Below are 576,716 nucleotides of genomic sequence, written 5' to 3' on the forward strand. Positions count from 1 at the left end.
GATCTTAAATAAGCCCAGAGAGCTCACAATAAAAAGTGGATTTCAATATCCAGGAAAGATACACCCTCAAACTCCAGGGTCAGCAAGAAAGCAATTAGCTCAATGGCTTTTGTAGATATTGGCACCTGTTTGTCACCAACCTCTGAGTTGTGGGGGTCTTCTCTGGAGACCTCTTCTTTGACACCATTTTAATGTCAACCTTAAAATAGCCAGTTGTTTTACCAGCAAAATGAGTTTCTCCAGGAATAGCAGAGGAATTGCAATTTGGGACAAGCAAACTATGGCAAACCAATGGTGAGTCCAAAGAGACAAAAGGAAGATCAGCTTTTATTAAGTTTTAGGAGAAATGTGGGGAGGGTTGTTTTGAACAAAAGTTCATTGAAGAAGGATAAGAACTTGAGGTTGTGACAATTTCTCACTGGCTGCAAGCAATGGTTAGTTCTTGTTGCTGGGGCTGAATGAGATCTTCTTTTTCTTAAAAGCAGGTGATAAAATTCCTGTGAAGATGTCTCATATTGTCAAGGTAAGAATACTCTTCCTTCTGCTTGTTATGCGGGCTGCAAGGAATGGTAAAAGCGTGAGCGCTCCCCCTTCCAGGGCTTGCTGGCTTCCTTCCTTCCTTCCTTCAGAGAGAGGGAGAGACAGCGAGTGCATGAGTGAGAGAACATATAGGAGGAGCAGGGGAGGACAGAGGGAGAATGAGAAACAGACTATCCACTGAGTAGGGAAACTGATGTAGGACTCGATCCCAGGACTCTGGGATCACAACCTGGGCCAAAGACAGATGCTTAACAGCCTGAGCCATCCAGGCACTCCCTGACTCCATTTTAAATGAGGTTTACTTTATTCATTTTCACAGGGAAAAGGTATATGAGGACCCACAAGCCCTAGCCTACCCAATGGGCAATAACCCCTTTGAAGGCAGAGATAGGTGACTGGACAGCCTTGGCAAGGCAGGGCTGGGAGGGCTGGCCAGGGTATTCTCTAATAAGAGACTCCTGGGAGACCCGTTATCTGGGAAAGCTCTGGACCCCACAGGCAGCAAGTCCAAATGGCAAGGGACTGTCTCCAATTTGCAGTTACTGCCCCAGGGTGATGTTTGCTGAGGGTATCTTCCACAGTGAACCTATGCAGGTATTTGGGGTCAAGATCCAGCTGCCCTGGCCTGCTGGGCCCTGGCTTCTGGAGGTTGGCTGAAGGGCTTCCAACTCCAGGTGCCTTGACAGCACAGTTCAGGGGAGCTGGGAATCTGTAACTTGGCGAGAGTCAGGAGAGGCTGGGTTATAGGAGTAGGCTACTGGAGGTTCAAGGCATTTGCCTAAATCCAAGTCCTAATGTCCACAAATGCACTTGTGGTGTCAAGTCCAGGCTACCACTAACACGCCGACTGAGTATATTGATAATTTTGAGTTAAAGTTAAATTGAGTTAAAAATACCCATTGCAAGTATAATACCCAGACTTCACTTTGTCTCCACAAAGCAAAAAACAAGTCTCCCACGTAAAATGTACCTTCCCTTTACCAGGTGGTAGAGACATCAGTATCACCAGAGATCTGGAATTCAGAGTTAGGAAGTCTGGGTAAACCCCTTGTTACTTTTACTAATTTTACTACCCCAGCTCAAATTCTGTTATATTTGCAAGCTTCAGTTTTAAAGAAATTCTAAGTTTTCTTTGTACTATCAACTCATCACTGATGTGTTATTTCTGTGTCTAAGAAAAGTCTCGTAGCTGCCCACCTTGGTGGTTTCCTTGGATCTCAGTGTTAATATTAGGCCTCTCTGTGCACAGAATTAAACTTTTTCTCTTTTTAATCTGGGTCTTGTCAATTTAATTCTTAGATCACCTGGAAGAATCTTCCAGGGTAGAGCATACTTTTTCTCCTCAACAGCTGGCAGAGTTGGCAGGATACACGCTAATTGGCTGGACACTGCTATGGCTGAGAGATGATGGGGCATCTGACAAAAGCTGGCGGAAGGTAAGAATCTCCACCACCACATCATCTCCTGGATCTCTGCCGGCACGGGCTAAATTTAGATAAGCAGGAGGAAATATTTGTGGACCTAGTTCCTTGGCTTTAAGGACTCTGGTGACGTTGGTACAGTTCATTTGGCTTGAGAGATCCTTTTCCAATGAGAGATGGCCATGGTTTTTCATTGTCCTTGTCTTTTGTGTCATTTGTCATAAAAAGAATTACCACAGAAAATAACACAGGCAGAAGTCCAATCAGCCTGCTGTTGGAATTGGCCTCACAGACTGGTGAGTCCACAATTATCATCGTACCTGTGTCTGTTTAGACCAACTTTGCCATGGGTGCTCTGTGTAAAAGCCGGAAGAGGTTTTCCTTTTGTCTTGTTTTACGTCCTAAGAGCTTTGGTTTGTGACTAGTGAGAATATTACCTCTGGTAATATTCTCAAAAAGATGTAATTACCAGAGTGCATCTTTGTGGTCTATCAAGTCGTATAGGGTTCTGAGACTCAGTTACCAAGCAGTACTCATTGTCTGGCCATGCCAGCAATCAGGGGAGTGTGTTCTAAGAGGTCCCAGCCCATAAAGGACATTTGTCAACATAACCTCCCTTAGTGATGGAAAAATCTCATTACGTAGTGTCTGTCCTATGTTGCAGATTAGTGGGTCCATGACTAGAGATGTCTCACATTTTTGTAGGAGACTGAACACACTGTTTTCTCCCACCATCTTTACTGCCTGTGCAATGAAGGCCTTTGCTGTGTTAGACGATTTGGGGGAGTAAAATTCTGGGTTACGGGGGATGCATCATTTATTCCCTCTGTAGGGATGTGTCAGTGGTCTAAGCCTGGAAAGTTGCCTCCATGTCTTCCCATAAAAGTGCTTATTGGTTTGAGTTACTGTCGAGATTAATAAGATCCTATTCATTGCCAGATGTTGGATGCTTTATATTGGCTATATTTGGAAGAAAAAAAAAATCTGTACAGGAAATTTCCAGTTGTCTTATTCATATAATGGTTAGCTTTTGGGACTCTGTTGAAGATATGAATAAACAAAAATTAGACTGATGACAAATATTAATGTTTATATTAATATAAATTCCCCTTCTCAGACTCTGGCCCCATTTGCCTATTTTAATTTCCCTTTCCTAACAAGTTGTACAAAGAGCACTCTGACCTAATCTCAAAGTCAAAGTATATAGGTTATTCATGTAAATGCTGGAAAGCAAGGAATAAAATTAACAAAAGCAACCATGACTGGCTTTGCTCCTACTTTAAAGGGCTCTGTAATTTATTTTTATTTTTATTTATTTCTTTTTTGCTTATGTAACGCCAGATGTAAGTGAAATCATATGGCGTTAGTCTTCCACTGTGAGATTTACTTCACTTAGCAGAAGAGCCTCTTGACCAATCATGCCATCATTAGTGGCACGATCTTATTCTTTTTTGTGGCAGAGTAATATGCCATTATAAGTATATACCACATCTTCCTATCTATTCCTCTATCGATGGATTCTTAAATTGCTTCCGTATCTTGGATATTGCAAAAGAAAATGAAGTGGCAATAAACTTAGGAGTGTGTATATCTTCTTGAAGTCATCTTTTGCATCCCTATGAGTAAATACCCAGGAGTGGAATCCCTGGATCCTGGGGTATGTATTTACTCACTTTGTGCAGAGTCACCATAGTCTTTTCCACTGCCCTTGCACCAATTTACATACCCGCCAGGAGAGAACAGGGGTTCCCTTGTGTATATCATTGCAAACACTTTCTATTTGTTGTATGTTTGATCCTATCCTGTGTGCTTGGTGTGAGGTGGTATTTCATGGGGTTTCCTAGTGGGTCTTCTTAATGATATCTGATGTTGAACATCTCTTCCTAGGTCTGTTGGCTAGCTGACTCTCTCCCTTGGGGAGAAAAAAAAAAAGAACACTAGGTCCAATTATTCACAAAGTATTTTGGGGTTTTTTGGTGTTGGGTTGTACTAGCATGTCCTACAGTTTGGATATTAATCCCCTACGGTGTGTATCAGTTGCAAAGCACTTCTGCCGTTCAGCAGGGTACCTTTCATTTCATTGATGTTTCCCTTTGTTGGACAAAAGCTTTTCATGCCAGTGTGCTCTTACCCGTTTATGTTTGCTTTGTTTTCTCTTACTTGGGGAGACCTATCTAGAAAACTGCTCTGGCTGTGTGCAAGAGATTACTGCCTACCTCTACTTGAGCAAGCTTGATGGTTTCAGGGGTCACCTTGGGGTCTTTTTCCACTTTGGGTTTGTTCTTGCACATGGTGGTAGAATATTGTCCACTGTCCTTTTGCACGCTGCTGTCCAGTTGCCACATGATGAACATGCTGTCTTTCCCCCCTTGTCTATTCTTGTCAATTTTGTCCTAGACTAATGGACGATATAATGGTGGGTTTGTTTCTGGGTTCCGTAGGTGGTTCCTTGTATCCATGTGTTCCCTTGTTTGTGCCAGGACCATATTCTTCTGATTATGTACAGATTTTGAGCATATCAGGAAATCAGGGATGGTGATAGCTCCCCCTCTGTTCATCTTCCTCAAGATTGCTTTGGCTCTTTGGGGTCTTTGGTGATTTTATACTCATTTTAGAATTACTTATTGTAGTTCTGTGAAAAATATGATTGCTTTTTTAATAGGGATCACATTAAGTCTGTTGATTGCTTTGGGTGGAGCAGACATCTTGACACTATTGATTCTTCCACCATGGGTGTTCTCTCTCTGTTGATTTGTGCTATGTTCAATTTCTTTCATCTGTGTTTTATGGTTTTCAGAGTAGAGTTCTTTCCCTTTCTTGGTTACATTTCTGCCTTTTTTAGTGTTTTTGGGTTTTTAGGTTCTAATGAAATGGGATTGTTTTCTTTATCTCTTTCTTACCTCCTTATTCTTAGGTAGAAACTCAGTGAATTTGTGGGTATTAATTTTATATTCTGCATTTTTACTGAATTTATTTATCAGTTTAAAGAGTTCTTTGATAGTCTTTAGATTTTCTGTATTTGATATCATGTCTTTTTAAATATAGTTCTACTCACTTTTACTTCCTATGGCTTTTCTTTTTCTTGTCTGATTGCCATTGCCAGAACTTCCAAAAGAACTTCCAGCAATCTGCTGAGAAGAAAATAGATCAGTGTGAACATCATTGTCCATTTCTGATTATTTTAGTTCTTTTCTACTGAGGGCAATATCATGTGTGGTTTTGCATATGTTTCCTTCAGTATGGTGAAGTATGTTTCTTCTAAACTTACTCTGTTTAGAGTTTTTATCACAAACAAGTATTGAATTTTGTTAATTTTTTTTTTGCATCAGTTGTAGTGATCCTGTGTATTTTATCCTTCCCCTTTTATGTGTTGTATCACACTGAATGCTTTGCAATATTGTACTCTCTTTGCATCCCTTTAATAAATTCCCTTTGTTCTTTTTAATGGTTCTTTCAGTGTATTGTCGAATTTGTTTTGGTATGGATTTTTCCATCTATGTTCATCAGGGATATTGGTCTGAAGTTTTCCGTTTCTGTATAGAAATAGAAATAGAAAACTCTGTGTGTGTGTGTGTGTGTGTGTGTGTGTGTGTATGTTTTGGTTGGGGGGGGTTTTTGGTCTTTGTAGACAAAATCTTGGTCAAATTTTGGTCAAGAGTGATTTTGATCTCTAGAGTGATTCCAGAATTTGTCCTTTGGTTTCTATGTAATATACTGATTTAAAAGTTAGACATTGTGCTCTGGGTGGCTCAGTCAGTTAAGTGACTCCCTTCAGCTCAAGTCATGATGCTGGTGTTCCAGGACTATAGTCCCACATTGGGCTCCTTGCTCAGTGGGGAGTCTGCTTCTCTCTTTGACCCTCCCCCCACCCATGCTGTCTCTCTCTCTCTCACTATCTACCAAATAAATAAATAAAATCTTAAATGAAAGTTAGGTATTAAAATTTAGGTATTTTAAAATTTAATGTTTTGTTTGCTTTATAGTAATTTTATTTTAAAAAATTGTTTTACATCATTAGTTTTTGACATAATGGTCAATGATTCATTAGTTGCGTATAACACCCAGTGTTTTTATTTGCATTTGGTTAGCATTAATGTTAAATTAGCTTCAAGTGAGGAACATACTGATGTAACAGCTCTTGACATTACACAGTGTTCATAAGTGCATCTCTCATCTGTTATCACAGAATGCTATTTCAGTACCATTGACTATATTGCCTATGCTATACTTTAGTTTTCATGACTTTTTATATCATAATGAAAGTTTTAACCTCACATTTTCTTCACCCATTTTTCCCTTCTCACTCTCCTCATTTCCGTCCATCACCAGTTTTTTGTGTTTATGAATTTCCTTCTGTTTGTTTGCTTTCTTGTTCATTTTTTTGATGTTGAGATTCCATGTATAAGTAAAACCACATGGTATTAGTCTTTGTCTGATTTATTTCACTTAACATAATACCCTATAGTTCCATCCATGTCGCAAATGGGACATTCTCATTTTCTTTTATGGCTGAGTTACATTCCTGTGTGTATGTATGTGTATTTATGTATGTGTATGTGTGTGTGTGTGTGTGTGTGTGTGTGTGTATAGATATACACATAAAACATCTTCCTTATCCATTTATTTATGGATGGACACTTATATCACTTCCATATGTTATCTATTGTAAGTAATGTGGCAATAAACATAGATATACCTAAATCTTTTGGAATGTGTATTTTTGTTTTCTTTGTGTAAATACCTAGGAGTGGAGTTGCTAAAATATGCTATTTCTCTTTTTAATGTTTTGGGGGGACCACCATACATTTTTCACAGTTTTATAATGTACACTTCTATCAAGTGTGCATGAGGCTTCCCTTTTTACACATCCTGGCCAGCCCTTGTTATTGCTTCTTGATCCTAGCTAGTGTGACTGGTATGGGATTATACCTGATTCTGGTTTCACTTTGTATTCCCTTAATGATTAATGATGTTGAACATCACTTTGTATTCCCTTAATGATTAATGATGTTGAACATCTTTGCATTTGCATGTTTTTGTTGTCCAGTTGGATGAGTTCTTTGGAATAATGCCTATTCAGGTCTTCAGCCCATTTTTTAATTGATGTATTTGGTTTTTTGTGTTGAGTTCTATACTTTCTTTACAGATTTTGAATATAAGCTTCTCTGAGAAATCATTTGTAAATATATTTTGCCATTTAGTAGGTTGCCTTTTGGATTGTTGATGGTATTGTTTGTTTTGTTTTGTTTTGGAGCATATTCCGAATAGTATTTGTTTGTTTTTTTCTTATTTCTTCTGCCTAAAAAGGCATATGTAGAAAAATGCAGCTAAGGCTAATGGCCATGGATTACTATCCATGTTTTCTTTTAGGAGTTTAATGACTCCAGGTCTCATATTTAGTCCTTTAATCCATTTTGTGCTTATGTTTGTTTATGATATAAAAAATGGTTCCATTTGTTCCATTCTTCCTTGTGCAGTTTACTGAGGAGACTGTCTTTCCCATTGACTATTCATGCCTCCTTTGTTGTACGTTAATTTATCTTAGAGTTATGGGCGCTTCCTCTCCTGTTCCATTGTTTCATGTGTCTGTGTTCCTGTATTGCACTCTTCTGATGGCTATACATTTGTCATAGATTTTGAAAACAGTGATTGTGTTACTTCCAGCTTTGTTTTGGCTCTTTAGCATGTTTGGCAATTTCCATACACATTTGTAATTCATTTATTCCAGTTCTTTGAAAAATACTATTATAATTTTAATGGAGATTACATTGAATCCATAGTTTGCTTTTTGTAGTGCGGAATTTTAAAATTATTAGTACTTGTCAACTAGGGGTATATTATATCTATTTCCATTAGTTGTGCTCTCTTTAGTTTCTTTCATCAGTGTTTTATAGTTTTCAGAGTAGAAACCTTTGTGGTTAAGTTCATTTCTAGGTAATTTTGTCTTTCTGGAGGAACTGTTAATTTTTGTGTGTGTGCAATTTCTGTCTCCCCTACTTTGTTCTCAGTGTATTTTGAAACACAACAGACTTATGCATATTAATTTTGTATCCCACAACTTTACTTATGCATTTGTTCATTCTCATTGTTTTTTGGTGGAATATATATATATATATATATATATATAAATTGTGTCTCCTGCAACTATGACAGCTTCTTTCTTATAAGGCTGGATTTTTTAAAAAATTATTGTACGATTGCTGTTTATAAGAGTTCCAGTACTCTTCTGAATTAAAGTGATGAGTGTGGATATACTTGTCTTGTTTCTGATTATAGAGAAAAAACTTTCAGCTTTTCTTCCTTTGGTATTATGTTTTGTTGTGTGTTTTTCTTATATGGCCTTTATTATGTTATGTTTCTCTATACCCACTATTTTGAGAATTTTTATCTTGAACAAATGTTGAATTTTGTCAAATATTTTTGTGCATTTTGTGAGATGATCATATGGTTTTTATCCTTGCTTTTGTGTTAATGTGTTGTATTAGATTGATTAATTTGGAATATTGAATCTTTTTTTGTCCTGGTAATAAACGCCATTTGATCGTTGGGAATCATTTCTTTAATATGATTTGGAATTCAATTTGGTAATAATAATTATTTGGTAATATATTTGCATCTGTGGTCATTAAGGGCATTAACCTGCTGTTCTCTTTTTCTACTGTGTATTTGTCTTGTTTAGATATTAGGGCATTGCTCACCTTGCAGAATGAATTTAAAACTTTGCTTCCTCTTTTTTTTTTTTTTTTTAATTTTTTTTACTAACTTGATCAAAGTATGCATTAACTCTTCTTCAGATGTTGGGAAAATTCAACTGTGAAGTGATCTGTCCTGGACTTTTGCTTCTGGGAGGTTTTTTGGTTTTGTTTTTTCTCTACTGATTGTATTTCCTTTTTTTGTAATTTGTTAAATTTTCTATTTCTTCCCAGTTTAATTTTGGAAGATTTATGTGTTTCTAGGTATTTATCTATTTCTTCTAAGTTGTCAATATTTCTGAGATTTAATTTTTCCTATTTTCTTACAAATCCTTTATTCTCTGTGTTGTCTGGTGATGTTTCTCCCTTTCCTTCCCTCGTCCCTTCCCTCTGTCCTTCCTTCCTTCCTTGTGATTTCTGTTAAAGATTTATCAATTTTATCTTTTCAAACAGCTCCCCTTTTTATTAAACTTTTGTTTTTTTAAGCATCTTTTTGTTTCTGCTTTAGTTTTTATTGTTTTCTTTTTTCCACTAATTTGGGGACCTTTTGTTTTTCAAGTTCTGTTAGGTGCATGGTTCAGTTCTGAGATTTTTCTGTTTCTTGAAGAAGGCTTGTATTGCTATTAACTTTCCCCTTAGAACTACTTTTGAGGATGCCTGGGTGGCTCAGTTGGTTGGGTGTCTGCCTTCGCTCAGGTCATGATCCTGGGGTCCTGGGATCAAGTCCTGCCTTGGGCTCCTTGCTCAGCATGAAGCCTGCTTCTCCCTCTGTCTGCCGCTCCCTCTGTTTGTGCTTTCTCTCTCTCTCTGACAAAGAAATACATAAAATCTTAAGGAAAAAACAAACAAACAAACAAAACAAAACAAAAACAAGGGTGCCTGGCTGGAAGACTGGTGTCAGTCTGTTAAGCCTCTGCCTTCAGCTCAGGTCATGATCTCAGGGTCCTGGGATCGAGTTCTGCATTGTCTGCTTCTCCCTCTCCCTCTGCCTGCTGTGCTCCCTGCTTGTACTCTTTTTCTCCTTGTGTCAAATAAATAAATACAATCTTTAAAAAATAAAAATGGACACCTGGGTGGCTCAGTGGGTTAAGCCTCTGCCTTCTGCTCGGGTCATGATCTCAGGGTCCTGGGATCAAGTCCCGCATCGGGCTCTCTGCTTGGCAGGGAGTCTGCTAACTCCTCTCTCTCTCTCTCCGCCTGCCTCTCTGCCTACTTGTGATCTCTCCCTGTCAAATAAAAAAAAAAAATAAAAAAAAAAGTTTTGCTTTGTTGAAAATATTTGTATCATTTTGTTTCCATTTTCATTAGTCTCCATGTAATTTTTAATTTCTTCTTTTGATTTCTTCATTGACCCATCTTTTTTTTTTAGTATCATATTTAACCTACATGTGTTAGTATTTTATGTAGTTTTCTTGTAATTCATTTGTAGTCATACTGCTATCATCAAAAAAGATGCGTGATAGGATTTCAGTCTTCTTAAATTTTTGAGGCTTGTTTGTGGCCTAATATGTCATCTATGCTGGGGAATGTATCATGTGCACTTGAAAAAATATGTCATCTATTGTATTTGGATGGAATGTTCTGAATATACCTGTTAACTCTTTGTAGTATAATGTGTTTTTCCGAGCCACAGTTGGCTTAATTTCTGTTGGCTTTTCTGTCTGGATTATCTATCCTTTGTTTAGTGTTAAAGTCCCCTACTGTTATTATATTACTGTCAGTTTCTCCCATTATGTCTTTTAATATTGCTTTAAGTTTTCAGGTGCTTCTATGTTGGCCTTATATATATTTATAATTTTTAGGTTCTCTTATTTTATTGATCATTTTATCATTATGCAATGCCCTTCTCTGTCTTTTGCTACAGTCTGTTTTTTTTTTTTAAGATTTTATTTATTTATTTGACAGAGAGAGATTACAAGTAGACAGAGAGGCAGGCAGAGAGAGAGAGAGAGAGAGAGAGAGGGAAGCAGGCTCCCTGCTGAGCAGAGAGCCCGATGCGGGACTCGATCCCAGGACCCTGAGATCATGACCTGAGCCGAAGGCAGCGGCTTAACCCACTGAGCCACCCAGGCGCCCCTGCTACAGTCTGTTTTAATGTCTATTTTGTCCAATGAAATATTTTGTCCAATCCAGTATTGTTAGCCTAGATTTTTTCCCTTCCATTTGCATGAAATATTGTTTTTGGTGCCTTCACCTTCAGACTGTATGGGTTTTCAGGTTTAAAGTGATTCCCTTGTAGATTGCATATAGATGGGTCTTTTTTTTTTTCTTTTTCTTTTTTTTTATCCATTCAGTTACCTTATTTCTTTTGATTGGAACATTTAGTCCATTTATTTTTAATGTAATTATGGATAGGCATGTACTTATTACCATTTTAGTAATTATTTTCTGAATGTTTTGTAGTTCTTTTCTGTTCCTTTTCTTGCTCTCCTTTTTGTGGTTTGATGGCTTTAGTGTTATGCTTTGATTCCTTTCTTTCTTTTTTTTTTTTGCGTATCTATTCTAGGCTTTTGATTTGTAGTTACCATAAATAACATTTCATGCATATGGCAGTCTATATTAAGTTGATGTTGCTTAAGTTCAAACACAAAAAAAGCACTAAATTTTTACTACCCTTCAACGTTTCATGTAAATGAGGTCATATTTTACATCCTTTTATTTTGTGTACTCCTTGTCTAATTTTAGTACATCTAATTGATTTTACTACTTTTGTTTTAACCTCCATACTTGCTTTATACCTAATTAATCTACCACCTTTACTATATATTTGTTTTCACTAGTGATTTTTTTTTTCTTTCATAATTCTCATTCTTCTATTATGGTCCTTTCTTTCCACTTTAAGAATTTCTTTAATGTTTCTTATAAGCCTTATTCAGTGGTGATGAATGCCTTTAACTTTTGTTTGTCTGAGAAACACCTCATCTTTCCTTCAATTCTGAATGATAACCTTGCAGGGATACAGTATTCTTATTTGTAGTTTGTTTTTCTTTCAGCACTTTGAATATATTATGCCACTCCTTTCTGGTCTACAAAGGCCAGAAAAGAGGTTATGGGTTTTCTGTTGTATCACTTGTATGTTAATGTTTGCTTTTCTCTTGCTGTTTTTAAGATTCTCTTGTTGTCATTAATTGTTGACATTTTAATTATGCATCTTGCTGTGGACATCCTTGGGTTCATCTCGTTTGGGACTTTCTCTGTTTCCTGGGTCTGGATGTTTGTTTCCTTTACCAGATTAGGAAAATTTTCAGTTAAGATTTTCTTTCTTTCTTTCTTTTCTTTTCTTCTCTTTTTTTCTTAAGATTTTATATATTTATTTGACAGAGACACAGTGAGAGAAGGAACACAAGCAGGGGGAGTGGGAGAGGAAGAAGCAGGCTTCCCGCTGAGCAGGGAGCCCCATGCGGGGCTTGATCCCAGGACCCTGGGATGACCTGAGCCAAAGGCAGATGCTTAGGTGACTAAGCCACCAAGGTGTTACAGTTATGATTTCTTCAAATAAATTTTCTGCCCACTTCTCTCTTCTCCTTTTGGGATCTCTATAACATGAGTGCTGTTATGCTTGATGATGTTAACAGAGGTCCCTCAACCTAGTTTCATTTACTATAATTTTTCTTTATGCTGTTCAGCTTGGTTGTTTCCATAATTGTCTTCTGGATTAATGATCCATTCTTCTGCATCTTCTAATCTGTGGTTGATTCTCTCTAGTTAAATTTTATTTCATTTATTCTTTAGCTCTAACTGGTCATTAAAAAAATTTTTTTATCTCTTTGAAGTTCTCAGAGCTCATCCACTCTTTTTTTTTTTTTTTAAGATTTTATTTATTTATTTGACAGACAGAGATCACAAGTAGGCAAAGAAGCAGGCAGAGAGAGAGAGAGGAGGAAGCAGGCTCCCCGCTGAGCAGAGACCCTGGGATCATGACCTGAGCCAAGGCAGAGGCTTTAGCCCACTGGCCACCCAGGCGCCCCCATCCACTATTTTCTCAAGTCCAGTGAGTATCTTTATGGATAGGACTTTAATCTATCAGGCCTATTGATTATCTCCATTTTGTTTTGCTCTTTTTCTGCAGTATTGTTTTGTTCTTTCTTTGGGAGATCTTTGTTTTCTCCTTTTCTCTGTGTTTGTTTGTGTTTTTCATATGTATTAGATAGATCAGCTATGTCTCCTGGTCTTGACAGTCACGAGGACGTGTAGAACAGGTTCTGTGGTACCCTGTAGTGCAGTTCCCCTCGTCACCAGAATCAGGTGCCCCAAGGGTATTCCTTGCATGGACTGCCTGCACCCTTTTGTGTGTCTGTACTGTGATTGCTGTAGACATGCTAGTGGGTGGGGCTTAGCTGCAGCCCAGCTTGCTGTAATGACCCAATTTCTTTACTTCAGGTGCTGGGGCAGGGTTTGCTCCCTGTGCTGATGAGAAGCCCCGCTGTAGTCCCTGTGGGATTGCTGGTGGGTGGGGCTGGTACTCAGCCTGTCTGTAATTAGCCTCTACAACACTGCAGATACATCAATGAGCAGGCTTCATCTCTGTACAAACAAAGAGCCCCAGCTGTTGGAACTGCAAGTGTGCTGGTATGTGGGGTTATCTCTTCTGCCTCAGAGCAGAATCCCTTTGAAGGGCCCTCATCCCAGCCAGAGATACCTGCCAGGTGTGGCCTTTGGAGAGGTGTATTTTCTAGGGCCTCACAGAATGTTTACTCGAGACTTTCAATTGGTTGGTATATATTCCCAGACAGTGGGAACTCCAAAGGGTAAAGCCCAGTCAGGTGAAATTGGGGTTCAGTGGTGTTTCAGTCCACAGTGCTGCTGCTGCAAACTCTCCTGGGTGTAGGCACTCTAGTTTATATTCAGAGTCCTCATTAGCTGGTCCCAATGTTTAAACATTCTGACAGCATTTTTCAAAGAAATAAAGGCTGTGTCTTGAGTCTCTATCCATCTAAACTCCCTGCTCTTCCTCTTTATTTCACAAATGTGTTTCAGTATTATCCCCATAGGTGGTATGGCATGTAGCCAATATCCAAATAGTTCCTATCAGTGTGAGCTGCTGCTTTTGTGGTAGGAGTTGATACACTATCTTTATTGTTCATGACTGGGTGTGGTGTTTTTATGCCTTCAGAGGACCACATTTTGCCTAGAACTTTTACTGTAGCCTGGGGTCTTTGGACCTTACCTGGGTCAGTTTTCCATTTTCTGAGTGGAAGGGATTCAGTTCACTCTATTTTGGCTCTGGTTATCGCCATAAATAAGGATGCCCTCAATCTATAGGAAATACTGGGTTTTGTGTGTGTTTTCATCAAAGGTCTGGATGTCTCGTGTTGGAAGGTTGTGGGCCATTCCTGGACTGCTAAGGTATCCCTGTGGCACCCCAGCAAACTGATCTCCTCTGCCTTCTCATGGAAATGCAGTCATGGGTTGGCTCTCCTCATCCACTGGGATAGCCAAGAACATGCCACCTAAGTGTCTCACCATGTCATGGGGTCTGGATTCAGTGTGCTATTGGTTATGATAATTCCTATATCCTGGAGTGCTCCCTGAGTTTGGGGAGAGTGTTTGAGAGTGTTTCAGGCCTTATCATCTAATGTGAAATGATATGGCTTGTCTGGCTTCTTAACAGTTGAGACTGGGTTAGAATGTAGTAGGCACATGAATTTGTTCCCGTCAGAGTTCCTGAAGGTTTTCCTGATTTTGAGTATGTTCTGTTACATAGAGTATGATCTGTTACATCCATGCCAGGAATGTTTTCTGTAATGGGAAACTATAAGTCATAGTCACAGTATGTAGTCTATGTAGTATTTTTATTTATAAAGGGTTTATAGTGATAAGGCCAACATAACCTATGCAGCACTGCCTCCATGGGCCAGGAGGGCTCAGCGGTGTGTTCTACTGTAGTTACAGGTGTCTCATCTAGTAACGGAATTAGGTTTTATAAAGGGGTTGGTATTGACAGTAAATGGGTTAATGGGTCTATGCTCTAAAAAACTGGTTGTTTCCATTTCTCTGACACTGTTTTGGTTTCTGGTGTGTCTATTGGTTTCTATCTTTATAATTTTGTTTAAGTGGGGTGGTCTAAATGGTTTATATGGCCAAAAGGGCCTTGGAGATTTAGGTCTACAGAGTCTTCTTTGATGGGGTCTGTTTATGTTAGGTGTAGACCTGTTTTATTTCTATACGTGAGTGTTAAAGATAAAGCTTTTATCTTGACTTAGTTCCTCAGCGGTTTTTATCAAGTCAATCAGTTCCCAGTGTTTCTGGCACCTGCAAATACTGTAAACAATGCTTTCTTGCCTGCGGGGGTATGACTTTTAGGACGACTTTCTTTAAATTTGTTCTGCGGCTTCTGCATAGAGTGGTGAAGGTGTCTGTCTTCTATTATAAATCATAGTCAGTAGCCCTATTTCATTATTGTCTTAGCTTCCCATGCTGTTTCCCAAAGAAAGGTTTGAAAGAAAAATATATTACATATGGGCCATTGTAATCATTGTAATCTTTAGGCAGCTGCTACCCAGCCCCCCCCCCAAAAAAATCCCTGTAAATTGGTAATATATTCTTCAAATGCTTGAGGGTTTTGATTAAATTTAGCATCAGCAACAATGGACCCAAGCTGCATGATCTCTGTAAGGATAAGGTTTTGTCTTCCTTTGGACCCTAACTTTCATACAACCGGATTTATGGGTCCAGATCTGTTTGTTGGAATTCCATTTTAGTTTTTGTCATTTCTTACCTATTACATTCTCTCCTTTCTATCACTCTGGTGATGTAAAGTACCATTTGTTGTAGTTTTGTCTATTTTCCTGGGCCTAGCCTCTAGTAAGTTAGTTACCAGGGTGAAAAGGGTTAAAGTATTCATTGTCCTTAAGGCGTGGGTTGGTGCTTTTAGGAACAAAAGGATCTGAGTTTCTTCTTTCTCTGGAAATTCCTTTTTGTCCTAGTACTTTTTTGTCTATTGGCATGTTACTTCGGCCTTCTAATAAGTTCACCAAAAAAATTTTTTTATTGCTTTTTAAAAATACAGGCTATAACTCACTTCATTGGTGATCAGGCCAACATCTGGAGTTTCCTTAATTATAAGTTTTGTCTGAATTAAGTCTTCAGTAGGTCTCCCCAGATCCTCAGAAGATAATGTATAGTGCATTGTACTCCTACACAACCTCTTGGGCAATTTTGGTAGAGTTAGTGAGGCACATTTGCTACTGCCTTCCTATATTTCTGTTTAGTGTTCAATGACATATTTTATTATACAGAGACATCATAGAGCATTCCAAGTGGTTTATAATATGGTAAAGCAATATTAGTTGTTGTGGCCAGTATTAGTATACAAACTGTAACAGTTCCATAAATTTTGTCTATTCAAAGGCTGTTTGTAATTTCAGTAGAATGCCATAGGTGGTAAACAGGGTATTAAAAGTTCATCAGTCCAGTTTGGGCCGTACTGTAGTTCGATCAACTATACATGTAGTGTAATTTGTCAACCTGTATTTCAAATTTGGCACAGAGTAGGATCTGGCCTAGAGGACCCACCATTTTTAATTATCATCTTGGGGAGTGGGTTGCCAATTCTGTTGTTTTGTTTTTTGGTAGGCTAACTGATGCTCAGAGACTGAGTTTGTCTTTCCCAACAATTTATTTAACACAGGTTCACTCTGGAACTTTGCAAGCTAAAAGCAAGTAAGATAATGTCTTTCAATAGGCCAATGAGGAAATTACAGACTCCAAGCCAACTACCATTCCAGGCAAGGCGGAATAAAGTCCAATTTAATTGAGATGTACCTTTACAGGAAATGGTACCTGGGAGAGGTGGCTTAGCCAGTTGAAAGCTATGTCCAGTGGCCAGGGGACAAGAAAATGTCCCCTGTAGCTAGTGCACAGTGCTAGGGAACACCAGTGCTGATGGTGATGGGCAAGCTCTGCATGGTTGTCAACTCTGCTGGCGAAAGGGTTGCCCTTACTTTTGCAAGAGCTGATTGTCCCAAGGTCTTCAGAGAGCTATTAAGATCGGCAAAGCGAAGCCGTGCCCAGACTGAACACTCTGGGTTAGCCCTCACATACTCTCAGTAGTTACAGTCTGCGTGTCTCCTTGCCATAATTGCTTCTTCAGCTATGAAGGGGGCCCCTCAGCAGCTGAGCTATGAGTTGTTGTTAGAATGGACAAGATGATTCCTGACCAACTTAACTTCATTCTTCTATGAAAATAACTCTACTTTGAAAAACATTTTTTTTCTTTTTGTAAACAAGTACACTTAAAATTAGATCAGACTAATAAACAACACAGGCAAACGTGGAGGGATCTGGACTGCCTTACCAGAATGGGTCTAGTCTGGCTGGCCAGGGTGTCCTCCACTAAGACATATCCAAGAGTCTTGATTGCTGAGAAGCCGAGGACCCCACTGGCACCCAGTTCAAACAGGCCTGCCACCAGCTTAAAGTTGCTGCCACAGAAAGATTTTCAGGAGTAGGTTTCCTTTGCTCTGGAGGCTATGCTAGTGGTTGGGACTAGTGTAGCTCTACAGTCCTGGAGGGCCTCGGCTCCCCTAGCCTGGCTGAACAGGTGTGTACTGGGCATGCACTAGTCATGCGTGTCCAGGAAGCCAGGGCCCTGGAACTGGATGATGTCAGCAGAATACAGGTCTCAAGAGTGGGCTTTTAGGGGTCCATAGCTTTTGCCTAATTCCAAGCCCTTCCTTAAACAAATGAGCATACTAACCTTAAAGGCAATCACTGAAGAAAACTGGACTTCCCTCTGAAACAGAGCCAGTAATCAAGGCTCCCAGGTGTTTCTTATTGGAGGATGCCTCATCAGTGTCCCAGGCCCCACCCTGGTAAGGCAGTCCAGTGACATCACATTTTTGTATGTTAAATCTTGGACTGAAGTAGCCTCCGTGTACCCCGAAGGGCCTGTTCCTGTGCCCCAGCCTCTCTTGACACTTGTGCTTTAACAGGTCTCTGGCTACCCTGAGCTTTGCACCTGGCATATCCACCCTTTCAGACACCCTGGGGCAGCCAAGGACCTCCAGGCTTATAAGCTCAGGTTGTTTGAAACCACCTGCATAGACTCCAGGGCCACGAGAACTCACCCCACCCCCGGGCCCGGACCATAGCTTTCTGAAGCAACGTTTTTAAACTGGTGACAGTCCCCATTTGGAGAGGCTGCCTTTTGGGGTTCCAGGATTACCAGTACTGAAGGCTCTGAGGTGTCTGTCAGTGGAGAGTATCTAGGCTAGCACACCCAGTGCAGTCATAGCAAGGCAGTCCATAGTCCTACAGCTTTACCATCAGGAAGGTCATGTCTATTTGTGTAGGTTAGGACTTGGAACTAGAGGAGTTAACAGGCCCACAGGCCCACTCCTGTGACCTGGGCTGTCCCAACACTTGCTCTGTATACAGTCGGACCCTGGTCTCCTTGAGGTGCGTGGCCAATGCACGTGGTATGTGCCTGTCAGCTGGCCTTGGGCACCTGCACCCTCCAGGGTTAGGAAGCTTAGGCCATCCCTGTGAGCCTGCATAGCCTTCAGGATGGGACGCCAACCCCTTGAAAACTTTTCTGAGGCAGAAGCTTTAACCTGGTGATAGTCAATCCCCATTTGGTCTAACCGCCTGATAAGAGTCCCAGGTTTACCAGCAGAGGGGTCCCAGGGAATGCTGCACCCCCAATTTTCCATGATAGCATATTAGTTATTTTAATTAAAGTTACTTAAGAAATGGGGTAGTAAGTAGTCTCCTGTGTGAAATAAATCCCCTGTGTGAAAGGTACCATTGCTGCACTGGGAGGTAGAGAACCTTTTTTTTTTTTTTTTTTAAGATTTTATTTGTCAAAGAGAGAGAACAAGAGAGTGAGCACAAGCAGGGAGGACAGCAGACAGAGGCAGAAGCAGGCTCCCCACTGAGCAGGGAGCCCGATGTGGGACTCACTTTCAGGACCTTGGGATCATGATGTGAACTGAAGGCAGACGCTCAACCGTCTGAGCCATCCAGGCATCCGAGAGCTCTTTTTCTTTTCCAGCAGTTTATGTCGTGAGCAAGATCAACTTCCCCGGCTGGACACTGCTCATTGATGAGCTTCCCGGGTCTCTGTCTGCAGAGTCCAATGGAGTGAGAGCCCCTTTTCTAAATTTATATTTATATGTATAAGTTTTCTAAATTTATATTAGGTCTTTCTTTAGGCATCACGATTCTGGTAAATTTGGTGGAGTGCTTTTCATTTAACTGATCTATTTCGTCCCAGATAGGGTCACTTTTTCTTTGTCTCCATCTTTTATATTGATCTAAATAGGAACTACCATAGGGAAAGAATGCAGGGGTAGGCCTTTATCCGCCTATTGTTGAAGACAGCCGAACAGACTGATGAGTTACTGGCTCTCGTCCGACTGACATCTGTTTAGATGAACTTTGCTTTGAGTCCTCTATATTAAGACAAAAGAAAAGGGTTTTTCCATTCGAATTTTTAATGTCCTGAGAACTTGGCTTTGTGACGAGTGAGAAACATTCTCTCTGGTCACTGCCATCTGGAGGGTTCCCTCACCGTGGTATATCATGGTAGTCAAATGGATGGTTTCTTTTTTTTTTTTTTAAAGATTTTATTTATTTGTCAGAGAGAGAGAGAGAGAGAGCAAGAGCAAGCACAGGCAGACAGACTGGCAGGCAGAGTCAGAGGGAGAAGCAGGCTCCCTGCAGAGCAAGGAGCCCGATGTGGGACTCGATCCCAGGACGCTGGGATCATGACCTGAGCTGAAGGCAGCTGCTTAACCAACCGAGCCACCCAGGCGTCCCAAATGGATGGTTTCTGCGGCATGAAGTTACAAGCAGCACTCTCCTGGTCCAGCTGTGCTCAGGGGAGTTTCTCATAAGAGGTCTCAGCACATAAGGGAACTTTGTGGTCCCAACTTCATTGCTCCAGTGGTGCCTGCCTGGTGTCACAGATCAGTGAGTCTGTGACTGGAGGCATCTCACATATTTATGGGAGGCTAGACTTACACTAGCCTAGTCTTACAACCCATGCAATGAGGGCTGTTGCTGTCTTATTTTTGGGGAGAAAGCTTTTGGATCATTAAGGCTGATCACCTTCGTCCTCTCCAGAAACACCTCTTTTGTCCATGGTCTAAGCCTGGAAAGTTTCCACTGGGTCTTGTTATAAAAAGTCGTATTTGGGGAAGGTATGTTTTGTGGTGGGTGCTGTGTATTATATAAGACTGAGGAATCCTAGACCTGTACCCCTGAAACAAATAACATATTATATGTTAATAAGAAAGAAAGAAAGCTTATTTGAGTTGCTATTGAGATTTAAGATTCTACTCATGAATGGCCAAATGATGGATCCTTTAAATTAGCTATATTTGGGATGCCTGGGTGGCTCAGGGGGTTAAGCCTCTGCCTTCAGCTCAGGTCATGATCTCAGGAACCTGGGATGGAGCCCCGCATTGGGCTCTCTGCTCAGTGGGGAGCCTGCTTCCTCTCTCTCTCTGCCTGCCTCCCTACCTACTTATGATCTCTCTGTCAAATAAATAAATAAAAATCTTAAAAAAAATAAATTAGCTATATTTGAAGGAAAAAATTCTTTATGGAGTTTTTTTTTTTAAGATTTTATTTATTTATTTGAAAGAGTAAGAGAGAGAGAACGCATAGGCATGTGTGCACACCTATGCATGGGGGAGGAGCAAGGGAGAGGGAGAAGCAGGCTCCCTGCTCAGCAGGGAGCCTCAGTGTAGGACTTGATCCCAGGACTGGGATCATGACCTGAGCTGAAGGCAGACACTTAACTGAATGAGCCACACAGGCACCCTTCTTTATGGAGTGTTCTTAATTGTCTTATTGTAACCAAACTTAAGTTTGTAACCAAACTTGTAACCAAAGTTACGTTTGGTTACAAATGAACGTAAGTTCATGGGCCTACTCCATCAAAGTTGATCACTGAGGCATTGAGCATGTGGCAACAATTCGTTTGAAAGGTTGCCAAATGAGGAGATGGGAGAAAAGCTTCAAATCCATCTCTCTGAGAGGGAGACTCAGGGATTTTTTTTTTTTTTTTTTTTTTTTTTTAAAGGCAGGCAGAAAAGAGTCTGGTGAATAGGAGAGGAGCTATGCTACTCAAAATCAGATAAAAGAAGTAACCAAGTCAGGGAGGTTTAATTCCATTTTGTTGTGCTCAAAGAGGAGGTCAGTGGTCCTGACTGGCTCTGGCTGGCTTCGTGATGAAAACTTGAGTTCCTGCAGAAACAACTAAATTAACAGTTAGTTGTCATGGCATCAGGCAAGCATATTGTCTTATAGGAACATGGGGGCAGATGGCATTCCAAGAACAAGCAGATCTTTGCTTGGTTAACTCCTTGCTTACCAGTTTTATTATTAGTATAATGGCTAGCCTTGGAGACTTTCTTGACAAGATGGAAAAATAGAAATTAGTTAGACTTAAAACAAAATTAACGTCCATATCCAAAACAAATTCTCCTTCTCAAAATCTGGCTCCCAACCAACTGTTTCAACTTGTGTTCCTATCCTACACAGAGCAGTCTGGCCTAATCTATAGGCCCCCAATACACAGGTTACTCCTGTAAATCCTTAAAAGCCAGGAAGAAAATTTAGGAGAGGCTGTTTACACTTTTTCCTATTTTTCAGGGCTCTGTAATCGGACTCTGTCAGCTTCAGACATTTTTATGCAATGTCTTTTGCAGATGTATCCTATACCCCTCACTGAAAAAAAACAAAACAAAACAAAAAAACACCACCACCACCAACAACAAAAAACCCCTGTCCCCTGAACAGCAACAGATCTTTAAAATTATAAGGCCCCTTACCTCCTCTTTAAGAAGATTCCACCAAATTTAGAGAGAAATTAGATTACTAACCATTTACAACCCCTCCCTCACAAAGGAAACGGATGACCAAAATTTCTCCTTGGCCCTCCTACATTAATCAGCTAAAGGCCAATATTCAGGGGCTGATCCAACCCGAGACTGAATTTTAAACTCAGGAAGAAGGCTTTTATTAAAATGCTTTATATAGACTTTACAAATGCATAAATCTTTTGATTCCAATTTTAGTTAAAAATTTCCCAGATATAAAGTAGCAAACTAAATTAGAAAAGTGGGTCAGTCCATTGATTTTCAGGATGTAATCCAGTTCTTTGGAGAAAACAGAAAGAATGACTTTGTCTTGCAAAGCCTTACAAACCAGAAATGTTACTCTAGAAACCATTCAAAGCCTACCTGTCTTTATCAATCCCCAAAGCTTGCCTATTCCTTTCAAATGTTTCTAGATAGTATAGAAGACCATGATATAGGACTAAAATTAACCTATACTTTGGGGGGAAAAATACATAACAAATACCCAAAACTCTTGGGACAAAAATTACAAATTACTTTCTCTTCAGTTTTTATTTTTTTAAATTCTTAAAATTTTAAATGCTTTTAAAACTTAAAATTCTTTTAATTCTTTAAGTTTTTATTTTACTTCCAGCTAACATACAGTGTGAGTTTCAGGAGTATAGTATACTGATTCAGCACTTCCTTATATCACCCAGTGCTCATCTACAAGTGCCCTCCTTAATCCCCATCACCTGCTTAACCCAGGCCCCTCACCTCCCTTCCAGTACCATCTCTTTGTTCTCTGTAGTTAAGTCTGTTTCTTGATTTGTCTCTCCTCTTTTCACTTTGCTTGTTTTATTTCTTAAATTCCACATATGAGTGAAATCATATGGTATTTGACTGCCTTATTTCCCTTGGCATTATACTCTCACTCCCTCTATGTTGTTGTAAATGGCCAGATTTCATTCTTTCTTATGACTAATATTCCAATCCTTTTTCTCCACATCCTTGCCAAAACCTATTGTTTATTTTAGCCATTCTGACAGGTGTGAGGTGAGATCTCACTGTAGTTCTGATTTGTATTTCCCTAGTGGTGAGTGATATTGAGCGTCTGTTTACGTATTGGTTTGCCCTCTGTAGGTCTCCCATTCAGTAGGCCGTCTCCTAGATTTGTTGATTGTTTCTTTTGCTGTGCAGAAGCTTTTTATTTTGATGTAGTCCCAGTAGTTTATTTTTGCTTTTGTTTCCCTCACTTCATGAGACCTATCTAGAAAGACACTGTTATGGCTGATGACAGAGATATTACTGCCTGTCCTCTATTCTAGGACTTTTATGATTTCAGGTCTCACATGTAGGTCCTTAATCCATCGTGAGTTTATTTTTGTGTATGTTGTAAGAAAGTGGTCCAATTTTATTCTTTTGCATATAGCTGTCCAGTTTTCCCAGCATCATTTGTTGAAGAGGCTGTCTTTTTCCCCTTGCATATTCTTGCCTCTTTTATCAAAGATTAATTGACCATATAATTTTGGGTTTATTTCTGGGTTTTCTATTCTGTTCTATTGATCTATGTGTCTATTTTTATGCCAGTACCAGAGTGTTTTAATCACTACAGCTTTGTAATATAACTTGAATTCTAGAATTCTGAATTTCCAGTTTTGTTTTTCTTTTTCAAGACAATTTTAGCTATTTGGGGTCTTTCATGGTTCCATACAAATTTTAGGATTATTTGTTCTAGTTCTATGAAAAATGCTGTTGGTATTTTGATAAGGATTAGATCAAACCTGTAGATTGTTTGGGTAGTATGGATATATTAATAATATTCTTTCAGAACATGAGCTTGGAAGATCTTTCTATTTGTTTGTGTTGTCTCTAATTTCTTTCATCTGTGTCTTATAGTTTTTACAGGTCTTTTACCCTTTTTATGTGTGTGTGTACTGGTGCAATTGTAAACGGAATTATTTTCTTAATTTCTTCTGCTCATTCATGATTGGCGTGTAGAAATGCAACAGATTTCTGCACATTGATTTTGCATCCTGCAAACTTACTGATTTTATTTATCAGTTCTAGTAGTTTTTTGGTGGAGTCTTTAGGGTTTTCTATATATAATACCATGTCATTTGCAAATATGAAAATTTTACTTCTTCCTTACTAATTTGATGCCTTTTATACCTTCCTCTTGTCTGATTGCTGTGGTTAGGATTTGCAGGACTATGTTAAATAAAAGTGATGAAAGTGGACATTCTTTTCTTGATCTTAGAGAAAAAGCTCTCAGTGTTTCACCATTGAGAATGATGTTTGCTGTGAGTTTTTTATAGATAGCCATTATTATTTTGAGGTATTTTCACTAGAAACCTACTTTGTTAAGAGGTTTTTTTTTTTTTAATGGATGGATGTTGTGCCTTGTCAAATGCATTCTCTGCATTTATTGAAATGATCAATATCATTTCTTATCCTTCCTCTTCTTAGCATGATGTACCACACTGATCAGTTTGCAAATACTGAACTACCTTGCAGTCCAGGAATAAATTTCACTTGATCACGTGAATGATTTTTTTTTTTAATGTATTGTTGGATTTGGTTTGCTAATATTTTGTTGAGGATTTTCCATATATGTTCATCAGAGATATTAGCCTGTAGTTTTCTTTTTTTTGTAGTATCTTTATCTAGTTTTTAATCTGGAAGCTTTCCCTTCTTCTTCTATATTCTGGAAGAGTTTGATTATCTTCTTTAAATGTTTGGTATAATTTGGTGTTTGGTAGAATTCACTTGTGAAGCCACCTCATCCTGGAATTTTGCTTATTGGGAATTTTTGGATGACTGATTTGATTTCATTGTTAGTAATCAGTCTGTTCAAATGCTCTATTTCTTCCTCATTCAGTTTAGGGAGGTTATTTGTTTCTAGGACTTTGTTTCTTCTAGGATGTCCAGTTTATTAGCATATCACTTTCCATAACATTCTCTTATATTCCTTTGTATTTCTGAGATTTTTTTTTTCTTTTTTGATTTTGAGTCCTCTCTCTCTCTCTCTCTCTTTTTTATGAGTGTGGGTAAAGTTTTATCAATTTTGTTGATCTTTTCAAAGAACTAGCTTTTGGATTCATTGATCTGTTGTATTGTTTTTTAAACTCTTTCATTTATTTCTATTTCAATCCCTATTATTTCCTTCCTTCTGCTAGTTTTAGGCTTTGTTTTTTCCTCTTTTTTTAGCTTCTTTAGGTATAAAGTTGTGTTGTTTGAGATTTTTTCTTGTTTCTTGAGGTAGGCCTTTATTGCTATGGACTCCCCTCTTAGAATACCTTCTAATGCATCCCAAATATTTTGGACCATTTTGTGTTCATGTTCATTTGTTTTCACGTTTCTTTCTTTCTTTTTTTTTTTTTTTAAGATTTTTAAAAAGATTTTATTTATTTTTGCAAGGGAGAGAGAACATGAGTGGTAGGGAGGGGCGGAGGGAAATGCAGATCCCCGCTGAGCAGGGAGCCCAATTCCAGGCTTGACCTGAGGCAGACAGTTAACTGAGCCACTATGTTTTTTATTTCTTATTTGATTTCTTCATTGACCCATCTGTTGTTTAGTAGCATGTTATTTAATCTCCATGTATTTGTGCTTTTTCTAGATTTTTTTTCTCATGGCTGCTTTCTAGTTTCATAGCATTGTGGTTAGAAAAGATGAATGTTGTGATTTCAATCTTTTCAAATTTCTTGAGATTTGTTTTGTGACTTACTGTGATCTATTCTGGAGAATTTTCCATGTTCACTTGAAAAGCATGTGGATTTTGCTCTGTTGTTGTCGAATGTTCTGCATATATTTGTTTAATCCATCGGGAAATGTGTCATTCAAAGCAACTGTTCCTTTGTTGATTTTCTGTCTAGGTAATCTGTCCATTGATGTGAGTGTGTGTTAAAACCCACCAGTATTTTTACATTACTATTGATTTCTTCCTTTGTGTTTGTTATTAGCTGCTTTATGTATTTGGGTGCTTCCATGTTGCATACATAAATATTTCCAATTATTATTACCCACCCCTCCCTTTGGGGAAGATTTTATTTGTTTTAGAGTGGAGGAGGGGGAGGCAAAGAGAGAATCCTCAAGCAGACTCCCCACTGAACACAGCCTGCTGTGGGGCTTGATCCAAGGACCCTGAGATCATGACTAGAGCCAAAATCTCAAGAGTCAGCCACCTATCTGACTGGGCCATCCAGGCACTCCTAAAATTGTTATACCTTCTTGTTGAAATGGTTACGATTATGTAATGTACTTCTTTGTCTCTTATTACTGGTCTTTGTTTTAAAGTCTATTTTGTTTGATATAAGTATTATTACTCCAGCTTTCTTTTCACTTCCATTTGCATGATAAATGTTTTCCATTCGTTCCCTTCCAGTCTGGGTGTGTCTTTAGGTCTGAAATGAGTCTCTTGCAGGTGGCATATAGAGGGGTCTTGCTATTTTATCTATTTGTCAGGCTATTTTTTGATTAGGTAGTTTAGTCCATTTATAGTCAAAGTAATTATCAATAAGTCGTCATTTTCATACTTGTTTTATGGTTGTTCTTGTAGTTTTCTCTGTTCCTTTCTTGCTATCTTGTGGTTTGCTGGCTTTCTTTAATGATATACAAAAACTAAAAAGAAAGAAATCCAAGCATATCTATCTATGAGAGGTTATCATTGATCTGTGGTTTGATTTGTGGTTTGCCATTAGGTTTATATATAATATCCTATGTGTATGGCTGTCTATATTAAATTGATGGTTTGAACTGAAGTTTAAACTCATTCTAAAAGCACTAAATTTTTATTCCCTCCACCCCACATTTTAGATATGTTTTCATACTTTACAACCTTTTATTTATGAATGTCTTAACTGATTTTCCTAGATATATTTGATTTTACTGCTGTTGTGCTTCAATCTCCATACTGGGTTTACAAGGGATTAATAGGCTATTTTTGTCATGTTTATATATACCTGTGAAAATTTTCCCTTTCCTACTTTTCTTACTTCTGCTTATGTTCTTTCCTTTTCAAAGAATCCTCTTTAACATTTCTTGTAGGGCTGGTTTAGGTTTAGTGTTCATGAATTTTTTTCTTTTTTCTTTCTTTCTTTTTTTTTTTTTTGTTGGTGGGGAGCTGTGATACTCCTTTTCTCTCTTTCAAGTCTTAATGACAGCTTTGTTGGGTAGAGTATTATTGGCTGCAGATTTTCCCTTTCAGCGCTTTGAATATATCATGCCAAAAATCAGCTGATAGTCTTGTGGGGTCTCCCTTGTATGTAACTATTTTCTCTTGCTACTATTTTTTTTAATAAAGATTTTATTCATTTATGAGAGAGTGAGCAGGGGTATGAGCAGGGGGAGAGGGAGAAGCAGCAGCAGATTCCCTGCTGAGCAGGGACACTGATGCAGGGCTCAATCCTGGGATCCCGAGATCATGACCAGAGCCAAAGGCAGACACTTAACCAACTGAGCCACTCAGGAGTCCCTCTTGATACTTTTAAATTTTTTTTATCAATTTTTTTGGGTCATTTTAACTATTATGTGTCTTGGTGTGGACCTCCTTGGGTTGATTTTGTTGGGGGCTTTCTGTGTATTTCTGGATCTGGATGTTTTCTTTCCCAGATGAGGGAAGATTTCAGCTATTATTTCTTAAATTTTCTCCCCCCTTTCTCTTTCTTCTTTTGCAACCCCTATAATGTGAATATTACTATACTTGATGGTATTGCTGTATTCCCTTAACCTATTCTCATTTTCTAATGTCTTTTTTCTTTTCCCCATTCCATTTAGTTGTTTTCCATTACTCTGGCCTCCAGGTCACTGGTCCATTCTTTTGCTTCTTCTAGTCCACTATTTATTCTAGATAGTGTATTTCTAATTTCACTTATTGAGTTCATCTCTGAGTGGTTATTTTTAATATTTACTGAGATCCTCCACTCTTTTCTCAAGCCCAGTGGGTATCTATGACTATTACTATGAATTCTCTATCTGCATATTGCTTAACTCCATTTTGTTAAGTTCTCTTGCTCTGAGTTTGTCCTGTGCTTTCATTTGTACCATATTCCTCTGTCTCCTCATTTTGTCTAACTTTGTGTCTTTCTATGTGTTAGGACAGTCAGCTATGTCTCCTGCTTTTGAAATCAGTGATCTTATGGAGAAGAGGTCCTATGGTGCCCTGCAATGTGATGTCTCCTGGTCAGCAGAACCTAATGTTTCAGGGTTATCTGTTATGTATATTGTGTATACCTTACTGTTGTGATTGAGATGCACTCGACTTCAGTCTAGTTGTCTGCAGTGGCTCTTTGACTGTTATGGGCAGGGTTTGGGTCCCTGTGTTATTAAGGGGCCAGTCTGGGACCACCATGGGCTTGAGTTGGGATAGACCAGATGCCTGCCCTCAGCTCATTTGCCACAACTGTGGCTGCAGGGTGCTCTCCCAGGATTGTCCCCTGAGAGGCTTTTGTTGGTGGGCAGGACCTGTGGTTGGACCAGATGTCTGCCCCAAGCCCACTGCTGGGGCTGCAAACTAGTGTGTGTCATTATCTTCCACTTGTATCAGTCCTAGGCATCAGTCACTTGGGAATGGTACTGGCCCCTCTCAGGGCTGTTTGTATACTACCCTGCTTATGGTGCCACATTGGATGGACTCTTGCCTAGTGGGGTGGGTTGGATCAGATGGGATAGTCTACAGGAAAACACAAGGGTGGGATGCACAGTGTAGGCAAAGTTTGCACCCATCTGCTTGTGGGAAGAGCCCTGCTGAGGGAAAATGCCTAGAGCATTCTGGAGGAACTCTTGTCCAGTGTGGCTGGTTGAATGGGGTAAATTCATAGGAGAAAGTGGGGATGAGGTTTGGCGTTGTCCCCATAGATGTCCATGTCTCTAGGCATTCTTGATGTGGCTTCTTGGCTAAGATTAACTATGAAAAGTCTGTTGTTCTGTCAGGACTTGTGTGGTTTTCTGGGGGTATTTACAGTGATATGGGTGTAATCTCCGTGTATCCAGGGGATGAGGTAAGCCAAAGATCCTCTTACTCTGACATCTTGCCCGGAAGCTTGATTAGGTTATAGAATTTTTCTACAACCAAAAAAAAAAAAAAAAACTTGAAGGACTGGCTGATTTGATGTCTTGTGAAGTTTTTGTGGGTAATCTAAAAGTTTGTAGACTATAAACTTGTAAAATAGTTTCTCCACGAAGTCTTTTTGGTAGCCTGAAAGCTTAAAGTTTTGCTAATAATGAATTCATCTAGATATTCAATGAATTAACTTATTTCCCAATAAGAGAATAATAAAACATTAATGACTTGACCATATGCTAATCTGTTCTTTTGGCTTCCCTATCAGAAACTTGAGTCTCTAGTAAATAGCTTTAAAAAAAAAAAAACTTTTATTGGAAGATTATTATAAAGAAGCACATATTTCTAGAAATGTATGAATACTTTCATAATTTGCCAGTCTAAAGATGTACTAGGTAAGTGTAACAGTTTACAATTGCTTATGACTTATTTTTCACTATAAAGTTTCTAAGGATTAAAAATTCTAATATGTGTGGTAAAAATAAAGGGAACCTCTCTATATGCAAGAAAAGTAGGACATGTGTTTTTGATAAAGATATCTTGAACTGAGACCATATAAAGAGGAAAAAAACAAAAAAATATATATGTAAAAAAATCTTAAAACATTTTTGAACAACAAATCTTTAAAATGAATTTTAATGGGGCGCCTGGGTGGCTCAGTGGGTTAAGCCGCTGCCTTCAGCTCAGGTCATGATCTCAGGGTCCTGGGATCGAGTCCCGCATCAGGCTCTCTGCTCAGCAGGGAGCCTGCTTCCTCCTCTCTCTCTCTGCCTGCCTCTCTGCCTACTTGTGATCTGTCTCTGTCAAATAAATAAATAAAATCTTTAAAAAAAATGAATTTTAATGTATGGTCATGCTGGATAAGATTAAAATGATTTATTTGAATTTTAATATAAAAAGCTAGTACAAAATTTTAAAAATTCATTTTTTCTCTATTAAAAGACCAACATTTTCTTAGATTATTATTCTGCTTTTAATTATAAACAAAGGTTTCACTTGAATATAATCAATCTAGAAAAAGTCTGTTTTATCTTTTCAAGTCTTTGATTACTTAGAAAAACTAAGTATCTGTATTTGCCTGTGAAGTCTTTGCCACTTTAGTTAAATGGATAACTAAGTATTGTTATATAATGATCTGTGATCCTGTTTAATGAAAAGTCTTAATTCTAAAATGAAGTCTTTTTGAGTTTGAAATTTCCCAAAGGATCTCTGGAAGATTTTATTTATTTGATAGAGTGAGAAGCAGGTTCCACTGAGCAGGGAGCCTGCACTGGGCTTGATCCCAGGACCCTGTGATTATGATCTGAGCTGAAGGCAGATGCTTAACCGACGGAGCCACCCAGGCACCCCACCCTGGAAGATTTCAAAGCTTTGTTCTCCTCATAAAAGAAAGATGTTAATTATATTTATTTGGTATGTTAAATTACATGAGAATCACTGTCAAATAAGTGATGCTAAACCTTCTTAGATTATATATCCATAAATATAATTAGAATAAGTGTTCTAGAAATTGTATTAAACTCCTAGAAATCTAATATGTCTGGGTATATTATATAATAGATAATTCTATGTTATACAGTCCTAGTTATTATCCTGACGTGCTGAGCATCACAGAAATAACCCAATCGTAATCAGATCTTTTCTGATTACCATTTCTAAGTCTTTTTGTCACTTTTGTTACTTACAGATATTGTTTTACCTTGATGCTTTTGCAAAAGTGCTTCATGTTCAAAGAGATTCAGGAAAAGACTGATGAATCTCTAAACTACAGGCCTCTAATAAGTTAAGATCATACCACTAAACTGATTGTAAGAATTTAGAGAACTCTAATGGAGAGAAATTTATAGCTTCATAAAACTAACAAGATCAAGATCAACAGAAGTTAATTACAAATGGGACTGAATAAATGGAGGATTATAATTTTTCTGACTTTTTGTTTGAAAAGTATTTCAAATACTTTATACTTTTTGAATTTTTTTTAACTTTTTTTCCCCCCTGCTGTAGGAAAACCTTTCCTCAGCAATTTGGTAAATTATACCTTTGTAAGCAAAACTGAAACATTTATCTTCTGCCTACCTGATTCCCCCCAGGAATTGGAAACTCTCAGTGAGCAGTCTTACATACTTATGGAAATACATTTCTTTATGTTCAACTATAATCTGTCTTCCTTAGGACATAGCTGGGAACACTGGTTTTATTATTAAGGTTTTGACTGGAATGTCATATTTAAGAGAGAGCTGGATAGGCTCAGATCAGACAGCTTTAAGGAACTAAGGTTAGCCATGTAGCCAACAACATGCTTTGAAAATGTCAGTGCGATACCTTGATGACAGGGTTTTCAACATCCTTACCAGGTTAAGTAAAGAAGGCCAGGTGCAAGAACCTCAGGATATTTTGGGGACCCTGATAATAAAGGAAGTAACTCAAGTCAGTAGGTATTGCAAGCAAAGCATGATGGCCTTATTTCTTAGGCTCAAGAGACTATTAAAAATTCAGTCTCTGCTACCTTATGAAAAGTTCCAGCAAAGCAGATTTAAAAGAGTCTACATGATCAATCACTATTCTCCTTGCACTTATGCATGTAATCAAGCTCACCGAAACAAACTGTCTTACTCTGGTTATAATTGATAGAAATGGGAGTAATTATAGAGAGAAAAATTGTCTTAACTGAAACTATGTGAACTTTTAGATGGATTCTGGTTCTGTTACGTGTCTTTGAGGTTTTGTTTTCTTCCTGTAAACTAGATCCTGATTCCTTCTAGTTTCCTCAAACATCTGGTTACATCTTTCCAAAGTAACATTTCTGATAATCTCTCCCATTCTTTTGACTTGAAATCACTGAAAAATAAAATTGCCCCTTTTCTTGAAGCACTGAAAACTGAATATGAATGACTTTACAGGACCAGAGAAATCATAACAGTTTATGTATGGATAACCTACAGGTAACCACATAGCAACCAGTACAAAGTTCACCAGGGGCATGTAAACTGCAAACCAGAAAAATCTGATTGTGACTCCTTGGCTTCACTCTATCTAAGGATGCTTTGAAATGGACTTTTAGAAATCTTCTCAAGTGGCTACCCTCAGAACTGAGAAACTGATTTATGATTTGCTCCAATTATTAACCAGTATTTTCCTTTTATCTCTATGGAAATGATGTATTTAATTTTTGGTTACTTGAACCACAGCCCTGTTTGTAGGGTTCCTAGGCTTCTGTACCTGCCAAGGCTCCCAGATGTCTCTTACTGGTAGGTCCTTCAGCCAGTTCACTCAGTTTAGTTCTGGTAAGGCAGGCCACATGGAACACAATAGACCCATTAACCCAGTTACTGTCAATACCAACCCCTTTATAAAATCTAATCCCATTACCAGAGGAGTCACTGATAACTACAGTAGAACACACCCAGAGCCCTCCTAGCCTATGGAGGCAGTGGTGCATAGGTTATGTTGGCCCTATCACTAGAAACACCGTTGTAAAGAAAAATACTACAAAGACTACCGTGTTGTTAGATAGAGGGTTCATAACAATGATACAAGGCTAGTCCACTAATCTAAAAAAATAAAACTTAAAGGGACCAATGGAAGCATTAGGAGGAAAATAAAACCCAGCTACACGGATATGCAGATTCCTAACATGAGATGAACAGACTACCTATGGAGGTTAAATGACTTAGTTTCCCAATACAGAAGACATTCCTGGCATGAATGTACAGATCATACTCTATGTAACAGAACATACTCAAAATCAGGAAAACCTTCAGAACTCTGAGGGGAACAAATTCATGGCCTACTACATACTAACCCAGTCTGGACTGTTAAAAAGCCAGACAAGCCATATTGTTTCACATTAGATGATAGGGCCTGAAACACTCTCAAACACTCTCCCCAAACTCAGGGAGCACTCCAGGATATCGGAATTATCATAACCAATAGCACACTGAATCCAGACCCCATGACATGGTGAGACACTTAGGTGGCATGTTCTTGGCTATCCCAGTGGATGAGGAGAGCCAACCCATGACTGCATTTCCATGAGAAGGCAGAGGAGATCAGTTTGCTGGGGTGCCACAAGGATACCTTAGCAGTCCAGGAATGGCCCACAACCTTCCAACACGAGACATCCAGACCTTTGATGAAAACACACACAAAACCCAGTATTTCCTATAGATTGAGGGCATCCTTATTTATGGCGATAACCAGAGCCAAAATAGAGTGAACTGAATCCCTTCCACTCAGAAAATGGAAAACTGACCCAGGTAAGGTCCAAAGACCCCAGGCTACAGTAAAAGTTCTAGGCAAAATGTGGTCCTCTGAAGGCATAAAAACACCACACCCAGTCATGAACAATAAAGATAGTGTATCAACTCCTACCACAAAAGCAGCAGCTCACACTGATAGGAACTATTTGGATATTGGCTACATGCCATACCACCTATGGGGATAATACTGAAACACATTTGTGAAATAAAGAGGAAGAGCAGGGAGTTTAGATGGATAGAGACTCAAGACACAGCCTTTATTTCTTTGAAAAATGCTGTCAGAATGTTTAAACATTGGGACCAGCTAATGAGGACTCTGAATATAAACTAGAGTGCCTACACCCAGGAGAGTTTGCAGCAGCAGCACTGTGGACTGAAACACCACTGAACCCCAATTTCACCTGACTGGGCTTTATTTACCCTTTGGAGTTCCCACTGTCTGGGAATATATACCAACCAACTGAAAGTCTTGTCTAAACATTCTGTGAGGCCCTATGAAATACAGAACCACTGACAGAAAATAAACCAATTATACTTAAATTCCAACCACCTTCTGGGGTACGTAAAGTAGACCCCTGACAAATAGATGACAAGTAGTTATGAGCATAACATCCTAAGATAAAAATAGTACTTATCGGAGTGGAGCATGCAGATGAAAGGTTGACCTCTGTATTAACTGAAAAGAACGTCGACAATGCCAATAGTAGACGTGCTGGGTTTCAAGGCATCAGCTGGAGCAGTTGGACAATAGGGACCACTCTGGTCCACAGCAGTCAATGATATATAGTTTCAGATGGATCAGGCTCCCTGCCATCACTCAGAGTATGCTGGCAGTCTGTGGCCTTGAGAACTAAGAATGGCCTATCAAAATCAGGCTGATGGTAATCAGGACAATAGACTGAATTAGTTATCATAAAATTGGTAACTGAGCAGTCTGTTAAGGAAAATCATAATGATATGTGTGTGTGTGTATACATATATATGTATGTGTGTGTGTGTGTCTGTGTGTATATTTGGACCTAAAGCCAATAGTAAATGAATAGCTCTTTGGTCAGGTCATGGCAGGAAAATGGGAAACAGGATATAAGAACATATGGGGTAAGGACATATGGCAGAAAATAGCCCTGGATGACATCTCTATAGTGATTATAGAAGTCTCCGTGCATCAGAAGGACAACTCTGAAGTAACAAATTTTAATAACCATGTAGCATATCTAAACAAGAAGGACAATGAAACATAAAACACAGACTCACAGATATACCAACTGAGCGGATCACTGCATGGGGACATCACCAAATAGTCATGCTGGCATACATAGCACAAGAATGCTGTTGGAGAAAAGAAAACATATATATAACTACTGAATAGCCTCAGTTTGAAATTAGGAAATGTGAGAAATATCAACATTTTGAAGCTTTTCATTCATTCCTTATTACATTAATGGGTCATCTGCATAAGATCAAAGATAATATTTCCAAATGACACAAAGTATGAAAAAAAAATGACACAAAGTAATTACATGGCCTAAATCAGAGAATAAACTATTTGCATGGCCACTGTAGGCACATAGGAAGACGATTACCCTATCTTTGCAGGAGAAATGATAAAAAATTCACAATCTAAGCCTTAGAAATCTGGATTGCTTGCTCTGGTTTTCCAACCATCGTAAAATCAGATCAGGGCACCTACTTCACAAGAAAGCTAATACAAGAATGGGCTAAGAAACAAGACATAATATGGAATTTGCCCTTACCCTATAACCCAATCACCTCTGGATCAATTGAGAGGTGTCATGGCTTCCTTAAGAAAAAGCTTAAATTACTTACAATCCAGAATAGGAAAGCTTAGACTAAAACAATCTAAGAGGCACAGATCTAGAATGGGTGGAAAAACTTCCAGTGAATTAATATTGCAGGCACCTACAGAGATAGGAATTAGCATTAACAACACTCCAGAATCTCAATTAGAAGTATTAACTGAAAAACATAAAAACATATGGTACTGGGGACATACCTCCTGCCATAATGACACCTACTCAGTGACCAAAGGAAAAGGCATATTACAGCAAAATAAAGACCATAATATGCCTCTTCAAAAGTTCGGCCATGTAGAACACCATTCTATATTTTATCAAAACCAGAAATATTTAGCATGATATAATGATGAGCGATTATGCTTGCACAAAGATGGTCAATAATGACCAAGACGACAATAGATTTCCTTAGATGGCAAGAACAACAAAAGAATTACAAATTTGTAGGACACTACATTTTGCAATCATGACTCTGCTATGCATCTCTAACCCTATAAATACTAAAGAGGCTAGTGTAGCACGCTGCCTGCTGGCGATCCTCTTTTGCCTGTTGTTCAGGATAGTCACCCCAGAAGATACCACTTTGGCATAAACCTCTTATTTTGTTCTGAAGGCACTTGAGATCATGTGGGCTCAAGAGAAACTTTGGTCCTTCCCTTAACCACCCTGAAGAATCTAAATTGGTGCTCTTTCCTAGAATAAGGGTTAGTAACAGAAGCAAATTTTATCTGAGTGCCTCATTTGCATGGAAGGGCGAACATCTAATGACCAAACACACACACTTCATATTGCCCTGTGAAGTGCGTTCCTTTCCTCTGAAATCCCGGACTCCTGCCCCCTTCTCCTCAGTTCTGAATGACATATATACTCCATTGTGCTGGTCTTTGGAATTTCCATGTCTATGTGGATTCCCATATGTATGCTATTGGATTCTATTTTCTCCTGGTCGTCTGTTTTATGTCAATTTGTTTCTTAGTCCAGTTAGAAGGACTTTTGAGGGGCCAGGAATTCTTGCGCCCTGACACTCACTCTGTATACCATACTCAGTAAAGCTATGGATACTTCTCTGGTATCTCCAGCAATAGCACTGTTCCAAAATGCAACATCTGCTCCAGATATGCCTTAAGTCTATGACATCCTCTTCTTCCTCCATGGATTGCCATTTTGGTCACCTTATTATGACTAAGGACATAACTGCATCACTGGCATCACCAGGCTCAGCCTTTCCTCCCCTCCCTTCACTGTAAGCACCATCTACTTATTGGGAAAACTTCAATTGGGGAGAAACCAAATACTAAGAAAAGCTGATGAGGCAGTGATAATCTCCACTTTAATCTCCACAAGAATCAGTGAGGATCCTGATCAACACTTCCTAAAGTTTTGACATTGACTTGGATTGTAAAGATTGACGTGAATTATGGATTGTCTCGTGGTAATACAATGCAGCATATAAGCCAAGTCTCGTTAGTACAGACTCTCCCCTTACCTTACTGAATTGACCGCAACATTGGATACATGGCAGAGACTCTGAAAGTGGCCCCAGTTTAATTCCTGATTTACTTTGTGTGGCAGTGGTTTATTCTAAAAAAAGCAGCAGCTGAATATACTGAATGGGCTATTATATATTTAAATACAAATAGGCCAAAAAAGATCATTTACAACAATCTCAACTTACACTATTTAATCCATTGTCACCTGTTAGAAAATTAGCAATAGATCCATGGGCACTGTTTCCAGACTTTGAAAAGAGTCAACTTGTAAGGTACATAAAGGATATATAGGGAACTTACCATATAACATATCATTATCCTTGGTGGTACACCAGCAGGCTTCTATCTTACACTGCAGATTTCTATTCCAAGAACTTGGGAAACCATGTTAATAAGACCTCTCATGGTCATACTAGAACTGACATAATTGCATAAACCCTGAAATTTTATATTCAGGACTTTGAACCAGATGCAGATCCCCAAATTGTGCATCTTTGTTACTGTGAGATTTACAAGTATTACAACTGTGCCAACAACAGGCTCACTAAAAGGAAAGAAACCTTTATAATTCCTTATTGGACTGGCAAGAAGTTTACCTGAGGAACAACAGTAGCTGCTTTTTCTCAATTCCAAATTGATCAACTCACATTGTTTCAGAAATTCTGAAAGCAAACAATCTGAATTTAACACTGGCAATGCCAGCTTTGTCCTGGTTGTGTACATAACTGGATAAAATTAGCAATATATTAAAGAACAAATTTTACACAGAAATATAGCAATGGAAATTTGACATAAAGCAGAAATACTAAAACTAACATAAAACTTAAAAGGACATAAGAGATTTTTTTTTAAAGATTATTTATCTGAGAGAGAGTGAGAGAGAACATGAACTGGGGAGGGGGGAGACAGAGCAAGAGAAGCAGGCTCCCTGCTGAGCAGGGACACCTCCTCGTCCACCCCCCCCACCCCACCTGGAGGCAGGGCTCAATCCCCGGACCCTGGAATCGTGACCTGAGCCAAAGGCAGACTCTTAATTGACTGAGCCATCCAGGTGTACCAAGAGATCTTTCTTTGAATGTACATTGTGAATTGTTGCCATTAAGATTGGTTGCTATGTGGAATATTCTTAGAACGACTACAGTCTCGGGGCAATAGTGGTTACCTGAGATAACAGACAACCCAACCAGAAGTAAAGCAGATACCATACATTCTAGGAGCTGTGATTCAAGGGGCGACTGTGAAAACACAATATTGGCTCTTAAAGGAGGAAGGGGACATTGGGGTACTACAGTTTTGTGGCTTCTTGATATTAGAATGCCCAGAAAGCCACCTTATGATAGCAGGAAAACATGTACTGGATATGCTGGTAGAATGGATCCAAAATAACTTCATTAATGTGAGACATTTGGACGTATGTATAGTACAAGTATGGAAGACTATGGCCTTAATGCCTCCTCCCCTAGTTACATATAATATGGAAAACTGGACCAGGATAGTGTGCTCTAAGCCAAACCTCACCCTCACCTACTGGGAGTCCAGGGAAAAATATAGGACACAACATGATTCCATGTATAAAAACAGAACAGGTAATAAATGTGACAACAGAAGGAAAAATATTATTTGAGGCCAAGAGAAGAGAAAAAGCCCATAAAAATAACTGGAGAAATAGTTCACATTGAACCTCTTAAAATAAATGTATATCATGCATTAGAAAACTTAAGTAAAGGAACACGGGGAAGATGGGACTAATACAGTGAAAATAATTTTGCAGAACTGGAAACAGAACAAACGCATGCTTCCCCTAGAATAATCCTAGCCTTAAATTCTGATGTTATGCAGTCAGATACGTGCCTAATGGGGCCATGCACACGCGTACTTCCTGGAGCTTGGTAAAAATGATCTTTCCTTGGAAATGTCATTGTCAAAAAAGTTAAACTGCCCATTTAAGAAACTTATCTTTTGGTTGTTTGGAGATTGGATATGGTAAAGGGTTCCTTGTTAGGCTTATATTGTTATAATTAGAAATATGGTTGCTTAGGGCACCTGAGTGGTTCAGCTGGTTGGGCAACTGCCTTCGGATTGGGTCATGGTCCTGGGGTCCTGGGATCAAGTCTCACATTGAGCTCCCCCTTCTCTGAGGGGAGCCTGCTTCTCCCTCTGCCTTCCATTCCCCCTTCTTGTGCTCTCTGTTGAATTAAAAAAAAAAAAAAAAGGAATATGGTTGCTAAAACTGGTCATTAAACTATGGTGTAAGTGCATCTGTATCAAAGGAAAAATACTCCCCAAATATGTTTTTTTGTGATTAAGAATGTCGAGTCACAGGGGTCCTGGGTGGCTCAGTGGGTTAAAGCCTCTGCCTTTGGCTCGGGTCGTAACCCCGGGGTTCTGGGATCGAGCCCCGCATAGGGCTCTCTGCCTGCCTTTCTGCCTACTTGTGATCTCTGTCTGTCAAATAAATGAATAAAATCTTAAAAAAAAAAAAAGAAAGAGAATGTCGAGTCACAAGGTGGATGGATATTTTTGTGAACTTAGATTTGCATAGGACATTAGGCCCTGAGCATAAATAAGCATGTGAGTGATTTAGAATCACTGGATGGATTACTGTATATTGGCTTGACTTGATTTCAAATCCCCTAGTTTATGACAAGGACTAGCAACAGTTGTTTTTAGAAGTAAAGTTGTTTTGACAGAACAATGAAGAAAGTTGGGTCAGGATGGCATCTTCTTCTCTGTTCCCACCCTTAAGAACTTGGTACCTCAGCTCCATGGGGGGGCTTCAGAATAAAAACATAAGAAGAAACTATGGCAAGGGGACGTTTAGACTGTAACTAAGAGTGAGGACTATCCAGAGTGTTCCATCTGGGCAAGACTACACTTTGCTGATCTAGACAGGTCTGAAGCAGGGTAATTAGCTCCTCCTGAGATAATGGAACTCTTACATTAGCTCCTCCTGAGATAATGGAACTCTTACCAACAGCAACAAAAGCTACCCAGGGACGAGAAGGTCATCCATTGTGTGGTGATCACCAGTGGCCTTGTTCTCTAGTGATGTGTTCTATCAGCAAAGGCCTCTTACTTTTGCGCTGGGCGCTGGCATGTCTGCCCTTGGTTGGTTAAGTGCTCTCTTCCAGTTCCTCTAAAAGGTACACCTCAGTTTATTTATTTATTTAAAAGATTTTATTTATTCATGAGTGGGGGAGAAGCAGGCTCTCCACTGAGCAAGAGCCCAACGTGGGGCTCTATCCCTGGACTCTGGGATCATAACCTGAGCTGAAGGCAAACGTTTAATGGACTGAGCCACTCAGGCGCCCTACACCTCAATTCACCTCAATTTAAATTGGACTTTATTCACCTCACCTTGCCTGGAACAAACAATGTCACCCATCTAACGCTGGGCTAGAGTAGATTATGAATTTACTGGCTACCAGAAGACATTATACTGTGCACTATTGGCTTGTGAAATTTGCAGTGGACCCATGTTAAATACACTGTGCAAAGACAAGGTCAGTCTGTGAGCATTATTTGTGTCCCACCACAAAACAGCCTTCAGTGGGAGTATGTGCATTTGTGTGGTTAGGGCTTAGAACTTAGGCAGAGGCAAAGTACCACCAATAGCCTACTCCTGTGATCCAGTCTTGCCCGACACTGCCCAATCCCTGAATTCCGACTCCCCTGACCTGGCTCCCTGCGGGGGCAGTCTGCATGCTATCCACCATGCTTGGCAGCCGGATCCTCCCAGGCCTTGGAGTCAGGGCTCATCCCCAGCCACTAGTATTGCCCCCTTCCTCCCCAACAATAGCTCGCAGGCATCCACCGAAATCACCAAAAATCAGTTGCCATTGTATTTACGGTTTGCTGGGGTCTCAAGCTTCTGCAGCTGTCCAGGCTCCCAGGTATATCTTACTGGAAGCTACCTCAGCCCATCCACCCAATTCAGCCCTGGGAGGGCAGGCCAGATTCCTCTTGCTCTGCCTTCAAGTGGAATGTGTGCATTTTTGTAGGCCAGGGCTTAGAATTGGGTGGATTCCAGGTACCCCCCAAAACCCCCTCCTGTGACCCAGTCTGGTCTGACATTGTCCTTCTCCTAGGTCCCTGGCCTCCCTGACCTGCACCTCCCAAGCATGGACAGTCCATACCCTGTCAGCTGGCCACTAGCCTCAGTGCCCTACAGACCTGCAGAGCTCAAGCAGTACCAGACCACCTACCTAGCTTCCAGGATGGGGAGCCTACCCACTGAAATCATTCTAAGGAGGCAGCCTTAAACTGGTGACTGTCAATCCTCATTTGGATGGAGTCTGGGCTTCTCCAGCCAAAAAGGTTCAGGAGTTGTTAGTGGAGAAGACCCTAGCCAGCCCTCCCTGCCCCATCCCGGCAAGGCAGTCCAGATTTCTCCAGTTCTGCTTTGGCAGGACTATGTGCACTTGTGCAGATTAAGCCCTAGAAGTAGAGGGATGCCAGGTACATCCAACAGCGTACTCCTGTGAGCTAGCCTTGCACGACATTGTCTGGTTCTAGGCCAGGAGCTACCTCAACCTGTGCTGGCCTATGCATGTACCGTCCACTCAGTGTCTGCCACCCTTGGGCTGCTGGGGCACACTGGTCCTGTGAAGATCCTGCTGTGCCCCAACTTTCTGAAAGACCTCAGAGTGGACAGAGCCATCCCTTCAAAAATACTTCTGAGGCAGCAGCTTTAAACTGGTGATAGAAGTCCCCATTTGGACCATCTGATGAGGTCTAGAACTTCTCCAGGAACCAAGGCATCCAGGGTGGTATGTGTTATTTGAGGAATACTGCAGCCAGTATTCCCAGCCCTGCTCTGTCAAGGCAGTCCAGATTCTTCAAGCTACACCTTCATGGGGTATACACACGTTTGTTTTGGTAAGGGCTTGGAAGTAGGCAGACACCTTGTTTCTCCAACAGGCCCCTCCCATGAGCAGACCTCTCAAAAAATGTGTTCTGTCCCAGGTCCCTGGCTACCCTGACCTGCATCGCCCAAACACATGCAGACAATGCCTGGTGAGGTGGCCTTGTACAGCTAGGCTCTCACGGGCTGTGGAACCCAGGCCACCAGCAGCCCCCTGCATAGATGTCAGGCTCAAAGTATTTTCAAATGGCATCAAGATAGGCTGTGGATGACAGATTTTTCTGCCTTGTTGTTTGAATGTCTCTGGTGATTTTTTTTTTTTATTTTTTATTTTTTCCAATTTATTTATTTTCAGAAAAACAGTATTCATTATTTTTTCACCACACCCAGTGCTCCATGCAAGCTGTGCCCTCTATAATACCCACCACCTGGTACCCCAACCTCCCACCCCCCCACCACTTCAAACCCCTCAGATTGTTTTTCAGAGTCCATAGTCTCTCATGGTTCATCTCCCCTGGTGATTTTTTGAGTGGCCCATAGAGTAATAGGCACAAAGATTGTCTATTATGAGTTATTGTGATTTCTCTGAAGGTTGTATCAAGTCATCTATATTTAGTTTGCAGGGCCTCAGGAAAAAGGTCAGCTTTGGTTCTCAATGACTCCAAGTCAAAACGAGGGGGAAAATACTGGAAATGTTAGTTTGGAGAGTTGCAGTCAGACATTAGAGGAAATTAGAATTCAGAGTCTAGTTTAGTTTACAGGTAGAAAACAAAATCTCAAAGACAATCAATGGACCTAAAATCTAATAAACACAAAAGTGTTACTGACATAATTTTTCGTTCTAAAGTCACCCTCATTTTCAAAGTTAGCCAAATTAAGACTGATTTACTTATAGATTTGCTTTTAATAATTAATTACATTAATAATTATTAATTATATAATAATAATAATGATTAATGATTCTTTACATAAGGACACCAAAATAGACACCAAAAATAGAGATGGATCCTACAGGCTCTTCTGTGCTAGAACTTTTCACTAGGATCTGCAGATCGAACTTTAACAGCCTCTTAAGGCAAAGAGGCCAAGCTAAGTTCTTGTCATCAGACTTCACTTGCAATACCCACAGATTAGGGTTACTTCCTCTTTTCCCAAAGTCCCCAAAATATCCTAGGTTTTTGCACCTCTCAGGAAGTGACCTTCTTTACATACCTGGTAAGGCTGCTGGGAACCCAGTAAGCAATGCTTCAGGCTGATATTTCCAAGGGGTCTTATGGTTCCATAAAGCCAACCTCAGTTCCTTAAATTTACACAAGTAAATATATTGCCATGAAAATATAAATACTCACCGAGTTTCCAAATTCTGAAGGGATTAGGTAGGGAGAAGTGTTTGAATTCTGCTTGCAAAGGTGTAAATCAGCCTAAGAGAAAGTTTCTTTAAATCTGGAAAAACAAAACATTAAAAAGGTCAGCAATGTTTTGAACCAAAAGTCGTATAAGTTAGAGTCCTCCTCAGTTTATTCAGCCCCATATAATTAAATTTTTGGCTTGAATGTGGGGTTTTATTAATTCTGGAAATTTTTTTTAACCAGTTCAGTTTTATGATCTTAAGGTTATCAGAAATCTGTATTCTAGAGATTTTTAGGAATTTTATACAATTTCTACAACACTTGTTTTAACAACATACATCTACACAAATGTAATCAAAGCAGGTTTACCATTATTTATTTGATAATGTGTCCCATGTAATTTAGTAAACCAAAGAAGCCTATTCAGTTTCATACCTCTTTTCTGAGGACAGATTTGTTTCATGGACCCTCCAAACTGAACTGAAGTTCAATTCGTCTGTGATCAGTCACTTCATTTTAGAATTTGATTTGGGGAAGTTTGTCAAAACATATCAAAAGGTTTGGGAGAGTGGGGGAATATGGCCAAGTAGGAAGATCCTGAGCTCACCTTGTGCCATGGACACACTGAGGCAGCAACTGCATCTACTACTACTAACTCTGAAAATGACCCAAAAACGGGCAGAGAGGATCTTCCCCAGCGAGGGAAGAGAGGACCACATCAGAAAGAGGAAGAGGGGTAAAGACAAGATCAGGAACCAAAACCCAGCAGGACTAAGCACAAATGGGAGAGACAGCCCAAGCACAGAGGAGTGAGGATATCAGAGGCCACACTGGGCATCCCCACCCCCTGGGACCTGCCCTGGCAAGAGGACTCCCTATAATTTCTGGCTTGGAAAATCTATGGGGCTAACTCCAGGAGCTTTAAAAATCGGTGGTGCTTAATTCTGGGAGAGGTGGAGAATGACAGGAAACACAGTCCCTCCCCTTAAAGAACCAGGACAATAAATAACTTGGCCTGAGACAGCAACAAAGTAGCAGTTTTTGAAAAGTGCCTGGAGTATATATGAGGGAGACTCATTCACTCATCTTAGAACATGTGCTGGAGGGGCAGGAACTGTAGTAGATTTCTCTGGGAACAAATATGTGGGTGGGCTCCATTTTTCTTGCCCTCCTTCAGCCTAGACAGCTGGGCTCCTACAAGAGCCAGTTCTAACACCCTTCCCCAATTCAGCATTCCCCTGCAGCTCTGCCCCATCCAATTCATCAGTTTTGGTAGACACCCTTCCAAAGTGGCTTCTGCCCTGCCCCACCTGACAGGCAACACTGGCTGGGGCCAGCGACCCTCTAAAGGGACTCCTGCCCTCAGGCAAAGGGAAGATAACCACACCTACCCTTACACCCACAAATCCCACAGGTTAGCTGGCCTCGGGGGAAGCAAGAGGCGCTCGTTGGTGCACCTGCAAGGATCACAGAGGCTAACTGCAGACAGCTAGGCTGAATGCCAGCCCCACCTGCCGGCAATCCCACAGGGGCTGCAGCTGGCCTCTCATCAGCACAGGGAGCAAACCCTGCCCACAGCACCTGGAGTAAATAAATTGGGTCATTACAGCAAGCTGGGCTGCAGCCAAGCCCCACCCACTAGCATGCCCACAGCAATCACAACACAGCCACACAAAAGGGTGCAGGCAGTCCATGCAGGGAATACCCCTGGGGCACCTTATTCTGGTGACTAGGGGAACTGCACTACAGGGCGCCAAAGAACGTGTTCTACACGTGCTCATGACTATCAAGACCAGGAGACATAACGATCTACCTAATACATATGAACAAAAAGAGAAAAGGAGGAAACAAAGGTCTCACAAATTAAAGAACAAAACAATACTGCAGAAAAAGAGCAAAACGAAGTGGAGATAAGAAATATGCCTGATAAAGAGATTAAAGTCATGTTCATAAAGATACTCACTGGACTCAAGAAAAGCGAATGAACTCAGAATGTCAATTAAGAGAGAAAAAAATATATTAAAAAATGAGAGCTGAAGAATAACTGAAAAAATATAAATAAAAATCTAAAAATCGAACAGTTTAGATTATGCAGAAGAACAGATCATTAATCTGGAAGACAGGGTAATGGAAAATAAGCAAGCTGAACAGTAAAAAGAAAAACAGTAAATAATAAATGAGAGCAGGCTTAGGGACTTTTGCTGTATCATAAAGTATAATAACATTCACATTATAGGGATCCCAGAAGGAAAAGAATGAGAGAGGCAGGCAAAAAACTTATTTGAAGGAATAATAATGGAAAACTTTCCTAATCTGGGGAAGGAAACAAATATCCAGCTCCAGGAAGCAGAAAAAGCCCCTAAGAAGATAAACCCAAGGAGGTCCACACAAAGACATATAGTAACTGAAATGGCAAAAATTACTGATGAGATTTCACTTATTTGTGGAGCATAACAAATAGCATGGAGGACATGGGGAGTTAGAGAGGAGAAGGGAGTTGGGGGAAATTGGAAGGGTAGGTGAACCATGAGACTATGGACTCTGAAAAATAATCTGAGGGGTATGGAGTGGTGGCGGGGGTGGGAGGTTGGGGGAACCGGGTGATGGGTATTAGAGAGGGCACGGATTGCATGGAGCACTGGGTGTGGTGCAAAAATAATGAATACTGTTATGCTGAAAATTAAAAAAAAGTATATAATCCCAATAAATAAAAAAATAAATAAATAAAGCTGTGCACCATAAAAAAAAAAAAATTACTGATGAGAGAATCATAAAAGCAGCAAGAGAAAAGCAAATAGTAACATACAAGTGAAAACACAGAAGACTATTTTTCACCAGAATCTTTGCAGGCCTGAAGGGAGGGGGCAGGATATGTTCAAAATACTGAAAGGAAGAAACCACAATCAAGAATACTCTATCCAGCAAGTGCGTCATTCAGAAATAAAGGAGAGATAAAAAGTTTCCCAGACAAACAAAAGTTAAAGGAGTTCATCACCACTCTACCAGCCTTATAAGAAATGTTAAGGGGAACTCTTTAAGTAGAGAGAAAAGGCCATATGAAAAAAAATTTCAATTGCAATTTGCAACAGCTGGAATAGTTCTGGAAGGTATAATGCTATGTAAAATAAGACAGCAGAGAAAGACTAATACCACAGGATTTCACTAATATGTGGAAGCTTAAAAAACAAAAGAAATGAACAAACAAAATCAGATCCATAAAACTGAAGAACAAACTGGTGGAGGCCAGAGGGGAAGGGAGTGGGAGATACAGACTTCCAGTTTTGTCACAGACACTAAAGTACAACACAGAGAATGAAGTCAATGGTACCGTCATAAGGACAGATGGTGACAGATGGTAGCTATAACCGTGCTGAGCATCACATAACATACGGTTATTGATCACACTGTTGTGCTCCTGAAACTCATACAATGTTGTATGTCAGGTACACTTCAATAATAAAAACATGTATCAGAAAGTCTGAAAATGTGTTTCAATAGCCTCACAGACCAGTATGGAACCATACATAACTATCTTTAGAAAGTGACAAGAAAATATCTCAGAGGCAAAAACAGAAGGTTGTATAGCTGTGAGCAAAACTTAGTTTTTAGTAAGAAAAGCATTCCTTGATCATTACAGACCTGATGATAAAGATATGCAGCATAGGAAATTATTTTGATAAAACATAGCATCCTTATTTTCTAAGCAGATAATTTTAAAAGGTTAAAAACAAGTTTTATAATCTCTTATCAAAAGCAGATCAATCATTCAAGAACACGTCATCCTTTTCACAAAGAGAAACCCAAATTTGAGTTTTGCACACGTGTACTTTTGACATGAAAACTCACTTAACTTTAATCTAATCTTATTCAGTGCTGACCACATGTACAATTCCTTTAAGATTCATTGTGATAAACCTCTTACAACTTAATTTTTTATATTCAGATTTTGTCTTATTTTTTTTTTTAGCCTTCTTTAGGACAAAATTACTTTCCTCTCCCTCAACAAAAAGGCATTTGTCTTCCTCATACTCTCTTTTACCAAAAGCATATATCCTGCTTTTCCTGCATATGGACATGATTCCCTTATTATGTCTAGCAGATTAAACTATATATATATTACTACTCAACTCTTAGAAACCTTCATGAAAATCAAGTGGCAAGCTATTGTGAACTGTTAGTCATTTTTTTTTTTTTTAGTTTGGCAAATTTATGAATACTTTTGTAACTTCTAGAAACACATACTTCTTCATAGGACAATCTCTCAGTAAGCACAAAATATATTACTCCGTAACAGGGAAGTCAAAAGTAGACAAACCTATGTTTAGTAATTAATGTTCTATTATGTTATTTGGAAATGATGTGGATATTCAATAAATTCAACTTAAAATTTTACTAAATTGATGAGTTAAGATTACCAAAAAGTTTTGCAAGTCTTTTTTTTTTTTTTAAAGATACCATTAAATATCATTGTTGCTAAAAAGTTTATAAACGGAGTGCCTGGGTGGCTCAGTGGGTTAAGCTTCTGCCTTCGACTCAGGTCATGATCTCAGCATCCTGGGATTGAGCCCCGCATCGGGCTCTCTGCTCAGCGGGGACCCTGCTTCCTCCTCTCTCTTCCTGCCTCTCTGCTTACTTGTGATCTCTCGCTCTCTGTGAAATAAATAAATAAAATCTTTTAAAAAAAAGTTTATAAACTCTTATTCTACTTACCTAATAATTTGTTCCCAAGAATTATGTTTAGATTATCCGAAGAAACTTCAGGAGATAGTAAACAAAATCAGCTATCAGTTCTCTCCCTCTGTACCCCACCCCCATCAAAAATAAGTAAATCTTAAAAAAAACTATACCTACAAGCATTTGAAAGGACAAGGCACACTTTAGGGATTGGTAAAATAGGTGGACTTTGACTTGTTGCCATAGTTATATTTCTGGTTTTGTGGAGATTTGCAAGACAAAGACAGTTATTTTTAATTCCTGTAAAGAATGGCATTATAACCTAAATATCAAGGGACTGACCACCTTTTTAAACTTGCTTCTTTATATCAGGGAGATTTTTTAACTAAAACAGGAAATATGCTTTATTTCCCGCACCTGGTGGGAAATATGCCTTAGTAAAGTCTGTACAAAGCATCTTTTTTTTTTTTTTTAAAGATTTTATTTATTTATGTGACAGACAGAGATTACAAGCAGGCAGAGAGGCAGGCAGAGAGAGGGGAGGAAGCAGGCTCCCCGCTGAGCAGAGAGCCCGATGTGGGGCTCAATCCCAGGACTCTGAGATCATGACCTGAGCCGAAGGCAGCGGCTTAACCCACTGAGCCACCCAGGCGCCCCTGTACAAAGCATCTTAACAAAAGCCTCTGATTACACAATTCAACCATGGTTTCTGTTAGTCCCTGAACGCTGACTTTCCACTGATTGTTTGCAAGAGGGCCTCGGAACATTTTGGCCATCAGTTTTCTCTGTGAAGAAGGGTATAGTGAATGGCCACTCATCTTTCTAGTTCTTCCCTAAATTTGGTAGGAACTTCTGAAAATTGAGGTAAAGGTAAATTATTTTATAATTTAAAATATCTGCTGCTGTTCAGGGGACACAAATTGTATTTATGTGTCTGTCTTGGGGAGGGTGTTGGGGGGTGTCCTGGGATACACCTACAGAAGACATTGCATAGAAATGCCTGAAGCAGGGCACCTGGGTGACTCAGTGGGTTAAACCCTCTGCCTTCGGCTCAGGTCATGATCCCAGGGTCCTGGGATCTAGCCCTGCATCGGGCTCTCTGCTCGGCAGGCAGCCTTCTTCCTCTTCTCTCTCCTGTCTCTCTGCCTGCCTCTCTGCCTACTTGTGATCTCTGTCTGTCAAATAAAATTTAAAAAAAAAAAAGAAAAAGAAAAAGAAAAAAGAAAGAAATGCCTGAAGCTGCCAGAGCGTGATGACAGAGCCATGAAAAGTAGGAGCAAAACAAGTTTTACTGCCAGTCTTTGGGGACTTTTAAAAAATTCATTCCCTGCCTTTCAGCATTTATTTAAGTAACCAGTGTTAAAATTAATAAAGGGAAACCTCAGAGTGGAACTAAGAGGTTTGAAAAGAAGAGCTCTCACGTTCTACCACTCCTGGTCGTCAGTGGCAGAATCAACAGAATTGACTAAACCTTGCTCAGGGAGAGGACTTTACACTTCAACAGGAGGAAGGAAGGCTTCCTCCTTCCCCCCAGCAACAGCCCAGCAAACAAGAGACAGTCACAACTCAGCCGATGAAAAGCCATTATACTTCCAGCACCAAGTTTACTCTGGTGGACTTTTGGTTTTCAACAGCTATCCCAATTCCCCACTTTGCTCTACAAGGATAATTCTTTTCCTTTGTTCCAAGGACTTGCCATATGCTTGCCCCAGGTTGGAATTTTTTGCTACTCCCAATAAACCCATCTTTTGATGGTAAAATAACTGGCAATTTAATTTTTATTTAAAAAATTTTTTTTGTAATTTATTTTTAAGGTTCACACCTGCATACTTCAAACCTTGAGATTAGACCACAGTGTTCTCTATAATCTTGTCGGGAAAGAAAAAAAAAAAAAAAAAGAACACTATAAAAAAAAATGAAAATAAATAAATTGGAAAAAAAAAAAAAGAACACTATAAAAAAAAAAAAATCTTGTCGGGAAAGGAAAATTAAAATAGGCAAATGGGGCCAGATTCTGAGAAGGGGAATTTACATTGGATGTGGACATTCATTTTTGTCTTAAGTCTAATTTTTGTTTTTTCTTTTTCTTTAAGTCTTTTCAAGAGAGTCCCAAAAGCTAACCACTATACTAATAATTAAGAACACTCTATATATTTTTTCATTAAAATATAATTTAAAGGCTCCATCATCTGGCAATGATAAGTAGAATCTTGTTTTTTTTAAGAATTTATTTATTTGACAGAGATCACAAGTAGGCAGAGAGGCACACAGAGAGAGTGGGGAAGCAGGCTCCCTGCCGAGCAGAGAGCCCGATGTAGGGCTTCATGGAAGGACCCTGGGATCATGACCTGAGCTGAAGGCAGAGGCTTAACCCATTGAGCCATGCAGGCACCCCGAGTACGATCTTATTAATCTCAACAGTGACTCAACCAATAATCCTTTTTATGGGAAGACACAGAAGCAACTTTCCAGGCTTAGACCATTGACCCAGGAGGCAACGCCTGAAGAGGGAAAAAATAATGCAACTCCGTTACCCAAAATTTTACTCACCAAAATAGTCTAAGACAGCAAAGGCCTTCATTGCACAGGCAGCAAAGATAGTGTAGAGAAAATGGTACCTTCAAGTCTCTCAGAAAAATGTGAGATACCTTCTCACAAATCTGTGACACGGGACAGGCACTCCTGTAATGACACTTTTCCAGAACTAACAAAGGTTAAGATGACAAGTGTTCTTTATCAGCTGGGACCTCTTAGAACACAATCCCTTGTGACCAGGCATGAGCAGACAATGAAAATACTGTTTATAACTCTGAGTCTCAGAACACCACTCTATTTGACAGGACACCAAGGTGCACCCTGATAAGTGAACCCTTTTTGGTGTGGAGACCAGAGACCATATTCTCACTGGTCACAAAGGCAAGCTCTTAGGACATAAAAAAGACAAAAGGAAAAACTATGGCCATCTCTGGATGGAAATGGATCTCTAAGCCAAGAGAACTCTACTAACGTCACCAGAATCCTTAAAGCCAAGAAACCAGTTTCACAAATATTTCCTTCTGCTCATCTAAATTTAGCCCGTGCAGGCAGAGATCCAGGAGGGGATGTGGTGGTGGGGATTCTTGACTTCCACCAGCTTTTGTCAGATGCCCCATCATCTCTCAGCCGCAGCAGTGTCCTGCCAGTTAGCGTGTATCCTGCCAACTCTGCCAGCTGTTGAGGAGGAAAAGTATGCTCTACCCTGGAAGATTCTTCCAGGTGATCTAAGATTTAAATTGACAAGACACAGATTCACAGGAGAAAAACAAAGTTTAATTCTGTGCACAGAGAGGCCTGATATTAACACTGAGATCCAAGGAAACCACCAAGGTGGGCAGCTACGAGACTTTTCTTAGACACAGAAATAACACATCAGTGATGAATTGATAGTACAAAGAAAACTTAGAATTTCTTTAAAACTGAAGCTTGCAAATATAACAGAATTTGAGCTGGGGTAGTAAAATTGGTAAAATTAGCAAGGGGTTTACCCAGACTTCCTAACTCTGAATTCTAGATCTCTGGTGATACTGATGTCTCTACCACCTGGTAAAGGGAAGGTACATTTTACGGGGGAGACTTATTTTTTGCTTTGTGGAGACAAAGTGAAGTCTGGGTATTATACATGCACTGGGCATTCTATAAGGAACTTTAACTCAAAATAATCAATACGCTGAGGTGGCGTGTTTTGTGGTAGCCTGGCCTTGACGCCACAAGTGCATTTGTGGACATTAGGACTTGGATTTAGGCAGATGCCTTGAACCTCCAGTAGCCCACTCCTACAACCCAGCCTCTCCTGACTCTCACCAAGTTCCAGATTCCCAGCTCCCCTGAACTGTGCTGTCAAGGCACCTAGAGTTGGAAGCCCTTTAGCCAACCTCCAAAAGCCAGGGCCCAGCAGTCCAGGGTAGCTGAATCTTGACCCCCAAATACCTGCATAGATTCAGTGTGGAAGTTACCCTCAGCAAACATCACCCTGGGGCAGTAACTGCAAATTGGAGACAGTCCCTTGCCATTTGGACTTGCTGCCTATGATGTCCAGAGCTTTCCCAGATAACGGGTCTCCCAGGAGTCTCTTATTAGAGGATACCCTGGCCAACCCTCCCAGCCCTGCCTTGCCAAAACTGTCCAAGTCACCTAGAGCTCTGCCTTCAAAGGGGTTATTGCCCATTGGGTAGGCTAGGGCTTGTGGGTCCTCCTATACCTTTCCCTGTGAAAATGAGTAAACGAAACTTCATTTAAAATGGAGTCGGGTGTGCCTGCGTGGCTCAGTCTGTTAAGCATCTGCCTTTGGCCCAGGTCATGATCCCAGAGTGCTGGGATGGAGTCCTACATCGGGCTTCCTGCTCAGCAGAGAGTCTGTTTCTCATTTTCCCTCTGCCCCTCCCCCCTGCTCATGCGTGTTCTCTCTTTCTCTCTCTCATGCACCCGCTCTCTCTCCTCCTCTCTCAAATAAAATTGAAATAAATAAATGGAGTCAGGAAGCTCTGGAAGAGGGAGCACTCACGCACTTACCACTCCTTGCAGCCCGCATAACCCGCAGAAGGAACGGAATTCTTATCTTGACAGTGTGAGATATCTTTACAGGAATTTTATCTCCTGCTTTTCAGAGAAAGAAGGAAGATCTTGTTCAGCCCCAGCAACAAAAACGGACCATTGCTTGCAGCCAGTGAGAAGTTGTCACAACCTCAAGTTCTTATTCTTCTACAATGAACTTTTGTTCAAAACAACCCTCCCCACTTTTCTCCTAAAATTTAATAAAAGCTGACCCTCCCTCTGACTCTCTGTACTCACCAATGGTTTGCCATAGTTTGCTTGTCCCAAATTGCAATTCCTCTGCTATTCCCGGAGAAACTCATTTTGCTAATAAAACAACTGGCTTTGAGTCCCCTTGGGTTTTGTGCGCTCTTTGTATTGTGAGCTCTCTGGGTTTATTTGGGATTGGTTTTTGTTTTTATGAAGGCATCACCCTTCCTGGTGAGGATGCTTTTGTTTGTTGTTTGGAGCTTCCTGGTACGTTACTCATTGTATTCAAAAGGGAGGAAAACACATGATTCACAGTGTTTTAGAAGAATTATTAAAAAATAAGGCCTCTCCCAGTTAAGACATCTTAGGGAATCCAAAGGCAAGTTAGCTTCCACCTGGCTCTTTAATCAACATCTTTTGCCTTTCTTGAAAAATGCATAAACTTTTGAAGAATTTGGAATTGTAATGGCCATCTTCTCAAAACTTTTAGATAAATCCACCTTAAGGAGCCTCCTTAAAAGAGGATTACAAACTTCATGAGGACAATGAAATGCATTCTTTGATGTGCAGAATCTTCTAAAGACAAAATGACTTTTTAAAAGTTCTGAATGGATCCTTACAGCATGCAAATAAATAAACTTTAATAAAAGACTTTGGTCATCTCAGCAAGAGACATTAACTTAGTCCACTTGCACAATTTGGATCTCATTAAGGTGAACCCTTGAATAAAGCAGGGGTTAGGGACCCCAACCCCACACAGTCAAAAAGGCATGTATGACATTTGACTCCCCCAAAACTTAACTATTAATAGCCTACTGTTAATGATGAAGGAAAGATGTTGGTGTTTGGAGCCCAAGGCCAAGAAAGAATTCTTGAGACATCTTTGGTGCAAAAGGTGGTTTTACTAAAGCAAGGGGACAGGACCCGGAGCGGAAAGAACTGCACTGAGGTCATGAAGAGTGACTGATTATATACTCTCAAGTTGGGAGGTTGTTGGGGATAGCTTTGTTTCTAAAGAATTTTGGAAGCAAGATTTCCAGGATCTTGGGGGGTGTGCTGTTGTTAGGAAAAGGTCACTTATTACTATCTAATAAAACCTGAGTCATGAGACCCTTCAGATGTACATCAGTGGGTCGTATGCTTGGGGGATGATTGCCAACATGTACCTTGGGGGGTAGAGATAAAGGACATTTCCAAAGGAACTTTTATATGTTAAAGTAGACTCACAGAATCCTGGGGATTGGGCTAAGACTGTCTTTTGCCCTCAGCAAAGTTTAAAAGGCAGCTGAGTTCCTAGAAGAATGTCACTTGTCCTGTTTCAAGGACCTGTCAGTGGGTTTTAAGTAGAAAGGGAAGTTAATTTTTCTTCTGCCTTTGTTTCCCACATCACTGACAATAAGCCTTACCAATAACATAAGCAGTCAATTAACAAATTTTGTATATGTGTTATACACTGTATTCTCACAAAAAGTCAGAGAAAAGAAAGTATCAGTTAAGGTCTCCCTTCAGCTTCTGTCATGATCAGGGTCATGGGATCAAGCCCTGAGTTGTGCTCCCTGCTCAGCGGGAAGCCTGCTTCTCCCTCTCCCTAGCGCTCCCCCTGCTTGTGCACACTCTGTCAAATAAGTAAAATCTTAAAAAAAAAAAAAAAAAAAAAAAAAAGGAAAGAACAAAAGAAAGAAAAGAAAAAAGAAAAAAAAAGAAGAAAATACGCTTACATTACTGATGAGAGAGCAGAAGGCCAGCTGAAGACAAAGCATAAGCGAACACCCTACAACTCCCCTGTCCCTTCTGGTGGACCCTCCTGGGTGGGTCCAGTGAGACAATCTTCCAAGAAGCTCCCAACTATCTTAATGCCTTTCTAGAGGGGAAAAACAAACTTAACTAGACAGAGGTAAAGCCTCTCTTATCTCCTAGGTGCTCTTTAGCGTATGAAAGTTCTATTTGAAAGCCTTCTTTTTTTCCTTATCTCCCCCAACCCTACAGTATGTAATCAATTGCTCCTCACAACCCCAGGGCAGCTCTTTCTGCCCGTGCTTTAATAAAACCACCTGTTTGCACCAAAAAGTTCTCAAGAATTCTTTCTTGGCCCCGGGCTCTGGACCTAACCAGGGAACCTCACCTATATTCTAAAACCACATCAGTACTGTATTGTATTTATTGGGGGGAACAAAATCCACATGTAAGGGAACCTGCACAGTTCCAACCCACATTGTTCAAGGACAACTTTATTTTCTCTAGAGTTTCCTACCTGCGACAGGATTAAATTTCTAAACAAAAGCTACACTCGGGGCGCCTGGGTGGCTCAGTGGGTTGAAGCCTCTGCCTTCGGCTCAGGTCATGATCCCAGAGTCCTGGGATCCAGCCCCATGTCGGGCTCTCTGCTCAGCAGGGAACCTGCTTCCTCCTCTCTCTCTGCCTGCCTCTCTGCCTACTTGTGATCTCTGTCTGTCAAATAAATAAATAAAATCTTTAAAAAAAAAAAAGCTACACTATATCTGAATCTATAGGTTATGTATGTCTATCTGTAACATATACATTACAGATAGGGGATATTTTTCTACCTCCAGATGGTATTACCAAGGTTAATTAGTAAAGACCTTGATTTAATTGGCTTAAAGAAAACAAAGCATTTATATAAATCAAATATACTTTCAGAAACATACAAACTATCTCAAATTTTCTAAATTCATATGATCTCAGATAATTTCTGATAAATTGGCAGTTTAAATTTATCGCTTTAACTTTTTTTTTTTTTTTTTTCAATTTATGTATATGAGAGAGAAAGAGCACAAGCCAGGAGAAAGGCAGCTAGAGAAGCAGGCTCATCGCAGAGCAGGGAACTGGATGAGAGGCTTGATCCCAGGACCCTGACCTGAGCCAAAGGCTTAATGACTGAGTCACCCAGGCACCCCCTGTTGGTTTAATGTTTAAAAAAGGCATGTCATGGGGTGCCTGGGTGGCTCAGTGGGTTAAAGCCTCTGCCTTCGGCTTGGGTCATGATGCCAGGGTCCTGGGATTGAGCCCCACATAGGGCTTTCTGCTCAGCGGGGAGCCTGCTTCCTCCTCTCTGCCTACTTGTGATCTCTCTCTCTGTCAAATAAATAAAGAAAATCTTTAAAAAAAAAGAAAAAAAAAGGCATGTCTTCAGAGTTCTCAGCATTAAATATAATGCAGATAAACAACTTTTTTTCTGAGTCTACTCCAAGTAGGTTCCTTGAAGTTTCATGGAAAAGAAATTTTATGTATGGTTAAGCTGGCTGAAAATTGAATTGTTATTATAAGGATTTAAAAACTGACCTTTAATACCAATAATGTACTTTTGTAAAAACTCTCCTACACATTAAAAGGGCAAAGTTTTCTTGGACTGTTGGTCTGCTTTTGAAAAGCTAGTGTGAATGATTTTCTTTGTCTTTTAAAGGAACCTACTTGGAGAGCAAAGATTTTATGTTTTCTCAAAATAATTTCCTGTACTTCATGCTTTTCTCATCAAGTAAACGGAGTCTTCTGGAGATTAAGAAAACTAAGTTTTGCTTACAACCACATGACCCTTTGTACTTTTTTTTTTTTTTTGAAGACTTTATTTGAGAGAAAGAGAACAGGGGAAGAGTAAGAGAAGCAGGCTCCCTGCTTAGCAGGAAGCCCCAATACCCAGGAGCCCGAGATCATGACCTGATAGGAAGGCAGATGCTTAACAACCTGAAGCCACTCAGGTGTCCTGACCTTTGTTGTATCGGCCCTTGACATCCTTGATTGTTACTTTGTTTGAGTAGACAATTAACTGTTGTTTCATAATGATCTGTGATCCTGTTTGGTCAAGTGTCCAAAACCTATTTTTGCTTACAAATTTCCAAAAACCAAATTCTAAATAGTCTTTTTGACCTAAACATAACTCATAAATTTCAAAGGGTCTCTGACATTTTTCAAAAGATTTGTTCCCTTTCCTTATAAAAAGGGAGAGAGGTTTTACTAATTAGGATTAGTTGATATGTTAAATTACATGGGAAGCACTGTGAAATGCAAAGTAGTACTATGCTTTGTGTTGTATTTGTATGGTATGGGTATACATTATAAGTATTCTAGGAATTACCAAAAAAAAAAAATGTCTAAAATTCTGTTATGTCCTGGTATAATGTTATCAGTCATAATTCTAATTACTATCTTGAGATGTTGTGTGTCACAGAAATAACCAATTTCCTTGTCAAATACATCATAATGAACTCTCACCAGCTCTCTAACCATTGGTATTTTAATGTCTTTTGTCATTTATGCCCAGTTATTAAGTGTTTCTTCAAAGACATTCATGAGAAAGACTTTGACAAGTAGTCTAGAATGCAGGATTGATAAACTGAAGATCGTACACTGAACAGAAGAATTTCTAAAACTTTTCATAGAAAACTGGTTGCTTTAATGTTTTGTTTTCCAGACTTCAAAAACTGTCTTTTCGCCTCTCCTTTAAGCTACCCACAATTTATAGCAATTTGGTAAAATGTCCAATTTTAGTATATGTGCTGCCAAGTGAGCACACAATTTGGTAAAGTGTATCTTTACGCCGAAGGTTGAAGCATTTATCTTTTTCTCCCTGATCCCTCCAGAATTCTGAAACTCTTAAGTATTTTTATTTTTCATAACAATGTACATTTTTGCCTAAGTTCCGTAAGAATCTGTTTTTCTTGCAGCAAAACCCTCAATGCATCTAGCCCCTGCTTCTTTGACCCATGGCTGATAAGAGATTTTTCTCAAATACTGTAATGGCCTAATTGCTTCTATTAAAATATCCATGCTTATGGTAGAGCATTCTTTGTTTTTTTTTTTTAATTGTGTTATGTTAGTCACCATACAGTACATCATTAGTTGTTTTTTTTTTCTCAATTTATTTATTTTCAGAAAAACATTATTCATTATTTTTTCACCACACCCAGTGCTCCATGCAAGCCGTGCCCTCTAGAATACCCACCACCTGGTACCCCAACCTCCCACCCCCCCACCACTTCAAACCCCTCAGATTGTTTTTCAGAGTCCATAGTCTCTCATGGTTCACCTCCCCTTCCAATTTACCCAAAAGCACATACCCTCCCCAATGTCCATAACCCTATCCCCCTTCTCCCAACCCCCCTCCCCCCAGCAACCCACAGTTTGTATCGTGAGATTAAGAGTCACTTATGGTTTGTCTCCCTCCCTATCCCATCTTGTTTCATGGATTCTTCTCCTACCGACTTAAGCCCCCATGTTGCATCACCACTTCCTCATATCAGGAAGATCATATGATAGTTGTCTTTCTCAGCTTGACTTATTTCGCTAAGCATGATATGCTCTAGTTCCATCCATGTTGTTGCAAATGGCAAGATTTCGTTTCTTTTGATGGCTGCATAGTATTCCATTGTGTATATATGCCACATCTTCTTTATCCATTCATCTGTTGATGGACATCTAGGTTCATTCCATAGTTTGGCTATTGTGGACATTGCTGCTATAAACATTCAGGTGCACGTGCCCCTTTGGATCACTACGTTTGTATCTTTAGGGTAAATACCCAGTAGTGCAATTGCTGGGTCATAGGGCAGTTCTATTTTCAACATTTTGAGGAACCTCCATGCTGTTTTCCAGAGTGGTTGCACCAGCTTGCATTCCATCATTAGTTTTTGATGTAGTGTTCTATGATTCATTGTTTGTGTATAACACCCAGCACTTCTTTTCCACAGAATGCTCTCAGGAGATGAAGACCTTAAACATCACACCTTTGCAACCTGGGGACTTCACCTATTGGCAAAGACATCTCTACAAAGACTCTCTTCCACCCCTTTGGATAGATCCCATCAAGTACTGTTAACCAACCTTGTACGGCCAAACACCAAGGAATAGACACTTGGATTCATGCATTACATCTGAAGAAAGCACCAAACCTGTTCTGGCCCTGCATACTTACTGGTGACCTGAAAGTAAAGATTTCTAGGAATTCAAGCAAGTGACAGCTGAAGAAGACAGCTTTGTCTATAATAAAAAGACCAGGCCTTTATACCCTTCTCCTGCTGCTGCTTTTTACTCTACTCCACCCCCCCCAACCGCCACCGCCAAACCCTCCCTCGCCACTGTCTTCTCTTGGAGAGGTCACAGTCTTTCCCACATTTCTTAGTGTCTTACAAAAGGTAAACCTCTCTGAATGCTGGATCTGTCATCAGAGACCCCATTCTGCTCTCGATGTCAGAGACCACTTGATCTTAATTGTAACTAATTTCTCTTTAGTCTCAAATACAATGGGTATTTTTACCCACAAGCCTTAGGCCAGTACCCACGTAGTTAGGTTGTGAAGACCTGGTGTTTCTCTTTCTTGTTTCAACCTTTCCCCAGTCAGAACTGTGCTAACTAAACATTTCCACATTTGTCAATTGTACAAGACTTGCCCCCCCACCATCTATTTTTCCTTTTCTAAATAGGATCTGCTCCCCTACAGCCCAAGAAAATGCAACAGAATTTATACTTTTTTGTGAAGTTTTTCGAGAAGACCCCTTTAAAAGGGATCACCTCTCACAGAATGTCATCCCAGCTCTTCTGACCCATGGCTTCCAAAGGTCAGTCAGGAAACTCCAGCTAATGAATCTGTCAATAACCAGACCTTTGCTGCAGCCCCTATGTGCCACTTGGGTTTATTTTTGTTTGCAATGGACCGTGTTTCCCAGGGAGACACAAATGCTTAGATAGCTGGTGAACTGGAGGTCAATGTGTGTTGGGGCATTTAGCGGTCCCCTGGCAACATCTATAACAAATCAGAAACCTCCCACTGGTCCACCCCGTTGAGCCTCCCTGTCTGCCATAAACAGGATCTTCCAGGAGGCACACATGATTCTGCATGTGGAGAGACTCTCTCACCCACAGATCCGAGTACCTGCCAATGGATGCATGATCAGAAAGCTCTTCCTAAATTTAGGAGACGTAGCGGACTCCACAACTGAAGCCAGAACAACGATCATTTAACTCACCAGTTAAAGTAATTTTGCATAATTGCATAGCACTTGATTATTTACTTGCTCAACAAGGTGTTGGGCAATAGCGAGGACCTGTTGGACTTGGATCAATTACCCTGAGCAGTAGAAACCCAGTTGCATAAAATTAGAGAATAAGCACATTGGTTCCAACAAATTTCACCTAATGATCCGTGGTCCTTTACTTAGCCAGTTACCTCTATGGTTTGGGCCCTTGGTTTTGATTATAGAAATGAGAGTCATTATATTGTTCTTTGTCTTATTCTGTATAATCAATTTTAAACTTTGTACCTATGGCCTGTCCAATCTGATTGAGTGATGAACCAAGTCGGGTGAAGCTGACTCAGTGCTTTGAGATGACCTCTGGTGCTTACACCCTGGAGAAGACAGACTTTAGGTGGAAGATGCCTGAAAGTTCTCCTTTGTCCCTTGTTACTCAGAGTGGCCTTGATGGTTTCCAATCAGTGCACTTTTCCTACAGTGGAGGACGGGACAACCAGGAAACATTGTTCCTGGCACTGAGGGACAAAACCACTACATGCAGAGAACCTGACTCTTGACCAGTAATGCTTTCAGGAAAAGATCTGAATCAAGAAAGGGAAATGTGCAAGGGAGTAAAGGAAACCTCATTGAAAACAGGGGCAGGAAGCCCTGAAAGGGGGAGTTCTCAAGCACATACCACTCCTGGCAGTCAGCATAATCAGCAGGAGGAAGAAAATTCTTATCTTGACAAGAGAGGACACTTTCACAGAATAATTTTATCTCCTGCTCTTACGAAAGAGGAGCTCTCTCCCTGCCCCAGCATACCACACTAACCATGGCTTACAGTCAATGAGAAACCCATCACAACCTCAGATTCTTGTTCCTCTCCAGTGAGCTCCTGTTCAAAACAACCCTCCCCACTTCCTCCTAAAACCCAACAAAAGCAGGCCTTTCCTGTGTTATCTTCAGTCTTGCCTCTGGTTTGCCATAATTTGCTTGGCCTGAATTTCAATCCCTGTTATTTCCAAATAAACTTATTTTTCTGGTAAAAGAGCTGGCTATTTTTAAAGTGTGACATCCTCCAAGAGCCAGTCCTCTGAGCAGCCGCTTAAGACCAGTGCCCTTTTCCAGGTCCCTGGCTACCCTGAAGTGTGCTGATGTCACATGAGGCAGTCTGTACCTCAACAGTGGGCTTAGGGCAGTGGAGGCCTAGCTCCAAACACCTGCATCGGCTCAGGGTGGAGGGGGCCCTGCCCATGAAAGACACCCTGAATCAGGAGCTGCAAATTGGCCATCACTAGTCCAGGTTTAGACTTGCCCCCCTAAAGGGTTCCGGGCTTCAGCAACAGGACTCCCAGGTCGATGATAGATACCCTAGTTCGCCTGCCTAGCTCTGCCCTCCATTATCCTCCAGCTCCGTCTTCCTGCAGAATATGCACATTTGTGTCCCAAAGATCCTACTTCCATGACACAGCCTATCCCTGCACTTGCCCTGTTTCAGGTGCCCGGTTTCCCGAACCTGTGCAGTTCACGCATGTGCAGTACGCACCCTGTCAGCAAGCCTCGGCAGCCGGGCTAGCGCAGTGGACAGTGGGCTGGTGCCTATCCACCTCGTGGCCTCCTTGGTGAAGGACCCCACCCTCTCAAAATCTTTCTCAGATGACAGCTCAAATGGTAAGAGTCTGCACTTGGACCAGTTGCCTGATGGGGTCTTGGACTTCTCCAGCAGCCGCAGTTCCTACTGTCCTTCTTACTGAAGGACACCGTGGCCAGCCTGCCAGCCCCAGCCTCGAAGGGAAGTCCTGATTACTCCACTTTTGCCTTCAGAAGGAACACATTTGTGTAGGTTAGGGCTCAGAATTAGGCAGATGCCCTGGGTCCCCAAGAGTCTGCTCTTGAGATCTGGCGTTTCCTGACCCTTCCCTATCCCAGGCTCCTGGCCACCCTGAACTGTGCTGTGGGGGCACGAGCAACTCCCACCTGCAGCTGGTCTGAGGCACTGGGAGCCACCAAGTTGACATGCCTGGGGCTTGACCCCCAACACCTGCACAGGTTTTGCGTGGAGGATCTCATTTTCAGAAATTGCTGAAGGCAGCAGCAGCAAAGTGACCAATATCAGCCCCTATTTAGACATGTTGAGTGGTTTGGGGCTTTTCCAGCCACTAGGGCTCCCAGGAATCTTTAAAAAGAAAAAAAGAAAAAAAAAAAAAAGGGAGCGAGAATGTGAGAGAGTGGGGGAGGACAGGGAGACTCATAAGCAGGCTTCAGCCCCAGCACAGAGTCCAGCCCCCTGCGGAGGAAGGGCTTGATCTCACAACCTGAGATCATGACCTAAGCCAAAATCAAGAGTCTGACGCTTAATTGACTGCGCCACCCCACCCCAAGTGCCCTCCAGGAATCCCTTATTACATAATACCCTGGCCAGCTCTCCTGGCCCTGTCCTGCAAAGGCCGTTCAGTAAGCTAGAGCTCTGTGTTCGGGGGGATACTGTCCTTTGCGTAGGTTCAGGCTTTCTAAGATGCATACAACTTGTCCCCAAGTGCCACTTTTCTGACCCAGCCTAGCAAGACCAGGCCCAGACGCCTGCTAGCCTGAAAGGCACTCTGTGGTCACACACCAGGCATTCAAGTCTGAGGCAGCCAGGGCCATCCACAGGGGTGGAGCTTGGACCAGGCTCCGTACCTGCATGGGCTACAGTGTGGAAAGGGGCCCACTCCTGATAAGTCAGCCTGAGGTGGCAGCTCCGAATGGGTACCATGCAGCCCCCATGTGGGCAGCTGCCTCATGGAGTCCTGGGCATCTCCAAGAACCAAGACTCCCAGATATCTTCAAATGGAGGGTACTCTGTCCTTCTGACTGAGACCCTTGCTGAGAAAGCAGTTCAACACGCCATTGTTGGACAGCACCCTGCCCTGACTCCCTGGGGACCCTGGCCTGCACTGCCCGAGCCTACACCATGCACACTTTCCCAGCAGGCCTTTGGCTAAGAGGCCCAGCAGTCTCGTGGGGCTTCGGCCTGTCCCCCCCACCATCACTGCAGAGCCTCCAGAGTGGAGGAAGCGTACCCACTGAAAACCTTTGTGAGTGGGCAGCACTGAACAGGAGATGGTCAGTCCGTGTATGGCCTAGACGCTTGACGGGACCCAGGCTCTTCCTGCAATCAAGGCTCCCAGGTGTCTCTTAGTTGAGGCTACCTTGGTCAGCCCATTGGGCCCCAACCGGACAAGACGATCCACTTTTCCCCAGCTCTGCCTTCCCAGGTGGGGGGCATATGCACACTGGTGGAGGTTAACGCTTGGAAAAGGCCCATGCCTGAGTACCCAAACTAGCATGCTCCAAAGACCCTCCTGACCCTATACTGCCCTGTTCCAGGTCTTTGCTACCTAAGCAGCTCACATGTAACTGCAGGTAACCCGTCAGCTACCCTTGGGCAACTGGGGCCTTCTAGGTCTGTGGAGCCTGGGCCTATCCCCAACCACCTTCACCGCCTGCAAGAGGGACGCAGCCCACCCAGGGAAACGGATCTGTAGCAGCGACCCAAGCGGGCCATCCCCAGGCTCGTTTACCGTCTGCCGGAGCTCCCAGTGATTGCAGCAATCCGGGCTCACCCTGTGTCTGTTACTGGAGGAGATCTCCGCTCACCCAGCCCGAGCTAAGGCAGTCCCAATTCTTCCGGCCCCACTTTCAGGAGCCATTTGTGTATTCAGGCAGATGTCAGGTACTCCCTGTAGTCCCCTTCTGTGACCCAGTCTTTCCCAAGATTGCTGCATTCCAGGTCCCTGGGCACCCTGACCTCCGTGGCTCAGGTACACACAATTTACCTCCTGTCACCCAGCCTTGAGCTACAGGAGTCCCTCCAGATCTGCAGAGCTCCCGCCCCTGACTGGCCTCAGCATGGAGAGAGCCCTTTCCTAAAGCTTCCTGAGGCGGCAGTTTTAACCCGCACTAGTTAATTCCCATTTAGCCTGGGTGCCTGATGGGTTCCAGGTATCAGCCATCCAAACCAGCTGTCTTTTATTGGAAGGTACCCGATGATCCCACCCAGGCTGGCCTTGTTCAGGGCAGTCCAGTTTCCCCCAGCCCCACCATCAGGGCGGATTATGTGCATTTGTATCCATTAAGGCTTTTAGTTACGCAGATGCCAAGCACTTCCAATAACCCTTCTCTGGGTTGACCTCTCTAACCTTCTCTGACCTGACCTCTCCCAATGCTTGCCCTGGACCAGGTCCCTGGCTGCCCTGACTTGTGTGTTCTCAGCAGGCACCATATGCACCCTGGTGGCCATCCTTGGGCAGCCAGGGTCCTCCAGATCTGTGGGGCTAGGGCCAGCCCCAACCACCTTCTTCTATAGCCTCAAGGGCAAATGAAACCCGCCTCCTGAAAAACACAATAAAATGGTCACTAAAATGCACGACAGTCAGTTCCCATGTGGACTGGTTGCCTGTTGGGGTCGTGGGCTCTGGGGCAAGCCAGACCCCCAGGTGTCTGTTACTAAAGGGCACCCTACCCTGCCCCACACCGGGAGTAGAAGTTACTTGAAACAAACTTCAAATATGTGCCATTTTGTAGGTCAAGACTTGAAATGAGGTAGATGCCGGTAAAAGATGAAACAGAGTTACTTAGGTCAAGGAGTTTTAAAGTGGAATTTGGCGGCCATTAAGAAGATGAGCCTTAGGCACATTACTGTGGGACCATGAATTTTTTTTTTTTTATTTTTTTTAAGATTTTCTTTGAGAGAGAGAGAGAGAGAGGGTAAGAGCGAGTGAGCCAGCACAAGCAGGGGGAGCGGCAGAGGGAGAGGGAAGAGTAGACTCCCCTCTCAGCAGAGAACCCGACGCAGGACTCAATCCCAGGACCTTGGGATGATGCCCTGAGCCAAACTGAGACACTTAACCGACCGAGCCATCTAGTTGCGCCAGGACCATGAACCTTTTTTGAACTGGACCAAACTGCCCATGTTCCAAGGACTCAGCATGGACACTCGGCACCATACCACAGTAAGAGACTTTGCTTAGGGATAGCCTTAGCAACCTATTATATTCAGTCAAGATACCATCATTGGATTCAGGGGCCACCCTAATCCACTAATCTTAATTTATTTTATCTGCAAAGACCCTATTTTCAAATAAGGTCATATTCTGAGGCTCTTCGTAGACATGAATTTGGGAGAGACACAATTCAACACGGCAGAGAGCATTACTGATTTTTCCTTTCTCCTCAGGATTCAGTACAGCTCAGCGTGGCATCCCGCATTCTAGTGGCCATCGTGGCCGCCGCCAGGAGAATCCGCCAGGCCGTTGGCTCTGGGGCCCCAGACTAGGAAAACCGTTCTGTGCTTTCCTCCTGAGCGGCTTCCCCTACTTCCCTCCTTCAGCTTCCGCATACCATAGGATGACTCCAAAATCTCTCCCTCCAGCCTCACTACTCTTTGGAATTCTAGAACTCCTTTTTCCAATGGCTCCTGGATTTTCCAACTTGTCAGCCTGCAGGCATCTCAAATTTAACTTGTGTCTTAGTGAAGCTTTTATGTCCCTTTTGTCTGTCTCCTTTATTGGCATGATTATCTACCTGCCCCCACCCCCCAAACAAACAAGCAAACCAACCAACCACTGAGAGTCACTCTCAACTGTGGTCTCTCCTAGCTCCCCAGTGTTCCCTCTGGCTCCATCTCAGAGGGGATTCTGGATCACCATCCTCTGCTGTAGCTCACAGGTCTCTATCAGCAGGCATCGGCCTGGATATGGAGATGTTCCTATAGATATCATGATCACAGCCTCACGATCTGCTTAGAAAATCAGAAGAATTGTTTTGACTTTGTTACAGCTTTAAACGTTAAGCACATTTTGGCTCAGGAAGTACAATGAATCATAGATAGTTCTGTAGTTGTCAGAATAAACTTGGATGTTGTTTTGATGTTTGGTATTGCTAAGCTTGGTCACCCTAGGCAAATCCTTCTACACTCTCTTTCATGTATAAATGTTCACTTCAACTCTTGCTCTCACAGAAACCCCGCTGTCCCTGAGGACGTTGCTCTCTGCAACCCACTCTAGCCTGGCTGTTCATAGGCCCCCGATGCCGCTGGGTCTGCAGGTGGGGTGGGTGCCTTTGCTCCTTCTGTTACTTCCAGGCTATTTCTCCCCATCCTCCCCACCTCCTTACACAGTTTTAGTTGGATTCCACGCCGCCATAATGCAATAATTTATGGAGTCCTAGGTCCTTCCCCTTCGTTTTTGGAAGAGCTGTATCTCCAGGCTCACTGCCACTGTCAGAAGCATCTCCTGATACTGAATATCCAAGTAGATGGTCTTCCAATAGCTGGGGCTCATCTTTCTTTGGCTTCTCCTCCAATAATCCCGTCCTCTTCCCTCCCCTTAGTAACTGCTCAGCTCCCATGGGCCCGTCTAACAACATTGACTGTCACAACACATTTTAGCCATTCTGCAGTCTCACCCTCCCTCTGCCTGTCTTCACAGCCAGCTCCTAGCTGTTCTCTGCCTGTCACATTCTCACTCTTCTCTCTCGCTGGCTTCACTTCCATGATTAGTCATTATAACCACTGCCTGTGTAACTCTCCACTCCCAACCTGAACCACTCAGCCTCACGCAGCTGCAGAAACACAACACCGTGCCAGCTGGACTTTAGCTAAATGCACGACTCCAGCCCCAAGAGAACCCTTGATTCTGTTGGGCAACCACACAGTTCTCTGGAATGTTCACCCCTTCCTACGTACCCTCTGAATAACATGGGTACTCTCCGAGATCACTAGTTTTTACACCTTCCTTTTTTCTTTTAACTTCTGGTACCTCTCTCATCTTCAATCTTTTCCATTTTCTTAAGAAAAGAGAAGCAATCTGAACAGAATGCTATGCCTGTCACCCCACAGCCACTCACCACCCGCATCCGAGGCGATACTCTGCCTTCCTTTCTGTTTCTGTGGGTGGGCTACCTATGCTTGCAGCTGAGGACAGAGCTTCACTTGGGCCCAAGATCAGTAGGTATCAATCACTTAATAACATGATGGATTATTTTCATCAGTACACAATCTGTGCTTTGTCTAATTGAAAAAGAAACAAACCTGTCTTCTGACGTCACGTCTCCTCCAGCCACTGCTCCATTTTTCTGCTCTCCTTCACAGCAAATACATCAACATCCCTTCAGTTCGTCTCTTCTATTCTTTCATGGACCCAACCCAAACGGCGTCTCCCCTTGCCATGTACCAAACCTGTTCTTGTCAGGGTCATAATAACCTCCACATACTAGTTAATTCTCGCATCTCACCTTTCTTGACCTATCAGCAGCTGTGACACAGTAGCTCCTAGATGGTTTCCCTGCTTCCCTCCCATATCCTTCTGTAATCTATTCTCAACACAGAAGCTACAGGAGTTTTTTCAATACCTACATATTATTTCATTCCTCCACATGACAAATTCTGAATAAAAGCCAAAATACATACATGTCTTAAAAGCCTCCCTGGTCTGACCTCTCCAGAGCTCTGGAAACTTCTCCTGCTGCTCTCTCCTTGGCCACTCCTCTCCACCCACTCTGGCTTTCCAGCCATTCTTTCAACAAATCTGGGTGTGCTTCTTTTTTTTTTTAAATAAGAAAATTTTGATTACTTTTTTTAGTGTACTAGATTATGGTGAGTTGCTTCTGTACAATTTTTTTTTTAAGGACTTATTTATTTGAGACAGATAGCGAGCACAGAAAGAGAGTAGAGTTGGAGAAGCAGACTCTCTGCTGAGTAGGGAGCCTGATGCAGGGCTGGGTCAAAGACCCTGAGATCAGGACAAGACCAGAAGAAGGCAGACCTTATCTGACAGGAGCCACCCAGGCATCCCTCATACAACTTTTGTAACTAGTATTTTTTTTTCTTTTAAACTAATACATAATGTGTTATTTGTTTCAGGGGAAAAGGTCTGTGATTCATCAGTCCTACACAGCACCCAGTGCTCACCACAGCACATACCCTCCCCAATGTCCATCACCCAGCTGCCCCATTCCCCTACCCACCTTGCGGTTGCTGGAGACCTGGGTGTGCTTCTCCTCAGAACATTTTTGCAAGGATTTTGCTGTGCCTGGAGTGTTCTCACTATTAGTGTCTGTTCCTTCTTTTCCTTCCTCCTTCCTCATCTGTCTCTAGAATGTCACCCTTCAAAGGCCAGGGGGCTGGTCCCTTCATATCCTGCTATAGTCTCATTGCTAAGAACCATGCCAGACACATAGTGGACCCTCACCCAATGTCTGTTGCTCATGGTTCCTCTTTCAACATATGGCATTGGCCTGGAATGTTCTTCCTCCCACATGGAAATACTCATTTCTTCAGACTTACTTGGGTGTGTGTGTGTGTGTGTGTGTGTGTGAAAAGTATTTTTCCTTAGGCAGCCACTTTTCTCTCACCCATACTGGTGATTTTAAATACACTTAGCACACTTAGCCCTTATCAGATTTAAAAATTTTAACATTGACACAATAATATTTTCTCATATATACTCCCTATTCAAATTTCCCCAACTGCTCTAGTAATGTCTTTATGGCTTTAAAAAAATTTTTAAATCAAAGGTTTAATCAAGGACCACCTTGTTTTTAAAATCTGCTTAGTTTTCAATGTTTCTGTTACTAATTCATGCCCATAATTTCCAAGAGAAGAGTAAAATACCTCTCAGCAGGGTCAAATAAATGAGATAATCTATTAGTGCTTTTTTTTTTTCTTTTTCTCTTTTTTCCTTTCCTGGACGTGCTTTCGGAAACTGGCTTCACAGTTTTCTCCCGGTACTTTCTGTCACCACCACTGGAGAATTGCCATCACCTCTTTCCTAGGTTGGATTCCATGTGTCCTAGATCTCAGGTTCCCTCTGTCTTGATTACTCCCTTGTTTTGGTAGAAAACATCTTCCAGTAGCTTCTTGTGGAAGGATGCATTGAAGGTATGTTCTTTGAGAATTTATGTGTCTAAAAAGACATATTCTACCTTCAAACTCAATTGAGAGTTTGGATGAGTATAGAATTCTAGGTATAAAAATAATTTATCCTTAGTATTTCAAAAGCATTATTCTATTGACTTCTGTTTCCAATGCAGTTTAGATATCCCATATATTCAGATTACTCACTCTTTGCATATAACTGCTCCCCCAAGGCTTTTAGGATTATTCCTTTATCCCTTATGTTCTAAAGTTGTACAGTGATATGCTATAGATTTTTTTTAAAGATTTATTTATTTAAAGAGAGAGAGAGAAAGAGAGCAGATGAGGAAAAGCAGAGGGAGAGGGAGAGAAACTCAAGCAGACTCTGTGACGAATGTGGAGCCTGACACATCCAAGGCTTGATCCCTGGACCCTGAGATCATGACCTGAGCCAAAACCAGGAGTCAGACACTTAATTAACTGAGCCATCCAGGGGCCTGTAGATTTTTTGTTGTTGTTAATTCCATAACTTGGGTACTAAGTAGATGCTCTCAATCCAGAATCTCTTTCCTTTTACTCATTTCTTTCAATCTAGGAGAATGTTCTTTTATTATTTATTCAGTAATTTCCTCCTTTTGATTTACTCTCATTTCTCATTCTAGAACTTCTATTAGTCCCATGTTAGAGAGTCTAGATTTACCTCTCAATGTTCCTATCATTTTTGTCTTTTCTTTCTTTTTTCCTTTTTGTTTTATTTACTAGGCAGTTTCCTTAAAATTCTCTTCTAATCTTTCTTTTGAAATGGTTTTCATCCTTGTTATCATATTTAAAATTTTCAAAACCCCTTTCCTTTTCTCTGATTACTTCTTTCTTCTTTAAGAAAGCCCTTTAATATCACCTTATTTTCGTTATGGGTCCAACAACTTTTCTTCTTTCTCAAAGGACACTAGTTAGTTTCTTTGAAAGTTTCTTTTCTTCTGTTGTCTGCATTGTCTCTCTTCTAAGTTCTGTTCCTACCCACCGCAACCCCCCTTCTCCCCAACCCCTGCCAACCTGTTTAGTCTACATCTCTTATGTTGGAAACTTTCCCTAAATGGTGATTCTTGACTCTCTATCTGTATCTAAGAGTCAGAATGGAAAAAAAATAAAAATAAAAACAAAAACAAAAACTGGTTTTCATGGGAAAGGAGAAGCCTGATGAGTGGTGAACTTCACTGGAGGACTAATAAGCCAGGAGTGAGCCGTTTTCTAGAAGGCTTGCCCCAGTGTTAGAGCATAGAATAGCCCATTACTCTTTAGTGTATGATAGAGCAAATCAGCCTGGTCTGACAGCTATCTGGGAAATGAGTGGGCAAAGGGGCTGAGGAGTCTTGCAGATCAGTATGTATATTTCCCTCAGTTTTATTCTGTTTTCAGTTCACCCTTAGCCTTCCCAGACCAGGGCAAGAGGGCACATTCGATTTCTGAGCCCCCATGTTTCTAGGGTGTGATACATTTTTCTTTTCACTGGTTCTCCTTCTCTGGGTGCTTGGGTTTCAGTTTTTTCTGGGATAGTCACATGAAGCCATTGGGTTGGCACCTTCCTGAATATGTATCTTGGTCTGCTCTTCTTATCTTTCCTATTCTTTATTTCCTTGTGGATTTATAATTTTGTGTTTTGTCTTTCATGGGGGATAGGTTGGGAGACAATAAATATAAAGGATGTTCAATTCTCCATCTCTTTAGGTAAATTAATAATTTCTTATTAAACTTTTTAGCCAATCACTGTGCAGTTTTCCCTTAGGAGAGGCCTTCTTCAATCACATATGTAATTGAATAAGTGGTACTTTATTTCATCACAGGAATAAACGGACCACCACTTAAAGGAACTCAGTATGTGTTAGCGCCATCTAGTGGACAGCTTGAGTTAGTGCCATAGGCTTGAAATCTGACAAGTTGCTTTTTTGAAACCTAAGAGAACTAGAGAGGATCTCTTACTACCTCCTTTGTGTTTCTATGCAAAACCTCCCCAAAGAGAAGTGTCTCCTCTCTTATATGGAAAGAACATGCACATAGTTATTTTGTAGTTCATTTTATTTTATTTCATCTTCATGGTTATCTTGAAGTCTTACTGTTGAAATGTTTCTCTACTCATAACCTCATGGAGATGGAAAAATAACTGACCTGCTCTCTTTTCTTTCACCAGCCTTTTTGCTCAGTGAAGATTAAATTCTATTTCTTTCTCCTCTGGCATATTTCACTGGTCCCTGGCTGGCCTTTCCTAGGAATTAATTGAAAATGAAATGCCGAATATGATTAGGCTTCTAGGCCTGGTAAAACAGTCGAGGCCAGGCTCGAGGATACCTCTGGCCAGCTGGGACGAGCGGCCGGTGATTTACGCTTTCTGTGGTTATGAAGACTTCATATTACATAGGGAAATTGAAAAGACAGACATTATCCAGTCTTTCAATCTTGCCCTCAATAATTTACTTAAAAAACAAAAATAAACAAAAAACTGAAGAAGACTGAAGGCAGAAATGTAAAATTACTCCTCTTTTCATAATTCCAAAAGCATTTCATGTCTGTAGCTGTAGAACCTACCGGAGATATTCCTAAACCTCTATTCAGTCAACTCCTGAGAGTTTCCTCACTGTCAAAATATATGAATTGCCAGTGCTTGAGCCAAGCGCAAGCCAGTTAAGGTTTTCAATAGATCAAATGTGAGCTGAAACGGGCTACATAATTTAAATGCTATCTAGTGGCCAAGTGTCATTTTTAGTCTTCAATCAAAACAGTTCTGGTGCTTTCTAATATTTTTCTTAGGGTGATATACTAAATAGTTCTGAGTCAAAGATATTATAGCAGCTTTTTCTCTTGGAGTGAAATGGAACTGGAATATTTCTAAATCATAAAAAAAAGGCTTAACAGCTTGAAATGTGCAGAAGTCCCAACTCTAAACAGTCCCTCTGTTTGTATGGTTGCAAGACAGTTGTGGCTTGGTTTGGCTACTATGTCATTAAATAGCACCAGGAGTAAAAAATAAAAAGAAGTATGTCTCCAATGTCAGGTAACTAATATAAGAACAAAATTCTAAATATTGACGGCCAGAGAATTTAAAAGATCAATCTTTAGTCTCAGAACATTGAAGAGCTATGAGAGAGTCATATTTTCATTATGACTCTCTCATTATGATATATGTCATTTTTTTAAAGATTTTATTTATTTATTTGACAGACAGAGATCACAAGTAGGCAGAGAGGCAAGCAGAGGGAGAGGGGGAAGCATGCTCCCTGCTGAGCAGAGAGCCCGAAGCAGGGCTCGGTCCCAGGACCCTGGGATCATGACCTGAGCTGAAGGCCGAGGCCTTAACCCACTGAGCCACCCAGGCACCCCAACGTGTCCTTTTTTTTTTTTTTTTTAAGATTTTATTTATTTGTCAGAGGGAGAGAGGGAGCACAGGCAGACAGAATGGCAGGCAGAGGCAGAGGCAGAAGCAGGCTCCCCGCTGAGCAAGGAGCCTGATGTGGGACTCGATCCCAGGATGCTGGGATCATGACCTGAGCCGAAGGCAGCCACTTAACCAACTGAGCCACCCAGGTGTCCCCAACATGTCATTTCTTAATCAATGAATGCCATGGGCATGCAAGTCAGTGTGATAATCATCACAATGGTGGGAGTAACAGCAGCTAACAGGTATTGAAACCTTACCTGCTAGACATTATTCTGAGTGCTCTGCTTGTAGGAATTCATTTGATCTTCACAACCTAAAAAAATAGGTTTTATTTATTTATTTTTTTAAAAAGATTTTATTTATTTGACAGAGAGAGAGAAATCACAAGTAGGCAGAGAGGGAGGCAGAGAGAGAGAGAGGGGAGGAAGCAGGCTCCCTGTGGAGCAGAGAGCCCGATGCGGGGCTCGATCCCAGGACCTGGGATCATGACCTGAGCCGAAGGCAGAGGCTTTAACCCACTGAGCCACCCAGGTGCTCCCAAAATAGATTTTATTTTAATACCCATTTCAGAGACAAAATTGAGGCACAGGGTGGTTAAATCACATACCCACTGGTGAGAGGCTGACTAGGAAACAGAATATTTAGAGTATCCTTTGGTCTCTCAGCTGTGTTGGATTTTGGTTAGTACTGTTTAAGTTGAAGCATCCTTATAGAGCCATCAGTATCCCTTTAAGAAAACCAGGGCACAATTAGCCTTTGGTCGTCTTGGGCTAGGGTTCCAGGTAGGGTTGACTCAAGGGTAACGCTGAGCTCTGGGTTACTGACTGTTATCATCTTTGGATAGACCCTGCTCTTTTGGCTCTGTGGGAGTTAACTGTTCCTGGAGACTGGACAGTAGAATTCACTTTTGTGGAAGTGTGGTCTGGGGTTATTTGTAACCTTGTTCTCCAGCTCTGTACTCCAGATAGTAGAGAGTTGCTTTATTTGAGTGTCACCAAACTAGCTGTGGTTATGCAATAAATAGGACACCATTAAGCATTTTTCTTCTTGTTGGTCACAAATCCGGTTCTATTCTTTCACTTCAGGCATGTGACCATTTAAAACCTTAAAGATAACCAAATGAGTTTAATACCCCACACAGCGCTCCTTGATTTCAATGAGCCTCACAAAGTGTTTTTGAGGTTAATAACAATGAGTTTATTATCCTCAGTACACAGATAAGGAAACTAGGACTCAGATTAAGTGGCAAAATTCACATGACCACTGACCTTAGAACTAAGACTAGAACACTCGGGCTTCTCATTGCATTTGTTCACATTCACTCATGTGTGCGCAAACACACACACTGCCACACCTCACACTGCCAAGCGTACACACTTTTCCAAGTATGTATTATGAATATGTGTGCATGCGTAAGTGCCCACACCACATGAATGTCAGGGAAGGTAGCTAAAGGTAAAATTGAAAATTATGCTGTTTGTAAGTTTATCATCTATTTCATCCTTTCTCAGTTACTGTTCAGAGCTCTTTAAAAGAAAGTCAGATAACCAAATCAGTTATATAGGATAAGTGGTTGAGGTGGTTGACAGCTCCAAAGGTAAAATCTAGGTAATCTTCCAAGGTCTACTCAAGTCTTCTGATTTTATTTTTTTATTTTAAGAAGTAGCATTTTAATTCTTTAAAAGAACTTCTGTTCTTAAAATGGCACACCGCTGTAGCAGTTTTGCAAGCTTATCATGCCTAATATAATTTATCCAGAAGGAGGCAGCATTTTACTATTAAACTGATTCTTCTGCAAAGATTCTAACAAGTTTTCTTTTTCCTTTTTTTTTTTTTTCCCTTTAAAAATGTAGGCTACCTAATCACACATCCAGAAATCTTTCAGGGTGACGATTCCTAGATATCACTAGAGTTTTGCATATTGAAATAGTTATAGAATCTAAATCCTACTCAGATCAAATGCATCTAAAATTACAACTAGCATATATGGTGGCCAAATTAATTGGCAGAAACTGTTTTTGCAGTAAAGACATTGATCAAAATAAAGAGCTGAAGAGAAGATGGGAATAGAGGAAGGCAAAATGAAGGATTCAATTATTGCTAACTTGTAGAAAATAAGTATTTGGCCAATAAGAGACCAACTTCAAAGGAAAAAAAAAACCACCTTGAATTCGTTCCAAAATAAGGATAATGAAATAGTTCTAATCATTTAATTTCATAAATGTAATTTACTTCTTCTTTCCTTGTTTTCATAGGATCACAGGGTCTTTAGAAGGGACCTTCAAATATCATGCGATACAGCTCAGTTACTGCTGCTTAGAATGCCTTTCATCCATGTAGCAAAGTGAGTCTATCTGCTTTCAAAGGATTAGGGAGAAAGGGATTCCAATATGATAGGGGAAATTCAGCTAAAGAATGATGGCATGCTAAGGGGACTTTTCTGTTACCTCGTATTTGACAGAAGGGTTCAAAACTAAGAACAGCAATTAGGATCTGACACTTTCTCCAAATTTTCCAAAGAGGCTAAAGAACTGGGTGTCCGTCCCCACGTACATCCCCTGCCTCTTAATAACCAGTTAATGGTCTATAAAAGAAGCCAGGGAAGGAGTGGGGTGGGGGATTCCTCCCCTTCCCACTGGTGAGGGTCTTCTGACTGGCATTGCCAAGTGAAGAAAGAGGCTCCAAGACGATGGCTTTTTAGGGACTGCCTCTGGTGACTTCTGCTCAGGCAGCAGACTTGACGGGGCTTCCCACTTCTCCCTGAGTACAGAAGATGGAAGCTGGGGAGAACTGGCTGGCGAGGGGAAGAAGGGACAGAATAGTAAGATTGCCCACGCATTACGTGTCACGGTCAGGGTTTGAGAAATTCCTTAGGACAAGAGGACATACAGAATTAGCTATTCTTTAATCACCTTACTGTACAATTTCCGTTCCTACCACCCCTGCCACCTCCCCATAGGACTGTGCACCATGATGGGGTATATTACTGGTATAGTTGAGGGGCTAGATAGAAGAAGTCCAGTTAGAGCTGAATCTTTCCTAGAGCTGGACTGTATTGTGAGAAGACCTCTATGACTAAGTTTCACATGTGCTCCCCAAGCGACAGACTTCAGATAGTGGCATGGATGCTCAGATTCACTGGAGAAGCAGAGCAGCCAACAGAGAGAGAGGGTTACAGCTTTCCCCTTCCTTCTGCTTCTTCCTGATTTCCCGTACTGGAGAGGAGCCAGGCCTGGGACAGGGAGGAGGGGATGTTTCAGAGCCAAGACTCCTTCCAACCTCATTTCACTTCAAACAGTCAAGGTCCCAACTCATGCCTTCTCTGGAGCTGTGGGATATGGAGGAGATGGAATTTACATAGAGCTTGAAAATGAAGTTTTTGATGATCTCTTTTTTAATAACCAAAAGTTAATAGAAAGTGATGCAATCTGGGAGTGATAGGGAAGGCAAATGTGAAGGTGAAGGCAGGGACAATTCTGATCACCAATTCCAATGCGTGGGTTTTTCCTTGCACCGCCAGACAATGCTCTGGACACCAGCTGGCTGTCCTACAATTCAACGCAATTCTAACACCATCTACCTGGAGATAACATCAGATTCTACACACTCATTCCTACAAGACTGCCCTCACTTCAGATGCTAATCAGAAGTCCAGACTTTTCTCTGTGCTTCTGACCAACTAGCTATAAATCGGAGTTTTTCACAAACCCCTCTTTGGGTCTGATTAGTGTGCTAGAGTGGATCACAGAACTCAGGAAAGCTATTTGCTCACTAGGTTACTGGTCTATTACAAAGAGTATTAAAAGCGTGTGAATTAACAGCTAGATGAGAGATATATAGGGTGAGGTCCGAGACAAAGGAACTTCGGTTCCCTGTAGACTCTGGAGCCTAGTACAGTGGCACATGGAAGCATTTGGTTTACCAACCTGGAAGCTCTCTGGATCCCATTCTTTTGAATTTTTATGGAGGCTTCCTTACATAGGCATGATTGATTAAATCGTCGGCTATTGGTGATAGATTCAACTTCCAGTCTGTCTCCCCTCTTAGGAAGTGGTGTAAGGGATGTTAAAAGTTCGCTCTCTAATCACGTGGTTGGGTTCCTTTGGCAATTAGCCCCATCCAGAGGTGCTGTCCCAAAGTCACCATTAACATAACAAAATAACCTTTGTGGCTCTCATAATTTAGGAAACTCCAAGGATATTAGGAACTTTATGACAGGAATTAGATAATACCAAATTATATATTTCTTGTTATAAATCACAGTTTCACAGCAGGGATTCGGAAAAAGATTATTCATATTTATGCCTCATTGAGTAGAGATAAATTGGCCTCATATGTCTTAATTAATGAGAAATGTTATTTAAAAACTGATATAACTTGAATTTTTCCAACCTTCACCATTAAGACTTATTTCCCAGGGAAGGAAAGGACAGTATCAAAGAAGTTCTGAAGGAAATTATGATACAGTTTCTCATCTAATGGGAAGAGAAAGTAGATAATATTTCTAATTTCTAGGAAGCTGTGTGTTGGGGGGGATTGTGGGAGGAGAGACAGACAGACATACACACATGTACACACACACACACCCATCAAGACCAAAAGAGAAAGGAGAGCACAGGAGGAGGAAGGGAGGTAAAGGGTCAAAGAAGTGGACAAATAAGAAGGCTTCACACCTTCATGGCCAAAGGAGAGAAGAAGTTAGAAATAGCCCCACCTTTTTTTTATTGGGGTGTGGGACGTGCTATTCCCAGAGCAAAGAGTTTTGTTCCTAGTTTCCCCTGGATACAGACTGGGAAAATTTCAAGCCTTCTAAAAGAATTATCATATACAACATGGAACCATCTAGGCAGCAAAGTAGTAATGGCCAATGATGGAGTATTTAAGTATAGAGAGAGTGAAATACAGAATCCCTAAAATCACTTGGTTTGGGTGTGATGTGTAAAGATCCAGCAGCTCTTATATGCCTCAATGCAGCGATTGAAACCCGGGGCCTGCACTTACACAATTTATTATAACAAAACAAAAACCCACAAAAACAAAAAAACAATCCAGCTAAAAAACAAACAAACGATCTGAATAGACATTTTTCTATAGAAGACATATAGATGGATAAGAAGTACATGAAAAGATGCTTGACATCACTAATCACCCAGGGAAGGGAAACCAAAGCCACAATGAAATATTACCCAACACCTGTCAGAATGGCTATTATCAAAAGGACAAAAACAAATAACAAGTATTGGTGAAGACAATGTAGAGAAAAGGGATCCCTCCTACACTGTTAGTGGAAATGTCAGCTGGTGCAGCCGTTATGGAAAGCAGTATGGAGGTTCCTCAAAAAGTGAAAGCTAGAACTACCATAAGATTCAACAATTCCACTTCTGGGTATTTATCCAAAGACGATGAAAACACCAATTGAAAGAAATATGTACACCGTGATGTTCATTACAGCATTGTTTACAATAGCCAAGATACGGAAGCAACCTAAGTGTCCATTGATAGACAATGGTTAAAGAAGATGTGATCCATATAATGGAATATTACTCAGCCATAGAAAGAACAAAATCTTGCCATTTATAACAATATGGATGGGCCTAAAGGGCATTAAAGTAAGTGAAGAAAGTCAGACAGTAGCTAACACCATGAGATTTCACTTATATGTGAATCTAAAAAACAAAATAAATGAACAAACAAAACGAAACAGAATAGAAACAGACTCATAGATTCAGGATATTAATTGTTGGTTACCAGACAGAGGAGGGATTGGAGGGGCAGGCAAAATACGTGAAGGGGATTAAGATGTACAAACTTCCAATGATAACATAAAGAAGTCCTGAGGATATAAAGTACTATGCAGGGAATGTTGCCAATAATATTGTAATAATGTTGTACGGCAGGAGACAATAACTAGACTTCTCATGGGGATCATTTAGTAATGTATAAAAATGTTGAATCCCTCTGAGGTACACCTGAACCTAATAGGATATTAATTCAGTTTTACTACAATTAAAAAACAAAAAATGAAAACCACAAAACCATAGGCCTGCTAGGGCTGTGATGGCAAGAAGTGGGGGGACCCCAGTGTAGATTCCTCCTCAGGAGGAGACAAACTCAAGAGGACTGACAGGGCCAGCCTGAGCTAAGGTAGAGCCAGCTAACAGAAGAAAAGACCCTGCGACCCTGTTTTTCCACCCAAGAACTGATCATGAATGTCACCATCAGAGTATGACCAGGGGATGCAGGGGACATCTCTGAGGAGGCCAGCCTTGGGCTCAACATTCGCCTTCACTGTCCTCAAAGATAAGTAATCTGTGCTCCACCTTCAAGTTCCCATCTTGGGAGGGAAGTGGGAGGAACACGAGAGGAGAGACAAATCGTAGAGGGAGTTTGAACTTCAAACTGGCTGCATATTTATCTGGAAGGGACGGTTAAAAGCCAAGCAGCTGACTGATTCTTAACGGGAAGTTTGTACTCCCCTTATCCCACCCCATCCTACAACCTCAAGAAGTGGGAATGAAATGTATTAGTCAGCTTGGGCTGCCGTAACAAATCACAATAGACCAAGTGGCTTAAATAATAGAAATCTATTTTTTTGTGATTCTGGAGATGGTAATTCCAAGATCAAGGTGCCAGCAGGCTTGGTTCCTGGTGGGAATCCTCCTCTTAGACTGCCTCCTTTAACTATGTCTTCAGATGACACAGAGAAAGAGAACTCTGGTGTCTCTTCCACTTTTTATAAGGATACTTATAAAAAGAGGAAGAGGTTTAGATGAGGTCACGAGGGTGGAGCGCCTTATCCAGCATCATCCATTCCCCCCACCCCATGAGGCAGCTTCCCCTCATACCTTATCTAAAACCAATTACCTCCCAAAGGTCTCACCTATAAATAAGCAATACATTGAGTATTGGGGCTTCAACATACGAATTTTGGTGGAGATACAAGTCCAAAGCAGTGGTTTATGAGGAAGTTTATGTCATCTATAGAAAAGCACAATGCTGCAATCTTTTGGTGTGCATAAATTATAGCGTGTCATGAAAAATCAAATTCTACTGCAAGAATTTTCAGTTCCCTCCCTCTCCAGCCATGGGAACAATGCATGTGGGCAGAGAAAGAAACTGAGAGAGTATAGGGAAGGAGGAAGGAGGAAGTAAAAAGAGGCTAGAAGGAGAAAAAGAAAAAGAAAAGAAAAGGGAGACAGGGAAGAGGGCAGAGAGAGGTGACAGGGACTGAGAGCCACTGAGCAGTGGGGTTTCCCAGAAAGACTGAACATTGCCTGGGTGGGGACTGGGACCGGAATTAAGAGAGGATTCTTAGTCATCTTGTTCTGTGACATCTTATAGGACATCCTCCTCATCTTTGTGAGATAACTTCTGTAGAAAAGACACTCCTTTTGCAACCTTGCCGTTTCTTTCCTGTGTTCATTCTGATACCTCTGTGTTGGGACCTAGGGTCCAGCAGGTCACACACTTTGAACATAGTGTTGGCCCAGGCTACAGTTTAATAGGCTCCTATTATGACAAAGTCTTTCTTGTGTCTAATCCCTACATTGGCATTTATGACAACCCTTCCTGTCTTGTCCCATTGGAGTGCAGTCTGTCCCTGACCGGCTTACAGACATTATAAACTGAAGTTTAGTAGGGAATCAGCCTCCAGGTTTCTCTGGCTGTAATAGCCCCAGTTTCTTTATTTGTTTCTCTTCTGGTTGCTGTAGGTTTTCCTTCTGGGTCTTTTAAGTATCTTTAGCCTACACTGGATTTGCCACACATCTCTTAGCTGATTAGCCTAGAGTAGGATTAGCAAACATTACACATGGTACTTGGCTCGTAGGCTTGGGAGTCATGCTCTATCTCTTTCAGTGACTTTAGATTTATTTCTTCAGACAATTTACTTGGCTAAATAAAAGGTCAAATTTTAATCATAATGGTCTTAGTGATTTCAGACTATCTGCTGTGTAGTTCTGACTCCTTTGGACTTAAATCTCACTGCCTTCTGTGACAGCATTGGCTAGAGGACATTGGTTTTATATGATTTTTTTCTGATAGTCTATATTCAATGTAAAAACTCTCAGTGAATACTTAGAAGATTGGCTTATGATAGAGTTTAGAATGTGTGTTTACTTAAAATAAGAGAACTTCAAATCTATGATAAATGTCTATTTTGGTTGATTACTTGCCCAATGAGGCATAATATACAAAAATGCTGAACATTCCGTTCAACCACCTGGGACAAACTGGGAATTCTGAAGGATTAAATGTCAGCAGAAGAAAATGAGAAAATTCCATATAGTTGAAAGGAGATGGGAAGAAGGTAATGGTAAATTTGTAGTTTCTGGGGGAAAACAAAATTAAAGACGATTTTTTTTTTTTTTTGGTCTGTGTAGAAAAGTAGGCAAAAGAGTTCCAGAACTTATAGAATACATTGCCTTATGTTCAGAGCAGATTTTGTGGTCCACTTTAAGGCCTGAACAGTGTTTGCAAACAAAAGCTGATTGGATTAGCTATACTGAGGGCATCTTTCGAAGTTAAAGACTATCTAGAGATAAGTCCCATTGTGTGCAAGAATATTGTCAAATACTTCAATACTTATGATCCCAAGCACAAAGAGTAGAAGTAGCCTTCTGGAGACTATGTAAAAAATTTTTGGACAAGGTCAAAGGTATTTTGAAATTTCAAGTACATTATTTTATTGTGACCAAAAGAATAGAAAAGTAAAACCATGCTTAAGAATGTGTTACTGGTGCAAAGTAAAGTGAAAATTTGAGCTGATTATCTATGTGATTCAAGTATAAAAGTCTGAAATATTCATTTAGAAGCAAAAGTGAATTGGAGAAAGTCTTTTATTGAGTTGACTTTGCTTATTTTTGGAGAATCAGTCTCAAAACTGGAAAGTGATAGATTTCTGTTTGTGTGCATCATTTTGGTTGCAGATTATTTGACTTAGTTAAGAGTTCCCAGGTGTTAGGAAATGTTTTCTCTAAATACCAATTTTAGTTATTTTAATTTGTCTCTTTCCTTATTCCTTTCCATTAATCCTCTTATTCAAAATTGAAAGAGAATGGTCCAAGATGTGCTTTAGTTCTCAAGTTTGCCTATTTATCAGGATGTCAGTGAATTCACTAATCATAATACAATCCTTGGTGAGAGAGAACCAAGATATGCATTGTGAAAGAAAATAAAAAGATGAGGACATAGAGGGAAGACTGGGAGATTCAGTCTCCAATGAGCTGTGGTGATATTAGACTCAGAATAAAATTAACATGCTTGTGCCCAGATCACACACATATCTACACATCTAGCAGCATACATTTGCCAACACCCAACCCCACACGAATGATAAATTCCATCTTGAAAACTATGATGCAGTTCACCTACCTGGAGTCCTCCTATCTCTTCTGGCATGTAATTGTATCTCTTCCATCACTGTAGACAGAGCAGAGGGGACATCACAATTTAAGTGTAATCAACACGGTTGGTCCCCATTGAGGTGGGGCATGTCCGTTCTGGAGAGCTGGACCTGTGGTCAGGAGAGAGCAATCTTGTAAACACAGAAGAAAGCAGTTTCAAATGGTGCACCTATTTGGGGACCTTGACCTTGCAATAAATCCTACCATAGCACACCCACGGCTGTAATATTTTACATTTGCATAACAACTTTGGTCTAAGTATCTTAGAAATTTTTCAAGAAATAACATTGCTATTTTAGTGCTGTTTTTATGTAAGTGGAAATAGTGAATTGCAGGAATTAAAGTAACTTTTAAGATGAGTACTAAATGAGATTGGTAAGAAATAGAGAAATGAATGAGAAATGTATGTAAATATAGATATTAGCCAAATAAATATGGAAATATGACTCCAACAAGTCTTTATTTTGTTTTATTTTTTGCCTCTTTTCCCTTCCTACCAACTCAAAAATTTTGTATTTCTTTAACCTTTTCTTAAGAATGTTCTAGAATAAAATTTATAAATTTTTAGCCTGTATATTACATTTTCCAGAGGTATTTATATTTTAAGTCTTCCTTTTCTGTGTGAAAGATAAGCTCTGTCCTTAGTAAAAGGAATTTCAAAATCAAAAGAGGGTAAAAAGAACTTCTTTTTGGAAATAGAGTCCTTTCTAGTATAGTTCTGCTTGGTTCATCTGTAAGTGTTGATGGCTTTTGTCTGTAAATATATCTTTACATGAGTCAGGTACAAGAAAAGCAAAGAGTTTCAGTTGATCAAGTGGAAATCTATCCATTAACTTTGAGATGTTCAACTATTGATAGAATTTTTTTCTGTTCCATGACATAAGCCAAGAAGTCTTCACTAGCAAGTTTTCTGGCAATATTGCAGAGAATGCGTTGCTGAATTGATAACACAACTCCTCCTCAATATCTCCTTCTGAAAAATACTGGGAGGGACATTTAATTTAAGAAAAAAGTAACAAATTTGGAAAATAGAATATGCTAAATGTCTGGACTAGTTAAGAACATTGTTTTAAAAGAACGAATGGCTCTACTGTGAAACATCAGTCATATTCTTTGGTAAAATCAAAAAAGGAAATACTTGGTTGAAGACAATAACTAAGTTTATGTTTTCATGATCACATATCTCAAAATCAAAATATCAATTCATTACATTTGTTCCAGGGATTTGTCAGTTTCCATAGGATTTATTCTTGTTGACAAGGGCAAATATATTGAGCTAAAGTTTTGTATCAAACCTATGTCCTATAGGATTTGAAACAAACCAGCCTGGATGACAAATGGGTATGATGCAGAAAGTCACTAATGAAACTAAGGCAGAATTCCAAGTGTATCAGATGTCCATGTCTGTTAGATGTTAAAAGATGGATTTGTGATTTCATAAGTCTAAGGCCTTGGCTTGAGTTTAAGATTTTGATATTTTAATTACCATCCAGACCCTTTCTTCATCATTCTTTGACTATTCCAAAGCCTCTGTTCCACTTCTTCCAACTCTTGGTATGCTCATACCCTAGACCTTGTCACCACCTGGAAATACTTCACCCCTGCATTTTTCCCCCACTTTGGCCACATAATATATTCTCCTTCAACAAACCCACCCCTCCATTTCTCAACCCCTCTGAAATGGTTCTTCTTTCCATCCCACCCCTGGCACTTTAGCCTGTGAAAAGTGTTTTCCAGCTTCTTTTGTCTCTCTCTGCTCACTTGGGGTCTTTAATCTTGTCTGGGCAAGACTTGGTCCTTGAGAATGTGAATTTAGAAAAATGAATGGCCTGGATCTCATTATGATGTCCTTTCCCTTAATACCTCTCTCTTCTGGTCTGTTGGCCCACCACTTCCTTTGCATCCAACTGCATGTTTGGGAAAGAAGGAGCATAGGGAAAGGACATTATCTGCTTAACCACCTCTGCTCAGAAGTGACTCGCACGAATTGCTCACATTCTGTTGTCCAGTAGAGCTGCAAGGGAGGTAGGGAAATATAGAGGTACACAGAGATATTGATGAGCTTTAACAGTTTCTTCAATGTCCATCTTGTAGGATTGTTTTGAGAATTAAATACGGGAAAATCTTTAAAGCTTGGTAGTTTTCTCCATAACTATTTTGTATTCCAATTTGATAAAAGTTGCTTTTCTCATGGTCAGTTGATGAATTAGCATTCCACTTGGTATTTAGATATTTCTGTGGGTTTGGTTAGGGCAAGCCAAAGTCACAGAGGTCACCCAATACTCAGAGCATTAATAAAACCACATTTCTGGGTCTGTACAATGACCATCTAGAAATCACCTAGAAATACCACCTTGTGGTGTTACTTCTTGGGGGCAGTTGACTCTGAAGTGAAATTGCTCAGTCACAAAGAGTATGTTTTTTAGAATTGCACCAAGTTCTATAATGTCATTTTTATTTCTAATCTTAGTTTGTTTTTTAATACTAAGAGCCAGGGGGCAGAGTATCTATTTGTTTATTTATTTTTAACATGGAAATGCTTCTTTTTAATTTTAGTTTTCTTTTTATTTTAAAATTTTATTTATTCTTTTTATTTGCACTTATATGTGGAACATAAGAAATAGAACAGAGGACCACAGGGGAAGGAGGGAAAACTAAATGGGAAGAAATCAGAGAGGGAGACAAACCATGAGAGACTTTAGACTCAGGGAAACAAACTGAGGGTTGTGGAAAGGGATGGAGGTGAGGGGAAGGAGTAACAGGGTGATGGGCATTAAGAAGGGCACATGTTGTGATAAACACTGGGTGTTATAGGGAACTGATGAATTGTTGAATGTTACAACAAAAGATTATGATGTAGTATATGCTGGCTAACAGAGTACCCATTTTATGGATTTTTGAAATCATACTTAGTTATCCCTAGGAGGCTCCTTTGTCCTTGCTGCACAGCAGTTCCTGAGCTTCTTAGAAGAAGCCTGCCGTAGAGTTTCCTTCTGGGGTAGCCAGTGGCATTGGCCTGGAGGTCCTGCACTCACTCCATAACCACAAATACTTCAGCTGGCTTAGCATCTAATACTGACTCTGAATGTTTCACCCTTTCTAATAATTCCGTACTGTTTTATCTTCTAATTTTTCTGCCACTTGCTTGTCAAACCAGGCACATCTACCCCTAGGAGAGGCATGGCAGGTCTCCCTCAACATCAATTTTACTACTAGTAAGAAATAAAAGCTGGGGCACCTGGGTGGCTCGGTCGGTTAGGCGTCTGCCTTCAGCTCAGGTCATGTTCCCAGGTCCTGGGACTTAGTCCCACCTCATGCTCTCTGCTCTATTGGAAGTCTGGTTCTCCCTCTCCCTCTGCCTGCTGCTCCCCCTGTTTGTGATCTCTCTCTCTGTGTCAAATAAATAAATAAAATCTTTTAAAAGAAGAAATAAAAGCAGGGGTACCGGGGTGGCTCAGTTGGTTGGGTGTCTGCCTTCAGCTCAGGTCATGATCTGTCTGCCTCAGGTCACGTCTGCCTACTGCTCTCCCTGTTTGTGCTCTCCTAGAAGTAGAGAGCACAAATACATAAATAAATGAAATATTTATTAATTAACTAAATAAATGAAAATTTTTTTTAAAGATTTTATTTATTTATTTGACAGAGAGAGATCACAAGTAGGCAGAGAGTTAGGCAGAGAGAGAAGGGGAAGCAGGCTCCCCGCTGAGCAGAGAGCCCGATGCGGGGCTCCAGGACACTGAGATCATGACCTGAGCCGAAGGCAGGGCTTAATCCACTGAGCCACCCAGGCGCCACAATAAATGAAATATTAAAAATAAATAAATTTCATTACTTAATTATTTAACAAACATACATAGCAGTTACTAGGGGCAAGACAATCTTCTAAGTGATGAACATATTTTATTTAAAAATTTTTAATTTTAATTTTGGTATAGTTAACACAGTGTTATATGTGTTTGTGTTCAATATAGGGATTTGACAATTCCATACATTACTCAGTGCTCATCAAGTTAAGTGTACTCTTAATCCCCTTCACCTATTTCACCCTCCCCCTACTCACCTTCCCTCTGGTAACCCTGTTTGTTCTCTACAGCTAAGAGTCTGTTATTTGTCTTTTTCCCCTTGTTTTGTTTCTTAAATTTTCCATATGAGTGAAATCATATGGCATTTGTCTTTCTCTGACTGATGTATTTCACTTAGCATTATATTCTCTTGATTCATCCATGTTGTTGCAAATGGCAAGATTTCTTTTTTTATGGCTGAATAATATTCTATTATAGATATCACTTCTTTATTCATTCATTGATGGACACTTGGGCTGCATCTATGATTTGGCTACTGTAAATAATGCTGCAATAAACAGGGATGCATATATCCCTTAGAATGTGTTTTTCTTTTTCTTTCTTTTAATTATACCTTTAATGTGTATATACTCATTTCCAATTGACAAAAGCAAAAAAAAAAACAAAAACAAAAAAACAAAAAAATAAACCAGGACATTCTAGAAAACTCTTTTCCTATCAAGATAGTTATCTTTTTTAAAATTTAACTTTATAATTAATTTTAATTTTTATTTTTTCAGTGTTCAGTATTTCTATTTTTCCAGTGTTCCAAGATTCACTGTTTATGTACCACACCCAGTGCTCCATGCAATGCATGCCCTCCTCAATACCCACCACCAGCCTCACCCCACCAAAACCCCACCAGACTCACCCCACCAGCCCCCTCCCCTCCAAAACCCTCAGTTTGTTTCTCAGAGTACACAGCCTTTCATGGTTCATCTCCCCCTCCAATTTCTCTCAACTCACTTCTCCTCCCCTTCTCCCAGTGTTCTCTGTGTTATTCCTTATGCTCCACAAATAAGGATTTTTATATTCTTTGGGCAAATATTGAGTAGTGAGATTACTGGACCATATGATTGTTTGATTTTTAACTTTTAACTTTTTGTTTTTAAGATTTTATTTATTTGACAGAGATCACAAGTAGGCAGAGAGGCAAGCAGAGAAAGAAGGGGGAAGCAGGCTCCCTGCTGAGCAGAGAGTCCTATGTGAGGTTCGATCCCACGTCCCCAAGATCATGACCTGGACCGAAGGCAGAGACTTAACCCACTGAGCAGGTGGGTTAACCAGTTGCCCCCGATTTTTAACTCTTTGAGGAATCTCCATACTGTTTCCTGTAGCAGCTGCACCAGTTTGCATTCCCACCAACAGTGCACGAGCATTCCTTTTACCCAGCATCCTCACCAACACTTGTTTCTTGGTTTTGGTTTTAGCCATTCTCACAGGAGTGAGGTGATAACTCATTGTGGTTTTGGTTTGTATTTCTCTGATGATGAGTGATGCTGAGCATCTTTACATATGTCTGTTGGCCATCTGGATGTCTTCTGTGGGGAAATGTCTATTCATGTCTTCTGCCCATTTTTTAATTGGATTGTTTGTTTTTTTGATGTTGAGTTATATAAGTTCTTTGTATATTTTGGATACTAACACTTTATTGGATGTCCTTGGCAAATACCTTCTCCCATTCAGTAGGTTGTCTTTTAGTTTTGGTGATTGTTTCCAGTAATGAACATATTTTAATTCTCAAAACCACTTTGGAGGGATGCATTGGTGTGTGTGTGTACAACTGAATGTATATATATATGTGTGTGTGCATAAAACACTGAGGCATGGAAGTTAAATAACTTTTGCAAAGTCACACAGTCAATATAAGCCATAAACTGGAGTTGGGATTTGAACTTGGTTATCTGACTTCCACATCTACACCCTTAATCCCTATATTTGTTGTCTTTTGTGTTAATGACTGGTTAACTTGTCTTTTTTTTCCTCTAGACTATGAGGGCCTTGGGACAGAGTTTTACTTACCTCTGTGTCCCTTAAGCTGAGAAACAGGACAGGTACACAGTAACAACACAGCAAATGTTAGCTAACAGAGAGGGTGGAGGTGCCTAGGACTGTGTACTAGGCCAAGGGATACTGCCTCCCATCACCCCATGACCTCCTCTATGGACATAGTCTGTGGCCTCTAATTGCTAGAGGAAATATAAACTCATTTCATCCTGTGCTTAGTTGTAAGTTGTGAAATTTTTATGTAAGCTATCTTTAGACATTTTCCTGGAATATTCTTAACATTTTCTTTGAACAATGGAGTGGGGATTCTAGGATTCCAATTTCCCTCTGCACCCTGTTTTTTTGATTCTAAGAAATACGATTTAGTTGTGTCCTATTCAAGGTTTGCCTACTCATGCTTTGCACCACGTGTCCTAGAGCCATGATGTCAGGGGCAGATTCCACCAAAAAAAACAAAACAGAACAGGACAGCTTTCGAGGCTTTGGAAGCAGAAACAAATGCCACTACCTGCAAGGTCAGCAGTTTCTCTTGGAATCTTTCCTCAGACACATCTCAGGAAGGTGGTTTAAGATCACAGTTTTATATTCCCCGTGAGCTAAAGCATTTCAAAAACATTCATTTTCAGTGAAGACTGGTTAGAAATAAATCTACCGAGTGTTAGCTCCATGTAGGAGTCCTCATCAGAGCTTAAAAAAATCAAAAACATATTTTTCTTAGAAAACATTTTCTTCATGAATACAGAGCTGGGGATCTTCCTTATTTTGTTTATAACCTAAAAAGGGCTTTGCGTTATAATAAGTTTTGACCATTTTGTGATCCTTTTTCTCCTGACTGGTCCTGCCCTATTACACACACACACACACACACACACTTTTGTGTTGTTCATTTCTGTTTGGAATATTTTAAGAAAATGCTGGTCTCCTGCAGTCAGTCCCCATGTCAACACTTACTGACTCACTAATATGATAAACATGCTCTGTCATTTTACTATTGCCTAACTTGCATCTGACTTTCTTTTTCAAAAACAGGAATAATTCCCCATGTCTTTCTATGACTGATAGAATTCTATCAAAACTATTCTCTGTTCCCTTGTTTCCCTCCTGCACTTCCACCCGCTCTTTCCCCACTTCCAACTTTGGAAACAAACCATCGACATTTTTACAGTCAGGGAGTACCTTGAGGGACGAAATAGTTCTATTTCCTCTTGAGGGTAATCTAATAAATTCTGCTAACACACTAAGAGGTGTGAATCAGTACAGCAAGGCCAAAGGGATCATACGGTTGAATTCAAATCTTGAAGCAGTTGCTCTGATTATAAATGACTTTGGCACTAATTGTTCATGACATACTAAGGGCTATGGACTACAACGATGATAAATAACAAGAATTTAGTAGTATATTTGAATTACTTGGAGCATTATCTATGGTCACGACTGACACAGCCCAAGGTCAATGCTTCACATGTTCACAATTAGGATGAGTTAGAACGTGTACTATATTTATTTATGGCCTTTCTTATCCCAGAAAGGATTTCAGAGTCTTCAAACTATACACAGTACAGAGAGATTTAAAAGACAAAAACAAAAACAAGTCTTGAAGGTACCAAGCCCCAATTTAGAGTAGGAACGATGCAGATAAAGATGGGCGCCATCAGCATATCCCATGTATGCTGTAAGGATGGGTCTCTTTGCTCCTGCTGGGCTACAAATTCTGCTCTAAATGTCTCAGCAGCAAATAGAGACATAGCCTCATAGTGACTCAGCAGGAGAAAAACCACTCTTAATTCTAAGAAAGGGAGGACTTTCTCCTATAGAGGGTATTGTAAAAAAATAACAAAGCCCCCCGCATTATCCTGAGGAAGCACAGTGATGAGTTTCTTGCATTGTCCCGCAATCCTGCACACGCTGGGGCTGCTTGGTGTGCCTCCACAGAGAGTTGTTTTCCACTTGTGGAGCTGCTTATATGACAGCTTTTTATAATGATTTGGGTATCTTTGAGGGAGGGAGAATGGCAACATATTTCCTCTTCTTTATCTTCCTCCATCTCTTTCTTCCTCCCTCTGCTCCTTCTCCTCTACCTTAATGTGCCCTGCATTCTAGACATGTTAAAATGGGGGACACAAAGGTAGGATACAGCCTTTAGAGTGTAGTTTGAATTTGGGATCCCAGTGAAAAACTTACATAAAATCTATGACAATCTTGACATTAATCAGGGCTACAACTAAAACAAACAAACAAACAAAAAGCAATGGCTCTTTCTTCTGGACAATTATCTGTGAGATTTATGGGTGGGTGAGTCATCTATAATTCCATGTCACTGCTGGGAGTTGGGGGGCTTGTCTTGGCCACCTCCATGATTGCTTTCAGCTGGCCCTCTGTTCCCAGGCCATGGCTGCTAAAAATTACAACCTTGGAAAGTCGTCTGAAAAATTTTTTTAAAGAATTAATTTATTTATTTGACAGAGAGAGACACAGTGAGAGAGGGAACACAAGCAGGGGGAAAGGGAGAGGGAGAAGAAAGTTTCCAACTGAGCAGGGATCCCAAACTGGGGCTCGATGCCAGGACCCTGGGATCATGACCTGAGCCTAAGGCAGATGCTTAATGACTGAGCCATGCATCAAGTTGTATGAATTTCATGAGGACTGGACTTTTTTTGCTTCACGAACCTGCTACTTTTGTATACATAGCCTTTCTGAGAGCAGGAAAGAAAATGGACTATCAAACATTCATTATAAGTCTAATTATGCCAACTTAAACACAATCTTCAAAGATGTATTTCTAATGTATCATATATGCACTCAAGTTTCTATCTTGTTTTCCTCCTATACTAAAACACACTGTTACCTGGTTTAGGTCCAATGAGCATCTGAATAAGGTTGGAATCTACAGCTTTTGGCATGTCCACTGATTTCCATCTTTGTCCCAATAGTATTACTTTTATGAAGCCTTTATTTTTCACTAATATCAACCATCCCATTTTCTCATTTTCCACTACTTTTTATAAAATACTAATGGCAAAATAGAGTAAAACAGTCACACTTTTTGACAGCACTATCCACTGACGAATGCTGGCCAAAGTGAGTGGCTGACTGGCCTCAAGCAGCTCCCTATATTATGGTTTAAAATGTTTGTCTGGAAGCCAAGAAAAAAATTCAGAATGTGGCCAACAATACTCAGTTTGAGGGCCCTAATGTAAAATGTATGTTTAAAAAAATGTGAATTATATGGAAGTTGAGTTTAAGGAAGTAGAAGACCACATGTACAAGAAGATGGATTGGGGAGAACCAGAAGAGCCTAAGATGAAATCTAACCCACCACCACAACAAGATGATTAAGTCGTAAGTATAATAAAGACTTTATTGTTTAGAATATGAGCTGCTATTACCTAATTTAATTTTATTTGGGGTATGAGACGTCTATTGAGGCACTAGGAGAAAAGTGAGAAATATTTCTCGGAACATTGCCATTTTAATATATTTTTCCTGCATCATCATTAAAGTTGACAGGAAAAAGCAATAATTGAAAGCATAAATAAAAGTGGCCAATAGAGAGCTCTTCATTCTCACTCCAGGCAATGCTATTGAGTGTGTACTACATTCCAGATGCTGTCAGGGGAACGTTGACAGAGATTCAGTCTTTACCACTGAGATGTTCCAGGTGTACGGTGCATACATAATACTGAGAGTACAAAAATGAAAAGTGGGAACCATCTAAAGTGAATAATGAGATTCACTTTATTTTTAAAATAAGTGTTTTATAAAATTTTATATTTTATATAATGTATAAATTATATAATTTATAATATAAATATATATAATATAATGAAGTATCTTACTTACGGTTAGTAAGTAAAGAATGAAAGAAAGAAACTTTTAGAAAACTTGCAAGTACTGTACAGGGCAGAAAACTCTTTGTTTTCCTAAATAAGTTTGAGAGGAAGTTGCTGACCTGATGTTTCATCATCCCTAAATACTTTAGTTACGTTTCCCTATAAGCACATTCTCCTACATAAGCACAAGATAAGCATCAGGATCAGGAAGTGAATGCCAAGTCATTGCCCACTTCTAATCCACAGGCTCCATGCAAGGGTTACCGATTGTCCTCATGACATACTTTAGAGCAACAGGATCTGGTTCAGAATCCCATGTTGTATTTAGCTGTCACGTTAGTCTTCTTTAGTCTTGATGAAGCCCTTGGTCCTTCTTGGTCTTCCACAATGTTGGCACTTTTAAGGATCATAGGCTGATTATTTTACAAAATGTCCTTTAATTTTTTTAAAAGATTTTATTTATTTATTTGACAGACAGAGATCACAAGTAGGCAGAGAGGCAGGCAGAGAGAGGAGGAAGTAAGGCTCCCCACTGAGCAGAGAGCCCGATGAGGGGCTCGATTCCAGAACCCTGGGATCATGACTGAATGCAGAGGTTTTAACCCACTGAGCCACCCAGGCACCCCGTAAGTGTCCTTTAATTTTGTCTGATGTGTCTTCACGATGACACTCAGGTTATGCATCCTTGGTAGGAATATCGGTGTCCTCTCTGCATCTTATAGGGGGGTATACAATTTAGATTTGTCTCATTACTGACAAATTTCACTTTGATCACCTGGTTACAATGGCATCTGCTGGACTCTTTTCTACTGAAAGTGACTCTTACTCCCTTTGGCACTTTGAAACTATGTTTTAGACTTTCAAGTCATTCATTATTTAAATCTGTTCGGATTCATGGTTTCCTATTTAATTCAATAGGTTATGATTTTTTTAAAAAAGATTTTATTTATTCATTTGACAGACAGAGATCACAAGTAGACAGAGAGGCAGGCAGAGAGAGAGAGAGAGAGAGAGAGAGAGAGAGAGAGGCAGGCTCCCCACAGAGCAGAGAGCCTGATGTGGGGCTCGATCCCAGGACTCTGGGATCATGACTGGAGCCGAAGGCAGAAGCTTTAACCCCCTGAGCATCCAGGTGCCCCTTGATTTTTTTTTTTTTTTTTGGATGCCCAGATCATCCCTGGGCAGTGGGATATTTGGGCAGTGGCAGCTTCTCTGAGTTTGCTTCTGTACCATTTTTTCATTTCCTCATCATTTTTTGCATACTTCTTTTCTTTCTGATATAATAAGATGTTTCAGTTTCATCATATACTCTCTCTGCTCCAGCTCTAGATTCATCCATAACCCCAAGAAATCTAGGTTGCTGTTAGTGGAGAATCATGTTGATAACCCAAGATCTGGTTGCTGGGTGTGTTTATTGGTATTAGAATTTGGCTATTTCTCAGGCCCTCTCAGAAGACAGAGCTAGAGTACGTGCGTATGTATGTATGTATGTATGTATGTGTATGTGTGTCTATACACATTTGAGCACATAATGGTATGTTAGAAATACATCATTTAAGACTGTGTTTCAGTTGGTATAATTAGACTTACATGTTTGATAAAGTATACCTATAAAGCATAAAGATGGGTGTAGACACACCTACATCTTTACATAAAGACACATTTGCATGCATCTATACACTTTTCTGTATCTCTATACTCACATATACATTGAAAATTATGAGTTCACACTGATATCCTTTCATTCCAATCCAACCCCACAGGTTTCATTCTTGTTTTCTCTCTTCTCTGACAATGAGGAAGCTGACTCTTAATAGCCTTAATTTACTTAATTATTCCATCCATCTCCACATATGCTACTTAACTGCTGCCATACTCTTGCCCACCAGGGCGCTCACCTCACTCTGTGCTGGGCTGTCACCACCTTGCTGACACCTGTTGACCCTGCTTGGACTTCAGCACTCCATGTTGGGCAGCCCTCATGCCTGGTGCCTCCTTTACTCTGCTTGTTCTCTGACAGCAGACACCAGGCTGTCCCTTCTTCGTGGACACCCTCCTTACCCAGCTCTGACTCTGACACTCACATCGGGATGCCATCCTGTGTGGTCAGTCTCTTGTTATATTTGAGCTCTGGCACCCTGCTGTGGAGAACTGGGGTTCTTCCCTTCAGGGGCAGATGCCTACTTGATTCTGCCCTACTTCATGGCTTTAGGACTGAGCTGTCATGCACGGGAAGGGGCTGTGGCAAGGAAGAGAAGGAAGAGTAAATTCTATTTTAAATTCTAAAATGTGAAGGAAATAAAACAGTGAACACTGTTTATTTGTTTTCCATGCCAAAAAGAGGTGAGGTTTTTCTCTAGGTCTTCTAAAAAAACTAAAAGGTTAAAATGTTTCAAGCTTTATATATATATTTTTGGGGAGGACTTGTGTAATGCTGGATTATTAGACTCAGATTCCTTATTTATACCCTTACTTGAGGCCATAAGGGAAGTCACTTTCAATATACAAGGCTTCCTTTTTTTTAATATGCCCAGAAGGATTGGAAAATATTGGGAATTAACAATTATTGGTGAAGAGACTAGATTGTAAAGCTATTATAGTTTCAAGTAAGGGTCAACACTGCTCCCTTTAATCCTTCCTGCAGTTTGCCCCAAAGGCATTTATCCTTGTCTTCATCCATTGAAATGCATTATAAACCCTATTGATTTAATCCAGATGAAGTCAGTTATTTCTGACTCTGGTTTGCCATTGTATTGAGGTAATTACTACCAAGTGATTAGTGATTGAGTCTGAAAAAATTCATTTAGTAATTATTAATTGAATAACCACTGAGTTAATAAAACTGTCCTAGGATATTATACTAGATATTAATTGAATAGGCTATAAATATCTACCTTCAAGAAATTATATCTGGAGGGAGATAACAGAGGAGGAATAATCCTTTCCACTTAAGTAAAAAGACACTTATTAAGTGTTCTTAAATAAAATGTTTTTCTGATATTTGGGAGCTAGGGTGCCTTAAGGGCAATAAATAACAATTTCATTTATGCAAATTCTTAATATGGCAAACATTTCAAATTAATTTTTAAAAAGTTGAAAAATCCAATGTCTTGTCTGAGAATTTTAATATCCAGCTAATATGCTGGATTTTAAAAAATGTATCTATTATACCCAAGGTCTATTTTCACAGATTAAAAAGTAGTAACAAGGTCAGGGCGCCTGGGTGGCTCAGTGGGTTAAGCCGCTGCCTTCGGCTCAGGTCATGATCTCAGGGTCCTGGGATCGAGTCCCGCATCGGGCTCTCTGCTCAGCAGGGAGCCTGCTTCCTCCTCTCTCTCTCTGCCTGCCTCTCTGCCTACTTGTGATCTGTCTCTGTCAAATAAATAAATAAAATCTTTAAAAAAAAAAAAAGTAGTAACAAGGTCAGATTAAGCTAATTTGAATACTCTCAAGTCAAAAACCTTAAAAATGGCCACAAGCCATTACTTTCCTTTTTAAAAACTCAAGAAGCGGAGCGATTTCTTAAATAATAACATGGCAGAACATACAGGCTTTCTGTTTGTGACTGGCTTAATCTTACAATGTTTTAGGATTCTGGCTCTGGATTCTCACTAACCATAACAGGGAAGCATTGCAGGGCCTTTAATGCAAGACATGATTCTGGAATTGTTGGCTCATAAATTCACAGTCCGGGGGTGCCTGGGTGGCTCAGTCGGTTAAGCGGCTGCCTGCAGCTCAGGTCATGATCCCAGGGTCCTGGGATAGAGACTTGGATTGGGTTACCTGCTCAGTGGGGAGTCTGCTTCTCCCTCTGCCTGCTGCTCTGCCTACTTGTGCTCTCCCTCTCTCTGTCAAATAAACAAATAAAATCTTAAAAAAAAAAAAAAATTCACAGACCAAAAAAGAAGTGAGATGTTTTGCACTTGGTAATGCACTGAGAGGGTGTGGAGGGTCCTCAAAAGTGAGTGCTTCTGCATAAATCAGCATCCAGGAAGCCAAGATTTCCCACTGAAAAGGAGAATGACCAAAATACCAACAATATGTTTAGTGATTCACCATCAAAATACATCTCACTTTTCTTTATAGAAATGTGTGTATTTAAAAAAATTAAACAGACTTGGAATATAGTTTCAAGGATCCAAAAATCCTCGAAGAGCCTCAAATAATAGAATAAAAGGAAACGAAGTGAATGAAACTATGCACAAGGATGAAAAGATCATAGTCTCTGGAAATAGTCAACAAAAAAGATTATCCCTATTTGAGTTCTGGGAGACAGAAAAGCCATTAAGTGATGAATGGATAGGAAGGGTTCTTTGCTAAGAGAAGAGGATAACACTTTCGATTACAGAAGCTAACATCTCTGAGACTTCAAAGAAAAAAAAAACTTTTTTCTTCTTTGTCTTCCATTTCTTTTTGTTTAAATCTTTACCAACCTGGTGGCAGAGCTGTGCTGACAGTGGCTTAGTGGACTTTGGGAGCCCCTGCCTCATGCTCAGTATTGTCCCTCAGTCATTTGCAACATTCCTTGTAAGTCCCTGTTCTCCCATCATCTCCCCACTGCCTCCCCCTCACCTCCTGGACCATTTCCAGGTAGACCTCATTCTGAAACTGTGTTTGAATGAAAAAATGCTTGCCTGAGGAAACGGAATTCTTTTAAATTTGTAGAACTTAAGGATCTTAAATAGGGAATGTTTCCAGACACAAAACCAGTTGTGGGGGTTGCTGCGTGCTCAGTGGGTTAAGCATGTGCCTTCAGCTCAGGTCATGATCCCAGGTCCTGCGATAGAGCTCCACATTGGGCTCCCTGCTCAGCAGGGAGTCTGCTTCTCCCTTTCCCTCTGCCTCTCCCCCTGCTCATGTTCTCTCTTTCTCTCTGTCTCAAATGAATAAAAAATATCTTAAAAAAAAAAACAGATTAGGAAGGAAGAAGGGGTTACCTTTTTGAGGGCCAACTTTTGTTCAATTCACAAATATAGAACCACTGGGACCCAGTTGATAACAATTCAATATCAGTTTAGGAGACTGAGAAAGGAATAGAGGGGAGTTCAGACCACTAATCATTCTGAACTCAGAATGAGATTTCAGATAGGCTATATCACAGATAATATCAAATTCTTACACATATGAAACCAAAGTCATGTGTCTATGAAGTTTGTGGTTCCCAATGATGTCATCATATAAGCAGTAATCAGGATTATTGTTCTCAATTCTGCACACTCTCCTATAGTAATAGGATATATCCATGTTATCTGCCATTGAAATTGAAATGCTTCCCACAGATTATATTTTCATATCATATTAATGTTGGGCTTAGCCATGTGACTTCCTTTGGCCGACAGAATGTGGGAGAAGTGAATGGATAAAGAAGATGTGGTATATGTGCGTGCGCGCACACACACACACAGACACACACACACACACACACACACACACACACACGACAGGAATATTACTCAGCCATCAAAAAGAATGAAATTGGCTACTTGTAATGATGTGGATGGAACTAGAGGGTACTATGCTAATCAAAATAAGTGAGTCAGAGAAAGACAAATATCATACGATTTCAATCATATATGGAATTTAAGAAACAAAACAGATGAACATAGGGTTCACGTAAGAGAAGAAAAAACAAAATAAGGTGAAAATAGAGAGGAAGGAAGACTATAAGAGACTCTTAACCATAGGGAACAAACAGAGGGTTGCTGGAGGGGTGGTGGATGGGAGGATGGGGTAACAGGGTGATAGGCATTAAGGAGGGCACTTGATGGAATGAGCCCTGTATGCTGTATTCAACTCATGAATCAACTGAATTCTACCTTTGAAACGAATAATACACTGTATGTTAATTAAATTGAATTTAAATAAAAAAAGGAAAAAAAAAAGAATGTGGGAGAAGTTGACAATGTGCCAGGGTTGAGCAAGACCTTGAAGGGTTCTGCATGCTTTTCCACACACCTCTTGTATTCTTTCATTGCCATGAGAAAAACATGCCATACATAGCAGGAGCCCCTTCAGGCTGAGCAGGAAGACCTGAGGAGCACACCTGAATCAACGGAAAGACCCCATTTCAATCTGGCCCCCCCTGAGCTCAGCCACCTTGCAGACCAATATAGGGATATATAAGTGTTTGTTGCTAAGCCACTGACTAATTACTTCATAAGCTTGTTTTCAAAATTTACTTCTTAAAGTTCATTTATCTTGATGAGCAGTGAGTAATACATGAATTATTAAATCACTTATACTGTACACCCGAAACAGATGTAATACTGAATGGTAACTACACTGGAATTTAAAGAAATTTAAAAATTTACTACTTAGTATAAATCCTAAAAATCAAATGACATAACCATGACATCATCAACCCTACATATTCCTAATATTCTTTCAAAATAAATTGTCTCAAAGCCTCCAAATATAAACATATAATTAAGTTTAAATTAACTAGACTAAGTTATGCTTAATATTTCTTAAACATTTCAGTTCACTTTCTTATTATGAAGGATAAATAAACCATAACTGGATTCCTGAAGTCAGAGCTTGAAATCACTCTACACAGGAAGTTGACTTTCATGCAGCCATTTTAAAGGGAAACTCAAAACCCTGGGGCAACTCATTTCCCTCCCTTGATCACGCCAGCCCCTGGGCAGCTGCGTGTGGAGAAAAGGAACAGGTGGAGAACTCGCACTCTGCTGGCTGGGCTCACTTAGGATTTGTTGTTATTGCAGTCAGACAATCATACCACCCTGGTATGGTACATTAACTTTTCTTCTGCCAGGAGGGACCATTTCACTTGTTATCCTCTCTTCTCAGACCCCCAAGTTTCTTAACTTACTAAACAAATAGAAGCAGTCAGGAGAGATCCAACTTCTCTTCCCACCTCCAACTCTACTCACTTCTATGCCTAAATCATCTTCCCTCTTGTCCTATCATTCCAGTAGTTTCTGTGTCTGTGTGGACAACCTCTCCACTGTGTACAGAGTCACCGTCTTGCCTCCTTAACCATTTTGCCTCTGCAGTCATGCCCTCTCCTTTCCACACTATCAATTTTCACCTCCTCAACAGATCATTCCCATCAGCATAAAAATGTGTGATCTCTCAGATTAAAAAAAACCTTCTCTCTATCCAAGTTCTCTTCAATTAGAGTTCTTCATTACAAAACTTCTTTAAAATGGTTGCCTGTCATTGCTTTCTTTACTTCCTCACCTCCCATCTCCCTAAAAGTCACTCCAATCTGGCTTTCATCCCTTCTGCTTCCATGGAAATATTCTTGTCAGGGTCACTGGACCTCATCAGGTCACTAGTTCCCTGATGACTACTCCTTTCTCCTTGAAATACTCTCATCACTGGGTTCCAGTTCACTGCTCTGTGTCAGCTTCTTCCCACTTTACTGGACACTTCCCCATCTCTGCTGGTTCCATGATCTCCTGGCCCTCTAAATGTTGGAGGACCTAGGGACAACATCCTTGATTCTCTTTATCTCCCATACCCTTTCTAGATAATCTTAACTAGCCCCATGGTCATCTGTTTGCAGATTAATCCCAAATTTATATATTTTCTAAGCTCTGAACACATACACTTTCCTGCCTACTAGCCATCTCCACTATATGTCTAACAGACCTCTCAAGTCAGACATGTCCAAAACCAAACGTTTAACTTCCATAATCTGCTTCTTTCCCAGCCCTCCTCATCTCAATAGTAATATCCCTAATCAATCAGTAGTTGGGCCAAAAACCTTAATGCCACCTCTAGTGCTTTTCTTTCCTTCATTCCCCATATCCAGCCAGCAAAGTCTTCAAATTATCTGAAGTTGGATTACTTCTCAGCATCTCCCATGCTCTCTGGGTTCCTTCTGGGTCTGCTAATGGGTGGCCCCAGCAGAATGGCAGGGAGTGGGGGAAGAGAAAGGCCAGGGTACTTTTTCCCCACTTGCCCTTTGCCCTTTACTGTTAGAGATACAGGCCTGTATCTCTAACAGTAGCTGCATCCCCCCAGAGGCCCCTCCTCTATTCCCCAATTGCACTGGGCTCCCTGTGACTCTGTTCCTTCCTTTCCTTGTCCCTTAACCTCTTGGGATACTGTCATCTTCCCTCTTTTTCCTTGTATTCTTCTTCATGCCTCTCTACACAGCCCCTTTGTCAGTCAAAGTCTCTTTATTTGAATCATCTGAGGTGAAGTTCTTTTTCCTGCTGGCATGCACATCAACACACTACCCTGTCTAAATTACCATTTCTTTCTGCTTTTTATTCCTTTAACTATTTTTTTCATAATGCATACTATTAAATGAAAGTTATTATTACTATTATTTTGCTTTTTATTTTCTGCCCCCTGCTCCAAAAATTACACTTTTCTATGGCTTTCCTTTTTAGTTTCACTTTTATATCCCTAGCTCCTAGAAGAACTCCTGGTATACAGTTTCATATAAACATGTTTCTAGAGATGTTCCTGACATATTATTTTTTGAAAAAGTAAGTTGAAAGAGACTATTTTGATAAGATTCTATTTAAAAAAACCTACATATTCAGATATAATAATTGAGTAGTAAAAAGAATATCTGGAGGCATATTCACAAAAGTATTAATAGTAGGGTTACTTCCTGGGGAATGGAAGATGGGATCTGGTTTTCTGCTTTGTACATAGCTGTATAGGTTGAATCTGTAGAAGTAAGCAGGACAACTGGAGCCCTATATGGGTTTTTGGGAAAATCAGAAAAAATCATCCACAAGGTAATATACCACAAGGTAAACACAGCTCCACGGGCACCAAAAGAGTGGATTTTATCTTCACTTTTCACCATTTTGAAAATACAACTGCACAACCATGTTAGCTCTTGGCTTGGAGAATAAATATTATTCTTAAAGATCAGAAAGATGTTTATTTATATACACTTTCCCCTCAATTTCTTTTCTAGCTTATCTTTTAATTTTTTTGGAAAAATTCTTGACATTACAGAACCAAAGCAAAATACATTAATAGTTCCTTATTATCCTCTTATGACAAAACAGGAAAAAAAAAAGCATACTCATGGAAAGAGCTAAAATAAATGATAAAAATGTTATAAAACTAAGCAGGAAGTAAATGTTAACATCTGAACATAAAAATCTATTAACAATAGTTTAATTAAAAAAATCACAAGTTGGTAATAACATAGAAACTTAAAATTTATAAATTACTTAAAATCTGGAATTGCTGACTCTTCAGAAATTCTACAGATGGATTTTGAGTGGTAAGCAACAGAAAGGGTTTTTGGTGTCCCCGCATGGGTCAGGTGATTGTTGAAAACAGATTTATTCATTTGTTTAAGAGAGAGAGCACACATGTACCCCCTCCCCCATAAATTTGAGTGTGGGGAGGAGAAAAGGAAGAGAATCTCCAAGCAGACTCAAGTAAGCCACCCAGGTACCCCTGCTGGCAGCAGACTTAATTCGAAACTGTTCCTCAGGTATTTGACAGATCTCATTGAATTTTGATTATTTGACTCCTGATTATGCAGCCAACTAAATATTTTGGAAAAGTGAGTTCATGAGAATTCAAATGCAGGTGCATCCAGTTAGAGCCAATAGCTTTTTACCCCAGCTGAATCAGGCTCCACAGAATTCACATAACACAGAGATATAAGACTTGTGCATTTCCATTTGTTGCACTTTGGTCACCCCTCCAGGTCAGGGTTGAGGTACATAGATGGTGCCTCATTGATGGTGTGGGGAGAGTTTTCATTGTTATCTGGACTGCCTCTGTCCTAACACCTGCAAAGATGACCAGAGCTTGGGATGATATCAGATAGTCATGCCTGCCAGGGAGACTGGAGAAAGTCTCCAAAAAGACCACAGAATACCTTGTCCACAAGATCAGTGATAGATGGTGTAATAGGAGCAGGAGTGATGGCCTACTCACTTGAGTGGTCTCCAACCTACCCTGCCACTAGGTCTTGAGTTTTGTACACTCTCATATTTCCTCTGGCTTGTATCCACCTTTCCCAAAAAGAGAGCCATACTGGTTAAAAGGGATAAATATTTTGGAAAAAGTGATTGATAGAAACTCATATACAGAAGCACCCAGTTGGCCCCTAGGCTGAACTGATCCAAGTGGCTGATGTCCTCTTTTAGATTTTCAATGATAACAGCAGACATTTTATGAATGGTCAGTGGTGAGAGTAAATGTCACAACTACGAGCTCACAATGACAGAGACAAAGCGGACCAGTTTGGAAGGAAAAGTCAAGACTCTAGAAATGAATCCATGGGAGGCTGGAGCAATAAGTGTAGGGAGAAATACCCGGTCAGGGGGGAGAAAGGAGAGGAAGAGAATGGGGACAGAGGAAGTGAAAAAGAGGGTTGAATCTCAGCAAGTGGAAGGAGGTGTGGGATACAATAGCTCTAGCTATTGTTTTTACTGTGCTAGGCCAGTCCTGAACACTTCCAGCCAATATTTATCTCAGTTCAGTAGGAACATTTTCTTCTCACTCCCCCTCAATTTAAATTGTGGGCTCTTTGAGAACAGGAACCATTTAAAATAGGAAAAGATTGCTTAGGTATATTTTGACCCAGTGGCTCTCAAAGTGAGGTCCCTAGACTAGCAGCATCAGCATTTCCTGGGAACTTGCTAAAAATGCAAAATTTTCAGTTGCAACCCAGACTTACTGAATCAGAGACTCTGGGGGGTGCCTGGATGGCTCAGTGGGTTAAAGTCTCTGCCTTCGGTTCTGAATCAGAGACTCTGGGGATGAGGTCTAGTGATCTCTGATTTGACAAACTCTGCAGTGATTCAGACACAAGCTAAAGTTGGCGAGCAGCTGTATTAAACTCCAATTCATTGACTAGCCCACTGTTCTCATTCCTAACACATCAGCTCTCTGGTTCTTCTTCCCTTCCTGGACAAATGGGAGGATCGCTCTTCTTCATTTCCTTGACATTGGGTGTAAGATGTTGCATGTCCCTTCCAGGTCTAAGTGTATAAGATCCAGCATATGATTTTCCATGCTGTTGTTTCTGGCCGTGGTGATTGTGGAAGGATATTTTGATATGGACGTCCATTGGATTAAAGTATGCAGGAATCCCAGGACCCCATAGGAAGGCAGTTTCACTGGAGGTCACCTGCCTGAGCTTTGTGTGAGTGATAAACATAATACTATATGTGAAGCCACTGAGAATTTGGGATTATTTGTCACCACAGCATAAAGTGGCTTATCTTGATTAATATACTTACTTGTTATAAATATTGTATAATTGTAGAGCTTGTATAGTTTCAGACACTTTGACAATAAGTATTAGTTAGTTAAATGAATTGAATGAAGAATGAATTTAACATTCAATCAACAAATGCCTATAATTGTGGGAGGACATCAGCTATAGTAGCTCAGCTCAGCAAATATTTATTGACTAGGACTGTGATTTACATGGGGGATACAAAGATGAATCAGACATACCTTCTAACTTAGAGGATTTCAACTGGAAGACAAAATTGGAGAGGTTGATTATTGTTGCATGCGGAGGACTTTGAATTAAAGACTAGAGAGTTTTGTTTCATCTTGTAGAAAATCATGTGGGAGGAGAGTATCAATGGATTTTGAATAGGAGACCATTATTATTACACTGTCATTTCAGAAAAATTAGTCTGTTGATGGTAGAAGAAGGCCATTTGAAAGACTATTTCAGTAACCGAAATGTAAGAAGATTAGGGCCTAACCCAGAGCACTGGTCACTGGAAAGAGAAGGTGAAATCAGTACTAAGAGAGATTAGAAAATAAAAACAGGATATTGTATATGTGAAGTTCAGGCATCTGTGGAAAAAGAATGATTTAAAAATGATTCTGGGGTCCTACATCTGTGATGCCAATGGTAGAGGTTATTGGAGGTAGAAGAGAAGATCCTTTTGTTTTGAGTTGAATGTGAGGGAGGACAGCTCATTCAGGGAGGAGTCCATGAATGAGTCCATGCTCATTCATGGGCAGTCCATGAAGTGGGATTGGATGGAGCTTGGCAGAGAAGTCATGCCCAAACTAGAAGGTTATAGTATAGTGGTCATCCTGGAAACAATGAGGAGATGGGGTATGTAAGGGAGAGCTTATAGAGGGCAGCACAAAGCTTTGGGAGAAATCCACAGTTAGGGACAGAGAAATGAAGAGGAGACAGCAAGGAGACTAGGGAGTTGTCAGAAAGATGGGGTGAGTAGTAGAGGTAATTTTTATTGAGTGCCTACTGAATACTGAGAATTTTACATGTATTTTCTTATTTAATCCTTATAGCTTACCTAGGAAGAAGAGTTTACCTAATTTTACAGATGAGCAAACTGAGACAGAGAAATTTAAGAATTTCCCCCAATAGTTAAAGAGCTACAAAAATGGTGATACTGGGTCTCCTTGACAACAAAATCTATACTCATAAACATTGCAAAAACTCAAATGATTTGTTTTACACCAATCCATGCATCATAGCTTGTTATTGAGGAAGGGCTGGCCAGGTGGTAAAGAGTTCAAGAAGAATGAAGTCTGAGAAAAGCCCATTGATTTGATGAACAGAGCTGTGAGCAGAATGGCGGACAGGAGCTTTGCAGCAGGAGGCAAAGGCTTCAGTGTGCCTGGCAGTGACTGGGAAGGCCCTGGCAGGACGGCCAATCAAGAAATATGGGGTGAAAGGAACAAGAGAAAGGAGTAGATCCCAGGAGGATCACAGGGCTATGTTAACACGTGCATTTATTTCTAAGACAGAGGGGCCACTTACAGGCAAAACTGAAGGATTCTGGAGGGCCAGGGAATGAAGGCGCCACAAAGAGTGTGTCAGTGGAGATGGTGATTTTTTGAGGAGGATGAAAAGACTGGATCTAAGGCCTAGGATCTAAAGGCCTAACTCTAAAAGGGAGAAGGACGGCTACTTACTTCCAGACCAGAAAGAGTGGCTCAGTTAAGTTATTATTCAATGTATTTGAATTTACTGAAGTTTCCTTTCTTATGTTGGTACCAGATAAAGCCAACTCTCAATTAGATTAGCTCAGAATTAAGTTTTCTAGCTATTAAAATATCTGACAGTTTTTGAGAATGTGCAGATCATTCCTTATAAAAATGGATTTATAAAACAAAATTATAAAAGGTCTCCGAGTTATGCTCTCAAGTCCTTAGTACTTTATTTCAGGAAAAAACTATTCCTTCACCTGCTGAGCCTGGTTTCACTTCCAGTGCCAGCTTCGTTTTCTGACATTAAAAAAATACTACTTAATAAAATACTCTTATTTTGGATGCATCTTATGCAGCTGTTTTTAAAAACATTCTTTATTAAAAACATCTTTGCATCTTAAGTTTATTTGTTTTGGCAACTTTAAGTCATAATATACAGGTTTGAATTGTTTCTGTAATAACTCTTTGGTTTCTTATATAAATTCCAAGGCATGTCTACGAGTCTGTCATTGCAATCTAAATCATTTTTTTTCTGAGCAAATATCAGAAGGGCTTTAGGATTAATTACATACTTATACATTTAGTAACTGCCTCCCCAAAAACTCAGTGACGTGTAATGTCTCGAAATCGTCCCCTAGGTGTTCGAACTAAAGCCAGCCTTATGGAATATCCTTGGCTTTGTCATGATTTAAGGAGCATAAAGATTGCTGGGGAATTTTTAGAAGATTTAAAAAAAGAACAGGAACATTATGCTATAAGACCTAGGAAAGGAGCTCAATATTCTTGTCAGAAGCAAGTTTTCTCATATGAAAAAAGAAATGTAATTCAATTTGCATGACTTTCTGTAGACTCTGGTGGATTTTGCTGCTTTTGGTTGTTTATTTGCTTGGAAGGTTTTGACTGTGGGGCCTTGGACTAAGGCCTGAAGAACTGTGAGCTCCATTGCCCTTGAGTTGCCAAGGGGTGTAAGGAAATTGCATCTTTTTATATTTGTGAATTCTGGGACAAAGGGGATTACAGCACTTGTTTTTTAGAAAATGTTTGAAGTTTCTTACGTAAAAAGCTGAACATTACAGTAGTCCCCCTCATCTGCCTGGAAAGCATTCCAAGACCTCCAGTGGATGCCTGAAATCATAGACAGCACTGAACTTTATATATACTGTGTTTTTCTCCTATGCATGTATACCTAGGATAAAGCTTAATTTATAAATTAGGCACAGTAAGAGATGAACAACAATAACTAGGAATAAAATAGGACACTTAAGACCAGTATTGTTATAAAAGGTATATGGATGTGGTCTTGCGCTTTCTCTCAAAATATCCTAATGTTCTGTACTTACCCCTCTTCTTGTGATGCTGAGAGATGACAGAATGCCCCTGTGAAGAGAGGAGATGAGGTGAAGGATGGAGGCAGCCTGCCATAGCTTTAGAAGACAAGTCAGAAGGAGGATTATCTGCAAAACTGGAGAAGCTGGGACTGCTGTTCTTTAAACTTCAGAGAGCAGCTGGAGAGAATCGGGGTGGGGCTGGGGCTAGCTCGCGCAGCTGAACTTCTGGGGGTTCCCAGAAGGAAGCCTGGCTCCCCCTGCATTTGGGCATTCATGGCTGCTTCGACCTGTGGCTACCAGAGCACTACTTTTTCTCCAGAGATTCTGACCATTCCTCCTCCAATCCCTTTGCTGATTCCCCTTCCTTGACCCAACCCTGAAATGCAGGTTTTCTCCAAAGTTCTGCTTCCCCTCTCTTCTCTTCTTGTGTTACCCATGGAGCAGTCTTTTTTCACTCAGGAGTTTCCAACTATATTTTCCAAATATCACTCTGACACCTGTAGCTGGACACCGCACAGGTATCTTGAACTCAACACCTCCAAAATTTAGCGTGTCTTCCGGCCCTCAACCAATGTGCCTTCCTTCTCGGGCTCCTTAAGTTGTTTAACCAGATCGCTTTTCCTAGTCTACGAAATTAGAAACGTTTTTACCTCCTTTGCCTCCCACCCCCAGTCAACAACCAGGTTCGGTAAATGCTATCTCAAATGACTTTACCGCCTCCCCTTCTCACACCTGATAAGTAGTCATCTTGTGACTCTACCATCTCTAAATTGTTTCCAACCCTCTCCAGCTTCCCCATTTTAACTTCTATTGACCTTGTTCTGGCCTCATGACCTATTGTATCAACCAGCTAATTAATCTCCCCGCCTGGTGCCTTCTTCATTCCACCCTGCATTTGGCTGCCAGTTTTGCAAAAAACACAAAGGTAATAATAACAATCTTTTGCTGATAGAGCAATAGCTCTTGCAGCACCGTCTGTGTTGGTTTTTTGATGTTGTTGTTGTTTTTCTGTTTTTTTTTTTTTTTTTTTTTGCTTGTTTGTTTGCAGTTTTAATCTTTAATCTTTGTGAGATTTACTTTGGTATAAAGAGCAAGACGGAGATTTTCCTTTATTATTTTCCAGATGGTCTCTAGTTATGCCAGTTCCACTTACTGAACAATCTTTTCTGCACTAGTCTTAAATGTAGCTTTTATGTTAAATTCTCGTATATGGTTAGGTGTACGCCCGAACTCTGTACAATTTTTTTTTAAAAGATTTTATTTATTTATTTGAGAGAGAGACAGTGAGAGAGAGCATGAGCAAGGAGAAGGTCAGAGGGAGAAGCAGACTCCGCATGGAGCTGGGAGCCTGATGTGGGACCCGATCCCAGGACTCCGGGATCATGACCTGAGCCGAAGGCAGTCGTCCAACCAACTGAGCCACCCAGGCGTCCCCCCCCCTTTTTTTTTTTTTTTTAATTTTATTTATTTATTGGACAGATAGGATCACAAGTAGACAGAGAGAGAGGAGGAAGCAGGCCCCCTGCTGAGCAGAGAGCCCAATGTGGGGACTCGATCCCAGGACCCTGGGATCATGACCTGAGCCGAAGACAGAGGCTTTAACCCACTGAGCCACCCAGCCGCCCCCTGTACAATTTAATTAGAGACAGTGTGTCACTCCCTAAACACCAGTTCATTAGATCCAGCATTAGATCAATGTTACTCTGGATCTGGATCTTCTAATGGGTATAAATACCACAGTTATAAAAATCAGGTGGGCAAAGATGTACCTTCATTTCTCAACAGCTGAATCCAGATTAGCCCTTGAGCACCGTGTCTATCCTATGGCAGAACACTGGATTCAGCCAGTTCAAGCTCGCTCTTTCTCCTGTAGGTGATCTAAGCTCTGCAGTGTTCAGGTGACAACAGCTGCTCTTTCATCCTGGCTCTGGTGAAAGAAGTGGGTTTTCGGGAAGCCATCTTCTTCGTCTGTCTTCTGCTGGGATCTACAAGATATAACTCCCTCTGCTTGGTCCTTATCATTGTGCACTACCAGCTGTTTATGATTCTGCCATGGGCCTTTGTTTGCTCCGTGTCTCTGAGCTACTGCCTGTGAAGTGAAGCAGAAGTTTCTTGTGTTTTCAGGTCCTCCCTAAAAGGAATTCTCTTAGAAGTCCTGACTCCAGCACCATGGATTTGAACCTGGGATGTGCAGGATTATGGAGGCCCTTTTCTCAGGAATTCATATCAGTCACTCCTATCTTGCTTTCTTTCCCAAGTATCTTCTTTCCTCCAAACTGAGATTTTCTGCTGGTCTTGGGGGTGGGGGCAGTGGCTACAGTAGAGGAAAACAGCTTGTTCATCACCTTGCAATTTCTCCAACTCTGTTGTTTATAGTACAAACTTTGACTACAGTATGAACTTTTTGTTCAGAATATTGGATCCTGATATTCAAAGCCATGCTTTTGGAACCAAAACAATCTTTTGTCTTTCAAAAGTCCAATTCATACAAGTAAAAATACTTGGGCTTTTAATAAGATAATTTCTATTATGAATTTTAAGAGCCTATTTTGGAACTCATGGACAAGAATTTGATTCTTTGTTCTTGGTGAATCATAAAGAGTAATGGGCAGAAAGAAGCCCTGGGGAAGGATGCTTGTGAGGAGCCTTTGTTAATACCTCAGAAAGTTCCCTGCAATCCTTGATTTGGCATCAAGACTGCTGTCTCCATCCTCTTGATCACTCCACTGGTTATGGGATCTATTTCAGTTAACTGCCTTCTGGTCCTCGCAGCTCCTTTGGTCTGCTTTTGCTTAGTCCATACTGTTTTCTGAACTGGGGTTCTGCCAGGTTTCCCTCATCACCAATCTTCCCAGGGAGCAGAGCCTAAGAATATACTCTCTTTGGCTGGCCCATCATTTTGATTGCAGAGTTGTCTACTTTTAAAAAGTTTATCTACTCTCTGTTCTGGGAGCCTTCTGATAAAGTTCTCCACCTGCCTCCTATTGTAGCTGCTGGATCTTCCCAGATTATCTCCCCATATCACCAACCCCCCTGCCTGATAGAAGGGCAGACAGTGTGTTCTAATGCAGGAGGCGGGCATGTAGGGGCAGGAAGTAGTATGTGAGGAAGGCACCAAGGAGAATTACTGCAAGAAAGTCTACATGGGCAGAGGTGGATCACCAAGAACAAAACATCATAATGTTGCCCAGTTGAGCCCGGTGTAGTGTGTGATTCCTCACGGGCTATTGCTTTGACGTAGTCTATAGTTAGTGACTCTTTTTCATGACATTACTCTGTTTCCTCCCATTACATCTCCTATCCCTGAATATTCTTCAGGTCTAACCCAGTTTTTAGTTATTATTGGGATCTTCCTTCCCATCAGTAAGTAGTCACTGTCACAGTTTTATCTTGTTTTTTTTGTTGTTGTTTGTTTGTTTGCTTGTTTTTGTGCTCTGAATGGCTTGACTGTATTCCCTAGACATGTGTAAATGAGACTTTTGAAAACCATTTTTCTCTGACCACTTGTTTTTATGCTTGTTCTCTTATTTTCCATTTCATAAAAGGCCTTTAACACACAAGTTTTGATTTTGAAACAATAATTAGGAAAGAAAATATGTCATGTGGGGGTGGGAGATTATAGGGAAATGGCACAGTCTTCTTCCTCAGACCAATGCATGTCGCTAAATTATCAAGTTCAACAGGGCACATTTTCTCCAAAATAATAATATTCTCTTTTCCAAATTCTTTCTCATGAGATCTACTAGGAAAATTCTGTCTTTCTTGGTAAGTCTAGGATTTAATCTTTTCTCTTTTTTTTTCTTTTTGGCTCTGCTGCTTCTTTGACTCAAAACAAACATGAAGTATAATCTTTGAGTGTATTCTTACATTGAAAGAACATGGAACTTGCTTGAGACCTGGGATCACTTCAAATGGCTTTATATTTTGCTGTTTTATATTAACTTTCTTGGAATGTGCCCAAAGGATGCCCTCCATATTTATTGACTTTTTCAGTAATCCAGGAACTCTTAGAATCTGATAAAGTAAAGGAATTAGGCAGGAGCTTCTCAGATATGAGGAAGATATATGTCTCTTTTATCTGGATAGTGTGCCTTTCCTAATCCCAAAGCAGTTGTGCTCCGACTTGGAAAAATAATGGTGGTCATTACTTATTGATAACTTTGGTGGGAAGAAACAATAGCTTCTAGACTTCTTTTTCTGTCACCATAATAGAAGAGATACCCTGAAGAACCTCTCAATACAAAACATCTAGAAATGATGGATCAAATGTAACAGATAATCTTTAAAATATCAAGCTCTCTAATAATACACAATATGTTAACTACCTTAAATTTAAATAAAAACAATTATCAAGCTCTCAAGAAAACAGGAGAAACTTCCAGACACCAAAAGTGGTGAGGTAGTGCTAATTTTAGCCCCAACCCTGCTTTGGGGACATTTGGTGATCTTGGAAATCATGAAGTTTGGATTTCTGACATGTCAGGACAAAAGGCCTTGAGCCATGGTGGAGAGGTAGAAGTAAGGCTCTACCTAATTGCTAGGACTCCCAAAGGTACTACCAGAAAAAAGATGTCCAGGCAAAGTGAAATAACAAGAAAACCTGTCTGCTTCATCTGGGCTCTGGGTCCAAAAATCAATCAATCAATCAATCAATCAGATGGACCTATACATGGTTTTGAGATTTGAATTTATATACCCTGAGTGGTCAGAAATACTGAGTTAAGATATTAAAATGAAGTGGTTCTTTTTGTTAGCTCTTCTGCCAACTGGTAGAACTTGAAAGTGAAAAAAATTTCTTCTGGGAGCCATTTATGCTTAACAAGGGTTTCCTGCCCTGTTCTCCCTGCAAAATCCCCCATAAAACTATTCTGGTCACCTCTCACCCTGAGGCAGCCCCATGAAGATTGTAAGGTGGTGATTCCATGTTGTGGATAGGGAGGAAAGGGAGAAGGAGTGCACATGGGCTTCTTATCTTAAGCTCAAATCAAGGGGTACCTCTATCCTCAAAAAGGGCCAGATCCCAGGCTTCCCTTCTCTCAACAAAGAAATCTCTCAGGTCCTCAGGGAATCCAGGTTAGGGCAGAGTCCCAGTGTTCAGAATGAGGGTCAGTTACTATGATGGGTACTAGCATTGTCAAAGTGACAGTTTGGTGTCCCCACTGTCCCCCTTTCCCTGGATACCAAGGACAAATATTCCAGGATGGAGGGACTCTCTAGGAAATCCTGCCTGTTGCTCAGATTGAGACTTTCCTGTGGCAGGCTCCAAGCCTCACTTTGCATCTCCAGTTCCAGAATGGGGCAGAAAAGCAGTAAATTAAAAAAAAAATGTAGACAGATATGTATACACACACATACACATATATACACATGATCAAAATAACAGCATAAATCCCACAGATAAACTTTTCCAACATCAACTTATAAACCATGAGGAAATAAACTACTAAGCCCGAGAGTTAATAGAAACAGTAACAATGTGATGAGAGCTCCTGCCAAATCAGAAAATGAAAGTATTGAGTACAGATATTTTATTTTAAACAACCTAGGAATAAGATACTACTTAAAAATACCAGAAGATTCAAAAAAGAAATGAAAGAGAAATCTTGGAAATGAAAATGCAATCATTGAAACAAAAACTTGGTATATGTAGTAAGTCGCCAGGAGATAACTCTTAAGAGCTCTTGTATAACAGTACAAAGAGATGGGGAGAAAAAAAAAAGAAAAATTAAAACATATGGAAGACAACATGTGTAGGTCAAACATACATTTAGAAAGTGTTTCATTCCATTCCTCAGTGTTTTACCCAGAAGGCATGATAACATGTTACAAAAAAACCCAATACAAAACAAAACAGAAGTGTACAAGAATGTTCATGGCAGCTTTACTTGCAATAGTCCAAGACTGGAAACAACTCAGATATGTATCTGCAGGATAATGGATGAACAAAGTTTGGTATATTTATACAATAGAACTGTATTCAACAGTAATAAGGAATGAACTACTGATACACATAAACACATGGATGAACATCAGAACATGTTGAGAGAAAAAGCCAGACACAAAAGAACATATGCAGATATGATCCTATTTATTTGAAGTTACAGAAAAGACTAAGCTAATTGATAGCGGTTGCTTCTGCAGAGAAGCATGAGGAAATTTCTGGAATGAGAGTAATATTCTAATATATCTTGTGCTGGGAGTTGATAACATGGACTTATACAATTGTCAAAGCTCATGAACTCAACATTTACATTAGGTAACTTTTCTTGTATGTAATTTGTATCTCAATAACAAAGTAAAAAATTAAAGGTGAAAAAAAAAAGAGAGAAACCAGCTAGGATACATGCCTGGAAAATTAATGTGAAAAGACAATTCAGTAGAGGAATGGGCAAAAAAAATGTAAGCAGGATTTTCAAAGTAGAGAAAATCTGTAGAGACAATAAATACATAGAAAATGCATAATCTTAGCAATAATTGGAGAAACACTTAAGTGCAACACAATTAAAACAACACTTTGACTCTCATTAGGTATAAAAAAATTTAAGCATGAACCAATTTCAAAGTGCTGGTAGGAATGTAAACAACAGACATTCTTATATAGTGCAAGTAGGAATTTAGATGCAATCATTGTGAAGAATAATTTGGAAATACTTGACAAAGATAAATTACAACCCAACAATTCCACTCTTGGGTATATCCTACATCATCAGTTCTTAAGCATTCTGGTCTCAAGACCCTCAGACCTTTAAAAATTATTGAGGATGCTGAAGAGCTTTCATTTATATCTACCAATATTTATTATACTAGAAAATAAAACTGAGACATTAAAAATACATTTATTAAGTCATTTAAAAAGCAATATAAGCCTATTGCAAGTTAATAGGAATAACATACTTCTATAAAATAATTCTATCTTCCCAAAACAAAAATTTTAGTGAGAAAAGTGGCATTATTATACATTTCTGCTATTTATGGCTAGCTTAAAAGAAGACAGCTAGAGTCTTTTCCCACATTCAATCTATTGTGGTGTATTGTTTTGATTGAAGTATGTGAAGAAAACAGACTCACACAAATTTGGAATCAAAGAAGGGAGTAGTGTCTCAATAGTCTTTTTTTAATCTTTCTTTGATAATATGCACAAAACTCAAAAAATAGTAGCTTCTTTTTTCTTTCTTTCTTTCTTTTCTTTTTTAAAGATTTACTTATTTCAGAGAGAGATAGAGAGAGAGAGAGAGAAGGTATGAGTGTGCAGGGTCAGAGGGAGAGGGAGAAGCAGACTCCATTGAGCAGGGAGCCCAAAGTGGGGCCTGATTCCAGGATGGTGAGACCATGATCTGAGCCAAAATCAAGAGTTGGAGGCTTAACTGATGAGCCACACAGGCACCCTAACAAGTAGTAGTCTCTTAAAGTTAGTTGAACTGGAATTTAAATCATGTCAATGAACTTTTCATACTCTGTTAAATGAAAATCTATGATCTTTTTTTTTTTTTTTGAAGATTTTATTTATTTCTGAGACAGAATGCAAGCATGAGCAGGAGGAGGGGCAGAAGGAGAAGTAGACTTCCCGTTGAGCAAGGAGCCCGATGTTGGGGTCAATCCCAGGACCTTCGGAGCATGACCTGAGCTAAAGGCAGACACTTAACCAGCTGAGCCACCCAGGCACTCCGAAAATCTATGATCTATCTTGCACTTTGAATGGATCTTTGTACTCATGCATCATTTTGTAACATTTTGCAGAAAAAAAAGGTGTCGGCATAATTGAATAGCCACATGCAGAAGAATGAAACTGGACTACTTCCATACACAATACACAAAAATAGACTCAAAATGGATGAAAGACCTAAATGTGAGACAGGAATCCATCAAAATCCTTGAGGAGAACACAGACCGCAACCTCTTCAACACTGGCTGCAGCAACTTCTTCCCAGACACATTGCCAAAGTCAAGGGAAGCAACGGCAAAAATGAACTATTGGGACTTTATAAAGATAAAAAGCTTTTGCACAGCAAAAGAAACAGTCAACAAAACAAAAAGTCAATGACAGAATGGGAGAAGATATTTGCAAATGACAAATCAGATAAAGGGCTAGTATCCAAATTCTGTAAAGAACATATCAAACTCAACACCCAAAGAATAAATAATCCAATCAAGAAATGGGCAAAAGACATGAACAGACATTTCTGCAAAGAAGACATCCAAATAGCCAACAGACACATGAAAAATTGTTCAACATCACTCAGCATCAGGGAAATACAAATAAAAAGGACAATGAGATACCACCTCACACCAGTCAGAATGGCTAAAACTAACAAGTCAAGAAACAACAGATCTTGGTGTGGATGCAGAGAAAGGGGAACCTTCCTACACTGTTGGTGGGAATGCAAGCTGGTGAAGCCACTCTGGAAAACAGTATGGAGGTTCCTCAGAAAGTTGAAAGTAGAGTTGCCCTATGACCCAGAAATTTCACTACTGGGTATTTATCCCAAAGATACAAATGTAGTAATCTGAGGGGGCACCTGCACCACAATGTTTATAGTAGCAATGTCCACAATAGCCAAACTATGGAAAGAGCTGAGATATCCATTGACAGATGAATGGATAAAGAAGATATGATAAACACACACACACACACACACACACACACACACACATTATGCAGCCATCAAAAATGATGGCTTGCCATTTATAACAATGTGGATGGAACTAGAGGGTATTATGCTAAGCAAAATAAGTCAACCAGAGAAAGTCAATTATATGATCTCACTGGATATGTGGAATTTGAGACACAAGACACAGAAGATCATAGAGGAGAAGAGGGAAAAATGAAACAAGAGGAAACCAGAGAGGGAGACAAACCATAAGAGACTCTTAATCTCGGGGAACAAACTGAGGATTGCTGGAGGGAAGGGTGGTAGGGGTTGGGGTGGCTGGGTGATGGAATTTGGGGAGGGTGTGTGTTGTGGTGAGTGCTGTGTACTGTGTAAGACTGATGAATCATAGACCTGTATCTCTAAAACAAATAATACATTATATTCTAATTTTAAAAAAAAGAAAGAAAATACTGGTTTACTGAGATACACAGATTTTCTAAATGCTGATAAGTTTAATTACATTAGACAATATCAGAAAATCACCACCAACTCATCAGAGAATTTTTGAGATATTGAGACGCTGTCAAGCTCGCATTTGGATTGAAGTTTTCAAAAGTTCAAGTTTTTCCTCATTAATCTTTTGAGAAAATGTCTGCCAGATACCAGAGACTGAATGAATTGTGGTTTGTCTGCCAGCCATTCTTCCAAATGAAAACACTATTCCAGGGACGCCTGGGTGGCGCAGTTGGTTGGACGACTGCCTTCAGCTTAGGGCGTGATCCTGGAGTCCCGGGATCGAGTCCCACATCAGGCTCCCAGCTCCATGGGGAGTCTGCTTCGCTCTCTGACCTTCTCCTCGCTCGTGCTCTCTCTCACTGTCTCTCTCAAATAAATAAAATAAAATCTTAAAAAAAAAAAAAAAAAGAAAACACTATTCCATGACAAAGTGGCAATTTGTCTTGCAGCCCAAACAACCACAGTGATTTCGGAACCACTATTGCACTTGGGTAGGCAGCAAAAGTATTTTGTGCTCACTTCCCATTTGACAGACGGAATACAAAATAGATGAGTATGTAAGAGTTGAATTTTAATAAAATTAATATTCTTAAGTGATTTATTAAAATCCCCAATGTGCAGTGGTAATGAACACAACGGCCATGAGTACGGCTGGGTGCCATTGTCTTGATCTGTGTGAGGCACCAGCAGCTTTGCCTACTGTTGCTTTTATATCATCAGTACAACTGACAACACAGTGAACGTGGGAAACATGTCTCTGTGTTATTAGGAAAATGGTTTTGACCTCATGGATTGCCTGGGGGTCAAGAGGTCTAGGCAAGTCAGGGATCTTTGGGTCACAAAGAAATATTTGACTTTGCACACCAAGAACCAGAGTTTTCCTATATTTTTGATCATGGCAAAGGCCAGAGACAGACACCACCCAGAAATAAATACGGAAGTGGAATGGTGTGCGAAGGAATAATGTATAGCAAAGAAAATCAGCTAGAAATATATCAAGGTCAGTAAGTCTCACAAACAAGATCCTTAAAAACAGAGCAAGTTTCATGCAATATGACACGATTTATGTAAAGTCTAAATATATATAAAACAATACCATGTATTTCTTAGAAATGCATATCTATGTAATAAACTTGTATAGAAACATATTGGAATGATAATTACCAAACTCAAGACAGTCGTTATCTGTAAGGTACGGAAGGAATTGCATTTAGGGAGGAGATAACACAGAGAGCTTCCAAAACATTTTCAGTGCTTTTTTTTTTTTTTTTTCTCTGAAGCTGAGTGGTGGTTGTAAGGGGTTTATTGGATTATTCTTTACAGCTCTTTCTATTTTGAGGAATTTCATCATAAATACCAGGCTATCTACAATCATATTCTTTCCTGCTGTGGAGTAAAGTGCTCACAAAGGAGAATCACAATTGAAACTTCAGCAAGCAGACACGACATAAGGGGCGAACTTCACAGCAACGGTGTAATTCTCTGTAATAGTACCTTCCCCCACAAAATATTCAGCTATACAGTTTGCTTGTTGTCCTGGGATAATGACTAGCCAAACTTATTCTTTAGATAGTTTAAGATTACCCTCAAGGCATCCATTCTCATCAACAGAAATCATCTCTTCACCTCTCTGTTTGGTTACAGGTATAAGTCTAATATGTCTGCTCCCACGGTGTTCCAGAACATCAGTTTAATCTCTAGATGTTTTCAGCATTCTCAGCACACAGAGCTCTGTGTACATCTGCTATTTTAATTCCCTCTTCAGGGGGCCCCCTGCCCTCTTGACCTTTGCTCTGTTCTCTGGACTTTCACCCACCACTGCCCTGTCCCCCCTCAGCCTGTCCTCTCCCGTGGTTTGAAATTTAAAACAAAACTGGCTGGCTTTAGTTAGTGGAGGCAGAGAACAAAATAAACAGAATTTTCATGATAACTTTTTCATTTGGGGGGACAACCTCACGTTTCTTTCAGGGGCTTTTATTTAAAACAACAAAGATAAACTTTTACAACTCTTTGCTTTTTTGAAGCAGATATCCTAAATATGGAAATATTGTATAAAAAATAATAGAGAATTCTCACTCCACTTGGATGGTCCTTGTGAAAGGTTGCTTGGAAGTTGCACAGTGTGTCCGTTCCTTTTTTCAAAAATGTATTCCTGCCATAATTATGACTTACAGATGCTGTCTGTCTGGGTTATACACCAGCCTACACACCAATTACTTTTATTTGTTCCATATACTAGTGTTTTGCTATTGGTTTTCACCTTAGAATGTTATTATTATTTTTTTTAATGGTAACAATCCATTAACTAATATGGTTTTAAAAAATCCCTTGTTACCCATTTTGTTTCCTGTAGACCATTTTGCCCTTTCTGTCACCCCAATCCCTCGTTGACACTAGGCAGGAGGAGTTCATTGCCTCAGAAGAGGGAAGTTGAAAAGGAGTTACAGAGAAGTAACAGTGAATTGTCAGCTTTTGAATTTCAGAATAGATTTCTGAGACTCACTGTCAAGGTAATACTTTGAGAAAATGGGATTTTTGTCTCAGAAGGAAAGATTTTGATGTTAAAAATATTCATGATTCTGAAGAACCAGGATATGAACCTTGTTGCATAAGTAATACATTTGGGAGTACTGTGGAGAAGAGGAATGAGAAAAAACCCGAATAAGTGGAGAATCCTCCAAGTTTACCACATTTCCCTTGATTTGACGAAGATTACAATTTTTTTTTTTTTTTTTTTTGCCACCAGGTGAAATGGGATCCAGGGCTCAAAACATAAACTAAGTTCAAATACAAAGAAATAAAGAAGTTATGTTATTTACATGTTTAAATTAATGAGCTGGTATTTGTACCTTACATATCCTTATAAAACATGCTATAGTCCTTATTAAGGAGATAGTAAGGCCATTTAAACAATTTTTTTCTTTAAATTCAAGTTAGTTAACATATAGTATATGATTAGTTTCAGAGGTAGATTTAGTGATTCATCAGTTGTGTAGAATGCCCAGTGCTCATTACAGCAAGTGCCTTCCTTAATGTCCATCACCCAGTTACCCCATCTACCCACCTACCTCCCCTCCAGCAACCCTCTCTTTGTTCCCTATTGTTCATAGTCTCTTATGGTCTACCTCCTTCTCTGTTTCACCTTATTTTATGTTTCCTTCCCCTCTCCTATGTTCATCTGTTTTGTTTCTTAAATTCCACATATGAATGAAGTCATAGTATTTGACTCACTTTTTTTGCTCAGCATAATACCATCTTGTTCCATCCCCATAGTTGCAAATGGCAAGATTTCATTCTTTTTGATGGCTGAGTAATATTCCATATACATCTGTTTCTATATCTATATATCTATACCTATATCTCAATCTCACATCTTCTTTATCCATTCATCTGTCGATGGACATCTGGGCTCTTTTCATTTTGTGGACATTGCTGCTAACAAATGTTGGATTGCACGTGCCCCTTCAAATCACTGTTTTTGTTCCCTTTGGAAAAATACCTAGAAATGCAATTTTTGGGTTATAAAGTATCTCTAGTTTTAAATTTTTGAGGAACCTTCATACTGTTTTCCAGAGTGGCTGCAGCAGTTTGCATTCCCATCAATAGTGTAGGAGGGTTCCCTTTTCTCCGCATGCTCATCAACATCTGTTGTTTCCCGAGTTGTTAATTTTAGTCATTCTGACTGGTGTGAGGTAGTATTTCACTGTGGTTTTGATTTGTATTTCCCTGATGCTGAGTGATGTTGAGATTTTTTTCATGTGTCTGTTGGCCATTTGGATGTCTTCTTTGCAGAAATGTCTGTTCATGTCTCCTGCCTATTTCTTGATTGAATTTTTTGTTACTTGGGTGTTGAGTTTGATAAGTTCTTTTTGGATTTTGGATACTAGTCCTTTATTTGACACGTCATCTGCAAATATCTTCTCCCATTTCATAGGGTGCCTTTAGTGTTTCGTTGATTATTTCCTTTGCTGTGCAAATGCTTTTTATCTTGATGAAGTCCCAATAGTTCATCTTTGATTTTGTTTCCCTTGCCTCTGGAGACTTTTTTAGCAAGAAGTGGAATCCATTGTTGATATATTACAGTGTTCTCTTTGTGAGGCCCTACGGGAAAAATTTTTTGGGTGTTAGTTTTGGTAATATTTTCTTCCTTTGGGTAACTGGATTATATTTAGTCTGGGAAATTGTATGAATTTACTCAGGAACCTGACTGAACATCTCCCTCAAATTTGCTTGCACAAAAAGACAGAGTCAGCTCTGAATATTACCTACCTTTTGTGAGTGAGTGGAACCTCATGGCATGCATGTTACCTACTTACCTCATTCTGATGACTATTCTTGCCTTGTTTCCTTTTGTCTTATGCCTTTACTTACTTTCAATATGGTTGGACTTTGTGGGAAGCAGACTCTGAGATGGAATTTAAGGTGCACAATGTTTCTTAAGGAGTCCCTTTAAAATTAACACCTATGGAAGGGAGTGAAGAGGAATCAAGATTGGGGAGGGGAAGAAGTTGAGCTTTGATACAGTCCCAATAATAGCCTCAGAATACCTCAAAGGGAGCTCTGGAGCTAGAATGGCCCCCAGGGTTGTCCCAAATTGAGGACGAGTAGCCACATCTTTATAGTCCTCCAGCACCATTCATTAGATGTCAAATGCTCTAATTAGAGTTGTGACATTGGGCATACTGAGACAATCCTTGAAGGGAATGACAGCAAAAGGGTATTTACCAAAAGTACTCCTTGCAGCTAGAGGACCAAATTCTTCATTCATGGGGGCATTGGTGGTACATCAGTGCTATAGGCTGAATATTTGTGTCCCCCAAAATTCACATGTTGAAACCCAGTCTCCAAAGTGATGGCATCTGGAGGTGAGACCTTTGGGAGGTGATTAGGTCATGCGTGCAGAGCCTTCATGAATTGGATTAGTATCTTTACGTAAGAGACCCCAGAGAGCTCCTTCATCTCTTCATCCCTTCTGTAACGTAAGAACACAGCAAGAAGACACCATCTATGAACCAAACACCAAATCTGTTGGCACCTTGATTTTGGATTACCTAGCCTCCAGGACTATGAGAAAGAAATTTCCGTTGTTTATGAGCCACCCATTCTGGAGTAATTTGTTATAACAGCCTGAATGGATTAAGATACTCACTTTTTTAAAAAAAAATCTAGAATATATTTTAAAAGAATTATAGATAATTTTTGGAACTGGGCACAAATAAAATAACTAGATAGAAATGAGTGATCCTTGTTCTCATCCTCACCCACTGATGTTGTCTTTTACCTTAACTTTGATTCTGAATCTTTGCATATGCTCTTCCCTAAGACTAGAATGTCCTTTCACTTCTTTGACTAAAGAAGTATGAATGTGTAAAAGAAGAATGTGTAAAAGAAGAGTGGATTCCTTCTTCAAGACCCAGAATATCATCACCTCTTCAGTGGAGGGTTTGATGATTCCCTCCAGGCAGGGTCATCTGCTTCCCACTGTGTCTCTGCCATGGCCCCTACATCACAGCTCTGTGATACTTTCTCTGCTGACAAGGCTTGCCCTCAAACCTCACCCTCTTTGGTGTTCTCCTTATAAACAGTGCTGCCACTGACCCACTGGTGCCAGAATCCTGAGGGTGCTTCCTATCTGTCACCAAGTCCTGCAATCTTTTTTCTTAAATATCTCTCTGGCCTTCCATTTCTCTCCATTTCTGGTGCCCCTCCCTCCTTTCAAGCTCTCAATACATCTCTTGCCTATACTATCTTAATAGCCTCCTTTTTCTCAGTTTCTATTCTTGCTTTCCCAATGGAATGGGTTGCATTCTTGACACAGCAGCTAGAGTGCTCTTACAAAAATGAAAAAGAGGATTAGAGGTACAAACTTCCAGTTATGAAATCAGCAAACCACAGAGATGAAGATTACAGCCTAGGGACTATAGTTAATAATACTGTAATAACATTGCATGGTGACAGATGATGACTACATATCTGTGGTAAACACTGAGAAATGTAAATAATTGTTGAAATCAATATGTTATAAACCCAAGATGAATATAACATTGCATGTTAGTTATATTCCAGTAATAATAATAATAATAATAATGATAATACTACTACTACTAAAAGCTGATCAATTGTGTCACTCTGTTCTAACCTGTCAATAGCTCCCCCTCTTGGCCTGAAAGACCTGTCCACCTCCCCAGCCTCACTACCCTCATCAGTTTTCCTCTCTCTGCTGCCATTTTCGGGACACAGTGGCCTGTTTTGATTTCTCTGATGGGCTGTGCACCTTTTCTTCCTAGGATCTTCTCTCACTGTGTTCTTTCTTATCTGCATTTTCTCCACCTCTTTCAAAGATTAGAACTCCTGTTCCTTTTTCAGATCTCAGGTTGACTGTCCCTAAATCCCTGACTAGGTCACGTGTCTCATTTCATGGATCTCTATCTACTGTGCTTCTTTGTAGTACTGGTTACATGACAGTTTCATAGTTGATTAAGGAAAGACTTCATCATCTTTTTCTTCTACTAGCATATAAATTGCACAAAGACTGGGACACCTGATCATCTCAGGATTCCTAATCCATAGTCCAGGACATAGGAGGTGCTTTATGTTTTGATTTACCTACTGGATAAATATGTATTTATTTACTGAGTTTCTTAAAGGCATGGACAATTTATTAGTCATCTTTGACCCCTGATGCCCTACCATAGTATCTGGAATATATTGGATGCTCTAAATATTTGTTAAATGAATGCCTGAATCTAATTGTTTGAAGGGTTGCTGGGGGGTGGGGCAGAAGGAACAGACATTTTGTGTTGCTTCAGGGGAAAGAAGCAGGACTTAAGGTTAAAAATTGGGGAAAGGCAGAATTTTTTCCAAAAGCTAAACTAATAAAAATAACATAACAGAAATAATATCTGAACAATTCTATTGAATGTGTTTGGGTTCTGGGATTATGGGTAATTGTTACTATATTTTGGTAGTCTTCTTGTGTTTTCTAATTTTTTCTTATAATACTATCTTGGTTTCATATGCAGTAAATAAGTAAATTCAGTAACTAAATCAGACAAAAACTACTTTATAAAGATATGGGCATGTGACAAGGCAATGGGCTCTCTGTCCCTAACAGTGTTTGAAAAGCCAGCAATGACACCTGCCAATGAAGGGACCTCTCCATTGGGAAGGGGGAGATTGGAGCTCACATGCTCTAAGATTCTTCTGACTCCAATAGCCCATGATACTGCTTCCCTCTCCCAAATCTTTTATTTATTTGAGAAAGAGAGAGACTACAAACAGGGGAAGAGGCAGGAGGGGAGCGAGAGGGGGAGAGTCTCAAGCAGACTCCAAGCTGAGCGTGGAGCCTGACTTGGGGCTCGATTTCAGGACTCTGAAACCAAGAGTCTTGGAGGCTTAACCAACTGAGCTCCTCAGGCACCCCAGCCTATCCATCATACCTATTACCTGAATGATAGATGCTGAGTCCCCTTTCTTGGAAGAACTTGGTCTAACGTACTTGGCTGCCTTCCATGCTTCCAGTATTTCCTCACATTGGAACCTCACCATGACAGGATCAGCTGCAGTGGAATTTTTTTTTTTTTTTTTTTTTTAGATTTTATTTATTTATTTGACAGACAGAGATCACAAGCAGGCAGAGAAGCAGGCAGAGAGACAGGAGGAAGCAGGCTCCCCGCTGAGTGGAGAGCTCGACGCAGGGCTCGATCCCAGGACCCTGAGATCATGACCCGAGCTGAAAGCAGAGGCTTTAACCCACTGAGCTACCCAGGCACCCCGAGCTGCAGTGGAATTTGATCTGTATTCCACTGAGGCTGATATACAGCAGGAGTTAGTGATGGCAGGAGCATGAATATGTGGGTGAGAGTTGTTTGTGTGAAGTGTAAGGTATCTGTCTGAATTGTTTGAGTGAATCCTGATTAAAATGTTCTCAAATCAGCACTTGAATCACACATACCCTAAGTATTATATTTAATGGCTAATTTTTAAAAAGAGACCTTTCCAAACTGTGGTTTTGGTTAAATTAAAAAGATGGGCTTCATTCTGATTTGTGAGTTTATAGGCTAGTTTGGCAAACAGGACCATTGTTTTTCACTCTCAAGAGAAAGGGCATTTAGACCATTTCCTCCATATTACAATAGTTCAGAATTAAAAGGGAACAGAATACTCCCAGAGGAAATCTGGTGTGTAGAAGTGAATCTCTGCCCAGAAAACAGTGGAACTCACATAAAGGTCTTCTGATGACATGAAATCCCAGCCTAGACAGATAAACAGAGACACAGAGAGAGAGAGAGAGAGAGAGAAAGAAATTTGAGATAATGAAATAAGATTGATCTCTATAATGCATGCATGAAAACCATTGTGTTATTGTCATCACACCAGTTTAAAAGAATATACGTGTGTACGTGTGTATCAAAGTGTACTGTGGACATCACTGACGTGAGTAGACTGATGGTCAAAGAACAAAACAAGGCAAAGAGGAATTCAAAAGGGAAAAATGAGAAGTCACTGTTATTACCACCCCCTCCTCCTCAGTGTCCAGTGAGATCTTCAGGAGCGCTGTTATTCTAATGAACAAGTGAGTCTGCCACTTGTATGAATATTTTCTATTTTTACATTATTTGACTTCTTTGTAACTCTTCCAGGTTCTCAGTACCAAAGTGAATTCTAATTATTTTATTGATTGAAAGAGGAAATGCATTTTCTTTCTATTGGATGCAAGATTCTAAAAAGGTTTGCCCACAAAGCCATAAGGAACCATGTAAACACAATGTGTCTGATTATCATCTTACAGAAAAATGCTTAAGAAAGTTCTAGGATTTCCAGCTCCCCCTCTCCATACCCTCAGAAAGTTTTTCTTTGAAGTAGACAAGTTCAATATGTGCTGGGTTGGGGGTATAGAATGAGAAGAATGTCCATATGCAAAATGCTCTGCAAGGCTAGAATCTCATGGTGCAACCCAGGCTCCCTAAGGCCTCTGGGGGAGCTAGTCGCCTGTTCTGCCAAGTATATGGCTATAGGGCCTTAAATAACCTGGTAATAGAAAAACACAAATGGGGAGGTAAAGACCTGTCTCAAAAGCACATTGAAGAGAACCCTCCTCGCCTGGGCAAGTACCCAAGAACAGGCAGCCCTGGGAATTAGCGTGCTCTGTTAAATGTCCTACAGACTTCATCATTTCCATCTGCTCTGCCCTGTGCTCCCTCTACTCTTCCCTGGTTCCCCAGCTTCCAACTTGGCTTGAGGCCCTGCCTCCATCATTTTGTCTCTGGTGTGGTTGACCCTGAGGGCCTCTTCTGGAAATTCTTCTACATGGTCTGGAATTTCTCCTTAGACACCATCCTAATTTCACCTCCAGGCGCTCCAATTTGTGACAGTGGGTAAAAGACACACCAGTGCTCTCACCCTCACTCCTGCCACCTTGGCCCATTCCCTATTAGCTTCCCTGCCAAAAAAGAGAATTTGCATAAAGGAGAACATGGAAAGGCAGATACAGAGGCATTGAGAAATGGCTTGTGTGTGGATATTAACCATCTTTTTTTCCATCAAAAGAGTGTATGATGGTTAATTTTATGTGTTAGCTTGACTGGCCAAAGGGATGTCCGGATAGCTGGTAAAATATTATTTCTGGGTGTGTCTCTGAGGATGTTTCTGGACGACATCAGCATTTTGAATCATTAGACTGAGTAAAGAGATTCACACTCACCAATGGGGGTAGACATCATCCAATCCATTGGGGGTCAGATTGGAACAAAATGTCAAAGGAAGGGAGGGTTCTTTCTCTCTTCTTGAGCTGGATGTTCATTTTCTTCTGCCTCTGGACTTCAAACTCTAGGACTAACACCTCCCTGGTTCCCAGGCCTTTCAACTTGGACTGAATTACACCACTGGCTCTCCTGGGTCACCAGATTGCAGATGAGAGATTGCGATTTCTTACCCTCTGTAAACACGTGAGACAATTCTTACAATAAATCTCCTCTTACATATCTAACTCTATATATCCTGTTGTTTTTACTTCTCAGGAGAACCCTGGTAATACAGAAGGTAAGCATTCACAGAAATGGCTGATCCCATACCTTTGAGAATGGATGCATTGGGTGCATTTTAACCATTTAAAAAGATTTAAAAGTTTCTTATATATGCAATATGCTTTATTGTTCACAAAAACGTTTACATACAGTTTTGATTACTATGAATCAAATCCACATAGAATTCTTAAATTAATACTTACTTTCACTCATTTACTTAAATTTTTTTCTCCCACACTTTCAGTTCTGAAACCAGGAGGTGTCTTATATTCAGTGGCGTTTGGCAGTTGTCATCTACTAGGAATGAATGTGACCAGGTGTCATTCAAACTTGGTCCCAGTTCTTTGTGTTGTTATTTCAAATGAGTTACCTGTATGGTCGACACTATATGTATTAATTGCTGTTTAGTATGTCCTAAAAATTATAATATGATTTGACTTTGAAACAAAAAGTTGCCAGGTACACAGGGAAGCAAAGAAAGAGTGGAATGAATTGTGATATTTGGGAACCAAAGAGCCATCACAGCAGGTCCCTATGTCCTGCAATGCAGCCACTAAATATTTTACCCAATGAAGGAAGGTATCAATATGTAGAGAAGGCTGAGTTTCATTTTGTTGCTGAAATAGATACAAAAGAATGACCTATCACACATCACTCAAGGTACCCAAAGTCAGAAGAAACTGCCCAAACTCTCAGAATAGGTAAAAGACATTTGGAAGTAAAACACCACTGATTAGACTATTATTAAGACATGGCATCATAATTTCATTTGTAGGATTTTTTTCCTTGCTGTTCTGTAAGAAATAATGTGCCATCAAGTACCTATTCAATTAAAGGTTCTCTACTGGATGTTTTTACTTGACATTTAAGCCTCGCATCAGTTCTTCTCCATCAACGTCATTATGTTCAACCTAGAGATGAGAGATGAGTCATTTACTCAGGTTGGTCATTTAGTTTTGGTAGAACTAGGACTTGAATCTTCATGTGCCCATTACCAGAGCCTGTGACACCTTCTTTAGCCTTCACGGCCTTTGTAGAAGTCACTCTGATTTCTCAACTCCTCTGCCCTTTCAGAAGCACCTTTGTGGAGGAATGGTCCCAAGAAGCCTATAAACTGGAGCTATTCTGGAAAAAGATGAAATTTTGGGTTTTTCTTAGTTGTTCATCTAAAAACTTAGATTTTGGGACTGGAAATCCTGGCTTGGGCTTTTAAGCCTCAGATTTAAAATCTTTGGCTTTGACTTCTCTGCAGTGTACCACAAATTCCCCTCACATGTTCTCTTAAATCATCGTGCAATAGTTTCCTAAAGGCAATTTGTAAATGTAAATTCACCTTTAAATTTAAACATAAATCTCTCAAAGGTAGTTTTTCAACTAGGTACTCTTCATTTATGCCTGAATATAAAGTTACAATAATAGATCCAAAAATGCCTACAGAAAATAGGTGAATTGGAGATAACCCAATAAATGTCTCTAAATATCACCAGCCAAGGATTTTTCAGAAAACTCAGGTTAGAAAAGTGAACATTTATTTTTACCAAACTCCAGGTTCTCAAGAAATAACCAGATGAGAGTCTCATATATAAACGTTTGTTTCCACAGCTATCTGAGAGGGAAAAAAAGAACCAAAATAAGATGAAAATGAAAACCACTTGAATTTCTAACCATGATTGTAATTGTATTCATCCCAACATTTTTAAAGGTTTAAACATGTTTTAAAAAGTGGTTTCTTCTTAGATCAGAATCAGGAACTGCGGCCCTCTTGGGAAAGGCCAGTCTGTGGTAAGCTAGCTGGCAACAGGGGTGGAATTGCCAGAAATATCAGTGGGAAACCGACCAGTCTGGGATTCTTGTCTGATTCTAAACCCAGGAGAATTTGCTTGCATTCGGAATTGCTACTACCTCGTGGAATGAAACCAGGAAGATCATTATTCACACTTCATACATTTCTTTCTTTCTAGATTTGGTTTAAAGGCTCTGCGATTTGCATTCTAAACTAGAGGTATCCGATTAATTAAATCACAAGGTCTTTGTAACAAGTAACAAAGATAATTCATTTCTTCCAAATTGAGCTAGTAGGGCCATTCTCTTCTTTCCTAGGACAAGCATTCAGTGAAAACAGAATCGGTATGCAACCAGGTTGAGTGTTATTGTAATTTTCTCTGCTATAAAATGTTGGAGCACATTGTTAGCATTTAAATTATTAATAACTAATGCAGTGTTATTTGATATTCTATTTGTCTGTTACCAGTTTTTTCTAATTAACAGCTAGGTTTACTCAAGAGATTCTTAAGAATGGGCTGTTAGATTTCAAAATAATATTTAGAGACTCGTTTACATCTCTAACTTCTTGCCTTTTCCTGCCTGTCTTCATCACTGGAGATGTCTCTCCAGTCCATGATGAATCATGGATCTAAATGTATACACTAAAATTGATTTTACAATTGGGCTCACCTCTTAAACTGTTGCTTTGGAATTTTCTCTTAGTAAAATGATACCATCATACATCAAGTTTCCCAAGAAAGCACCCAGGGATCATCAGAGACACTTTCCTTCCCATTCCTGTACCTAGGCTCCATCCTTCCACCAGTGTCCAATCCGTTTTACTATTTCAATATTTTTCCTGCATTTCCATTCTCTATCTCCTCTGCTAGTAGACCTCACCACTTCCAAGAACCTCCTAAATGATCTCCCTGATATAATTTTTTATATACCTACAATCCAGTCTCTATACCACTATCAAAATTATTTCTCTAAATGCAAGTCTTAAAACCTTTTAATGGTGTTTCGTCATCTTAAGATTCCTTAGCATAGAACCCAGCCCTTTATGCTATGGCCCCATAAGCCTCTCTGGCATCATTTCGCACCATTCCTCAATGGTCCCCTTATGTTCCAATCTTACATAAGGACTTGCTGTTTTGCAAACGGACCAAGTTTTGTTCCCTTTCCCTCCTGTGCTTTTGCAGCATGGTCCTCTCAACTGACCATTTTCTCCTCATCTGCCCATGACCTTCTCACTTAGTTCTTTAGGACACGACCCTTCTCTAACAGCTCTGAGAAAGAGTGAGGGTGCCCATGTGTTGAGTTCAAAGGAATGCAAGCTGGTGCAACCACTCTGGAAAACAGCATGGAGATTCCTCAAAATGTTGAAACTAGAACTGCCCTATGACCCAGCAATTGCACTACTGGGAATTTACCCTAAAGATACAAACGTAGTGATCCAAAGGGGCACGTGCACCCGAATGTTTATAGCAGCAATGTCCACAATAGCCAAACTATGGAAAGAACCTAGATGTCCATCAACAGATGAATGGATCAAGAAGATGTGGTATATATATACAATGGAATACTATGCAGCCATCAAAAGAAACGAAATCTTGCCATTTGCGACACATGGATGGAACTAGAGCGTATCATGCTTAGCGAAATAAGTCAAGCGGAGAAAGACAACTATCATATGATCTCCCTGATATGAGGGAGTGGTGATGCAACATGGGGCTTAAGTGGGTAGGAGAAGAATCCATGAAACAAGATGGGATAGGGAGGGAGACAAACCATAAGTGACTCTTAATCTCACGAAACAAACTGAGGGTTGCTGGGGGGAGGGGGGTTTGGGAGAAGGGGGGAAGGTTATGGACATTGGGGAGGGTATGTGCTTTTGGGTAAATTGGAAGGGGAGATGAACCATGAGATACTATGGACTCTGAAAAACAGTCTGAGGGGTTTGAAGTGGCAGGGGGGTGGGAGGTTGGGGTACCAGGTGGTGGGTATTATAGAGGGCACAGCTTGCATGGAGCACTGGGTGTGGTGAAAAAATAATGAATACTGTTTTTCTGAAAATAAATAAATTGGAAAAAAAAAATTATAGGGTTGCCTCCTCCTGCATTTGCACAGGCCCCTGGGCAAACCTCTATCAAGGCACTTGCCTCTTAGCCTTTCAATTTTTGTTGTCTATGATTGTCTCCTCCACTGCCCTATAAACTCTTTGATGGGAAGACCCGGGTATTTTTGTTATCTCCAGGACAAACGTGGTAACTGTTGTGTGCTAGCTGTTCCGTAAATTGGTGTGGCATGTATTTTAATCCTTTTCCATCACTTCTAGAAACTGTGCTCAAGCAAAGTTATTTTTCTTCCTTCTTTCTGTTATGTTAGATTCTTCCCCCTTAAGTCCAATACATTTTTAAAACAAACAACAAATCACTTTTCTGTATGTTAGCTCCAACTTTTTGAAAATATTGTCCAATTATTGCTTTAAACTCCTAACCTTCTATTGATTCTTCAACTCACTAGAATTTGACTTTTACTTCAACACTCTGATGAAATTGTTCTACGAATGATACAAATTGCTTCCTAACTGCAAAAGTCATTCTTTATCTTAAGTGATTACTCCAGGATTTTACATTGTTAATCTCTCCCTTCTTCCTAAAACCTTATTTTTGGGGTTTGTGACATTGTTTTCCTTGGTTTATAACATCTCTGAACACTGACTGGCCAATCCAGTGGCCCATTGTTTAAATGTTGGGTATCCCAAGGAAGCCCTTATTTGTTCTTTTGTCTTATTCTCCCTGAGTAACTTCAGCTAGTTCCACAGATTTAGTGACCATCTATATATCCAGTGAGGCAAAATCTTGACCTTCAGAACTGCTTCCAATTTGTAATACCTTTTGTGATTCACAATACCCTCAAACTTTACATATTAAAATCCAAATGTTTCTCTCCTCAAACGTGGCCTCTTACATGTTTCTTATGCTAGGGAGTTGGTAGTAGAGTCAAGGTAGAATTAAGAATACTGACTACTTAGATTTTTTTTTTTTCCAGATTTCTATACTAGACTACATAGTCAACAAATTTTAAAAGAAAAAAAATGACCCTTTATATGTATAGTAAGTTAGTGTTTGTATGAATTATCTATCTATTGCTATGGAACAAATTTTCACACACTCAGCAGCTTTCAACAGCATGTATTTATTATCTCAAGATTCCTCTAGGTCAGACATTCAAGCACACCTTAGCTGGGTCCTCTGTCCAGGTTTCGCAAAGCTGCAATCAAGGTGTTGGCTGGGGCTGGGATCCTCTTCCAAGCTCACAGGTTCTTGGCAAAATTCATTCCCTTGAAGCTGTAGAACTTGTGGCAGTTTTGTGTATTCAAGGCCAGTGGAAGAGAGAGTCTCTGACCTGTTCACTCTTTTTAAAAAGTCTCATCTGATGAGGTGAGCCCCACCCAGGGTCATATCCTTTTGACTTGTTCAAAGTCACCTGATTAAGAACCAGAAATCTCTTCACCTTTGCCATGTAATGTAACATAATCATGGAGGAGACTGTTCTATTCTTTCTTTCATAATTTATTAGTTAGAAGCAAGTTACGATTTCTACCACATTCAAGGGGAGGGTCAGAGTATAAACCACTGGGAATCATTCTATAATTCTGCCTGCCACAGCTTAATTTTTTAAAAAAGATGAGTGAAGGGAAAATCATTGAATGCAATTTTGAGATATTAAAAGATTGAATGTAAAGAAAAAATGTATAGAACTTCAACATCTCAAATTTTTATGGAAATGGCCCATATTTTGAAGATGGTGAAAATGGTTTTCTATGCCTATCCTAGCTTATACTTACTGCTTTAGGCAAGAGATATATGCAAGAACCTACATTTTAGATCATATTATATGAATCTAAATGGAATAATCAGATAAAAATCTGAAAGACATTTAATTATATAACTTTTTTCACTTGAGGGCCATTTTACCATGTGTTAGCCTTATTTGCATTAGAAAGAAAAAACACAATTCTATGTCTATAAATAAGTTCTATGTTTCCCCTTAGGGTTGATAATTTTGACTTTTCCCAAAAGGGCTTTTTTTTTTTTCCCTTCTAATACTTTTGGCAAACTGTGGTTTTGATCAGAAGTATTTAATCTTTCCTCAGGATAGGTATTACAGGTATCTTGTAGAGTTGTGTTCTTACAACGTACAATGGCATATCTTCAGAGGCTCCTAGATCCCCAACTCTCCCCTTTCTGCCCCATACCATTTGTAGCTCCTTTTCTTGTAGGGTCACACAGATGTTCTAGAGTTAATGCAGGCGCCATTAGAATATGAAATGCATAAGAATCCCACCACTTTTAGGTCCTGCTTCTTAGGGAAAACAATTCCACTGGTACTTAGAAAAACACAATGTGACTTGGTGAATTTATCTCTTTTTCTTAACATGGTCAATGATAGCACAATGCCCATTGTATGCAATCAGTGTGAGGTCGGCTTGCAAATCCCTACAGATATGTGGTTACTTCTCTACTTTCCCTCTCTTTTGCTTGGGCAACTGCCACATTGATGCACTGGAGCCACTCTTCTGCATTCTTCTCATCCTTGGCCTTGAAAACATAGGTTTTATTGTCTGTGAAGATTTCAAAAGCTCGAGGGAGGGAGCGGTCCCTGCGTTTCCTGGCCACAACTTTCACACTCTGTACTTTGCTGAGTTCTATTGGGGAGTCATCAGGATCATCTTTCTGAAATGCATATGGGAAGGAGAGAACATGAGCTGGCTCCCAGAGTATGAAAAGATCTCTGGCAACTGGAGAATTTTCCAAGAAAATCAGAATCCTTTCACTGCAACTGGTTCATAGCCTTTGTTATTTCGAATGCTAAGGCCTCAGTGAGTGATTCATTAGAACAATGGAGGGAGTGAGCAATTGGTCCTACGTTACAGTATATTAAGTTGGTACAAGATGGCGAATTTATAAGAAATTATTATTTAGTGGGATTTGGGAAAATGTTTAATTCATACTTCTTTGATTTTATGTCATGTTTGATTGATATCAACACTATCAATAGAGCAAAATGCAATAGTACAATTGGAGTACTATTAACTCAGAATCTGAAATAACTTGGGAAGTATGAAATTGAATTTTCCTTTGTGTTATTTCTGAGAAAGGTGTATTAATTGAATAAATAGGGTCCTAATGTTTAAGCAGATCAAACTGTTTTGAGACACACTGGAGCTCTGGAAGTATGATTTGTCTGCAAACATTAAGTGAAAGAATATTTAGTGATTTACATTTTTCTGGCATCAAAACAGAGGCTTACAGATCACAACTCTAACATGAGGTCATCCCAATGGGCTAGTATGAGTAGTTTCAAAAGATCAAATACTTCTTTACAGAAATGTCTTTAACATCCCTGAATATATTTGTCTCCTGGAAGACGTGCCTGTGCTTGAGGATCTGGCCAACTCTCCTTTCCCATGCACCCTGTACAACTCACTCTCTTTTCATTCTGCAATGGAAAGGCAACCTTCTCACTCATCCCAAAGTTACCATGGTGTATTGTCCAACTTGGAAAAATCTCTGGAGGATCAAAGAACTGGAAAGATCAATGCAAAATATTGATGCTAAGGAAGTGTCCTTCAAACAAAACAACACAATCACTCCCCAGCTACTATATCAAGAGGTGCATTTCCAATAGCATTTCCCTTTTTAATGTTTAGTAACTATTTATTGCATTTGGTGTTATACTTATGACTATAAATTAAAATTATAATTAATTTAAGATTATAATAATGAAAAATCTTAACATTTAGAGATTGATAGTCACAAATTATTAAAATAATTAAATTTCAATTTATATACATAGTTTCATTGCAGTGAAAAATAATTGGATGATCAGGATAAAATACTGTGGGTTAGGTAGAAAACAATATGATTTCAAAGAAAAATGATACCATGTAAGCATTGCAATGGTTATTAAAGAGGGCAGATGTTGTGATGAGCACTGGGAGTTTACTCAATAATGAATCGTTGAACACTACATCAAAAATGAATGGTGTACTATATGCTGGCTAATTGAACATAATAAAAAAAGATGAACTAATTTATGTATCTTTTTAATGGATGGTGTTAGGTGTGAATTGCTACGGTATCTTTTTCCTATGGTTATACTTAAAGGACAGGTGTGAGCTTTTTATTTCAAAATGATAGTATTTTCAATTCAACAGAAATTATAGTTTGTGCAACTGTTTAAATTTATGATAAACTTAAAATGTGGCAAGGTATTACACAGATTTTCAAGATTCTTTTAGGGAATAGACAGAATAAAGTTTGAAGATGCCTGTGCTAGATAATACTTTGTTAGCTTAATTTGGTTTATGGTAAATATCTGACAGCAATAAAGCTGTATTTCTTTGAATTAGTTTATAGAATAGAAATTGATACATGGAGGAACTGATCAAGAAAACAAAAAGTTGTCATAGTTCTCTAAAGAGAGACAGTGAATTACCCAAGAGAAATGGACAGGAAGTCAAAGGGCACCATTGCCTAGCTGGTTGGTGGAGATCAAGACTTTAAGAATGTGAAAGTAAAAAATAACGCTATTGTCTTTCAGTCCTTATTAAAAATGCACATTTTACCATTTTTCTCATTTATAAGAAAGGTTCCTTATTATGGGCCTGAAGCTTCAGCTGGACTGTTGACCTCTGTTAGGTTACTGTGTCCCTGGGGATGAGAGGAAATTTGTTGTGGTCCTTATAGTACATTATATTATTTCTCAATATTTGAGCCACATGTGCTGTCAGATTTCTAAAATGTCAAACCATTATTTCCCTATAAAGATGTCAAACAAGTTAGCCAATTGTAAAATAGCTTATTCTCTAAGTTTTATTAAAAAGCTCTGAATAAATAAAATCTTTAAAAAAAAAACAAAAAGCTCTGAATCAAGATGTTTAAAGATCATTATTTGAGTTCAGGAAAAATATTATTATGCACTAACTCTGCTCCATCTCAAGGGATAGGAGAAATCACTACATTTTAACTTCTATTTCTGATTTCTTTAGTAAAAACGGGAAATTCAGACAGTCATTTTAAACACGTTAAAAATACTTCAATGTGGAGCTATGCTAAGAAAAGTTTCTTTAAACCTCCAATAAATGTCTGAATTGAGAATACCATTATACTTCCCTTTCAAAAAGATCTTCAGCCACAGAAAAGTCCATCTGTATATTTAATAATACACACAGATGAAGAAAGTAGCATGAGCTTAGAGCTTTTTTTTTTTCACTCAAAAAGTTAACATTGCTTTATTAATTTAAAAAATGGTCAGAAAAATTTGTCATAATTGGGATACACCATACTTTATCCCCATTGAGCAAAAAGTTCAAATAAATTTTATAATGAGCACTCTAAAGATATAGTGCCCATATTCTCAGTGAATCACAATTTTTAAATAATTTAAAATCTTTCATTAATTAATTCAAACACAGTTCGGTTTGCCACTGGCTCTGTATTTTCAGTGTTCATAAGAAGAGGGACAGTGCACTCATTTAACAGCAAGCTTTGATGTCACACTGCCTTGTACCTGACTCCAGTTTTACCTCTTTTTACCTTACTGACTCATTTGTCAAGCCAGTCAGAGTCTCTGTTCCTCTGTCTCTCTCTCTGTCTCTCACAAGGGGAAGGGAGTGGGACTGGGTCTGATGTTACATGATGTAAAAGTACCATGTGGTGGAACAAGTTTGAGATACAGTAGTGAAACAAAATTAAGTGGGTTCTTTCCTGCAGAACTTGTCAGAGCCTTAAGCTCCTTTGTATTTCCCAGATATCTTTGATTAGGACAAAGGCCAACTCCTGGTAATGACTGACAGACCCTGGGTCCCAAATGCCACAAGTGGGGAATGATGGATATAAAGGCATCAGCTAGGTGTTGTATGCGTGTTCTCTGGGCATCTTTGCACAGGAGTGGATGACTGTGTGTACATATGCTCATGTTTTCCCCATCACTCTGATTCTGGGGTTCAAATGATACCTGTAAGAGTGGGATAAGACAGAAATCCAAAGGCCAGGATCTTGCCCTTCCTGGCTTGCCTGGCAGTGAGATAAAGACTGAAAGTGCCTTCATTGCTAAAGTCTGGTTGTACAAGGCTTTCTTGGCATCAGACCTAACCTGGTGCCTGCCCATCCTGGGACCCAGGCTCTCAGGGCCTGTGCACTGTGCAGAAGGCCACGAGGATCACCTAGCCCAGAGGAATATGCTTCCATCTGCCAGCAGGAAAGGAAAGAGGGAGGGAAAGGCACCCCAGATTTACCCATCTGGAACATGGCAATAACAGTAGTGTTTACCTTAAAGGACTGTTTTGAGGATTCTTTAAGATAATCCAGGGTGGCATGTGATAAGCTATTATTATTATATTCAAAATACCCAAGAAGTAGGTCCACATTTCTTTCTCCCTGATCCTGAATTAATAGAATTTAATGATAGATAAAGCTGACTTGAAAAGAAGGGAATAACTCTGCATTGCTGATTGGAATAAAATGCTATTTCAGAAGTTTCCCACTGAAAATTCAGAGTATAGATATTTACTGAGCATCCTAGCTTAGATTGAATATTATATTAAAAGAATATTTATTCATTCTTTTTAGGACCCTATTATATTTGTTAACTGAGTATTAAGTGACTGAAAGATGATAATGGTTTTCCCTAACCAGAACTGAACTTAGTTGACTACAAACAGTACTTATAATAAATCATCCTTTGTTTCTTTTTCCCAGTCTTCTGTCCTTCTTCCCTGTGTCCCTGCTTCCAAATATAACTTTTAATTATAAAGGGAGTCAGGGTCAATATTAATTTATGGAGGTGATCTATAAGGAAACATTGTTCAAGCCAAGCTCACTGGGTAGTCCTTTGGCGTTCATCTTCAAAACTTAAGCCAACTTTTAGAAAGATCTTCCATAACAAACTGAAGAGAGACAGTGGATCATCTAAGGTAGGACAGAACAGAACAGACAGTCCAAGGGATGTATGCAAAAAAAAAAAATAGACACTGTAAAATTATAAATGGAAAAGGACAAATTATTGGTGTATTAACTCAGGACAAAATCCCTAGCTGGTTGGTGGAGATCAAGACCTTAAAAATGAAAGTGTAAAAGACAGGGGAAACTTACAGACTTTCCTTTTTGAAACAGAAGTTGATTTCCAGCCAGTGTAAAATAACGAGTTTTCCACCTTTTGATGAACTTCCATCTGACTTGCTTCTCTTTAAGTTTTCCTTCTATAAGAGGTTGGCCATCTTGATTTACAACTATTGAAGGTAAGAGAATGATCATTTATTTCCCATTATTTATTTGGCAAGTGATCAAAAGTCAGAGTTGTACAATGAACCAGAACCCAGTAAGCATATTTGGAAAGTGTGCTAATAAATTATGAATTTGGTTAACCTTTCCCCCTTTGTCCCTAAAGGAATGCACAATTTAGATATGACAATGGGATCCTGTAGAAAGCCCTCATTGAGATTTTCAAAAGGAATATGTTCACAAAAAGAGCTTCTGGTTAGCAGTTTTTAAGGCATATTCCAATATCCAGCTTTCTGTGCTTCTTAACTCTTATTTCATGAAATTCTGTTCACATGAACTGCTTAGAAGCACGCTTTATAACTAATCCCAAACCAAGTACATTTAGCTATTGGGTAGCAAAAGCCCAAGCAGTGTCTCCAAAGATGTGTTTTTCCTGAAGACACAAAGTTGCAAGGGCAAATGTAACTCTTCTGAACATGGTATTTCCATTCTGGAACACACATACACCCTCTCCTTTCTGCATATGTCCATCTCTGCCCAATCAACAACTAATGATTCCATGAGTCAACTCAAATATTGTTTCTTTGGGGGGAACTTCCCCAAACTCAGGCCAGAGTGGATTCACCTGCCGTATGTTCTCATAGCCTCTGGTCTATTTCTTTTACATCAAGCATCACTGGTAGACTGTTCTTGGTGTTTATCTGATTCAGGTCTCTCTTTCCCATTGAACTGAAAGCTCCATGAGGGCCTTTGCTTTGTTCACTGATATATCACCAGGCCATTAATATGGTACCTGGCAAATACAGGGAATCTGTAAGTATTTTTTATGTGAAAAGGTTAATTTACAGTGAAGTAGAGTATATAGAATTGCACATAATCATCGAATTAGAAGATCTACTACAATGTCAAGAGTCAGAAGTTATAATGTTGAACTGAAGAATTGCATTCATTTTGTCAACTACATAAGATTCACTCTCCAGGATGTGGACAAAGGGAAACCTCTTACACTGTTGGTGGAAATGCAAGTTGGTACCGCCACTTTGGAAAACAGTGCGGAGATCCCTCAAGAAATTAAAAATAGAGCTACCCTATGGCCCTGCAATTGCACTACTGGGTATTTACCCCAAAGACACAGATGTCGTGAAAAGAGGGGCCATCTGTACCCCAATGTTTATAGCAGCAATGGCCACGGTCACCAAAGTGTGGAAAGGGCCAAGATGCCCTTCAACAGATGAATGGATAAAGAAGATATGGTCCATATATACAATGGAGTATTATGCCTCCATCAGAAAGGATGAATTCCCAACTTTTGTATCAACATGGACGGGACTGGAGGAGATTATGCTGAGTGAAATAAGTCAGGCAGAGAGAATAAATTACCATATGGTTTCACTTACTTGTGGAACATAAAGAATAACACGGAGGACATTAAGAGAAAGAAAGAAAAAGTGAATTGGGGGAAATCAGAGGGGGTGACAAAGCATGAGAGACTGGATTCTGAGAAACAAACTGAGGGTTTTGGGTGGGGTGGGGGGGTTGGGTGAGCCTGGTGGTGGTTATTGAGGAGGGTACATAATGCATGAAGCACTGGGTGTGATGTATAAACAATGAATCTTGGAATACTGAAAAAATGAAATAAAATAAAATAAAATATTCACTCTCCAAATTTATAAGTAAGCATCTGATTTCTAGGGATTATGACAATATATACTTACATATATTATGTTCAATTTTCATAGCACTTTGAAAGTAATAAAATGTGTTTCATCATTTGGAAATTTAGACAGTGCCTATTTGACCATATAAACACAACCTATTCTCCCTAACCTACCATTTCTCTTTTCAAATATAGGTCTCATAACTACTTTAGACAGGAGGATTTATTCACCTTGACAGGATTTTCAGGATAAGAATGATGAAATGTATGAAATGTATAGTTTTCACAAAGTTCTACTAAGGCAAGTTTGACATTCCCCACCCCATCTGATGACTATTCAAGCGGATATTCTTTTGTCAATCCCAAATTAAAGCTAAAAACTGAATACTATCAAATATATTTTAGATAGTGATAGGACTATGATGAAAATAAAGTAGGAAGTGACCTGGGGATTAGTGCACACTCACATAGGTGGTCAGGAAAGAGCCTGGACATTTGAAAGGATCTTCAATATGAGACTTTAGCATTGAGAAGTGTCTTCCATCTTATGAGAAGCTTCATGACGACCTGTATTGTGCATAGCAGAGTATAGGGAAACCAAGAACTCAAGAATTATTGACTATCAATTTCAAGAAAATGATTTCAGGGGTTCCTGGGTGGCTCAGTCAGTTAGGTGTCTACCTTTAGCTCTCAGGTCATGATCCCAGGGTCCTGGGATCAGGTCCTGCATCAGGTTCCCTTCTCAGTGGGGAGTCTGCTTTTCTCTCTGCCTTTCACCCCACTTGTGCTCTCTCTCTCTCTCAAATAAATAAATAAAATCTAAAAAAAAAAAAAAAGAAAGAAAATGATTTCTGCTTTGCTTTACTTAGGAATCATGTGATTTAAAGTATTAAAGATCATATGCTCTTTGCAAATTTAATTGTCCCATAAACATGATGCTTGCTTCCTTTGTGCGGTCTCTACACTCTGCAGTTACCTTGGATAAAGCACTTAGGACAGATGCTCTGACTTTCTTGTGCTGTATGTCCTAGAGAGCCAGGTCAGCCTTACAGTGTTGGCCTGGACCATGGGTTCAGTGTTTACTAACAGTGTGCTTTTGAGTCATGAAGGGGACAACAGTCTGTCTCAGAGGAGGAACAGAAGGTCCAAAGGGAGAGCCAAGATAAAAAGAAAGCAAACTCTAAACAAATAAACAATGAAAGACCCAGGCTGAGACTTACATTAAAATCTTTCCTAAAACATCAATTTCCTATGCTTTTAAAGATCTTATTTGTTTATTTGACAGACAGAGATCACAAGTAGACAGAGAGGCAGGCAGAGAGAGAGAGAGAGGGAAGCAGGCTCCCTGCTGAGCAGAGAGCCCGATGTGGGACTCGATTCCAGGACCCTGGGATCATGACTTGAGCCAAAGGCAGTGGCTTAACCCACTGAGCCACCCAGGCGCCCTCCTATGCTTTTAAATGAGAAAAAATTGCTAATCTAATTATGATGGTCAAGGATTTTTTAATAAGAATTCTGTAGAGTTATATTTGAATTCTTTCAACTACAGTTTTCTGATCAGCAAGATCCCAACTCTTCACAAAGATGATGAGATCAAAAGTCAAAATTAAGAAGCTTATGTGAGTATACTAGTTAAGTAAGCATTACGGCCCCCTCCATACACTGCTTTTATTAGACTTTACTTCATAGTTTGTAATCACATTGCTTCCTCGCCATGGTTTTAATGGTAAGATGATTTAATGTAATGGCTTCATAACAGTACCTTTTTCTAGTTTCAATCTTCTATAGTTACTCAAAGTAGCATTAGAAATAGTCATGATACCTGAGCTGATTAGAAATTGTGGTTGAGGGGCGCCTGGGTGGCTCAGTGGGTTAAAGCCTCTGCCTTCGGCTCAGGTCGTGATCCCGGGGTCCTGGGATCAAGCCCCACATTGGGCACTCTGCTCAGCAGGGAGCCTGCTTCCCTTCCCCTCTCTCTGCCTGCCTCTCTGCCTACTTGTGATCTCTGTCTGTCAAGTTAAAAAAAAAAAAAAAAGAAATCGTGGTTGATTTAGGTAATATTTATGCTCATGGAACCTTCTGGATCTGACATAGGGTATTAGCTTCAAATATTTCTCCTCAAGGCAGATCCAAACGTTGCACTTGGGTGCCTGGGTGGCTCAGTTGATTAAGCATCCGACTTGATTTCAGCTCAGGTCAAGATCTCAGGGTCGTGAGATCCAGCCCCACATCGGGACTGCATGCACTGTGTGTGGAGCATGCTTAAGAGTCTCTCTCTCTCTCTCCCTTTCCCTCTGCCCCTCCCCCACTTGCCCACATGTTCACTTGCTCTCTCTCTTTCTCTTAAAAAAAAAAAAAAAAGTCTTTACAAGTGTTGCACCCCAAGAGTATGTGACAGAAGTTTGCAAGGAGCACTTGGGAAAATAGTTGAAGGAATCGCTTGAAAACACAGAGTGGATAGGATACCATACCCACAGACCTACATAATGACTATGTGACCATAATGACCATGACAGACTCAAGAAAAAAATGATAGGCTTACTGGAGCACAAAAGGATGAAGGACTGTTGAGAAATGCTGCTAAACAGAGGCTTTTCACTGTAGGGCCCCGCCAAAATTACCCTGGGGGAAAAGTCCATGGAAAGGGCTTGTAGGAAGGGAATGTTAGCAGAACTTTAAATAAGCTTCCTGTGAGGGCCCAATTTAGGCATCAGAGTCAGCTTCAGATAATTTTATAAAAACCAAGCTATTTGTAGCTGTAGGATTAATTAAAAAATAGTTTCAAAAGGCAAAAAACAAAAGGAGTTAAAATTTTTTCACTTACTATCCCATGTCTTAATTTTTTTCAATTATATCTAACATAGGCAAAAGATGCCATGTGTCATTATAATAGGTCTATTGCCCATATCATGTCCTTGTAAGCAATAATTCTCATGAAACACTTCATGATCAAAACAGGGAACCAATTCTTTCTAGGGATGATCATATTCTATTTCAAAAATAACACGTGGAACGAGACTGTGAGAATGATCATGTGTCTGAAACTATCTTGTTCGCACATAACACATGCAGGATAAATAAATATTTTCTCTCTTGCCAATTAATTCATTAATTTATTTAAAGTGCAACAATATGACTAAGTATTCTCTACCAACCTGGATCTGTTCTTCTCTTTGTCAGTTGGCTGAAAAGCTATGGAATACTAAACTGAATTACCTTGAGCAATTGGAGCTCAAACTGTTACTGTGTTTATCAACTTAAAAGTCTTTCTGAGTGTCAACACAGATGTGTATACATTAATTGTATTACTTTTGTGCAGCAAGAGTTGAAGATATTTATGCTGCTAAAAAATGAATTTTGAAGGGATTGGTCTAATTCAACATGAAGGTGGTGAGTCAGAGCGAAGTAACACCAGACAGAGACATTAAGCCTGAGGAACTCCATGGCAAGAACAGCAAAGCAATAAAGAATAGCCTCTGTTCATCCGTCAACCACCCAGCCATTCCACTGCACTTTTGACCACAGATAAGCTGTAAGGCACTATGTTTAGATCTGAGGGAGTTAAAATGCCAGGTTCAGAGTTCTTAGATTTATCATCTTGTAGGGGAGGTAAAGCATTTTACAAATTATACAGCTCAATATGGAATTTGGCGAGTGCCACTGAAGAAGGAAAAGCCAAGCACCATGACACTCAAAGAAAGGAAATTCTACTTCTGGCTGGGAGGAGGTGACATGGTAGCTGGGCCTGTACTAGGGAAGGAAAAAGGGTATTTAGGAAAAGGGCAGAGAAGGGCTGAAGTACAAGAGGGATGTGTAAGAGAGAGAACATGAAAAGAAAAGAACCTAAAGAATATGGAAGGATCCATGAACTCAGAAGAAACTTCATAAAGCAGTTGCTCTGGGACAAAGCCATGGGTGGAGGGGGGCGGAGAGTGTGAAGGCAATGCAAGATTTTCTAGGTGTAAGATCCAGGAAAGAGACTGGGTAACAAACTGTCATGGTGAGGTCATATTGGAATTTAATTGCAGGTCTTTTTGAAGACTCATTAGAATGGGCTTTGCTTTTCTTAAGGACTAAGCAGGAGCCTAGAGCCTGTGAAGGTTGAGCCAGGGCAGGCATGAAGCCCCCCTGGGCCCCAGATGGGTTCATTTATGTATCACAGAGAGTCTCAGCAGGAAACAGAGGACACCTCAAGCTGGGTAATTGAGGGGAGTTAATGAAGGGACTATTTACACAGATGTGAGCAAGGTGTAGAAAAAGCACCATAGTACTCTGGGGTCAGGAAGCGTGGGAAGGCATAACATGCCTCTGTGTGAAGAAGAGATGGGAAAGAACAGTTAGGACTCAGAGGGAAACCTGTATAGAGAACTGACTGAAGGAACTGTGGTCTTGGGTACAGGACACAGTCAACCTGCAGCAACCAAGCAGAGGGCAAGCTGGGAATAAATAACCCAACCTCGGTCTTCTCCCTCCCTCTGATCATCTGTCTTTGTCGCTAGTGGTCAACTGTAACTGAAAGCCAGAGGTAAGGGAGACTTAGCACACCCTGGAGAGGCACCTCTTCTTAACTGGGTAGAGGAAGCAGGAAAGCTTCTTGGAGTGAATGAGTCTGAGCTGAATTCTGAAGAACGAATAACAGTGAGGAAGGTGAAGGGAAAAGAGGTATACTGAAAAAACAAAAACAGAAACAAAAAACAGGCAAAAGGCCAAGGCTTAGAAAAGCCTCATGCAATGCCTTCTAGAAACTAACTCATTCTATGTGATGGGAACCTGGTGGGACTTGGAGGGCCAGAGTTGGTGTGAAAGTCAAGGAGGTACCAATCCTAAAGATGCTTGGACAGGATTTTGTCAGTTTTATCCAACTCTCTAGAGGTGTCATGCTTAACAACAGGGCCACCATGAACCAGTGTGTAGGTTGTCCACTGCACAAAACAGGCAGCCAAGGTGGGGAGTAGAGGCTGAAATTCAGCCTGTATTTTGATGTTCAAGCCATACACCCCCAAGTGGATTTCATCCACCAGAAATAAAAACACACAAAAGTGTCATTAAGATTAACAAGGGCCTTGCTTAACCAAATGCCTGGTGTATTGTAAAGGATCAATAAGTAGTAGCTACTATCATCATGATCATGATATCATCATCACCAACAACATAAAATGATCATCATCATGCTTTTATTGTGACAATAAACACTTGGTTTTTATAAATACCATAACCCAATGGCTCCAGGATAAAACCTGCCTCTCTCCCTCAAATCAAGAATGTAGTGAAATCTACATGAAGGTGTTAGGAATGAGGAGAGAATTCTTAGATAGTCTTTCCTGACTATTAAAGGTAAATACCTTCAAAAGAAGGCATATTCTGGAAGACAAAAAAAATATAGATCTCAAATACTTCGCTTTTAAATAAGAACTGAGAAAAAGGTGGTTTTTTTTTTTCTTTTTTTTTTTTTCAATTTCCCTTGAAATTATTGCTTCTGGGAATTATAACTCTGATACAGTTTGTGGGGAATTTCTTTGTATGCACTGAGAGTCTCAGATTTACTGGAATCCCCTTCCATGGCTTTACTGATTTTTTTTGTATGCATGCCAGTTCTAATAAAGCCAACCCTAATTACAGAGGAAATGCCTAAAGAGGGATAGAAGTATTAGATGAGGAGGTCATAGAAGCCACATTTAGTAAACTGAGTGTCTGTGGTTTTAGAAATCACTATGGATCATAACAAATGGTATGTTTCCAATGAATATCTAGGCAATATTTTAGGGGGTCATATTTCTTTATCAGTAGTGAATGAATGAGGAGGCATAATCCAACATGGATTTTGAAACATCCTACAAGATGCTGTGTGGCCCAGAATATGACACACAAATTCAATTTGACAGCAGCCCTTTGAGGAGGACACTTTCACATGTAAACGAATGGCTTCCTTCATCAATAATTTTATATCCATCAAAACATAGTATGCTAAAACAAACAAACACAGGGCATCTGGAGGGCTCAGCCAGTTGAGTGTCTGCCTTTGGCTCAGGTCGTGATCCTGGAGTCCTGGGATTGAGCCCCACATTGAACTCCATATTGAGCTCCCTGCTTAGCAGGGAGTCATCTTCTCTCTCCCTCCACCCCTCACCCTACTCGTGCTCTATCTTAAATAAATAAATAAATAAAATCTTAAAAAAACAAAACAAAACAAAAAACATAGTATGCTTTTTAGGTTTCTCTATCAATCACTGAACTATTTATCTAAATAAACCTTAGAACTACTATTTTAAAAGCTTGTAGAACAATGTTTTCCAGACTGTGTTCTGAGGACCACCTACACTGGAGTTACTTGCTGGTTTGTTAAATGCACATTCCCAGGTGCTGCCCAAATCTACTGAATCATAGTTTTGGGGGTGGGGTGAGGGGCCTTATATTTTTAACAAGATCCCCAGGTGATTCTCATGTAGCTCAAGAACTTCTAGGAAATTAAAGCAACTTCATGGTTGATGACAGTAATAGGTCATATAATACACAAACTAGTTAAACTGCAAAACCAATAATGGGACAAAAATTGTTATGACATTTCCATATAATAAAAAACAGGATAGCAGTATAAGATAACATGCATGTCTTTGGATTAAATCAACTGAGTTACAGAAAAAATGCTCAGAATCAGCATTCGTGGAACTTGGCTTTTTTTTATATCATCAGTGAAACAAAAATTCTAAAGCCACTTCCTATGAAGGTAATCCATCCACTAGTTTTGTTTTGTTTTGTTTTTAAGATTTTATTTATTTATTTGAAAGGCAGAGATCACAAGTAGACAGAGAGGCAGGCAGAGAGAGAGAGGAGGAAGCAGGTTCACTGCTGAGCAGAAAGCCCGATGTGGGGCCTAATCCCAGGACCTTGGGAATATGACCTGAGCCAAAGGCAGAGGCTTTAACCCACTGAGCCACCAGACATCCCCTGTTCACTAGTTTTGTGCAGCAAGCATGATCTACTTTAATGCCTTCCTGGTAAGCTATCTATGAAGACTGGCCCAGACTTGCCCATTATGACTGGTAGGGGCCAATGGGAAAATATTAGGGAGAATGGAAGTGAATAAAGATAATTGCCCAACTTTAGGATGGAACTTTTAATGAGAAGGATTCCATACACATTTCTTGTGTTGGATGCCATTCCATTAATATGAATTAATTGTCTTGATGGCAAAACTGGCCATAGGATTTAGACAGTTGTAAATGTTGACTGCTTTCCCACACTGCCGTGTACTGCAGAGCTGCTTTCCTTGCACAGGGAAAAAGAGATATGACATACTTTCTTGTCCGCTTGTTTGGGTTGTGTAAATTGAGCATATCCTAGCCATTGTCCAGCTCCCTGTACATTCTTGGCATATTAGAACATTCTAAGGTGTTGTCTGCAATGCTTTTATAGAATTGATTAAGCACAAGTTCCATCTGTTGTGGTTCAAATCTTTTGGCAATAAATAGAAGTTGGAAGCTTTATCTGTAACATGTATACATGTATGCCATCATGCTTTGTCTGTGTTTGATATTTATATATTTATATATGATATTTGCATATACTTATATATATAAAATATATAATATGTAATTAAGTATTTATATTATATATAAATAAAATGATATCTCATATTACTTTTGAAAAGAACTTATTTAAGAAGATACTATTTATTCAAGGAATATATTTGGCACTAAATGTTATCATATTAAACTTTTGTCTCTTAAAATGAATCACTGTGAATTCATTAATTTGTTTTTTGTCACCATTTACCTGAGAAAAATTTTACTAAAAATTTTCTGAGATGATACCAACTTTGGATGTTCACTTATTTGGTAAATATTTATTGAGCATTGTGTGCTAGGGGCTGAAGATGGATGGATGAGGAGAGCTCTCTTCATAGACTTTACTATTTACCAGAGGAAATAGACATTAATCAAATAACCACATATAAAAACACAAGACAGTAGGTGTAACAACTGTCATGAGTAGAAGTCTGAAGGGCTTTGAGGACCTGAGTATTAGGGAGGTCATAGAAGGTTTCCCTGTGGCAGTGAATCTGAATTGTAACGGGGAGGCTAAGATCTCTATTAACCAGATAAGGAGGGGAGGAAGTGACAGGAAGAAGCATGGTGTATATGGGAAACTGAAAGAAGATCCTTCTAGCCTGAGTGGAGAGACAATAGATGACATATGGGAAAAGATGAGGCTGCAGAGGATGGGAAAGACCATTGCATGTGAGGCTGTGAGGGGCATATTGTAGAATCTGGTCTTTAAGCTAAGAGCTGTGGAAAGCTGTTGTAAGGTTTCATGCAGGGGAGTGGCACTATCGGAGCTGCATTTTGAAGAGACCATTCTGGCTGCAACAATGGAGGCTGACTGGCAGGATCAGCCAGACAAAGGCCCTATCAAAAAGGAGAATTACAGACCAATATTACTGATGAAGATGTATGCAAAAATTCTCACCAAAACACTAGCAGATAGGATCCAACAGTACATTAAAAGGATTATTCACCATGACCAGGTGGGATTTATTCCTGGAATGCAAGGATGGTTCAACATCTGGAAATCAATTAATGTGATACACTACATACATAAAAGAAAGAACAAGAACCATATGATTCTCTCAATTGAGGCAGAAAAAGCACTTGACAAAATACAGGATCCTTTCTTGGATTAAAACTCTCCACAGTATAGGGATAGAGTGAACATACCTCAATGTCATAAAAAAAAAAAACATCTAAGAAAAGCCCACAGCAAATATCATTCTCAAGGGTGAAAAACTGAGAACTTTCTCCCATAAGGTCAGGAAAATGACAGGGAGGCCCAATCTTACCACTGTTATTCAACATAATACTAGAGGTCCTAGCCTCACCAATCAGACAACAAAAAGAAATAAAAGGCATTCCAATTGGCAAAGAGAAAGTCAAACTCTCACTCTTTGCAGATGACATGATGCTTTATGTGGAAAAGCCAAAAGACTCCGCCCTAAAATTGCTAGATCTCATACAGGAATTCAGCAATATGGCAGGATATAAAATCTAGGCATAGAAATCAGTTGCATTTCTATACACTAACAATGAAACAGAAGAAAGAGAAATTAAGGAATCCAATATACTAATGCATTAAAAACCAAAAGATACCTAGGAATAAGCCTAACCAAAGAGGTTAAGGATCTGTACTCTGAAAACTACAGAACACTTAAGAAAGAAACTGAGGAAGACACAAAGAAATAGGAAAACATTCCATGCTCATGGATTAAAAGAATAAACATTGTTAAAATGTCTATGCTACTCAGAGCAATCTACATATTCAATGCAATCCCTGTCGAAATACTGGTATTTTTCACAGAGCTGGAACAAATAATCCTAAAATTTTTAAGGAACTAGGAAAGAGTCCAAATAGCCAGAGGAATATTGAAAAAGAAAACCAAATCTGGGGGCATCACAGTGCTGGACTTCAAGCTCTATTACAAAGCTGTAAACATCAAGACAGCTTGGTACTGGCACAAAAACAGACACATAGATAAATGGAACAGAAGAGAGAGCACAGGGGCGCCTGGGTGGCTCAGTGGGTTAAGCCTCTGCCTTCGACTCAGGTCTTGATCTCAGGGTCCTGGGATCAAGCCCCACATTGAGCCCCTCATTGAGTCCCACGTTGGGCTTTCTACTCAACAGGGAGCCTGCTTCCCCCTCTCTCACTGCCTGCCTCTCTGACTACCTGTGAGCTCTCTGTGTCAAATAAATAAATAAAATCTTCAAAAAAAAAAAAAAAGAATAGAGAGCCCCAAAATGGCCCCCAAATCTATGGCCAACAAATCTTCAACAAAGTAGGAAAGAATATCCAATGGAAAAACGACAGTCTCTTCAGCAAATGGTGTTAGGAAAACTGGATAGCCACATGCAGAAAAATGAGACTGGACCATTTTCTTATACCATGCACAAAGATAAACTCAAAATGGATGAAAGGCATAACTGAGACAGGAATGCTTCAAAATTCTAGAGGAAAGCACAGTTGGCAACCTTTTCAACCTCTGGCACAGCAACTTCTTGCTGAACTTGTCTCCCAAGCAAGGGAAACAAAAGAAAAAATGAACTTAGGATTTCATAAGATAAAAAGATTTGCACATCAAAGGAAATAGTTGACAAAACCAAAACATAGCCTACAGAATGGGAGAAGATTTTTACAAATGTCTTAGCAGTAAAGAGCTAGTACCCAAGATTTATAAAGAACTTAACAGGCTCAACACATACAAAACAAATAGTCCAGTCAAGAAATGGGCAGAAGACGTGAACAGACATTTCTCCAAAGAAGACATACAAATGGCCAACAGACACATGAAAAAAAATACTCACCATCCCTCAGTATCAGGAAATACAAATCAAAACCACAATGAGATATAACACCAGTTAGAATGGCTAAAATTAAGCAAGGAAACAACAAATGTTAATGAGGATGTGGAGAAAGGGGAACTCTTTCACACTATTGTTGGGAATGCAAGCTGTACAGCCACTCTGGAAAACAGTATAGAGATTCTTCAAGAAGTCAAAAATAGAGTTATGTGCGACCCAGTTATTGCACTACTGGTATTTACCCAAAGAATACAAATCTTGAAATAGCAAAACTATGGAAAGAGCCAGATGATCACTGACAGATGAATAAATAAAGAAAAGTTTTATATATAAATATATATATAATATATATAGATAAAGTTTTATATGTAAAAACTTCTTTATATATAGCTATATGTTATATATATATACACACACATATGGTGAAAGGTATACATATAATATATACATATAATGAAATATTACTCAGCCATCAAAAAGAATGACATCTTATTATTTACAACAACATGGATGGAACTGGATTGTATTATATATTATATATATTTTGCTAAGAAAATATATATATATTAAAATATATTATATATATTTTGCTAAGCAAAATAAGTCAATCAGAGAAAGACAATTATCATATGGTTTTACTCATATGTGGAATTTAAGAAACAAAACAGAGGATCATAGGCGAAGGGAGGGGAAAAATAAAATAAGACAAAATTGGAGAGGGAGGCAAGTATAAGAGACTCTTAATTCCAGGAAACAAACTGAGGGTTGCTGGAGGGCAGGTGGATGGAAGGATGGGATAAAAAGGTGATGAGCATTAAGGAGGGCACGTAATTTAATGAGTACTGGGTGTTACATGCAGTGGGTGAATAACTGAACTCTACATCTGAAACTAATGTTACACTATATGTTAACTAATTGAACTTAAATAAAGTAAGTTAAAAAAAAAAGCCAATGGGAGGATTCATTTGGGAAGAAGAAACAGAATATGTAAGAAAGGGTGATGTGTACGAGAAGGTGGGAAGGATGAGATCCTTCACAAAATATCACCACCTTCTTGAGATATTTGATGACTTTCTGTGGCTGCTAAAAGCACCTGTATGTCATTTATATAGGTGAGTGTGTGGCTGAAAAACAAATTTCTTTCCTAATGTGTTTATATAGGTAAATAAATAAGTTAGGGTTACTCTGAAAGGTGATGACTAGAGTTCCTTTGAAATATATTAAGTGCTTTGGGGTGCCTGGGTGGCTCAGTGGGTTGGGCCGCTGCCTTTGGCTCAGGTCATGGTTTCGGGGTCCTGGGATCGAGTCCCGCATCGGGCTCTCTGCTCGGCAGGGAGCCTGCTACCCTCTCTCTCTCTCTCTGCCTGCCTCTCCGACTACTTGTGATTTCTCTCTGTCAAATGAATAAATAAAATCTTAAAAAAAAAAATATATATATATATATATATATAAAGTGCTTTATTTTGGAGGGACATAAAATTTTTTTAAATCAACGTTATCTTAAGCCTGTGTAGCGATAAGAGACCGAGTTACTCACTCTAGTCTGCCTTTTGAAAGCATGTTTCTCCTCCTGCATAGATTGGCTGGAGTCAACTGATTCTCCAAGTGGAAAAGGACACATTTCCATGTGCGATGATTTATTGTGGAGAACCACAGGGTGACTATGCTTGACTGCCAGTATAAGGCCTATCAGACAGTTCTATCCTATTTCAAGATAGGATTGTTGACCTGACATGAAAAGGCAGAAGGATTAGGTAGTGATGGGAGACGAAGAATAGAAATCAGGCCCTGAAGGGGGCTAGGTTACTGATCTCAGCTTATTTCCCACTGAGGCTCACATATTACTAGCAAGTTTTCTATGGACTCTGTGTGTATGTGTGTATTGAAAGCTTTTAGTAAAACATTAGATCTGGGTATGTTAAAATCCCACGTACAGCAACATTTTCTTCTTAAAAACATTTATTTCGCAAAAGTTGCTCCTTTAAGATTTCAGTTCAGGGTTTATTTAATTTTGAGAAAGCATTAGATTTGAAATTTACATTTCACAACAAATCCTCTAACTTCCATAGTCATCGTATCACTTATACTATCCACGAATTACTCAATAGTCCATCCATACGCCAAATACTTGTTGGACACTACTGTACACTGGGTACTGAGTAGGGCATACAAGGATGAAGAATCGCCCCTACTTCATTGTTCAGTGGGGGAGATTGATAAGAACAAGCCCAGAAGAATGGAAAGAACAGAGGAGAGAAATCTATTATCTGGGGTGGTGGTGTGTCTGTGTATATACTGTGTGTGCGCCCACGTGCAAGCATGTGTGTGTTGTGAGAGAGAGAAGTGAATGTGTGGTGGGAAGGTTTAAAAGAGAGAGGCATGCCCATGCCAGAAAGGCATAAAACAGGAAAATGGGAAGAGGAGGAAAAGGAAAATGATTTCGGGATAAAGATTTATCTGAGTCAATATGTGTGTATTTTGTCATTAATAGAAAGTATCTTTGCATAACAAGCTGGGGTTCAGTTTGAGGTAAGGAATGCGTATTCAGTAGTCACTAGCAGTAGATAAATATGAACACAAGCAGCACATTGCTTTTGGTGCTCAAACAACACTGAGCTCGTAAGACAGTGTTCTAACTAACATATGCAGGAGGAGGGAAGGCCTCACATGACAAACCTACCACCACACAAATCCAAAGTGGGGCTTTCTTCTTGTCACCTCCAAAGTACTGTGAATGTTGACCATGAAATTCAATGGGAAAGTTTCATATTAATGGACTCACAAAGCTATTTGCGGCCTCTGACCTCAGAGGTCATAAGCCTGTTCTCACATGGGCATCTGAGTGGAGAGTTAGCCAGTCCACGCTGAAGGCATCCGGCAAGCAAAAGCCACAAAGGCTATTACCAGTTACCCAGCAGATGTGAAGAAAATCTCCTCACAAGAGGACTTTCTTCACTTGCTATCATTTGGAAACCATCTCTGTTTGGCCATGTGATAAAAAAGACAGCATGGTTTTATAGCACAAAGATTTGAAATCAAGTTCTAAAGAGGAATCCTGAAAGAAGGTCGTCTGAAAAAAGACATGCTTTCATTTTCTTTCATACGCTAAGGAGCCCTCCTACGGACAAATACATTCAACATCCGAGTATCTAGTGACTAAGTGAGTAATCACACGGGGAAGCAATCTGATTTACAGAGGAGGACACCCGTGCCAAAACCGAGAAGTCTCTAAGTTATTTTTTGTTGGGTATAAGAACAAAGGCATCCCCTGTGTCTCAAGAAATAAGAGTGAAAGTCACGACCTAGTTCTTCCTCCTCCTTTTGACAAATGAGACTGAACAGAGAGCCAGATGTGTTCCAGGATGGCCGAGCTGACTCACTGTTACTGCTAACATGCACTTGCAGTTCCAAGACATGAGGCCAACTGATAAAGGGGATTTGCTTGGTTTTCCAGAAGGAAGTTCTGTTCTGTTCTATTCACTTGCTCAATCTCGATTCTCTCATTCAGGAGGAGGACAGGGATGGGCAATAAACACCACCAAGCAAATCTCAGAGGATTCTTCAGTTATTCCAGTGATTTGCTAATTGTGGACTCTGTACTTTTATAAAATGATTATCGGAAACTGAATCAGCAATCGGAGGGATTGGAAATAGCTTTCACTGTAACCATTTCCCTCACGTAATCATTTCCCACACATGATCACACCAAAGCCTCTGTTCTTTAAGTGGAATAAGTCAGCAGGGAGGAAGATATTATAACATTGTGAAATCATCAGTCTTGGAATTTCAAATAGTCCATGTCCTTAAGTTGGATTTGCCCAAGAGGCGGAAATTTCAGGTTCAGGAATTAATCTGCATTAAATCTTGGTTCTACCTCTTGGTAGCTTTGTGACCTCGGGGAAATTACTTAACTTCTTTGTGTTTCAATCTCCTCATCTGTAAAATGGAGTCAATAATAATGAGAAAAATGTTTAACTCATAGTTAGCATGATAATCGACAGTAATTATAATAATTTTAAGATCTTTAGCCTATTTTAGCCTTCATTTTCCTCTGAATTCATCTGTACCTAACTAGATTCAAAGTGCATTTTACTGTCTTAGTAGATATTAAATGCCTGTGAATTTCTGTATGTTGATAAGCGTGTTAGTGGGTGATAACATTTTGATCTGAAGAAGGGAATGTACTTAGGTGACCACAAAAGCCAGATGGTTTTCTGTCAATTTCTGAATGAGTCCCATAGTTTAGGGTACACACTGTTAAGAAGGATTTATATTTTAGGATGTCTTTCCTGATGTCTAATTGAAATTTTCTAAATGCCTCATGTTTTATTCCTCACTTATGGAGATATTGAATAGCATCTTTCTATACTGGAACAATGAATACTTGACAGCAATTGTTGTATCATTTGTCAGTACTTAAAAAAAACCCCAAATCCATTTAAAAAATTTCTTTTGCCTTAGACTCCAACCCTGCTTCTTTAAACCCCATCCTCTCTGAGGCTAAACCTTGTGAGGGGCATGTGGATCCTTCAGGGGCACTGATTAAAACCCAGAATGGTAACAGGACTCAGTTACAGTATGTCAGGTGCTAGGTTAGGGAAGTGGGCCACTTGTTTTATATCTACTGAATTCTCTCAAGGAGGAAAGAAGCACCAACCTCCATTTACCAGATTCACAATGCACTTAGTATCATATAGTGATATATTTGATTTGATTAACACATAACCACAGTTTTGAAACATCTTATTTTAACACTTGAGGTGTATCTGATGTTGCCATTCCCAAATATTATTCATTCATTCACTCACTCAGCAAGTATTCATTGTGTGCCATAAACATACAAGGATGTCTGCTAGACTTTTCCATATATACTGGCTGACCCTAACTGGATTCTGAATCCTTTCAGAGTGGAGATTTTGCACCTTACTCATATTTTATCCAAAGCCACAGTCTGTAGAAGACATTTGACCAAGGCAACACACATACTTACATAAATGAACAGCGGGACGCAGGTACTATGCTTGTTGTGCGTAACCAAACAATAAAATATTTATTCCTAGTTATTCCTTGACCATATTTAAACTCACAATTGAAGAACATGAAGGCAGCCATCATCTCCATGAATAATGTGTTAGCGGTATTATGTCAGACCTTTCATTTATATGAAATGTATAACCTATACCCTTGTATCAAAACAAGATGAGATCAACAACCTACATAAATTTTTCAGGGAATTGGGAGTTCTTGGTGAAAATTATAGTTTAAAATAAGATTTCTTGCAGGCTTGCATCCCCTTTTATGTAGCAAAAGGAAATGAGCAAAGAAATGTAAGCACACGGAAGTTTTTGGGGCCAAACATTTTTGATTCAATATGTTCTGTTATAAAATATTTGGCCTTGTTTTGAGTCTTTATTGCTGTGTGTTCTCAGTCTATATTTAACAGTGAGAAACACAAGTAAGAAAGAGTAAATTGCAAAATGTCCTTTTCAAGAGTATGGCAGCGAATTTGAGAAAACAAATATTAAAGGAACACTTTGTGTTTCTAACTTCCAGACCCTTCTCGGAGGCCTCCATTGGCCAGAAATGCTGAAATGTTTATTGAACTAAGGACTCAGCTGACTTGGAATGAGAATTCTTAAGGGTCTCTCAGAGCCACCTAAGATAAGTGCCTTACTTCGCCATGTTCTCAAATAAAGTTTCTTTCATGCCCTTTTTCATAGGTGAAGTCAGGTTTAATTACAAAGTTTTATAATGGAGACTTTCAATTCCCCAATTTCTTATTTGCCCAAATTAACTTATTAAAATCGGGGTGTTCACTCTGGCATCAGCTCAACACAGACTCTGTAATGGGCCAACAATCTGTGCCTCACAGGGGCCACCATCCTTCAGTGCCAGCTTCCTCCAGCCACAACCTTTTCTGTGGGGAAAGACCTTTTAATTGGTCCCTCTCCGAGAGCCCCTTTCATCCCCATCTGGCCAAATAAAGACACTTTTTTTCTATTCAGCCTTACCTTCTCAGCAGTTAGCAAGAGAACAGTCTTGCCACAATGGATAATCTTTAAGAGGCCCCCCAAATCCTAAAATGGAGGTTAAAGATATAAGGGCGGTGGGGGGGGGTTGTCACCCATGGCTGTCTAGCAAATGGATCACCTAAAAAGTGGATTTTCAATGGGGTTTGAACACTGTTCTCTTAGTTGAAACTGCAGTTTGTGAGCAGTGTCCGTGTTGAGAAGTCTGGGTCCTCTCAGAAGGCAAGTGAGTGATGAAATAGTCCATTTCCAAGGACAGCATAACTTTCTGAAGACAGACATATTACCAACCTGATTCCACTGGTCTGATTGGGACAAGCGTAATGAGGAGGCAGAGCGGTGGAATGTTAACCATGGCCCCTGGAGTCAGCTTGGGTTCAAATCCTACTATTGTTCATTTATTACCTGTGTGACCTCAGTTAATCAAATTGCTCTGTGCCTCAGTTTCCCCATCAGTGAAATGGAGATAATGTTAGTACCAACCTGATAAGATCATTGTAAATGTTAATGAGCTATACCTAACACATTTAGCAAGGGCTGGGTTCATATTCACTAATAATTGTTACTTTTAGGCAAGGTCAGTGGACCAAATCCCTTGGGCAACAGAAAGGGAGTGAGAGGGCGAATAACAGCTATGAAGGTATTCCTCAAATCCTCACTTTTCAAAAGTTTCACTTTTTATGTAGCTCCATCACGAAACAGGAGTGTAAGGGATGACCTCAAGATGACAGAGTTGGTGCCTGCATTCACTCCCTCAGTCTGATCTCCTTCCTTCGGGGCTTTTGAGAGGTTGGTTGTTTTTTTCCTAACCCTCAGGGTCACCTGGGCTGAAATGAATGCTTTCAGGGCAAAACAGCCTGTACAGCTTCCTTGATAACTACATACAGGTAAGGTGTCGCTTCTCTTGCTTGTTTCTGGCTTATGTCTCTCCCCCTTTCCACATCTTCCCTTTCTCTCACTCCCACTTTGGTGAGATACCTTTCTCAGCACAAGACAGAGGCAATCAGGCATTCCTGTGTATTATTACAACATAGGATGTGAGACGAAGGCCAACGAGAAATGCAGAGCTCAGAGGTCCCTGTGAATCCCAGGGGCACGAGTGATTCTGAGCAGCAGGTGGACAGGAGAGGGCTCTCACCGGTCGCTTTCTCGGGATTGTTGCACATGAAGCATTGCCACGCTCCTGCCGCTTCGCTGAAGCCAAATACATCAAAGAATCTCACTTCTTCCAGATGGAGCTGTACCTGGTCCAGATCCTGTTCCAGGAACACAAAGCACAAAGAACCCATAAGCTGATCTGCCTGCTACGTAGCATTCTGGGACTGAAAGAAGGGACATGGGAGTAGGGTGGCCAGTACTCAGACTTGGTGCTAAGGACAAGGAGGGAGCAGTGAGAAAACCTCTACTGGCCCATCCTGCATGACCGCAGCCATCTCAAGCCCCTCCAAGGGAGTTCTCTCAATATGGAGGGCAGTGAGCTTGGGCCCCAGGTTTGGGGGTGAGGCCTGAAGTGACCCAGCATTTTCTTGCATCTAATGCCTGCTCCAGACATTAGAAGGGTAAAAGGGAAGGGTAGCCATGTGGCAATGTAGTTGAAAGGAATGCTACGGGGGAGTTTGTCTTTCATGTACAGTTTGTGTAAAGTTGAGAATCGAGTATCCGTATCAAAAAAATTATTTTTGTTAGGCTGGCTTTGCAGGGGGCTGATGGGAAATGTGTGGAAGAGGGCTTAATCCCTCAGCCCTTGGCTCTGGCACTATTCAAATTCTACCTTTTATCCTAAGATTATATGCAAATCTTGCATTATATTCCATGATATGGCTGTATTAATTTTAATGGAAAATAATGTCTTAAATTACTTATCAGTAAATTAATTAATTTTCCTCCTCCCAATAGCTGAATTGAATTGATGCACCAAGAAGACTGTCCTTGTCTTATGTGCCCTGTGGCATTGTGCCAATGCATTCCTGCTTAAGAGGCAGAGGAGAGAGGTTCCGTTACACTGTAAATGGATGGAATACGATTAGCCTAACCAAATTAAATAGCTCTACTGTCCTCCTGAGGCTTTCCTATTATGTAAATGACTTGTAGCCTCTGCTACAGGGTGGTCAGAACTGCACTCTTAAAAGCTTGCTTTCCTAAGAGGGATTTAATGTCTTTGCCAGCTAGCCTTACACGTGCCCAGTTGACGGACGTGTTTGTCCTCTGTTGAGCTGAGATTTTATTCCCTTTCCTCTGGTCCACATGCTGTGATATTCTACCCAGAGTAACAGCATAAGCCCAAAAGCCCCAGGGATGGAGCACTGTGTAAGCTGCTTCTGATGGATCTAAAATAGAGAATGGACAAGTGGCTTCCTAGTTTCTGCTCTAAAGTTCCTGTTTTCAAGGTCTGCATTTCTTGACAGAGGTGAGAAATATGACAAACTCTAAGCTCCTTGGGAGAATGAACATCCACTTTGTTTAAAGCTGTAGTCCCAGAATCTAGTCCAGCATCAGGAATGGATTCACAGCAACAGCTTGCAAGCCCAATGTAAAGTTTTCCAATGACCTACGTGAAAGTATTATGAACATTTAAAGGGGATTATTTAAGAGCACATTTATATTCACTGGAACATAAACACAATGAAGGCACAGATTTTCTCTGTTATAATGGCTATTATGATCTCAGCACTAAAAATGCCCATCACATAAGCAAGCATTAAATAAATATTTGTAGAATAATGAAAGGCATAAACTGGGACTAGAAATAAATACTTTTCAGCACTCTTTATTAAGACCATTATGGCTTGTGTTCTGGGATTGGACATCTTGGAAGCTCAACATGCTGAACACAGCATTTTAAATTCTAAAGTTTAATACTTTTTTTTTTTTTAAATCATGTTCCCAAGATAAAGACTGAAGAAGCACCTGGGAGTTTTGCAGGTTTCAAAGGATGAAATCTATATTAAAATTTATGGGGGAAAAGCAGATGTTCATAAATATCAGTTTCAAAACTGCTAAGTCTCTGAAGTCTATGCTTGGCCATAGGCATGCAGATCACTTCTCTATTTCTCACACAACTAGGGATCAATTTCTCATTCACCACAAACACCACTAACAAACAAAGTACTTAAAATACGTAAGGGTTCCTTTATTTTTCCTGTTCTGAGACCAGAAATGTCCCAGGTTGTTGCTTATAATCCACACTTGTCTTGGCAAAAAGTTACTTGAAAAGTTTAGGACAGATGGTGAGCTACATCCCAGTATTCAAGCGCTTGAAGTCAAAAGCAGGCTTACTTCAGAGGATTAGGTGTTGTGCGAAGGGAATTGACTGAAGAAGGTGGATGGTAATTCTATGAACTGTTGAAATCAGCTGTAACAGCCAACTTTGGATACAAACAGATGAAATACATGTAGTTCCAAATATTGTTGGAAAATCACAGCAGAATCAATCACAAAATAAGCAAACAAAACCCATCAACCAGTAATACCTAAGTTTTTAGAGTTTTGGTTTCCTGACTGTGCTTGATGTCATTATTTCTCTCTCTTACTTATCTTCTTTACCCTTCTGGGTCCTATAGCTTCCCAGGACTTGCCCAAGATCGCTTATGTGGCTCTTTTTTTTTTTTTTTTTTTTAATACAAGGGAACTAAAATTGTTTTGTTAAAAGAATTATAAGCTTCTTTTAAAACAACTAGATTCCAGAAGAACAATAAAAAAGCATTCATATCTAAGTATAGTCCCTTTCTGAGTATTCTAGTTCAGTGCGATTATGGTGGACAGACCCTAGTGTGACCCCCCCCATCGCCCCCAATAATTCCCCTCTCCTGGTATTCATCCCCTCATCTAATCCCATAGGAAGAGACCTATGACTTGCTTCTGAGAAAATGGCAAAGATGGTAAGATACCAATCCCTTGTTTACATTATTATGTGTACACACACATGCACCACATACACTGCTCACATATGCATATGCACCACACACACACACACACACACACACACCTATCTTGTTAGCAGATGCAATTGGGAGACTCTTCTGCTGGCCTTGAGGAAGCAAGCTGCCATGTTGTGAAACACCTGTGGAGAGTTACACCTAGCAGGTAAGTGTGGGTTTCCTCTAGGACATAAAGGCTGCTTTCAGCCAATAGTCAGTACAAGCCCCAGGTCTTTATAGTCTTACCACCCCAAATATATAGTATGTGCCAACAACCTAAGAACTTTTGGAAGCAGACCCTTCCCACTCAAATCTCCAAATGAGACCATAACCAAACCAATATCTGGTTTTTGCAGCCTAGGGAGACCTTGAACAGAAGACCCGGTTAAGTCACAAGCAGATTCTTGACCCAAGGAAACTGTGAGATAACAGATATTGTTTTAAGTTGCTAGGTTTTGGTAATTTGTTATGCAGCATTAAGAATCAATACTGAGGAGGAAGAGGAGTCAGGATGGCAGAGAAGTAACAGGCTGAGACTGCATCAGGTAGCAGGAGATCAGCTAGATATCTTATCAATCCATTATGAATACCTACAAATCCAACAGGAGACCGAAGAGAAGAACAGCAACAATTCTAGAAACAGAAAATCGACCACGCAGTGGAGGGGGGGGGGGGGGCGGCGGCCAGCAAGCGGTGGAACAATGGAGCACAAAATCAGGACTTTTATAAAAGTTTGCTCCACTGAGGGACATTGCTCCAGAGGCTAAACTGGGGTGAAGCCCACATGGGGTCAGCATGGCCCCAGGTCTCGCGGGGTCACAGAAGGATTGGGGGTGTCTGAGTGTTACAGAGCTCACAGGTATCAGAGCGGGGAAGCTGGCTACAGAGACAGAGCCGAGGAGTGAGCTCTCAGCTCCGGGTCACCTTGAACCAGTCGCAGGCTCAGTGAGCTCAGAGTGCAGCCGGAGGCCAGGGAGATAGGAGTGATTGGGCCCTCTTCTCTGAGGGTGCACTGAGAAGTGGGGCCTCGAGCTCTTGGCTCCTCCAGGCCGCAGATTGGGAGGCCGCCATTTTCATTCATGTCCTCCGGAACTCTATGGAAAGCTCAGGGAACAAAAGTTCCTGAAAGCGGGGGGTGGGGGGTGGGGGAGGGAAGTTCCTGAAAGCTAACCGGGAGCAGATTAGTTTAGCCCGGGCTGGGTAAGGGCGGTGCAAGTCTGCCTGGGGCAAAGACACTTGAGAATGACTACAAAAGGCCCCTCCCCCAGAAGATCAACAAGAAATCCAGCCAGGACCACGTTCACGTACCAAGGAGAACAGCAGAATTCCAGAGGAGGAGAAAGCAAAACATGGAATTCATAGCTTTCTTTCCATGATTCCTTAGTCTTGCAGTTAATTTAATTTTTTTCTTCTTCTAAATTTTTTTTAACTTTTATGCTTTCCTCTTTTTTTTTTTTTTTTAAAGATTTTATTTATTTGTCAGAGAGAGGGAGAGAGAGCGAGCACAGGCAGACAGAGAGGCAGGCAGAGGCAGACGGAGAAGCAGGCTCCCCACCGAGCAAGGAGCCCCATGTGGGACTCGATCCCAGGACGCTGGGATCATGACCCGAGCTGAAGGCAGCTGCTTAACCAACTGAGCCACCCAGGCGTCCCTATGCTTTCCTCTTTTAAAGTTTTTTTAAACTAGTTTATCTTAACAATACCTTTCATTAAAAAAAAATAATCTTTTTTGAACTTTCATTATTTTTTTTTGAACTTTCATTATTATAATCATATTTTATCCCCCATTGTATCTAACTTTATTTTTTATATACACGTAGGGTTTTTTCTTCTAAAAAAATTTGGGGTACAACTTCTTCTAATAGATGAAAATATGCCCTAAATCTAGCTCTGGGCTTGTTCTAGTCTCCAGCCTGAGCAAAATCTCTCCACTTTCTTTTTCTTTATTCTCCCAACCAAATTACTTTATCAACTCCTGTTTTAGAAATATAAAAAAAATTTTCTTTCATCTTTATAGGCATATTCCATCCCTTCATTGTGTTTACCCTTATATATGTTTTTCATTCTTTAAAATTTTGGGAGGTAGTTTCTTCTAAGAGACCAAAATACTCCCAAAATTAAGTGGGTGACCCTATTCTAGTCGCCAGTCTAATATATATATATTTTTTTTCTTTTTTATATTTTTTAAAATTTGTTTTCTTTTTTCTAAAAATTTTTTTTTTCTGAACTTCTTTTTATCCCCTTTCTCCCACCCATGATTTGGGGTCTCTTCTGATTTGGTTAAAGCACATTTTCCTGGGGTCTTTGCCACCCTTTCAGTATTTTATTTGCTCCTTCATATATTCTTATCTGGACAAAATGACAAGGCAGAAAAACTAACCACAAAGAAAAGAACAAGAGGCAATACTGAAGGCTAGGGACCTAATCAATACGGACATTGGTAATATGTCAGATCTAGAGTTCAGAATAACGATTCTCAAGGTTCTAGCCGGGCTCGAAAAAGGCATGGAAGATATTAGAGAAACCCTCTCTGGAGAGATAAAAGCCCTCTCTGGATAAATAAAAGAACTAAAATCTAACCAAGTTGAATTAAAAAAAAAAGCTATTAATGAGGCGCAATAAAAAATGGAGATTATTACTGCTAGGATAAATGAGGCAGAATAAAGAATTAGTGATATAGAAGACTAAATGACAGAGAATAAAGAAGCTGAGCAAAAGAGAGACAAACAAATATTGGACCAGAAGGGGAGAATTCGAGAGATAAGTGACACCATAAGACGAAACAACATTAGAATAATTGGGGTTCCAGAAGAAGAAGAAAGAGAGAGGGGAGCAGAAGGTATATTGGAGAGAATTATTGTAGAGAATTCCCCAAATATGGCAAAGGGAACAAGCATCAAAATCCAGGAGGTGCAGAGAACCCCCCTCAAAATCAAAAAGAATAGGTCCACACCGTGTTGTCTAATAGTAAAATTTACAACTCTTAGCAACAAAGAGAAAATCCTGAAAGCAGCCTGGGAAAAGAAGTCTGTAACATACAATGGTAAAAATATTAGATTGGCAGTGGACTTATCCACAGAGACCTGGCAGGCCAGAAAGAACTGGCATGATATATTCAGAGCACTAAACGAGAAAAACGAGCAGCCAAGAATAGTATATCCAGCTAGGCTATCATTGAAAATAGAAGGAGAGATAAAAAGCTTCCAGGACAAATAAAAACTGAAAGAATTTGCAAACACCAAACCAGCTCTACAGGAAATATTGAAAGGGGTCCTCTAAGCAAAGAGAGACCCTAAAAGTAGTAGATCAGAAAGGAACAAACAATATACAGTAACAGTCACCTTATAGGCAATACAATGGCAGTAAACTCCTATCTCTCAATAGTTACCCTAAATGTGAATGGGCTAAATGCCCCAATCAAAAGACACAGGGTATCAGAATGGATAAAAAAACAAAACCCATCAATATGCTGCCTACAAGAAACTCATTTGATACCCGAAGACACCTCCAGATTTAAAGTAACGGGGTGGAAAACAATTTACCATGCTAATGGATATCAGAAGGCTGGGGTGGCAATCCTTATATCAGATCAATTAGACTTTAAGCCAAAGACTATAACAAGAGATGAGGAAGGAGACTATATCATACTCAAAGTGTCTGTCCAACAAGATCTAACAATTTTAAATATCTATGCCCCTAACATGGATGCAGCCAACTATATAAACCAATTAATAACAAAATCAAAGAAACACATCGACAATAATACAATAATAGTAGGGGACTTTAACACCCCCCTTCACTGAAATGGACAGATCATCCAAGCAAAAGATCAACAAGGAAATAAAGGCCTTCAATGACACACTGGACCAGCTGGACATCACAGATATATTCAGAACATTTCATCCCAAAGCAACAGAATACACATTCTTCTCAGTGCACATGGAACATTCTCCAGAATAGATCACATCCTGGGTCATAAATCAGGTCTCAACTGGTATCAAAAGACTGGGATCATTCCCTGCATATTTTCAGACCACAATGCTCTGAAGCTAGAACTCAATCACAAGAGGAAATTTGGAAAGAACCCAAATACATGGAGACTAAACAGCATCCTTCTAAAGAATGAATGGGTCAACCAAGAAATTAAGGAAGAATTGAAAAAATTCATGGAAACAAATGATAACGAAAACACAACTGTTCAAAATCTGTGGGACACATTAAAGGCAGTCCTGAGAGGAAAATACATAGTGGTACAAGTCTTTCTCAAGAAACAAGAAAGGTCTCAAATACACAACCTAACCCTAAAGGAGCTAGAGAAAAGAACAGCAAAGAATGCCTAAACCCAGCAGGAGAAGAGAAATCATAAAGATCAGAGAAGAAATCAATGAAATAGAAACAAACAAACAAACAAAAAACCAATAGAACAAATCAACAAAACTAGGAGCTGATTCTTTGAAAGAATTAATGAGATTGATAAACCCCTGGCCAGACTTATCAAAAAGAAAAGAGAAAGGACCCAAATAAATAAAATCATGAATGAAAGAGGAGATCACAACCAACACCAAAAAAACACAAACAATTATAAAAACATATTATGAACAACTCTGTGGCAACAAGTTTGACAAACAAAGAAATGGATGCATTCCTGGAGATGTATAAACTACCACAACTGAACCAGGAAGAAATAGAAAACCTGAACAGACCTATAACCAGTAAGGAGATTGAAACAGTCATCAAAAATCTCCAAACAAACAAAAGCCCAGGGCCAGACGGCTTCCCGGGGGAATTCTACCACACATTTAAAGAAGATCTAATTCCTATTCTCCTGAAACTGTTCCAAAAAACAGAAATGGAAGGAAAACTTCCAAACAAACTCATTTGATGAGGCCAGCATCACCTTAATCCCAAACCCAGACAAGGATCCCATCAAAAAAGAGAATTACAGACCAATATCCTTGATGAACACAGATGCAAAAATTCTCACCAAAATACTACCCAATAGGATCCAACAGTACATTAAAAAGATTATTCACCACGACCAAGTGGGATTTATTTCAGGGCTGCAAGTTTGGTTCAACATCCGCAAATCAATCAATGTGATACAATACATTAATAAAAGAAAGAACAAGAACCATATGATACTCTCAATAGATGCTGAAAAAGCATTTGACAAAGTACAGCATCCCTTCATGATCAAAACTCTTCAAAGTGTAGGGATAGAGGGCACATACCTCAATATCATCAAAGCCATCTATGAAAAACCCATTGCAAATATCATTTTCAATGGAGAAAAACTGAAAGCTTTTCCACTAAGGTCAGGAACATGGCAGGGATGTCCATTATCACCACTGCTATTCAACATAGTACTAGAAGTCCTAGCCTCAGCAATCAGGTAACAAAAAAAAATTAAAGGCATCCAAATCGGCAAAGAAGAAGTCAAACTATCACTCTTCACAGATGATATGATACTATATGTGGAAAACCCAAAAGGCTCCACTCCAAAACTGCTAGAACTTGTAAGGAATTCAATAAAGTGTCAGGATATAAAATCAATACACAGAAATCAGTTGCATTTCTTTACACCAACAACAAGACAGAAGAAAGAGAAATTAAGGAGTCAATCCCATTTACAGTTGCACCCAAAACCATAAGATACCTAGGAATAAACCTAACCAAAGTGGCAAAGAATCTACACTCAGAAAACTATAAAGTACTGATGAAAGAAATTGAGGAAGACACAAGGAAATGAAAAAATGCTCCATGCTTCTGGATTGGAAGAATAAATATTGTGAAAATGTCTATGCTACCTAAAGCAATCTACACATTTAATGCAATCCCTATCAAAATCCCATCCATTTTTTTCAAAGAAATGGAACAAATAATCCTAAAATTTATGTGGAACCAGAAAAGAACTCGAGTAGCCAAAGGAATATTGAAAAAGAAAGTCAAAGTTGGAGGCATCACAATTCCGGACTTCAAGCTCTATTACAAAGCTGTCATCATCAAGACAGTATGGTACTGACACAAAAACAGACACATAGATCAATGGAACAGAATAGAGAGCCCAGAAATAGACCCTCAACTCTATGGTCAACTCATCTTCGACAAAGCAGAAAAGAATGTCCAATGGGAAAAAGACAGTCTGTTCAACAAATGGTGTTGGGAAAATTGGACAGCCACATGCAGAAAAGTGAGATTGGACCATTTCTTTACCCCACACACGAAAATAGACTCAAAATGGATGAAGGACCTCAATGTGAGAAAGGAATCTACCAAAATCCTTGAGGAGAACACAGGCAGCAACCTCTTTGACCTCAGCCACAGCAACTTCTTCCTGGGAACATCGCCAAAGCAAGGGAAGCAAGGGCAAAAATGAACTATTGGGATTTCATCAGGATCAAAAGCTTTTGCACAGCAAAGGAAACAGTTAACTGACAGAATGGGAGAAGATATTTGTAAATGGCATATCAGATAAAGGGCTAGTATCCAAAATCTATAAGGAGCTTAGCAAACTCAACACCCAAAAAACAAATAATCCAATCAAGAAATGGGCAGAGGACATGAACAGACATTTCTGCAAAGAAGACATCCAGATGGCCAATAGACACATGAAAAAGTGCTCCACATCACTCGGCATCAGAGAAATACAAATCAAAACTACAATGACATACCACCTCACACCAGTCAGAATGGCTAAAATTGACAAGTCAGGAAATGACAGATGCTGGCGAAGATGCGGAGAAAGGGGAACCCTCCTACACTGCTGGTGGGAATGCAAGTTGGTGCAACCACTCCGGAAAACAGCAAGGAGGTTCCTCAAAAAGTTGAAAATAGAGCTACCCTATGCCCCAACAATTGCACTACTGAATATTTACCCTAAAGATACAAACGTAGTGATTCGAAGGGGCACATGCACCCGAATGTTTATAGTAGCAATGTCCACAATAGCCAAACTATGGAAAGAATCTAGATGTCCATCAACCGATGAATGGATAAAGAAGAGGTGGTATATATACACACTGGAATACTATGCAGCCATCAAAAGAAATGAAATCTTGCCATTTGCAATGACATGGATGGAACTGGAGGATATTATGCTTAGCGAAATAAGTCAATCGGAGAAAGACAACTATTATATGATCTCCCTGTATGAGGAAGTGGAGATGCAATGTTGGGGTTTTGGGGGGTAGGAAAAGAATAAATGAAACAAGATGGGATTGGGAGGGAGACAAACCATAAGTGACTCTTAATCTCACAAAACAAATGGGGTTGCTGGGGGTAGGGGGGCCGGGAGAGGGAGGTGTTGTTATAGACATTGGGGAGGGTATGTGCTATGGTGAGTGCTGTGAAGTGTGTAAACCTTGCGATTCACAGACCTGTACTCCTGGGGATAAAAATACATTATATGTTTATAAAAAAATTTTAAAAATTTAATAAAAAAAATTTAAAAAAAAAGAATCAATACTGAGGGGTGCGTGGGTGGCTCAGTGGGTTAAGCCTCTGCCTTCGGCTCAGGTCATGATCTCGGGGTCCTGGGATTGAACCCCGCATCGAACTCTCACTCAGTGGGGAGCCTGCTTCCCCCTCTCTCTCTGCCTGCCTGTCTGCCTAGTTGTGATCTCTCTTTCTCTCTCTGTCAAATAAATAAATAAAATCTTAAAAAAAAAAAAAAGAATCAATACTGACATCGTGCCATGAAGAAAGAAAGGTGACAGAGACCCTGTTGGCCAATTCTCGGTGAAAATGAGAGGGGTCACATTCTTCTGAGAAAACTCTAAATCAGGCCTCAATAAAAAGAAGAACATGGCGAGAAAGATATATAACCATAATAAAGATATGCTAAGAAAGATTTTCCTGATAAACACCATATGATTCAAAAAGGGTAGAAGCCCTTGGAGGAAAAATGATGTTTTTAAACAGCTGATGAAATGAACATTTCTCAGTTTTTTTTTTTTTTAAGTCATTAATGGTAATAGGAATTTGCAGAACTATATAAAAAATCTCTTGCAAAGCCTCTTAGGAGAAAAATAAGCCAGATAGCATAGGAAGATGAGAGGATATTTACAACATTATTTCATGACAGTGACAGCGTGAGTCAATGATGTGGATTCCATGAAAGTGAAAAGTGGCCTCTGGATCTTATAAAGTGGTCGATGTACTGTGAGAGGGTATGGGAAAGCAATTTTCCAGAAATCAGTGAAAGCATACATCTGGAAGAACTTTAGGTTCTGGTACATTTAAATTCTGTTTAAAGCTATTTTTGCACAGATACAAAACATAGAATTGCCTCATGTGCTCTGTTTGCCTATGGTTAATAGGATCAACTCTAGGCATATATTTCAAGTATGTTTTAAAAAATGTAAACAATAGTTTTTTTTTCTTTTTTAACGATCTCCAATAGTTGCATATAATAGGAGGGCTTTATGACTTTATGGTTATTTCTAGTGCACAAATTCTAACTCTATGGAGACCAGGGTGTGCAATAAACTCATTGAAAAAAAAATTAATGAGGCATCCTTTTACCATTTATCTCTGTATTATTTATATCTTCCTACATTGTGCAAGCATAGTGTCTTTTAAGAAACATACTGTATGATGAATAAACCAGCAAAAGAAACTCTGAAGAATATTTATACTATAATTTAGTTTTTTAATTTATTTCAACTTCTGAAAAAATATTACTATTGAATTTAACTTACAGCAATTAGTATTTATAGCACCTGTGTCAGAAACCAAGGATAAATGGAAGAAGGAGACATCATCCTACATTCCAGAATGTAAACAGTAATGCACTGGGTCCATAGTGTTCCTCACAGAGGAAAGCTGGAATACATCTTTGTGTTTAGTTGTGATCATTATTAAGCCTCTTCTGGTGTGACTCTTTTAGCTCTCAACTGGATTAAAGCCCCTCAGCAAGAAAACTTATTTATTTATTATTTTTGTAGCTTCCGAAAGTACTAAGTATAGCGCTTTGCTCATAAGAGATGTTCAGTGAATCTTTTATAAATTTTCACTAATTGAGACACAAAGATTTTACCTGTAATTTATATCAACAGTAGCATTTAGGGTTTTTTCATTTTTTTTTTTTTTTAAAGTAGGCTCCATGTCCAGCATGGAGCCCAGTGCATGGCTTGAACTCACCATGCCCGAGATTAAGACCCGAACTGAATCAATAATTGAATGCTTTTTTGTTTTAAAGATTTTATTTATTTATTTATCAGAGAGAGAGAGAGAGAGAGAGAGAGAGAGAGCGCGCACACAAGCAGGCAGAGAGACAGACAAAGGTGGAGAGAGAAGCAGGCTCCCTGCCGAGCGAGGAACCTGATGCGGAACTAGATCCCAGGACCCTGGGATCATGACCTGAGCCGAAGGCAGGGGCTTAACCCACTGAGCCATCCAGGTGTCCCTAATTGAATACTTAACTGACTCAGCCACCTAGGCATCTCAGCATTTCAGTTTTTAATTTTCTCATCAATTATGCCCATTAAGCCCTTTCAGAACATTTTTATTTAAAAAAAATACACTTACATTTCTATGTGTATTATAGGAATTCATTTTATAAAACAAGTTGCTGGGGATGCCTGGGTGGCTCAGTGGGTTAAAGCCTCTGCCCTCGGCTCAGGTCATGATCCCAGGGTCCTGGGATGGAGCCCTGAGTTGGGCTCTCTGCTCAGCGGGGAGCCTGCTTCCTCCTCCCTCTCTCTCTGCCTGCCTCTCTGCCTACTTGTGATCTCTATCTGTCAAGTAAAAATAAATAAAATTAAAAAAAAAAGTTGCTGGAATAAAATGTTAATAACTGAAGAGTGCTTGTCTAAATCCTTCAGTAGAGCATGTTGCCTGCTTGTTCTCAGCTTTTCCAAATCACCAGTTCTCAGAAGGTGTCGGTATCCGGAATGCCAGGGAAACTTGTTACAAACAACAAACACAGGTTCCATCCCTGGAAACGTAAACCAATCAGCCGGTGATTGTGCCTGGGAATCTGCATTTCTAAACAAATTCTCAGGTTATTCTGATGTGCAAGGACTGGCATTTAATCCTACATCCTTGGAAACAGATGAAGATGACTGATTTGTTTCTATTAACTGGCATCTGAGGAATTTTTTCATCCTTATGTACGTATGTTCAGACTTCTCCACAATAGTTTGGTTTAAATGACAACATACACAATCTGGTTGCAAGAGTAAAAATTCCCTTCTTGAAGATCAGAGACATTATTATTCCAAATTGTGCAGCTTGGAAGGAAGAGAGGAGGCGTGAAAATTGAAGTTGTTGAAAGCTTATTTGAAAGTTGGCAGAAATGCTGGGATGTGTGGGGAAGGGGCATGCAACAGGTGGGAGACAGACTCTGAGCACAGGCCATGAGGGTGCTGCCCCAGAGGAATGCACAGTGTGATCCAGTGTTCACTGTGGATGTCACAAGTGAGCTCTGTTCCATTGTTTATCCTTTTTCTATCCCAGATTAATAAGGGAACTCTAGGTACACATTGGTATATGAGGTCAATGTGGCCAGCTTCTTACCATCACTATAGATCATGAAACAAACTTGACTTTCATCCTATCCTTTGGGTACCCACGTGATGGGAAGAACTGAATCGTTTCTTGGCAAGTCATGGTGATTCTAACCATGGGTCTGGCTCCAAGTGGCTGGTTTGATTCATTTCACAGAGAGGCTCTGAAAAACTCTTTCATGTAAGAACCAACAAATATGATAGAATATTTGATTTGATTAAAAAAGTCAAAGTTTTTTCACTTGCCTAAGGATCATGAAAAAATAATGTGATTATAAAATGTTGGCAGTAAACATTACAAGTGTTTAAATAAAGAGGTTTTTGCAAAAGCTAATGTAAGTGAATGAGTTGAGTGGAAACTAAAGGTGGAAAATTGGGTGAAGCTTTATACATGTTTGATAAATCCATAATGACTTTTTTTTGGTTTCTTTAGTAACCAAATTTCTTCTAAAATTGACTCCACTAAAGCCAGCAAAGTATTTTTTTTTAAGATTTTATTTATTTATTTGACAGAGAGAGAGAGATCACAAGTAGGCAGAGAGGCAGGCAGAGAGAGAGAGGGAGAAGCAGGCTCCCCTCCAAGCAGAGAGCCCGATGTGGGGCTCGATCCCAGGACCCCGGGATCATGACCTGAGCCGAAGGCAAAGCCACCCAGGCGCCCCCCAGCTATGTATTTTTAATCAGAGTGGAATCAAGGGCAAAAGATTACCAATGTTCAAAATGTCAAGAAAATTTGACATTTCTACAGTGGTGGTAGCAGTAAAATGTAACCACTGGAACTGTTGGCATGACAGCCAGCTTTCCCATGGGATCTCCTTTCACACTGAAAAGCAACGAATTGTAGTATTTTTTTTCCCCTCCTAACTGATGCTTGCCATCTGCCTATAACAACGATATATTGATCATCTCACACCACAATGTCCAGTAGTCCCCCCTTATCTGTGGTTCCACTCTCCACAGCTTCAGTTCCCCACTGTCAACCCCATTCTGGAAGCAGTGATCCTCCTTCTACATCAGAGGTCAGTAGTAGCCCAGTGGTCCTCCACCACACTGCGTGTGTCCTTCACCTTACTTCGTCTCGTTCACTACACATCATTACAAGAAGAACAGTGAGTACAGCATGTTAAGATATTCCAAGAGACCTCATTCACATAAGTTTTATTATAGGACATCATTATGCCATTTTATTTCATGATTAGTTTTTATTGTTAATCTCTTTCTGTGCCTAATGGTATGTATGCATAGGAAAAAAGCATAGTCCATATTTGGTTCAGTACTATGCATGGTGTCAGGCATCCACTGGGGTTCTTGGAACATATCCCCGAGGATAAAGCAGTGTGGGAGACTACTGTATTACCACATGGTACAAGACCACCGAGGGTGCTGATAGGGAGCAAGCTCAGTGAAAGGGCTTTCTTTTTCTCCTCTGGAAATCAATTAGTGAGATAGCCATACTCTTCAGCCATGTAGGTTATTTTGTTTGGGGTGAGGTCCTTCTCTTATTTTTCTCTAGTTATCCCTAATACCACTCTCATTCCCAGATGCTCCTCCTACCTCCCCTTTATATAAGCTCTTGTTCTTTTGGGTTTGATCTATTTCTTTGAACATGTTTTGATTCTCAAAAAATATGGAGTAATGTTTAGTGTATTTTTCATTTTCACAAATGATGTTCCACCATGGACCACATTCTATTTCTTGCTTGTGTCTCTCAAGCTCTGCACATGGCCTTGTGTGTGTGTACTTGGTTTGTTGCCATCACTGCTACAGAGTGATTTCATAGTGTACATCCGACACGGCCACATTTTACTTCACCATTTCCCCAGCCCCCATCTTTGCATCTATACAAACCATGCAACAATGAGTATCCTCATACATTTCCCTTTGTGATGTGAGTAAGAATTTTTTCTGGGAAAATCATTCAGAAGGGGAACTGCTGCATCACAAAGTGTGTTTAGGGCTGTAGAGAAAATATTTTTTTATGTTTCTCCATAGACTTTCTGGACAAATTTTACTAAAACTTGGGACTCGGGCTAAAAGAACAAACTTGAGAAACTGAGAGAAACTGAGAGACAATCTAGAGAGATTTATCTTCCCAGAAATATGTGTTTACATCTCAAGGTGGAGATGAGACCCAGGATTTGGAGACATCTTTAAGCTGTCAACCTGGAGACACTGGTCTTATACTCCCCTTGGAGAGATTTATTTATATCTCACAAGGTAGAAGAACCCAGAATCCTTCCCAAAGACCAACATTTTTTCTCCCCTTCTTTCAGATGAATGGGGCTGCTGGCCTTCCGCTATGTAAGTATCCAGATCCATATTTTCAGGGTTCTTTTACCTATAGTACAGACCCTTGTATGTGTACAATGACACTGGGCTCTCATTGTGTGTCCCAGGGTTAATAACTGAAGCAAAGGAGAGCTGGTGAGGTTATTGGCTGTAAGTTATCTGCTCTGCTCCAGAAGTCTTGTTTGCACAAGACATTAAAAATTAAACATTATGCATATCTTTAACTTCACTAAGTTCTGTTAAATTACTTTCCAGAATGATCCAATTTACATTCCCACCAGCACAGTATGAAGAATTCCTTTTGTGCTTCACAATGGAAGGCCTTTCTGGGCTCTGAAACTTCTGGAAGGATTACTATCTAACAGTCCTTTCTTATATCTGAGCTAGGCCATGCATTTGGTAACCACAGTCATTGGTCCGATTGCATTGGGGACTGGCCGTTGTCTCCAGTGACTCCTTAAACCAGGGGGACAATCAACCACATTTATATGGCAAACATTGCATTTTTCTTCATCTTTACTGCCTTCCACTATCATAAGAAGCATTCCAAATTCTGGGAATCAGACCACCCTTTCTAGGTGCAATTATTTTAATACATTAGTACACATCAACATTTGATTAGGGTCTAGTTTTATTTAAGAAATATCATTTTTTGGTTTGTTTACTACTTGGAATAAAAAAAAAAAGGGAATAAAACTGACTCTGCTGTGGATGTGCGGAGAAGGCTTTGCTTTCCACTATGTGGGAATTTCAAATGTCTCTACTTAGTTATTCAAAGGCCAGAGCACAGCATTAAGCACTGATGAAGTAATAAGAGATCAAGGCAGATATAATGTTGCATTATCCATAGAGAATGGATAAAGTAAACTCTTGTCTATTTACACAATGGAAAATTTTGTAGATACTAAAACGAATGAGCTAGCTCCACATGTGTGAACAGATAGATACATTTTTAAAACATATTGGTAAGCAGGGAAAGGATATTGCAAAAGATATGTGCAATATGATAACACATATATAGAAGTTTAAAACAACAATACCAAAATATCCAATGGAAATAATACACACCAACCTCCAGAGAGTATTTGCAACAGTTTCTTTCTTTTTGTCAAGGGGAATATTTGAAGTAAATATGGAAGAAATGTAAACATCTCTTCTGTCTTGTGGTGAGAATGGGCATCGTTTTTCTGCACTTTTCTGAATTTATGAGCTATTCATAATTTAATAAACAATAAAAGTGAGGCAGAGGACACAGTTCAATAAAGCAGAAACTGGCCAGGGTTATGATCTGTCGGAAGAAAGTTTCTGCAGGTGGTGGGGAGGCGGGGGGAGCTTCCTTAGTACGCCTCAATTCCCTCATAGGGAAGTCCCCTTCTTTTGCCTGTGTGAGGCTGGCCTTGGTGGTGAAGATCAGTAAAGGACCATCACTTTTTCCTGATTTTTGCATTTTATTCCATGTGCATTTAGTCTTGTTGGGGGAGAGGCTCCACATTAAAGCTTCTTTTAATCTGGCTCTTTGAACTCAGACATAAAGAGATAAACAGGAAATGCAAAGTGTCTGATTTGAAAGTTTGATATCACATTGTTTTATTTTAGAAAACAAAACAAAGCAAACCTAAAACATGCTAACCCCAGCTTCCACCATAGGGAAATGTTATGGAATGGTTTAAGTGACGCAAGTGATACTTAGAAATAAGGGTATTGTTTTGTTTTATTGTTCTTTTGTTTTTGTTTTGCTGGAGAGTAGTATGGCAGGAAGAAGGAAGGTTTTGGAACCAGAAGATGCGAGTTTGAGTCCTGCCACTGTCATTCACTAGCAGGTCTTGGGAAATAATTTCTTGGTGCTTTCAATGCACTTCTCCATCTGTAAAATGACTGTGATCCCTAAGCTGTCTCCTGCAGAGACCTGCCGCTTCAAATAAGTTCATGGATAATTGCACCACTTTGTACACTGTAGAGAAATAATACAAAGTAGTGATAACAATGATGATTTGAACAAAACGAGATAAGAAGCTTTTTTCATGCATATAAAATACAGGTTTTTTTGTCTCTTAGCTAGATAAATATGTAAATATTTCTGAAATGAATGGTTTGTTTAAGAAACACTGATGTTAGGCGCCTGAGAAACATATTTTGTTTTCTAAAAGCAAGTAACATACTTATCTGTCTTTGTTAGTTTGTTGTCAAACCTCAGAATATTGGACGTAATAAGATGCAAACATAGAAGGATGTAATGCAACGCGAATACTTGAAAGGGGAATAATGCCATGTGTATGTTTGATGGGGCTATAATGAGATGTGCAAACAGAAATGCACATAGAAATGTGCATGGACAATAGTGTAATGAGATGCATACATGGAGGGCTGTAATGATAAAGCATTTGGGGGCATGTAATGTGATTTATAAATGGAAGTATTAAATGGGAAGGGTGGAAAGGGCAGGTCGTGATAAGAAGCGGAGGGAAAGAATGCAGTGCTATGCATGAATGGAGGAGCTAATAATATGTGTACGGTGAGGATGTAACGAGATAAAAATGGGATGGCATAATGAGGTTCACAGATGGAGGCATGTAATGAGCTGTGCAGAAAGGAAGGAATCATGACAAGCATAAAAGGAAGGATTTACTACTATGAATAAAGAAATGGGCATAAGAAAATGCGAGCATTGAAAGGAAGAGCAAAAAAGGGGGGGCATTGGTAAGGGGATGGGAAATAACAAGGTGGGCAAATGGAGCATGCTAACGAGATGCTGAAATTGAAGGGTGCAATGAGGTGTGCCCATGTGGGCATGATTAGACACATAGATAGGCCTATAATGAGGTACCTGGGCCCTGATCAGACACAGGCCACAGCGTTCAGTTCTTATGAAGTAGGTGAAGATGGAAAATATTCAGAGCAGGGCCATAAAGATACCTAAATTGTTACAAATCCCAAAAAGAGAAAACTAAACAGGTGATTTCACCACAGCCACAAAATTTATGAAGCAGTGGTTTTATAGTTGCTGTTTATGGGGGACTCACTCTGTGCCAGCTGCTCTTCTGGGTGTTTAACCAAATGCATCACCTTGTACTACCTTCCTAGCAACACCATCGGGCAGGTGGATCTGTTCCCAGTTTATAGATGAAGGAGTTAAGTTTCAGTAAGGTTAACCAACTTGCCCAGATTCCCAGAAAGTGTTGGTGGTAGAGGTGTGACTCAAGTCAAGTCAAATGGATTCCAGTTGCTTTTGACTCTTTCACTATTTCCATAAGACCGGTCCCTGGGAGATCTTGTGTAAGACTGATCCCTGGGAGATCTTGTGTGGGAGTTGCAGGCCACTCCGCCCCACCCCTGCCCCCAAGATTACCATTTGCAAAATCCACAGAGGTCCCCAAAATTTGCATTTAAACAAGGTTTCCTGGGACTCTCACTTGTGCTAGGATCTGGGAACTACTCTGCAGCCCTCCCACTCAGGTGTTCTAATGTTTCCCATCAGGGCTGGTGAAAGATCATGAAGAAAGGGGCTCACACTCAGCATAAACAATTTGGGTTGGCTACAAGGGCGACTAAGAAGGAATTATCAAAGCCTGGAGTGAGGCGCTAAATGATTCTGTTGGCTGTAGTTAGCAAAAGAATTTTTAAAAAGACCCCTTCCCCTCGGAATGGTCTTCAATAAGAACCCTAAATTGTAGTGAGGATAGTAGAACAATACAATAATGTATTGAAAATAAATAGACTTTACAAAATACTTGTATACTGAATTGAAAAAAAATAAAGGTTACTCCATAATCCCTAAAGGAAAGAGGGTAATTTGGTAATGTGTCCCCAGAGATCTAATCTACATGCAACATACAGGATCTTAAAGAAAAAGGCAAGTAGTGACACTATTCTCTTTCTTGATTTATTTAGTATGAGATATCTAAATTGCTATGATTTTTTAGATTAAAAAAAAACAGAATCTATATTTTGAAATGAGTGTTAAACTTGGATGTCTACTCACACTTCAGTGACACGGTCTCTGCTCAAACCATTTTTAGAAGTCTCTTGCAGGACTGTTCTGTAGAGTATATACATTAGGCATGTGCAAAAAAAGTTTCATTACCTGAGTAAAACCCAGTTTTTAACTATTATTTGGTTTGAGTCATCTCCTTTTATAATAGATCTGGGCCTACATAAGTTTTCTGGCTGTTGTGAAAATCAACCTCACTCTCAAAAGATGAAACCTTGGTCATTCATTTTGTTGAAGGCGTCTTGCAGAGGAAGCATAATCATATGATACTAGTTACACTTGACTGAGCTCTTAACCGTGGGCCAGTTGTTGGTCCAAGGATTTTTACATGTATTATGTGTTCTAAATCCCCCAACATGCTTGCCAAGTGTTTCCTGCACTCTACAGAGGACTTTAAGTACAGAGGACTTAAAGATCTGGGTCTGTGTGCAATCACAGTAAGTGCGGGTCAGCATTCAAACATAGAGCCTGGGTTTCTATCATGCTTCCACTTTGCTTGAAATAAAGTGCTATTTATTATCATAGTCTAGTGCCCATGGTTTGTATGCATTCACACAATATCCTTGATAGCACCGAGAGTGGAAAAGATACTATTTTACTCATGGGCTGATTAAGAACCCAAACCACTATTGGATTGGAATAGACATTTTGGAGGAACTACTTACCTCTGTTCCCCCAGGAATAGAGTTATTTTGTTAACTATTTGCTAAAGTTTTTTTAATTTCCTTGACCAATGCAGAACATCTGGCCGACTGTGAAGGAATGTTCACTACAGTAGTAAAATTGACATGCTTCATTATAGGACAGTTTGGCTTGTGAAAAACGAAGGAAATACAATACATGTGATCAACCTGGTTTTAAACTAAACTGAGAAAGTATTCCTTCTTCCAATTTTAATTTCTTTAAAAAAAAGTTTATGTATAACACAAGCATAATATGTGTGGCTGGTAGTTAGGGAGATATTAATTAGTGTATATTAATTAGCCAAGTGTAAGGATAACAATTTTCTAGTTTTTAAATAGTGAATCAAACAGTCACTTAGGTTCATTGTGTTTGTGAAGTCATGTGTGATCACTTAGTATGAGTTGAGTGTATGGAATTGTTTAAATGAGGGGCCCTACGGATTATTATGATGTATAGCTGTTAAGGGGGGAAAAAAAAGAATCTGAACGAAGGTAGAGGCAGTATTTAGGGAGGCAAAGTTGAGAATCTGGCTGGACTTCCAAACTCTCTGGTCCTAAGGCATCGATAAAAGTCCTGCTTATACAAGTCTCCAGAGGATGTGTCTGTTCTCAAGGACTCTTTTCACCCTGGAACCTGTCCTCTTATGTTAATCATGTTAATCCCTGATGAACTATAATGTGGTTCTGGTGGGGGGGATTGTAGGTATCTGGACAGCACATAAACTGTGATAAAATTCATCTTGTGCTGAAGCTAATACTCTCCCCGTGTTCCCTAGCATCGCAAGTCTCACACACATAGCAAGGTACACCCTTGGTCACAGTCACGGCCAGCCTCATCTTGCCTAGTGGCCACGGGTTGTCTGCGTTAGCTTTGGTCAGCGTGTGACGAATGGGCTTGTGCCCTTGTTTCCAAGGTGAGTGGTAGAGCATGGGTTGGGGCTGAGAAGAGAAGCCGAGGGTTCTTGTGACAAGAAGTTCAACATAAATCCATCCTCTTCTTCATTCAGAAAATAACTTTTTTCTGGGCTCTAAAGACCATCTTTCTGTTTCTCAAATTGGGTTTCCTATGTTTTCTTTTGGTCTTTCAAGTTTTTTCTTTTGGTGTGCCCCTTGACCCTCTTACCTTCTCAAACACAGATCTCCCCTACCTACCCTGAAATCTTTCACCATTTAATTACCACCCAACCAAAAGAAAAAAGCTCAAGCTTGAATGAATTCCATTATAGCACCTAAACAGCTAATCACTACTGGAGAAAATCAAAATTCCGTTTTACTCTAAGTCTGTTATCTCAAATCCCAAATGGCTGTTTCTCATTGCCATAAAGTCCTGCTATATTTCTCTAGTAAGTTCATAGTTCATTTTTCTGAGAATTTCATTTTAGACTTTCTTTCCTCAAACCTCCTACATTCTATCCCTCCTCCCCAAATCATACTTTCAGATGATGGCCTCACCTCTTATTTCACTGAAAAAGATGAAAAGCCATGAAACAGCACTCATTCATCTTTCCCCCAACAACTCTATGTCTTGATCTGGGTCTGTGTGCAATCACTTTTTCTCATCTGTTCACCATCCTCACCCTCTCTTGTGTCATCCCAACACTTGCAAACATGCGCAGGGGGCTTGCATTCTAAAGCATGGCCATACTTCCTCCAAGACGGAACCCATTCAGCACCAACCTCTGCACCAGATCTCTACAGATGCTGTCTCCTTGCTCATTCTCTCCTCATTCCTTTGGCTATTTCATTTTGAACCTCTCCTTTAAAACGTCACTAAAACTGCCTTTTCCAAGTTGCATGGTCGGATGGGCACCCTTCTGTACTTTGCTGCCTTGGCGTGGCTGCCAAATCCCGTTCACCTCTGTCCTCTCCCTTTCTTGGACTCTCTTGAGATGGGTGACTTTCATACTTTCTGGCTCCTTTTGTCTTCCGGCTGCTCTCCGAACTCACCTCTGTACTGGGTGCTTTGGCTCTCTAGACTATCTTCTCAGATTGCTTTCATCTTCACATGGTTTTCACCACCTCTGTGCCAAGAGTGCCCTTGTCTGTGGCCTAAACCACAAATAAGTCTACTAGACAATTACACAGGCATTTTAAATTTAAGATATTCAAAAGTCTCCCTCACCCTTACCCTCTTTCAGTTAGCTTGCTATGTCCCTTTTACTTCCAAAATTTATATTGAATGTGTCATTCATTTCCATCTCTACCAGGACCATTCTAGCTCAAACTACTTTCCTCTCTCATCTGGGTGAGCAAAAGTTGTTGGGGACCGCCTCCGGCCGGGAAAGTCCCCACCATTACAAGATGGCGCTTGGCTCACTGCCAGCAAAATACGCTGCAAGTAAACAACAAATTTTCTGGTGAAGCCCGCCTAAAGGAGGACATAGTCATTGGCTGTTTCAAACTTAATCAGCATAGTAACAGGACTCTCATTGGCTCTCCCCATTGCTTGGCCCCTTATTGGTCACCTTGCTCACTGATTGGTCATGTAAACGTATATAAGTGTGTAGACTTGCGGAAATAAAGAGAGAGAAGATACACCAGAACCGGGGCTTCTTGTCGTCCTTGCGGGTCGAGGGCGACAAAAAGTCTTCATGGTCTCTCTGATTCTACTTTTGCCCCTTTCTTTTTTTTTTTTTTAAAGATTTTATTTATTTATTTATTTATTTGACAGACAGAGATCACAAGTAGACAGAGAGGCAGGCAGAGAGAGGAGGAAGCAGTCTCCCTGCTGAGCAGAGAGCCCGATGCAGGGCTCGATCCTAGGACACTGAGATCATGACCCAAGCCGAAGGCAGCGGCTCAACCCACTGAGCCACCCAGGCGCCCCCTTTTGCCCCTTTCTGATCTAGCTTCTACATAGTGTACTGTGTGATCATTTCAAAATAGGCTTGGTAATAATGCCTGCTGCTCAAAACTCTTCAGTGACCTCCCATAGACTACAAGAAAATCTAAGCTCCTTGCCATGGCTTACAAGGTTTACATGGCTTACATGGCTTACAAGGCAGAGGTAAATTACCCCAGACCAACTCTTCTTTTAGTTCCCTGGGCTCTACCCTGATTCTTCTCCTTCTTGGAACACTGTGGAAGGGGAGAGAGTTCATTCCTGGGGTGGTATGACCATCCCCAGTACTGGAAGGGGAGGACAATATTAGAACTCTTAGTTTTGTTTACTTTTCATTATCATCCTTTAAGATTTCTATTTTTGAAATTTTCATAATAAAAATGATGAGTGTAATAATACATGTGTATTATTTATAAGTAAATAAATATAAACATGGAGGGTGCTTGCTCAAATTATTTTCCTGATGGGATGTGTTATTTAAATTTAAAGGAGAATTCTCTAATGCACCAAGGTTTTGCCTTTCTCTTCTCATTCTTCTTTTTTTTTTAATTATCTGTTATTTTTGTTTTTGTAATATGGTTTTTGTAATTTGCCTTTGTGCAAATTATTCTTTTTGCCAGGAAAACTAACCTGACGCAAGGTCAGAGAAGACTCTGACCACCCAACAAACACTGCTGTTCTTCATCACTTCCTCCAGGCCTTTTATTTTTTTACAGGCTCTTTCAGTGGGGCATTGTGCCTTTCTTTACTTGCAGATTGCTTGTCTCCTTGGGGCAGAGCATGATTATTTATGTCTGGCCTCTGCACAGAGGTTGGCATAAAGCAGGCATTTGCCAAAAGTGTTTGTAACTTAATGAATGAACTTAGGGTTCTATTCGCCAGGACTTCACTGTGATTTTGTTGTTGTTTCTTCCATGTTACTGCTCACGTCATCCTCCTTATATGAAGCCCTGCCCCTCTTTCATTTAAAAGCCCAGACTCTATTTTAATACCTAACCTCCTTCCAGCCAGCTCTCTCCCAGTCAGGAGTGTCCCAGACATTTGCATCTGCATCTACAGTCCAGCCTCAATCTGCCCTCTCAACCCCCTTGTCTTCGGCTTCCTATTATGAATGATATTCTCCTGGAGTTTACCTTTTAATCACTAGATTTTATTCAGACCTTCTTTTCATTCTTAACCTCACCTTTGCTTCTTAGATAATGCCTATCAGATTTTCCTGGTTCTCAGTTTACAGCCTAAAAGTCCCTACCCTAATCTCGGCTTTTGAAATCAACAAACCCAATTCCTGTTTATCCCATTCTCACCTAGCTTGCTCTGAAAGGGAGGGCTCAACAAAACTAATGTCTCTCCAACACCGGATTCACCCTGCTCTCCCTGGAGGCTGACCTACATCACTTGTCACTTACATCGCACAGGAAAACTTAAATTTCTCTTAAGAATGTGGATAGTTACAGCTTATATAGAATAGACCCACTCCTTACTTATGCATTTATTTCCTCGAGCACGATATTAACACTGCAATTCAACACATTACATCTAAGTCTCGGGGAGCATCAGAAGGTCTCCTTTTCGTTATACCCAGAACTGGTGCTTCACTTTTATTTATGCTTTGACACTACAGCCAATTATCCTGGGAACTGTCAAGTGTGTTTGTAACAGTGTGGACTGAAAACAAACCTCCAAATGTTAGCCAGATGGGGCATATTTTATTTCAGCAGTAAATTAAATTTTTTCTTTTTTGTCTCCATAATGGTCAGTTTTGAGACCTCTTTTCTATGGCATATGGAACTTCTCAATGCTTTGGGAACTGGAACATGTGTGTTAATAAAGGAGATTTCTCTCTCAAATTCCAGTTCTTTAGCAATCCCCAATCAACTTTGTCAACTGTCTGTTCCTCTGATAATCAGAGCACCATTCCCTTTAAAGGGCTGGGCCACACATGCACTGGAATGAAATTATTAATGGTATCTCTGGTTGCTCCCAGAGGCCATCCTTCTCATTTCCTAAGTAAATTAATGGATTTTTCTGCCCTTTTTCTAAAATCTTTCTTTTATAATGGAAATCGATGAACTTAAAATGGATTTTTCTTTAAGTAAACTGCTCCTTTACATTTACTTACATAAAGCAATGTAACTAAAATAGTACATCTGTAATATCTGTTATTCCTTGATTATAAAAGAAACCATACTTCTAACATAAAATTTCAAAAATGCTAATTCCATCAACCAGAGCTAACTATTGCTAATATTTTTTGTATTTCATTTTGGTTGTTTTAATGGAATCCTCCAAATAATCCTCTATATAAATAATTTTGTATCTTGCAATGTGGCAAATGATGTAGCATTGTTTCATGTCACTAAATATTTCTTATAAACATGATTTTGCATGTTTTCTTAATATTCTTCCATATGGATGGAAAATATATACGTGCACACTTTCATTCTCCCGTCTTGAGACATTTAGACTAGTTACAAAAAACTCCATAATATTTTTTGGTGTGCACACATCTGAAGTTTTGTACACATTTCAGATTATTTCTTTAGAATAGATTCCTAGAAATGGAATCACTGTGTTAAAGGATATGAACATTTTTAAGACTCTTGACCTGCATTGCTAAATTGTTTTTTAAAAGTGTTGAAATAATTTACACTCCAACTAAAAATGTGTGAGAGTGTCTAAACTCCCTTGCTATAGCCAGAACTGATCATTATCCTTCAAAAAATGGATTAAAATAGACATTACTTATGGGGTTAATTAATTTTTTTGAAAGAAAGAAAAGCATACACAAAGGATAATGTGACAAATACCTACATGCTCGCCATATTAATAAATATCGGTATTTTGCTTCTGATTTTTAAAATTTATTTATTTATTTATTTTAGAGAGAGGGAGAGAGCACAGTGTAGGGCAGAGGGAGAAGGAGAGAATCTCAGGCAGACCCCACACTGAGCACTGAGTCTGATGCGGGGCTTGATTGCACCTTCCTGAGATCACTACCAGAGCTGAAACCAGGAGTAGGATGCTTAATTGACTATGCCATGAAGATGCCCCCATTCTGATTTTTTTTTTTTTAGATTTTATTTATTTATTTGACACAGATCACAAGTAGGCAGAGAAGCAGGCAGAGAGAGTAGGAAGCAGGCTCCCCACGAGCAGAGAGCCCGATGCAGGGCTCCATTCCAAGACCCCGATACCATGACCTGAGCCGAAGGCAGAGTCTTAACCTATTGAGCCCCCCAGGTGCTCCCTGATTCTGATTTTTTTAAAAACAAAATTACAGATGAAATTGGGATCTCCTTAATTCCCTTTCTAGTAATATTTCCCTCACTCTTTTACACACTTCTTTGTTATCCAGAAGCAAGCCTATCAGGAATTTTGGTGTGATTCCAAATATGGTATTGTATTTTTACCACAGGTATGTACCCATAAGCATTCATAATGCAGCTTAGAGTATTATAAAAATAGATATGTTACCATATTGTTATACTTTTGCAATTTGCTTATTAAAACTTAATATCCTGTTTTCAAGACCGACTCCATGTTATTAAATATAGAACTAATTAATTCACTTTCACTGACTATATGGCATGATTATACCACAACAATTTCTTCATTTCTCTACTGATGACCATTTGCATTGCTCCTGATGTTTTGGCGCAAATAATATTCAGTTGACATCTGTACTTGTCCCCTGGTGCAGGTATGTGAGAGTTTCACCCAGAAACAGAATTACAAGATAATAGGGTACAAGGGTTTATCATATCACTATCTATTGCCAGATTGTTCCTTTAAAAAGATTACAAAGAAAAATTTGTCTTAAACTTTGTCTAGGACAGAAGATTTTTGTATCTTATAATACAAGACCTCTTTATGGTAAAAGAGAAAATAAGTATTTATAATAAAATGCCTAGGCATGTTTCTGATAAACTTGAAGAGGAATTAAGATTCTGGAAAGCAAGCTACTCACCCACCTAAATTGTCAGCTAGCAGTCATTTATGAATCTAATTAATGATTATATATAGCTTTTCTTAAGTACTTTTTTCTTTTATGAATAGGTTAATCTTTTATATTATCTATAGTATACAAACATTCTCATTTTTTCCACATCTTTGCCAAGACTTGTATTGTCACAATTTTTTATCCTTACCAGTCTGATCATTGTAAAAAGGCATATCATTTTAAAATATTTAAATTACTTATTTCACTGATTTTTAGTGAGACTAAACACCTTTTCTTACATTTATTGACATTTGAGTTTCCCATTCATTGAATTTTCTGTTCACATTCTTTGCCCAGTTTTATCTTGGGTTGTTTGTCTCTTGCTTGTTGATGTAGGAAATTTTTGTGTTACTTATACATATTTCACCTTATGCTTGTCTTCAACTTTGTTAGACTATTTTGCAATACAAAAATTGAAACATTTACTTAGTCAAAAATATTTATTTTTTTCAGGATTTCTGCTTATGTATCTTAAGAAATTCTTTCTTATCCTGAGGTCATAAAGATAGCTTCTCATACTTTCTTCTAATTATAAGATTTCATTGATTACATGCAGACCTTTAATCTACCCAGATTTATATTATCTATATAGTGTCTTTGTTATTCTTGGAAGAAAGGGAGAGAAATGATGGCCAGAGATCAGAATATCAGCTAAACTTTACTAAGAAGTCACAATGTCAGCCACTGTTCTGAGAACTATGTATGAACTTATTCAATCCTCAAACAGCTCTATGAGGTAGTAGCAGGTATTATATCCACTGTATATATAAAGAAACTGAAGCTCAGAGCCAAAGGCTTCAGAACTGGAAAGTGGCACAGTGTGATTTTAAACCCAGGAAGTCTGGCTTCAGCCTACTCTTGTAGGCATAGGAGTCAAGGATTCACCTACTCTCCTAGGCATAGGAGTCAAGATAGGTATGTTATCCTATTGTAATACAAAAACCATAGTTTTTAACAAAACAAAAGATTGCCTCTTCTTTATGGGAAGTTTGTAGTGAGTCTGGGTGGCTCTCCAGAGCAGCAGTCCCCCATGTTGTGGCTCAGAATTCTTTGCCCATCCGCTGGCAACCTAATAATATCAACATTTGCTTCTACAGTTACTATGGTAGGTGAAGAGAAGGGACATGGAGAATCACATAGTTGTTTCTAAAAGTTTTTGCCTGGAGGGACACGTATCCCTTCTCCTGTTTCATTGGTTGAAGCAAGTCACATGGCCAAGCCTTACTTCAGAAGGCAGGGAAATGTTATCTTCTTATGTGCCCAGAGTAGAGAGGAACCAGACATATTGTGGTGTCATTGACCAGCCGTGTAACTTCCAACAGGTCCCTTTGCTTCTAATTTTAATTTTAATATCTGAACAATGACAGGATTCACTCATTTATTCAGTCGGTACCCACTATGTATCGGGTACCACCGTGTGGCCCTGCAAATGCAATGATAAACAGGGTGCAACTTCTGTCATCAAGTGGGTGGCAATTTAATAGCTATCTTACTGTTGATGTTTAGTTCTAAAATTCCAGGATTCCATTAAAAAGCAATTGCATTAACAAACCTTCTAGAGCATTACATGCTAGAGACTCGGGCATTTTCTTAAGAGTTTCTTCCTTTTTGGTGTACGTGAATTCCCTTGGCTGCAGTGTTAACTCATTTCTAGCAACAGATATACACATGTAAATCACTTTCAAATTCCTGGTGTATGTGCCTAGTGGTGTATGTGGGGGAAATAAAGCAGACTTTGGATTATTCTCACAGCTATTCTGAATTCAGTGGGCAGAACACTTCATTAAAAAAAAAAAAGAAGAAGAAGAAAATCAATTTGATTGAAAAATACCTGGAGAGATAACTTTGCTACATAACGTACATTCCAGATATCAGAGGGTTTTCTTTTTATTACCTATGAATAAATAAAATTACAAAACTAAAGATTTCAAAACCATTTTGATTTTCAGTTAATTTTTCCCTAGAGGAATGTTTATTGATATAAAATGGAAGAAATACGAAGATGCATATTTGTGAGCATGCACAAAACTGGTTTGCCAATTTAAGAAAAAGATCTCTCAGGACTTGAAGCAGCCTGCCAAGTGTTAATTTATTAGTTGCCTGCAGTTAAAATAGAGTTCACATGAAAAATTTATAAGAAGTTGAGGCATTGTCTTTAATCGTGATGCAACAGTTTAAAATTTGAAAGAAATATGCAAAAAAAATCCATTCTACTTTACATTGATCTGATTATGGCATTTCTTTTATTCTTACTACGGCAAGTTTAATTCTTAAACCAAAGCCAAAAAATAGTGATGCAATAGTTGGACACATTAAATAAATTTCTGCAATAGTTGGACCATTCTAAATAAATTTCTGATTAATCACATCTATTTGTCATTCTTCTTACAATCCTTTCACACTTAAGAGGTATTGAGTCATTTCACAATTTAACAGGTTTTGATTAATCATCTACTTGTCTGTACTTTGAATTTATTTAATATTGGTGTGCTTGTTCCCCTTCTAATAGTAAAACAAGGACAAAGACCATGATCATATACTCTCAGAACCTCTGATTTGCCCAGTAAGCATCCAATACCTATTATTGGGCTTTCTTGAAGGCAAATTAAGGGTAATCAGAATCTTTGAATATGTGAAGGGCTTACAGCAGTTTGTTATATTTACTAAGGAGATACCAATAACCATTCTCTATTCTCATTGTCATATTCTCCCTGAGTGATCCAATAATTGCTGTGATATCAAGTGTTACTTTATGACTTCTAAATCCATGTCTCCAGTAATGGCTTTCTTCCTGAAGTCCACACAGGCATTTCAACCACCATCACCATCTGGTTAGCTACAGACTCCAAATACATAAATGAGAATGCCTTCTTCCTCCACCTCAGCTCCCTTTGTGGTCTGTTTTTCAGAAGCGTGCCCTCATCCACGCAGCCCTATGATGCACTTGGAGTTATCCTTGGTTCTTCCATTTTCTTTATCAAGAACCAAATCCTGTGGGTTCTACTTTCTTTAATAGCTCTTGAATCCATCCTCTCCCTACAACTTCCAACTTCAGTTCAGACCTTCATCTCCTACCTGCTTCTAGTAATAGCTTCCTAAGCAGCCTTCCTATCTCCAGCCAGGTTTACTTGATTGTTTTGTCCATACCCAGGCCTATGACTTTTCTCATGCAAACCTGTTCACATCAGGTAGATACACGTCCAGTTTCACTCTGTTTGGTGAATGGGTGCAATTCCATATTCTGGTCCTTTTCCAGTTTGGCCGTATGCTCAAGAGGTCTCACTTGTGTCCTGAGAGCATTGCCCCTGTGTTCATAGTCCTAAAATGCTATGTCTCAAGTCATACTTGCCTCATTAGAGCTCTTTCTCACCCTGACCATGCTCCCTCTCTTCTGCCCATCTTATTTTCTCTCTCTCTCTCTTTTTTTTAACTTTGTGGCAATTGTAGAGGACGAGGGGATGAAGAGAAGTGTAGGAGGGAAGAAATGAAAGGCACCAAAGAACTGGAACCCAGTTTCCTGATGCTCTTTCCCTTTTGATCCTAGAGTCCATGATCTGCTTCTGTAAAGATGCTTTCTATGCCATATTGTTTGTGTAGTTTTTGTGTGTCTCTGAGTGGGCTGTGTTATGTCAGTCCGTGAGCCTCAAACAGCACTGTTGAGAATCTGATCAAGCTACTCCATAGTATTGGTGCCTCGGAATCCATTTTGTTTGGCCAAGTGGGCTGTAGGACACTTAAACTGACACTAATCCCTTCGTGCCCACTCATGGCCTAGATGGCAGCCTGCATAGCCAAAAGAAAACACATACTCCTGGTAGGATACCTTTAATCGCTCCTGTGATCAATAGTTTCCTCTGGTTCTGAGGACCTTCTCCTGGTGTGCCTTTTAGATGGACTCTGTCAAGGCGTACAGAAAACTGCTCTTTTTAGTTTGAATTGATTCCTCTGGCCTTTGCCTGGGAACTTTCCAAAGCCCTCCACCCACAACTGCAATAAATGCATGTGTCCTAGGTCCTGCCTCTCTCTCTGCCTGCATCTTAATTTGACCTCCCGCTGTGGCCCCTAGAGGTGTGCTGTGTACTTCCTCCAGGACCAGTGAGTAATAAATTTCTCTATTTCAATTTCCCTTGTGGTATTTTGTTGAACTGAGACTCACCATCTGGCACCCTGTGCTCCATTTAACAAACATTAATTTAACAGTCATAACAGGCAATGATCCTATCTACCAATATCACTCTGTCCTTTCAATGATTACCACATGAAAATCATTACTTAATTATTGTTTTTTTAAAGTATATTTTATTTATTTGACACAGAGAGAGAGAGACAGCACAAGCACGCCGAGAGGCAGGGAGAGAGAGGTGGGGGGGAAGCAGCCTGATGCAAGGCTCGATCCTAGGACCCTGGGATCATGACCTGAGCCAAAGGCAGAGGCTTAACCCACTGAGTCACCCAGGTGTCCCTTAATTAGTGTTTTTTGATAATGATGCAAAAAGGTATAGGAAAGAAGAAAAAAACCCAGCTGTTAAGAAAAAGGCAAACTGTTTCTAGACAATCTTGAATATTAGCTTACAATGTCCAAGGAAACAAACCCTTACCTTCTGTTGTGGAAATGTGGACTCCATCATGGCTGTTTCAAAGCTGTGAGAACCTTCTGCCTGGGTCTTCTCCCACAGAGCTCTGAGGAATTGTACAGAATGACTCTGTATGGACAGGGGCTCAGGAAACAGACTCTGAAAGGGCATTAATGAGAAAATCATAACATTATCTCCTGTCTTAACAATATTGTTTGATCAACTACAATGTACTATTTGGGTTGAAATTCAACATGGTTTAAATTTAAGCAAATTAGCAAAAAAAAAAGTCTATCTTTAAGATCAGGCATATATATTTAAGGTTTTTCATTTTTTTAAAGATTTTATTTATTTATTTGATAGCAAGAGAGGGAACACAAGCAGGGGAAGTGGGAGAGAGAGAAGCAGGCTTCCTCCTGAGCAGGAAGTCTGATGTGGGGCTGGATCCCAGGACCTGATCCCAAGATCATGACCTGAGCCAAAGACAGATGTTTAAGTGACTGAGCCACCCAGAAGCCCCTAGGCTTTTCATTTTTTTTAGAAAAGTAAAATTATGGGATAGGATTTCAAGCCAGTTGATATTGATCTCTAAATATGCCTAACCTTTGTCATGTAATGTTTACCTTGATCATTTCTCAGGCATGGTTACTTAATTAGAATATGGTTATTATAAATATTCATATTTATTTGTCCAAAGATCTGAGAATTATGGTATAAAATTAAAACTAGAGTACAAATATCAAGTCTGTTTATACAGAGTAGATGATGAAGGCTAGAAATTAAATAACTAAGTGTTCACTAGGCAACAACTCAAATATGAATAGTATAAATGGATGGTAAGGAAACAAAAACACCTTTTTTTTTTAAAAAATATTTTATTTATTTATTTGTCAGAGAGAGAGAGAGCACGAGCACAGGCAGACTGAGTGGCAGACAGAGACAGAGAGCGAAGTAGGCTCCCTGCTGAGCAAGGAGCCTGATGTGGGACTTGATCCCAGGAAGTTGAGATCATGACCTGAGCCGAAGGTAGCCACTTAACCAACTGAGTCACCCTGGTATCCCAACAAAAACACTTTTAATTTTAAGATGTACAAGAGATAACTATTTCCAGAGCCAATACTCTAGTTTTGGATAAAAAGATTGTTCATGTAAAAATCACATTTATACATATTTCATTCAAGTCAACGACAATAAAATTTTCAAAGGAAGATTTAAATTGTGTTTATATATTTACTAATCAATCATGGATTTAATAGTCATTTAAACATTGTGACATGATATTTATAAAGTGAGAAGTATTTTAATTGGAAGGAATGATTTTATAAAAACATAGAACATAATATAGGGCATAAAATATAATTTACATACATATAATACCATACATTTTATCCTTTATGTGTGAGGTATGATAAAATAATGATACTGGCTTACAAAATTTTATTTTTGTAAAATAAAATGTCCAAGCATTAGTTTATCAGAATTTAGGTGGTCTGTGTGTATAAAGTATCTATTTAGTACATGAAAATTAATAACTTTCTTCCAGAAAAATCTAATTATTATCATCATCAAGATAAACTATTTCTTATGCTGAGTGGGGAAATGTGGAGGATTTTAGACCCCAAGTAAGTGGTCCACAGATCAAAAAAGACTAAGAGCCATAACAGATAAATTGATTATACCACCCATAATGAGGACACATCTGGAAAATTCTTGATTATTATCAGAAAATTATACAGCATATGATTTTTCACTTAAAGAAGAATAGGACCTGATTCAACAAATCACCATTCCAAAGAGGACCAGTTAGACTGGAATCTGTGAATTTAAGAATTCCATGAATATGTTAACTTGACAAAGAAAGGTGAAGAGTTTCACCCAGCGTATAAGGGTAGTACTGGGTTTGTAATGATCAAGTCAAAGATTTGATTTTTCTTGACCCCAAAGTCAGGATTCTCCCAGGCTGCACAATATCAAGGTTGTAGAAAAAGAAAGGAAACATTGTAAAATGAACAAAGAAGAAAAGCATCATAAACAGATGCTTAGGGGTGATTTTGTTAAAGAGAAAAACAAAACATCATACTTAGTCAATAAAATAAGACTGAAGGGACAAAAGTAAATCAAGTTGTTTGGTTTATTTTCAGAAAACTGACAAGTAAAGAACAAAGCTAATGATGAAACTAAATACAAACTCACTAATGGAAACTATTTGAAAAACATAAGCAAAGCAGAAGAAAAATAAGATCATTTCAAGAAAAGGAAAAACAAAATCAATTCTGGTTTTTATACTCACATACAATTTGACTCACATCAACATGTAAGTTGTTTTCTATGAGATATTATTAAGTGTTCTTATTATTGTGTTCTTAAGTGTTCTTATTAAGTGTTCTTCCTATAGGAAAAGATGGTTTTCCTAAGGCATGTCTAAGCAGCCTCTTCTCTTTCTTAATTACTATAGTTCCATTTTATGATTATGATCTATTCAACATTAAAATTCATCTTTTTAAAAGAGCTTACCTTTTCTTTATAAGGAATGTAATTGGTTGGTAGGGGTTCTTATAGAAATATTTTATTAATAGAAACAAACTATACTATCACTTGACCTAATTTTTACCTGTTTTACAAATTCTTATTCTGTTTTTCTGCCTCAACTCTCTCTGCTTCTGCCTGAAACCCCCCATTTCATTTTTTAACACATGTGCTACTAGGAAAAGACCACTGAATAGGGGCTAGGTGGCCTGCAGTCTTCATTTAATTTTCTTATCTGTAAAAATGATGGCTGATACTCCTTCTACTACTAACATTTTATAATCTATATTCAACTTTTATGTGAAAGTTAATGCATTCAAGATAAGTATTTCCAGATATTCAAGGATCTCCTCTGATGCTAAAAGCTTTGCATCAAGTTATTCATTAAATTGGAAGTTTCTCTTTGTGTAACTTTACCTATATACATAAATTCTATGGGAATAAAGGACATTCCAGTATCTTAAAGATGTCAAAAAGGATATGTTGACACTAAAATTAATTGGAGATCGGAAGGCTATAGAGAAATAAAGACAAACACTACATAAGGAAAGCGATTCCTCCAAATAAGCTGTTTTTGTTGTCATTTAACAACAACAACAACAACAACAAAATATATATATATATTATATATATATATATTTTAAAGAGAAGAACATTCTCTTCTTTTTTAAAGCTAAGAACATTCAAGATATTACTAGGTTTGGCCTCCTTAATACTAATCCAAATTTTTTCATAAAGAAACTACCCTAAAATATAAAAAACACATGTTAAAAATTATTAGTGAAATGTGTATGCATTGCTGTTATTTACATATGAACTCTAATCAAAGGATAATCTGGTAAAAATGATTATAAACTCATACCCCTCTAACTCACTAAGGAGCCATGACAAACATATATGTACACACCTGCTGAAAGAGAAACATGATCTGGATCCATGGCTGAGGTTCTTGGCTGATGAGTATAAAACTGGATTTACTGTAGAGGCAGTAATGACCCTTCAGGGAGCAGGTGAAGAACAACTTTGCTACACGATTTCTGACAGAATCTAGAAATGAATAAACATAGCATTACACATAGATTCTTCTAGAGTTGTACTTTATAGAAACATCTTTAGAAATATGTTCTTCAGTTTCAGTCTGCAAGCAAGTAACTCTGAACAACTGCGCATTTAGGTTCCATTTCATGGAATGTAGATTTAACTAAAGAGGTCTTCAACAAGTTATATTTTTTCTATCCACCTTTCCCTTGTTCTCATTAATAAAGCATCAGGAATCTCCAAACAACTCACCTGGAAGAAAGAAGACCTGTCACCAATAAAAAGGGAGAAGAGTGTTATTACTATCTGATTGGGCACTTTGAAATGATAATGTGGGAAGGATAAGCAAAGGCATCAAGAAAACCCAGGCATTTTCTTGGCAGTGGATAGTATGCCATGAGCCAGTAACATTGTTCTCTTGGTTGTATAGGAGCCACAAAGATAGCCTCCAGAATAACTCTGCCAGTGGTGTGGCTTCCTGTGAACTAGCCTGGTGTGGTTTGAAAGTTCATCTTATACATTGAAGAAGTTCAGTAGGGAAAATTAATGAGATCATTTTTTAGGGATAAGGAGCCAGGGAGGGTGGTGGTGGTGGTGGCGTGGAGTAGAAGGGGCAAGAAGCCACAACTAGGAGGAGGCATTTAGTTTTTACACCCTACAGGATGGGTGTTATTATTTCTATTTTAAAGCTGAGGAAACTTAATGCATTAGTGGATCAGCTTAGTGAACCACTAAGGAAACTTACCGCATTAGTGGATCACTTAGTGAACCACTGTGAATGCCTTGGACAGATGAGTGATGCTCAGGGATGCAGAAAAACTGTGGCAGAGCCAGGATTTGAACTCAGCTGAGCTGATGCCACATTAAGATGCTTTAGGCTCTAGCATATCGGGAATTTTTAGATCTGTCATATTGATAATGCATGAGGTATTTATTCTTTCAGATGTGAGGAATGACAGGTTTTTCAGGAAGAGCTTAGAAAAATTAAGGAAGAGTGACCAATGACATATTAAGGAAGAGGACAAGGCATTAGAAATAAAATAAAGTCACCTGTCAATTTAGAAATATATACAGAAATCTTAACAATTAACAACCTTCTGTCATTCTGAAACACTGGTGTGTAAGAGGATATTTTTGTGAAGTTAATTGTTTTGGGGAATTTAAAAAAATTGGGTTGAGCATTCAATATCCTTGTATAAAATCAGAAATCATTTCTGTATTCTGTGGGTGAATGAATTATGAGATATAAAAAGTGACTGAAGTTTCAGTGGAAAAGACCAAGAGGCCCTCCATTGAGAAAGAAAGAGCTCAATGTATAGAATTGAGCATAATATTGGCTTAAAATTGCCCTATCAGAAATTATTTGATATGGTAGCTAAAAATCCTTTTTTGGTACAGATGTTCTGGAAAATTGGATTTAAATTAATCTCTACTAGAGAAACAGGAAACCAAGTAGCCCACAAAAGCACACACAAAAATGATACTTGAAATAAAGCTATCTGTGATGTATATGCTGAGACAGCAAACAGTATGTTTTGCTTTAATAGAAGGGTTCAAAAGAGAACAAGTTCTTTTCTAAAAACCTATGCAGTAGCTTGACAGTCACAAGTTGGACTTCAGGCCTCTACCATGAAAAAAGTTTTTGTATTTCCCTTTCCCTAAATATTCTCACTGCTCATTCATGTTTTCTTCTGCAAATTAAAATTGATTAGATATATTTTACTGACCTGGAGTCTACCAGTTTTCTATACACAAACTACAGGGGTCCCAGATCACACAAAATAGGCAAAGCAATAGAAGATAGAGGTCTTTAACTTAGAAGCAAATATGCTGGCTATAAAAATAACCTGGTTCTGAGATATCTTCTGTTCATGCTTTCTATAACCTGATCTGTAGCAATATTTTTTCCTCACTTTTTTCAGAGCTTTCCTAACTTGGAAAAAATTCCCACAACATTAACACTTATTCTTCTCTGCAATTTTCTCCCTCATGTTCACTCTGTGCTATTGAATGGTAGGCATGCAGTAAATGGTTGTTGGATGAATGAATGAATGTAAAACACTACAGGGAGAGCAAGAAGGGTCAGAATGTTGACCCTGCTCTTAAGAAGTTTACAGCCAAATGGGAAAGACATCTATAAGCAAAACATAAATTGTTTTAAGTCCATGGGGTAATGGAGGGACACAAAATTCTGACTGCTCAGAGAAATGAGTAGCTATTTTATTTGGAGAACAAGGGGAATCTTCATGGAAGAGGAAATATTTGAGGTCACTTTGAAAGATAACCATGATCTTGAACTTAGAAAAAGTTGGGAGGAGAAAAGCATTTTAAGCATATGGAACATCCAGAAAAAAATCATATAAAGCATGAATTTAAGGTAATTCCAGATGGTAAGGTTAGTGTATCTGGGTCATTATGATATCTTTTGCTTATACAGTTATTGTCCAAAGGGTTATTTATTTTTACAGAGTACATGTTGGAGGTCATGCATTGCTAAATATAGAATGCTTTGTATATACCATATTGGATTATTTCTTTCTTTTGGTAGACAACAGCCTATCTTTGTAAAAATCAAAGGATTTGTTATGGTCTTTATAAATACTGAAGTTAACATTAACATCAATAATTGTATAATATAATGTGTTATAAGTTGAAATATCCAAAATATATACATCACACACATGCGTAGATTTAAAGGTATGATACAAAATATAAGAATAGGTTCCAGCTCAAGATGGCAATATAAGAAAACCCTGAACTCACTAATAAACAATACGCTTGATAAAGAACTTAAAACAATGATCTCAAAAATACTAACTAGGCTGGAGAAAAGAATGGAAGAACTCAAGTGACACCTTCAATAAAAAGATAGAAAATAATAAAAAGAACCAATCAGAATGGATGAATACAGTAACTGAAACAAAAAACACACTAGAGGGAATCAACAGTAGATTAGAAGATGCAGAAGAATGTACCAGCAATCTGGAAGACAGAGTACTAGCATACAAGCTGAACAGTAAAAAGAGAAAAGGATTTTTAGAAATGAGGATTAAGGGACCTCTTGGACAGTGTCAAGCCAACAAACATTTGCATTGTAGGGGGTCACTGAAGAAGAATTGAGAGAGAGGTGTAGGAAACTTATGTCAAGAAATAATAACTGAAAACTTCCTTAACTTAGGGAAGGAAATAGATATTTAAGTCCAAGAAGCACAGAGTTCCAAATGAGAGGAACTAAAGGAGGTCTACATCCCAGCACATAATAATTAAAATGTCAAAGCTAAAAGATAAAAAGGGATCATAAAAGCAGCAAGAGAGAAGTCACCTCAAGGGAAAACCTGTAGGACTATAAGATGACTTTTCAGCAGAAACCTTGCAAGTCAGAAAGAAGTGGCCTGGCATGTTGAAAGCGCTTAATGTAAAAAACCTAGAGCCAAGAATACTCTACCTGGAAAAGTTAACATTCAGGTTTGAAGGTGAAATAAAGAGTTTCCCAGACAAACAAAAAATAAAGGCATTTATCACCACTGAATCAGCCTTATAAGAAATGTTAAGGGGATTTCACTATTTGCAGACGACATGATACTATATAGAGAAAATCCTAAAGATTCCACCAAAAAAAATTACCAGAAGTAATGTATAAATTCAGTGAAGTGGCAGAGTACAAAATTAGTACATAGAAATCAGTAGTGTTTCTATACATTAACAATGAAATCACAGAAAGGAAAATTTAAAAAGTAACACCATTTATAATTGTTCCAAAAAGAATATAGTACCTAGGAATAAACTTAACTGAAGAAGTGAAACACCTGCACTCTGAAAACTGTAAAATACTGATGAAAGAAACTGAAGATGACACAAACAAATGGAAATATAGTCCATGCTCATGAACCTATTTTGATAAACTGTTATGAATGTGAGTCCATAGTTTATTCAGATTTCCTTAGTTTATTCTTAGTGTCCTTTTTCGGTTTCAGGGTCCCATTTAAGATACTAGGTGACATTTATTCATTATGCCATCTTCAGACTTTTCCTGGCTGTGGCAAGTTCTCAGACTTTCTTTGTTTTTGATGACATTGACTGTTTTGAGGAGTACTTTTGGTATGTATTTTGTGGGATAGCCCTCAGATAGCATTTGCCTGTTTTTCTCTTAGGATTAGACTGAGATTTTAAGTTTTATGGAGGAAGACCACAGATACAAAGTGCTATTTTCATCCTAACATGTCAAGAGTACCATTTGATCATCATACCTTAATAAATATTGATGTTGACCTTAATCGCCTGGCTGAGGTAGGTTTTACCAGATTTCTCTACTTTAAAGTTACTCTTCTTTTTTCTACTTTCCACATTATACTCTTTGAAAGGAAGTCATTATGTGTAGAGCACACTTAAGGAATAGGGAGTCAGCTCCACCTCCTTGTGGGGAGAAGAGCTACATAAATTATGTAGGATTCTGGACAAATTTATCTCTTCTTCTTTCAGTTATTTCATTCAAAATGATTTAATAATTATTGTATCAGTATACACTCATGGATATTTATTTTGTATTTCAGTACTATTTTATTTTGTTTGTTGCTCTAATTGTTTCAGCCTTGGCTATTTGGAACTCTTTCAGTTGCCTTCTGTGTTCATTTGGTGTGCCCCCAACATTGTGTGTGGTTTGGCTTTGTTTTGTTTTTGAGCACTTACCTATTTCGTGGGACTAAAAGATGCTCCAGACTCATCACGATTGTTTTCTGCCCTGTGATAGAATCAGCTGTTTCTCTAAGGAGTTCTTTTTATTGGAGAAGAGTATTAGAAACTGAGATCTGGGTACTAGAATATTTGTTGCTACCGGGGTGTCATTGCCCCTTGGCCCTCTCAGCTGTCAAAACAAGGAAATTATGAGTGTACACTAATCTGGGTATGTACACATGTCTGTATTTTCATAAATATCCATCTGTATCTATGTTAAGCTAAATATGGGTTCATACCAAAGACTTCATTTCATTACCATATGGCTCATTCTAGCCTCCTCTCCTTACTTATCTGAAAATTCCCGCTTCAATAGTGAGAAGCCTGACTCTCACTTTGGTAGTATTTTTATCTGTCTACTATAGAAGGTAAAGATCACTCTCTCTCCTTTCCTTCCTCCTTTCTGGCTTTCTTTCTTAAAAATCTTTATATATTTAGCATCTACTACAGTACCTGGTATAGAGACCTGGTATAACAATGATAATTTATTACACTCTATCTGTTCCTTCTGGAATAAAGATAAAACCGTAGGATAACCCCATGAACATAATGAGAAATTATAGCAGTAATAATACAATATTAACTTCTATGTTGAAATTTTATTTCACTTTATACAATCCACAATGTCATATCTAATATGAGAGATACATTTGCTAATGTGAACATTCTACCTTAGTTCAGTCACTTGTATTTTAGCTGTTTTCCAGATGCCAGTATCTTCTTATGTTATGATCTTGCTAAATAAATTTTATTTTATTCATGGTTGTAAAGTGCTAAAAAAAAATCTAAAAAGTATACCAATTAACATTTTGGAAAACATAAAATTAGAAATGGTCTTAAATAACATCCTGAAATTTCAAAAAGAAGTTATAATTTTACAGTACTATTTTAAAAGTCTAGTAGAAATTCTAAGTCAAACAAAGCTATAACCAAAAATAAAAATTAGATTTTAGTTCGTATGTGTACGAGTGCATGTGAATTGCTTGAAATAAGTAAGTCAATGTGTAAAACAACTAATATTAGTATTTACTCTCTTACCACTTTATTAGATGTTTTATATAATTCAATCAACCATTCAATCCTTGTAAGTATCTATGAGGATCTCTTTTCACTTTAGATATTAAAGGGTCAGAAATTTAAGTGACTTAATCAAGTAATAAGATGTGGACTATGATTTGGACCCAAGTTTATTAAAATGTCAAACCTATACTTTGTTCATAAAGAGATACTACCTCTTTGAAAGCCACACTGTCTAAAGACTAGAATCTGCCTCTCAAGCTGAGCTATCTATAATTTTTGCAGGGACAAGATCAAGAATCCAAGATAAATTGTCAGTATCTTTAACAAGACCATATAAGTTGTCCAGCTCTAGAAATGTAACCCAAGACTTTAATTTCTATGTAATTTCTATATAGCCAATGTAATTTTTTAACCTGGGAGTAGGACAGGTCTTCATAAATCTAAAGAACTGTGGCAAATTTATAAAGAAAAGTTCTTTACAGGCCTGTGTAAAATGGCAGTAATTGGTCTCTTTTATCTTCAGTGTGCTAAGTAGAAGAGGTTCTAAACCCCATAGGAATTATCAAAATGGCTATGCATAGAATTTCTTGAGGTGGACAAAGCTGTGGAATCACATAAAGGAGGATTGTGGTGGTAATTTTAATGCCCCATGATGCTCTGCTAGCAGCTGACAAGTATGACTTTTTTCTAAATATCTATATTGGATCTGAGAAACACATCATTCTTCTTGGGAGACTAGATACTTATAACGCATCACCCAGGGTGATTCTTACACATAATCTATGCCATTATATACTTTTTATTTAGAGATAAATGCCTCTTAAGAATAAATAGAGAATACAGCTTTGACTGTTTATATATATGGCTAGTAGAAATATCAAAGAGTTAGCTTTATTTTTCAGAAAAAAGAATAAGCTAGCTCTTGTGTTGAATTCATTACTGAGCTCACACTTTGGAACATCTCTTCCAGCTAAATAAGGATCAAATAAATGTATCTGGCTTGTTTCCCAGGTATTTTAGTTGAGCTATTTATCTCCATATCCAAACTATATTTCTAGAATGATTTGTAAAAACTCAAACACAGGAATATATTTGCTGAAATTGCTAGACTGAAAGGATTCATACATTGAATATATCACATATATGCAACAAATTCAGAGAAGGCTTTTTGAGGGACTTAACAGCAAGAGAGATAATCTTCATTGACTCCTTACTTTGTACATAGGTATAAACATAACAAATTGAACCTTTATAAAGTAGATCTTGTTATCCTCATTTTAGAGAAGGAAATTTCAAGATCAAACTTCCAGGAAGCAATTGAGCTGTAATTTGAACCCAGGTTCCAAAGTCCTTTTCTTTCCAGTATATTATTGAATGGTTCAGATAAAACAGAGGTAATAGAAGTACCTCAAAATGGAAGTATGGGGGGCACTGGGTGGCTCAGTGGGTTCAAGCCTCTGCCTTTGGCTCAGGTCATGATCCCAGGGTCCTGAGATCGAGCCCCGTATCGGGCTCTCTGCTTAGTGGGGAGCCTGCTTCCTCCTCTTTCTGCCTGCCTCTCTGCCTACCTGTGATCTTTGTCTGTCAAATAAATAAAATCTTAAAAAAAAAAGGAAGTATGGTTCAATGGAAAGATTATTGGCCCAGAAATTAGACCACCAGCGTCTTATTGGGTAGCTTCCTGTCATCTTTCTCCCTGTCCTCTGGCTTCTTATCTGTAAAATGGTGGCCAACCAAAAGCTGATCCAGAAAGTACTTTTTAAATTTTACACTTTTATTTGCTTATCTTTCTCTCTCCTAGATTGTAAATTCCTTGAGGGTAAGGATTCTTTTATTGTGGTAAAATATATGTAAAATGAAATGGACCATTTTAGCTATTTTTAGGTGTACAGGTCAACGGCAATAAGTACATTTATATTATTGTACAATCATCACCACCATCATATAATATAGAATATATTTATTATATTACTATATAAATAAAAAATTAGACTCTGAAAAACAAAGATGAATTTCTGAAATGACTTTGAAATGATATCAAATAATTCTTTAAGAGTAGACATTGCTTTAGTCATTGTGGTACTTCCAGGGCTTTGATCTGCAGTAGGTGCTCAGAAGTGTGAGTTGTTGAACTGATGTGTGCTTAAGAAAAAACTACCAAATTTCTCAGTTGATGAAGAATCTAGGGCAGGAAAGTGATGGGAAAAGAAACTGTGTCTTATTTTCACTAAGTTCTACTTACAACATTATTGATTGAGAAATAGTCTCTTCTCAGCAGCTGGCTGGCCACTGGCCATATCACATGCACATGTGTGCGACATCCACATCCAGAGCCAAAGTACAAGGCTCATTTTCCTGCTCACAGCAAAAATTCTAGTCGGTTGCCAAATAAGCATGACAGATGCTTTTATTTGGAATCATCCAAAAAATGAAAAAGTTATTTTGCAAGTGATTGCTTTACTAATACAAATAAATTCAGAGAAGCAAAGGGAAATTTGGTAATTGCACATTCAGAAATGTACAAACCATAGTTGTACAAAGTCCTATTTCTTTGACCCTGGTTTTAGAAAACAAGTCAAAATTATATTTTCATATATGAACATATATATTTTTATAAATGCATGGAAGAAAGATCTGTAAGACTATAGTTCAATCATTGATAGTGATTATTCTGGATTGAGAAGTGGGACTGGACATGGGGAGCATACATTTTTTTATTCCATACACTTCTATTATTATAACTGTCTCATCATGGGTTTATATTTGTGTGTACCTACATAATTTAAAAAGAAAAAAGATCGTATACAATGAAAAAGTGGGTATTGATTAAGTAAGGTGATTTTAATAATATCTCACTAAATTACCATGCAATGGAACCAACATTTAGTTTTAAAAATATTTTTCTTTTATGGCTTCCTGAGTTTACAACATTTGTCCTAATTCATGTGAACCTCCATATACTTATCAGTCAGATGCGTGTGACAGTGGTGGTAGGGTAGACATCAGATGATGATAGCAGTAACAAAGAGAAAGATAAAGTGAAATAGAATTCAGTTGCCCAAACTGGATTAGGTAGCATCACAAAAGCCTTGCTAGCAAAACTTCTGTCTTAATGAAGGATATTAATATGCATTTTTCTCCCTTTAGTCCATAAACCCCTGAGCCTGGAGGACTTGCATTATAGATTGGTGGTATGGAGCAAGTGGCAGATAGGTCAATTGTATGGTTGGTAGGGAAAACATAACATAGAGGAAGTAGAAGAGAAGACTTTTCAGTTCGAATGGGGGGATTGTGGAGAGAAGGAGAGAGACAAGTGTAAAGCCTTCAGATGCAGGTCCTGACTTTCCCGTCTTTGTGCTTCAGTCTGTTCAAGAGGGAATATATTAGATAAGTTATGGTAACACTGGGGTCAATGGTGATCTTTACCAAGGAGATCCATTCCCAGGTGGCACTCACCACCAATATAAGGCAGCCAACTTAGTTACAAGCATAGCTCATGGAGCTAAACAAAGAATGCCCGAGGTTCAACTCTCATGGACCACCCTTGCCTCTCTTATTGAGTGGACAGGAGGAAGAAGGAGCTGCGACTGTTATTGGGCAGCTTTTTAGAGAAATCACTACAATGCATGTGGGGGTGGAAAGCTCCACATGGTGGACTCCAGGGAGCATTGTCCGAGGCAGAACTTGGACGGGCCACAGCACCAGTGCGTGCTGAGATGGGGTCAGAGTTACCAGGTAGAGCTATGGGCCTGTTCCTGTGCAGAGTTCTTACATGATATTACACCTCTTTAACCTTAAGTTGGGAGAGGGTGATCAGGCAAACAAAGGACACTATCCTCTAGGCAAGAAGACACTATTTCTCCACCCTCCACTCCCAGGCTCAGTGCTTTCTTGCCATCACATAGAAAGAGCATGCCACCTTAGGGAGAAAAGCATAGAAGGGGGTAAGACAAAGAACATGTTCAACAAAATGAGAGATAGTTTCCTAAATGCTCTATTCAAATGATCGCATGGAATTAAATTTAAATGAGACTCAGTTAATTTCTCCCCTCACTAGCCAGTGGTTAGTTACTCCTTATGAGTTCTGGACAAAATGACCATATATTTTCTCTAAAAGTATAAATTATACTGTGCAATTTTGTAATATCACAGTAAATGAAAAGTAATGATAGATATTATGATGATAGATGAGAGATATAATAGATAGATAATGATAGATATAATGATAGAGATAAAAGTATGCTGAATAAGAAGACTCAGGTGGAGAAAGAAATCATGCCCTAATAGAAAGTCAGAAATTCTTATTAAGAGTCACACAGCAAAGGATAGAGGGTAGGGAGTCAGCTTAGGGAAGGATATTGGACACTTGCTGGCACATGAGGGCTAAAATCCAACCACACACAGTGGAATGTAGTTAATGTCTCTTGTGCACATATGCTTATAAATTTCTTATGTGAAAACTGTTTAGAAATTATACCAGCTTATTATTTCATGTCACTATTAAAGAACAGAATGAGACTTGCCCATTAACTTTCAGGTGATGGAGAATCTTGCATGCTCACATACAATCAATCTTTCCGCCCTGACACAGGGAGGAAGAGCCCCTCTCATAAGCCAATCTAGGGTCAATTGCTTTGACCCAACATTCAAAGACCAGTCATTCTCCAATGTGGTGGTTAAGAACACAGATTCTGAGCTAGACATTCCTACTTATGAGCTTTATGTCCTTGCGAAAGTTACATACCTCTCTGTGACTTGATTGGGAATAAGAACACATAATTTTAAGGGCTGTTTAGGGTGATCAACCACCTTGGCTTGCTGGGAACTGAGGTGGCTGCTGGGATGTGAGACTTTCCATGTTAAAACTAGGAAAGTCCTGGGGCGCCTGGGTGGCTCAGTGGGTTGAGCCGCTGCCTTCGGCTCGGGTCGTGATCTCAGGGTCCTGGGATCGAGTCCCGCATCGGGCTCTCTGCTCAGCAGGGAGCCTGCTTCCTCCTCTCTCTCTCTGCCTGCCTCTCTGCCTACTTGTAATCTCTCTCTGTCAAATAAATAAATAAAATCTTTAAAAAAAACAAACAAACAACAAAAAAAAAAAACTAGGAAAGTCCTGGAAAAACCAAGAGGCATTGGTCACCCTGGTTAATATGAGCACAAAAGGAGTTAAGTCACACGAAGTTCTCTGATGGAAGTGCACTTGGCACAGAGCAAGTGCTTAGTAATGGTTGTTACCATTATCATGATCACTATTACAACTAGTACTATTGAATATAAAAAGAGGATTTCTTGGCCAAGTGGAGTGTTTCAACATTGCCATAGTGCTGTTTGGATTAAAGGGGATGAATAAGGACCCCTGGAATCTCTAGGTCTCTTAAGTGTCCTGAAATTTTTTTTCTCCAATTTATTTATTTTCAGAAAAACAGTATTCATTATTTTTTCACCACACCCAGTGCTCCATGCAAGCCGTGCCCTCTAGAATACCCACCACCTGGTACCCCAACCTCCCACCCCCCCGCCACTTCAAACCCCTCAGATTGTTTTTCAGAGTCCATAGTCTCTCATGGTTCATCTCCCCTTCCAATTTACCCAAAAGCACATACCCTCCCCAATGTCCATAACCCTACCCCCCTTCTCCCAACCCCCCTCCCCCCAGCAACCCACAGTTTGTTTCGTGAGATTGAGAGTCACTTATGGTTTGTCTCCCTCCCTATCCCATCTTGTTTCATGGATTCTGAAATTTTTGCCTAATTGTTTATTTAAAAAGAACTTAGTACAGAGCTAATACTGAAGTTCAGGCTGAAGTAAAATTCTATGTAACTGACATAAATCTCTCTGGAGACATGACAGAAGAAGATCTGGCAGGAAGAAAGATCTAGCAACAGTGCTTGAAGTCATCCATTAGCGTCCCTCTGAAATCCTCCAAAGTTCTAGTGTTCCAGACAGGAGCAAGTGGGGCTTTTGATGCTAATGCTATTTTGAAGCTCCGAAGCACAGAAATGTGGCAAGAATGCCACTAGGAAGCTCTGAGAAAAGCTTTGACATTTGCTGCATGCAGAGCAAAGTAAGTGAGAGAAAGACTTTCTTGCAGCAGAATAAGGAAAATAGCTAACATTAATAAGTTGGTTTTTATATGTTGGTTTTATATGTTGGACACCTGTTCTTATATATTTTTAAAGATTATTTGTTTATTTATTTAGGAGAGAGGTCAGAGCAAGTGAGAGCATGAGTGGGGTGGGAGGGGCAGAGGGAGAGAGAGAAGGCAGCAGGGAGTATAGGACACTGTTCTAAGAGCTGTATGTGTGTATTCCGACTTACTGTGTTAGTTCACAACAATCCTGTAATATGGATACTTCCAGTTTAGAGAAAGAAGCTGAGTTTCAAAGATATTAAGTAATTTGTTATGTTTAGATTAAACAGCAATTAATAACAGTTGAAGTCAAAGAGGGATTTAATTTACACCTAGGCATTCTTAATTATGTAAATCCCATTATAAATTGTGTATCACTTTCATTTACACAGTATTTAGAGATTCATTGTTAGTCAGTTCTTGGTTTTGATTGCAGTTTTGATCTTTATAGTAAAATTTGAGGAGTTATGTGGTAGCTTCCCATTCATGTTCACACCTCTCTTGAAGGACATACATGTGATTGACCCATGAAATCCCTGCTCAAGATATTACTGTTCCCCAGGGCGAACCATCTGAACTGGAAGCATAGCAGTCAAAGAAATAAATCAAGGAGATAAACTGCCTCTATCAAGTTAGCTTTGAAAACTAGAAAGCTTACAGTAGAAGCAAAAGTCATAATCATAAAATTATTTTTCTTTAAATCAATGTTACACATGGCAGAGGTCAATATATCTTCAAAAACCTTAGTTTGCTCTATTATTTCCTTCAACTTGTATTTTAAGTGCAACTTGTTTGATTCTTAGGTAACCTAAAACCCAGGGATGATAACATTAATCATTATAATTAACATTAATTAATCTCATAATTAACATTAATGAGAGTCATTTTTTTTTTACTCTTTCTGGTAAATTATTTCTACCTTCATTTTCATATTGCCTAGAGAAAAAGTTATAACAAAATAGAGTAGCAATATTTTTCAACTTCCAGAAACTCAACCTTCTGGTTGTAAATGTGGAACAGGTGGTTGTATATTTTGTTCCATAGAGGAAGACAGAAAGATCTATTGAAGAACGAAAGTGGGAGTGAATAGAGTTGAATTATTCCTGCCTCAATTGGCTAGTTTTCAGTGGTCTGTGGGGTAGCATAAACTTCGAGGTGAGAAGACAATCAGCATGCATCCAGCAGAGACTGCAGCAGTGGCCCATGGCCCTCAGAAACTCTGGCATGTTAAATGTTTGCCTTGTGTGCGGAATCTGCTAAAATCCGAGAGCTGTAGTTTTCTTTCTTATAATACAGGACTTGCAAAGGAACCAGCTCAGAAACTATTCTTTTCTATACCATCTTGAGATTCAAACACCCTTGAAAGCATGGCAAAGCTCACAATTCAATTTTCCCATGCATTTAGATCATAATGGCTTAATTTTGAAATTAAATATTTCTACACCAGCAAGACCTCCTCTATAGTCAATTTTTTTTTTCACTGAAAGCCCTGTGTGACGTTCTGAGAATCAGAAAGTCAAGATGAGAGGTATTTGAAAACAGTTGAGATATTTAAAACCTATCAAGATGAGAGGTATTTGAAAACAGTTGAGATATTTAAAACCTATCTATATATTGTGTGATAGCATCTTTATCAAATGAAATTAGGCTTGTGTCCCCCAAGAGAGGACTTTTCACATTCATGAATTCACAATCACCTAAGCAATCATATAGCATCTGTTACTGTTCTGTATGAAAAATTCTATAAGGAAACATTTCATTATTGTTGAGTGCTAGGCTAGTCTTCTGATTTGAGAGAAGCAGAAGAAAAAGAGCAAGTGGGATAAATGATGGAGAGTCTTTCCCAGGATTTGGGTGGCAAAGGGGCAAGAAGCGGCAAATGTGCTGTTTCTGATTTCACTTACGAGGAGCCTGGAACGGCCACAGTGCTCCTGGTACAAATACCACAGAACTTGCCCTTGCCTAGGCCGGCCCTGGCCCACCTATGAAGAGCAGCAAACCCTGATGGTGGGCTTTGCTTTCAGAACTAAGGAAGGCAGACCTGGTGGTTAACCAGAATGCTCTGTGACCACTCATGCTACTGAGCTGGAAAGAGTCTAGGTTGGGATGATCAAAGATGGAGAAACATGGGCAGTAAGCATGGGTCTTCACTTTCTCCCCACTGCTGGGATCCATCTCATGTCCTCAATGAAATGGATGCTGACTTTGAATCTTGCTTAACTGCTGCTAGCATCCTTCCATCTGGAGATTGGCCCTATTCATAGATTTCCTTTGTCCACTTGAATGGACTATGCTGGAAACATGCCTTTGGCATTCATTTGCTGCCAAGAACTGCATCTGTCCAAGAGTTCTGGTTGCCCTGCAAACCTCATCCTTTCAGATACAACTCTAGGCTTTATCTGCGGGGCCACTGCTTGTAGCCACACAGGCTTTTTCTACAGTATGAGTCCAGGGGATGTCATTCTCACAGGCCATGGTGTAAATGGTTCCTTTCTGGAGTTGGCCAATGCACAGGACCTTCTGGAGTGAACCACACTCCCTTGGACAGCATCATTTGGGGTGGTCTGGTGCTCCCTGGAGGAGGCTGACATTCTATTTTAAGTTTTTTCTCATTCATGACTCTGACTCCCATTCTTTGTGCTTATGATATTCTTTACTTCTTTCAACCGCCTGCCTGCTTAGTGGCCAAGCCCTTTTTTTATGATTCAACCAAATCTAATTTAGCTTACTAAGGAATGAAAGACAGGGAGGGAGAAATGTATTTGAAAAATTGCATATATCTCTTGTTCCAACAGAAGAAGACTGCAGAAGGCCATAGGACCTCTGACCACAGCAAATCACCTTACATAGCACAGTGAATTTGCACTGAAAGGGAACTGTACTTCTTATAGTTATTTCATAGCCCATGTGCGTATGTTTAATGGTAGTTAAGCAAGTAAATAATAAAGCCAATAGAAATATCCTTGTACTTTGAAGATGCAAATAAAAATAGTGTGTTCCCTAGGAACCAAAACTTTATGAGCATTGTTCTGAGAACCTGAGAACATGCTGCCATAAGCACATTAGCTTTATTATCACAGGACCAGATCAGCTTAGCCTAACAGCACATAAGGTAACAGGGCAGATTCCGCAGCTAGGTAACCTGGGATCAATTTCAGGTCTACCATCTATCTGCCAGTTATATGATCTGGGGCAAATTTTGTTTTTTCTTTTATATTTCAGTTTCTGCATTTGTAATTCAGGAATAGTAATACTTCACTCAGTGATAAAACCATCATATTAATTGTGAAGGAGATGTACCTTGATAGTGACATGGGCACTCACTTTCCTGGTCCCCTGATTGAACAGACAGATGAGCAGCGACTCTTACAAATACTCCCCAAATTGGGATTATTTCTGATCAGGTGACTGATTGCTTATCATTACAGAAAAAAGTTATGATAGTAACATTACTCATATTTTTGTATTAATTTCAATACTCTTTCTAATATTTCCAGGAATTTAGCCAATACTATTCCCAAAATAGACATAATGAAATTGAAAATTATGAGACTAATTTAAAATTGAGCTTACCTTTAAATGACTATACTGAAACTTTTATTAGTGGTTGCCTCTAGAAAGAATGTACCCTCCAACTAAGCACTTACACATCACAAACCCTCCAATGGGAAGTTCATTAGGCAGAGCTCAACTGTTTCTCACCATGCACCCTTGACAGTCTCCAAATACGATTTAGATGTCCAAACAGTAATACAGAGTAGTCAACATCAATACGGTCAGAAATAAATTTGGGATAGTTTCATAGAAGCTAGCATAATTTGCAGAGTGAAAGTAATTTTGGAATTTCTATGAATTTTAAATCAAATACATATCTCTCTATTTTTTTATGATGCTTATGTAGTTGATTTCTGGCAATGATACAGAGTCACTTTGTGGTCACACTGAGTCAGTGGAAGCCCATGTGTTATAAATAAACATTTGGCTCTACCAAGCAGAGATTTATCAAAAGCTGTGCAGAGGCAAACAAGGCAGGCAAGCCGTGATCCCCTGCAGGTACCATTCCATGTGCGACCAATTACTTTACGATTCTGCAAAATATATAACAGCAACCAGATTTAGGGCATAGAAAATTTTAGGAAATTTTATTATTTAAACTCCACTAAAATGAGTCTGTTTACATGTTTTCTCCCCGAGGAAAGAAGGACACGCCTAAGATTGTCTGCATGCAAGTTATCAATCTTACTACTCTCCAGCTGGCAGTTCTGAACGGAGACCTTCTGGCCTAGCCACCACCTATCAGCCTCATAAGAACACTCCTAGGAAAGTGATATGTATTTACTAAGATGTTTGATGATGTCAGATATGTTAGTGCAAGATATATGGTACCACCACAGAGTATATATATCAACTGCTTCAGACTCTTTGAAGCTCTTGCAAGAAGTAACCTTTAGCAACTCCTAGCCAAGCTGGACTTTCCTAGGATGTCCACTGGGGATTTATTCTAAGTTGATTTCATAATCATGTGTCTGACATAGGAAAATTAGGGAGCATTTTGTTTCATTAACTGCTGCTGAATGAGGACTCACTAAATAGAAAGTAGCTAATTTAAGTTCTGGGGATATACCATGAATTTGGAAACTAATTTTAGAACATAATTCAAGTTTTAAGGAAAACTCAATACTGCAGTCTATAAGTATGACTGTAAGCATTTGAGGAAGGCATTTTCATGTAAACTATACTCCTAGAGCAAAAATTCTGAAACATGTTACAGATTACCTTTCATTCGTGTAGTTGCTGTAACAATATAGAAAGCTATTAAGCTTGAAGAAGGTTGATTTCATTTGTGATCCTGTACAAGGGAAACACCTAGCATCATCACTGTCATTAACAAATATTTTGGCAATTTACCAAGTACAGAGCATTGATCTAGGTATTGAAACTATAAGGAGATTCAGTGAAAGTCTTATCACTTAAAAAGAGATATTAGGAAAATAGGAATATAAAAAAAAATAAAAATCCAAGGTAAAGTGCAGGATAAGTAGTACTTGGAATCACTAAGGAAAGAAGAGGTAAGACTTGATCTAGACTTGATGAGCCTAGATGTACAGAGTGGAGGACACAGAGGAGTCATACTGTGGGCAAAGGCATGGAGGTATGGACGAAAGCGGCACATCCGGAAAGGCAGTGTGGGATAGGCTGGCAGTGACGTGGCCTTGAATCCAGGGTTGAATCCCGACTCTGCCCCCTACTGGCTGTATTACCTTTGTCAGGCTATTTGACTTTCTGAGTCTACTTTCTCATCCATAAAATGAGGACAATTATAATTAGTCTGCAGGCTTTTCATCATGGTTAGATAAGTTTATTCAGTTATTTTTTATTCAATAAATATTCCTTATGGTACACTGAGTAAAGCTAGCTATTCTTACAAATAATATGTTGATTCACTTGGAAAGAGCAAGTCCATGTGGGAAATTACTGGACCCTAAATCTAGAGGCATAAGCTGCATTCAAATACAAGTGACAGTCACTGTCAGTTGATAACCCCTACAATACTAACATGGATAAAAGGAAAACCAATAGCAAAAACCAAGTTGTGTTCTATTTCTATTATTTATAATCCATATATTCCTTTGTTAAATAATTTACAGACAGTTCCTTATTTTCTTGTTCATTTTTACAAGTGTAGGGATTAGTTGGGAAGAAGGTTGTCAAAGCTATAAAAATAAAATCCAAAGTATCCAGACATACAAAGTTTAGAGTGAACTAATAGTGCTTATAAAAATTTGTTTTTCTGAGCAGTAAAAAAAAAAAAAAAAGTATTAAAGGGGTTTAATACAGTATAGACATAGAATTGTAAGAATTTTCAAAAGATTATTTTTCAACATGCATTTACTGAGCTCCTACTGGATATGCAGTAGTAAATGAAATAAGTGTTACTTTGTTTAGTGGAGGAGAAAATAAAGAATAATACACAAAGGAAGTGAATGTGATAAATGCTCTGAAGGAAAAAAAATATATAAACAGTAAAAATTCTCCAAAGAACAATATTGGAACAACTCGTTTAGACTGAGCTGGGGGTCAGAGAGGGCTATTCTAAGGAAACACTGTGCTGAGACATCAAGGACAGGTGGGTTTGAATGAGGAGCAGGGTGAGGGCAAAGTGGTCTTGGCCCTGGGTGGAAAAGAACCTGGGCAATGGGGCTGGTGTACACAGTTTTCAAAGACCACGACAGACCTGGTATCATATATATATATATATATATATATATTTTTTTTTTTAAATATATGTATATATTTAAATTTGTATAAAACTTGACCACAATAGATGACTTCAAAGCCAGCTTGGCCTGAATGATCTTTGAAATTCATTGGCAATTCTTATAATAGAAATTCAAATATCAGTTCTGGCAACAGAGGCAATCTAACCCCCAAGCACACATAGAAGAATGACTTTAAAAAGGTCTTCTGGTGGGGAATCCTCCTACACTGTTGGTGCGAAGGCAAGCTAGTGCAGCCACTCTGGAAAACAGTGTGGAGGTTCCCCGAGAAGTTGAAAATAGAGCTATCCTCTGACTCAGCAATTGCACTATTGGGTATTTACCCCAAAGATACAAATGTAGTGACCCAAAGGGTCATCTGCACCCCAATGTTTATAGCAGCAGTGTCCACAATAGCCAAACTATAAAAAGAGCTGAGATATCAATCAACAGATGAATGGATAAAGAAGATGTGGAATCTATCTATCTACACACACACACACACACACACACACACAGGAATATTATGCAGCCATCAAAAAAATGAAAGCCTGCCATTTGCAATGATGTGGATGGAACCAGAGGGTCCTGTGCTAAGCCAAATAAAATCAACTGGAGAAAGAAAATTACATATGATCTCAATGATATGCAGAATTTAAGAAACAAGGCAAAGGATCACAGGGGAAGAGAGGAAAAAATTAAACAAGATGAAACCAGAAAGGGAGGCAAACCATAAGAGACTTTTAAGTATAGGAAACAAGCTGAAGATTGCTGGAGGGGTGTGGAAGGGGAAGTATGTGTGAATTGCATTGTGTAAGACTGATGAATCATAGACCTGTACCCCTGAAACAAATAATACATTATGTGTTTATTAATTGAATTAAATTTTAAAAAATTAAAAAACCCAACCTAGCAGCTATTCCCTTTTTTCAAATGCTGATTGCTTTTGATTGCTCTCAGGTACCTTTATTGGCCATATTTTATATTTTCCCCAGAATTTATAGTTGTTGTCTGTGGAAGTTAGTCTGGTAGGAGGAACATAATATCTGAAGTGATTGCTCTCATTTGAATGGGAAGGCCTGATTTGAATTCCTGTGTAAGGGCAAGAGTTATAGCATCAGGTGCCCAGTAGTGTTTGTGGGCAGGACAGAGGCATGGCAGCTAACAGACATACCAAAAATAAATAAATAAGGAGACTTTAGTTTTGGAAAAATAAACAAATTTAAAAAATCAAAAGGCCTTCTGACTTCAAGAGATCACATTCTTAAAAAGCTATTCAAATCAAACTCAGTGAATTTAGAGGAATCATGTGCCTATATTGTGCTCTGAGAATAAAATCGCAATAAAGAGTCTAACAACAGGTGGTTAATTTTATTTGTACCACAATTCTATTTTACCTCCTCCTGGCTCGAACTATATGCACCTCACTCAGAGTGAAACAGCCAAAGTTCTTTATACAGAGGTCCAACATGGCAAATGCTGGTTGTTTAACCTCCCCCTAAACTTGCTGATTCAACCCTTCCCCTAATGAAAGTATCACTTAACATAAATTCAAAGCTAAACAATTACAGGTTGTCTGCGGATATCTTTACGTAGGGTCCTGGCTCTGAGGATCCCCCAGGTATCCACAATAATGTAAAATCCAGGAGGGCTGGAGAACCAGATGCCACCATGAGCTCACAGAATCTGGCAGGAAGTAATGACAGACACGGTGCTCCACAGCCAGGAAAAATACATTGTTCCTTGGATTTCATGCCTTTCCTATTCTATGTGGGGACTGTAGGGCTGCCAAATTTTATTTGATTTTATTTTTGCCCCATCAAAACTGAAAATCAGTTACCAGCCCACTCTCCTAATCACCTTCATCAACACTATGATGCTCTGTGCTCAATACATTCCTCTCTGAAAAGCTGCCACTGGAAAGCCAGAAGTTTGTGTGTATGAGGTATTGAGGTATATTTTTTCCTTGACATTCTCAGAGAGAGTAGACCAACCTAAAGAATGAAAGGAATGAGCATGGAATAAGGAAATGCAAATACAATGAACTGAGAGGAGATGAGAAAACCAAAGAGGGAGAAGACAAGAAGATTTATTATGAGGCGAGGAAATCAAATGGTGTACTATAGGCTAACATCACATAATAAAAAAAATAAAGTATACAAACTTAAAAAAATAAATAAAATAAAATAAGAAAGACAATACTGTGATAGTGGTAGTAATAATCCAAGAAGTCTAATTTTTTTCTCTCTGAATAGAGTAAAAAAGACCTGAATATAACTAGTGTCTGCTTTAGGACAAAAGGGAGAAAGTCACACAAAAAGTGTCTGTTTCAAAACAAAACAAAACAAGACAAGACAAACCCCTCCCGATCCCTAAAAAGTTCCAACTCAGTCAACTGTGCATGGTTTTTTTCTCATCAGTTCTCTGAATACTCCGCTGGGAAAAGGAGATAGGAGTTATTGGCTAAGAGTTAGTGAGGCTTATTATATTTGACCCCAGTCGCTCTTGAAGTTTGCATCTGTTGCGACACAGCACACAGCACACAGCTTCCTTATACACTGCCTTTATCTGCTGGACTCATGCGGGGCTGTAGAGTGAGACACCCAAATAGCCCACCAGCACCATAGCTACCAACCTGCCCCTGTCTATGCTTCCTTCTGCAGACAGAGACCCAGACATGCAAATCAGCGTCCCAGAACAGAAGCCTCCTCTCTGCACTCCTTATCTTCCAATTTTCTGGCCTCTGCTTCCTCACATGATGGAATCCTGGGTACTAGGGTACTAGTCAATGGTCAATGGGTACTAGGAGTGACTCTACAAATAAGAGCAAATGATTCCCTTGGGTCTTAGAAAGAAGGCTGGAGAGAAGGGGTTTCAAAATAGCTTAACAGCAGTAAAAACACTAGTAGTCAAACTGCTAGTTCTTGTTATACTATTCTTCTCATTCCAAAAGCCCACTGAATACCAGAATGTTTACAGTTGAAGTCAAGACCTCCACTGTCACTGCACATCAGTTACTTTGAGTTTTACAAATACACTAAGTGTGGCAGCTCTGACAGCAGGTTAGGACCAACTTTCCTGAGAAATAGTTTGTTGGATCTCCAACACTGCATCACCAGGAGATCTCAGCAGAACAGTACAAAATCTCTATCTCGAGTGCCAATTCTCTTGGACTTCTAGCCTGCCACTGTTTAGGGCCAACTTTGTATCTTCTTTACTCTGTCAGACACTTTGCTGACATGACATCCTTTGTCTGCTGTTTTCACTTCCATTTTCCTGAGCTAACACCTTTTAATTCCTTTATTATTATTTAAGTGGAATTTTAGTGATAATGGAGATAAACATGTGTTCAACCAGCTATGTTTACTGAAAGTCTTATGTGTGTGTATGTGTGTGTGGGGAGGAGGGTTAGAAATCCTTAGACACTGTCTAACATAAAAGTCCAGGTGAATGCAGCAGCTAACAAAAACTGACTGTCTAGAACAAGGCTTGATAAATCTGTAACTGTAGGCCAAGTCTGACTCTGCTTGTTTGTGTAAATAAAGTTTTATTGGAACACAGTCATGCCCATGCATTTATGCATTATCTACGGATGATTTTAAACTATAATGGCAGAGTTGAATAGTTGTAGTTGAGAACAAATGGTTTGTTTCTGATGAAAAAAATTTACTATCTGGCCATTAACAGAAAAAGTTTGCCAAACTCTGGCCTATAATACAGGCTGATAACAATGCTTAATATTGCAAGATGATGTAAACATTTATATTTCAAACTTGTTTGAAGAATGTTAAAATTTTTGGAATTATTACATTTACTTTTAGTGTCAAAGTGAATGCCATAAGCAAGAAGGAAATATCTTTTACTAAGGTATGGTAAAAGACTATCTTTTTAAAGAAAAGTACCAATCTAGGTTCAATATCTTGTATCCGCTATAGCTGTCAGGTAATGTTACTTACAGAGGGATATCTGGCAACTCTTTACATATTAAAGAAATGTTAGTTAACTAGTTGGCCTATTGTTTCCAGTGCCTCAACAAAAAAATACTCCATTTAGAAGATCATCCTGCTTAAATTTTGTAACAAACAGCAGCTATAATTGCACATTGTTGGGTTAGATCTTTAAATTGTACTTGTATACTGGTCCACATTTTTCAAGTCCAAGTTTTCACCATTACAATTAAAAAGTGAAGCATCTTCAAAAAAAAAAAGTGAAGCATCTTCAGTTTTAAAAAGTGATAGCCCTTTAAAAAGTGATAGCCCTTCCTTGAAAGGTTAAAATACTTTTCAACACAGTCCTGGAAGAAAATACATAAAATTTTTAACAGTAGTAACAATGGTAAGATTAAGGATAATTTTCTTTGCTCCTTTCTCTATTTTCCAAATTAATACAGCAGACATTATACTTTTATAATTAGAAAAAAGTTAATTTTACAAGGAATTTCTGTACTAGGAAATGGCTTAGAGTTGGGTTGTGCTATTAGTTGATAAATTCAATTTATCTATCAGCTGTTATTATCACAGGGGCCTACGCTTCTGAGGAATAAATAATGAGCTAAGTTTGTTTTATAGATAAAATAATTTCAGGCAATACCAGACTCAGAAGTGCAAAATACTTGGAGACTAAGAATAGTGTGTGAAAACCATTGGACATAAATGAATTGGCAGTTAGGTTAGTTTAGTTTTGATTTCTCCAGCTCATGTGTCCCAGTTTTAGTTTGGAGAATAACATCATCCTCCCCACAGATAATGCAGCCTAAGGAACTGCTCTGGAGAATAAAAGTCTTTGTCTCATCTGCTGCTCAGTCCGTGACTTTCCTGGATATGAGAGGTAGGAGTGTTGCTGAGAGTTACACTTTCATTCCCCACCCTATATTTTCCTACAGATAAAAACTATATGTAATTAATGTCCACAACAGCTGGAGACTACAATGCGAATACTGACTGAATTTCAGTTAAAAATACTAAAAACTTTTGTGAGTAATAATTTTTAGATGCTTATCTCATTTAATTCTCAGATATGTGATGCATCAGGCCATTACTATAGAGACTTCTGGCTCCTACTCTGGCTGCTGAAACCTGTGCTCTTAACACTCCACCCAGCTGCCTTACCTTTGAACTTTACTGATTTTATAAATAATGATAATGAAGCTCATTTATTAAAGGAATTAACAGTTGTCAGTTTCTATTAATTCAATATTTTCTTCAATATATCAAGTTTTTAAAAATACCATGCATATGTTCCCAGTAAATAACTAACCATTTTGCCTCTTTTTAAAAGCTGAGTTTAAGATATAATTTCTTTATTTGTGGAAGTCTCTGTTTTCAACCTTTTGTGTTGAAAAGACAATTAACTTTTCTTTTCCTAATTAAATAAAGGCTATCAACCTAACCATTAGTGGAAAGTCATGTGCAATGTTGAAAATCTACTTGACAAAGAGACTGTGATTCAGTTGTACATTGATGGTACACACACTGTGTACTAGGTCAGCTTCTGGGAAGGCCTGCTCCTTGTTTTCCATTTGTTGGTTGATTTGTTCATCCTTTCTTTCATTCAAGTGTGTATGTTGAACAGTTGTTCTGTACTATGTTAGGCACTGGGGATAGAGAAGGTCTGGAGACTGAAGGGATGTCACTGGGATATAGACCCAGACCCCAAGGTGCTGAGATCTTCTCATTCTAATTGCTATTATTAGGGTGTCCCATTCTATCTCTCTGTGTCTGGGACTCCAAATCCTGACACTCTCAGAAGGTATCTCACAAGTTGTGCAAGTGTACAGGATAGTAGATAACTAGGTTATTAAAGCCAGAACCCTAAAAGCCAAGTTACTGGAAACCTTAAACGGAAGGTATTCTGTGTCCTACTCCAGAGTTCAGGGAATCTCTTCAGGTTCCAAGTGCTATTCTTTTCCCACCTTGGGCCTGGCTGAGGCCCCTAGAGGCCAAAAAGACCTGGTCTGGTGCCCTGGGTTTTTGCTTGCTCATGGTAGTGAAAGACTGCCAGACTCAAGTATTTTGGGAAATCATTTATCTGTTAAAGGCAGCGATTTGTGACCTGAGAAGGCCTACAATGGCCACAGAGGCTGACTTCGGTGGGACCCATTGCTGCATGGATTCCTCTGTCCTGGTTAGTTGCCCACCAAAATGTCAACCCTGCTTTTCCTCCTAGGTTGGTGTAGTCAAGCACTGAGTGGGCAGATGCAAAGGCAGCTGAGGGCTCCAACTGTTCTTATCATACTGGTGCATGCACTCGGGACATCTCAGCCCCACATTCTCTCTTTTAGGTTTTTGTGTCTTCAGACCCTCATCTGTCTGGAGAATGTGAGCTGACTCTGTCTGGGGTAAAGGTACGAAGGGTGATAACACACAGAAATGTATTTCTAATAGAAATTAGTTGCAGCACCTGCCCAAGAAAGTGGTGGCAGTATAGATTTTGAATGGAAAAAGAGAAGGAGAAATTTTCTTAGACCCTTTAACTGACTTACTGTATCTAGCTCTCATCATTACTTTATTGTAGGAGTAGTTCCAAACTCAACCTTGCCTAACATGAGTGGGCAAAGTAGCCTATCCACATTCTCCCTGTACAAACATGGCCCACAACTAGTTGATTCCATGATTCCATGTTAAGATATGTGGATTTGTTTGTTTGTTAATAGTAAGAAGTATGGACCTCAGCCGCAGCAACATCTTCCTAGGAACATCGCCAAAGGCAAGGGAAGCAAGGGCAAAAATGAACTATTGGAATTTCATCAAGATCAAAAGCTTTTGCACAGCAAAGGAAACAGTTAACAAAATCAAAAGACAACTGACAGAATGGGAGAAGATATATGCAAACGACATATCAGATAAAGGGCTAGTGTCCAAAATCTATAAAAAACTCAACACCCAAAGAACAAATAATCCAATCAAGAAATGGGCGGGGCACCTGGGTGGCTCAGTGGGTTAAAGCCTCTGCCTTTGGCTCAGGTCATGATCCCAGGATTCTGGGATCGAGCCCCGTATCTGGCTCTCTGCTCAGTGGGGAGCCTGCTTCCCCTTCTCTCTCTGCCTGCCTCTCTGCCTACCTGTGATCTCTGTCTGTCAAATAAATAAATAAATAAATAAAATCTTTAAAAAAAAAAAAAAGAAATGGGCAGAAGACATGATCAGACATTTCTGCAAAGAAGACATCCAGATGGCCAACAGACACATGAAAAAGTGCTCCACATCACTCGGCATCAGGGAAATACAAATCAAAACCACAATGAGATATCACCTCACACCAGTCAGAATGGCTAAAATCAACAAGTCAGGAAATGACAGATGCTGGCGAGGTTGCAGAGAAAGGGGAACCCTCCTACACTGTTGGTGGGAATGCAAGCTGGTGCAACCACTCTGGAAAACAGCATGGAGGTTCCTCAAAATGTTGAAAATAGAACTTCCCTATGACCCAGCAATTGCACTACTGGGTATTTACCCTAAAGATACAAACGTAGTGATCCAAAGGGGCACGTGCACCCGAATGTTTATAGCAGCAATATCCACAATAGCCAAACTATGGAAAGAACCTAGATGTCCATCAACAGATGAATGGATCAAGAAGATGTGGTATATATACACAATGGAATACTATGCAGCCATCAAAAGAAATGAAATCTTGCCATGTGCGATGACGTGGATGGAACTAGAGGGTATTATGCTTAGTGAAATAAGTCAATCAGAGAACGACAACTATCATATGATCTCTTGATATGAGGAAGTGGAGATGCAACTTGGGTTAAGGGGGTAGGAGAATAATAAAAGATGGGATTGGGAGGGAGACAAACCATAAGTGACTCTTAATCTCACAAAACAAACTGAGGCTTGCTGGGGGGAGGGGGGCTGTGAGAGGGGAATGGGGTTATGGACATTGGGGAGGGTGTATGCTATGGTGAGTGCTGTGAAGTGTGTAAACCTCATGATTCACAGACCTGTACCCCTAGGGATAAAAATATATTATATGTTTATGTTTATTAAAAATAAAAAATAAAAAAAAATAGTAAGAAGTATGACCAAAACTAGAAAAAAATATTTTTTCAGAAGTCACGGGTCAGGCACCTGGGTGTCTCTGTTGGTTAAGGGACTACCTTTGGCTCAGGTCATGATCCTGGAGTCCTGGGATTGAGTCCCCCAACAAGCTCTATGCTGGGCAGGGAATCTGCTTCTCCCTCTGACCCTCCCCTTCTCGTGCTCTCTTTCTCTCTTTCATTCTCTCTCTCTCTCTCCAATAAATAAATGAAATCTTTTAAAAAAAAAAGTCATGGGTCATTTTAAGGCAGTTTGGATATAGGTCTCTTCTTAATACCAGCAAAGGTTCTTTTTTTGATGATATTTTTATCAATAAAACACCTCATAAGGATCAGAAGAGTTTACCAAAACATATCTTGATGGATAAAGTGAAAATAAATTTGAAACACATGGATTACATTTCCCTAAAATGTGCATGAGTTCAAAAGTTAACAGTAATAGTGCTTGACTAAAGGCATTTTGAAATTTCTTAAGCTTCAAGAGTTTGAAAAATCAGTTTCTAAGCTGAACTTAGATAGGTCCATTACACATTAGGACACTATAATATAGATTAAAAGTATTCACAGATAACATATCAACAAACCAAGAATGGCAATATGCTATTGTTTTATCCTTTGCTTTGGAAATTTCCTTGTATTTCAGTACTTTAAAATAAACTTTTTAATTTATAAGGTACTGAATTGTCTTATGGAGACACAATAATTCTTCTTGCTATTGCACATAAATTAAAAATACACAATAGTAAATGGAAAGTTAAACATGATAAAATTTCTGAAAACATTAATAAACATCTCTAATGTTCACTGTACATTTGACACTGGAATTATGGAAAGATTATATAATTTTGTGTTATAAGAATAAAAATATCTGTCTTGATTCTTATTTACTGTAGATTCAATTGTTTGTAAGATTTCAAAGGATTTGTTAAAAGAACAAACAAACAAAAAACACCTGAGTGTAACTGGTATGACTGAAAAATATAAATTCAGTAGAAAGACAAGAAAGGGATGTAGGAATGTCCTAACTGTGTACAATTACTGGAAAAGAGAGCTTTTAAAAAAAATATTTTTGAGATCCTTTTAAAGGGAGTTAGAAAAAAAAAATCAGGTAGATTCAGTAAAGAAAAGATGGTCCAAAGTACAATTACATCATTTCCTATTAAAAGGAATGAGGGCCAATGGGATTAATCTATAAATATTAATGATAGGTAAGTTCACATGTAGATACTTGTCTTAACCTACTTTTCAATGTTTTGGGTTTAAGAAAGCAAATTTTGCCTCTAGCGTGCTTTTGCTTAATTTAAATTCTCTGCATATTTTAAGGGAAATATACTCTGTATGTTTCTAATTCATTTATACAAGTTTACTAATCATCATTGAAGACATATTTGATCCCCAAGATATTTTGAAGCTATTAAAACTACTAGTTCCATGAGAAACTAAATTCCACGTTCATAAAAAGTCAGAAGGTCAAACACACTACAAATTAACACATATACCATGGAGTAGAATTTCCTGGCTTATAAGCCTAATCATCCTTTTTTACCCCTATGTCCTGGGGAAAAAAAATCAAAGGACAACAGGAAACACAAATTCAATAAATAGTCCCGATGTCTGAGCCCTATAACCTTGAGTGTTCTTGAGAAGAATAGTCATCTCCTCAACTAAGAGATGATTATTAAATTAAGAGTTAGTTAATTAAATAACAAATTCACTATAAGGAATAAATTTATCTTCCCTATGGGATCCACTGGAATTTCTCATTTCTGCATTAACAATGCTTCTTAAACTTTAATGTGCATTTGAATCACTTAAGGAATCTTGTTAAACTATAGAAACTCTGAATTTCTAACAAGTACCCCAGCAATGTCAATGTAGCTAGTTCATGGACCACACTTTGAGAAACAAAGGTCTGTTGTAGGGTTTTGTGACCATCACTGATATTTCAGCCTGGATAATACTTTATTTTGGCAGGGGTCTGTCTTGTCCATTGTAGAATGGTTTACCTCATCTCTGGCATCTACCCACTACATGACAGTAGCACCTGCTTCACTACTTCACTCATGACAATGAAAAATGTCCCCAGACATTGTTACCAAAAGTCCCAAAGCTAGGGATAAAATTGCTTCCAGTTGAAGAACCAGTACTCTTTTTATGTTTAGTGGTTAAATGTTGCATAATATAAAAACCTCTTTTAATGAAATAGCTTCAGTGAATACAACATCATTAGCCAAATGAATAAACAACTTTCTTTTTTTTTTTTCCCTCTAAGCAATTATAATACTTCTATTTATGGACACTCTATATTTTTCACTGGTTTTATTTCCTTACTTACTGGCTACTAGGGTGCTCAAAAGTAAATTTGCAAACTGCATTTAGCAATTGTGAAAAAACTCCACAACTAAATGTACAGATGAAGCCACATCAAAAAGGGTAGGAAGGGCAAGGACTTAAGGACTTGGTGGGAATCTAAACCCTACAAGTCTGCCACTGAAGGGAGAGAGCCACAGACATGGAGAAGCTCAGGAAAGAGAATGACACACAGGGGATCCTAAAAGGGGAAGAGAAATTCTCATAGCACTTGATTTGTAATCAGAGGGGTTGAATTTTGTGAGTATTTACAACTAGTGGTACTTAAAGCCTAAATTTTGTGAGTATTTACAACTAGTGGTACTTAAAGCCTTAAAATTCAACAAGCTCAGTTCTGAGAGAGCCCAAAGGGTAATAGAAAGCTGAGTCCCTTTCCTTAAAAAGATAACACAGCAAACTGCCCATGATGATACAGCTTGGAAGCAGCAGTTTGAAAGGCATCTGGGATTGATAGGGGGGAGTGTTTGTTACTAATATCAGAGTTCACTAAGGGACTTCTCCAGAACAAAAAAGATGGCAGGTGCTATTTCCTTCCCCCACCCCTCATCATAAACACAGAGCTACTTGTGGGAACCAGCACATCAACTGTATTCACTGCTTAACTTGCTTATACCACACCCCTCTCCAGCCAGACCTGCCTCAGTCCCAGTACCAGAGATCACCCCTCCCCTCAAGACCCACACAAACCTTGCCAACACTGTCTCCTGACCTTCCACTAAGGACATGTGCATTTGTTAAAACTGCACCTCCTTCCCATGCATGCTTTGTGGAGTGGCCTGGCTGGTTTGAACTCCATTGTGGATGCGTGGATGCACATTTCCTGTGGAGGAGGGCCAGTGCCAACTAATTAAAAGTTCATGTCCTGCCCATCACTTTTTTTTTTTTTAAGATTTTATTTATCTATTTGACAGACAGAGATCACAAGAGATGCAGGCAGTGGGGGGGGGGGAGCAGACTCCCTGCTGAGCAAACAGCCAAATGTGGAGCTCAATCCCAGGACCCTGGGATCATGACCTGAGCCCAAGGCAGAGGCTTAATGCACTGAGCCATCCAGGCAGCCCTGCCTACCACTTTTTTTCTTTTTTGCCCGCCACTTTAAATGGCAAGAGACTTTCTTAACTTTTTTAACTTCAAGAGCAAGCTGAGTTTCCAACAAACAGAAACAGACAGAGAGAGTTAGGCAAAATGAAGAGACAGAAGAATATGTCACAAATGAAAGAAGAGGACAAAACCACAGGAAGAGACCTAAGCAAAATGGATATAGGTAACATGCTCAACAGCGAATTTAAAATAATGATCATAAAGATACTCACTGGACTTGAGAAAAGAGTGGAGGACATCAGCTAGACACTTAACACAGAGATAAAAAAGAGCCAACAGAGATGAAGAACATAATAAATGAAATTAATAATAGACTTGATGGAGTAAACAGGATGGAAGAAGAAGAAGAACAAATTAATGATCTAGAAGACAGAGTAATTGAAAGTAATCAAGCTGATCAAATGAGAGAAAAAAAGAATTATGTAAAATGAGATTAAATTTAGGGAACTCAGTAGCTCCATCAAGTGTAATAACTTGCAATATAAGGATCCTAGAAAGAGAAGAGAAAGAAAAGGGGCCAGAATCTTTATTTGAAGAAATAATAGCTGAGAATTTCCCAAATTTGGAGAAGGAAACAGATTTACAAATCTAGGAGGCACTGAAATTCCCCCAATAAATTCTACCAAAGGAGGTCCTTTAATCCACAATAATCAAAATGGTAAAAATAGTGATAGAGAAAAAAATTCTAAAAGCAGCAATAGAAAAGAAAATAGTCACATACAAGGGGAACCTCATAGGGCTATTAGCAGATTTTTCAGCAGAAAATTTGTAAACTAGTGGCATGATATATTCAATGTGTTGAAAAGGAAAAATCTATAGCCAAGAATATTCTATCCAGCAAAGCTATCATTCAGAATAGAAATAGAAATAAATAGTTTCTCAGACTAACAAAAAAATAAGGAGTTCATGACCACTAAATCAGGCCTACAAGAAATATTAAAGGCGATTCTGAGTGAAAAGGAAAAACCATAAGTGAGAGAATGAAAATTAGAACCACAAAGGAAATAAAAATAAACATGTTTGTAAAAAAAAAAATCAGTCAAGGTTTCACAAAATAAAGGGATATAAAATATGACACCATATGCCTCAAATATGAGAGGGAGAGGAGTAAAGGTTGGTTTGGGGGGCACCTGGGTGGCTCAGTTGGTTAAGTGACCCACGCTTGATTTGGGCTCAGGTCATGAGCTTGGGGTCATGAGATCAAGTCCTGCATCAGGCTCCACACTGGGCATAGAACCTTCTTGGAATTCTCTCTCTCCCTCTGCCCTTCCCCGTCACTACTCACTTTCTCTCTCACTAAAGAAGAAAAGAATAGGTTTGAACTTAAACAATAATGAACTTAATATAGACTGCTATATCCAGAAGATGTTATATACAAACCTAATAGTAACTACAAATAAAAAAACAATAACAGATATACAAAGAATAGACAAAAGAATCCAAGTATTTTGCTAAAAACAACAACAACAACAACAAAAACCCAGCAACCATGAAAGAGAGAAAGAGAAGAAATGATCAGAGAAAAACTACAAAAGCAACCATAAAATAAATAAGAAAATGGTAATAAGTGCATTCCTATCAATTTACTTTGAATATAAATGGACTACACACTCTAATCAAAAGACATAGAGTGATAGAGCGGATAAAGAAATAAGACCCAGATGGCTAGTGATGATGAACATTTTTTCATGTGTCTGATAGCCATTTGTATGTCTTCATTGGCGAAGTGTCTGTTCATATCTTCTGCCCATTTTTTGGTATGATTATCTGTTTTGTGTGTGTTGAGTTTGAGAAGTTCTTTATAGATCCTGGATATCAACCTTTTCTCTGTACTGTCATTTGCAAATATCTTCTCCCATTTTGGGGGTTGCCTCTTTGTTTTGCTGACTGTTTCCTTTGCTGTGCAGAAGTTTTTGATCTTGATGAAATCCCAAAAGTTCATTTTCGTTTTTGTTTCCTTTGCCTTTGGAGACATACCTTGAAAGAAGTTGCTGTGGCTGATAATGAAGAGGTTACTGCCTATGTTCTCCTCTAGAATTCTTATGGATTCCTGTCTCACGTTGAGGTCTTTTATCCATTTTGAGTTTATCTGTGTGTACGGCATAAGAGAATGATTGAGTTTCATTCTTCTACATATAGCTGTTCAATTTTCCCAGCACCATTTATTGAAGAGACTATCTTTTTTCCACTGTATATTTTTTCCTGCTTTGTTGAAGATTATTTGACCATAGAGTTGAGGGGCCATATCTGGGCTCTCTACTCTGTTCCACTGGTCTGTGTGTCTGTTTTTATGCCAGTACCATGGTGTCTTGGTGATCACAGCTTTGTAGTAAAGCTTGAAATCAGGTAACATGATGTCGCCAGTTTTATTTTTGTTTTTCAACATTTCCTTAGAAATTCAGGGTCTCTTCTGATTCCACACAAATTTTAGGATTATTTGCTCCAGCTCTTTGAAAAATACCGGTGGAATTTTGATCAGAATGGCATTAGAAGTATAGATTTCTCTAGGCAGTATAGACATTTAAACAATGTTTACTTTTCTGATCCAAGAGCATGGAATGGTCTTCCATCTTTTTGTGTCTTCTTCAATTTCTTTCATGGGTGTTCTGTAGTTCCTCGAGTACAGATCCTTTACCTCTTTGGTTAGGTTTATTCCCAGGTATCTTATGGTTCTTGGTGCTATAGTAAATGGAATTGATTCTTTAATTTCCCTTTCTGTATTTTCATTGTTAGTGTATAAGAAAGCCACTGATTTCTGTACATTGACTTTGTATCCTGCCATGTTACTGAATTGCTGTATGAGTTCTAGTAGTTTGGGGGTGGAGTCTTTTGGGTTTTCCATATAAAGAATCATGTCATCTGCGAAGAGAGAGAGTTTGACTTCTTCATTGCCAATTTGGATACCTTCTATTTCTCTTTGTTGTCTGATTGCTGTTGCTGGGACTTCTAATACTATGTTGAACAAGAGTGGTGAGAGTGGGCATCCTTGTCATGTCCTGATCTCAATGGGAAGGCTGTGAGCTTTTTCTCATTGATGATGATATTTGCTGTGAGTCTTTCATAGATAGATTTTATGAAGTTCAGGAATGTTCCCTCTATCCCTATACTTTGAAGTGTTTTAATCAGGAATGGATGCTGGAGATTCAAATTAAAACCACATTGAGATACTACCTTATACCAGTTAGAATGGCCAAAATTAGCAAGACAGGAAACAACGTGTGTTGGAGAGGATGTGGAGAAAGGGGAACCCTCTTACACTGTTGGTGGGAATGCAAGTTGGTGCAGCCACTTTGGAGAACAGTGTGGAGATTCCTCAAGAAATTAAAAATAGAACTTCCCTATGACCCTGCAATTGCACTACTGGGTACCCCAAAGATACAGATGTAGTGAAAAGAAGGGCCATCTGTACCCCAATGTTTATAGCAGCAATGGCCACAGTCGCCAAACTGTGGAAAGAACCCAGATGCCCTTCAACGCACGAATGGATAAGGAAGATGTGGTCCATATACATTATGGAGTATTATGCCTCCATCAGAAAGGATGAATACCCAACGTTTGTAGCAACATGGACGGGACTGGAAGAGATTATGCTGAGTGAAATAAGTCAAGCAGAGAGAGTCAATTATCATATGGTTTCACTTATTTGTGGAGCATAACAAATAACATGGAGGACATAGGGAGATGGAGAGGAGAAGGGAGTTGAGGGAAATTGGAGCAGGAGATGAACCATGAGAGACGATGGACTCTGAAAAACTATCTGAGGGCTTTGAAGGGGCGGGGGGTGGGAGGTTGGGGGAGCCAGGTGGTGGGTATTAGGAGGGCACATATTGCATGGAGCACTGAGTGTGATGCAAAAACAATGAATTCTGTTACACTGAAAAGAAATAAAAAAATAAAATAAAAGTTCCTTCAAAAAAAAAAAAGAAAGAAAGAAAAGAAAAGAAATAAGACCCATCTATAGAGAGTTACTTCACACCTAAAGACACATGCAGATTGAAAGTGGAGGGATAAAGAAATATTTATATGCAAATGGAAGTGATAAGAAAGCCAGAGTAGCAATACCTATATCAAAACAAAAACAAGGGACGCCTGGGTGACTCAGTGGGTTAAAGCCTCTGCTTTTGGCTCAGGTCATGGTCTCAGGGTCCTGGGATCGAGCCCCGCATCAGGCTCTCTGCTCAGCAGGGAGCCTGCTTCCTCCTCTCTCTCTCTTTGCCTGCCTCTCTGCCTTCTTGTGATCTCTGTCTGTCAAATAAATAAACAAAATCTTCAAAACAAAAACAAAAACAAAAACAAAAAACCTCCAGATTTTAAAACAAAAACTGCAACAAAAAACAAAGAAGGACACTATATATTCATAGGGAACATTCCAATAAGAAGATATAATAATTGTAAATATTTATGCACCCAACATGGGAGGACCCAAAGACAAAAAAGCAGTTAATAACAAATATAAAATATGTCATCGATAGTAATACAATAATAGTAGGGGACTTTAACACTCCATGTACATCAATGGACAGGTCATCCAATAGCAAATCAACAAGAAAACAGTGACTTTGAATGACACGTTGGACCAGAGGGATCTAACAGATATATTCAGAATATTCCATCCTAGAGCAGCAGAATACACATTCTTTTCAAGGCACAGGAAACATTTTCCACAATAGATCACATATTAGTCCACAAAACAAGTCTCAACAAATTCAAAAAGACTGAAATCATTCCACACATCTTTTCTGACCACAACACTGTGAAACTAGGAATCAATGACAAGAAAAATCTGGAAAGAACACAAATACATGGAGGTTAAATAACATGCCCTAAATGATGAATGGGTCAACACAGAATTCAATAAGAAAATTAAAAAATATATATGGAGACAAAAGAAAATGAAAACACAACCATCCAAAATCTCTAGGTGCCACAAAAGTGGTTCCAAGAGGGAAGTTTATAGCAATAAAGGCCTACCTCAAGAAGCAAGAAAAATCTCAAATGAACAACCTAATCTTATACCTTAAAGGAGCTAGGAAAAAGAAGAACAAATAAAACCCCAAACCAGTAGAAGGAAGGAAATGATGAATATTAAAGTAGAAATAAATGATATAGAAACTAAAAATAAATAAATAAATAAAACAGATCATGAAACCAGGAGCTGGTTCTTTGAAAAGAGCTTTCCCCCTAAGATCAGGAATAATATAAGGATGTCTACTCTCACCATTTTTATTCAGTATACTACTGGAAGTCCTAGAGACCAGACAACAAAAAGAAATAAAAGTCACCCAATTTGGTAAGAAATTTTGCAGTCGACACAATATTACATATCAAAAATCCAAAATATTCCACCAAAAACCCAGTAGAACTGATAAATGAATTCAGTACAGTTGTAGGATATAAAATCAAGGTGCAGAAATCTGTTGCATTTCTATACACCAATAATACAGCAACAGAAAGAGAAATTAAGAAAATAACCCCATTTACAATTGCGCCAAAAATAACAAGATACCTAGGAATAAACCTAACCAAAGAGGTGAAAGACCTATACTCTGAAAATCATAAAACGTTGATGAAAGAAATCAAAGATGACACCAAGAAATGGAAAGGCATTCCATGCTCATGGATTAGGAAAACAAATATGTTAAAAAGTCTATACTACCCAAAATAATCTATACATTTAATGCAATCCCTATCAAAATACCAACAGCATTTTTCACAGAACTGGGAAAAACAATGCTAAACTTGGTGTGGAGCCACAAAAGACCTTGAATAGGCAAAGCAATTCTGAAAAAGGAAAGCAAAGCTGAGGTATCACAATTCCAGATTTCAAGCCCTATTACAAAGCTGTAATCATCATAAACAGTATGGTAGTGGCACAAAAATAGACACATAGATCAATAGAACTGAATAGAAAACCCAGAAATAAACCCACAATTACATGGTCAATTAATCTGTGGCAAAGTAGGAAAGAATATCCAATGGGAAAAAGACAGTCTCTTCAACAAATGGTGTTGGGAAAACTGGACAGCTACGTGGAAAACAATGAAATGGGACCACTTTCTTACACCATACACAAAAATACACTCAAAATGGATTAAAGACCTAAATGTGGGGCCTGAAGCCATAAAAATCCTAGAACATAGGAACTAATGTTTCAGACATCAGCTGTAGCAACATTTCTCTAGATATGTCTCCTGAGGCAAGGGAAACAAAACCAAAAATTAATTTTGACTACATCAAAATTAATTTTGACTACATCAAAATAAAAATCTTCTGCACAGCCAAGGAAACAATCAACAAAAGTAAAAGACACCTTACTGAATGGAAGAAGATATTTACAAATGACATATCTGATAAAAGGTTAGAATAAAAATATATAAATATATAACTCAACAAAAACAAATAATCCAAGTTAAAAATGGAGAGAAGAGGGGCACCTGGGTGGCTCAGTGGGTTAAAGCCTCTGCCTTTGGCTCAGGGCATGATCCAAGGGTCCTGGGATTGAGCCCCGCATCAGGCTCTCTGCTCAGCAGGGAGCCTGCTTCCTTCTCTCTCTCTGCCTGCCTCTCTGCCTACTTGTGATCTCTGTCTGTCAAATAAATAAATAAATAATTTTAAAAAGTTTAAAAAAAATGGACAGAAGACATGAAGACATGTTTCCAAAGAAGACATCCAGATGGCCAATAGACACATGAAAAGATGCTCAATATCCCTCATTATCAGGGAAATGTGAATCAAAACTACATGAGATATCACCTCAGATCCTGTTGGAATGGCTAAATTAAAAAACCCAGGAAACAAATGTTGGCAAGGAGATGGAGAAAAAGGAAACCTCTTGCATTGTTGGTGGGAATGCAAACTGGTGCAGCCACTGTGGAAAAGAGTACGGAGGTTCCTCAAAATGTTAAAGACGGGGGCACCTGGGTGGCTCAGTGGGTTAAGCTGCTGCCTTCAGCTCAGGTCATGATCTCAGGGTCCTGGGATCGAGCCCCACATCGGGCTCTCTGCTCAGCGGGGAGCCTGCTTCCCCTTCTCTCTCTGCCTGCCTCTCTGCCTACTTGTGATCTCTCTCTCTGTCAAATAAAAAAAAAAATGTTAAAGACAGAACTACCCTATGACTGAACAGTGGTGCTACTGTGCATTTACCCCAAAATACAAAAATATTGATTAAAAGTGATAAATGCATCCCTATGACTATAGGAGTGTTATTTACAATAGCCAAATTATGGAAGCAGCTTAAGTGTTCCTTAGTCAATGAATGGAGAAGTGGTATATATATATATATATACCACTGTATATATACAGCGGAATACTATTCAGCCACAAAAAGAATGAAATCTTGCCATTTGCCATGACATGGATGGAGCTACAGTGTATATTGCTAAGCAGATTAAGTCAGTCAGAGAAAGACAGATTCCATACAATTTCACTTATATGTGGAATTAAAAAACAAAATAACCCCCCTCCCCCCAGCAACCCACAGTTTGTTTCGTGAGATTAAGGGGTAGGGTTATGGACATTGGGGAGGGTATGTGCTTTTGGGTAAATTGGAAGGGGAGATGAACCATGAGAGACTATGGACTCTGAAAAACAATCTGAGGGGTTTGAAGTGGTGGGGGGGGTGGGAGGTTGGGGTACCAGGTGGTGGGTATTATAGAGGGCACGGCTTGCATGGAGCACTGGGTGTGGTGAAAAAATAATGAATACTGTTTTTCTGAAAATAAATAAATTGGAAAAAAAAATGAAAAAAAAAACAAAAACAAAAACAAAACACACGTGCAAAGGAACGAGAGAGAGAGAGAAAAAAAAAAAAACAAGAAACAGACTCTTAACTATGGAGAACAGACTGATGGTTACCAGGGAGGAGGTGGGTGGGGGGATGGGTGAAATAGGTGATAGGGATTTAGGAGTATAATTGTGATGAGTACAGGGTGATATATGTAAGTGCTAAATCATTATGTTGCATACCTGAAACTAACATAAAGCTGTATGTTAACTATATTGGAATTAAAATAGAAACAAATGTAAAAATAAATATCCTCAAGGATAAATGATCCTAATTCCGTAACTAAACCACTCCATTTTAAAAAAGAAAGACCCTTCCTCCAGAACCACTCCACGAATGAGTGTTACATCACCCTCCAGATTAGACCAACCAAGGAGAGAGAGGTTAGGACTGGATTGCCTTTCCTCCTTGGTCGTCCCAGCATGCGGTTGGACTTGACTACATGCAAAATTTCAATTAAAAAATTTATTTGTGATTAATTATGAAACAGCACCTGCTTCTTGATATTTATAATGAACTTTTATTTTTGCATATTCTCATATCTGTTCAAGTTGAAAAATCACCTCCTGTTAGTCTATTAGAGAAAGGACGACATTATTAGCTTTAAAATTAGCTTTCTGCAAGTCAGACTTGCTGATATGCTCTACAGATGGGATGTATTTTCACCCAATCAGGGAATACTTCAAAGCACACCAAAGCCACATTGATGGATTCTTGTAAGCTTTTATATCATCCTTTATAGAACACCGGTGATGGGCCAGATTTTCAAGGATTTATTTCAATATCATGCGTTTTTGGATTTTTTTTTTTTTAGCCTCAAATCATTTTTGTTCACATAAAGGAATTCTAGTGATTCGGATATTTAAAATGCCCTTTAGCTGATGAACTAAATTCCTTCAGTCTTGCATGTAAATATAATCAGGCAGTGATGTCAGACAATTACTCTAACTATGAATACCTGACTTTCCAGAGTTGGCTAACCTGCACCCACATCAGAGGCCTAGAGGGCCCAGGAGAGAATTACTGACTTGGGAATAACAGGCTCTTTCAAAGCTGAAATGACACTGCTGACCTAACCTCAGGAAGACTGGGGGTTTGACAATTTTTCCAGACACGATGATAGATTTGTGCTGCTGTATTTATACCCCATTGCCTGCCCGCTCTCTGATTAACAGCATGCAAATCAGGATGGTTGACTGAGGATAAGAATGGCATTTGTGACCTTGATTCACCTCATACTGAATTCTGCTGGACTCTGACTAGTGAGGTTCCTGTTCTTTCAACACAGTTTATTACTACAGTATTAGGTTGAACCCTATGAGAGTGATGTTTTTATAGGCCAAAGTAAGGGAGTCAGATGTCAGTATTGGTTTTTTTCATACGATTCAAAACGATACCAAAAGAACTTCTTTAAAGTGTTGTTTTATCATTTTTCTTATGGTATAGACATTAATACATCAGTCTAAAATTATTCTTACTACATTGTTGTTTCCTGATGGCTATTTGTCTTTTTAACTCTAAATGTTGTGGAAGTGGCTTTTATGTTTCTTGATTACTTTGCATAATTCAGCAAGAAAGGCCAAATATGCCTTTTTTACACCAACAACACATAACACAGTTTCTAAGCCTGAATCTTTCTTCAATAAATTTTTAAGGATAGAAATGTGATACTGTTGAGCTGAGTGATCTCGTGACAGCAAGCAAAACTGTGTCAGCCAGATGACTGCTGGCATTCTTCGAATGGTTTACGCAATCTCGGGAATAATAACAACACGTCCCCTGCAGTCAGCATGAGTCCTTTCTCAGTGGATGTATTTATAGTGAGTCATATAAATCTTTAATCCCTCCCACATATCTCTGTGCAAGAAATTTTCCAGGAACTTCCAGGAAATTATAAAAATGTGAACAAATTCCAAAATGTCAACTTAAAAAGAATGTATACTCAAAATATATATATATATATACCATTCCCAGTAGGGAACATCAAAAGAAAATACCTGTTGATTTTTGTTTGTTTTTAGTAAAGATGATGGATTCAGTCAATATTTTGGAAAAAAAAAATCCAAGTCACTCTCAAACTCCCAAAATAATTCAAGGCAATAAGAAATAGCATGTATTTTTGACAACTAGATGCTTCAAGTAACTGCAGGACTTCCACACATTTTCACAGGATTAAAACTCACCACACAGCACAGCTTCAACGCTTTAAGGTAAGCTTAAAAAACAAAACCATTCTAGCAGATGGAAATATGTCTAAATTTACATTTGCTACAGACTTCCTCTCTTAAGCTGGGCAATTCACTTAACCTCTTTTACATTATATTCTCCAACCTGTGCTTTAAATACATAGAGTATTAGTGAAACGCAAAACTGTGAAGAGTTTGTGTTGAGTTTTATTGATTTTAGTTATTCCTAAGTCTTGCTATATTTAACTATCCAACACTCATATTGAATATGAGCAATCTCACCTTTATTGTCACCATTAAAAAAAGAATTGTAAGAATTGTAAGCAATAAATCAATGTAAACACCTCTGAAAATGTCAGTTTCTGCAGATATGCAGACAATATTTGTCATTACCAAATGCTTAAATCCCCCTTTCCCTTTGTTAGCATGAGAATACATTCTTTCCTCTGATTTGGAGTGGGAGAAGGGATAGTAAGTAGTGTATGGAAAATAGAACCCTCCTAGTACCATCCCCAAACGTGATGACAGAGCGTGGGTGAATGTGAATTGGATTCACTATCCTTCCACGGTGTTTTTTTCTGGGAGACACACTGTCTAACTTTTCCTATGTGGCGGTAGCCTGTGAAAAGCTGTCAGGTCCAACAAGAAGTCTAGGACCTTCATCTAAATCTCAAGGGAATAACATGGCTGCTAACTGAGAAAGACTGCGAGAAAACCCTAATTAGCTGACAGTGTCTTCAAAACATCCAAATCTGTTCAACCCACTACCAGAAAGATGAGCTTGCCCTGGGCACTCTTCCATTTTAGTATCTGTGCCTCAAACCTATCATCTCTTCCAGGAACAGGGCACAAAAACTTAAGAAGTATGAGAAAATTTAGTAGTCAAAACAAATAATATTTTTAAAAAATGAAAATGAATGCAAAAAGTTCATGATGAAACAAGAGATCAAAATTATAAATAGAAACATGATCAATATTACCTCTTGATCCTTTAGCCTCTGCTCCAGTATGGCTTGGCAAGACATACTGATCCTGTCTTTGCTTAAAATGTTACTGAGGTTTTTTGGCACCTCCTTAAATTGTGTACCTGAGGGAAGTCCCATTTCCTGGCATCTTTTTCTTTGTTCTCTGATTTCTGACTAGCTCACACTCTCACTGGTTCCTGACAGATATCATCTCCTGACTATGATTTTTCTCCAAGAGGCCAAAGATTGTGTCTCTTTGGGTCACAGCCAAATCCCACACAAAGGTGAATTTTTAGCACAGTACCTGGCACACAGTAGCTGCTTCATACATGCTGCTAAATGATTGGTAGAAAAAGCTCTTGAAGCTCCTTGCTGTGTCTGGCCTCCTTGCATGCTTACATGGTTGGGAAAATGTCTCTGACTGGACCTCTACCCCAGAGCCTATTTTAGTGAACATGGACCCTTCCAGGAGTTTCCTAAACACTGGGGACAGAGAACCAGGAACAAAAGATTTTGAGGTTTGAAAAAAATTGGAGTCGGTGAACTTCAGTGCATGTAAGTAGATTCAAATAGAAATAAAAAAAGATGATTGACCTTATTGGTGGGAAAAGCAATTAAAATACTGTGAGGGTGTTTTCAAACTATCTGTTTTGCAAAAAAAAATCCAGGGTATGGTAATTTTTATGATTTAAGACTTTCCCCCACCCAGGGGTATCTGAAATTTCTCACATTTAGGGTGTTCAGAGCACATACCTTCAATAGTACACTGATCGGGGACTGGAATCTTCTTTCCGATTTCCACAGCATATGCTTTTACTTTACTGAAGTTTTCCTTTAAGTGCAAGTAGAGCTTATCTTGGTATTCTACAGGACTTGCGGTTGTTTCTGGAGTTTCTTCCTGGCAGTTTTCTTTAACTGTTTCTGGCAAATTCTCTGATTCTGTATGCATAACACTTGGGTGTGAAACTGAAGAATTTCCCAGTTGTGATCTATCAGAGTTTGCCTTAAAGGGCAACTTATCATTTTCTTGACAAAGTGGGTCTGTTTCTGAAAGAAAGAAGCTAGTTGGCTTATCTTCACTCTCTACTACTTCCTCATCATCTGAACTCTCGTTCTTCGTTAGTGCTGTGTGCAAAGCCAAACTCTTTGACCTACAATACAAAAAGCCAAGACAGGTAAAGAAGCTGAGCTAGAACTCACTGAGAAGGAAAATAAAGGATAATAACAGTTGGGAAAAATGACTTCCTCTAGAGTGTGAAACTGAGAATTGGTGCTATTAACAGATTTGATAAAAACATAGATCAGCAACAAGTTACATAGTAAGCCAAATCCTTGAAGATCCAAAACAGACATTAAAAAGTCAATTTCATGGCAAAACTAACTGGAAAATAGTAGACTTCCATACTTATATTCTTTTTTCCCTACATTTGCTTCTGCTTTTTCATCAGAAAACAAGAGAGGCCTTTGACAGTCATTCTCAAAATAGCACATCTATAGGGGCGCCTGGGTGGCTCAGTCAGTTAAGTGTCTGTCGTCGGTTCAGATCACGATCCCAGGGTGTTGGGATTGATCCCCACATCACACTCCCCGCTCAGGGTAAAGCCTGCTTCTCCTTTTCCCTTTGCCTGCTTCTCTGCCTGTTTGTGCTCTCTCTTGCTCTCTGATAAACAAACAAATAAATAAATAAAATCTTTAAAAGATCTATATAACACATCTATATTTAAAGTATTTTTTAAAAATAAGCCATAGATTTGTTTTCTATCTGTATTCTCCTTTTAATAATAATAAATAAAGTAAGCTTCTTTGGATAACGGAAGCATGGTGAATGCCAATTCATTCATGAAAAGATGGGACTTTGGGTGCTATAGGTGAACGATATTTAAAAACCACCCCATAACAGTGTGATAACATAATTTCTAGCAAACATGAAGTGCATACTTTAAAAAACCAGCCAAGCAAAGCTTATACCTGTTAAATCTAATATCCTTTCTTTCTTCCTTAGAAAATTGGCCCAAACTGTATCTTCTGATAGAGCTGGGAGTATTGCTCTCAGCATTTATTTTGTCTTCAAAAGCCTGTATTTTAACTTGCAGCTTTTCATGGTCTTCATTTTCAGCCAAAGTGAGCTTGATTTTTTCCAGCTTCTCAGGGATTTCAACCTCAGTGTTTGTTTTTTTCCTAAAGGAATAAAAACCATTGCATTAAATGATGGCCACATATACTGTCAAGACAGTGCTACTCTCTATTTAACTGCTTCTTATTCAAAATGGAAAAATTTACTGGATGTATTTTTGATTAGTCACCTAGCAAATGTTTATTGAGTAACTACAATGGACATAGGGATTTTTTTTTAAGATTTTGTTTTTAAGTAATTTCTACACCCAACATGGGGCTTGAGCTCATAACCCCAAGATAAAAAGCTACATGCTCTACACACTGACCTTGTTGTCCCCATTTTTTTTTTTTTTTGGGAAAGAAAATTATATTTTTTCCAGTTTCTGTCATATACATTGTTGCTGTGGTAGGAAATGTGCTCATTATAGTCACCATCTCTGCCAGCCCATCACTGGGGTCTCCCATGTACCTTTTTCTAGCCCATCTCTTCTTTATGGATGCCTGCTATTCCTCTATAAATACGCCCAAACCGATTATAGATTTATTCTATAAAAGACCATTCTATTCAATGGGTGTATGATTTAAATCTTTGGAGAACATTTCTTTGGAGCTGCTGAGGTCATCCTACTTAGTGTGATGGCCTACCACCATTATGGGGCCATTTGCAAGCCCTTGCATTATACAACCATCATGAACTGACAGATGTGTGGCCTACTAGTGGGAGCGGTGTAGGTGGGAGACTTTTTATGCAACCACACAGATCCTCTTCAGCTTCTGATTAGCCGTAACATTACACATCACTCTAGGTATGATCTGAACCCTTTGCTCAATCTTGCCTGCACTGATACTCACACTCTAGGGCTCGTTGTTGCAGCCAATAGTGAATTGATCTGTGTGCTAAACTTCCTTCTCTTTAAAAAAAAATTTTTTTAAATTTGAGTATAGTTGAAACACCATGTTACATTAGTTTCAGGTGAATAATGGACATAGATCTTCAAAATTGTTCCTATAGCTTCTTCTGCTAGAAGTGTATAAACATTGGTGTGTGTGTGCCAACTTCACATTAGAAGGAGTTTTTTAAGAATTCAGAGAATAAAAAGCAGTTTGTATGGTTATCTACCCTATTTTTATCCAGTTCTACAAAAGCGTATCTTTCGCATTAAATTAATGCCAGATATTTTTTAGAAAAATTTTAAGGGGTGATTTGTTTGTGCTGAAATTGATAGAACATTTCAAATGGACTGTATAAACTCATGGCGTTGTTAATTTTATGGCAATCAGTGTGATTCTTTTATATTATGAAATAAGAAAAACCTTTCTATTGGGCCTCAATCCCAGGACCCTAGGATCATGACTTGAGCTAAAGGCTCAAAGCTTAACTGACTGAGCCACCCAGGCATTCCAAATTTTTATTAAACAATCACTATCAATATAATATGAGATTATTATTCTTTCTTTTTAAATATAAGGGTTAATACTCCCTAGAAATCCATTCATCAAGGTGGCTTAATAATTCTGTTGGTTTGTCTGTGTGCATTTACCTGGCTGTCCCTCTTTACTATTTTTTCCTAGAAGTTAACAAAAATGGTCTCAAACATACAAAACAATCCTGGCTTTTTCAAATATATGGCTATTTCCCCCTAAGGACCTGGCATAGTACATAGGTGAGAGTGAGAAAATACAATTCTGGTTTTTCTAATGGCACTGCTTTTTAGGGAAAATCAACATGAAAGTGCTGGTGACAGTTTCTTCCAATTACACTTCACCCGTTCTGGGGCCATGTGTGTGGTGGGCACTGGGAAATGTTGGTTGGCAGCTTTCCGGGCTTGCCCAGAGAGGAGTACTGGTTTCATGGGAGGGTTCATAGTTTTGGGGCCCTCAATTTTTAAAATTCCCATTAGTCCAGCCCAGGAACAGATGTAATTGGTGCTACTGGGAAAGCAAGTAGATCATCATTTAAGTAACCAGGATATTGTTTATTGTCTAATAAAATATTGCTGTGAAAAGTTAAATACACATTTATATAATTTTTATAGGCTTCCTATAGTTTTGCATACATAATGCAAAATTTATTATCTATATCATGCTTCATTGAAATATACATGAGTAGATTTCAAGAATCAGTACATGGGAATAAAGGCTAATCACGAAGATGTTTTCCTTTATGATATATATGATACTGGCTGCCCACAACAGATGGGAGGTTTTGACATCTTCCAGCCAGATGATTCTAAAAGTTGAAATTTTACTCCTGTTACAAATGAAACAAAGATAGTACTATCACTGAATGTTATTTTACAAACCATGATGATTACTAAGGTAATTTTTTTTTATAAATTTTTTTATTTTTTATAAACATATATTTTTATCCCCAGGGGTACAAGTCTGTGAATCGCCAGGTTTACACACTTCACAGCACTCACCAAAGCACATACCCTCCCCAATGTCCATAACCCCACCCCCTTCTCCCAACCCCTCTCCCCCCAGCAACCCTCAGTTTGTTTTGTGAGATTAAGAGTCACTTATGGTTTGTCTCCCTCCCAATCCCATCTTGTTTCATTTATTCTTCTCCTACCCACTTAAGCCCCCATGTTGCATCACCACTTCCTCATATCAGGGAGATCATATGATAGTTGTCTTTCTCCGCTTGGCTTATTTCGCTGAGCATGATACGCTCTAGTTCCATCCATGTTGTCGCAAATGGCAAGATTTCATTTCTTTTGATGGCTGAATAGTATTCCATTGTGTATATATACCACATCTTCTTTATCCATTCATCTGTTGATGGACATCTAGGTTCTTTCCATAGTTTGGCTATTGTGGACATGCTGCTATAAACATTCGGGTGCACGTGCCCCTTTGGATCACTATGTTTGTATCTTTAGGGTAAATACCCAGTAGTGCAATTGCTGGGTCACAGGGAAGTTCTATTTTCAACATTTTGAGGAACCTCCATGCTGTTTTCCAGAGTGGTTGCACCAGCTTGCATTCCCACCAACAGTGTAGGAGGGTTCCCCTTTCTCCGCAACCTCGCCAGCATCTGTCATTTCCTGACTTGTTGATTTTAGCCATTCTGACTGGTGTGAGGTGATATCTCATTGTGGTTTTGATTTGTATTTCCCTGATGCCGAGTGATGTGGAGCACTTTTTCATGTGTCTGTTGGCCATCTGGATGTCTTCTTTGCAGAAATGTCTGTTCATGTCCTCTGCCCATTTCTTGATTGGATTATTTGTTCTTTGGGTGTTGAGTTTGCTAAGTTCTTTATAGATTTAGGACACTAGTCCTTTATCTGATATGTTGTTTGCAAATATCTTCTCCCATTCTGTCAGTTGTCTTTTGATTTTGTTAACTGTTTCCTTTGCTGTGCAAAAGCTTTTGATCTTGATGAAATCCCAATAGTTCATTTTTGCCCTTGCTTCCCTTGCCTTTGGCGATGTTCCTAGGAAGATGTTGCTGCGGCTGAGGTCAAAGAAGTTGCTGCCTGTGTTCTCCTCAAGGATTTTGATGGATTCCTTTCTCACATTGAGGTCCTTCATCCATTTTGAGTCTATTTTCGTGTGTGGTGTAAGGAAATGGTCCAATTTCATTTTTCTGCATGTGGCTGTCCAATTTTCCCAACACCATTTATTGAAGGGGCTGTCTTTTTTCCATTGGACATTCTTTCCTGCTTTGTCGAAGATTAGTTGACCATAGAGTTGAGGGTCTATTTCTGGGCTCTCTATTCTGTTCCATTGATCTATGCATCTGTTTTTGTGCCAATACCATGCTGTCTTGATGATGACAGCTTTGTAATAGAGCTTGAAGTTCACAATATTTATTCTTCCAATCCAGGAGCATGGAACATTTTTCTATTTCTTTGTGTCTTCCTCAATTTCTTTCATGAGTACTTTATAGTTTTCTGAGTATAGATTCTGTGCCTCTTTGGTTAGGTTTATTCCTAGGTATCTTATGGTTTGGGGTGCAATTGTAAATGGGATTGACTCCTTAATTTCTCTTTCTTCTGTCTTGTTGTTGGTGTAGAGAAATGCAACTGATTTCTGTGCATTGATTTTATATCCTGACATTTTACTGAATTCCTGTACAAGTTCTAGCAGTTTTGGAGTGGAGTCTTTTGGGTTTTCCACATATAGTATCGTATCATCTGTGAAGAGTGATAGTTTGACTTCTTCTTTGCCAATTTGGATGCCTTTAATTTCCTTTTGTTGTCTGATTGCTGAGGCTAGGACTTCTAGTACTATGTTGAATAGCAGTGGTGATAATGGACATCCCTGCCGTGTTCCTGACCTTAGCGGAAAAGCTTTCAGTTTTTCTCCATTGAGAATGATATCTGCGGTGGGTTTTTCATAGATGACTTTGATGATATTGAGGTATGTGCCCTCTATCCCTACACTTTGAAGGGTTTTGATCAGGAAGGGATGCTGTACTTTGTCAAATGCTTTTTCAGCATCTATTGAGAGTATCATATGGTTCTTGTTCTTTCTTTTATTGATGTGTTGTATCACATTGACTGATTTGCGGATGTTGAACCAACCTTGCAGCCCTGGAATAAATCCTACTTGGTCGTGGTGAATAATCCTTTTAATGTACTGTTGAATCCTACTGGCTAGTATTTTGTTGAGAATTTTCACATCTGTGTTCATCAAGGATATTGGTCTATAGCTCTCTTTTTTGATGGGATCCTTGTCTGGGTTTGGGATCAAGGTGATGTTGGCCTCATAAAATGAGTTTGGAAGTTTTCCTTCCATTTCTATTTTTTTAACAGTTTCAGGAGAATAGGAATTAGTTCTTCTTTAAATGTTTGGTAGAATTCCCCTGGGAAGCCGTCTGGCCCTGGGCGTTTGTTTGTTTGGAGATTTTTAATGACTGTTTCAATCTCCTTACTGGTTATGGGTCTGTTCAGGCTTTCTATTTCTTCCCGGTTCAGTTGTGGTAGTTTATAGGTTTCTAGGAATGCATCCATTTCTTCCAGATTGTCAAATTTGTTGGTGTAGTGTTGCTCATAGTATGTTCTTATAATAGTTTGTATTTCTTTGGTGTTAGTTGTGATCTCTCCTCTTTCATTCATGATTTTATTTATTTGGGTCCTTTCTCTTTTCTTTTTGATAAGTCTGGCCAGGGGTTTATCAATTTTATTAATTCTTTCAAAGAACCAGCTCCCAGTTTCGTTGATTTGTTCTATTGTTTTTTTGGTTTCTATTTCATTGATTTCTGCTCTGATCTTTATGATTTCTCTTCTCCTGCTGGGCTTAGGGTTTCTTTCTTGTTCTTTCTCCAGCTCCTTTAGGTGTAGGGTTAGGTTGTGTACCTGAGACCTTTCTTGTTTCTTGAGAAAAGCTTGTACCACTATATATTTTCCTCTCAGGACTGCCTTTGTTGTGTCCTACAGATTTTGAACCGTTGTATTTTCATTATCATTTGTTTCCATGATTTTTTTCAATTCTTCTTTAATTTCCCGGTTGACCCATTCATTCTTTAGAAGGATGCTATTTAGTCTCCACGTATTTGGGTTCTTTCCAAACTTCCTCTTGTGGTTGAGTTCTAGCTTCAGAGCTATATGGTCTGAAAATATGCAGGGAATGATCCCAATCTTTTGATACCGGTTGAGTCCTGATTTAGGACCGAGGATGTGATCTATTCTGGAGAATGTTCCACGTGCACTAGAGAAGAATATGTATTCTGTTGCTTTGGGATGAAATGTTCTGAATATATCTGTGATGTCCATCTCATCCAGTGTATCATTTAAGGCCTTTATTTCCCTGTTGATCTTTTGCTTGGATGATCTGTTCATTTCAGTGAGGGGAGTGTTAAAGTCCCCTACTATTATTGTATTATTGTCAATGTGTTTCTTTGATTTTGTTATTAATTGGTTTATATAGTTGGCTGCTCCCACGTTGGGGGCATAGATATTTAAAATTGTTAGATCTTGTTGGACAGACCCTTTGAGTATGATATAGTGTCCTTCCTCATCTCTTATTATAGTCTTTGGCTTAAAATCTAATTGATCTGATATAAGGATTGCCACTCCTGCTTTTTTCTGATGTCCATTCGCATGGTAAATTTTTTCCACACCCTCACTTTAAATCTGGAGGTGTCTTCCGGCTTAAAATGAGTTTCTTGGAGGCAACATATAGATGGGTTTTGTTTTTTTATACATTCTGATACCCTGTGTCTTTTGGTGGGGGCATTTAGCCCATTAACATTCAGGGTAACTATTGAGAGATATGAATTTAGTGCCATTGTATTGCCTGTAAGGTGACTGTTACTGTATATGGTCTCTGTTCCTTTCTGATCTACCACTTGTAGGCTCTCTCTTTGCTTAGAGGACCCCTTTAAGTATTTCCTGTAGAACTGGTTTGGTGAACCCGCGTGGGCTTCGCCCCGGTTTAGCTTCTGGAGCGATGTCCCTCAGCGGAACAGACTTTTAAAAGTCCTGATTTTGTGCTCCGTTGCTCCACCGCTTGCCGGGAGCCGGCCCCTCCCCCCGGGGTCTATCTTCCCGTCGCTTTGGATTCACTTCTCCGCCAGTCCTACCTTTCAGAAAGTGGTTTTTTTCTGTTTCTAGAATTGCTGTTCTTCTTCTCTTCGATCTGCCAATGGATTTGAGGTGTTTGCACTCTACAGATAAGCTATCTAGCTGATCTCCTGCTAGCTGAAGTAGTCTCAGCCTGCTACTTCTCCGCCATCTTGACTCCTCCTCCTATTAAGGTAATTTTTAAAAGATCCAATGGGACTTCTGGGGAAGATGATGGAGTAGGAAGATCCTAAGCTCACCTTGTCCCAAGGATACAGCTAGATAACACCCACATCAATGTAAATAACCCAAAAAATGACCTAAAGATTGGCAGAACAGAATCTCGACAGCTAAATGTAGAGAAAAGTCCACACTGAAGAGGGTAGGAAGGGTAGAAACATGGTAGAGGCTAAATGGATCCATGGGACTGTCCAAGGAGGAAGGGAAGCCATGGGCATGAAGAGAAGGAACAGGCCCTCACAATAAGCACCCCGGGCTGGGAAACCCACACAAGTAAGATGAATCCCCATAACATTTGGTTTTGGAAACCACAGGGAACTAATTCTCTGAGTTCTTATGATAGGGGTTTAATACCTGGAACTTTAAAAATCAGCAGGCTCCACTCTGGGAGAGCCAGAGGGCAAGAGGAAACCAATCCCCTGCCCTTAAAGAGACAGCACAACAAATAGCTCTGTAGAGATACAGCCTAGAAGTAGCAATTTGAAAAACATTTGGGGTACCTGGGAAGATTTATTTACTAATCTCAGAGAATGTGCTGGAGGAACAGACATCTTTAAGAGACTTCTCCAGGGACAAAGGAACTGACAAGCACAATTTCCCTCTCTTGCTCCCCAGCCTAGACACATGAACACCTGTGGGAACCAGCACAGCACGACCACTCTCACCTAATTTGCTGGCAGTATGTCCCACCCCTGTGTTCTCCTATAGACATGACCCCTTTAGTCCTGCTGCAGTTTTCTAAAGCAATTCAAGGTCCATTCCCACAACACTCCTGCATGAAGTATGTTAACACTGTAAGTTCCACCCCCATATTCTTCTGCAAAACCACCCCCAGTGGGTTGGGGGCAGGCATCTGGTCTGAATGCAGGCACTAACTACCAATAAACCTTCTCAAGGGACAACATAAGAAAGCACATTGCTAATCAGTTCTACTGCATCTCTGGCAAATTCCTGGTCTGACACATATCAAGACCAAGGCAGACCCAAACTCACCCAATAACAACACAGGTACCAAACGCTGTCCACAATAGGCAAAGAGAGATGGGGCTGAAAGCAAAAGTGGCTCAGCCAAAGCAATGGGACACATTCAACACACATAGGAGATACCCATGAAGTAACATATTCTGGTGAAGAAGGCACATTGCACTGCAGGGCACTACAGGACCTCTTCTTCATAAGGCCACTACTTTCAAGATCAAGAAATGCAGATAACTTTCCTAACACTTAGGAAGAACACAAACAGTAGCACCTGAGTGGCTCAGTCAGTTAAGTGTCCAACTCTTGGTTTTGGCTTAGGTTAATATCTCACAGGGTCATGGGATTAAGCCCTATGTTGGCGGTCCATGCTCAGCTGGGAGTCTGCTTGAAAGATTCTCTCACTCTTCCCCTTCCCCTATCAAATAAAGAAATCTTAAAAAAAAAAATTTAGGGCGCCTGGGTGGCTCAGTGGCTTAAGCCGCTGCCTTCGGCTCAGGTCATGATCTCAGGGTCCTGCGATCGAGTCCCGCATCGGGCTCTCTGCTCAGCAGGGAGCCTGCTTCCTTCTCTCTCTCTCTGCCTGCCTCTCTGCCTACTTGTGATTTCTCTCTGTCAAATAAATAAATAAAATATTAAAAAAAAATTAAAAAAAAATTTAAAAAGGAGCACAAAGAGTTAGACAAAAGGAGACAGGGGAATATTGTCCCAATATTGGGCTATTGTCCCAATGAAGACCAGGACAAAGTCACAGGAAGAGAGCTAAATGAAATAGAGGTGAGTAATATGCCTGTTGGAGAATTTAAAGTAATACTCATAAAGAAAAAAAATAATAGAGGACCTCAGTGAAACCCTTAACAAAGAGATAGAAAACATAAGGAAAAACTAATCAGAGATGAAGAACTCAATAACTGAAAGTAAAAATACACTAGAAAGAATAAATAGTAGACTAGAAGAAGCAGAAGAACAGATCAGCAACCCAGAATACAGAGTAATAGAAAACAATCAAGCTGAAGAGGAGAGAGAAGAAATAATAATAATAATAAGAAGAAGAAGAAGAAGAAGACAATGACAATGATGAATTAAAGAACTCTGAAACACCATCAAGCACAGTTACATTTAAATATAGGGATACCAGAAGGAGAAAAGGGGGAAGAAATTTTTTTTTTTTTTTTTTAGAGAGGGAGAAAGAGCGAGTATAGGCAGACAGAATGGCAGACAGAGGCAGAGGGAGAAGCAGGCTTTCTGCCGAGCAAGGAGCCCGATGTGGGACTCGATCCCAGGACGCTGGGATCATGACCTGAGCCGAAGGCAGCTGCTTAACCAACTGAGCCACCCAGGCATCCCGGGGGAAGAAATTTTATTTGAGGAAATAATAGCTGAAAATTTCCCACTCTGGGGAAGGAAACAGAAATCTGGAACAAATAGGCATAGACAACATCCAACAAAATCAACCCAAGGAGTTCCACACAAAGACACTTAATAACTTAAGTGGCAAAAAGTAATGATAAAGAGAATTTTAAAAACAGCAAGGGGAAAGAAAACGTTACATACAAGGGAGTCTCTATAAGGTTATCAGCTGATTTTTCAGCAGAAACTTGAAAGACTAGAAGAGAGTGATATAATATATTCAAAGTGTTGAAAGAAAAAAACCTCTAATTAAGAATACTCTATCCACCAAAGCTATTGTTCATAATAGAAGAAGGAGATATAAACTCATCACACTAACTGAGGGTTGTTGGGAGGTGGGGGTGTAGAGATAAGGTGGTTGGGTTATGGACAGTGGGGAGGGTATGTACTATGGTGAGTGCTGTGAAATGTGCAAGCCTGATGATTCACAGACTTATACCCTTGGGGCATAACATAACATACATAACATTGTATGTTAATTTAAAGAAAAAAAACTGCTGGGAAAAAAAAGGGGGAGAAGTAAAGAGTTTTTAAAAGTAAAAGAAATTCATAACTAAATCAGTCTGACAAGAAATGTTAAAGGGGACTCTTTGAGTGGAAAGAAAAGACATAAGTAGGTGTAAGAAAAGTAGGAAGCACAAAAGCAGTAAAATTCATCTTATCTATAAAAATCAGTCAAGCAATTCAAAAAATAAAAGGATATAAAATTTGTCACTGTATACCTAAAATGTGGGGATAAAGGAGTAAAAACTGGTTCAGATTTACAGGGTCATCAATTTAATATAGACCATTATATGCATAAGATATTATATACAGACCTAATGGTACCCACAAATCAAAAACCAGTAATAGATAGGCAATAACAACAAAAAAGGCAAGGAATGCAAGTGTATTACTAAAGAAAATCAGCAAGCCATGGGAGAGAAGAGCAAGAGAAGAAAGGAACAGAGAAATACTGCAAAAACAACAAAAAAATAACAAAATGGTAATAAATACATTCCTATCAATATTTACTTTGAATATAAATGGATTAAACACCCAAATCAAAAGACATAGAGTGACAGAGTGGATAAAGAAACAAGACCTATCCAAATGTTGCCTACAAGAGACTTATTTCACACCTAAAGACACATCTACAGATTGAATATGAAGGGATGGAAAATCAGTTAGCATGCAAATAGAAGTTGAAAGAAAACCGGAGTAGCAATACTTACATAAAATAGACTTTAAAACAAAGACTGTAACAAGAGACAAAGAAACACACTATATAATCATAAAGGGAACAATACAAGAAGATATAACAGTTGTAAATAACAGCTGTAAATATGCACCCAATGTGGGAGCACCCAAATACAAAAAAGCAGCTAATAACAAATATAAATATGTCACTGATAATAATACAATCATTATTGGGGGCGCCTGGGTGGCTCAGTGGGTTAAGCCTCTGCCTTCGGCTCAGGTCATGATCTCAGTGTCCTGGGATCCAGCCCCGCATCAGGCTTTCTGCTCAGCAAGGTGCCTGTTTCCCTCTCTCTCTCTGCCTGCCTCTCTGCCTACTTGTGATCTCTCTGTGTCAAATAAATAAATAAAATATTTCTAAAATACAATCATTATTGTATTATGTATGTATATATGTTTGTATGTGATTTTAAAACTCCATGCACATCAATGAACAGGTCATCCAAAAGAAAATCCACAAGAAAGCAATGACTTTGAATGACACATTGGATTAGAGGGCTCTAACAGATATATTCAGAATATTCCATCCTAGAGCAGCAGAATGCACATTCTTTTCAAGGGCACAGGAAACATTCTCCACAATAGATCACATATTAGGCCACAAAAGAAGCCTCAACAAATTAAAAAAGACTGAAATCATTCCACACATCTTTTCTGACCACAGCACTGTGAAACTAAAAATCAACAATAAGAAAAATCTGGAAAGAACACAAATACATGGAGGTTAAATAACATGCTCCTAAACAATGAATGGGTCAACCCAGAATTCAACAAGAAAATAAAAAATATATATGTATATACAGAAGAAAATGAAAACACAACAGTTCAAAACCCTTAAGATGCAAGAAAAGTGGTTCCATAGCAATAAAGACCTATCCAAGAAGCAAGGAAAATCTCAAATGAACAACCTGATCTTTCACCTAGAGGAGCTAGAAAAAGAAGGACAAACAAAACCCAAAACCAGTAGAAAGAAGGAAATGATAAAGATTAGAGCAGAAACAAATGAAATATAAACTAAAACAAAACAAAACAAAAAGCAGTGGAACAGATCAATGAAACCAGGCCCCAGTTCTTTAAAAAGAAAAACAAAATTAATAAACCTTTAGCCAGAGTCATAAAGAGAGAGAGAGAAAGAGAAATCAAACAAACTCTAACATTCAGAAATGAAAGAGGAGAAATAACAACTGACAGCACAGAAATACAAAGGATTATAAGAGTATATTATGAAAACTTTATGCCAAAAAATAGGACAACCTCGGGGGAAAAAAAAAAAGGATAAATTCCTATTAACATAAAGCCTTCTAAAACTGACCCAGGAAGAAACAGAAAATGTGAAGAGACCAAATATTAGTAATGAAATGAAATCAGTAATCAAAGAACTCTCAACAAATAAGAGTCCAGAGTGCAGAGAGCTTCAAAGGTAATTCTACCAAACATTTAAAGAAGAGTTAATATTTATTCTTCTCAGACTATTTCAAAAAAAAAAAGAAGAGGAAGGAAAGTTTCCAAATTCATTCTATGAGGCTAGCATTATCCTGATACCAAAACCAGGTAAATACACTACAAAAAAAAAAAAGAGGCCAATATCTCAGATGACTATAAATGCAAAAATCCTCACCAGAATACTAGGAAACTGAATCCAACAATACATTAATAAAATCGTGCATCACAATCAAGTGGGATTATTCATGGGATGCAAGAGTAGTTCAATATTCATAAATCAATCAATGTGATACACACATAATCAAGAGAAAGAATAAAAACTATATGATCACTTAAATAGATGCAGAAAAGACATTTGACAAAGTATAACATCTATTCATCATTAAAACCTCCCACAAAGTAGGTTTAGAGGGAACATACCTCAACATAATAAAGGCCATATATGAAAAAACAGCAAACATCACACTCCATGGTAAAACACTGAGAACTTTTCCCCTAACATCAGGAATAAGACAAGGATAGTCAACTCTTATCTTTTATTCAATATAATATTGGAAGTTCCAGCCACAGCAATCAGACAAGAAAAAGAAATAAAAAGACATCCAAATTGGTAAGGAAGAAGTAAAGCATTCACTATTTGTAGATGACATGATACTATATATTAAAAAGTCTAACAATGCCACCAAAACAAAACAAAACAAAACCCTACAATAAACCCTACCAGAACTGATAAATGAATTCAGTAAAGTCGAAGGATACAAAATCAATATACAGGAATCAGTTGCATTTCTATACAACAATAACAAAGTAGAAGAAAGAGAAATTTTTTAAAAATCCTATTTACAATTGCACCAAAATAATAAAATATGTAGGCATAAACTTAACCAAGAAGGTGAAAGACCTATACCCTGAAAACTATGAAACACTGATGAAGGAAATTGAAGATGACAAGAATAAATTGAAAGATATCTCATATTCATGGATTGGAAGAATAAATATTGTTAAAATATCCATACTTCCCAAAACAATCTAAAGACTTAATGCCATCCCTATCAAATATCAATAGCATTTATCTAAGAACTTTTCCCCTAACATCAGGAATAAGACAAGGATAGTCAACTCTTATCTTTTATTCAATATAATATTGGAAGTTCCAGCCACAGCAATCAGACAAGAAAAAGAAATAAAAAGACATCCAAATTGGTAAGGAAGAAGTAAAGCATTCACTATTTGTAGATAGTGCAATCCTGAAACTGGTATGGAACCACAAAAGACTTGGAGCAACTGAAGTAATCTTGAAAAAGAATCAAACTGGAGGTATCACAATCATCGTTTTCAAGATATAGAACAAATCTATAAACACTATGGTACTGACACAAAAATAGACACATAGATCAAAGGAACAGAATAGAACCCAAAAGGAAACCCACGATTATATGGTCCATTAATCTTTGACAAAGGAGACAAGAAGATGCAATAGGAAAGTCTCTTGAATAAACTGGGTAGCCACATGCAAAAGAATGAAACTTGACCAATTTCTCACATCATGCACAATAAACTCAAAATAGGTTAAGACTTAAAATGAGACCTAGAACCATAGAAGCCCTAGAAGAGAACACAGGTAGGATTTTCTCTGCCATTTGACATAGCAACATTTTTCTAGATGGGTCCCCTGAGGCATGGGAAACAAAAACAAACATAAACTATTGGGACTACATCAAAATAAAAAGCTTCTGTACAGTCAACGAAACAATCAATAAAACTAAAAGGCAACCTGCTGAATGGGAGAAGATATTTGCAAATGACATATCCAGTAAAGGGTTAGTATCCAAAATATATAAAGAACTTAAACAACTCAACACTAAACAAATAATCCAATTAAAAAATGAGCAGAAGACATGAACAGACATTTCTCCAAAGAAGACATCCAGATGGCCAACAGACATGAAAAGATGCTCAACATCTCTCATTATCAGAAATGCAAATCAAAACCACAATGAGCTATCACTTAACACCTATCAGTATGGCTAAATTCAATACCCCAAAACAACAAGTGTTGGTAAAAATGTAGAGGAAGAGGAATTCTTTTGTACTGTTGTAGGAAAGCAAACTGGTACAGCCACTATGGAAAACAGTTTGGAGGTTTCTCAAAAAGTTAAAAACAGAAATACCATATGATCTAGTAATTCTACTACTGAGTATTAACCCAAAGGTAAGAAAACATGGATTCAAAGATACATGCCCCTCTATGTTTATTACAGCATTATTTATAATAACTATATTATAGAAGCAGCCAAGTATCCATCCATAGATGAGTGATAGAGAAGTGATGTGTATATATTTATTATAGAATATTACTCACTTAAATTTTTTTTCACTTAAATTTTTGAACTTTATTTCAGAAATTTCCATAGCTGAGATTATTAAAACTTAATGATTTTTTAAGGTATAAAGTACACTCAATATGCATACATTAGATATTGAGCATTATGCAAATTTTAAAATCTAAAAACATATGACTTACTAGAGGAAGAATGTCTCACAAACTCACAATTTTTTTCTTTCTACATAAAGCTCTGGGTTGTAACAACAGTTAACAGCATTTTCTTCCAAAAAAACTTTGAATTTCATGTGATTATATTAAATGTTCCTGGATAATTTTATTGGATCAGTTTCTGACTTTAAAATATATATAACTTATATATATTAATATAAATATTATATAAAAATTAATATAAAATATATATATATTTTTACTTAGATCTTCATTTGATTTTGGTACTTTTTTATATCAATTTCCCTATCTATATAATAGAGAAAACAACTGTACTTATCTCATAATGTTGTTGCAAAGATGAAATAACAGAATGAAGTAGTGTTCCTAACAGAAAACACACTGCTCAAAAGACATTAGATTTTATTAGTATGACAGTTATTATTAACTAATATTATTATTTTTATTTGTATTATTATTATTCCTTTGGAAACTTCATCAGCCTTGTCTGTCTTATGTTAATATGTAGAGAACACATCAGAGGTCTGGACACAGGCAGACCAATATTCCATATCCTGGAGGGAATTAATGTCCCCTGGAGAGCACCATGGCAACAGACTTTAGGAGAGGGCAGTCAGCTCCCTTTCTCTGCCCCTGTCTCTAGTTACCAGGTGTTGGCTATGAAGCCAGCAGTCAGACCTCTTGTAGTTGGGGGCATGCCTTCTTTCATTCTTAGATTGCCTTGTAACATCCCTCGGAGGGGACTTGGGCATGAGAGACGTTATGGGTTACCCCTATACGTTTACTCACCCCAAGAGGGGCAAGTCAGGTAGGTATTTTTAGGGTAGGGTTGCATGTAAGATACAGGATAATCAATAAAATTTGAATTTCAGATCAACAACCTAATTTTTTTGGTGTGAGTATACCCCTAGTGGGATATACTAAAAGTGTATAATACTAGACTAACATGATTATACCAAAAAATTATTTGTTCTTTATCTGAAGTTCAATTGGGTGTCCTGTACTTCTATTTGTTAAATCTGTCTGGGGTAAATCCCTGCTGCTTGGTGGGCAGGGACCTGTACTGATCATCTTTGTTTCCTTGGATCTGGCACACTGCTTGACACACATAGGTACCTGAAGTGTTTGTTGATTAAATGAATACAGATCACCTTGGTTTACTAAGCCAGCCTACCCTCTGGGTCCCCCAAATCTCCTGAGTTCTACTAAATGGCCATGAGGCACTGGCCACTTCTTCTGGCTTATAAGGGGTAGAGGGTGGGGTGGTATCATTTGGTAAATATCAAATGTAGAGAAGCAGAGAGCAAAAGTAGGAGTAAAATGAGGGATTTGCAAAAGGTCAAATAGGAAGAGTGAAGAAATGACAATAAAATATCTGGGCCAGAGAAGTGATCGCTATATATGAGGTTAATGAGCATTACTGAGAAGTAGAATTCTCGCCACAAAGACTTTCTTTTATACACAATCTTCCTTGTTTTCATGATTTAGAGCTTCATTAACTTAGAAGTCAGGGGCCAGGGGTGGTCATGAAGAGTCACCAAGGCAGAAAGAGCCACAAGATGGACCAAAGAGAACTTTTTGTCACTGGTCATCGAACCACCTGGGTCTTGTTACAGAATTTTGCTGGCAGGGAGTTAGGACACATTTTGGTTCCAATAGGTTGGAAGGTCAGGAAACAGTAGACAGAAGTTCAAGTTTATAGTAAACATTCATGCTCCTTCACTTTTCCTAGATTTTAAATTTGATCTAAAAAGACAGGAGAGAATTTGTTCAGGACCAAAATCTTTTCTTGAGGTAAACTGTTTTTTCCTTGGAGAGCAAGGAAAGGCTTTACAAATGCAAAAGTGTGGATGGAGCCATGGGTGATGAGTGTGTTTACTTGTTGGGGGTGGAGGTAGGGGCCAGTGGGTTGGGCTCATGCAATGGGTTGTTATTTCTCTTCCATTTGTCACTTTTAACTCCAGAGGTAATTTTACAGAAATCTTTGTCAGAGTTCTATAATCCCCTAAATATTAACTTGGCTTTAACTCAACATGCCACATTTAAGAGGCTCAGATGATTTCCAGTCTGAACAGTTTCTGGTCTTTTTGCCAAAGTAAAGTTTTTAAAAGTACCTCTAGGGATACTCAGGGGGAGGCCAAATTACCTCCCTCTGGTGTGAGCATGACTCCCTTTGGAAACAAATTAGCCCTTGGGCAGCTAGCTCACTGCTCTCACTAAGCCTGAAGATGAGACTATGAAGCTGGCAGGGGTGGAGAGACTGGCAGCCTCTCCTCCTGGCTCCTTAGGTCAAAGAAAAATAATGTTAGTTAAAGTTTGATGATCTTGGCTTATGATCCCATGTCCAGAATATGTACTCCTGCAAAGTTCAGTTTGTTAGAAGAGAAGTAGGAGAACATGATGGATCAAATCCACAATGGAGTCCTAAATTCTTAGGATGTTGTGTTCCTTCCTCTTTAGCAATTTCTTGGCTCATCAGTCATCATAAGAATGACAGAGGATCCCCCAGCTCTATAGCTCTCTTCTGTTCTGGGACTGTAAGAAGTAAACAGTGCTAGAACAGCCACACTCCAATACTACGGGAAAGGACAATGAGAAGTCTGGGTCTTGGTACTCTAGTCTGCTTCTGACCTGCTTCATGGGTAAGACCAGAGACCAGGAGATGCCCGGTTATATGGGGTCCAGTCACTCCACTAGCACAACTTTGCTTCAAATGAAACAACTCTATGGTTTATTTGATTCACACAAGATATTTTTAAAGAGTTCTCAAAAAGAGATGGTTGTGTGGAAATGAACTGAACATAGTCTTACAGGGAAGGTTTATGACTCCAATTTCCTGTTTATTTGTGATGTGGTCAATCCCTTTATAAATCTAAGTCTCATTTTTGTCCTATAAAAATGGGGTTAATGATAGAGTACCATCAGATTGTTGAAAGCATTATATGATGGATTTGACAGTGTAGCGCACACAGAATGGGCATGAAAAAGTCAAATGGCAAAGCCCTGGGTGGCTGCTAGGCTGTGTGGACATGTGACACCAAAAGAAGGTGGCTTGTGTAGGTGATACCAAACCTGGAAGATGAGCTTCTCTTGCTCACAGCTGGGGGGACCATACAATGCTCTTACTCCCACAGCATCTTAAAGAGTACGGACAAAAGGATAGTGAACCTTGCTACTGGGATGCAGAAATAGTTGGTTAAAAACAACAACAACAACTCTGTACAATAAGCATAAATTCTGAGCAATTGTAGACAGAGGATTTCTTGCAGTTAGAAGAAAAACTGAAAGCTCTGATATGAGGAAGTGACTGTTCTAACACAGATGCTCAGCCAATTGCTTAGTTTTCATTCAGCCCACAGGAGAGAGAATGGAATATGGAAAAAGGATGAGCAAAAAACACAAAGCCCCTGCCCTCAAAGTGGGCTTACAGGGCCAGCAGTGTCAGTATCACCTTGCAAGCTGTCAAGAGGCAGAAATTCAAGAGCCACCCCAGACCCACTGAATCAGAATGTGCATTTTAACACAATCCCCGGGTACCCCACTGGCACATTAAAGTTTGAGAAGCAAATGGCCCAGACAATGAAAGAACAGAATCTGAATGAGACCAGGATCCGGGCATTCCCCTTGAAAATGCTGAGAAGGGTTTCACTAATTCTGCAGCAGAATTAACCCATTCATTACTTGAATTAACCCATGCATTACTTGGAGTTGGTGTATGGTAAACTGCATGTGGTTCCCATCTCATAGCTTTGTCTTCCTCAAGCCGCTGGAGGTCTTTATCGATTCTAAGGTAAATGTACCTTGTCAGTTTGGCCATTGTGGGAGGTTCAGATGTGCCCAAAGTCTTTAGTCGGGATTCCCAGGACTAGAGTGGGCAGGCCAGCCTTAACAGAAGGCTACTGGGTCCTAACACATTGTCATCTGGATGTGACACAAGTTACAAAAGCACTTTGTTAACTATAAAGAAACATAAAGATGTGAAGAGGTAATGTCACTACAACACTTTGAATCAGGAGTAAGAACTGTAAGAACAACATGCTCATCTTTTTCTAGGGTAACATTACTGTCTTGGGGATGTAAGCGGGTAACGGGGTTGAAGTGAGGGCATCCACCATGAAAACGGAGTCATGGGGCCTGCAGAGGAAAAAAGTGGAGACACTGTCACTTGCCAGCTTTTGACACTGGAAGAACAGGAAAATGACTAAGTATTCCTTTTTGATACACCCTCTCAGAGGTTCCACCACAAATATGATCTCTTATCCCATTTTTAATTGGTTGAAATGGATAGCTACCTAGAAATGGGGCGATACAGTCAGTCAAAACACACTACTGCCTGAGCGGGGGTCAGAACACTACACAAAATGCTGTGATTCAAACGCTGTCTAGGTAGAATTCAGCATTTGCCTATAGCCAAGTCTAGCCAACAGCCTTCACCCTAATACAAAATCCACCTTTTGCCTCATGGTAAAACTGAATACCATTAAGAACTATTTTTCCCACAATAGTTGATCTCCATCATGGCTGAAGTGTTGTTTTCACTCTCTCCTCTCATTTATTAAAGCTCTTTCTTTAGGTCCCAAAGGAAGGTTTGGAGAGCAAAATACCAGTAACTGAAGAGAGTTCTAAGCTTTGCCTGGGTTCAGTTGCATTGAAGATCTAAAGCAATGATTCTCAAACTACCTGTGGCACAGAACAAGCTGTTTGATAATTTAATTTTCAGATGTCACAGACCAATATTTTTGTGAAATACAATTAAAGTAAATCACCAGAGAAATAAAAGGAAGAAAACAAAGACATGCAGAGTATAGCCTGCTGATCATGCATTGGAGGTTGCACCAATGTCATATTGCTGTAAAAGTTCTAAACTCTTGTTTTCAATCTCTGTAGTAACCTTGTCACAGGTTAGTAAGGAACAGTTTGCAGACTGGTATTGGTTCATGAGCTATGATTTCAGTACCTCCGGCATAACGGACATGCTAAGGGAAAGCACCTACGATAATGCCCACTTGGACAGACTATTAACGCTAACAGTTAATACTTAGTGAGGGCTTTCTATGAATGAGCCACTCATCGTTCAAGTTCGTTGCACGTATGACTTCTTACATAATCCGGTGAGGCAAGTCCTATTAATGTCTCGGTTTACAGATGGAGAAGCTTAAGCACAGAGGAGTTCAGGAACTTACTGAAGGTCGACAAGTAAATCCAGCCAGAAGTATCTTTCTCCAGAGCACACCCATGTGACATTGCTCTCCCACTGCCTCTATGAAGCTGTTTGGTTCAAATTGCATCTGAATCTACCCCAGGGGTAAATAATACATATAACGGCATTGGTGATAATGCAGTCCCCAACAGAAGTCATTGTACCCTCACATCTCTGAGTAACATTCTATGGGAGTAGATATCAGAACAGAGTTGACATATAATCATTGAACAAACTCTTCACAGGGACCTGAAAAATGAATTTTGGCATCACCTATAACCAAAACTGAAAAGGTGTTCAAAACTCAGGAAATGGGATGTGAATAGCAAACTCAGAGTTCAATTTTGGTTGATCCCAAAGAGGAGCTGGAGAGGGTTACCTCTCCTATAAGAAGCTATAGAGGGTCAAGTCCTTCCTACTTTTTCTTCCACAAGTGCACTTTTTCCTTTTCTCCAGGCTAAAGCTTTGGTGTTTCCTGTCTTGTTTGAAATAGGAAGCCACGCCGTAGGAGCTTGATGAAAAGCTCTTTCCCTTTTTGGTGTATCTTGTGTTTTTAAACACTTCTGTGTTACAGGCCAGGATCCCCTGCCTAAGCTGCAATTGCCCAGGCTCCCACTCCTTAGCAGGGCTGCCCCGCCTCCCATCTCCACCTCTCTTTGTCCACACTTCCAGAGCCAGCCCCTCTGGGGCCTCACCCTCCTTGGGCCTGCTTCATTGTCTCCAAAGCTGATAATGATGTCTCCCACCTCCATCTCTTGCTGATAAACGAATTCCTGAAATACCTTTACGGACCTTCACATTACCATAAATGCTGCTTTAAGGAAGGACAAATGGTGGAGTAAATGAACAACACATGGAACATAAATGGTACCACATGTCAGACTTAATCTCCTCGGTGAGAAGAGGGGCGAAAAACCCCAAAGCCTTCCTTATGCATGGAGCAAAACAGCCACAGCTACTGCCACAAATAGCTGTTAAAATTCACTTTTTTAGACAATGGCCAGTGTAGAACTCTCTGGATTGAAAAGATATACTGTTTTTTAATTAAAACTCTGGTTACCTTGGTGGGGCGAAATTACATTCAGCTTTTCCTAAGCAGGGGGCAATGCTGACCAGAATATCAGATGTTTTTAATTATGATCCTGAACCTCCTCATATTCCCTGCGCCAACAGTTGCTCTCAAAGAATCAATTTCTCTTTGTAAAAACATGTCTTGCCTAAAAAAGGTAGGAACTCTTATAAGCATTTTTAAGACTCTGTTTTCCTTCTATAGAGCACAGGCTGTGAATATCAGCTCTCTCAGGTATGGGGGGGGGAGACTGGAGGGGCCCGCAGAAAGATAGCTAACACTTCAGGGCATGACCTTGGGTGCAGGGGTGTGGAATGGTGGTATGAACTGTAGTGGCTCAGAGGAGAGAAGGTCAGAGTGGGCAGGGATGGGTGGGGAACACCTCCTGGGGAAGTGGTACCAAAATGGAGTCTTAGAGAAGGGAAACCTTCAAAGGGAAAGGAAGGAGGAAGTGAGCATTCTAGAAGATAATGATAAAGGTTAGGAAAGCATCACTTTAGGGAGGAATAGGCAAAAGTCACCCTTGACAATCCTTTAACAATTTTCTGAATTATCCATGAAGTTCTGTGAGCACTGTAAATCTCATCCATGCTGACACTTGAGATCTACTGGACTATGGCAGGAAATTCTATGAGCTGATGTCTGGGCATTTGCACTATTGCACCTGCAAGAACTACCAAGGACCTAGAGGGGAGTAAGGATTGGATAGAGATCGCTCCTGTATTTTTGCCTGCCCACAAGATTCACTCCATTACATTTGAACGGGAAGCCTCTGTCATCCTAATACATACCACTTTGCGGTTGTGAGGATTAAACAGTATAACATAGTTGAAAGCCCTTAGCACAAAATCTGTCATGTGGTAGGAGCTAGTTAAAGGCATGGTCACACCTACGGATAACATCCTCTTTTGCAAAGTTGGAAAGAACCTGGCCCCCGCTCTCTGTGATTTCTGTTGTGGACCCAGTAAAAAGCCACCACTCTCAACCTCTTGAGCAATGTCTTTGGGGACTGTATAGTACACCGGGGGTAGGCTCTGACGTGATCCCCAGGGTATCAAGATGGGAACTCTGGAACACAGGTGGCAAAAGGTCTCACATTTTGAAAAGGGTCTTTGCAGGCCATGTTGCTTGGTTACACATTCAGGCCACGCACCGACTCAAATCCCTGGTTTTCCCCTGTAATCCATTTCTTTGATGTTTATTGCATGAAATTTAGGATAAACCAAAACTTTGGGGACACGCCAAGAAGGATAGATTTCCTGGAGTCATTCCTTAAGGACATCATCTCCTTATTCTGTTTTCTCTTCATTCTCCCTGACACACTGTTGTGTGTTTGCTTGTTTGTTTGTTTGTTTTGCCTTCTCTCCATTGTGTCATCTCTTTCTATTTGTATCAAAATCAGATTTATACTTTTGTTTTGGCCATAATTTACCTTTCATTCCCCTTCCCCCTAGCCCCTGGACTTGATTCTTAAAAACAAAGAATCAACGCAAAATCTCACCACTACTGGGGCGCCTGGGTAGCTCAGTGGGTTAAGCCTCTGCCTTCGGCTCAGGTCATGATCCCAGGGTGCTGGCATCGAGCCCTGCATCAGGCTCTCTGCTCAGCGGGGAGCCTGCTTCCTCCTCTCTCTGTGCCTGCCTCTCTGCCTCCTTGTGATCTCTCTCTCTGTCCAATAATAAATAAAATCTTAAAAAAAAAAAAAAATCTCACCACTACTGCCATCATTACCACCCAAACAACAAAACAACATACCACCCACTGAACCAAGCCAGAGGTCTGGGAAAGCTTTAGCCACATGCTTCACATTAAAACTTTTCTTATAAGCAGCTCTTTTCCCCCCACAACTTGAAAGCTTTGGCTAGGGTTTGAAAACTGGATTGGAGCGAATTGTAAATCCCCTGACTCTCTCTCTCTCTCTCTCACACACACACGCACACACACACACCACCCAGGCCAGGGATTTGGGGCTGTGTGCAGGTGCCCTTCCTCCTTGTCCTCTGCTTTCCCTAGGTCTTTTCCCACTGCCATCCTTTCATCCTGTCTTTTCTCAATTTGCCTATTGACCCCCTGCCAACCCCTGTTTCTTTTCATAATTTCCATCCCTCTAAGTTTCCATCCCCAACTGGTGCCTGAGCCTAACCACCTACTAAGAGAACTTGTGACAAACTGTCCCCAAATCTGTTGGTGCCTGATTAGAGCAGTCTCCCTGGAACCACATGCACTGGGCAAAGGTGTCTTCTAGTCCAATGACCACCTGAATGCTCGGCCAGCTCACACTTTCCTTCTACGCATCCCCTGGGTCCTGGCTGGCATAAGGTTCAATGGTTAGTGGCTGCCCAGAAGGCTACCCAGGGCTCCCAAGATTCTGAAAGGTTTAGTTCCTTTCTCTTATCTTGTCACTTTCCTTTTTAATCCGTAATTGCTCTTACCTCTTTTTGCTTCCCCAGAATTAGTTTCAAAATCTAAATGCTTTGCTTGGCTCTCCTGGTGTTTAGCTCCTATTGGTTTATTGTTTAGATATAAACGTTCTCTCTAAAACATACAAATAAGAAAAGTGCAAGTGTGTTACCTAGTGCATCTAATAAAACTCACCCAATTAATTCAGAATGACTTGGCACAAAGAAGGCTCCTGTCTGCTTCAGTTTTTCATTCTCCCTAGGATGTTAATTGTTTTTCTTCTGATAATCTTGTATTTTTGGCCTGAAATCTAAAATCTGGCCTGCTGGGCTCTGTGTCAGATTTGTAAATTAAATGACATCTGTTTTGAATATTATCATCTCTTATTTTCTTTCAAATTCTCCTCACTTATTCATTTCCTCTTAAATTGTAAGGATCACACTTTGCTGGGTGCTTGAGACAAAAGTGTAGACACTTCCTCTTTGGGGACACAGATTAAAATTACTAAAGCTAAGTGGTCACAGTGAAATCTATTCAGGAAAAAGATGTTGGGAGAGAAGGCTTAGCAACCATCCCATGGAGGATGAGCAGCTAATATAAAAGGCTGGCTGTACACACCAGCGTTTTGAGGTTCCCACTGAATAATTACAATCAATTAGAAGGAGATTGATAGTGAGCGCTGAACACTGGCAAAGTGAGTATTTTGAATCGAGAAATGTAGAGGCAGTGGGGATGGTGGTGGTGGTGGTACATGGGATGAGTGGTGACATTTTTATTTCTTTGCATTTAATTTCTCTCTGTGTGTTTTTCCCCCAGAAAAATAATAAAAGGAGGAGAAACTTAAATGCATTCTCATACCTATAGATTCATATTTTAATAGTAAAATCTAATGTATATATTACATTAGCAGATTAAAATCTGCTATATATATGCGTGTGTGTGTGTGTGTGTATCTTAAAATCTTCTTTTCATGGGGAAATTTTTTATTGCTAACTGGTTTGGGCCTACTTATTAAGGATCAATTTTCTTGTTAGAATGCCCAAGGTAACACCCTTGTGTAATGTGTTTTCCTTTATGTCAATATTTTTCACATATATACTCTTGCAGATGCCAACTAGCTTCTTGCAACTTTGAATCTGCAGAGGCAATAGAGAGCATATAGAACACTGGCCAGAATGTGTGCCTAAGCTTTCACATCTGATATACACATCGCTCATCACTGGACGAAGAAATAAGCAGGCTGGCTATGCACAGAATTCAAAATGTCTCCAGGATCTAAACCAAATTTCTAAAACCACATCATCATGAAAATTGGCCAGCAGTGACTTTGTGCTTGCATACAAATGACAAATCACCCCTTCATGATGCTGGCCTTGGATTTCTTGGATACCGCTGTGTTTAGGCTGTTGCTAGGCCAGTCATGGGTCTGTAAAAATACTATTTTTGAATAGAATATATATATATAAGAGCAGTTCTCAAGTGTAAGCAATTTTTGTCTCTCAGGGGACACTTAGCAATGTCTGGATACATTTTTGGTTGCCACAGCTGAGGGGGAGGACTCCTACCAGCATCTACTGGGTAGAGTCCAGGGATACCAGCAGATATTATATAAGGCACAGGACAACCCCATAACCAAGGATTAATGAGCCTAAATTTCAATAGTACCAAGATTAGAAACCCTGGTTTGTAGGCATTTATGTATTGAACCAACCAACAACAGATCAGAACTATGGCTTTGAGGGCAAAAGGGCACTTAGAAGAAAGCAGTCTTTTTTAGATGAATAGCTATTGCTGACTTTGATGACCCTATTGGTCGGATAATACTCTCTGTGTAGAGTGGACTAAGAGATCCTTCCATTTGGGCTTCCCTCCTGTTCCTCTTTTCATGGTTGTTAGCGTCATCTTCCATGAGTATGCAATCACTCAAACTATGTTTCTCTAGGCTTTATCCATAATCTTCCCCTTCTCCTCACCCTACCTCTTGTTAGTAATCAGTTCCTCATAATTCTGCTCTCCTCATTATAATGATACTCCCTGCCTTCTTAGGTCCTCCACTACCACTTTAGTTCAGGCTCCCCTCACAGCTGAAAGAGCCCGTTTATTAAGGTTCCAGTGATCCCATCCCGGTCACTCTCTTGCCATCTTGCTGCTCCAGCCAAATCCATTCAGTGCTCCACAGTTTTAGCCACTTCCTCATTTCCCTGGTCCTACAGGGAATAGACATTTATCAAGTGCCTATCTGCTAATTACTCTGTTAGGAGCTGTGATCATTCTCTGGCTTAAAACCTTTCCAAGCCTCCATTGCTGAAGGGATGAACGCCTCGCTTCTTGCCACAGCATGTAAAAGCTTCTGATAATCTGTTTCACCTGACATTTCAGCTTTCTCTCTCACCCTGCCCTGATGTACTTGCTCCAACCACAATGAATCAATGGCTTTTCCTTAATTTGGGTCACACACTCTTAAACCTCTAACTTTGCCCATGCTGTTCCCTGTATTTAAAATATCCTTTCTACCCTTTTCTGAAAAACTCTCATTCATCCTGTGCAACTTCATCTAGTACCTAGAGAAATGCCTGGCCCGTGAAGCTGTTCAATAAATATGGAATGAAGTTAAATTTCACCTTCTCTCTAAAACATTCTATAATTTCCAGGCTGTTAGTCAGTACATCTCTCATGCTCCACAACCCGCTGTATGCACTTCTACCAAAATCCTGTCGCATACCTGACTGTGAATCCTTTGAGGGAAGGGATGGTGTCTTAGGTCTCTTGGAACCACAAGACTGTGCCAAAGTGGACGTAAAGTGACCCTGATGATTAAATACTCACTTCTTATGTTTTTGGAATCCTTAATTCACACTGGAAATGGTATGCATCATTTGATATCCCCGAAACTCACAAAATTTGACATTGGTCTCCAATGAGCCCTGGCCCTGCTCTAGAACTGAATACCCTCCAGTCCATGGTGTGAAGATAAGGTCTGAGTCTGTCCTCTATTACCTAGTCACTGTTTAACCTTGGGAAGACATTTAACACCTCTCACCTCAAAAATAGAAGTATTTTTTCTTTTGTAAAATAGGAATAATTATATCTGCTTTTCTTACCTTGTGGAGCAGTCATGAGGATCAAATAAGAGTACATGTTGGAAACTGTTTTTTAACTTCTAAGGATTATAAAACTTTCCAAGTGCTTCCCTATTCAAAATATAGCAAAATAAAATGTAACACCTCCTTTAATCTTACATGATCTTTATTTTTTTCCAAAAATTTTCCCACAAACTTTGGCCAGTTTGATGCATTGTATCTACTCTCTCTCTTCAACCCCAGGGATTCTGTTTTCTTTACACCCATATCACTGGCAGTTCATTCATCACAATTTTCAGTAATTTCCCATGGACACTCTTCTGTCCTTCCCTCACTGGACTTGACTTCAGTCCACCTCTCCCTGAGACATTCTCTTCATTGGAATCAGTGGATTCCTGAAACATGGATTCTGATAATATCCTGCCATGTATAAAACCCCACAATGATACTTCTTAGCCTACAGAGTAAAATTCAAACTCCTTAGGAAGGTGTCAAGCCCACCATCCTGCAGTCTCTGCCTACCACTTCATTTGCATTACCTAATGTTACCCTCCTAACACATACCCTACCCATACAAAATTACTTCTGTTTCTAGAAAGTGTTGTGCTCTTTCACATGCCGCCCAAAAAACAGCCTGGTGCAATCTGGTCATCTTTTAGGCTTGGTTCAAAATATCATCTCTTCCGGGAAGCCTTTCCTGACCTAAGTTTTCTATTTCTCTTCATTCCATGCAGAAGTAGATATCCCTATCCTTGTGTTCCCAGACTCCATGACCACATCTTGATTAAGCATGACCTTCCCACTATTCTCTAGTTACCACTTAAATATTTATTTCCTCTACTAGACAGTGAGATCTATGGGTACAAGGAATATGTTTTATCTCTCTCTATATGTCTAGCTTCTAGCAGAATTCCTGGTTAGAGCAAGCAATTGCTAAGTACTTCTTGACTAAATGAGTGATATAAGCATTATTTGTACTATATTCTTATTCCTTTGTCACATTTTGTGCACTTTTTAGAAATATTTTTGTTGTTGTTGCACTCTGGTTTTCACAAATTTAGAAAAAATTCTGGCAAATGCTATAATTTACTCAGAAGCTATTCTGCATTGAAATAGTAGATTTGGTTTTCTTTGGGAGATTGAGTGCCTACTGTCTGTGCTATACCTCCATAGGTTTATGACATGTCCCTGATGTACACAGGAGCTCTTGCTCACCTGCTGCTTTTGGCCTTGGCAGTTTCCAGTTGTTGGGTAAGGAGCCTGGCAATCGTGGTGAAGCTGTTGCTCATGCGGAAGATATCTCTGCTCTGAGGGCCCAGGATGGAGGAGAAAGCATCAGTGATACTCTTAATCTCCAGCAGGAGAATATGATGAAACGAATGTTCCATGTTGGCCAACTGACTCACCAGGAAAGGCAGACAGCTCCTGGCTCTCTCCTGCCAAAAACAATGAAAAACAGTGTGCACTGTTGGTGGGAACATAAACTGGTACAGTTACAATGGAAAACAGTATGGACGTTCCTCAAGAAATGAAAATATATAATTACCATATGGCCAGCAATCCCACTTCTAGGTATTTATCCAAAGGAAACAAAATCATTATCCCAAAGAGATTTCTGCACTCCCATGTTCATAGTAGCATTATTTATTCATAATAGTCAGGACATGGAAACCACCAATGTGTCCATAAAAGGATCAATGGACAAAGGAAAATGTAATATATATACACAATGGAATACTATTTATCCATAATCATGTCATTAAAAAAAGAAGGAAATCCTACCATTCACAACAACATGGATGAACCTAGAGAGCATTATGCTAAGCAAAATAAGCCACATGGAAAAGGATAAATACCATGTGGTATCATCTATATGCAGAAATGAAAAAACAAACAAACATAAAATGTTGAACTTTAACTGAGAGAACTCTGAGGGAACTTGGGTAGGTGGGAGAAATAGGGAGAGGTTGTTCAAAGGGTGCAAACTTACTTTTAGCTATAAGTTGAATAAGGTCATGTATAACATGGTGACTATAGTTGATAACACCATATTGTATAATTAAAATATACTAAGAGAGAACTTAAATGTTCTCATTTATCCCCCCCCAAAAAAGGTAAATACGTGTGGTGATGGATGCATTAATTGACTCTATATGGGGGAATCATCTCATAATGAATATGTATATCAAATCATCACATTGTACTTATTAAATATCTTGCAATTGTACTAGTCAATTATACATCAGTTAAGGCTGGAGGGGAACTAAAGAACAATGAAAAAAAAAATCTGTATTTTAAAAGAAAACCACAGTTCCCTGACCAGCAGATAATGTTTCTACAGGGAGCTGAGAGAGCTAGCTAAAGCTAAATAATGTCTCATTCACAGTGCCTCTGAATTGGCTTCTTTGAGATTTTAACCTTTGTCCTGATGATGAGTAACAAACGTTATTCCTTTCTTAAAAATACATCAAAAGGGGAGAGGAAGCAAGATGGCAGAGGATTAGGAGACTGAAATATCATTAGGTCCCAGTAGTTCAGCTAGATATTTATCAAACCATTCTGAACACCTACAAACTCAACAGGAGATTGAAGAGAAGAAGAGCAGCAATTCTAGGAACAGAAAATCAACCACTTTCTGAAAGGTAGGACATGTGGAGAAGTGAATCCGAACCAATGGGAAGATAGACCATGGTGGCAGAGGGGCTGGCTCCCAACAAGTGGTGAAGCAGCAGAGCACAATATCAGAACTTTTTGAAGTCTGGACATCATTCCAGAGGCTAAGCAGGAATGGAGACCTCATGGGGACAGTGTGGTCTCAGGTCCCATGGGGTCACAGAAAGACCAGGGGTGTATGAGTGTGACAGAGCTGCCAGGTGTTGGAGTGGGGAAGCCGGTTATAGAGACAGAGCCGAGGAGTGAGCTCTCAGCTCAGGGTAACCTTGAACCATGATCTGAGGCACATTCGGGCTGCTGCTCTTTGAGCAGGGACCCCACAAGTGGCAGATCCAGAGAGACACCTCCTTCCTCCTCCAGGAGGAGTGGTACAGGAATGCACAGCAGGAATCTGCTGAGTTTGGAGACTCCAAAAGGGGCCATGCACCAGAGACAGAAACGCTCAGTCACAGGATGGATGAGCTTGGAATGTGGCTGGAGACCAGTGAGATGGGAAAGTTTTGACAGCTTTTCTCTGAAGGCACACTGAGAAGTGGGGCCCTGAGCTCTTGGCTCCTCTGGACCGAAGAATGGGAGGCCGTCATCTACATTCCTGTCCTCCAGAACTCTATGAAAAGTGATTAGGGAACAAAAGCTCCTGAGAGCAAACCCGAGCAGATTACTTTGCCTGGCTCCCAGCAAGGGCAGTGCAGTTCGGCCTTAGGCAAAGATAGTTGATGCTCACTGCAGGCCCCTTCCCCAGAAGATCAGCAAGAACATCCAGCCAAGACCAAGCTCACTAATCAAGGAGAACAGCTGAACTCCAGAGCTAGAGGAAAGCAACGCACAGAATTCATGGCTTTTTTTTCCCCATGATCCTTTTGTCTTGCAATTAAATTTTTTTAATTTTATATTTTTCTTATTCTATATTTTTAACTTTTCCTCTTTCTTCTTTTAACATTTTTTAACTATTTTATCTTATCAATACCTTTAAAAAATCTTTTTAAATTTTCATTGTTATAGTCATATTTTATCCTTTCATTGTATTTAACCTTACTTTTTTGTACACATATACATTTCTTTCTTTAAAATTTTGGGGTACAATTTCTTCTAATAGATCAAAATACACCCTAAATCTAGCACATGGCTTTGTTCTAGTCTTCAGCCTGATCACATTCTCCTCTTTTTTTTTTCTTTTCTAACCAAATTATCTTATCAATTCTTTTTTAGAATCTTTTTAAGTTTTCATCTTCACAGTCATATTCCATCTATTCATTATGTTTACCATTATTTTTGTATATATATGTTTTCTTTCTTTAAAATGTTGGGAAGTCTCTTCATCTAAGAGACCAGAATACACTCCAAAACAAGTAGGGGCGCTGTTCTATTCACCAGTTATATATACGTATATACACGGAAGATATTAGAGAATCCCTTTCTGGAAAAATACAATCCCTTTCTGGAGAAATAAAATAACTAAAATCTAACCAAGTTGAAATTTAAAAAGCTATTAATGAGGTACAATAAAAAAATGGAGGCTCCTACTGCTAGGATGACTGAGACAGAAGAGAGAATTAGTGATATAGAAGACCAAATGACAGAGAATAAAGAAGCTGAGCAAGAGAGAGACAAACAACTACTGGACCACAAGGGCAGAATTCAAGAGATAAGGGATACCATAAGACAAAACACTATTAGAATAATTGGGATCCCAGAAAAAGACAAAAGAGAGAGGGGGGCAGAAGGTATATTGGACCGAATTATAGTAGAGAATTTCCCAAATATGGCAAAAGGAACAAGCATCAAAATCCAGGAGGCACAGAGAAACCCCCCTCAAGATCAATAAAAATAGGTCCACACCCTGTCATCTAGTAGTAAAACTTAGAAGTCTTAGTGACAAAGAGAAAATCCTGAAAGCAGCTCAGGACAAGTGTTCTGAAACATACACCAGTAGAAATACTAGATTGGCAACAGACTTAACTACCAAGACCTGACAGGCCAGAAAGGACTAGCATGATACATTCAGAGCAATAAATGAGACAAATATGCAGCCAAAAATACTATATCCAGCTAGGTTTTCACTGAAAATAGCAGGAGAGATAAAAAGCTTCCAGGACAAACAAAAATTAAAATAATTTGCAAACACCAAACCAGCCCTACAGGAAATATTAAAAAGGGTCCTCTAAGCAAAGAGAGATCCTAAAAGTAATAGAACAGAAAGGAACAGAGACAATGCACAGTAACAGTCATCTTACAGGCATTATAATGGCACTAAATTCATATCTTTCAATAGTTACCCTGAATGTAAATGGGTTAAATGCCCCAATCAAAAGACACAGGGAATCAGAATGGATAAAAAACCAAGATCCATTGATATGCTGTCTACAAGATTACCATTAACGGACATCAAAAGAAGGCTGGGGAGGACAATCTTTATATCAGATAAATTAGATTTTAAACCAAGACTATAATAAGAGATAAGGAAGGAAACCATATCATACTTAAAGGGTCTGACCAACAAGAAGATCTACAATTTTAAATATCTATGCCCCTAACATGGGACCAGCCAACTATATAAACCAATTAATAACAAAATCAAAGAAACACATTGACAATAATACAATAATAGTAGGGGACTTTAACACCCCCCTCACTGAAATGGACAGATCATCTAAGCAAAAGATCAACAAAAAAATAAAGGCTTTAGATGACACACTTGACCAGATGGACATCACAGATATATTCAGAACATTCCATCCCAAAGCAACAGAATACACATTCTTCTCTAGTACACATAGAACATTCTCCAGAATAGATCACATCCTGGGTCACAAATCAAGTCTCAACCAGTACCAAAAGATTGGGATCATTCCCTGCATATTTTCAGACCACAATGCTCTGAAGCTAAAACTCAACCATAAGAAAGTTGGCAAGAACTCAAATACATGGAAGCTAAAGAATTCTTTCTACTAAAGAATGAATGGGTCAACCAGGAAATTAAAGAAGAATTTAAAAATTCATGGAAACAAATGAAAATGAAAACACAACTGTTCAAAATATGTGGGGTACAGAAAAGGTGGTTCTGAGAGAAAAGTATATAGTGATACAAGTTTTTCTCAAGAAACAAGAAAGGTCTCAAGTACACAAGTTAGTCCTACACCTAAAGGAGCTGGAGAAAGAACAGCAAAGAAAGCCTAAACCCAGCAAGAGAAGAGAAATAATAAAGATCAGAGCAGAAATCAATGAACCAAAAGAACAGTAGAACAAATCAACGAAACTAGGAGCTAGTTCCTTGAAAGAATTAATAAGATTGATAAACCCCTGGCCAGACTCATCAATAAGAAAAGAGAAAGGACCCAAATTAATAAAATCATGAGTGAAAGAGGAGAGCTCACAACCAGCACCAAAGAAATACAATTATAAGAACATATCATGAACAACTATGTGCCAGCAAATTTGACAATCTGGAAGAAATGGATGCATTCATAGAGCCATATAAACTACCAAAACTAAACCAAGAAGAAATAGAAAACCTGAACAGACCTGTACCCAGTAAGAAGATTGAAGCAGTCATCAAAAATCTCCCAACAAATAAGAGCTCAGGGCCAGATGGGTTTCCAGGGAAATTCTACCAAACATTTAAAGAAGAATTAATACCTATTCTCCTGAAACTGTTAAAAAAAAAATAGAAATGGAAGGAAACTTCCAAATTCATTTTAAGAGGCCAGCATTACCTTAATCCCAAACCAGACAAAGACCCCATCAAAAAGGAGAATTACAGACCAATATCCTCAATGAACACAGATGCAAAAATTCTCACCAAAATACTAGCCAATAGGATCCAACAGTACATTAATAGAATTATTCACCACAACAAAGTGGGATTTATTCCTGGGCTGCAAGGTTGGTTCAATATCCACAAATCAATGTGATACAATACATTAATAAAAGAAAGAACAAGAACCATGTGATACTCTCAATAGATGCTGAAAAAACACTTGGCAAAGTACAGCATCCTTTCTTGATCAAAACTCTTCAAAGTGTAAGGACAGAGGATACATACCCAATATTATCAAAGCCATCTATGAAAAACCCACAGTGAATATAATTCTCAATGGGGGAAAACTGCAAGTTTTTCCACTAAGGTCAGGAACACAGCAGCATAGTACTATTCAACATAGTACTAAAAAAGTCTTAGCCTTGGCGATCAGAAACAAAAGGAAATTAAAGGCATATGAATCAGCAAAGAAGAAATCAAACTCTCACTCTTTGCAGATGATATGATACTTTATGTGGAAAACCCAAAAGACTCCACTCCAAAACTGCTATTAACTCATACAGGAATTCAGTAAAGTGTCAGGATATAAAATCAATGCACAGAAATCAGTTGCATTTCTATACACCAAGAGCAATGGAGAACAAAGCAAAATTAAGAAGTCGATCCCATTTACAATTGCACCAAAAACCATAAGATACCTATGAATAAACCTAATCAAATAGGCAAAGAATCTGTACTCAGAAAACTATAAAGTACTCATGAAAGAAATTGAGGAAGACACAAAGAAATGGAAAAATGTTCCATGCTCATGGATTGGAAGGACAAATATTGTGAAAATGTCTAAAAGCAATCTACACATTTAATGCAATCCCTCCCAAAATACCATCCATTTTTTTCAAAGAAATGGAACAAATAATCCTAAAATTTATATGGAACCAGAAAAGACCCATGAATAGCCAGAGGATAGTTGAAAAAGAAAGCCAAAGTTGGTGGCATCATAATTCCGGACTTCAAGCTCTATTACAAAGCTGTCATCATCAAGGCAGTATGGTACTGGCACAAAAACAGACACATAGATCAATGGAACAGAATAGAGAGCCCAGAAATAGACCCTCAACTTTATGGTCAACTAATATTTAACAAAGCAGGAAAGAATGTCCTGTGGAAAAAAGACAGTCTCTTCAACAAATGGTGTTGGGAAAATTGGACAGCCACATGCAGAAAAATGAAATTGGACCATTTTCTCAACACAACACACAAAAGCAGAGTCAAAATGGATGAGAGACCTCAATGTGAGACAGGAATCCATCAAAATCCTTGAGGAGAACACAGGAAGCAACCTCTTCGACCTCAGCCACAGCAACTTCTTCCTAAAAACATCGCCAAAGGCAAGGGAAGCAAGGGCAAAAATGAACTATTGGGACTTCATCAAGATCAAAAGCTTTTGCACACCAAAGTAAAAGTCAACAAAACCATAAGACAACTGAGAGACTGGGAGAAGACATTCACAAATGACATATCAGATAAAGGGCCAGTATTGAAAATCTATAAAGAACTTACCAAACTCAATACCCAAAGAACAAATAATCCAACCAAGAAATGGGCAGAAGACATGAACAGACATTTCTGCAAAGAAGACATCCAGTGGCCAACAGACTCATGAAAAAATGCTTCACATCACTTGGTATCAGGGAAATACAAATCAAAACCACAATGAGATACCACCTCACACCAGTCACAATGTCTAAAATTGACAAGTCAGGAAATGACAAATGTTGGCAAGGATGCAGAGAAAGTGGAACTCTCTACACTGTTGGTGCGAATGCAAGCCGGTGCAACCACTCTGGAAAACAGCATGGAGTTTCCTCAAAGAGTTGAAAATAGAGGTACCCTATGACCCAGCAATCACACTGCTGGGTATTTACCCTAAGGATACAAATGTAGTGATCCAAAGGAGCATGTGCACCCAAATGTTTATAGCAGCAATGTCCACAATAGCCAAACTATGGGAAGAACCTAGATGTCTATCAACAGATAACTGGCTAAAGAAGATATGGTGTGTATACACACACACACACACGCGCGCGCGCACACACACAATGGAATACTATGCAGCCATCAAAAGAAATGAAATCTTGCTATTTGCAATGATATGGATGGAACTAGAAGGTAATATGTTGAGCGAAATAAGTCAATCAGAGAAAGGCAATTATCATATGATCTCTCTGATATGAGGATTTTGAGAGCCAGGGTAGGGGATTGTTGGGGTAGGGAAGGAAAAAATGAAACAAGATGGAATTGGGAGGGAGATAAGCCATGAGACTCAATCTCACAAAACAAACTGAGGGTTGCTGGGGGGTAAGGGGGTAGGGTGGTTGAAATTATGGACATTGGGGAAGGTATATGCTGTGGTGAGTGCTGTGAAATATATATACCTGACGATTCACAGACCTGTACCCCTGGGACAAATAATACATTATATGTTAATAAAAATAATTTTAAAAATACATCAGTAGACTCATTTGCCTATCTTGTCAAGTCAAAACCTCTTGACTACCACTGAAGACCTCACTCCATGCATCTACTCTTCCCAACTTTGTGTCCTCCTCAGGGCAGTGTCCATGTCTGTGATTCAGTAATTGCCTGCAAGGGGAAGGCTGGTCAGTGGCACCCTTGATCCATCCTTCTGTCAGGTGGTGCCATGGTGTGCAACGTTTACCTCCTCTCCCCAGGGTATTTTCACTCATTTGTTCATTTTAAGCCTCTTTTAACATGTTATGAATTCTATGTGCCTGGTCAAGTGACCAGATCATATTATCTACCTGTAATCAAGTTAATGCTCACAAATGAGTAAAATCAGTTCCTTTAGAGAAACAGAAGATGAAAGACAATATGAATAATGCAGGCATGAGTACAAAACAGGCAAAATATCTTAGCTGATAGGTCTCCTATATCTATCTCTTCCTGAACCATGAGGTACCATGATTAATCCAACATGAATGGAAGTTGGCCAAGAAATTCAAAATTATCAAAGGATAGTTGAACCATATATTTGTACCCAATATAAATGATGATATACAATTAATAAAGATAATTTTAAATATATGGTTTATTATGGTTTATTTCATCTTTAATTCCTCCTTTAAAATCCCTTTTTAATGTATTAAAAAACTGTTTATTATGTTACTCTAGTAGAAAATATATATAATTATAAATAAACATATGCTGGAAATTGATGTTCCAAATTCTTTTGAGTGATGGGTGTATAGGTCTAAATTACTTTTCTATCTTGATATTCCCTTCTACCCTTTTTTCCAGCACTTAAGCCTTAATTTCTTTCCAGAAATAACTTCTACCCTATCTCCTCCATGAAGCCATTCCTAGTGACCTTTTCTGTCTGAATTTTCACTGCATTACAGACTTTTTAAAAAATCTAATTAGTACTTGATTGCATTTGATTATTTGTGTATTCATGTTTAATTTAATCACCAGGTAGGTATTGCATGCTTTAAATATGCCTGCGCTAGATTCTAGATGACAAAGGTGAAGAGGTGGACTCTGCCTTGGAGGGACTTGCAATTCCCCCTTCCATTTATAATTCACTAATGGTTGTATATACCAGTCAGGTCTCCTAAAGGGGCTCTTTCTCAACATCAATCATCAGCCTGGCACAGAATTGAGCCTGTAGAGCCTACACCCAGTGTATAAGTCTTGTTTCACTCATTTAAGCAAAACCTATATGCCAAAATATGACTTTATAAATAAAATATATAGTTGCAAAGGAATTTCGTGCTTTACAAGAAGTATTTATTACAGAACAGATTTAAGTAGTTAAGTTCCCTAGTCTTTAATACTTAATTAGGTTTTCAAGGATTTCTTGTACAACTGCACTGGAACACATCTCTTGGGGATGTGGAGTACAGCTGCCAATCAATCCCTTAATAATTATTTCTTAAGAGCCAGTCAGTCACAGTGCTCTGTCTGGGTGTATGGGAAGATTTCATGAGCTGGACATCTAATGAAGAGACATTTATTCATTAAAGGATAAGAATGTTAGATGACTAAAAAGTAGAGGTTGTTGGAACAAGTTCCTGACAGCCCATTTGATACCTTGGCTCATACAATTGCCAGGTTGCAGAGTGACAGTTGAATGCTCTTGAGTCTAATAGGTTATTTTGCAAAACATAGATGCTTTCATTCATGCAAGGTCTCCATATGTGAATTCACAGTATGCAATGCATCACAGGGACATTTTGCACTCCCCATTTAAAGGCAAAACCTGAATTTGGGGGTCCCTACCATGTGCCAGTTTCAGTTTCAGGAGCTAGGAAAACATTAGTGAAGGAAAAGGTTAAAAGCCCCTGCCATCACAATGAGGCAAGCAGACAATAAACAAAATACTTTTGTAAAATATATCATGTGTTGGAAAAAGAAATATGCGTCAAAGAAAAATGAAGCAGGATGGGGAGTTGCAGGGAAGGGAGTCAATGTTAAATAGTGTAAGAAGATATGGTCCATATATACAATGGAATATTACACCTCCATTGGAAAGGATGAATATCCAACTTTTGTATCAACATGGATGGGATGGAGGAGATTATGCTGAGTGAAGTAAGTCAAGCAGAGAGAGTCAATTATCATATGGTTTCACTTATTCACGCAGAATAAGGAATAACATGGTGGACATTAGGAGAAGGAAAGGAAAAGTGAATTGGGGGAAATCAGAGGGGGAAATGAACCATGAGAGACTGTGGACTCTGAGAAACAAATTGAAGGTTTTGGAAGGGAGGGGGATGATGGGATAGGTGAGCCTGGTGGAGGAGGGCTCTGGGTGTGGTGCATAAACAATGAATCTTGGAACATTGAAAAAATAAAATAAAAAAATAGTATAAGGCAGTCAGATCTCACAAAGAAGGTGACATTTGGATTTAACTGAATTTTAGAATCTAAACTCAACATTCTCAGTAGCCACAGAAAATAACTATAGTAACACTTGCCGTGCTCGATACAGGGAAGTTAGGAAGATATGAAATTCGGCATGTGGGGCACTTTACTACAGAGAATGTAATTTCAAATTTCAAGTAACTTCTCTCTTCACCTTCAGAATCAGATTCTTCTTTCAGCACTTTTTAAAACCATGGCGCAAACATTTCATTTGCTTATCCAAGAAGTGTCCTTATGGTTTTATTAAGAATTCTTCTTACTATAAAAATTAGCAAGCCCTTTATTATTTTTTTTAAAGATTTTATTTATTTGTCAGAGAGAGAAAAAGATGGAGCACAAGCCAGGGGGTGGGAGGCAGCAGGCAGAGGGAGAAGCAGACTCCTTGCTGAGAAAGGAGCCTGACTCAGAGCTGGGTCCCAGGACCCAGGACCCTGGGATCATGAACAGAGCCAAAGGCACATGTTTAACTGACGGAGCCATCCAGGTGTCCCTAGCAAGCCCTTTCTTTAAAGGATGTGTCTTCCTAAAGGTGAAAGGGACTGTGTGGGTATTTTCGGAAACCAATACAATTCTGTATGGTCTTCTGGCAGCCAAATTGAGCTGAAGGGAAAATTAATCACAGTGCAGGAACAAGAAAAATTATAACTGCTCTGGAACTAACATATGAAACCAAGCCAACCTCACATCGTTTGTTTGAAACCTTGGAGAATGTCCATGTACCTTACAGGGGTAACAGATGTGATTTTGGATTAGAAAGTGTAGTGTTAGGGTAGGAAGGGGGTTTGAAGATTCTGATTTCTTTCTCAACTCCATGATATTTTGTCTCTGGGGAGCCAGTGACTTCATTTTTTCTGTTTTCAGTCATTCCACTGGGGGTAAGGTCAGCAGCACCTGTACGCCTTAATTGCAGGCCTGACTTCATCCCTTCTGACAAACTACTTAGTATAAAAATAATAATAGCTGACCCACAGGGTATACTTAATCTAAGTGCCAAGCCTATTTGGCACACTTTTTATGTGTTTATTCATGAAATCCTCCCAATAATACTCTGAGAGGAGAACTGTGATCACTTTAATTTTATAAGGAGGAAACTAAGGCACAAACAGAAGACTAACTTGCTCAGGGTCACATATGCCTTTTCTGCCTCTAAAGTTGTGTACTTGCTGGGGATACCCACAGTCCCTCCCGTCCAGAGACCCCAGCCCGCTCACACACATATTTTTCTACTTTTTGTTTCTACATATTGCTTATTGTCAGTTATATGGTCCTTGATTTTGTGATATATAAATCGTAAATGCACCGTGAATACAAGAGAGAGCAGCAGATCTAAAATTTTTTGGTTTCTGAATCTCCTTACTCTGTTAAACATCACAGGCGACCCCAGAGAGTTTTTGTTGATCTGAGTTTTACCTATTCCTATGTGCCCTATATTGTCACATGTATTAAGTTAAAACTGAGAAATCAAAAATAAAACAAAACAAAAAACAAAAAAGAACATGGCTGGTGGCACTTTGGGTTGTCAACCCTGAGGAATGGGAGGAAGGGCTGGTTGTCCAGTCAGTCCATAGGGGATGGAGCCAAGAGATGTTGATAAACATCATACATCAGGCAGGACAGCTCCCCGCCACCAAGAATTATCTGGCTCAAAATGTCAATAGTGCCAAAGCTAAGAAACCCTGAGTTAAGTGAAACTGGCTTTTTGTTTGCTTTTTCCTGTGAAGGTGTGGTGCTAAAGAACTTAAAAAGCCTGTTGGTGCCCTTGCCTGCATGGATGCTGAGGCATTAGCGGTTTTACCCACCATGGTTCTTGTCCTTCCAGCAAAAATGTCAACACAGTGCAAACGGCCAATGATGTATGAGTGTTACTGTGAAAATAACTTTGACCTCACGGATCCCCTGACGGGGTCTCAAGGGTCCAGGAACCACACTGAGAATTGATGAACGAGAATCAAGGGTCAGAAACTTTTTCTGTAATGGACCTGATAGTAAATATTTCTAACTTTAGGGGCCATATGATCTCTGTGGTGGGAAAACAGCTCCAGACAATAAGTAAATGAGTGGGTATGATTAGATTTGGCCCACAGGCAGTCATTTGCGACCCCTGAACTAGATTATGTGCTTACAAAATTGCCTTGGCCGTACCATTCATTTTTATCAGTGTTATTCATTTTGTTTTTAAAATAACTCTACTCCCACCTCATAAACCTCCCCTGGTATTCTTTGTCAGGATCACAGAATGCAGCTCAGAAAGCGGTCAAAAATGAGAATGTGTGAGCCTGTCATGAGGATAATAGTTTCTCTTTCTTAAGCATTCACTGTGTGCCAGGTACTTGGCATGTGGTTCCTCAATCCTTACTACAAATCTCGCAAAATGGCTATCGGGGGACGGTACTGATGACAAAGGGGCGAATCACTTGACCAACGTCACACAGGTGAGACAGTCCTAACAGCTGAGCCAAGAGAGAATCAAGAGTTGCCCGATTACAGAGTTTGAATGTTTCTACTTCTGGTGTGTAGTGCAGCCCTGTGTGCTGAAAGCTTCCCTGCCTTCCGCCCTCTGCAGGCATCACCAGTTGATATAATGCTCTTCTCTGCTGAACCTAGAAGCTTCCTGAGACCTTTCCTCAACACCGTCTCCCCTGTGAGTGCTACTTAGCTGAGGGTTCACATTAGAATACCTGAGAAGCTTCTAGAACAATTCTAATGCCCAGTAACACCCCACCCCCATTCTTATTTAATCTCATTATAATAGGTGGAGTCAAGGCATAGGACTTTTTTAAACCTCCCAGATAATTCTCATGTGCAGACAGGGTTGAGAATCACTCTTCTGTACAGAGCCACAAATCTCAGAGAAGTTGAGGATTTGTTGATTTAGGAAATGTGGATAAATCTTAAAGTCCACACTTTTTCTCCTCTATTATTTGTCAATGTACAGAAAAATAATGGAAAAGAGTATATTTAGCTGCCTGAATGGAAATATTTAATTTCTTGGGCATCTGCTATTTTTGCTTTTTTATTGGGTTAAGTCATTATATTTCTTCACAGCTCAACTCTGAAGTCTCTTCACACCAAAGAGACACAGGGACATTAGAAATGTAAATCAAATGAACTTATGGTTAATGCTTTCTCAATCAAGTGTTGCCAGAGAGGCCTTAGGTTTTGCTCATGAACCCTTAGAAGTATGAGTGGGGCCAGGGGGGCTTAATGGCTTGAGGTATATGTTTCATAAGTCTTTTTCCTAATGATGGTGGGATTACTAGCTCCAGAGCAAGATCTGAAGGGTCTGTATGGGCCCCAACCCCACCGTAATTCTTTGGCTTCGAGAAATTCTAGAGTAGGGGACTAACTCTTTCCAGTTTGCCCTGGGATTTTCCCAGCTGTCACACTTGAAAGTCCCTCATCCTGGGAAATCCCTTAATCAAAGGCATATGGGCAAATTGAGACAGTTGGTCACTTATTTGGCAGTTTGTGAGAAGGTGGGAAATTATTGCAGCTCAGAGGATTCTGCTCCATAGACTCACATTGTTGGTGATATGATGATACATATATTCCCCTCTCTGTATGTGTATCTGTGTGAACACTGAACTAGCAAATGCAGAAGTATTGTTTCTAGGGAAATACAGGGCTAGGTTTTCACAAGCCTCTGGTCATACATCTTCATCAACTGAGGAGTACATAGCCTTGTTTTAAAGACATCTTAATATATATTGTTAATTCATTTAAAATGAACTCACAGCCAACAGTACTGTAACTCATGCCTGGACGAAGCTTGTTGTAACACATACATTTTCTCCATAAGGCACATCACAGCCTTCTTATACTTGGAAACACTAGACAGCACTTCAGTGCTACACTTGTGGGACGTTTTAAACAGCAAAATCACCAGGAAAAAAGACAAAGACGAGAAAAATGTGACACTAAATCGACCATGAAAAGAACAGACATTTTTATGAGAGCTGAAATAAGAAGGCAAAATAGCACCTTGTTCCACTTCAATTAGGTGACTCAAATTTTTTGCTGTTCTGTGCAGGTCTGTGGATGATCTCAGAAGCACCTTGAGTATTGATCTGGGATTACAAACACATTTTACTGGTGGGTGAATCCACAAACACAAAATCAGTGAGGAAGATAGAAAGATGGGAGGAAGAAGGAAGAAAGGAAGGTAGGAAAGAAAATGGGTCGGTAGGTTGGTAGGAGGATCTATTGATTAATCTCAGATCTTTGTGGATCTCCTATAAAAGGAAATACCTGCTTTTACCTTGGTTGGCCTGAATTGAAAGACATTCTAAGTTGTTAACACATGACTTTGCATAAACCATTGCAATCATGCACAGAGAAATGTTAGTTCACCTTTACTAAGGTCAGATGGAGTATGGTTTCCAGCACATCTCCCAGTTTGTCTTTTCCTGTACTTTCCATCATCAGCAGGTTCTCTTATTGTCTTTAAACTAATTGAAATTTTCTTTAAGTGGGAGGTTACTACACATCTAAATCCATTTGAACTGCATTTTTCACCACATATTAATTCTTCTCCCCATTATAGATTTTTTTGTTTATGTGACCCAACTCGGGTGTGTAGATTGAAGACTGGGCATAGTCATTTGCTTTTTGCTTACAACTCAATTCTTTATAGAAGAAGATGAAAATATGGGTAACATTGACATTCTGAAATCCTTTTCTCTTTCTTTCTTGGTTCTCCATATAAAAGGGAAAAAAAGATGTTAGAAAAATGCCACAAAAATAAGGGATCCATCTGGTTTGGGATACCACACTATGCAGCCCTCCCTGAATGAGAATTGCAACTCTTTTATGAGAAAAAAATTTTAATTGGCAGGAATCACCTTGGAGCAGGTAAAGTTGCACTTGCTGATGGTCTATGGTTCTTTGTCCTATTAACTAGAAGATTTTTGGCATCTTCAACTCTGTTTTCTATTTGGAATTTGAGGTATTAACCTTTAAGATAAAATTCCAAAATTCTATTCCCTGGTGGGTTTATAATCACTCTTTTTAGAAAATCCAAAATGGCGACTGAGTCCGAGTCATAAGAGACCTGCTTGCGTTGCATTTCTGTTGGATTCAGCTGCTCTGCCTGAGCAATGGGTGAAATTTCCCCATTCTAGCCTTTGCTCAGACCGATCCTGGAGATTCGTAGCTCTTTCTGAGATATCTTCAAGCAACAACCTAAATTGTTCCACTGCATAAAATCTCTTGAAATCTTTCTTTCCTCATGTAAAATAGAAATGATAAGTAAGAGACTAGCGAGGCAAAAATAAGAAGAGTATTGGCTATTCAAATTGTCAATAAATGTGAGAGATTTTCTTTGGATAAATATTCACAGAGAAAACTCCGCTCTCAGAGAACAGAATGGTGGCAGTAGCACGTAAAGCTCACACAACGATGCCTCATTTTCTGAGCAGGCATGGTGGTCACAAACTGGGCTCGGAGGCTCCTTCCTGAGTTTGAATTTTGGCACTGTGATGGCCAGTCATGGACCTTGGGTAAGTTACGTAACTCTCTATGTCTTGGCTTATAAAACATGAATAAGCAGTGCCTGCTCTATCCAGCAGCTCTGAGGATTCAATCAGTTAAAAAAACAAAGCATTCAGAACAATGCTTGGCAGGTGGAATGCTAAATAAATGTTAGCTATTGCTGTTTGAGTAACAAAAATGGTAAATGCAAATTCAGGGATATTTGAATTATCACAAAACTAAAACAAGCTGTCTCAAAAGCAATATATCTCCTCAAATTTTCCTGGTTAACTTATCTTGTGAATTGACAAAGTTTTAGAAGATCTAGAAATGTCCCAAACCCCAATATCAGCAAATATGGGCCAACTACAAAAAAAGTTTACCTAGAAGTGAAATAGGCTCTACATTTTCCTGAAAAATTTTTAAATTTTTTAAAACACTTTTTAATTTTTTAAACATTTTAAAATGTTTAAAATTTTAAAATGTTTTAATTTAAATTTAATAAAATTTAAAATGCTTAAAAATTTAAAATGTTACATGATTAAATAAAAGCACCATACAATTTAAGATTTTCTTAGTGATTTGAGCCAAGTTTATCTCATTATCTATAGATATCTAGATATTTTGCTCTTTGCAATTATTCCCCAGTCTTTTTCAATATTTTCCTGTCTAAAGTAAAACTATCCTATTATTTTAACATTTTCAACCCCACAAAAAGTTAGTTATTGAAGCTGGCAAGGCAGTAATTGTCAAGCTATCCAGTAATCTATACATGCCAAGATAACAGTACAACTAATAAATTTACTCTTTAAATGTTATGTTATTCAAAGATATGTTCTTCTAGCCTTAAAAATTAGCATAAAATATATGCAAAATGCTTGCACAGTAAGTAGGCATCAAATGTCTTTAGTTCATAAATATCAAAAGCTAAGATTCAATACATTTTTTAACAGAACATTGAAAAGGCAAACTGCTTGAAATCTTTTGTGAAACAAAGTAGAGAATAAATAAATAAAAACATTATTAATGTTCAGTTAGGCGGAAAATCCTCCAATTTTGAGCTGATTTTTTAAATAACATTCCAAAAAGTCACATTCTTCAATTCTTCCTTTTGACCTCTGATCATGCCTCAATTTTTCCGTATATTGGCTTAGAGTAATTGAACATATTTTTGTTCCCATTGATAAATAAAAATTCTATTACAATGTAAATGTATTCACATATTATAAATGATCATTTAATCCAATGTAAATGAAATGAGTTCCCATCTTTTTCTTCTTATTTTTGATTTAGTTTGCATTATTTCCGGAATACATAGTTTCTGTGGGGACATGGGAGAGTAATAAATCATGCCAAGTAAAACAATGCCATCCAGGCAAAACAATTTTAAAAAATAAGTCCCAGTAACAAAAGTCAAGAAACAGCTGATAAAAACAGATGTATCCTTTGTTCGGAAAGAACCTCGAATTTTGTAACATGGCAAAAATTAAGGACCAATTGGACACAGTTCAACAGCATGCATTTGGCACAGAATGCTCAAGTAAACCCCACCCTTCTTCTAAAAAAGTATAATTTTTGTATTTATAAACCAATTATGGCTTTTATTTAAATGTGGAACTTACTTTGTCTTCCTCAGAAAGACTTAGGATTTAAAATAGAAATCAGAGAATGTGAAAGGTAGCTTACCTTTATACCTTGCTTTTTGAGATAATAATATACCCAAATAAATTATGTTTTTAGTATGATTGATTTTTTTAAAGGGCAAAGCACTGAACATGATCTGCTGTCAAATAATGTGTTCCAATTTAAAAATGATTTTTTTCCCCAAAATAGTATTCAGCGTGGCCACAATTATATTTGGAAAAGATAAATCGGTCTACCTTTGTCCTGAGGGTTTTTTCCAGCATCTTTTCTTTGCACTGACCCCCTAATACAGATATGAAAGCGTGCAGAAGTCTCTTCTAATTTGAGCTTCTAACATAGTGTTATTTGGTGGGTTGATAAAAGATGTAGAGGTTCTATAGTTTGGATTTACTCCCTAAAAACTGGGGGCTTGTGAACTTAGCCTCTTAAAGGTAAATCTTTTGTGTGGACTCAAGGGACCCAGAATAAATTATACTGAGCCAGGATTTCTTCTCTCACTACACCATGGTTCCTTCATGTAAATGATCTTTCATTGATTATCCTGAAAAATGGTTCCACTATTTCTTTTCCTTTAATTAAGCAAACATTTTGAAAGACCACTGGGGCCTTTAACATTGAAACATTTCTAGAGACCTCAAGAAGCACCCCATCTTTGATTACACAATATCTGTTTAGCAAATGTGGCATAATCACAAAATGATTTTAAAAAAAAAGTAACCACAGACCTGGCCCAATCATGGAAACCATTTTGGAGAAAAATGATTATTATGGGCCTGAAAAGAAAAGAAACAAGAGAAGAGAAGGAAAGGAGAAAAGGAAAGGAAAAGAAAAGAAAAAAAAAAAGAGAGAAAGAGAGAGAAAGAAATTGTGTTTGAGCCTTTTGCCAGGAAAAAAAAATGCTTTTGTTCACTAGAAAAGGAACATTATGGTAAGATTTAACTCAGTTGAACTATACATCAGCTACAATTGAACTCTCCATAATTTACTCATTACATTACATAATTTGCTCATTATATAATTAAACACTAGCTAACTATCTTTCTTTGTACCTACTTATTTTCATAAGAAATAGCCAGGATGTTTTATTCATGGTAGCTGAGATTTAACTCCTAAAGCACAGTTAGATGGAAATATTTGGGTATTATTTCATTACTTATGGCAGAGAATAAACGGAAAAATGCAATTTGCAAAAGTGTAAATCTTGCCTGAGATTGGATAGGCGAGTTTGATACTGTTTTTCTGGTACCCTGTTCCCCATCCTCCCACTGCTTACCTCTCAATATTGGATTTTGCCTTGGGTTCATTATTTTTGGTCTCATAGCAAATATGCTTTCATTGGGAACAGTCTCAACTTCTCATTGACATAAACAAATTTATTTAAACTTAACTGGCATAAATAAACAAGTAAATAAAAATATGCAAACAAATTGCAGTGACTAGGATGGGGTTTTGAAGATATGTCTGGCGATGGTATGTTCAAAAGTTTGAAATACACTGACTGGAAGTAAAGAATTATGTTCCAAATTGCTTTCCACTTATTTGTGAGCTGACTTCTAGTAACAGTGGCAAAAGAGTAAAACAGCCTTTTAAGATTTTTCGATGTGGTATTTGGTTCCAGGAGTATGGGGGCAAGAGAGCTCCCTTGGGCCTCTTTTATAAGGGAACTAATCCCATTCATGAGGTCTCCACCCTCATGATCTAATCACCTCCCCAAGGCTCCACCTCCTAATACCATCACTTTGGCAGTTAGGTTTCAACATATGAATTGGGTGGGGTGAGGGGTGCACATTCAGATCATAGCATGGTTTAATCTTGTCATTTCTCAACAGCAGAACAGAAGGGTCACCTCATTGTATCTACAGTGTCCGTTTTATCTACTATATGGGATACTAAAATCCATGCATCTTGCCTTCAAGGTCATTCTCACTCTCCAAGGTAAAGGAAAGGAGAATATTTCCTTCAGAAAATCTTTGTAACTTCTTCTGTTTCATTACCCTCCTCCTCTTCCAATTGAATTTGTACCTAGGAGACAACCAAGGAGAGAAAGTTTGTAACCAAATAGTGCTTCAGGAATGCAGAGCTGTCATACAGAAAGCCAGCTCTGGAAAGGTTTTGAAGGAAGAAGGGGATTTTTGCATGAGATAGGGACCCTCATCACAAAGAATGCTATCTGCAGCTGAAGGAGTTTGCCCTCCAAAGCAGAAGTCAGTACAAGAAATATTCTGAGAGAATGGAAAGTGCAGTAGGAGTTTAGAATTAATTCTGGGATTTCTAAAATCAACCACATTTAGTAAATAAAGATTTCAATGGTTTGAGATAGTTAGGAAAGTTTGTCTTCCACCTTTCCAGGTGAACTGCCAGATATCTGAAATTCTGTGGGATCTACAGAACCTTGATGGTTGATCATTTCCATTCACTCCTGTCTAGGAACACTTATTTTCCAGTCATCTCAAATGCACTAATCTTATATAGCAACTATGTATTTGTCTACTTTAGACTTATTTATGACTTAACAAGAAATAAACTGATGTCAAGCCACCCTTCTCAGTGTCATTTTTTATGTGTTATCTTCAAGTGCTCATGTATTCATGTAGATAACTAGTATCATTCTGGTGAAAGCTAGGAACTCTAACAGAACATTTCAGTGTGACAGTCCATTGGTCAGTCAGCTGTCAGATGTATCTTTTCTCAGCCACTTTAGCTCAGTCCATATGAACCAATATCAAGCTGGCAACTCCTACTCACTACAAAATAAACCCAGGCTTAAATTTTTTGATAAATAAATCTCAGGGGGTTTATACTACAGCAGATAAATCCTGCAGGGCCTAGCTCCTTGAGGCCAGTGCATCTTAAACTTTCACATGCATCCACATTACCTGGGGATCTTGTTAAACTGTGGATTCTGATTCCTAGGTGATGCCCAATGCTCCTAGTCTGGGGACTATGCTTTGGCCACCACACAGGAAGAAGACCGACAGCTTCTGGAAACCGGTAGCCACCAGCCATGACTGGAACCCAATGCCTATAGATCTCCTGCCTGCCCCTCCCCCTTACATATAACCTGCCCTGTCATCAGCTGTCATTCACTAGCACAACATACTGATGCTTACTTAGTCAAGCTCCAGACTCAATGAATGAAAAGCCAATGCAACCAGATGAAAATCAAATGCTAACCTCCACATTACAGACATGTTCAGAACAGGGGAGATCATAGTGGCTTGGGGAGGCATGGAAATGTCTTTTCCTTGGATCAGGATCCTTGAGATGACTGAAGTGCCAATCACTTATTTGGAAACTGCAGGGAATCAGCAGGGGAGTAGAAGGGAGGTACAGAAGGGAAGTAGCCACAAAGGATACCTGAGAATTCTGGGGAAAGGGGCTCTCATTTGAGGTATATACCTCAACTCCCATCATTGGTTGAGGGCTGCTGGGGGAGTGTTGATTCCTCACATCTCGATCCTGTCATGCATATTAGCACAGTGGCTTGTGAAAGTGAGGAAAGCCATTGGCAAAGAAATGCAGATGCTTGCAGGTGAAGTAGCCTGCTTAAGCCTAAGTGATTAACGTCTGAGGGAGGAAATGGATGAGGTCGGGACTGCTGCTGGCTTCTTAAGAGAGCAGCAGGATTTGAGCTGGAATTAACAACTACTTTATTCTCTCAACCCCCCTGCTGCCAAGGCTCATTTGTCCTTCTGGTGAACGAGGATTCAGGATTCGGTTACTTCTTGAGTTGCAGGCTAAGGGGAGAGTCACTGAGTAGGAGCTTCCTACTTTCCTGGGGCAAATACCCTCACCTATTTCCGCACAGACATCTTTGCAAGAAAGTCAAACAGTTCCTCTTGGAAGAAAGGAGATCAACTCTGTGGGGAACAGGCTGCCATTCTTGGGGTTCAACCCTAAGGGGAGACTGGTCAGGAAGAGGTACCTTCTGGGTGCTGCTGCTGCATCATAAGTTTCGTCAAGCTTCCCGGCTCACACCGAGGAACTGAAAGCCATTTGTGGATATGGTCAGTTGGCCTAAATTACAGTTGATAATTACAAGACATTGTTGAAAATTGTTGCAACATGTAACTTTTGTAACCATTATTTACTGCTCTGCATTTGCAACTATTTGTGGGGACTGTTTGTCCTTTTACAGGCTCTTTAGTTTCTTGGGAACGCTGAGGTATACGGTATTCATTTACTTGTGGGCAATGCGGAGGGAAACAAAATAAGGTCATCTGAGCTTCAGGGATGAATAATTTCGAAGAGACAAGGTAGAAGACAGGAACTGTCTGCTCATCAATGAGGAGTTTTCGGAATCTAGCCCCAGTCTACCGACCAGCCTCACGCTCTCCTCCATTATTCATTCAATGCTCCAGGCACTTGAAATTCTTCCTGGTTTCCAGGAGACTCAAGTTCTTTCCCCAGCTGCTTGCTATTGTATGTGTTGTGTCCACCCATGGATACCTTCCTCTTCTTCCCATGACACGATCCTGTCATCTGACAAACCAAGCTTACATAACACTCTCCCGGACTCCCTCATGCAGGTCCTTGTGTCCTTATTGATCCAGTTCAGGATGAAGTAGTAACACACACCGAATTAAATTCAAATCATCTGTTTGTACATCTCCCTTGGCCCACATTCTCTGAGAACACTTCTAGAACAAGGACCACATTTTTCTCTTCTCTGTGTCCCCGTCATCAGCACTGGGGCTTGTACCCAGAAAGACTTAGCAACCAACACCCGTATCCTGGAGGTAGGGAGGATTTGGAATAGCAGCACCATTATTTGAAAGCATACTCTATATATACTCAAAGTCTGTTTTGATTTCGTTTTCCTTACACTTTGGAAGAGGTTTATTATTGATACTATTTACAATGAACATGCAGTCTTCTCACAATGTAAATAACAAGAAAGCTCTTTGCGTATTTTGAGGGAAATGTCTTCCCCAGTTGATGACAGCTCTGCAATATTCAGGAGCATCTGGCTGGCACCAGCCAAGGCTTAAGAAAATGAATCTCCAAAGTAACTGAGACTACCAAAGTTTTGACTAAATTCTCCATCTTTGAGGAAAGTGTAGTTTTAAGTCACGGGTTCTTCCTTTCGTAGAGTGCCCCCACTCCCAGATCCTTTAGTCTTGATTTGCAAGTTAAATGAGCAAATCATTGATCCAGTTCCTATTTCCCAGGATGTTTTTCCACAGTCAGGATGAGGACAGTAATGGGGTTGTCAGTTGCCTTTGTCATTCTTTTCCTTTTCCTCCTGAAAGTGTTTTTGTGGAAACCCTGCCGGATGTCACAGAAAGGTGACCTGGGCAAGATGTGTGTCACTTCTTTACTTGAAAAGTGTCCAGGACTCTGAGCCTAGAGAGGATGTAATAAACACACCATGGTGCTTGGCCAGCATATTCCAGCCAGTTAAAAAACAAGGCAGAAGACACAGGATTTAACACCCACCATGGCAGCGGCTGCCCTGGGAGGGCATGCCATTTGACTCTCCACAGGTGCGGAGTGTTGGTCTCCAGCTAAGGAAAACAACCAGCCGCCATAGCATCCTTCCATGTGCTCGATCATTTTAAAGAGCATTTTAAGGCATCCCGTCTCTGTTTCCAGCACACTGGTCTGCTTCCTTGTGGCTCTGGCATGGGGAAAAAAACATGGCTGTGGAGCATTTGCTTTATACTGGTGTGTGCCTTCTAATGATGCTGGTCCCCATTAGGATTTGACTATTAAACTAAAATTGTTTTCAGTTTGTTTACTTGAGCCTTAAGTAAATAGACAGAACACATGGTTTCAATTCAGCTTCTCAAAAAAAAAAAAAAAAAAATCAAAGCCATTACAATGGAGTCTCTTTTCCTTGTTGACCCACATTAGCAAAGAGGTCTATAATAAATGCTGTACCCAACCCAGTGGGCTGAGGCCATGTGCATGGCTGACACAGTCCAGTGAGTCAAGAAAATGATGGAAAAAATAAAAGCCTCTGGAATCGAAACATTCTATTTCAGTTCTCCATGGACCGAAAAAAACCAAACAAATGAAAACAAACAAAACAAAACAAAAAAAAACCAGTAAGTCTGGCCTGGGTTTAATTTAAACCACTTCATATTTAGTTCATAAGAACTTTAAAAATAAAACTGCAATTATTTTCGCTGTTTTTATAGGTGAGGACCTGGGGACGACCTGCCCTTTATGGAAAGCGGTTTACTTCCAGAGCCCCCAAGAATACAAGACCTATCTTAAATTAGAAAATTTTTACAAAATGTGGTTCTATTATTGTTTTTGTTACTCTTATTCCCCTCAGGAATAGTCGTCTGCACAATAAATATAAAGCAGATATACATTCTGCTTAGAAAACAAAATCTACATAGACCAGCTATTCTCTAAAAAAGAAAAGATACAGTCAATCCTGCTTTGCACCTTTCAGATACGTGCAGTCACTGATGGTAAATCATTCCTTTCCTGTCTGTCCTTATTTGGGCTTGTTCCATGGATACACAAACATTCAGCCTCTTTCATTGGAGAAGCAGGGAAGAGACAAATCATTTCCCTGGTTGCTGTCTTCCCTACTTTCAGTCTGTTAGGCTTAAGCTTCAGTATCTCCAAATAAATGAAAGTCTTGAGCAACACTGAAGAAGTAATACATTAATTAGATTGCTTGTATTTATTGACTGTTCACCATTTGCCAGACACTGTTCCATACAGCCTAATTCATTAAATCCACACAAAAAACTATGAGGTGAATAATAGTGCTCTTCTCATTTTACAGATGAGGAAACCGAGCCAAGAGAGGTGATCGAAATTGCTGCTATTAATATGATTCGTTGAAATGTATCATTAAGGGGCGCATGGGTGGCTCAGTGGGTTAAAGCCTCTGCCTTCAGCTGACGTCATGATCACAGAGTCCTGGGATCGAGCCCCCCACATCGGGCTCTCTGCTCAGCAGGGAGCCTGCTTCCTCCTCTCTCTCTCTGCCTGCCTCTCTGCCTACTTGTGATCTCTGCCTGTCGAATAAATAGATAAAATCTTAAAAAAAAAAAAAAAAAGAGAAATGTATCATCAAGCACTTTCTATATGCCAGGCACTGTGCTAAAGGCTTTGTATGAATGATCTGGGTGTATGTGTTAATTTTAATTCCAGTATAGTTAACATACGTTGTTATATTAGTAGCTTCAGGTGTATAATATAACGATTCAGTAATTCTGTACACTATTCAGTGCTCATCACAATAAGTGTACTCATTAATCCCCAGGCACGGTTATGTGCTAGGAGCACTGCTTCACACTGATTCTGTCATTTCATCTTTACAACAGCACTATGAGTTAAGTACAGTTATTTCCCCCATTTTATAGATAGGGAAATTGATATAAAGAGTACCAAAAAAAAAAAAAAAAGTAACTCTAAGTCAAAAAAATTGTTTAAAGATTCAGAAACTTATCCAATAAAACTATCTAGCAAGATGTACTATAATCATGAAATTTGAAGTTTTGGGAAGAAAATGTTATTACTTTGGGGTGCCTGAGTGGCTCAGTCAGTTAAGCATCTGCCTTTGGCTTCGGTCATGATCTCAGGGTTCTGGGATCGAATCCTGCCTCAGTCTCCCTGCTCAGTGGGGAGTCAGCTTCTCCCTCTGCTGTTCATGCTCTCTCTCTCAAATAAATAAATAAAAGATCTTTTAAAAAATGTTATTACCTTACTGTTGTTATAACCCAGAGCTTTTTGTAGGAAGAAAAAAAAAAAAAACCCAACAGTGAAATGGTGAGAAAGCATTCCTCTAACAGTCATATATTTTGAGATTTAAAAATTTGTGAAATGCTCCATGTCTGATAAACGGATATTGGGATGTACTCTGTACCTTACCTTACATATTTTTAAGTTTCAATAATCCCAGCAATAGAAATTTCTGAAATAAAGTTCAAAAGTATAGGTATCTTTCATTTTTGAAATATGATTAAGTTCCAGGGAATCAGAGAAATACTTGTTTGGTGACTAGACGTGGACTAACAGGGATAGAAAATAAACACCCAGTCACAAGATTTTCATCTTGAGAGGGTTCATTGGACTTTTTATTTATTTATAGACAGAAAAATTTTATATTTTTTATTTTATTATTAAGTTTTAATTTCAGTATAGTTAGCATACAGAGTTATATTAGTTGCAAATATTTGGTGTACAAAATAGTGATTCAACACTTCCATATATTAATCAGTGCTTATTAAGATAAGTGTACTCTTTCCCCCATCCCCCCACCCACCTCCCCTCTGGTAACCATCAGTTTGTTCTCTGTAGTTAAATATCTGTTTTTTGGTTTGTCTCCTTTTTCCTTTCTTCTTTGGTTTTATTTCTTAAATTCATCCTATAAGTGAAATCACGGTATTGGTCTTTCTCTGACTGACTTATTTCACTCAGCATTATACTCTTTAGATCCATCTGTGTTGCTGCAAATCACAAGATTTCATTCTTTTTTATGGCTAAGTAACATTCTATCATCCTATTTATTCTCTAGCCACTCATCTATGGGTGGATACTTGAGCTGCTTCTATAATACGGCTATTATAAATAATGCTGCAATAACCATAGGGGGGCATGTATCTTTGAATCCATGTTTTCTTACCTTTGGGCAAATACCTGTTACTGGATAACATAGTAGTTCTGTTTTTAACTTTTTGAGAAACCTCCAAATTGTTTTCCACAGCAGCTGTACCAGTTTGCTTTCTTACAACAGTACATAAGGGTTCCCCTTCCTCTACATTTTTGTCAACACTTGTTGTTTTGGGGGTATTGATTTTAGCCATACTGATAGATGTGAGGTGGTGTCTCATTGTGGTTTGATTTGCTTTTCCCTGATAAAGAGAGATGTTGAGCATCTTTTCATGTGTCTGTTGGCCATCTGGATATCTGGAGAAATGTCTGCTTATATCTTCTTCCCATTTTTATTGGATTACTTGGTTTGGGGTGTTGAGTTGTGCCAAGTTCTTTATATATTTTGGGTACTAACTTTTATCAAATATGTCATTTATAAATATCTTCTCCCATTCAGTAGTTTGCCCTTCAGTTTCATTCATGGTTTTCCTTGCTGTGCAGAAGCTTTTTATTTTGATGTAATCCCAATAGTTTATCTTTGCTTTTGTTTTCCTGGTCTCAGGAGACATACCTAGAAAAATGTTGCTACAGCCAATGCCAAAGAAATTACTGCTTGTGCTCTCTTTTAGGATTTTATGATTTCAGTTCTCACATTTAGGTCCTGAAAACATTTTGAATTTTTTTGTGTATAGTTTTAGAAAATGGTCCAGTTTCATTCTTTTCCATGTAGATGTCTGGTTTTCCCATTTATTGATGAGACTGTCTTTTTCCCCATTGCATCTTCTTGCCTCCTTTGTTAAAGACTAATTGACCATATAAATGTAGGTTTCTATCTGGGCTCTGTATTCTTTTCTATTGATTTATGCCTCTATTTCTGTGCCAGTAACATACTGTTTTGATTACCGTAGTCTTGTAGTGTATCTTGAAGCCTGGGATTACAATATCTTCAGTTTTGTTCTTCTTTTTGAAGATTGCTTTCTCTATTCAGGGCCTTTTGTGGCTCCATACCAATTTCAGGATTATTTGTTCTAGTTATGAGAAAAATGATATTGATATTTTGATAGGAATGACATTAATTCTGTAGACTACTTTGAGTGGTATGGACTTTTTAACAATATTTGTTCTTATAATCCATGAATGTAGAATACTTTCCATGTCTTTGTCTCATCTTTAATTTCTTTCATCAGTGTGTCATAGTTTTTAGAGTACAGGTCTTTCACCTCCTTGGTTAAGTTTATTTCCATGTATTTTATTATTTTTCAAGCAACTGTAAATGGAATTATTTTTGCAATTTCTCTACCACTTCACTATTAGTGTACAGAAATGCAACCGAGTTCTACACATTGATTTTGTATCCTATGACTATTGAATTCATTTATCAGTTCCAGCATTTTTTTGCTGAAGACTTCAAGATTTTTTATATATAATATCATGTCATCTGCAATAGTGAAAGTTTTACTTTTTTTTAACCAAATTAGGTGTCTTTCACTTCTTTTTCTTTTTTAAAAAAAGATTTATTTATTTAATTTAGAGAGTGGGGAGGGGCAGAGGGAGAGGGAGAAGAGAATCTCAAGCAGACTCCCTACTGAGCACGGAGCCTGATGTGGGGCTTGATCTCACAACCTTGATAACACGACCTAAGCTGAAACTAAAAATAAAATGCTCAGCCAACTGAGCCACCCAGATGCCCCATTTTCTTTCTATTCCTTGTCTGATGGCTGTAACTATGACTTCCAGTACCTCGTTAAATGAAGATGGTGGGGGCGCCTGGGTGGCTCAGTGGGTTAAAGCCTCTGCCTTCTGCTCAGGTCATGATCCCAGGTCCTGGGATTGAGCCCCGCATCGGGCTCTCTGCTCAGCAGGGAGCCTGCTTCCCCCTCTCTCTCTGCCTGCCTCTCTGCCTTCTTGTGATCTCTGTCTGTCAAGTAAATAAATAAAAATCTTAAAATTAAAGAAAAAAAAATGAAGGTGGTGGGAGTGGAGATTCTTGTCTTGTTCCTGATCTGAGGGGGAAAGCTCTCCATGTTGAGTATCATTGAGTATGATGATGTTTGCTGTGGACTCTTCATACATGGCCTTGATTATTTTGAGGTATGTTCCCTCTAAACCTACCTGATTGAAAGTTTTTATCATGAAGGGATGTTGTACCTTGTCAAATGTTTTTTTTTTGCATCTACTGAAATGATCCTAAAGTTTTTATTTGTTCTCTTGATGATATGAAACCACTTTGATTGATTTATGAATATTGAACCACCCTTGGATCCCAGGAATAAACCCCACTTGATAGTGGTGCATTATTTTTTTTTAATGTGTTGTTGGATTCAGTTTGTTAGCATTCTGTTGAGGATTTTGCATCTATATTCATCAGAGATATTGGCCTTTTGTTTTCTTTCTTTCTTTTTTTTGTTTTTTTTTGTTTTTTTTTTGTAGTGTCTTTTTCTGGGTTTGGTATCAGGGTAATGCCAGCCTCATAAAATGAATTTGGAAGCTTTTCATTAAAAGCCACTGTCCCTTGTTGATTTTCCGTTTGGATGATCTGTCCATTGATGTAAGTAGGGTGTCAAAGTCCCCTACTATTATTGTGTTTTTTTCTATTATCTCCTTCATGTTTATTAATAGCTGCTTTATGAATTTGAGTCCTCCCATGTTGGGTGAATAAATATTTATAATTGTTATATCTTCTTGTTGGAATGTTCCAGTTATGACTTTACAGTATCTTTCTTCATCTTTTGTTATAATCTTTGTCTTAAGGTCTATTTTTTCTGATATAAGTATTGCTACCCTGGCTTTTTTTTTTAACTTCCATTTGCATAGTAAGTGTTTTTTCGTCCCTTCACCTTCAATCTGCTTGTGTCTTGAGTTCTGAAATGAGTCACTTACAGGCAGCATATAGATGAGTCTTGCTTTTTTATATATTCTATCACTCTATGTCTTTTGATTGGAGGCTTTAGTCCATTTACATTCAAGTTATTATTGATAAGTATATAGTTACTGCCATTTTGTTGCTTGCTTTATGGTTGTTTTTGTAATTCTTCTCTGTTCCTTTTTTCTCCTGTTCTCTTCTCTCATGGTTTGCTGGCTTTCTTTAGTGATATATGTGGGTTCCTTGCTCTTTATTTTTTGCATATCCATTACTGGTTTTTGATTTGTGGTAACTATTAGATTTATATATAACATCCTCTGTGTAGAGCAGTCTATATTACCTTGATGGTCACTGAAGTTTGAACTCATTCTTTATTTCTCTCTCCCTCGCCAATGTTTTAGGTATCTGACATACCATGCATCTTTTTGTGAATCCCTTGACTGATTTTTATAGATATACTTAATTTTATTGCTTTTGTGCTTTCTACTTTTCTTACTCCTGTTTATGGTCTTTCCTTTCCACTCAAACTGCCTTTTAACATTTCCTGTAGGGCTGGTTTAGTGGTCATGAATTCCTTTAACCTTCTTTGTCTGGGAAGCTCTTTATCTCTTCCTCTACTCTGAATGATAGGTTTGCTGAATAAAGTACTCTTGGCTGCAGATTTTTTCCCTTTCAGCACTTTGAGTATATCATGCCACCCCCTTCTGGTCTGCAGAATTTCTTTTTTTCTTTTCTTTTCTTTTTTTTTTTTTTTTTAATATTTTATTTATTTATTTGACAGACAGAGATCACAAGTAGGCAGAGAGGCAGGCAGAGAGAGAGGGGGAAGCAGGCTCCCTGCTGAGCAGAGAGCCCGATGCGGGGCTCGATCCCAGGACCTGGGATCATGACCTGAGCCGAAGGCAGAGGCTTTAACCCACTGAGCCACTCAGGTGCCCCTAGTCTGCAGAATTTCTGCTGAGACATCCAATGATAGCCTTATGGGGTTTCTCTTGTATGTAACTCTTTTATTTTCTCTTGTTACTTTTAAGATTCTCTCTTTATCACTACTTTTTATCATTTTAATTACTTACTATGTGTCTTGATGTGGGCCTCTTTGGGGTGATTTTGTCAGGGGCTCTCTGTGCCTCTTGGATGTGGATTCTGTTCCGTAGATTCAGGAACTTGTCAACTATTCTGCCCCCTTTTCTCTTTCTTCTCCTTCTGGAATCTTTATAATGTGACTGTTATTATCCCTGATGCTGAAACTGTGTTCCCTAAGTCTTTCAGTCTATATTGTGTTTTCTCTCTCTCTCCTGTTCAGCTTGATTGCTTTCCATTACTCTCTCCTCCAGGTCACTGATCCATTCTTATGCTTCCTCTAGTCTAGTATTTATTTCCTCTTGTATTTTTAAAAATTTCAGTTACTTAGTTCTTCATCTGTAATTAGTTCTTTTTTACATATTCCATCTCTCTGTTAAGCATCTCAGTGAGGTCCTCCACTCTCTTCTCTGGTCCATTGAGTATCATTACAATCATTACTTTAAATTCTTTCTCAGGCATATAGCTTACCTCTGTTTTGTTTAGTTCTCTTGCTTTGATTTAGTCCTGTTCTTTCATTTGGGACATATTCCTCTATTTCTTCATTTTGTCTAACTCTCTGTGCCTGTTTCTCTGTGTTAGGAAAGTCAGCTATATCTCTTGTTCTTGGAAGTAGTGGCCTTATGAAGAAGAGTTTCTGTAGTGCCCTGCAGGGCACTGTCCCCTGTTCACCAGAACCCGTGCTTTAAAATTGCCTCCTGTGTGTGCCCTACTGTTGTGCCTGAGCCACCTTTGCTTTAAGCCCAGTGATTTGTAATGGCTCTTTTTTCCTGTTGTGGGCAGGGTTTGGTCCCTGTGTGGTTATTAGGTCAGGTTAGGGCCTCCTTGGTTTTGCATTGAGTTAATCAAGTGTTGTCCAGAGATGTGGTAGCTGGCACCAAACTGCTAGACACTTTGAGGTTGGATTCTTAGGAGCTGCTATTGTCTCCTAAGGTCTCCATTGCAATCTTCTCATTGGAGAAAGACAAAAGTACCTGTGCATTTTGGCTAATGTGAAGACACATCTAATATAGTATTATTTCTTACTTGTGCATCTGCTTCAACTGAGCATCCCACATAATTGGGGTGAATCCTGGCATGATGGAAACAATTTGTGTCCCTTACTTGATAGTGCCAAGGAAAGAGCACCTCAGGGACAAGAATGCTTCATTGCCCCAGAAGCATGTTTCCCTGGCCTATGGTCCTTCCTTTTTATTCTCTATCTAGTAGATGTGCTTTGGGTGTAAGCACAAACCTGAAAATGGTTCATGAGGCACTCTGTTGCCTCCTATAGTGATATAGGCACCATACAGCTATTAAGTTCAGTTTCCTTTAAGTTTGGGTGAAAAAAAGATCCCTGAGGTCATTTGAGAGATAGAGATAATAACAATCTGTAGGGTTTTAGTTTTTGGTTTATATACACAACTCTCCCTGCTGTTGGCAATGCAGATGGAAACACTGTTACATTGCTCTCAAGGTGCTGATAACAGTGTGTCCACCCACCTGGCCCTGATGTGAAAGACAGGCACATCTGGTCTGGTTCTCTGTATCCAGGCCTTGCAGTTCTCATTCCTGGCCTCATGCAAGCATAGAAGTTGAGGCATAAGTTGATTAATAATTCATGCAATTGATTCCAGGCTAGCTCTACTCCAAGACTCTCCCTGGCCTGAGGACTGCATGCTCCCAGGAGTCTCACCTATTTCTCTTAAGGATCTAACAGTTCAGTTTTCTGGAGACCAGGCAATAAGGGAGGGATGGAACAGTATGCTCCAGTCAGTCACAGATTATGCATTTCAACGTTGGAGGAAGATCCTCAAAGTTGGATTTGTTTTTCTGTATTTCTAAAATCATTTAAATCCTAGCAATGTCATCATCTGACATTTGAAAACCCTGAATACATCTGAAAATCCTATTTTCGTGCAAGAAGAAAAATTTCTAAATGAAGTTAATTTTTAGACAGGACAGGATGAGAGAGAGGACCACGAACTGAGGTTACTAGGGTCCCATGGCTGTCTTATCCTTAATATTCTAAATATTTCCATGTCTCATATATTCCCATGTCTCTTTATCTCACTATAGAACAAGTTCTCCATTCAGAAAATGGTGGGTTTTTTGTTTTTTGTGGGTTTTTTTTTTTTTTTTTTTTTTGAGGCAAAATTCCCGCTGCTCCCTCCTTACTGCAATTCCCTTCTCCACAGGTGTCCAGGACTCTAACTTCTGCCCTCAGGCCCACCTGGCAATGTACTTCAGTAAGTTCATGTTTCCTTTTAGAATGAGTTGGGTAGAAATACACATACATATATATCTTCCTTGCTGGTTTTGGTCTTTGGGAAATGGTTCCATGAGATTTTCAGAAAGTTGAACAGGTTCACCAAATGAACCCATTAAGAGCTGCTTAGACTACTACACGTGTTCTTGGGACATCCAAACTTTATCATTCTTTAAAGTCAAAAGAAAGAGTTTCTAATGGTGATATTTTAGGGGTTAGAAACAAATAAAAAGAGCATTATTTCTCAGTAAAGGAGCCATACTGACATTTATAGGCGATTTGGTCAGGCAGACCTTAAGTGAAATACAATAATGAAATGAAGACTATCGGAGCAGAAGGGAGGTAAACCTGTGTAAGGATGTTATTTTTGAGGAGAGAAAACAAACGGACTTGACAAGCTGCAACAGAGGAATTATTTGCCCTCTATCATTATTTCTGCCCTTCTCTCTTGATATGTAACCGCCTGAATTCAGACTACATGTTCCAGCCTCCCTTGCAGCTAGGTGTGGTCACATGTAACTTTGTTCTATGTAGCCAGTGGAATATGAATAGTAGGTTGTATTTGACTATCTGGAAGATAGTCTTCTTTCTTTCCTTTCACCTCCTTGATGGCTGAAATACTGACCTGATGGGTAAGGATAAATAACCACCTTAGACTGTGACACAGAAGTTAAGTGTTCTCTGGTATACTCAAATTCTCTGAAACATGAATTTCTAGACAGACTGCTTCCAAGACTTCTTTAAGTGTGAGTGAAATAAATGACTGTCTTTGTTTAAGCCACTATTGTGTTGAATTTTTGTGTTACTCTCAACCATACCTAATCTAAACTGCTTATATCAGTAGTCTGGGGAAGTTTTAATTGATTGACAAAGCTTGATGGAGGAAAGAGAAAGAGTGATGGAGAAGACCTAATTCTAAATCTAAGATGCAATATGCTTTAAATATTTTATATCAGGGGATCTCAAATACTGATCCTGACAGCTGCATCAGAATTACTCCTACAAATCCAGATTCCTGGGTCCCCTTCCTGGAGATTCTGATTTATTAGATTTTCTATGAGTCTCATGAACTTATATCATTTAAAAACTCCCCATGCAATCCTGATATCTAGGTATATTTGGAAGGTATTTGATCTGGAATTGTTCTTTGCTGGCAAGGTGAGTCAGAACCACCAGAAAAAAATTTTCTCCCTCAAACACAGATGCCTTCATGAACATATGAGAATGTGAGATCAAGAAGAGTGGGAGGGACAAATATTTTGATACTCTGAATTCTGAAATAAGTGATTCTTCAGGCTCTTTGGTTCTCCTCACCTTTTCTCTGCACCCACCCAGAGTCACACAAATGTCACCATAACAGGCAACTCTGTCAGGTTAGCCTTAGTTCAGATAAACCTACAGTGACTAACTGTATGTGGCTAGTTTTTTTTTTTTTTTTTAAACCAGATTACATTTTCTATGGGAAGTTCATTCACTTCTAGTGTGTATTATAACACATTAATGAATCATAAGTGTATTTGTGATGAAAACAACTACCATTAAAGTGCAGGACGAGTTTTAAAGATTCCAGGGCCTCACACATCAGAGGTTGAATTTTTTGGTACCTACAAAAATCTGCAAGGTCAGCAGATTCAGTTGAACAGCTGTCAGCTGAAGTTGTTCTAAAAGCACTTGGGCACACCAGTGGGTTCCTCTGGCAGCAAAGGTGACAGGCACGGCAAAGTGTTACCAGAAAGCAGATCATGGCAGGTGTGAGACATTCCCAACAGCAGTGGATAGGACAGGATTATATTAAGCAGCATGTCCGCACCAAAGTAATCCTTTTACAAGATCCCCTCCTCATGTTGACAGTTACAAGCTGCTTGACCACTCTTCTCTCCCACCTTTTTCTGGGAAGCTAGAGAAAGTCCCTCCACCAGAAAGAAGCCTCTCATTCACTAGGCTATCTGCAAATCTCAGCAGAAATAAAATAAAACAGAACCAAAGGTGCATTCTAAGACAAACTTTGAAAAGAGTGCCAAGGATAACAAAGATCTAACTCCAGCTGGGTCACCAACTGACCCAGTGTTAGTTTGGGTAAGTCACTCAATTTATCTAGTTTTTAGAATTAAGGGACTGAACTTGATGAACCGTGAATTCCCTTTTAAGAGTTGTACAATTTTATATCTATCTTATAGGAAACTGTATTATATGTAAGTGGGTGAAAGTAAAAGCTTCCTTCTATCAATTATATACTTACTTTAATTTTAAAAAGATAAAAATCCTAAATCCCAATGTAAAATCATCAGACAGACTTGCATGTATGCATACCCTTCAGAACCTGAATTTCTGGAAATGGTTTCTTGGTCGCCTAATCCCCACAAACTGATGGCATCCTGCTGTTCCTGCCAAAAGATTCTATTATGCAAATATTTAGGCCTTTTAAACATGCATAAACATTTATTTCACTCTTCCAAGTAACATCATCCAGAGGGCTCAAAAGATACTGAATTCAGGCATTTATTGACAGTATAGCTATGGGATCTTATTAATAGGTATGTCTGAGGCCTAACCTTATGCTTCCTGATGGTTTTCTCATTGAGCAAAACTGCAACCAGAAATAAGACACAACCCTTTTATTGGTTATTGTTATTACAAAGTGGTCTTGAGTCTGTCCTAGCGCTTTCTCCATTTTAATCCTTCCCCTTCCCTATGACACTCCAGCAATGAGATCCTTACTCCCTGAACCTTCCACCTAGCCCTGCTATAATGCGCCCTTGATCCAAAGACCACTGTCCATGCAGAAGGTTTTAAAAGAGAAATGGGAACTCTGAGAAGTTCCAGGACAAATTTGGAGGTCCAACAGCCCCAGTGGATGAAGCGGGATTGGAATTTAGGGAAACAGAGAGAAAAAAGCCAAACTTACTTCATCCACATGTCCCACAGCTCCATAGAGTCTTGCCATTTGTCCGATAAGGTAGGGGAATCTCTCACCAATCTCTTTCAGCATTGGAAGAAAACCATTCAAAGCCACAGGTTCATAGCCTGCTATCTCTATGAGGATGTTTAGGATGACATCATTATGGGTCGAATCTTTCAAATGCCCAATTAGGAAAGGAATACATTTCTCAGCCACCTACAAAAAGGAAAGAGAGGAGAAGAAAGAGAAACAAGGAAGAAAATTAATTAAATCAGAATCAATCTAATATTTTTTGCATGAAATCTAAAGTCAGCACATTCTGGGATTATTGTCCTCATTGCAACTCAAACATATCCCCCACATCCGGAATTTAAAATTTATGATAAAGTTTCAGAGGATTCGGTTTCTTTTCATCTGTGCTGTGCTATTGGAGAGTAAAGTTTACAAAAATGTTTAGATACTGCTATTCATAAATCAAGTTTTGATATGTTATGTCCTCACCAGGAATATTACATTTCCTCCAACCCACCATGAGAGCTATGATTTAAAGGACAATATGGTATAAGTATGTCAAAGATCCTTGATACTTTTAATGAACATCTTCAAGTTGGAGAAGCATGCCTTGGAAATATTTAATAATAAAAATAAGGAAGCAGGAAAGAGCTTTAACATTTTCTTCAATTTTCCATTTTGATCACAAAAAGGTACTAAGATAAAAAAGATTACCAAAGTAAAATAATTTCTACTCTATTCCTGACACCCTAATGTTGCTTTCTTGACTTGGAATGCTTTTGTGAATATAAAAATGCAATAATTCATATTAAAGAAAATGTGACTTTTTGTGGAATAAAGTCACTCACTATGTTAATACACAGACAGGTTGCATGCTAACAATTTGGTGAATTGTTTTGTCTGTTAAAATAAAATAATTAGAAAGGATAATCTGTGGAAAACTGAACAATAAAGTAAAAACAATTTGCTCATCCCTATTTCTATTTCGTTGACTTTTTTTGTTTGATGTTGGTTTGCTCTTTTGGTTTGTCACTTTTTTTTTTTTTTTTTTTTGTAAGGTCAACTTGAAATGTAGCTTCCAGTATTAAAACAGAATCTGATACTCAAGTTGGCCTGCTAAATTTATAATTCACCTCCTGCCAAAAACCTACTTCCCCCACGTCCCTCTCTAGCTAGCTCTAAGTATCTCTTTTCTCCATAAATGGCACCATTTTCTGCCTGGCTACTCAAGTCAGAAATCTGGGAGTCACTTTTGACAGCTGTTTCTCCCTTATCAGAGCCTCATCCAAGCAACCACCAAGTGGTTCATTCTACCAGATATCTCCAGGTATCTCACAGATCTCTCCACTTCCCTTCATTTTCATTCATCTCTCCACTCACTCATTCACAAATATTTATTGAATCCTCCCTATTTGCAAGGTAGTGTTCTAGGTGCCAGTGTTATGGCTGCTAATAAGTCTGACTTTGTGGAATACTTCAGTATGTAGAAAAGAAGACATTCCATAAAACAAATTATTACAAAGGAAATGCATAATCATAAATTCTAATTAAGTGCCGTACAGGGAAAATCCAAGGTGCTGTGAGACCTGTGAGACATGTCCTGGGGACTTCATTCAGGCTGGGGTCAGGAAAGTACTGTCAGCAGGTACCTCTAAGCTGAAACCACTGATCCCCTCATCCTGAACCTATCCAACAGCTTTCTAACTATTCTCTCTGTCTTCAGCCTCATCCACCCAATTCCTTTTCTGCTTTGTGGCCACAATGGTAACCCTTCCCCCACTTAACATAGTTCACTAATTTGACATTGCTCTCCAGATAGAGACTTAACATACCTTTTCTGAACTGATGACAATCTTTCTAGACTTATCTTACCTATTCTACCCTCTCCCATCTAGACCCTATCACGTATCATACGTCAATCATGTTGAATTTTTAAAAATTTTTTTCTTGACCTGCGAAGTTTTCTCTTGTATTTAACTCATGTGATCAACTCTGCCTATAATACTTATTATTCTATTTTGCTTGACAATCCTCACTCTTGAGGCCACAGATTAGCTGCTGTTTCCTTTAAAAGCCTTCCTCCACTCCCTTCTCTCCCCATTCAGTCCAGTGTCTTGGCTGAGGCCCCATCATAGCCTAAAGGGCTCCCAACAAACCCTTCTCATGCTTTCTTCATATTGCTGCTCTAGATGTCTGCTTTGCAGGCTGGATTAAAAACTCAAGACTCAATTCTAATTTGTATTCCATTGCACACCCAAAGCCTAGCACAAAGCCTGGCCAAAAAATGAGTCGATAAATATTTGACACACAAATCAAAGGAAGACATGTCTAAATGACTTTATAGGTAGCATTTGAATAACCTCCACACTCTACCCCATAGTGTTGAACAGTTGCACATAATGTTTAACATACATATTGTTACATGTCATATACAACATAACTAATAGGGACATAAAAAAGACATTTTGAGATGACTAAAATTATCCTACATACAAATTTAAACTTGATACTCATAGCCAGTACTTGCTAAGTAAGGGCCAGGGCTTGTTTCTGGTATATGGCACATAGGAACACACAGTTCCGTAAATGCTGCCTGTGCATTTGGAAGCCGTTTTATGTCCTTCAGGAGAAACCATGAGAGATCCCTGGCACATGAGGCAGAAGTGTCAGCCAGCTGCTCTGGGTCAGGGCACCATACTTAACCTGAGTCTTTTAGGAATGGAAAATGCTTACACACTTCCTGCCCCATTCTATAAAATTCCATTTCCTAGTCCTTACACTTCATGTCCTATTCCTGGAACATGATGGTCTCTGTGACACGTGCTTCTAGTCATGCCAATTTTATTTAAACTCTAGCCATACATCCCAAGCCATGCAAGAAAAATACTGTATTCATTGTCCCATAAAGGAAAAAAACAAAAAAACAAAAAAACAAAAGAAAAAACAAGAGAGCAAGCTAGCTAGCGAGCTGGCTCATGGCGGATACATGTATGTTTAGGCAGAGTTGAACCCATAGAAGCAAAAAGAAGAGAAGACTTGAATAGCATAAACAAAGTCATTTTACCAGTTAAACAAAAGTTGATTATTTTTCCATTTCCTGATAGCCCAAAGCTTATTATGATGGTTATAGAAAGGATAGATATTTCTTGAAGTTTATCACACATATGAAAAGCAAGTGGTACTTTGGGCTTTAGATAGATTATTCTTGGATAAGAAGGAATTTTATTTTCTAAACACAGGGCATTTCCTTAGGCTGCTTTCTTTCATTCTGCTTCACTTGGGGCTGCTTCACATCTCAGAGAAAGCTTTGTCATCACTGAGAGCAGAGTAGCCACTAAGACAGCATCAACGGCTGGAGGAGAGCAAGCCAACATGGCCTTTGTTCAGGCCATAAACCTCATGGCACAGACCTCTGAAAGAGCTTCCCAACTGACCTCCTGGCCTCAAATCTCTCTTCCTTCTATTCTTCTGTCATTGTCCCCAAACCCCATTAGAATCATGTCAAGACTTCAAAGATTTCTCATGGCCTACAGCTGGAATCCCAATGCCATGGCATTCACTGATGGGCATATCTACTGCCTCTTCCACCATGAACTCTGACCCAGAGACATGCCACTGATCACCCACAGCTGGCCCGAACACAGAGAGAACACTTGTGCTTTCAAAGCCCATCTCAAATGGCTGTACTCGTGGGAACCATTCCCCACAGCCCACTCGAACACATGCAGGACCAGGGGTTAGAGGACAAATAAAGGTCATTACACCATATACTCAAATACTCAGCAGCTACTCCTCCACCTGACACATATACCTTTATAACAATCTAGGAGGCCTGATTTGAATTTGGAAGTTTTGGCCTAGGTATAGGGACCAAAGGGAAATGACCCCTAGACCGCATTTCTTGTCCCTCTTTTCTCCTTCTCCCTCAGCTTTGCCCTGAAAGGGGTCTTGTATGCATGTATGTGAATACCCTAGCTCACATATACAAGCTCATCTGGGACACACCTCAGGCCTGTGGGGTCACACCGTCAGTATGGCCTGTCCTTGGGAGAACAGATCCAGGGACCAGGCCTGCTGAAGCCCTGGAAGCAGGAAGGAGATGATACATAGGAAAAGATTTCCAAGGTCCCAGTTACCTGGACTACATTTATTTATTTATTTATTTATTTTTAAGATTTTATTTATTTATTTGACAGAGAGAGATCACAAGTAGGCAGAGAGGCAGGCAGAGGGAGAGAGAGGAGGAAGCGGGCTCCCTGCTGAGCAGAGAGCCCGATGCGGGACTCGATCCCAGGACCCTGAGATCATGCCCTGAGCCGAAGGCAGCGGCTTAACCCACTGAGCCACCCAGGCGCCCGACCTGGACTACATTTAATAGGCAACGGAATGCATGGAAATTGGGAAAACATGCAGGTGAGGCTCAGATCAGGACCTTCTACAGTAAGTATTTTTAAAGACAGTTACCTATCTCCGACTTGTCCACTCCTTCCAGGGCAGACTTAATCACTGTCTTTTTTGTGCTCCCAGAGCAGTCTGCTGATGGATTTAGCATCTTGTCATTGACCTCAATTTTGTCATTGCATCTCATCACCCCAGGCCATGGAGACCTTGAGGGTAGGGCCATCTGAACACATAGCACCATAACTTAATTGGCAACAAATGACTCTTCAACTCTTATGCATAGAATAAAAGGTAGAGCTATTGTGTGTGTGTGCACATGTGTGTACATGTATGATTATGTACTCCCTCTTAAATTGGTCCTCAGGCTCAATTGTATCTTCTAATTAATTTGGCCAGCACTAAAAATCTATTAATCTCCAAAACTCTGTAATAACTGTCATTCATCCTTTGCTAATCACTCTTACTATACTGACAAAATATATATTCTTAAAACAATGGCTCTGATCCAAAGACTGTTGTAGAACAGACTATATATTCCATCACTCCATCTTCTTAATGTTCTGCAAATAGCTTCTTATTTTAAATAAGTACCAAAAGTGACCTCTGAGTATTGTCAGCCAGATGATGGTGGGGTAGGTGCTGCACGATTAGGTACGTGAATAGGAATGCTCAAAGGTATTGAGGAAAAGTCCAAGAAAATGACTCTCTTCCTCTAGGAGCCAGACCACAAAAGCAGTTTCTCTGGGTTTGGACATTAATCAACAGAGGGCTGACATTGCTATTTTCTGCCACTCATCTCTGTGGTTGGGGCTAGAGGCCCAAATCCTGGGGATAATAACAGATGGGCCCTTATGTGTTACTAAATTCTCTTTCTTTTGTTGGCTAGATTACAGCATGGCTTATGGCAGCCAAGAATACAGACTTAGCCCCAAAAGGCCACTTGGAAAACTGACCACCCAGCCTTTTCCTATAAATGGACCCTGAGGATTCTCTGGAGGTTCCAGCCTGAATCACCAGCCAGGAACTCCCTCCCTCCAGCTAGAAAGGATAGTTTCCTGAAAGAGAGATACCCAGAGGGCAGCGATGGAGGAAGGGAATCTACCTGCCTGGCTGGCCACAACACCCATTCCCACCCCTGTCCTGCTTCTTTTTTGCCCACTGTCTAATTAAGGAATGTGAGAGAGAGAAGGGGACTCTGGCACTTCTCTGGCTCACTGCCTACACACCTCAGTAATCAAGTGTGAGCTCCCAAAGAGCTGTGTGATAAGCCATAGGAGGCTGGTGGGGGAATGCTTTAACATGAAGGGGAGTGCTGATGGGAAACAAAGGTTTGGGTCTTTCTCCTGCTCTAAATTCTTCCCCCATTAGGGCCCTGGCACAGGTAGGGTCCATTCACATCACTGTGGATTTCCTAAACTTGTGGATTTCCTTGCTTCTTCATTCTGGGATTCACACTCAGCACTCAACAATGCCTACGGGACTCTGCTTTCACTCTCTCCTCCTCCTCATTCAGTTTTAATTCCTTCTTCTCCTATCTAGCTCACCTTTCTGACTGCTATCATCTACTGGGCCCTCTGGAATCTCCATCTGCTTCATAAGCCACAGCCTGACAGCCTTTTTCCAGGATGTTGAGGCCAAAAGATCTCAACAGCTAGAATTAGACTGGGTTTACAATGTAGCGCAGCCTTAAATCTATGGCTTTAGGAAAGTTACCTAACCAGTGACAGCCACAGATCTTCTGTAAGTGGCAGTCTCAGGGAGGGCAGTATGACTGTAATGAACAATAGGAGAAACAGACACTGCCCATATGAAAATTGGAGGGGCTGGTAAAGAAGAAGACATTGTGAAAAGCCACTTCACTGTCACTCCTTTGTACCACCACAGTTGTTAACCTCTCCAAACGTTGACTTTTCTGTTGACCAAAGGAAACGTTGTTGTGGTGAATAAGTGAGATAATGTAAAACACCTACACAGTGTCCAGAACTTGACATTAGTTTAACAACTATTAGTGCCCCTTGTTTACCCTCCTCTGCTTCCTGTAACCAGCTGGGAACCCTACAGGAACACCTTGGAGAGGTTCCAGACCACCACAATAGAGTAAACGGCCCAATAAAGAGATTCAAATGAATTTTTTTGCTTTCCCAGCACATATGAAATTTATGTTTATACTCTACATAGTCTATTAAGTGTGCAATAGCATTATGTCTAAAAAATGTATATATCTTAGTTAAAATACATTGTTTAAAAATGCTAACCATCATCTGAGCTTTCGGCGAATTGTAATCTTTTTGCGGGCAGAGGGTCTTGTCTTTATGTTGATGACTGCTGACTGATCTGGGCGATGGCTGCTGAAGGCTGGGGTCCTGTGGCAATTTCTTAAAATAAGACAGCAATGAAATTTACCACATCAACTGACTCTTTCTTTCACAAATTTCTCTACAGCATGAAATATTATTTGATAGCATTTTATCCACAGTAGAACTGCTTTCAAAACTGGAATCAATACTCTCAAATCATGCTGCTGCTTTATCAACCAAGTGTATGTAAGATTCTAAATCCTTTGTTGTCATTTCAACAGTCTCTACAGCTTCTTCACTGGGAGTGGATTCTAGCTCAAGAGACCACTTTCTTTGCTCCTCCAAAAGAAGCATGTCTTCATATCTTTAAAAGTTTTATCACGAAATTGTAGCAATTCAGTCTCACCTTCAGGTTTCTGTTTAATTCTAGTTCTCATGCCATATCTGCAGTTACTTCCTCCAGGGAAGTCATGAATCCCTCAAAGTCATCCATGAAGGTTGGGATCAACTTCTTCCAAACTCCTGTTCACGTTAATATTTTTACCTCCTCTCATGAACCATGAATGTTCTTACTGATGTCTACAATGGTAACTCCTTTCCAGAAGGTTTTTGGTTTACTTTGCCCAGATCCATCAGAGGAATCAGTATGTATGGCAACTACAGTCTTATGAAGTGTATTTCTTAAGTAGTAGTACTTCAAAGTTCAAATCCACTCACTGATCCACTCATGTTAGCAGGTATGAAAACATTGATTTCATAGTACACATCCATCAGAGCTCTTGGGTGACCACGTGAATAGTCAATGAGCCATCATATTTTGAAAGGAATCTCTCTCTTCCTCTTCCTTTTTTTGAGCTGTAGGTCTCAACAGTGGGCTTAAAATATTTAGTAAACCACATTGTAAACAGATGTGCTGTCAACCAGGCTTTGTTGTTCCATTTCTAGAGCACAGGCAGAGTGGAGTTAGCATCATTCTTAAGGGCTCTGGAATTTTCAAAATGGTCAGTGAGCATTGGCTTTAACTTGAAGTCACCAACTGCAGCAACACCTAGCAAAAGAGAAGCCTGTCCTTTGAAGTCTTAAAGCCAAGCATTGATTTCTCCTCTCTAGCAATGAAATTCCTAGATAGCATCTTCTTCTAAGAGAAGGCTGTTTTATTAGCACGGAAAAATCTGTTGTTTAGTGCAGCCACCTTCATGAAGTTTCTTAGCTCGATCATCTGCATAGCTTGTTACAGCTTCAACATCAAACTTCACTTCTGCAGGTTCCTCACCTCTCTCCACTTTCGCAGAGCTGATCTGCATTAGGCTTTGGCTTAAGAAAACATCATGTCTAGATTCATCTTTTATCCAGACCACTCACACTTTCTCCACAGCAAAAATAAGGCCGTTTTGTTTTCTTATCACTCATACATTCAAAGGAGTAGTACTTTCAATTTTCTTCAAGAACTTTTCCTTTACATTTACAACTTAGCTAAGAGATCGATATTTGGCAGAAGAGGCCCAGCTTTTGAACCATGTCAGCTTTTGGCATGCCTTCTTCATTAAGCTAATTCATGCCTAGTTTTTTATTTTAAGTGAGAGAGCTGCTACTCTTCCTTTCACTTGAACACTTAGAGGCTTTTCTATGGTTCTTAGGTGGCCTAATTTCAATTGTGTTGTGTCTCAGGGAACGGGGGAGCCCTGGGATAGGGAGGTAGATGGGGAATGGAGGGTTAATGGGGCAGTCAAAACACACATATTTATCTATGAACTTTGCATCCCTATGGGTACAGTTTGGGGTACCCCAAAATAATTACAATAGTATCATTAAAGATCACTGATCACAGATCACCATAACAAATATAATAATAATAAAGATGTTTGAATCATTGCAAGAATTATGAAAATGTGACACAGAGACTCAAAGTAAACAAGTGCTATTGGAAAAATTGTAACCACAGCCTTGCTTGATGCAGGGTGGCCACAAAACTTTAATTTGTAAAAAATACAACAGCTGCAAAGTGCAGTGAATTGAACTTGGTTATTTCCCCACACAAGAAGAGAGAAGGAGATTGGGGATCAGTGTCCTAGATCTGTCACTTACTTCTTACTACCTGTGTGATGGGGGCAAGTTAACCTCCCAGAACATCCATTTTGACTTGTATAGAATAGAGAAAAAAATAACACATCATAGAGTTATTGGTAGGAGTAAATTAAATTGGTAGGATTAGGGGTATCTGGGTGGCTCAGTTGTGAAGTGTCTGCCTTTGGCTCAGGTCATGATCCCAGCGTCCTGGGATCGAGCTCTGTATTGGGCTCCCTGCTTAGAGAGAAACCTGCTTCTCCCTCTCCCACTTTCCCACATTTGTATTCCCTCTCTTGCTATCTCTCTGCTATCTCTCTCTGTCACAAATAAATACTAACATCTTAAAATTAAAATAAATAAATAAGTTGGTAGGATTAGATGATTGGTAGGATTAGATGCTTAAAAAAAGAAGTCCTTTATGAATGATAAGTTCCTCTGCAAATTTTGGCACTAATACTAACTCATCTGTGTTAAAAAATATTCATGGAGTGACTTCTGTGTGCCACGTACTATGCAAAGCCTCAGGCACATAGTGGTGAACAAAGTGTTCTTCATGTTTCCAGCATTTGCATCACAGCCAAGGTGGCCCAGAGAGAGTCCAGTAGAGACAGATTCATTACAGTGTGAAATTTGGTATGGCAGAGATGTGGGGAAGGAAGGAATCAGAAGATTCCTGGCAAGAACCGACATAGAAGTACTTGTCTAAGGACCAGGAATAGTCAGTCCAGAAAGAGTGGTAGTGGTGATGAGGGAAGAACATTCCAGAAGAACACAGCATGTATATAAAAACTCAGTGCACTGAGAGGAGAGTGTCCAACCATGGGTGTTTAGGACCTCGTAATTGTTCAAGGTGCTGGGAGTTAAAGAGACCCCGTCATCTTTTTCTGGTCTCAGCCACCGAGGAGCTATAACCAGGTGTCTGATGAGACCTCTTTGAATGTCACCCATGGTGCCACCATTACTCTTAGATCCCATCATTTTAGGTTGGAAGACCCCAAGTCTTTTCCCTTCCCCTTCCTATAAGTGAGCCTCCTGCTGGTTTCATCTACATTTATGTCCAGTCTTTAGCCCATGGGAAATAAATTGAATTAAGTGACTCTCCCTAGATCCCCTTTGAATTTTTATTTCCCCTGCCTTTCCAAAAACTATGTTTTGCTCTTTCTTGCAGGCTGCAAATAATATGGCATGCCAGCTGGCTCCTTTATGAAATCAAGTTTGGTGTTTTGGTCACCCCTCCCCATTCCCCCATATCATCTGGTCCCCAGATTCTATCTGTGGTAGGCAGAATAATGACTCCCCAAAGATGTATATACACCCAGAACCTGTAATGATGATGTAATGATGTTGCCTTGTATGGCAAAAGGGACTTTTGCAGGTATAATTAAGTTCAAGGTCTTGAGATGGAGAGACAATCATGAATCATCTGGGTGGCACCAACAAGGGCCCTTACAAGAGGGAGGAAAGAGGCTCAGAGTCAGAGAAGGAGATGTGATAAGAAAAGCAGAGGTGAGAGGGAGGCAGGAGAGGAGCTGAGAAGTGCAGGCAGCCTCCAGAAGCTGGAAAAAGGCAAAGAAACAGATTTCTCCCCTAGTGCCTCCAGAAGGAGTGCAACCCTGCTGACCCATTTGGGACTTCTGATCTCAAGAACTGGAGGATAATAAATTTGTGCTGTCTTAAATCAAGTTTGTGGTCATTTGTTTCAGCAGGGCTGGGAAACAAATACCCCACCCATTCTGCTCCCTTCACTCCAAGCCTCCACTTAGGTGATCCAGTGATCCCTCAAGTCTATTCCTTGCCCAAACTCTACTACAGTTTTGCTCCAACTTTCTGTCCTTAATTCTTTCCCAAACTGATTCCTCCACTAACACTCTGGTATTCATTCTCCAACTGCCTCTAGCCCTTGATGCTAGCTAGTACTTTGTTCCACATCTGCAATCTCTTCATTGTGACTGGTTTTTATTTTAGCTCTCCATATTTCTTTAAACTTCTGCACTCGTGCAGTCAATTCCTAACCTTCCTCCACACACAGTCCATAATAGAGGACCACCACTCCTCACCTCACCCACATAAGCAGTGCCCTGCAGAGTCCCCGGTTGTCAAAGCTAAGTTCAGTTCCTGTCTCCGAGGTCCTTTACTTCTCCAGATCTTGATCCTGTTGAGTCACTTTCATCCTTTGGAACCTCAGCATCTTTCCCTGGTTCTCCATGGTCTCCAGGCTCTTTGGTCTCTTCTGGTCATTTATTCCTCCCTGAATTCATCAACTTTTTATTGAAATCCTACTGTGTGTGCAGCACTATGTTAGGGAATGCATGTGAATATGCAGACACAGGTCCTATGTCCCTCAAAGAGTTTAGAGTGCACTAGGAAAGACAGTCATGCAAAAATAATGACAATATATTGCTCTAAGGGCAAAAGCAAAAACACGCATCAGGTAACACAGATGCCCCAGTCCTCTGCCCAACCTCCCACCTAGCTACTCAAAGTGTGGTCTGAAGCAGCGGGAAAAGCATAACCTGAGAATCTGGAAAAAGGCAGAAACCTAATCCTGTCTCCACCTCCTCAAGGCCTTTTGCCCCTCTGCTCTACCTGGACCAAAACCTCCCATTCTTCAAGGTCTAGCCCTGAGGCCCTTCCCACTGTAAATCTTCATGTTACCTATTTCTCCCTAAGGCAGAATTTATTGCCCCTCTTTCTGTTTGTACCATCTGTAGAACATTTATCACCATGTTTTATTCTGTTTCATTTCATGAATGTTTACTGAGTGCTTTTGGGTACTATGCCAAGGTCTGGGATATAGAAGAAAAGAAGAAATGATTCCTTACCACCAGGTATTGGCAGCCTATTGTGGTTAATTACACATATGACCATTTTTGCCTGCTTTTCTTTGAACAGTTTGAATGTTGACTTCAAATGTTCCAGTATTCACCTTAATGTTCACTCAGGAAATGAAACAGAGTTGCAACCATCATTGATAAAACCTTGGGCTGACCTTTAATCTTCACTTGAGCACATGTTTGGGTACCTTCTGTAATCCATTTCTACTTTCCCCTTCCTAGCAGTCTTTAGTCTCTATCTGAGTATCACTGGGGGTCAGCAGAAGCACCAGGGGCGCAGTGTGTGTCCTAAACAGAGAATACCAGGACTCTTGTTTGGATGTTGGTGGTCGGGGGGATGTAGAAGAAGCATGGTGCCTCAAGAGCCCTTGGACCTATATGGAGCCCACAAGGGGAAAGCCTGCTGAAAATGGAACCCCAAATCAGAAATCAAATCTGAGAAACAGAGAATAGTAAAACTGTTCTCTTTGTATTATTTGAGCTCCTGGATCAACCACCTCATCAGAAGGCATTTTACCCCATCTAATTAGCTAATAAATTCCTTTTATTATTTAAATCAACATGGGTTGGGTGTTCTGTGACTGCTTATCACAATCATCCTAATTATTTCAATCTTTTATTTGATTATAAAAAATCAGCAACTAACTTGTTACCTAGAAAACAAGGCTCTGCTGTCACTCCACGTTGACTTCTCCATGCATAGGTCATTTCCTTGGCCTTTTCTGAGAAACCAGATTCCTGGACTGCATGGCCACACTCAATTTCAATTCAAGCTTTTCTGCCATAGTGACAGGTTTTACCTTTGTTCTGTTTTTAGTACTGTGCCTGTTATCGTTAATTTGATGTGTCCACTTCACTGGGTCATGGAGTGCCCACATGCCTGCTTGAACATTATTCTGCGTGTGTTTGTTGTAGGTGTTTCCAGATGAGACTGGCATTTAAATTGGTAGACTGAGTAAAGCAGATTGCCCTTCACAATGTGGGTGGGCCTCCTCAAAACTGCTTAGGGCCTGAGTATGAGTGGTTGAGCTGGGACATTGGTCTACTCCTGCCTTAGACCGTGACTTACACCACCAGCCATCCAGTTCTGAAGCTTTCAGACTCTGATCAAGGCTCACACCGTTGATTCTTCTGCTCCTCAGGCCCTTTGATTCAGACTGGAACTACACCACTCGTTCTCTTGGGCCCTCAGCGTACAAAGGTTGTACTGCAGGACTCCTCAGTCTCATAGGCACATAAGCCAATGCCAGTTGCTCACGATATATGTATCCTGGTTATGGGGAACCATAACACAGCACCCAACCTCTGCTGTCACCTCCTCACTTACATGGTTCTAGAAAAAGCAAATGAGTGCTTTCATTTAAAGATGGGTGTGTTTGGGCACACGGGAGTGGAAACCTGAAGCACATATCCTGTTCTCATACCCAGAAACATGCCTGGTTGTGTGGACCATCAAATACGTGATGTGCTTTTGCTTTTTTACCTCTGGTTGCTTTTTCTTCACAGCTACATGCAAAAGCCGCAGCAGATGGTACTGTTCTGGTTGTTCCAGCTGAGACATCAAGGCCAGGAGTTCTGTCAGGTGTCTGTTGATTGGCTGAGGCTGCTTTTCATACACCGCGGGCAACACCCTCAACAGCATGGCATTGCCTGTTGAGGGGACAATACCGAGAATGGTGAGTTATTAGTTCACAGGCAGTAGAAACACATTTATTGTCAATGCAATAACCTTTGCACTTATTCATTAAATAGTGAGGAGTGAGGGCCAACTCTTCTGCTAAAAATAACACCATATCTTATTCTGAGAAATCACTAAAGCATGATTTAAATGGATTCCATACAAGGGAATATTTTATTTATTTATTATCTAATGAAAACTTTTCCTGAGTAAGGCACCACGGGGAAAGAGGAAAATTTGACAGTAACCAGACCACACCCTTAAGAAGGAAACTGTTCTGACAAAGAATTCCTGACGAGAAACAACATTTGGATGCTGTTTAAATGAAAACTAAGCAGTGCCATAAGCATGAAACCGAACCAAAAAAAAGTGCAGAGGAATGTATCCACATTCCTGAGAGATATGGGGGCATGATTAAGACAACTGGACACATGGCAAAACTGCCTTATTTTTATGAATAGTCAGAAAAGTAGCAATTCAAATTTAAATCCCCAATTTCTGTACTATTTCAAGGGAAGTTTAGACTCAGCTTGTTTGTCACACATGATTTGCCTCAATGACATGTATGGACAACTGGATTTAAAATGGCAAAATCTCCAGAAAAGATATTGCATAAGCTACAGGGACTTATCTGCAAACGACATATGGGAAACATCTGCTTATCACTTTATGGTATGGATTTTTTCTCAAAAGTCTCTCAAGTACTTAAATGTCTCAGGAGAATTGGTTTCTAGGGATTTCTTGAAGAAAAATTTTTTTGTGTCTATTTACTTCAAATTTGGCTTTGTATATAGAAGAAGGACACAGAAGGAATCAAATAAGCACCAGTGATTACACACATGTAGACCTTTCTCAAACAGAAGGAATGTGTCCACATATAAAGGACATTTAGATATGAGAATTGGACAAAAGGCTATCATTTTCAGAATACCAGTGACTAAAAATAGTAGAAGGGTGATTCTGGATCAACTTAAATATATATGGGTGACGATTAATAATGAGAATTGCTTTTCCCATATGTGGTTCATATACTTAATCTCCAGCAGGTTTCGGTCATATGCCCAAGGACTGCAAAGTACTAGAAATATTCAGAGTTTTCTTTTTTAAAACAAGTTGTATCCATACACAACACATTGCTTTATCTGTTTTCCTTCTCTTTTAACCAAGAGCTTTTCCTTAAACAATCAGGAATTTTAAATGTAATGCCCACTCTGTACAGGGTACAATAGATCTTAGAGCTTAATTATATAGACACACTGACCAATCCCTAAAAAATTTCATGATAAGTAGCACTCTTTTTGGAATCAAAACCAGGAAACTGGTATAAGGCTTTTGGTGTGATACTCATTAGACACCCTGAGAGTCTTGAAGGGAAAATCTCCAGATTAGTCATTTTCAGCTGACTTGAATTTTGATCAAATGATGCAAAAGGAAATGCATAAAATTTTTTTCCAAGTTAGAAACTGATGAAGACACTTCGATGTAGAAATTCTATAAATTCAGAGGCAAAAAGAGAAATCTTGTAAATTCCATTTATAAACTAACATTTTTTAAAAATTATGGAATATTTCAAGACATTAGGCAAATGAGGTAATAATATAAAGAATGGGGTTGTGCCCACCGGCTAGCTTTGTCAAAAAAATCTCATGCCAAAATGGCTTCCTATCCCACTCATTTCCTTTTCTCCCCAAGGGCAACCACCATCCTAAAGATGGTATTTGTCATCTTCATGGATGTTTTTCCATGTCTATACCAACAAACATTTTATGGTGTTGTTTTGCATGCTTTAAAATTTTACAGCAATAGTATTCATACTGTACAAATCTCTTTGGAACATTTAATTTTTTTTTATTTTTTTATTTTTTTTTTTTACATTCAACACTGTGTTGAAGTATTAGCTCCAAAAAGCTCTCCTTCACTTATTCTCACAGCTGTATGGTATTCTATTGTATAAACAAGCAATAATTAATTCATATACTCTATGGTTGAAAGACACTACTATGATGATGATGATGCTTTTTACCAATAGCACTGCAATTTTTATGCCTATTTCTTTGTTCATAAATGGAAGATCTTCCCTAGGGTATGGCCTCTGAGCTTAATCACACAGAAATCACCTGGGTATCTTGTTAAACCATAGATATTGATTCAGCTGGTTCAGAGCTTAGGCTTGAGAATCTGAATTTCTAACAAGCTCTCAGGTGATGCTGATGGTCCCTGGGTCACATAATTAAGCAGAAAGCAGTGACTATGTCCCTAGGAGTTAAGTTTCTAGATCCTCCAAAATTTCTTTGCAGTGTGGTTGTATTAGTTTTCTAATCTGCCAGAAGAAGTTACCAAAAACTTAGTGGCCCAAATTCTTATATTTCTATAGTTCAGAAGTCTGCTGTGAATCTCACTGGGCTAAAATCCAGGCATTGGAAGGCATGAGTTCCATCTTGGAGGCTATAGAAGGGAATAGGTTTCCTTGACTTTTCTAGTTTCTAGAGACTACAAGCATTCCTTGGAGTTCCCTTCCTTCATCTTCAAAATCAGCAACAGAGTAAGCACCTCTCTGACTCTGCTATCGTCATACCTCTTCCTCTGATTCTCCTTTCTGCCTCTCTTTTCCACTTTTAAGAACCCTTGTGATTACACTGGGCCCATGTGTATCATCTAGGATTATCTCCATATTTAATGTAGCAACCTTAATTTCAATTTCAACCTTAATTTTCAGTGCAGTGAAATAACATGTCCACAGGTTGTGGGGATGAAGATGTGAACATCTGGGGAGGCATTATTCTGCCCACCATCATGACTATAATGACCTACACACCCACCGGCAACATGAGTGTTTCTGTTGTTCCTTATCTTTGCCAACACTTGGTCCTGACAGACATCGGTTTCTGCCAGCCTGATGGAGTATGAGATGGCATCTCATTTTTTTGTTGTTTTCATCTTCATTTCCTTAACTGCTTGTGCAGCTAAGCATCCTTTTAGTATGTTTACAGGTCATTTCCCCTCTCACGATTTGACCATTCATATCTTTTGCCTATTTTCAGCTGGGATGTTTGTGTTTTTTTCTTGATTTGTAGAAGCTATTTATTTATTCTAGACACTAGTTGTTTGTTTGTTTGTTTGTTTATCACTTCTAAAGTTGCAATGTCAATGTAGTTGATTTTTTAAAATTTTTTATAGTTTATAATTTTTTTGTTATTAAGGTATCTTTCTCTAGCCTAGGTTCATAAAAATTTTCTCTTAAAAGCATTATGGTTTTGTTTTTCATATTTGTCCTTAATCCATCTGGAATTTACTTTTGTACATAAAGAATGGATTTTTTGTGTGTATAAAAATAATTGTCCTAGCATTTATCAAGTTGTCAGTTGTTTCTCTTCCAATTTTTTAATACCTTCTTCACATGTAAGGTTTCTCATATGTCTGGGTCTGTTTTATCATATCTTTACCAGTTATACATTTTGTTAACTGTAGTAACTTTATAATGAATCATTATATCTCATGAGGCAAATTATCTTCTACTTCAAATTCTTCTTGGTTCCTCTATATAAATTTTACCATTACTTTGTCAACTTCCTTGAAAAACTACTTTATTTTTTTCTCCCATACTGAATGTACAGACTAATTTGGGATAATTGATATCCTTATGAAATTGAGTGTTCCCATTCAAAAACATATGTCCTTCCATCTATGCAGGGTTTTAAAGAATGTTTTTCAATAAAGTTTTGTGATATTAGCTGTGTCTTATGTATCTTTTAATTAAAAATGATTCCTAGGTATCTCGTTTTTGTTGTTGCTATTGTAAATGGAAACTTTTAAAAAATGTATCATCAGTTGTCTGCTGGTATTAAGAAAGCAGCTGATTTTTGTGTTGATCTTTCAGCCAACAAAACTTCCTCAATTCTCTTATTAATAATCTGTCTTCAGCGTCTCTTAGATTTTCTGTATATAGGCAATCAACTCATAATGATTGATGAAAGCTTTGTTTCTTTTTTTCTGTTCTTATATCTTAATGCTTTTTTTTTTTGGATCCTACTTTCCTGGCTAGAACCTCCAGTACTTCAGTGAATAGAGCTAGTGTCCAAGGTATCCTTTTGTTTTTACTCTTTTTAAGAAGTGTGTTTCTAAGGACCCATCATAATTTATGTATATGGCTCTATCAATTTTGTTATTTCTGTTTTATTTTTGTTTCTGTACATAAATGATGAATTTTATTAAATGATTTTCTGCATCTATAGACATGATTATATAATTTCTCCTCTAAATTGTTCATGTAATGAATTAATTGATAACTCTAATTTTAACCAATCTTGCAGTCTTGGAGTAAAACTCAACTTGGTTGGTTGGTTATCTTGTATTTTTATGAATATATTTCCAAGTTCGTTAAGCTAATATTTTATTTAAAGCTTTTGCATCTATGTTCTTGAATGAAGCTTGACATTTTGTTATACTGTCCTTGTCTCTTTTTAGTATCATAGGTACTACACATATAGAAAGTATTTAGCACATTCCTGCACACTTCATTCTTAGAAGCAGTTTGTATAATAAGAAGAGGATTATATGTTCCTTGAATGTTTGGTAGAACTTGCTTATTAAACCTTCTGGACAATGTTCTATACATTTCATTATTTCAAACTTCATATATTGTAAGTTTCTGTATGTTTTAGCAGGTGCTTTTTTGGGGGGGAATTTGAGTAGCCATTTATGACAACAGTGAACTTAGTTATGAGAGAGGTATATTAAAATCTCCCCCATCATTATGGATTTGTCAGTTTCTCCTTATAATTTTGTCAGTCTTTAGCATATATTTTTGAAACTATGTTACTAAATAATTCTAGTAAAGTGTTTATCATACTTTATCCTCTTCTCCCTTACAGTTATTTCCAATTGATATAACTGTAACTATCCTAGCTTTTTTGAATTACATTTGCTTGGTATGTTCTTTTCCTGCTTTTTTCAAGTTTTTTACTTTGAGCATCTCTAGATTCTTCTGTTTTTATGGGTGGCTTTTGTAAGTGACCTATAGCTGGGGACTTTTAAAATATTCCTACTTGAAATCTTATGTCTCTTAACTGGAAAGTTTGTTTTATTAATAGTTATGATGACTATTGGTATATTTGGATTTATTTTTACATTTTTTAAAAGATTTTATTTATTTACTTGACAGAGATCACAAGTAGGCAGAGAGGCAAGCTGAGAGAGAGGGGGAAGCAGCCTCCCTGCTGAGCAGAGAACCCGATGCGGAACTCGATCCCAGGACCTGAGCCGAAGGCCTGCCTTCGGCTTAACCCACTGAGCCACCCAGATACCCCATCTTGTGTTTTTTATTCATCTTGCTTTGTCTATGTTTTTCCCCCTTCTTTGCCACTTTTTTTGAAAAAGGTTTAATTCTAATTATTCTAATAGAATAAGTCTAATTCTAATAATTCTAATTATTGTCTAATTATCTATTATCTAATTCTAATCTAAAAGCTAATTCTAATAATTCTAATAGAATAATTCTAAATATTCTAATCTAAAATTAATTCTAATTCTAAGAATGTTCAAAAGGAACATTCTATTTCCTTTTGGTTTTCATGGCTGTCTTCAAAAAGATAAACATTCCAGAACGAACAAAGCAAAGTTAATTTCTCTATCATCTTCCTGAGCAATGAAAGGACTTGAGGTTACTGAAATTAAAGAGTACATTTTGGATGATTTTCTCAGATCCTTCTTCCAGTTCTTTAATATTCTCTCCAGCTTTGCCTATTTGCCATTTAATCCATTCCTTGAGGTTTTAAATTTTTTAATTAATTTTTTATTTGTAGAAGTTACATATGGTTCTTTAAAAAAAAAAAAAATCTGCCTAGGGAGACCTGGTTGGCTCAGTTGGTTAAACTGCCTTCAGCTCAGAGTCCTGGGATCAAGCCCCATGTCTGGATCCTTGCTTTGTGGGGAATCTGTTTCTCCCCTTCTTTCTGCCCTTCCCCTCTCCTCCTGCTCATGCTTATTCTCTCTCTCAAATAAATAAAATCTTTAAAAAAGTAAAAAAAAAATTAAAAATCTGCCTCATCCTTTTCTTTTGACAATGTCTTTTTTCTTTATTCGTATTTCCAACTCCTTGTGTTGGAATTTTACAATTTTAAACACACTTATTTTCTAATTCCTATCTGATATTTTAAGTAAATGAAGTTCTTGGGAGAGGAGTACCTAATCCTTTTTCTGTATCTGCTGATTCTCATTTGTGGTGGGTTGTTTCCTCATATGTTTAAATATTTTTATTGTGAATTTGTTTTTACTGTGGTGGATAGTATACATTTGAATCTTGAACATGTGTTAGGGCAGACCCATGTAACAAACTACTAGGGACCCTGCAGAGTTCAGTCAAAGACATGCTTACTTCCCACTTATTTGTGTTAGGACAGAGGGTGGGGCTATATCCACTGAAATCCAATATGTAACTCTCTGAGGGTCTGGCTTTAGGTGAGGTTCTCAATTCCAACTCCCACTCTGGCCTAAGCTTTGCTCCCACATGGTCATTAACACTTAGTTGTTATAGAACTGATAACCCTAATTTCCTTCTATGTTCCTCCAAGGAGTCCTGGCATCAGCTCCCAGTCTTACAAGTTTGGTTTTGGTTCCTCCCTCTATCATTGGGCCCTCGTTCTTCCCTTACTTTATTGATAGTTCATTTGAACATTTAAGTTATCATTATAATGTATGCATTTCTAGGTGTTTTTTGCAGGAGAGTTTTCAGCTTATTATTTTGAAGGACGCAGAAATCCCTAAATTTATTTTAAAAACGTGATCTTTGACTCTAAACCTAGTAAAATAATACAATTTCTACATAACACCAGTTTACAAAAAGAGACATTCCTAAAATCAGCTTCTTCCTCTCCCCCAGCTCTTTCTTACTTTAGATTTAAGTTTTGCTTTGTTGTCTCTCATTTTATATATGTGTTTTATATATGTGTTTATAAAAGTAGAGTTGCAACTCCAGAAGGATTAAAGATGGAATCACTAGGAATGGACTTGGCTTCTAGAGCAATCAGAAATCTTACTCTAAGTTGGTTTATCTTGGAATCAGGGGAGTAACTTTCACAAACTTAGACCTATAAACTGTGTACAAAAGAAAAGTGGGGAAAGTTTTCTATACATAAAGGGCTGTAAAACTGTAAAGGCACCACACAAAATGCTGAAATGATGATCTTGCTTTCATGCCTCTGTGCCTGCTGACTTATTTCTCCCCCTACCTCCCCTCCCTTCCCTTTCATCCCTCAGTGCTACCAATTCAAGTTACAACAGCTAATCCTCGGGGGGACAGTCTTAGCCCAGTTTCCCCACCTCTTTCCCCTCTGACCCTCCTCCAATTAATCTGACGGCAGTGTAAACCTTTGCGGTCTATGATTGTGCAACGTCCACGTTTCCCTCGCCCTCCCACCAGGCCCCCTCCCCTCCAAATTCAGGGGAACACCCGTTACCGCGGTGCCACCGGCATTACTCATTCATCTCCATTCAGGCTTCCCCCAGCATTTATTAAGGGCTCTGGGCTCCTGCCTTTCACTCTCACTCTCCTCTGCTCCAGCAACACCGCTCACTTGAGAGCTTCTCGCCTCGTCCCCTCGGGCCAGCTGTGGGAAGTGGCCGAAGAAAGAACTTTGTGTCTCTCTCCAGCAATGCATCTCCCTGTGATTCTGTTCTGCACTCTCTGGTTTGCGGCGTTGGCGGAGACCTCGGATGATTATGAACTCATGTATGTGAATTTGGACAACGAAATAGACAATGGACTCCATCCCACTGAGGACCGTAAGTTCTCTTTAACTGTTTCTCTGCTAACCCTAACTACATACTCTAGCTCTAAATAGTATACATATACTTTGTAGCCAAGGAAATGGGCTAAAAATTATAGCTTGTTTTGCAAAAGAAAGAAGCACTTTAGGAAAGGGGGAGGTTTCAAAAAGTTATTTCTGTCACAGATACATAACGGTTTGAACCGCATGAAATCGCCGATATTTGCCTGTTTTGAGCCGCATGAACGGCAATTTCACAGAGTTCCACTTAATATATACCTGCGTGAATGGTCCCTGTCGCTGTCGAGATACTCACACGCTGTTTTTCCGAGGTGTCCTTAAAGGGAAGGGGGTGATGGGGCTGGGCAGGAACTTGGGACCACCGAGAGAGGTCACCTTTGTACAAAGCGCACCCAAGAAAGGCCTGGGCGGCTCGGTAACGTGTGTGTCCCTCGCTCTAGCCACGCCGTGTGACTGCCGTCGGGAGCACACCGAGTGGGACAAGCTCTTCATCATGCTGGAGGACTCGCAGATGAGAGAGGGCATGCTGTTGCAGGCCACCGACGACGTCCTCCGGGGCGAGCTGCAGAGGCTGCGGGCGGAGCTGGGCCGCCTGGCCGGCAGCCTGGGGAGACCGTGCGCACCGCCGGCCCCCGCGGAGGCCCGGCTGGACCGCGCGCTGGACGAGCTGCTGCAGGCGAGTCGCGACGCGGGCCGCCGGCTGGCGCGCTTGGAGAGCGCGGGGATGCCGCGCCCGGAGGAGGCGGGGCGCGCCCTGGGCGCCGTGCTCGAGGAGCTGCGGCGGACGCGAGCCGACCTCCGCGCTGTGCAGGGCTGGGCAGCCGGGCGCTGGCTGCCAGCAGGTAAGGACGCCGGGCGGAGCGGCTCCCACTCCCCCCGCCCACGCCTCCCGCCCCTCCCCACAGCCCCCACACATCCTGCGTCTTTGTCCTGGGAACGCGCGTGGCGGGAAGCCTGGTGGCGGTCCTCTAGGGGCAGCTTCAATGGGGACACACACACCTCTGTTTCTCCGTGCACGCTCACAGGCCTCAGAAACACCGTACAAGGCGCGAAAATTGGCTTTAAAAAGTATTCTCCAGCCCCCGGGAACCGAGAAGAGAGCTACGGACATAGACATCACAGTCTTGAAATAGACGTCAGGGGCCCCTGACACCCGATCCGACCGGGCGGTCCAGGAGCTCTATTGGCCGGTTTTAACCGTGACCTCTCTAGCTGTCCGGCTTCCCTCCGTTTGGGATTTCCACTTCTTCTAATTTTAGCCTGTCTCTCTCTTTAGCGGAGCTCTGGTTCCCCGCGCTATTTCAGGGCCCAGCCTAATTTTTTTATCAACACGTTCCGATTCCTGGGCCGGCCCCTCCTCCCCGCTGGTTCTGGCAAGAGACTTGAGACTGAATCCCATCTCCTGAAGGATTAGTGGAATTCCTGAGGGGTCCCTCAGGCCCCGGGGTCTGTGGAATTAGCCCGCTAGTGGGGAGGTCTGAGTATGTGAGGTTTGGACTGGGGGGGATCCACAGTGAAATGGTCTGCTGTCGGAGCAAATGGGTAACCCTCCTCCCCAGGGCTTTAGGGTGTCAGGACCAAACAGGAGAGAGGCGGTTCAAACCGGATACAACTTGTTGAACTCCCCTGTAATATGAATGAATCTCTAAACATACATGGGCCTGAAATAATACTTTTGAAATAATACATTTGAATAATACATTTGAAAGATTGTTAAACTAAATGAGACGATTTGGAGCCAAATAACCCTCCTTTAGGAGTCAAAATTTCTAAGAGATAGTAGTGCAAAAAAATCTTTTGTGGGTTATATTAGAAAATCATGACTTGGTTAGAAAATATAACTTACACTGTTCCTGAGACTCTCATGAACAGAAAACAATTACAGTGTCATCCCTCTTTATATTTACAATAAAGCAACTCATCTGTTGGGGTAGGAAGAAGAATTGTAAGCATGTGTGACAGCATGTTTCATTTAAATTTGCAGAAACCATAGCAGAGTAACAGTCTTCCCTAAATATTTGCGGACTGTTTATCAGTACTGAGCATATTTTCTTGAATATTCATAGGGGTTCGGAGACCAAAAAAGCATAAAATCAAATATACAATAGGTCTTCAGTGTAAGTGACAGAGACAAATTATAATTCTGTGGCTATTTTTTAATGGATGAAATTGTCTTGTCTTTGGCAAACTATGAGAAATGATTGTACATACAGTGTATCCCCCAAACTGAAGAATTAATGCTAATTTTCACTCTCACCTCTGTATACTAGTTAGAGCAGAGAGGGATGTATTTCTGAGTTCTGACATGTTAATTTCTTATTATATCCAATAGTATTTTTACCCACATGGTTTGATTTCTCCTTTTTGGTTTCCTGCCAGCTTGGTTCCTAAGGGATTCCTAATTATTCTGTTGTCGGCCTCCTAAGAACCTGGTTTTAATTTTGTTTGGTCTTTGATAATGTAATCAGAAAAACCTATTAGTTAAAAGCCATTTCATGCGAGAGTTTCTGACATTTTGAAGAGATATCAAGAGGCTCAATCACTGGTCCCCACCAAAAAAGCCACAAAAAAACTGTGAGCACGAAATTCCACTCCATGAGCTCACATAGCTGTAGCCAGTGGAGCCTGCAGGGAAAGCTGGGTCTCTCAGAGGCAATCAAGGAATGCTTTGGAATGCAGTCTTGACTGCCTGGGTTTATTTAAACAGGAAATCAGTTAATTGAACTGCAGTAGGCCCCCTCCTGAACACTACTGGGACATTACAGAGTATATCTCAAATGGTCATGCATATGGTGATCTTTTGTTCCACAGTCTTTGTTTAATTTAATTTACACAGCTAGGGGAAAAACAATATCTACCAATTTCATTTGAAACAAGAAAGCCTCATTAAGAATGAATCTTAAAATTCTTCAAAAATTCAAATTATTCAGTGAAAAAGAAAATACCAAAATGTGACAGGACCAATTTATGCTTTAGTATTGTAGTTACTTTTATACGATTTTCTGAATCTCAGTATTTCTTTGACTGTTTGTAGGTACACATCTGTTTAATTTTTTAGGACAGAACCTTGCCCTCAATCACTTGCAGCATTTAACTTTAGTTTAACACTGTTTGTTTAACACTGTTTGCATGGATGTTTGGTGCCTTCCAGTTCTGTATGTTTACCAGTTAGTCTTTGAGGCTCTGGAACTTGCTTATCAGAACTACTTTATGATAAATCTTTAGTTTGTTATGAAGTGAATGCTTAGCCTTCATTTAGCCTTCATTTAGATTTTTTTTTTTTTAATTCTTTTTCTGGTCTCTTATTCACATGAAGTTATCACAGAGCAGAGCTCATCTATGAAAGGTTTTAGCACATTTCCCAGAGACACCTAGAAGGTCTTCACTTTGGCATCTCTAGCTCCCTGACCAAGCATGTGAACTGGACTTTACTCTTCTCCCATCGCAGTGTCTGAGCATCTCCTTCTAAGTGCTCTTCAACAGAAATATGTTCTTTACCATGCCCCTTAGAAGAGTTCCATCTTCCTTAAAGGGTTTTTCTGTTGCTGCCTAAATAGTATTTATAAGCATGTGGACAAAAATAAGAGTTTTTAAGAATAGTAAAACAAACTGAATTCCATCTCTCCTAGCCAAACCAAGGGGTTCTTTTCCCATTAAGAAGCAATGCAGTGTGTTAGTTTAAGGGTATGGCTTCTGCAACCACAGTGCCCAAGTTCAAACCCCCAGTTTTACCACTTACCAGCTAGTAAGCAGAACCAAGTTACTTAGTGCTCTATGCCTTAGGTCTCTCATCTGTAGAAAGGGAATATTAAGACTATCTCTTAGGATTGATAAGTAGGATTAAAACATTCAGAGTGATGAGAACAGTACATGGTGAGTGCCCAGTAAGAGTGAGTCATAATTGTTATACACTGCTGTCTTTCAAAGGTAGATTTCTACAAACTTTCCAAGTTACAAGTATCTGGAATATAGGGAGTACTAAAATTTGTGCAACTGACAGTCCTAGAGTTTCATTTAAAAATGTTTGTTGCCAGTGAGTAAATGGGTGAGGTCCATTGAATTTCATAGGTTTGATTGTTTTATTCTGGAAGTTTGGTGAAATCAAGAAGAGGGAAACAAGTCTGGCTCTAAATTCTTGGAAATTACAGCATCATTGTTTGAAGTTAACGCATAATGACCCAATATTTTCATAAAAAAAAAAAAAAAAAAAAGGAGGGGCGCCTGGGTGGCTCAGTGGGTTAAAGCCTCTGCCTTCAGCTTGGGTTATGATCCCAGGGTCCTGGAGTCGAGCCCCACATCAGGCTCCCTACTCAGCAGGGAGCCTGCTTCCTCCTCTTGTTCTCTCTCTGCCTACTTGTGATCTCTGTCTGTCAAATAAATAAATAAAATCTTTTTTTTTTTTTTTAAAGTAACAGCAGAAAATAAGCTAGGGGAAGTAGTTTCCATTATTTTCTGAATTTGGACAATCTGGCTACCCTGCGTGCCTTCTCCACTTAGATGCTTCATTGAGTAGGACTGACAATTGACTTTCTTTATTCCAGTTTTCTTTGCTCTACCAAGATCATGCTTGAAGCTCCTCAAGCTATAATGGGATATAGCATATCATTTTCAGTTGTGTTCGTTAAAGTGCCTGTGCTTTATAAAATACCTAAATGCCGGAATCATTTCTGAATGAATTTATATTTTCTCTTATATTCTTCTTACTTTCCTGCTCCTCTAGGTTGTGAAACAGCAATTTTATTCCCAATGCGTTCCAAGAAGATTTTTGGAAGCGTGCATCCAGTGACACCGATGAAGCTTGAGTCCTTTAGTGCCTGCATTTGGGTCAAAGCCACAGATGTATTAAACAAAACCATCCTGTTTTCCTATGGCACAAAGAGAAACCCATATGAGATCCAGCTGTACCTCAGCTATCAGTCCATAGTGTTTGTGGTGGGTGGAGAGGAGAACACACTGATTGCTAATACTGTGATTTCCCTGGGAAAGTGGACCCATCTGTGCAGCACCTGGAATTCTGAGAAAGGGCGCACATCCTTGTGGGTAAACGGTGAGCTGATGGCTACCACAGTCAAGATGGCCACAGGTCACATTGTTCCTGAGGGAGGAATCCTGCAAATTGGCCAAGAAAAGAACGGCTGCTGTGTGGGTGGTGGCTTTGATGAAACACTGGCCTTTTCTGGAAGACTCACAGGCTTCAATATCTGGAACCGTGTTCTCAGCAATGAAGAGATAAGAGAGACCAGCAGAGCAGAATCTTGTCACATCCGGGGAAATGTTGTTGGGTGGGGGGTCACAGAGATTCAGCCACATGGAGGTGCTCAGTATGTCTCGTAAGTGTTGTGAAACTCTACTTGAAGCCAAAGAAAGAAACTCACATTTTAAACATATGCCAGTTGGGACGGGCTAAAAACCTCAGTGCATATTAAGAACACTTTCGACTAATGAAGGGGAGAGTTGAGATCAATTTTTATTTATCTTGGCAAAATACTGAATAAACAGTTGAAGAGAAGACATTGGAGAATGCTTTTGGGGATACTGTTACTAGATTTTATGCCATGGTGCTTTGAGATTAATGCTGTGTCTTTGTCAGATAAACTCTCAAATAATTAAAAGGACTGTATTGTTGAAAAGAAGGACAATTGTTTTCCTTTTCTTTGGTTAATTTTGTTTTGGCCAGAGATAACTTTTATATCGGGAGAAAAATAAAATAACACTTGCTGTCCATTGTTCATTGTTCTTGGTATGTACCTTATTATTAAAAAAATGATAAAAACATATTTATACTACAATGTGACTTAACAAATGCAAATGTAGTTTATGTGTTATAATCAAATGTCTCTTTTTTGAGAAGATAGTTATATAAGTTATATTGTAAAATGGTTTTGTATTAATTTTATTAAGACTATTTTTGTAAAACTACTGTAAATAAAATATTTTATAAAACTACTCCGTGTCATCTAATTATAAATTTAAAAGATGCTTTGGAACAAACTACACTCTTAAAGTAGGAAATAGTTTTCAGATACTAATCTATTGTGTAAATAGTAATAATATTGTTAGAAACAAACTGTAGAGTTGATTTAAGCTTTGGCTTCCTATAAATCATGAGCAAGAAATCTGATCTTGGCTAAGTCAATTCATCTCTCTGGGTTTCAGTTTTATCAACTGAGAAATCAAGGAATTGAGGAGATATTGATCTGTAGGTCCCAATTTGATGTTTCTATGACCGTATGCAACATTCTGTCATATGTAATACAGAAACAAAACATCAGAGTTCCCCAAATATACATAACCAGGATTGTTCCTGGCAAGATCTAAGAATTTGGAAAAACCACTCCTGCCCTCAAAAAATACCCATTCTCTTACTCATGCCTGAAGGAGAGACCAGTCAAGATCCTTCAGCCTAGAGATGGGGAAGTACCTCTCAACCACACTACAGTTCTCTCCTGTCAAGGCTAGGCAGGGGTAATAGAAATCCGCTGCTTCTGAATGTCAGCAGCAAATGTGGTAGAGCCACACTGATGATGAGTCTGCCTAACAATAGGGCCAGATCATCTCTGGTTTGTGAGGTTTGGAGAACAAGGCCAGGAGCAGTTATCAAACCACATTTTATAACTAGCTAGTTGAGTATCCTTAGACAAGTTACTTAACTCCCCTGGGTCTTCTCAGTAAAAGAAGCAACTTGGTCTCTCAGTGCCTTTAGCAATAAAATGTCATGAATCTAGAAATCTTTGAGGATGCTCATGACATCAGTAGAGCTTGATCCCATTTATGAGGTCCACAAAATGAGGATGATTGATCTCTAAAAAGAGTGTTCACAGTTATGAGGTCATAGGCCAGTCACTGGCCCATGGAGATTACATGATTCAAGGTTGTCCTTGAAGGGCCATAAGTAAGTCCTTGTTTAGCCTTTATCTCTATGACCTGAATGCTTAAGTGGAAGGTGAAACACTGGACCCAATGTAAGCTGAGAGTTCGGCATGATTTCAATTTCCCCATCTCAGCACAGATTAGATTTGTTCAAAAGATCTAATATGATGCAGGCCAAAATACATGCAAACTCATAGGCTGACAGAGTTAAACATAAGGGCCTTTTAAATTTTTCTATGGGAATTACACATTTAAGGTAAAGAAGAAGCAAGTTGAAGAAAAGTAATTCTTGGGTTACGAAAGTAGAAATTTCATCTGCTACAGCAGTAAATCCAGATAAGTGTTTCAAGGGACTTCTGATTGTTTCCTCATACCTATTTTCTCTCTTTTCCAAAGGAAGAAAATTCTGGTTTCAGTGGTTGTTATGCCCACTCAGAGCGAAGTCTAGATTTTCCAGCATCAGTTGCAGCTGTGTGTGGCCAGATGACTAATTGCTGGCTGATGTTGAAATACTGAACATGATTCCCTTTCCCTTCCACTTGACTGGAATATGGGTGTGATGGCAGGAGTTTCAGCAACCACCTGAGATCACGAAATTCAGTGCAGCAATACAGAAGAAGCTTGGCTCTCCCGTGTTGTGAAGATGTTGCCAGTCCTGGACTGCCTGTTCCTGCACTTCTCTAATATGAAGAAAACCATACTTTTGTTGTTTTAAATCCACTACTGTTTGACCACCTAATCTGATCCAAGAGGACAATTTTTTTTTAAAAATTGAAAAGACCACACACACTTTATTTCCTCAAAACATTCATAGACTATACTCAAAAAGTCTATTTTCCAGAAGTTGGCTCTCTGGCTTTTTTTTTTTTTTTTCTCTAATACGATTTATTGAGTTTCAAATACATAGTGTCAGCAAAAAGAAGAAGTAAGAAATGTGTAAAACTGAAGATAAATTTTCTAAAAAAAAAAAAAAAATCAGTATTCTGGTTTAGTTTGTCACATTGGCTAAGAGTTTCATTCACCAGAATGGTTATTAAGGGCATCATTATATCCTGGCATTATAAAGTAATTGTGTAAGATGACTCAAGTTATTAGGAGGAAAAAATGCATTATATATATAAAATACAAAATATTAGGTATGTGTGTGCTAAAGTGACCAGCTGTTCTGGCTTGCCTGCTATTGTCCCAGCTTTAGCACTGAGAGTCCTGTGTCCCAGAAAACCCTTCAGTTCTTGGCAAATTGTGACAGTTTGTCACATTGTCACTCTAGTATGTACATCTGTATGTCAACAAAGCAATATTTTTGCAGAGGTATATATGAATATATGAACAAAATAGAGTTAATATATTTTCCTTGTCTATTACAATGTAAATTGGCTTTTAGTGAAATGTTAATTCCTTTAAAATATATTCAGAAGATTTTACTCCGAAGTATATATTATAGAATTTAAAGTTTGGTATTTACAATTATTTAGTTAACTTCACTTGAACAATTATATTTTCAAACAGAAGAAATCATCATTGATTTTTACTTTTTTTATTAAATTTTATATTAGGAAGCTCTTCTTTGAGAAACTTACTAAGGCCAAATGTTTCCAGAACTCTCTTCTAGCCACTTAATAAATAGCACTCAAAAAGTTAAAAATCTTGGTCAAAGTAATTATAAACATTCACATCTATATTCATAGATTCAATGAACTGGAAAACTGAAATTACTGATGCTTGCATTCAGTTATAAATCCAGACTGTGGAAGAAAGTGTGCTGGTCTTGGGCTCAGAAATTAACCATTTGATTCCTAGAACACCAATACCTCCCAAATAGAAGAAGCTGGGCCTGCCAACTAGTCTTTATGGGTCTCACATTAGCCAAGAAATTAGGTATAACAGGACTTGCCTTCCCTTGCTGAAGGATTTTCTGAAAATGACAAAAACTGATAATACATCTAAGTGTACTTTCTGAACCATAAAATAATATTTGAAATAAAATTTGTCTTTAAAAAAGAAGTTTTTCCAAAGTGCGCCCAGTGCATTAAAGAAAAAAGGAGCAAGCATGCAAAAATAACAAATAAGCGAATATAAAGATTCCCTTATATTGTGGCTAAGTCATTCTCAGCCGGTCTGCCCGGGGATGCTCCTCTCCGTGCAGGCCTTCTTTTACTTCACAGCAACATCTGCTGGTGGAGTCAAGAAGGTGCAAACTCCGGAGTGCAAGTATCCCAGACTTTGTTAACAATTCAGAGGAGGTCCTCTTCTGTTTCAAGATGTGTCTTTCTTGATCCACATTTGAGTGGGCTTTTTAGAGCATCATTTTTAATATTTCCCTACATGTATTATTATTCAGTTTGAATATTCTTAATAAGATTGCTTCGTAGTCTGTTTCCTAGAAATTGAATTAATAAATTCTTTCTCAACAACCTGCAATACGCTGAACTTAAAACTTTGTTCCTTAAGAATAATCCCACTAAAAATATCATGAATTTTTAATGGCTATGTATGTCCCCAGGGAGTATAAAACTCCACAGATGAATTTGGTTCTGCCTTTAATATTGTAATATGGACCTGGTACATGGCAGATGCTCAATTTGGTTTGACAATGACAATGGTGTTGATTATGATAATGATGATGATAAGAAACATCATAACCATTGATGAACTACGTGCCTAGCATTGTGCAAAGTATAACTGCTTTATCCACTTAAGCCTTACCTCACCCTATGTGGTACGTATTATTACTACCATAATAAATGAGAGGTTAATTTTCTATCTCTATTTTCTGAGACAGCTCACCCATCAGTTGTTTGAATTTTGTCTCACATAGAGAAAGAAATGAGGTGAATTTATCATAATTAACTAGACAGTCTCTTCTAGACTTTTGCCAGTAAGTCAGAAAGGAATTTGGACTCTTGCTGAGACAATATTACATTTTGTTTCCAAAGACTTTCTACTTAAGTTTCCAATCATTTGAGGTCATCTTGTGATCTGTGCCAGAGGACCTTATAAAAGGCATCCTGACGGAGAGGCATGTTTCCTTATTATGACCACTGATTCAGAAATGTAGGGGAAGAGACTTTTAGTTTTGATAGGAGTGATGTGCATTGCATCACAGAGTTCCAAATCAAAATTTGGAAAGGGTTTCCCGGTAAGTCCTCAAATAATCCCTTACAGTTAGAGATACCCTCACTTTCAGGCTCTCCAATAAAACTGCCAGCTTTTGGGGTAACAGACACGCTAAATTATGTTGCATTAAGCACTGGTCCCGCTTTTATATGCCGACACTGGTCAGGTTTTACAATGCATCTACGTGGCAAAGAACAAGTCTGGAGAATTATTCAGGAATACTGAAAAATGACTCCCACTCTGAAAAGGTGGTGATGCCACAAAATATTAAATTACTTCTGATATTATTTAAGTGGAAAACAAATATATTACCTAAGTCATATCCTTATCTTATTTTTTAATTCAAGGGGAAGAATTTAATTTTTTCCATTAAGTATGATTCTAGTTGTAGGTTTTTGTAGATTATACTTTATTAGATTAAGCATGTTCCTCTTCTTTTGCTAGTTTGTGGAGACATTTCTTTTTTTGTCATGAACAGGGTTTGAATTTTACAAAACAATACCTATATACCTATGCATATAGGTATACAGGTGTGTGTGTGTATATATACATAATTCTCTTATATATACTATTATAGACATAATACACATAATACATACATATACATACATAATATCCCCTTAATCAGTTTCTGGAAGTTCTTAAAAATTCCTAGTTTTCAAAAAGATCTTTTCTTTTTAAAAATTTTATTTATTTGAGAGAGAGACAGAACATGTGCACATAAGAAGGGAGAGGGACAGAGAGAGAGGAAGAAGCAGAATTCCCCACTGAGTAGGAAGCCCCAGGTGGACTTGATTCCAGGGCCCCAGGATCATGACCTGAGCCAAAGGCAGATGCTTAACTGACTGCACCACCCAGGCACCCCATCGAAAAACTTCTTTTCCATGCATGGGTACTGATTTTATGGGCTGCTCTTACTGATCGGATGACTTTTTGACCTGTTAGTCTGTTACTGGGGGGAATTACATTTTGAATATTAAGACATGCTGGCATTCCTAGGATAAACTCAACTGAATCATTATGAATTTTACAAAATGAGGATAACAATAGTTCTTCCCTCATAAGATATTGGGAGAATTACCTGACTTAAAAGACCAGAAAATACCCCTGGCGATAAAAATACATTATATGTTTATAAAAAATTAAAAATTAAAAAAAAAGACCAGAAAATTATACACAGAAAGCACTCAGAAATGTAAACTATTATTTTCCTTAAGCATGGCTGGAGTCATTTTGATTTGTGATTTATGCAACTATGTTCATAATTAAGATGGGCCTGATTTTCCTTTCTTATATAGTCTTATTCTAGTTTTTTTTTTAAAGATTTTATTTATTTATTTGATGGAGAGAGATCACAAGTAGGCAGAGAGGCAGGCAGAGAGAGAGAGAGGGAAGCAGGCTCCCCACTGAGCAGAGAGCCCGATGTGGGACTCGATCCCAGGACCCTGAGATCATGACTTGAGCTGAAGGCAGCAGCTTAACCCACTGAGCCACCCAGGTACCCTGTCTTATTCTAGTTTTGATATCACATGTATACTAGCCTCACAGAATTAGTTGGAGAATGTTTTTTAATTATCTGAAAAAGTTTAGCCAAGCCTGTAATTATTATTTACATGTTTGTTCTAATTGATCTATACAATTGGGGATGACTTAAAAATGCTGATATAATTGTCTTATTTGTTATAGGCATATTCAGGTTTTCTAACCCCTTAGTTCTTAAGTATGCACCAAGGCAATATTGCTCGTGCCTTTGATCTTTTCTCCAAATGGAAGGACTTTTCACAGTTACTTTCTCACTGGGAGAATTGGAGAATATAAAACAGACAAATGGAGTCTAAGCAATTTAAATAAAATCAATTTCTATTTACATTTAATATAAAAGTCAATATTATTACTTATATATAATTACTAATAATGAAAAGTAGTAAAAATCAGCTTGGAATTATTGAAATATTTGCCTTCAAGGAGAGATACATAAGCTTATTTGACAGCCTCCCATGATTGACTTACAAGCATAAAGGAGGCATTTCATTTTGAATGAGAGATAGACCGGTATAAAACAAACGAAAAATAAAACCAGTGGAGTAATATCAACTAAGCATAAGGAGCAGTCACCACTGGCATACCACAAGTCTTGCCTGGCCCCATCTGATCTTCTTTTTCATTAGTGTTTTAAAATGAAGGGAGAGTGGTTCTATTCATAAAATTTCCAGATGCCAAGAACCTGGAAAGAACTGCAGATACACTGAGTTGGAAGAATCATTATCCAGTAATGTCTTGTTATGCCAAAGCAGTGGGTTGACTCTCTAACAAAGAAAGTATAAAAGGAGAAAAGTAAATACATAAAGCTGTTTGTTGGTATCCAGCATTCATTTTAGCCATGGCTGGCAACAGTCCTGGATTTGGTCCAGTACCCCATTCTTGCGGTACTGCAGTTGACCCCCATCTCCTGCTTTGACGGTGGTTCATTACCCAAGCCTGGTCACCTGAAATACTGTATTCCCTGACAATAATAATGGATTGGTTCAGAAATGAGCATGTGATACATGTGAGGTCAGAGACGAGACTGAATGTGGAGTTTCTTTTGCTTAATTGGTATTCATGATGATGTGAGTTGGAAGCTGCAGAGGGCCATAGCATAGAGCATGAAAATCCAATCTAAAGAAAGCAGAGCTGAGTAATGACTCTTGGGACTGCCATTGAGCCCTGAACCAAGCCATGTGGAAGTCTGATACACTTATGTACTTATCAGTTATCAGTCTTGTATTTTGATAAGAAGTTCTTCTTCCTTCCCCTCCTCTCCTTCATTCCTTTTCTTCTTACCCTCTCCCCCACCTTTTTTCTTTTCTTCCTCATCTTCATTATCACCATCATTGTCATCATCATCAAGTTATTTTTACCTGGGGTTTTTATTACTTAAAATACTATTAACTGGTAACATGGGATAATAATAGGACTTTTGTGGTGCAGTTCTTCTGGGGATTAAATGATATACTCCTATAATCCATATAAAGTGCTTAATACAGTATTTGACATAACAAAAGCATGAGATAAATTTTTGCCATTGTAGTTATAATTGTTATTATAATCATTATTATCATTGAGAAGATGACCATTTGGTGTGGATTTAAGTATTGCTTGGGTACTTCAGTTAAACCATGTTTAATGTCCCAACATAAGATTCTATAATTTTTAAATTCTAGTCTTATTAAAAAAAAGATCAAGAAACTGCAACAGTTCAGCATTTTCTATAGAAATAGAAAAATGGGAGACTGCAGATTAAAGTAATATAAGTTAAGAAGGAAGACCTAAAGAGGAAAAAACTATAGATAAAGAAAAAAAGAAATCCTAATGATGGCTTCTAAAGCTAATTGCAGGGAATATATGACAGATTTGCAGAGCAGAAAATTTACTGAGAGAGAGTAAGATCCCCTCTATTTTGCCGGTCTAAGTTTGATGGCCTCATGTGAACCATTACAGAGTTTTACAGACACATTAGTCTTAAATATCTAAGCCCTAAAATATGTAGTCACAACTTCTTTTAGTCAAATTATCATTTCTTTTATGGTAATTTTTATAGTGCCAGAGCAAATAAACCAAATCATCTGTTTATTTCAAATGCTTGCAGTGAATTCAGAAAGTGCATTTTGTGTTTCAAAAGATTTCTTGGTCATTGAAAGTGCATTTCAAAAAAAGAAAAAGAAACAAATACATGAGTAAGTTGTTGGCAGCTGCAAAGAAACAATTCATTTCTGTGTTTTTTTTTTTTCAATAAATCTGTTAGTTACAAGTCTAACTATCAAGGTTTTAAAATGTGTGGTGTATATGTGTTTGTAATATCATACAAAATCTGTTCCAAATACATAGCCAAGATGTTGAAAAAAGTGTAACTGCTTTTCTGGACTTTTAGAAAATTTTTTATCATGATTAAAAATTAAATTAGCTATTCAATCCTGTAGCCAAAGAAAATAGGAAATGAATGATACTGACTAGTAATATCAATGACAGATCTTTAGAGGGGAACACAGGTAGAGTGATGAATTTCCATTATCATGGCTGGGGTTCAGACATATCTGGGCATCCAGTAGACCACAGGGTGGGGGGCTGGTCAGATGTTCTGGAGAGGCCAGTGCTAAGAACTCTATGTGGGAATGTCTGATACAATGAAACAAACCTTAGTCCTTGGTGGGCCATAGTTATTTTGGGAACTGGGTGACTGATTTGTTGCTAGCCTGACTCTTAGCTGGATAGGTGAGCCCACGAAAGAGAGAGAACATTTTAGAACAGAAGGATACATTTTACTGCAAACTTGGGAACAAGTTGGTTTTGAGAGCTAAGCAGCCCCACTCTGGAGTCTATCAAAGTGTAACACCAAGAAAGGAGACAAGTGTCCCCCCACCATGTCCCCCCATCCTGCCTCAGGCTGCCACATGAAATGAGTGTACTGAGGACTGGTGGATCCTGAAGCTTCAAGGGTAGCAGCCACAGAGTTTGCTGGGCTTCGGGTGGTGGAAGTAGACACCACCATAAGCTGTGCCAGGAAGCATGGAGACGATAACAGCATGGGTTTATGGACTGGTCTGGATACCCAGAAAGGGATCATTTATGGGACACCCTTCAAAACGCTAAGAAATACTTGGTCTGGGAGAGTTGACATTCAACTTGAGCACCTGGGGTATGTGGCAGTAAAATCTGGGCCAGGATACTCACGGGCCTCATACATTCTTGTTAATGGGAACTAGGGACATTGGGCACATATCACATAACACCATATACTGTTCTCTGACCCCAAATAAAAAAATATTAAAAGAAAAAAAAAAACATGGTTTCTGATAGATCTGAAGCCAAAGGAGGGGGAAAAAAACCCACTAAGACAAAGGGAATATTTTGATTGGACTAACTTGATCTCTTTCATGCAAATGTGAAACAATTAATAGAGATGTCCTGATTTGATTTTTTTACAGTAAATTTAACTAACACAACTACAAATTATTCCCAAATCTTGTTCATGTTTAAGAAGTCTTCACCTGTTCTCTTCTGTGTTTTATCTAACATTCCTTGCTTTTGGAAACCAAAGGCAGAAGTGGTTTTCCACCTCCCACTGAGAATAATGGACACATTCCATGTAGTGCAGACAGGTAGGTTCTCCACAAATGGTAGCTGGACAAGGTAATCAGAAGCACGGTAAACACCATTCTCCAAATTGACAGACACAGAGTTGGAAGAGAGAGAGCTTACAACTCTCCTATGAGTTCAAATAATTCATCTCTTCAGTAAAGATGAGAGACATGGACTCAGCCAGCCCAAGAAACCTCACCCCTGTTCACCAGTCAACTAGTGGCAAAGCAGAGAATCGAACATACCTCTCAATATTCTAGGCCCCCTTTCCACAAATCATTAAAATGGTTCATGAAAATACTTTAAAACCACTCCTAAAAAACATCCCCAAGCTCAGCCATTGTATCATACCTTGGAGTATGCTCTTTACTATAACGTCTGTGTGATTAGCCAGGAGATCTGCCTTGGTGATCGCAGCCAGGGACAGGTAGTTGGACATATTTCTGCATAGTTCCTTGTTGCTTCTGTGGAGGAATTTCACTGCAATGGGAATGGCTAATGCCATCACAGGGGGCCGGTTGTAATTCTGAGGAAACATAAGAAAGCAACAAATAATAAGTCGTTCATTATTTATTCATCCAAAAGATATTTATTGAGCTAATCTCAGAATGCAGCTGTGAAAACATGGTCCCCACCCTGTTTTCATTTTATAGGGGCCTCTGGGGATTCTTGTCCTTGCTGGGGAGACTTGGAGGCAAACAGGCAGTGAATAGGCTGATGAGGGCACAGACAGGCAAGTGCAGGATGCTGAGGGAACAAAGGAGAAATACAGAACCCAGACCTGGAGGGTGTCAAAAAGCTTTCTGGAGGGAGTGATGTCTTAGCTGGACCTGGTGGACGAAGAGGAGATGGCTCCATGATGGCAAGGAAAGGGGTAGACAGAAGAGGTGACGGAGAGCAGGCACCACTGGAACTGTGAATAGTTTTGCACAGTGGGAGTGCGATACCTGTGGGAAGGCTGGGGTAGGGAAGTGAGCACAGGGACAGGAGAAGTGAAAGGGGCATGATTTAGAAAGATCTGGCATTCCATGACAAGGAATTTGGAATTGATCCTTAAGGTGATCAGGAATCATTGATGACAAAAGTAACTCCTCAGATTTATATTTAACAACCTAAGGAATGTTGAACACGGTGCCTTCTGACTGTATCTTAAAAACTCAGCCAGTGAGATTCAGAAGAAAAAAGTGAATGAGCATAAGACTAAAAACTAAAGAAATGCTGACTCCTAAAATAATTCTCTTTAACTTTATGATTGGCCATCAATATCCTTACATATAAAATAGTGTCATCAACATTTAATCACCTAATTAGGAAATAGTTAAAAATATAAATTATTTCCTTAAAAATGAATGGTTAGGGATGCCTGGGTGGCTCAGTGGGTTGAGTGTCTGCCTTCAGCTCAGGTCATGATCTCAGGGTCTTAGAATTGAGTCCTGTGTCAGGCTCCTTGTTTAGAGGGGAGCCTGCTTCTCCCTCTGCCTGCCACTACTTCTGCTTGCGCTCTCTCTCTCTCTGACAATTAAATAAATATATATATTTTTTAAAGAATTTGTCTTCACTGCCATCAACTATTCTGACCATCAACCCCATCCTTTAGCCTATTAGGCAAAGGCTGCACACTGTACACTATGTTTGACTTCATATTATTATATTAGAAATAAAAGGCAGTTATTTTTCTGTAACCATTCATGTGAAAAGTGCTAATATCTTTCCAGCTGAGAATTACTCCCTCTAATACCACCCACAATTCTAGGTTTGGGGTAGGCGTTCAATAAACATCTGAGAAACTGAGTCCATCTGAGTAACCAATGAAGAAAATGTAAATCTATTGTGATAGCTGTCATCAGGAGCATAATGTGACAGAAAGGGAGGCACGGAGGTGAGGGTCCCATTTGCTCCTATGTCTCTTGTTCATATTGCTGCCAGCAATGGCTGAGTATGGGTCTGAACCTCCAATGTCATCCATGTTCTGGACATTTTCTACCCTGATTGGGCAGGTGAGTTGTTACACACCTGTTAGCCAATTCCTACTTCTATGGCCAAGGTGCCATGATACTTTTTTTTTTTAATTAACACATAATGTATGAATTTCTTCAGGGGTACAGGTCTGTGATTCATCAGTCTTATACAATTCACAGCACTCACCATAGCACATACCCTCCCCAATATCCATAACCCAGCCACCCTATCCCTCCGTGCCACAACCCCAGCAACCCTCAGTTTGTTTTCTGAGATTAAGAGTCTCTTATGGCTGGTCTGCCTCTCTGGTTTCATCTTGTTTCATTTTTCCCTCCCTTCCCCTATGATCGTCTGTCTTGTTTCTCAAATTCCTCCTATCAGTGAGATCATATGATAATTGTCTTTCTCTGACTAACTTATTTCGCTTAGCATAATACCCTCTAGTTCCATCCACATCAGTGCAAACAGCAAGATTTTATTTTTTGTTGGCTGCATAGTATTCCATTGTATATATATATATATATACCATATCTTCTTTACCCATTCAGCCATGATACTTCTTTCTAATGGGGGCATTTGCACCTTTGGCTTCAGGGGTCATCAAACAACTTAGACATCGACCAAGCAGAGAATCACATTTCATTTGTCCAGATGATAGGTTCAAGAATGGGAAAGTTACCCAATTACAGTTAAGGAGTCATTAAAGGGCTCTGTGAAAGAGATTCTCTCTTCTACTCAATCCAAAGTGTTGAGCATGGAAGACCAAGAGTAGCTACTGCCAGATTGTGACCTCAGTAGGAGAGACTCTGTATGAGATACAAGGCAATATGCTACTGAGAGACATGTTGAGAGACAATAGGTCCTGGTGGCATCATTTGTGCCCTATGCATTAGGCTGTGTTGAGGCCAATATTTGTCCCCAATTTTTCTAAGTGAGTCAATTAACTCTTTTGTGCTTAAGCTTTTTCCCTCTCCTGGTCCCTAGAAACAAAAACAGACCTACAAAGCCTTAATCCATTTCTGTAGTTCCACCCATTTTCCAGATTCAAGGGTCAATCTGATTCCTGAGCAGAGAAAGTCAGTATTCAAAAACCTAACCTGGTATCTCACGGTTAAGTCAAACATCTTGCAAGTTCTGACCCTATCCATTTGTAACAAACCCTGTGCTTCTGTAGCTGTTCCACTCAGTAGGTTTCTGTCCTATCCTTCTTAGAGTTCCTCATGGCGTCTAACTATTGGGACCATGGCTTGCAGCCAGACTTCTCTGATACCAGGCTTTGACTTTATCTTGAGTATTTCCTCTCCTGGTGAATTTAATTGGGCCTGATTGGACTGGGCCATTACTGATGTGATGAGCTGTGAGGTCTCCCTGGGAGGCTGGCTGCTCCTGCCTTTCAGCTTTAGAAGTCTGAGTGTGTGCTTAGTCAGGCCAGACAGAATTGTTTGGATCCACTGATGCTAACTCACACCAAGGGATTTCCAAAAGCCTGGTGCATAATCAGGCATGCCAGTTTACTCGTCTACAGTGAGGGTCTTTCCTAGGTCAGACTCTTTCACATTATCAGGATATCAGGAACCAGATTACTAACCAGAATGCTCACTGATGGGCACAAAATCAGATAAGAGCAGAGAGAGATCCTGAGGGTTATGTCATCCTGCCACGGTGAAACCCGACTCAAATAACAATCCTACCCCATAACCAAATCCCCATCTCTAGTGACTGACTGGAACTTTCCTATCCACGAGATTCAGTCTCTACCCACTGCCTCGAAACACACACACAAAACAGTACTGGGTAATTGTGCTAACTATGCCATAATAATGACCCCCCACTGAGCATCCTCCTTTTTGTTGACATATTCTTCACAGTATGTTTAGGAAGTTGTGTTGTTTAGCAAGGCCAATTGATTTGTTCTATTTCTCTTTATAATCTTATTCTAGCCCTGCTCCCTTGAGGTAGTACTCAATTGAGTTACCTCAATTATAGCATTTGGGTATTCCCCAAACCCTTCAGTCTCACCTATACAATATTTAGGTTGCCCCTACAGACAGCCAATATTTCCATCATGCATAGATTTTTGCTAGTTTAACTTTGAGATGACACATCTTTATCCCTGTCATGGCTAATCAAAGCCCTGGTTTTGAGAGTGGAACACAATCACACAATTCCTCTCAGAGCTTTCCAACAAAGAACTTTGTGTCCAGGGTTACTTTATCTACTCTGAGCCTTTAGTCAAGGGCAGCTTGCAGCTGTCTCCCATTAGAAGAATACATCTCCCATTAGAGGAATACATCTCCAAGCACATTTACCTATAACTTGCTTAGAAACCACAGATGGCAGCATTGGGGAGTACAACTCGTGTTCCTACTAATTGTGAACACAGACTGTGAAAGACCAATGAAAATCAGTACTTGCAGCAACTGATATTTTTAAACGTTGGGGGTGAGCTAATGTTTGCCAGCAACCATGAAAGAACAGGCTGTCTTAACCAATTCCATCATATTCTTCTTACAACAACTCTAGATGTTCTAGAGAAAAATAGTAGGCAACTGTGAAAGTCTTTGAAGTGTGATTCTAAGTGAAATGTGTAAAATTTTTTAAAAACTGTAATGCCATTGTTTTTTAATAATGGCAGTATATTTTAAAAAATGCTGAAGAAAGAAAATGGACCATTTTCTTACACCACACACAAAGATAAACTCAAAATGGATGAAAGCCCTCGACGTGAGAAAGGAATCCATCAAAATCCTAGAGAACACATGCAGCCACCTCTTTGACATCAGCCACAGCAACTTCTTGCTAGACACACCTCCAAAGGCAAGGGAAACAAAGGCAAAAATGAACTATTGGGCCTTCATGGAGATAAAAATCTTTTGCACAGCAAAGGAAACAGTTAACAAAACTAAAAGGCAACCTACTGAATGGGAGAACATATTTGCATATGTTTTGTCAGATAAAGGGCTAGTATCCAAAATCTATAAAGAACTTAACAAACTCAACACCCAAAAAATCCAGTCAAGAAACGGGCAGAAGACATAAGCAAACATTTCTCCAAAGAAGACACCAAAACCACAATGAGATACCACCTTGCACCCATGAGAATGACTAAAATAGGAAACTGAGGAAAACAACAAATGTTTTCTGAGGAAAACAAGTGTTGGAGAGGATATAGAGAAAGGGGAACCTTCTTACAGTGTTGGTGGGAATGCAAACTGGTGCAGCCACTCTGGAAAACAGTATGGATGTTCTTCAAAAAGTTAAAAATAGAGCTACCCTCTGACCCAGCAATTGCACTACCAGGTATTTATCCAAAGGATACAAACAGTGATTTGAAGGGGCACATGCACCCCGATATTTATGGCAGCAATGTCCACAACTGCCAAAGTATGGAAAGAGCCCAGATGTCCATTGACAGATGAATGGATAAAGAAGAAGTTGTGTGTATGTACGTACACACACACACACACACACACACACACACGAATATTACTCAGCCATCAAAAAGGATGAAATCTTACCATTTACAATGACATGAATAGAACTGGAGGGTATAACGCTAAGTGAAATAAGTCAGTCAGAGAGAGACAATTATCATATGATTTCACTTGTATGTGGAATTTAATACACAAAACAGATGAACATAGGGGAAGGGAAGGAAAAAAAAACAAGATCAAAATAAGGAGGCAAACCATAAGAGATGGTGAACTCTAGGAAACAAACAGGGTTGCTGGAGGAAATGGGTGGGGATGGGGTAACTGGATGATGGGCATTAAGGAGGGCATGTGATGTAATGAGCATTGGGTGTTATATGCAACTGATGAACCACTAAATTCAACCTCTGAAACTAATAAAACTAGATAAATAATAAAAGTCAAATAAAATAAAAGTATAATGTCATAATTAAAAAGCAAAACAGAACTTCAACACACTCAATTTTTCTATTTTCCTCTCACATATGTCATCTGGAAATCTTTCAATGACAGGAGGAGTAAAACATTAAGCAAAGAGCACATCGCTTGTTTGAACACCAAGGAATTACTACCAAAAGCTTTCAGTCTCTAACTAGCATCTAGACCATTTCTAGTGTATCAAGAAGCCACAGGCACTGATAACAGAAACGGGGTATGAGCAAGGGCCTGGGAGGCCAAGAAGAGGCTAGGTTGGATGGTACCTAGCAGGTACCATCCAACCTCCTTCTAATGGCTGAGTTTCACTCTCTAGTAGATCTCAGGCCCATGAATTTGTTATCTTTAAGATTATTTAGATCACAGAAATGCTAATGGTACACACGCAGAGAAAACCCAATGATCACTTGTACAAACAAACCACATTAATAGCATCTGTTACTGCAGAAGCTTATGATGGCCCTTGCCCCTTGGTGCAGATGTGAGCTTATTGGTATGTGTATCATCTTACCTACAACTCAGTGTCCAGTACTCGGGGAACACACTCAGTGAGGTACAGGGTAGATATAAAGACTTGTTCATGGGGACGGTTATTTTTAGCTATAGAAGCAGAACAAAAGGTCTTTGTTCTACGGATGCCAAGAATTATATTTCTTAACTAGATTAGCACCAATTTGAGCTTTTGGTGGAGGTTTTCCTTTTGAAAACATGCACTTTGGGAACATTTCCCAGAGTTTCAGAATTGAAAAGAATAAAGCGAAGTAAAAGAGATATCTGTCCGAGATGATAGCAACTAAAAAGCTCTTTGGCTCTTGGACTTTGAATTCAACTAAAAGCCATAAAAGAGTAATCTCAAGAAATATTAAGTGTCATTTATTAAAATCACTGCTTTATGCTTTTCACCCTGCATCACTGATCAGATAATCAAACAAGGAAATTTTGGATTTTTATATAAATTGCTTGGTTCTTAGCAGCATAGGCATACATAAAATCTAAATGGCACATACACCTAAATTTTCCCACTGGATTTTCAGACAGGTAATAAAAGAGTGGGTCTCGGTAACCTGGGAGGTTGTGTCCCAGTCTCCTCCCATTTTTTTTTTTTTTTTTTTTTTTTTGCCATGGGCTTGTGTGGCATTAACTGAGGAGAAAGTACTGGGACTCATTCTAGAGAGAAACATAGCTGTTCTGCAGAATCCAGAGGGCAGCCACATCTCCTGACCTATTCAATCATTCATTCCTTCATTCAATAAAGATTATTTTGAGCACTTACTGTGTGTTATTTGCTATTCTAGGTGCTAGGATCATCAGTAAAACAGAGCTTCTCTTTTGGGGAGGGGGAGACAAGCAATGAACAATGGCTAAAATAAATACCTAAATGAATAGCTTGTTAGGAAGAACTGAGTGCTATTTTAGAGTATGCCAACAAGAATTGTTACTCATGCCGCATTTCCTGCATCCCAAATATTTTATATCTATTATCTAATGACAATATAATCCTCACAAAAACTCATGAAGCAGCTGCAGCATTTTACAGATGAGGAAAGCAAGGCACCAAAAGGTAGAACTGCCCAAGATCACACTGCAAGTAAATGGTAGAGTTGCAATTGCCTACTGAATAAACTTCTTGGTCAAGGTCACCAATTCTGCCCCAGGAGCTACAAAGGAAATGCTCTAAAAAATGTCCAAGGCACTTCGCATGCAATACCAGCCAGCAACAGACTGAATCTTATCCATCATTAACTGAAGAGGAAACTAGAAAATTAAAATGTGGAATCAAGGCGAAGGGATAGTTGGTCCATCTACAAAAAAAAGGAAAAATAAGAGATCCAACTGTGAATATGAGGACTATTGTGATTCTTCTCTCCTGCCCCCAGACAACCCCCTTTAGTTATCTATCCCTTTCTTCATGCAGTCATCACCAACACGAGCAGAAATGGAGAAAGGGAGGAGATGCTGAGCTTATTTGGCAACAGCTCTGTAAGCAGTTTGGTTGGTAAAGATGCTCTAACCACCTTAGCTAGTAAAACCAGGCACTGACTCTCAACCTCCTCATGGTTGGCCTGTTAGTTCAAGCTAGAATTTCATTCTAGGACCTCAGCTCTGTCAATAATTACAGCCTCCTTGCAGTACCTTTTTATTTTCTTCAACCCTCCCCAGGTTTGAATGGATCCTAGAATGCAATGGGCCTTACAGGGAGTATCTTCCCTTTCAGGATATTTCTAGAAACAAAGAAATAGGCATTGGTCAACTCCACAGAGCAACCTGGTTGGAGGAAGCTATGGTAGGAAATATGTACTTCTGGAGAGTGGCTAGACCACAAATGGAGATTGCTTTTCTAATAAAGGATGGTTCTCACCAGCAGCATGTGGAGCTATGCCCATTTTACAGAAGACAGAACTGAAAGATAAAATAACTTGCCAAGCTCTCATTTATAGAAGACCAAGAACATTTGACTTAAAGGCCCTTAAGCTCCAAATCACTTTGCTATTCTACCTCACGCATCTCCTGCAGGAGTTAGAATTTTAGACCAGAAAGGAAGCTAAGAGATCATCTGGTTCATCCTCTGTTTTATCAAGGACAGGTTGTGAGACTTGCTTATGGACATGGGGTAGGCAAAAGAAAGCAGAACTCACAGGTGCATATCACACAGGTACTAATTCTGTACAGAAGAATGTATAGAAGGCAAATACTGGAATTTTAAAAACTACTTTAAGGTAAACGTGCCAAGTTCATTAACACAGGGGCCAAGAAAAGAGAGAACAAAATATATAATTACTAATTAAAAGTGGAAAAGGAAGGAGTCACCTGAAGTGGGTTAAAAAAGCAATGTGGGGAAAAAAGGAAGGTTCTGTGTGTGGGAACATATTTAGCCTGAAATGATAGTGAAATGGCCAGGAGAAAAAAAAAAAAATCAAGTTAAAATGGTCAAGGATGTGGGAAGAACGGGTAGGTCTGTGCTTGATAGTGTGATTCCGTCAATGCTTATCTGAGAGAGGGAAATGGCTAGAGAAGGAATCACTCTTTCTTTGTTGTTTTGTTATTTTTTGGTTTTTGTGTAAGCTCAAAATGCTAAGTGGTTGGCTTTAAAGTTGATCTACTGTTTTATTTTATTGAAGAAAAAAAAAAACCAGAGCAGAATGTGAGTCATCTGGATTTCTACATGGTTCCCACAAGATCCGAAATTACATGTAGTACAAAATTGTGTTTTCGATATTTACCACAGGCCAAAAATTTTCCCTTAAAATTTGATCAAAGCTACACAGCAAAGCTGCAACCACAGCCTTGACTTCAGATCCTAGGGCTCACTTTCTGGAACCACATCCCCAGGGGTGGCCTGCACAAATGACTGAACTTGGCCGAAAAGCAAGTTTGCCTTTAGGGCTCCCTGCCTTCCATTTTAATACCTTTTGCTTCCTCGGAGAGTGCACAATGAACAGCCTGTGCCCACACTGGCCCTTCAGGCTGGAGTCACCCCTTTCTGTGACTCACTTGTCCCTCTCAACCAAGAGGCTTACCCGGAAGCCTTGTCCTCTGTCCCTTCCCAAAATATCCGTGCCTGTGCTTCAGGTCCTGCTCTTGATAACCCTACAGATTCATTTTCTTGGAGTCACTGATCAGCATGAAATTACATTTTTATTTCCCCCCGTCTTCAACCTCCCCCTTTTCAAACATTTATTTTACTGTTATGATAGTCACCATACAGTACTTCATTAGTGTTTGATGTAGCCCTCCATGATTCATTGTTTGTGTATGCCCCCTTTTAAGTAGGAGATCTAACATCTTTGCCCAGAATGAACCATCCCCCTTATGTTTAAAATTGGGGCCGTTTGAAGGGCAGCCTGCTTAAAACTCTTTGACCTTGATCTCAGGGCACAAATCTGGACTTCTGTACAAGCTTGGAATCTTCTGTCTGCTTGAAATGTCCTCTTGCTCTATATATCCTACCTGGTGAAATCATTGCTCATGGTTCATAACCCTTTGCAAATGTGGTCTCCACCCAGAAAGACCTCCTGACTCTCTAGAACTGTGCTGACACAGGAACCATGACCCATGGGAAGCAACTGAGCACATGAAATGTGACCGCTTCAAAGTAACATGTGCTAAAACACACACCAGATTTATAAGACTTGTATACAACAAAAGTATAATATCTCCTTTTACATCATGCATTGAAATAATTTTTGGGATATACTGGGTTAAGGAAAATATATTATCAAATGGGTTTCATCAGTTCTTTTTCTTTTTAATGTGAAATTTTGAAAATTTGAAAATTTGAAATTACAATGTGGCTTATGTTTATGTTTCAAATTACAAAATTTGAAATTACATATGTGACTTATGTTTATAGATTACCTTCCATTTCTATTGGATAGCACCGCGCTAGAGTCCAAACCAACAGTTTTGAAATCACAGTGGGAGCTGGGGAATATGGATGATTTGTGAATTTCTGTCTGAATGTCTGTGGAAAGGCATTTTGGAGTAAGATAATCTATGTCTCTGATGAACATCAATAACATATTTAAGATAATCAGTGAAGAACAGATGTATTACGTCTTTGCAGCATTAATCTTTCACTAACTTTGACGAAATCCCCATTTCCTTCCCTCCTATCCCTAACCCTGGGGACGAAGAAAAAACAGTGTGACAGGGTATGTAGAATCTTTTTTTTTTTTCAGTAGACCATTGTCTGGTCTAGACAGACAAAATGGAATATGGTCCACTTAAGTATAGACAGCTGTGAAGAGGAAGGTGAGGGGGAGAAGGGGAGGGAAGGGGAGAGGGAAGGTGGAGAGGGGTGGGAGTGGAAAGAAAGGAGGAGGGCCAGGAAGAAGAGGAAGAAGGAAAGAAGAAAGGAGGCTAATATTAGATGTCACGTGCAGTGCTAAACACTCCCACATAATCAGAATTTCCTAAACTGGGCTCAGAAACCATAGTCTTGAGGGGTATTCGTAAATGTTGTGTTGGGGATAGGGAGGGAAAAGGAAGTTTCCTGGACATATCAGAATCAAAAACACTGTACTAAACAAAATTAACGAGATTTCTTCTTTTTTTTTTTTTTTTATAGATTTTTTTTTTTTTAAGATTTTATTTATTTATTTGACAGAGAGAGATCACAAGTAGGCAGAAAGGCAGGCAGAGAGAGAGAGAGGAGGAAGCAGGCTCCCTGCTGAGCAGAGAGCCCGATGCGGGACTCGATCCCCGGACGTGAGATCATGACCTGAGCCGAAGGCAGCGGCTTAACCCACTGAGCCACCCAGGTGCCCCAAAATTAACGAGATTTCTTAATTGCAGGACTCTTTAGGGCCTTTAATATGCTATGAAACATATAAAGCCCAAAAAAGAAAAATTGAATTTAGTGTTTCCAAACTTACTTGACCACTGAATCCTCTTTTGAAAAACACATATCAACAGCACCAACATTTACTGGTTGGTAAAATTTGTCCTAGGCAATGTCATCTCATCTGTATTTTAAGGCAAGAAACTGTGGCTTAGGAAGTTAAGTGACTCCCTACCATTTCAATCATATAATTCGGTTTTGGCTGAGCCCAAATTCCAAATTCATGTTTATACCAGAGGAAGGATTTTTTTTTTTAAGTAGGCCCCATTTTTAACTTGGGGCTCAAAGTCATGATCCCGAGATCAAGTCGCACGTTCTACCAACTGAGCCAGCCAGGCACAGTTAGAATAGGCAAATATTATCATCGCAGAAAATTCACAATACATATAGTGGTACATGTAAAAATGATTAAATCACTTCTCTCCACATATTCTAAGTTCATGGTCCCTCAGTTCAGACCCCACCCCTCCTTGGTCGGCTTGGATAAAAGAGGTCTTTTTGTTCTGAATTTTCATCATTTGGATCTTGGCATACATTAATTTTAAGCTTAGATATGCCTGTGTCTTATCTGTCTAAATAGACTGGAGCTTGCTGCAGCATTACTTTGAATTCCCCACAGTGTGTCCTGCAGACAGAAGAGGCTCTCTAGAACCTTGCAGGGCTCAGCTGTTGATGGTTCGTGGGGTCTTCTTCCCAGATCTGAGGGCTAGAGAAACATTAGCTCTTGGTTCAGAGATACCACTTCACCCAAGTTGCAAAGCCAGTGTCAAACAGCGTGATAGTGAATGCTGACATACCTGTAAAATGCAACTCATGATATCAGAAGCAATTTTTGCATGGGGAGTGTCTTCATCTTTCCCAGAGGGTCTTAGGCTGTGCTCCAGACAGGAGTCCCAGAGCCCCACCAGGGCCTCTGCATGCTTTTCAATAGACTCTGTCTCTCTGATGGCTGTCGTGATTCTCGTGATGCAGATTTCAACCACTGCCTGGTCATTGTTATTGGTCTGGTAATCCTAGTTGAAAGAAAACCTTCATGTTAAATAACAGTCTGGAAAGTTCTCTTCCAAAGGACCGACATCATGCCAGCTAATACACTTAGCAAAGGGGCCTGCCGTACCCTGAGGTAAGGGGTGAGCCCCAGTACAATGAGGGCCTTCTGCCTTGGAGATGAGAATCTGGTGGATGAGGCGATATGCAAATGTGCTGAAACGGAGCGGGTTCCTGATGTCACAGACCCACAGCCAGGGAGTGGGGAGAGTCCAAAGAAGCTTAATTATTCACTTGCCAAGTAGGGTTTAATTTTCAGGCTGTTTCAGTTTCTAAGTCTGTTACAGGTCAGGGTTGACTTTTTTTCCTCTGACAGTTCAGTGATTTTTGTGAAATGTTTCAAATCATCCTCCAATTTCCCCTCATAAACATTCTTTCTCTCCTACTACACAATAGAATACATCATTTCAGCTCTCTCTTTTTGGTTCAAATAACTACCAAATCCATGTTACCGTTCTCCAACCAAATTTCCCTTTATTTAACTATTTAATTGTCCCTCAAATATCTAATCATCTTTATTGGGAGGTAATAGGACCATCCAAGATCTAAATGTGAAAAATCGGCCCATGATTTTAATTCAGAAAACTGGTCTGTCCGTAGCCTGGCAGACTGACAAAAACGAAAATATAACTGAGCAGTGAAGCAATTTGATCCATACACCACCATGCGCGATGGGAGATGGGAAGTGAGGGGGCTTCTCTGTCCTACTGCGAGCTCCAGCCCTGTCAATCTGGGTTAGCTATCATATCTAATGCTGCAGTAAACATCTTATGCACGAAGCCCTCTCCATGCTCAGATTACCGATGGTCAGAGTCTTCAGAAGTGGAAATTTCTGGGACAAAGGACAGGAACATTTCTAGGTCTCATGATACATACTGTCATACTATTTTCCAGAAAGGTCTTCTGATATATATTCCCATCAGCTGGGTGAAAGCATGTTTTCCCCATTGTGCCTTTGTAAGCACAGAGTATTATTAATTTGTGCTAATAATTTGATCAGTGAAAAACAGTTATCTCATTGCTGTTTTACTTGGAATTTCCTGATCAGAAGTGAGGTTGAGGGGCGCCTGGGTGGCTCAGTGGGTTAAAGCCTCTGCCTTCAGCTCAGGTCATGATCCCAGGGTCCTGGAATCGAGCCCCGCATCAGGCTCTCTGCTCAGCGGGGAGCCTGCTTCCCCTTCTTTCTCTCTCTGCCTGCCTCTCTGCCTACTTGTGATCTCTGTCTGTCAAATAAATAAAAATAAAAATAAAAAAATCTTAAAAAAAAAAAGAAGTGAGGTTGAGTATTTTCACATGCTTATTGGCCATTTGTAGTTCTTCCTTTGGGAATTGCCCACTGTATCCTGTGTCATACATACATCCTTATGTATCCATTGACACAGGATACATAAGACCATAAAAGAACTGGAAAATGAGACAGGCAAACAGAAAAGACAACTCTGAGATAGAAACTGATATGTATGGAGATCACCAAGCATGTTTTCTTAGCCAGCATATGTATGAGTGTTATATAAACATATAGTAGGGAATCTTCAGACATTAATCCATCCCCACATTACTAGAATGAACACCACTTGGTTTGGCAGATAATTTTAGAATATTTTCTTTTACCTTCCTACTTCATTGGTGACTGTATACTTTATTTTAATGCAGCAGAATTATTACTTATGCCAGAACAGAATCCTGCTATGCAGTAAATAGGTTCTTATGAAGCAAAGTCATAGAGACAAAACAGAATATGAATGAGAAAAAAATGATTCTAACTTTTCCAAAATATCTCTGCAGCAAGAGAAAAGCAAGAGCCGTTCTCAGGATGAAAAATAACGAGAATACTCTTGAGCTAAAATCACTTATCTTTGGCCACAAAAATCACTTATCTTTGGCCCTTGTAAATAGCAGTTACTTTTACTGGCATTATCTTCAAATATCAAACAGCATCATGTGTAATAAAGAATATTTTGTGTAATATAGAGAATACGTACATACATAAGGATAGATAGAAAAGAGAACCAATACCATTGACAAAAGGAAGCCTATATTCCAAATGATATGAGCCAAGACTTTGTTATAGCCACCCAATATTACCCAGTAGGTGAGCAAACAGAATAATCTTGATGTGAGGAAAAAGAGCCATGCATTACCCCATAGCATAAGCTCCCATTCACCAAGGTGATCTCATTAATATTGCTATTACCTAAACATGTAACTTGCTAGCAACAGAGGTCAATGCTGAACCTTAAGGATACCAATCAATCATTTGGTGCAAGTTATTTATCAAATAAGACCTTTCCTATCTTGGAGGGGCATTAATTATGTTGAGCCGAATTTACGTGTGATCCAGGTTTGGGTTTGACTTCCCTGACCACAGGGCCTAAGCCTGAGCCACTATTTGAAGGATCATGGAGTATTTGGTGTGCTGACACAAGAGCCCACATACATTGCATCAGACTACAGAACCAATTTATACCAAGGAGATATAGCAGTGGCCCCCTGATCATGGATGTATTAGTCCTATCACATATGATAACCTCTCTTTCCCCTGCCCTGAAACTACTGGACTAATAGGTCAATGGAACACGTCTTCAAAGAAACAACTCAGCCTGCTATCTTAAGAGGATGAGGAATGACCCTCTAAAAGGCAATATACATACTAAAATAATGACTATTACATGGTATTGAATTCCCTATTTATTTATTTGACAGACAGAGATCACAAATAGGCAGAGAAGCAGGCAGAGAGAAAGGGAGGATTGAATTCCCTATTGATAGAACACTGAACCTGGGAACTCAGTCACTTGGAGCTCCTGTATCAAAAGACTAACACATACACACACACGCACGCACACAAAAGAGTGTCACCATCTTGGCAAAGGTCATTGACCATATCTTCAGAAGGTAGGGCTGCTGTTAAGTGATGGGGCATCCCTAGGCCCTCCCCTGCCTGAGTTTGTTGGTAAATGGACAAGGGAACCATCACAATCTGAGACAGGCAGGGAAACCAGGGGCTCAGATCCCTGAAGAAAACGTATTGAGTCACCCCACTAGGAAGCAACTTAAATCAGCAAAGGGGCCAGCTGAAGGTGTAGGAATTAGAATAGGTGGTAGAGGAGGGACACTGTATTGGCTTTCTTGTTGCTGTTCTAACTTATTATCACATGCTTACCGGCTCAAGAATTTGTGTTGCTACATTTATTTGCCTACATTTCCAGAAGTCAGAGGTTGAAAACTAGTCTCACTGAGGAAAAGTCAAGGTGTCAGAAGGGCTGGTGTGTCTGGAGGCTCTGAGGGGAGAATACATTTCTGCATCTTTTCTAGCCTCTAGAAGTTCACTGTTTTCCTTGGCTCATGACCTCCTTGAGCTTCCATATTCCAAATGCATCACTCAAATCTTTGCTTCCACCAGCCCACCTCCCTCTTCAAAGAAGGCAATTGACCTTCTTGCTCTTTCATAATTATATTGGGCCCACCCAGATAATATAGAATAATATCCCCATCTCAAGATGCTTGATTGTATTATATCTGAAAAATCCCTTTTGCTATACAAAATAAAATTCACAGGTCTTTGGGTGGCCACGATCCAGCCTACCACAGAGTATCAACTGCAGCCTTAATAGCAATCAGTATGGTAGAGATAATCCTCTCACTAACGTTCTTCTCATAAATTTTGTTAGGAAAAGCATCTCAGAGAAACTGTGTCCATACAGAATAAAATTATAGCAGGTGGATCTGAATGGTAAGAAGGGTGGACTGTAGTAGATACTATGATCCATTGTCCATAGACCCCTTTAGGACAAAGGCACTCATTTTCTTAGCTAACAATCCAGACCCAAGTCTGCCTACAGACCCTGTTCCTTCTCAAAGAGAATGACCCCTCTCTTGGGTTTGTTCCTCCCTTGAAGCAGCCATTTTGGGATCTGTTTTCCTAGGAACCTAATTACAACAGAGGTTATATAGATGACTTTGGGAAGCATAATAAACCATGTGTAAATAATAGTTTAACTATAAATAGCAAAAAGATTTCCATTTGGATGAAATAAGCCTCAGTAAAAGTAGAGGTTACAATCAGTGAAAAGTACAAGACAGGGGCACCTGGGTGGGTCAGTGGGTTAAAGTTTCTGCCTTCGGCCCGGGTCATGATCCCAGGGTCCTGGGATCGAGCCCCACATGGGGATCTCTGCTCAGCGGGGAGCCTGCTTCCTCCTTTCTCTTTGCCTGCTTCTCTGCCTCCTTTTGATTTCTGTCTGTCAAAAAAATAAATGAATCCTAAAAAAAAAAAAAGAAAAGAAAAGTACAAGACATACATATGTGTCTTGGTTCATGAGAAACAAAATTCCAGTTTCCTGCTAAAAAGAAAAGTGCTTTGATGGAGAATTCTGAAAGCATTCTGGAATGAAGCTGGAGTATACAGGAGAAATTAATGTGCCAGCAAGATTGTTTAACAAAAGGTATATATTCTCATTCTAAGATTTCTAACTACAAGAGTTAAACAGCTGTTTGTAAGATAAATCAGTGCACACTGGTCACAATGTCAGTGAACATATTAATATATTAGGCATAGGTGCATGCTGATATTACTGTGAATCTATTGAGCTAAGAATTTCCTGTGATATACCACTTTACTAAGGAAAGATTTTTCTAACTAGAGACAATTTATAAATTTAAATCCCTACATATGACATGAAGAAAAGCATTCTCCAAAAAGGAGGTTTCCTCAAAAAAAGGTTGAAAACCCAAAAATCTGTTAACTACTTCAACAAATATCCAAAAAGACAAAGGAAAAAAAAAAAACTAATGATGTGATTGACCAGTCTAAAGATTTTTGCCAGGGGATCAACTTTGCAATTTAGGGTTTTCCTAACTCACATTCCACCCTGATCTTATAAAATATATATGTCTGCATACATATGTGTCCATGTTCAAGTTCAAACTTGAATCATTACCTATGCATATTAAAATCAGTAACTTCTGAGAACTAGATCTATTTAATATCAAACCTATCAAAGTAGGTTTAGAGATTCATACTCACAGTAACCTGGTCATTGTTAACTTTTAAGTAACTTACCCTACAGCAGTGGAGAGACCAAATTATAAGATGGGAAAATAAAAAATCCACACATTGTGTTCCTCCAAGTCTAGTTATGGGAAGGGCCACCCCCACCGAGTCACAGATACCACTCCTCCACATCAATATCCATAAACCATAAACCACTCACACTTCTTACGCTCTAAACAGTCTTAAGGGGATGGCCCACTGGAAAAAGGGAATGTGGAACATCTGAAATAAAGCACTTAGTGATAGGAATGACATAGGAGTAGAAGTTGGAAGAGAAGAAGGAAAACATCTTGAGAACCATTTCTCCTTCCCTTCTGTGAGAGACAGCATAGCATAGCATAGCAGTTAAAAGTATGGACTCTTGTCTGTGCACAGAGCACATATTCTGCTCTTACCAGCTCTGAAATCTTGAGCAACCACTTATTTTTCTGTACCTCAGTAGCCTAATCCTTAAAATCGGCATATTATAGGGGAGGAGTCAAGATGTCAGAGAAATAGCAGGCTGAGATGACATCAGGTAGCAGGAGATCAGCTAGATAGCTTATCAAACCATTCCAGACACCTACAAATCCAACAGGAGATCAAAGAAAAGAAGAGAAGAAATTCTAGAAACAGAAAATCGGCCACTTTCTGAAAGGTAGGACTGGCAGAGAAGTGAACCCAAAGTGATGGGAAGATAGACCTTGGGGGGAGGGGCCAGTTCCCGGCAAGCAGCGGAGCAATGGAGCACAAAATCAAAACTTTTAAAAGTCTGCTCCACTGAGGGACATCACTCCAGAGGCCAAGCTGGGGTGAAGCGCACATAGGGACAGCGTGGCCCCATGTCCCGCGGGGTCACAGAAGGATTGGGGGTATCTGAGTATAATAGAGCTCATAGGTATTAGAGCGGGGAAGCTGGCTACATTGATGGAGCCAAGGAATGAGCTCTCAACTTGGGGTTACCTTGAACCATGATCTGTAGCACAGGCCACTGCTCTGTAAACGGGGACCCTACAAGATCCGGGGAGAACCCCTGGAAGAGCTCAGAGATCTGTGGGGTTCAGAGACTCCAGGCGGGGCTGTGGGCCAGAGAAAGAGATGCTTGGTCACAGGCTGTGTGAGCTCAGAGCGCAGTGGAGGCCAGGGAGATGGGAGTGATTGAGTGCTTTTCTCTGAGGGTGCACTGAGGTGTGGGGCCCTGAGCTCTTGGCCAGAGATTGGGAGGCTACTACTTTCATTCCCATCCTCCAGAACTCTACAGAAAGCATTCAGGAAACAAAAGCTCCCAAAAGCAAACCCAAGGGGATTGCTTAGCCTAGCCCCTGGTAAGGGTGGTGCAATTCTGCCTCGGGGAAAGACACTTGAGAATCACTACAACAGGCCCCTCCCCCAAAAGATCAACAAGAAATCCAGCCAAGACCAAGTTCACTTACCAAGGACAACAGCAGAATTCCAGAGGAGGAGAAAGCAAAGCATGGAATTCATGGCATTCTCCCCATGGTTCTTTAGTTTTGCAAAGTTGATTAATATTTTTTTATTTTTTTCTTCTGTTAATTTTTTTTAACTTTTACCCTTTCCTCTTTTAACATTTTTTAACTAATCTATCTTAACAATACCTTTCACTTAAAAAAATCTTTTTTGAACTTCATTATTATAGTCATATTTATCCTTCATTTTATCTAACTTTATTTTTTTGTATACACATAGGGTTTTTTGTTCTAAAACATTTTGGGGTACAACTTCTTCTAATGGATCAAAATACACCTTAAATCTAGCACAGGGCTTTGTTCTAGTCTCCAACCTGAGCAAATTCTCTTCACTTTCTTTTTCTTTATTCTCCCAACCAACTTAACTTATCAACTCTTTTTTTAGAAGTTAAAAAAAATTTTCATCTTTATAGTTATATTCCATCCCTGCATCATGTTAACTTTATATATGTTTTTCATTTTTTAAAATTTTGAGAGGTAGTTTCTTCTGAGACCAAAATACTCCCAATATTAAGTGGGTGACCCTGTTCTAGTCACCAGTCTAATATATATATTTTTTTACATTTTTTCTTTTTTTCTTTTTTAAGTTTTTTTTCCTGAACTTCTTTTTACCCCCATTCTTCCCCCCATGATTTGAGGTCTCTTCTAATTTGCTTAAAGCACATTTTCCTGGGGTCTTCGCCACCCTTTTAGTATTTTATTTGCTACTTCATATATTCTTATCTGGATAAAATGACAAGGCAGAAAAACTCACCACAAAAACAAAAAAAAACAAAAAAAAACAAAAAAAAAACAACAAGAGGCAGTACCGAAGGCTAGGGACCTTATCAATACGGACATTGGTAATATGTCAGATCTAGAGTTCAGAATGACAATTCTCAAGGTTCTAGCCAGGCTTGAAAAAGGCATGGAAGATATTAGAGAAGCCCTGTCTGGAGAAATAAAAGCCCTTTCTGGAGAAATAAAATAACTAAAATCTAACCAAGTTGAAATAAAAAAAGTTATTAATGAGGTGCAATAAAAAATGGAGGTTCTTACTGCTAGGATAAATGAGGCGGAAGAAAGAATTAGTGATATAGAAGACCAAATGATAGAGAATAAAGAAGCTGAGCAAAAGAGAGACAAACAACTACTGGACCACAAGGGGAGAATTTGAGAGGTAAGTGATACCATAAGATGAAACATCATTAGAATAATTGGGACTCCAGAAGAAGGAGAAAGAGGGGAGCAGAAGGTATATTGGAAAGAATTACTGTAGAGAATTTCCCTAATATGGCAAAGAGAACAAGCATCAAAATCCAGGAGGTACAAAGAGCCCTCTTCAAAATTAATAAGAATAGGTCCACACCCCATCATCCAATAGTAAAATTTACAAGTCTTAGCGACAAAGGGAAAATCTTGAAAGCATCCCGGGACAAGAAGTCTGTGACATAGAATGGTAAAAATATTAGATTGGCAGTGGACTTATCCACAGAGAACTGGCAGGCCAGGAAGGACCGGCTTGATATAGTCAGAGCACTAAACAAGAAAAACATGCAGCCAAGAATACTATACCCAGCTAGGCTATCATTGAAAATAGAAATAGATAAAAAGCTTCCAGGACAAACAAAAACTGAAAGAATTTGTAAACACCAAACCAGCTATACAGGAAATATTGAAAGGGGTCCTCTAAGCAAAGAGAGAGCCTAAAAGTAGTAGATCAGAAAGGAACAGAGACAATATACAGTAATATTCATCTTATAGGCAATACAATGGCACTAAATTAATCTCTTTCAATAATTACCCTGAATATAAATGGGCTAAATGCCCATCAAAAGGCACAGGGTATCACAATGGATTAAAAAAAAAAATCAATATGCTGTCTACAAGAAACTCATTTTAGCCCCAAAGACACCTCCAGATTTAAAGTGAGGGGGTAGAAAACAATTTACCATGCTAATGGACATCAAAAGAAAGCTGGGGTGGCAATCCTTATATCAGATCAATTAGATTTTAAGCCAAAGACTGGAATAAGACATGAGGAAGGACACTATATCATACTCAAAGGGTCTATCCAACAAGAAGATCTAACAGTTTTAAATATCTATGCCCCTAACATGGGTGCAGCCAACTATATAAACCAATTAATAACAAAATCAAAGAAACACATCGACAATAGTACAATAATAGTAGGGGACTTTAACACCCCCCCCATCACTGAAATGGACAGATCATCCAAGCAAAAGACCAACAAGGAAACAAATCCCTTAAATGACACACTGGATCAAATGGACATCACAGATATATTCAGAACATTCCATCCTAAAGCAATAGAATACACATTCTTCTCAAGTGCACATGGAACATTCTCCAGAATAGATCACATCCTGGGTCATAAATCAGGTCTCAACTGGTATCAAAAGATTGGGATCATTCCCTGCATATTTTCAGACCACAATGCTCTGAAGTTAGAACTCAATCACAAGAGGAAATTTGGAAAGAACCCAAATACATGGAGGCTAAACAGCATCCTTCTAAAGAATGAATGGGTCAACCAGGAAATTAAAGAAAAATTGAAAAAAATTTATGGAAACAAATGATAATGAAAACACAATGGTTCAAAATCTGTGGGACACAACAAAGGTGGTCCTGAGAGGAAAATATATAGTGATACAAGCCTTTCTCAAGAAACAAGAAAGGTCTCAGATACACAACCTAACCCTACATCTAAAGAAGCTGGAGAAAGAACAACAAAGAAAGCCTAAACCCAGCAGGAGAAGAGAAATCATAAAGATCAGAGCAGAAATCAATGAAATAGAAACCAAAAAAACAATAGAACAAATCAACAAAACTAGGAGCTGGTTCTTTGAAAGAATTAATAAAATTGATAAACCGCTGGCCAGACTTATCAAAAAGAAAAGAGAAAGGACCCAAATAAATAAAATCATGAATGAAAGAGGAGAGATCACAACTAACACCAAAGAAATACAAACTATTATAAGAACATACTATGAGCAACTCTATGCCAACAAATTTGACAATCTGGAAGAAATGGATGCATTCCTAGAAACATATAAACTACCAAAATTGAACCAGGAAGAAATAGAAAGCCTGAACAGACCCATAACCAGTAAGGAGATTGAAACAGTCATTAAAAATCTCCAAACAAACAAAAGCCCAGGGCCAGACGGCTTCCCGGGGGAATTCCACCAAACATTTAAAGAAGAACTAATTCCTATTCTCCTGAAACTGTTAAAAAAATAGAAATGGAAGGAAAACTTCCAAACTCATTTTATGAGGCCAACATCACCTTGATCCCAAACCCAGACAAGGATCCCATCAAAAAAGAGAGCTATAGACCAATATCCTTGATGAACACAGATGCGAAAATTCTCACCAAAATACTAGCCAATAGGATTCAACAGTACATTAAAAGGATTATTCACCACGACCAAGTGGGATTTATCCCAGGGATGCAAGGTTGGTTCAACATCCGCAAATCAGTCAATGTGATACAACACATCAATAAAAGAAAGAACAAGAACCATATGATACTCTCAATAGATGCTGAAAAAGCATTTGACAAAGTACAGCATCCCTTCCTGATCAAAACTCTTCAAAGTGTAGGGATAGAGGGCACATATCTCAATATTATCAAAGCCATCTATGAAAAACCCACCGCAAATATCATTCTCAATGGAGAAAATTTGAAAGCTTTTCCGCTAAGGTCAGGAACACGGCAGGGATGTCCATTATCACCACTGCTATTCAACATAGTACTAGAAGTCCTAGCCTCAGCAATCAGACAACAAAAGGAAATTAAAGGCATCCAAATTGGCAAAGAAGAAGTCAAATTATCACTCTTCGCAGATGATATGATACTCTATGTGGAAAACCCAAAAGACTCCACTCCAAAACTGCTAGAACTTGTACAGGAATTCAGTAACGTGTCAGGATATAAGATCAATGCACAGAAATCAGTTGCATTTCTCTACACCAACAACAAGACAGAAGAAAGAGAAATTAAGGAGTCAATCCCATTTACAATTGCACCCCAAACCACAAGATACCTAGGAATAAACCTAACCAAAGAGGCACAGAATCTATACTCAGAAAACTATAAAGTACTCATGAATGAATTGAGGAAGACACAAATAAATGGAAAAATGTTCCATGCTCCTGGATTGGAAGAATAAATATTGTGAAAATGTCTATGCTACCTAAAGCAATCTACACATTTAATGCAATTCCTATCAAAGTACCATCCATCTTTTTCAAAGAAATGGAACAAATAATTTTAAAATTTATATGGAACCAGAAGAGACCTCGAATAGCCAAAGGGATATTGACAAAGAAAGCCAAAGTTGGTGGCATCACAATTCCGGACTTCAAGCTCTATTATAAAGCTGTCATCATCAAGACAGCATGGTACTGGCACAAAAACAGACACATAGATCAATGGAACAGAATAGAGAGCCCAGAAATAGATCCTCAACTCTATGGTCAACTAATCTTTGACAAAGCAGGAAAGAATGTCCAATGGAAAAAAGACAGCCTCTTTAATAAATGGTGTTAGGAAAATTGGACAGCCACGTGCAGAAAAATGAAATTGGACCATTTCCTTATACCACACACAAAAATAAACTCAAAATGGATTAAGGACCTCAATGTGAGAAAGGAATCCATCAAAAACCTTGAGGAGAACACAGGCAGCAACCTCTTCGACCTCCGCCGCAGCAACATCTTCCTAGGAGCATCGCCAAAGGCAAGGGAAGCAAAGGCAAAAATGAACTGTTGGGATTTCATCAAGATCAAAAGCTTTTGCACAGCAAAGGAAACAGTTAACAAAATCAAAAGACAACTGACAGAATGGGAGAAGATATTTGCAAACGACATATCAGATAAAGGACTAGTGTCCAAAATCTATAAAGAACTTAACAAACTCAACACCCAAAGAACAAATAATCCAATCAAGAAATGGGCAGAGGACATGAACAGACGTTTCTGCAAAGAAGACATCAGATGGCCAACAGACACATGAAAAAGTGCTCCATATCATTCGGCATCAGGGAAATACAAATCAAAACCACAATGAGATATCACCTCACACCAGTCAGAATGGCTAAAATCAACAAGTCAGGACATGACAGATGCTGGCGAGGATGCGGAGAAAGGGGAACCCTCCTACACTGTTGATGGGAATGCCAGCTGGCGCAACCACTCTGGAAAACAGCATGGAGGTTCCTCAAAATGTTGAAAATAGAACTTCCCTATGACCCAGCAATTGCACTACTGGGTATTTACCCTAAAGATACAAACGTAGTGATCCAAAGGGGCACGTGCACCCGAATGTTTATAGCAGCAATGTCCACAATAGCCAAACTATGGAAATAACCTAGATGTCCATCAACAGATGAATGGATCAAGAAGATGTGGTCTATATACACAATGGAATACTATGCAGCCATCAAAAGAAACGAAATCTTGCCATTTGCGACAACATGGATGGAACTAGAGCGTATCATGCTTAGCGAAATAAGTCAAGCGGAGAAAGACAGCTATCATATGATCTCCCTTATATGAGGAAGTAGTGATGCAACATGGGGGCTTAAGTGGGTAGGAGAAGAATCCATGAAACAAGATGGGATTGGGAGGGAGACAAACCATAAGTGACTCTTAATCTCACGAAACAAACTGTGGGTTGCTGGGGGGAGGGGGGTTGGGAGAAGGTGGGTAGGGTTATGGACATTGGGGAGGGTATGTGCTTTTGGGTAAATTGGAAGGGGAGGTGAACCATGAGAGACTATGGACTCTGAAAAACAATCTGAGGGGTTTGAAGTGGCGGAGGGGTGGGAGGTTGAGGTACCAGGTGGTGGGTATTATAGAGGGCACGGCTTGCATGGAGCACTGGGTGTGGTGAAAAAATAATGAATACTGTTTTTCTGAAAATAAATAAATTGGGAAAAAAAAATCTCCAAACAAACAAGAGCCTGGGGCCAGACAGCTTCTCAGGGGAATTCTACCAAACATTTAAAGAAGAATTAATTCCTATTTTCCTGAAATTGTTCCAAAAAACAGAAATGGAAGGAAAACTTCCAAACTCATTTGATGAGGCCAGCATCACCTTGATCCCAAAACCAGACAAGGTTTTGGGATCAAAACCCATCAAAAAAGAGAATTACAGACCAATATCCTTGATGAACACAGATGCAAAATTCTCACCAAAATATTAGCCAATAGGATCCAACAGTACATTAAAGGAATTATTCACCATGACCAAGTGGGATTTATTCCAGGGATGCAAGGTTGGTTCTACATCCACAAATCAATCAGTGTGATATAATACATTAATAAAAGAAAGAACAAGAACCATATGATACTCTCAATAGATGCTGAAAAAGCATTTGACAAAGTACAGCATCCCTTCCTGATTAAAACTTTTCAAAGTGTAGGGATAGAGGGCACATACCTCAATATTGTCAAAGCCATCTATGAAAAACCCACTACAAATATCATTCTCAATGGAGAAAAACTGAGAGCTTTTCCGCTAAGGTCAGGAACACGGCAGGGATGTCCATTATCACCACTGCCATTCAACATAGTACTAGAAGTCCTAGCCTCAGCAATCTGACAACATAAAGAAATTAACGGCATCCAAATTGGCAAAGAAGAAGTCAAACTATCACTCTTTGCAGATGATATGATACTTTATGTGGAAAACCCAAAAGACTCCACTCCAAAACGCTTATTACTCATACAGGAATTCAATAAAATATCAGGATATAAAATCAATGCACCAGTTGCATTTCTATATACCAACAGAAAGACAGAAGAAAGAGAAATTAAGGAGTCAATCCCATTTATAATTATACCCAAAAGCATAAAATACCTAGGAATAAACCTAACCAAAGAGGCAAAGAATCTATACTCAGAAAACTATAAAGTACTCATGAAAGAAATTGAGGAAGACACAAGGAAATGGAAAAATGTTCCATGCTCATGGATTGGGAGAACAAATATTGTGAAAATGTCTATGCTACCTAAGCAATCTACAAATTTAATGCAATCCTTATCAAAATCCCATCCATTTTTTTTCAAAGAAATGGAAGAAATAATCCTAAAATTTATATGGAACCAGAAAAGACCTCGAAGAGCCAAAGAATATTGAAAAAGAAAGCCAAAGTTGGTGGCATCACAATTCTGGACTTCAAGCTCTATTACAAAGCTGTCATCATCAAGACAGTATGGTACTGGCACAAATACAGAAATATAGGAGCCCAGAAATAGACCTTCAATTCTATGGTCAACTAATATTTAACAAAGCAGGAAAGAATATCCAATGGAAAAAAAGACAGTCTCTTCAACAAATAGTGCTGGGAATATTGGACAGCCACATGCAGAAGAATGAAATTGGACCATTTCCTTATACCATACACAAAAATAGACTCCAAATGGGTGAAAGACCTCAATGTGAGACAGGAATCTATTAAAATCCTTGAGGAGAACACAGGCAGCAACCTATTCGACCTTGGCCACAGCAACATCTTCCTAGGAACATTGCCAAAGGCAAGGGAAGCAAGGGCAAAAATGAACTATTGGGACTTCATCAAGATCAAAAGCTCTTGCACAGCAAAAGAAACAGTTAACAAAACCAAAAGACAACTGACAGAATGGGAGAAGATATTTGTAAATGGCATATCAGATAAAAGGCTAGTATCCAAAATCTATAAGGACCTTAGGAAACTCAACACCCAAAGAACAAATAATCCAATCAAGAAATGGGCAGAGGACATGAACAGACATTTCTGCAAAGAAGACATCAGATGGCCAACAGACACATGAAAAAGTGCTCCACATCACTCAGCATCAGGGAAATACAAATCAAAACTACAATGAGATACCACCTCACACCAGTCAGAATGGCTAAAATTGACAAGTCAGGAAATGACAGATGTTGGCAAGGATGCGGAGAAAGGGGAACCCTCCTCCACTGTTGGTGGGAATGCAAGCCGGTGCAAACACTCTGGAAAAGCATGGAGGTTCCTCAAAAAGTTGAAAATAGAGCTACCCTGCACCCCAACAATCGCACTACTGAATATTTACCCTAAAGATACAAACATAGTGATCCGAAGGGGCACATGCACCCGAATGTTTATAGCAGCAATGTCCACAATAGCCAAACTATGGAAAGAACCTACATGTCCATCAACAGATGAATGGATGAAGAAGAAGTGGAAAGAAATGAAATCTTGCTATTAGCAACAACGTGGATGAAACTAGAGGGTATTATGCTTAGTGAAATAAGTGAATCAGAGAAAGACAACTATCATATGATCTCCCTGATATGAGGAGTGGAGATGCAATGTGGTGGGTAGGAAAAGAATAAATGAAACAAGATGGAATCAGGAGGGAGACAAACCATAAGAGACACTTAATCTCACAAAACAAACTGAGGAGTTGCTGGGGGATGGGGAGTAGGGAGAGGGTAATGGGGTTATGGACATTGGGGAGGGTACGTGTTATGGTGAGTGCTGTGAAGTGTGTAAACCTGGTGATTCATAGACCTGTACCTCTGGGGCTAGTAATACATTATATGTTTATAAAAAAAATAAAAAAATATGAAAAATACTTAAATTGTAGAGAATAAAAAATGATTATCTTTTCTTAAAAAATCAACCTATTATTAATATCTATCTCCTGCTACTATGGTGAGGATTAAATTAATTAGCATAGGGAAGGGATTTACAATAGTGTCTGGCACATGATAAGTGCAGATAAATGTTGTAACATACAGTGAGTTATAAATACTTCCTTATATGTGGTTACAATTTTTTTAAGGATTTATTTATTTATTTGACATAGAGAGATCACAAGTAGGCGGAGAGGCAGGCAGAGAGAGAGAGAAATGAGGAAGCAGGCTCCCCACTGAGCAGAGAGCCCAATGTGGGACTCGATCCCAGGACCCCGAGATCATGACCTGGGCCAAAGGTAGAGGCTTAACCCACTGAGTCACCCAGGGGCCCTTGGTTACAATTTTTTTATACATTAATTTCACAACCAATTCATAATGTACAGCACAAAAATTTCACATACTTATTCTCTTCCTACTGTCACATTCTATACAGAATCTATACTAATAATATATTGATCTGTGTATCATTTTTCCTGCTTTCAAGAGCACACATGTATACACACCTTACTAATTCTACCCTTCTAAGATTCCTCAAGGTGGAGACACTAAAAACTCCACCAGAAACACCAATGATCCCAGAGCTGATAATGTCACTGGTACTTAAAGCAAAAGCAAACATAAAATGACTTTGAAGGATGGAATACTCCGCTAAAATCATCCAGTACTCCCATGAGTAAAATTTTATTTAAACCAAACTCAAAAATCCAAACTTATAAAACATTGGAACCAAGCCAATATGAACACACATGGCAGGATGTACAACTTGGGGCATATTAGACAGTCAAAAAGCAGATAGCAGAATTATTGACCCCAAATTATATAATTATATGTTCAAAATGATTCATTGTATCAAGGAAGATTCTTATAAACAAAGACTAAATGTCTTTTAAGAGGAAAAGAAAGATGTTAAAACAAAACAAATGAAACTTCAAGAAATGAAAAACTCAGTGAGTGAATGAAATAGTGGATAAGATACAGCTGAGAAAAAAAGACTCAGTGGATTGGAATATAGACCTGAGGAAATGAAAATATATTCTATAGATGAAAAATACAAGAGGTTAAAAGGCATGGAGGTTAAAATCAGAGAATATGAAGGACGTGAGGGCAATGGTTTTTGTCTGCTTTGTTTATGATTATATTCCCAATGTCTAGAAGATAATAGGTACTCAAAAAAGTACTTGTGGAATGCATAAATGAGTGGAATGGGTAGAATTTTCAGAAGGAAAAATGAGATGGAAAAGAGTATTTGATATAATATTTTTTAAATTTCCAAAATTGACAAAAAGCATGAGCCTCAAACTCACAAAACACAATAAGGATTGAGTAAGGATATACAAATAAAACCACATTCGGACACATAATCATGAAACCATGGAACACACCAAAGACAGAGAAATTATTAAAGCTTAAAAAAATAGAGTAGGTATAAAGAATGTCAAACGGACAGAGGATTTTTATAACAGCAATGGTAGGAGTTACTGAGAAATAAAAACACTACCCAGCTAGAAATCCAAGCCCATCACTTCTCGGCCTTTTGACTAAGATCAAGTGTTGAAATCCAAGCCCAGGTGATCAATGTTCAAAGTTAAGGGCAAAACAAGGAGCTTTTTGGAAAAGAAAAACATTGAGAGAGTTTATCACTAATAGATCTTCACTGAAAGGACATTTTAATATGTATATTTCAGAAAGTGGGAACTTGGATGCAGAAGAAAAAAGAGAGGAAGACAACGGGGGGGGGGGAGAATAGTGAGGAGAAAAAAGGGGAAATACTAGGTGCTTGAAACAAACAATGGGTCAATTTTTTTAAACATCAACAATTTTACAGAATAGTTTCAAGGGTATTAAGATGAAATAAAAAGTCCTGCTTAACACTAATATATGAGAGGGGCATGAGAGTATTCCAAGGTCCTGATGGTAATAGACGAGAGCTATTGAATAACTTTAGACATCATTGTAACCCATCAAATGTAAGATGGTGTCAATTGTGAGATCTTCCATTATGAAGAATGAGAGAAGACTGCCAATTAAATTGTTGGTTGTATCAGGTCTTTTTTTTTTTTTTTTAAGATTTTATTTATTTCTTTGGCAGAGACTGATCACAAGTAGGCAGAAAGTCAGACAGAAAGAGAGGAGGAAGCAGGCTCCCTGCTGAGCAGAAAGCCCAATGCGGGGCTTGATCCTAGGACCCAGAGATCATGACCTGAGCTGAAGGCAGAGGCTTTAACCCATTGAGCCACCCAGGCACCCCTGGTTATATCAGGTCTTAAAGAGAATTCCATGCAAGACATAAATTGATGGTACTGGCTAGCCTCTTATTTCTCAGAAATTTCTTTCATGCCTTCCAAGAGAATTGTCTGTTTCTCCTGCTTTCAGTTGCATTACTTATTATGATACAATAGACAAGATTTTACAAATATCTCAGTACCAAAAAAAAGTACATCCTTTTTTGGGTTCCATAAAGCTTTTAGTTATTATTTTGTAAGAAAATGTGGAATTCCTATCATTCCTACAATGATGAATATTTTTGTTCACTAATGTAAAATTTATACTCTGGTGCTTTTTCCATGCCTTCCTGCATACTCAATAAGTGTTTTTTTCAGTACCACATTATAATCTAGAAGCTTTGGAAGCATTTTAAGTGGACACTTAACCCAACGCTAGTAGTAACAATAATGTACCTAATTCAGTTGGAATGTTAACAGTATGAAAAGCTATGGAAAATTTATGCCCATGTAGGCAATGGCAACTTTATTATGCTTAATACCTGACCAACAGGAATGGTAAGATTATAATCAGCTATAAAATATATACTTGTTTCAGAGTTATAAATAGGTGAAAACTGTCTGTCTTGGAATTGACAATATATAGCTACTATGTTTGTTAAAATTTTAAAGGTAACTATGGGACGCCTGGGTGGCTCAGTTGGTTGAGCAGCTGCCTTCGGCTCGGGTCATGATCCCAGTGTCCTGGGATCGAGTCTCACATCGGGCTCCTTGCTCAGCAGGGAGCCTGCTTCTCCCTCTGCCTCTGTCTGCCATTCTGTCTGCCTGTGCTCGCTCTCTCCCTCTCTCTCTCTCATAAATAAATAAAATCTTTAAAAAAAATTTTTAAAGGTAACTACTAAAAAATTAGAAATAGAATATAACTTTCAAGCCAACAGGGCCAACAGAGGTAGAAAATGAAAAGATAAAATTTCACTCAATTGAAAAAAATGCAGAGAAGATGAAGAGAAATTTAGAAAATTAGGAAATGAAACCCTAAATAAAATGGAAAAATATATCTAAGTATATTATTTATCATAATAAATGTAAATTGACTAAATTTACTAATAAAAGACAAATTTTCAATTTGGATTATTTAAAAAATCTATTGACATGGTGTTTACAAATTATATTTAAGTTATAAGGATGTGAGAATTCAAAAAGGAAAAAGAAAAAGAGGAAATAGGTAACTATTTCAAAGAAAATAGGCAAAACTTATCAGAAAAATGTTGCACAATGTGTATGTAATAAAAAAAGGAAAAGTTCTCCAAGGAATAAATAACTCTCCCAAACTAATTAGTACAAAAGTATACACACACACACACACACATACACACACGAATACTACTCAGCTATAAAGAAGAATGAGATATTGCCATTTGAGACAACGTAGATAGACTAGGTGAAATAAGCCAGAGAAAGACAAATACCATATGATTTCACTCATGTAGAAGTTAAGAAACTAAACAAATGAACACAAACAGAAACACACTGTCAAGTACTGAGAACTGGAGGTTGCCAGAGAGAAGCTGGGTTGGAGGACAGGTAAAACAAGGGGATTTAAGAGGTAAAATCTTTCAGTTATAAAATAAATGTCACAGAGATGAAAAGTGCAACATAGGGAATATGGCTACAGTATTGTAAAAACTTCATATGGCGACAGATGGTGACTTTACTTACTGTGGGGAACATGGAGTAATGTATAAAATGAATCAACAGGTTGTGCCCTGAACCTAATAGAACATTGTATGCTAATTATACTTCAATTTTTTAAAAAGCTCCCAAATTTATAAAGCAATCTTGACAAAATTACAAGGAGAAATCGACAAATCCAAAATTATAGTGGGAAGTTTTTAAACACCTCTCTTAAGCATTTGGCTGTCTAAACAAACACAAATTTATTGAGGATTTAGAGAACTTAGACAATACAATCAAAAAAGAGTTCTTTCATCTTACTTAATACCTTCTACCCACTAATTCAAGAATACACATTCCTCTCAGGCACAAATGTAACATCTAAATAGTCTAAAGAGTCAGGAGAGTGTAGTGGCTAAGAGAATCCAAATTCTCTGGGCTTGATTCTTAGCTTGATTATTCACTAGCTGTATAGTCTTGGACAAGTTAAATTATTAACCTCTCTGTGCTTCAGTTTCCTTACCTATGAAATGGAGAGAATATTAGCACACTTATCTCGGAAGTTTATTGAAAGGGCTAAATATATTAACATGTGGTAAGCTCTTGGGAAAATTCCTGGAACATTGTTAGTTACACAGATTAGCCATCAACTGTGATACAAAACAAGTCTCTACCAAGCCTAAACAAGTGGTATCCTGCCATTCATGTTGTCCAACAACAACGTAGCTAAATTTCAACTTAACAACAAAAAGATTACAAAAATTCTTCTGGAAATTAAAGCACAAACTTCTAAGTCCCTGATGAATCAAAAAGGAAGTCACAATCAAAATAAGAATTTAGAATTCATAATGAAAATACTATATCTCAAAACTTATGGTACTCGGCAAGAAATTGAGGGTCTCAAATGCTTATATCAGAAAATAAGAAAGTAAAACAAACAACAACAATAAACAATAAGCTAATCATATACCTGAGGGAATTAGAAAAAGAACAGTAGAAAACAATCAGAAAAAGATCAAAGAGGAAAATAAGTGAACATTTAAAAAGGAATCAATGAGATAGAAGACCCTATACAGATGATTAATAAATTAAGTTTTTTAAAAAGACAAAGCTCTGACTCTATTGATGAAAGAATCAGTGAAAAGAACATTTACAGATACAGCAGCACACACCAAAAAAAAAAAAAAAAAAAAAAAAAAAAGAATAAAAAAGTTTTATGCCAATAAATTTGAAACCTGGGATAAAATACATAGTTTCCTAGAAAAGATAATTTACCAAAAGTAACTAAAGCAACCCTTCCCAATTTTCTTCAAAGAAATGAATTTCGTGAATTTTAAAATGAATTTTAAAAAACTGACCAGCACCACCACTCCCCCGGCTCCCCCACCACAAAAAACTGCATGCTGTCAAGAGGGTTTTATAGTTTTCTGTGAAATTAAGAAATAGATTGTCACAATCTTACAAAGTCATAGATAACAGAAATGTAGAAACTTTTCCCACATCATTTTATGACCAAGTACATACAACTTGATACCAAAGTCAAGGAAAAACAGTGGAAGAAAGGACAATTATAGGCAAATCTCATGGCTCCTAAACTTCTTTAAAAATATTAAACCAGAGGCGCCTGGGTGGCTCAGTGGGTTAAAGCCTCTGCCTTCGGCTTGGGTCGTGATCCCAGGGTACTGGGATCAAGCCCCACGTCGGGCTCTCTGCTCAGCGGGGAGCCTGCTTCGCATACTCTCTCTGTCTGCCTCTCTGTCTACTTGTGATCTCTGTCTGTCGGATAAATAAATAAAATCTTAAAAATATATATATTAAACCAAATAAGGAAATGTACTAAAATTAATGTCAAATTTCACTTTATCCCAGAATGTTATAATGGCTTTGTATTTTAAAAATCAATTATTATAATGCACTTCATTAATAAGATTAAAAGGGAAAATAGGATTATTTTAAAAGAGTAGAAAAAGCAGTTGATAAAATTAATCAGTTCTTAGAAAAAGAGGAATAAAAGGGAACAGAGATTTCTTTGTCTATTTTTCTTACTCTTGTATCCCCAGCATCTGTAGTATCTGGCATATCGTAAGTGCCTAATAAGTGTTGCTGAATAGTGGGGAAAATTTGTAGACAGATATTAGTATTAATAAGAGAGTTGAATAAGTTTACTGGATTTATAATCATGATGCAAGTGTCATTTCTGTTTTAATCATCTGAAAAATAATTGGAAAATAATTTTTAAAGGATGTCATTTATACTCTTAGCTAAAAAAATCTAAAATACTTACATTTTTTAAAAAGGACTTAGGTGTTATACGCAACTGACAAATTATTGAACATACATCTGAAACTAGTGATGTACTGTGTCTTGGCTAATGGAATATAAATAAAATTTTAAAAGGGGGGAAAAGGACTTACAAGACTTTTAAGATCTTTAGGGAAAAAAATCATAAAACTATTTAAGAAAATCTAAGTAAATATATACATATATAGTATCCACAGGTAAGAAGATAGTAACATAAAGATGCTAATTTTCTTCAAATAAATTTATAGCTATAACAAAATTCCTATCAAGATAGTCACAGAATCATTCATTAAAATTGGGAAGTTAATGTTTTAAAGAAGTTTGGGGATATTTGTCCCACCAGATATCAGGACTTAGTGCAGTAAAAGGCATAAGGCAAGCTACATTGGGAGTAGGAGACCTGTAACATTCATACATGACAGGGTCTGTCCAAGAATATAGAAAAAATTCTTACGGATTAATAAGAAAAGTCTTTTTAAAAACCTCAATGGAAAAATGGAAAGAGAAAAAAATCATAAACAGGTACTTTACTGAAGAGGAAACCCAAATGACAAATAGCAAATAAACATGAAAAAATGATCTGTTGCCCTTCCCAATCATGAGGGGAATGCAAATTTAAATAACAATCAGATATGGTTCACTTAAATCAACAAAAACTTAAAAAATCTGATAACAGCAAGCATTGTAAAGATAAAAAGCCACTAGGAACCTCAAGCAGGGATGATGGGAGTGTAAGTAGGTACAACTGTAGAGAAGAACAATCTGGTGCCATATCAGAAACCTGGAAGTATATAAAACCACCAAGCCAGTGTCTTCCCTCCTAGTTGTCGTCACTAGAAATACTAGCACATTTGCCAAAAACACTCATTGTAAGAATGTTCACTACAACACTGTTTAAACAGTAAATGTCCATCAAAAGAAGAATGGATAATCAAAGTATGGCATAATCACTTAGTGGAACATTCCATTCCTCTGAAAAAAATTAATTGGGACTACCTATACCATCATAAACCTCAGAAACATTATATTGATCCTTATGATACCATTTATATAAAGTTTAAAAACATGGAATACAATGCTACAAATGATGTTTAAGCTATGCATGTGTAGCAAAGAAATAAAACATTCATGGATAAATACCATAGTCAAGATATTGGTTACTTTGGGAGGAAAGGGAGGAGATTTAAAGCAGAGAGAAACATGCAAGTGATTGCAATTTCATCTAATTTTAAAAATTGGGCAATTTGTGTGTGCCTAACATTTTTTGTTGGTTTAAAAAAAAAAACTAAAGAGAACTAGAAGATGTATGTAAGGTATATGGGTTTAGGCAAAGGGAACATGGTGGGAAAGGAGGAGGGGAAAGAGGATGAGTGGTTAGGGAAAAAAGTAGTCTGGGAGGAGAGCCAGGGTAGTAGAAGAAATAATCATGAGATGAAAGTAGTCCAGAAAGAATTTGAAATGAAAAGACAAAACTTAAAGTCACGTTGAGGAACTTGAAGAGAATTTTAAGTGAGCAGTCACACTTTGAAAGCAAAACATAAGGACAAAGTATCCCCAGCAGTATTTTGGACAAACTAGTGGAAAACAGGGCATGGAGCATAGAATGGAATCTAGGAAGGTTGAGTGATTGTGTGAATGACCTTAGGGAAAGGATTGAGGAGTCACTTGCCAAATTTTCAGGTTCTACAAAGATGGGAATGAGAAGTAATATACTGGACAGAATCATAACTTTTAAAAGGTATGAATGTCCTAGAATGAGGGCCTGAGGGAAAGAATATTATTACACTGGTTTAAAATGTGTCACAGTACAACTACAATTTTTTTTTCAAGTTCTCTAATTACAAGTCTTGATTCAAGCTGAGGGTTCTGGTACATGGCAGGGTAAATGAGGCCAATTGTGTAATGTTACTGTTGAAAAGAAATTTTAGAAACAGAGTATCTGACTATTATCAGCAATTGTTCCAAGCAGTTGGTTTCAGTACTTGGCCTTGACAAATTACAATAATAAATTAGGAAAATTCCAGGGGAAAGAAACCAAAATGTTGAGAATGTAGGCAGTACTTGGGAGCTACAATGGGATGTTCTCCAAAAATAGGGAAACAAGATTGTCCTTTGAGAATTAAGTGGAAAAAAAAAAAAAAAAAAGCACTTGTGTGAGTGGGATTAACCCAACATGCTATCTGTACATGAGTGACTACAGGTGAGTTAAGTATAGGGCGATAGGACTGGACATGATCCTAACAGAGGAAGAGGAAACATAATCAATGATAATATCTATTGTCTAGAGAAAGACTGGGTAATACACTTGGTGGTGACGGCATGGGAGCACACATCTTCTGACATGAATTATAATTTTCATTGTAAATCAGTAAATCAGCACTCTAATTTATACCTCTGAGTCTTGCATTTGGAGAGCATGATTTGGATAGAATTTTTCATGTACTGACAAAATTCAGCTTCCAGATCAAAGCCTGGAAATGTGAGGTAGTAGAACCTTTCTCTGCCATAGGCTCCTTCTTTGTCATGGAAAAACATAGGGACACTAGGACACCAAGAATGTGTGCTGAGAAGAGAGAAGCTAAGGGATCCCTGATATCTTTTTTTTTTTTTAAAGATTTTATTTATCCATTTGACAGACAGAGATCACAAGCAGGCAGAGAGAGAGAGGGGAGGAGGAAACAGGCTTTCTGCTCTGCAGAGCAGAGAGCCCGATGCGGGACTCGATCCCAGGACCCTGAGATCATGACCTGAGCTGCAGGCAGAGGCTTTAACCCACTGAGCCACCCAGGCGCCCAGGGATCCCTGATATCTATCTTCATATGTTTAAAGTTCTCATAGGAACAGAGTTATGCTCTTGATTGTTGGGGCAATGAACAGACCAAAGAATAATGTATAGACAATACAAAGAGTAAGATTTCAGTTGACCCAAAGGAGGAACACACTAACAATTCAAAATTCTTACAGTGGAACAACTGTCTCTTTGTAAGTTAGGATTGGTTATAAGCAACACAAAAGTTTGGATAACAGTAACAAAGGACTATCTCTTTTGAGCACCATCATCATGACAAATCACCCTCACTGACTTTTTTCTGGAACTACCAGGAAATAAGATCTGATTGGCATAACAAGGTGTTCCCACTTTTTCCCTCTCTGCTGTCCTGGCAAGGGCAAGGCAGAAAACTGACTGAAGGCTCCATGGAGGCTTCATGCAATGGCAAAAGGAAATCTATGAAAGGAAAAATAAGGAGCAGGAAAAAAATATTAGAAACTTACTATGTTCTCATCATAGCAAGGGTAGAAAGAGCGGTCACCTGCTTGTCAGGAATCATAATGAAGGGATTTCTGGGCTGGAAAGAAGTTGGAAAAGATGATTTAGAAGATCCCTTCTAATTCTTTGTTTGTAAAGAGGAGTAGAGAAGTAGAATTGATTACTGAGATTTAAGCTATTAGGAAAGCCCTAATAAGGGGAAGATGAAATACAGATAACAGGGAAGTGGGCCATAGAGTGGACATGTTTGTTCAGTGGACTAATGGCTGACATTGATCATTGACTGTCATGGGCATTGAGGCATCATGGAAAGATTTTGGACAACGGGATACATGCAATAAACTCTTTTGGGGAAGTTTAATTGGGTAGCTGTTAGTACACTGAACTAGAGAAAAGTAAAACCAAAGGCAAGAAGGTCAAATTTGTTTTGATGGCCTGAGGCAGGGGGATAGTGAGCAGGAAGGGAAAAGAAGGAGCCAGTGAAAAGGCATTTCTCAGGTAGTGTCCACAGAAGAGAGAAAGGAGAGAGTGAGAGAAAAATGTCAAGAGTGACTCCAGGTTGCAAATCTGGAGATTTAAGAAAGTGATAGTACAGCTGGAAGAAAGATGATAACTTCTAATTCAGATAGATTGTGTTGAGATCATGGATATCAAGTCACAGAGGCTTGAGGTGAGGGAGAGATATCAAGGCTGAAAACATAGATCTAGCATTCCATAATGTAGAAGTTGCCCTGGAGGAGGTCATATGAACAGATGATTCTCTATGAGAACAGAGTATCATGCCAAAGGACAACTACGTATTTTTAGAAGGAAGTAATCACTATGAACTGGAATCACTAGAAGCCATTTCAGGAATAATGAAACTTGAACTGGCTTTGAAAGGAATGGAACGGGAGAAGGAATTCCACACTGAGACATACTTATAACTAGGATTGAGTAACAAACAGAAAAAATGAACTGATCTGCACAATCCCTCTAAAAACAAATTCTTTTTATTCTGCCACCCATCTGCTCACGCCACTGTTACGGATAGAGAAATGGAAGTGAGACATGATTGAAGTTAGCAGGTGAAGACCACAGGAGAACCACTAGCTCTCCAGCCTTGCTGGTCTGGTGGGCTGCTGATCAGAGGGCTTAAAGGACAGACAGTGCTCCTGGTGACAAGGGACCTGCCTCCCTTAATGGTTAAAAGTGGGGTTATATAACAGAACTCTCCTGTCCTAAAATTCTGAATTTGACATCGGTTAAAATAAGCAATTGATGAAGAAAACCAAAGAAATCACTGACAGTAGAGACCTCTAGTGGAAATAGGCTTCGGGGAATACATCTATATCTATATATGCCTATTTATAGATACCTATATCTATATTCTTATTAGAGAAGATGAAAATCAGTGGCATATTCAGCCAATTGGTTTCCACAGGATTGTGAAGGAAGGGGCTCTGCAAACAGCACAGAAATCCTGCCTGGAACGTGGAAGTGTACCAGGAATACTTTCTGTTTTGAGTCAGACTGAGCTGATTAACGTTCTGGGAAAAAAAATAAATATGGACACATAACTGCTGTCAAAGACGTTAGCTGAGAAACGAGTGTTTGGGCAATGACTTCATTGGCCACAGGGGGGACATGGTGTGTTCATAGCAGCCAATAACTGAGCAGGCTGACAGTCTTGGGGAGGAAGCCACGCTGGTTGCTGGTAAGCCTTTCAAACATCTCTCCATTAAAACATGGAAGAAAGCCGTGATCTGTGAAATGTGTACACATTTGGTAATTCAGTATTTTATGGTTAAAGTCCTGTTGCTTTCCTCTGCCTGGGTGCTGTCTGTGCCAAGTCTTAACAAATGTTACTGAGCTGCGAAGGCACAAGAGATGCTTGGGAGAGTTGGCCTTTGAAATGGGACTAACCTCATGGAGGGTCTAAGCAAAGTGAAGAAAGGCAACAGCAAACCACACGGGGCACTCCACATCCACCCCCTTTAGGAAGTGCTTTCAGAATATATAATTTTGACATTGAGGAGAAACAAAGGGATGGGAGGGTTGATGGGGATTTTAAATTTGTCTGATCACACTGCAGGCTAATGATGGGTGAGTTGAATTAAATAAGTGGGTATAGAAAAAGGAGTAAAATGAGAGTTGGTTTTTTTGTTTGTTTGTTTGTTTGTTTTAATGGAGATTGTATAGAAATACACGGAGTCAGTGTTATCAAGCCCTGGGCAACTGTCACTTCTGGCAACAGAGTGATCCTTGTCCTTGTCTCCTGTTACCTGTGTGGCAGGAGGTGTCATCCTGCCTTCTTCCATTATTCACCCTCCTCCACACACCCTGCTCTGTTTACTGATGCTGTCATATAGCCTGGCCTGTCTGCTTTTCCCAGGATTTGCTCCCTCTCCTCTCCGTGTCATTTCAAGGATAGAAAAACAGCCCTTAGATAAGCCTTTTTGTGATAATTCCTCCTTGGTATGCAATTTCCCAAGTTCTGGTCCCTGAGAGTGGGCAGTAGGCAGCCTCGCTGCCCCTATAAGTGTTATTTCTTAGATGTTAAATGAAACCACAGAGCTGGGTTAAAAGGAACCAATATTAAGTGGTCTTTCCTCTTTCCCCACGCAAAGATTCTTTCCCCCAAAATATACATACAATTATTTGACTCTAAGTTACTTCGGGTATCTAGTTTAAAAACTAGTTTACTTACCAAAGATGAGCTAATTATTTTAATTTGCTCCAAAGCTTCTGTCAGGCTATCTTCAATCTCGGAGTCATCTAAGGAGAAGAGGTCCCCAGCTCGTGAAAGATCTTTTTGTCCTAAAACCAGTCTGAACAGTTGATGCATGATGAGTAGTTTGATAATCAATGGACTTTCTGCAGGCCCAGGCCATATATTTCAGTCATCAGAGGTTAGTAAGACAAAAATATGCAGTAGGAAGTATACTTTGTAATCCTCGCAAGGTCATTTTTCTCCAGAATTTGAGGTCTTCTTTGACTCTCTCTGGAAAAGAAACAAATGATACAATGTAAGTATTAGTAGAATGGCCCACTCAGGATATGAACTTGGTGCCCAGCAGAGAAAGGGAAAAAGACATTTGGAAATGTGCACAGAGTAACAGATCCTGACTTGATGACTTTCAAATGAGCTCTTCCTTTGTTTGTTTTTTTCCTGAAAGGTCTTGCCAAAAATTATTAGGTTTCTCTAGAATTTACTATAAACCTTAAAAAGCTGCTTAGCCTTCACACTTACTTGCCCCCTTTCTATATGCTTCTCCTTCTCTCATGCCGTAAGGAAACAAGTGGACAAGCACTGATATGCCCAACACTCACCAGATTTTCCCCAAACAGATTCCCATGGAAACCAAACAGAAAAGGGCAATGAAAGGAAAGAGGGAACACAGAAAACATCTCTTAGAGCCACTGCCTGAGTTTCTCTTTATTCCTGGACAGGGAAATCAGTGCTTGCCTTCTTGGCTGGGTTTCTTTCCTATACTGACAACAGAAGCTACCCCCCCCCCCAATCCTACATCTAGGAGGTGATCTCAACACTTGCCTTGTTCATATATACTCTCTAAACAAGTAGAAATGAAAGTAGGGATTCTGCCTGGGAGTATGAGGCTACAGATCTCTGCTGAATGGGAATATGAATTTGAACTCAAACACCGAACTTGTAAGTGATAGCATTGTGATGCAGGCTAAAGAGGGAAGGCATTGGAATAAGGCAACCTTCCCTCTATTCCCACAGTTGAAGTAATAAAGTCCCACTATACTTCTTACTCGATGAACAGTCCACAGAGAGAAGGGCAATGGCACAAAGTAAATATCTGATTTTTCTCATCAGTTCCCCTCTGGGCCCAATAAAATCACAGACCATTTGCATGGGTAGAGATCTTAACCATCGACTTCCCGAAGTCTCCAAGGTAGTTATAGTGGTGCTGTTCTCCTGATTTCAGGCCAGTGGGCTTCCCTGTGGTTTACAATGAAGTAGAGTCATCTCATGTAACTTACAAATGCAGATACATGTTCAGAGAGTGAGAGTCGAGGCTGATTTATTTAATATAAGAATATGAGCAGTAGGCAATTCTGCCCAGCCTTTCACTTGTAATGTGTTTCCCAGAATGACTGTGAAAGGGAGAGGGGAGTCTGTTGCTCCCTTGGGTGATCTCAGACCCCCTCCCCGAGCTGTCACTGTGAAGGCACCTCTGGGCGCTGAATGCAATGTTAAAGTTTAAAGGTACATACTCTGCATGCAATGTGGTCTCTAAACACAAGCCCAGTCCTTCCATTCACCGGGTGCTTGTTTTTTTTTTTTTTTTTTTTTTTTAAGATTTTATCCATTTGACAGAGAGAGATCATAAGTAGAGAGAGAGAGAAAGAGGAGGAAGCAGGCTCCCTGCCCAGCAGAGAGCCCGATGTGGGACTCGATCCCAGGACCCTGAGATCATGACCTGAGCTGAGGGCAGAGGCTTTAACCCACTGAGCCACCCAGGCACCCCCACCAGGTGCTTGTTAAATAAGCTCTATCAGTGCAGTTTGTAGGCCATGGAAGTTTGTAGGCCATGCAACTTTTGTGCTATCTACCAGCTCTAGAAAAATGATACCCAATACTTTCATATGCTTGCCTTCATGCCAGGCACTGTTCTAGGTGCTTTGCAAACATTAACACACTTAACCCTCATAATAACTATAGAAGGAAATTTCATCCCCATTTTACTGGTGAGGAACTAAGGCATTAATAACTTGCCCTAGCCACACAGCTAGCAAACTGGAGACTTGGGATTTGGACCCAGAGATTCCAGGGGTAGGCTCCCGGTTCATTACCAGTATGACATGCTGATTTCACATAGGGCTTCATGCACAGGTACTGTTAGGAGTAAAAGTCCTCAGAGCATTATTAACATTTGAAGATGAAGATATGGGTGGTGTCATAAAGCATGAAATGAATTTCTCTTCCCTCCGCCACTGAGGGAAGGAGGGACTCTGTATCCTTGCCCATCTATACTCTGGGGTTTAGGCCAACCACACACCAGGAAAATCACAAGGAAGAGAAACTTAGAGGAAGAGAAAATCAGGAGAGTTGGTTGAGGGTGGGGGTTCAGGGGAGAGTTTTGGGGGCTGGAGAGAGAACAGAGTGAGAGTTCTACAAAGTAAATTGCACCCTTGCAGATGTGGAACATAGAGTACAGTCTCTATAGGAAAAATTAGGACCGTGTTTTCCTGAATTGTCCCCTGAACACATTTCTCCCCCTACCTTCAGGGCTTGGCAGTGACAGGGTCTCAGTGAAATAATATTCAGGAAAATAAGACATTGGATGGACTTTGGAAGTGATTTCACCTTGACCAGCCAGCTTGTTTGTCAACATCTCACCATTCCTGAAGCGGAGACATCTGCCCCAGACATAGTATGGCTTGAGCATGGAGATGGAGCAGGTCGAGAGGAGCACCCCAGGTTTTCCGTGGTCTCCTTCTGTGCTCTCCACACCCACAGTGACCCCTTGTACGGAGCCCGACATTCCAGCTGTTACCCTTGAGTATCCATCATGTACAAAACAGTACTGTTCAAAACACCACCATCCATGAGAACTTTCACACATCTAAGGAGAGGTAGGGAGAGGTGAGACTTACACCAAACATTCTACAACACAAGGATGGCCCAGAGGAAAGCCTCCTCTGTTCCATAAAAGGAAGTTTGGGGAATCACAAGGGAGAGAGAGATCTCTCCTGGGGAAGATGGTAACGAATGGTTTTGTGGAGGAAATGGTGTTCAGGCCAGACATTTTCAGACAGGTTTCATTCAATGCACACGTGCTGAGGATATACTAAGTCAGCTGCTTGTCTGCAGACTGAGGTTCAGTGCATGCTTTTCCCTTCCCTGAGCCTCAGTTTCTTTATCTGCAAAATGGAGCTAATGCATGCCTCGTCCATCTCACCAGGTCATTTTGAAGATCAAAGCTAGTAACACATAAAAGAGCACTTTGTCAAATAATGACACCAACAGCTAATGTTTAGCAGGTGTTTACCATGTGGCAAGCACTACTATGAGTGCTTCCTGAGGACTGAGTCACTTAATTCTCACGAGAATTCCATGTGATGAGAAACGGATGCTCAGAGAGGAAAGCAACCAGCCCAGTAACACCCAGAGAGTAGTAAGCTGCAGAGTCAGAACTGAAGGTAGTTGGTCTCCCAGAACGAAGCCCTATCAGCTGCATACATGACCACGTGTGATAATTATTGAACTGCCTTGCTTCTATCAGTCTTCATGTAATGGGCACGCCATATGGTACATTATACCACCTCTTCCTGGATAAGGATCAGCAAGACATGTTATTTATTTTTCAGCAGCTCTGGTCAATGTTTTGCTCAGGTGTCTGGCTTCCCGGGCTGATCTCTCTGCAACAGTAGAGGAAGGTCAGAGACAGATCAAGTTCAACCTCATCCTCTGAGAATCTCCCTACCCTTATGAATGCCATAGTCCTGTAGCCTATATGCACATATACAGATGCACCCACTGAATCCACACAAGCATGCACGTGTGTGCACGTATGCACATGTGTGTGCACCGCTGGGGTTCTCCATGCACTCAGCTCTTCGCTAGAGACTTTCTCCTCCGTTCTGCCATCAACCCGGTAGGTAGATATTGTTACCAAAGAGGAAAAAGGACTGGTGAGGCACTGCGTCGAAGGTTACACACAGAGCCAAGATTCACTTCCAAGTAGGTCAGCCTCCAATCTCGTACTTTTGGAATTTCAAAAACCGACATATAAAAGCCCTTCTTACTCCCAGCTTTTGCTCTCCTAGCTTCTCTCCCTAATCCTTAAGGGACCCTCATCTGAAGCCCACTTTCCTTACTTAGTATCTTTTTTTTTTTTCAGCAGGTATCTGTTGACAAGTCAAGTTTCTGCACGGAGAAGCAGACACCACACACAAAAATGATTATGCGTCCCATGTGACACATATCAGGAAGTCCCAGCTGTCCCCACAAACTGGATTTACCTGCGCACTACTCTTCAAAGGCGGGCAGCTTGCTGTTACTCAGCTGTCTGTTTTGAGACTGGGTGGGAGATCCGAGCCACGGGCTCCGAGGGCACGGCGAGCAGAATCCACTCAGCTCAGTGAACCTGAAGTTGCTCATTGCTGTGCTTGCTCTTGGTGCTGGGTGGAAGAATCTAAGGAATGCAGCCTACTGCCACTGGCATCGCCAGAGCCGGTCAGGTGACAAGCGGCACCTCACCCAGTGGAGAGTTGCCTCTGAGAGAAAGGCTGTGTTTCCCGGGGTGAAACAGAAAAGCCTGCCCAGTCAAGTAAAGTTGTTTTTAACAGAGAACACAAAACCCCCTGTGTTCCTGAAAATCTATACTTTCCCTGGGAAGAATGGGGCTGGAGGGGGGTGGATAGAAAAAGCCACGCAGGAAACAGTTTCAACAGAAACTCCGGCAGGTGAACGGAATGGCTATTGGGAGCCATTTCTCAAAGCCTGGGAAGAGAGGACTGCGGCTTTGTGAACGCCTCCCTCCCTCCCAGGACTACATACCCAGAGTTTGGAACACCAAGAGCATTTGTCCTGTGAGTCACAGCTCCAAAAGCTGTGGTCCCCTTGTTCTGCCTCTAGATTAATACTGTTGCAAATTTAAGGATGCAGGAAGTTGCTACTAAAATGAACAAATCACACTAAACCAAAAACCATACCTTCTTTTTTTCCCCTCCGCTCGCTGGGAGATTCTTCCTAAAAATCCACTTGGATTGGCACTTTAAGTCAAATTCGTATGTTAAAATATTGCCGTGACATTCAGAGAAAATGTTTATCTTGTTTAATCTTACTGATAATCTAGAGGAGAAAAAGATCCTGAAACTCTCAACACTTAAAGGTTTCAATGCTTAATCGTGCATTAAGAAAATATGTTCTTAGAGGCGCCTGGGTAGTGCAGCTGGTTAATCATCGGATCCTTGGTTTCAGGTTAGGTCTCAATCTCAGGGTTGTGATTCCCGCTCGTGGGGGCTCCGTGCTCAGTGTGGAATCTGCTTGAGAGTCTCTCTGCCCCTCCTGCCTGCTCTCTCTCTCTCGCTTGCTTTCTTTCTCAAATACATCAATATATCAAAGAAAATATATTTTTTCTTTGTATTCCTTTTTACCTCTAATTTGTCCTTATAGAGGGTCTACCGCCCATCAAATCTCTTATCTGCCGGCAAAACATATGGGAAGCTGAGCTGCAGACAGATTCATCTGTGTGATCACAAGGATGGGACTCCCAGGAGAGCTACGCTCCTGCAAAGGCGTTTGGTCCTAGTGACGACACACCTGCCGTTGAACCAGGTCCTACTCTCCAGGGGAATGACCTTTCCAGACACTGGGTGATCAATCACATTTTTATGCCATCCACATATGGAGAATCCCTTTGAAGGGTTTGCTCTATAAAAATGGAGAAGCCAGTCATCCATGAGCAGGTGTAGCCTTTCGCTGGTAATTTTCTCGTTTACAGATATGATGCAGTCTCCTCTTTCAAAGGAACAAGCTCTGCTGCTTTAGGCTTCCCTCTTTCTCGTTCTCTATTCATTATTAGTGGTTCTCATTGCCAGATTTTATCCAATTTTTTTACATTTTTAAAGGAGTATAGGGTCCAGAATTGGACCTGTTCTAGGAAGAAGAGCAGAGTGGTGAGAGTGTGGGGACTCACACCCAATTGGACTCAGCTACGCCATTATCTGCAGTGTAAATCAGGACTGGTTAGTTAATTTGCACCTGAGGATTGTGATATGGGTGGCTGGAAGATTTAATGAGATTATGTAAAGCATTCAGCATAGAACCTAGCATATAGCAACCACACAAGAAGTAACAGCAATCATATCCCTAATGTCATTATTCTTGTGGATCATTTTCCTGTTAACATGTCCTTAGGTCGTCCCTTTCCAAATCTGATACATCTCAGTACTTCTACCCAACGCTGAGTTCACATGTTAGAGATGTGTAGGTATTTTCCATCTAGGATATCATATTTATATCCTAGCTGTACTCTACCCCAAATTTAAATGTAGTTTAGGCACTATCTTGAAAGTGTTCCTGTTGATTTTTTTTTTTTTTCCTGGCAGTCTTGTTCCCTGGAGAAATAGCCTTACCCCCAAACATGGCTAAACAGTAACTAGATTTTTTTTAGAGTTGAAATGGACTGAAAAACAATGCATCTCAGACGTTTCTGTGGTTGGATAATCCAAATACTTAGTTTTCGATGTAAGTGTAGTGCTCACTCCCACATTTCTTAGTGAGAATGGACTGTATAATTCCCTGCAAGGCACCAGAGGAAAAAGTTTTTTATGACTTTTCAAGGTGACCTGCACTCAATGGGCACTAATAAAACATTGCTGGTTTACTCTATTATTCATCCATAGATCTATGAAATAAAAATACACATGAACTGGTGGACTTAATTGCTGCACTATAAGGATACCACCTGTGGAAAAAGTTGAGGCTCTTTGGGGGAGTTTCAATAACATAACTAACTCAGCAAGCCAACTTATGTTGAGAAAATTAGCCTCTAGCTTCCAACTTGGGGTTAGGATATTCTCTGGTTTCTTCACTTTAGAACATGCTAGAATAGCAGCATTTATTTATGTTATGCTTTGGACAACACTACAGCACATCAAAACCTTCTCATCTTATTCACCTGTATTATAAATGCCCACTGACTAACTTATACCCATTTGGGTTCTAGAAACTTACAGTAAAGCTCTCAGATAGATTTTCCCTTGAAAGAAAGGATTAAAGATTCTTTTCAAGGAGCATCTTTTTCACACAGCGTGAAAGAGCTACAGGCGTTCCCATGGGAATTGGCCGCATACATTGCAGCCCATGCCACAAGATGTCTATTGTTCCCTGTGCGTCTCTCTCTTTCCTCTAGCACGATATGTAGCTTCATTCACTTCTACTGAAAGCCTCTGAGGCTGGGTTGTTCCAAATGATGCGAAAGGACTCAGCCCGTGGTCTTTTTCTAAAACTCATACAGTCTAAGTTTGTAGCAGGCTAATTATCACAAGCACTTACCAAAAATAGGTTTGGTGACCTGTTTAGGCAAGAGCTCAAGAAACATTTAATTTTGAATACATATTGCAATCTATTGAAAAACAGATAGGAAATATTTTCTTTCTTTGGGAATGAGGTAAATTTCTTAAAGTCTAACAAACTTTCTTAACCAAGAATTTGTGATCTGTAGTAATGATTTCATAGTGTATCTATTTTCATAAATTTTGACATTGCAGGTCAAATTTTTTTAATTGATATAAATATTGGTATACATTGAATAGATCTTATATCACTATAAATATCAATAATGAACTTAAATCTTGCTAAGGTTTTTTTTAATTCAAATTTTGTAGGTTTCTTTTTCCAAAAAACATACCCAAACTCTCAAATTACAAAGAAAATTCAATGTTAAACGTGTCTTTACTTACCTTTAAATTCCATAGGTTAAAAACCTGCATTGACCAATTCAAATAATGCCTTAAGTATTTCTTCTGTTCCTTAAATTGAAAACCTGCATGTTTCAATTTAAAATGTCATGCACTCCAATGGTTGATAACTATAGCAACTTAAATATGTATTTGAAAGAGCAAAAAAGTAGTTCGATTCAATTACAGTTTGTAAGATAACTAAAATACCCAAAGGAAAAAAGAGAGCAACATTTAACAGTAATGGTGTCTGCTCAACCCACTGACTGGAATGATGCTGTTGAATTTTCTTTGGAAAATCAGAGGCAGGGCCAGTTTCTTTGCAGGTTGCGAGATGTTTCTTGAGGTAAACAAAAGTGTGAAATAGAAATGAGCCCAGACGGTTTTGGAGTAAAACAAAAATGCACATACTATGAACCTAGAAGCACGGTTTTCTGCTCCTGAGGCCTAGAGACATGTTTTAATAACCCACAGAGAGGTGGCTTTTTTACCCTAATAACCGAAAAGCAGGCATACAGAGCTAGACACACAACTCCCAAATGTGCTTTATCTGCATAATCAGCCAGCCCCTGGAAGTTTCTCTGCCCCACTCCCGCAGCCCACTCCTTCATCACTGCAGCTTCTGACACTTACGTTAATTAGCTTTTGTTTTTGCTGAACAAAAGGACAGGGAAAAAAGATAGCCATACCTCTCAGCACAGGAAGCTCTGGCCATCATGGGAAATAGAAGGTAAAATGCTTGATTTTTAGAGTAATTTGGCTGGTGCCGGTGATGGAGCCCAGAGACAGCCCGGTAGCCCCTGCCCCTTCCTGCCCCGTCCTGTCCTGCCCTGTTGGCAGCTGCTGCGCTCGCTCCCCTGCACTGCTCGTCCTGCAGGCTAGCTGTACACTTGCTTCCCTCCCCTGGACTCACCGTGTGGGATTCAGCAAATGTGTAGCTTCTCCTCTCTCTCCTAACCTTCTGCTTAGCGCTAACAATTGGCACCAAGCTTCCCTTATTTCTACCGTAGATTTAGAGAAGCTTCTCTGAGCAGATCAGTGGTTTGCAAGAATTAGAAGATTTGCCTAACAACCAGTAACTTAGCTTCTGTTAATGAGTAACTCACTTTAAAGAATCAAGGAAGTTTTAAGTTAATATCCGATGGGGAGCCTTTTATCAGGCAGGCGTCAGTGAAAGGCTCAGTGAGGAATGGAAAGAGGGAATCGGGGGAAGGAGATAATATTTAAAGCAAACACATGGAAAAAAACACCTAGAGAGAAACAAAACAGACAGTGTAAAGAAGCGAAGTCTAACTATGCTATTGGTATTGTTTGAGAAACGCTAAACGGCTGAATGAAGCATCCCTACCAGCACTGGGGATTTCTCCAAACCGGCTCTGTTTTTTTCTTGCACCAATCCAAATTGCTAATTCACTTCCTTTCACCATCCAAGTATAGAACTCTTCTTCTCAGGCCTAATACACTGGGGATCCCTTATGAGCTATCTTACATCTCTCTCTCTGTTAAGGAGAATGCTCTCCAAACCTCTAATGCATAAATTAATTGGTGGTACCCAGTGGATTGTTATATCTGGAGGCTCTCCTCTCCCCTTTTATGTGTCTGACATGGGTTTTCTCCCCTTATTGATCTGAGGTTTTGTCTGCGCATAAAGCAACAGGATATCTCTGAGACTCTTCTCTCTAGCTTTCAGTCAAACTAAGTGTGAGTGTGGGGGGCAGGGCGGTGGGGAAAAGTAAGGTATAAGGTGTACATCTGGAAATATCAGTATTTCTACGTCGTTGGCAAACGTGCTGCCATGTAAATAAATTGCTGGCTCAATTAAAAGGCATTCTCCTGGGGTGAAGGGGACTTTCTCCTGTATTTGCCACCCAACATCCATTTATCCCACTTCTGGTAAAATATGTACCCAAATTTCCCTTCAACATTCTTTGGGCAGAGTTCACTGACATAAACCCATTAGGAAGATCACGTTCTCCTGACCATAGTGATTGATTGAGAGAGTGAGGGATGACCCTTTCCAGGCCAGTGGAAGTCATGAGAAAGATGAACGGGGCTTTGAGGGGACAGAGTCTTTCCTGTTAGACTTGATGACAAGAAGATGTAAGGTCTGGTTGACCCTGCACATTGCCACCAAGAAACCAAACCTTAGTGACTTTGTTTGGGCCACTTAAACCAGCTGCCCCTGGAGTTAACAAGACCCACCCTTCCCTGTAACCCAATTCCTTAATAGCCTGAGTGATTTTATGCCTGGTTTTCTGCCCTTTGCCTCTGAAAAGTTTCAGTTTGGCTAAATTAGCCAAATGCCGGTTTGTGAGATCTGTCTTCCTAGTGCAGCCCCTTGCAAAGGAAGTGGACTGGGAGCTGCGTTAGGAACCAGCTATGACAAAGGAGTCCCTTTAATGACAACCACAGGCTTTCACAGACCACCAGTGGAGGCAGGAAAGGCCTGGGGAAGACCGAAGTCATTCAGTGTACCCGAAAGTGTGACTTTCTAAATTCATTCTCTTAACCAACATCATCATGTTCACTTTCCCAAATACTTACACTTTAACCACCTGGACTTGTCTGGTAGTTCCTGGCCACATTCTGTTTGACCTCAATGAATCTGATCACAAAATCCATCCATCCATGCAGAATTTTCATAAATTCCTTTGGGCAATTAGTTGCACAAAGTATAGCTGAACATTCTCTCTAACCACATAGCTGGACTAAGAGGCTTCCTTTATGAAGATACATAAATTTCAAAGCAACTTTAAAAGGGTAAATTACATATAAACACAGAATTTTTAGATGGCTCCATTTTCTGTAATATTTCTACCTGAAACTGTGACGCTCTTTTGAGTACACCTTTCTGTGTTCAGCCATTCAGCTTTGCAAAAGCTCATTATAGAAATACCCAGGCATATCCAGAAACCCCCCTTTAGCTCAGCAAACTAGCACATGACTTGGACTGTGAGAATCAACTGTTGTTGTTTTGTTGTTGTTGTTGAAGAACAGGGAAATAGGGGCGCCTGGGTGGGTCAGTGGGTTAAGCTTCTGCCTTTGGCTCAGGTCATGGTCTCAGGGTCCTGGAATGGAGCCCGCATCCAGCTTTCTGCTCAGCGCGGAGCCTGCTTCCCCCCACCTCTCTCTGCCTGCCTCACTGACTACTTGTGATCTTTCTCTCTGTCAAATAAATAAAATCTTTAAAAAAAAAAAAAAAGAACAGGGAAATAGATAACTGTGACTGAGGTTTATTCAGTTTGATTCATTATAATAATAAAGAATTTGAGTAGGAAGAGGGTGGTGGGATTATGGACATTGGGGAAGGTATGTGCTATGGTGAGTGTCGTGAAGTGTGTAAATATGGTGAGTCACAGACCTGTACCTCTGGGGCTAATAATACATTATATGTTAATAAAAAATTAAAAATTAAAAAATTAAAGAATTTGATTAAAAATATGATAATAAAACTAGTATCTTTTAATCTCAAATTTGAAAGAACTCATTATTCTCCTAAATTAGCTCCTCCTTCTGTTTCTTTTCTTGGTGAAGGGCCCTCACCCTCCACCAAGCATACAAACGAGAAAGCTACATACATATCATCCTCTCTTTCTCTCTTTTCTTTTCCCACTCACATCCAACAACCCCATCACAACTTAGATTCTGTCTGTTCTGTGTCCTTATCATTATTCATAATTTACAATGGATAGATCCTAAGGTAATCCTCAAGGATCCATTTTCTAGTGTTTATACCTTGGAAGTTTTCTACACTTAGTGTGGGTGGGACTTGTGACTTGCTTCTAACAAATAGGATATGACAAAGATGATGAAATGCTACTTCTGTGATTATGTTATAGAAGATGCCATCCTGCTAACAGACCCACTCTAGAGATTTTCCTTGCTGGTTCAATGCAATAACTGGTCATGTTGAGAAAGCCCACATGACAAAGAACTATGGGCAGCCTCTAAGAGCTGAAGGTGGCCTCCAGCCAAAAACCAGCATGAAGCCAAGATCCTCAGCCCTACAAACACAAGGAAATGAATCCTTCCAACAAACTGAATGAAGTTGGAAGGGGATTATTTGCCCAACTAAGCCTCCAGATGGAAACACAGCCCAGCCAACACCTTGATTACAACCTTGGGACATTCTGACCAAAGGACCCATCTAAGCCCACCTGGACTCCAGACACAGAGAAAATATGGAATGAAAAATGTGTGTCATTTTGAGCCACTAAGTTCATGATAACTTGTCATACAGAAATAGAAAACTAATACATGACTATTTCCCTCTTTCCACTGAGATAGCAAGATAGCTGTTGTTTCCGTTAAATTCTTCATTCTCTCTTGTCTGGATTTTGACAGGAGTCTCTTAGCAGGTCTCACTGCCTCTGACACAGCCCCTTCAACTCTGCTGTCAAATCGACTTTCTAAAATAAAATATGGTATGTATCTCTTTTACTCAAAATTAATAAGTGGCAACTTATTGTCTGAGGATGACATGCAAAACTCTTGGGTTGGCACCCAAAGGATTTTGTAACATGGTCCCCGCCCTCCCCAGCTCTACTTCCACCTCTCATGTACACACAGCCCTGAGCAGCTGGGTCACTACCTTCAGAATATATCTAGGAGCCCATCACCTTTCACTACCTTTGCTACCACTATTACAGTGATCAAAACACCATCATCTCATGTCTCACTTGGGTTATTGCCGTAGCTCCTTGGCTTTTGCCCTTGCCTTGTTCAAATATAGTAGTGACAGAACACCCAGATAATCCTATGAAAATAGAAGTCAGAACTGAACTCCCTTCTGCCCAGTTCTCTGCAATGGAATGACTCTCCATCTTACCTGAGTCAGAACCAAAGTTTTTTCAAGATCAGCAAGGCCCTGTATAAGATAGCTTCCCCCTTCTCCCTCCATGGCATCAGCTTCATCTCCTATAACTCTTGCTTTTGGTCGCCAGGCTCCAGCCACACTGGAGGTACAAAGGGACCAGGTATTAATTCATCTGAGGAACTCCAGCACTAGGCTACGAGGCTAGTGTCTGTCACAAAGGAGGAATTCAATCAAAATTTCATGAATGAAGCCTCTCCTTATAAAAGCATCAATAAAATAATAAATATATAATTGAAATGAGCTATATAAGTGAAAATTATCGGTAAAATAACACATAAAAACTAAATCAAATTAAAAAAATAATAATTATTATTATACAAGTGAAAAGAACTCAGAAATAAAAAGATGTATAGCAAAGAAATCCATTAGGCTGATATACAATTATTTTCTTGTTAAGTTGGTTAACAGGTTTTTTTTGTTTTTTGTTTTTTTTGTAATTTCTTAGTACTGGTAAAGAAGAAAGGAGCATAACCTTCTGTTGAAAAACGCTAACAAGACTGATTAGAAAACCAGAGAGATGACACAAACTACCAATATCACAAATAAGAGAGTTGAATTACTATAATAGATTCTACAGCTATAATAAAAGAAGAGTAAGGAAGTATTGTGGAAATTTTATGTCAATAAATTAGATGACTTAAATGAAATGAATAAATTCCTTGAAGGACAAGAACTGTCACCACCCATTCAAGAAAACATAGATAACTAGAATAGTTCTGTATTTATTTACTTAAAAATTGGAATTATAGAATGAAACTGGACCACTTTCTTACACCATACACAAACGTAAACTCAGGATGGGTTAAAGACCTAAACATGAGACCCAAACCCATAAATTTCCTGGAAGAAAACAAAGGCAGTAATTTCTTTGACATCAGCCATAGAAACCCTTTTCTAGATCTTTCTCCTTTGGGCAAGGGTAGCAAAAGCAAAATTAAACTATTGGGACTACATCAAAATAAAAAGCTTCTACACAGTAAAGTAATCTATAAACAAAATGAAATGATAACCTACAGAATGGGACAAATGAGATGTCCAATAAGGGGTTAATATCCAAAATATGTAAAGAACTTACATAACTCAAGACCAAAAAAACAAATAATCCAATTAAAACATAGACAATCTAAAAAATAGACATCTTTCCAACATACAAATAGCTCATAGACACACAGATAGCCAAAACACAGGTGAAAAAAATGCTCAACATCATTGTCAGAGAAATGCAAATTAAAACCAGAGTGAGAGACCAATTTACATCTGTCAGATGTCTAAAATAAAAATCACAAGAGATAGAAAGTGTTGGCAAGGATGTAGGAAAAAAGGAACCCTTGTGTATATTTGGTGGGGATGAAAATTTGGGCAGTCACTGTAGAAAACAGTACAAAGATTCCTCAAAAAAGTCAAAAATAGAATTATCATATGATCTGGTAATTCCACTACTGGATATTTACTCAAAGAAGACAAAAACACTAATTCGAAAAGATGTGTGGACCCCTATGTTTATATAGTGTTATTTGCAATAGCCAAGATATGAAAGCACCTCAAGTTCCTATCAATGAATGGATAAAGAAGATGTCATAATAATATACATATTATACACGTATATATGTATATATACATATATAATACATTATATACATACACATATGTGTATGTATATACATATATATGTATATATATACATATATGTATAATATTATATGTATATATTATATATAGATATATATGTATATACATACACATATGTGTATGTATATACCTGTATGTATATATAATATACATAATCTATCTACTATGGAATATTACTCAGACAGAAAAAAAGAATGAAATATTGCCAGTTGCAACAACAAGAATGCACCTAGAGAGTATAACACTAAGTGAAATAAGTCAGTCAGAGAAAGACAAACACTACATAATTTTACTTACATGTGGTATTTAAGAAACAAAACAAATGAACAAAGAAAAAAAAGAGACAAGCAGAAAAACAGGCTCTTAAATACAGAGAACAAATGTGGTTGTCAGAAAGGAGGGGGACAAGAAGAATGTGTAAAATAAAGGGAATTAAGAGTATGCTTATCTCAATGAGCACTGGGAAATGTATAGAACTGCTGAATATTATGTTGTATACCTGAAACTAATATAATACTGTATGTTAATTATACTTGAATAAAAGTAAATAAATGTTTTAAATAAAAATTGGAATCACAGTTAAAAACATTCGCATGAAGAAAATTCAAGGTCTAGGTAGTTTCATTGGTACATTCTACAAAGCCCTTAAGTGAATAATAATAGAGCTCCTGCATGGCTGAGTCAGTTAAGCCTCCCACAACTTTGGCTCAAGTCATGATCAGAGTCTTGAGATTGAGCCCCCCATTGGGATCCACACTGGGCATGGAGCCTGCTTAAGATTCTCTCTCCCACTCCCCCTCTGTCATTCCCTTTGCCACTGCCCACAGCTCGCTCTCTCTCAAAAAAAAAAAAAAAAAAAGTAAATAAAACTAATTGTATACAAAGTCTTTCAGAAATTTTATTTCATTTCACAATAAGATGCTTTAAAACTATTTGTATAGACATTATCTATATGTATATAATATATATATAATATATAGATATATATCCATCCCTTTTTTGGCTGGTAGCATTTTATCCAATGAATGTAGCATTTTCTCTTAATCCATTCTTTTGTTGATGAAGTTGTTTGTGCTGAGCAGGAACTACTAAAAGCCTGCGGGGTTGGGATTGGAAGAACAAACTCACACTAGGCTGCCTGGGTTCACATCCAGTCCTAGCACTTACGAGCTACGTGACTTTGGGCAACAATTTCAACCTTTTTTATATACGGCCTTTGTTTTTTTTTTTTTTTTAACCTGTAAGGGTATTAATTGTACCTACCTCCTAAGTTATTATGAGGATTATCTGAGGTAATATTTGTAAAGTGCTCAGAAACATGACTGGAATGTAGTAAGGGCCACATGAGTGTTTGTTAAATACAAACAAAAGGAACATCCTTGAAAAAGTGCTCCCTGGTGCACAGTTGCAGGGATTGGCCTAGGATATATATCAGAAGTGAAATTTCTGGGCCAGAAGGTATACCCTTTCTCTTTTAATTTCAACCTCTCTTTAACCTTATGTTTTGGATATGTCTTCTTTATATCATATGGCTCTTTTCCCTTCTCAGTCTGATCACCTTTGTCCTTTAATAGGAACATGTACACCATTTTCATTTCATCTAATTACATATTTGAGTTTAGATTTACCATCTTAGTATTGGTTTTCTACTTACACTATTTGTTTTATGATTCTTTCTCTTTTCTGGCTCCTATTTTGATGGAGCATATTTTATTCCTCTTTTTTCCTCAGTAAGCTTGGAAATTATATTCTCATATACTATTTTTTACTCTTCCTTGGAGATGTAGTAAGTATAGGTGTACTATCTTATATGTACATCCAATGCCTGCATGTGTGTACAGGTGTGTGCATGTGTGGCCCTCCACATTTTGGGTCACACCTTGTTTCTTTATTATCTTAGTGTCTTTCAATACCTTGAAACACATTTTTCCCCCCAAATACCAAAAAATTTATATTTTGACCAGATTTTATTGTCCTCAGCAGATGGACTAATCAGATTTACTTAGACCAAGAAGTTGAAAGCCTCAAACAGTTCCATTTTTATCTCTAAAATGCATTGTTTTTATTCATAGGATTAGAAGCTTGGTATACACATGTACTGAGATTATTCTAAAATGGCATTCACTGATGTTTTTGTATCATTTCTACAACATTAGTTTTAAAGGTTCAGGAGCTTATATAGTGGAGATACTGAATAAAGCAATAACTTGCCTTGGAAAATGTCTGAACTGCAATCACGATTTACCAGCATACATAATTTTGTTCTTTATAAACAACAGTATCACAGTTGCCAGGGACACATCTCACCTACTCCTTTGTCCTTGAACCATCGTAATAGATTTCCATCTACATTTTCAAGGACAAAACAATGACTAGATTTCTTAACTAAAGGGAATTTCAGAAAATAACTAGTAAGGCTGATATGAAACATATGCTAAGAAGGTAAGACCATGAAATTAAACATTTTTTTATGTCGTACTATTGTCCATTTCTTTACTACCCCATAAAGAATGGTTTGTAGGTTGGATACAACCCCCATCCCTAATGTGCTTCATTATTAAAACAACACTTAATTAAATGGTGGACAAAGCCAGAAACATGCCATAGTTTAGGGAAATCTCTTAGGTTATTTTCAGATGTTTCTAGTTTGGCAAAAGCCAAAGCGCATTTTGTTGAGCACATTTTGTTCCTATGTGTATTAGAAGGGAAATCTAACCCAGGTGTTTTATTTCATTAATATTTTGCCAAGTTAAATGGTTCTTTTGCAAGATATATTTAATGTTGAGTTATTTTTATGAGGCTTTTTCCCTTGGATTATGAATTCATATGTCACCTAAAGTAAGTATACTTTGATCCAAATATCTTGTAGTTATAAAGTCAGAAACCCACAAAACTTGGGTGATTTCCCAACAGTGCCAAATATAATATTTCATCTTTACCACTAACATCATGATTTTTTCCTCATATTTGTCAATCAGCACTTTATTGAGAAAACAACAGAGTCGTTCTCCTTTTTAAGCCCCGCTTTTTGACAAATGTCCAATGAGGCCGTGGCTCAATTCAACAAGGGCCGCTAACTTCAAATCATGGCATAGATCTAAGGTTATGGCTTGGATACTGACTGAATCACATCTGCAGTGACTTAAAGGAATGATATAGGTTGGCACATTAGAGAGCTTGATGAACACTAATCCATAGAGTGGCAAAAATGACAGGTGAAATAAGGTCCTGGGGGAATTTTCGATCAATGCTGGTGGGAGTGCCAATTAGCCAACTGCCCTAGAAAACAATGCTTGTCTAGAAAATTTGCACATGTGCATGCCCTCTAAACCAGTCATTCCGGTCTGAGGTATAATCCCAAAGAAATGTGCACATGTGAGCCAGGGAACATATACAAGAGAGTTCCTGGTGTCATAATAACAAGAAACTGCAAACAACTTAAGTGTGAATCACTAGGAAAAAATGAATATGTATGTTGTGATATCCATACAATGTGATTGTAAAGAGCAACAGAAACGAATAAAGTTTAGCGTGTTATGGCATTACTATGGACAAGTCTCAAAAACAGAGTGTTGAATGATAAAGAACCAAGTCATGATAGAAAAAAAAAAAGCAGCATTGTTGTATTTATGTGAAGTTTAAAAATCTGTAAAAACAAAGAAGTTAGTGGTTAAGAATGTATACAAATATGTAACACCCTAAACAAAAGCCATGGAATAATAAAAATAAAATTCAGGATAGTCATTATTTCCCATGGAGTGCTGGAAAGTGGAAGGTATTAGACATGGGAAGAACCTCTAAAAACTGCCTCAGGGTTCGGGGCAGCTGGGTGGCTCAGTGGGTTAAAGCATCTGCCTTCAGCTCAGGTCATGATCCCAGAGTCCTGGGATCGAGCCCGTATCGGGCTCTCTGCTCAATGGGAAGCCTACTTCCCTTCCTCTCTCTCTGCCTGCCTCTCTGCCTGCTTGTGATCTCTGTCTGTCAAATAAATAAATAAAAATCTTAAAAAAAAAAAAAAGACTGCCTCAGGGTTCAATTTTTTTTTAAAGCTGCGTGGTGTGTCCACAAATTTTTGTTTTATCATGATTGTTACAGTTTAAGATTGTGTTATGAATATTATTTTGTATTTATTCAACCTTTAAAAATTAATTTTTAAAAAACAGCCAACATTGTGCTTATTTACCTACTGCCCCAATTCTCATGAAACTAAAGCAAAGGTACAGTCTGTCAGAGTTTAGTTATGTGGTTAATGTTTCTCTTTCTGTCCTGGCTTTCAAAAAAAAGAAAGAAATCCCTTTGGGTTCTTTCTATGTCTTACACAGCTGGGCTATTTCTTATATTTTCAGATTAGATTAAATACTATCAGGCAACTTCTGTCATTCCGCATAAGTAGTAGTGATTACTCCATCAGAAAAAAAAAAATCTATAATAACATGGCATAGTAGTTAATGTTTGACAAGCAAGTCTCTATGGTGTACTAGAGCTGTCAGTGAAGCCATTAGGAACGTGAAGACACGGCGGGCTGAATTCTGCAAGAGAATAGAGTTCTCTTTCCATCAAGACAAGGCTGAGCTCTTTCCAAACGGGGAATCTACTCATTGTGTAGAATCAATTATTCACAAATCCAGGGTGGCAAGCCTCCTCCTCCCTACCTCTTCCCTTCCATTTTTCCTTCTGTCTCTCTGCCCTCCTCTCTCTCTCCCTTCTACTTTCCTTCCTTTCTTTCTTTCACCAACTGTATTGAATATCCATTCTTTGCCAGGTGCCAAATATTCATGTCTGTACTAGTATCCCGAAAGAATTAATGGGAAGTTTGACGTGCCATGCACTGCAGTCATACCTCCCTTTTCTCCCTGGCACAGAAGGACCCTAATGTGATCAATCAAATGATTACCTCCACAACTTCCACCATATTTAGAATCATTTTATCTTTTTTAAATTGTGAGATTTACAATATATCCAAAAGAGTAAGAAAAAGAAATGGATCATTTTTAAAAATGCCATTTAAGGGATGATAATAAAAACAACACTCAGGTGTTTACCATCCAGCTCAAGAAATAAACAGTAACCGAAGTAAAAATGTGTGCCCCTCCCCAATTTTCCCTCCTTTCTCCCTCCAGAAATAATACACTATTTGAATTGTACATCATCATCATTCTCTTGCTTTTCTTTAGAGTGGTCCCACCTATGTGTTTATCTAAATACTTTACGTTTTTGAAATATTAATTGGATAATACAAAGTCTTCTGTGACTCAGTGTTTTTCCAGCGGACATTCTATTTTTGCCATTCAGCCATAGAGCTGTGGTCGATCATGGTTGCCTCGTATCCCACTACATCCTTCGTCTTGATTGATTCATCTTCTCTTTGCTGCTGGTTGTCTAACTTGTTCTGTTTTTGCTGTGGCTGAGGGTGAGCTCTGGGCATCCTTCTGCATGTCTTCCCATGCAAATATGCAAACGCTTCTCTTCCGTATATATCTAACAGTAGCGTCGTTATAGGATATGTGAGTACCCCACTGTCCTAGAGAACGTCTATTTTCCAAAGTCTTGATGTACATTCCCACCTACAATGGGTGAGAGTTCTTAGCACTACATCATCTCCAACAGATAATAATGCTGCTTGACTTTTCAATTTTTGCCAGTCTGGTGAGTGTGAAATTGTCTCTCTCCTTGGTCTTACATTTCAATTCAAGGAGTTTGAGCATCTTTTAATATTTATTGGGCATTTATATTTTTCTTTTGTGAGCTGCCTATTCATGTTCTCTTTTGCTGATTTGCCATGTGGTCATTTATCTTTTATAAATTATTCAGAAGAATTCTTTATATGTATTTTTGATATGAGTTCTTTTCCAGATATGTGTGTCACAAATATGCCCTCCCAGTTTGTGGTTTGGATTTCACCCTCTTTACAATATTTTTAAATGTCTTTTGAAATCTTGATTTTAATATAGTCAAAATTATAAGTCTTTTTGTTTGTGTTTTGTGCTGTTTCTTTTTCAAGAAATCTGTCCCTACACAGAGATCATAAATATATTCTCCTTTACAGTTTCCTAAAAGTTGTAGAAGTTTTGCATTTCTCATTGAAGTCCTTAATCTGCAAGGAATTGATTGTTGAGTGCAGATAAGAATCTGTTTTGTCTTTCGTCGTCTAGTCAACCAAGAGCCAGAATGCCGTTCACAGGAGTTTGTCCCTTCTTCAGCAATCCACACGGCCAAAGCAATATGCCATTTCCTTCTAGGGAAGGCCCTGTTTCTGGGTTGTGTGTTTTGTTCTTTTAGATAAGTCTATCTTTACACCAATACCACACTGTCTTAATTACTGTATTCAGTAGAGCGACTTGCTTCATCTCTTTCTCTCTTAAAATTCTACTGGCTATTCGTTTTGAAAATCAGATTGTAACTTCCAAGAAAAACACATTTAGATTTTGATTGGAAGAGCATGAAATTTACAGTTAATTTGAGAATCAATACTTACACAATACTGGATTTTCCCATCCAGAGTATATGATAACTCCAAAGTTATTTATATCTTCTTCAATATTTTTCAATAAATTTGTTCTAAAATTGTACATTTTAAACATGCTAAATACTTTTAGTTTTTTAAAGATTTTATTTATTTATTTGAGAGAGTGAGAGAAAGAGCACACAAGCAGGGGAGTGGCAGGCAGAGGGAGAGGGAGAAGCAGGCTCCCCATTGAGCAGTGACCCAGATGGGGGCCTTGATCCCAGGACCCTGGGATCATGACGTGAGCCAAAGGCAGAACTCAATCAAATGAGCCACCCAGAGGTCCCTTTTAAACACTTTTGAAATAACAGTTTTAATGTATAATTGATGTACAAAAACTGAACCCATTTAATACATATGATTTGAGGAGTTTGGACATACACATAAAACCTTTCATGAAACCATCACCACAGGCAAGCTTATAGACATAACCATCACCTCTAAAAGTTTTCTTGTGCCCCTTTGTTTTGGTTTTGCTTTTGTGGTAAGACTACTTCATAGGAGATCTTCCTTCTGAACAATTGTTTTTAGTGCACAATACAATATTGTTAGAGGAACAACGTTGTATAGCAGATCTCTAGAAATTACTCATTTTTCATTGCTGAAGCTTTATGCCCATTGAACACTAACTCCCCATTCCTTCCTGCTCCCAGCTCTAGGCAACCACCACTCTACACTTGATCTTAGCCAAAAGGCCGGGAAGCGATAGGCAACCACCATTTTAGACATCGCTTCTGGGAGTTGGACTATTTTAGGAACCCTGTAAAAATGGAATCATGGAGTATTGGTCTTTCTGTGACTGGCTTATTTCCCGTAGTAGAGATTCCTTTGGATTTATTCATGTGGTCACATGTGGCAAGATTATCTCCTTTTCTAGGGCTCCATAATACTCCATTATATATGCCACATGTTCTTTATCCATTAATTCACCAACGGACTTTTGGTTGTTTCCATATTTCAGCTTGGTAACTGATGCTGCAGTGAAAATGGAAGCACAGATATCTCTTTGCAATCCTGATTTCAATTATTTTGGATACTGACCCGGAAGTGAGGATTCTGGATTATACAATTGTTCTATTTTTAATTTTTTGAGGACTCTCCATACTGTTTTCACCATTTTACATTCCCAACAACAGTGTGCAAGGGTTCTGATTTCTCCACATGCCTGTCAACATTTGCCATCTTTGGGGGGTTTTTGATAACAGTGATCCTAACAGATGGGGATAAAATTTCATTGTGATTTTGATTTTTATTTCCCTGATTATTAGTGATGTCAAACACTTTTACATGTACCTGGTGGCCATTTGTATGTCTTTTTGGAGAAATGTCTATTCAAATCCTTTGCCCATTTTTTAATTGGGTAATTTGTTTTGTTGTTGCTATTATTTTGCTATTGCGTGTTTGGAGTCTCTTATACACATTGGACATGAACTCAGTATCAGATATATGGTTTGCAAATATTTTCTTCCATTCCAAACATTGCCTTTCCTTTCGGTTGCTCATTTCTTTTCAATTTTCTTATCAGCTTTTTAATTCCTTACTGTTTTTGCTTTCGTTGCCCAAACATTTGGTGTTATTTCCAAGAAATCATTGTTAAGACTAATGTCAGAAAGATTGTTCCCTAAATTTTCTTCCAGGAGTTTTTCAGTTTCAGGTATTATATTTAAGTTTTATCAGTTTGAGATGATTTTTGTGTATTTAGTAGATAAAGGTCCAGTCACTTTATTTTTGTTGCTATTGGAAGTAGTTGGAGTATAAACTGATAACACCGTTTTGGAAAACAATGTGACACTACCTGCAACACTAAGTGCATCCCCCAGCACTAAGTGCATCCCCAAGGGAAACTCTTGGCCATGGACATGGGAGACCTATAAAAACAGCCTTGTTCATGATATTAAAAAAATCTGTCCAAATGTCTGTGAAAAGTATGGTAAATAAATTATTGTGGTATATTCACTGAAATAGTACAGAGGAGTGGAAATATATAAACGAAATCTATGCCTATTTATGGGGTCAATGCTAAGCTCATAACCTTGAGTAAAAAAGGCAAGTTACAAAGAATCCATGCAGTGTGCTTTCTTTAATATAAAACTGACATTCAGGAAATTTAGATAATGTATTGCTTGGGGTACTTGTACATATAGTAAGATTATAAAGAAGGTAAAGGAGTGATTACCCTGAAACTCAGTAAAGTGGGTATCTGGGAAGGGGAGGGTTGAAGAGGGTTGCTGTTGTGGGGACATACTGGAAGCTTCAAAATACAAGTTATTTTCTACTTCTTAAGCTGGGTGAAGGGTACACACATGACTATTATTTTAAAAATATACATAAATATATCTGTGTGTAGAACTACACATGTCATACATATATAGATAGTATACATACTAGTATACATAACTTTGATGCATGTTATAATTTGTTTGAAAATCTTCATAAAAATTTCATTAATACTTCTAACAGTTGAAAGTTATTTTTTGGTAATCCAAGGAATATTTTCTTTGTTTTATGACAGCTCATTGATGTGCTGCCTCAAGAATGTGGTCTGGGTCCAAACTTCTTTCTATCTCTGAGTTCAGTGAGACAGTTACTAACTCCTGCGATGACCTTTAAGATCCTTTTGCCAGTGTATCATATATTTTTGAAATTAACATTTTCTGATGGCTCTAAGAAAGATTCACAGAAGCTTGCAAGGTCCTCATGCAGACCTGGATCTGGACTCCTTGGAAGCACCGAGCAATGTATAATGTATGTCATTGAAACAGTGTGGGGGAAAAAAAATCTGTTTGTCCTTAACTTTTTTCTCCTCCCAGACTTATGGCTGGGCAACCTCCTTTAGCCGATCTGACAAATGAAAATGGGATGAGTGACAAGTTTTAAAATCTTTATTTTATTTCCATGATTTATTCCTATCCCCTAGTCTTCCTTTTCTGCTTAAAATCATTTTAAGCAGCAACCTACATCTTTTCAACACATACACGGACCTGTTTGCCAGGCTGAAATGCATAAAACCTTCTTACCAAAGGAACACGTTCTAGCCTGAATTTTCCTAAACTTCAGCCATTTGAAAATCCCTGCATGATTTTTGACATACCATTTATCACGTGTCCTGTGACATAAGTAGTCATTTTCTTTCAATTTAATTTGACTGACTTTTGCTATCTTTACCTCACTCTAAAAAGTGACATTAGTCAAATCATGAAGTTAATGTGTTATTTCTATTTTATCTAATGTTCATGAAAAAGAATCGTAACTGTTAGAATTTTTAAAAATGTGTCCCTACAACACATTTGACCAAAATGCATTCTAGGTATGTCCGTGCACTATATTTTGAGAAAATCTAATGAAGTTTAGAAAGACCAAAAAAAAAGTACTCTCTCCCACCTCCTCTGCCTCCCAAAGTACACACTCAACAGAAGGGCAACTGGCCGCCAGCTCCGGCCTCGGCAGTTGCCAGGCTGCCAATCTTCTCCTTTGTCTGCCGAATGTTTCCCATTTGGATTTGCTTTCTGCCTTTTATTTGGGATTGCCATCTTTCTGTTGCCCAGCTCATTACAGAAGGGGGTAAATTTATGCCCTGGGAAACCGACACTCCCGTAGCTGCAGTGCCAGCCGGTCGGCCAAGATAAAGTAGCAAAGCAGGATTAACAGACCGGTGCTCAAGTTCCCGTTTATACGTGGGCCAAGTCACTGGGGGCATGTGTGGCTGCTTTAAAAGTGTGTTGTCAACCTCCCGTCCGCAGCCTGCCAATAGCGGGGTGGCAGAAGTCCCCGTAGTCCTCTGTGACAATCCAATTCACGTTTCCCCAGTGACCCTCCACCATTTGGGCAGCATTTGCCCGGATCTTCACCGACTTTCTAGCAGGGCCATTTCCGGCTTACTAAGCCCTGCTCCTTTCCCTGTGGCACGGTGCAGCTCTGATCTAGTTTGATTAAAGGGCTCTCCCCCCTCCCCCGGCCTTCTCTCTCTCTTCCTTTTAGCCGTTCTTCAAGGTTAGATGGTTCAGATATTTCCAGAAGGCTGCCACTGCCTCTTAGTCCCACACATGTGTATATGATGCCATTGGCAGGGGTTTCCAGGCGCATGGCTGGGTCCATTAAGATTTAGTGAAGCCTGAAAAGGAGAATCAATGTTTCATTTACATCAGAAGGCTCAACATCTCATCACATCCTGGTGGACACAGGCTGTACAACATCTTAATACTAATAAGCTCTCCCTGACATTGAATTCTAAGAATCGCTGTTTTGAAAACCAACAGTATTAGCTCTGGCCCTCCCCTCTCCTCTCAGACAATCATCTGCCCCTTGCCAGGCTGTACAATTTGACACTCTTGTTCAGCGACTTCTCACTCATTAAACTGATCAAGATACAAAACTTGTTAGTTAATTTTTCATGCACTTGGGGGATCGGGTTGCATATTTTAATGATCTGCTCTCAGAATGTGCTGATCAAACTGCATATTTTGTTGATTTGCTGTGACATATCCTTAACCACAGTGTTGCTCGCACAGGGTCTTCAGTGATGTGAGCTGCATCCAAGAAGCCGAGAGTGGGTGCTGTGTGTGCTAATGGAGCCACGCGGCTCTGCGGAGGCGTTAACGTGCTTTTTCCTGATTGATCTGAATAATAACAGTTTGGAATTTTCATATTCTGTACCCCAGGGCTCGGGTGGTATCAAAACCAATATTTACTTGAGTCCCATTTGTCCTAGTTAGACCTTAAGGCATTTTTCTCATTTGCTTAAGGTTTGGTTGTGAAAACTGGGGACTCTACACCGCCCCTGCACATACCCCCACACATGCATACACACCACACATAAATGACAGAAACAAAGAAATCAGGGAAATAAGCCGGAACAATAACAGAAAATAAAGGGAAACACATCCCAACGATCTTTAGCTAGATTCTCTGGGTCCTGTTTATGTTGGGGGCTCAGAATTGACTCTATATATTTGGGAAATAAACAGTCCAACCTTGCTGCTCTGTCCCCAAATCACTGACACCAAACTGAGTCCCTGAGGTCGAGTGGGTGCCCCGGGAGCCCTGCCAATGAAGAGGCAGAGCTGGGCTGCCAGGGCCTCTGGATACCTCTTGTCCATACCCTCCCTTGGCTGTTCATATGACTTACAGGGAATAAGTCAGGGTCTCCAGACCTCATTTCCTGTTTTTTTTTTTGTTTTTTTGTTTTTTTTCTTTTTTAAAATAAGATGGGAGAAGCCACAGGCATCTTAGATTTCTAAATTCTGTATAGTAGGAGGAGCCAGGTCCTAGGTTTTGAAAAACATCTCCACCAGGGGTAAGTATTTTATATTGCAGACAGATAGATTTTGCCTTACTACAATATCAAAACACATCAAAAATTAAAAATGGAAAATTAAAAATTAAAATGCAGTTTGAGGATGTGAGGTTGTCTTCTCAGGATCTCCACAAGAGAGTATAAATAAACATGATTTCCAATATGCCCCAAATGCCCTCTAAAGGGCCAAATAGCAAAGAGTTCCAGCTTTGTGAGCCATGTAGTCTCTGTCACAGCTACCCAAACCATCCATGGTAGTGGGAAAGCAGCCACTGAAGATGCATAAACAAGTGGGCATCGCTGTATACCGACTAAACTGTAGGTACAAAGTCAGGGCTAGATTTGGCCCAAGGGTGGTGGTTCATTAACCACTGGTCTAGAACAGTGCTCTATCATCCTCAGTTTACTCTTCTATGCAATGAAAGCGTTCTCCTACCTGCCGTGTGAGCATGTTAAGAGAATTATATGAGTTAAGCAGTACTGGTGTCCTTAGAACTATGACTCGCATGTACTAAGCTCTATGAAAATGTTGACTACTTTTGTTAGCTATTAGTTATTATTTGGATTATGTAATTCCTTTAATTCATTGTCTTGATGATTCAGCAAACGCTTATTAAACCTCTACTCTTTGTCCCTTGCTGTGCAGCATCTGGGTCTTCAGGTGTGACCTAACCAACCAGAACCTGCTTATTAAGGAGCTCACAGAATGGTGGGAGTGAGAGATAAGGATGGAGATCGTTACAGGTCATGACAACTTTTATAGAGAGGCAGGCTCAGGAGCGCAGAGTAGAGACATGGGACTTGGAGACATGAGACATGAGATGAGGCTTCCAGGAGGAAGTGGTGGCTGAACTGAACTATGAAAAGCTAGTAGGACTTAGTGAGTCATGGGGATCATGAGTGGTGAGGGCCATGCTGGGAAAGGCAAGGGACAGTGTTTAATAGGAAACAGGCTGAAAAGAGTTAAAGGTAACTGGATTAGGGAGTGGATGGAAGTAATGAGGCAAGAGACTGAAGAGGTGGCCGACCATCATGAACCATCTTGAAGATTTGAGGTTGATCCTGAAATGATCCTAAAATGAGGTTTAAGCTGACGAATGACATGTGCCCTAGACAGAATGCCCAGCAGCACACGGAGAATGGATTCGGCTGTAAAACTGGTGCTAGGAAGAGCAGAAAAAAACATTAAGAGAGGCAGAAGCTTGTGACCAGGGAGAGAGTATCAAGACAGAATGGAACTTTCTAGAAAGGTTAAAGATAAGGTCTGTAACAAATATGTGAAAAGATGTTCAACATCACTCATCATCAAGGAAATAGAAATCAAAACCACAGTGAGATACCACCTCACACCTGTCAGAATGCCTGAATTTAACAACAGATAAAACAATAGGTATTGTCAAGAATGCAGAGGAAGGGGAGCCCTCTTGCACTGTTGGTGGGAATGCAAACTGTTGCAACCACTCTGGAAAACACTATGGAGGTTCCTCAAAAAGTTAAAAATAGAGCTACCCTCTGAACCAGCAACTGCACTACTAGGTATTTATGAAAAGGACACAAAAGTACTGATTCAAAGGGTTACATGCACCCCAATGTTTATAGCAGCGGTATCAACAATAGTCATACTACGGAAAGAACCCAACTGCCCATCAACTGATGAGTGGATAAAGAAGAAGTTGGTATATAAGTATATACAATCGAATAGCACTTAGCCATTTATTAAAAAGAACAAAATCTTGCCATTTGCAACAATGTGGATGGAATTAGAGTATATTATACTGAGCAAAATAAGTCAGTCAGGGAAAGACAAATACCATATCATTTCACTCAAAAGTGGAATTTAAGAGACAAAACAGATGAACATAGGGGAAGGGATAAAAAAAGACAGAAGGAGTCAAACCATAAGAGACTCTTAACTATAGAGAAAAAAAACACGGGTTGGTTGCTGACGGGGAGGTGGGTGGCGGGTGGGCTATATGGGTGACGAGTACTAAGGAGGGCACTTGTTATGATGAGTACTGGGTGTTACATGTGAGTGATGAATCACCAAATTCTACTCCTGAAACCAATATTACACTATATGTTAACTACCTAGAATTTAAACAAAAGCTTGAAACATAAAAAAACAATAAAAAAAAGAAAGATGAGGGACACCTGGGTGGCTCAGTTGGTTAAGCAGCTGCCCTCGGCTCAGGTCATGATCCCACCATCCTGGGATCGAGTCCCACATCGGGCTCCTTGCTCGGCAGGGAACCTGCTTCTCTCTCTGCCTTTGCCTGCCATTCTGTCTGCCTGAGCTTGCTCTCTCCCCCCCTCTCTCTCTGACAAATAAATAAAATCTTAAAAAAAAAAAAAAAAGAAAGAAAGATGAGGTCTGAAGGCATGTCATCAGTGACCTTCAAGAAAGCATTGTAATAGAGGGAGAAGGGCTAGGCTGGATAGTAAGGCCATGGTCACTGAGAATATGCACAGAGATCTGTTTTAAGTTTGGAAGAGAAATAGAAACTGAATGGTGGGTAAGTATAGTTGGGATAAAATAGACAGAGAAGAAAGTATATAGGAAGCTATGGACAAAGGGACAGAAAGGGATAATGTTGGAGCAGGGCACTGAAGAAGCCTCTGGAGAACAAGATCTAGAGCAAAAAGTAAGATCATCCTTGGCAGAAAGGAAGGGCCACCTTCCCCTGAGACAAAGAAGAAAGCTCTATAATGACAACAAAAATTAGTTTGCTGGATAAAGAACGGCCAAGAAAACTTACGCTTGATCTCCTTTGATCGTAAAGAATGGAAAATGATTTACTGAGAATGAGAACTGGCAGGATCGGGGCTGGGGGCCCGGGGGCAAGGACTAGGTCTGACTCAGACACTGCGGGTGCTGGGAGGGAACAAGAAGAAATGAAGAAACAATTGGAGAGAGGCCGCAAGCTCCCCGATCAGATCTGGGAGGACAAAAACATGATGGTCTCTAATAGGACTCCTTAGGGATGTGTTTCCCCCAGAGAAACACTTGTCGGCCCTGATCAAGAAAAGACAAAAAAAAAAAAAAGAATGAGTTCCTGGAGGTGTGAACTGGCAGGTGGGAATCACAGAAAGTCAATGGGATTGGCAGGTGCGAATCACAGAAAGTCAATGGGATTGGCAGGTGGGAATCACAGAAGGTCAACAAGAAGAAAAGGATGGTAGGTGCTAGAGAGAGTGCTGCAGGGACAGAAAAGTATGATCCTGGCCAAGGAGACAGTCAACGGAAGCCAGAAGGATGGCATGAACACAGGGAAGGTCATGGAAACCGACTTTGACATTAGAATCATTAAGCTGGTTTTGTTTCGTTTCATAACATTTACTAGAGTGAATTGTCAAAGCTCACCGAACTATCATTTTGTGATATGAAGAAAGCGGGAGAAAATTCTCCCTTATAGTAATGAAAAGAGGCAAAAGACTTCCAAATTCAAATGGAATTCCCCATCTGAGAACTGTTTCACAGAAGTTGTGTTTGGAATACAGGCTGTGAAAAACAAATAAAATAAAATAAAATAAAATAAATCCAATCCAATCCAATCCAATCCAATCCAATCCAATCCAATCCAATCCAATCCAGGTTGTGGACCTCTTCAATGAATGAGAGAGGTGGAGAGCCGTCCATCCGTGTGCCTCCCTGAGGCCCCCTGGTAAAGGAGAGCCTTCAGCCTGGCGCTCTCCTCAGGCATGCACCATTCAACCTCTTTTCCCCCCTTGAGAGTCTCAGTTGCATCAATGCCTCTTGACATTTTCAAGTACTTGAATTGTTTGGCAGCACCTTTGAGGGAATGAAAAGACAAACACTTTTGTTGTTTATTTAAAGCAAGTTTCAGAAACCGTCCTATAGTCACCCTGCTATTCTCTTGTTCGCAGGTTGGTAGCTCCACCCCACTTGAGAGAAAATGGTAACTGCCCCCAGGATTGCTCTTTTGTGCTCTCCTGGAGTACAACTCTTCCGGGTTCTGGCGAATCTGTGCCCTTCTTGTGGCCCGGGCTTGACTTCCCATGGATGCCTGTACCTGTCGCTCCCTGCAAGTTCAGCCAAGCCCCAGCTGCCCACCCAGCAAGCCCTGACGGACCCCTCCTCAACCAAGGTGAAAACAAATTGGCCACGCTGATGCCAGAGGTGTCTGGACAGCTTGGGCAACACACACCGTAGATAAGTGGCTGGACCCTGATTCACCATAGTTGGAGTACCTCGCAGAGAGGTTCAAACACCTTCTGCCTCCCAACTTTCACAGAGCCACGGAGCTTCCCTCTGTCGTCGACAAGTGTCCATATCTGGAAGCCATCTTTTAAAATAGACACGCACATGTCTTTCTCTGACTTTAAATGCACACGCTGGCAGGTGGCCGGGGATGGCTCCTTTTGTGTCGCAGTCACTGGGCTAAACACACACATTCTGTACCTCGTTTCATTTGCTCCTCACAACAACCCTGACCTTCCCAGACGGGGTGATGGAAGCTTAAAGAACAGCAAAATGACTCCCTAAAATCACGCAGCTACTACCAGAGCCAAGGTTTGCACCCGGGCAAGGGGAGCCCAGGCACAACACCCTCCTCCACCACTTTACAATTCATTCAGTGGCTTTTCCATTTACTCTTCATCATAAATGATTCAAGTTTTCTAGAACCTGAGACTGCAAGCTTAATTGTCCTAGGCCCTCCTTCCCATCCGGCTACACTCATTTGCTTACGTGATGAAGTGTCTTCCTCTGCACACAGCTCTTTACAAAATGTGGTCAACAAGCATTTTATTCATTGCCTCCTTGGGCCTCTCCCCACCTCAGTTCTCACAAGAGCTTGTGAGCGGAGTGGCTTCCTCTCCACGCATCCTTACTCTCATCTTCCACAAGGGGGCACATTCTGACCGCAAAGTTGTGGATGTCCCCGCCAGCCTGCTGAAATACAACCGGTGTCACCCTAATGCCTTCGTGCTGCCACAAGAAATGGCTTTATTCAAGCTACACTCCTCATTGTTATTTCATGGAGGGGGAACAACAGTAAAAAAGGAAACCATATAATTTTTGTGGACTGTTTCTCCATAATTCATTCACTGGGTTTCTGTGTTATGTTGTATGGAATCCATTAAGCAGGATATTGAAGCTTATGAATGGAGACCTAGTAATTCTTCTTTAATAAACATGAGTTACTTTTATTCCTTAAACTTTACTAGGCACTTACCCAAAACATTACTCAAAACTGCTTGTTAATAATATGAATGATGATTTTGATTCCGTTTGCATTATTAGTATTTTTAAAGACCTAAAACACAAAGTCTGGACTATTCATCAAGACTGAGAAAATGGCCGGCAGTTGAATGTAAATCTTTGTGCCTGAGTCTAATTCCATCTTGACACTTCTCACCAAACCATGTAAGAATGTAGTGGCTGCTACCACAGGGGCCTTTTTGTGTCACTGAGGAAACTAATGCCTGAGGGGACTTACTCGGGAGCCTGAGGAGGGAGTCTTATAGGAGGAACAGGCCCCCTTTGCCTGGTTGGCTGCGGGCACATTACTCACTTAGCAGAGTTATCACAATGAGTAAAGAAATCTGCATTTCTCACTTCTCACTTTGAAGCAAAGATGTCCAGGCCCTCTCTTCTCCATCACATTCTTTCCCTAATAGACCATGTCCATTCCCGAAACTTTGAAGACCATTTGTAAGTGATGGGTCTCAAGCATCCATCTCCCCAGGCCTCCCTTCAGAACCCAATTCATATCTAAATAACTTCCTGACAACTCCATGTGCACAGTTTCTTGCTACATCAAACTGAACCAGTCTTAATGGAACACTTGTTTTCTCACCACAACCCCCAAAAGGCATCACCTCTTCCCCAAGTTCAAGAAATGGCCTTAGTATCCAGCTGGAGGAAATCATCCTGACATCCATCTTTGCCTTTTCTCAAACTCAAATGCATCAGCGATTCCTCTTCATGCTATGTTGGAAAGATATCTTACATGTTTCTACTGACTTTTTTCCATTTCAGATTCCAGTTCAGTTTGAGAGTCTATCATCTCTGGCCTGGATCACTGTAGAAGATTCTCACTTGACCCCCACTCCATTCTTGTCCCTATCCCTGACAATCCAGACCCCACACAGCAGCTTAATTCATCTTAAAGTATAGATTTAAATTTGATTTCTCCAAATTAAATCCCTTCAATGGCTTCTTGTTCCACATAGAATAAAATTCCAACTCCTTATGAGGGCCCTAGACAACCTATAACGTTTCCAGCCTTATTTTAACCGCCATTCCAGGCAGTGTGCCTTCTGTGGGATCAGGAATAGGCCATGCTCTTCCATAGCTAAGGATCCTTGTGCAGGCTATTCCTGAAGGCCTTTCCTGGCCCTGCATAGTAGGTAGGTCCTCCTGATTACTCACTAGCCCATTATATATTTCCTTCTTAATGCTGTCTGCAGCCTACAATTATTCTATTAATTTATTTGCTCACTTATTTGTTATCTCTCTGTCCAACTATGTAATCCCTAAAACTGGTTCAGTTGATAAAAATCACTGTCTATAACATAGGTGTATAAAAATATGACTATCTAAATATTTCATATTTGTTCACAAATTCCCATTCTACCAAGATAGACAAATTTAATGTAAATCAAGGTAGAACCTCCCCATCCACTTCACTAGTATGTACCCACATTGTAGAGGAATTACATGGGCCCCCCTCAAGATCTCCATGTTCTCTGTCCATACTGACATCTGGCCAAACACCTGTTGTCCTTCCAGGCCCTAGTCTGTGTTTCACAAAGGCCATCCAAGAGGCCTCTTCTTCCTAAACACAAGGCCCTTCCATCCAGTGGTTCTCAGTACTGTTTTCATTAGGTGCAAATGAGCCATTCTCCAGTTCTGACGCCATGTTGGGTACTGGGCAGTCTCTGCTGCTGGCTGAAGCTTGGTCTCAGTCTGGATGCAAAATCATTGCTACCTGGGGACAGGCACAGGCTCCTTTTCCAGGACCCACCAAGGTCTGCACTCTTATTATCTTCCTCCAACTCTTCTGTTGTCTCAGTTCGGAGAAACTTCCTAGAAGGAGCAGGAGGTAGGTAAATAGAAGCTCTGCCCTTATTTTTGAGGTCCTTCTCTCAAACATTTTTTCCGATAAGGGATTCTGTGTGTTGCTCTGAGGGCCTAATCTTTTGAAACTCAAAAGCAGACAGAAACTTTTTTTCTCTGCTTTCTCTTTTCATATCACTTTCTTAAATCTATGGACCCAGAAAAATCTAACTGATCAATTTGGGGAAAGAGCTAAGCATTGGGAAAAGCATTTTTCTGAAGGTGGGAAAAGCATTTTTAAAATAAAGTAATGGTTTAAATATATTTCTCCATCAGACTACTATTGTGCCTGGCACATTGTTGGTGTAGAATAGGCATTTACAAATTTAAAAGTTAAAAATGAGGGGCACCTGGGTGGCTCAGTGGGTTAAAGCCTCTGCCTTCGGCTCGGGTCATGATCTTAGGGTCCTGGGATCCAGCCCCGCATCGGGCTCTCTTCTCGGCGGGGAGCCTGCTTCCCCTCTGTCTCTGCCTGCTGCTCTGCCTGCTTGTGATCTCTCTCTCTCTGCCACATAAATAAATAAAATCTTAAAAAAAAAGTTAATAATGAGTAAATGACTATATAAATACATGCTCCATGTCAGAAAGTTGCAGTTGGATAAATAGAGAAGCCAGAATGCAAATTAGGAGGTCCAAGTCCTATACCTTACTCTTTGCTGAGCATTTGATCCCCTCTAGCTCACTTAGTTATACTATTCTGAGCTGCCAAATAGAGACAGAATTATGGTTGATGTGGTTGAGAGAGAAGGATAACCACTTTACAGTTTTTTGATTTCCTTATAATAAAATAAAAGAATATAATGGTTTATATTCTTTACAGAAATCAATTTATTATTATATCTTCTCTGTGAGCAAAGTATTTGCCAGGATTCTTCCATTAAATTGTTTTATAACCTCTCTTACAAGACAATGCAAACCATGAGTTTGCATTCATAGACTTACTTCAAGGTCTACCCAGAATTTAGATTCTTCCAAAAGTAGTTCAAATTGAAAAAGAACCGGGGGTGGGCGTGGGGGTGGGGGGTGGATTTCACATTAAGTGATCCCTTGTCACTGGCACATGAAAAAGCCAAAATACTTAAAGAGAAATAATATAGCACTAATTATGAAAATATAAAACACATTTGTCTCTGCCTTTATGTATCAGTTTTCTCATCTATAAAATGGGATTAATAATAAGTAATGCTTATTACAAGGGCTCATTTTGAGGAGTCAATGAGAAAGTACTGTCAATTACTTACCTGTTGCCAGGTCCCATAAATGTTAGCTTTTGTTATTATTTCATAATAAAACGACAAGCTTCTTTGCCACTTAACTGTTGCTGTGTAACAAACCATCCAAAATTAGTGGCTTAAAACAACAAATGGTCTAATATGCTCAGAGATTCAATGAGTCAGGGACAGAAAAAGGGCCCCTTTTCCAACATGTGACAAATGCCACGACATGTGCCCATTTTTCTTGCTATTTGTCATTCTCGAACAAAATTGTTTTGGTAGATGAGGAATAATTTAGTGTGCATGATTTATGAAGTTACAGTGCTTTCTGTCTATGGAACACCAGTCATCATCACCATCATCTAGCAAAAGAGAAGAAATAAAAGAGCCTATAGGTCTACCAAACTGATAAAAGTGTGAACTCTGTACGAGTTCACCACCCGCAGCACATGACTAAAAATACGACTACATCTGGCACAGCTGCTATAACAGATGCCCGAATCAAGACTGTGCTCAGAATTGGTGGTTAGCAATCTTACAGCTACATCGGTAAGGTTATGCTCTCTCGTGTCGCTGTTCCATGCCATCGGGCTGAAGAGAAACGGAAGTGGCCTCCACCTGGGGCCCTGTGTGCTCCCAGAGTCAGCACAGCTGCGGAAGTAGATTTGGGCAGAAAGCAGGCAGGTTTCTGAGAGGAAGCCTGGGTAGTATCCCAGGTGGGCTGCTGTGGTCATGGTCTATCCATGGCAGTTCCTCTTCCCAGTAAACAAATCTGATTCCAAGACTTTTGAAATTCTAGGAGAGCAAAAGACAAAACAAATTCAAGACAACAAAAAGGAAGGAAAACAAATATACAACTACCAACTTCTAAATTTTTACAAAGTTAGAACATTTTTACTTTAAAAAGAAAAAAAAAAAAAGGTAGGGAGAGCACCTGGGTGGCTCAGTTGCTTACGGGTCCAACTCTTGATTTCAGCTCAGGCCATGATCTCAGAGTTGTGGGACTGAGCCCTACATGGGGTCAGCAGTCCGTGGGAAGTCTGCTTGAGTTTCTCTCTCTATTTCTCCCTCTGCCTGTCCACTTCCCCCCAAAAGAAATTTTAAAAATCTTTAAAAAAAAGAAAGCCATAAGTTAAAAAAAATCTCTATCTACTTTCCCCATCATTTCATATAAGAAAGGGTGTTTCACACGGCCTCTGCACCTCTACTCCCATGCCATCACCACCAAACATTTAGGGATAGTTTGGTAGGTCATTATCTGAGAGCATGAGACAGTTTTTCAAACTGAATAAATGTTTGAAACCACCTGCAAGGTCCTCATGCAGACCTGGATCTGCCCTCCTTGGAAGCACTGAGCAGTGTCTTATGTATGTCATTGAAACACAGTGTGGGGAAAAAACAATCTGTTGGGCCTTAACTTTTTTCTCCTCCCAGACTTATGTCTGGACAACCTCCTTTAGCCGATCTGACAAATGAAAATGGGATGAGTGCCTGTGTGGTCCGTATCTTTCTCACTTCGATTTGAACCAGTGAAAATCTGGTCATGTCCCTTTATGGCAACAGCAATCGGTATTTGGGACCCATTGATTTTGGGAGTCCTACTCCCCTTGAAGGAATCTGACATGCAGCGGCAGACTCGCTGCTGGGAAGAGCTGTCTGTACCTGCTGCCCCTCTTCCTCATCCCCCTTCATCCTTCATGGCTAGGGTCCTCCCTTTCCCATCACTTCACCCAAAATGGTGTGGATAGGACCACCAGTGACTCCCAACTGACCCCATTAAACACTTCTCAGACATCTTTCTTCATCTCACCAGCATAAGCACCTGTTGATCACTCTCTGCATTCTTTTCTTTGTTTCTCCAGTATTATTACTAGATTATACACCAGAGACTTAGGTAGTGCTTTTGCTGACTTTTCATATACAACTAAGCCAGACAAGATTTTAGCTAGAAAATATTAACAGTAATAAGAGAGATAGATGTTTTGCTCAGGAAACTGTTAAAAGAAGTCTCTTTTTTCCTATGTAGGAGACTTTCCTATGTAGGAAAAAAGAGACTTCTTTTAACAGTTTCCTGAGCAAAAAGTCAAGTTCCAAAGGCACTAAAAGCAATTACTAATAGGCAGTAGGTTTTTTTTTTTGTCTCTACTTCTCTAAAGATAGAACTGCAACTTTTGCATCTCCACTCTATTTCTTAAATTTATATCTAAAATGTATCTTTTCTTCCCAATACAATATTTCCCATAATATTGAAATATAAGATGTCCCTTTTCTTTTTGTAGTGTACATTTTAGAGTTTAACCCTATTGTGGGGATACAATTGGTCTTTTTTTGTTTTTAAAACCTTGGGGTTTTAAGAGCTAAATCATTAAATAAAGTACTGAGAACAAATTTATCCTTACTACTAATCTAAGAGTCAAATCATTTAATTTTTGGAAACATTTCTAAGATTTGAATAACCTCTTTACACAGGCTTCCCTAATTCTTGCATAGAGCATGTATTCAATATTTATTTATGGAGTTGAATCCTTCAAGGAGATAATGCAACATTGAAACTATTGATTGGTATCTTTCATTTGCTCCTGTTCAGCCTGCTTTGTAGTGAAGTTATGGGAATGTATGTCTTATCACTAATGATCCAGCCAGTTTCCTGGGGTGGAAACCGTGTCCTGTATATCTTTGTCCTCTTCATAGCCCTTAGCACAGATCCTTTCATGTTGCAACTGTTATTTAAGCTGAGGAGGAAATAAACTCCCCATGCAGAACCTTACAAAAACCTATAGCAAACCTTCAGCTAGTGAAGTGTTAAAAAAAAAAAAAAAAAGTTTTTTTTGAAATTAGGAATGAGACAAGAAGACCTGCTACCACCACTTAGGTTTAGTGTTGATCACTGAAGTGGATATTCGAGTCAGTGCAATGTGATCAAGAAAGCAGGGGGAGGGCAGGGGGGAGAGGCAAAAAGGAGGGAGAAAACAGTAAAAAGGAAGGAAGGGTGGAAGGGAAGGAAGGAAAAAGGGTGGGGGGAGGGAGGAAGAAAGGAAAGCAGGCAGGCAGGCAAACAAAGAGATAAAAGGAAGAAAGAGTATGAGATGAGAAAGAAGAAAACTATAATTTTACATAGATGATATGATTATCTACATACAAAATCCAAAAGACTCTCTGGATATAATTCATAAGAAAGTTTAATGAGGTTACTAGATTTCAAGAACAATATATATAAAGCACTTACATTCCAAAACATTAATTACAAAGAAATACAGAAATAAATTTTTAAAAAATTAATTAAAATGGCTCTTAGATTAGTAGAGATAGATAAAAAGTACTAAAAATAAATGTCATAGGGGCGCCTGGGTGGCTTAGTGGGTTAAGCCTCTGCTTTTGGCTCAGGTCATGATCTCAGGATCCTGGGTTGGAGTCCCGCATCAGGTTCTCTGCTCAGCAGGGAGCCTGCTTCCCCCTCTCTTTCTGCCTGCCTCTCTGCCCACTTGTGATCTCTCTCTCTCTCTCTCTGTCAAATAAATAAATAAGTAAAAATCTTGAAAAAAGAATAAATGTCATAAAAATGTGCCAGACTTTAATGGATAAAATTATAAAAATTTGTTTATAAATCTTTAAAAGTTGAAAGATGCATCATGTTTGTAATGAAGTTATTTGGATGTATTCATATCACTAATAGGAATACTCAGTATCACAATAATGTCATTCATATGAATTCATATGTCATTCCAATCAAAATCTTAACAAGTGTTTTCATGGCTGTTGACAAAAATGGAACTTGATCTGATTGTTATTTATAGTCAGGCTGGTGAGATAAGAACCAGATTCATTCTATACCTAGAAAAAAAAATGGACAAAATATATGAAAAAATGGTTTTCATGACATTGAAGATTAGGCAATGAAGGACAGTGATTTTTGAAATATGGTAAACAAATGAGATGAGCCTTTTGCTTGCCCCAGATTATTGCCTTGAGAGAGTTTCCTCACCACGTTGCAGAGATGAAAACCCAAGGGGAGTCAGGGGGACTCTGAGTCCAGAAGATGGAGTTTATAGTCCAGAGAGGCCAGAGTGGCTAGAACATGCCAACTGAGCACCCGAGGGGAGGGGGCTCTGGTGATCCCCTCTCCAGAACCTGTGAGTATGATAAACTGTGTTTCTGAGTCTCTCTTATGTGTCCTTTTATGGCTGCTCTTGACTCTCACTTAGAAGAACACAGAAAACAGAAGAACACCTATTTTTCATTCTGTTTCGCTACTTCACTTGTCCGATACTCTGTTCATACTATGCTAGCTTCACAGTGAAGACTGTGCTAATTAAGACAGTGTCTTCTTGACTGTGATAGGCAAGTAAACTGGTGAACAAGAATGAAAGAGCTGAAAGAAGTCCCATCAATACTTGGAAACAATATATTTCATACCTGGCATTGCAGACCAATGATGGAAATAAGAACTATTTAGTAAGTCATGTTGGGACTAATGACTAGTCAAATAATAAAAGCAAACTTCGAAGTTCAGCTCGCATCATAAAATTTATGTGTCAGGAGATTAAAGATTAAAATATGAAAAAAACCTTAAAAATTTTAGAAGAGATTAAAGAAATATTTTGAGTTGGAGTAGAAAATATTTCTTAAAAGGAAAAAACATAAACTATACATAAGTTTGATAAACTCAAGTATACTGCAATTAAAAACTTGTGTTAATCAAAATGTACCATAAAGTCAGTGAAAGGGAAAATCCCAACAGGGAAAAATGTATTCTCAACTCTTATACCTGGCAAAGGGTTAATAGCCAGGACATATAAATAATCAAAAAGAAAAAAAACAAACAACCCAATTTTTGAAAAATGGACAAAAAAGTTGGATGGTTTATAGAAGACAAAACGTGGAAGGCCAATAAACACAACAAAGATTCTCACCTACACTATTAACAAAAGAAAATGCAAAAGAAAGCCACAATGGAAAACTATATTATAGTCATCAAAAACCTGAAAAGTCTCAAACTCCCAAATGTTGCTGTGGAAGTGGAAAGCAAGGGACCCCGCTGACTGCTAGGAGAGCATAAACGGTGCTATCGCTTTAAGAAAAATTCAGTATTATCTTTTCAAGTTGAACAGGTAAATACCCCTGACCTAGCAATTCCACTCCCCAGTAGGAGCCATACAGAAATACTCATATGTGTGAACCAGGAGACATACAAGAGCATTCATAGCATTACTTCTATAAACTCTCTTTTCACCATCCCAGAAAGAGAGAAAAAAAGCATAAACAGGAGACCGGATAAAGAAGTTGTAAGATAGTCACAAAATGAAATAATATATAACAGTGAAAATGAATGAGCCAGCATATAATATTCAGCGTGGATGAACCTCACAAATGTAACTCAGCCCCCAAAACACATACGGACCACTAACTCTTGAAGAAACTGCAATTGCTTAAGCTGTTCTCTACTTCCTTCTGTGTAATAGAACACCAATATTGCTTGGCAGATGGCTTCTCAGAATAAAGGGACCCTGCAGCTTGATATGATCATGTGATTTACTTCTGGCCAGTAAGTTGTAACTGGAAACGATGACCATGACTTCCAGGAATTTCTTAAAGGGGTTGTGCTCAGCTGTAAATGGCCCTTTCTTGCCTTTCTGCCTTTTCCCTTTCTTCCAGCCAGCAATGTGAACATACTGGCTGAAATTCCAGAAGCTAACTTCAGACTAGAAGGTGACATTGAAAATGGAAACCATGAGCTGGAATGAGATTTGCAGGTGCCACTGTATCAGTCCTGGAGAGCCTCCGTCCAGATTTCTTTTATGTGATAGAGAAATTAACTTGTGTTTTGTTTAAGCAGCTTTATTTTTCTTTCTTTTCCTTTCTTTCTTTTTTTTTCTCTCTCTATCCTTCCTTCCTTCCTTTTTCTCTCTCTCTTTCTCTCTCTCTCTCTCTTTCTTTCTTCCTTTCTTCTGTTACACTCATTTGTTCCTTTCTTTTCTTTCTTTTTTTTTTTTTAATTAACCTGTAATATATTATTTGTTTCAGGGGTACAGGTCCATGATTCATCAGTCTTATAAAATACCCAGTGCTCATTATAACACATAACCTCCCCAATGTCCATCACCCAATTACCCCAACTCCCCACCCACCTCCCCTCCAGCAACCCTCAGTTTGTTTCCTATGATTCAGAGTGTCTTGTGGTTTGTCTCCCTCTCTGGTTTCATCTTGTTTCATTTTTTCCCTCTCTTCCCCTGTGATCCACTGCACCCATTTCTTTCTATTACATTGGATACATGTGTAAATAAGGTTTACAAACATGCAAAACAATTAGCATGTGGCAAAGGTGTGGAAAAGCATGTGGTGGAAAACAACAGATTCAAGAGTGGGATTACTTCTGGGTTAAGATGCAGGGGGAGGAGATGAGACATGTATATAAACATGTATTGACTTTGTTTTGCTTTATTCTTTTTACCTTTTTGTGAGTCTTAAATACTGACATACACTATTTAAGACTCTGGAGACTTTGGAGCATAAAGCATAAGGACTTAGTCATTATGGACCCTGGATTAGATCTGTCTCCCTCGATTCTCCTTTCCCTTTGCTAACCTGAGCTGGATAAACAGAAATAAACTTGCTGGTTCTCTTAACTCCCTGGGAAGGCAAAGCAGTCACCCTCTCTGCTTCCCCTCCTCTCCTCTGCGCTTGCCCCTCACAGATACTCAGAGAAGCTTTCCTTCATCCAAAGTCTTTCTGGTCTTATAACATTTTCATACTTTCCCTACAAGTGTCACCTCAGCCTGGATTCCTCGGAAGGGAGAAGCAGGAGGAGAGGAGAGAGGGCCTCTTACCATCTCTGCATCTTGGGGTGGAGTTCGGTTCCCCTTCTCATTATGCTTCCCTCTTCTCAGAGGGTAACCATTCCAAAGCGCTGCAGAAGAGGCTTTGCTGCAGGGCTGTCTGTGGCTTAGTGCTTGGCACATCAGACCGCTGTCTTCCTACCATGCTAAGAGGATGTCAAATCTGTTGGGCATTTAGGAGCATGCCAAGAACAGAACAGCTTCTACAATGACAGTGCAACAGTTTCCCTCTGGAACATTTCACAAATGGGTTGATGGGATTAGACAGCATGGCTTTCTTAGAAGACTTTAGAGACACGACCGTTTATACAAAGATGAAAGTGGTGTTTTGGGGAAAACGCCAAGTTGCAAATCTGAGGTGGAGAAGATATTCCATTAACCTTGTATCTACTAGGCTGTCTATTAATTTCAAATGATAAAGGGATGTCAGATAAAGCCAATTAGCATAAAACACTCTTAGTCAGCTTTGCAAACCTTCAACAAATAGAAACAAGAATGAAGGACACTTGGGGATGGAGTTTTTCCAAGGGACTATTAAAAGTGATTGTGTCTTCGCTTTCTTTCATCTTGTATAGTCTATGTGCAAGTCCTAAGGCAACTACTAAGTGATTTCCTAAATCCACTCTCCCTGCCTTTTATTCCCCTTTGTGACTTAATGCCCTGGATCTCTTTGCAGAAAAGAGACAAATGGTGACACATTTTTCTGGAAAAGGAAATACATGATTAACCTGATATCTAGAATGACTAGAAGACCTTTGACCTGCTGGGAACCTGCCATTTTAAAATTCTTGGTGCAATTGTAGTGACGAAGTTTCTACTTGGGGGTATTTCAGTGCTCAAGAGTGGTTGTTGAGGTATGATAATTGATGAACACTGTAAAAATCAAGTTTATGTGGGATGATTCTTTGTTTTCCAAATGGGTATGCTACTGGAGATAAATTTTTTTCAAATTTTTTAAATTTTCGTATTAACATATAATATATTATTAGCCCCAGGGGTACAGGTCTGTGAATCGCCAGGTTTACACACTTCACAGCACTCACCATAGCACATACTTTCCCCAATGTCCATAATCCAACGACCCTCTCCCAACCCCCTTCCCCCCCAGCAACCCTCAGTTTGTTTTGTGAGATTAAGAGTCTCTTATGGTTTGTCTCCCTCCCAATCCCATCTTGTTTCATTTATTCTTTTCCTACCCCCTAAACCCCCAAGTTGCATCTCTACTTCCTCATATCAGGAAGATCATATGATAGTTGTCTTTGGAGATAAATTTTTTAAAGCAATTTATTATTCCCATTTGATTGATAAGAAAATCAAGATTTACAGTGATTGAATAACTTACTTAATATCTACCATGAAGTTAGATAAGGATTTTTTTTCATGAATCGGAAGATTCAATATTCTTTTTTTCCAGTTCTGCTGAGATATAATTGACATACATCACTGTTTAATTTTAAGGTGTACAGCATAATGGTTTGACTTATATTGTGAAATGATTACTGTGATAAATTTAGTTGCTGTCATCATCTCATGTTGATACAAAACAAAGAGAAAGCAAAAAAAGAAAAAAACGTATTGTTTTCCTTATGATGAGAACTCTGAGGACTTACTCTTACCATTTCTATATACCATACAGCAGTGTTAATTATGTACCACGTACATAATAGACCAATAATGTACCATACTACACCTTGTATCCCTCATGTTAATTCATCTTATAACTGGAAGTTTATGCCTTTTGACCACCTCCCCCCAATTCCCTCTCCCAGCCATCCCAGGGGACATGATGAGCATGAGCAAAGACTCAGAGGTAAACCTGATAAAGGATATTTGCAAGATGAGTAAAATAGACTTCTGCTAAAAGTATAAAATGTTCCTTTAGGGAAATAGTAATGTTAATAACAACTAAGACTTTTCTAAGAATTTTACAACTACTGGGGCACCTGGGTGGCTCAGCGGGTTGAAGCCTCTGCCTTCAGCTCAGGTCATGATCCCAGGGTCCTGGGATCAAGCCCCACATCGAGCTCTCTGCTCAGTGGGGAGCCTGCTTCCTCCTCTCTCTCTGCCTGTCTCTCTGCCTACTTGTGACCTCTGTCTGTCAAATAAATAAATAAAATCTTTAAAAAAAAAGAATTTGACAACTATTAAATCATTGGATACTCACAATAATCTCTTGAGGCCTTTTTTAAATACCCATTTTATAGATGAGGAAATTGAAATAGAGAGAAGTGAAGTAACTTGTTGAAGGTTCCTTAGATTATAAAAGGCAGAACCAGAATGGGATTTGTTATGAACTGAATGTTTGTGCCCACGCTCCCGTCCCATGATCCATATGTTGAAGCCCTAACCACTAAGGTGATAATATTTGGGAGGTTATTAGGTTCATTTGAGGTCATGAAGGTGAGGTATTCATGGTGGAATTACTGCCCTTATAAGAAGAGACACAAGAGAACCCCCTTTTTTCCCCCTCCCCAACCTTATCTTACTCTCTCCCTCTCTCCTGCGTCCAGAGGAAAGGCTATGAGAAGGCATAGCAAGAAGGTAACCATCTGCAAGCAAGAAAGTGAGTCCTCACCAGAGACTGAATACTGTTGGGAACTTGATCTTGGACTTCCCAGCCTCTAGGACAATGAGAAATAAAATTCTGTTGTTTAAGCCGCCCAGTATGTTATGAGCTAAGAATTTATGCAATCCAGCTCCACAGTCCATGCTATTAAACAGCAGGGGATAAGAGATTCCTACCCTGATTAGAAAAAAATGCATTCTCCATCAAGGTTGAGCCCTGGAAGATGGGAAAAGGTGGTTGGCGAAGCAATTCTGACCTTTCCCATGGTGTTCCCTTTTCCCCTTGGAGTTCTCTTATGTAGATTACCATTGTCTTCCAGCCAGAAAATGCTCTACTAATTCAAAATGCTAGCCCAAGTGTAGACATAATTTCTTTTCTCTTTTAGTGCATCAAGATCAGATGAAATTCACAGAAGGAATTGACCAAGTATGAAATGTAGACAAAAATAAATGGAAATGCAATCAAAGAGGTAAATAAAGTTGGACCTATAAACTATGGATCTTACACTATTATGTTTCAGGCTTTACACTAATCTGAAATTACACCTGCTGTAGACCTGGAGGGCAGGGTCGTGTAGCCTCCTGAGGCCGCTGCCAGAACCTCAGGCCTGTCTCAGCCAGGCACTTAGAAATGTCCAATTGCCCTGGTCTTGGCCCAAGAGGTGGCTCTACCTATTGTCTACCCATGATCATTCCATGAGTGGTAGAATGGTTATGATGACAGAAAAATTAATGTTCTCATTCAAATGAAACCAGGTGCCTTTATCAAACCACTATACCAAACCTTACAGTCTCAAAAGAAAATATTTTGTTCCTATCCATAAACTCATGGGGGGAAGGTAGGGTGGAAACTTGTGATAGAGGGCCTAGATGAGGTAGCCAACTCATCTTCACTTGTCACATTGGAAGTTCTACATCTCAGGAAACTCCTCAGTCCCAGGTAAGCCAGGGAAGTTGCTGACCTTCAGCTTAGTAAACCAATTTAGTTCCATAAACAACATTTTTGAGTGCTTACTATATATCAGACAGTATGCTGGGTACAGGAGGTACAAGATGATTAGCACCTCCTTGCCCTTGAAAAGTTTTCCATTCAACCAAAAGAGTCAATGGGATTTTTTTTTTTTAAATAAGGAAGAGATATTAAGAAAGTGTTGTTTGAAGAAGCTAACCGTAGTAGACCTTGTTGATTGCTGTGTCCCCTCTTATTCTTGAGATATTATGTATTATGATCATTTAAGACATTTTCAGGCTGAGTTTTCTGTTGCATCCAAAAGCATCCTACACACTTAATTTCTCTCAAACAATGGAGGAGACTTTAGTACCTTCCGTCCCACTAAATAATATAGGGAGAAAATAATAATTATAATAACTAGAGCTAGCATTTATTGAATGTTTACTATGTACCAGGGACTTTCCTCAGCACTTTACATTATTTAATCTACCACAAACTTTTCAAGGTCAAGGGGGTACTCATCATTCTGGTACACCCATACCAGGATATTTGTATTAGTTAAGGCACTGTTACCTGCTCTAACAAATTCCAAAATATACAATGACTTAAGTACCATAGAAGCGTCTTTGTCCATTCAAGTCCTGTATGAGTATTCCTGATAGGCAGGCAGTTCTCCTCTAAACAAAGATCCCAGGCCCACATCGTTGCTCCTTCATTTCCAACGTGTGGCTTCCTAGGATGTTCAGGACACTGGCATCTAGCTGGTGAGTAAGGAAACAGGTACAAAAGGTGCACCTATTTCCAAACCACATTGACAACACACATCACTTCCCATCTTACTGAATAACCACATCACCTCTCACATTTTATTGAATAAGCTCACAGTCCAACCCTGATACAGCAGGGGCCAGAAAGCCACTCCCCAGAACAATTCTGCACTATGGAAGGGGAACAAGGATTGTCTGTCCCTGAAAGGTTCTTATCATGTCCATCTGGGAGTGGAGGAAACTGATGCATAGAGAAATTAGCAACTTGCCTGAGATCGCAGTGGTGAAGTACATTGTATTCTTTGGAAATATTCTCTGTTTTAAAAATTACTGCATAGGTAATTTTCAGTGGGGTAAAGCCTCTGCCTTCAGCTCAGGTCATGATCCCGGGGTTCTGGGATCGAGCCCCACATTGGGCTCTCTGCTTGGTGGGGAGCCTGCTTCCTTCTCTTTCTCTGCCTGCCTCTCTGCCTGCTTGTGATCTCTGTCTGTCAAATAAATAAATAAAATCTTTAAAAAATATATTTATAAAAATTACTGCATATTCTGGGGTATTCACTTAGTTTATAATATGCATACCTATTGTTAAATAAGGCACTATTAAATGTCATGGGGAAAATGTGGGGCCAAATTCATTGAAAAACTTGAACCAAATGAGGACTGTTCCATCCACATGGCCTCACCTTCCCACTCCTGTTTGGAAATGTGTGGTCAGTTTTGATTGTCACAAATCCTGGGGTAAATGATTAAGCCCAAGGTTTCTAGGTGTTCTACAATGTCCAAGACAGCCTGAACCCCATGACAAATTGTCCCTTTCAAAAAGCCAGTGGTGGGGGATCGCCTGGGTGGCTCAGTGGGTTAAGCGTCTGCCTTCAGCTCAGGTCATGATCTCAGGGTCCTGGTATCAAGTCCCACATCAGGCTCTCTGCTCAGCAGGGACCCTGCTTCCCCCTCTTTCTCTGCCTGCCTTTCTGCCTCCTTGTGATCTCTCTCTATCAAATAAATATAAATAAAATCTTTAAAAACAGAAAACAAACAAACAAAAAAGCCAGTGGTGTCAGTGGCACTAGATGAAGGCTGTCCTTTCTATGGGGGGCTTACATGTCGCTGTGGAGAAAAGACTCGTGTGCTAAGAATGAGCTATTGGAGTGGTTTGGATGCAGCATAGCTTCTGGGTTTAGGAGGTTTCTGCCCCAGTACTGTTCTGCTACTTACAAGCCAGCTTAGGGCAAGTTCAGTTATGAAAACAGCTCAGGTCCGAGACGGAGTGACCATTTTAAGTGGAATAGGTAGCAGAGAGTAGAGGAAGTCTCCTCAGGAGGAGGTAGCTCTGTGTGCCTACAGGCTGGGCTTACGGTAAGGGATGACTGTGAACCCCATTCAGCAGAGAGAGCCACTCTCTCTTCTCACTGGATGTTTCAGTCTTAAACGGAAACATGTGTAGCATTGCTGGCCGCAAAGGTGCAAAGTGACTGGGGCTTAAGGAGAGTGGAGAGAACAGTTGTGTTCTGAGTGTAAGAAGCCTCTTCAGGCTTTTTTCATTACTGTTGCTTTTAGAGTCTCTCTCCATAAGGTGCTGGCATGAGCTCCCATTAAAGTGAGGCTGGGTGTTCAGACTCCGACAACGATGATGACCGCAACATCTGTATACCAGACAGGCATGGTTCCCAGAGCTTTTGTTATGCCCTGTACCTGTATTCAGGAGGCTCACATAACCCCACCCTCAGAGCAGCACCTGGCACAAGGCAGGAAGTGGCTGGTTAATCAGGAACGAAAGCAAGAATGCACGAATGAGGGAGTCCTCACAACAACCTGCTCCTTTGGTGGGCATTCCTGTCCAGGTTTTCAGGGTGAGGACACTGAGACTGCCAAAGTTTCCATAACTGGGCTAAAGTGAAAGAACTATTATAAGTGGCACGATTCCAATTGATCTTAATTTTTACTCCAAAGGCTCCAGGATGCAGAACTATGGGTGGGAGTATGAATAAGAAAGTACTTTTTTCCAATGATTTTTGTAATGAATAACCAGTTGATGGCTTCAAACAACACAGATGTATTCTTTTTTTTTTTTTTAAGATTTTATTTATTTATTTGACAGAGACAGAGATCACAAGTAGGCAGAGAGGCAGGCAGAGACAGAGGGAGAAGTAGGCTCCCCGCCAAGCAGAGAGCCCGATGTGGGGCTCGATCCCAGGACCCTGAGATCATGACCCGAGCCGAAGGCAGTGGCTTAGCCCACCAAGCCACGTAGGCGCCCCCAGATGTATTCTTTTATAGTTCTTCAGGCCAGAAGTCAGAAACCTGTTTCATCAGGCTGAAGTCTAGGTGTCTGCGGGTTAGTAGTCGCTCTCCCAGGCTCCGCTGCTTCCTTGCCTCTTCAGCTTCTGGCGGCTGCTAGCAGTCCTTGGATAGACCATATCACTCCCACTTTGCCTCCTGCTCTCACTGCCTCCTCTTCTAAACGCTCAATCTTCCCCTGCTTCACTCATATAAACATGTGATTGCATTTAGGGCACGCTAGATGATGCAGGATGATCTCAAGAACCTGAATTTAGTCACACCCGCAAAATCCTCTTTTGCCATAAAAGGTAGCATTCATGGCTTTCAGGAACCTGGATGTCTTTGGGGGTGGAGGTAGCGGGCACTATTTAGCCCACCCCACAGAAGGCCTAGGTTTTTACTGTATGCAGTAAAAATCGTGTCGGTATGCAAGTGTTTGTTAAAGGGAGCCTTACCTATGAGTGTGACCTAGGTGTAAGACCTAGGTGTGACCTAGGTGTAAGAAAGTGCCAGTGTGTGCTACCATGTTCTTGAAAGAATGTATGAGTGCACATCTGTACATGCAACGGGGTCTGTGCATGTGGCTGTGTATATTTGAGTGCCGTTATTATGTGCGAGTTCAGTGGACACATAACTGTGCTTGTGTGTGCTGCTGTGGAAGTGCCTCTATTTGGCGCGAGACTGGGGTGCACCCAGCGCATAGCATCTTACACTAGCCAGCGCAGGAGGCTGGCTGTGGGCCAGGGCTGTGGTCCTGCTGCCTGCAGGAGCCACTGTCCTGGCCCAGCGTCACACCATCCTGCGCTCGCTAGCCCTCTCGGGCCACTTGGTGGGTGGGCCTAGGGTCATCTTCTCTAGGCCCACGGTGGGCACGAGGGAGCCAACGGTCACACTGTCCAGGTGCAGAACGTAGGCAGAGCTGTGGCCTTAAAGAGGAATTGCAGATAGGCTGGGATTATGGGGGGGCTGCCGAGAACTTACTGGGTCTTCTGGGAGGGTTCAAGAGCTAGCCCAGGAGGGAAAAAAGAAAGAAAGAAAGAAAAAGAAAGAAAGAAAGAAAGAAAGAAAGAAAGAAAGAAAAAAAGCTGGGACAAGCCCTTAAATCCAGCTCTACACAGAGGCAGTCATTGCCCAGATTTCATCCCTCCATGAGAGGCTGGGAAAAAATGGGGTGCATACCAGGAGCCTGGAAGAGGCCTCAAAGGTCTGCAGATGACTGTGGGTACTTAGAGGGAATAGAGGTGCACAGAAAATAGGCGATCGTGTGTGGGCCTATTTGGGAGGAAGACTCACCAGGACCAAGGAGGCAGCATGGCTAGTTCTCTGCATCATGAACGGCTTAAGGAGAGTTTTTCAGCCAATGCTTCTCAAACGTGCCTCCCTGCAAATACCAGGAGCTACACCCAGCAATACCTGACTGCCTAAATGGGCCAGGCACGGTTTCCATCCAAATCACAAGGGCGACATTTTAACAAAATGTTCTTATCTTTAAGTATTTCTTCATGGGCATTTTCTAAAGCTTTGGTGCCTGTTACAGCTTGTTGGCTTGAGAGTGTGAGCGGAAGGAAAAGTCAGTGATCGGGGAGCAGATGAATATTAATGGTAAAATTCAGAAGCAACTAACTGCAGAGTGTGACAGCTTGCTTCCCAACCCCCCATGCTCTAGCTTGTGATTTTTATGTTGCAAACACATAATTTAAACCTATAACCTACTAGTAGAGGTACTTCTCATTCATGTGATAAAATTCTATGTCTGATATTTCAAGTTGTTCTTCAGAGTGATTACCATAACTTTCAGTCCCTGCCTCCTAAACTCATTTGAGAGCCTCAGCTGTAGAATTGAGGGGGTAAAATCCTGCTGGAGAGACCCCCCATGATCCCTCTTGACTTGTTTTTCTTAGGAAAAACACAAAATTTCTGAGTTTCAGTTTGAGTATGTACATATTAATAATTCCTACTTTGGGGAAGATAAAGAATCTCAGTATCTCTCACACTAACCTGGCCCGTAGAAAGTGCTTGATGAATATCCTGAACAGAGATAATCAATAAAGTGCCCAATTGACGAGTATGTGAGCTATGGGCAGTGATTCTCACACTTTTAACGTGCATAGGAATCATCTGGAAATGTTGTTAAGATCCAGTTTCCAATTCTGTAGGTCTGGGCAGGAGCCTGAGATTCTGAAAATCTAACAAGCTCCTGGTGATGCTAATGTTTCTCATTCCACCAACAATGAATGTCTCAAAGGTAATGGTATTATAGCATCAAGGCAGAAGATAGAAATGAGAGCAGGAAAAGTATTTGCAGCCACTTTACAAATGGCTTTAATGAACTGAGGAGCAAAATGCTCCTCAATGAGCAAGAAGCAGATTTTTTGTTTTTTTTTTTGAGTGAGTAAGCAAGACAAACAGAAGACCAGAGAGTCATAATGGCCCAGTTTTACTCAGACACACACAAAACCATGCCTCTCATTCAGAAAGTAATACAGATTCTGCAGCAAGCATGTTTTAATTTTTTAAAGATTTTATTTATCTATTTTTGAGAAAGATTGAGAGAGAAAGAGAGAAAGAACATAAGCAAGGGGAGAGGAAGAGTGAGAAGCAGACTCCCTGCTGAGCAGGAAGCCCTAGGCGGGGCTCAATCCCAGGACCTTGGGATCATGACCTGAGCCTGAGGCAGATGCTTGACTGACAGAGCCACCTGGGTGTCCCTGTGAGCATGTTTTAGGGGTGCTCTGGAGTCAGAGTTGCAAACTCCAATGTCAACAGCTGTGCAGGGTGCTTGTTCTGTCTTAGAAGGTGAAGCTACTCCTCAGCTTAGCCCACTGTCATGGAGAAACTTTTGCCAAATTCTCTTATTTCTAAGAGAAGCTCAAATTCTCTATTTTTATGGGAATTCTCTCTGTTTTTAAATGTTGGCAACAGGTTAAAAACATTTTACAACTAGAGCCCAAACAGTTATCCCACTCCTGGCTGCCTTCGGTATCATGGCCTCAAAATAGACCTTAGGAGATGGAAAAGGAATTGAAGCTTGCAGAAGAGATTCAAGAAGGATGACGCTGGACCTTAGTGACATGGCCTGGGATTTCTGGGGCCACCAGTGCTTGTTTCTCAGTTGTCAGGGGAATTTTGCCCCAGATCCTGGTCCCCAAGCCCCTCTTACACTCTAAAGTCGGGGCCCCTGACTTTAGACAAGGCGCTGTAGCAACAAGCCAGCTGACATTTCTCAAAGGCACTGGTGTCTTTAAACTCTTTCAAAACCCCAAATCACTAGCCCAGAACCTTGTGTGGTGGTCATGAGGCAGGTACCAAGGCACCTTGGAATGCGGAAAATGGCATCTGTCCGGAGGTTAGTCCATGGCTCTCCCCATGGCATCACTAACTGCTTGAGTAGAAACATCATGACGCCTGCCCCACACTGTCTGTCAACGACGGCTGTTTGCTTGGCAGTTTGTATGTGGGGATCAGATAGCACCGGGTCTCAAACCTGTACGCTATTATTGAGACACTGTGAGAGAAAAGGGTGCTGTAAAGCATTTGACTGGCACAGAGCAGATAAAGAACACACTGTGAGATATTTCCTTTGGAAATTCTTTACCTGAAACTTCTAATTGTGTCTTAATTGGTATCTGCCATTCAAAAGACTCTCGTTCACTGTCCTCACGGGGTCTGAGGAAATTGCGAAAGTGTGCTCGTCAAGTGGGTAAAAGGAGCAGTACAGAACTTCCAGTGAATAATACTTTTTAGATGTTTGAATAGCTTTGATCACGCCTATAATGATTGCAATCTGCCAAGATTGGAGTTTGTTTAAAATCTCTGGGAAAATACTGATGTCACAGCTCCACATTACTGTGGAGAGAGTGTTGTAGGATCTTTACAGAAACCTCTTCACACTTGAACTGCCAACAGTGTTTTTAATAGATTATATGAAGTATCCATAACAACAACAAAATCTGTTGGACCACCCTCTCTGACAGCTGCTTGCCTTATAGTTGAGAGCTGGTCAGTCAGAAAGCTGAACCGACCTAACTACAGGTATAGTCTTTGATGCATAATTTCCATCTTGGATTTATTTCTGAGCACAAGGGAATGCTAGAGCCACACATTTGAAATATTACTAAGAGCCTACTAATGACATACTGGGTGGTATTTGCCACATGTGACTAAGCTTTACCGGCTGTGATAGACCGACAGTGATGTGCAGCCTGTGAGGTATGTGAGCTTTTTCTCCTTTTATACTTTTTTTAGAGGACAAATCAGAATGGTTTGCAAAAGATTACACCGAAGACTCCCATTTTCAAATAGTTTCGTTTTTACAATAGAAGATTATGGAGAAGAGGAAAATGGAAAGCGGGGGAGGGGGTTTGTGTGGGAATCTCAAAGCTAAATGTGATCTCAAAAGAAAAACGTAGCTGTGGATGATTAGCTTCAAATGAAAGCCTATGGCATTTTATAGATAGGATCTGAAATTTTATACTAATAAAGTAGGTAACATCTCTAAGGTGATTAATGGCTTATTGTACTTTGTGTGTAGGAGAGTAAATTTAATGAGAAATACAATGATGAAACATGGTGTAAACCTTTCTTTCTTTCCTTTTTTTTTTTTTTTTTTTTTTTTTTTTAGAGAAAGAGTACGAGAGAGGGGAGTATCATAGGGAAAGGGAGAAGCAGACACGCAGCTGAGCAGAGAGCCTGAGGCACGGCTTGATCCAGGGACTCCAGGATTGTGACCCAAGCCAAAGGCAGCTGCTTAACCAACTGAGCCACCCAGGCACCCCAGTGTAAACCTTTTTTAAAAAATTGTCTTTTTTCTACTTGTTTTATACTCTTCTTCACTTTAATGTATATGTTAAAGGAAATGGCATATTCGGGAATGGCCGAAAAGAAAGGGTTTCAAACTCCAAATTCGAAGAGAAGTTTGCAAGATATTTAGTACATGAGTTGTTTTTCTTACCCTCATTTCACTGATTTTGAAACATGAGTAGGCTTTACCTTTAAGGGTTTTTTTTTTGGATCACATTCATTTTCAGAACACATTCTTCAGGATCTAAGAATGTAGAACTTTAATAAATAAGATAGACCTCTGTATCATTTCAGATTTCAAAACAACAATCGTGTTCTATGCTGTTGAGGCTCAGGAAGTGGGAAGAAGCCGTGAACAGTTAGATAGGCCACTTGTATGATCTTTTTTCTTAGTATAAGCATGTTAGAAGCTAACCATTACCCAAAAAGCCACTAAATAAGACGTCAAATAAACACATAAGGTTTGCCAAATGCATCACCTTCCCTAAACAAGCAGTTCTTCAAAAGGGGAAAATTGTTTCCAGGCCTTTTTCTCAATCTGGGAGAAAGCTGTGAAATACATTTGCTTTTTAGAAATTTAATGCCAAATTCTATTGTAACCATTCAAAGAAAGGCTCCCAAGAGTCCTTAATTAAAATTGTTTTCCTCTGTCATCAATATCCTTCATAGCATTAAAAAATATATGCATTGTACTAGAGACCAGAAAAACAATAGAGGGAATCAGTGAACCAAAAGCTAGTGCTTTTGGAAGGAACAAAAAAATTGACAAAACGTTAGCCAGATTTACTGAGAAAAAAGATGCAAATAACTAAAATCAAAAATGAAAGTAGGTTGTTACCACCAACCTTACAGAAAATAAAATGGATTAAAAGAAAATACTATGAACAATTGTAGGCCAACAAATGAGATAGCATGGATGAGATGGCAAATTCTTACAAAGACCCAAAACTGACTAAGATAAAATTAAACACTGAACAGATCTATAACAAGAGATTGTCTCAATAACCAAACCTCTCAACAAACAATTATCTAGGGCCAGAAGACTTCACTGATAAACTCTACCAAACAATGAAAGAAGAATTAACACCACTTCTACTCAAACTCTTCTAAAAAACTGAAGAGGAAGGAAGACTTCCAAATTCATTCTGTGAGGCCAGTACACCTTACTCTGAAACCAAGATCAGATAAAGACCCCACAAGAAAGCTACAGGTGATAACCCTTATGTATAAAGGTGTAAAAATCACCAGCCGCTAGTAAACTGAATCCAATAGCACGTTAAAAGGATTATACACCATGACCAAGTGGGATTTATGTCAAGAATGCAAGAGTGGGTCAACATGAGAAAATCAATCAATGTAACACATCACATTAATAGAATGAAAGAAGTAAATCATCTCAATTGACACAGAAAGCATGTTTGACAAAATCCAACACCCTATCATGATGAAAATACTCAGAAAACTAGAAACTGAAAGAGCTTCCTCAATGTGATAAAGAGCATTTATGAAAAACCTACAGCTAACATCAATTCACAGCTGACACCTCACTCAATGGTGAAAGGAAGGAAGGAAGGAAGCTTATAGTCTTGGGGAACAACACAGTGGTGTCCACATTCACCACCAGCATTTGTAACTGTACTGGAAGGTCTGGTCTAGCCAGAGCAGTCAGGTCAAACAAATGGATTCAAGACATCCAAATTGGAAAGGAAGAAGCAAAACTATCTCTATTCACAGAGGACATATTACTACATATGAATAATCCCAAAGAGTCTGAAAAAAAAAAACAAAATATAACAGCTACAACAACAACAAACCATTGAAGTTAATAAATGAATTCAGCAAAGTTGCAGGGGACGGGATTAATACACAAAAATCGTTGTGTTTCTTACATACCAGTGATGTACTATTCAGAAAGGAAATTAAGAAAACAATTTCATGGAAAAAAAAAAAGGAAAACAATTTCATTTATAAAACATCTAAAGACTAAAATAACTAGGAATACATTTAACCAAGGAGGTGAAAGACCTATACACTGAACATATGAAACACTGCTGAGAAAATTTAAAGAAGACCTAAATATGTGGAAAAGCATCCATCAAGGGTGCCAAGATCTTTTAATGAGGAAAGAGTAGTCTTTTCAACAAATGATTCTGGTACGACTGGATATCTATGTGCAAAATGTGAAGTTGGACCCTCACTTCACACATATGAAAAATTAACTCAAAATGGGTGGCTCAGTGGGTTAAGCCGCTGCCTTCGGCTCGGGTCATGATCTCAGGGTCCTGGGATCGAGTCCCGCGTCGGGCTCTCTGCTCGGCGGGGAGCCTGCTTCCTCCTCTCTCTCTGCCTGCCTCTCTGCCTACTTGTGATCTCTCTCTGTCAAATAAATAAATAAAATCTTAAAAAACAAAAAAAACCAAAAAAACAAAAAATGGATCAATTACCTATGTAGAAGAGTGAAAACTGTTAAACTCTTGCAAGAAAGTATAAAGTTAAATATTTATGACCTTGGATTTGGCAATGACTTTGTAGATATGACACCAACAATATGAGCAACAAAAATAAAAGAGATTAATTGGACTTTAGAAATTAAAAACCTTTGTGCCTTAAATGACTCTGCAAAAAAGTAAAAAACAACAATTGGAGATTGTTGGGAGAAAGTATTTCCAAATCATATACTATCAAGTAAGAGTCTAGTATCCAGATGATATTAGGAATCCTTTCAACTTGATAACAAAAAGACAAAAAATTGAATTAAAAAATAAGTAAAAGACTTGAATAGACATTTTTTTGAAGCAGATGTAGATATGAAGCAAGCTTATGCAAAGACACTCAACATAATTAGTCATTTAAGGACTGCAAATAAAAGCCATAATTAGATACCATTTCACACCTACTAGGATGGACATAATAAAAAAAAAAGGAAAATAAGTGTTAAAGATGATATGGAAAAATTGGAACCCTCACGCATTAGTGGTGACAATGTAAAGTGGTCCAAGTTGCTTTGGAAAACATCTTGTCGCTTCCACAAAAAGATAAACGTGGAATTACCACATAACACAGAAATTCCTCTTCTGGGTATAAACCCCAAGTAATTGAAAACACGTGTCCACACACATACATATGCATATTCATAGTAGCATTATTCACAATAGCCCAAAGGTAGAAGCAACCAAAATGTCCATTAGCAGATGAATGGATAAACAAATTGTGGTATACACCTACAATGGAATATTAATCAGCTATAGAAAGGAAAGAAATACAATACATTCGTGGATGAAACTTGAGAACATATGCTAAGGGAAAGAAGCCAAATGCAAAAGGTCACATATTGTATGATTTCACTGACATGAAACATCTAGAATAGGTAAATCCATAGAGACAGAAAGCAGATTGGTGGTTGTCAGTGGCCAAGATGAGGGAGCCATGGGGAGTAACTATTTAAAGGACATAAGGATTTCTTCCGGGGTGATGAAAATGTTTTGGAACTAGATAGAGGTGGTGGTTGCCTAACATTGTGAATGTGCTGGAAGCCACTGCATTCTACACTTTAAAATAGTTCATATATAACATAAAGCATATCAAACAGGAAGAGGAAGGTGGGGGGATGGGTGAAATAGGTGAAGGAGATTAAGAGCACCCTGTGATGAGCACTGAGTAATGACGTAGAGAATTGTTGACTCACTATATTTCACTCTTGAAACTAATATAACACTATATGTTAACTGTACTGGAATTAAAATTGAAAAATTTAATAGAAAATAAAAAATAAATAAAAGTATTTTGAAAGGGAAAAATAAAATAAAATAGTTTATATAAAATTAATTACATGAACTTTACCTCAGTTAAAGAAACTTCTATTGAAGTGTAATATCCATGCAATAAAATACACTTAATTTAAGTGGATATGTCCATGAATGTTTACATAGCATAGTCATTTTGTTAGCATATCAGTAATTCATTCTTTTTAAATCCTGAGTAGGTTTCATTGTACGAGTCAGTCACAAATTTTTATCCAGTGATCCGTTGATAGACATTTGGGTTGTTTCCAGATTTGGGAAATTATGAATAAAAGCTCCCATAAACATTTTTGTCCAGCTCTTTGTGTGGTCGTGTTTTCATTACTCTTGGGTAAATACCTCCCAGTGGAATTGCCCAGTCATGAAGTAAATGTGTATTTAATTTTATTAAAAAAAAAAAAGAAGCCATACCTTTTGAGTTCTTGAAACATCTCACACCCCCATCAGCAATGTATGAGAAACAGTTACTCTACATCCTCACTGAAACTTGGTATGGTCAATCTTTTAAATTTTAGACATCCTCTAAGGCAAGAGTTATCCCTACTTCCAAGGCAGGGCCTACTGGAATCTCTACTGAATGTTCCCAGTATTCAAGAAGGCAGAACTCAAATGTCTTCTAGTCTTGCATGAGCTCCAGGAGTTTTGCTTTCCCCAGTAGTTATTCTTTGCCTGGCCTCCTAGAGCCTTGTCCTACTTTGAATCAATAATCAACCAAAGACTCAAGGTGACCCATATGTAGATTTATGGAGCTCTCCTTCTCTATATTGTTTCCTCTTCTCTGGAACTCTAAACTATGATCACTGTTCTTCACTCTCACATTATTTTATTTGTGTCTCTTTAAGAGGGTTGACCATTGCTTATTCTTCATTAAATCTAATTTATAGTTCAATTTATGTATACAGTTTATATCCATATCACTCACTGGGCTTAGTACAGAGTTTTGCCTTAGCGATTTCTGCAGTTACACTCAACTTTTTCAGGCTGTGTGGTTTAGAGGCAAAACTCATAGAGCCTTGTCTAAGTGCCAGATCACCCTGCATACACATCTCCCTCTTACTCCCCAGGCCCAGAGCAAGTAAAGTGCTCACACTGAGTTCTCCTATAGCATTCTTTCCTAGCTCTTCCTTGTTTACCTTTCCAGCCAGGCTGCAAGTTCTGTGGAGGCAAGACTTCATTCTCAAATGAAAATTACATTTTCTTAGCAGATAGAACCATCAAGTATCCCTACTTTAACGATGGAATTTAAAGTGCATTTGCTTGCTGCCAGCATTTCTTCAGCAGAGAACAGGAGTGTTGTTGAATGTGGTATCTTGGATTTGACATCTCCTATGGGAATGTGTGTCTGGTTCCTGGGAATACTGGAGCACATCTATAGGACTGGTTTCCATTGTCTGTTTTCTGTTTGCTACTCTACCATGAGTTAAGAATCTTGGATTTTGAGTTCATAAGTTAATATTCTTGTCCATATTTGTCCATATTTTTAAATATTTAAACATTCTTTTTCAAACTATTTTTATTGGGGTTGCTATTAAACAGAAGTTCTATATTTGTATAGTATATTTGGTATAGTATATTTTGAATGTACTAGAGAAACATTATTTTAAAACATTTTGAAATATGATAGCAAGGTTGTTGATATGTTTCACTGACTGCCTTTTTCTTTTTCTTTTTTTTTTTTTTCAAGACTTGATTTACTTATTTGACAGAGAGAACAAGCAGAGGGGAGAGGCAGAGGGAGAGGGAGAAGCAGGCTCACCACTGAGCAGGGACCCCAACTCAGGGCTTGGTCCCAGGGATTTGGGATCATGACCTGAGCTAAAGGCAGAAGCTTAACCGACTGAGCCACCCAGGCAAACCTGACTACCTTTTTTTTCTTGACTCAGATGTAACAACCTATTAAATTTAGTAAAAAAAAAAGACAATAAAGCATATGTACTTTATATGTTCACTACTCTATGTTGAATTTCTTTTACATGTGTTCCTTGATGAGAGTAAAATTTTAATCATCTTTGGTCAGATATTGCATTATACTATTCTCATGTAGTGGACAAGGGAGTACTTTTCTTTTTTCCTTTTTTTTTTTTTTTAAGATTTTATTCATTTATTTCAGACAGAGAGAGTGAGCGAACACGAGCAGGGGGGAGGCGCAGAGAGAGAAGCAGACTCCCAGCTGAGCAGGGAGCCCAATGTGGGGCTCCATCACAGGACCCTGGGATCATGACCTGAGCCAAAGATAGACACTTAATAACTGAGCCATCCAGGTGCCCAAGGGGAGTACTTTTCAAGAAGAGTCTGAGAAAGATACTCCACAGAGTAAATTTGTCCATCTTATTTATACTAGAAGTCAGACACCAACCATATCTACTCTAGAAATAATCTCTATTAACTGAGAGCTGCTTCTAGGGAAGCTGTAAAATATTATACATGCCTAGATAAGTCATCTGTTTATAAAATGTTGTAGAAAAGTACAGAATATAGTCAGTCCTCAGAAGCATTGGAAATCCAAAACAGAAGGAAGTGCATTTTGAAAATTACGTTGGTATCCCACACACCAGCACTGGCTGGAGGCATGACTCAGCATTGTGGCGTATGGTCTCAGATCCCTGTGCTGGGATGGTTCACTCTGAGGTCATTCATTTCTGTCGTACCGGAAGATTCGCTGGGAGTCAGGAGACTCAGGGTGATGCCCAGTTCTACCCTTGGCTTGTGATCGTCATCATTTAACTTCATTGTATAAACACAGAAACTGACGTTCTGAGGGATTAAGTAATTGTCTGTTTTCCCACAGGTAACAAGTCATTGCTTCAGGTCTTTTGGACCCTAGAGCTCAAGTTTCTTTTTTTCTATTATATGCAAGGGTCAAATAGATCTTCACATTTATTTCCCTACTTATACCAGTGCATATGGGCAATTTGATTAAAAGTGATTTTATTTGGTAAAAATGATGCTGATTTAAAATCTAACCACTGATAGAAATTTTGAAACTGTGCCCTTATTTATGTTTTAGTGTCATACCTAGTTCTCTAATCGTCTGACTTCATGAATTCCCGCATTATAAGGCCAAGAAAGCATATCATGTATTTTGGACATGTATATGAATTTCCATATACATGGCCAAAGAAAAGGCAGAGAGAAGAGGCAAATTAATTTTTTAAGATCGCCACCAGGTTTCTTTTAGGTTTTAAATGTGTTTGCTCCTTGCTATAAAGGAAGACAGGTTAGAGAATAGTCAGAGAGCCTTGACCAGGAGTGAATGACATGTTTCATGGCTGTTATATGGTCACCTTTTGTTTGTCATTGGTACTAAGTTGGCTCATTAAGTTTTGTTGTCTGGGGATTTGCCAACTGTTAGTTTGCAGCCTCCTCTGCATGGCCTCCAGAACTGGAAAAGGGGATGAAGCCCTTTCTCCAGACTTCCTGACATGCCAGATGGGTGGGCACCCAACAAATTTCATAGGCTCCTCCCTGACGAACCAGCTGCTGAGGATTTATCTTCAAAGAGGGAAGGAAGGCTCTGTTATATGTACGTGGAGGACTTCATGGGCGGGGTTGCCAGATTTAGCAAATAAAAATTGCAGGACACCCAGTTAGGTGTGGTTTTCAAATAAGTAATGATAAAATGTTCAGTACGAACATGCCTTAAATCTTGCATGAAAATCTTGTATTGCACCCAGCGACTGTCTTCATGTTGCCACTTGTGTAGAGTGGAAAAGAGGCCAGTCTGTTTTCCGATATCTCTCTTGTTTTCAAAATCTACATCCAGTTTTAATTTCTTGTCTTCATCCAGTTTGAATATTTTCTTGCCTCAAGGTAGCTGAACATGATATGTTGCCGTTGGGGGATATCTTATTCTTTTCTATCCGAAGACTGAGGAATGATCCACAGATGCTAACAAGTAGTCCACAATGACTGTCATTAAAAATACAGTTTGTGGCCACAGGCAAGCATCTCTGTCATAGTATTCAAATGGAAAAAAAAAATTGAAGTGGAAGATCTGTAACCTTTAAAATATCGTGTTAATGTATTTAAACATGTAAAAGACTTTGTCATCTTCATACACCACATTATAATGTTGGATAATGGTGGTTTGGGATTATATATTCATGGATGTCCACCCTTATTTACAACTCCAGATCTTTACATAAATATGGATATAAGCATGTTCTCACAATTCATATATTACAAGCTAAAGAATCAGAAAAAAAAGTGTAAGTTTGATAATCATTTATTCTAATAAACTTCTATTTGTTTTTGTTTTTGTTGTGTTTTGTTTTGTAGACTTCTATTTGTAATAGACGCTTTTCTCATTTAAAGACCAATAAGAACATTTTTGCGTTATTTTCAATAGGATAAGGCATTCTTTGGTAAGATCTAACATTTCTCTTTCTCATCCCAAATGGGTCCTTTGAGAATTTTTGGCTGTGGCACATTCAGATTCCATGTTACTACTTTTTATTTCAGTTGGTCTGTGTGGCCAAAAAGTGAACAGAAAGTACAGTTATAAACTTTCGGTCCCTCAAGATAAGGGAGAGATTGGCAAGGAAAGTCAAATACTCAGAGAGCTATCAGAGCTGATAAACAGTCCCACTTTTCCTCTCCCAGCTACTCTAAAAACCTCTCCTTCCAAAATAATCACTGCAAGCAGTTCCGGCGTATACTATGCGTCAGTACTGTCCTGTAGTTCCCTTGCACCACTCAGTAGGGTAGGTCCTATTTTCATCATCCGAGGTTGGTGGTCACAACACCTTTTGTGATTTATTGAATAACTAAATATCATTCTTTTTACTTTTCCTCTGATTCCCATTTCTTTAAATACTGTTTAATCTGTATGTTTCTTCATTTGTCTTCTTAGAAACAGTGCAAAACTGAATTTGGTTTTAGCTCTACATCAGTGAAAGTGGCCCCATTTCTCTCCTTCTCAGATAGGACACATTTCCTACTGCCACCTGGTGGCTGCAACTATGACAAGGGTGAGGACCACTGCACAATTCAATGCAGTCAGCTCCGAATCCCACTGGGTACCCAGGGACTGTCTTCATGTTGCAACTTGTGTAGAGTGGAAAAGAGGCCAGACTGTTCTCTGATATCTCTCTCTTTTTTTAAATCTACATCCAGTTAAGAAGAAGGAATGGGGACACCTCCCAGTGGTGTCCCTTTTATATGTGCTCTTTGCTTTCTCATATTTCTCCTAACAACCCCAACTGTACATGTGATAAAACCGAAATGTCAATGAACTGGGCTAAGATCATTAGATTTCTGAATCAACATTAAGTGATGTCGGGAATTTATCTGACTGATGAAAAGTTAAAATGGTGTCACATGAAAAATAACTTCATAAGAAGAGGGCTTGTCTCTTCAATAAGGAGTCCCAAGCACCCAGCATATAGCAGACATTCGGTGAATAGCAGTAGACTAGAACGAATTACAGAATATATGGTCATCCCCAGTGACACATTTGGTACTTGGGAACACCTAATCAGTTTTCTCCCCTACACCCCCAAAACACCAAACCCACTTTAAGTGTATTAAATAAAGCTTGACAGCAAGAACTTTAAAAAAGGGACAACTTGGTAAAGGTCACTACAATAACAGAGTATGGATTCCACGTATATATTCCATAATACATACACGCGCGCACACACACACACACACAAACACACAGAGTCACCACCATAACTAGTTCAATCAATCTAGAACGAATCCTGAATTCCTGTGCCAAACAGTCTAAAACAATATGACACACTAGCTCTCTTCAATTTACTCCCGCAGGCCTAAAATGAGCAGCTCATACAATTTATGAGCCTTCCGGAACAGTTTTGCTTAGCTGCAATATCTTGTGTGGGCAAAGTAGACCGGATTTGGAATGATGTTAAACTTAAGGTCAATGCAGGGTTCAAAAGAAAATTAAGTTTTGCAAAGGAACGTGTGCTCAATGGTCTCTCTAGCCCTGAACATTAGGGGATAAAGCAAATCCCCCAAATAAGAAATGTGTTTGAAGGTAATGTTATATTGAAGTCTATTGTCTTACCATGTGGCTGTAATGTGTGTGAAACTGTGAGTTCTACTGCTGCAGTTATAACTCCACAAATGGTTTAATATAAAAGTTTCATCAGTTTGATGTTAAACAAGTGGGAACGATTTACCCAGAATCTTGCAGTCAGATGTCTGTGTGTTTGCTGTCCCATGCTATTAACCCTCATACTGATGCAGCGTGAAAAATGGATGAATTTTTAAAAATTAAATTTAAAATTTAATTTTTTATTTAAAAAATAAAATTTAAAAATTTAAAAATAGAATACATATTAAAAAGATAAGATTAAAATTAAAAATAATTTTTAATTTAAAAAAATAAGATACAGAGGTTAAAAATGCACGGGCTTGCTCTGGTGGACTCATTCCGGACCCAGTTTCCTCCTTCCGTTTTTGCGTGATTAGTTTGGGTTTCTGGCTTTGCCTTTCGCATTTGCTAAGGTTCTACATCCCAGGATTTCCTAGCTCCCTAAACAAGAGAATTCAATCTGATTATCGCCCCTGGAAGCTCTCTGGCTTTTACAACTACCTGCTGGAGTTAGAATACAGACAGCTAGGGCCCGAGGAGAAGGAGCTGTTCGGCTCTGCAACGTTAAAGGTTTATGGCCAGCTGCTTTCTGTGTTTCCTTTGGAGAGCTTCCCCAAACGTACCTGGCCGGGCACTACTGACTTAACCCTGAGTGTTACGTGCAGATAGAGGAGATGTAGGTGTTTATCAAGAACCTGTTGGTTAAACGACCCCAATTTTCCCCATCGCGGGACCCTCGCTTGACACTTCCCAGCGGTGCCTCGGTTTCTCAATCACTCTGCTTTTCATCTGACTCAAGCACAGGGCTTTTCGCTGCCTCTCTCCTCCCGGAGGCCTGCATCACCCTCCCTGTTCCCGTTTTTAATGCGGCAGGCTACTGCTGTCACTAACACCACGTTTAATCCCCTCCGCCCTCCTCTGCAGTCTCTTCCGACTTCATCTCCGCAGTGTTCTTTCCCGTCTGCTGTCCCCTCCCAAAGTCTGTCCGTGCTGGAACGGAGGCATTGAGTTTATCAATGCATAGGCGGGCAATTAAAACACGACTTCGCTTTCTTAGAATCGATTCCTCCCATCGCCACAGTCCATCCGACACTACCTGTGGCTGTCCTTTCAGAGCACTTAGGGATGCTGAGCTCTAAGGAAAGGGCATATGTTTTCCCCTGGTACCTTTTGCTGTGGTGCCATTCCAGAAATGCCAGTATTAGGGAGATTAAATACCAAGTAAGTGCTATGCAGCCGCAACAGTTGCTTTCAGCGTGCCAGTGGGTGTCGGTTCCCTGGTTTGTGGCATCCCCCCCGCCCCCCCACCTTGCGTTATTTGCTCCTTGTGAGGCCCTGGGGAGGAGAAGGCAGCTCACGCATGCGCACCCAGGGCGCTGGTGTCCATTGCGCCATCAGGGGCAATGCCCAGCCTGTTACTGATGAAGAATCAACGCGCGTCTTGAACAGAATTCAGAAAGGTAATCATCACTTGAGAGCAGTAAACTCTGTGTTCTAGATCCATTTTGAGGGGGTCACTTAGGAAGTATTTTTGCCCAGTCTTTCATTGCTGTTAATTCTATAACCTCACAAAGATCCTGTCCACGTGCTTATGTTAGTCTAGGAAATAATTTATTTTGAAAAAGAAATAGGAGTGTGCTGGGAAATAATCCCTGCCCCCTCCATGTTCTTCCAATAAGAAAGTTGAAAAAAGTGTTTTTATTAAGTTTTTGAAATACATCTAAGAAACTTTAAGCCTTTGGGATTTCGTAGGTGGTAAACTTCAGCATACCATAACTGTCAGGGCTTGGTTAAGATACATGAAACTCCAGAAAGCACCTTCTCCACTCATGGGACAGAGACTGGTGGGCAGAAGGGCCTGATTCAAAGTGAGGAGACCCATCCTGCTGGAGAACCTGCCCACTCGGCCCCTCCTAGAGGCAGATGGTTTCCTAGTGCAGAGAAGGGGTTCTGTGGGGCTGAAGCAGAAATTCTGGAAACCAGATAAATAAATCTCTACTGAAGTTATTTAGAAAAAATTTTTAAAGATTTATTTATTCATTTTAGAGAGAGAGAGAGAGAGTGAGCAGGGGTAGAGGCAAAGGGAGAGAATCCTCAAGGAAATGCTCTGCTGCATACAGAGCCTGACTCTGGGTTCCATCTCAGGATCCCAAGATCATGATCTGTTGTTGTTTTTTTTTTTTTAAAGATTTTATTTATTTATTTGACAGACAGAGATCACAAGTAGGCAGAGAGGCAGGCAGAGAGAGAGGAAGGGAAGCAGGCTCCCTGCTGAGCAGAGAGCCCAACGCGGGGCTCGATCCCAGGACCCTGGGATCACGACCTGGGCTGAAGGCAGAGGCCTAACCCACTGAGCCACCCAGGTGCCCCCCAAGATCATGATCTGAACAGAAATCAAGAGCTGGACGCTTAACAAACTGAGCCATCCAGGTACCCCTAGAAAATGTTTTTTATATTGCCATTATTCAAAACCACTTCCCATATCTCACTGTGTAGATACATGATTTTCTATCTGATTAGGGACACAACCTATCCTAGAAAGAGATATTTAATACTCATCGGTCTCTAAACTTGCAAGAACGCAGAACAAAAATTAATTCTATGCAAATTTTCTCTAATGATTCCCAGTTTCACGTAAAATATTCAGATCCTAAGGTATGTTTCGGTTGCCTCTTAATGTTCTCGTTCTCTCTGTGTTGCCACTTTTAGAACATTCCTGGCAAATTGAAATGTCAGGCTTTATTTGTGGTTACATATATTGTATAATTCTACTTATATTCTACTCCAACTATATAGAAATATAAGTACATTGTTTGGTCTTTCTGCTCTGATCAATCAAAAGTGCTTCTTATTTCTTTTCGTCTGCTTTTGGAAGATGCCTTAGAATTTTAAGAAGTACTTTCGGGGGATGCCTGGGTGGCTCAGTTGGTTAAGCAGCTGCCTTCAGCTCAGGTCATGATCCCAGCATCCTGGGATCAAGTCCCACATCGGGCACCTTGCTCGGCAGGGAGCCTGCTTCTCCCTCTGCCTCTGCCTGCCTCTCTGTCTGCCTGTGCTCGCTCTCTCTCCCTCTCTCTCTGACAAATAAATAAATAAAATCTTTAAAAAAAAAGAAGTACTTTCGGGACCAGCAACACAGAAGTCACAGTGCTACAGTGATTCTTGCTCAGATTTGTTTGTCTGTTAAATTCCTTTCAGTTTAGGCAGCAGAATTAGATAAGCCATAATTTTTGCTCAATCTGCTTTGCAGGGCTTGCATATTAACATCAATTTAACGCAGTCACAATAAATTATTATGAAGCATTTACCATGGGTATTGTGGTTGTTTCAATTGTGAAAAAGTCACTATTTCCTTGCACTTTGCAGCTGACCTTCTTCATTGTGGCAACCTACAGAGGACCCAACTTGGAGATGTGTATTTTACCTTCCTGATTCTTTGGCTCTCCATGATTTCTGGGAATTTCCAGATACTGTATTTTCTCCTTCTGTCAGGTCCTAGAAATCAAAACCCCCAATGAAATTTCTAAATGTTTAATGGGAGTAAAATCACATTTTTCTCTAATTAATGCCTTTGAATTTCCAGAGCCCAAATAGTCTTACATCTATGTAAATAATTCGATATGCAGTATTACAAAAGTAAAATTTTAAGAGCAACATGTACATATATTGGTATTTATATAAATATATAGGAAGAGGAATAAATAAACCAATAATCAGCAACAAAAAAGCACATTGCAGCCTCTGAATAAGAATAAAGAAGCTTCGTGGAAATTATATTTTCTTCATTAGTGGGTGGTCCTCAGGATTAGAATTAGAATTAGAACATTAGAACAATTAACAAATGGTAAGTGGTGCTCTCCCATTCATCCATAAAAGGGAATCTTAGAAACTAATAACTCATTGTATGTAAAACATTTATAAAATTTGGTTAATGAATTTAGTGAAAATTAACAATGGTGTTTAAGTTTAAGCCTACCTGCATCCTTTGAATATGGGGAACAAATATGAGGGCACTCTGTGTTCTCAGTATTTTAGCTTACTGAAATTTATAACAGCTTTATAGTCAAATTGAAATATATTTCTATGTTCTCTTACTCTTGGGTGCTTTCGGTTTTAAAAATCAAAGAGGTATTTTTTGTTGATCAGCTCAATAAAACTGGCACTAGTTGTCATTTGGAATATTGCAAAGCAAGGGAACCAAGCCTTATGTTTGGATTGTCATGCAGAATATCAAATAATCACGTTAGGATTCTAGGCATGAATTTTCCTTTTATTCCTTAGACTCAGCTATTAAAGAAAATCAAAATAGCCTCTTGCACTTCAGCAGATCTTTATGATTTTTAGTACTTTATGACAAATCAGCAATGAGAACTCCCAAAATGTTTTGTGAAGCAGAGAAATAAGAACCTCATTTAAAATTGTCTACTATGAGGCCAAGAGTCCAGGAATACACTGTGAGTGAGTGACAGGTTTGGGACCAGCCCCCAAGCCCTGGTCTCAACAGATTCTGGAGTGAAAAAGGCAGTCCTAGAACCTGTACAAAGAAGAATTCTTGAGTCCCACTCCTTCCTTCACCTTTCTAGTATGAAGGAGGGCAGAGAGGGGCTCCATGCCTTTAAAGACTATAGCAGGGAAATTGTGGTTAGGCGGCGGCCTGTTGATTTCAATTTCTTTCATATTGGGTGAGTGGGGTGGATTTATGGTCTCTTCAGTGAACAACCTAAAATACTATTTTTATTTTGAATTGATCACATGAATGCTTCATCTCCTGCTCTGTGTGTTGGAATGCCTGGGAGGGTATTGTCCTCCCAATGACCTTTCCCAAAATCGAATGCTGAATCTAAAAGCTGTAACCTAAAACCCCCAATCATGGCCTTAAAGAAGTTTCCCAGAGAGAATTAGGCCATTCCTTTTTCATTTCTAAACATATGGGCCTCATGCATGCATTCAGAACGTGTGGTATCCTTGGCCTCAAGCCTCCCTGAATTTTGGGATGCGTGGATAAGCAATAATCTCTTGGTTCCAACTTGATTGGAGCCTGAACTCAATATCACCTGAAATTAGTTTTCAAATCCAAATGCAATTAAAAACAGGTGTTTCCAAATAGACTGAAAAAGGTTTTGGGGGTGGGGGGAATCAGGTTCACAGCCTTTAGGATTGGTTGAGTTTTTCAGGTTTTTGTAATCAACAGGAAGGGAGGGGAAATAAGAGCTGTTTTCATGGAGTTTGCTCTCCTTCCTTCCTTCCTTCCTTCCATACTGAACCATCCAAGTGCTCGGAACCAATGCCTTTTGAGGAGATGTGTTATGATTTGCTGGGCTGGACATTTCTGCCCGATCCTCTTCCTAATCTATTCTAGCTCAAGACAAATTTACATCTTATGTTAGGCACTTAATAATTCTCATTGAGGAGAATGAATTTCTACATATAGAGGAAGGGACACATAAAAAATAAGCTGCTAACCCAAAGTAGAAGAATATTAAAGATTCTTGCCCAGAAAGTTTCATTTAACACATGCTATAAAACTCCTTCTAAAGCTAGCCTAATGGCAATTCAGGAAACATTAGTGAGTTTTGGAAGGTTTTTTTTCCCCCCATTGAATCAATACCCCATTAAAATATGCATGGTGGGGAAAGGGAGGAGAAAGCTCACTTGTGGACAAACAGTACCCATGAACTTTAATGCGCTAAAATGGATTCATAAGTTCTTCTAAGATGAAAAACATGTGTCCTATTACTGTGAGATTCACCACTCCTTACAAGTTCGGAACAGACCATCCTCATGTCCTGGTTCTCAAATGAGTGTGTCTATTTTCAGAATAATTTTCGGCATTAAGTCTGGTCCACCATTTGATTTTTTAATCTCCTCTTTTATCCCTGGAATCTCGCATTCCTGGTGCACTTCATTTCTTTTGTGCGGAATAATATCCTTCAGAAATCTTTGATGCATTGGTGAATTAAAAGAAAAAAATGAAATGTAAGTGCTTGCTCTATTTGTCATTTTTAATAAGTTTTGAGCCACTTGATTTATGATGAAGCATTTCTTGGGAGAGGAGAATGGTTAAGGTGGTATTTTGAGCTCCATTTAAGGCAATTTAGTTGTCATCAGGCCTCCTCACCCCATAACCTTCGAAAGACCTTGCTTCATAAATTGGACCCAAACAATTGGCTTGTGTTTCGAGTAGACAAAGCCTTATGGAAATGATACTTGCTAAGTGTTTTTATTGGACATCTGGGTAAGAGTTAGCCTTTGTCAGACCAGTCACAGACCCCAGCTAGCCTGACTCCTACAGCCTTGGTGGCAGTTTCTGCTCTTAGAAAACTCTTAAAATTCTTTCAGGTTGAGAGGGAATGAGATTTGGATTCATTTTCCCCCACTTTCTGCTTTGATTCCTGACTGAGTCAGTGGCCGAGATGAAGGGCGTTCGCTCCACGCCTCCCTCATCTTTAGGTCAGGACCCTGTGTTTAGTTAGTGCCCCACCTGCCCTCCTTCTGTGGAAGTAGATTCTGGCTGGGATGGAGTTTCGAGACCCCCGTGGGGTCCATGTTATGCCAGGGTGTTGTGGCCCCACTAAAGAAGGGCAAAGGGATTTCAGGACCCCAAAGGCGCCGGCTTGAAGGAATGACGCTTTCTTCACTTTTGCTCTCAGTGAATCATCCCCATCCAAACTAATGTGGGATTCCAGAGCACAGAAGCTCCCCAGGGTCCATGTGAACCTAGATGAGAGAAAAGAGAAGTTAGTACCAGGGCCCTACATTTAATAGCAAAATGTATCCTTTATGTGAAAGAAATAAGAGCCATGCACAGAATATCCCTTGAGGGGTGATCACCAGATGAAAAAGGGAGGCGTGCTCTATGACTTTTCATTACTTGTGTCGTAATATAGAATTTTATATTTGAAAAACATGCCGGCCATGAACTCAATTTTACAAATTCCTGTACCGAAGGCAGACTGTCTCCTAGATGAGAACTTCAATGACAAAGGCAAGAAGTGACAAGGCCAATATGAAGTAAATTAGTAAGTCAGTCAGTAAGTAAGTAAGCAAATAAATAAATGGGGAATGTGCAGGTAATTCAAAAGATGAATTCTATTCTTGTTTAAACTGAGAAAAGTGTCCATTCCCCGTGAGAGAATGGATTGGCACATGATTCTGGGTGCTGACAAGAGTAACACGCAGTCCTAGCATATGGTACCCTTCTTCTTTTTATTATCACTCTCCTGAGAGTTCTGGACTATTTTAAATGTGAAGATTTAAGGACACATCTTATGGAGGCATTCATTTAACCCCTCGCAGTGAGGGAGCAGGCAGAGACCTAATTAAATGAAGTTTTCACCCCAGCCTTCATGGTGCCTGGATGGGAATTCAGAATGCGGGAGATAGGTCACTACAATCTACCGGTGATACACAGAGTTTTGAAAACATTTAAGCATTTAAAATGTTTCGCAGTTGACAGAGCAATTTCACACATGGCATCTCCGCCTCGCTGCTCTTTGGAGGGAAGGTCCTTGCAGGGGCCGGGGAAGGGGGTTCAAAGAGCTGGCATGGCCTTTGCCTTAGCTAGTCCCTGCGCAAGTACAACCCCAGAGCTTCCAACCTGAACTGTAGAGCCAGCCTCTGCCTCAACTGGCTTTCGCGTCTGCATCTCCATGTGCTTGTCCATAATGGAAGTAGTTCCATTACATCCTTAATAGTCTTTCCAGCTTTAGAATTCTTTGTCTCTTCTTTACATCCAACTCAAGAGCTTTCTTTCTTTGTTTGTTTAATTCCTTTGGGGGCTGGACATCAAGGAATGCAAGCAAGCTAGGAAGGAGGTGAGGAAGGCAAACATCAGGAAGGGGAAACAAGAGTGAGAAAAAACTTGCAGGAGAGTGAAAGGAAATAAGCTCACAGATAAGTAATGAGGTGACAGGACTGTGGGAGGCGGGTTAATTTCCCGTATCTCAGATTTAATAGGAGGGGGAAATAGCTGATGATTTGCGGTGTAATTCTGTAAGTAGTGTCAGAATTAATAATCCTTTTAACCTTTACCTTAAGAAAAGCATTCCAGATGACTGCACAGTTCATTCTTTACTGCAAAGAGAGACCACCACAGCCCCGTTTGGGGGTGCTGGAGGGAGAACCATTACTAGTTGATGAGGAGACATCCACATCCGAAAGCGCAAAGCGGACCCTCGGTCTCTGTCCACAGTGTGGGGAGGGATGTCCTCTTGTTGACACTCTCTGGGCGCAGGGACGAGTTCCTGCCTTTACCTTCCCACCGCATGGTCATTCTACAATGTTCTGCCCCAGCCAGGTCCATTGGTTACAAAATAAAGAAATTGTTTCTGACCAGGGTTTTCTGCAACTGGCTACATTTTCCTTGATCTGAAAATCTGTAGGAATTACTGTCTCCATTCCTACTTTATTCAGTAGTCAGCAGTGGCTGTCATTTCTTTAATGTACAGAATAACGACAACAACAACAACAAAAACCACTCAGGTGTGCTCTGTGTGACAGCCTGGTCTCTTAAGGCAGACAGGTTGAGTGTTAGCCTTCTGTTGTGGGTAGCTGTAAAATGTTTCATTTCCTCGTGGGCTGTGAGGAACATATCGATTATCTGTGGGGTGAACCGACGGTGGGAAAGATTGCAAAGTGTTTTCGAAGCAGAATTGCCTGGTGTGAGCAGGAGTTCCAGAAACATTGGATCAAGGGCTGGGGAGCTGACTGACCTGTGCTCGTGGGTGTGGCCAGCAGGAGAGCCCAAGGCAGACCTTTCTCTCCAGCCAGAGGTGAGGGGCTGTGCTGACCCCCCACAGTCACCCACCAGACTGTCTCTGAGACGCCGGAGTCTCCAGACTTTGCATCTGAGACCGTGGCCCTGAGGTCTTTGTCTGGGAAGAAACATTCCTCAAGCCTGAGGTTTGTCAGCTGCAGCCAGTGCTTAGCAAATTCTGTAGACAGCTCTCATGCCTTCTTTGTTTAGGAAAACCACACCTCAGTACAATCCTGTGACAAGTCAGCTTATTCAGAGTCCCTCATAGCTTATGCAAAAGGAATGGGAAGTTGGATCCTTGACTGGAAAAGTTACATAAAATGAAGAGTCATCTTAAAAAGCTAAGACATACATGCTATAAACACTTCTTTGAACTTAAAACATAAATTAGTGTGTTCATTCAGGAATCGTTTGATGTGGTGGGGGGAGTCTTTTTGTTGAATCTGGGTCTGATACTGGAGCTGTCTTTCACAAACCTCATTTATAATGCACCATCTACAATATCCATTTTTGAGCTTCTTTAAAGTATGTCTTCATTACGAGAACTTAAAAACACTCATACTGTCATCTACGAACAGAGGCCTCCAGAATGTAATTATTTCTTCCCCTACTCTTTTTTTTTTTTTTTTAGATTCTTATTTATTTATTTGACAGAGAGAGAGAGAGAGAGAGAGAGAGAGCGAGCCAGAGAGGGAACACAAGCAAGGGGAGTGGAAGAGGGAGAAGCAGGCTCTCCACTGAGCAGAGAGCCTGATGCACAACTCCATCCCAAGACCCTGGGATCATGACCTGAGCCCAAGGCAGACATTTAACTGACTGCGTCCCTCAGGAGTCCCTCTTCTCTGACTCTTAGTTGTCTCACTCATGCTTAATTTAGCACTTTTTTTTTTTTTATTTGACAGAGAGAAATCACAAGTAGATGGAGAGACAGGCAGAGAGAGAGAGAGAGGGAAGCAGGCTCCCCGCTGAGCAGAGAGCCTGATGCGGGACTCGATCCCAGGACCCTGAGATCATGACCCGAGCCGAAGGCAGCGGCTTAACCCACTGAGCCACCCAGGCGCCCCAATTTAGCACTATTTTTGAGGAGCTCCTTTTTGGCAAGCCTTTCCAAACCAAGCCTCCTCATCTCTATATAAACACTCCCTTCCCACTGTACTCATAATTTATTGCTTCACATAATTCTTGAAATGTGTACATCTATGAAGCCAGACAGGGGATACACAGTTTGGGGCTCAAAAACAGATTCTTGGTGAACGTACAACTCACTCAGTCTGACTAGAAGCCCACTGGTTCTAGAGGGAGGCCTGATCACTGCCAGCTCTCTGAGAGAGAGAAGGGAAGGGGGAGGTTTACAGAGGCTGTGAGGAATCACTCGTCTGCAGAACTTGTGAGTGGGGGTCTGTGAAGCAGCTTCTACTGTAATAAGACCCCAATCAAGAGATCCTGATTTGGTAGGTCCTGGGTATATCTTATTTACAGAAAATCCTGTGGATGATTTTAGGTACAATGTGCCCATCACCAGTTGAGGAACAAAGATAAAATCCAGTTGCTGCTAAGTGTCATATACGGTAGAGACAATCAGCACGAGGAAGGACAGGTTACTTCTGACTGGAATGGGCAACCAGAATACGGTTGTTATGGGTTTAAGCGTATTGCCCCCAAAGCTCATCTGTTGAAACCCTCACCTCTAATACCTCAGAATGTAACCGTATTTGGAGATAACATCTATAAAGAAGTAGTTACGTCAAAATGAGGTCCATAAAGTAAAGCCCAAATCCAGTATGACTGGTGTCCTGATAAGAAGAGGAAATTTGGATACAGAAACATGGACAGAGAGAAGACGATGTGAAGACACGGAGAAAAGGGCCATCTAGAAGGCAGGGAGAGAGACCTAGCACAGAGCCTGTCCTCACGGCTCTTAGAATGACCCAACTCTGCTGACACCGTAGCCTCGAACTTCCAGCGTCCAGGACTATGAGAAAACAAATGCCATTGTTTGAGCTGCTTTGAGGTACTTCATTATAGGAGCCCAAGCAACCTAATATGAGCCTTTGTGGGGGAGGGAACATTTGGTGGGCTTGAAAGAATGGGTAGTTTATCAGTCGCCCGAGTTAAAAGGAAGGAAATTCCAGGCAATGCAGAAGCTAGAGCAAAGGCTTAGAGGTGGGAAGGTATTTGAGATATAATAAGACTGTTTGACAAGGGGAGAATAACTTCAGGGCTGGAGTAGGACAGGCTGGAACAGGCAGGTCAGATTCTCAGGGCCTAGAGGGCCATCTATGGGCAGCGGCGACCCACTGAAGGCTCCAGAACGGTGACATGGTCAGTGTGGCACTTGGGAGATGTTATCTTGAGGGAGTTGTCAGAGAAGGTCTGATGCCTGCGGAATCCCTGTGGGCCTCCGCAGCAGGAACATGGCAGGATCCCCCCATGCTTGATGATACTGCTCAGGGCGAGCGGAATTGGTGGGAGAGGGTCAGGACTCACCCCTGCATAAGAGCAAGAAGGCATCCCTGCCTTATTAAAGTTCCAGGTCTTACCACCACACCCCTGACAATCCCCTGCCAGCAACAGAGAGTTGCCAGGCTTCTTGACATGATTTGCTTCTGAGCTGAGCGGAGAATGAACACATGAGTGGAAGAATTCAGGAGGCAGGCTTGGTTCTGGGCTTCTGAGGAAAGTCCCAGCTCTACTTTTGCAAGGAAACTAAACTTGAGTCATCTTTGGAGTTCTGTGACACTGCTTCCGCTGAGGTGTTGAAGCTGAAACAGCATTTTATCTTGCATGCAAGTCTTAAAAGTCTATTTATTTGTACTTTCTACCTCCTAGAGAATCCAAGAAATTATTGGTGCTTAATAAATTTTTTTCATTAAATGCATTAGTGTCCTTTTCTGTGGCTTCTGATAATTCTCCTAGTTGTTGCATCAGAATAGGTTCCTCACATGTCCATTGACACTAAGTTAGCTGTCCTAGAGCCTTGTGACATTTAAAAAAAATGGCTGCCCAGAAAAGACTTAGTTAAGAACAAGACCCCAATCAAGAGATCCTGATTTGGTAGGTCCTGGGTATATCTTATTTACAGAAAATCCTGTGGATGATTTTTGATGTACAGCTAAGATTGCAAAAATCACTGATTACTGTCAACTTTTCAAACTTTTATAACAGTTTGGAAAGCAAAGTTAAATTTGATACCGAGGAATTTTAATCTCCATGATTCTAATTTCATCAAACTTTATTAGCTTATGTAGTCAAAGCTTTGCCAATCTACAATTCAAACTGGTAACTTCAGAACAGTCACTCCTACTTTCCACCCTAATTTAAAAAGATCCTCTTCTCTTCTTCTTGATTCCTTCAAACCAACCAAACAACAACAACAAAAAAACCCATGTGAATAAAAGACAGAAAATTTGTTTGCTAAAACAAATGAGTCTCTGCCCAGAACAACCTCCAACTAATCCTAATTCAGCTGAAATACCCATCTCTTTATAAGAAACATATCAGGTGAGGATATTGTCCATAAATTTAGCTGTGCAAGAAATGGAGCTTTATTTTTCTGTAACTCAACTCAGTTTTTGTTTCACACCCCATCTCATTGGGTGGCAAAATCTTAGCTTGAGTCAATAAAGAATATTTTCACCCTCTTTCCCAGAGCTTGCACTAAGTTATTGAGAATTTAAATGATACCAAGGCACAGGGATGGAGCTGTGGCAAGGAGGTTACCCATGAGATCTGAGTCATCATCTGCTCTTGCTGGCATTCCTGAAAAAGATCTCATTCCTGTCTGGTCCTTGCTGCTGTCATCCCTCATACCCCCTGCAAGGCGTGGGTCTCCACTAATTCATACATCTCCTGGGCATAGAGGATGAGTCTGCTGCCTCCACCCCAACGGGCAGGGGCACACCGTGTGGTTGCCTCTGGCAAATTTATGTTGATATGAGGGGTAGCCGTTTCCACTCTGGCATAGTGCTGCTCCTCACTCTTTGCCCAGGAAAGAGGGATAGGGTCCTTCCATCCCGCTGTGTTTGTCATTGCAGACCCCCCTCCGTAAGGCCCAGAGCATCTCCTCCCGGGTGCCCCGCCCCTCTGCTCCAGGGAATCTTTTCCAACCTCTGGGGCAGCAAGCCCTGCACTTACAGAAGCAAGCACGCTCACAAAGCCTGTTACATTGTTTCTGCACAAGCATCCTTTGGGTTTTCCTTTGAGGGTTGGACCTTTGCACAAATCAGAGAAAATGCCTTGTTTCTCTCTTTAGGCCCCATCACTTGTTCCCAGAGGCAATAAGTACCCAGTGGAAAGCATCAGGTGACACTAAGGAGTAATGGAAATAGAAAGTTAGCCTCTGAAACTTATTTGATTTAGCCTTGGCTGAAATTGTGATCAAAGCCAGAGGATCACAAGCTTTAGTGATCAGTTTAAGGAAAAAACTTTGAAGAATGTTGCACGGGGCAAAGCACTGAGTTTGCCAGATCATCTTAATCTATAATGGCTAGAAAATGTAAGATATTTACTTTAAACACACTGAGAATATAAACAGCAAGGTTGGAGTGACGGTCTTTTTTCCCCATGTTTATATTTATTCCATATCTTGTTGCCATTAAATCATTCTCTGACTCGTTTGCAAGAATTTCCTTAGAGAAATACTGACTCTAAACTTTATTGTTATCTTCTCTTGGACTATATCCTTAATCTCAGAGACATACTTGCTTGGAATGGGAAATTGCATTTACTCACTATAAGTTTGTGAAAGGAAATTGAGTTTGATAGAATGTTTATTGCTAGAAATCAAGTTCACTCACCTGAAGTTGTAATGTACACACCAGCTCTGTGGCCTCTCTAACTTCATTCTGTTACTTCACTCTTATATAGGGGCCTTGACTTCATTTAGTTATAAAAACATCAAGCCCTTTACTTAGCTTTCTCCCCATAAGCCTTTATGAAAAACTCCAAGACTCTAACAAAAGTAGTTTTAAAGAGCAACATGAATTTAAGTTTTTCCCTACTAGTGAAAAAAGGGAAAGCCAAGAGAAAAAAAACACGGACCAATACTTGACACTGTTTTTCTACATAAAAGTTTAAATGTCTTTGTAACATGTCTTAGTGGCAAATACACAACTTTAGAGTGACACCGTCCAAGAGGAAATACACCAGAGAAAAGTTAAGGAGTGAGGACACAGTTATATTTCGTTACCCCAGCCAAGTGCCCAGTTCTCTCTTTATACCCCAGGTGTTACCAGTATAGGAGAAAGTCATTTGGTAAAATTCATTCACATGAATGCATTGGTTATATCCTATGCCAACTTGGTCTTCCTCATTGTCATATAATTTCATGAGGGCAGACACTTTGTCTATTTGTTATTCAGCTATTATATCCCCAGAATTTCCTCCTAGGGGACTGCCCTCCTGGGCAGTCAGTAAATATTTGTTGAAATTTTAAAAATGAATAAAGGAATGGATTCTCCCAACTTTCACCCTGTATCTTTCAAAGTACTGTTAGAAAAACATCAAGTTTAGGTACAAAGGTGTTAGAACAGTTGGCACGCCAACAGCAGCTGTGACTATTCTTAGAGCAACAGCCCTTCCCTTAGATTCCTTAAACTATACACCTTCCTCATTGGATACAAGAATTCTGTGCCAAGCTTGCTCTTATCTGCCCAGTTTTGAGTAGGTGGCCTCAACCTCCTGTTTGTTAGGACACAATGGATATTTTCTTGTGAGTAGTTGATACAGTTTTGGTATGTAGATGGTCATTGAACTATGTAGGTGAGGCATGGAGGAAAGGAGCAAGAAAACACTCTATTCAGTAATTTTCATCCCTTTTGTAGTACATTTTTACAAGGCCACATGTCTGAGACTGAAGAAGGTAGAGACACTGCTATATTGGTTGATTATAAAAGGACCCAACCCTGCCCTGATACATTCAGGCCTAAATTTTAATTTAAATATCTTGAAGTGTTTAAAAGTTTTAGAAAGAATAACAATAATTCTAACCCTTTTCCTTTTCATTGTACTACAGCTTTGCAAGTAGGGAGTGAAGTTTCATGTTTGGCAGGGGTGAGGGGCACGTTATACTCCTGTGTGTGGACATTCCTTTTGCTTAATAAAATTTTAAAACTAAATTAACACTGATGGTCTTAAATGCCTCCTCTAAATATAGAATATTTCACTTTCATGATGAAGAAGTTAAGCTCCACCATCTTTAGGGTTTTGCTTTTTTTTTAGGGTAAAAGACAAAAATTTTGTATATTCTGTATCTACAACACCTTTTCTTTAATTCATGATGAAAGAATTCTGATTGATACTTATCATCATATGTTTTTATGATTTAGTAAAACTTGTCACTCAGTTTGCTTTTTGAGGATCCAAAAGTTTCCATTAGCAACATGTTGGCCACCATGAATACCTTAAGTGTGCAAAGTTATCTGGTCTCATCCTGCTGTGTGCTGGTTGCCTCAAGGACACGTTTTCAAGTGGGTCAAGGTGCAGATGCCAAAAAAGTCACAAAAAGGTGAGATCTTTGGGACTTGAGCAAATTTAGTTCACCAAATTTTCCATGGAGTATCAACAAGACTTTGCAGGTTGGTATTCTGTTTTGAGATGGAAACCAGCATTCACTGAAATTGAAGTGTAAACATTGGGTAATATTATCACATGTTCCCATTCTCAGGATGCTCTAACCTCAACAAATTCATCACCAGGAAGAAGTTTGGACTGTCACTTGTGGGGGCTCTCTGCCCTTTTACGTTTCATATCTTTCAGAGAAGTAAAGTCGGCATATCTGCATATTAAATGTGTTTATACCATGTTCCATTGAATATTTCTGAAAGGAGATTTTTCTTTATAAGTTACTTTGAAGGGGCGCCTGGGTGGCTCAGTGGGTTAAGCCTCTGCCTTCGGCTCAGGTCATGATCTCAGGGTCCTGGGATTGAGCCCCACATCGGGCTCTCTGTTCAGCAGGGAGCCTGCTTTCCCCTCTCTCTCTGCCTGCCTCTCTGCCTCCTTGTGATCTCTCTCTCGTTAAATAAAGAAATAAAAAATCTTAAAAAAAAAAAAAGTCACCTTGAAGATTTACCTTGATCATTGACAACTTTAATCTTGTTAAGTTGATATATAAATGTCATATGACCATAACATAACTATGATTTTTATATTGACTACATTAAACGGTATATATAAAAGCAATTAAATTTTCTGGAGCATTCTACACTGAGATATGTAGAATTAAAACAAACAAACAAAAAAACAAACAAAAAAACCTTCCTATTTTCCAGTAGTATAGTAAGGGCAAAGCGCTTAGCATTTTGTTTAGCATGTCTCAGGGCCTATGATTGTTAGCTATTATCTTTATCAGTCATACAGGTTTCTGTTATTTGGAAGTTTGTATCCTTCTTTTGACTAGTGAAAGCACTTTGCAAGTGATATGTCATACAACCTAGAAAGCTAGAGCTAAAAGGAATGAGCCAATCTCCCCATTTCATAGATGTGGACATTGAGGTTAAATGGCTGAGACAGAGTCATACAGATAAAGCAGAAGGCCTGAGATAAACACCTTGACCCCCAGGCTGCTGTGATTTCCACCAGCCCAGGCCTGGAACTTTTCAGACAGGGAGAGCCTGCAGATGTGCCTGAAGGAGGCCTCTGATACTGCTTTTATATATACAAACATCAGGGAAGAGCATGATTGGGTTTAATAGCTTAAAGAAAGAGTGACACAGGGGTGCCTGGGTGGCTCAGTCATTAAGAGTCTGCCTTTGGCTCAGGTCATGATCCTGGGGTCTTGGGATCAAGCCCCGCATCGGGCTCCCTACTCTGTGGGGAGCCTGCTTCTCCCTCTCCCACTCTCCTCTGCTTGTGTTCCCTCTCTTGCTGTCAAATAAATAAATAAAATCTTAAAAAAGAAAAAAAGAGAGTCATACCCCATAAGACTCCTTATCCATTTGGGGCTCATTTTAAAAGTCTGAATAAAAATACAGTCTTTTGAATCCACTTAATTTTTTGGTCATCTACTGTGGGAACAATTCATTGCTTTAGATGAATGAATTGCCAAAGGGCTGTTTTGTCTAAAAATTCAAGTAAATTGAAGAACAAGTCATCATGAAACGTAAACACAAGATAATGTTCCTCTGTTCCATTTCCTTTTTTCCTGAAAATGTGGGTGACAGAGATCTTCACATCCAGCATTACTTGTGGAAAAAAAAAAAAATTAAGTTAGCCAGTGTTTCTTATGAAGAAAGCTATTTCCCCCATTCTGTAAGAGATTCGATCTAGAGAAATTGAGGGCCAAGGAGATTATATCCTGGAAGTTGATTTTTCTTGTTTTTGTTCCCACTGTGGTTCATTTTGAAAAATGTGAATTTAAGTTTTTAACCACTCTATTTTTAAACCAGTGTCTTCAGAATATTCTTTAACATCAAGGGAAATTAAAATGTTATATTGTCTTCACTCTTTTACCTTGGGATTTAGAGATGTTCTTTTCAAGGTATGTGATTGGTCCTAATCTGACTCCTCACTTGGGTAGAATAAACAGAGCCCGAGCCTAGCAGATGATCAAGAAACATGTCTCTGTTATTTTAAGAGACAGTAGCCCCTCTAAGGAATGTATCTATTTATTTATTTATTTATTTGTCGTAGAGAAAGAGTGCACACAAGCAGGGGGAGTGGCAGGCAGAGGGATAAGCATGCTCACCGCTGAGCAGGGATCCCAATGCAGGACTCGATCCCAGGACCCTGAGCCCTTACGCTTAACTGACTGAGCCACCCAGGCACCCCACCTCTAAGGAATTTAGATGCAAAGTTCAGAGAGCTTTAGACAGGGTATGATTGGAAGAGCATGATAAAGAAGGCTTTTCAGAGTTTTGCATCTGAATCATTCTTATTTTAAAATTAGAGCCGCACAGCTGGTTGGTTTAGAATGCCTTGCCTTAGCTTTTAGGTGAAATTCTTTTAAAACAGGAAGTAAGTTTATTTTTGCTCACCAAACTCCCAAGTGGCTCAGTTTCAGATTCTACAATAATTTGATTATTAAGTCACATATGACAAATGGATTTCCAACCCGAATTTCTTGAGAATAACGGTAAGACCCTCCAGCAGTGCAGTCCCCTAATGCCAGGAGGTGCTATAATGATTGGTAAAGACCTCGTCTCATGCCCTGTAATAACTTATAGAGCAAATCATCAGGTCCTCTGTTAATTTTTTTTTTTTTTTTTGGTCTCACAAGCTGGTGACAGATGTTAGAGAAACATATGCTTCCTATTGTTTTACTCATCTCTTAAAACTTTGGTGTAAGTGTAAAAATAATGACTGTCACAAAATCTGGCAGAAGAACCTTAGGATTTTATTTTATTTTATTTTATTGTTTATTTTAAGAGAATATCCTGATTTCCCAGACTCTATCAGGTTCCATTTCCTGCCACCTCTATGACGGTTGGGAGGTCTCATTATTGCAAAAATGACTGTTGGGTTTCCTTTGACTCTGGGTTCTCTAAATCTTGCTAATAAATTCTTTTTTTGACATTGCAAATATTATGAAGACTTTATATTATCAGGAAAGGGAAATCTAATTTTTTTTCCTAAGCTGGATCTTTTCTGTTGTTAAAAGTACCTACAAATGAATTATGATTTCTTACTCTACATTTTAATATATTTCCTAACAGTTAGTATGAGATGTTAATAAAATAAAAGTTGCCAATTCTTTTCTAAATCAGATTGCTGATTAAGCAACTTCTCTTTTAACACATAACTTTTGGATCTTTTAAAAAACAATAACAACAAAAAACTATGAATGAGGTCTGAGAGGGATAGCTTCTAGAATCAACATCCATGTTCATTAAAATAAGCCTACCCTGACGTAGTCACGAAATTTTCCAAATAGTGTATGTGTGCAGTAGAAGGACAAAAGTGACCTTAATTTTCAATCGGCAAACACTTACCAAGGGCGTTTCATTCATAAAGACCTGGGTAGAAGAACAATGTCATTGTTTCTGAGCGTCTCAGAATGGAGACTCGAGAAAAACTCCAACAAATCTTCATTGAAAATGCAGATTCAAGGGCCCACTTGGATCTAATGAATCAGAGCATCTGGGGTGAAGCCCAGGAAGTTGCATTTAGCAATAGTCATGTGCATTTGACGTCTGGAATGATTAAGTTAGGGGCTCATATTTTCTACATGGAGAAACAGACTGGAAAGCAAATAATATAAATTCTCTAAAGCCAGGCAGGTGAACCGGGCTGCAACAACATTGCAAAACCTCTTAGGACCAAACAACTCAAGGAAAGAGAAAAGAGCATGGTTCTACCTAAGCTCCTTCTGTGTTTCTACATGGAAAGGAAAGGTGAGGCTTTCTCCAGGTGTGAGCAGGTCATCACAATCAATGTCAAGCAGTGTCTGGGAAGTTGAACACTAGAGTCCAAGGAGAGTAGGAGATACCGCAAGTCATCCCAGCAAAGGTACCTGCCCTAACTCTGGTCCACACACCTCTCCTTTCTGTCGGCGACATTGTCATCCTGCTTTCTCAAAGCTAAAGCATTATGCAGCCAGAGTCTCCCCTTTCCAAGCCCAAACCCGTGGAAATGAGAGTGAGAGAATTGGAAAGGACAAAAGAGCTTGTGTTTAATTGAGACCCAGAGGCAGCATGGTGTAGATGGATGGAAATTTGGGTTCCCAGTCCAGTAATAGTTGTGTGATTGTTAGTGCAAGAATTTCTCAGGGCCTCAGCTTCGTTCTCTGTGAATGAGAAGTTCTCCATAATTCCTGGGCTGCATTTCAGCTCAGACACTGATTTGGTTTGTGAGCATCCGTGTCCTGCCTCACTGCATGGTTGTTAAGACAAGCAAAGTCTAGCATCTCATCATCCTAAAGCCTCTCCAGCAATCTAGTCAAGAGCTGCAACGCCAGCATCAGTGTCCCTCCTTTTGATGGCGTGTGGTTAAGAGAACAAGCCTCAGAGCCAGGTGATCCCTGGGGTCAACTCCAGCTGTGTTACTCCCAGCCTCGATTCCTTGTTTTCGTCTCGATTTTGTCCCGATTGTTTAAATCGGGATAATCATACACATCTCACTGTACACTGAGAAGCCTAAATAATGTCTTCAAGAGGCCAGCTCCAGGCTTGATAGATACAAAGGGCCCTGGAGTCAGATCTTCAGAAAGACCACAGACACCTTCGTTCTTCCATCATGAACTTCTGTCTTTGAGTAGGGCCATGTTGAAAAAGGAAGGACCATCATTTATGTCAATTTACAATCTTTAAAAAATGAACTGTGTGATTCATTACAGTGAGGTACCTCACATATTTGACATCTGGGGTGAATCATCACTTAACACTCGCTTCTTTATGTGATAGAATTATTTTCAGTAATTAATTTCAGTTAATTATCACATTAATTATCAGTAATAATTATTTTCAGTAATAATCACATTAATAATCAGCAATAATCATTATTTTCTTGATTCGTTCTTTTAAAGCAAATATTAATAATTTAAATAATTTAAAAAGAAGAGTGAATTGGAAATTTAAAGATAATTTGAATTCAGCACATGTCAGGTATGATCTAAAATGTACACTTGCCAAAAAAAATATTATACCTCACCATTCAGTTTCCTTATTTTCAATTTAAAACCCAGACTCTCCAAGAGGTTACGCATAAATGACAGAATGGATATACTTCAGAGATCTTTATATGTTTGGTTTTGGAATCACTGAGCAGTTATTGTTTGTTTTAAATCTACTGTTTAAATGCAGGAAAAAGTGCTACCACCAGGGTCAGTGGCAAAACCTGCTCTAGAACCGGTTGCTTCAACCATGTCCAATGGTTGTAAACTTGGCCTAGAACCAACCCCTGGGCCTGAGCCCAGGTATGCTGAGGAGGTGGGAGATGGGGGAGACCCGTTGTGTAATTGGCAATTGGTATTCTTCCAATTAACTTCTGGATAGAATACAATGTTTATTAAAGGATAAATAATTTTTAAAATGAGATAATCCAAAGCTTACGTATATAGTATTAATACCCAATAATAACCATACTAGCTCTCAGGAACTTGGACCAACAAGTAATTTTTTTTCAGTCTAAGTTGTTGGGGGAAAGAACATCTCATCACTGATATTATTTAGAATTTTTGGAACATGTTGATAATAAAAAGCAGATCAACTTTTAGTCAGCTTTTATTGTTTTTAAATTATCTGCAGACAACACACTCCTATAGCCCCGGCTGGGGGCAGGGAGGGGCTCTCTCTGTCCTACCCTTGGTATACCATTGATTTAGTTGTTTCCTTCACCTATGAGTTTCTAGAATCTTCTGACTCCCCAGCACACAGTGCACCCCTTTCTGTAACACCCCTTTATTTGTTACATTTGAATGCAGCTCATGCTACATGTTCCCATGCTTGTTATTTTTAAAATGCCTAAGGGCAAGTATTATTATCTGAATTTTGCAATCAAGTTTTGAGAAATTACATAACCTGATCAAATTCACACAGCTTGTTAGTGGCAGAGCTGGGATTTGAACCCAGGGCTCTGTGGCTCCCATGCATTCAGTGCGTGGCCCTGTACACAGCTTCTCATCTGTGACAAAATTTGCTGACACCTGTCTACTAACTTTAAAATGTATAATGCATAATTAAAGAAGTAACCTTTGTGGGCACTATTCAAGCTTGTTTTCATCCTAAATGCAAGTTGGAAAAATATTTGGCACTGGTGACTGTCACATTCATTAGGAGCCTTAAACCCATCTGCAGCTCTATTGATATTCATCAGCCCTGCTAAATCATTTACACCATCAGGAAATTAGTCTAGAATGGCACTCCTTTTCAGAGAAAGGAACCAGGAAAATCCAGAGAGGGGAGAAGCTGAGCCCTGATGGGAGGCAAATAATAGCAGGTAACTGCTCCAGGCTGCCCTGCCAGGGGAACCAGGGAGCGGCTGTCATCCATAGGTTGGAGAAATAAAAACCTAGCCACGGTGGGATTTTCATTCATATGGCGGCACAATCCAGGGCCTGGCAAGTCGCTGTGCCTGCACAGCCAACCATCTGTTTCAAAGCCTCCTGTATTTCCCCATTCATGTAGCCATTTAATCTGTCCTTGGCAGGGCTGAAAATAAAATTCGGGAGACTCGCGGAGAAATGGGTGGCCCAGAGAAGCCTGACTGAGATAACCCCTAGCCTCTCACAACCTGACCCCTGGAGGAGGCAGCACAAAGCCCCTCCTGGTGCACTAATCAGAAGTTATCCCACACGCTGTCACTAGGGGGCGCACCCCCAGGAAATAGTTGGCCTGCAACAGCACCCTGGAGATGATACTGGGGACCTCACAGATCGCCCAATTCAGTAAATTTTTTTTTTTTTCCACCATTGTGATCATTGGACAGGTAAGGGAAGAGGTTCGAGCCTTTTCTTGCTTTGGCTGAAGTGGCACCAAGATGGGGAAATCAACTTGAAGGGTGGAGTTACCTTACCACGCCTTCTCTCGAGAGTTAAGGAAACACCAAATTAGAAATTTAGAGCATGACATCCATTTTAGGATTTCTATTCGTCAACCAAACATCTTTTTTTTTTTTAAACAAAAATTTAAAAATAAAGATATGTCTAGAAATGTTCGGTCACCATTAAATTTCCTTGTGGCTCAAACCCTCATGTCTCTTACATAATTATAAATCAAAAGCTTTGAATTCTTATAAATTCCCTGAAGTCACCAATCCCCAGATTGGGAAGAGCATCCAAATGACCCACGGGACCTTTAAAATGTAGGTAGCTATGGGAACTGCAATCTGGAAAACTGTATTCGAAAATTGATAAACTTGGAGAGTCTAAGAAATCAGAACAAGGGCTTGGAATCAACCCCTACAACACGATTTTACCTGCTGAAGCCATCAGGGGCGCTGAATTACAGTTTGCTGATGATAAATAAATAAAGCACTTGGTGCTCCTAGTTCGGCTTCTGTCCCTGAACTTATAATTCCCAAACATGTCTGATTTTCAAATTATCTGCACAGTGAGTCTCAAACTGGATCACACATGGGCATCACCTGGAGCTCTGTAAAAAGCCCCTGTCCCTGGGTCCCACAGTCAGCAACTCTGATGTCGTCAGTCTGGAGAATGGGGCCTGGGCACCAGGAGAGTTGCCAGTTCCTCAGCCACTCTGATGTACAGCTATGGTTTGAGAACCATGTGTTCAACACCGATGTCCAGGCCCCAAGCTAGACCCACTGAATCAGTGCCTTTAGGGCAGGATCCAGGGCATCCGAACTGTTAACATGCATGGTAAGGGGGTTTATGGTTTGGCACATCTGTGAATTGAAAGGACTTTACTTTCTTGTCCCCAGTAGACAGTGGCCCTTCCCCGTCCCTGCAGCAGAGGAGCAACCATCGTTCTGCTGGGGCAGTGGCTGAGGAGACTGGTGCCCGGTCTAAGCAGCTATGTGCAGAGCGGCAGTGAGGTCTGGGGCCAACCCCAATGTTTCCATAAATCACTTCTGATATGTGGTTCGTATTCAGGAAGTGTTCTGACTGCTTAGCCATGTAATGATGGAGTGGGGGAAAGGTCTAATTTTGGAATGACTGTGGCCGAGGCAGCGCCGCGTTCCCTGCAAGTCTGAATTTCCTAAACACGACAGCTCCATGGCTCTGGCTTCTCACCACAATTACACAGGCAGTTTGAGGCACACTATCCATCACAGCAAATTACTGGTGGGATCTGCTCTGGAATAAGGCTGGACAGCCTTGCTGGTGGCAGTCTTCACGGAACCTTCTTGAGATCCAGGAGAAAGGCGAGGTGGGAGGAAGAGCAGAGGAGGTCGAGCCCGCTGAAGCAATTACAAGATCTGGGCCTGACTTCCAGCCTGAGTGAGAGACAGGGCTTGTGAAAGCTACCATCCCAGACAGAATGATACCCGGGTATGTTCTCATTTGGTTTTGCTGGTACGTTACAATCGGGAAGGAGTAATTTACTGACTGCCACACAGCCTTTGGCCCCAACTGACTTGCATGTGATTCACCTAAAAGAGTCATTATTGCTCTCATTTTATAGGTGAGCAGACAGAGGCTGTCCATCCAGGATCACAGGTAGGTAGAGGCAGACCAAGATTCAAGCCTGGATTGCTGTGGCTTCAAACCCTTGCCTTTCCCAGTTTCTCAGGACAGCTGAAACCCTGCTCGACCCCGGAATCTTCTCAAAGGACAGCTCCTGGAGAGCATACCATGTTAGCAGTGATAATCTTTGACTGGGCTGCAAGGTTAACTTCCTAGAAGGACTGGACAGGAAGTGGGATGCCATCCTTTTTCCATGAACACAGAACACTGGCTCTTCTACTCCATGGCTCCTGGTTTGGTAGCCTGGTAACTGGAGAGCAAGGCTGAGCTCTTCTCCCATGAGCATCTCCTTTGGTTGTTGGGGTCTCTACAGACCTCGGCAACCAATGTGTTAGGACTCCCGATATCATCCTTGGGTTCCTGGTTCTGTATTTTCAGGAAGTACCCTATGAGTTTAACCTTTCATGATTTCTGAGGGCTGAGGCAGCTGGAGAATCTGTAGAGAGAGAAAGAAAGAATATCCAGCTTTGTCTTAGGTGAGGGCCTGCAAAAGCCAACATTGAATCATGGATCTATGTGCAGGGTGTTGATTGGGAAGTGGCCGAGGTAGCACTGTTAGGAGAGTCAGGAGGTCAGATAGAGAAGGAAAGAGAGAAGACTATAAGGGGTGCACTGCTCGTGGTTACCCTGTGGACATTTGGGGCTCAGTCCCACTGCAGAACTTGAGGACAGTATAGAGGAGAACGGATACCTCTGATGTCTTGCCCTCACTCAGGGACGTAAAGGCTGAGATATTGATCCCAACTTTCACCCATCACTGGCTGAGGGCTGTTCCTGGGGGAAGGGCAACTAACTCCCTGCTTAACAGGGGACCCTGGGCTGCAAGGAAGCCACCAGCTGCTGGCATGTCCTGACCAGGGAATGAATAATAGAAAAGACCCAAGGCTGGCCCCCAAAACATCCTAAATCTTCTCATGGTTGAAGAAAGTTTTATAATTCAGTGGCTCCAATGACACTGTCCCAACAACATCTGACCTTCACCTACATGAGACAAACACACACTATGCCTAGGGCAGACACAAAATACCTAGTGACCAATTAACTCTGATTTTCAAAGAAACAATGAGTTGTTTTTCTACTTCTAAGAATGTGTAAATATTTGTCGTTCAACTGAAAGTCACATCTAACCAGATGCCCTGTATTCCCATTGGCTAAATCTGGCAAAGTTCCTCCCGACGCCTCCCTGAGCCAAGGGTGGGGGTGCGGAGTGGACGCCCTGGTCTCCCGTGTGCCAGTGTCTCTGACACAAAGCAAAAGGTGTAAGACATAAGGCAGCGGGAACATTTCCCAGTCATGTGAGGAGGAGCTGGCGACATTGGAGGTTCAGAGAGTAAGATTTTGAAGGTGGGGCAGATATCGGTCTTTGGAAACAGAGAGAGTGATGACAGAGTTGCACAACCTGTAAACAACCTTTGGAGCTCACGGTATCTCTTCTTATTCTGCTTGGAATTCATATTCAACTAACAGTTCTGACACCCTTACTGTCTCTGAGGTTTCCCCCAGTGATCACATCACTTCACCTTCACACCATTCTCGTTTTGCCCTGGAGGAAAGATAGAGTCTCCCAGAGGACAGTGGTGTCCAAGGTGGACAGATTAGCAGTCGAACCCAGATTTCTGGTCCCAGGTCCCAGGACCCTCTCTGCTGCAGTGGAGGTCCCCGGGGTGTGTCTTACCCCACACCCTGTGCTACCCTGTGCAAAACTGGATTATAGACAGCTTTCAGGTCATTAAAGGATTGCTGTCTAGACCCTTTCACAGATACCATGATATAGTGGAATTCTATTCCTCCTATTAATAAACAACACACATCCCTTTAAAAACATTGCTTCAGTGAGAAAACAACACCCAGAATCTGAACTGAGTGCAAGGCCAACTCGCTCCTTACAAGGTCCCTGTAAGAATAAGACTTTCTCACCCCTCCAGGAGGACTCATCCAGGGGTTCTTACAGGGAGGGGCTGGAGGAGTGTGGGATGGAGGCCTCGGTGTGTTAAGGGTCCAGAGTGCGGGAAGCATGGACAGGAAAGGTGGGGACTCCAGACTCACCACACCTGTAGGATGAGAGGGTCCGGGGTAAGCGCAGCCCAAATGTGTAGGCTCTTCCAATAACAAGAAGGACATCATTGCTGTGGGCCTGGGATTCTCACCTCTAGCCTTCAGAATTCTGGGGCTTTCCAAGGGAAGAGAAGAGGAGAGAGAGCTAAGACTGAGAAGGACCCCACTAGCAGTGGTTATTCCAGGTCAGAGTAGAGGGACAGACATTTCCAGGAGGAGGGGCAGGCAATGGCCTCATAATAGCCCCCTGAACATGCAGCATAATGACCCAATGAAGACAAAGTGGGGATATTGGTTAGGAGGAACAGTGGCCATTTTTATGGCTCATTCCCTGGCAAGCGCTGTTCATCTAGGAATTTGCAAGGACTAACTATATTCAACACTGAAGGTTACTCCTGGGTCCTGTATGAGCTGATGGGCTGCAAAAGCCTAATGTCACAAAAATCTTGCAACCATTCCTATGACCCTGAACCAAATCCTGAAATTAACAAACCAGTCAATGATGTGGTGCCTAATGGGGACGGGGGCAGCCCCGTGTCAGGTATTGATGAATTCAGAGAGTCACTTTGTATCAGAGAAAGATGAGTCATGAGCTCAGCCTTCCAAGAAGGTTTGTGAAGGGGGAGCCGGGGAGGCTGAATGTAATTATCTAATGCAATGGCAGGCTCAATTAAGGATGACAAGGGGACGAGCAATAAAAGAAAGATACTAGAGCATCTGATTAAGGCCCCAAATGTAAAAACAATAGTGATCACTCTCTAGAGAGTAGTGACAAAGCCTCTTCTAGGGGATTGGAAGTAAATAGCCCCGATGCCTCTCTCTCCCCTCTCCCCTCTCTCTCTCTCTCTCTCGCCTGTCTGAGACCCCTATGCCCCCACCACAAAAGAGGCCATGCTGAACTTTAAATCCAGTATCAGGTTTGTACAAAGGACAGACACTGGCTCAAAGTCATGGGATGAAGGGGCCAAAGATTTTGACTTTGATACATCAGGTAACATATTTACCCTGAGGCAGGAAATAGCATCCCATGTCTTTCTTCTTGAGGGGACTCTAGGTCAGGCTGATGACAGCTTCTTGTTCCGGAAGGCAGCCTTGAGAGAGAAAGGAAAATGAAAGGAAGCTCTCCTATAATCTTCCTGGTGCCCTCTCAGATCTGATCCTCAGAAAACAGGCTTACTTGCAAAAGGAGAGCAGCACCGCCCAAAGGAGTGTGAGGAACAGGAGTCTATGGCGCTGTCCAGGCCCAAGCTGGTCACGGGCAGGCTTCCCCTCCACCTGCTGCAGCCCGGCGACTTGTGCTTCTTCCACTCTGGTGCTCCAGGGAACAACGGGCATCGAGGGAGCCTGCTCCCACCTCCGTGCCTTAAGCCAGTCGAATGCTCCGAGTGTGGACCGTGTTTCCTGCACAGCTTGAACCAGGAGAACAAGGAGCTACAGTGAAGTCAGTGGGAGGGACTTCGGGGTGTTCACCCTGCCAGCTCCCCCACGGTGCCAGCTCCCCCACGGAATGAGGCAGGGCAGCAGGTGTTCAGGGCACACGGTATGGGCAGTGGAAGGACTGTGGGCATTTTGATGAGGGGTGGATTTGAGTCCCCCTCATTGAAAGGCAGGAATGGGTTCCTTCGCTAGTCAGTGGCCCTCACTGTCTGGCCAGGATCACGTCTCAATGGTTTGTTTTTGTACTTAGGTGAAGGACCAGAGGATGTGTGTGCCCAGGAATGCCATGTTCTGAGAAAGTGTCCCTCAAGCCTAGTGTCCCCAGAAACATTCCCTGTGGATTCTAAGCCTGAGAACGGTTCCCACCACTTGGAAGAGGGCCAGACAAGGGTGTGCGGCCATGGACACCTCTGTGCCCAGCCCCTATAAAAAGCTCCTGGCTCCACCCTCCACATAGAAGTCTAATGAGACAGAGATTTTTTAAAATGATTTTTTATTTGGTTAACATGATGATGATGATGATAATTGGCCCAGGAAACAATTTCCCAGAGAGTCACAGGGTTTGTGTTCTCTGTGGTTTGGGGATCAGGCAGAGAGGAAAGGCATCTGACCCATAGCTGTCCCCTCAGGGAGCTGCCTCTCCCCCTCTGTCTGCGAGAAGCCCGCCTGTGTCAGCCAGACGCCCAAGGGCAGCGGCTCCCAGCTAGCATGTTCTCCTGACTCATGTTTTCCTTTCCCACAGTCCTGAATCTGTTGTCCCAAGTTATCAGTAAGGGGAAAGGATTGGGGGTAAGACTAATATTGACCATATGACTATGCCTGGCACTTGTTTTTTCTACTGGACTGGAACTGAATTTGAGACTCTCAGGGCCCCCAGACCACCCCCTCCACCATCGCCATGCAAAAGAAGAAATAAAGATCCAAAGGCAAACTGGCCTGATGACCGGTCCCCAACTCTGCCTGTGAGCCCCCTCTGCCTCCACCCCGCCCCCGCCTGCCTCCATCAGCTGGCATCACAGTTCATGTATTTGATTCTATTGGACAGAAATGGCGGGGAGCAGTGATTTCCAGTAAACACTGTCTCTCTCTCTCTCTCTTTTTTTTTTTTAAGACTTCAATTCCCGGCAGGGGGAGGGGGCAGGTACTGACACTCTTTTCCAAGTGAAAATTAACCAATGCAGAGATGCAAAGGTGGACTTTGGCTTTAGGTGTTTCCTACCCCACTCTTCATGAGCCAAATTAGAAGCATTGAGCATCAATGGGCCCACATGTTGTAAGCATTGTGATGGATCCTGCCAAGACTCTCAAGGCCCATCTTGATAGCCATGCTGGGCCTGAGGGAGACCCAGACTTTCCAGAGAGAAGAGCCTGGTCAGGCAACTGGGAGGGGAGGCAGCTCTGGGACCCACCTCCAGGGGCTCTTCTCCATCCCCTCTTGAGGTGATCTGTCCAACCAGTATGTCTCAAGCTGTGCCCACTCATCCCAAACCTGGTAAAAGGAGGAAAGGGAGCCTCCTGACACAGGCTGTCCTCAGACCAGGAGCTGGTTTTATATTGAGATTCTCAGTGCATTTGAAGAGGTCAACAGTGCCTATAAACCTTCATCCAAACTTTGTCTGTAGGAGGGATGAGAAGCCGCAGTTGTAGAGAAAATAGACTTTCAATTTCTCCTGTGGGGAGCAGTAGGCAAAGGGCATGTGAGCTCGGCTTCTGATGATGGGGATTCCCTTTTCCCCACTTGAGTAGAAGCCATGCTCCAGAGGAGGAAGACCAGGAAGTAATGGCGTGTACATTCCTGAGTCACTGTGGTCGCGACACACTATCAGTGTGCTTACTTGTCATTTGGATGCTGTAACTGTCACCTGACTCGTCCCCCTTTTCACTAATTGTCCCTGTTCTATCCTCCTTTACCCAAGGGCCAACTTTATCTTACCCCATCCAAAGGTTTTAGTGGTAGGTCTCCCCTGCTTCCCAATTCAAGTCAACTTTTGCCCCCAAGTGTCAGCTCTCCATTCAATGGGCTGACCCTCCCTTCACAAACCTGCCCTCCTGCCAAGTCATATTTCTTAGAGTTCTCTGAACTCACCTCTTCTCACTCAAACTTTTTCATGACCTTGCTTTTTTCTAGATTAGTCACCTCATATAGAATGCCACCCTGCTTTCCCCACAGACCTCTACCTACCAAAAAAAAAAAAAACCAGCCATCTAAGTTCAGCCCCAGTGCCATCCAAAGTCTGACACTGTCGTTTTCCAAATGATGGTAAGGAGGAGGCTGTTGGTGGCATAGCATTGATGATTACAGTTCAGGTAATGTGTTAAGTGTGTGGGTTTTTCTATTTAACCCTCAAGCCCACCCTCCAAGGCCGGTGGTTTTACTATCCCCATTTTACAAAGAAAGAAGAACATGGAGACACAAAGAAGTAACAAGACATAGTAACATGGAAGTAACATAGACTGTAATAAATCTATGCATTTTGCATCTTCACTGGTAGGTCTTGACAGCAGGAGGGGGTTCTATTCATGCTCTGTTGCCCCATCCTGCCTAGTGCAACGCCTGATGCATGCTCCCCATGCAGCACATTGGGTGTTCAGAGCCAGGCAAGAATTCAGCTCATTGTGTTTTCTTGCAATTAGCTATTGTTCTCACCTGGTGGCCTGTTCTTTAGGTTCCATAGATGAGATCTGAGGTGAACAAAGGAGACTCTTCTTCCCTTGCAGAAGGAAGGATCACGTAGGCTCCTGAGCAACATGGAAGAAGGGAAGGGAATCTGTTCTCCTCTTGGGATGGATCAGTCTTCTATGTGCCCATCTGTGACCTAGGACAGCAAATAACCCAGTGGCTCAATTTTTTAGAACTAGGCAGGGAGTGGCCCTTTATGAGAGTGAATGTGTGGAGGAGGATTAGGAGGAAGAAAATAAAAGGCAGGAGCCTGTAACTCTGGGCACCAAGGCTTGAATGCTAGAGACTTGGGCTCATCAAAAAGACCAAGGCAGAATCAGGACTGATTAACTAAAAACAGTTACATCTCCCAGAGAGGTGAGGGGCCAGTCTCTCTGCACCCACTGCCTCTGTCCCTCACAGAAAAGATGGGAAGTCATGTCTTCCCAAAGTGGAGTCCATGCCCACCTGGTGTTGGAATCAGTGTTCCCAGGATCGTGGAGACCTAGACCCAAACCTGGTGTTGCCACTTACAAGCCAGGTGGTTTCTGGCAAGGAACTTACTGGTTCTGAGTCCCAGTTGCCACATCTGTAAAGATGGGGTAACACACCTGCATTGCAAGGCTGCTGTCGGGACTGGATGGATACAGACTATGAACATGGGGCCCAGCCCACGGCAGCTCAGTGAAGGCACAAGAAGGAGCCATAGCTCGGGCCCCAGGAGGCCTTGTTAAGCCTCATTGGACACTTCCTTGCTCGCACCTGGTGCTTCTCTGTTATTAAAGACCTAGGTTACATAGCCCAGACGTAGCTGTTCCCTTTAGACCCAACACTCCCCAGCAAGCTGTCCCTCTGCACAAGAAAAGCCTGCCTGAGGGGCACCTGAGTGGTACAGTCGGTGAAGCATCCAACTCTTGATTTTGGTTTGTGATCTTAGGATCATGAGTTCGAGCCTCACAAAGGTCTCTGTACTCAGCACAGAGTCTGCTTTAGATTCTTGCTTCTTCTCCCTCTGCCCCTCCCCCCATGATTTCTCTCTCTCTCTCAAAAATAAATAAGTAAATCTTAAAAAAAAAAAAAAAAGTGCACCTGGGTGGCTCAATTAATAAAGCATCTGCCTTCGGCTCAGGTCATGATCCCAGTGTCCTGGGATCCAGACCCGGTCCCTGTTGAGCAGGGAGCCTGTTTCTCCTTCTCCCACTCCCCCTGCTTGTGTTCCCTCTCCCTCTGTTAAATAAATAAATAAAATCTTTAAAAAAAAAAAAAAGAAAGAAAGAAAATCCTGTCTGAAAGGCTGAAAGGTGCATTCTATTCCCATTGAACAGTCCTTTGCATGGCTTTAAGGGGCAAGATATTGCCCTTTTCCCAAAACCCTATAATAAGAAATGATGTATTTTGATAGCTCTTTGATTTGATGGTTCCTTAGTATGCATGAGTTAGAATTTTGGAGAACATGACTATAATTTGCGGCTTGTGGTTAAGAACAACTCAGACGCCAGACATAATTCACTACCACTCTATACTCTTGGGTCTTCCACGTGTCTCCCTTCATTCTTTCATGTAGGTTTTCTTAGGATATTCTGCTTCCTTTCCTATCTCCCAGTCATCTTATGAATTCAAGTAAAAGATAATTCCACTTCAAAAATTGCTTAAAGAAGCTCTGGTTTGATTGGTTTCTTTGGTTCACCTAAAATAGACCCTCAGTCTACCGAAAATGGAGGTCAACAGAGATTCAGTAGCATGACCAAGTATGAACAGAGTGCAGATGTCAGATCCAGAGGGGAGCACAGACCCAGGTGTTCCCAGAGCATGATCTGTCCTCATGATACGTTTCCAATCATCCTGCCTCCGTGTGAACCTTCACAATTTCTCCTCTGCCCATCTACCTCCTGTATTATTGTTTCTTCAAATTGTGTCACATTTTTATTTAAATAAGTTTCTTTTAAGGGGAAATTTTATGTAATTGCCTAACAAAAAAGTAGTATCACTTGTCATTGTTAGAAAGCTATAACTAAAGACAATGTGAAATGCAGTTCTATGGAATTCTAACTAGGTATTGTTGCCTGGGAAAAGAAAATAAGATGAAATCCTGTCCTCTTTGATTATAAAGAATGACTGGCAAGTCTCAGAGGTGCTGAAGCCTTCGTAGGACATGTGGAAATGGATTCTGGATCTGATTTTGATGTTGCCTAATGCCATCTTCATTATCACCGAGAAGAATTTTTCTCAAATAACATCTGTAGGATATTCTCTGATTTTGAGACCGTGGCAGTCCACAATGCCACCACACCAGACCTCTGTGACTCCTTGGATGTCAGCAGACTCCTGCCCTCCCCCTGTGCAGCAGTGTCCTTCAAGGCTGGGACCCTGGAAGAGCTTCATGCATTTGCTGGTCACCCAATGCCAAACAAATGCCTGACTCTCCTTCTTTTTCACGGTAGAATAAATGTTGAATTTAAGAATAAATTTTGGTAAATTTTCTGAGGGACTATCTGTTTCACCCCAGAAACAATGTCAGGATAATTAAATTTTAGATAATAATGAATCAGGGAAGTTGGTCGCAGTAGTGGAAAAATGCTGTGATTTAAATTGCCAATATACAGATACTTTTAGTTCTTGGAAGCCACTGCCAACTGTGCCTGCCGGAAGTTAAATTCTCAGTAGCTTGCTATGATTGATGCAGGCATTAGTCATTTAAAAAAAAAAAAAATCTTGAACTAAATAATTTGCATCCAAAGGATGACATCAGTTAACACCACAGACTTGTTGTTCTAGAAACTGACCACTAGATGGAGCACTTGCAATTCAAAAATTAAAAACTCGCAGCCCCGGAGGTACAAGCCATTTACCAAAGGATCTATTGTACTTACAAACCAGCATGTACACAAACGAGAAGGCACTGACTGCCCTGAAGATGGTATTCTTTTCTTTCCTCCTAGACTTTGATATGCCTCTCCCTCTTTCCTCAGGACAGGTCACTTCTCCCCACAGGCAGTGTCTCTGTAGGAGTTCACCCTTTTAAACTTCTAGTGAGTTTTAATCCTTCTATGCCGAGCTCTGTGACGGGGCAGAAAAATGTATTCCTTAAGATGTGGTTTCTTTCTTCCCCTACCTTGACACTACTCAGTTCTGAAAACTAAGGCACCTCTTCTTCAAGTCCTACGACGGCATGCTAATCCGAAACATCCCACGAAAGCACCTTGGTTTGTAGGACTTCATTCTTCTCTCGGAATTACACAGCACCTTTACTCTCCCTCAGGATGATAGCAATAAATTTTCCTTAAAGGTTTTTTAAAAAGAAAGTCCATATCAATGGAGTAGTTGTTCTCGCCCGAGCTCTTTAATATGGTCATAATGAGGTATTAGAGCCCAGCTCTCAGAGTGAGGAGAGGAAGGAGGAATGACACCTCCAAGCAGTAGGGCCTAAAACAATAGGCCACATTGAGACCGTTGCAGCAAATCAGAGAATTTATTTGCAGCTTCTAATCCAGAACTATACTTTTGCCCCAATAGCTCATGAAGGGCGAGGGGAGAGCCGTGTGTGGCATAAAAGGGGAAGACAGAGCAGAAGAACTGAAACATTTACTTAGTCTCTATACAAACAGGTATGTCAACAAAATCAAGCACAAAAGAGTCTTTTTGTGGCGGGTGTTTGCTGGCTACAGCCCCAGAACCTACGAACCCAGAGCTCTTGTCCCAGGTGGCCTCTCGTAATTTGCTAAATAACCTTGGGCAAGTCACTTAACCTTCCCAAACCTCAGCTTCTCCGGCTATAAGTGGGGGTGCCCAGAGCTGTCTCTTCCCTGCTTCTCCGGGAAGTTGTGAGGATTAATGATGAGAGAAAAGCAGTCAGAGGCCTGGGTTTCTTTAAGGAAGGTGCTGCTTCTCCTTGGGTTGGAGTCGTAAAGATCAATAGAACAAATACACGCCAGCAACTTTGGCCAAAGTCACAAGGGCTCTGTGTCCTGTGGATTTCTACATTTTCCATTTCTCAAAGAGGGTTGGCAGGGACAAAACAAAACAAAAATCCCTAGGAAAGCCTTTATTTGACAAAATTCTCACTGGATTTTTACCTGATTAGGCTGTGCTAGAGATGAAATGATTTTAAACCTCCTGACAGAATGGAAAGGAAAAACCATTCTGCCCAAAGATGGCTGGTTCACCCCTTGTCCCTTCCGTAGAGGGAACCACATCTCACCACTGGTCCGCCCAACCCCAAAGAGGAGGGAGCACCTCTGACAATTAGCTTTCTAGTTTGGTGACGGTAATTATTACCATTCACAGCTTTTCTTTCCCTCTTACGATGCAGTATACATTGATGCTGCAGAGTCCCCAACCTGAGGACTGTTGGGGCAGAACCCAAAATGCAAGAAAAGGATCGATTTTAACCCATTTTAAAACATTTGATCTAATTTGATATTTCTAGTTTTCAACAGCTTACAGCAAATAGATGAAAATAAATGCCTTGTCACATGTTGTGCTGCGGACGATGCCTTTTGGTTTTCAAAGACTCCTGGAAACAGGAGTGGAATCCTCTATTAGCTGTGTCTGATGCCTCAGGATTTTCCAACTGTCATTGTTCAAAGGTCTATTTTTTTGGAGCCTTGAGGAATGACCAAGTGGATTATTTGCTCTAAAATGCTGTAAGTGATCTGTTTTTCACAGTCCTTCAGCTATAATAATGGGAAGAGGAGGGGGCAGAGGGGCAAGGAGCAGGGACACGGGGGCATATATGTGATTCTCCGAGTATTTTGGGGACTAGAGATCTAATTCTGATATTTGGAGAAGGGGAAGAAGATTAAGTAATCACGAATTGTGCTGCTGCTTGCTTTCTCTTTCCGAAGTCTAATTATTGTAGTGGCCCACTGTCTTGATTAAGCCTTTCCTCCCTAAATAATTAATTTGCCTTCGTGTGAGTGTATTTGCCTCTTACAAATCTTAACACATGGCTCTGAGGACCCAGGCTCAGCAAACCCACTTTCAAGAACATGAATAATTGCCTTGGAATAATGAACAATTAACCTTGGTAAAGGAGGGCTGAACATCGGTATACTATATTAATTCAAGATTAGCTGTTTGGTGTTTAAAAAACATTATAAACAGTATACATTTGTAAAACCACATGGTCGATAAATTTAGTTAGCTGGAATATACTAATTTGTTCAAAGGAGTAGTTTCAATGTAAATATTTAAACAATTTGTTTCAATCTATTTCACAAGCCTTTATGCCAACTATTTTTTTTTTTTTTTAATGAAGGCAAATCAGGCAGAACTGGAATTGAGAGTATAAACAGGTGATCAGGATTCCTTGCCCTATTGGTTGTAAAACCTCGACACACACGGTCTATCGACACTGGGTGAATAGCATCTTCTTCCTGTGTCAAGAATTCGGGTGTGAAATAGGCCTGAGCACAGTCCTGTTCATAGGGCTGCAGGATTTGTGGCAGGCAGAGGTTTGGGAAAGGAGTAGACTAAGAGAAATCTCTGGTTTCCTAATGCTGGCTTTTCTCTGCCACCATTCTTATCAGGAAATAGAGTAACAGCTCATTGGGAAGCACATGTCCCTCAACACACAGGTGAGGACACGGAGGCCTGGTGCTTTCAAGTCCCCAGCGTTCTTCCCAATCCTGTCTACTCCATATTCGGATTTTCCCTCTTTCCCTTTCAGCCCAATCCGGGGAGCTTGGGATGGACTGCTGCGTCCCACTCAGGTCAGGCTCTTAACACCGACTCCTTCACACCAACCCTCCACAGCCAGGAGTTTGACTTCACCGTCTTCTGATCCTTTTCTTAATCCTGACCCATTTCCCATGTCTCAGGGCTCAGTGTTGTGATGAGCTCACTCCCAGCTCAGGTTTAAGGTTCCAGTACCCAGAAGGTTATCTCTATTTGAAGTATTCCAGGCCATACACTCAAGGAAGAGCAGTTTCCAGGAACAGCTGGGGCAGCTGCTTGGGTCCAGCCCCTTTCAACCAGTTACTCAACACCTGGTGCTAGTCGAAACTGCGCAGGTGGTTGGGATTTCTACTCATGCCTGGGAGACCCTCTCCTCCCACAGATACGACGTCAGCGGAGGCTTCTGAGAGCCTAGGTTTTCTGTGGTGGTGGGTTTGATTGTTTTTTTCCTCCTTTTGTTTTGTTGCTGTTGCTGTTGTCCTTTTGAACTGAAATCCCAGAAAAAAAGGTATACCAGACAGAATCACCAGACTTGTGCTTTGAAAAAGCCCACCCTGGCTTACCCCCCTTCCCCCAACAGAACTTTCTTGTTGCCATTGGATTGATCCTTAAAGATAGGGGTGGGAGCGTCGGGGGTAAAGAGAGATATGATAAGCCTTCTTGCCCTGGCTGTATTTCATTCTCAAAAATTTTTCAACAGGTCAGCTTTCAGGGAACCGTTGTCTTTGAATTCTTGGCCATCTCGCCATCATCCTAAATTGATTTTAGCTGGTCTGAATAAGAAGGGGGGCGGGGCAGGCGCAAGGTGAGAGGCCGAATACAGTTCCCCTGGACAAGCTGTATCCTGAAATGGTATTCCCAGCAAGAGAAAGGGACAAACTGAGAGAGCCAGGAATCATCAGCATTGATAAGTAGTATTGATTGTGTGTCTCTACCTAGAGCTGGATTGCTAAGGAACAGGGGTGAAGATGAGAATGTGAAGGGACGGCATAGTTTGGAAACTTCATAAATGGTTGTGCTAAACGGAGGGAGCTCATGAGCCTGGAAAGAAAGTATCAAAAGGAGAAAGGGGCAGGTAGACTCTCCCAGGCCCAAGATTTCAAGGTATCCCTTGGAAAACTGGCATAATGAAGGGAGTGGATGGAGGCCCGTGAAATAGAGCATACTGGCTATGGTTTGCCTCCTGTAAGACAGAGAGCTTATCTCGCTGTTTATTTGCTTGCCTTTTTTTTTTTTTTTTTAACAGATTGCTCGTTTGAAATCTCCTTTTTGATCTTTAAATAGTCCTGAGGGAAATACTTATAAGGCAGACAAGATGTTTGCAAACTTTTGTATATTTCATTAAAAATAAATATTACAGAGGAGGTTGTAGACCAGATCACTTGTTGTAGTGTAATTAGCTAAGCAGATCCAGCCTTCCCTTGGCTGTGATTATAACGAGGTCAGTCACCTCAGTTTTTCTACCAGCGGATTGTGGATGCTACGTCTTACCAACTAGAATTTTAAGCATTTCTAGAACTCTATGTTATATTATAATAAGATTTATAGCTCTGTACATCTTGTGCAGTGATAGAAAGTTACTGCTCTATATCATCATTATTCTGAAATCTTGAGGTCTTTGCAATAATTCAAGACTTTGACAATGAAGGATTTAGCCAAAGAATCTGGCATATTGCTCTGTTCTTATTCTGGGTAAGGTTTTGAATTAATCCAATTGAAATTTTAAGAAAAGGTGCCTATATTTTTCCAGTATCAAGTGTGAGTATTACATTTTTATACCTCTGCTAGGTTTCTTAACCCTTTATGAACATACAAAAATGTCCTTTTTCTATGGTTTCTCCTCGGTAGGTTTTCGTGACTACTATTACGGTGCCGCTGGTCTCATTGACTAACTGCCATTCAATATTTACCAATAAGTAGACAGATGCGAAGGGCCAGATTTATTCCCGCTACATTGTAGCATGTTGTTTTTTCAAGTTGAGGGCAATTTCCCTTTCTCTGGAAGGAATAGCTGAGTCGCAGATATTTCTCTAAACGTTAGTGTAGCTTTCCCATTACATCCCTACAGAAGATGAAAAAAGTACTTTGGAAACTCACAGATTTCCAGTCAAATAAAAGCCTTTTGCCTGTGATTTGGAGACACAAACTAATGGTTGTGTTGATTACTGAAGCAGGTCAAAGAAACATTTAAAAAGAGAGAGAGTCACATTATCAGAAGAAGGGAAGTAGGATTTCTTCCGTATGTCCTATGAGTCAGGCACTGCATTGTTTCTCTGAATTGTCAGATAAAATGCTAAGTACAAGTCCATGGTGCAGTGAGTTGAATTGTGTCCCCAAGGAGACAGATCGAAGCCTAATGCCCTCGTACCTGTGAACATGACCATACACGGAAACAGGATCTTTGCAGATGTGATTAAGATGAGGCCACAATCAGGAACCAAGCCTGCTAACACCTTTAATTTGGACTTTCGGCTCCCTGAACAGAGAGAAGAAATCGTTACTGCTTCAAGTCACCCAGGTTGTAGCATTTTGTTATAGTGGTGCTGGGAAATGATACAGTGTTAATTCTGTTTTATACCAGAATCTTGTCCACAGTCATCCAGCTAGGACGTGAGGGTGCCACATTCAGACCCAGGCCCAGCACCAGGAACCCTAGGCTTTGCCTAACACTTCCCATATTATTGTGCATGTGACTTTGGGAACTTGATCTCCTCTCCCTTTAGTCTAAACTCTGCGTGAATAAGTGTTAAAGCCTAGTGTCCGCAGCTGGGGGAGAACATGCTCGGGTACATGAGCAACTCTCAGTGCTTAAAACAACAGAGACCCATAAACTGCCGGTAATTCCTGGCATATCCTAGAGTGTCCCTGATGTCAGCAAAGTGATGTGAAACTATGCATGAATCAGTTACATTTTTGAAATGTGCCGGCTAGACTAATTGAATTTTCTTCCTCTGATGAGGCCTGTGAAGATGTTCGTTACTGTCACTAAGCTTTCTACACATTGCCTTCCTGGGACCAATAGCAGATCCAGGGAAAATTGCTCTTCCTTCCAGATAATGGAGATTTTTGTTTTCAGTGTATACTACCTCTCTTGAAAGATTTAATTCTTGTTTCCTAAGACATATATAAAAATGTAATATTCAATTAAGGCTTTTCTAACTTACACATGACATTAATTTACTTGGGAGCAGCTACACATAAAATAATAAACTTGATGTTGGCCTCTGGCACGATCATTAACTTTTCCAAATTTGAAGAAATTTAGAACATTTCATCTTGACTAAGGACTGACTTTCCAGTTGTGAGAGTTGCTGCTGCTGGCTGTTATTTCTCCTCTAAAGGAGTGGGCCGCAGGACAGGGTACTCAGCCCCAAGGCACATGATGAAACAATGCTGACTTCAGTGCTGGGGGGGAAGGCAGGGGAGAATCCAACACAGGCAGACACTTACAAGGGTGATTTCCCTCCACTCCAGCGGGGGACAAGGTCCATTGATGGTGGTGGAGGGTGGGTGGGAGGAAGCCCACAACCTGGTAGCTTCACAACCTCCAGGTAAACCAGGTTTTTTCTTGCCCTCTGGGCTCAGGGGGAGCCAGAATTCTTAGGCCAAAATAAATCCCAGTCCTCTAAAGGCATATAGAAAACACTAATCAAACTAACTTTTCAAATACAGCATTGGCAACTAGCTTCAAACTGGTGTATTATAATCAGGTTGTATCAACCTATATTTCAGGTCGAGAAGTTTCCATCGCTTTAGGAAACAGGCAAATTACAGAAGACGAGGAGGAGGAGGAAGAAGGAGAAAAAGGAGGAGGAGAAAGAGAAGAAGAAGAAGAAGGAGAAGAGAAGGAAGTGGGAAAGGGAGGAGAAGGAAGCAGGAAGGAAGAAGAGAAGGTGAAGGAGCGGTCTTGGAACAGAGTGGCACTTGCTCAGCGGATAAGTTCCATAAAAGGAGTTCTCTGAAGATTCTACGAGAACACTGAATGTAGAGAGTTTATAATCTTTTATTCCCCAAACCCAAACCTGACTCGTTCTCTTGTGTACTGTGGATTCTCTACCAGCCATACATTTTGCTAGATGGTATCTCTCTTCAGACAGCTTCTCCTGTAGCACCATTTCTGCCCACTCACCTCACCTTTCCAAGCAGAATGATAGGCAGGTTTCTCCTTTTTTCCCTAATAGCCTGTGGACTAGCTGTTGCCATTTGAGTCTCACTGAAGCATTGCTCTAGATCAGAGCTATTCTGTGGGGCAGAGGTGAGAGTGGTGATGTCAGAATTTCCAGGAAGGGCGTTCGCTGGGTACCTCGGAATTTTGAAGTGAGGTAAATGAACATGGCAATGTTCTAACACCTCTCCTGTCTCGAGTCTGCTTTCCCCCTTTCCCACCACAGACTGATTTCTATTCTCTTCATAGCCAAGCGGGTCAGATAAGGAGCTCCTGAGAAACAAACCTGTATCTAATTAGTACCTTCATAGTTTTATATAGTTCCATAGTTTAAGGGGAAAATAGAGGAAAAAATAAAACTTTTTCTGGTCAATACTTTCTTCTTTCACCATTGTGAGATAAATATCGGGCAAACAGATGGTTTGTTTAAATATACATGTGCATCTCCAAGTACAATGAGGAGGAAATGCGTGCTTTCTTGCCCTCTTTTTACTTTTTTGCCTCCTTTGTACTTGTTCAAACATTTGGACAAGTACAGACAATACGAAAAAACTTATACTGATTGAACCAATAAAATTTTACCCTATTTAATTCAGATCTTTTTTTAAAAAGTTGTATTGTTGGGGCACCTCCGTGGGTTAGGCCTCTGCCTTCCGCTCAGGTCATGATCTCAGGGTCCTGGGATCGAACCTCACATCGGCTCTCTGCTCAGCAGGGAGCCTGCTTCCCCCTCTCTCTCTGCCCGCCTCTCTGCCTACTTGTGATCTCTATCTGTCAAATAAATAAATAAAATCTTTTTTAAAAAAGTTGTATTTTATATACATATACCATACAATTCACCCATTTAAAGTGTATAATTCGGTGGGTTTTGATATATTGTTCATTTTTAAAAATCGTGGTAAAATTTATAATAAAATTGCCACTTTAACCATTTTTAAGTGTACAGCTCAATGGCATTAATTAATTCATAATGCTGTGCAATGATCACCACTATCTATGTCCAAAGCTTTTCATCACCCCAAACAGAAAGTTGGTACAAGAAACAATAAATACTGTTCTCCGGCACCCTAGTCCCTGATAAACTCTAATCCATTTTCTGTCTCTACGAATCTGCCTATTCTGGACATTTCATACTCATGGAATCATATGCTATCTGTTCTTTTGTGTCTGGCTTATTTTGGTTGGCAAAATGTTTTCAAGATCCATCCATGTCGTAGCATGATTCAGAACTTCATTTCTTTTTACAGCTAAGTAATATACCCATTGTATATTTATATCACTTTTTTCCATCCATTCATCTGTTGATGGACCTTCGGGATGTTTTCATCTTTTGCTACTGTGAATAACACCCTAACAAACATTAACATACAAATATCTGTTCCAGTCCCTGTTTTCAATTCCACTGGGCACAAAACTAGGCAAGGAATTGAATGAATCATATGGCAATTTTATATATAGCTTTTTAGGGAACTGCCAAACTGTTTTTCCATAGTGGATGCACCGGTCTACATTCCCAGCAACAATGAAGGAGAGTCCCAGTTTCTTTGCATCTTCACCAATGCTTGTTATTTTCCTTTTTTTTGTTGTTGTTCAGTAGCCATTCCAGTAGGGGCAAAGTGAAGTATCTCAGGGTGGTCCCTATTTGCATTTCCCTGAGGACTAATGATGTTGACCATCTTTTCATGTGCTTATTGGACATTTCTTTGGAGAAATGTTTATTCAAGTTCTTTGCTTTTTAAAAAATCAGGTTTTACCTTTTTTCTATTGAACTATAGGAGTTATCTGTATGACCTAGATGTTAATTCTTATCAGATAAAGGATTCCAAATCTTTTCTTCCATTCTGTAAATAGGTTTCTTTTTTCTTGACTATGTCCTTTGAAGCACAAGAGTTTTGTTTTGTTTTAAGATTTTATTTATTTATTTGATAGAGTAAGAGATCACAAGTAGGCAGAGAGGCAGGCAGAGGGAGAGGGGGAAGCAGTCTCACTGCTGAGCAGAGAGCCTGATTCTGGGCTCCATCCCAGGACCCTGAGATCATGACCTGAGCTGAAGGCAGAGGTTTAACTCACTGAGCCCCCCAGGTGCCCGTGAAGCACAAGAGTTTTTAATTTTGATGAATTCACTTTACCTATTTTTGTTGTTGTTGTTGTTGAGCTTACTTTTGGTGTCCAGATCTTTTTTTTTTTTTGAAGATTTTTATTTATTTATTTCTTAGAGTGAGCACAGGCAGAGGCAGAAGGAGAAGCAGGCTCCCCGCTGAGCAAGGATCCCAATGCAGGACTCCATCCCAGGATGCTGGAATCATGACCTGAGCCAAAGGCAGTCGCTCAACCAACTGAGCCACCTAGGCATCCCAAGTGTCCAGATCTTTTTTAAGATAAGAACAAGGATATAATGATAATTTTGCTGTCTCCTCCCTACTGTTTCCTGATAAAGCTCTCTTCCTCTTCAGAGGCTCCCCCTATCATAAATCTGGTGTCCCATTTGCTATCCATGTTTTATACCTTTAAAAACATAAGTATTATATATGTATATACACACATTGTATACTTAATAAATAGCATTCCTTTGTATGCTTTTAAAATCGCATGTAAATACTATCATTATTTTTTCTGCACTTCTTCCTCTGAGCCCACATTTGAGATCTATCCATTCTGATTGGTATTTGCCTAGTTCATTCATTTTTGTTACTACTATTATAGTCAACCAAATGACCAGGAAGTGATATTGAAAATATTTAACAACTGGCATCGCTCTGGCATCAAGCAACACACAAGGTATTCATCATAAGCAATTACACCTCTGGGTACCTGTGCCTACTGAAGTGAACCCTGTGCACACCTGGCTGAATATACCAAACCAGCTTTCACACTACTTACCCATTCATTAGTATGAAATTTAAATTGTTTCTAATTTTTCACTATGAAAAGCAATACTGCTAGAAATATTCTTGCAGCCATCTCTTTATGCACATCTGCAAGAATTTCTCTTGAATGCACACTTAGGAGTAGAATTGATGGGTGGTCTGCTACACATATGTTCTATTTTATTTTTATGTTGTATCAGAATTGTAGCAAAGGCCTAAAGCTGAGGACAAAAGATGTTAAGTACCCCACATTCCATATAACCACCATGATGTCACAGCAGTTGTGACCAGCTACCTCCCAGGAAGGCACACTGGGAGACACCAATGCTGAGAATAGGTCTTCTCTAACCACTCTCCTATGGGTCAACCTAAAGGAAGAACTAGCAGAGAGGAGGGGGTCTTTTGGAATATCAACCAACTGAGCCACCCAGGCATCCCAAGTGTCCAGATCTTTTTTAAGATAAGATATCTTTTTTAAGATAAAAAAAGATATTCTGTCTCTTCACACTTTCATAAAATTTTCCATGCATGCCAAGGAAGGAAGACCAAAGATAATAGATGATTTTCTGGGCACCTATCAGACTCATGCCCCTTTCTTTCCATACATATTTGGTGGTCCTGTCTTACGGAAATTGGGTGAGGATTTGGTCTTGCAGAAAGCCTCATGCTGCTGGGGTCTAGAAAAAGATGCAGAAGAGAGAAAGCAGGACTAAGAAAGAAGCAGTGGGCGGTCCTACATTTGGCGTGACAAATATACCACTGTTGTTCTATGTCTCCTCTTCTGAGGAGATGCCACAGAAACTGGCTGCCCTTGAGCCGTCTTGGTGGTACTCCCACAAAAGTGCCATCCTCTGGTGGGAAGTCATGCTCTATGGCAACACTGAGGCCAAGTGGAAGAAGTTCAGACAGACTAAATCCCATGTCAGGTATCTACTCAAGGAACAGTTCATCATGGAGGCCTTCAAAGAATCCACACATGTGCCCCATGACAGCCTAGTATTTGGACCCCACAATGTGGAAGGGAGATCAACCCCTTGCTGTGGGCCAGAGAAGCAGCAGGAGCCATAGAGAGAAGTTGACAGAGTGAAGACTGCTCCCTCACTCAATCATGAAAGAAGGAATTCTGCCATTTTCTTGCTCCTCTTCCCAACCCAACTCGAGAGGAGGAAGAAGATAGAGAAGAAGATGGTGTCTGAGAGTTTCTGTGATCCCTACCTCTGTCACTATAGCTTCTACCGAGAGAGAGAGGAGGAGAAATGCTTTGCCTCAGGTAAGAGATCAAAGCTTTAAAACAAGCAGTACTGTTTAAACACATCAGTGAAATTCTAATAAGTAAAAGTGGCTAAAGCTGGAGAAACTAACCAAGGCTATCAAGGGAGCCTGTTCCTCAGCTGGCAGGGAGACTCAGCCTGGTATAATGGAGCATTTGTCAGAGAGAATAAAATCTTGCCATGTTTATCACCCTGTGAGACCAGACATCTCAATGAACTAATGAAACTTGATCCACTAATGGTGACGGGAACTGCCAAGGTGTTCTCCAGGTGGGGGACTAATTTATATTCCCCCAGCAGGGAATAAGAGTTCCATTGCCAACCAAAAGGGTGAGCAGTGATATCTATTGTTTCTACTTGTTTATATCTTCTTTTCATTAATAAAACTGATCAATTTTGAGCAAAAAAAAAAAAAAAAAGAAAAGAAAAGGAAAGGAAAAGAAAAGAACCAAATTGACCAAAACCTAAGAAAATTGCCTTAAGAGTCATTACTATGTGAGTAAGTCCATTTTCATTTGCACAGAGAGATTAGCCAGCCCCCCAAGTATTATCATTGAAGTAGCGAAGAAAACAGTTCAGTGTTTTCTCTTCATTAGATTTCTGGCTTCCTCAGGGCCCTTAAAAGCTCTTGCTCCCTCCCTATCTGCCCTCCTCCTCTCAGTGGTGGTCAGAGGCATCTGTTACATAAGCCTGTGGCACTGGGGGAGGCCCAGCATCTCGGGAAAACAAACCAGGCTCTGCCTCTGGCCTTTCCTTCAGAACCCTCTTGCTCAGGTCTCCTGCTCTCAATTTTCCACCCCTTTGCCACTCCATGGGCCTGGTCTCAGCCAGTGCTTGGCTTCAGATGGCCCGCTGGTTGGACCCTCAGCCTAGTTTTCAAGTGCAGATTTGCCTCCATGGCAATGGAAGTTGCTATTTTCCTTGCAGGCACAGCAGAAATTAAGTTGGGGTGGGAGTTTGGGGGCTCATGGATGGCTCATGGCTGCTGCCCAGGGCCAGATCTGCAGGCAGCCTCTTCCCTTTCATCACCAAGCTCCAAAGTCCAGCCTCCTGGGACCCTGTGTCTGGGAATGGGGCCCCCAGGGGGAGGCAGCGAGGAAAGGAGGACAAATGGACCCACCCTGAATCCACCAGAGGGGAGTTTGAACACACCTTGCCTGCAATCCTCCCTCCTTTTATTATTCATTTCAGTGGCTAGACTTTCAGGCTAATTATTATCGGCTGCCCTTGGCTGACAGAGTGTATAAAAGGAATGGCCCTTGAAGGTAAAGGAGCATTGCAGCTGGATTTAAGTAATATCGCGTCTCTCACAAACCCGCACAACTTGCAGTTTGATGAAAATTACAGTCAAACCTTGTGTTGTAAACTGCTGTTTACTGGAGAAAAGAAAAAAAAAATCCTGTAAGATATAGAAATAGAATTTGAGACAACCTGGCAGGGTGCTTGGAGTCATTATGATGTGTAAAGAATTCCTTGACAATGACGGATCACCTCAGGAACATCTGAGTGGTGCCTTTTGTTTATCTTCACTTGCCTTTGCATTTCTGTCATGTCTTTCACTTGGGGGTGAGATTTCGCCTTTGAAAGTTGAAACGATTTTTAACTCAAGAAAGAGGTTTACTGGGTTTTTCATGAACTCGCTTCTCTCCTTCTGCACACACCCTAGCACACACACACACAGGCTGCTCCCTCCCTGTCGGCCCCCCTCCCTTCCAGCTGGGGTGTGCCATTCCTGGGTGCCAGATGCAAAATGATTAAGCCAGTGCCATGCCCCAGGTTGAACTCGCTATTGATCAGCACTTTCTAAATCATCCCAAATTGCTGATTGCCATTGGAGGGCGGTGGCCACTGGCTGGGGATCTGAGTGTGGTTGGAGTGTTTGAGCCTGAGCAGGCAGAGGGGGATTTTTGAGGTGAACCTCCCCTTGCCCTGACTTAATCACCGCTGTGGCCTGCAAAGGAGAATAGCAACTTTCATTGCCAATTCAAGTTTCTTCAAGCCCCGACTGGGTGTGTGGCAGTGTGCAGTCACAGAGGGGATTTTGACAATTAGCAGGAGCTGCTGTCTTTACTCTCCTTAGCTGTGATAATTAATGCCTTAGGACATTTTTATGAGTTGGTATGTGCCTGGCACATGACACACGGTACTGAGAGTGTCAATTACATATGACCCTTTTTAAAGGATGGGGAATTCAACAAAGAGGCCATTTTGTCCTTTTGGTTTTAGATACTCCAGCAGGTAATTTGAAATATTAGTGAAATAAAATTAGAGGAGAAGGTCTGTTTGCAAATCAGCCACTACCCAGTCATTTGTCCAAAGACATGAGGAGCAACCTCATTCTTGGGTCACCTCCCCGTCCATTCCCATTCTTGCTGATGTATCCGGACACAGGTTGATGATCTCCACATGTACGTAGGTATGTCTTTTCATCTCCCGACCCAACCGCCCCAGAAATATACTGAAAGGTTTAAGTGATTTTCTTTTAATAGACTTTATTTTTTAGGGCAGTTTTAAGTTCACAGCAAAATTGAGCAGAATGTACAGAGATTTCCTACATGAACTTGCCCCCAGATATGCACAGTCTCCCCCACTACTAACACTCCATGCCAGAGTGGTACATCTGTTATAAAGGATGAACTTACACTGACACATCGTAATCATCCAAAGCCCATAGTTTATATTAGATTTCACTCTTGGTGTTGTACGCTTTATGGGTTTTGACAAATGTATAATGATACGTATCCATCATTATGGTATCATACAGAGTATTTTCCCTGCCCTAAAAATCTCTGTGCTCTGTCTACTCATCTCTCTCTCTACCCAACCATCAACCCCTGGTTTCCACAGGGTTTTTTTGTTTTTGTTTTTGTTTTTTTTCTGTCCCCTTAGTTTTCCCTTTTCTAGAATGTCATATAGTTGAATCGTACAATATATAGCCTTTTCAGATCGATTCTTTTCACTTAGTAATACGCATTTAAGTTTCCTCCATGTGTTTTTTTCTCTCTTGATAGCTAGCTCATTTTAGTGTCATCTGGGATTTACCACAGTTTGTCTGGATTTCTTTATCCATTTCTCCATTCACTGACTAAAAAATACCTTGATTGCTTGCGTTTGGGCAGTTTCGAATAAACACCCATAAACACATGTACAGGTTTTTGTGTACACATAAGTTTTTAGCTCCTTTGGTAAAATACCAAGAAGCACAAATGCTGAATCATATTTAAAGAGTATGTTTAGTTTTGCAAGAAACTGCCAGGATATATTCTAAAATAGATGTACTATTTTGCATTCCCACCAGCAATAAATAGGAGTTCCTGTTGCTCCCCATCTTTACCAGCATTTGGTGTTGTCAGGTCTGACACTTGAGATGTGTAATGGTGTCTCATTATTGTCTTACTTTGCAATTTCTTTATGACACATGACATTGGTGCATCTTTTCATATGCTTATTTGTCATCTGTTCATCTTCTTTGGCAAGGTGTTTGTTAAGGTCTTTTGTCCACTTTTCAATGGGACTGTTAGTTTTCTTACTGTCAAGATTTAAGAGTTCTTTGTGTATTTTAGATAACAGTCCTTTATCAGATATGTTTCTTGCAAACATTTTCTCCCATTCTGTGGTTTGTCTTTTCATTCTCTTGACTGTGCCTCTTACAGAGAAAAAGGCTTTAATTTTAATGAAGTCCAGATGATCAATTCTGTCTCTCAGGGATCTTGCCTTGATGTTGTATCTAAAAAGTCATGTCCACACCCAAGATTATCTAGGTTTTGTCCTATATTAATTTCTAGGAGTCTTATAGTTTTGCAATTTATATTTAGGCCTACAAGCCATTTTGAGTTAATGTTTATGAAGGGATATAAAGCCTATGTCTAGATTCTTTTTTTTTTTTTAATGTGGATGTCCAGTTTTTTTAGCACTATTTGTTGAAAAGACTATCTCTGCCCCATTATATTACCTTTGCTTTTTTGTCAAAGATCATTTGACTATATTTATAAAGGTCTATTTCTGGGCCCTTTATTGTGTCCCACTGATTTGTCTATCCTTTCACCAATAACACACTGGATTACTGGAGCTTTATAATGATTTTTGTAGTCAAGTAGCATCAGTCTTCTGTATGTGTTCTTCTCCTACAGTATTGTGTTGACTATTCTAGGCCTTTTGCCTTTAGAATCAGTTTGTTGAGATTTTGATTGAGATTGCATTGGGTTTTGATTGAGATTGCATTGAATCTGTAGACTAAATTAGGAAGAACTGACATCTTGATATATTGAACATATCTGTCCATGAACACAGAATATCTCTCCATATATTTAGTTTTGTTTTCTTTCATAACAATTTTATTTTCGCCCATAAAAATCTTGTATTTTTTTTAAGATTTCTATCTAAGTATTTTATATTTTAGGGTATAAATGTAAGTGACATGGTGGTTTAAATCTCAAATTCCACTGGTTTATTGCTACAATGTGGATCTCTTTTTATTTTAATTTCAAATTTAAAGAAAAGTTATAAGAGTAAAAAAAGAACTCTTGTATACTCTTTATGTACCTTCACTAATTATTAACATTTTGCCTCATTTTATTATTCTCCCTCACTCTCTATTTACACATGTATACACACACACACACACTCTTGCACACACATAAAATTGCTTTTTTTAACCATTTGAGAGTAAGTTGTATACATTAAGTCCCCTGCTCCTGACTACTTCAGTGTATATTACCGGAAAAGAAGTTACATAGTCATAGTATGATTATTAAATTCAAGATATTTAACACTGATATAATACTATTATATAAACACAGTCCATATTCAAATTTCATTAATTGTCCCAATAGTCTTCTTCCCAGCACAAATAATGCAGTAGGTTTAGTTTCCATGTTTCCTTAGTCTCCTTTAATTTGAAACAGTTCCCCAGTCTTTAAATATTTTGAATATTTAAATATTTTTTGACATTGGCATTTTTTAAAACAATAGGTCAGTTGTTTCATATATAATACCTTGATTTGGGTTTGTCTGATGTTTCTTTATGATTAGATTCAGGTAGTACATTTCAAGCAGGAATTCTCCATAAGAAGAGTTATGTCCCAGGGAGGGCATCATATCAAAGAACATGTGATGTCAGTTTAACTCATTGCAATGTTATCTAAGGTAAGTTTTTAGAAGAGTTTGTAAACTCACCTTTAAAAAAGCTGTCAGTATAACTGGGTAACAGACAATGTTAAAGACCTCGAGTCCCACCTCTAAGGAATAAAGAGCAATTAGCAATATGTGATGATGGTCTGACACTTGAGATTAACCCAAATGCTGAAAAGTGATCTCCTTTTGCTCCTAACAATAGCACAAATCCAATAGCTCACAAATCAGACTAATGTTTCCTAAATATGGTTAGATCCCGAGAAGAGAAAAACAGTCATGCTTTCACTCCCTTTCTCCTTCTTTCTAGCCACATGCTCTGAGGATTTTATTATTATTGTTGTTGTTGTTGTTGTTGTTATTATTATTGTTCATTGTTGTTGTTATTTTTATTATTATTAAACCTGGATGTCAGCTTTTTTTATCTTTAAAGTAAAGAGGCTGGACCTGGTGAATCATAAAGTTCTCCCAGTGTCTATGTGCTCAATAATATAGGCAAAGTACCCAGAATTTGTAAAACATAAAGCATGGTATTTAGGAAAGAGAAAAATGTGCTAACAAGAAAGAAATAATGGAGAACTTTCTCCCAGTGTTTAGCAGCCAGGAAAGGAGGGCTCCATGCTAAAGTTTGTCTTGACATTTTATTGATCTCTCTGCTTTCTTGGCTACCAGAAATTCTCGCAGGAGATGAACCTTATATTTAGTAGAGTATGGAAGTTCTCATTTTATGAAATTTTAAAAATAATTACTTCCAGAACTCAGAAAATAAAAAATCTAAGATATCTTTTTTTTTCTTTAAAGATTTTATCCATTCATTTGACAGAGAGATCACAAGTAAGCAGAAAGGCAGGCAAAGAGAGGAGGGAAGCAGGCTCCTCACTGGGCAAAGAGCCTCATGAGGGGCTAGATCCCAAGAGCCTGAGATCATGATCTGAACCGAAGGCAGAGGCTTAACCCACTGAGCCACCCAGGCACCCCTATCTTTTTTATTCTTATAGGAGATGACTTTCTATCTTCTACTTACAGAATGTTTTATGTCTGAGGTTTTTTATTTATTTCATGTGTTAACTTTCAGTTTTCCCAAGCTGATGCCCCACTTTCTGGGCAGCTATTGAGGGACGACTGGCCAATGGGTAGTTTCTTGATGAATTCCAGGTTTCCAGGTAAGGAAGAATGCCACTATATTTCAGAACAGACTAAGCTCAAGACCAGATCAGGGATAAGGGAGGAGAACTACTTGGCTCAGAAGAGGTTCTATAATATCTTCTCAGTGTGACAGTGAGACCAACGGTAGGCGTTTGTACAAGTTCATTGCCTTTGTAGAACTTTAGAAAAGGAATATACAAAGAATCATATTATAGATAAGTAGATAAGTAAACTGAAGTCCAGAGGGGACCAAAGATCAGTTAGTAATAGTAATAATAATTACTATTCAAAGCACCTACTATGTGCCTTAAAAGTCATACTGAGAAAAGTTAACTTGTCCATGCTTACATAGCTAGTACGTAGCAGAGCCTGATCTTGAAGTCAGGCCTGTCAGATATTAAACTGAGTGCATGTTTCTGTACCAAATTATGTATGTATAAAGAGACTGGCCAAAGTGCCTATTCCTTCCTCCTGTGTCTCACTCCTTTGTAAAAGATGTGTGAAGCTTAAATGGGCTGATGTTTTCTGAATTCTTCAAATATACTTCCCCTGTCAGAGTACTTATTATATATTTTTATTATTTATTAAATTTTATGTCTGTCCCTTGCCTAATCACAACTTCCACTGAAGCTAAAATTCTGTTTTTTATTCACAATTATACTTTATGCACAGCACAGGGTCTGGAACATAGAAGGTATTCAATATATACTTACTGGGAAGAAGGAAACATGGAAAAGAGGGAGAGATAGAAGGAGAATGAAAAACAGAGTGAGAGAGGGAATGGAAAGAGGAATAAAGAAAGAAAATTATAAAGCAAATAAGTGGAGCTCTGACTTTAAAACATTACTAAGGTTTTCCTCCTTGTTGCCATGCCAAAGGAATCTAAATTGGTTATTTCTCAACACACACACACACACACACACACACACACAAATAGTATTACATTTGGTTTTTATCTCAGCAGAGGAAACTGGAAAAACCAAATCCTCAAAAATTAGTGCACAAGTAAGTAAATTAGGTACATCCACTCAGTGAAAGAATATGCAAATATTAAAAATAATTGTTGCAAAGACTAGGCAGAAACACAGAAAAATATATTGGATAAAATTACTGGTTTAAAAAGAAAGCAGACTATAAAAATGCAGAGATGTACAGAGGAAAAAGACAAAGAGTACACAGATAAGAAAGTACCCAGTTTTGTTGTATACTTTTTCAAATCCATAGGATCTAATATGATGTTGGGCAGATGGTAAAAGTCAAAAATAAGAATAATATGATTTGGTGCAGCCATTATAGAAAACAGTATGGAGATTCCTGAAGAAATCAACACTCTGTCCATGTTTTAATCCATATGATCCAACAACCTTATCTCTATCTATCTATCTCCAAAGGAAATAAAATCAGTATGTTGAAGAGATAGTTGCACTCCCATATTCAGTGAAGCACTATTCACAGTAGCCAAGATGTAGAAACAACCTAAGTGTCTACTGACAGATTAATGAACAAAGAAATGTGTTTATATACATATACACAGAGGAATATTATTAAGCTTAAAAAAGGAAAGAAATCCTGCCATTTGCAATAACACAGATGAACCTGGAGCCATTATATTAAGTGAAATAATGAAACAAACAAAATATATGAAACAATGATTTGCAGAGATTGGACAATGGGCTGCACAGTCTGACAGTCCCTACGAGAAGAGAAACAAACCAGGTAAACACTATGATTGTCCCAGCTTACTTCCTGGAGAATCCCCATGCCTCAGTGTAGGGAGGGAGAACCCAAATAGAACAGAGTTCTCTCTGAGTTGAGGAGACAAGGGTGAGAATTAAAGAAGGCCAAACAACTATAATTCTAAGGGAAGAGTCACTAAGAGGAAAAGCTGCACATAAAGGGAGCTTTCTGGAGATCTGTCAATGTTTCCTCAAAGTCTTCAACTCAGTACTGATCCATTCACACAAGTGAGGACACCACCGAAAGAGGGGAAAAATGTTGGAAAAGAACAGAGCAGGAATAACTTCATGTTCTCACTGGCTGGAGTGAACGGACATTGCACCAGATTGAATACTCAGAAGGGTACCGACTTAGTAGTGGAGAAAATTACCACTAGACTGAAGGCTCTTCTGGCCTGCCTAACAAATCTTTAAAGCAAGTCTTTGAAGAATCAAACTGCGTCCACATAAATTCATTGTATCTCAGAAAATAAAGATCAAGAATGTTTAGGGAAATATAAAATATCTAGCAACCTGCAAGGTAAAAAACCATAATGTCTGATTTCCAACCAAGAATTACCAAGCATGCAAAGAATAAAATAGGTCTCATAATAAGGACAAAAAAAATCTATGGAAAATATTCAGAAATTATGCTGATGATGGAGTTAGCAGACAAGGAGGGAGCACCTGGCTGACTCAGTCAGTAAAACATGTGATTCTTGATCTTAGGGTTGTGGGTTCAAGCCCCATATTGAGAATGGATCTTACTTTAAAAAAGTGTTCAAAAGAATTGGCAGATAAGGATTTTTTTTTAATATATAATTATTTTTTTATTTTTTAAATTTCAGTGTGCCAGAATTCATTGTTTATGCACTACACCCAGTGCTCCATGCAATACGTGCCCTCCATAATACCCACCACCTGGCTCCCCCAATTCCCACCCTCCTCCCCTCCAAACCCTCAGATTGTTTTTCAAAGAGTCCATAGTCTCTCATGGTTCATCTCCCCCTCCAGTTTCTCCCAACTCCCTTCTCCTCTCCATCTCCCCATGTCCTCCATGTTATTTGTTATGCTCCACAAATAAGTGAAACCATATGATAATTGACTCTCTCTGCTTGACTTATTTCACTCAGCATAATCTCTTCCAGTCCCGTCCATGTTGATAAAAAAGTTGGATATTCATCCTTTCTGATGGAGGCATAATACTCCATAGTGTATTTGGACCACATCTTCCTTATCCATTCGTCCGTTGAAGGGCATCTTGGTTCTTTCCACAGTTTGGTGACTGTGGCCATTGCTGCTGTAAACATTGGGGTACAGATGGCCCTTCTTTTCACTACATATGTATCTTTAGGGTAAATACCCAGTAGTGCAATTGGAGGGTCATAAGGAAGCTCTGTTTTTAATTTCTTTTTCTTTTTTTTTTCCAATTTATTTATTTTCAGAAAAACATTATTCATTATTTTTTCACCACACCCAGTGCTCCATGCAAGCCGTGCCCTCTATAGTACCCACCACCTGGTACCCCAACCTCCCACCCCCCCGCAGATAAGGATTTTAAAATGATCATTATAACTAGGGTCCATATGTTCAAAAAGATAAAGGAAAGCATAAGCATGTTAAGTACAGGAAGATATAAAAATGATGCAAATTAAATTGAACTAGAAATGAAAACTACAATGTCCAATAGGACAAGTCCATTGGATGGAATTAACAGCAGACTAGGCCTTGCTAAAGCAAGGATCAGTGAACTTCAGGACATGGCAATAGAGGTTATGCAAAATGACGAACAGAAAGACAAAGAGAACAAAATGAAATTAATAGAGTCTAATGACCAGTGGGACAGTTTCAAGGAGCCTGCTACACATGTACCTGGAGTCCCTGAAGGAGGGGTGGGGATATAAAGTATTTGATGAAATAATGGTTAAATTTTTCTGAATTTTAAATTATAAATCTGAAGATCCAAATAGCTCAATTCACCTTCAAACCCAAGAGACTTGAAGAAAGATACTCCAAGGCATATATTAATCAAATTGTTTTAAAATAGTAATAAAGAAAGAATCTTAAAAGCACCCAGAGGAAAAAATATTTATTATACACAAAGGAACAAGGATAAGAAAGTTAACAAACTTTGAATTACATATAATGCAAATCAGAAGACAGTGAATTAACATCTATTAGTATTAAAAAATGATCATTCTAGAATCCTATAATCAGCAATATCATTCATAAATAAAGGTGAAATAAAGACTTTTTAAACATGCAAAAGCTGAGAGAATTCATTACAAGCAGACCTGTTCTGTAGGGTTATGGACATTGGGGAGGGTGTGTGCTTTTGGGTAAATTGGAAGTGGAGGTGAACTATGAGAGATTATGGACTCTGAAAAACAATCTGAGGGGTTTGAAGTGGCAGGGGGGTGGGAGGTTGGGGTACCAGGTGGTGGGTATTATAGAGGGCACGGCTTGCATGGAGCACTGGGTGTGGTGAAAAAATAATGAATACTGTTTTTCTGAAAATAAATAAATTGGGAAAAAAAAAAAGAATTGTTCAAAGAAAATCCTAGAGTGCCTGGCTGGCTCCATTGGTAGAGCATGTGACTCTTGATCTCAGAGTTGGACATTCAAGCCCACACAGGGTGTGGAGATTACTTAAAAATAAGATGTTTTAAAAAAGAAAAATCCTTCAGGCAGAAGGAAAATCATTCCTAAAAAGAAACCTAAGTTCATAAAAAGGAATAAAGAACAAGGAACTGGTAAATATATAGATAAAAAATATAGTCCTTTTTGTTTGTTTGTTTGAGCATTTACTGGGTGGCTGGCTCTGCTAGCTGTTTTATACACATAACTCATACCCTTATATTAACCTATAAGGTGGAAATTACTATCCCAATTTCACTGAAGAAGAAACTTAGACTTACTGAGCCCAAGGCCACACGTCCTAGTTAGTGGACAAGTCAACCATGATTCCAAAACATATACCAGGCCTTTGATACTAGGCCCAGATTTTGCCTAAAATGTGAATGAATTCCATCACAAAAATCTAATCTGAAAGGTGTCGCCCTCGACCCGCAAGGACAACAAGAAGCCCCAGTTCAGATGTATCTTCTCTCTATTTCCGCAAGCCTACACACTTATATACGTTTACATGACCAATCAGCAAGCAGGGTGACCAATAAGGGGCCAAGAAATGGGGAGAGCCAATGAGAGTCCTGTTACTATGCTGATCAAATTTGAAACAGCCAATGACTATGTCCTCCTTTAGGCGGGCTTCACCAGAACGTTCCTTGTTTACTTGCAGCGTATTTTGCTGGCAGTGAGCCAAGCGCCATCTTGTAATGGCGGGGATTTTCCTGGCCGGAGGCGGTCCCCGGCTGCCGGAGGCGGTCCCCGACATCTCCCCCTTTTTTGTTTTATGGCAGAGATCGTGCCTGTCTTGGGTCGTCAGTAGCAGAAAACATCCTTACCTGTCATCAGATACAAGATATTGATGATCTCTGTCCTGTCTTAGGTTGGTATGTTTCTCTACTGATCTTACCTGTCTTTGACTACCGATCTAGCATGCTTAGCCATATCTGGGGAGATGTCCAGCCTCTATTGACATAAGGGCTTGTACTGCTGTGTTCTCCATTGGCGAACTTTTCTGAATAGAAGCAGAATGCCAATAAGAAGGAGGATAAGAAGACCAATTGTGCCAGCCCATTGTTTGGTAAACTGGAACATATTGCTGAATGTTTGAAATAGCTCTCGGAGGGAAGCTGGTTGCACACGCATACTATTTACTTGAGTTATCTCAGCCAGAAGGATTCGTGTGAAATTTTGAAAATCTTCAGACCAAGCACCCTGCAAATACTGGGAGAGCTGTCGGGAGACATTCTGTCATTGATGTAAACTGAGCGCAAGGTACTCTGACATCCAGACCACTCCGGTGGTCATACCCTGTTATTGGTGCACCTGGGCAACTTAAAAGGTTGATATGGCCCCGAGGCATTAATAGGTTTCACAGGGGCCAAACCCTGAATCACAGGTGGTCCCATTGAGGTATGCTTAGCAAGCCTTCATCTAGGAACCATGGAGCCACCTTTTCCACTGTATTCAAAAAGGCCCGAGCAGTTTTTGCTTTTAGTGAAGTTCCAATGGCTTTCAGATCCCATTATGAATACACAGACAATAGACACAGACGTTAAAGACACTAACACATTAACTTTTTACACGCATATACTTCAGTCGACCTTTACTCCCCGCTTTACCGCAGAATTCCCACTTTTGAACGTGGCTAATGTCCCCGCTTACCTGCGGTTTCAATAAGAAAATCCTGGCTCTATGGCCGCCCCGCTTCTTGTTGCGGTCTTGTAAAATCCTGGCTCTATGGCCGCGCCGCTTCTTGTTGCAGTCTTGTACAAGATTCCCACCACTTTGATCGTGGTCCCTTCCCTGCTTACCTGCGGTTTTTCTCCTTGCAAGGTTTACTTACTCGTTAACGATTCCCGGGTTTCGGCACCATTTATCACCCTCAACCCGCAAGGACAACAAGAAGCCCCGGTTCAGATGTATCTTCTCTCTCTTTATTTCCGCAAGCCTACACACTTATATCGTTTACATGACCAATCAGCAAGCAGGGTGACCAATAAGGGGCCAAGAAATGGGGAGAGCCAATGAGAGCCCTGTTACTATGCTGATCAAATTTGAAGCAGCCAATGAGTATGTCCTCCTTTAGGTGAGCTTCACCAGAATGTTTGTTGTTAACTTGCAGCGTATTTTGCTGGCAGTGAGCCAAGCGCCATCTTGTAATGGCAGGGATTTTCCCGGCCAGAGGCGGTCCCTGACAGAAAGGAATTACAGAATAGGACAAACCTTAAATTAAAAAACTGTTTATTATATGAGATTTCCCTGGGAAGTAAGAGCACATATGAAAATAACTATTGGTTTTAGGAAAAGGTTGTAGACTGAGAACACACGGCAATACATGCCTTCAGACATTCAAGCACAATGGACAGCAGACCAGAAACTATGGGGATCTCTAAGAAAAACATACCAAGTTTAGGTAATTACAATATGAAGTTTCTATTTTGATGGTCAGTGGGGGAATCTATTGCAGAAAAAAGGGGGGGCTCACAACCAAAAATCATCATAATTTGAGGAAAGTCAATGTCTTAAAAAAGAGAATAGACAAACAAATAAATAAAGGAATCTACCCACATATAAGGAAACAGAATTAAAACAGAACAAGAATTGAAAATAAATTTAATATCCTCAGTGAGATAAAGGAAAGAATTGTATCTGTGAAACAAACAAACAAAAAAGGAGATTCTAAAATAAGAATAAGATATTAAAAGAATAAATTAGTGAACCTGGAAAGAAAAATAACTCCTAAGTTACAGGGAAGAAAAACTCTTTAAATGTCAAGGTGTAGTGCTTTTCAATTTTTCAGTGAGAATGAAACAACTGCTTTGGTATCTCTGACTGATCTGATGAAAACCTGAAAACTATAAAGTAAAAAGCATGAAAGCTATAAAGTTTCATGGAAACCAAATAGCTAACAAGGCTCCTCCAGAAGCTGCCTTGTTAGCCTCCTGTCTTATGTGCAAAAAAACCAAAAAACCACAAACAAGCAAACAAAGAACACAGTGATTTTTCCAAAGCGTGTTTTGTTCTCTTTAATGACTGACACAAAATATGGCAAGAGAGACCAGAAGCCTGATGGCCAATAGTAGCATGGTCCCACACAGCTGATTTGACCTGTTTAGTTGCAACGGATGGGAGTGAAATGCTGTATGAAGTACTTCCAAGTTCTCTTTCACCCTCTTATTATGATGGGCCAAACAAATTAATGACTGTGAAGGAATGAGAAAATGAAAGACTTCCTAGAATTTTAATGAGCCCTCAAATGAAGGCTTTTGAAGAGGTCATTTTATAGATCAAAATTAGCAAGAAGGAAAAACAAACACAACGTTGAAAAAAAAAAAAAACCTAAAGATTCAGATTAAGTAGCCAGATTTGAACATGCTGAGACACAAGATTGTCAGGACTTTAAATTTCTATTGACTCCAAGGCAGCAACTTTCTCTCGTCTGAGCTGAACAAACATCATGCAGGATGCCCCCGTGGAGCCAGTTGTATGGCCACAGGAAAAAGCCCAGAATGCTAACCCGCAGCCTGACACACAGGTACAGACGTGTGTGCCCTCCAACATGGCCCAGAGATGTCCAGGGGACCTCACTTCCCACTGCTCTCCTTGAAATATGATTTTGACAGTTTTGAGAAACTTGCTGGAGGATGGAGATCTAAAAATCTGGAGAAAACATCTTCAATTTGGTCAATTTCTTTTTTTCTCCCCCTTTTCTGGTTTTAATTTAAATTCCAGTTAGTTAATGTCCAGTATGATATTAGTTTCAGGTGTAGAATTTAGTGATTCATCACTTACCTACAACGCCCAGTGCTCATCACAAGTGCTTCATTAATCCCCATCACCTGGTGAACTCATTTCCCCCCATCCACCTCCCTTCCAGCAATCCTCAGTGTGCCCTCTATAGTTAGAACTCTACTTTCTGGTTTCTCTTTCCCCCATCCATGTTCATTGGCTTGATTCTCAAATTCCACATATGATGAAATCATATGATATTTGTCTTTCTCTGACTGACTTATTTCACTTAGCACAATACTCTCCAGCTCCACCGCCATCATTGCAAATGGCAAGATTTCATTCTTTCTTTCTTTTTTTCCTCTTTTTGGCTGAGTAATATTCCATTGTATATATATGCCACATCTTCTTTATCCATTCATCAGTCAATGGACATTTGGGCTCTTTCCATAATTTAGCTACTATTGATAATGCTGCTATAAACATCAGGGTACATGTGCTCTTTCAAATAAGTATTTTTGTATCTTTGGGGTAAATACCTAATAGTGCAATTGCTGGGTCATAAGACAGTTCGTATTTTGGACTTTTTGAAGAACCTCCACACTGTTTTCCAGAGTGACTGCACCAGTTTGCATTCCCACCAACAGTGTAAGGGGATTCCCCTTTCTCCACATCCTTGCCAACACTGATTGTATCCTTTGTTGTTAATTTTAGCCATTCTGACTGGTGTGAGGCGGTATCTCATTGTAGTTTCGGTTTGTATTTCCCTGATTATGAGTGATGTTGGGCATCATTTTTCATGTGTCTGTTGGCCATCTGTATATATTCTTTGGAAAAAATGTCAATTCATGTCTTCTGCCCATTTTCTAACTGGATTATTGGAGGTGGTGGTTTTTAATTTTATAAGTTCTTTATATATTTTGAACACTATCAGATATGTCAATTTCTTATCAAAATAAAACAGATTTTTTGAACTGTTGATAGATCTTTTTAGGACTCTGTAAGCAAGACTTCCTTAGGTAGTCTTGATATTAAAATGTTGTCATGACTGCATAATGGGAATCATATCCTAATCATTCTGAATAACAGAGGTCAGAAATAACCAGAAATGGACAAAATCTATTTTTTCCATCTATAACTGGAAATACTGACCCTTAAAAAATGTTCAAAAGAAAAGTTTTGTAAACCAATAATTTAGGGCACTGCAATGTAATATAAGTTTTCTTCTGGAGTTTCAGAATTTACATTTGAATATTAAAGACCCTGAGAAGGTCTACAGTAAGTAAGTAAGTAAGTAAAAAAATAAAACCACTATCTTTGATAAACCCAATATTTTGTTGTTGTTGTTGTTGTTGTTGTTTCAAGTTTTTATTTAAATTCTAGTTAACATATAGTGTAATATTAGTTTCAGGGGTAGAATTTAGTGATTCATCCCTTACATATAACATCCAGCATTTCTGGAACTTATTTGTTCATTGATTATTTGTTTGTCCATCCATCCGCACTAACAATGATTACTTCTCATGAAACTAGCATTCCATGGGACACATGTCAGGAAGCATGGTATACTAGAACAATGTCACTGCTCATTCTTCTTCTGTGAGGCTTTCCTCAATGACAGCCAGAATTACCACTCTATTCCTCTCTGTTCCGAAAGAACTTTCCACAAACTATTTAGAGAATGCATAATGAAATTAAGCAAAATTTTGAGGGATGAATTTCATGAATATAATAGCTAATAATGTACTTATATCTCCTCAGATAATAGATTCCTTCAAGCATGAGGCATTTTCTTGTTCATTTTAAGTTCTTAGCACATAGTGGATTGTTAAACATTTGTTCACTCATGTGGCTACATCATTTCTCATCTTTGCTTTTCTCTGTATTTTTTTTTAATTTTATTTTGTTTATTTATTTGAAAGACAGAGATCACAAGGAGGCAGAGAGGCAGGCAGAGAGGGAGAGGGAAGCCGGCTCCCTGCTCAGCAGAGAGCCTGACATGGGGCTCCATCCCAGGACCCTGGGATCATGACCTAAGCTGAAGGCAGAGGCTTTAACCCACTGAGCCACCCAGGCATTCCATCTGTGCTTCTGCTCCACTGTCTTGACCACTGCATTCCTCCACAGGCCTTGTAGTTTCTGCTTTCTTGGGACATCAGCTCATCATTTGACTGGACTGGAGTCACCTCTGGCCCTGACTCTATGATTTTTGAGATCTAGAGAATACCACTATTCAGTTACTGTCTCTGTGTCTCTAGGTTCAAATTATAAAGAAAAATCTGGTTTAACCCAACCAATATTTTGTTTGCCTTTAATCAACTGCCTACCCTTGGTGCAATCAATGGTGTTCTGTCTGGTGATGTGTAAGGAAGGATTGATGCCCTACATGTGTGCACAGGATAGTTTGGGTGAGAATAGAAGTCAAGTATGAGTAGAAAATTGGCAAATCTACCCATTCAACCATCACATGTTTGCCAGACATACTTGCTATGAAGATGCTCATGAGTATCAATATTAGACCCACTTAGTCTCTTTTCAGGTTATACTCCCACTCATCAGAAAGAAGTATAATAGTGAAGCTTTATAACACTTAAAAGACAACAGCCAGGCAAAGTTTGAGGGAAGCAGGAGTCTCTGGCATTTGTCTAATGATATAATTTGCCATTGAATAATCAAAAGTTAGCACAGTACCAAAAATATTTTTGGTACTGTGTATGTTTAGTTTGTACAACACCCATTTCATTGGCTTAAGGTGAGTAGACAAAGGGTTTCAGCTAAAAATGCAATACTTTTCCCACATACATGGGATACTCTGAGTGGTCTATCTCAAAATATGCACATATTCAGTTCCAAAAAATTTTCCCTTATAATTACATTGGTTTTGAGCACTTTCAAAGCATTATATTGGTTTAAAAAAGTATATAATTTTTCTTTAATATCGATCCCTCTTTACCACCAAAAAGAATTTAAAAACCCCTCCCTTCTATTTATATTGGTGAATAATAGAATTTTTGTTTTTTAGTGTTAGAAGAATCTTAGAACCATTAAATTCAGGAGTCTCAGTCATCCCCTCATTTCAAAGCTAGTCATGGGGATCTATAAACTATTTTTATTGTTTAAAAATCCTTAACGAAAATCAACATTTATCTCTATTAAAACTCAAAAGCAGGCTAACTCACCAGTTCTCTTTGCTGTAGACTTAAAAAGTATTTGCTCAATGATAACATTGACAATTTTACATTAATCAGATGATCTCGTGGGCAGTTATAACCATAGAAATCCAATTTTTCTTTCCTTCCCATATTGTTGCCTCAGTCCCCAGAGAAAAGACCTTCTGCAGAGGGTAGCTCTCTTGCAGAAGGCTGTAGAGATGGTTTCATTCCCTCCTTCCATCCTCTTACTTATTTCTCTCCACAGGAAGAGGGAGGGCAGTCTGATGAGACTAGGAGGAATCTAGTATTTTCCAGGGCTTCTTCTCTTTGTTGGGCAGGGTTAGTGCATTAAATGTTGTCCTGTTGGAAGCAGGATCTCATGTGTGTTTCTTTCTTGAGCTGCTGTGTTACCCCAAGAGGTAAGAAGAGAGGTCCCACTGTTCTTAGGTTCCCCTGATGGTCCATGGTAAAGGCTGGGGTGGGCAGTGGAGATGGTAAGGATGGCCCAGCCATGCCCAGCTCCCAAGATGGGAAGTCATTATCCCAGTCATGTTTTCTAAGAAGAAAAAAAGGTAATATTTGATATTTATTCATTCAACTCAGTATTTTGCATTTATCCAGAGTGAGCCAAAATGTGGAAAAGAAAAAAAATAATAGGTGGTAGGATTTAGGCACTAGATCCCTTCTTTAAACTTCTGACAATATCTTCAATTTATTTAATTGGAGGAGGGAGTATTAACCCTTAATAAATGGGATTTGCTAGATGAAGTTTTTAAAAACATTTTATCCATTTGGAAAGAGGGGGGATTAAGAGGTGGTCACTAATGATAACATTTGGAAAACACTGGACTAGTCTAATTTTTTTTCATTTCTCAGACCAGAAAGCTGAGATCCAGAGGACTTAAGTCAATATGAGACATTTTTAGTGAGCAGCAGAGCCAGATCTGGAGCTCAGATCTCTTGACCACTCTCTCTGTGGGGTCTCTTTCCATCCCAGCCTGTCTCAAATCCAGCTAGTGAACTGGGTCAGGAAGATCTTCAGAACATAACATTGTCTGAGCTAATGATTCTGATCGCTGGTCTACAAGAAGAAATTTAGGGGTGGGATTCCTGAACTCAGTGGTTTGTAACATTGCCTATACATATGATCTACTCGGGGGAACTTTTAAAAATCCCAGTGTCCAGGTGACATCTCCAACCAATTAAATGAGAACACAGGAGGTGGGACTTAGGCATCACTATTTTTAAAACCTCCCCAGGTGATTCCAATGTGTGGCCAATTAGAGAAGCACTGCCCTTACATTTTCCTCAGTGAAGACAGATGCAAAGGTTTTGATTAAGAATTACTTTAACCTCAGCCAGCCAGAGGGCAATTAGGAAGCACTTAAAATTAACTCAACTCCCACTAGCACAATGCCTTGTGCATAGAGATAATCAATAAATATTTGTTGCTGTAGGAAGATGTGACACTTAAACATCAGCTTTGACTTAAATAAACCACCAAAAATAAGAGTTACTCTTTACTGAAATATTAAGAGAATGTGGATTGGTGAGGCAGACTGGAGCCTGTTCTCTTGAACGCAACCTTTGTGGAGAACAAAAAAACCTCATTCACTCTGTGGGAGCTCAGAATTTGTTCCTGAAATCTACAAAGACCAGACAGGAACTAAATTTGGGTGATTCTCTCTTCCCTTCTATTCTTCAAATGGTCTCTTTTTAAAACAGAGAAGACATTTTAGTTAACTGCCCCCCTTAATCCCAAAGAGAGGGATGATGGGTTCCATGTATCTCCCCATAAGACTGGTTATGGTGAACAGATAAAAGCTGATACCAAGAAGGATTTGGGTGAAGAAAAATAGTTATATCCTGTCTTCTCTGGGATTGGGTCAAGGATAGTATAGAAAGAACCCTAACCTGGGCACCCCAAAGTCAAAGCTTCCATTCTTCCCATGCTGCTAAATTGCTGTGTGATCTTAGAGGCAAAAATTTCCCTGGCATCAGTTTTCTCATTTACAAAACTGGTGACACTGCTTTCTTTTACAGAATTGAATGTGAAATTGAATGAAGTAGTAAATGGGAATGTTGTGTGAGAAGTATACTGTTTTCTTTTTTTTCCAATTTATTTATTTTCAGAAAAACAGTATTCATTATTTTTTCACCACACCCAGTGCTCCATGCAAGCTGTGCCCTCTATAATACCCACCACCTGGTACCCCAACCTCCCACCCCCCCCCCCCGCCACTTCAAACCCCTCAGATTGTTTTTCAGAGTCCATAGTCTCTCATGGTTCATCTCCCCTTCCAATTTACCCAAAAGCACATACCCTCCCCAATGTCCATAACCCTACCCCCCTTCTCCCAACCCCCCTCCCCCCAGCAACCCACAGTTTGTTTCGTGAGATTAAGAGTCATTTATGGTTTGTCTCCCTCCCTATCCCATCTTGTTTCATGGATTCTTCTCCTACCCACTTAAGCCCCCATGTTGCATCAACCAGACTGGATGTTGGAAGAGTTACTATTTCAATCTACTATTCCAGAAAGCCAAAGATACACTCATTAAACAAAAATTCATTAAACAAAACCTAACGAGAAATGACCTGTGTTGGGTTCTGCTCTAGGAAACAGGGAGAATAGAGTGAAGTAGATAGGCAAACTCCCTGACCTCAGGGTGTTTAGTGCCTAAGAGATGAAGGAGATTATTCAGAGCAGTCAGACTTCGCAGTGTCCTCCTGCAGTAACAACCCCCCAATTTCAGGTGGCTTACAATCACTACTTTATTTTTTTCCATTCATGTTATATGATGTTGGTTGTGATTTAGTCCACAGTCTTTTCATTATGAGATCCAGGCTAAAGGGCAACTCTTTACATAGGATAATCTGTCCCTGTGGTAAAAGCATTTGTGCTGGTGCAGGCACACCATGGCTCAAAAAGCCCCCATTAGACATAACATACATTGTATTCCCTTTCACTGGCCATGCTAGGTTACATGACCAAGTCTGCCATCCATGGGATAGGCTGGACAACTCCTCCACCAAACTTGGCAAGTTACATAGCAACAGACAGGATCTATAATCCTTATGCAGAGGCAAGGGAACAACTGAGAGGGATAGTAACATCTGTCCCCCAGTGGGCACTCTTAAGATGATATGATAAGCTGAAATAAGGAAAGTTTAAAGAATGATGGGAAGCCAAAGGATGGCCATAAAATTCCAGTAGAAGTGGGGATTTGGGGAAGGCATCCCAGAATGAGTAGGGAGCTGCCAAGTGAAGGGGGTTGGTGGAGGGGGTACTGTTTTAGACAAAGGAAAAATTGCATACAGAAGGGTCCTAGGCAAGGAGAAATGTAACATATTTTCATTTTAAATCTGGAATGGAAAGTGGAAGGTTATAGTAGGGATAACTAAAGCTGGAAGTTTTGGGACCTGATAAATACGGTCACCACATACTTTATCTTTCACTATATCTTCCCAATCTAACTACTTTGGGGAGTGAAATGGGACACCAGTTAATACTTACTGTTAATAAGTATAAGGCATGAATCAGTACTATCCCAGGGAGATGAGGGAGAATGTCATCTGACAAAAAGCTATGATGTGAACTTTATCATATGGACAAGACTTTGAAGGATCCTAAGCAGAGAAGAGGCAAGTTCTCATTTTAGGAAGCTCATTCAGACTATAATGTGGAAGATTGGCTGGCAAAATAAAGTAGACCATAATTCCTAGTATAATCCAGATGAGAGATGGAAGGTTGGACACACGTACACATACACACACATATAGACACAAGTGTTATCCGTTATGTACAAAGATGGGCTCATTTCTGCCAAACAAAATATTTCTGGCCTATAAAATTCCCGTGATGGCATGTGTTTGTTCCCAGAGTCATCAGGAACAAAAGCAGAGACTAACATCTTCAGATCATAATATACAGCTGAAGGAGTACTTTAGTGATTTATAGGAGTCCTTTCAGTCACTAAACAGTCAAGGAAAACTCAAATACGCATAAACACTTACACAGGATTCTTTGTTCCAAGAGACTGCCTTTCCCTGAGGATTTCTACGGGAAAATGTGGTTGCTATGCATATCCAGCAGAAATACCATTATGCTTTGTGCCCAAGACAGGTCAGAATTGGGGTGTGTTCCAACTACCTGGGATTGGTAGCACTATTGATTCATGTCTGAGATCTGCCAGGGATTTATGCTGAAAGCCCTAAAGTGAAAGAGGTCAGCATTACTGTCTGGACACTTTCAGCTGGGGCATCTTTAAGATGAACACACTTGCTTCCCTGTGGTTCAAGGTAACCAGCTAAAACTGGGGAAGATCAGTTTGAGATGTTGTATGGCCTTCTGTATAAGAACCTAGGGGTGAGTTGAAATTTCTGGGTAATTATGATCAGGGAGAATGAAACCTGCCTGCCGGCAGAACAGAACACCAATAAGAAATGATTCAAAGGTTAGGATGCCTGGATGGCTCAGTTGCCTGAGTGCCTGCCTTCACCTCAGGGCATGATCCCAGGGTCCTGGGATCAAGTCTCTCTTCAGGCTCCTTGCTCAGCCAGGAGCCTGCTTCTCCCTCTGCCTGCCGCGCCCCGTGCTTGTGCTCACTCTCTCTGTGTCTCTCTCAGGCTGGCAAATAAATTAATTAAATTAAATTAAAAAAAGAAATTATTCATATGCTCCAGGAGGCCTTTCTACCACCTAGATGATGCCATTCTTCCCACATTAGGCTTGGCTTCCTTTCTCTGACTTTATTTTTTGTTTGTTTGTTTTTGTATGTTTTGTGTTTAGCACATATTCTGTTCTATTAGCCATACACAGAGCACTTTGAAATAAAAGTATAGCAAGAAGAAGTATATTCGCCTATCCCAAGTCCTGACTGCAGCAAGCACATTGTCTCAAGATCCCATTTCCGTCACACACATACATGTATGCCCTCTTTTGCTTATTTGGAAATTTTGTAGGTCTGTCTGACATGCTCACAATGCTCAATGGCATGACTCTCACCCTCGCCTCTGCCACTCTGCTCCCTTTTTTCCTCCCAGGACCTCCCTTCCCAGTCAGGCTTCATTGCTGTTACAATCTCATGGAGTTTCCTAATCCACATTTTCAGCCCCGTCTTGCCCCCAGCAACTCCATTGCTGACCCTCTCATTACTTTTCCTTTTCTGCCAGCCAGCCTTATGCAGTTCCCAAAATATTTTAAAAAGCAAATGCCCTTGAATAATAATGATGGCTAACACTTTCTGACAGCTTATAGTGTGACAGGATGAGCAATGAGCTCTTCACAGGGACTGCTCATTTCATCCTCAACGTAGTCAATGACGCAGGTGCTTTTATTAGTCTGGTTATACAGAACTGAAAACTGAAGTGAAATCCACAACCAGAAAGCATAGAACTGGGGGGTAAAGCACCATTTCTGTGCCTGACACAGACTGTTAAGAATTAGAATTGTGTATGGCTGCAAGTAATAGGAAGGAAAAAAAAAAAAAAAACTCCCATGTTTTAAATAGTGATGTTCCTTTCTCATATTGCCAGAAATACAGAGATAATAGTTGCTCAGATTTATTCAGCAACAAAACAAAGCCAGGATTGATGTCTCCCAAGACGGGCACAGCTCCAGTGACACAGGTACCTTCAGAGCTGCAAGAGAAAGCACTTCCTCATTAAGAGTCTTTGTCTTTGGGGAAAAAAAAAAAAAAGAGTCTTTGTCTTTGGGGGAAGGGAACTAACTATTCCACCTCACTTTTAGTCCCCTCCCTCCACAGGCACTATCACCACAGCAGACTTTCCTTCTCAAGGCTAGAATTGGGCACACCCCTCCCTCTTGCCTCCACAGATCATTTACTGTCCAGGGATAAGGAATTTGCCATGACTAATTTAGACTAATCATGATTTGTTCCTTGGAGCTAGGGTGGAGACCTATACTCTGTGAACTGAAGGTATCTCTACTCAGTAACTGAACAAACTGAGATTATGTTACTGGGAAAAAGGGATACAGATGGCTATCAGGGAGGCAATTTACAGTGCTTGCCAACATGCAACAGATGGTAGCTCCCATTCCCACCTACTTGAGAGTATTGAGAAATCCTGGTTTAAGTGCTGTCTCTGCTTTGTTCTCTCTCTCTCTCTCTCTCTCTAGGGTTTTATTTATTTGAGAGAAAGAGAGAGAGAGAGAGCATGCACACGAACAGGGGAAGGGGCAGAAGGAGAGGGAAAAGGAGAAACAGACTCCCTGCTGAGCAGGGAGCCCAACTTAGGGGTTCATCCCAGGACCCTGGGATCATGCCCTGAACCAAAGGCAGATGCTTAACTGACTAAGCCACCCTGGCACGTCTATGTGCTTTGTAATCTCAAGTAAGATAACTTAATCTCACTAGACCTCAATTTTCCCCATTTGTAGTATGGGAATAATATAATGAAGTTGTTATGAGGCTTAAGTAAGAAAAAAATGCAAATAAATACTAGGATGACTATTCATTGATCACGATGTGTCCCTTGTGTTCTCTCATCATTCAGTTTCAGCTTTGATGTCACCTCTACCAAACCACCTCCTCCAGGCCTTCCTTGGCCTGGACTAAACTCTCCATGGGGCACTCTCCATGTTGTGTTTTCACTAGGGTAAGCTAGATTCAGGTGAATGGCCCTTGTAGATAGCACAAGGTAAGGGTAGGGTCAGTTACATTTTTGGAAAACAGCTAACAACCTGCCTCCACTCCTCCAAATATCTGAGAGTATCTGGTTCAAAGGGCATTCATCAATATACATTTAAGCTCTAAATATTTTGTGGAACTCAATGTCAATTAATTCTCTGGTAATTTGAAAAGCCAAAAACTAACTATATTCCCTTAACTCATCTTGATCTCTGATTATCTGATATATTAATAAGGAGCAATTGGTCATGGTGTCAGCTGAATTAGTCATCATTTTTGTGGTTTCCTGGTTAATAACTACTTTCTTCTTCTTCTTGCAAGCTAACATGCCCCCCAACATAGTGCAATATGACAGTCTCTGTTCCAGGCTTACCAGAATGTGGATGTGAAACCTGAGACGCAGCAACTGTCTTACAACCATGAAACAGCAAGCATGAAGAAGCAACCAATGCCGAGAGGGACAGAGCACAGAATGAAAAGGATACTGAGACGTTGGTGACATCACATATGCACTAAATAGGTCTGTACTGTCTACCTCCAGACTTCCTAATAGCCAAAAAAATCAAGTATGTTAAAGCCCTGAAGGTGGGTTTCTGTTACCAATGGCCTGATACAATTGCAAGTCATGTCCATTCCAATTGTGTAACAGCTAAAGCAATTGCCATGTGAGTGCGGGTGGGATTTCAGAACATTTTATGGTCAAAGAAAACTCGAACACCATCCTATGACCTAATTTTCATTTAAAATGAGTACTGAGGGGTTCCTGGGTGGCTCAGTGGGTTAAAGCCTCTGCCTTTGGCTCAGGTCATGATCCCAGGGTGCTGGGATCGAGCCCCACATTGGGCTCTCTGCTCAGCGGGGAGCCTGTTTCCCCCTCTCTCTCTGCCTACTTGTGATCTTTGTCTGTCAAATAAATAAATAAAATCTTTTAAAAAATAAAATGAAATAATATAATATAAAATAAAATGAGTACTGAGCCTAGAGTAGAATTGGTCAGCCCTATATGTCCTTCTGGACTCATCCCTGCTTCATTTGCCTCTCTTCCTTAATAAAGAGATAATCACTGAAGATCCCTGAGCTTGGTGTCTGACCCATAGTGAGCATGCTGTAAATAGTACTGATTACATAATTTAGGTTATTTCAGTTTTGTTTTTACTGTCTTTAATGGCAATAGTATTGTGCTGAACTGTCAGGATTCATTAAAGCGGTATTTGTAAAGCAGCTGACATTCAGTCATTTGTTCAACAAGTATCAGTTGAGCATCCTCTATGAACCAGGCACTGTCTTCGGCTCAGGAGATAGGGCAGCAAGCATGAAAGATAGGGACCCTGTTCTCATTCTGGCAGGGGCAGACAGACCATAAACTATAAACATAGGAGTCAACCAGATTGTGTCAGCTGGTGATGCTGCTACCAGGACACCAAAACATTCACTGGGTTAGAGAGGCATGAGCAAGGGTTTATTTTAGTCAAGGTCAAGGAGGTCATCAGGGACGAGGTGACATCACAGCTAAAGCTAATCAATGAGAGGACACAAAGGGACACATAGCACCTGGTAAATAGTCTTCCAGGTATTTATTTACATCATTTTCTCACTTAAGCCTCAAAACAACTTTATTGTATTATTCTTATTTTACAAATGGGGAAAATTGAGGCCTCAGTTATGTATCTTGCTTGAGGTTACAAAGCACATACATGGCAGAGTCAGCATCTGAACATGATTTAGCCCAAAATGACACCTGGATGCCAGCACTCCGGAAAGGAGAGCCAGGCACTCCGCCAAGACATTCTCGCGTAGCAGCAAGTACAAGCACAAGACAGGGAGCCTCTCAGGCTGGTGGCCACAATGAGGATGAAGACCAAGCCTTAGGAACAACTGTCAGAGCAGCCAGAGCACAGGGGCCTTGCCTGGCCATCTGGGTGCCTCTAGTCCCTGGCTGCCTGATGAACTGGTTGGGAGGTTGTGGCGATTTCAAAATGTCACCAAGATGGCTTGCATCTCCAGAGACTCTGGAAAGATACGGGTTGTCCCACTTGCCAGTCTCATGCTAGAATCACTTCTGCCATATCATATGGGGCAACAAGTCTCACTCAGGTGACTTACAGTTCAGTCCTGCCTGGTAAGTGAAGGAGGAAGAAGAAACTTTGAGAAGGAAATCCCGCTGTCATAATACCCTTAAAACTCCAATAGTCCTTTCTTTATGCAAAATGGACTTATTGAGAACTTTCTATGTGCCCAGCAGTGCTAAAAAAGATTTTCATTCAAGCTTTTCCATCAAGCTTTCATTCAGAATAGAAGAGGGAGATCAAAAATAAGGGCCAAACAAGCAGGAGAATAAAGTTTGGGGAGAAAAACAACATCAAGAAATGAAAGTGGTGGGTAAGAAGGCCATATCAGAGAAGGTAGCCATGGAGAACATGTGAACTGATGTCTGGGGATGGGCGACAAGGAGGGACCAGCCGGGGGAAATGTTTGGACAGAGTGTCCCACAGTCCCACCCAACCTCGGCAGCTTGAGGAAGGAGCAACCTGTCACATTTGAGGACTAGGAACCACAGGCAGGGATGCTGGCCTGTATGAGTTAGCCATGGGGGCGTGAGATGAAGTTGAAGAGAGACTGGGGCCAGGTCGTGTGAGTCCTCGCTGGCTGCTATGAGAATGTCGACTGGTCCAGTGAAAAGCCCCAAGGTGTCACTGTGGGGAACATACACATGTACTCCTTTGAACTCAGAGAGTTTGGGAGACCCCATGTCAGCCCCCACTCTCCTACTGAGGGAGAAAAGCCCTGGTGTCCATTTTTGCTGTGGTCTATCCCTGATTTCTGCTGAGATATCTAGAACATGAATAAAGATCTCTGGATGACATGGAGCTCCATCTTTCCATCCGGTGTGGCCATCCATCACTGGGAGGTGAAGCCGGGAGGCTTGAAGTCAAGTGAAAAATCTGCCCGTATTTCTTTCTTTGCTTCAGCCTATATATTTCAGGAAACAAGGCTTTTCCTCACCAGTCTGTCCCACAGCCATCCTGAGCTTCTCCAGGGTATAAGAGTGTGGTTTTTTCATGAAAAGCTGATAGAAGTCACTGAATACTGATGTAGCAAATCCTTGGTCCAGCCCAATGGAGTCATTTGTTGAGAATATCCTCATGTAAAAAAATGCCCTTCTCAGACTCTTTGTCTCTTATCTGAGGTTATCCTGGTGATACTCTCAAGAACCCGGAAAGGTCAGCTATTTTAGTCCAAGCCCATCTTTAATTAATTGTAGTATTTGTGTTTAAATAGATCAATAGCCAAGTTCGACCTCAGTGGACAACATGAGCCATTATGATATCATTGAAATATGTGGGTCAGGCCAACCACTTGTATTGAACCCGGCAATGCACACCAGAAGCTTCTGTTCTGTTGAATATTGTACTTCAGTGTTACAAATGGGAAGGTTGGAGTGCCTGGGTGGCTCAGTGGGTTAAACCTCTGCCTTCAGCTCCGGTCATGATCTTAGGGTCCTGGGATCGAGCCCTGAATTGGGCGCTCTGCTCAGCAGGGAGCCTGCTTCCCCCCCGGCCCCACCTGCCTCTCTGCTTGCTTGCGATCTCTCTCTCTCTCTCTGTGTCAAATAAACAAATAAAATCTTTTTTTTTTAAAAAAAAATGGAAAGGCCATCCTCCAGCTAAGAGGCCATCCTCTTAGCTCAGCTAAGCTCTGAGCCCAAAGGAAGCAGGAGGAGCCTGGTAAAACCTTGGTTTCCTTGAAGCCATGAGATGGACTGCCAGCTGGAATCACAGCCATGTTTCGGAGGAGTTTGTCTTCCTGAAGAGGAAAAAATAAAGAAAAACGAGGAACTACATACATATAACCTACACACACTGTTCTTTTGTATTTCACAATAGTTTTAAAATACTTTCCTTTCCCCCTGAGTCAGCCTTTCCTGGCGTGTGCAGTTAACTTTATTGTCCAATTAGAAATTGGATCATTATTTGCATCTCATCTCACCAAGAGTAAGCACAGATCATTCAGTAATTGTGGAAAAAAATCCATGGAGATACCAGCTTTTTAAAGGGCAGATAGCAAATGAACCACATCCTGCTATCATTTTAAATTTATCTTCTGAAAAAAAAAATTTCTCCTCTGTACTTTCTAGAAGGATTGATGAGTGTTTTCCTGAGACTGGATGCTAAATTCTTCCTTCCTGTTTTGTGGTATCCTTTCAGGAAATAACTGATGTGTCAGAGCTTCAAATGGACCTCTGTATAGGTGAAGGCTGCTAAGCAACCACAGAACTCAGCTTCTAGAAGGTGGGCCTTTCCCTGAGGAAGAGGAAAAGAGGACTGAGGGGAAATGGTCACAGCTCTCTTCCCTACAATTTACAAAGGAGAGAGTATTAGTAAATTGCACTTATCCAAGACTGGTCTCTGTTTCTGTCTTATTTATCATACTATCTGTATGATTCCCAGGGCTGGCCTTTATTAGCTATATGATCTTGGGTGAGTTTCTTAACTTTTCTGTGCCTACACTTCTTCATATCATCAAATGGGGGGATAATAATTTTACCCACCTTATAGAGTTGGCATAAGGTTTAAGTGAGTTATTTCATATAAAGTCCTTAGACTAGTGCCTGGTACTACTTAACATCATATACTTGTTAATTATAGGGTCTTCTTTTGGCATTCAAAATATGACTATTTTCGCACTGTGAAATGCACCATTGAAAGGAGTAAACCTGGGGACCAAGACCCAGGGAAGTCCATGGATTCATTTTCTCTGCTTTTATATCAATACAATATAATTGCATGTTTGCATTTCTATATACTTAACACCAGCGGACCACCATTTAACACAAGTGGCAGCAGATCTGGCATTTGTGTTGTGTTTCCTGGGGTGTTTGCAATCAGCTTCCGTGGCCACAAGGAACACCTATCTCAGGGAAGCTTAGAGTAGCCTAGGATCCATATTGCTTGCCCAACTCCACGGATCTGATTTATCAGTCAGAAATGGTGGTTTCCTGCAGCTTTTGAGCAAACAATGCACTTAACTTTGCTAGTGTAGAAATACAAGTCTCTCTCAATGCTACACTTTGGTTTTCGTTAGCTGGTGAAAACTTTCTCCACTGTTGAATGACTCTGTTCTTTGCTGATCCAGGTTGTCCTGAATGCACCCTCCCATACTCACCAGATGTCCCTCTGGTCCACTTGCTGCTCTCTGCTTCACCCACTCTTTAACCAACATAATGATTTCAGTTAGCAGGATGGAAACACACAGCCATAGCATAGATGTGCCTAAATAGAACAGTCTTTGTTTCTCTATGAATTAACTCAGTGTACCTCTTGGAGCCATGTTTCCATGTGCAGCTAAAGACCGAATCATCCAACAATTCAGTTCCTTCTGATTGTGTCTTTGGATTGGAGAATAGAGTTAACTCAAAATTCTCCCCTCTTTCTGTAGGTGGTGAGTGTCTGACTACAGATGGCTGCCTTGACTTTGGAGTGAGGCTTCTTCTCCTTAAGCCATCCCCAGCCACCCTCATGCTGCATTGTGGTGCGGATTGTCCCTCCTGAGGCACCTCCCTTCCAAGGTCATGTTATTACTTCTGGTCGTGTTGTTCCCAGGCAGAGCAGCCTGTGGCCTGCTGGCACTTGAACTGTCAACACAGAGGACTTCTAGTCCCTCTCACAGGGGCATAGGGGGCCCCATGAGCAGATCAGTTCTATGGCATCCCCCTACTCCAACTGGGGCATTTGGGGCTCCTGGTCTTCTGAGGCTCAGCCAAGTTGGAATCAATCAGGTTTGCTGTTCGGGGTAACCACCTATAGCCTGAGACACAGGGAGCCTCCACCTCAGCTCAGCACCATGAAAAGGAGTGTGTCTCTCTCAAACCACAACTACATTTCAAGCCCATCACCAGTGGTCCTGGAAACTTTTTGTGTGTTCTCTAGGGCCCCAACAGTGACAAAGCCTTGTAGGGGATGGGAGGGTATAAGTGTATCTCTATTTCAGGACATAAGGCATCCTCTTTGGCCAAGCACACTAGGCACCCATTCCCTTGGCAGAGCTTGTATGCAACAAGCTGGGTCCTGTCAGGTGGGACTAAGAGCATCTTTGTTCTCTCCTCACGCCTGCCCCACCCACCGACTCCTTCCCCTGCAGCCCCCTTAGGATGAGAAATGGGCAGGTCCATGACTTTTCTAGTCACTCGTGGCTCATAAATCCTCTGGTCACTTTAGCCCTCAAAAAGTCTCAGACCAATAATCAATGTGTCTCACCCTAGCTAGTCATAAGACCTCTGAGCGTTGTTTCAGGTCCTCTTCCCTCTTCAGCTGCTGGATCTTACAGTAAGTGGAAGCCTGTGACGAGAGAGGGTCAGTGGTCTACCTCTCTGTTTCCCCACCTTATGCAGTCTGGTGGTTTCAGTTTCTGACTCTTTCAGGAAAGGTGTCACTTGACTGGCTTTTATATGGTGTTGCTTCATCCTGCTGGTACAGATGGTTAAAGCTAACCCTTCTGGGTGGCCCTCATCCCCACTGTCCATTTCCCTGCATTATCTATGACAGGTCATTCAGTTCCTCCTGCCACCTCACACACTGGTGGTACCTCCAGGCTCGTTCACCTGAGGCCTCTTCACCACAGGAGGTTTTCTGGATGGTCTTCTGGGCTTACTTGTGTTCTGTTCCCCCTGCCCTCATCCCCAAAAGACATGCTGAAGTCCCAACCTCCATGTGCCTTTATTTGGAAATAGAGTCTTTGCAGATGTAATCAGGTTGAGATGAGATCATACTGGACACTAGGGTGGGCCCTAAATCCAATGACCAGTGTCTTTACAAGAAAAAAGAAATCTGGACATTGACACTTACAGGGGGAACACCAGGTGATGACAGAGGCCAAGACTAGAGCTTTGCTGCCACCAGCCAAGGAACACCAAGGACTGTGGGCAACCACCAAATGCAAGAATATATACTCCCTCTGAATCCCCAAAGGAAAGCTCCCCTGCTGACACTTTGAGTTTGGACTTCAAGCTCCCAGAACTGTAACAGAATAAATTTGTGTTGTCTTAAGGGACCCAGTTTGTAGTGTTCTGTTAGGGCAGCCCTAGGAAATGAACGCATTCAAATTCTCTTTAGACTGAGCTCCTTTGTGTGGGGATTATACTTTCAAATATACTTTCTTCATTTTGCATCCCACACCCTCATCCAGCGTGGTGTCTGGAACACAGATGTCATTTCATTAAATGTTAAATGAATGGATGCGAGCTACATGATTGGAGAAAACACTCAGATATTTGGTGGTGATTGGATGACTCATTGAACGGGTTGCTTATTATTTTGCCAGTTTCATCTTATACAAAAAAAAAAAAAGCCATTCAGTTATAAAACTTCTTTAAGTCAAAAAAGATGCCTTATTTATATAATGAAAATAAACCCTTGGTAACTAAGCTTTATAGTAGTTAAATTATTTAATAATCCAATTATTTTTGAGTTCCTTCTCTGCTGTCCCTATGTAAAGAAATCTCTTCATTTAAAAGAAGTGCGACACAAAATTATAGTTCATTGAGTTTTAAATGCATTTGTAAAAAGAGAAGCATCATGAATGACACTAGCATCTAGTCAGATAATGCTAATGCACAGAACTGCTATTTTCTTGCTTGCCTTCTTTATGCTGTCTTTTGATTTTTAATTGTTTTCAAATTAAAGCAACCTTGCAAATTCATAGCAGTCTGAAAGCTCTGCCTGGCTTACTGTTCCAGGAAATCCACACATCTGTGCAAAAGGATCGTTACTTCCCCAAGGATGGATGCAGCAGGGTTTCCTTTCCTTTTCTGGTTCTTTCTACCTCTTTTCTTGCTTCTTGTCCTTGTAAATATGTTTATGCCATCCTGTGAAAGAACAGGGAGATTGTGGGAGCCAACACAGCATCATAAAATGAAGGCACATTTAAGTCTGCCCCCTTTTTGGAATTTAGTCTCCACGCAGCTTGGTAGGCTGAAAAGAGCAGGACAGACAGATTGAGCAGACAGATCTTCAGCCCCTTCCTCCCCCAAACTCCTCTCAGGTAATGTGCTGACAGATAAATAAGCCCAAAGGCAAAAAAGTTTCAGCTGCCCAGAGACCTTCGAGACTCTGGGCAATCTGTTCTTGAGTCAGTAAACATGTGGGACAGGGGGCCGATCATCCCTGTGCGAACACGCACCTGGTAGGAACAGAGATGCAAACAAACTGAGGAAGTGATCTTATGGTAGGGGAGAGAGAGGCTTGGTGGATTTCAGCTTCTCCACTAGGAAGGTGGGTCATCGATGTAACATACTTTTAATTAAGGAAGTTTGAGAGGCTTCTTATCACATGGGTGAACAATTTCTTAGAGTAATATAGAGGTTGTCAATGATTCTTTCATGTTCAAAAAACCCTATATTGTGCTGTAGGTCAATGAGAAGCTGAGGAAGGTGAGATCTGTTCAATACTCATGGCCTAAGGTCTGCAGAAATTTCCATAATATAAGGAAGGATCCTACAGGGACAAGAATGCTAAACTGCAGAGTTTTTTTCTCCTGGCTATCTCTGCTCCTTTGCCTCATCTTCCATAAACACCCCTAACAACATGGATTGCTAAATTGCTTTCTTTTAAATAAACCCAGGGATTAAAATTAAAACTTTGGCCAATCAGTCTATCTTAATAAAAAAAAAATCATATCAACCCAGGCATGCATCAGACAAGAGGGGAAAATTGTGCAGATAGAATGAGATTTTAAAATGCAATTACAGAAAAGGCAGCTGTTTATTTGATTATCCCCTATCTTGGAATCTTGAACTTGCACTGTGTAAATGCCTGGTAGGCTATTGGGTCCTTTTACCCACTGCCAGGATTTCTTTTTGCCCTGTATTTATTTTTTATTTCCACCGGTGTTCCAAACCAATTGTTGTTAGAGCTCTAATGGTCAAATAAATATTCTTTTTAAAAAATCACATTTTCTTAGTTTACTCTCAAACCACAGCTGCACATCCAAGTCTTTAGTCTCCTGGGTCCATCAGAAGAACATGCTGTTCTTAGTAAATAAAGACAAGGCATAAAATAGGAAATTCCACCCAATTTAAAATCTGATCAAGATGGACTCAAAATGAAGAATTTCAACACAAGAGGCTCAGACCTCATTCTGCTAAGTTTGGTCAAGTACAGTATTTGGTGAAAAAATAATTTCTTCCTGCATCTGTCCCTCCCAGTGGCAGTTCATCTCTTTCTCCAAGGAAGGCCAGGCTGTTGGACTATCTATTCGTGTAGTTCAAGGGGAAATTTTGACAAATTTCCATAGCTTTGATTGAGGGCATTGGAGGTCCTATTCTTGACAATGCTGATTCAGGGGGATCATTTGTCCTTTTTTTTCTCTTTTTCCTGCTGAGTGCTTCATACACTTGGGGACTTCTTACCTTTTAAGATTCAGAGACAGGTAGAGCCCACCGTAGATCTAAAAGCAAAAACCTCCACATCCTTGCTGTCCTGGTCTCCCTTGCAAGACAGGACAATGAGCTCATGAACTGGCTCTGAGAGTCAACTCAGAGAAGTGGACACTGCATGGGTCCTTTCTCTGGTGGCAGTGGTGGTTGGTGCTTGCAAGGCTACCATGACGTTTTAGGTACCAAAGAGGCTTACGTGGCCTCATCAGGGGCATGGTGGATGCACTTGTGGTTTTCCTCCTCAGTCTTGCTCTCTGGCATGACTGGGCCTGTTGTCTCTGAATGTTTAGCTTTCTGCATGTTTCTCTAGCCCTCATGGTGATCTGAAAAGGATTCCACATCCTTTTCTTACATGTATCACTGCTGAAACCAGCCAGGGTTCTCCTGCTTGCAACTATGAGCACTGGTATTCATAAATAAATATCTGCACTTCCTTTGCTCGAACGGCTGTGTAGGGTATGGGAAAATTTTCATTTATATCCCCGAAGGGAATGTTGTTACTGAATGTTGATTGCTTTTCTTTAGTCTAAATTAATTAAATGACACAATATCCATTGTAGGAAACAAACGAAGATCATTTTACACAGTATATTGTAAATAGTGATTATAATGTGTGCTCTTTCCAGAGAACTAGTAAGAAACAATGTGTTCATTCAGACAGCTCCTGTTGGAAATTGCAAGGCAGTCCTCTACATTGTAATCCATTTCCTCCTTAGCTCTAATGCAGCAGATTCCACAGTGATTTAATAACAAAGTGACAGCAGTAAAATCCAATGTAGGGATAAGAGCTGGAAACAAAGTGAGTGTGTGAATCCTGCTATATGGGAAATGTGTGGGAGGGCACAAGATAGGAAAAAAAGGAACAAAGCTATTGTCTCTAATATGTACCAAGAATGTCTCTACTCTGTGCTCAGCCCCATCTCCTAGGGTCCACCCACAAGGTAGGGACCCAGGGTGCAGGTGAGCTTGTTTTTAAAACAATCCTACATAGAGAGATTTTGCTTTCTTTTAAAACTGGTCCCAGGGGGAGAGGCTGCCCAGAAGGCAGATCAGTGGATGCCCCTGACCACTCCGCCACACAGAGAGCTTCCTCCTCTCTTCTAGCATCACCTGTCCTGCTTTCTTAGCACTCAGTTTAATTTCTAGCTCTGATCAAATGCCATTTAGCGTCCTTAGGCTCCCTGACTGTGGCCCTGTCCCTTCTACCTCTTGGTCATCATCTGAAGCAGAATTGAAATTTAATGCACATTTATTGATTGATAAGTCAGAAGAACTCAAGAATACATATTCAGACTGAAGCTGAACTTCAGGGGAAAGAAGATAATGAAATAAGTGTCCCCGTCACGTGAAAAAGATTCAGATCTAGAACCGTGCTAGAGGAGAAGTCACCAAGGGTGGAGAGGGAAGGGCACATGTGTGGGTACTGGGAGAAGGCAGGAAGGTCAGGGACTTTTTCCTTTCTTCCTAAGCAAAAGTCAGGTTTCACACACTTCGGCTGCTAGCTGGTTGGTTTACTCTCCCATACATAGTACTAGAGCTAATAGGGACAGCACTTTCTATCAGCTAATGTCAGGGAGCAGGGCATGAGAAGTGGCTCATCAACACTATTCTACTTTTACTTAACATATATGAATCTCAAAGCACTGCAGAATATGTCATTTAAACTTCATGCGGCAGGTTGTCTGTTTACCTCAGTTTACAGGTAACAAAACTGAGGCTCAGCGATGACAACCTCTGTCTGAAAGCCCATGAGTGGTACAGGCAGCAATAAGACACAGGTCCCAGGGCTTCCTAAATCGTCTCTGCAGCCTTATTAAATATCTCATCAAATTCCTTTTGAGTACAAAAATCAATTCTTGTGAAAGAGCGATGAGACTTTATATTCACTATGTCTTTGTAATACACCTTTCACCTTAGCCTATGCAGGTTTAGTGCCTGGGAAATGCATGACATTTGCATAGACAACTCAAAATAGATGAGAATGAATTGAGCAGCCTAGATGCAGAAGGCCCCCGGGCGTTGTTCTAGCCCCTGAAATCTTCCCAGGGAGTGCTCATCCTCTGAGAATGTCTCTCTCATAGCTTCATCCCAACCCAATGGCTCCTGAAGGTCTGTCCCCAGGCCTTTCTTGCCCATCTCCCTTATGTTCCAGCCCTCTGGCTGCCATGTCTACATTCCCGTGAAGTCTCTCCAGCTAGTGTCTTGGACATGGCTGCCCAAGGGAAAAGGATTGAACTGGATCTTACTTGGGACCACCACCACCTCCACCCCAGTATTTTGGGGAGCAATATCTGTTGCTTGGCATCATTTTGAGAAATGATTCAGCTCCCCCGTATCCAGCTTGACCCTCCCTGAGATACAGGCAACAGCAGAGTAGATTATGAGCAGGTGTAGCAGAGAAAAAAATGCAGTAGTTATCTGGGTAGTCGCTAGGACACTCGGCTGGAAAACTACTTGGGATAACTTTTTGCATAAGGACTCACCTATTAACCCTAAAATCTGAAAGAACAGAAATTCTGTTTATTATTTATTTAAAAAGTGATTAGTTGCACCTATCTATACCAGGAAATTTATGCAAGCTACCTTCTTTGAGCCTCGCAACAACCTTTGGAGGTATTATTATGATGAGTTACAGGTTTATGGATGAAGTTAGTCAGGCTCAGAGGGATTTTGTGCTCAAGAGTACCCAGTTAGTGAGCAGTGGTATCAGGATTGGACCCTCGTGTGACTCCAGTGTCCCCACCCCAGCCATGAGGGCTCTTCCCCTCATTGCTGCCATTGCGGTGGTCCACTTGATCTATCCAACCAGAGATGAGCATTTACATTTGTGTTTCAGAAGTCAGCGTCAATATCTGCCAGGGATATATCACCCCAAAACTAATTATTAAACACATTCATCTCTTCTTACCTGACCTCATGTAGACATGAGCTACACTTAACTTTATTATAAGCAAACCTCTTTTCACTGCCTATGTTTGTCCCAGAGTTCAAGCTCTAGCATCTCCATATGAGTGGGGAGAATTGAAGGAGTGATACGGGACAGGTCATTGGTTTTCTCAGCAAAGGGTCACGACGAATTACTGGCTATACCCTATATTTGTAAATTTACATTGTAGATGGGGAATTGATTTTCCTAAACCTAGCCCATTTGGGAAAATGGAATATTTCAATTATGTATACAGTCCAAATCTTGGAGTTAGAAGGTCAGACTACATATGTTTTAAAAGAAACAATGAGATTCTTAAAACACAACATCTGCTCACAGAAAGAAATAAAACAAATAAATAAAACCTTCTGAACTCTCTTTTTCTGTCTTTAGAAATGACAAAAAAATAAAACTAATATCCGTATCTCTGAGTTATGTGTTGGAGGGATTACTAGAATAATTCTAAACAATTTAATGAAGTACAAAACTTGCTGAAGGCAGGTGATAAAAATTCAGTGTGGATCTTCACCCATTTCCTCCCCAAACAATTAAGTGTGGTCACATTTAAGAAGCCAAGGAGCATCTTCTAAATAATATTTAAATCTTTCCCCCTCTCTTTTGTTATCCCCTGCTCCCCTTCATCAATTTTCTAAAATTCTGAAATTTTAGGCATACAGGGGTAGTAGTTATTCTAGAAGGTAGATAATCCTGATATTGACAAAGTCAACATGTAGTAGTAATTAAAGCACACTAGCTCGTAAATACTATCAAATTTATGGGCTTTCTAGGAACTGTGCTTACATAATGAGTTCTGTGCCCAAGTTTAATTAGTCAACATCCATTCCCACCAGCCCATTTATTCCCTCTTCCAAATCATCCTTTCCATAATCTCTTTGCAGTATGCAATGACCCCTCCCAAAGATTCTGCAGCAACTTTTCTTCCATTGTTTCATAGGGTGGTAAGGGAAAAGTCTTTTTGAAATTATTTATTTATTTGTTTGTTTGTTTGAGAGAGAAAGAGAGCTAGAGAGAGAGCATGAATAAGAGATTTAGGGAGGGTCAGAGGGAGAGGGAGAAGCAGACTCCCCACTGAGCAGGGACCGGATGTGAGGCTCCATCGCAGGACCCAGGGATTATGACCTGAGCCAAAGCAGACACAACCAACTGAGCCACTTGGGCGCACCAATACATGAAAGGTGTTAAGAGCAAACATATGCAGTATTTCTTTGACTGACATCAATAAGAATACGGATATATCTACATTTGAGCAAAGTATGAGCATTATGTGTACAGTACACACACTTAGGCTCTGTGCCAATGTGGTCACTTTTCTGTGTTTCATTTCCTTTCATAGCATTTGCAAAATGTCTCCATAAGACAACGTGTCTTCCCATTTTATGATTGTATAATTATACATATTCTGCAAGCACTGTCATAACAATAGCAGACATTTTCAAAAGAGAAGGAAATCCATTCATAAGTCCACTTCTCAATGAATCACATTTTCATTTTTCCTTTTTTCTCCATCTCTGTCCATGTGCAGATGTAATATTTTACCTGGCCACAATTCTCCTCTAAGACAAATCTTGCCAATTTATGTCTTCTTACCTAACATCGTTACGTATTTTTACTTGTAATACTGAGCTACCTATAACCAAATTAACCTTGCCCATTCCAGTCCAAATACCTTGAGAGTTAATCACTTAATTGTTCAACAACTTCTGAGCATCCACTTGGTAAACTACTTCTGAGCTTGCTGTTATGCTTTCGATCTATCTCACATGTGGTAAGTCTTTTATTCTGTGGGTGGCTTTGATTTTTGGACTTGACCACATTGTGTCAAGTCTGGCAAATAACATTGAAGCTGGTGAGAAAACCCAGCAAAAGTAAGAAGCAAGGCAGCGGGTGAGTAGCATCTTGAGTGCTGAGTTTCTTACGTAACACATAGACTGGCTCCAAAGATCATTTCCAAAGAGAAGCTTGAAAGTGACTTGAGAAATAGCAGAATCAGTGTGACAATGTTGGTCACTCACAGAACCTTGCAGAAGGGTGTGATGCTCATTTGGAAATCCCGATCCTAGTATGTGATTTGTAAAAGCAATTCCCTTAAATCGGAACTGGACATCAGGCCCCCTTGCCACTAATAGCTGCCTCGTGCGTGGCTCTGCAGGGAGCATACACCCCTCACACCTCTCAGGCCCAAGGGTCAGACATCTGCTATTAGATGAGCCAGGCTTTTCCCAGACTGGATACATTCAGAAAGGACTATCCAGAGGAGAGTCTCGCCTATTCTCTACAACTCATTTTAGTTTCAGAGGGCGGGGTTATCTGTAGCTAAAAGTGTGGTGGTTCATACCAAGAACCTCTCAGTGTGCGAGGATCAAAAGACTAAATTCTAGTCTTAGCCTTACACCCAGTAGGCTTCGAGGGGTCATTTCTCCTCTCTGGCTGCTGAGCTGGTGATTCTCCATCGATCTTCCTCTCACTTTGTTCTCTGTCCTGCTCTGCCCTGCTCTGGGTGCTGGGAGCTGACCCCTTTAGTACTTTTCTTGTCCTGTGGCTTCTTGTTTGGTTTGGCAAGAGGGAGTCAGATGCAGGAGATCATCATCCCTATTCTCTCTCCCTGTCTCTGTCTCTACTCTGTCTGTCTCATTCCTCGTAGGGCAATGATTTGCCGGTGGCTGTGTCTCTGGCTTCTGTTCCCATTAGGGGACCCCCTGTCCACAGATTTAGCTCTTTCTAGGTTCAAGAGCAGTCCCCCATTTGTCCCTTCAGTTGAGGAATTGTCAAAGCTTTTCACTGTTGCTAGTCTCTCAGGGCTTCAACACCCCTAATTCTACCCAAACCTCTGGGCTAGTCCCTTCCAAAAGCTCCCTTAAAGGAAGCCTTTTCAGTGTGCTGTCTACATCCTGCGGGGGCCCTGTTTGGTGGACGTGTCTAATATGTATAATAAAGGGTTCAGACAAGTTGAACCGTAAGGTCCCTTTCAACCCTACTGTTTTCTGACTATGTTTGCTGATGGGAGCAGGGTAATTTCACAACCACAGACTCGCTCAAAGAACAGTAACCCGCTTTTCTAAGGAGGCCTTGAGTTTCCATTTTATTATTTTTAAAGTCAACCTAAGATGACGTTAATAGTCAGTAGTCATCATCCATTAAAGGAAACTGCTTATTCAAAATATTTAGCTTAAGGTTGGCAAATAGACCCAAAAGCTAGTCCTTTCTATCCAGGTCTTATTTAAGAATCTCAGGATTAAAAAGCCTATAATTAATTAGAGCACCTTTTCTTTTGCCCAATTCATGAAGTCCACCTTGCCCCAGTCATGTCCCTGCTGACCTGTCTGAAGGTTTGTCAGTCTGTCTCGCTGGACCCCATCCATCTGGCCTATCTAATTGTAACCGCTGGGATGTAACTGGACACCAATGGCATTCTTCTTTTTGAGTAATTGCATCAATGAGTTATACTAGCTGTCATATTAAAGTAGCTCTTTGCTAACCTCTGGTAATATGAGAACATAGCCACCATTAGCCTTCTTTCAGTTAGGTAACACCATCTCCCTAATGTTTTTGCCTCCTTAATCCAAACAGATAAAATGCAAGGAAAAGAAACGAAAAGTGAGGGAGTTCAGGAGTGGCTCAATATTTCATTTCTCTGGGTATTTTTTCCCTCAAAAAACCAAAAATAAACATGGTAAGCAGATATCTCCTGGAGCTCCAGAATGGTGATTTCCTGGGAGAGTGGTCATGCCTTCTCTTAGGAGGTAAGACAGGGTGGTAGCGATTTGGGGAACACTAAACATCACTTGGAAACAACTGGGGTGATGGGGAGGAATAGATACAGTCACTGTCAATTTTACCATCTCATTTTTTTCCAGCAATATTAGACCAGAATTAAAATAAATACCAACAGTTCACTTAACTGCCATATTTTACAGATTTCTCATCCAAGACGAAAAAGTAAGTAGTTTCTAGTTTTTCGTCCCTTGAAACATGGATTCAAAATCATTTTACCAGATTTTGAAGGAGTGTTTGCAAAAATGCCCAGGATTGCACTTTTTTTTCCTATTTAAAAGGGATCAAATATGCTTTGTTTTAAATGTCTTGTGACTCCAATATATTACTCAATGAGTGTGATTTGAAAATAACAAACACCGTTTTCATAAGCTGATGTCACCTGTCATAAACTCAAATTTTCAAACCTCATTAAACTCAGACTCCTACTACGTGTGGCATTGTCATGGCCCGACCATCTCTCGGCGCTTGCCCTGAAGGCAGGAAGATGAGAAACAGGAAAATCAAACTGAGAACATAGACAGGAAGTGAGAAGAACTTGAGGGGACTACTTTTGTGTACGAAATTCAAAGTAGCAGGCCTCTATTTATATGCACACTCCCCTCTCCTCCCTGTGTGGCTCCAGCTATAGAGAAACAACAGTTGTAGAGAAGAGACACAATCAGAATTATTCAGTTCCGTAAAAATGCATCCAAGCAAAAAGTTATACGTTTTGGTAGTTCTATCTTTTCTCTTTTTGTCTTTTCCTTTCCTTTCCTTTCCTTTCTCCCTCCCTCCCTCCCTCCCTCCCTCCCTTCTTTCTCTTCCTCCTTCTATTTTTTAATCAGTGAAGTGGCCAACACCAGAATAATTAAAACAACGGAATTAGGTAAATAGGAATACTGAGATAGATAGAATTGGACGTCTCAAAAAATATATATTAATTAGACACGAGTCATGGTAGCATGTGTAATATGCCCTATTTCGAACATTGAGGAAAGGGTGACTCTGTGTTTGGCATGACCTGCTTATGTCCCATTAGTATAAATATACAGATTAAATTTCCCCTCTTTTGGCAGAACACTTCTGCTGCTTTTAACGGCAGTTGCTGTTCCTACCACTGCCACAGTTTGCTACTGCCACCCCTGCTCTGCCCTTCTTGGTGGAAAGTCATTTTGGTAAATTGCCAGCTCCAGACATGATTTCTATAGTAATAGGATACCCAGGGCCACAGAATTACACAGTGGATTGTCAACTTCTGTCTAAATTGAACAACTGTGATAACTATAGTAAAATAAAGCCTATAATTAAATGCTTAAAAACAGAGCCAAGCAAAGAAAAAGAGGAGTTGGGAAATCTCCCTAATTGAAATCCTAAACATACAATATAGCTTTCTCACTACGAGCAATGTATTTCTTACAAACAAGACAAGGAAGTGATTCCTACTTTGGTCTTTTTCTATTTGAAAATATCTTTCTTGCCATATCCTTGAATATACCAAGGCCAGTTTAAACTCCTAGGTTAAACCTAAGTGGGGTTTTAGTCCCTTCACAGATGCCTACACTCGTGGCATCATAGGATTGAAAGTGGTCTGAAGCAACACATTTGGCCCAAGAAAGTAGGAACATTTTAGAAGAGAAACTTTTCCAGTCTTTCTTAAAGACCTCCCAGATTTGAGATCCCATTACTTCCCTCAGTGACGTATTCTAGAGTCACATGGTCCTGGGACATAATTCATCTGTTCTAGCTTAAAGATGGATCAATTTCATGTCCTTTGTTCCTCTGAGTAATAGAAGACAATGACTTCAACGTGCCAGACCTCATTTCTTTTCCTATAAAATGAGGAAGACTGACACAATTATCTACAAAAACCCTTCACCTCAAAGATTCTGATTCCCATTCATTGATAATGTGGCTTCTTTTAAAAAGCCAAAAACTCTCTACTTGAAAACAAAAGTCCTGACGTTTAGGAATAGCCATTAATGTTTGTTGAATGAATGAGTAAACAAATGCATGCATACCCCCTTCAAAATCCTGTTTATTGACCAAGCAATTACATATCCCTCACTTTTTTTCCACACCACTAATTCTTCATTATAAAAACTCAGGAGGAAAGAAGGTATCATGGAAGCAAATGACTTCTGCACCACAGATATCAATTCTTTAAACTGGAACAAGTTACTTAACCTCTCCGTGACTTAGTTTTTTCTTTGTAATATGGGCTAATGAAGTCGACCTCTGGGTTGTTATGGAACATAGGTGAAAAGCCTGGTGCAAGTTGAAAAACACAACAACATTGTGTCCCTATCCTCTAAAACTTCCAAGTCTCTCTATTCTTTTTAAAAGAGAGCATGGAAGAGATGGCTATTTGCCTCTCCCAATCTGCACCCTTCTTCTCCCTCCCCTCTAATAACAAGACTCTAATGAGCTGGCCCAGCTAAAGACTACATTTGCTAGCTTCTCTTGCAGCTATAGATAGCCATATGAAAAATGCTGCCAATAAATATTAGCCAAAGTGCCATGTAACTTCCACCAGAAGGTCTCTTCAAAAGGAGAATGAGTGTCCTTCTTTCTTTTTTCCTTCTTCCTGTCACCTAGAACATAGATGTTCTCCAGAAGCTGGAGAACTCCAGCTTACACCCTGAACTCCAGGGATGTAAGCCACACAGTAGAGATGGCAGAAGGGAAAGCTGGGAGGGGTTTGGGGGACTCACTAAGGTTCCATGCAGGCCTCATCTGTCTACATCCAGGCTTTCCTTGTTGGAAAAAGAATGTGTGTCTTGTTTAAGCCATTGTGACTTAGTTGCTTTTTATTCTATGTAGCCAGGCCCAGAAGACACCCTCAAGTGAACACAATATGTATTAAACTTTAATTCTACTTAATAATTAGGGTATATTCCTTAATCATATATTATGCTTCCTTTCATCTCTTTTGACCTAGACTATAATAACACTACAATGACAGTTTATACTTCATCTGTAGTATTTATATTTTTCTTTTAGTATTTATAACTAACCTGTGTTAAATTTCATGCTCATTTTGGCTTCTTCTCCAACACACCATGGTCATTTCCATTTTAATTAAATTTTCAGGGGTATTAATAATATTACTAATTCGTAACAACTTAGAAAACAATGTGGTATAGGTGAATGACCTATGATCTATAGTTTGAAGTCCTAGACCAATCCTGGATCTCATTCTCATTAGCTGTGTGACCTAGAGGAAGTGACTTAACCTCTATGAGACTGTTTTATCCATAGCAAAAAGGGGTAATAGTAATCCCACCTTACTGTCTTACTGGCATATAGTAAGACTCAGGTAAGAGAATACATTTGAAAGTACTTTGTATGAAATAAAGCGCCACATGAATTTTGGTTTGTTATGAGTACTATTAGAATATTCACATTGTAAGAGGTACATTCTAAGTTTCTTTATCTAAACAAATATTGGAGAGAATTACCAGAGAGGATATTTTAAAGATTTGAACAGATGGTAGTTTCTAATATCTTCTATTACCTTTTTTGAGGGTAGAATAAATACTCAATTAGCGACCTTACTATAAAATATAAATGAATCAGTGTAATGGTCCTAGGCTATGATCTTTTTATTTGTTTTAGAGTTGTTCAGGTGTTGAAGAAGTAAATATTTGAGATATTGAATTCTAAACAATGAATCTGCAGATCTTTGTACCCTTGATTCTCTCTCTCTTTTCTTCCCATACCATGCTGGTATGGGTCAGTGGAACCTAAGTGCCTTGCCTTGAAAAGTATGACAGAAAGGTCAAAGTCACTCTTTTACAACTTGCCAATCATGCAGGACACAACTGAAAGTATCTGTAAAAGCTGAGATAACTTGTATCTGTAACTTCCTTGTTGTCCAGGTGAGCAATCATAGCAAGAATTATTCAAGCTCAATTTCCTCTTCAAAAGCTGTATTGATTACTGCATAATGTTTTCTGATGGTCCAATGATATTATGTTAACTCCCCAAATGAACTGGGAACACCCTTTGATTCTTACCAGTTAGGTAGAAATTCCAGTTACAAAGAAGGCTTGATGATGAATATGCTTCCATGGTAGAAATGAACTTAAAATCATACATATTTATCTTACATATTATGATTTTACTGAATCTGGTGCACTTTTCAGGTGACCACACATCTTGGTTTGCCTGCAACAGTCCTAGTTTATGTCTGCTGTCTCAACGTGATTATTAATAGAACCCTTTTTACTTTCTAAAGTACCCCGGTTTGGATGATAAATTATATTTATATAATTTTATATTATATGTATTATATTTTAGAGGCATTTTATCATACTAGTTGAATAATATGGGTGTCTTTATAAATTTCAGGCAGAAATCATTTTTGGGGTGAATAGTCTGGCCTGTTATGGAGCCTTTAAAACAACATCTTTTATAAACCATGTTTTCTTGAGACTCATGAGCAAAACTGACAGACCTTCTTCTGAGGAAAGAAAGGCTTTAAAATATCACCACCCCAATAAATAAATACATAAATACACAAATAAACAAAATAGTACCACCTCTGGGGACACCTGGGTGGTTCTGAGGGTTAAGCCTCTGCCTTTGGCTCAGGTCCTGGTCCCAGGGTCTGGGATCAAGCCCCACATTGGGCTCTCTGCTCAGCAGGGAGCCTGGTTCCCTCTCTCTCTCTGCCTGCCTCTCTGCCTACTTGTGACCTCTGTCAAATAAATAAATAAAAATCTTTAAAAAATAAAATAAAATATTACCACCTCTGAACATCTATATCAGGAGTTGACAAACTTTTTTTTAAAGGACCAGTTAATCAGTATTTCAGCCATTGTGAGCAGATAATGTCTCTGTTTCAACTATTCAACTTGGCTGCTGTAGCAAAAGCATCCAGACAATATGTAAACCAGTGGGTTTGCTCCAATAAAACAGTGTTTACTCAAGCAGGAGGTCAAAATTTGGTCTGTGAGTTGCAGTGTGCTGACCAGATCCAGTGTTTTCATATTTTCTCTTGATAACTGACTAAATGGAATCCATATTTTCCAGATTTCGTTACAAGTGTTAAGAAGAAGCAAAAGACAAACAGTTGGTCCTGGTTATATGGTAAGTAATATCAAAGAAAGACCCTCCCATTTCTTACAAACAAAGCTTCTAATCTTTCTGTCATCGGCACATCCTGTTCAATCCAATGAGTCACATCCACGTTCAAGCTAAAGAAGGACGATGAAGATGCTCTCTCATTAAATAAGTCAACACAAATGTGTGTTCTTTGAGTGCTATGGAACTGACTGGCAGCTAAATTATGTTTAGACATCTAAAAAATTGTTTTGTTACAAACTATTACAAAGAGGTTTCAGAAAAATTTCATTTTATTCTCTACCTCCTTATGTTTTCATATCATGGAATCAAGGGCACAAATCTACCTTTAAGAGATACACTTAAAATGTGCAGATAAACAAGCTTACATATATAAAAGAGGAATTAGAACAGGGGGAGAATTGAAAATGTGCAGTTGTTAGAACACAAGAGGAAAGCCCATTGCCCTTTAAATTGAATAGAAGGGAAGACAGGAAGAAAAACCTTGAATAAAATTAAATAAGTACAGAAACCATACTCAGAAATACATCAAAGCATGGGATTGTTTTCTTACTATGTTAAGAATTGTGATAATATGGTATGGTGCACCTTGGGTGTGAAAGTGTGTGTGTATGTGTGTGTGAACAGGAAATGAAATTAGACAGCAACAGAATGTTAAGACCAAGATATTGGACATATTAAGCAAAGAAATGTATTCAGTCAATGTAAATAGACAAAGTGTGACATGCTCTAAATGATGATGAGTTGATGAATTCTTTGCTGTCTGACCTGGAATATCAAACCCCAATCAGAAATGAGTGGACTGTCTCTCTTGGAGAGGTAGACACCAGTTGCAGCCTGGGGAAAGAGGAAACATAAAAGCAGATCTAGATTTGCCTTGCAATGACAGCTGCATATTAATCTAAAGAATTTCTAAAAAATCAAAAAGACATTTTTCAGCAAAATACACCCCTAGAGCCTCAACCATAAAGCAGGGGAATAAACTTGAAACAGGATTGATTTCATCTTAAAGGGAATATTTCTTTGAAATGCTACCAACTGTAGTTGTCTTATTTGGTTTTCAATCCTATAACAAAATTGTGCCATATTGTGTCAAATAAGAAGATAATATAACGGCTTTAAACAAATTTTGTAATTATGGGTTCAATCAAATGTGCATTAAATTTGTGTGTATTGGGGAAGTTATGTCACTGAATACTAAATAGCTCTAGATATCAACTTTCATTTTCACTTTAGTTTCAAGACCTTGACTCTTAAAGGGTCAGATTTCCCTAATAGAAGAAATTATAGACTAGAAGAGAGCCACTGAATTTTAGCTGCTTAGTATTTTCTTTAGAAAATGCCAGGCATTGCCCTACTGGAGATTGGAGGTAGTTAGGGTGAATGAGAAATCTCTTTCTAATGTTTCTCCCATCAGACCCTGCATAAAGTTATAACCTTTGGGCATATTCAGGTTTCACTGGGACATAGTTTCCAGACTCATGAAAAACTGGGTTCCTTGTGCTAAGAGAAGAGTTGACAAGTAGATGCGATTTGCTTGAATTTTATAAAACTACCTCTTCAGCATTTGGTGTCCTTTGATCAGAGGAGGTTAGAAAGGCTTTGTAGATGTTCAAAGGGTCAGACAGGCCTGAGTTTTAAGCCCTCCAGTTCTTACAAACTTGGACAAAGTATTTCTTTCTCCAGGTTCTGTTTTCTCACCTATAAATTGGGGAAATTTTTAGTACTTCTTTACTAAGTTGTTATGGGCATTATCTAATAATTAAGGTGAAGTACATAGCCCCAAGTCTGGCACATAATAGTGGCTCAATAAAATAGAACTATTGATAAAGACTTTAAAGTTATAATTATAAAACTGCCCTGGTTTCTGAGTAAGCTCAGTAGGAAGTAGGTATGAGAGGTGTTCATTTTTAAAAAAATATTATTTATTTACCTGTGGGGAAGAGTGTATGCACATGCAAGAGTAGGGGAGGAGTGGAGTGGGGGAAGAATCTCAAGCAGACTCTGCACTGAGTGACATGGGGCTCAACCTCACCACCCTGAGATCATGACGTGAGCCAAAACCAAGAGTCACTTAACCCACTGAGCTACTCAGGTGCCCTGAGAGATGTTCTTTTTAAGGTAATTTCATTTTACCAGCAACAAGAGCAGGATTAATAATCTTGACTGGATTTAAGAGGGCTGAAGATGTGAACATAAAGAATTAAATGACTCCATACCCTTTCACACTCTTCATTCCAGAACTTTCCTTCATTACTGGCCTATTGCATTAAAAATGTTTTACTGTAGTCTGTTGCCTTAAATTGACTCTGTGTTTAAGCTTTGAATGTGCAAGTTTAGAAGGTAGTACTACATAAGCATATTTTTTCTTCCCTATGCTAACATTTTTCCATGGAAGAAAGTAAATTTTGGAGCTTCCTATTTTTTTCCTGTTTATTAAAAATTTCTCTGCATGCGAAGTCTCTGGTGAAGTGAGTCTATCCTTTATCTCTTAAGACTTGAGTCCCCTTAAGCAAATCTTTTTAAATAATGCAGTGCCTCACAAAGTAAACCGTGCCTGACATTTATCACATGAGGATTACATGAACCTTGAGGAATAAGTCACATCATTCCAAACTCGCCAGGGAAATGCAGGAAGAGGTGAGAGGAAGAAACCAACTTGGGCCTTTCCTTCATTAGGCTCTAAGGGTATGTCACATCCTACACTAGCCACTTCATGCAGCCTCACAGCAAATCGTGAAGCGCACACCCCCATTTTATGCAGAAGGAAAACTGGGAATCACAGAACTGAGCAATCAGGTTAAGGTCACATAACTTCCACATGGAAGACATGGGATTTGAACCCAGAGTTTACATCTCTTCCACTTGAGGGAAGTGTCCATTAGCATCTATTCCATCTTGCAAAGTAACAGTGTCTAAGTCTGATTCTGTCCCATGAACTCCACTAGAAGAGTCATATTCCTGCTGCCTTGAGAAGTGGTAGGAATCAGAGAAGAAAAGATCTTCTCTATAGCAGAGCTCGCAAAGTACAGTCTCCCACGAGCAGCATCAACAACACCTGGGGACATGTTAGAAGTACGAGTTTTCATGTCCTGTCCTAGACCTTACTGAATCAGAAACTCCAGGGCTGGGCCAGTAGGCTGTGTTTTAATAGCCTTCTAGGAGATTCTGAAGGATGCTCAAGTTAAGAACTACCTCTGTATAGCTGAACACTATCTGTCCTCAAAATAACAGGTGCAAGCCACATATCTACTGTTTGCCCTGCCTTTTCAGTCAATGGCCAACAATTGAGCCTTCCATAGAAGGGCAGAGATAAGAAGAATTCTATGGGTAGCACTGAAAAGGTTTCCATGTAAAACCAAACGTTAGCTTTCAGCTTCTCCAAAAAGTAATACAAAACACTCGCTGTCCATTCCTAACAACAGCATGGAAGCCTTTTAATTAGTCCACCCTGGAGGAAATAGAGATGTGCTCGTTAAGTAATTGCTCTGATTACCAGTGGGCAGGGGTGTGCATTGTTTTCTGATGCATTTTTTTAGGAGTGAGCAGTGCTACCAAACCGAAGGCTTCTTATGGAGGGTGTTAACATAAAAGGACTCCAACAAGCCATGTGAGAGAGAGGGAGGTGGTGTTGATGGCAAAATAGTCACAGAGCTCAAAACACAAAGACACATATACACACACAAATACCAGTTCACACTGTGCAGACTGATCAACAGGCTGTATCCCAGGAAAGTGAGCATTAATATTCCTGATACTTCCTGAAAGTTAAAAAAATAAATAAATAAAAGCCTGGTAACTCCCTCCAAGTTCCTGTTGCATGGGTTAAATGTCTATGATTTACTGAAGGTGACTCAGTCCAGTGACAAGACACAGAGACCCAGGTTATAGGAATATAAGAATTTGAGGCAAATACCATTTAGAAGAATATTCCATCTTACAAATGTGGGCATCTAATCCTAGTACATATTCAACTCTTGCCATGGGTCCAAGTAATAGTATCCACATTCTCAGAGTGCCTCCTCCAATGCCTCCCCAACTAAAGAACCCTTTCTATAACAGCCCTGTCCCAGCATCATTCAGTAGCATTTTTCTGAAGTCACACAAATCAGATCAGGTCCCTGCTGGCTGGTCCCAGGCAGTTGGAGCCACACACAGGAAGCGGTTCTGGAACCAAGCCATGGAGGCCAGGTCCAGGGACTGTGGTCCCCAAAAGCATCCTAAAGACAAGAAGGAAATAGGCCCCAACTAAGTAGCTAGACTTTCTTCCCTTTGTTTAAAACGTACAAGAATAAAAATTTAATCTTAAGTCTAGTCAAGTCACATTGGATGAGGTGCCTACTCCTGGTCCAATCAGTGGTGATCAAAGGCAGTTTCTTCACGGACCTGGGCATAAACAGATTCTCTAGGTGACACAGGGTGATAGGGTTGATAGTGAAAAACCAGGTACCACATTGACAAAGTTAGTAGTAGACATGTCTGTCTCCTCTACTAGGTCATAGGCATCATCACATCTTAGTTATCTTCATAAACCACTTTCTAGAGGAATTCATAAAAAAAGAATTAATTTCTTTTCTTTTTAAAATATAAACTATAGACTTTGGGGTTAAGGACAAACATTTCAAATTTCCTCCTTCTAGGCACCTGGTAGGATTTTATTTCCCCTCACCAATGAAGTTAGGTGTGGCCATGTGACTTTCTTTGGCCAGTAAAACATGAGCAGAAGTGAAGGTCACATCTGGGCGGAAGCCTTTAAAAGCCAGTGTGTATATGGGCTCAGCGCCTCCCACTGACACAAGGACTATGGAAGCATGCCTCAGGATGGGGCAGTATCAACCCCGCTCCTCCAGTGACTGCAGTGAATCCACGGCTGGTCCACGCCCACGAGTACATGAAAGTGTACTGAGCATATGTTCTTAAGACAGACACTTTGAGGATCTTTGCATTAAAGAGAAATGGCAAGGCAGAATCTGAGTTACTTCTGTAGAGGAAAGAGACCATTATGGAACTGAACTCAAGCGCCAGTACAACAAAGACAACTAGGGATACATAGCCAATGGGCACAGGGAGGGAGTCAGTGGATGGAAATTTACTAAAAGGAACTTCATTAGGTATCAAAATCGAAGGAATTCCTGGTAAATTGACTTAGTAGAATTCGTTGCTAAAATGGGGCTCGATGGGCCAAGGTAGAGGTCCAGCTGAATAGAGGACTCAGGAGTCCACTTGAGGTTGGCTCAAGGAAAGAGTGCTTATTGTTTGCTACCACAACCTAGATTATCTCTGCCACTTTGTTAGAAAACATATGTTTCTTTCTAACCCTGGGTGGCTTAAAGAAAAGAACTTTATTTTCTGATGATTATGGAAGCTAAAAGTCCAAGACAATGTATTGGGCAATTTGGTTTCTTCTGAGGCTCTCTCCTTGGCTTGCAAATGGTCACCTTCTTGCTGTGTCCTCTCATGGCCTTTCCTCCATGTGTATGTACCTGTGGTGTCTCTCTGTGTGTCCAAATTTCCTCTTCTTATAGGGACACCAATCAGATTGGATGAGGACCTCTGCTAATGACCCATTTAAATTCAATCACCTTTTTATAAGCTCTATCTCCACATACAGTTACATTCTAGATACTAAGTGTTAAGGCTTCAACATATGAACCTGGATGGGACAGAATTCTGCCTGTAACAAGCCCCAGTTTTGTTCTCTTCAGTTTTCCTATATTGGATCTAGTTCTTCTCCCTCTGGTCCCCAGAATATGTTGCATGCTTTCCTGCTCATGCTAGAGGTAGGCCTTCTTCTTATATGGTCTAAAAGTGCTGAGGAGTACAATTCTTACTCCCCTTGTTCCAAACTCCATTTTTCCACTGGCATTAGCTTTACACCTGTGTCACTCAGCTGGCTCTTCAGGACCCTAGAAATTCTTTGGGGTGATTTTTCTGTTAAGTTAAATCTTACTCCATCTTCTTTAAGTTGATTTTCTGAACCCAAAGGTAGTCATTTATACTTATATTTGTTTTTGTTGATGATTGTAAAATATGTGTTTATTATCATCCTCTTTATACTTCCTCTTGCTATTTTTCATTTCTTGTTTGCAGCTTTAAAGAGCTTCTGAATCTTAAAGATGTCATTCTGTATCCTTGCAAGGTCTCTCAGCTATATATCCACGCATGACCATGCCTTCTCTGCCTTAACTAAGGTGGATGACATCTTTAAGAGGAAAGGTCCAACAGAGCTCCAGGTCACTCTGGGACAGGCCCCTGTAGGTTGACACTGGTTCATGAGTTTAGGTATAGAATGGAACACTGGTGAACTCACCACACTGCCTTTCATTCGGTTGACATTTGTGATTAGGGATTTCTTTATCCCCTGGGTCAAAGAAACTGACAGCCTCCATCCTCTCCATCTTTTTCTTAGTTATTATGCAGATGGCCCACTAGGACTCAAACCATACCTTTTAGACTATGGGGGATTTTATTTCTCTGTTGGCTCTGGCTTAAGAACCCAGTATATTCTGGATCCTAGAAGCTCAGCAGTCACTCAGCTGGATCTGCTCAAGCAAATCATGCCCAAGGGGACACTGAATGTAGGTAAGAGAATGAAGGTAATGCTGAAGCCCGAAGCCTCAGTTCCAACAGTAGGCTGAGAATTCTGAAGGGATTTCCCTTTACTAGGGGCCCTTGGCACTGCATTGTAGCCATCCTCAGATCCACATAAATTGAATAAAAAACAGTCCCAACTTAATCTGCTGCTCCAGTCCCTGTGAGGACACAGCTGGTGAGGGTGTGCTGGCTCTATTCACAAACCAGTCCCTTCTCTCCAGCCTTGCAATAATTTTGTTGTCTTTGTTATTCTATATCCTGCGGTGACTTCCCTGAGTGCAGTGAGTGATTAATTTAGCTGGTGTCACAGGCTACAACATGTTGATATAAAGGGAAAAAGAAAGAGAAAAAGGGAAGTGTAGAAGAGGTGAAAGGCTGCTTTAGCAAACACGCGCAGGACCCAAGCATTAGCCCTCATACAAAACACTCCACTGGCCAAAGTGACCCTGTGACATTGTTTTTGTGAACATGAGTATGAACTTCTGAATGGTCGAGTTCCGAAATTCAAAGACTGAAACTCTCCCAGGGCTTTCTCACTTCCCCCACTGTCTCTGAAACATCAATAGCTTCAGGAAATAAAGAAAAACAAATCAGAAATAAAATCAGAACTTAAAAACCCATGCTTCTCTATGAAAAAGGGCTTCTACTGCTCAAATGCCAGTTTACAACAGAGTGAGAATAAGGATCTTGTATGAAAACAAACTCTAGGTCTTTTCACGGTTTTGATGACCAGTTTAACCCTTTATTCTTCTTGGTTCACAATGTGTTGAGGAGGACTCATGTGGCCATGTGTTTGAGAGACATCTGATTGTTCAGCAATCCCAGGTGTAAGTCTGTCTGCCCACGTGGTTGTCCATATTGGAAGGGAGTTAATCCAAGTGATAATTGTATTTACATACCACATAATGTAGTTTAAAAAGTATCATGGAAAAGCCTTAATTCCGTAATAGCTAAGACTCTGATGGGGAATCTGTGAATCATGGAAAGCCATTCAGTCATACAGTTTTCACCATCTATCATTCAACCCCTTCCTCCCCATTTTCTAATCTGGCTTTTAAATTTGAGGTTAAGAAGAAAGAATGATTCTTTGTTTTCACTAAGGCGAGATTTTTACATTTTCATCCTTAAGATAAATTTTTAAAAGATAATGGTAATAATTCCCATTGAAAAGTGATACTTCATTTAAGAAAATATGGAAAATATTTTCTAAAAAACTCAGCCAAAGTCCCACCACACTGATTACCACTGCTAACATATTTGAGCTAATTTTTCCAGTCATAAATGTATGTAATGTGGATGTATAGTTCTACAGTTTATTCTAACATGGAATAGTGCTATACATATTATTTTGTAATCTATATTTCTCTACTTAATAAATTGTAAGCATCTTTTCATTCCATTTCATTTTTTCTACATTATTTTTAATGTCTATGCAGGATTCATTTAATCAGAGAGTTAGACAAAATGGTACATGCTCTGATTTAATTTAAAGGACATAAGAGAGAAAGTAAAATTACCTAAATTCCTCCCACTTAATAAAAGCCACTGTAACTATTTGTATGAGCAACCTTCCTGAGAGCTTTCTTTCTGTACACTGTATTGTGGTTTACATGATGTTTTGTAATCTGCTTTTAAACACCTGGGAGTAGGTCAAGGAGAAAATTGCAAGTCCATATATAGGTTTTGTATCATTTTAAAGGGCTACATTGCGTTCCATTGCAGTAGGTGCCAATATTTACAAAACAAACACTCTCTTGATGAACGCTTAAATTATTTCATGTGTGTGTGTGATCCTAAACAACATTGTGATGAACATCACCGAGATTTTTCTCAGTTGGAAGCTGAATGATTATTTTTTCTGATTGAATTCCTGGATGAGGGATTGCTGGAATAAACATCACACACACTGTGCATTTGTACTATTTAGGTGATGCACAGAAAGGTACCAATTTTGATCTCTACCAAAATGTGTGTGAAAGAACTCTTTCTCAACATTTTTATTAGCTTAAAATTTATATTTTTGTTCATTTTCTGGGTGAAAACAAAATTTATTGGTTTTATTCCATTGATTACCAGCATGGTTGAAATCTTTTCATGTGTGAAAGTTTTACTTCTGTGAATTGTCTGTTCATGTCCTATGCTCTTTTTTTTTTTTAGGTTTTTCTTTATTGATTTGTAAGAATATTCAGTCAATAATATTGACTTGTTGTGTATCATTTGTCTTACAGATATTTTTCCCATTTTGCTTCTCTTTCAACATTGTTTATATTTTTAACTGAGCCAAAGTTATTTTTTGTATTCTAATTGCTCAATTTTATGAGTTTTCATTACATAATTAGAAAGTTCTTCCCTGGTTCCAGTTCAGCATGGTGATGTAGGAAGACTGAATTCACTTCCTCCAAAGAACACAGCAAATTACAAGTATTAATAGAAAAATTCCTCCTGAAGAACTGAGAGCTGACTGAACAACCAAAGACAGACAGAATGACAAGAAAACAGCAAGAGACACAGAGACATGGTAACAAAGGAAATCCCCAGCACTGATACTGCCAATGCCAGTGGGGAGGGATAACACTGAGGGACTAGGAACAGATTTCTTTGTCCTTGAGTACAGGGGAAAGAAGCCATGATTTAAAAGAGCAAGTAGCATGTAACAGAGACACTAGAACTCTGCCAAGAAGTGGAGGAGCTACAGGAAAGCTCTCTAGGTCAGAGGGGCTGGAGAATGACATGGTTTATATCCTCACTTCACCTTAAGACTGGAGCAGAATCTGGGTGCCATAATGGGTACATCACAGGGACCTTGCAACCTCAGCAAGCCCAGGATCCACAAGGCCACACTAGCCCTGGCCACAGAGTCACAGAAAAAAAAAAAAAAAAAAAACAACCTGTGGTTTAAAGGGTGGAGGAAATGCAAGAACACTCTTTTAAAAACCTAGACTTGAGCAAGATCTAGCTGCCATAAGGGATGGGTTCAGATGCCATGATTGGAGGGTCCCAACACCATAACTAGTGGGTCCAGTTGCTACAAGGAGCTATGATCTCAGCAAGCCCAGACCTAAAGTCCACACAAGCCTTGGTCACACTGGGGCTTGGAAAAAAATTCAGGGTTTAAGAGGGCTGAGGGATATTCCATCCCCTTCCACCATAAAAGCCCAGCCTGGAGCAGGGTCTGACTCACAGTGAGCTTGTAACCACATTGAGTCCATGGTCCACAAGCCCATACCAGCCACCCTTTGTTGCTGGGGCCCAGAAAACAAGTCATGGTTTTGTTTGTGGGGGGCTGTGTTTTTGTTTTTAATTTTTACTGTCTTACTTTGCTTTACTTTTTAAAATATGTCTTGTTGAGGCACCTGGGTGGCTCAGTTAGTTAAGCATCTGCCTTCGGCTTAGGTCATGATCTCAGGGTCCTGGAATGGAGCCCCAAGTTGGGCTCTTTGCTCAGTGGGGAGTCTGATTCTCCCTTCCTCCCTCCCTCTCTCTCAAATAAATAAATAAAATCTTGAAAAATAATTTTTCTTGTCTTCTTTTGTTTTTATTTTTTTCTTTTTGGTTTTGTTCTTTTCTTTCTTGTTCTCTTTTTCTTTTCATTTCTTTTTTCTTCTTTTTTCCTTTTTTCCTCTTCTTTTCTTCTGTTATCATTTTTTTCTTTATCTCTCTATAAAGAGCTGTGTTTTAAAAGTGCAAAAAGTATATACAGCCACAGCTCCAACCAGCCAATAAAGGTCAATACAGTCTGCATAAGGATCACCTACACAAGACCACTTACTTGACTTTAGGGGAAGTAGACATTTCAGCAAATCCATAGAAACAAACACAGAAAGTCAAACAAAATAGGAAGACAGAGGGAAATGCTCCAAAAGAAAGAAAAACAATAACCAAAAACCTCAGTAAAAGAATTAAATGAAACAGTCAATATTCCTGATAAAGAATTTCAAGTAATGATCATAAAGATACTGGGCTGGAGAAAAGAATGGAAGAACTCAGTGAGACCTTCAATGAAGTGATAGAAAATATTAAAAGAAACCAATTAGAGCTGAAGGATACAATAACTGAAGTAAAAAACACACTAGAGGGAATCAACAGTAGATTAAATCTCAAAGTTTAAAGATAAAGAGAGAATCCTAAAAGCAGCAAGAGAGAAACAGAAGGGAAACCTATTTTAGCAGAAACTTTGCAAGCCCGAAGAGAGTGGCATGATATATTCAAAGTGCTGAAAGGAAAAAAACCTGTAACAAAGAAAACTCTACCAAGCAAGGTGAACATCTAGATTTGAAGGAGAAACAGAGAATTTCCCAAAGAAGCAAAAGGTAAAGGAACTTATCACCAATAAAATAGCCTTACAAAAAAATTGTTAAGGGATTTCTTTAAGTGGAAAAGAACTGACCACAATTAGACATAAGAAAAATATTAATAAAAAGATGTAAAATATGACATCTACATAAAATGTGAGAAAACAGTAAAAAGGGGAGAGAAGATAAAGAAAAAGAAAATTTTTCTTTTTTTCTGTTTCTTTCTTTCTTTTTTTAATTACTTAATTTATTTTTTTATTTTAAAGATTTTTATTTATTTATTTGACAGAGAGAGAGAGAGACAGCGAGAGAGAGAACACAAGCATGGGGAGTGGAAGAGGGAGAAGCAGGCTTCATGCTGAGAGGGAGCCTGATGTGGGGCTCGATCCCAGGAACCTGGGATCATGACCTAAGCTGAAGGCAGATGTTTAATGACTGAGCCACCCAGGGGCCCTTTTTCTTTCTTTCGTAAAATGTGTCTGAACATAAATGACCATCAGATTAATATGGACTGCTATTTACTTAGAATGTTATATAAGAACCTCATGGTAACCACAAACACCAAACTTATGACAAATACACAAAAGAAAGAAAGATAAAGAAAGCCAAACAAAACACTATTGATACTCATTGATCTCAAAGAAAATGAGCAAGAGAAGAAGAAAGGAACAAAGCAGAACTACAAAAAAAAAAAAAAAAAAGAATACAAAATTTTAAATTGGCAATAAGTACATACTTAACAATAATCAATAATTACTTTAAATGTAAATGGCTTAAAGTCTCCAGTCAAAAGACATAGAGTGGTAGAATGTATAAAAAACAAAAACAAAAACAAAACCCCATAAGATCCATCTACATTCTGCTTACAAGAAACTAACATTAGACTAAAGACACATACAGACCGAAGTAAAGTGATGGAAAAACATTCACCATGCAAATGGAAGAAAAAAGGTCAGAGTAACAATACCTATGTGAGACAAGTTATGTGATACCTTAATTTTTTATAATTTTTATTTTTTTATTAAGATATAATGTATTATTAGCCCTAGGGGTACAGGTCTGTGAATCTCCAGGTTTACACACTTCACAGCACTCACTGCAACAAGAGAAAAAAAAGGACATTACATAATGATAAAGGAATCAATCCAACAAGAAGATATAAAATGGAAAATATCTGCACACCCAACACTGGGGCACATAAATACATAAAGTAAATATTAATGGACACAAATAGAAAAACTAATGGTAATACAATAATAGTAGAGGACTTTAACACTACGCATAGAGCAATGGATAGACCATCCAGACAGAAAATCCATAAGGAAACAATGTCTTTGAATGACACACTGGACCAGATGGACGTAACAGATATATACAGAACATTCCAACCAAAACCAACAGAATACATATTCTTTTCAAGTGCACATGGAACATTCTCCACAAGTAAGCACATGTGAGGTTATAAAACAAGATGCAATAAATTTAGAAAGAGTGAAATCATACCATGTATCTCTTCTGATCCCAGTGGTATGATACTAGAAATAGATCACAAGATTAAAATTAGAAAAAAAGCCAACACATAGAGACTAAAAAATATGATACTAAACAACTAATGGGTCAATGAAGCAATCAAAGAAGAAATTTAAAAATACACTGAGACAAATGAAAATGAAAACTCAACAGTGCAAAATCTCTGGAACACAGCAAAAGCAAATCAAAAAGGAAGTGTATAGTGATACAGGCCTACCTCAAAAAACAAGAAAAATTCAAATAAGTAATCTAAACTTACACCTAAAGGAACTAGAAAAAGAGGTACAAATGAAGCCAAAGGTAAGTAGAATAAAGAAAATAGTAGAGATCAGAACAGAAATAAACGATGTAGAAACTAAAAAACACTATAGGAAAAAGTCAAGGAAGCCAAGAGCTGAGCTTTTTTTTTTTTTTTTTTTTTTTTAAAGATAAACAAAACTGAAAAATCTGGGGGTTCCTTGGGTGGCTCAGTCAGTTAAACATCTGCCTTTGGCTCAGGTCATGATCCCAGGGGTCCTGGGATCGAGCCCCACACCAGGCTCCCTGCTTCTCCCTCTCCTTCCGCTGCCTGCTCCTCCTGCTTGTTTGTGTACAGACTCTCTCTCTCTGACAAATAAATAGATAAAATCTTTTAAAAAAATTGAAAAATTCTTGCCAGACTCATCAACAAAAAAAAGGATAGGACCCAAATAAATAAAATCAGAAAGCAGAAGTAACAACTGATACCATAGAAATGCAAAGGATTATAAGAGAATACTATGAAAAATTATATGCCAACAAACTGGACAACCTAGAAAAAATGGATAAATTCCTAGATACATGCAATCTTCCAAAGTTGAACCAGGAAGAAATAGAAAATCTGAATAGACTGATTACAACTCATGAAACTGAACTGGCCAAATCAAAAACTACCAAAAAATAAAAGTCCGGGACCAGATGGATTTACAAGTGAATTTTACAGACATTTAAAGAAGAGTTAATGCCTATTCTTCTCAAACTATTCCAAAAATTAGAAGAGGAAGGAAAGCTCCCAAATACATTCATGAAGCCAGGATGACCCTGATCCAAAATCAAATAAAGATACTACAAAAGAGAAAACTACATGCCAATGTCCCTGATGAGCATAGAAGCAAAAACCCTCAACAAAATATTAGCAAACTGCATACAACAATACATTAAAAAGATCACTCACCAAGATAAGGTGGTATTTATTCCCAGGATGCAAGGATGGTCCAAAATTCACAAATCAATATCATACACCTCATCAAAAGCCCAAGGATAAAATTCATATGATCATCCAATAGATGCAGAAATTTTTTACAAGATTCAAAATCCATTAATTGTGAAAAACAACAACAACCAAAAAAAACTTTAAACAAAATGGGGTTAGAGGAAACAAACCTCAACATAATTAAGGCATATATGAAAAACCTACAGCTAACAACATACTCAATGGTGAAAAACTGAGAGCTTTCCCGTTAAGGTTGCCAACTTTATTCAACATAGCACTAGAAGTTCTAGCCACAGCAATCAAACAGACAAACAAAACAAGAAAAGAAAGAAAAAGAAAAGATAGAAGAGGCATCTATATTAGTAAAAAGTAAGTTACACTGTCATTATCTGCAGATGACATGACACTATACATAGAAAATTCTAAAAATTCCACCAAAACACTACTAGAAGTCATAAATTCAGTAAAGTGTTAGGATACAAAATAATATGCAGAGATTGGTAGCTGTTCTATACACTAACAACAGGGTTGCATAAAAATAAATTTTTTAAACACCATTTACAATTGCACCAAAAGGAATAAAATACCCAAGGAGTAAACTTAACCGAAGAGGTGAAAGACCTGTACTCCAAAAAATATTTTTTTGTTTTTTTTTTATTTTTTTTCCAATTTATTTATTTTCAGAAAAACAGTATTCATTATTTTTTCACCACACCCAGTGCTCCATGCAAGCCGTGCCTTCTATAATACCCACCACCTGGTACCCCAACCTCCCACCCCCCCGCCACTTCAAACCCCTCAGGTTGTTTTTCAGAGTCCATAGTCTCTCATGGTTCACCTCCTCTTCCAATTTACCCAAAAGCACATACCCTCCCCAATGTCCATAACCCTACCCCCCTTCTCCCAACCCCCCCTCCCCCCAGCAACCCTCAGTTTGTTTTGTGAGATTAAGAGTCACTTATGGTTTGTCTCCCTCCCTATCCCATCTTGTTTCATGGATTCTTCTCCTACCCACTTAAGCCCCCATGTTGCATCACCACTTCCTCATATCAGGGAGATCATATGATAGTTGTCTTTCTCCGCTTGACTTATTTCGCTAAGCATGATACACTCTAGTTCCATCCATGTTGTCGCAAATGGCAAGATTTTGTTTCTTTTGATGGCTGCATAGTATTCCATTGTGTATATATACCACATCTTCTTGATCCATTCATCTGTTGATGGACATCTAGATTCTTTCCATAGTTTGGCTATTGTGGACATTGCTGCTATAAACATTCGGGTGCACATGCCCCTTTGGATCACTACGTTTGTATCTTTAGGGTAAATACCCAGTAGTGCAATTGCTGGGTCATAGGGCAGTTCTATTTTCAACATTTTGAGGAACCTCCATGCTGTTTTCCAGAGTGGTTGCACCAGCTTGGTTCCAAAAAATTTTAAAAAATTTTTAAAAACACTGATGAAATAAAGTGAAGATGACACCAATAATTAGAAAGATATCCCATGTTCATGGGTTGGAAGAATTAATATTGTCAAAATATCCATATTGCCCAAAGCAATCTATCAATTAATTCATTGAAATCCTTATCAAAATATCAATAAAAAATTTTACAGAAATAAAACAAATAATTCTAAAATTTTTATGGAACCACTGAAGCCTCTGAATAGCCAAAGCAATCAGTAAAGAAGGACAAAACTGGAGGATCACAATTCTAGATTTTGAGATATACTACAAAGCTGTAATAATCCAAGCAATATGGTACTGGCACAAAAATAGACACATTGATCAACAGAATAGGATAGATATCCTAGAAGTAAACTCATCAATTAATCTATTAATCCATGAGAAAGCAGGCAAGAATATACAATGGGAAAAAGACAGTCTTTTTAATAAATGGCCCAGGGAAAACTGGACAGTTAATGTAAAAGAATGAAACTGGACTACTTTATAACACCTTACACAAAAATTAAGTCAAAATGGATTAAAGACCTAAAGGTGAAACCTAAAGCCATTAAAATCCTAGACGAGAACACAGGCAGTAATCTCTCTGGCATTGGTCATAGCAATATTTTCTAGATCAGATTGCTAAAGCAATGGAAACAAAAGCAAAAAGAAACTATTGGGACTACATGAAAATAAAACCTTCTGCAAAATGAAGGAAACCATCAACAAAACCAAAAGACAACCTACCAAATGGAAGAAGATATTTGCAAATGATATATCCCATTAGGGGCTAATAGCCAAAATATATAAAGAACACATACAACTCAAAACCAAAAAAACAAATAATCCAATTAAGAAACGGAGAGAGGACCTGAATAGACATTTTTTTAAAAGATTTTATTTATTTGACAGTCAGATATCACAAGTAGGCAGAGAGGCAGGCAGAGAGAGAGAAAGAAGCAGGCTCCCTGCTAAGCAGAGAGCCTGATTCGGGGCTCGATCCCGGGACCCTGAGATCATGAACTGAGCCGAAGGCAGAGGCTTAACGTACTGAGCCACTCAGGTGCCCCATGTATAGACATTTTTCCAAAGAAGACAAACAGATGGGCAACAGACACATGAAAATATGTTTCAAAATCACTAATCATCAGTGAAATGCACATCAAAACCTCAGTGAGATATCACCTGTCAGAATGGCTAAAATCAAGAATATAAGAAAAAAACAAGTGTTCGTGAGAATGTAGAGAAAAAGGAATCCTTGTGCACTGTTTGTGGAAATGTAAACTGGTGCAGCTGCTGTAAAAAACAGTATGGAAATTCCTCAAAAAATTTAAAGTAGAACTACAATATGATCCCATAATTCCACTATTGAGTATTACCCAGGGAAAATGAAAACACTAACTCAGAAAGATATATGCACCCTATGTTTATTGCAGCATTATTTACAATAGCCAAGACATGGATGCAATATATGTGTCCATCAACAGATAAATAGATAAGGAAAACACAATATTTATACACAATGGAATATTACATAGCCATAAAAAAGGACAAGATTGTGCCATTTGGGACAACATGGATGGACATGGATGGACAAACATTTTATGCTAAGGGAAATAATTCAGACTGAGGAAGACAAATGCTATATGATTCCACTCAAATGGTATATAAAAAAAGAATAAACAAACAAAGGTAGAATCAAAACTATAAATAGGGAGAACTAACTGATGGTTGCCAGAGGGGCAAGAGGGGAGGGTGGGGCAAAACTGGTGAAAGGGAGAGGAAGATACAGGCATCCAGTTATAGAATGAGTAAGTCAGGGGAACAAAAAGCATAGAGTATAAGGAATACAGTCAACGATGTAATAGTAATACCTGTGATGAGCATAGCATAATGTATAAACTTGTCAAATCACTAAGTTGTACACCTGAAACTAATGTAACATTGTGTGTCAACTATACCCAAAAAAAAAACATTTTAAAAGAAAGTTGTTTCCCTACAACTAAAATAATAATAATAGTACCATCTTTTTCAGCAAACTTAATGGTTTTATTTTTTATTACATTTAAAACTTTGGTGGCTCAGTGGGTTAAGCCGCTGCCTTCGGCTCAGGTCATGATCTCAGGGTCCTGGGATCGAGTCCCGCATCGGGCTCTCTGCTCAGCAGGGAGCCTGCTTCCTCCTCTCTCTCTCTGCCTGCCTCTCTGCCTATTTGTGATCTCTCTCTGTCAAATAAATAAATAAATAAAAATTTAAAAAAAAAAAAAAACTTTGATCCCTCTAGAATTTATTTTGGTGTATCCAACTTTATTCTAAATGGCCAAGAGTTGTGTCAATGTTATTTATTGGATAATTCACCTTTTCCCTATTAATTTGAAATGCTACATTTATATACTACAAAATCCCATATATTTAGAATTTATTTTTGGAAGAATTTATTTTATTCCAAAAATAACATATGTACATGAAAAAAGGACACAAGCATCAAAACCTATGTGTAATAATTAATCTCCCTCTTACCACCAAACCCTTCCAGTTCCTCAGCACCCCTCCACAGAGGGAACAATTTTTCAGAAATGTTCTAGGCATATACAAGCATGCAAGGCACATACAAGCAGGTGTGATGCATACATAATATATGCAAGTATATATGCATGTGCAACCTGTTTATGTTTACATCCATTAGAGCATACTACATACACTGCTTCACATTTAAACATTTAAACATTTATATTCCAAGAATATATCTTGGAACTCTATGCTACCAATAGAAATACATCATTCTTTTTTAAAACTGTACAGTGCTCTATTGTATGTATGCACCATAATTTGTTTAAATAAATAGCCTACTTTTGACAATTTTTTCAAACTTTTCTATGACCAATAAAGCTGTAATAAACATAAGTCCTCACACTTCTTGCACACGTGTGAATATAACATGGGACAATTTCCACAAGGTGTTAGCCGCTGGGCATGTGCTCCTTATTATTTGGTAGATATTATCAAATTCTCCTCTGAATGAGGGCTGTCTTAGTTCATTCAGGCAGCTATAACAAAACACCTTAGACTGGGTAGTTTATAAACAACAGAAATGTATTGCTTACAATTCAAGAAGCTGCGAAGTCCAAGATCAAGGTGCTACCATGATCATGGTCAGGTGAAAAACCTCTTTCAGACTGCAGACTTCTCATAAAGTCACAGGGTAGAAGCAGGCAAGGGATTTCTCTGGTGCTTGCCTTATGAGTGTTAATGTTATTTGTGAGGCCTCTGCCAACAAGACCTAATCACCTCCCAAAGGCCCCACCTCCTAATACCATCACCTAGGGCATTAGGCTATCAACATATGAATTTGGGCAGTGACTGGGGGCAATGTTGGGGGGGGTGGGGAATGCTAACATTCAGACCATAGCAAGGGCAAAACAATTTATACTCCAGTCCACAGTGAATGAGGACGCTTAGATCCTTGCCCCAAGTGTTTTTCCCCCCTCAATTTGAAAATTGCAAAATGTTATCAAAATGTTAGTGAATTTCTTTTATTATTAGTGAGACTGGGAATCTCTTCATATATTTATAAACCTTTTTTTAAAATGTGAATTTGTGTTCCTGTTCCTTATTAAGTTGAGTGAACTCTTTAGATACTGAAAAAATTAATCATTTGTCAGTAATAAATGTTCTAAATATTTATCTGCCTGGTGATTTGTCTTTTGAGTGTATTTATGACATTTTTACTGTGCAGAACATTTAATTTTTAGATAGTGAAATTTATTAACCTTTAAGTTTATGATTTCTGGATTTGTTTTCTTCCTTAGAAAGGATCTTGCCACCTCAAAATATATACAAACCTCATGTTTCCTTCTAGTAATCCTATGGTTTCATTTTTAAATGTTTAAAAATCTATCTCTTAGGAAGAAGATTAAGTAATATCAGTTTTATTCTTTTCCCAGAGGTCTAGATAGTTTTTCTAAAACCACTTACTGAAAAATACACTTTTCCTACTGATATTAAATCATGGGTTTACCAGATATGAAATTTCTATATAAAGTTAGGTCTATTTCTCAATTCTGTTCCATTGGTGTAATCTTTCTAGTCTATGCTGATACTGCACAGTTTCAATTATTATAGTTTTACAGTACATTTTAACGTATGATAAGGGTGGTGTCCCTCAGTATCCTTTTCCTTTTTCTCGCTAGTCTTGACAAGTTCAAAAATAAGTGAACAATGCACAAAGAAAATAAAATAAACTGTAGGGGATTTTGATGGAGACTGCGTCAAATTTATAGATCAATTTAGGAATTACTTGCATCGTTACATTATTGAGTCTTTCTGCCTACTTACTAAGTCTCCTTTCATGTCCTTTACAAGTTTTACAGTTTTCTTTATGTATTTCTGCGCTTCTTTACTGTGTTTGGGATACGTAATGGTTTTTGCTGCTGTTGTGAATGGGATAATTTCTTCCACTAAAGTTCTTTCAGATATTGTTTGTCTATTTAAAGTAAACTTAAATGAGACTTTTGCTTAGTCTCACTTCAATACCGATGTTCTTACTTTTATAGAGAATTCAGGTGTGTAACCACGACATTATCAAATAGAGTCGTGCATAAGACCCACTCCAAACCTCAACCGGGTGTGAAGTGATAAAAAAATGATAGGAAATACTTACCAAGTAGATTGTTAAAATACAGATAATGGACAATCAATGTAATCTTCAGACAATTGTACAGTTTTTAGAGGGTTTTCATAATTTAACATAAAAGCAAAGGACAGTGTCATTCCTAGCAAAGGACAATAACTTAATATGAATCAATGCTGGTGACCAACACACTATGAACATTTTGTCACCGATTCCTGACCCCTCTTTCCTTTCTTCCTGTCTGTGTCAGAGATGCTTTCTCTTAATGCATTCAAAAGGGCTATTTTGGGATTTGAGTCACCTTTTTCTCCTTGTGTCTCTGCAACAGACACAATCCATCAACCTCCTATCATACACAAAGGAAAAAAATATCCACTCTCCAAGATAGCGAGGCTCGCTTGGTGCTGTGTGTTATCATTAGAGCTGAGCCCAGGTTCTCTGATGTTTCTGAGTATGCATTCTCAGCCACCTCAGATGCCCACATTTGGTGCCCTGACTGGCTCAGTTTAGAACAAATCACTTTTCTTGACAAGTTGTGGGGTGCTAACTCTATTTCAATTAGCAGTTGGCCACAACCCTGCAGAAAACCAAAAGAACAGCCCTTCACGGGTTCTGATAAGTCATGATCTAATGCATAATTATCACATCATGGACAAAGAGGCTATGCCCTGAGCCTAATGTATGTTACAGATCTTTATATCAATAACGGAAGTAGTAATTGCTAATTTGGTTGTGGTCAGAAGCAAACCCCCACTGATCATGACAAAGACTGCAGAAAAAGAGAAACTTATGGCTAGGCAACTGGCAGGGGGCTGCTATAGAGACGAATCCTAAGAAATGTACCCTACATAATAACTAGTCTTTATAAAAAGGAAACCTGACCTTTAACCAAAGGTTAGACACTCTTTCTTTGAAGACGCAGCTGTCCCACTCATAATTTACAACAGCTCTGTTACCCAATACATGGGAGGATTGGAAAAGTCTGGAGGTAAACCCTAATGTTCCCTGAACTGCAGACTCATATATGGCCAGTCATCTACTTGACATCTCCACTCAATTTTTAACAGAACCCAAACTGAGCTTTTCTCTTGTCCCAAATCTGCTCCTCCCATAGTCTGCCCACCCAGAAAACCCCCTTCATGCTCAAGGCCTTTCTTTCCCTCACAGCCCATATTCATCAGCAAATCAGAGCAGCTCTACTTCCAACCTTCTCCAAAATCCAGTTACTTCTCACAAACACACTTCCCAGGTCCAAGTCATCGTCATCTCTTCCAGATTAGTACAGTGACCTCCTAACTGGTCCATTCTCAATAAGCAGACAGAGTGACTCTTAAAAACTAAATATTTATTTAGTTTTTGTTATTTCTCTGCTTAAAATCCTCCCTGGGCTCCCTGTCCCACTCAGAGTAAAAGCCAAGGCACTTACCCCATCCTACAGAGCCCCATGTGGTCTGGCCCCCGTCATTGCTCTACTACCATACTTACCTATTCCACTCCTCCCACTCTACCTATCTGACCACCTTCTCACTGACATTCCTCCATGCAGCAGTCATGCTCCCATTTTGGTCTTTGCACCTGCTGTTCCCTGTGCCAAAACCCTGCCCCCCCCAGATATCACATGGTTGGCTCTCTTACCTCCTTTACCTAAGTGTCATGTTATCAGTGAATCCGTCTCTGGACATGCTGTCTAAAATTGCAACCCCATCCTGCCACTTTTTCTCCTTCTTCCCTTCTTTATTATTCTCCTCAGGTTTCAGCACTCACATATTTCATATTTTATTTGCTCAATTATTTCCTGCTAGAGTGTAAGGTCCTGAAGGGCAAGGGCTTTTTCTGATATGTGCACTGACATACTCCTGGCACTCAGAGCAGAGTCTAGCATATTGTAAGCTTTATAAGTATTTGTCAAATAAACAAATAAATTAATAAATAGATATTTGAGAGCAAAGGGATAATAAAATATTAACATTTAACTTTAACAGTATTAATACATTTTCACTTCTTAAATCAGACACTTGAAATGCTCATTGATAAAGCATGTATTAACGTCTTTTTACCACTTGGAAAAATACCATTTACTTATCAAAGCTTTGAAGTTTGAATTATCAGCTGCTACTCCTTCAAATTTCTTTATTTTTCCTTGAAGACTCTGAAAAGTAAGGGAATGTAGGTCTGTGTGGTTTTCACTTAAACTGTGGGCTCCACAATTCTCATTATAGTTATGTTGCCATTGATAAAACCAACAGTGTCTAGTGATTGTTTCTTTTCTTCTTAGTGGGGGAAGGGACTGAGGAAAGCTTTGCTTGGGCCAATTTAGCCCTGAATATAGTGCTGAAAATCATAAAAGCAAAGTCCCAGGCGTTAAAAGTTAACCCTGGTCCAGCTGAAATACACCTACAGAGAGACAGAGTTTACCAAGGCCAAAATATTTAGTACCAATTTACAATGACATTTAATCTAATATAAAAATGAGATCAGAATGATCTAACACAAGTATCTTCCTGGTGATCCATTTTAGGGACCCAGAGCCTATAATGGTGTGTCACAACCTTCTCAGGGAACTCTGTTCACCAAATCAAGGGGGTTGATTATCTTGGTTGCTTCAAATTTTACCTCTTACTCTTTCTGCTGACATAAGGCATCTACTCATTAAATACACACCCAAAAGTGAACTCTTGTTGAATGAAAGCTGATTTATACTCATTATACACACTGTTGTCATTAATATATAGTCAATTTTATGTTGCCCCTAACCTATTAGTTCCTTTTGTAATAGGTTTCTAAAGATTAGAAAATCAGCAACCCATATATAAAGCAAGGCTACTTAAAATTCAAAACAATAAACTATAGCCACACTATGAAAACCAAACTTTGTTCTGTAATTGATGGAGTCAGAATAGCAAGAAAGAATTGGAAAAAGTATTCTTAGATTAAATGCTTCACTTCACATGCGCTATATGATTTGGAGATCTGAATGGCACTTGGTACCTCCTAGAATTTCTCTGCATAGAGGAAAAATTATATATATGAAGTCTTTCAGTATGCCTGACTTGGTCTCCCCTTAACAATAAAGCTCTCCACCACAGTTCCCACAACAATTCAGCACCACTCTAATATCAAGCCAGTCCTGTACAAGGAGTTAGGGAGGAGTCCATAGTTATACAGCAATGCAAATATCTAAGTACAAAATAATATATACCTGTTATTCACCCTAGGAAAGCAGTTTTCCAGTTTCGCTTGCCCACGGGTCACTTTCTTAAAATAGTGGTATCTAAAGTATGAGGACTAATTCTTTATTTGCATGGAGGTGGGAAGATATGGGGTATGAAGTACAGCTAATGAGAAAGGCATTCTGTTTCACACTTGTAAATGTTGGGGGAGATAAGGAGAAACATTCATCAAGCATCAGGACTCTATGTTTAGTTTTGTCCTCCCTTTATTTTTAACTGTGTATCAAGGCTGTTCTATTGAAAGGGAAGTATCTGAATGCTGTGTCTCATCCCAGGTTGAACCCTATACTACCTCGGTGTTGTCTCAGAGTTCTGCTGTCTTTAGACCTATTGATCACATTTTTTTCACATGGACCCTCAGAAAGTGCTCTTAGGCACCCTACATCCTGATCATGCTAGGCAGGGCCTCATGCTCTGTCTCTGGTGATAACTAGTGGGATATTATATTCAGGCTTATATTACTGAGTATACGATTACTGGTTTTCACTCTGCCCCATTGTGAAATTAATTTAATGTGTCACAACCAGCATTTTTAAGTGAAATACAGCAGAATAGAAAATATCAAAGGGTATCATTTATAATAAGGTCGAGTATTTTCTGACAATTGGTGTGTGTGCATATGTGTGTGTGTGTCTGTCTGTGTGTGTGCTGGGTATTGATATGCTTTCTGTGGACTGTAATCCAAAAAGTTTGAAAGCCAGTTAAGGCAAAGTATAAGTATTCATCGATGCTTGTATTTTCTCCTTTCCTCTGCTAACACAGATCATTTAAGTCTTTTCTATGGTTAGGTGTACCCACATGACTGAATTTTGGCCAAGAAGTGTAAATACATGTGCCATCGATTCCTTTCAAATTTTCCCATGAAAACTTCCCAAACATAATTCTTACTTTCTCCTCTCCTGTAACTGAATCTACAAGACAGGTGAAGTCTGAGGCCCTGCATGTTTATGTGGAAAGCTGCTCACTCCTCAAGCCACACTGAACTGTGAAGAGGTGAAAAAGAAACTGTTTGTATTAAGCCATTGAGATTGGGAGTTTGTTTGTTATAGCACCTAGTTTTGCTTATTCTAACTAACATGGGGCAGATAAAAGAGTGGACTCCAAGGCGAGGTTATCCATTCTCTTGTCTCTGGCCTTATTCCAACTCCTTTATAACACAGCACCCCTAAAGCACTAAGGTCCACAACCACAGAGCATTTATAAGGCTTAGCTTTCCTCACAGCCTAGCTGCACTTCTGTGCTTTGGTGGCTTTCTGTTTGATTATGTTCAGACACTTGGATCAATGCCTTTCAGTTACTGAGTCTCACCTAGCCCCTGGGGCCTACACCACAGTCAGTCCTTCCCCACCAATCTACATGATCTGTGATCTATAGCTGCCTTAGGATGTAAGTAATATTAACAAATAAAACTCATCTCTGGCAAACATTTTAATATATGCAAAAAATTCTCTTTTCAAGAAAATATTTAAATAATTATAAAAATAACAATGAATAGCAGTAGTTAGCATTTACTAAGTACCTACCATCAAATATACACTATTCCTAATTCTCATAAAAGTCAAGGAAAGTAGATATTATTATATTCACTGAATGATAAAAAGACAGAAGCTCAGAGAAGTGGGAATTTGCACCAGTTCACACAATTAGAGCGTCCAAAACCAGGACTTAAACTCGTATTTTTCTGATGACCAAATCCATACTCTTTTTGCAGCTTCATGCAAAAGACCAAATGTCTAATTGCGAGAAGTTTAGATTTCGGTACACTAAAAGACTTGTTGGCAGCTCTCAGATCACCTCATATAAAAGAGTACCTATTAGAGGTCTCACTGTGCACTGAGCCATACTGAACTTTAAGTTCATTTGTGGTTTTTGGGAAACAAGGGATATCAAATCTAAATTGAACATCTCAATGAAGGCTAATACCACCTTTTGCTGTGCATGTGGTGCATAATTAGGCTTTCAACTATGTAGAATGCCCAGCACAGCTCTATGAAATTTGGTCAAGGCCCTGGGAGCTGACAGGAATAAATGAGACTATTAGACACTTATTCCAGCATAAACAGTACTGGCTAGATTATGCCAGCAGACATAGATTTAAACCAATGGTCTTTGGGGGGGATACTTATGAAAATCCACTGGGGAATGAGAAGAAAATATGAGAACTTCTCTTAATGTAGTAATTCTATTTTTAAATAAGAAATTAAGGTTTTCTAACATCTAATAAATAGGCTCATACCAGCGCTTTCATTCCTTCCTTATGTCACACAGGACAAATAGCACAACTGTCACGTCTTTAGGGAAATGGTAGCTCCATGGCATAGCAGTGTGAAAGCAGAGCCCTTATTCTTTCATTTGGTTGTTTTGCAACACATTGAAATTTCCATGTTCTGTTTAGGTAGATTTATAGGTTATGTTATCTGGTTGCATTGGTCAGGGTTCCCCAGAGAAACAGAACCAATAGGACACAGAGAGACATATATAAGAGGAGATTTAACATAGGAATTGGCTATGGGAATATGGAGGTTGGGATGTCCCACAGTATACTATCTGCAAGCTCAAGAGCCAGGAAAGCTAGTGGTATAATCCAGTGTGAGTCTGAAAAACCCAAGGAACAGCACAGCCAATGCTGTAACTCCCAGTCTGAGGTAAAAGAGTTGAGAACCAGAAGCCACTGGTATAAGTCCCAGAATTTTAAAGCCTGAGAACAGGGAGCTCCAATACCCAAGGGCAGGATAAGATGGATGCTCTGGCTCAAGAAGAAAGAGAGGGAATTTACTCTTCTCTTGCCATTTTGTTCTGTTCTGGTCCTGAGCAGATTGGATGATGCCCACCCAAACTGGTGAGAGTGAATCTTTTTACTCAGCCTATTAAATCAAATGTGAATATTTTCCTGAAATACTATCACAGACACACTCACAAGTAATGTTTTACCAGCTATGCATGCATTCCTTAGCTCAGTCAATTTGACACAAAAAATTAATTACCATACTGGTTTTAACAAAATCAATTGTTATCTGGCTTTAAGAGAACCAATCTTCAAAAAAATAAAGTAGTCATATGGCTTAAAATATCCCTGCCAAATTATATCAATGCTGATAATGATACTAATAAGGCAAACTCAGGCAAACAAAATTATAGAACTGACCCAGTCCTACTTATGGTACCCTTTCTATTTGCTTTGATCCCAGACACATCATGAGAAAACCATGAAGACTGCAAACCATAAGAGACATTGAAATCAAGGAAACAAACTGAGGGTTGCTGGAGGGGAGGAGTGGGGGGAAGGGGTAACTGGATGACATACATTAAGGAGGACATGTGATGTATTGAGCACTGGGTGTTGTACGCAACTGACGAACCACTAAATCCTGAAAGTAGTAATACAGTATATGTTAACTAAATTGAATGTAAGTCAAGAATTTTTTAAAATGAGGATTTATTTAAGTATAACAAAAATTATCAAGACTCTTTAAAATGTGGATTTATCCACTGTCATCAGTGATGCACTTCAATCCAAGTGTATGTTGTCCTCTGAGCTATTAACAAATTACCAAACCACATGTAGATAATTTATAAATACACTGGAAGTGCTGCTCAACAACCTTTTGCTGATAATAACACCTGACAAAAAAAAATGGGACACCACTGATATAGGAAACCTTAATCTGACCCATCTCAGGGAACTTCCCATAATTCAGAAACCACTAGTAGATACTGAACAGCTAGATCCAGATACTCCATGGGAAGTGCTTGAGCCTCTGAAGTTACACCTCCCCTCCCCTTCCTTTGGGCCTCCAGAGCTGCACTAGTGCAACCTAATTGCCTTCATAAACACAGGCAAAATCATTTTCAGCTGCCTAGGACTCTGCTGGGCAGATTTTGCCTTTCATCAAACTCTTGCTGTTCTCTATCAACCATGGTTGGAATGATTTGGTCTTGATTTGGATTCAGAAGCTTCATTCACTTACTGCTCTAAGCAAAATTTAATCAAAATATTTACCTCAGTAATTTGGTCCAAAACTTTCCTCAAATTAACTAAGGCAAACTGTTCAGCCAGGTTACTGCCGAAAGCCTTAGAGCATGGCAGAGCTGTGAAAAAGAAGGGATGCAGTTGGGAGGAGGAAGCCACATGCTGCCTAGATGTAGTCAAAAGTATATACAACATTTATTAGCTAAAGTACCACGAAAAGCATTCTAATCAGTTGGTTTCCTCTCATTAAATGTTAATTAGTTCAAATAAGCTTCCTGCATAGGAAAGTATCAGGTACTTAGCAAGCATTAGGAAAGAGGCAGGTCACACGCGGAGTCTGGAAAACTACAGACACAGAGCAAGGACACTGTTACCTCACTGGGTGACATTTTGTCTGAAGGCATATGTGAGCTTCTTGAGAAGGATCCAGAAGATCTGCCAGAAACAAACAGGCTAAAATTTTCATTCTGGTAATGAGTCTCTGAAATAACATTTGTTGAGCTTTAAAAACACACTTAATGGGATTAGCTCCTGAACCAAATACTTTGATTATATTTAGATATATTTGCTCACACTGTTTAAATCCACAGAACAGGGTAACCGTATCACATTAAAAGGCCTTTTATTTAGATTGTTTTAGTATCCTGCCACTTTGGCAAAAAAAAAAGTTATAAAAGTAAGAGAAACAAAACTAAAGCCTGTGTAGACCACAAAATCATTAAGTGATTTGGAAATAGGTCATAGGATCACAGATGTCTGGGGCTAGAAGGGACTGTAAAGGTACCTTCTTGAAGTTGTCATGCAACCAGTCCACATGAGCAAAACCATACCATACTTATGGCAACCCCTGTTTTGATTGTCCAGTGCCTGATCCCAAGAAGTTGCTAAATATCATGAATACCACTCCTGATAGGGACTGAAGCACTCGTTTCTCAGATAAAGACACAATGATAAAGTGACCTGCCCATACAACACATCTTTTCTTTAAAAAAAAAAAAAAGATTTATTTACTTATTTGAGGGATAGAGAAAGAGGGAAAGCAAAGGCAGAGAGAGGGGCAGAGGGAAAGAATCTCAGGCACACTCCCCACAAAACGTGGAATCCCAGGCAGGCCCCATTCCATCCATGATCCTTGAGATCACAACCTGAGCCAAACCAAGAGTTGGTCACTCAACCAACTGAGCCAACTGGGTGCCCCCACACTACATATCCCATTAAAAGAAAAATAGAACTTGAACTCCATCCTCACTCCACAGTGTTCCTTTGGTGTTCTCACACTTTGCCCTGAACTTTGTCGTCATTTCCCTGTATAAACTGATGATGCAATAACCACCTTTAGAGACAGAGTTTGACGCAGATTTGGCCAATGCTTTGGTAACAGGTAAAAAGGCCATAAATTAATATTTTAGAAAAATAATGTCAAACATTTATTGAGTGTTTATTGTGTGACAGACACAGGTGTTAACAGGTGTTACAGATGTTAACTTGTTTAATCTTTATAATAGTCAAGTTAAGTGGTCATGATTGTTAATTCCATTTAACAGGTGGAATAACTAAGGTACAGAGAGGTTAAATAATTTGCTATTGAGGCAGACTTCAAAGATGGTCCCCAAATGGCAGTCATGCTCTGTAATTCCCTTCCTTTGGTTGTGGGCTGAAGCTAATGACTCAATTCAGATGAACCGACAAAAAAAAAAAAAAAAAAAAAAGACTTTGCTTCCATAGCTAGTTTAAAAATGTCTGTGATATCTGTCTTACCAGAAGACTCTTTCTGTTGGTTTTGATGTCTGTTACGTTGGCAATGCCGATGGGGCAAGGAACTGAGGGCAACCTCCCGCCAACAGTCAGCAAGGAATTTAGACTCTCAATCCAACAGTTATTAAGAATGGAATCTTGTCAGTAACCACATGACTGAGCTTGGAAATAGATCCTTCCCCAGTCAAGCTTCAGAAGAGATCCCAGACCTTGAGGCCAAGGCCTTGACTGCAGTCTTTTGAGAGACAACAAATCAGAGAACACTACTAAATCATTTCTTGATTCCTAACCTTCTACACTTTGAGACAATATATGTTGTTTCAAGCACTTTGCTTTAGGGTAATATTTTTAAAAGATTTTCTTTATATATTTGACAGAGATCACAAGTAGGCAGAGAGGCAGGCAGAGAGAGAGGGGGAAGCAGGCTCCCCGCTGAGCAGAAAGCCTGATGCGGGGCTTGATCCCAGGACCCTGGGATCATGACCTGAGCCAAAGGCAGAGGCTTTTAACCCACTGAGCCACCCAGGCACCCCTAGGGTGATTTGTTATGAAGCAAAAAATAGCTAACACACTTACCCAAGATTATATTGCTAGTAAGTGGCACAGCCAAAATTTGAACCTAAAAAGTCTGGCTCCTGACTATATGCTCATAAATATTGATACCACACTACCTCTCAGAAGATACCCTCACTAACATCACCATTACCGTCATCACCTTCATCACTATCACTGTCATCACCGTCATCACTATTGTCACCATTGTCAACATCATCACCATCATCACTACTACTAGTATATATGTCAAACATTGTGCTAAGTGCTTTATATATATATAAGTTTATATAATCCTCAAAATGACCCTGTGATCCCAACTTTACAGCTTTAAAAAAAAAAAAAAAAACAGGTCTCTGATAATATAAGTAACTCACTTAGGATCAAATAGAAAATTCAGAACTTGACCTTGTTGAGGCCAAAGCCCATGCCCTTCCCACCAAATTTTGCTGCTTCTCTGTAAAAAAGAGCTTACGTAACCAGTTAATGATGCCCTGAGAAACAGTGATTTTCAGCATTGGAGAAAATGCACAATATTTTTAATAAATCATTGATAACGAAATCTAATTGTTGCAGATTTTTCTAACTTTACCATAACTAACCTCATGGAGCATGTCAATATGTGGGATGTGGAATGCCTTGGAAAAATGTACCAAAAAGGGGCGCCTGGGTGGCTCAGTGGGTTAAGCCGCTGCCTTCGGCTCAGGTCATGATCTCAGGGTTCTGGGATCGAGTCCCGCATCAGGCTCTCTGCTCAGCAGGGAGCCTGCTTCCTCCTCTCTCTCTCTCTGCCTGCCTCTCTGCCTACTTGTGATCTCTCTCTGTCAAATAAATAAATAAAATCTTTTTAAAAAAGTACCAAAAAAGAAAGCTTTATTACTTTGTATATGGCATTTCTTGTTAGCATATATAACAAAGCATGAATTGATCAATTATGTGATACTAAATTTCTTTCAAGAGTAAAAGTCATAAATTCTAAGTCTAACATAATAACTTACATTGCACAAAAAATCTTGAATGACTCCCTGTTGGACATTAGATTAGAGAGTTCATTCTCCTTGACATAGCATTAAGGTATGACTCTCTTACCCCAACTTAGCTTACCACTCCACCCATGAAACTCAAGTCTGATCATGTCATATCAGGATCTTGGATCAGAGACTTAGATTTTCATTTCTAGATTGAGCACACTGTTTAGCAAAGGCACAGAAAAATTGATGGAGAAAAGAGAAGAAGGGAAGAAAGAAAGGAAGGATAGAAGGAGGAGGGAAGAAAGGAGGAAGGGAGGGGAGAAAGGAAGGACAGAAAGAAACAGAGAAAATGAGAGGATTTCACTCTTTTTACTCTAGTAATGAATCCCCAAATTCATAAATATTGAAAAATCCCCAAATTCTAAAATATTCTAACTACAGCATAACTGAATCACAAAGAAACCTGACACATTTTGGTTTATAACAGTTCCCTCTCCAAACTAAACAGAAAGAAAGCAGAAACACTGGGCATGAGGTACACCAATCATTCAACCTGTTCATATGGTCCTAAGATCCCTTCAATTTTGCCCCCATGGTTTTTGAACTTCTGAACCAGAAATAAACAAAAAGTACCATATATACTTTCTTAGGGCAACTAAGAAATTTGCTAAGTATGATCTGCCTCTGCAGGTGGAAACAATAGAATAATTAACTACAATGAACTATAATGATCCTAATCACAGTGTTTAGAATATTTGCATATTGCATTAGCTAGGAAGACTCAACTTGCACAAAACCATCTAATAATGGAGGAACCAGTAAGCATTATTTTAAACGGTCCTTGCATTCGCATTGTAGATGGGACTATTGCCATTGTCCCATTCACTGTCACTTCCTTAAAGGTCAGTTCAGGGTTTACTTCTATTTCTATATTAAGTCTCTGACCTGCTTTTTGGTAGTTCAGCATCACTGTTGTTGTCTTGACAGAGTCCTTCAGACTTCAGCTGTCGGCCTTCATTTCCCAAGCTCACACTCTCTTGTCTCTAATTGCACTAGAGTGAAGGAAAAAGAAAATGACCTCCGTGGTATTTATTTGGCCTAGCAGAATGAAGGTTTTGTTGGAAGAGGAAGTGGCGGGCTGCTGCCCATAATTCCAAAGGGAAGCCTTGGGAAAGTCTATGTGAAACCTGCCACTCTCATTTCTTAAGTCCCATTCAGGCAGAAAGTTAGACTGAAACTTTGTCACTTTTCATTGTGTGGTTGTACTTTTTAAAATGTTCTTTATAGTTTTTCCACAACTTATTGTTTAAAATAGTGTACCCAGAGCTGTGTGACTTTGGAAAATAACCAAATGAACCATATCTTCTCTGTGTCTCCCTCTGAAAATCTCTAGGTTTTCAAATCCCTAAAGTTCTCTCTCCACCTAAGCACCCCTTGTTCAGTCCCTACAAGGCATCTTTCATGCTTTTTAGGCACAAATACTATTTAGTGGCATCTTTTTAAACTTATTTGGATGGAAAGCCTTATAAAATAGATTATACCCTTTGCCCCAGGGATGCCCCAGGGACTGTTGAGGTGTGTAGAACTGTCTGCCCCTTCACTAAATGGTCCCAGACGGCCATACTTTTCCAGACCTTATGTCTGTTTTCTATTATTTTCTGCCACCTCTCTGCTGCCAATTTATTGTGCCTACTTCATTTCCCACAAATTCTGACCCACAAAATGAGTCTCCTAAAAATCAATTTTTGTTTTTGGAAATCAGAAATAGCTAGGATCTTAACCATCATGATTCACTTTCTGACCCAAGAGTTTAAAGTTCACACACAATGAGATTCTTTAACAAGTATTCCAAAGGAATGAAGAAACCCAGTTGTATAAGATATAAAAGATGGTCACTATAGGACTAAAAACAAAAAATAATATTTATAATGACGGTCGCTGTATTAGCATTTATTTCAAAGACTGGTTTCTCTTTTACTTAAAGTTCTAGAAACAGCCAGATTCACTGGGGGTAGTTTTTTCCTATAGTCATATCTGCTCAACTTTATTGAATTTCCTTTCCTTAATGAATCATGAGGGTTGAGTTAAATGTTAAATATCAGTGTTTATATAAGGAACATGCATGTTTGCTTTTTCTTCAATTAAGGAAAAGCTGGTGACCTTTGTGCCACTGAGTCTTGTGCTTGTTAATAGCATGGCTTTCCCATTTAACAAGCCCTCCTGGTAAGACCCATCACATCATCTTATATGCATAGAGAAAACATGAAACAGTTGGCTACCCATTAGGTGGTATTTGCAAAAAAAAAAAAAAAAGCATGCCCCAAGTGGAAGGTGGAAAACTAGGAAATGTCTCATCATGACACTGTGGGAAATGTGGTTTGACTCTTCACAGATGTAAACATTAGGATCTTGAGGATGATATATTTTTTAAAAAGATTACTTCAAAAATTCAAATTTAGGAGGCAATGTAGTCCAAGTTTAAGAACCCAGGTGCACATAGAATCATCTAGAGACAATTTTTTTAAACACTTTTTGATCCCCTTCACCCATTTCTCCTAACTTCCTTCCCCTCCCCCTGGCAACCACCAGTTTGTTTTCTGTATCTATGGGGATGGTTTGTTTTTGTTTTTATTTTTTTATTTTTTAGATACCACTATCAGAGAGATCATACTGTATTTGTCTTGCTCTATTTTGTTCCACTTAGCATAATGCCCTCAAAGTACATCTATGTTGTCACAAATGACAAGATTTCATTCTTTTTTATGGCTGAATAATATTCCTGAATGTGTATCACACAAACTCTTTATTCATTTATCCATCTATAGATACTTAGGTTGTTCATGTATCTTGCCTATTGTTAATAGTACTGTGATGAACATGGGAGTGCATATATCTTTTTCATTGGTCCAACCCCTTAGCAGATGTGTGAATATTCTTTCCAATACTCCTAAGAAGTGGACTTTTATCCTCTATTTGAATACCTCCATAAATGAAGGATTCACTACCTCATAAGATAACCTCTGCCTTAATGGGAGAGATAATACCATGAGAAATTTCTTCCCCTATAAAGAATCAAAGTTTCTTGTAAATACCCTCTTATTAATCCAGATCCTTCATCTGGAAACACACAGAAGAACTCTTAAACACATGCCAGCACTTTCAGCATTTGAGGACAGTCTCTAAATTCTCTCTTCCTCTGGGGAAACTCATTCACTCTTGTGTTTTTTATTACTCATTTTATGCTAATAATTCTTATTTACAGTTGATCTTAGTCAAAAGGCCAAGAAGGAATAATGATCCTTATTTATATCTTTAACTCATATTCTCTCCTGAGTACCAGGCCTGCACACTTATCTGCTTACTGGACATTTCCATGTAGTTGTTCTGTTACGCTTCCTTTTCAATACGACTATCCAGTCCCCTTCAAACCCTCTCCTTCTCCTGTTTTCCCCATTCAGTAAATTGACCTCTTTCCCATTGTCCAAGCTGAACCTGCTGGTTGTCAGGATCTTGTTCCTGTCCCCTTCTGTCCCTCCAGCTGCCATGCGAGGTTCATCCTCGTCAATTCCAATCAATCTTGCCTCCTAAATTCCTCCTCCTTGAATCAATCATTCTTTCTCATCTCCTAAATACCATTACCCTCTCTGCAGGAGTTCACATAAGATCCTCTCAACTCTCAACAGAACTGCTTCTAGATTTGTTTTAATTCCTCACTACTGTCAGTGTGATCTTCAAAAGCACAAAACTCATCACACTTTGTCTCTGCTGAATGCCCTTGAAATAACAGTTTAAATCCCTCAACATGACCAATAATGTCCTTCATGGTCTAAGCCATACCCACATTTTCAGTACTCTCTTTTACCTCTCTCTTTGCGTATCTCCACTGGTACAACTCAAAGTGAGGTCCACAGGCTGGCGGCATCAGCAGTACCTCGGAGCTTGTTGGAAATCCAGAATCTCAGACTTCACCCCTGACTTTTGGAATAAGAATCTGCATTTTAACAAGATTCCTCAGATGATTCTGATGCACATTAAGCTTTGAAAAACACTGTTTTTCTATACATTAGCTCTGTCCTGACTTTTGAGCCTTCAGACCTACTGCTTCTTCTTCCTGAGATTTTATTCCTGATGTCACATCACAAAATTTTTCTGATTAACATCTTTAGGTGTCCATATAGATGCCATTTTCTAGAGAAACCCTCCTGTAAATTCTCATGACTGAATTAAGTGACCCCTCAAATCTATGTCCCTTGCATCTTCCACATTGTTCCATGACGAAGTTTGTGTAATTAGTTTTTTTTTTTTTTTTAAGATTTGTTTATTTATTTTAGGGAGAGATCATTCATAGGTGGGAGCATGTGGTGGGGCCAAGAGAGAAGAAGAGAGAGGCAGACTCCCTGCTGGGCATGGAGCCCATCAAAGGGCTCAATCCTATGACCCTGAGATCATGACCTGAGCTGAAATCAAGAGTCAGACACTCAACTGACTGAGCCACCCAGGCACCCCCTTGTGTAATTAGTTTCTTAAGAAAGATATAGTGTCATAGCCTCAGTGTCTAAAACATAATATATGCTCAATAAATATCTGTTGAATTAATGTTAAATGAATAGTAGGTACTCATTAAACATAAGTTCCAAACTTCTTGCCAAAATCCAGAAGTCTATGATCCTAGCCTTTCCCTGACAATAAAAGACTAGAGACCCTCTTAAAAGAGGAAATGAAGTTAGGCTGGTGTTATTTCCTTTTCATAAGCTATTGCTGGACTCTTCTGATCATGTTTTCTCTGTCTCAATGCTCAAAAGACAACTCTGGATAATCTTAGAGATTCATAGGCTGTTAGAACACAAGGCACCATGGAATTCATTTGATTCAGACTTTGAGTCTATAGTCTATAGATGAGAACCCTAGGACCCAGAGGTTAGCTTTCACAAAAGGGTATATCAAATTTGCACAGGAGCCCACAGGTCCTCTTCATTTTGAAGCATTACTTGCTTTTTTTTTTTTTTTTTAGGATACATTTATTTTAGAGAGAGAGAGTGCAAACAAAAGAGAGGCACAGGGAGAGAGAGAGAGAATCCCAAGCAGACTCCATGTTGAGTGGAAAGACCAACTTGGGGCTCCATCTTACCATCCTGAGCTCAATCTCACCACCCTTAGCTCAGGACCTGAGCTGAAACCAGAAGTCAGTGTTTAACTGACTGCACCACCCAGGCACGCCATTACTTGCTTATTATTATTATTATTATTATTATTATTATTTTAGAAACACAGGAGAGAGGGAACACAAGCAGGGGGAGTGGGAGAGAAAGAAGCAGGCTCCCTGCTGGGCAGGGAGCTCGATGTGGGGCTCGATCTCAGGACCCTGGGATCATGACCTGAGCCGAAGGCAGATGCCTAACCAACTGAGTCACCCAGGCACCCCTTATTTTTTAACATTAGTTTCTCCACACCCCTATTGCCAGTCATAATTCCTCCAAACAATTCCAGAATCTCTCATATCCTTAAAACATATTCATCCAATAAAAGATATTTTAATTTATTATTATCACTCAAAATGATCTCTTCATATTTTATCACATACTTTGGCCTTTAAATATCTTACACTAAGGTGAGGTCTAACTGTACCTCCTAGGGAATTAAGTTTCATGAAGAAGAAGATGGAAGTTAAAAAGTGGTTGAGGTGACACAGTCAGTTGAGCTTCTCATTCTTGATTTCAGCTCAGATCGTGATCTCGATTCATGGGATTGAGCCCAGAGTCAGGGTTGGCATGGAATCTGCTTTAGACTCTCTCTCCCTCTGACCCTCCCTGCTGTGTTCTCTCTCTCTCTCTCTAACAAATAAATCTTTTTTTAAAAAAAAAAAGTAGTGAGGGGTGCTAACATTAAATTATCTTCATATATCAGCAGGTTTGTATTTTCTTTCTACCCTCCTTATTCTACACATAGCTTTAAAGACTTATTTTTGGCATTTATAACATTTTTACAACCATCTCTTACATATTTGCTGTCCAGTACGGTAGCTACTATCCATATGTGGCTATTAAGCTCTTGAAATATAACCAGTCCAAATTGAGATGTGCTCTAAGTCTAAAATATGCACTCTATTTTGGGGACTTCATGATGAAAAGAATGCAAACTATCTGGTTAATAATTTTTACATTGATTTCATGTTGAAATGATATTTTTGATAGGTTGGGTTAAATGTTATTAAATTAAATTTCTCTTTTTTTTTACTTTTTGAATGTAGTTACTACAAAATTTAAAATTGTAAGTGGAATTCCCATTATATTTCTATTGGACAGTGTTACTTCAGTCTTTAGTCATTAAGGTTGTGCTCTCTGTTTTATATTCATTTAGAAAAAAAATAAAACTTCTTTGTAATATGTTCTTTTATGCTTTGTGTGCATTCTACGAAATACAATTCAGTCAGGAGCTTCCCCTGTTGCCACAATGAGCTCTGCACGCCACCCCACCCGCCTTACTTAGTTTTCCACTGGCATCCTTTGTGGGGGATTTGTCAGAAATTTCTTTTTAAATGTCTCCCCAAATTCTTAAGTAATTTTCCCTTGGTGTGATAATCAAACTCTATTCCTAAAAATAACATAAAAATGCTAATAATAGGAACACCTGGGTGGGTGAGTTGGTTAGGCATCTAACCAGCCTTTGGCTTAGTTCATGATCCTGGGGTCCTGGGATGGAGCCCCATGTAAGGCTTCCTGCTCAACAAGGAGTCTGCTTCTCCCTCTCCCTCTGTCCCTTCTTCCTACTCTCTCTCTCTCTCTTTCTCTCTCTCAAATAAATTTAAAATAATCTTTAAAAAATAATGCTAATAATAATAGTGATCATTTGTACAGGCATGACTATGTCAGGCACCATGAAAAGTACTTTACATACATTATCTCATCTAACATTTACAATAACCAAACAAGTAACTACTAAACTATCCATCACACAGATGAGACACTGATATTCCATGAGGTTGTGGCAAAGACTAGCTAGCACTTCCCCAGCCCCTTTTTCTTTCCTTCTCTGCTTATAGCAAGTTACTTTTCCCAACTGTGCCACTCAGAAGTAACTTTGGATATTCCTAAATGTCCCCTGAAAGACAAAATTTCTCCTTTCCTTGCTGTGAGCACTGGTATAAAGTAGAAACTACTTTTGTTATTTTCTCTAAATTTGGGGGATCAAATTTTTGGCAATCTGTGTCAGGGATTTCTTAGCTATACTCTTTAGGCAAATGAGACTTCTAGCATATCCCCAACAGTTGAAATCTGCCCTCTTTGTCCCTATACCAGGGTCTACCTAGTATCTACCTTCAGGCTCTACCTAGTATCTACTTAATTTTTCTGGCTGGCAAGTCCATACAAATAATCCCCTATAGTCGTCACACACGGTTCTCCCTCTTTTTCCAAACAGCCCTCCAGGGGAGGACTGCTATTCCAAAAATCCTAATTATGAATGGTTTTCCTGCCACATGTGTGGGTATCTCCATCCCAGGAGCAAAAACCAGCCCAAAGATTTTTTTGGTTGACAAAAGTGCTGGATTTCTGATGAGTACAAAGAAGAAAAAGGTCAAGAGACACCTTTAACAAAACATTCTCAATAGGCATAGATGGAAATGTGTTCATTGCATTTAGTTCAAGATTTTATCATCCCATCATTTTATTTACCCACTTCCTCTAAAGCTAGTTGTTACAAAAGAAGAATAATTCCAGCGCTCATTCAAATGACTTGGAAATCAGCTAGAATCCATTTCTTAGTCTTTTACATAATAATTACTGTTTTGAAATGCATGGTGTTTGTAACTGTTTCCCATCATGCATTACTTTTTCCTTTTCTCCAGCTGTGCCCTGAAGCCCAGTCATATGACCCATGTTCAGGCTCCTTCCCAAAGAATCATATCAACCCAAATCTTCATCTGGCAAATCCAGCACTTTTGTCAGTGACAACACGATATCATAATCTGGTTAACATTAAGTTATAAGCTTCACAAAGCAAGGATCATGGTCTGTATGTGAATGTTTGTGAGTGCGTCTGTGTGTGTGTGTGTGTGTGTGTGTATGTATGCTAAAATGACACTGTCTTTACAGCAAAGTTGGAGTTATGTCTCCTTTGCTATTTTTGATTTCTAAGCTACTTGGTGTAGACAAAGAGGGATCGTTTTCCTTCCCTTACTTCCCTTTCAAATCATGTGCAGTTTGGAAGGAAAATAACGATTCTTTCAGTCTATTTCCTTTCCAATAATAAGGACAAATATAGAAAGGTGTCCTGCTGCTTCATGTAGAATTATTTTAAGGTTGTTAAGTTGGTCTATCTAACTTTAATCAGGTGCAGACAAGAGCTTGCTGATCTGTGCATTCTGAAATTTCATTGCTTCTACACAAACTCACTGCCTGGAAACAAGGAAGCCTGACACTTGGAGGGCCGTGCTGTCTGACAAACCAGATTAATAATGAATGAACCCATCTTGTATAATCAGGAAGGGGAGAAATGCTACAAATTAGAGCTAAGCATGTTCTTCATTACAGGTGGCAGCAGGATGCTGCTTAGGCTATCACTGATGCTCAAATTAGCTGCGGGGTGCAGGGACCCCTTGCTGCCTCTTGCTGTCTCTTACTTCCCTCTTGAGAGATTCCTTCTCAAGGGATTTGCAAAATGAGAAGTTCTCAAAATTCAAACTTGGGAGATGCATTTGCACCACATGAGAGTGACAACTTATTACCCATCCGGGGTGTACAGATATTGTAAATGGGTTACATTTCCATCTTAAGTTAAAGTTCTCGTATTTTCCATATAAATTAGATCAACATTATGCCAAGATAGGAATTTCTGCAAGATTTCTGGTATTCTCAAGAGATGCTTACTCTGAATATCATGTGCTTTCACAGAAAATGAGCTTCCAATCTCAGAATCAGGGGAAACTTGCTGGTATTTTGTTTGGCTGGAGCTTGTTTTAACACATGCTACCAAGGACTAGCCCTGGTATTACTGTTGTGTGTGCACGTGCACACCAAAACCCGAACAGGTACAGAAATGAAACAAAATGAAAGATCTCAGGGAAGTGCAATGGAAAGCCAGTTAGTGTACCTCATCAACCAAACCTGAAAAACATATTTCTGTAGGTCAAAAGGTAGAAAGCCTATGCATGTAAGCACCATAAATATTTTATAAAATATCACAGATTCAAAAATGGTCCTTGGGTCTGAGGTAAACTGACAATCTAGATCTCCAGTTGGAGGCAGAGATTGCAGGAGAAGAATTCCACTGACTTACAACTCTGACCTCATTATCTGTCATGGTTTCCATAAGCACCATCTTCTTGTTCTCCTCTTTCATGAAGGTCTCTTGTGTTGAGGTGAGAGTGGATCGAGGTCCATGTAAGTGGTCTGGAGATCTGTAGGTCTTAAAATCAATGGAAAGAGGGCATGAAAGTCGCAGTTGTGCTATGCCTGCCTTCTGAGAAAACTCTGTGCAAAATCAAGGTAAGAACCATTTAATGTAACTACTGTGATAGTTCCAGGTCACAATTGTTTCTAAACATGCTGACTTACCTGTTGGCATCTAATATGTGGATGAGAGTATCAGTTTGGGTCTGGAGTTCTCGACAAAGATTCACCAAAATTAGGATAGTAGCCAATGATATTTATGGCATCAGAGGGTTTGGGGGAATAGAAGATCCTAAGAAAGGAAGAGCAGGTTATGTGTGGCAATAGCGAGTCTTTTTTTTTTTTTTTTTAAGATTTTATTTATTTATTTATTTGTCAGAAAGAGAGAGAGAGAGCTCGCGCACAAGCAGGCAGAGGCAGAGAGAGAAGCAGGCTCCCTGCCGAACAGGGAGCCTGATGCGGGACTCGATTCCAGGACCCTGGGATCATGACCTGAGCTGAAGGCAGCAGCTTAACCAACTGAGCCACCCAGGCGTCCCAATAGCGAGTCTTTCTAAGAACAAAATGTGGCTGCTTTAGTTAGTGTAGTAGTGGTTCATAATATGCTCCAGGGATAAAGGCAGATCTATAGAAAAACCCCAAGTCACACTGACCCATGTTCACTTATCCAGCACATCCTTTCCATTGCACGTGCACACAACCCTCATGAGTAGCTACTATTGAACTATGCTTTTCTACCTACCTGGGGTTAAATAGAATGATACATGATGCCTTGTCCATAATCCTTTGAACCTTGAATAAGTTACATCATATGGTAAGGAGGAATTAAATTTGCAGATGGCATTAAGGATTCAGCTGACCTTGACATGAAGAGCTTATCTTGGATTATCCAGGTGGGGCCAATGTAATCACACAAGTCCTTATAAATAGAAAAGAGAGGCAAAAGAGAAAGGACCAGAGAGAGAACTTCATGAGAGACTCAATCCATTGTGGGCTTTGAAAATGGAAGGGGACCACAAGTCAAGGAGTGAGGGCAGCCTCTAGATGTGGGAGAAGAGAAGAAAATCCCCTCAAGCATCCAGAAGAGCACAACCCTGCCAATACCTTGATTTTAACCCAATAGACCCATTTCAGATTTCTGACTTCTGGAACAGTAAGTCAATAAATTTGTGTTTTTTTAAGCCACTAAACTTAGAGCAATCTGTTACAACAGTATTAGGAAACAAATTACCCAAAGAAAATGATCCTAAACATCTCCCTAAATATGTTTGGAACTTGTGTTATAGGAATGAGGCAGGCAAGACAAGCCTCGTGACAGAACTATAGATGTGCTGGAGGCAGGAGGAGGTGAGGAAAAGTGCACATGGTGTTTATCACTGGCTTTGTTCCCAACCTAGTCCCCTGGGAGGAGCTGTTGGGTGTTGCAAAGTAATAATTGAAATAACTGTTTTCAATAAAACCACCACAAAGAAGCATGCTATAGAGTCCTGCTAGCAGGGTGTAACACAGAAGGGCATGGAGACTTGTCTACTGTGTGCTCCAGCCGTGGAGTGGCTGCAGAAGTCTGTGAAACCTCAGAAAGCCTGCAGAATGTCTGGCAGTGACTAGGGCCATGGTGTACAGGGTTTGTGGAGGCATAAATGGCAGAGCCCAGAAGATATGGTCATTTACATAGTAGATATACCAGGAGACCTAACAAAAGATACCAATACACAATGAAATGAGGTCCTGAAGAGGCAGCAACGCCCAGCAGATGCCCAGTGATACTGGTCTTGAATATTCATGAACAAAGCTGAGCCCTTCTTAAAATCATCAAACAGACCTTCGTGGATGGTTGATGGTCCTGCATGAACAGGTGAGAGGCAAGATTGCCATTCTTGATATGATCCTCTTAACTCCAGGCTGGGGTGGCCTGGGGTCCCAAGGTTTTTATGATAGTACCCAAGACTGAATAAATGATAGGCCCAAAAGTAAAAAGAGAATTAATTGATGATATTCAGACAAGGTAAAACTTTCCTGCCAACTCTGTATCCGGTACTACTAAAATGTTTCTATGTGGTATCTAAAGCAGTTTTAAGCCTAAGGTCAAAAAGCCATGAAATAAATATTCTAAATTGCTTTGTTACTAATTGTTAGCAGAAAAATTTTCATCAACTGTGCCTTTACTGATGCAGTATCAGCCCAACAGACTTACAGTGACAAATAAAAGACACAACATTCTAACTTAGAGACTACATCCTGGAGAAGTCAGATAGTTCACATTAAAAGAGGATGTGTTCTTATTTTTGTCCGAGGACAGTTTCCAACAAAAGGGGATCAAAATATGTTCCTAAGAGCTCCCTCTAGCACCCTCTAGCTTTACCAACTCCATACAAAGGAGCGCAGGGAAGGAAGGGGTCCTGCCCCTTTTGTACCCAAGGAAGAGCATCATGGGCACCTCTCCCTGAGTTCTGTGTCCCCTGCATTCTGTTACAAGGCACCAAGAGCCACAACATATTTCCTTCAAGGTGTTTTCTCAGTTGATACTGTTAGTTGCTAGTTGCTGATGATTTTTCCCCCCAGTCCTACATGCACAAATTGTTCTCTTTGTTAGAAGCTTCTCTGGGGGCACCTGGGTGGCTCAGTGGGTTAAGCCGCTGCCTTCGGCTCAGGTCATGATCTCAGGGTCCTGGGATCGAGTCCCGCATCGGGCTCTCTGTTCAGCAGGGAGCCTGCTTCCTCCTCTCTCTCTGCCTGCCTCTCTGCCTGCTTGTGATCTCTGTCTGTCAAATAAATAAATAAAATCTTTAAAAAAAAAAAAAAAGCTTCTCTGGATTCACTCCTGGAGATCTCCTGCTCTCTCTGTTTGGTTTGCCATGTGTGTTAAGGAAAACCCCTGCCATTTACTTTGATGAGTTTCAAGTGTTCCTCTCAGGGAGAAAAGGAAAGCCTGTGATTTGACAAGATAAATAGAAAAAAGCAGAGATTGGTTGTGTTTAATCAGAGATCACACAAACCCCAGCAAAATGAAACTGAAAATGCCCTTTTTGACTATTTTGAAGTCAAATTCAGTTATAGGTTTTGGGCAGCTACAAATCCTGAACCATGAAGCAAGGTGCTTTTCTATAAGCTCATTCACTGGTCAGACCATACATATAAGTAGTTCTTTGGAGATTATTTTCTTCTTGTTGGGACTAGGCCAGTGGTTCCTTTACTTCAGTTTCACAGTCATTTATTGAAGTGGAATAGGGCAAGGAAAAGTTAGAATGCAGAGTCGAAAGACTTGAACACAAGTCTAGAAACTTCCAGTTCCTGGCTGGGTGACTGAAGATAAATTACTTAATCTTTTGAACCTCAAGTTCAGCTTTTGCGAATTACAGAAGTCACTGTCTATCTTATTGCCCTCACAAGATTGTTGAAAGACACAGGAAGAAGAGGTATGTGAGTGTTATGTATTATACACTGCCATATAAATGTCATTGTTGCTGTTGTTAGCTAGATGCTATGAGTGAATCAAATATGAACAAGTCATGGTCCAGACCCTCAAGGAACTTACCATCCGAGAGGAGAGTCAGAGGTGTGCACAACTGACCATGAAAACAGCAGAATGTGATCATGACTACAGGGGTCCAAAGGACTCAGAGACACAGGGAAGTGGCAGGTCATGAAACAGGGCAGTGAGGTTTGTACTGAACAATGGGTAGCTTTCCAGAGAAATGGGGAGAAAGCATCTCAGTGAAGGAGCAGCATGCCTAGAGGCACAGAGACTCTGCTTGTTGATTCATAGGGAAATCCCTGGGGCAGAAGCAGAGGTTTTTGACATGGAGGGGCAAGGCCATCAGGAGGTGGCCTGGAACCCCAGAACTGGAAAAGCCAGGAAAGATGAGCTATATTGATATGAGTGTGAGAGTGAGCCCCAGGTCCTGATGTCCCAGAACAAAGCTTAGATTGAACTGGGAGGAAAGTTAATAAAAGCATTGAATTTTATCCCAGTGAAGTATCTTGTTCCTACTTTAAAACTTTTCCACATACCTATTCCCTCCCAGAAAGCTGATCCTGAGTTGTGAGGGGTTTTTTTTTTGTTTGTTTGTTTGTTTGTTTTTTCCCTCCAGTAATTAGAGAGAATGAGTGTTCTCAACTAATATCCCACTGGAATTTTGTGCTTTCTTTATATCCCTCACCAGGTTTAAGCAGAGGAAAGTTTATATTTTAAGGAAAGCCCAAGATGAACTGTAAATATTCCAGAAGTCACAGTCTATTATCTTCTCTGCTGCTTCTAAACAATGCTTGCCAGTTAATTTCCCTGGCCTACACATGCTCTTTGGTACTGAGTATCCCTGTGGCCAAATGAGGCTTTGCTGCTGTCTTGTAGCTAAGAAGTGAACTGCTCTGTGCTCTGTGTAAGTTGTATTCTTCTTGCCCTCTGATCTCATTATCTTATACATCTGCACGCAGAACTACACCCTCCACACACACAGGCTCTCAATCTGGGCCTGTCTCCTCCACTACAATAACTGGGTCCCATTCCTTGCCTCTTTTGTAGTGTCATCATGGGGAAATGTACTGTCAAAATGTTAACTTACCCTGGGTGATTAGTAAATACTGAAGAAAGGTGTTATTTGTATACGTTTTAGAGACATCTTACTCTTTCCAGAAATTTTCCCTTCTCAACATCCATTATTTCACGTTCAAATCAAACATTTTGATCCACTTTTTTATTGCTCCGCTAGACAGCTGCTTAATGTTTTAATGTAAGTAAACATGTTACAAACTCCAGGATCAACTGTCTTCTCCACAACCTGTTAAAAGATGCCCTTTGTGTTCATCTAATAATTGTATGCTGACTGACAGTAAATATATCTTTTGAAGTTCTCAGCAATTTTTTATACAGTGTTTAAAATCCTAAACACAATTTTTATTAAATAATGAGAAGTTTAGTTTAGACAATGTGGAGTTCATATAGCCGAACTATCAATTTCCCAGGCTTTATTTGCTTTATTTGTTACAAATGTGGTAAATGGAGATCTGAAAACAAACAAACCAACCCAATAATCATTTTTAAATTTGTGGGTCAATTTAAATAAAACAGTATAAGAATTATTAAGTGTGGGGCGCCTGGGTGGCTCAGTGGGTTGAAGCCACCGCCTTCAGCTCAGGTCGTGATCCCAGAGTCCTGGGATACAGACTCGCACCGGGCTCTCTGTTCAGCAGGAGCCTGCTTCCCTTCCTCTCTCTCTGCCTGCCTCTCTGCCTACTTGTGATCTCTGTCAAATAAATAAATAAATAAAAGAATTATTAAGTGTAAGAATTTTTTTTTTCCAATTTATTTATTTTCAGAAAAACAGTATTCATTATTTTTTTCACCACACCCAGTGCTCCATGCAAGCTGTGCCCTCTATAATACCCACCACCTGGTACCCCAACCTCCCACCCCCCCACCACTTCAAACCCCTCAGATTGTTTTTCAGAGTCCATAGTCTCTCATGGTTCATCTCCTCTTCCAATTTACCCCAAAGCACATACCCTCCCCAATGTCCATAAGTGTAAGAATTTTTAATCACAATTTAAATTTTAGGAGTTTTAAATTTAATATTAGGAAATTCTTTTTAGAAAAAAATTATTTTATAGCCTATAATCCTTACTACCATGAACTATTTCATTTCCAGGGATAAAGATAAATGTAGTAAATAGGACAAGGAAAATTACAATGTCACAATTAGAAAAGTATCCTGTATTTGAAATAATATGTTCAAGATATTATTCCAGCTGCCACATATCATGAACTTACTACAGAATTCAGATATCCAACACCTTCCATGCCTTCACCCCACAAAATGAATCAATTCAATGAAAAAAAAAAGAGAGAGAGAGGTTTAAAAACATCAAAATAGCTATTTGGCATCAAATGAAAGATTTTTAACAACCTTTCAATTGGCAATATCATTAACATCAAAGTTTTGACATTCTTGTCACTTAAAATGAAGATAAAATAATTATATTGTTTAATGAAATACTCTCTGTAATTTGACTGACAGGAACTACCTAAAATATTTTAATTGCTCTTTGAGATGGGAAGTCTCAGCATGTGAGCCTTTCTGTTTTCCACAGTACATAGGGTGCAGTAATAGATAAGAGTGTGAAATACTGAAAATAATGACATTTAGCTTAACAGATCTAGGACACAAAGTAAAGAAAGAAAACCAAGAAGTAAGTGTTCTGGCTGAAACTACTTCCTATCAAACAATGTGAGAAACATGTTTTCAAAAAATGCTTTAACATCTCTAGATTAGAAGCTCCATGTGGGTAATAACTGATTCTATCTTGTTCATTATTATGTTTCCTATGTTTCCTGGGAAAGTGCCTGATTGATGACTGGCAAACATTTGTTGAATGAGTAAATGAAAAAAATTAAGTGAATGAACTAAATTTATTGCTGAGAAATGTTTGGAGAAAACATAAGAAAGTGAGAAATTGTAGTGAGGCCAATCAGAAGATTTAAGAGTTTGAATACTTATTCACTCAACAATTAGCTATTGAGTTCCTAATATAGGCTGTGCTCTAATGCACTGATGATAGGAAAATTTCTAAAAGATGGGAAATAGAAACACAAAAAATTAATCAAATGAAATGTGAAAAGTACCATGATTGGGGTTTGTAAAATATTCAATAAGAATATAGAGGAGAAAACTGTTCATTCTACCTAGGGAGAGAGGTCAAGGAATGGTCTTCAAAAAAGGTGACTTTTGATTTGGGCTGGACAAGTGAGTAATTAGGCAATTTGGAGGACCATCAGAAGAATGCTGGTATAGGTAGAAAGAAGAACACAGGCAAAGGACCCAAAAGATGGGGAAAAAATGTGAATTATGATATTGCTTGACATGTATGAGGTACTGATTGAGTCTAGAAGCATAGGAATGGGGGCTGCCTGGGTGGCTCAGTGGGTTAAGCCTCTGCCTTCAGCTCAGGTCATGATCTCAGGGTCCTGGGATCAAGTCCCGCATCGGGCTCTCTGCTAGGCGGGGAACCTGCTCCTTCCTCTCTCTCTCTACTTGTGATCTCTCTCTGTCAAATAAATAAAATCTTAAAAAAAAAAAGAAGCATAGGCATGAACCACAATATAAAGATAGTAAGCTATGCTACCCAATATATGCCAAGTTGTGGACAATAGGAAGCCTTGAAAGGTTTTTAGGCAAGAAAGCCACACTGGCTGTTACATGCAACTAATGAGTGTTGAGCACTACATCAAAAACCAATGATGTATGATATGTTGGCTAATTGAACATAGTTTTTAAAAAGCTGTGTATAAACTGTGTTTTTAACTGTGCTTTCAGTTTGGGAAGACTGATTCATAGCATGTCAGTCCTTTTGAAGAACAGCTGAAAAAATAAATTTAACATTTTTTAAATTTACTTTGAACACACTGTGTAATTACCAAACCACTGAGGGCTTAAAGAACTAAGGTGTCAAGAGAAAAGAAAATCATTGAAGTGAATATGATTTTTACACTTCCCTTTCCCTCAAGGATCTTCCAGTTCATAAACATCTTGGGTGGAAAGGAAAAAGCAGATGCTAAAAAACTAAAACTAGGCACATCTTTCATCCATTTTTACAGTTGAAGAGACAAAAATTGGAGTTGAGGGGTATCAAGGCAATCAATACTTGAGGGGGTTAAGATTCCAGAGAGAAGGGGATTGCAGAGAAGTGAAACAATAGTCTAAATTCCTTTCTTATCAAGGTTGTTGGGGTATTTGTAAGCTGTGTAGTCAGATAATTTTATAAGCTGAGTAGAATCATAGATCTAAATTTAAACACAAAACTATAAAACTTCTAGAAGATGAGAGGTGAAAAAAAAATTTAGCTGACCCTGGGTTTCATGATGAGTTTTTAGTTACAATACCAAAAACATGATTTACGAAAACAAAAATTTAAGAAGTTGGACTTCATTAAAATTAAAAACTTTACTCTGTGAAGGACACTATTAAGAATGTGAAAAGACAAGCAGAGAATTGGGAGAAGATATTTGCAAAACACATATTTGATAAAGGACTATGTCCAAAATATACAAAACCTTTCAAAATGCTACATTAAGAAAATAAGCAATTGAATTTAAAAATGAACAAATTATCTGCAGAGTCACCTTACCAAAGAGGATATTCAGGTGGCAAATAAGCAGAGGAAAAGATGCTGAATGTCATACATTATTAGGAAATTGCAAATTAAAACAATGAGATACCACCACACGCTTTTTAGAATGGCAAAATCTGAAACACTGACACCAAATCCTGGCCAGGATGTGGAATGACAGGAACCCTCATCAATTATGCTGGTGGGAATGCAAAACAATCCCATTTTTGAGGGATTACTCAAAAAATTAAAAATATAATTACCATATGATTCAGTAATTCCACTACTGGGTATTCATCCAAAGAATACAAAAACATGAATTTGACAAGATAAACGTACCCCTATGTATATTGTAGCATTATTTACAATAGCCAAATTATGGGAACAGCCCAAGTGTCCATGAATAGATGAACAAAGAAGATATGGTATATATGGTAGGGATATATCTATAGGGAGAGATAGATACACACAACACATACACACACACACACACACACACACACAATGGAATATTGATCAGCCATTTAAAGGATGAAATCTTGTCATTTGCAACAATAAGGTTGGATCTAGAGAGTATAATGCTAAGTGAAATAAGTCAGTCAGGGAAAAAAAAATTCCATATGATTTCATTCCTATGTGGAATTTAAGAAACAAAACAAATAAACAAAGACAAACAGAGAAAAACCAAAAAACACCCTTAACGATACAGAAAATACTGATAGTTACAAGAGGGTAGGTATGTAGAGGAAAGGGTGAAATAGGTATGGGAGATTGAGTGTACACTTATGATGAGCACTGAGTAATGTACAGAATTGCCAGAGTCTATATATTGTACACCTGAAACTAATATAACAGTGTTTGCTAACTATACTGGGATTAATTTAAAATTAAATTAAAAATTAAGATTAAAAAGATGGGCAGAGGAACTGAATAGATTTCTTCCAAAGAAGACATACAAATGGCTAATAGGTACATGGAAAGTTGTTCAACATCACTAATTATCAGGGAAATGAAAATCAAACCACAACGAAGTATCAACTCACACCTGATAGAATGGTTATTATCATCAAAAAGACAAGAATTAACAGGTATTGGTGAAGTGTGTACTTTTGGTGGGAACATAAATTGGCAAAATTACTGTGGAAAACAGTATGGTGGTTCCTTAAAAAATTAAAAATAGAAATATCATATGATCATATGGGTCATATGATATGTTTCTGCTGCTAGATATTTACCCAAAGAAATGAAATGAAAACACTCATTTAAAGACATACATGCCATGTTCATTGTAGCATTATTTACAATGGCCAAGATATGGCAGTAACCCAAGTATCCATCCATAGATGAATGGACAAAGATGTGGGAGATAGATCTATATATCTGTATCTACAGATATATCTCTATCCATAGATATTATAAATATCTATATAATATATAATAATCTATATATAATGAAATACTATATATATATATAATGAAATAGTGTATAAAAAAGAATGGAATCTTGCCAGTTGCAACAACATGGATACATCTAAAGAGTCTAACACTAAGTGAAATAAGTTAGATGGAGAAAGACAATTACCATATGATTTTGCTTATATGTAGAATCTAATAAACAAATGAACAACAAAAAAAAATCAAACAAAAAGAATAGACTCATAAACACAAAGAACAAACTGGTAGTTGCCAGAGAGAAGCAGGTTGGGGAATGTGGAAGATAGGTAAAAGAGATTAAGAGGTACAAACTTTCAGTTATAAAATAACTAAGTCACAAGGATGAAAAATATAGCATAAGGAATATAGTCAATAATATTTTAATAATGTTGCATTGTGACAGATGGTAACTACATTTATTGTGCTGATCAATTCATAGTGTGTACAAATGTAGAATCACTATGTTGTACACATGAAACTGATATAATATTATATGGCAATCATATACTTCAATAAAAAATAAATAAAATTTAAAAAAAACAAATACTGAGATAGTTTATCACAACCAGGTCTTATATTAAAGGAAATATGTAAGGGAAGCTCTTCTGACAAATGAAGAGTTCTTCAGGAAAAAAAAAATGAAACCACATGGAAGATGGCATGGGTTGATGGAATTAACACGTTCTAAAATCCTTTCATGTTTCAGGAAATGTAAAAATTTGTATTCAAGTTTATAAATTGGTAATACAAGTTTTAATTTTAAGATAATCATTTGAAGGATAGTAAAAGAATGTAAAAATAACTAATCAATGTGGAGGAAACAGAATAACAAAAATATGGGATTAATAAAAAGACAAAAAGAGAAAAAGGAGCAGGACTAGATGACAAATAGATAAAAGGAATGATGGTAGATTTAAATATAACTATATCAGTAGTTACATCAGATGTAAATGTACTAAACATTCCAACTAAAAGATAATTTTTTCAGCCTAAATAAAAATGTAACTATACATGAATTACAAATGACAGATGCTAAACAAAAGAATAAAGAATTATAGAAAAATCAAAGGATGGAAAATTCTATACCATGTATGATTTGTTAATTTTATGTATCAGCTTGATGACCGCAGACTGGTCAGATTAGACATTATTTCTGGTTGTGTTTGTGAGTTTTGTCTTTAGCAGTTTTGTTATCATTTGAAATTGTTAAGCTAATTTTAAATTTTATTTGACAACACAAAGGGCAAAGAATAATCAAAATAACCTTGACAAAGAAGAGACATGTTAGAATCCTTACATTACTAAATATCAAGACATTACAAAGCTACAAAAATTAAGAGTATGTGAAATTGGACAGACATGTGAAGGCAAGATAACCAGATCCATGAAAAAGAACAGAGTGCCCAGAAACTGATCATATATTTATAGACATTAGACTTATAATGAAGGTGACAAGTGTAGAGGGGAAAGGATGGTCTTTTCAAAAACAGTACTGGGTTAATTGATACACGTATGGGGAAAAAATGAATAGAGTTCTGCATTATGTCATCCAGATGAATTGTAGATCTAAATGTGAAGTGTAAAACAATAATGCTTTCAGATATAATTACACAATTACTTTAGGATCTGGGGTAGATAACTCTTCTTAAATGAGACACTAAAATCACTGACCATTTTAAAATGATTAAAAAGTTGGATAACATTAAAATTAAGAACTTTTATTCAACAAATGACATCACTTAAAGTGTGAAAAAGCATCTACAGAGTGAGAGAAGACATTTATTTGTATACTTATATCTGATAAAAAACTTACATCTAGAATATACAATAAATTCATACAAAGCAGTAAACTAAAGACAATATTGAAAAATGAGCAAAACATTTGAAATAAGCACTTAAAGATATCCAAAAGGCCAACAGATACATGAAAAAGTATTGAGACTTGTGAGTCATCATAGAAATAAAAAGCAAAAATAACAAAAAAACAACTACATACCCGCTGAAATGACTAAAATGTGAAAGACTGACAAAGCTGAAGGGTTGGTAATGTTGTAGGGTGAGTGAAAGTTTGCTATTACACTGGGAGGGATATAAATTAGGACAATCATTTTGGAAAAGTGGTTGGCAGCAGGTACAGAAGCTGAACATGTGAATATCCTAGGAATCAACAAGTCCATTCTAAAGTATATATTCTATAGAAATGTGAACACAAAAATCAGGTATAGGAATATTAAAGAGTTTATTCATAACAGACAAAACCCAGAATGAATTATTAAGAGAAGAATACCCATTACGAGAAGGAAGAATAAATAAACTGTGGTATGTCCACAAAATGGAATATTATATAGCAACGAGAAAGGAATGAGCTAATGCTGGGCCCCTCAATATGACTCTCACAAAAATAACATTGAGTGAGAAACACCAGTCATAAAGGAGTACATACTGCATAATTTTATCTATAGAAGTTCAACAACAGGCACCAATTCATGGTGCTAGAAGTCAGGATAGTGGTTATATTTAAGGAGGAATGGGTAGGTAATAGCCAGAAGGAGGCACAAAAGGGGACTTCCGAGGATTGGTGATGCTCCATTTCTTATCTTGGATTGTAATTACGTGAGTATATTTGTTCTGTGATAATTAATCAATGTGGTGGACACTGTTGATGTCTCACCCAGATCCCCTTTACCTAATCTATGCTTTCCTCAGCTGATGTTAAGTGGTGGCTACTAGTAGTTCATAGCCACATCCTTGTTCTGAGTATTAACCTAGGCCAAAGGGAGTGGCTTCCCTCAGAAACACTTGGTCAGGCCTTACTATCAGTGTGATCCACAGCCAATGGTCAAATGATGAGGAAGTGCAGCCCCTTCCCTGAGGAGCTCCCAATGGAATCACAATAAGGCTAGACTTGAACTGAACCTGTATTCTTCTGTTGGGAGACAATTCCCTACGGGTCTTTCACATTTCTGCACATCTTGTAAAATCCAGGCACTGAATGTCTTTGTTCCACATGATCCTTACAAGGATGTCTATATAGTAAATAGCCCTGGAAGATAAAAATAGCATCTCCCTGGAGCAGAAGGTAGGTTTGTTTACTGTCCAGTATAATAAAGATAATGCCTCCTTCCAGGGCAAAGTTCAGACAGGTTACTGGCCATTATAAAAAATTCGGAGGTCAGAGTCCTCTTGTGTAACATAATCCACTACTTGTGCAGCATTACCTGGCCCCCTTGTATCTCTCTGTGGGAATTATGGCTCCGGAAACCCATACAAATGTTGATATTCTTGCTGGTGCTGTTGCTGTCAGGAATAAAGCCCTTTATCTTTGACCTAGCATCCATGAAAGTAGCCAGCTAATTTGTTAGCTTGCAAGAGGAGTCTAATCACAGATCCTTCACATTTCTTAACAACATCTTCTCCCACGTCCCCTGCTTCACCTGTTCTCTTTCAGGTTTCAACTGAGAGCACTCCCTCAATAACTCACACACATAAAAATCCCCATCTCAGGTTCTGCTTCTAGGAATGCTGTTCTAAGACAATACAGCTGTAGACTTACAATCTGTGCACTTTTCTGTATGTACTCCATACTTCTATTTAAAAAAAAATAGTTTCTATAAATATCAAAGGTAACTGTGGCTGGAGTGTGGACTATGGATTACAGTACGAGGAGATTGGAGTAAAAAGGACCAATTGAAAGGCTATTCCTAGAGAAAAAGAAATTACTAGCTCATAATCACCCCGAAAAAATACAGTCTTATTGGAGTCATGTCAGAGCAAACTGAAATCTGACCTAGGACAGTGGCAGACAAAATGGGGTGGAATCCAAAGACATTTTTTTTTAAGATTTTATTTATTTATTTGACAGAGATCACAAGTAGGCAGAGAGGCAGGCAGAGAGAGAGGGGGAAAGCAGGCTCCCTGCTGAGCAGAGAGCCCAATGCGGGGCTTGATCCCAGGACCCTGAGACCATGACCTGAGCCGAAGGCAGAGGCTTAACACACTGAGCCACCCAGGCACCCCTCCAAAGACATTTAAATGGAAGGGATGATATACAAAATATTTAACAGCTAGTATGCACACATGTTGACCCATCAGAATGGAGACCAGCCTTAAGCCACTGCTATGCAGAACTAGTACCCAGAGACAGAGTATCAAGAGGTCTGGGAGAATGGCTGGAACTTTATAACCGGCCGAACTCAACGGGGGAGAAATTAAGTGACATCCCTCCCTCCAAAATTTCCAAGCTCAGTGACATGGAGAATAATGGTGCCTTTAACTAAGATGCGTAACAGCATTTCTATTTACAGAATCAATTATTTGATTTGATTTTAACATAAATGATCCCCAAATCTCTCCAACTCTTCTGAAAATCAGGATTATTTCAGTATCTTATTCCGCACACAATTTAGAATGAGATGTGTTTTTCATTTTTAAAATATTTTTAAAATCACACCAATTAGAAGCCATAAAGAAAGGAATGTAGACCAATAAAGTAAGCCAGTTTGACAAATGATGTATCACTTTTAATCACACAGCACATGCGACTGCCAATTGCTATTTTTTTCTGAGAAAGCGCACTTTACAAATCATTTGACTTTTTCACAGATCTTCCTAGGTAGCATAAAAGCAGCTGGATTTTATGGAGTAAGACTCTGAATTGCTAATTCACAGTCTTTTACCATATATCCCCTTTAATGCAAACAGCTCAGAATTAACTCTCCTTAAATGATTAAGGACCTATGGCTTTCCATCTTCCCTTCCCCATAATTACCAGTATCTTTTAAGGAGGAAAGTGTGTTTTCTGTTCATTAATGGTAATACTACCTAGACAGACCAATCAGTAAGTCCATGATCCGGCAGTCATTGTAGAGGCCAAATTACCCTCTACCAGGACAAAATCAATTAACACCACCAGGGATGTCATTATTGTCACATTATGTCACCCGATAGTCTCCAGGGCCTATAAGTGATTTAAATTTTTTCTTACTGCTATGATTCCTGTGTGTGTGTGTGTGTGTGTGTGTGTGTGTGCATGTGTGTGCTGGCCAGAGGAGGGATAAGCTTCACACTGATAAGGTAGATTTCTATTATAAGGAAATTAATTTTACAACTGAGAAATCGGCAAGCCCCTGTTTCTGTCTTTGGGTAAAAATGGTCATACACTACCATAACTCTGAGGCCTAAATGAGTTTCCGTACGAAAGTGTATTTTAAAGATTTGCTTCAACAAAAGCCCTGTTAGCCAGAATCATGAGGCACTTTCCTCAATTCAGAGTTTAAGCCCTGGCCTGGAAACCCATCCTGACATAATCTGCTGTTCAGCAGCCAGAAATCCCAGAGTCCGAAGTTGCTGTCTTCTCATAGAGTGAACTTGTTTCCCATCAAGAAAAACAGTAAAATTTCCAGTTCCGCAAAGCATCAGAAGAGAGTGTGAAATGCCATAGGTGGGTCTGGCAGAACCAGATCTCTTGTCCAGGAAGGCCAGAAATCGTGCTTTGAATTCCGCCAACACATCACCCGCCACAGTGAGGCCGAGCGTCTGCACCTTCAAGAACTGTTCCAGTTGCTCAGTCTGAGGGTTGGTGGGCTCGGGAGCCAGACGAGCATCTGCCATCATTCCCTTCTGGCAATTGTCTTTTCCTTCACCGTTTCCTTAACTTCTCATCACCAGCGGTGAATATTAAATGGGATCTGAGTTGTTTGTTTTTATTCCTGCAGTTCCTCTTCGAAGAGGATGCAAAATTCCCAAGTAAATTAGGCGGAATGTTTTGAAATGGCTGGCTTCCTTTTTTAAAAAGTAGACCCAACTTCTGTATTTTGGCCTCCATCAGGGGGTATTTAATTAAGTCTATTCTGTCTAACATGATCTGATGTCATTGTACAAGGATATGTTCTTTGTTAGCAGCACTCTTAGTTTCAGACTCCTCTGTGTATTTGAAACCATGGTAACAGAGCAGTAAGCTAAAGCCAATGAGATAATGAGATATTCTCATTGTAATTGTGTTTCATGAGGGCACAAGATCCCACGGGTGGTATCTAACTGTCTTACAACTGCTAACAGAATTTAAGAAGCAGACATAGATTAGCATGGTACCGTTTTCCGTAACAGCCATGTAAACATTTGTGACATGGCATTTTTAGCTGTTTCCAGCACATGAAAGTATGTAATGTGCATTTATGTCACCAAAAGCCACACAATTAATGAATATCAATATTTAAAAATCCTTAGAACTTCAAGGAAGTTCAGATTTGAAATGCACCAAGCGGGCTGTGGGGATGCTGTTTTG

The 576,716-nt window shown here is 39.5% G+C and overlaps 2 protein-coding genes and 1 long non-coding RNA gene across 15 annotated transcripts; 1 reads left to right on the plus strand and 2 right to left on the minus strand.

Moving 5' to 3' along the window:
• Positions 1-295: 295 nt before the first annotated feature.
• On the minus strand, positions 296-51,893 carry LOC122908639. 6 transcript variants are annotated; one of them, XR_006384998.1, is made up of 6 exons: positions 51,779-51,893; positions 51,500-51,583; positions 42,278-42,371; positions 34,015-34,089; positions 5,017-5,092; positions 296-623 (listed from the first exon to the last, which is right to left on the minus strand). It is a non-coding gene; the product is annotated as an uncharacterized LOC122908639 (long non-coding RNA). The 6 variants fall into 6 exon arrangements; XR_006384994.1 differs by lacking the exon at positions 5,017-5,092; XR_006384996.1 differs by lacking the exon at positions 5,017-5,092 and having other exon boundaries at positions 51,500-51,586.
• A 76,500-nt stretch (positions 51,894-128,393) lies between these two features.
• On the minus strand, positions 128,394-378,373 carry VEPH1 (ventricular zone expressed PH domain containing 1). Of its 8 annotated transcripts, none has more exons than XM_044251673.1 (14): positions 378,242-378,373; positions 369,599-369,892; positions 342,005-342,220; positions 330,354-330,528; positions 306,919-307,085; positions 293,831-294,040; positions 258,901-259,121; positions 231,456-231,665; positions 230,241-230,638; positions 188,779-188,918; positions 185,370-185,504; positions 153,683-153,800; positions 134,378-134,514; positions 128,394-128,705 (listed from the first exon to the last, which is right to left on the minus strand). In XM_044251673.1, exons 2-14 carry the CDS (start codon positions 369,734-369,736, stop codon positions 128,595-128,597), a joined length of 2,376 nt encoding a protein of 791 aa, XP_044107608.1. In that variant the 5' UTR covers positions 369,737-369,892; positions 378,242-378,373; the 3' UTR covers positions 128,394-128,594. The 8 variants fall into 8 exon arrangements, with proteins under 8 accessions (XP_044107608.1, XP_044107605.1, XP_044107607.1 ...); XM_044251670.1 differs by having other exon boundaries at positions 128,616-129,955; XM_044251672.1 differs by lacking the exon at positions 378,242-378,373 and adding an exon at positions 378,018-378,159 and having other exon boundaries at positions 128,616-129,955.
• On the plus strand, positions 314,624-320,231 carry PTX3 (pentraxin 3). Its single transcript, XM_044251679.1, has 3 exons — positions 314,624-314,892; positions 315,338-315,739; positions 319,618-320,231. The coding sequence occupies exons 1-3, from the start codon at positions 314,763-314,765 to the stop codon at positions 320,229-320,231; spliced, it is 1,146 nt and encodes a 381-aa protein (XP_044107614.1). The 5' UTR covers positions 314,624-314,762.
• Positions 378,374-576,716: the final 198,343 nt, after the last annotated feature.

Source organism: Neovison vison, chromosome 6, assembly GCF_020171115.1.
Source record: "Neovison vison isolate M4711 chromosome 6, ASM_NN_V1, whole genome shotgun sequence".
Taxonomy (NCBI): Eukaryota; Metazoa; Chordata; class Mammalia; order Carnivora; family Mustelidae; genus Neogale; species Neogale vison.

What these genes read in the sequence shown, in the direction of transcription:
- PTX3 (XM_044251679.1), top strand. Translation starts at nt 314,763, where the DNA reads ATGCATCTCCCTGTGATTCTGTTCTGCACTCTCTGGTTTGCGGCGTTG. An exon ending in ACTCCATCCCACTGAGGACC is followed by an intron (nt 314,893 to 315,337) that starts GTAAGTTCTCTT and finishes CCCTCGCTCTAG; the next exon opens with CCACGCCGTGTGACTGCCGT. An exon ending in CGGGCGCTGGCTGCCAGCAG is followed by an intron (nt 315,740 to 319,617) that starts GTAAGGACGCCG and finishes CTGCTCCTCTAG; the next exon opens with GTTGTGAAACAGCAATTTTA.
- VEPH1 (XM_044251670.1), bottom strand. Translation starts at nt 369,736, where the DNA reads ATGCATCAACTGTTCAGACTGGTTTTAGGACAAAAAGATCTTTCACGA. An exon ending in AAATAATTAGCTCATCTTTG is followed by an intron (nt 342,221 to 369,598) that starts GTAAGTAAACTA and finishes TCTTTCAACTAG; the next exon opens with GATTACCAGACCAATAACAA. An exon ending in TGTTTCAAAAAGGAAAGTCT is followed by an intron (nt 129,956 to 134,377) that starts GTAAGTTTCCCC and finishes TATGCATTTCAG; the next exon opens with AAAGATGATCCTGATGACTC.